Source organism: Mus caroli, unplaced genomic scaffold, assembly GCF_978045245.1.
Source record: "Mus caroli unplaced genomic scaffold, Mus_caroli_1 scaffold_6, whole genome shotgun sequence".
Classification (NCBI taxonomy): domain Eukaryota; kingdom Metazoa; phylum Chordata; class Mammalia; order Rodentia; family Muridae; genus Mus; species Mus caroli.
The window spans coordinates 100,829,162-101,405,877 of record NW_028227261.1 but is presented as its reverse complement, the minus strand read 5'-3'; the positions used below and the strand labels follow the sequence as shown (position 1 = coordinate 101,405,877).

At 41.9% G+C, this 576,716-nt stretch overlaps 5 protein-coding genes, 1 non-coding gene and 3 pseudogenes across 16 annotated transcripts; 7 read left to right on the top strand and 2 right to left on the bottom strand.

Moving 5' to 3' along the window:
- Nucleotides 1–135,998: 135,998 nt before the first annotated feature.
- On the top strand, nt 135,999–318,244 carry Slc44a1 (solute carrier family 44 member 1). 3 transcript variants are annotated; one of them, XM_021160117.2, is made up of 16 exons: nt 135,999–136,300; nt 176,232–176,321; nt 186,228–186,370; nt 214,572–214,708; nt 225,757–225,850; nt 233,458–233,627; nt 235,517–235,606; nt 238,377–238,516; nt 239,433–239,619; nt 240,606–240,771; nt 241,610–241,766; nt 242,740–242,823; nt 250,723–250,860; nt 257,844–258,080; nt 260,071–260,151; nt 317,358–318,244. In XM_021160117.2, the coding sequence occupies exons 1-16, from the start codon at nt 136,268–136,270 to the stop codon at nt 317,370–317,372; spliced, it is 1,962 nt and encodes a 653-aa protein (XP_021015776.1). In that variant the 5' UTR covers nt 135,999–136,267; the 3' UTR covers nt 317,373–318,244. The 3 variants fall into 3 exon arrangements, with proteins under 3 accessions (XP_021015776.1, XP_085695417.1, XP_021015774.1); XM_085839291.1 differs by lacking the exon at nt 317,358–318,244 and adding an exon at nt 262,335–264,755; XM_021160115.3 differs by lacking the exon at nt 317,358–318,244 and having other exon boundaries at nt 260,071–260,376.
- Nucleotides 318,245–327,077: 8,833 nt separating this feature from the next.
- Nucleotides 327,078–394,312, top strand: Fsd1l (fibronectin type III and SPRY domain containing 1 like). 7 transcript variants are annotated; one of them, XM_085839289.1, is made up of 14 exons: nt 327,078–327,248; nt 342,424–342,519; nt 343,104–343,235; nt 347,188–347,289; nt 353,084–353,106; nt 356,867–356,988; nt 370,814–371,023; nt 373,008–373,106; nt 377,302–377,383; nt 378,075–378,107; nt 385,652–385,749; nt 386,293–386,544; nt 388,590–388,678; nt 392,964–394,312. In XM_085839289.1, the coding sequence occupies exons 1-14, from the start codon at nt 327,234–327,236 to the stop codon at nt 393,084–393,086; spliced, it is 1,476 nt and encodes a 491-aa protein (XP_085695415.1). In that variant the 5' UTR covers nt 327,078–327,233; the 3' UTR covers nt 393,087–394,312. The 7 variants fall into 7 exon arrangements, with proteins under 7 accessions (XP_085695415.1, XP_029331937.1, XP_085695414.1 ...); XM_029476077.2 differs by having other exon boundaries at nt 385,649–385,749; XM_085839288.1 differs by having other exon boundaries at nt 377,254–377,383.
- LOC110292341 (single-stranded DNA-binding protein 2-like) lies at nt 360,925–362,302 on the top strand (annotated as a pseudogene).
- A 17,547-nt stretch (nt 394,313–411,859) lies between the features above and the next one.
- Nucleotides 411,860–465,475, top strand: Fktn (fukutin). 3 transcript variants are annotated; one of them, XM_021160504.3, is made up of 10 exons: nt 411,860–411,942; nt 417,750–417,952; nt 427,474–427,533; nt 428,623–428,826; nt 432,582–432,859; nt 434,611–434,743; nt 441,879–442,008; nt 444,262–444,395; nt 445,968–446,095; nt 463,813–465,475. In XM_021160504.3, exons 2-10 carry the CDS (start codon nt 417,848–417,850, stop codon nt 464,024–464,026), a joined length of 1,386 nt encoding a protein of 461 aa, XP_021016163.1. In that variant the 5' UTR covers nt 411,860–411,942; nt 417,750–417,847; the 3' UTR covers nt 464,027–465,475. The 3 variants fall into 3 exon arrangements, with proteins under 3 accessions (XP_021016163.1, XP_021016162.1, XP_085695413.1); XM_021160503.3 differs by lacking the exon at nt 411,860–411,942 and adding an exon at nt 411,953–412,296; XM_085839287.1 differs by lacking the exon at nt 411,860–411,942 and adding an exon at nt 422,236–422,373 and having other exon boundaries at nt 417,748–417,952.
- Nucleotides 431,738–431,844, bottom strand: LOC115031073 (U6 spliceosomal RNA). The gene has a single exon (XR_003836638.1). It is a non-coding gene; the product is annotated as a U6 spliceosomal RNA (small nuclear RNA).
- A 24,809-nt stretch (nt 465,476–490,284) lies between the features above and the next one.
- Nucleotides 490,285–490,941, top strand: Tal2 (TAL bHLH transcription factor 2). Its single transcript, XM_085838453.1, has one exon. It carries the CDS (start codon nt 490,285–490,287, stop codon nt 490,612–490,614), a length of 330 nt encoding a protein of 109 aa, XP_085694579.1. The 3' UTR covers nt 490,615–490,941.
- Nucleotides 490,942–502,448: 11,507 nt separating this feature from the next.
- On the bottom strand, nt 502,449–502,859 carry LOC110293308 (small ribosomal subunit protein uS8 pseudogene; annotated as a pseudogene).
- Nucleotides 502,860–529,960: 27,101 nt separating this feature from the next.
- On the top strand, nt 529,961–564,757 carry Tmem38b (transmembrane protein 38B). Its single transcript, XM_021159989.3, has 6 exons — nt 529,961–530,165; nt 545,468–545,624; nt 553,438–553,622; nt 554,897–554,984; nt 558,482–558,599; nt 564,043–564,757. The coding sequence occupies exons 1-6, from the start codon at nt 530,054–530,056 to the stop codon at nt 564,259–564,261; spliced, it is 879 nt and encodes a 292-aa protein (XP_021015648.1). The 5' UTR covers nt 529,961–530,053; the 3' UTR covers nt 564,262–564,757.
- A 59-nt stretch (nt 564,758–564,816) lies between these two features.
- On the top strand, nt 564,817–564,935 carry LOC115030904 (5S ribosomal RNA; annotated as a pseudogene).
- The last annotated feature ends 11,781 nt before the right edge of the window (nt 564,936–576,716 follow it).

Sequence of the window (576,716 nt, the reverse complement as noted above, 5' to 3'; positions counted from 1 at the left end):
GGTTGAAAGTTTTGTGGGAGTGTTGGTGTCCTTTTCTCTCTACTGGGGTTCCTGTCTCTATAGGAGGTGGCCACTTCAGGTTCTATAGTCCTATTGCTATGACTCTTAGCTAAAGTCACCCTCATAGACTCCTGGGAGCCTTTTCCATCCAAGGTTTCTGGCATATCCTGATTTTAGTGGGATTGCTTCAAGTTTCTCTCCATTTAATTTGATGTTAGCTATTGGCTTGCTGTGTATTGCTCGTATCCCTGATCTCTTCAAAACTTTAACATGAAGGGGTGTTGTATTTTATAAAATGCTTTTTCAGCATCTAATGAGATGATCATGTGATTTTTTTTTCCGATTTGTTTATATGGTGGGTTGCATTGATGGATTTCCTAATGTTGAACCATCCCTGACTCAATGGATGAAGCCTACTTGATCATGGTTAACGATGATTTTGATGTATTCTTGGATGAGGTTTATGAGTATTTTATTGAGCATTTTTGCATCAATGTTCATAAGAGAGATTGGTCTGAAAATCTCTCTCTTTGTTGAGTCTTTGTGTGGTTTAGGTATCAGGGTGACTGTGACCTCATAGAATGAGTTTGGCAGTGTTTCTTCTACTTCTATTTTGTGGAATCGTTTGAGGAATATTGGTATTAGCTCTGTTTTGAAGTCTGGTAGAATTCTGCACTAAAACCATCTGGCCATGGGCTTTTTTGTTTGGGAGACTTTTAGTGACTGTTTCTATTTCCTTAGAAGTTTTAGGACTGCTTGCATAGCTTATCTGATCTTGATTTAACTTGGGTAAGTGGCATCTGTCTAGAAAATTATATATTTCATTTAGGTTTTGCAATTTTGTGGAGTACAGATATTTTTTGAAGTAAGATATAATTATTTTTTAACTTCCTCAGTGTCTGATTTGTCTCCCTTTTCTGACTTTGTGAATTTGCATACTGTCTCTTTGCCTTTTAGTTATTTGGGCTAAGGGTTTATAAGTCTTGTTGATTTTCTCAAATAACCTGCTTTTTCTTTTGTTAATTCTTTGTATTATTTTTTGTTTCTAATTTGTTGATTTTTGCCCTGAATTTAATTATTTCCTGCTGTCTACTCCTCTTAGGTAGGTTTGCTTCTTTTTGTTCTAGATCTTTCAGGTGTGTGGCTAAGTTGCTAATATGATCTCTCCAATTTCTTTATGAAGGTACTTTGTCCTATGAGCTTTCTTCTTAGCACTGCTCTCACTGTGTCCCATAAGTTCGAGTATGTTGTCCTTCATTTTCATTGAATTTTAGAAAGTCTTTGATTTCTTTCTGTATTTCTTCCCTAACTCAGTGGTCATTCAGTGTAGAGTTCTTCAGATTCCATGAGATTGTAGGCTTTTTGTTGTTTCTGTTGTTGTTGAAGTCCAGCTTTAATCAATAGTGATCTGATAAGATACAGGGGTTGTTTCAATCTTCTTGTATCTGTTGGGGCTTGTTTTGTGACTGAGCATATGGTCTACTTTGGAGAAGGTTCCTGAGGTGCTGAGAAGAAGGTGTATTCTCTTGTGTTTGGGTAAAAAGTTCTGTAGATAGCTGTTAGATCCATTTGATGGGTGACCTCTGTTGGTTTCATTATTTTTCCATTTAGTTTCTGTCTCAATGACCTTTCCATTGGTAAGAGTAGAGTATTGAAGTCCCCCATTATTAGTGTGTGTGGTTCAATGTGTTTAGTAATGTTTCTTTTAATGAATGTGGGTGCCCTTGATTTGGGGGCATAGATGTTCAGGATTGAGATGTCATCTTGGTGGATTTTTTTTTTCTTTTTGATGAGTATGAAGTGTCCTTCCCCATTTCTTTTGATTACTTTTGGTTGAAAAATGTTTTATGCCGGGCAGTGGTGGCGCACGCCTTTAATCCCAGGAATTGGGAGGCAGAGACATGTGGATTTCTGAGTTCAAGGCCAGCCTGGTCTACAGAGTGAGTTCTAGGACAGCTAGGGTTACACAGAGAAACCCTGTCTCAAAAAAAAAAAAAAAAAAAGAAAGAAAAAGAAAAAGAAAAAGAAAAGGAAAGAAAATAAAAGAAAATTGTTTATTAGATATTAGAATAGCTACTCCAAGTTGTTTCTTGGTTCCATTTTCTTGGAAAACCTTTTCCCAGCCCTTTACTCTGAGGCACTATCTTTGTTGTTGAAGTGTGTTTCTTCTATGCAGCAGAATAATGGATCCTATTTAAATATCCACTCTGTTAGCCTTTGTCTTTTTATTGGTACATTGAGTTTTAGATATTGAGAGATATTAACAACCAATATTCCTGTTATTTTGATGTTGGTGGTGTTATGTGTTTGTGTGTGAGTGCACGTGTGTGTGTGTGTGTGTGTGTGTGTGTGTGTGTGTGTGTGTGTGTGTTTGTGTGTATCTTCTTTTGGTTTTGCTGTGGGATGATTGATCTCTATTGTTTTCTTGGGTGTAGTTACCTTCCTTGTATTGCAGTTTTCCTTCTATAATCCTGTGTAGGGCTGGATTAGAAGAAAGATATAGTTTAAATTTGGGTTTGTCATGGAATATCTTGGTTTCTCCATCTATGGTGATTGAATTTTTTTCTGATAGTCTGGGCTGACATCTGTGGCCTCTTATGGTCTGCAAGACATTTGTCCATGGCCTTCTGGATTTTAGAGTCTGTGTTGAAAAGCCAAGTGTAAGTCTGATAGGTCTGCCTTTATATGTTACTTGGCCTTTTCCCTTACAGCTTTTAACATTCTTTCTTTGCTTTGTATATTTAGTGTTTTGATTGTTATGTGGCAGGAGGATTTTCTTTCCTCGTCTAATTATTTGGTATTCTCTGAGTTTCTTGTACATTTATAACCATCTCTTTCTTTAGATTAGGAAAGTTTTCTTCTATTATTTTGTTAAAGATAATTTCTGGGCCTTTGACCTAGGATCTTCTCCTTTTTTTTAAATTTTTAATATTTTTCATTACAAATTTTCCTCAATTACATTTCCAATGCAATCCCAAAAGTCCCCCATACCCCCCCTACTTCCCTACCCACCCATTCCCATTTTTTTGGCACTGGCATTCCCCTATATTGGGGCATATAAAGTTTGCAAGTCCAATGGGCCTCTCTTTCCAGTGATGGCCAACTAGGCCATCTTTCGATACATATGCAGCTAGAGACAATAGCTCCAGGGTACTGGTTAGTTCATCATGTTGTTCCAACTATAGGGTTGAAGATCCCTTTAGCTCCTTGGGTACTTTCTCTAGCTTCTCCATTGGGAGCCCTGTGATACATTCAATAGCTGACTGTGAGCATCCACTTCTGTGTTTGCTAGGCCCCAGCATAGTCTCACAAGAGACAGCTATATCTGGGTACTTTCAGCAAAAACTTGCTAGTGTATGCAATGGTGTCAGCATTTGGAAGCTGATTATGGGATGGATCCCTGGATAGGGCAGTCTCTAGATGGTCCATCCTTTCATCACAGCTCCAAACTTTGTCTCTGTAACTCCTTCCATGGGTGTTTTGTTCCCAATTTTAAGAAGGGGCATAGTGTCAACACTTTGGTCTTCATTCTTCTTGAGTTTCATGCATTTAGCAAATTGTATCTTATATCTTGGGTATCCTAAGTTTTGGACTAATATCCACTTATCAGTGAATACATATTATGTGAGTTCTTTTGTGATTGTGTTACCTCACTCAAGATGATGCCCTCCAGGTCCATCCATTTGGCTAGGAATTTCATAAATTCATTCTTTTTAATAGCTGAGTAGTACTCCATTGTGTAAATGTACCATGATTTCTGTATCCATTCCTCTGTTGAGGGGCATCTGGGTTCTTTCCAGCTTCTGGCTATTATAAATAAGGCTGCTATGAACATAGTGGAGCATGTATCCTTCTTACCGGATGGGACATCTTCTGGATATATGCCCAGGAGAGGTATTGCTGGATCCTCCTGTAGTACTATGTCCAATTTTCTCAGGAACCGCCAGACTGATTTCCAGAGTGGTTGTACAAGGTTGCAATCCCACCAACAATGGAGGAGTGTTCCTCTTTCTCCACATCCTCGCCAGCATCTGCTGTCACCTGAATTTTTGATCTTAGCCATTCTGACTGGTGTGAGGTAGAATCTCAGGGTTGTTTTGATTTGCATTTCCCTGATGATTAAGGATGTTGAACATTTTTTCAGGTGCTTCTCTGCCATTCGGTATTCCTCAGGTGAGAATTCTTTGTTCAGTTCTGAGTCCCATTTTTTCATGGGGTTATTTGATTTTCTGGAGTCCACCTTCTTGAGTTCCTTATATATATTGGATATTAGTCCCTTATCTGATTTAGGATAGGTAAAGATCCTTTCCCAATCTGTTGGTGGTTTTTTTTGTCTTATTGATGGTGTCTTTTGCCTTGCAGAAGCTTTGCAGTTTCATGAGGTCCCACTTGTCAATTCTCGATCTTACAGCACAAGCCATTGCTGTTCTATTCAAGAATTTTTCCCCTGTGCCCATATCTTCAAGGCTTTTCCCCACTTTCTCCTCTATAAGTTTCAGTGTCTCTGGTTTATGTGAAGTTCCTTGATCCACTTAGACTTGACCTTAGTACAAGGAGATAGGAATGGATCGATTCGCATTCTTCTACATGTTAACAACCAGTTGTGCCAGCACCATTTGTTGAAAATGCTGTCTTTCTTCCACTGGATGGTTTTAGCTCCCTTGTCGAAGATCAAGTGACCGTAGGTGTATGGGTTCATTTCAGGGTCTTCAATTCTATTCCATTGTTCTACTTGTCTGTCACTATACCAGTACCACGCAGTTTTTATCACAATTGCTCTGTAGTAAATAAAGCTTTAGATCCGGCATGGTGATTCCACCAGAGGTTCTTTTATCCTTGAGAAGAGTTTTTGCTATCCTAGGTTTTTTGTTATTCCAGATGAATTTGCAGATTGCATTTTCTAATTCCTTGAAGAATTGATTTGGAATTTTGATGGGGATTGCATTGAATCTGTAGATTGCTTTTGGCAAGATAGCCATTTTTACAATGTTGATCCTGCCAATCCATGAGCATGGGAGATCTTTCCATTTTCTGAGATCTTCTATTATTTCTTTCTTCAGAGACTTGAAGTTTTTATAATACAGATCTTTTACTTCCTTAGTTAGAGTCACGCCAAGATATTTTATATTATTCGTGACTATTGAGAAGGGTGTTGTTTCCCTAATTTCTTTCTCAGCCTGTTTATTCTTTGTGTAGAGAAAGGCCATTGATTTGTTTGAGTTAATTTTATATCCAGCTACTTCACCGAAGCTGTTTATCAGGCTTAGGAGTTCTCTGGTGGAATTTTTAGGGTCACTTATATATACTATCATATCATCTGCAAAAAGTGATATTTTGACTTCATCTTTTCCAATTTGTATCCCTTTGATCTCCTTTTGTTGTCGAATTGCTCTGGCTAGGACTTCAAGTACAATGTTGAATAGGTATGGAGAAAGTGGACAGCCTTGTCTAGTCCCTGATTTTAGAGGGATTGCTTCAAGCTTCTCACCATTTACTTTGATGTTGGCTACTGGTTTGCTGTAGATTGCTTTTATCATGTTTAGGTATGGGCCTTGAATTCCTGATCTTTCCAAGACTTTTATCATGAATGGGTGTTGGATCTTGTCAAATGCTTTTTCCGCATCTAACGAGATGACCATGTGGTTTTTGTCTTTGAGTTTGTTTATATACTGGATTACGTTGATGGATTTCCGTATATTGAACCATCCCTGCATCCCTGGGATGAAACCTACTTGGACAGGATGGATGATTGTTTTGATGTGTTCTTGGATTCGGTTAGCAAGAACTTTATTGAGGATTTTTGCATCAATATTCATAAGGGATATTGGTCTGAAGTTTTCTATCTTTGTTGGGTCTTTTTGTGGTTTAGGTATCAGAGTAATTGTGGCTTCATAGAATGAGTTGGGTAGAGTACCTTCTGTTTCTATTTTGTGGAATAGTTTGTGAAGAACTGGGATTAGATCTTCTTTGAAGGTCTGATAGAACTCTGCACTAAACCCATCTGGTCCTGGGCTTTTTTTGGTTGGGAGACTATTAATGACTGCTTCTATTTCTTTGGGGGATATAGGGCTGTTTAGATCATTAACCTGATCTTGATTCAACTTTGGTACCTGGTATCTGTCTAGGAACTTCTCCATTTCATCCAGGTTCTCCAGTTTTGTTGAGTATAGCCTTTGGTAGAAGGATCTGATGGTGTTTTGGATGTCTTCAGGATCTGTTGTTATGTCTCCTTTTTCATTTCTGATTTTGTTAATTAGGATGCTTTCCCTGTGCCCTCTAGTGAGTCTGGCTAAGGGTTTATCTATCTTGTTGATTTTCTCAAAGAACCAGCTTCTTGATTGGTTGATTCTTTGAATAGTTTTTCTTGTTTCCACTTGGTTGATTTCGCCCCTGAGTTTGATTATTTCCTGCCGTCTACTCCTCTTGGGTGAATTTGCTTCCTTTTGTTCTAGTGCTTTTAGGTATGTTGTCAAGCTGCTAATGTGTGCTCTCTCTAGTTTCCTTTTGGAGGCACTCAGAGCTATGAGTTTTCCTCTTAGAAATGCTTTCATTGCGTCCCATAAGTTTGGGTATGTTGTGGCTTCATTTTCATTGAACTCTAAAAAGTCCTTAATTTCTTTCTTTATTCCTTCCTTGACCAAGGTATCATTGAGAAGAGTGTTGTTCAGTTTCCACGTGAAGGTTGGCTTTCTATTATTTATTTTGTTATTGAAGATCAGCCTTAGTCCATGGTGATCTGATAGGATGCATGGGACAATTTCAATGTTTTTGTATCTGTTGAGGCCTGTTTTGTGACCAATTATGTGGTCAATTTTGGAGAAGGTACCATGAGGTGCTGAGAAGAAGGTATATCCTTTTGTTTTAGGATAGAATGTTCTGTAGATATCTGCCAGATCCATTTGATTCATAACTTCTGTTAGTTTCACTCTGTCCCTGTTTAGTTTCTGTTTCCATGATCTGTCCATTGGTGAAAGTGGTGTGTTGAAGTCTCCCACTATTATTGTATGAGGTGCAATGTGTGCTTTGAGATTTACTAAAGTTTCTTTAATGAATGTGGCTGCCTTTGTATTTGGAGCATAGATATTCAGGATTGATAGTTCCTCTTGGAGGATTTTACCTTTGATGAGTATGAAGTGCCCCTCCCTGTCTTTTTTGATGACTTTGGGTTGGAAGTCAATCTTATCAGATATTAGAATGGCTACTCCAGCTTGTTTCTTCATACCATTTGCTTGGAAATTTGTTTTCCAGCCTTTCATTCTGAGGTAGTGTCTATCTTTTTCTCTGAGATGAGTTTCCTGTAAGCAGCAAAATGTTGGGTCTTGTTTGTGTAGCCAGTTTGTTAGTCTATGTCTTTTTATTGGGGAGTTGAGTCCATTGATATTAAGAGATATTAAGGAAAAGTAATTGTTGCTTCCTGTTATTTTTGTTGTTAAAGTTGGCATTCTGTTCTTGTGGCTGTCTTCTTTTAGGTTTGTTGAGGGATTACCTTCTTGTTTTTTCTAGGGCGTGGTTCCCGTCCTTGTATTGGTTTTTTTCTGTTATTATCCTTTGGAGGGCTTGATTCGTGGAGAGATAATGTGTGAATTTGGTTTTGTCGTGGAATACTTTGGTTTCTCCATCTATGTTAATTGAGAGTTTGGCTGGGTATAGTAGCCTGGGCTGGAATTTGTGTTCTTTTAGTGTCTGTATAACATCCGTCCAGGATCTTCTGGCTTTCATAGTCTCTGGTGAAAAATCTGGTGTAATTCTGATAGGCTTGCCTTTATATGTTACTTGGCCTTTTTCTCTTACTGCTTTTAGTATTCTATCTTTAATTAGTGCATTTGTTGTTCTGATTATTATGTGTCGGGAGGTATTTCTTTTCTGGTCCAGTCTATTTGGAGTTCTGTAGGCTTCTTGTATGTTCATGGGCATCTCTTTCTTTAGATTTGGGAAGTTTTCTTCTATAATTTTGTTGAAGATGTTTGCTGGTCCTTTGAGTTGAAAATCTTCATTCTCATCCACTCCTATTATCCGTAGGTTTGGTCTTCTCATTGTGTCCTGGATTTCCTGGATGTTTTGAGTTAGGATCTTTTTGCATTTTCCATTTTCTTTGATTGTTGTGCCGTTGTTCTTTATGGAATCTTCTGCACCTGAGATTCTCTCTTCCATCTCTTGTATTCTGTTGCTGATGCTCGCATCTATGGTTCCAGATTTCTTTCCTAGGGTTTCTATCTCCAATGTTGCCTCATTTTGGGTTTTCTTTATTGTGTCTACTTCCCTTTTTAGGTCTAGTATGGTTTTGTTCATTTCCATCATCTGTTTGGATGTGTTTTCCTGTTTTCTTTAGGGACTTCTACCTGTTTGATTGTGTTATCCTGTTTTTCTTTAAGGACTTGTAACTATTTAGCAATGTTCTCCTGTAATTCTTTAAGTGAATTATTAAAGTCCTTCTTGATGTCCTCTACCATCATCATGAGATATGCTTTTAAATCCAGGTCCAGCTTTTCCGGTGTGTTGGGGTGCCCTGGACTGGGCGAAGTGGAAGTGCTGGGTTCTGATGATGGTGAATGGTCTTGGTTTCTGTTAGTAAGATTCTTAAGTTTACCTTTTGCCATCTGGTAATCTCTGGGGTTGTTATAGTTGTCTCTGTTTAGAGATTGTTCTTCTGGTGATTCTGATTACCATCTATCAGCAAACCTGGGAGACAGGCTCTCTCCTCTGAGTTTCAGTGGTTAGAGCACTCTCTGCTGACAAGTTCTCCTCTTACAGGGAAGGTGCACATATATCTGGTGTTTGGACCTCCTCCTGGCCGAAGAAGAAGGCCCAAAACAGGACCTTTCCTGAATGCTGTGTTGCTTTGGCAGGTCACAGAAGCTGTCAGCTTCTGTGGTGCACACTCTCACCTGTGCAGACTAAGTTCCTAAATTCGGCGGAGTCCCGGATCCAAGATGGCGCTCCCTTCTCCTGAGGCAGAGGGCTCCCGTGCAGGGCGGGACCCCTTTCTTCTGGCTGGGAGGGTGCCGGATGTCTGCGGCCCCAAAAGGGTGCTGCCTCAGCGGCTCTGTGGCTCCCGCCTGTCCCAGAAGCTGTCTGCCTCTGTGGTGCACACTCTCACCTGTGCAGACTAAGTTCCTAAGTTCGGAGGAGTCCGGATCTTCTCCTTCTATTCCTAATATTCTTAGGTTTGGTCTTTTCATGGTGTCCCAAATTTCCTGAATTTTTTTTGTTTGTTTTTTGTTGTTTTGTTTTGTTGGTTTTTTTGTTTGTTTGTTTTTGTTTTTGTTTTTGTTTTTTTTTTTGAGACAGTGTTTTTCTGTATAGCCCTGGCTGTCCTGAAACTCACTTTGTAGTCCAGGCTGGCCTCGAACTCAGAAATCCGCCTGCCTCTGCCTCCCAAATGCTGGGATTAAAGGTGTGCGCCACCACACCCGGATCCAAATTTCCTGAATGTTTTGTGTTGGAAATGTTTTATATTTGGCATTTATTTGACCAGTGTAGTGATTTCTTCTATTTTATCTTCTAGGCCTGAGATTCTTTTTTCCATCTCTTGTATTCTTTTGGCGATTCTTGCATCTGTAGTTCCTGTTCCCTTTCCTAGGTTTTCCATATCCAGGATGTCCTCCATTTGTGTCTTCTTTGTTGCTTCTATTTCCATTTTCATGTCTTGAACAGTTTTATTCATTTTATTCACCTATTTGACTGTATTTTCCTATGTTTATTTATATTTGTTTTCTCTTTAAAGGCTTCTCCCTATAGGACTGTATTTTCCTATATTTCGTTAAGGGACTTTTTTATTTATTCTTTGAAGGCCTCTATCATCTTTATCAGATGAGACTTAAAGTCATTGTCTTGTTCTTCAGGTGTGTTAGGGGATATCCAGAGCTTACTATATAGTAGGAGAGCTGGGTTCTGATGGTGCCATATTGCACTGGCTTTTGTTCATTATGTTCTTGTGCTGGCCTTTATCCATCTGGTTGTTTGTAGTGTTGGTACACTGGCCTGGTAGAGCCTGGTGTATCAAACCTCTGGGACTGTAGTTAGAGCTGGTAGTTCCTGGTTTTCCTGGGTGGCAACAGGCCTCTTGGGAGGCAGGCAGGGCTGTGACCTGGGAAGTAGAGTACAGATCTGGGATTGCAGGTAGAGGTGTGGATTTAAAAAATGGAGCATGGGAAGGTCAGGGCAGACCTCACCACTGTTGGGCTTGCCCAAGACCCAGCAGGCAGGGAATTGGAGAATGGATATCTCACCTAGTTGTCCTAATGACAGCAGGCCTCCTAGGAGGCAGGCTGAGCTGTGGCCCATCGCCCACATACTTCTTATAATAACAGTCGTCGTTTATAAAGGGTTAATCTTGACTGTCAATTTGATGGAATTCAGAATCATCATAGAAACATATTTCTGTGCATGTCTCTGAGGAGTTAGCTAGATGGGGCAAATTAAATGTGGGCAATAATATTCTAGGAGTTGGGATCCCCAGCTGAATAAAAAAAAAAGGAAAGAAAAAACAAACTGAGTATTAACATTCATTGCTCTCTGCTTTCTGTCCCCTACTTTTCTGCCATACCTTCCCCTGTATTCCCAAGAACTATCAGCCAAAATAAAGCCTTCCTTAAGCTGCACTTTGTCAGACATTTAGCCACAGGACCAAGACAAGCAACTAACACAATGTGTCCCCTTCAGTGTCATGCATCTCACCAATCTCTCTCTTCCTATAGACCATGAATCCCTCAAGGACCAAGATGGAGCACAGAGGCTAGCTCATAGGACGCACTCAGCATGTTTTTACTGTTTGATAGATGAACAAAGCAAAGACGACAAAGATATTTTTGTTGGTGTTTCATAAATCTACTCATTTGTGATAAGGAAATGGTGAAGTGGGGCTCTGGGACACACTACAACCCTACAGGCCTACATGCAAGCTGGAGAAAGAAACTGTCCAGAGCTTTGTGGAAGTCAGTCTTATGAAGACATAGCAAGGGGTGGTTGCTCACTGTCTCGTGGCCAGAAAAATTTTCCTAAAATAGCCAGAATCTACACTGTTTCAAAAGCATCAGAAAAGTACCCAAACTCTTGGGAATCACATGCCTTGCCTTTTGCATTAAAGCCAACAGGAGCTAACCCAGGATCTGGACACTGTAAACTACTCCCCAAATAGGCACAAAGTTTCAATCATCTTTAGTGGGAAACCATGTTTCAGCCAGTTTTTTAAAGAGAAAAATTATACCTCCTGTGCTAAATTGTGGCCATCTGAGAAGCCAAACTGAACCCCACACATTTATATTCGGGGACTTTTTTTCCCACTATGTGAGGAGTTGAAAAGTTCAGAGAAAGCAGATTTATGGCTCTCCCTAATTATCCCGAGGAGCTGGGGAAAGTTGCTTTATCTTTCTGGGCATTCATTTCATCCACTGAAGAATGAGAGCATTATAAAGAGAGGTTTGCAGAGTCTCTTGGGAGTCTCAGCAAAGCCACAGGAAAGCAGCAACACAGTGGTGTCATTTGGAATAAGCAGAATTGGCGTTTGCTGATACAACATGTTTTCAGAGTCAAGAAGGAAGAGCCTAGCTCCAAAAATATCCCTGCCATTCTAGCCAATGGCCAAATCCCACAAGTTAGGTGTAGGGAGCTAAGGAGGACATAGATACTCTAGAATCAGCCATGTCTGGCCCCTCTCCCCAGCATATGGCTGGCTCTGTGTTTTCTCATACACACAACTATCATGTACAGACTACTAGTTGCATCAGTGACCACCCAAGAGCAGCAGAGGTCTGACAGTGTGTGCTCTTCACACCCTCTGGGTGTAGGATTAGACAGCATAGAGTTCAGTTGTCTGTGCTCCAACAAAGGACAGGATGAGAAGTGCCAGCTGCCTTCTGGAGTTTCCAGGATATACGGACTTACTCTGGCCTCATTCACTGTCCAGCCTCACTGAGAAAGGAAATCCTTTTAGGTCCAAGCAGAACTATAATTATACTTAAATTACCTTCAAATAATGACCAGTTCACTGTAATATTATTTTAACTGTGGCTTGAGAGTTTTCTGAACCTGCCCTTTCCATATTCTCCTGCCAACACCGCCACTGAATGAGACTTAATGTCTATAAAGTATTTTAAGAAGTGATTTGTATTGCTTATTTTTCTTTTGGTCAACAAATGACACAGAAATCCCCTTAAATACTATTTAGCACCTGAGATACTACTGCCTAATTTTAGAGTTGAAGAGGAGCCCATACAAACAAAATGCTTAACCTGCCCCAAAGCATCTTGGGAAACGTGCCAGCTGGAAAGAAAAAAAGAAAAAAAAAAAAAAAAAGAGGACACATACCACATCACTTTTGTTCAAGTGGCTTTGGACAGGGTAAAATGAGAATTTTTTTCTACAGCTTATCTGACATGGCATCTTCAAGACTGAGGACTGACAGTAAGTAGAAGTCACTAGAATTCATACCCCACCTAGCAGTATTCCACTGTGCACACTGCCTCCCCATTGCACACACTGACCTCCCACTGTGCACATTACCTTCCTACTGTGCACACTACCTTCCCACTGTGCGCACTGCCTTCCCACTGCGTGAACTGCCTTCCCCACTTCCAGATGGTTCAGAGCTTTTCAACCACAATCACAATGACTCTTAAAGAGTCACCATACCCATTCCAATCTGTGCTTATTTATTTACTTATATAATAAAAATGTGCTAGCTCAAAATATTAAAGCTCACAAGGAAACATTTAAACAGCAAGAAAATATCTTTATGTTATTAATTCTAGAGCAATAAAATCCTGTAAGCTAGGTGTTTAGATATTTTTTGTTATCATTTTTAATATATTATATTATCTTGGTTTAATGGGAAGAAAAGACGTGATGGCAAAGGAGGGTAGGAGATGAGTGGGATACACATGACATGAAAGCAGGGGCAGAGTCATTGGGAGCGGTGGGGTTGTGTGGACAAGGAATAGGATGGAGAAACATGAAGGGCAGTGGACAACAGGACGAATTAGAGCAAAGCCAAGTGGCATTTATCTACAAAAATGTCATAATGAAAATGTACGCTAACGAAAACAACTTAAAGACAAGAAAGGGAAATGAAGACTATTAGTTTGCTTGCATCACAGCCATTTGAAGGTCTGTTCATGTACAAGCCTAGTGGTCACCATGGCGAAGAAGGAGCCACCCAGAAATTTTAATAAAACCAAATAAATGTCTGCGTTGGCTGAGTTTACTCAAGAGTGATATAACTTGATACAGTTTATCCTTCATTTACATAGAGGACTTGCTGAAGCTGAAATAATAAATTTTCATCATTTTAATGCAAAAAATTATTTTTGCAAATAAATTACAAGGGATTTCATGTTTATACTTATTCATGGGCAGATTTAAACAAAAGCCACTAAAATTCCTCAGGGTTAACTAACACATTAGAAAAGTCTTTTCCTAAGTGTATTGGGTACACAGATAACACAACCAATCCCACAGTTAAGCAGCACAGCAGTACACAATTGTTCTGCCGCCTTGAAGATGCCGCTGTTCTTCTTTTAAACAACATCTTTCTTACAAAATATGACTTTGATCTTGAGGAAATAACGGTTTAATCTATGCCCTTTTCTTGGAGTTATCTGCTAAGTGGCCAACCCCGCAATGATTTGTCATTACGCTCAAAATAATACATCTCAAAATCTTCTCTGATTTTAATAATCTTTTCAAAAGATTTGACACAGGTAAACTGAGCCTTTGTGTCCACTGTGGCTCCTGTCTAAAGAGTTATAATAATAAATCAGGTATCTGCAAACTGTGGTCATTGTGTCTGACCCATTTTACCCTGGTACTATAGTTTTACTGCAACACAACCACATTCATTTACGTAGCTATGGTAACTATTGTACTGAAAAGAGGAGAGACAGTACCCTGGCCACACATGGAGTGGATAATCTAGGTCCAGCAAGGTGTTTGCAGTTCAGGAGCCTCTGACGTGAGCAAAATCAATTTAGAGTCATTGTTGGAAGTTGAAGTGGAGACTTAAGAAACATCTCTCTCTCTCTCTCTCTCTCTCTCTCTCTCTCTCTCTCTCTCTCTCTCTCCCCTCCCCCTCCCCCTCCCCCTCTCTTTTGTTTTGTTTTGTTTGTTTTTGTTGTTCTCTTCAGGGATCTTCAGCTAAAACTACAAAAGCCCATGGGAAGTGGCAGCTGATAGCACCACACACAAAGGAGGGAACACAAGCAGAGCTGGCGAGGAACACTGGAGAAAGAGCATCCTTATCAGGTTTGAAACCTGCTCTTGAAGCCTGGCTCCCCCTTCAGTGCTGAGCGCTATCCCATCCTTACCATGTGATCCAGTGAGCAACCTGTCTCCATCGGGGGCTTCTTTAAATTGAGTTCCCACCACTAAGGAGTCCTGACTCATATGCACCCATAACTGTGGTGGACTTGTGAGTTTAGGTCTCCGTTGTTTCTTTTACACTATAATATATGCCTAAGGTAAAAATTCAAACAGTACATAGAGACGTCTAATTATAAAATACATCTCTCTCCTGCCACCCACAGAATTCATTCACTGAGAAAAAAATAAGTGTTCATGATTTCTTTTGTATGCTTCCAAGGTTTTTCTTGACTTGAGTTTATGACACTCTAAAGAGACATGGAGAGAATGGAGCTGCTAAGATGCATTCTTCCCAGACCTAACTCAGCAAAGCGGGGATGAGTCAGGATGACACACATTCTTCCCCTTTTGCTTTACACCAAGCTTAAAGATGCCTTTGTACAAACGCCTTACTGTGGGGCTCTACAGTTTATATATTTTAAAGTAAAATCTCAGTAGGGAAGCACCAGAGATTGGGTTTTATCATCGTGTAGGGTTTTTACAGTCTACTTTGAGACATCCGGCATCTTGAAACAATTACCCAAACCACTTAAAACTTCACAGAAAGTTGGTTTATTTTCCTAAGGCCTATAAACATAATGTGGTTTATTTTTAACTTCATATCTCTGGTGTCTGGCTTGAGATTTCACTTCTGCAAAAAAAAAAAAAAAAGTCAGAGAACAGACAATGTATTCTGTGCATCTGGTTTCATGTTTTTCCCCTTTAAGTTTGAGGAGGAAAGGCAGTTATTAGAAGGCTACATTTAAATAACACAAGTGAGTTAAAGATGGTTTGGAAGTAACTGTACAATGTATAAGTGCCTGGCCAAAATTAGATGCTGCATACAATGAAGGTAATACATGCTACTGAGCCATGTTGCCATCATAATAAGAATAACAACAATCATAGTGATAATATTTAAAAGGTGATGGAAAGCTTTGTCTTAGCAAAACAAATCCAAGTTAAACAATTATTTTCAAGTCATCATCCCTATTAATAACAAGGGTCAATCTTTGTTTCAAAACCTATTTGAGGGAAATCTTGAGCCAAAAACTTTTCAACAAATGGTAAAAAATAGCAAGTAAATGGTTACAGTATGTTAGAGGATGACTGACAGGTCCTGTGAGGCATGCGGGAGGATAAGGCGAGAAGGATTAGAAGAAGCAATAAGGCAGGGAGGAGAATCCTTTTGCCAAGATACAGCTGAAGGCGAAGAAGGAAGCTCTCACCCATCCCAAAGCCAAAACAAAGGCCTTGAAAGCTGAGAAGACAGAGCTGGAAGGCGTCCACAGCTACAAGAAAACAAAACACCCACCTTCTAGTGACCCTAAGCCTGAAGCTCCAGAGGCAGCACAAATAATGCTGACAGAAACACACCCGGGAGATCACACTTGACCACTATGCCGTTATCAAACACCCACTTCTCTGCCTCCCAGATCACTGAATCAGGCATGCAGAGAAGGGAAGACAGCAAGCTTGTGTTCTTTGTGGATGTCAAGGCCAACAACAACCTGACCAGACAGGCTGTTTTTAAACCCTATGGCATTGATGTGACCAAAGTCAATATTCTGATAAGGCCTGAGAGAGAGAAGATGTATGTTTGCTTGGCTCCTGATTGTCGTGCAGTAGATGTTGCCAGGAAAATTGGGATCATCTATACTGAGTCCAGATGTATAATTCTAAATATATACTTTTTTTCACCATAATACAGTAAGGTGACAGTTCTGTGAGTGGAGATATAGCTCAGTGGTCGGGCTCTTGTTCAGAATACAAGGGTCCAGTTTCCCTTCCTGCCATTGTCAAAATAGGCAGTCTTGGTTGACTTCATTGAGAAAATTGTACTGAATAAACTATTAGAAGGATCAGAAAGAATGAAACCAAATGATTGATTCCTGGGAAAGAGATCTAGAAAGAAGTGAGTACAGCCAGTGTGAAGACCGTGAAACAAAGATGTCTAACACGGACAAGGAACAGCAAAGTCGCATGGCTATTAAAGGTAATTAAAGGGAACATGGTACAGGAGGAGGAGACCAGAGGGTTCAGTGAGGGCCAGAAGCCACTGTCTGTTACTCTGAGTAAACTTGGGAGCCCTAGTGGACTTAGTGGACTTTAGAAGCTACAGCCAAAGAGGAAGATGATATTGAAAATAAATTGGAAGAAATGAAGGGAGGGGAGGAGATGCCGACTCAGCAGACTGTCAGGCTGGAACCCAAGAGAAAAGCAATGTAGGCATGCCCGAGGAACTAACAACAGAAGCAGTAGAAAACTGTCGGGTTCTCAGTCTACCTTGTATATGGTGTTCTCAGAGTGCCTGAGAGGTTGGATCTGAGGTATGAACACATTCAGAGTCTGAGGCTTGAACATTGAAAGGCCTAGTGAAGATGGCTTTGAGTGCAGCACATAGGAGTTCTGGAGAGGCAGGAGAGGAGACGGCAGCAAAAGTTGCAGCTTAGAGAAATCACCCAAGGAGCTGAAGGGATCTGCAACCCTATAGGTGGAACAACAATATGAACTAACCAGTACCCCCAGAGCTCGTGTCTCTAGTTGCATATGTAGCAGAAGATGGCCTAGTTGGCCATCACTGGGAAGAGAGGCCCTTGGTCTTACAAACTTTATATGCCCCAGTACAGGGGAATGCCAGGCCAAGAAGTGGGAGTGGGTGGGTAGGGGAGTGTGGGGCGGGTGGTATAGGGAACTTTCGGGATAACATGTATGTAAAGAAAATATCTAATAAAAAATAAATAAATAAATAAACAAACAAACAAATAAATAAAAAGTTGCAGCTTAAGACTGGGACAAGAAGATTTAAAGTGTCTACTACAAAACAAAGTGAGTATGTCTACTAAGCATACAGCTACAGAGTCACTAACGGACAGACTGAGCATAGTGTGGAGGGGGCAGCAAAGGGCTTCTTATCCCAGGCAGAACAGAGCCAGACAGTGTGAGCTTTCCCTACACCACTCAAAACAGTGTACAACTTAAGTTTCTGAGTTCTCTATTTCCAAGTCCTCTCCTCTCCTCTCCTCTCCTCTCCTCTCCTCTCCTCTCCTCTCCTCTCCTCTCCTCTCCTCTCCTCTCCCCTACCCTACCCTACCCTACCCTCCCCTCCCCTCTTGGAGAGGCAGAGGCAGGCAGATTTCTGAGTTTGAGGCCAGCTTGGTCTACAAAGTGAATTCCAGGACAGCCAGGGCTACAGAGAAACCCTGTCTCAAAACAAAACAAAACAAAAAAATGTTTTCACTTGTTCTCTGACAGTTGTCTCCATATACTTTTACTTGAAACCTATTGCTAATATAAAGAGATAAAAATTAATTATCATAAAAGAAGGAAATCTGGGTATATTGAGCCTTTGGGACTACTGGGAGGTATCTATCTGAGCTATCCCTCTCATCAGCCTCATTACTGGAAATAATAATTATGGATATCCACCAAACACAATATTTCCTTCTTCCCTAAAGAACTAGGCATTCTGTTCTACTGTCATATTATAAAATGATTCCTTTATACATTTATTTGCATCCTCCATTGCTTTTCTAGGTAAATTTATTTATTACTAATTTATTTCAGCCAACACCTGTCATGCCTTAAAATAGTAAAAAACAAAACAAACAAACAAAAAAACCCCAAAAACTTCTGAAGTGTATTATTTCAAGAAAGCCATGATTTAAAAAAATTTTAAACACTTTTTCAGAGTCCACAAATTGCGTTTGCCAAGGTGTGTTTTCTCAGATCGGGGGGGAGATCTAGCCAAGTGAAATGCAGCACAGGAAAGGTAGACATGCCTTATCCCTGCATCAGTGTCTCAAGGATGCTGCAGCGAACACAAGCTTGACAGCTTCAAACAAGAGACATTTATTCTTTCACTGCGTGAGAAGCTGAAAATCCAAAACTGAGGACTCCTCGGGCCATGCTTTCTCTGAAGGCCTTTGTCTGTCTTTGCATCTCCATGTCTGCTCTTGACATCATCCTCTGTCTGCAAATCCTCCTCCTCTAGCAAGAATAATAGCCACTGGATCTGCCACCCTAATGCATTATTATTTCCAAATAAGATCTCATTCACATTCAAGGGTGCCAAGGTAAGACCTCCGTAAAAGAATAACCGTAACAGCGAACTTCACTCATTCACTGGGATTCTCCCTGAGCTCAGAATACCCATAGACATGGAGAATACAAGAATGAACAAGATGGCGCAGTCCCTGCCCACCAAGAGCTCAGATCTTATGTGGGAGACAGACACTTGCAGCTTAGAGTGGTGAGGAGAGGGCATTCAGGGAGGAAACACTTGACTCGCATGGAAATGTATGAAATTGCTTCCTGAAGTGTCATCTAAGTTAAGACTGAGATGAAAGTGTGGGAGGTGGAGGGAAGAGGCCTGCAAGCAGAAGGACGATTGCCCAAGCCCGGGTATCAGAGCCATGCCTCTATATAAGGACTGCTGTAGTTTCTGGGTGGGGACAGTCATTATCACAAGAGATGAGGCTGAACTTTGGACAGTGGGTATGTCACTGGGGACTTACTACAGATAAGATTTTGTCGAATAGATCAGCAGTCCTCTGATGTACTCTGAGGTCATTTGTCATATAGCAAGACAAACAAAGGAATAAGCCACCATCTGCAATGAAGCAAACTTCATGTATTCACTGAGATCCTTCTCTGAGTTCCGCATACTTGGAGACACTGAAAGGTGCAGGAGTCAACTTTGCAAGTAGTTGATTTTACACATAAATTAGATCAGATTCTGTGATATGGCTGGCTAAATTACCATCATTTTCCTTACTTAATTTACCATGGTGGACAAAGGAAGGGGACAAACTTGGGAGAGAGGCCAGCAGTTGAGAGCCATTGCTGTCCAAGCTTGAAGACCTCCATTCAGACTCCCAGCATTCACATGAAAAAGCCAGGCATTGTCACTCATGCCTGCAACCTCAATACTGTGGGAGCAGGACTCTGGTTTGCTGGTTTGCCAGCTTTGGCAAAAATTGGCAAGCTCCAGGTTCCATGAGAGATTTTTCCTCAAGAGAATTAGACAGAAAGCAATAGTGGAGGACACCTGAAGACCCATCATTCTCCTCTAGCCTCTAAAGACCCATGAGGTTCACACACACACGCACAAACACACACATACACACATACACACACACACAATTTTTAAAAAGGAGAGTGAGTTGGAACCCATAATTTTTCTCCTGAAGATGAGTGTCCTCCTTTAGACGTGAGTCGCAAGGACAAGGTGGAGAAGCAAGTTCTGGGAAACGAGATGTTGCTGATAATGTCTAATTAAAGGAGGACAGTAATTAAATCACTTGATTGACTAGTGAAATGTGGGTTGGGGAGAGTTGAACCAAAAAAAGTGAAGAGTTCTGCTTACAGCCAAAGTAAAAAGTAATGGTAGCCTAAAATCAAATAATGCAGTGGAAATAGAATGTGTTAAACATGTCTTTAGAATTTTTGAAATGTCAATGTTTGACTGAATGTGGAAAGGAATGTGGGTAAAATTAGAAATAATGAGTCAATACAAGCTTACCCCAATCATCAGTTCTTTGTTTATCTAGTTAGTGTCGTACTTTTTTCCACGCCGAATATCTTAAAGAGTACACTGAGATGAAACCCTGCGGACTTCTGACTTGGACATGTACACAGAACTGGGAACACCTCTCAGCCATGCAGAACAGGCAGAGTACAAAACAACCCCAGCCTGTGTATGCACAGCTGGGTCTTTATCAGATGCAAAGTCAAATATGAAGCCAGATGCAAGAGACACAATGGCCAAAGGACACAGCAAGCCCAGGGGTGACTGGAGCAACTGGTCCAATCAAGTGGCAACTTGTTTAGAGAGATGTAAGCATCCCGTCTGCTCTCCCAGAGTGAGGCCAGCAGTCAGGCAGATGGGAGGTTATGTGTAGACAACTGCCTATGAACATCAATGGACTGGTTTACAGAGCCAGAACAGTGACGCAGGGAGAAGACTAGCATGTGTCACACGGGGTCAGGTCCCAGAATGAATTAGGATCAGTGCCTAGTCCTAAAAGAAGACTATGCCTTTGGACAGGAAGCCCAGTGAAGACACCCAGATCAGTATGTAAGGTCAATAGAGAGGGATGATGTCACTTTGAGAAACAAATATCAGAGCATGTTGCTAGATCATAAAATTTACAATCTGTACAGATGACTGGCTCCAAGTCCCAGCAGTGGCCCTGAGATAGTAAATCTACTTCCAGCCTGAATTTGTTTGAAGTCAGAAACCTTGGTGAATTGGGGTAACTGAATCAGTGAGCCTAAAATTGAGTATCAAAAGGAGGTGGAAACTGAGTCAGGACAATAAATTTGAGTTATTCCATGTGGCTTTCCCATGATCATGCCGTACTCATGAGAAAGAAGTGGCTACCACAGACTTGCCCACATGGAAATCTAAGATTTCCTGGGCATTCATTAGATGAATATTTCCTGGGCATCTACTATATCCATAGTTCCACTCTGGGGCACTAACAGGTGCAAAGAGCTGGAGCGATGGCTCAGTAAGTACAAGCACATGCTGTACAAGCCTGAAGATCAGAGTTCAAACCCCAACACCCACATAAAAGCTGGGAAGCATGGTCACACAGGCACCCGGAACCCTTATGTTGCAGGGGACAGAGACAGGAGAACTGCTGGGCTTGCTGGCTGCCAGCCTAGCTCCAGGTTCTACTTAGAGAACCCTTTTCAAGGGATTAAGGTAAAGAGTGATAGAGCAGGCAGGACACATGTCTGCACACAACACACACACAAAAAAAAATGTACAGACATAAAAAAACTATACTAAAGCAAGAAGGATATAAGATACCAAAAAACCACCAAGCAAAATGTCCTAGTCAAATGCCGGAGAGGGCAAGAAAAATGAAGAATAGAAAAGGTTCATAGGGCTCTTAGGAAGACTGACTCTTTACCTGGACAGCCCAACTTTACCACCTCTTGGTAGTGGCAGTTACCTCTAACTCCAGGCATGCCAGCATGTTATTCACATTTCCAGCAACAGTCTTGGGTGCTGTGGTCTTATAAGGAGAGAGCCCAACATTCCATATGCCCCAGGACAGCAAAGCCCTAGTTCTAAGTAAGTCACCGTAACCCTATCTCCCAACCTGTTGAGCTTCCACTTTACTCCCCATAAAATAAAGACAAAGATTCCACGCACCCCAATGGGCTCTTTTAAGGATTAAGCGAAGCAATGTGAACAGATTTCGTAAACGTCGGAGAGCTGAACGAAGTATTTGTTGTCTTGATGGTGTCCCAACTCGAGGTTAAACCGGGGTTCAGCGTTGCCTGGGTTATGTTTGATGAGGTGGTAGGTGGCTTCTGGGAGTCATTTCCAGGGAGGATGGACAAATGGTTTGCTCACATGATGGGGAAAGAGGAAAGGCCCAGAAGCAGCAAGAAGGAGGTCTCAGATGTCTGTGCCCAGACCATTGCACAGTTATGCAGAGCTAAGGGACTGCTTTTAGAAAAGAGTCTCTCCAGTGATGCTTGCCCAGAGTCACACTAGCAGGCAGGTGGAGGAATGAGGGATAAAACACATATGTCCACATAGGTAGCAGAGGATGGCCTTGTTGGTCATCAATGGGAGGAGAGGCCCTTGGTCCTGTGAAGGCTCTGTGCCCCACTGTAGGGGAAGGCCAGGGTCAGGAAGTGGGAGTAGGTGGGATGGTGAGCAGGGGGAGAAAGGGGGTAGGGGGCTTTGGGAGGGGAAACCAGGAAATGGGATAACATTTGATCTGCAACGTTCAGGTATTGTGTAAGATACATTCTGCCTTTCGCCCTCCAGCTATGGGGGTGACATCACCGATGTGGAGGAAGGGAGAGATGATCAGGGCAATGTCTGTGTGATTGTGGAACACTCTCCTAGGGATGAATTCATGATTGGTCATCTCCTTGAAGGTGACCCAAACAGCGACACCCTGAAGTAGGTAGACCCTGGGGAAGCTCGAGTCGTGTTAATGTTACAGCGAACGAGTGGTAGATGCCGTGTGAGTTCAGACACCATTACCTGCACATTACTATTACAATAGATGAGTGCAGACCCCGTGTGATTCGAACACCATTAGCTGCTCTCTTCCAATCACATCAACTGTTCTGTGTTTTAGGAGGTCTGAGGAAGAAGATGTGTTATCAGCAAGGCTAGAAGCCCCTGCTTTTTACCAAGATCATTCAAAAGTGAACCAAGGCTCTGGAAAACACCTGGCATTGGCATTTGCTGCCAATCAGTTCAGCTCTGATTAGCTGCAGTGGCCAGGAAACACCTCCTCTCTTGGAACTCATCTCGGTGTTTTCCAAGCCTGGGAGTGAAGGGAAGGCCAAGAGGAAGGGTGTAGAAAATTGTGACATACAAGTTACACTGTACAGTGAGAAAATAGGGGTGAGCAAAGACTATACAACAGGAACGAGTAAATCGCTCCATTAATTAAAAATGTGGGTGGGGGTGTGCCAGAGAGCAAAGCACCCCACGCCCCTCCTGTGGAGCTATGACAGAAGGCCTGGCATAAAGGAGAGGCTGGGGACTTTGGACTCTTTCTCTTTCCCTGCAGCCCACTCCCGTTAAGCCTGGAATTCTGTCTGGCCCAAGCATCTTGAGAAGAGCATCAGACATGCCCCTCATGAGATCCACCACCAGACTCCTGCATTCACACAAGGAACAAGAGTAAACAGTTGGTGGAGGCCTGCCAACACAGCTCTCTGGCGCTGTAGTACTTCCTGAGGCCGAAGGCAGGCTCTTGCCAGACAAGGTGGAGCCCAGTAAACAACAGGGGTCTCCTTAGCAATTTGGAAAGTCTGCATACAAGCTAGCTCACAGGCTATTCTGAATCATCCTGCAGTACCCTGAGCCCCAGTCGATGCCCAAGCCCAGCCCTGTCCAGCAAATCCTGTCTCCAGCTGAGTCTGAGGCCCACTCGTCCCACTGGTTTCCAAGAAAAGAGAAGTGGCCCATGATAGGTTGGATAGAAGGGCAGTGGACTCACGGATCCCAAAACGGGTAGCGAGTGGGCTGCTGGGGGGGGGGGCATGAGTGTGTGGGGACTGGCTTTTCTTAAAATGGAGTTGTCCTTGCACGGCTTCAAGTAGTAAGTAGCTCCCCAAGTGGGAAAGGAAGAAGAGAAGAACACCTGACTTTTGTCAGAACTTGGAGTATCCAAAGCAGGTTATAGAGGGCACTTCATGGAGGGAGAACAACAGAAAGTCCAAAGTCTCAGAAGTGTGGAAGTGTTTGATCTGTTTCAAAGGCGAGTTCTGTATAAATAATGTGCTGTGCTCGGTGGGAGTTGTCAAACAGCAAGTCCTGGAAGGGAAATAAGAACTGAAAGGGCCTCAAAAAATGTTAAATATATATATATATATATATATATATATATATATATATATATATATGCAGAGTCGGTTTGTTATTATTGGCTGTGGTGGTGAAGAGCCTGCGGAGTTTCAGTTTTATTCTTTTCATGTTATATTTTCTCCCCACCCCCCAAACAGAAAGGAAAGAGGGCTGTGGGTGGGTCTAAACACAGCTTAGGAAGAGCACCCTTGAGGACCTGGGGAGGAGACTCCCTGGGCAAGGTGCTGGCCACACAAGCATGAGTATGGATTCCCTACAACTGCAACCATATAACAAGTGAGGCAGAGCAGCGCACATCTATGCACTCAGAGCATGGTGAGGGCAGGAGACTACTCAATGCTGAGGGGTTTCAGGTTAGCCAGTCTAACCAGTCAATGAGTTCACTGAGAGACCCTGTCTTAAAAATCAAGAAATAAACAAATGAATGAATAAATGAGGTGCTCAGCAATAGGGAAAGAGATTCAAAGGGCGAAGACACAACCTTTGATCTTGACATGTGCACCCATGGGCAGGCACATCTGCATACACACACGTATAAACACACATGCACACACACACACTCAGACTCACACGCAGGCATATGCATGTGATTCTGTGCAAGCATTGTGACCCACTCTGCAGAGGTGTGAGGTAACCAGATGTTAGTCATCATGTGCTTAGGTAGAAGACTCTAGGCAACTCACGTGCTTCAGGTTTCCCACGCCACCACCTACAGATGTGGGTCAAGCTTGTGGGATTAGCACTCTCAGGGCATGAGATGGGAAGCTGCCAATATCAAGCAAAGAGGCACTGCAGTCAATGTGAGCACATTTCTCTGTCCACTCGGAGCCTCCAAAATTTGACAGTGGGCACTAAACAGCCTGGCTGTGCCCCAAGCACTAACACAAGGGGGAAAGGACAGGTGGTGAAGTGCTCACAAAGGCTGGGGTGGCAGGGACTGGGTGTGTTTGCTCCCACAATGAATGAGTTTTTATTACTAGAAAATTAAATCTTACTGAGCAAATGCCAGGAAGATGATTAGGGGCTCAATTTAGATGGAGAGGCCTGGCTGGGCACTGCTGAACAGGGAGCTAACCATCGTGGGCCCCACTCTCTGTGCATATCACGTTTAGGGTGACTGCCCAAAGCCCACGCCAGGCTCCTCAATGCCAGTTTTGCAGAATTCCAGTTAAGCTCTGGTCTTTTGTTTCAGCTAAAAGGATTGTCTGTGTAGACGGAGGGATGAAAGGCTCCTGCTTGCACAATAGCCAATGCCTTGGAGGGCGATGGAGGAACACAGCCTGCGAGGTGCCAGGCACTACAGAAACGCTGCTTTCTTCTGCTTCTCAGGCTCCCAGGCCTGACCCAGGAAAGGCCTGCAGAGGCGGAGGGGCTCGGGCTGTGGGACAGGCTGGTCTGGGATTTGGACAGGCCTGAGTTGAAGCTCATGTTCTGTAGCCCAGGAAATTGTGACAAGAGTTTAACGTCACTGAGTCCTAACATCATCATCAATTAAGGGGAGACGATAAATCATAAGATTATTATGGAAACGAAAGGAGACCAGACACACACACACACATGCACAAACACACAAGAGAGAGATACAGGGAGAGACAGAGAGACAGAGACAGAGACAGAGAGAGACAGAGAGACAGGGAGAGAAACACTTCATCGATGATATTCTTTTCCTCTTTTTTCTCCAATACCTTCTAAACACAGCAATTGTATTGCCAAGAGACAAACATAAGATTAAAGGCTAGAAGATTAATCTTTTAGTCCTGATCCAACTAGTAATATGCTGTGTGATTTGGGGCAAGTCACTCTCAGCATCTCTGGACTTTGCTTCCCAGCACTAGAAAAGGGGAGTGGTGAATTGAATCATGCCTAAAGGCACTGTCCATCTCTGAGTGTTGACATCCACTGAGCAGCTACTCTGAAGTGGTTTGCATGTGCCGGCCAGGTTGCTCAGCAATGCTCGGGTGTCACCTGATCCAGAATTACCCCATTTTACTAGTGAGGAAAAAAGACATGTAGAAAGGCATGCCAGATTGCACAACTAATAAAAACATTTTTTTGAAAACCAATTGATGTGAAGCCCCAGGGCTTCCAGGTTATTTATCAAACAGGTAAAAATCAAACCTCTCTCCACAGGTTCTAAGCCTGCAGAGATCTAAACAGCTGCCGCGTTCAGGAACTCTAGTGGGGTTTCAGGCCTGAGGAATACTTACCATTGTGCAACAGTGCAAAGTGGCCTCTGCAGGAGACAGAATCTCATTTCAGGGTTTTGGGAAGGGGATACCAAATGGCCATTCCTGAGGCTTTCAATCAGGGTGAGAAAAGGGGCTATGCTGGAGGCTCAGGAGTCAGGCAGACAGGCAGTTATCAAGCAAGTGAGCCCACGGCAAGGGTCCAGCATGCACTGCCAAGCACAGACTCACCCAGAGAGGCAAGCTATGTGGACCACACCACTATGGAGGAAGTGGAGGAGAATGGCTGTTACCCTGGGAACACAGGCCCACATCTGGCTAATGTTTATTGGACTCTGGAAGCAATATCAATGCATAGCACTCATTGACATGGAGCCAGGAGCTGCGCTACTTAGCAGTTGTTTAGCTGTATACCAGTTGTCTGTTTATAGCAAATCGCCCCAAAACTCAACAGGTCGAAATAACATAGGTGTATTATTTCACAGTGCGTGGCTTCTCTAGGCTTGTATAGTCATATCTTCAGCTCCACATGATGGTAGCTGGGCTCACTCACATGGCTGCATTTAGTTGAGAGTTCAGTTTGGGCTACGACATGAAGGGGACTTCATTCCAACGTCTGGCAGTTGGTCCTGTCTCTCAGCTAGGACACATCAGTTTTCTGCCACATGGCCTCCAGTCTCCATGTGGACAGCAGGACATCCTGACCTGGAAGGCAGCTTCTAAGAGGGAAACATGGGAATCAGGCCAGTAACCAAAGATCCAACCATTTCTTTGTGCTACTGATGAACAGCTTGAAACTAAAATTTAAAACGAAACAAGACAACTGACAGTTCTAAACCATGAAAGGCTAAAGTTGAAGTTAAAAGGTCTAAGATGTTGGTGAACGAAGTAAGCAAATGAGTATACCATGTTCAAATATTGGAAGAAAATATTAATAACATAACAATTCTCCCCAGACTGATCTGTAGACTTATGGACATCCCAATATTACCAAGAGAACAAGTCTCATAGATATTTACAAGCCTATTCTGAAAAAAAAAAAAAGTACGAAAAATATCCAAACTAACTTTGAGTTGGTGCTGAAATGAATGCGTAAATGAACTCTGATAATCCACGGACACAATACTGAACAATAAAAACGAGCCAGAGTCTGAAATGCATAATAACATGAGTGATTCTCAATGGCTCTCATTCTAAATGAAAAGAGACAGATTAATTTATATACTATATGACTCCATTTGCCATGCTTTCACAGGCAAAAATGAAATCAACACCATGTAACCCTGGATATAGAGAAGAGAGAGGAACAGAACAGATCTCTACACATGTCCAAATGATTCTGACAAGGGTGCAAAGGCAGGAAAAAACCCAGAGCTTCTGACAAATGAAAATGCACATTTTTTAAAAGTGAACTTTGACCTATGACTTTTACTCTTTATACAAAATTTTTAAAAATGTCCTTTATACTCAAAGGAAAAAAGTGAAATTGCAAAGTTCTTAGATAAGAAAGACAAAGGAGAAAAGATTTGTGACTCTGAACTATTCGAAAAGTTTTTAATACAACGAAAACACATGAAAGACAAACATTAAGTTGGGTTTTAAGTTTTGTTTGCTCTGTTAAAGACATACTGTTCTTGGATAAGTCCGCTGTTTCTAGGTTATGGGCTGGCAGAGGGTTTGACTACATCAAAGGTGTATATAGGGGGCTTAAGGAAATCAGACAGTCATTTATATTCTGCTTGTGTTTGTAGGGAAGCAACTGTACTTAGTATCCAAATTACAAATTTGTGTAGACACAGAAAACATACATTTTTATGTTTTATAGTATAGTCATATAGTATACAAATTAGTCTTGTCTTTTTTTTCATTTAGAATGAGTACCGTTGAGAATCATTCACGTTGTTATGTCATGTGTTGAAATTTAACTCCACAGCAAATAAAAAGCCAAACATGGCTACATGAGACTCCTCAGAAACACACACACACTCACGAGAGAGAGAGAGAGAGAGAGAGAGAGAGAGAGAGTTAAAAATAAATGGCAAAAGTCAACAACAAAAAGTTAGTTAATAGTCCTTCAAATCTGATATTGTATTATTCTGATAGGTTGAATATAAATATTCAACCTACCCATTAATTGAAAACTAATAAATTCTATATATATACACATATATATGTATATACATGTATATGTGTATGTGCATATATTTATGTATATATGTGTATGTATATGTATGTATATATATATATATATATATATATATATATATATATATATAAACTTTGTAAACAATGCAGGCATAAAAAAATGGGTGCACTCGAAGGCAGTGGGTGGGACAGCAGTGGGTGGGACAGCCCTTCTGGAAAGCAACATGGTGCTGTGTCTCTAAAGCCTTAAGTGTTCTTACCCTTTAGAAAAAGAAAGCCATTTGAATGAGCCAATTCTCATGAAATAATCAGAGATGCTGATGAGGGTCATTATCTTTTCTGCACAGCCATGCTGTCTCCCTCGTCACCAGGATGGACGTGCAGTGGGTCCAAAATAAATGCTAGCAACTATCTTGATGGCTCTGACTTTCATAAAACATCTGCTTCCATCCAGGGCCTTGGTACAGAGAAGTTTCTGCCTCCTGGGCTTGCTTTATCAGGGAGGGTACCTTCTGTGTCACTGTATTAAGGGACCAGTCTACACTCACTGTGAATGACAAAATGACAGTTACAGCCCTGTGTTAGCAAGCGGCACTTGTCACATCAGTGGAGAAAAGCAGAGGTTTCTCGGCCATACTGAGTGCTTCATGGAAGCCAGACAAGGGAGACCAGATGGAAGGGCAATCAAAGAAGGAAGGGCTTCAGCTCCAGAGAATGCTGGGAATTCGGGATGAGAAGCCTCTCTGCCTGAGCCCAGGCTGTGAAGAAAGAGTCAAGACAAAAGCTGACTTCAGGAAAAAAAAACCAAGCATTCCAGAAGATTCTCAGCTTGGCTCAGCACTCAGGAGAGAAAAGAACCTGCTTGCTCTTGAGACAGAGAGAAGAACCTCTAGGTGCTTAGGTTTTGAAGCATGGCGGAAAAATGGACTTGAAGATGAGAGAGAAGCAGCAACATGAGACACAACGTACCCACCAGGGATAACTAGTCACAGAGATGTTTCTGAGTCTTGGCTACTGTTGCATTTATCACTTGGTCCACATTATGGTGTGGGTGCTCACCATCTCTTCCCAAACCTGGCTATTAACCCAACTGCCTTTGTGCTAGCTGTGGGACCTAGAAGTCCTTTCTGTCCTAATACCTGAGCTCACTCTACTGGCCCAGGCCCCTTCAACTCCCACTTTCCATGCCCTCTACCACCTGCACATCCCACCCACATCCTCAGTGTTACAATACCATGGGCTTGGTTGATATGACTAAGTAACTAAGCAAACAGGGACCAGCTCCATAATAGCGAGCTCAGAACATAGCTCTGTTGGTAACCTGCTCACCTCATAAGCATGAGGGCCTAAGGACAATGCCCAGGAGCCATGTAATAATTCCAACAGTGATGATATACACTTGTAATTCCTGTGCTAAGGAAGCAGAGACACTTGGAATGTTGGGCCTTGCTGGCCAGCCAGCTCATCCTAATTGATGAACTTCAAATCTACCAAAAGACTCTGTCTCAAAGGAAATGCATGGCACTTGTGAGGATTACAGTCAAGGTTGTTCTCTGATACACACACACACACTTGTAAATTTGTGTACACACAGACACACACATACATACACACATACTTTAAAGAAGGAACAAATGAAAGGAGGAAGGATAGAAGGGAGAGAGGGGGAGTGGAGAGAGAGGGGGTATATATAGAAGGAAGAAGGGAGGGAGGGAGGGGAAGGGAAGAAGGAAGAGTCTCTTTGGGATGGAGACCACATGATTATGCATACTGACCCATAAGACCACAGGGACCACTGTTAGCAAAAATAGAGTGAGCACATGATCAACTGTGGGCACTGTGCCAAGGGCTCTACATACTTAAAGATTATTGCAAATTTACCCACACAGCAACTCTAGAAGCAAGTACTGGTATTACCATGATTAGCATGCCAGTTTTACACATGAGAAATTGAACACTTGAAAGACTAAGTAATGTTCCTGCAATAATGGAATTAAAAATTGAACCAAAGACACAGCTTTGAACTCGCTTATTTAGCAAGGACTGTATTAACATGATACCTGCCATGTACCATCTAGTGCTGAGTGAGACATAGGCAATGGGCTCTAGCAGGGAATAGGACCAATCAGTCTCTGCTCCCAAGACCCATGTCTAGAGGAGATAAACCACAGATCCCTGTAGCTGCCCCAGTTGGCTATGAAGCCAAGAGTCAGTTCACATTTCCTACCCCAAAGACCAGGGACAGAACCACAGTATGTCCCACCACTAGGTCACTGGAAATGGCCCTTCTGCAAGTGTCATGGTATTAAGAAAGTTCATGGCTTAGCTCAAGCTGCATATCTGTATAACCAAGTGTTGATGTTACATATATGTTGTGCCTAGCTGTTGAGGCTATGAGTTGAAGTCCAGGTCCATGGAACTTTAGAACTCTAAAAAGCCTAGTCCCAACATTCCTTCTCAATGAGACTGCTGTTACCACCCACCTATCCCTGCTCACTGTTTCCATTATTTAATTCTTCCTAAGTCATATAGTACTTGTTTACTTTGTCTGTGGTTTAGATGGTTTCTTAGTCTCAAAATCCCCTCGAGGGCACAGACTCTTTTATGTGTTTCAAGTGTGACCCCAGTGGCTAGACAGAGGCAGACACAGTGTAAATCAGAGAAGAGAATATTCTATACAGCTTAGAAAAGTGGTGCCAACTAGACAGGAGCAAAGGATAGTGAAAAAGAAACTGAGGCAGGAACTACGTTCCCAACAAGCAGAACAGTCCCCAAGAAGCACTCTGCAAGAACTAGAGGAGGCCAAAAAAAAAAAACCACAGGCATTAGCCGGGCAGTGGTGGCAGCACACATCTTTAATCCCAGCACTTGAGAGGAAGAGGCAGGTGGATTTCTGAGTTTGAGGCCAGCCAGGTCTACAGAGTGAGTTCCAAGACAGCCAGGGCTACACAGGCCCTGTCTCAAAAAACCAAAAAAAAAAAAAAAAAAAAAAAAGAACTAGAGGAGGGTGACCAAGCAGGTCACACCTTTAAAAAAAATAACTAGAAAAACAGAAGCCCCTGCAGGAGGTAGTGTATCTATTCTTCTCAGAGCTCAGAATATCTAAGAGCCAGGAATCTAGGGTGGGTCAGGAAGTTTATGACTGTCTGTCCTGCAAGGAGTCCAGGGAGCCTGCTGGGTCAGATGAGAGTCAGGGGTTGGGGATCAAAGCAAGCAAAGGCTAACTAACATCCAGGAAGTCTGAGAGAGGAAGATAATGGCACCCACCCACCCCATCACAGAGAAGTGTCTCATCCTGAGACAGAGGTGGTGGGAAGTGAGCTTTCTTTCATGTTTTCGTCCAGGAGGTCTGCAGTCCTTAGGAACGTGGGAGTGTGCCTCTTCCCATCTCCAGGCAATGGCTGGAAGTAGGTCATGGCAAAAGTATTTATGTCATGAAAACTGGAGATGGCTATAAATCAGAGACCATTTACTAAGTTGTCTGAATATTGGCTGGTTAGTATTTACCAGCACATCTCTGGTAGAGTTTGACTGTAAATCTAAGACTGTCTATCTAGAGAAGGGGATGGGAACTGTATATAGGGACTGAGTCTAAGGCAAACTTATGGAAAGAAGCCTGTTCCCTAGGCTAAAGATAGGCTCTGAAGATGGAGCAAAAGAAAAACTTACTTAGGCCTGGAGATTTTCTGCACACAGTAGAATTTACATAGGTATCAGTCTTTCAAACACTAAGCCAGGGACCCATCACTCTACTTACTAAAAAGGGATCTATCTATCATGTGCAGGGCTGGTAGCTAGACCACAGAAATGACAAGAGAGCCCTCTTCCCATACCAGTGGAGTTCACTGCTTTTTATAGGAGTCCTACAAATTACAGCCTGAGAGCCAAACAGACCTTGTGGCCATTCTAGTTAAATTCCTCAAGCTAGGTGGGTTTTCATTTTGTAAAACGACTTCTTAGTTTCTTTGACATATTCACACTTGTATAAAGAGTTTTGCTTTGGTTTGGTTTGGTTTAGTTTGGTTTTTTTACCACACTCACCCCATCCTGCTCCTTACCCCTTCTCCATCCATCAGGAAACCCTCTCCCTAACTTGCTCCTCTCAGACCTTTCATGTTTCTTTTAGTTTTTCATATTTTTAAAGAATTCTAAAAGCGTAAGGAAGAGAAAGAAGAGTAGGAGAAGGAAGAGATCAAGGAAGGCAAATGACAGTCTAGAGCAGGCTGCAAAGTGTAAGCCATGTGGTATCTGGACGTTACAAAGAAAGTTTGCCAACTCTTTGTTAAGCAAACTAGACCTTATAAAGAAAGGCCTAGTTAGGCTTGGTGGCTCACACTGTTAATCCCAGCAAGATAGAGGCAGACAGATCTCTGTGAGTTTGAGGCCAGCCTACAGTACAAAGCCAGGGCTATGTAGAGAGATCCTATCTCAAACAAACAAAACAACACACACACACACAAACACCTTCTTCATTTATAGCCATATCAAATGACCAACAAAAGGGAAGTTTCAGTCCAGACTAAGGAAAATCTGGATGTAGGTGAGGGAAGGTTAATATTTGCCAAGGAACAAGACTGCTAGTTTCTGGGTTAAGCTCACAATTACCAATCAGAAGTACACATTATTGAAATTTGTCTGGTGGGCTATGAGAAAACTGATCTCATGTAAGTCTGAGTTTGGACCAGGAACACAGAAGGGAACATGGGACATTTCGGGTGTCAGTTTGAATGTAGAGATCAATAAATAACAAGAACAAGCATTTCTAGGATGCCTGCCCTGTACCACATGCTGCTCAAAGCACTATAGGTGGGTACACATGTCAACACATTTCCTCCTCAGCCTCAAGATGGTGATCCTGCCAGTACCCCCTCTTTTTTTTTTAAGACAGGGTTTCTCTATGTAGCCCTGGCTGTCCTGGAACTCACTTTGTAGACCAGGCTGGCCTTGAACTCATAAATCCACCTGCCTCTGTCTTCTGAGTGCTGGGATTAAAGGCGTGCACCACCACACCTGGCGCCAGTACCCCCTTTTAATGGATAAGAAAGAGAGACACAGAACAGTAAAATTAATTGATATAGCCACACAGAAGGTCCAAAGTTCCTGGACTTTAGCAGATAGCTAGACATCATGGTTCAGCTTCATAACCCTAGAACTCAAAAGGATAAGGCTGGAGGTTGTTATGAGTGTGAGGCAGCCTGGGCTACTTAGTACATTCCAGGCCAGTCTGAGCCTATCTCAGAAATTCAACAAAGAAAACAAACAAACAAACAAACAAAAACTAGTCTGAGTTTAGGAGCCATGCTCTTAACCTTTACACTCTCAGATTCTCTGTGTGCATTTCTCTCTCTGCCTCTCTCTCTGCACACCATCCTTACTCCCATTCCCTTCTCTCTCAGGCTGGAAAGAAGGAAAACAGACATCAAAAGGGAACAGGGAAGGGTGTGGTGAGGCTACATCTGCGTCCAAAGGAAGGACAGAGGAAAACCAGGTTCAGACCTCAGTCAGACAGGTGAAGAGTGCTCCCCAACCAAGCATGTGAGTGCTCCCCCAACCAGGCATGTGAGTGAGTGCTCCTCCCCCAACCACAAGACAAATGTGTCTGAACTGCCTTTGCAACAGACTCTCTGATTGATGCTACAGGTTTGAAGACGAACCAGACCCTATCCAGGGAGAAGAAAACAGACAATGCTAATAAGACCTACAGAGTTCTGTCTGGAATAAGTGGAGAGAACAGCTCCACCCTGAAGGGGACTGACCTGTTGAATTTGGAGCTGTGTGCCAGGAAGGGATGCAGAGCCTGGCATCACTGGGATGGAACACTCTCTGGACAGCAGCAAAAAGAAATTGCTCAAAAGAAAGCCCTATGGATCCCTGGAGAGTCCAGCATACTGGGCTTAGTGGGCGGGGATCCTAAATGGGACGCAAGCTTCTGGTAGCAAAGGCAATGGCTAGCAGCTGGAGAACTCAGAGCAAACCGGCAGAAGGGAGGGTGAGCAGGCAGAAATAGAGCAGAGGACAGGGTTGCTGGGCCCTGGGCGTGGCCTTCCACGCTCTCTGCCTCATCTTATTTGGCACACTCTCTACCTGCTTCAGAAAGTACAGTTCACAGACCTGTATTCCCCCTGGAAAAGAGCTCTCCAGTGCTGAGCATTTTAGGCAAGGCTCCCCACCAAGCCACTGACCCGTATAGATGAGTTCATGTCTTCCTCTAAAAGAACCGGAGAGGTCACACTCTTTCTTCCGCTTCCCCCAGAAACCTTCCATCTACAGCTTTAGGTTGCCAGGGGACCTGCTGACCTTGGTGGTGACTTCACTCTTCTGCCTCTGGGAGATAAACTGACTCAACAAACCCCTGAGGCCAAGATGAGGAGTTCAAACGTCAGCATTGCTCGGTAGAGCTGAGAAACATCAATGTCGTCTCCATAGAGCTGGAGGTACCAGGGTTAGCAAAGCAGGAACACGTGACAGTTTTCAGTGTCACAGGCTAGTCCAACAGTTATCAGCTCCCTCCCCAGAGATAATCTTAATAAAAATGCTGTAGCATAGAAAGAGGATGCCCTCTATCATGGGTCATCCTGCTCCCAAACACGAGGGTTGCTATTCTTGGGGTGAACATCTCTACCATGCCACTGAGTCAGTGCTGTTAGACCCCCCTCCCCCATGTGGTTGTTTCCCAGAATCCCCTCCTGCCAGGTACTTCTCACCACCCCCATCGACATGGCACATGGCATAGTCTCCCCACCCCCCACCCTATATTTGAATAGAGAAAGTTAGGCATGTGACTCAAGGTGGACCAAGCTGACATCTTCCTCAGAACCCTCCCAACTGCAATAAGACCTAATATCTTTCAGGGAATATCCAGTCATGTGGATGAAGGCTGTCTACAGTTGGAGAAGATAAATGTGCAGAAATCAAGAAGAGATTAGTGAGGGAGAAAAGGACTGGCGGCATCCATCTGTGGGGACCCAGTTTTTCTGGAGGCCAAGTTGAAGCCATGTTTACAATCTTGCAAGCTGGTTATTCAGATTGTTCATTGATACATTTGAGTGTTTCTTGTTTCTTGGGGTATTTGTTGTTGTTGTTCGTTTGTTTGGTTTTGTTTGTTTTCTTTTTGCCTTAATGGTTTCCATTTTTGAATTTCTTCTACTTATAAACAAAATGCCCAAATCTACCTACAATATTGGTAATTGTACAAAATCGAGTGAGTAAAACAGAGTTATCCAAAGTGACCCGAGAGGGCTTCTGGCCCTGCTTTCACATGCAGAATACGCTTAAAGACAATGCACTCATGGAGCAGCAGTGTCTCCAGCCCAGGCAGCTGCCTGGGGTCTGCTATGATTCTGCATCTGCATGTCCATCACAGACTCATGTCTTGAGTGACTGGCCCCAGTTTATGGTACTATTCGAAGGCGGTGGCACCCTGGCTAAGAGAAATAGTCCACTAGGGATGGGTCTTTGAACATCATTCCAGTTTGCTTCCTCTGTTTCGTTGCTAGGGTATAAACAAGTAACCGGCCCGTGCTCCTGCTACCATGAGTTCACTGCTGGGAGGGACTAAAGTCACTGTGACACGATGAGCCAGACAAGACCCTCCTCTCTCCTTTCTGGCAGTGATAGTCGGTTTGACTTAAGAGAAACCCTAAGTTCAACAGGAAACTACACCAGGTGCAAAAGCCAGTGCCACCTCTGTCTTAATCCTCCCTTCACCGGGCATCCAGATGTTCTACCATCTCCGGAAAAAAAACTCCTCCAGCAATCAGCTGGCAGTTTGCCTCAGCCAATCAGCATTAAGGTTCAAACCCAGGTAGTAGTATAGACTAGAGGCCCCCCTAGAAGACCTGAAACTAGAAATGCCAGTGTGGAAAAGAACAGCCTTAAGTTTAGAAACAGAAAGATCTCAGTCTGGGAAAATAAAAAATGACAAGATGAGGCTACTGAGACAGAAAAGAATGCAAGGAGGAGAGGACTAGAAACAAGAAAAGTGTCTGGCTACAGTGTAGCATTACCGACAATAGGAAACTAGAGAAAATGATGTCAGGGTATGTGGGGGTCTCACTGTCAGTCAAAGGATGCTGGTCTTGACATGAAGGCAAATACGATGGCAAGATTTGGTAGGATCTTGCCTAGAGGAGAGTCACGAGGAAAATTATTAGCTATGCATTTCTTACAGAGAACAGAAAAGAGAGGACATATCCTCATTTTACACAAAAGATTCAAGAAAGGGTGACTCTGGCAAAGATAGTATCTATTCTGTAAAGAATACGCTATTGTTATTTTGAGTTATTTTATCATGGGTGGTGTTTCTTAAAACGTTAATTGGGTTTAGTATAGAAAATTTGAAAATACAGGCAAAAAATTAAAAGCACCCACCCAATTTTGAATGCAAAGTAAGTAGTAAGATATTTGCATGCATCATTGCATAATAATTTATAACATATGAACACCTAGAATAAATCTACTACAAAGCACTGCCCTTTGTATTTACCAACACATCTCTTACTAGGTTTTTGTTTGAGTGATAAACTCTTATGATGTTTAAAATATTATTTCATTCACTGAAAATAAGTTTATATGCATCTTTCTTGGACTTTTATCCTGTAGCTCAAATAAGCATCTTTCTACCCCTGTCCTTTGGATCAGATATTTAGTTCTAAATAGTTATATTTGGGAAAAAATCACATTCTTTATAGAAATTAAAAATTTCTAGGTGTTCTACAACAAATAAATCAAAGCTAAAAGAACTTTACTCCAAAAGAAATACCTTTTTAATGAAAATTTATTAGTTCTGTATAGTTGTAATTGAAACCTGTATCAAGAGCTAGAAAAACAGCTTTGTTGGCAAAGCACTTGTCATTCAAGCATGAGGATCTCAGTTCAATTCCCAGACCCCACATTTAAAAATTGGGTCTCATGGCAGCTGCTTGTAACCCCTTGGTTAGGGAGGCAGATCCTTGAGCTAACCTGTGCCCATGAAAGACCCAGTCTAAAAACAAAGGTGGTAAACTCATAGGCACACAGGCACATCAGCACACACATGTAGGCGCACAGGCACATCAGCACACACAGGTGCGCACAACACACAATGGATACATTCAGAAGAAGGGTGTTCAAAGTTTTGTGCTACTTTAATATCCTACACCCAAAGAAAACATCAAAGGAACCCCACTTGTTAGTGCAGTAGTGATCACACAGTGTGCTATGAAGTCGGTATTGGCTGCATGCTCAGAGCTAAAAATCTGATCCAAAGCACAGTTGTAGAAAGATTCTTATTTGAGGATACAAGAGGCCAGAATCTATGCATTTGAGTGTGTAATTGTTACAGTGGTCTTTAGACTTACAGCCTGGATTTTAACTGAAAGCATTGAAGACACACATATGTGTATATGCAGGTATGTAGATATACAGATATGCAGATGTACATATCATATACATATGAATATGCACACACACTATATATATACATGTATATATATATATCCCCTTTATGACTTAGTCACCATTAGCTTGCCTCAAACAAGCCTTGTACCCCTCTCTAATTCCCTATGTCTTCCCATAAAACAAAGGACCTTTGTGTGAGAAAAGGACCACCTGACACTAGGTCACAATCTCTGGGTCACCTTAATGTCCCTTCTTTAAAAGTGACATTCTCACATGCCCTGCTGTCCCCACTTCCACGGCTCACAGAGAGCCTCTATTCTCTCTTGGTGGTGAGGAAGAAATGGTGTAAGCAAACTCAGTCATCAAGAGCTGCTCACACATAGACAGCGAGCACACACGGAAGGTCTGGAGAAGAAAGTAAGTGAAAGGGAATGTTGTCTGCTGCCCAGGTGTCAGAGGTTGGCTTATAGCTCCACAGGGAAGACCAGCGCCCCACTAATGCTCATACTTGCTCTGGGAGGAGGGGGGAATCTCCTCACACAACTTAAAGCAGCTCAGGCGCCAACTCCCCAGCTGGTTTCCTCTCAAGACCTAGAGGCAAAGGAAATCTGGGTTTGGGTAGCTATGGCCATACATGCTCTCCTCAGGAAAACAAATGTGATTTAATTTCTCCCCTCTCCCCTCTCCCCTCTCCCTTCTCCCCTCTCCTCCACTCTCCCTCCTCCCCTCTCCTCCTCTCTTCTCCCCTCCCTCCTCCCCTCCCCTCCCTTCTTTCCTCCCCCTCCCTTCTCTTCCCCTCTCCCCTTTGCCTTCTCCCCTCTCCTCCCCTCTCTTTCCCAAAATGGAAAGGATTCAGTGAAAAGAGCTCTTCCTCCATTAAAAAAAAAAAGTCGCTTCAGATATCCCAGTGCAACTTCAGGCCCCACATACTTTGTCCTTGATCCCGGGAGGAATCTTGTTAAGTGTTCTTCAAAGTACAAGAAGAACTAATTGCATGTCCCTCTTTCTCCCTGATCGTTAAATAAAGACACTAGGAAGCCAAACACAGTTTACTTCACCTGGAATACTTCTCAACTAGGAATCGCATTCCCTTGAACTGTTGTCACTCTCTGAGGTGACCTTCTACCCATCCTCCAAGCAAACTGTCCGTGAAGGGCTGGAGAGATGACACGGCTGGCAAAGCTGAGTTTTATTCCCCAGCACCCGTGTGAATACCCGTGTGGATGTGGAGATGCACCTATAAGACAAGGGCTGGGGAGACAGAGACGGAGGGAAACAGAAAACCCAAAGTGAAGAAGATTAGGAACAATGTGCAACAGCTAATTCTGCCCTCTACATGCATGTGCACACATGTGCACACGCCCACACAAATTCACTCACACATGCACACAAACATGCAGATAGCACAATGACCTAATCCTGACCCTAATTGGGTCTGAAGAATGCACAGGACGACTCCAGCCTGTACGTAAGGACCAAAGAGAAAAATGACACATAGAGCTCGCCTACAGGCAGTATGGGCCACAGCAGCAACACCCATACCACCCAGGAGCCTGCTAAAGGCAGAGCATCTCAGACCTATTCAATGAATATTTACAGCCTAACCCGGGCTGGAAGCGAGTCTTCCCTTCTTCACACTGGGACTCAGTACCTAAAATTCTAAGGATCAAGGCCAGGAAGGTAATTGATGGCTGGATCTTGAAAGCCGTAGAGTCAGTGGATGGGGAGGGGAGGGAGGAATCAGAGAGAATGCAAGACACAAAGACTGATGGTGTGTTAATTAATGTGAGTCACAAGATGTTTCTGAGGGAAGGAGAGATGGAAAATGACCTTGGGAAGCAGGTCAGGGAAAACTGACAGGCTTCAGCCTCAGGACGAAGGTTGACTCTGTGTCTTCCTGCTCTCCCCATCTCCAGCCTTGGTCATCTACTCATCTGATTTGTTCTGAGAGCTGAAACCAGCCCCTTCCGCTGGCCCCGCCTGGTGGTATCGTGAACCTAAACTGCCAACAGATTAAGGGCAGCAGGCCCAGGAATACAGAGCCCTGAGGTCCATAAGAACTGCCTCCAGTTGGGAATGAGCAGGCATGGGAGACAGCTGGTCGTGGAATGGCTGCACAGAGGACCTGGACTTCCAAATGAAAAGTTAATGAAGTGAAGAAGAAATAAGAAGTCACCAGCAAAATCTCTTGTTGTAAGAACCATACAGGCTATCAGATATTCAGTATTCTGACCTTCGGTTTCCTAAATCAGAAAGGGAAGGATCCCCATCAACCTTACAGGATGTGGAGACTCACTGAAGTAATCCAGAGCTCTAAGGACAATGCCCCACCCTCCCAGTTACTTCCCAGAATCAAACAATGGCCTGCATTGTAACGCAGGAGTGGGAGCCTCTGCTTGTGGGTCTGGGGTGGGGCATCCAGCCTCCAAGCTGACCTCTAGTTTTCCTGGTGTCCTGGTAGTCACTCTTGTGTCATCCCCTCCCACTGGCTTAGCTTGGGTGCCCAACAGCTAATGGCTAAGGAGGTGAGAAAGCAGGTCTGAGATTAGACCCCAAGCATCTCTGAGGGAAGCCAGCTGCTGAGGTGTAAACCGCTCCGCCAAGTGGTTTGTACAGTGAGGACTCAAGACCGCCAGGAGCCAAGAGAGGGGCTTTAGAAATAAGCTCAACTGCCCAAGTCTAGCTCTGAAACCCCCTCAGCCCTTGCCAACAGCTTCCCGGCAGTCTCCTGAGTCCCAGAGCCCGAGAAGTCTGAGTAAAACTTTCCCGACTCACAGCCTATAGCGAATGAATGGTAATAAGCTCCCGTTTTATGCGGCTTACTCTGGAGGTCATTTGTTGCACAGCAATAAATATTTAAACCACCCGACTCTGTGGAATACCTGCCCCACCATGGGGAAGAGCCCAAGGACATCTATCCAAACACGCCTGGCTGCGTTCCAGAGGTGCAACAGATAGATCCAGAGTCAGAACCACAGTCATGAGCAGAGTTTAAGCCACAAGTGATGCTGCCTAGCACAGTGGGTCTCCCCAAGGGCCACTGAATATATGCCCTGATTTACATTAATTCATATTGTTTATAATGTTACACTGTTTTGTTTTTGTTTGTTTTTTTTTTTTTCAGACTGTGCCTTGCCCTCAGAGACACCAATTTACAAGCATCCTTGGACTCCATTTTGAAGATAGATGATGATTGGGCTCCTAGGTAAACACGTGACCAAGAGCACGCTAGCACAGACTGAACGATGACTTGCCCCTGGGAGTGAATTTATTGGGTGAATTCAGACTGTTTGTGTGCATGGGTTTTTAAAACCATACTAGGAAAACTAGGTCTGAGACCTTGTGGGACACATCAGACCAAGCAAAGGGTGTAACTCTTTAGCTGGACTCTGCAAAGAGGTGGACAGATAGCATTGCAATGACCGTGACTCCCAACCTGTCATCTGACCTCCTGGTTTCGACATCAAGGAAAGAACTTCTGCCAATCCCAGGGACTTCAGTTTGGCCTAGCCCCTGCTGTTAAGATGCTCCACTCCACTGCTGTCTGTCCATCTCATCTAGACCCATTGTGTATCCATCTGTCCCTTCCTTAGTCTGATGCCAATCCTGCCTCTTTGTGTCTGTAGCTAGACTCATCTCTGAAGCTTGCCTCTCAGACCTGTGGCCTGACTCGCACAGCAGCCGTTTCTCCAGCCTAACTTGGATTCCTTATCTTTTCAATACTAAATCTCTTGAATCCCTATGAGTTTCCCAGATCTTCGTTTCTCGGGTGTCTTTAAAACCCCTTGCCCCTTGAACCCTCTGTGGTCTCTCCACAATGTACATATAAAGTATATACATAAACAGAGTTGTATTTGCTATGGGGTGGACAATGTATGATCTGAGTCAATATTAGTATTTAAGATTGGAATAAAAGAAACCATTTGCCTCAGCCAAGATTATCGAGGTCAGCAGGGGTACCTGACAACTCATTGGTGTTGAAACTCCAGGACTCTGTGAACTTAGGGTCAGTCAATTAATTCTAACATTTCAGATACAAACATGTTTATGTCGCTGACATAACACATTCATGAGAGTATGCCAACCTGGTATCACTCTTCTGGTTCCAAGAATGTGACCACTAAAAACCCAAGAGAACTCTCTCCAGTTCTCCAGAACTGACCCAGCTCCAGGAAAAGTTATGACTCAACTGTAAAAGGTAGTAGAATCGAGGCCTCTATACTTAACTCAAAAACTCTACCTTGAAGCCAAGGAAAGTAAATCAGCATTTCAGCTGCACAGCCACCTAGTGTTCCCCGTCTCTAACAGAGACTGATCTTCCCCACATACCTACTGTAATGGTTTGGATATGTTTGGCCCAGAGAGTGGCACTATTAGGCAGTGTGGTCTTGTTGGAGTAGGTGTGTCACTGTGGGTGTAGGCTTTAATAGCCTATTCCTAACTGCCCGGAGGCCAGTATTCTGCTAGCAGTCTTCAGATGAAGATGTAGATCTCTTAACTCCTCCTGTGCCATGCCTGCCTGGACACTGCCATGTGCTCACCTTTATGATAATGGACTGAACCTCTGAACCTGTAAGCCAGCCCCAATTAAATGCTGTCCTTATAAGAGTTGCCTTTAATCCCAGCTCTTGGGAGGCAGAGGCAGGCGGATTTCTGAGTTCGAGGCCAGCCTGGTCTACAGAGTGAGTTCCAGGACAGCCAGGGCTATACAGAGAAATCCTGTCTCAAAAAACAAAAACAACAAACAAACAAACAAAAAGGAGTTGCTTTGGTCATGGTGTCTGTTCACAGCAGTAAAACTCTAAGACACCCACCCATCCACTTCATGCAAAGGAAGATGTTGCCCAGCGTGGTGGTATCCCCATAGACTCATGTGTTTGAATGTTTGACCCATTGGGATGGTACTTTTAGAGGTGTGGCCTTGTTGTAGGAAGTGTGTCACTGTGGGGGTGGGCTTTGAGATCGCCTATGCTCAAGCTATATTCAGTGATACAGTCTTCTGCTGTCTGCAGGTCAAGATGAAGAACTCTTGGCTCCTCCAGCACTAAGTCTGCCTACACACTGCCATGTTTTCCACCATGATGGTGATGGACTAGATCTCTGTGAGTCAATCCCAACTAAATGTCACCTTGGTCATGGTGTCTCTGCACAGCAATAAAACGCTAAGACACCCAGGATCAGAGTAAAAGCTAGAATCATGGCACACACATTACTGGGGATGGCTTTTTTTTTTAGTGGCAAGAGGTCTGGCAACATCAGCTCTATTTAGTCTCCTTGTTCCCTGGAGAAATAATTTGCAGATGATGATGATGGTGGTGATGGTGATGAGGAGGAGGAGGATTATGAGGGTGATGACGATAATGATGATGTCCCTAGAGCATGTAAACTCATAGGGGCAGAAAGAATGATGGATCACAGAGTCTTGGTATGGAAGGAGGAGAGAATGGGGAGTTGTTTGACAAGCACAGAGTTCCAATGTGAGAAAATGGAAAGTTCTGGGAAGACATAGTGATGGGGTACTGAAATAATGCAAAGCTACCTAAGGCCACAGAACCGTGTCCTTGAATGGTTAAGATGGTTTGCATTTTGTGTATTTTACTCAATCAAAACTAATAAATGGTACTGTTAGCGAGAGCATGTGAGGTGCCAGGCAGTGTGCTGTGGCAGGGCATGTCTTTTGTAATCTTCCTAGCAGGGCTGTGAATCACTACAGTGGGTACCTGTGTCCCTCGTGGGCAGCAGAGATCCAGGCGTCATCACCCGCTAATGGAGAAGGAAGAGAGAGGCCTGTCTGTCTCTAACATTCTCTGATCCCTTCAGCATCCCTGCTAATGCTCCTGAGATTTGGTCTGTGTGACCTGGGACAAAAGCAGGAAAAGAGAAGAGAATGATGACGTATTTCTGGGGAAGCAACACTGCACATCCCCTTAGAAAGGACCCGGTGCTCTCTGCGTAGGGGCTGGCCTCCACAAATGCATTATTCTTGCTGTTTAACATGGTTAGCATGTCATGCAAAGTCTCCTACACTGCTTTCATGGTCTCCGGGACTGAAGATACTCAGTGGAGCACAGGGTGACTGATCTGAGACTAATTGTGTGCACCAGTCAGGGTTTAGTCAGAGAAGCAGGGCTTGATGACTGGTAGAGGAGAAAGGACCAATTATAGTGCTTAGACCTTGTGCTGAATAATAGATAGCTACCATACTGTGTTTCCCTAGCATGGATCATTAGTTTTGAAACTTTACCAGGAAACTTCTATTCCATATGCAAACGCTAGGAAGTCTCTCTGGGCAGCCTTGCTTTGGTCTTCCCCTCATCTGCCTGCATCTGTAACAGAACCAAGGACATCCTGGATCATTCATGTCTATCGTATCTTCGGATGCTGCCCAGTCCTTCAGGCCAGCTCTATTTCACCTCTGTATGTCTATCTTGCCTTGATACTTGTCAGATATTAGATGGAACTGCCCTCTAGTTATCATCTTAGACATAGACACAAATAGAAGGACAAATGGAAGTGTCATGCTGGGGAGATAGCTCAGTTGGTAAAGTTCTTGCCTCAGAAGCATGTGGCCCTGAGTTCAATCCCAAGAATCCATGTAAAAAAAAATCTGGGCATCATGGCACATAATTATAATCCCGGAGCTGGGAAGCTCAGTGGAGAGTCAACAAGGCAGCTTGGCCTACTTAGTGAACTCCAAGCTAACAGGAGACGACCTTGTCTCAAAATGTAAGGTAAGAATTACCTGAGTAATAACAGCCAAGGCTGAGGTTGTCCTCTGGCCACACACACACACACACACACACAGAGAGAGAGAGAGAGAGAGAGAGAGAGACTCTTGGCAAATGTGTGCTAAATAAATGAATTTAGAACACTCTTAACACCCACAAATTCCAGTTGAGGATTAGAAGAGAGTTCTTCAGGTTGTCCTGAAGCCTCGGGCTCCTTATCACAAGCCTTAGCCACCCCTGCTTATCACAGGCCTTAGCCACCCCTGCTTATCACAGGCCTTAGCTCTTCCATTTGGGAGCGCGGTGATTGATGGCCAGCAGGTCAGGCCGCACAGCATCTGCACCACAGTCTGGTGTCTGAGGCCGTCTGTCTCCATGCTGATGAGTCAAGTGCACTCTCCTGCACTGCTTTCGTGGTCTCTGGAGCTGACAGTGTCTCCGCATGGCTGACAAATGGCGAGCTCTGACAGGGAGGAGATGAAGTTCCAGGGTAGCAAGTGCACAGTATGGCTCTGAAGCAGTGGCAGCACTCGGCTTGGCTAAGTCCCAACAAAGAGCCCTGGAGGTCGTGGATTTTAACCATCTATCACTTGGAACTGGGAACTAGCAAAGCAACTTCTCAAACGTCTGGCTGTGTGTCACTCAAGGAGAGCTTTAAATATAAAGAGCAAGCGAGAAAGAAAGGAAGCAGCTGGTTACCTCTGCTGCTCTAGGTCGCTGCTTCCTCACTCTTCACTGGCAGGCTCCACTAGCCAAATGCACCCAGAGCATCATTTGAACTTATTGAGAGGCCTGAGTTGGTGAGAAACATGGTTCAGAACCTTCCAGAAGAGCATAAGTCAAGAAGCTTTTCACCCAGGAAGACATGTCTGCTAGGTCCCAGCCTGGTACTTACTGGGTTCTGATCCACCTTTCCTGCTGCTTAGGCCTAACTTCCATCTGCCCATCGGTACCTGATGACCTAGTACCTGGAGGTCCACACTCAGCCCTGTCTCTCAGGCCCACCCACCTGAAACAGGGAAGATAAGTAAAGGAGAGCTTTGAACAGCCTGCCTCACTCCAACCTCATGCCAATCTGCAGTTAGATAAGGGTTAACAATGAAAAACCAGCAACTCAGAAAAGGGGCATCTGCCCCAAGCCGCAACCCTGCTAAAGCCTAATAGAGGAACCAAAACTCAGGTATGACACACTCTGCAATAACATGTACCATGATGCACCTGTGTTGCCTTCCTGCCTTTCTCTGACTTATTTGCATGTCTCAAGTTCCTAATATTATTTCTGGCTCCCTCCTCAACCCACAACCCCTCCTCAGCCAAAATATCTCCATAGGTGGGGTTCTGAGTTCTCTCCTCCTAGTCTTTCTGGCCCCACCTGGCCTTCACTCTTCTTCCTTCCCTCCGCTAGGCTTCAATCATAATTAGTCTCCTACCTGAACAAGCTACCACAGGAACAAATACCCAACAGATCACTATAATATAGTCACTGTAACAGAGATATCTTTATTATCTTCTCATCTAATGCTAAATTGTCCTTGTGGGGGTACATTTGTTAGGTTTCTATTGCAGTAATAAACACCCTGACAAAAATCAACTTGGGAGGGCTTTATTTCAGCGTACAGTTTACAATCCATCTTGGAGGGAAGTCAAGGCAGGAATGCAAGCAGGAGCTGAAGTAGAGAGCATGGAAGAGTGCTTCTCACTAGATTGCTCCCCAATACTTGCTCAGTTTGATTTCTTATACATTTCAGGGCTATCTGCTTAGGAATAACACTGTCCACAGTGCACTGGGCCCTTCCACACCATTTATTAGAAAAAAAGGAAGAAAGAAAGAAAGAAAGAAAGAAAGAAAGAAAGAAAGAAAGAAAGAAAGAAAGGAAGGAAGAAAGAAAGGGAAAGAAAGAAAGAAAGAAAGAGAAAGAAAGAAAGAAAAGAAAGAAAGAAAAGAAAAGAAAAGAAAAGAAAAGAAAAGAAAAGAAAAGAAAAGAAAAGAAAAGAAAAGAAAGAAAAGTAGGTTTACAGGCTTACCTAAAGGCTAATCTGAATCTGACAGGGAAATTTTTTTCAATTAGGGTACACTTTTCTGAGGTGTTCCTAGTTTTGTATCAAGTTGTCATAAAACTCCCCAACACAGGAGGAATTTCCCATTGGTACAGAAATAAAACTTCTAACAGTTCCAAGTGTAGACAATTCATAGTTGCAGTGCAATATATATATATATATATTTGATGTGGAAGAGCCCAGTACACTGTGGACAGTGTTATCCCTAGGCAGATAGTCCATATATATATATATACACACACACACATATGCAGAGATAGGCTATTATTAACCCAAGTGCACATCAATTAATGATGGATTAACAAAAATGGAATCTAAATAACATCATATATGAGAATATTATTCACTGATAAAAATAGAATGAAATTCTGTTTTATTCTATAAGATAAAGAAACCTTGAAACCACAATAGGAAATAAAATAAGCTGATTTCAAAAGGCCACATACTGAATGGTTCCATTTAAATGGAACATTCTGAATAATCAAATATAGAGTCAGAAAGTAAAATAATTGATGCCAGAGGCTGTGGGAGTGAGAAAGGGGAGTGGTTGCTACTGGCGACAAAGGATCCTTTTGAAGTCATAAAAACAACTTGGAATGAAATAGCAGTGATAATGGCACAACTTTGAGAACACATTGTTACGGCTTGAGTAAAAATGGCCCCCATAGCCTCTTATATTTAAATGCTTGGTCATTGGAAAGTGGCACAACTTGAGAGGGATTAGGAAGTGTGGCCTTGTTGGAGAAAGTATTTCACTGGCAGGTGGGCTTTGAGGTTTCAGAGACCAAGCCAGCCCAGGGCCTATCTTCCTGCTGTCTGTAGATCCAGATGTAAACTTCTCAGCTACCTCTCCAGCCCCATGTCTGCCTGCCTACCTCCATGCTTCCACCATGACGATAATGGACTGAACCTCTGAAACTGTAAGCCAGCCCCAGTCAAATGCTTTCATTTATAAGCATTGCAGTGTTCATGGTGTCTCTTCACAGCAATAGAACAGTGACTAAGACACACACCAAAACCACCATTGTATACTTCACAGGAACAATTTGTACAATGTATATATCTTAATAAACTTGCTCTTTTGTAACACTTTAAAAATGTTTATTTATGAAAGAACAGAGAAAGAAACAGAAGTGTACGGAGGAAGAATTTGCCCTGGAATGTAGGCTGCTGTAAGCTCGGAGAACCACGAGTTCCCTAGTAAGGGCTGTGCCACTGACTACATCACATCTGACTGAAATGGGCCAGTCTTATATCCCCACCCTCCTCAGTCACCAGAGGAGGGCTTCCACAGGAAGGATGAGACACAGGTGATGTAGACCCTGGAGGGTCTAACAGCAGGAATCACTGCTGAGCACCCACACAGGGGCAACAAGTGCTTCTTAGAAGGGGGCCTAGGCCAATAGGGGAAAAGGTGACAATTGTTGCAGAACAAAGGGAGGAGCCAGGAAGATGCCATAGGCTCCCACTCAGAGCTTCTCTTCTCCCCAAATAAGATGCAGAGTGTAGGTTGTTGTGTTTTATAAAAATGAAAAGGAAGAGCCAGAATGTTTGGTAGAGGCGCAGTAAAGGGGATGCCTCTGTGGGCCTGTGCTGAGCCATCCCTTCCTCCTAAGGTACCAGGTATAAGGACAGATATAGTATAGAGTTTATTTAGGGCATGGGGAGGGGAGTTGAGAGGGTAGAGACAGAGAAAGGCAGGGAGGGGGGAGTAGAGAAGTAGAGGTCAACCATGAACATGTGGAGAGAGGGGAAGGGGAATGGGGAGAGAAGGGACAGAAAGGGAAGAGGGAAAGAGGGGAAGAGAGCGAGAGAGTGTGGAGGAGGTAAACATCCCCTTTTATACTGAGTCAGGCATACCCAGCTGTTGCCAGGTAACTGTGGGGCAGAACCTAAAAGAAATGTTAACATAGAGACCCTGACTGCTGCTGTTTCTTCTCCTCCTCCTCCTCTTCCTCCTCCTCTTCCTCCTCCTCCTCCTTCTCCTTCTTCTTCTTCTTCTTTTTCTTCTTCCTCTTCCTTCTCCTCCTTCTCTTTCTTCTCTTCTTCCTCCTCCTCTTCCTTTTTCTTTTTTTTTTTCAACTAAACAATCCTATTCTGAGATTTCACCTTCTTCTTCTTCCTCTTTGGCTCCTGTTTCTCCTGAAACATTTAAACGACAAACTAAATTTAGGCTTAATGGAAAGGGAAAGCCCCCTTCCCTTCTCCTTACGAAAAAATTAATATTAAGGTATAATCTGTAAATTTCTTTTTATTATTTTTTTAATTGTGCTGGGGGCTTAGAGGAGTCGCAGGAGGCTTGGGCCACCTGGCATGGATACTTGGGAACCCAACTCACCTGTAAGAACAGTATTGCTCTCTAAACCACTGAGCCATCTCTCCAACACCAAGGTGTGGCTTATGAATGAAGTCAATACTTCTATCCATCAAAAACAAATGCTCGCCAGGCGGTGGTGGCTCACGCCTTTAATCCCAGCACTTGGGAGGCAGAGGCAGGTGGATTTCTGAGTTCAAGGCCAGCCTGGTCTACAGAGTGAGTTCCAGGACAGACAGGGCTATACAGAGAAACCCTATCTCAAAAAACCTAAAAAAACAAACAAACAAACAAACCCCAAATGCTCAACATCCTTAGCCATCAAGGAAATAGAAATCAAAACTGCACTGAGATTCTATCTCGCCCCAGTCAGTATGTTATCAAGAAAACAAATGACATCTAACGCTGAATGTGGGGACAGAGGGACACATCGCACAGCTGCTGGGAAGATAAACTGCTGTAGCCACTATGGCAGCCAATGTGGAGGGTCCTCAAAACACTCAAAGTAAAACTACCATATGACCCAGCTTACTACTTGTGTGTATATCCCGAGAGAAGCAAATGAACACATTACTGGAGTCAGCCTAGGTGCCGTCAACAGATAGTAGCTACAGAATAAGTGGTATATAGACACAAAAGAGAACATACAAAACAAAATCAGATCATTTGCAAGAAAATCAATGGACCTGAAGATAGTAAGTAGAAGAAGCCAGGTTAAAAAAGAACAAACATCACACATTTTACCTCATATGTGGAGTATAAATTAAAAAAAAATGTAGGATTATTGGCAGGTAGGAAAGTTTGGTTTGGGACAGGGCATGTGCTCAAGTAGCTTCCTTGGACTAGCTGTGAGGTGTCCTCACTTAGTAGTAAATTAAACTAAAGTGATTTTATTAAAAAAGAGAGGGCTGGGCAGTGGTAGTACATGCCTTTAATCCCAGCACTCAGAGACAGAGGTAGGCGGATCTCTAAATTGGAGGCCAGCCTGGTCTACAGAATGAGTTCCAGGAGAGCCAGGGCTATACAATCAAACCCTCTCTCAAAACAAAAGAACAAACAAACAAACAATAACCAAACAAACAAAATAGACCAAACAAAACAATACCACAAAAAGAAAAAAGGATGGGTCGAGAGGTGGCTGGAAGTTAAGAGTACGTATGTGCTTGCAGAGGAACCAAGTTCAGGTTGGTTCCCCCAGTATCCATATCAGGCAGTTCACAACTGTCTGTAACTCCAGCTCCAGGAGATCTGATACCTTCTTCTGGCCTCTGTGGTCAACTTTACCCACATGTAAATACTCACACACAGACATTCAGATACACACACACACACACACACACACACACACTCACTCAGTTAAAAATAAAATAAATCTAAAAATAAGAAAAGAAAATTATTTTAAAAGACCTATTTAGTAAACAAGAAGAATGGTGAGGGGGACTAAGAGGCACCATCAAACCCAGCCTGATTCAGAATCAGGGTTCATCTATTAGCTTTTTACAAAGAATCAGATCTGGACACTGCAAGCAGACTGTACCCACTGAAGGTGATTGCAAGAGGAAAGCCAGTTAGGAAACTGCAAACACAGACATCCAATGCACTAGCCTTGTGAACGTGCCTTTTTCCATGTGTCATCTCAGGTAACCCTCTCAACAACTCCATGAAGTAGGGAGATGGATACAAGATACAGAGCTTAACTGATTGCCTTAAGGTGCCATAGCAACTGGGAAACTGACTGAGCGTGCTCCAGAGATAGTGACTCCCGTTGTAATACTCTTTCCATGCCTACAATAAGCTAAAGGCCAATCTCTGTCACCTCCCAGTGTCCAGAGTATTAACCATCAACAGATGACAAGAGAGGCATCAGGTCAGAAATCTAATGTTTGCCCCAGGAGGTCACAGACATCTGAGGATAAACTCCTTAGAGGAAGTATTTCATTAATGAGCATGGCTTTTAGCCAACAACCAGAATGAAGAAAACTATCTCACGTACACCCCAGAAATGTAAGAACCTGTGTTCATGTGGCCTTGACGAGGTCCATTCACACAACTCTGGAGAGTAAGCAGTAACTTTTATAATTTTTCGACTCTACTTGTAATTCCAAGAGAAGGTTTTGATGTCAACGAGATAGAGGAACTGATTATTAAGGGACCTTCATATTATAAAGGACCTTCATACAACAGGGTATGGAATTCACCTCTTCTTGAAAATAACTTTTTAAGCCACTACCACATTGAGACATCAAGGGTACTCATGAACACTGGACATTGTTATAGAACTGAACCATGGCATTATCTCTGGCATTGATACAATTTGCGCATTTTTTCTATAAGGCTCCTCAGATAGAAAAACAATGTGTTTGAAAAACTGTGATTAAGCCAAGTTCAAACGATTTCTTCGTCCAGGACATCCCAAGAGGGGAATGACTTACTCAGCAATGTGAAGAATGGCAAATGAGACCATCAAATAGCATTGGTATTGCTCATACCCGCAGAAAGAAGTTGATCACGCTGAACAGCTAGTCTAGGTATGACACATGCATGCTTATCTTGATTTCTCCCTCTTTCCTCAGAACAGGTGTGACCAAACACTGCATTGTTTGCCACTGATTCCACATGTAGCCTCATAACCTTTAACACACATATACACACACCCAACAAACCACTACTAATACATTATTAGTTTTTAAACAAAACAAGCAGGCATAAAACAGCATGATGGATGGGTAGACTAGAGAAGCAACAAATGAAGAGGGTTCAGACCAGAAAGACCTCCTACCTATCTCCCAGAGGGTAGATCTGATCCCATTGGTTACTGTATCCTCAGCACCTTGCATAGTACTTGATAAATGGTAGACTCTATTTGCCAAGGAGTTAAAGCCCTCATCACATGGTAGTAATGTTTTTCCATAGTCTTGTGTTTGGGTGTACGATATTAAGAAAAATATATGTAATTATTCTATATGATAGGTTTAGTTTCTGTATTCCTCATTTTTTTCTTGCTCTGTAACAATTCTAATAATTAACCTATTGGAGAATCCAATTTAAATGACCTTGGCTTGAATCTCATCTTTACACTTATTTGCTGTGGAGCCCTAAGGAAATGACTTCTCCTCTCCAAGCTCTGGTATCTTCCAGAATTCTAGGACTGGGCCAGTGTTTGAATTTTAATATCATCCCCAAATTCCTATGCTAAAATTATTCATCGGTGTGTTGGTACCGAGAGATAGGTTGTCTGGAAAGTGAGTTGATAATGAGGGCAACGCAACGCCCTGAGGGATAGATTAATATCTCATTAAACAAGACAGGGTGATTATTTGCTGTGTTTGGACACTGTAAGTACTATCGTCTTTGAAGTCACCAACTAGAGATCAGCCCTATCATAAAGTATAATGCAAAGCCTCAAAAGTTAAACAGTACAGCTCATGAACATGTGCAGACAGAACGCAAAACAGGAGAGAATCTCTGAAAGAGACCTCAAGATCTAATAATGCTGGGTATTATGTGCACATAATAGACTATTAGTCTAGCAGAAAATAAGCTATGAGAATTTGAAAGCGAGAGATAAAAATATTGAAAGCAACCAGAGAGCTGTTGAGCGACTTGCCAAGTTTGAACAGCTAGTGAATCACAGAGTTGGTGTTTGAATGCAGATATCCTGATTCTAAAGTTTCTTGTCTCTAAATAACATTATGTTTCTAAAACATACAAGTGCACACCAGAAAGTACAACATGCTGCCACATGTTTGCAGAGAAAGAAAAATGTGTCTTTGCTCACATATCCATATAGAACTAGAAGGTCACATAAGAAAAAAGATAATCAATCAATTTTGGAGAACATGGGACAGGCAAAATAGCAATGGGAGTTGTGTGCATTTTTGTAAATAACAATATGTATTTTATACATATACATATATATGTAAAACCTATTGGAGGATGACTTTGTGTGCTATGTATTCAGATGCTGATTTCTATGCCCAGATATCTGATTGCATTCCAGATGTTGACATAGTCAAACATCTCCAGTCTCAATGTTATGTAAAAAGTGTCTTGCATCACCTCTAAGAGCTGAGCAGAAGAGAATAGGGCAAGACTTCCAATCCCAGTGAGGAAGTTCCAAGACAGAAGGACTACAAGGACTAGAACAAAGTGTGGAGAGACCATGTAGATGACCAGGAGGATTGGCCATGATCTCTCCGTGAGAGAGCAGCCATGAGGACATATGTGGACTGGAGCAAGCCAGCGCAAGATCAGATGGCAAGGAATGGGGCATGTGTCTGGGAGTAGGCAGGCAGCCTAGGCGGATTAGAATAGCTCAGAACTTGCCCAGCTTAGTGCTTGCAGCTTGTTAACAAAAGATACCAGGTCTCTGTGTCATTTATTTGGAAGCTGAAATGGACTAGAATGGATGCAGAAATAATCCTGTCAAATAATGCTGTAAAACATTAGTTTTACATCAACTGGACCTCAAAATGAACTAAATGCAATTACACAAAGCAAATGCCCTTTCTAGGCAAGCATTCCCTGGGTACCCTGAACAGACCTATCCTCTTGGATACATATTAGCCGTGCCTAATTTTTTTTTTCTCACACATCACAAACTCCCCAACTCACCTAGGCACCAGCTAACCTGTGAGCTCTTCAAAGGTGAGGTTCTATTCTTTCATTCTCGTCCACCCAGCATATCACGCAGAGCCTGGCATGTGGCAAGCGTCCAGTGCATGGAAAATAGCAGTCAGGGGAAGTGAGGTCACCCAGCCAAGTGTATGGTCTCAGCACTCTGGAAAGAGGAATTGACTGGAGCCCCCATAGGACCCTGGGAGAATAAAGAGGAAGTGAGGAGGAAGAAAATACAGTAAGAGTTGCAGAAAAGATGCACCTGACCCAGTGAGGACAAAGGGGTAAAGAGGGCTCTGTGGGTCAGTGTTGATCAGGACAAATGTGAAAGGCAAACTGAAGAAATAGCAAAAATTGAATTCGAAGCTAAGACCTTAAAAGGCAGGGCTCAGCACTGCAGATTCAGGCCTAGAGCCCAGTGACAAGATAGCAGAGGGCACAGGAAAGACCTGCACTGGAAGAGACCCCTGTTTGTAATGAGCCACTCCCACGTTTGATGTGTTGCTTTCTGTTCTTTCGTACTCTTTGTCCACATTCACACAGAGGCTGTAGACAGATCCACTCTAGGTTCAGGTTATATTTTTTCCCCAGCAAAATTAATTCCAGATTCTCTGAGCAGTGAGTCTGACCCAGTAGCCAGACCATCTCCACCCTCAACAAGGCTTATGACTCTATTTGAGAGTGAGTGGCTTTGCATACCCTTATTGTGATTCATGAGATTATATTCCCTTGTTTACTTGGGTTGATCACCAAAGCTGCACAATAGACTTTATTTTAAAGGTTAGCACTAGCCTAGGTAAATATGAAACAAAACAAGTCAGGGGTTTGCCTCAAAATATCTTAAAGGAAAGAAATTTTGGCATGTATTAATGAGTCAGATGGGTTCTGTACTGTTCATTTTTAAAGCTAGGTGTGGAGTGCACACAGCGGATTTATCATATTCTCTGCATTTTTTTCTGCACATGCTTAAAATCTGCTATAATAAAATGTTAATAAAAACAGCATGTTCTGTTTTAAGTGCTGACCTAGAATTTTAGGTAGCCAAGGATCAGATCTTAATGGGCTTACATTTATCTATGAAGAGGCTTTTTAGCGTTTTCCCATCATCAGCTTGATAAGATGAATTATTCTGGGGCACCATAACCTCTTTTTAATTGGTCTCTCTGAATAATAGGATTGCTGTCTATCTTTCCTTTCATATTCCTTTCCAATTTTTCAGACTTTTTTCACATGAGTGACTATTTTCTTCATCATTAGGAAAATCAACAAATCTGTTATCAGTAAATAAATATTACTAAGAAATATCTATTATCCATATGGACTCACTGAGTTTTCATCTACAAGGTGGATTTATCTCATGTTTAATGTGAAAAATTATTTGAAATATTACAGATGGCAAGGAGGTACGTATTTCTGTCCCCTAATGAATAACAAAATAAAGGGTAAAACTTGGAAGTTTGGAAAGCCTGAGGAAGAATCATCCGGAATGGAATGTACTTCGAGTTAAAGAGGCTTCTTCCTAAGAGATGGAACAGCTGAATAAAAAACATTAAAAAGCTGAATAGAGACAAGGATGTGTTTGCGGAGGGAAATGTTTATGTCACTACCTCAGTCCTGAATGTCACTAGCAAATACTGCAAAGTAATGAAGGAGGCCATTAAAGTAGGGACGGAAAGACATCCTCCAATGTTTCAGGAGACACTCTGACATCTTAATTATATTCTGCCACCTAGTGACTGAGGAAGATTAACATACTTGCTTAGCCAGGCTCCAAGTGCACACACAGGGCAGTCCCGCACCTCTTGGTTTCAAAAGTCCTGGCCTGACCCCCGGGGATTGGGTGTGGGAGTGAGAGTGATTCTATCAGCACTGGTGTGCCTCGCCTGCCATCTGCTCACTACTCCTACTACAACTGTAAAGGAACCTACAGATATGGGTGAAGCCGCAAAGCTCTCTATTGCTCCCAGACCAAGGAGCTGGAAGTCCTCTCTCCATCGAAGCACAGGTCCCCAGCCCAGGGCTTCCTCAAGCTCTTTGTAGAGAGCTGTCAGGTACAACAAACTGAACTAATTTCCATCTGGGTATTTTTAATTCCAAAGTTCCATGATCAGGATAAAGTAAATGTAGTGACCGCAACCAGTAAGATGGGCCAAAGTTTACTCCCAAGTCCTTGAGATCTCACAAGTCTGGACATGGGAACTTGTATGAATCACCCCCCACGTGCCCCATGGAAAATAAAGCAGTGGGTGCTTTGAAGTCACGTCCTCTGGCATAGCACAATTTCTCTTCAATGAATGCTGACCCCTTTGATGATGAGGCCCATAATGCATTGCAGTGGTATTTCCTAGGCTTGACCTCAGCATTTCTAGGCAAGAATCACAGAATTATGTGACTCTCCCAAAGCTCTCCAGGTTCTCCTCTGTCATTGGTCAGCATCTTTGGCACGGTTGCTAATGGACAGAGATTGTGTTATAGCTGTGGTATTTAATAAGGCTCTCCATTCTGTGCAGGAACTGCGGACGGGATCTCAGAACACGCAGCTAAGGCACCAGCATCATCAAGAAGGCTGTGATACCGACCCTGAATACCAATAACAGCCTTCGGGAGCTTTTTGAACACAAGATGAAGGCATGCGACACCAGAATAAAGCTTTGGTTGAGAAAGTGACTGGGACAGACTGAGCTATTTTTCCAAATATGCAAACTATCAACCTGCTTTGAAAATAAGGTTTTATTGGAACATAGATATATGTCCCTTCCTTTAAGAATTAAGATGTGTTCTACTCTATGGTGGTTCTCACAGAGGCCACTTGTGGTCTGCCAAGTTTAAACGATTAATTCCCCTTCCCTGTGCAGAAAGCCTGTCAACGCACAGCCTGAATGAACTACCCAGGGGAGAAGTTTCTGTCAGTCGTCTGAAATCATATTTTTCCAGTCGGCTTCTGAAAAGAATTACGGATTTTACTTGACATAGATATAAGGAATCATTTTCTGAGTTAGCTAGTAACTGGTACCCAAAAACAGAGAGATAAAAGGAGAGAAGGAAGATGAGGGCAGGACAGACCTGGGGAGCAGGCTGGCCACATTTATGTTTGCCACCTGCTTTGGTACAATTCAAAATCAGCCTCAACACTAAGGTCATTTGGGGCTAGATAATTATTGCTATGGAGATGGGGGAATCTGTCCTCCAGATTGCATGGATAGTAAGTGTTATGCCTGGCTCCACTAGATGTCAGCAGCAACCCCAAAATTATGACAAAATATATCCCTAACGATTACCAAATGTCCTCTAAGGAGGCAAAATGTCCTTCGTTAAGAATACAGAAGCATACCTTTAGTGCCAGCACTCAACAGGCAGAAACAGGTGGATCTCTCTGAGTTCAAGACCAGTCTAGTCAACACAGTAAGTTCCAGGATAACTGGGGTTACACAGTAAGACCCTGCCTCAAAGCAACAAGAACAAAAGTCGCATCTTGTTTAAGTACTCCTTCAATGACCAATTTCAAGCTACCAGCTCAATAACACGGAATATGGCTACATGTGGGGAAAAGATTATTGCTCAAGCCAGGAAGAACCATTGCCAGCATACTGCTGTGTGAGAACATTCTTGCATGGTGGTAATGATATTGTCCCATTTTAAAGACTGAACTAACTGTGTCTCGCCAGGTTTGACACAACCCTATAAACTACAGTTTGTAGGTAACATCCAAAGCCCAAGTAAACAGTAACTTTTATGGTTATTGAAAACATTCAAGGGCTGGGAGCTGGATTAGTGGACAAGTGTGAGGACCTCTGTTCAGAGTCCCAGTACCTATGTAAAGCTGGGCACAACAGCACACATCCTTATCCCAGGGCTCCTACAGCATCATGGGAAGTGGAGAAATGAGAATCTCTGCAAGCCGCAGGGTCAGCTAACCTTGGAAAACAAGAGATTGTCTCAAACTAGGTAGACAATGAGAACTGACAGGCAGGGTTGTCCTCTGACCTCCATATGTATCCTGTAGTCAACATGTGCCTGCACAACACACACACACCAGCATATTGGTGAAATGTACTTTATGTGCTTTTCAGTGGATTTGACAAGATGAATTGGTCCCCCAAAAGCTGAGCGATTGTAGCAGTTATATAAATTTGGATTCCATTTAATGTATTGATTGAGCCTTGTAGTTTATTTAAATCAGTTGAATTTGGGGTGTATCTATCACAGACATCATGACATTAGCCATCATGACATTCCAAGAATAATTTGCATTAAGAGCAGTGACCATGGTTAATTACTCAGAACCAATTACCAAGGCCATTCTCAGGCCACAACATTAAAGACATTTCCCCAGCACCCAGGAGGACACTTAGCCTCTTGTTCCAGGAGGTAAAGTCATCTATTTTTATCTCCAGTTTCGCATCATTAGGATACAGGACTATTTCTATCAACCCTGAGTTCATGAAGGGTATTAAAATGCAGGTTTTGTAGAAACATCAATAATGGAGTGTCTATATTGAGTTCGTGCTACTTGAAGTCACAGGCCAATGGAAGGCCAATAAAAGCTACAGTCATATTCTGCTTCCTACATTTCTGCACAAGATAATTCTGCACAGTGATCAATGATGTTAACACTTCTGGGATTTCCTTTCCTCTTACGAGTTGTGACATTCTGGTCTCCCTGGATAATGAGACCAAAGATAGTTGGATTCAGAATCATGAGAATTTTACCAATGATGAAACACAGTGCTGTATGTGCTTATAGTGCCAGATACTAATGAGGTGGAAGTTGGGGCCTCATTTGAGTGAAGTTAAAAAAGAAAACTTTGTGATGGCCTCTGGAATAGTATTATTACAAGTAACCTCTAAGATTCAGCTCTGAATCTGGACACAGAGAGAGAGAGAGAGAGAGAGAGAGAGAGAGAGAGAGAGAGAGAGAGAGAGAGAGAGAGATTTGTACATTTGAGCTTCAACTCCAGGTCAAAGCCAGTCATGTTCAAGGATTTCCTTTGACTGTTTCACTGTCTTGTGGGATATTGGCATCTTATAAAATGTTTTCTAATACCTACTCAACAGTCAGCAAGCATTGCAAAAGTATTCATGTGCACAAAGAAAGGTGTCCCTAACATCCTGGCATCAAGCCACACTTAAATATGCAGTAGCTGAGGGCAGTAGCTGAGGGCACAGTTGAATGTTAGTGTATGGTTGCATATCCAAGGGCATGGGATCAATTGCCACCAAAATAAGAAAGAAAGAAATACAAAAGTAGATAAAACAGGTCCTCTCATACCACGAGCAACAACCAATAAAGTAAATATTAAAATCCATATGTTATATTTCAGGATGAATTAAAGAATTTCAGTGTTTTAGTCACTTTTCTGTAGCTATAATAAAGTACACTGAGAAGAGCAAGGTGGAGGAAGGGTTCACTTTAACTTATAGTTCCAGCAGGACGAAGTCCATCATGATGAGGAAGGCCTGGTGACAGACAAAGTGTGGTAAGAGGGTCAGAAACTGGCTTATCACACTTTCACCAACATATAGGAAGAGGGAAAAAGAACAAGTGGAGCAGGGCTCAACTCCTCCCTCTCTGCTTCCAGGGACATACTTCCCCAGCAAGGCTCCACCTTTTAAAGGTTCTGTAACCTCCCCAAACAGTGCCACTCCCCGAGGACTGAGTCTTCAAAACTACAAGCCTACGGGGGACATTTCTCATCCAAACCACCATGCATACGCTTTAGTTACATAGACCATATAACTACCAGAGGTAGATATAGTGATTTTATAGGCAACAATATGAATATAAAAGTTGTAAATGAACTTTAAATCAGCATATCATGACAAATCTCTGTCCTTTAAGCTAGATGAATACAAGTCCCACTAAATTCTTTTTTTTTTTTTAAGATTTATTTATTTATTATATGTAAGTACATTGTAGCTGACTTCAGAAACTCCAGAAGAGGGCGCCAGATCTCGTTGCGGATGGTTGTGAGCCACCATGTGGTTGCTGGGATTTGAACTCCAGACCTTCGGAAGAGCAGTCGGGTGCTCTTACCCACTGAGCCATCTCACCAGCCCCCCACTAAATTCTTTGGCGATCTTACCTGTGTAGCTCACCTCCCACAGATCATGTAGTAAGTATAACTAGAGCCTATTTGTTCTACAAGTAAAATTCTGGCCTAAAAATCAGTATGAGCTGCTGCTACTTCTGCTGCTGCTGCTGCTCCTCCTCCTCCTCCTCCTTCTCGTCCTTCTCCTTCGCCTCCTCCTCTTCCTTTGTCTCCTCCTCCTTCTTCTTCTTTTTCTCTTCTTCCTTCTCCTCTTCTTTCCTTCCTCTTCCTCCTCCATCCTCCTTCTTTTGTTTGTTTAACATTCTTTTGGGAGTTTCACTGTGTAACTCTAGTTTTCCTGGAACTTACTGTGAGACCAGGCTGACCTCAAACTCACAGAGATCCCTCTACCTCTGCATCTAGACTGCTGAGATTGAAGACATGTGCCACTACACCTGGCTAAGCAGTCTTCCTAAGACTAAGACTGGCACAAAGACTGAAGAGAAACTTAGAAAACTGCCATAAATAATTGTTACTTTGAGAGATGGACACTTTTCTTTATAAAAATCAAGTGGCTCATATTTAAAATGTACCTAAATTGGATTGTGCCTGAGGAATTAGTAAAGAAAGAAAGTTTGAAATGGTTCAGAGGTCATTAACAATAGTGGATTTTGACAATCAATAAAGAAAGAGATCTCACAAGGGCTTTAAGATGAGTTTTGAAAGAATAATTACTAGACTGTGCCAATAAGTTACTGTAGGGTCTACAAAATTGGAAGTAGTTGGAGAAAACGATTCCTCTATAAAGCAATTGAATCTTCACTTCCATACTCCCTATAATTATGTTTATTACAGAGTCTCAAGTCCAAAGGCAAAGGCTCTCCCAATTTATAGTACTCAACTTTCCTCAGTGGGTATATCAATCAAGATAAGATAGGCTTATGCAATCAAGATGAGCAGTTCTTAACAAATGTTTATTTCTCACCCATATGATAAAAGCAGGCTGGCAGGGGTTCTCAGCCCATGCTCTAAATCTTTGTAGGATAGAGGGTCCCCTTCAAACAGTGCTCTAACCAGGCCAGTGCAGCGAGAAGGGAGCACACAAACACATTTCAGCTCTGGAAGACTCCATCCAGAAGTGGCACACGCTCTTTCCACTTGCATTCTGTTTGTCAAACTAAATGGCATGGTTATGACTGGCATCAGGGAGGAAGAAAGTGGAAGGAAAATTAGAATGACAGGAAGCAGCTCTAACACCCACTGTGGTGACAACCAAGACATAAAGACTCTGAGCGATGACACTATGGGTCTTCTCCTACCCATGGTTCTTAATTCACAAGGTAGATCGAATTTAGCCACTCCCATCATGCTATCTTTGCCTTTCCTCCTGCATGAACAATATGTACAATACCTAGTTAGCTCTTAATATTTGCCCTATTAGCTGACATCAGTTTTTAAAATTTTACAGACACAGCGCATTAGAGATGCTATTTTGAAGTCTTATGAGCCTTTGTGCAGTTGCGGCCCCTTTCCTGCCATTAACAGTTGTGGAGAGTTCCTCAATTCTCTAAAGCAGAGACCCACCGAGTTTTGAGCTCATAAAATCACATAAACCCCACTACTACCGCACCTGATGTTCTGTGCTGCCATCAGAAAATGTGTGTGTCGCTTAGAGGTCCCAGAGGATCCAACACAGAGTGGGAGGTTCCTATTCGGGGGTGGGGGGGAACACTGGGACAGAATTCAGAAGAAACTGAGGCAGAACAAGACTCAAAGATAGACTGGATTTGGGAAATTAAATATAATTAGCACTGCTGTCTTTTGTCATGTCTCCCTCTCTATGTCCATCTCCACTGGTTTTGGGTTTGTCAGCATGGCTTTCTCAAGCCAGTTTCTTCCAGAAGAGAAGAGAACAGAGTATGGGACCTTAGGGAGCCCTAGGGTTATAAGCAGAGAGGAAATGAGGGTCATCCTTCGCTCTACTTAGAAAGATCCCAAGGAAGCCACTGACGTGGTGATACTGCAAGGCATGTGCTCATTAATTTATTAATTAATTAATTTATTGTTTGATTTCCTTCTGCAGCACTGTGGATCACAACCATGGCCTCATTCATGTTAAGCACATGATCTAGCACTGAGCTACAGTCGCAACACCTAAGCTATGACTTTACAGAATTCCCCTGGCTACCTGCCTGGAGAGTAGATCAGACAGAAGCACAAGTGGAAATGGTCCTTGTCCAAGCATCCCAAATCCTTGATGAATCCTCTTCTCCATTGCCTTTTGTAATCAGAAACATTACATGTATCCGGAGAGGCCAAGAACAAGAAGCTCTTTGTGTTTGTTTCTGTTGCTTTCAGAAAAGCATGTCTTGGGTGCTTCATACACTACAAGCTTTGGGACAGAAATCCCAGTAGACTTATTCACTGAGGCTGGAAACCTAGTGGAAACTGCTCACACTGATCGTGTTTATTGCTTTTTTCCATATGTAAAACCATGACATTGCATCATACTTTTTTTTCCTGAGCTTGCCATTGTTGGAGAACCCTGCTATGAAGGTTGCAGTCCCCCATTACTGGAAGGATCTCCGAGCTTGGTGCAAACTCTGAGCTGGGCTTCCCTTTCTCTGCCTGATTTGGCTGAAGAGTGTCAGCACATGTGCCTGGCTTTATCTGAAGATTGACCTTGTGCAGAGCTGCTTCACTCAGCACAGAAGTCCCACTCTGCCTTCCCACCAGAATGATAGTTAGATACTATATTATGACCAATTAACCCTTTCCACCCACACCCCTAAAGGCCATATATACCCTATAAGTTGAGCTATAAAGGAGACTCCTCTCACTGCTGTGGTCTCTGGAAGTCCATCTGTTGGTTCTCATGGTCATTGGAAACCTGCTCTCTGCTTCTGCTCCCATTGTCCTTACAGACCAGTGGCTAATGCCACCCCCCCCCCAACTGTACCTAGGAGAAGGGAGAACACAGCTACTACAACAAGGCTCAAAAAAAAAAAAAATCTAGCTTTCCATACCCTTCAACGCTGTCTTTCCCTCTACCTATCAAGCTTGCTTTTATTATTTTCAGAAGAAAATCCTGGGCCTTGCATATGATGGGCAAGCATTCTACACTGAGGTACACCCAATCTTCTTTGTCTTCTTCTTCTTCTTCTTCTTCTTCTTCTTCTTCTTCTTCTTCTTCTTCTTCTTCTTCTTCTTCTTCTTTCTTCTCCTCCTCCTCCTCCTAGTCCTCTTCTTCTTCTTCGTTTTTACATTGGTGTTCTGCCTCCAGTATGTTTGTGTGAGGGTGCCAGATCCCTTGGAACTAGAGTTACAGATAGTGGGTGCTGGGATTTGAACCATGGTCCTTTGGAAAAGAAGCCAGTACCCTTCCCCACTGAGCCATCTCTCCAACCCTAAGTGCTCACATCCTGAAGTTTAAGCACAAACCAAAAAGGAGCAAACTAGATAACCGCAGGGGGTTTAACTCGCAAAACCTAACCTTAGTGACATACCTCCTCCAGAAAGGCCACATCTCCTAACAGTGCCACCAACTGAGGATCAAGTATTCAAATAACTGCATCTATGGGGGGGATTCTCATTCAAATCACAATATCTTGATTTTCGTTTCAATATTATATTAAATACATTTTATATTGCTGTGATAAAATACCATAATTGAGGTGACTTATAAAAGAAGCCATTTAATTGGGCTCATGGTTCCAGAGAGTTAATGTCTGTGATGGAAGAGTAAAGGCAAGAGGCAGAAGAGCTCACATCTCTAAGAAGAAGCAGAGAGCACAATGGGAATGACATGTTGCTTTTGAAACCTCAAAGCCCTCCTCTAGTGACCCCCTCCAACAAGGCCACACCTGCTAATTATTTCCAATCAGTCTCACCAACTGGGGACCAACTATTCAAACTTAGGAGCCATTCTAACAAGAACCACCACAAGTATGTATAGGTCTACCTCACTATCTTTAAAGACAAAGGGATATTTGCAAAGTAGATGTTTTACAGTAAAATTTATATCCAATTTCATAACCTAAAACCCTCTGAAAATGCTGGGTAAATTTGCAGCTTATGTATGGCAGTAAAACCTAACCTGAACCTTTCAAAGACTTTCTTTCAGCCCACTTAGTGAATATTGCTGATTTTCAATGAAAAATTATAATATGTTTCATTAATGTTATTTGTTATTTTAGATTCAACTAATTATGCTGTATAATTCACAACCAAAAATTCTAACTGTGAAACATATCTTACCTTCAAGAGTTTGGGGATCTAGCAATATCTTTTCATTTCTAAAGAAAACTTAGTGAAATATCTAGAATTTTATTAATAATTAAATTTCAAGTATTTATCCATATCATATCAAATATTGTTCTAGTGTTTTCTATGAACTAACCAATGCACTTTTCCCAACAATTCTAATGTAGTATTATTAGGATTACCATTTTACAGATTGGAAAAACTGGGACACCAAAAAATGTGGTTTCCACAGTCAAGAATGAATAAGACAGAACTGAATCTAGCCATCTAGTCCTTTATGCTATATTTGTCCTTTTGCATCTGCGAATTCTATCAGTATCACTTTAGCTCTTAAGCCAATTGCTTAATATCGGGTTTTTGGTTTTGGTTTTGGTTTGTTTGTTTTTTGGGTTTTGTTGTTGTTTTTGATTGTTTGTTTAGGTTTTTTGTTTGTTTGTTTGTTTGTTTGTTTGTTTGTTTGTTTGAGACAGGGTTTCTCTGTGAAGCCCTGGCTGTCCTAGAACTCACTCTGTAGACCAGGCCAACCTCGAACTCAAAAATCCGCCTGCCTCTGCCTCTGCCTCTGCCTCTGCCTCTGCCTCTGCCTCTGCCTCTGCCTCTGCCTCTGCCTCTGCCTCTGCCTCTGCCTCTGCCTCTGCCTCTGCCTCTGCCTCTGCCTCTGCCTCTGCCTCTGCCTCTGCCTCTGCCTCTGCCTCTGCCTCTGCCTCTGCCTCTGCCTCTGCCTCTGCCTCTGCCTCTGCCTCTGCCTCTGCCTCTGCCTCTGCCTCTGCCTCTGCCTCTGCCTCTGCCTCTGCCTCTGCCTCTGCCTCTGCCTCTGCCTCTGCCTCTGCCTCTGCCTCTGCCTCTGCCTCTGCCTCTGCCTCTGCCTCTGCCTCTGCCTCTGCCTCTGCCTCTGCCTCTGCCTCTGCCTCTGCCTCTGCCTCTGCCTCTGCCTCTGCCTCTGCCTCTGCCTCTGCCTCTGCCTCTGCCTCTGCCTCTGCCTCTGCCTCTGCCTCTGCCTCCTCTGCCTCTGCCTCTGCCTCTGCCTCTGCCTCTGCCTCTGCCTCTGCCTCTGCCTCTGCCTCTGCCTCTGCCTCTGCCTCTGCCTCTGCCTCTGCCTCTGCCTCTGCCTCCTCTGCCTCTGCCTCTGCCTCTGCCTCTGCCTCTGCCTCTGCCTCTGCCTCTGCCTCTGCCTCTCTGCCTCTGCCTCTCTGCCTCTCTGCCTCTCTGCCTCTGCCTCTCTGCCTCTCTGCCTCTGCCTTTCTCTGCCTCTGCCTCTCTGCCTCTCTGCCTCTCTGCCTCTCTGCCTCTCTCTGCCTCTGCCTCTCTGCCTCTCTGCCTCTCTGCCTCTCTGCCTCTCTGCCTCTCTGCCTCTCTGCCTCTCTGCCTCTCTGCCTCTCTGCCTCTCTGCCTCTCTGCCTCTCTGCCTCTCTGCCTCTCTGCCTCTCTGCCTCTGCCTCTGCCTCTGCCTCTGCCTCTGCCTCTGCCTCTGCCTCTGCCTCTGCCTCCCAAGTGCTGTGATTAAAGGCATTCGCCACCACTGCCCCCACTTTGACCTCATTTTTTAAAAAAAGTAAAACCTTACAAACAGAGATGAGCAGCAGCGTGTACCTGTCATACCAGCATTTGGGAGAAGGAGTCTGAGGGATTCAAAGCCAGACTTGGCTACACAGTGATTTCGAGCCAAGCGTGGATTACGTGAGATCCCATCTCTAAAGACCAAAAATAAGATAGTCAACAAATCTCGACATCCAAGATTCATCTGGTGTCGTCCTTGATCACACTCCACTTTACTTACAGAAATTCCATCTCTTGCCAAACCTGGCGCTTGTCGGTTTGGCTCATCTAACTACCCAGCTTGCTCTGGGGGGTCTCCCCCTCAGCTCCTGAGCGCTAGTACTACAGTCAGCCTGTTTCACCATGCCCACCCAACAGTTGTGAAGGTGCTGTGGATCTAAAGTCTGGCTCTGCCTTACACAGCAAGCCTTTATTCTCAAAGTCATTTCCTTAACACTAAAATAAATATTATAAGATTTAAAAAGCTGGGCTGGTGAGAGGGCTCAGTGGGTAAGAGCACTGACTGCTCTTCCCAAGGTCCTGAATTCAAATCCTAGCAACCACATGGTGGTCACAACCTCTGGTTCAAAAAACCGTCATGAGATATGACGACCTCTTCTCGTGTGTCTGAAGACAGCTACAGTGTACTTATGTATAATAATAAATAAATCTTTGGGCCAGAGCGAGCAGAGCTGACCACAGTGAGGACAGGTCCTAAAATTCAGTTCCCAACAACCACATGAAGGCTGAAGGCTCACAACCATCTTTACATCTACAGTATACTCACATAAATAAATAAATCTTTAAAAAAAAAGAAGATTTAAAAAGCTAAAGAGAATTTTTTAAGTGTTCCTTTGAAGGATGTTGTCTTCATCCAGCTTTCTATTACTGTGACAAAATACTGTAACCAAAAGATACTTGGGAGAGGAAAGAGTAGTTTATTTTGTTCAGACTACCACAGAACACTAGATCATTGAAGTAAGGCAGGGCAGGAACCTGGAGACACAGACTGCAGCAGAGGCCATGAAGGAATGTTGTTTACTGGCTTGCTCAGTCTGCCTTCTTACACACCCCAGAACCACATGTGCAGGGGTAGCACCATCCACAATGCGCTGAACCTCCCCACACTAATAAAACACCCCGCAGGCTATTCTTATGTGTCAGGCTGATACAAAAAAAAAAAAAAAAAAAAAGTTTTAGAGCAAACAAAACACGAGCCAGCACAGGTATCAATATCCATTCCTTAAATCAATTAGTGTTGGAATAAAAACAAGATTAACAAGAACTGTTTCTATCTTTGTGGCCAATAAATGGGATTTTCTAATAAAAGAAAATTTGGACAATGTTCAAAAAACCATATACAAATCCCCAATCACTGCTCATATCGAGAGCCAGAAGTGCTACAAGAGCAAAGGAGAAGAAAATATGACCCAGGCTCTTTTGCATAGGTGCTATCCCATACCATGCAGATGGCCCAATTTCCATCTGTTGCCTAAATTCTAGTTGGGGGGGGGGTGTAGTGTGTCTGTGTGTGTGTCTAGTATGTGTGTGTGTGTCTAGTGTGTATGTGTGTGAAGTGTGTGTGTGTCTAGTGTGTGATATGCATACAAGGGTATGCACATGTGAGTTTGCATATGGAAACCAAAGGTTGGTGTAACTCTCAACATTATTTTTTGAGACAGTGTCTCTCAATGAAACTGGAACTTGCCAATTTGGCTGGACTAGCTGCTCACCAAGTCCCAGGAATCAGTTTGTTTCCCACTTCTTAGCACCAGGATTGTAGATGTGCACAGGTGCCGGGATCTGAACTCCAGTCCTCACCTCTGTGAAGCAGCGTGTGACCTACTGAACCATTTCCCTACCCCCCTAAATGTTATTTTTAAAATCAAGGATAAGGTTAAAATTTTGAGAATATAACAGTCTATACAAAGCTCTTCTGCACTGCTGCTCAGAGGAACCCACCGGGAACCCTCAGGAGACTGGAAATGAGGGGCAGCCTGGAACGGGAGCCTTCCGGTTTCCTTCTCTGCCTATAGCAGATCCTCTGCCCCAGGGCTCCATATTCAAATAGCGCTGGGAGGGAGCAAGCATCCTAGGAGTGCAGACAGGGCTGTGAGTGCAGGTAGGATCACCACTGTTGCTCTGAGGAACCCTCAGGACACAGGAACCAAGGGGCTGCCTGGGACGGACTCTTCCAGTCTCCCTCTGTGCCCAGAGCTGATCCTGTGCCACAAAACTACATACACAAATATCACCAGGAGAGAGCTGGTCTCCCTGTAGTGCCTACAAATCTGCAAGCACAGGTAAAACCACCACCTCTCTTCAAATTCCTGGCCCAACAGGGACACTCACAGAGCCATCAGGACACAAGAACAAAGGATCAGCTGGGGACAGGATCCTTCTGGTCTCTGTCTGCACCCTTAAGCTGACCCTGTACTACAGCTCTCCATACCCAAATTCCTCCTGGAGAGAACTGGTCTCTCAGAAATATTGACACACAGACTTGCAGGAGGGACAAGCCAAAGTCAGAGACAGCAAGACCAGCTAACACCAGAGATAACCAAATAGCAAAAGGCAAGTGCAAGAACATAAGCAACAGAAACATAGACTACTTGGCATCAACCCAGTTCTCCCACCACAGTGAACCCTGGTTACCCCAACACACCAGAAAAGCAAGACTCTGATTTAAAAATCACATCTCATTATGATAATAGAGGAATTTAAGAAGGATATAAATAACTCCCTTAAAGAAATACAAGGATTAGCAGGATCAATATAGTAAAAATGGCTATCTTGCCAAAAGCAATCTACAGATTCAATGCAATCCCCATCAAAATTCCAACTCAATTCTTCAACGAATTAGAAAGGGCAATTGGCAGATTCATCTAGAATAACAAAAAACCTAGAATATCAAAAACTCTTCTCAAGGATAAAAGAACCTCTGGTGGAATCACCATGCCTGACCTAAAGCAGTACTACAGAGCAATTGTGATAAAAACTGCATGGTACTGGTATAGTGACAGACAAGTAGACCAATGGAACAGAATTGAAGACCCAGAGATGAACCCACAAACCTATGGTCACTTGATCTTTGACAAGGGAGCAAAAACCATCCAGTGGAAAAAAGACAGCATTTTCAACAAATGGTGCTGGCACAACTGGCAGTTATCATGTAGAAAAATGCGAATTGATCCATTCCTATCTCCTTGTACTAAGGTCAAATCTAAGTGGATTAAGGAACTCCACATAAAACCAGAGACACTGAAACTTATAGAGGAGAAAGTAGGGAAAAGCCTCGAAGATATGGGTACAGGGGAAAAATTCCTGAATAGAACAGCAATGGCTTGTGCTGTAAGATCGAGAATCGATAAATGGGACCTCATAAAGTTGCAAAGCTCCTGCAATGCAAAAGACACTGTCAATAAGACAAAAAGACCACCAACAGATTGGGAAAGGATCTTTACCTATCCCAAATCGGATAGGGGACTAATATCCAATATATATAAAGAACTCAAGAAGGTGGACTCCAGAAAATCAAATAACCCCATTAAAAAATGGGGCTCAGAGCTAAACAAAGAATTCTCACCTGAGGAATACTGAATGGTAGAGAAGCACCTGAAAAAATGTTCAACATCCTTAATCATCGGGGAAATGCAAATCAAAACAACCCTGAGATTCCACCTCACACCAGAATGGCTAAGATCAAAAATTCAGGTGACAGCTGATGCTGGCGAGGATGTGGAGAAAGAGGAACACTCCTCCATTGTTGGTGGGATTGCAAGCTTGTACAACCACTCTGGAAATCAGTCTGGCGGTTCCTCAGAAAATTGGACATAGTACTACCGGAGGATCCAGCAATACCTCTCCTGGGCATATATCCAGAAGATGTCCCAACCGGTAAAAAGGACACATGCTCCACTATGTTCATAGCAGCCCTATTTATAATAGCCAGAAGCTGGAAAGAACCCAGATGCCCCTCAACAGAGGAATGGATACAGAAAATGTGGTACATTTACACAATGGAGTACTACTCAGCTATTAAAAAGAATGAATTTATGAAATTTCTAGGCAAATGGATGGACCTAAAGGGCATCATCCTGAGTGAGGTAACCCAATCACAAAGGAACTCATACAATATGTACTCACTAATAAGTGGATATTAGCCCAAAACTTAGGGTACCCAAGATATAAAATACAATTTGCTAAATGCATGAAACTCAAGAAGAACGAAGACCAAAGTGTGGACACTTTGCCCCTTCTTAGAATTGGGAACAAAACACCCATGGAAGGAGTTACAGAGACAAAATTTGGAGCTGTGACGAAAGGATGGACCATCTAGTGATTGCCATATCCAGGGATCCATCCCATAATCAGCTTCCAAATGCTGACACCATTGCATACACTAACAAGATTTTGCTGAAAGGACCCAGATATAGCTGTCTCTTGTGAGACTATGCCGGGGCCTAGCAAACACAGAAGCTGGATGCTCACAGTCAGCTATTGGATGGATCACAGGGCCCCCAATGGAGGAGCTAGAGAAAGTACCCAAGGAGCTAAAGGGAATCCTGAAAAGGGGAACGCCAGGGCCAAAAAGGGGGAGTGGGTGGGTAGGGGAGTGGGGGTGGGTAGGTATGGGAGACTTTTGGGATAGCATTGGAAATGTAAATGAGGAAAATACCTAATAAAAAAATAAAATAAAGAAATACAAGAAAACACAGGTAAACAGGTAGAAGACCTTAAAGAAAATCCCTTAAAGAATTACAGGAACACACAACCAAACAGTTGAAGGAACTGAACAAAACCATCCAGGATCTAAACATGGAAAGCGAAACAATAAAGAAATCACAAAGGGAGACAACACTGGAGATAGAAAACCTAGGAAAGAGACCAGGAGTCATAGATGCAAGCATTACCAACAGAATACAGGAGATAGAAGAGAGAATCTCAGATGCAGATGTTATTATAGAAAACATTGACACAACAGTCAAAGAAAATGCAAAATGCAAAAAGCTCCTAACCCAAAACATCCAGGAAATACAGGACACAATGAGAAGACCAAACCTAAGGATAATAGGTATAGAAGAGAGTGAAGATTCCCAACTTAAAGGGCCAATAACTATCTTCAACAAAATTATAGAAGAAAACTTCCCTAACCTAAAGAAAGAGATGCCCATGAACATGCAAGAAGCCTACAGAACTCCAAATAGATTGGACCAGAAAAGAAATTCCTCCCATCACATAATAATCAAAACACCAAACACACTAAACAAAGAAAGAACATTAAAAGCAGTAAGGGAAAAATCAAGTAACATATAAAGGCAGACCTATCAGAATTACCCCAGACTTCTCACCAGAGACTATGAAAGCAAGAAGATCCAGGGGAGATGTCATAAAGACCCAAAGAGAACACAAATGCCAGCCCAGACTACTATACCCAGCAAAACTCTCAATTACCATAGATGGAGAAACCAAGATATTCTATGACAAAGACAAATTTACACAGTATCTTTCCACAAATCCAGCCCTACAAAGGATAATAAAGGGAAAACTCCAACACAAGGAGGGGAACTACACCCTAGAAAAGGCAAGTAATCTTCTTTCAACAAACCCAAAAGAAGAGAGCTGCACAAACATAAAAATACCATCAATAATAACATGGAGCAAAATCACTAACCTTAATATCTCTTAACATCAACGGATTCAATTCCCCAATAAAAAGACATAGACTAACACACTGGATACGTAAACAGGACCCAGTATTTTGCTACATACGGGAAATGCACCTCAGTGTCAAAGACAAACACTACCTCAGAGTAAAGGGCTGGAAAACAATTTCTCAAGCAAATGATCCCAAGAAACAAGAGGGAATAACCATTTTAATATCGGATAAAATTGACTTTCAACCAAAAGTCATCAAAAAAGATATAAGGAAGGACACTTCATAGTCATCAAAGGAAAAATCTACCTAGAAGAACTCTCAGTTCTGAACATCTATGCTCTAAATGCAAGGACACCCAGAAATTCTCACCTGAGGAATACCGAATGGCTGAGAAGCACCTAAAGAAATGTTCAACATTCTTAGTCATCAGGGAAATACAAATCAAAATAACCCTGGGATTCCACCTCACACCAGTCAGAAATCTCAGATCAGAAACTCAGGTGACAGCAGATGCTGGCGAGGATGTGGAGAAAGAGAAGCACTCTTGCGTTGCTGATGGGATTGCAAGCTGGTACAGCCACTCTGGAAATCAGTTGTGGTTACTCAGAAAATTGGACATAATACTACTCGAGGATCCAGCTGTAGCACTCCTGGACATATACCCAGAAGATGCTCCAACATGTAATAAGGACACAAGCTCCACTATGTTTAAAGCAGCCATATTTTAATAGCCAGAAGCTGGAAGCAACCCATATGTCCTTCAACAAAGGGATAAATACAGAAAATGTGGTACATTTACACAATAGAATACCACTCAGCTATTAAAAACAATGACTTTATTAGTCATTGTTTTTAATAGAAATTAAAAACATTCTTTATTAGAAATAAAAACATTCTTTATTAGAAATTCTTAGGCAAATGGATGGATCTAGAAAATATCATCCTTCTTTTTCATTTTTTTCTTTTTCTTTTTCTTTTTCTTTTTTTTTTGGGGGGGGGGGGCGGGGTGAGACAGGGTTTCTCTGTGTAGCCCTGGCTGTCCTGGATCTCACTCTGTAGACCAGGTTGGCCTCAGAAAATCCGCCTGCCCATGCCTCCCAAGTGCTGGGATTAAAGACATATGCCACCACTGCCCAGCAGAAAATACCATCCTGAGTAAGGTAACTCAATCACAAAAGAACACACATGATATGTACTCACTGATAAGTAGATATTAGCCCAGAATACCCAAGATACAATTCACAGACCACATGAAGCTCAAGAAGGAAGAGCAAGTGTGGATGCTTCAGTCCCTCTTAGAAGGGGGATCAAAATACCCATGGAAGGAGTTGCAAAGTGTGGAGCAGAGACTGAAGGAAAGGCCATCCAGAGACTGCCCCACCTGGGGATCCATCCCATATATAGTCACCAAACCCAGACACTATTATGGATGCCAAGAAGTACATGCTGACAGGAGCCTGATATAGCTGTCTCCTGAGGGGCTGTAGCAGTGCCTGACAAATACAAAGGTAGATACTCTCAGAGTCTCAAAGGTGGACTGAGCACAAGGTGCCCAATGGAAGGACTAGAGAAAGGACCCGAGGAGCTGAAGGGGTTTACAGCTCCATAAGAGGAACAACAATATGAACCAACCAGTACCCCCCCCCCCCCAGAGCTCCCAGGGACTAAATCACCAACCAAAGAGTACACATGGAGGGACCCATGGCTCTAGTTGCATATGTAGCAGAGGATGGCCTTGTCGGTCATCAATGGGAGGAGAGGCCCTTGGTCCTGTGAAGACTCTATGCCCCAGTATAGGGGAATGCCAGGGCCAGGAAGCAGGAGTGGGTAGGTTGGTGAGCAGGGGAAGCGGGGAGGGGATGGGGGTTTTCGGAGGGGAAACCAGGAAAGGGGATAACATTTGAAATGTAAATAAAGAAAATATCTAATAAAAAAATCCAAGGGGTGGGGAAACAAAGTTACTCTGGAAGAATGAAGGATTAAATTGACTTTACACCCCCCACTTTTTCTCCTTGAGTTGAAACCTGGCAGAATGAGAGAACAGAGCTTTGTTTAAATGCTTAATTGGCCCATACAAGCTAGTAAGAGGCTGCGACCTGGTCTTTGCACAATCTGGATAGTTCTCATCAAACAGAAGGATGTGGTTTTCTAATGAGCCCAGTGTATGATTCCTAGTAAGTATGAGGAGATGCAAAGTTGAAATCAGGAGGAGACTGAGTGGAAGACACTAAAAGTCACTCCCTGGCCCAACAAGGAAAGGTGGCCGAACTGTGAGCTGCAGCCAGCGAGCAAACTGTGAGGCAGCTGCCTGTACAGGGCACGGCTTCTCATCACGGTGTTGAACTACACATTCTCTGGAAATTCAGTCTCTTCGTGAAAAGAAAATGTGTGTTTATGCTTACATGTATGTGTGCTCATGTGTATGTGGTGTGTATGTGTCTGTATGATGTGTGTATGTCTGTATGCTGTGGTGTGTGTATGTGTCTGTCTGTCTGTCTGTTTGGTGTATGTGTGGTGTGTGTAGTGTGTGCATATGCATGTGGTAGGTGTCTGTGTGTTATGTGTGTATTCTGTGGTATTGTTTGTGGTATATTTGTGGGTGTATGTGTGTGTATGTTATGTCTGTGTGGTGTGGGGGTGTATTGTGGATGGATGTGGTTATGTGGTGTGTGGGGGTGTGTAGTGTATTTGTGGGTATATATGTATGTATCTATGGTGTGTGTATGTGTAGTATATATGTGAGGGAGGTGTATGTTGTGTGTCTGTGTGGTGTGGAGGGATGTATGTGTGGGTGGGTATAGATGTGTGGTATGTGTACATGTGCATTGTGTATGTATGTGATAAATGTGTAGTGTGAGTATATGTGTAATATGTGTGTGTATGAGTGCTGTCTATGTGTACATAAAATGTGTGTACATGTAGTATGTGTATATGTGTATAGTGTAGGTATGTTTGTATGGAGTGTGTGTGTATGTGTTGTGTGTGTTGTATGTGTGTATGTGTGTGGTATGTGTATAGTGTGTATGTGCGCTACATACCCTACAGAAGAGTTCAGAAATCTGAAATGAAGTTTTCACGTTCTAGCTTCAGTGTGCATGCAATTTCATTTCAAATTGGCTTTCCTAATAGTTCCTTTATGTTAAGTATATTGATATTTTGAAATTATCTGTGTAAAGTGATATTGCCTCTGAGTTATTATATTTGAGGATAATAAAAGTGGCATTGCAAAGACATTATACATATGGAAAAATTGGAACCTCTGAGCTGGACCCTCAGGGCAGGGAAGAAGGCAAATGGCTGTCCTACATCGAAAATCAAAGGAAAACTAACCGTAAACCCACTAAAACTGACCATTTTATAACACTAAAACAGTCCAAGGTAGGCAATAACACAAGAAGCAGCTGCTCACTTAAAAACAAAGGGAAAGGAAGAGGGGTGGGGGAGGAGGGGCAGGAGGAGAGGAACAGTGAAAAGAGGTCTGGCAGGAGTGCTGAGCTTAGGACCTGCTGGCCAGGGCCATCCCCATGCCACCCACGTCATTTCACTGGCCTCCTTCAGAGGCTATGAATGAGTGAATGAATGAATGAATGAATGAACAAACAAATAAATAAATCAGCCAGAGGTGGCATCACCAAGGAAAGCGGCAGGGTAGCTGCAAACATAGGGGTTGAAGGTGATAGAACAAACTCTACATGTGCCCCTGAACGTTCATGGAGAAGGCCAGAGGGCCCACCAGACACGAAGAGTCTAGAGACACGTGTAAAGTCATGGAGCTCTTGAAAACTGAACACAAAGCTTTGGCAGCAGTGGCCAAAAGCTTTACTGGCTTAAAATATCTGAAAATTAATTTTGCCCAAGTCATTGGCTGAAAGTACAAAAGTACACAGGCAGTGGGGTGATCCCCAGGGACTGTTCAGACTTTGTAAAACAGACAGACAGAGGTGGGTATATTCTGCAGGGGAGACAGGTCACAGTTTTGTTGTTGTTTTGGTTTTGGTGTGTGTTTGCTCATTTGTTTTTTGAGACAGGGTTTCTCTATGTAACCCCAGCTATCCTGGAACTCACTCTGTAGACCAGGCTGGCCTTGAACTCAGAGATCTGCCTGTCTCTGCCACCTAAAATGCTGGGATTAAAAGTGTGCTTTCTTGCTGTCCAGTGACAGTTCATAGCTTAAGCCCTACCCATGGATAAAAAAATACCTAAAACTCAGGTGGCAGGGTAAGTCCCATTTACAGTGTCCTGCCTGCAACGCTTACTAGTTAGCATGTCCAACCTTTAATGGAAAGATGGGCGAAGCAGAGAAAAATGTCTTCTAATCTTTTTATGTACTAGGAGAATACACATCCTAATTCATCCTATTTCTAATCCTCTGCTAGATACAGGGGTGGAGAAACAGGAAGCTAACAGCCACAGACTCTCCTAATCTGCTTCTGAAAAGAAAATTATTTTACTTTTTAATTATTGGATCTCCAATACTCACAGTAAATCTTGGATAGAATAAAGACAAAGAATGCCACACACAACACAGTGTTCTAAGGGAGCCCCTCACTTTGACGGAGGCAGAAATTGATCCCACACAGAGGAAATTCTAAGCTGTTGTGAGGGACCCCAAGTGGCAAGCCCAACTGCTTACTCATAGTTAACATCCAAGCGTTTTCCTTTAGCACTTTGGCCATGTCTAGCATAGCTGCTTTGTCTTCTGAACGTGGGTGTGCGGTAAGTCAGCTTCTATTTGGCAGTTAACACTAAATCTTTAGAATAGCACCTATGGCTGCTTAACTTGATATATAAAATTATCATTCTATACTTAGTGTGTGGGTATGTGCGTGCACATTATTATGTTGTATAATCACTGTGCTCATTGGGTTTTGTGGGTTTTTGTTTGTTTGGGGGGTTTTGTTGTTTTTTTTTTTTTTGGTTTTGTTTTATGTTTTGGGTTGGTTTTGTTTTTTGTTTTTGTGGGGTTTTTTTTTTTTTTTTTTTTTTTTGGTTTTTCGAGACAGGATTTTTCTGCGTAGCCCTGGCTGTCCTGGAATTCATTCTGTAGACCACACTGGCCTCGAACTCAGAAATCCTCCTGCCTCTGCCTCCCAAGTGCTGGGATTAAAGGTGTGCACCACCACTGCCAGGCATTTGTTTTCATTCTTATGACAAATATTGAGAGGATCATTTGGGACCTGAAATGAGGATGAAAACTGAACATGGTAGACAGACAAAAAGAAGTCAAAGACAAGACACACTCTTCAAAGGCATACCTTCTACAACCTACTTCCTTGAACCTGGCCACACATCCTAGTTTAACCACTTCCTAATAGTGTCAGTGAATTGTTAATCTATCCATAGATTAATCCATTGATTTAGTCAGCACCCTCAAGCTCAGTGATTGGATCCACCCACTGGTAACCAAGCCTTTAACACATGGGTTTGAGCAGGATACTTCATATCTAAACTATAGCAATGACTAGATGCAATTTTACTATATTCTAACTATAGCTAACATGTAAACAATGATTCACAAAGAAAAAAGATATTATCTGATTCAGTTTTCTCCCCAACAAATATTGTGAAATGACTAAATATAATTTTAATATATTTCAATTATGCCTAATGCTTGAGCCATGCTCTACAGTATATAAAACAGTCCCATGAATAGTATTTCACTTGGCTTTTTACAATAAAAATATCACGAGTGAGGAATATGAGGCTCAGAGGAGAGAGATAACTCTCTCATTCACACAGCTAATATGCAGAATTGAGCCCCACACCCATGTGACCTGACTCTTCTCTAAAATCACATCTGCACCATAGCAAGCCAGCTTCACTCTTCTACTTGTTTATTAATTATTTTGACCTCCGAGAGAGAGAGAGAGAGAGAGAGAGAGAGAGAGAGAGAGAGAGAGAGAGAGAGAGAGAGAGAGAGAGAGAGAGAAGACATCATATCTCAGGCTGCAGCTGTATCCCCAGCTATCGAAATGTCTCCACCAGGTTTGGCAACAACTATCTCTGTCTGATATCTCACTGGGTTCCTGTCAGAGACCCACCTTGGGGAATGACAAGTTTAATGGGGAAAAATCCATCCTTCCACCTGAACTCCTAGCTTCACAAATGCAACTAGCATCTGACAGGCTTGGAGGCTCTTGCTGAGGGGAGTGAGTGACCCCAGCCTCTCAGCCCATAGACTGTGTTTGGCAGCTTTCACTGTGATTGGCTGGCAACCTTTTTGCCCTCTCTGCCTCTTACTTTTCAGTCTCGGTGCTAATTTAGATGCAACTCAAATGAATATTGTTTCCTATGCACCCGTCACTGGGGATATATAAAAAGATGAGTAGCGCATCATTCTTGCCTTAGGGGACACTCAAAGTCCTACGGAAGAGTGAGAAACTTCACACTGCTGCTATTTCTATGGAGACAATATCCACCACCAAGGCAAATGGGCCCCTTTTGAACAGAGAGGCTCTAATGAGATTGCATATACACACAAATTACATAGCATGTTCCCTTTGGCAGGAATCACAAATTGAAATGTTATAAGAATCTCTAAATAGCAAGGGGAACTTTAAGAGCTGTGGAAGGGACACTTCACATTTGTGTTTGAGAACCACCTTCAAGAGTTGGTTCTCAGCCGGGTGGTGGTGGTGAACACCTTTAATCCCAGCACTTGGGAGGCAGAAGCAGGCAGATTTCTGAGTTCAAGGCCACCCTGGTCAACAGAGTGAGTTCCAGAACACCCAGGGCTATACAGAGAAACCCTGTCTCGGCGCGGGGGGAGGGGGATGGGGGTGGGGGGGTTGGTTCTCTCCTGAGGGATTGAACTCAGGTCATCAGACTTGGGGGCAGGTACCTGCATTCCAAAGCATTTCTCCAGTCCCAGAACACTGATGGTGAAGAGCCAGACCAGAATTTAAGAACAGGAAACTGGGCCTTGGAAGATGACTTTGCTGGTTAAAGTGGTTGCCACTCAAGAATGAAGATGTAAATTCCATCCCCAGAATCCCCAAAGCTGGGTGCAATGACACACACACGAAGCCCTAGCTCTGGGACATGAAGACAGAAGTATCCCGGAGGTTTGCTTGGCAGCCATTTAGGCCAGTCTGTCAGCTCCAGGGCCAGTGAGAGACCCTGTCTCAAGCACTGTGATGGAGAATGACTGATGTCAACCTCTGGTCTCATACATACAGAGACACACACATTAAAATTTTAGAAAGAGAGAGAGAGGGGGGGGGGGAGAATGAAAGCAGCAACCAACCATACAAGAGATCAGTGGACAGGAGAGAATAGCAGCAGGGAAGGAATATGGAGCAACATCACAAGACTACAGAAGATGAGAACTATGTGGAACTTCTAGACACTCTGAGACTAGGAAACCACTAAAGATATCTCTTCTTCTCCTTCTTCTTCTCCTTCTTCTCCTTCTTCTCCTTCTTCTCCTTCTTCTCCTTCTTCTCCTTCTTCTCCTTCTTCTCCTTCTTCTCCTTCTTCTCCTTCTTTTCCTTCTTTTCCTTCTTCTCCTTCTTCTCCTTCTTCTCCTTCTTCTCCTTCTCCTCCTCCTCCTCCTCCTCCTTCTTCTTCTTCTTCTTCTTCTCCTCCTTCTCCTTCTCCTTCTTCTCCTTCTCCTTTTCCTTCTCCTTCTTCTTCTTTCTCTTTTTTATTTATATTTTTATTAATTTTGAGATTATAGTTTAATTACAATGCTTCTCCCTCCTGTTTATGCACTTCCCATATTCCCCTCTGCACTCTCCTACAAATCCAAAGGCCATTAAGTTTCAAGAAAAAATAAATAAATAAGGGGATGAGTATATGAAATAAGACGTTGCAAAATATCAGTCACTGAAGCCCCAATGCGGATACATGGGTGTTGATTATAATGTCAGTTTTCTCTGTGTGCATGCTTGAAGATATTTCCAAATTAAAAGATGACATTCCAAAACCAAATTAATGGATAGAAAGAATAAAATAAGCTCTTATCCACTTTGAAGAACAGAGTTTCAGTTAAATACTGAGTCTCAAGCTAGACGTACACAAAGAAAGCAGCTGGTACTGTCATGTTTTGTATTTTGATGGTGATGTGGTAGGGAGGCATTGCCCAAGGACTTACATCATTCATTCAGAGTCACTCCAATCAGGATGGTTCCTAAAGGATTCAATACAGGAAGTACTTATGGTGTAGGAACATATGATAGACAAAGGATGCTGAAGAATTCCTGGTAGAGACAGTGAGGCGTTACTGTCTTTTCACAAGTGCTCAAGATGCAGCATAAAGTGTCTACTATCCCTGGGTATGTGGATCAAACTGAAGGTAGCCATTTTTAACTGAGGACTCTACTTCTGACTGGTTTCCAACCATAAGTGACTTGACTTTGGTCAGTCCCACAAGGTCCCCAGTGAAGAGGCATCAGTCATCCAGAGAAAACTCTTCTAGAGATAGCAGAGACACACAGAGACCTGTCATGCTTCTTAGGACCATGACTTGCACCGCCATTCAGGCAGTACACAGGCATCAGAATAAAAAGCAAGTTACAGAATCAAGTCTAAGGGCAGAGAGCAATACCCTCTGCCTCTCACATGAGTAACGGCAAAGTTACATCTAGGCAGAACACTTGGGTACCAGGAAGAGCAAAGACTAGGAGACAATTCAGTCTACAGAATATGCCCCAATGCAAGGGGAAGAGGTGCTTAGCAGGATTCAAAATTTCAAGCTCTGGGGCCCTTGAGGAAAACTCTGACCTTCTCTCTGAAAAACCCAATGATATCCCAGAGAAGATACCAAGGAAACACACACTCCCTAAGTCTCCTCCCTGGGTGCTCACTTGAAAGGAATCCCAAACAGAGGGCACAATGCAAAGGAACCTCTAGCTAGAGTCCATAAAGGTAGGCATGTAGCAATGTGGGATGGTGAGGTAGAGATGGTAGGGATATATAAAAGATACACAAACAGAAGGCCCCTCATCTTCCTCCAAGCACAGCCTGTGGGCTCCAACATTACAGAAAACCCTCTACGTTGCTAGTGCTAGCAGCATCTGGTCCAGTTAGGCAGTGTACCAAAGTCTAAGAGAAAAGCTTTTCTGCCTAAGGAAGAGACACAGCTGGAGGTTGATACAGACAATTAGGGCTTACTGTCTGACTCAGCAATAAGATTCCAGCTGCCACAGTTAGGGATAGTCCACAGGAGGCTGGTAGGGGGCAGAGCAGGCAATCGGTGCCAACACAGATGCTTGAAACCATCATGGAGAAGGGTCTGTATGTAAGGCCCGGGGGAACCACTGTTAGAAAAAGAGTGTCTTACTGAGTCCCACCCACATTCCCTTTGCAGGCCCTAAGGAAGCATTCATGTGTACACTGGCTGTTTCTGGAAACAACGGTGCAAAATAATCAGCAGCAATAAAAAAAAACTCTGAGTTGTTATTTTATATGCAACGAATGCCTCCTAGGTGCAGAGGAATGGAGCAAGCCCCTCCCAGCAAGCTCTCGATTATTAGTTTGTGAATATAGCACTGGAGATTGAGCCTTGACAAATACCAGACAAGCACTCTATGGGTGAGCCCCATCCCCAGTCTTCTTTTCGCTATTTATTTTGAGACAGACTCTCACTAAGAGCCTAAGTCTATATAGCCCAGTTAGGCTTTGAACTGGGCATCCTCCTGCCTCAGCTTACCAAGTAGCACCAAGACAGACAGGTAGTGCCAAGTTCAGCCTAAACTCTTAAGCTTTGTACATCCAGGTCCTAAAATGAATAATCAGATGCTTTACTAAGGTACAAAACACTCACTGGAGTATCAGGCACACCGTTGACGGCATTTGAAGGTGAGCTCTTGTCACTGGTCTCATTCAGCAGCCGCACAGACACAACCGCTCTCATCACCCATGACTGAGGTCCTTTCTCGGTAAGGAAGGTGCTGACCATCACATCCAGCACTGACTGAGGCTCGTGAGAACAATCATGGCTCTGGGAAGGAGGGGCTAAATGTACCAGACCCAGAAGAAAGTCAGCATATTTGCAATGGCATGGCAAATCTACTAGTAAGACTTCAAGCCAACATGGAGGAGGGGTCTGAGGACATGAACCTCCATGTCAGAGTCCACAGTTGGGTTCTACCTGTCCTCTGTCCCTCTGCCTCTCTTGGCTGTCACTCATTTCTCCTTTGTTGTCCTTCACCTTCCCTCCTTCTGTTCTCAGCCACCCCCCAATCAGTGTTGATGTATATTTGGCCCATAGTTGTCTGTGATCTATAGCTCTCCTTACATACAAATAATTTTTGCCTTTTGATGAGTACCCCAGGGATCTAGCTCCTAGCCCCAACACTACCTCATGGTATAATCATCATATTCATAGCAAATTCATGTTACAATTAATGTGTCACTTGCACATAATCGTGTATAAAAGTATTTTGTTTGGTTGTCAGGGCAACCCATGAGGGACCTCTATCAACACCTGTGATCAACTCTTTCCCTACTTGCCAAATATTTGGGTTCCTTTCTTTAGTGATTGTGCCTGTGGGTGTTTACATATCCCTCCTGTGCCCTATGGAACTAAGGAGTAACCATCTAGCTTTCCTTAACCAATAAAGTTCAGAAAGTGTCATGAGACAATTCCAAAATGTGGTTCTCTAAAACCCTTGTATGCTTTCTTGCTATTATGGTTTGGATCTTAAGGGACTCCCAAAGGTGTTAAAGGTTCTGTCCCCAGATGATGTCACTGATAGCTGGTAGAACCTATTGAGACACACATACACACACACACACACACACGTAGGGTTGTGGGTTCCTTTGCCACAGGGTACAGCCACTTAGGGAGGCGGGATGAAGGGAGTTTGACTGCTCTTACCTCCAGTGTGGCAAGTGTGAGCAGTAGAGAAACACCAGGACACTGCTCCAGAGGTGGGGGAAGCACAGTCTGAGAGTGGGAAGCCAGAGCTGGTTTGGGAGTTCCTGGGCCTGCATCAACCCAGCAGGGCAGCAGACCTGGTGGGGATCATGGCTGGGAGTGCAGAGAGGCCTTCTATAGGAGACTAGATGGTTGGTCCTATAGGCGAAGGCCTTCTCCATGGCTCCCCACTGCGAATCTCAATAAAAAGAGATAAGTCTGTAGTTCCAAATGATTTATTGGCATGATGAAAAGTGGATGCATAAAACCACCCTACTTCTCAGGGTGGGCCTGGGATTAAATACCTTTTGCAGAGAGGAATGTCTGGGAAGGAATGCTTTTTGGCTACACCCTCTGGGCTTCTAGGTACCTCATTAGCATAGAGATCTCTGTCTTAAGTCTACCTGACCACAGGTCACGTCTCTTTTCCTATTGTCTTTATCTGAGATGATAGGGATGCCTCATCTACACGTGGAAGGGCTTGGGGTCAATTCCCTTAGTGATGGATGGCCACAAATCCATGGGGGTGGGAGCTACACGACAGGGGCCTGGTGCCAGAGAGCAGGTGAAGCTCCTACTGTCTCTTCAGGGTCTCTGGGGCTTCAAAGCCTTTTTAGCTCAATGAGGACCAGTCTACCTCTCACAGTCCACTTCTTCTCCCCGCACCCCCCACACGCATGCACTCTTGTTTTCCAACCACCACACCAACCCACATGTTCCCTGACATAGTGCCTCGTCCAAAGGTCCCTAACAATGGTACTAAATGACTCTAGACCAAAACCTATGAAAACATGGCTTAAGTAACCCCTTTTCTTATTTAAGTTGATTCTGTCACAGAAAAAAAAAATAATGACTAATACAGCCATGTTCCCTTTCCTCTGTGCCATGATGACTGGCAATGTCCCCAACAGTGGGCTACCCTGAGTAGCTGATTAGCTGCATAAAGAAACCATGAAGTAGGACCATAGACTTGTGAAGGGCATGTGTTGTGTTATCATTGAAGGTTTTTTAAATCATTCATTATTACAGCATGAGCGGTAATATCCTGAGTGATAAGTTCCCACTTTCAGGATTAAAAAAAAAGAAATCCCTGAAGCCCATTTAGTGTGTTTGGGCTCCTAACCACATCTGTGTGTTATGTCTGTGAGTGCCAATCTTTAATCTGTGAGCTGAGACCATCTGTACTGTGGTTGAAGATGGTGACTACTGTATGTCTGTCAGTCCTGTCCATCTGTCCTCAGCCATCATTGTCTGGTTTCTTTCCAGCCTCAACCATGGCGGGCATGTAGAGTTTACTGCTGGTTATACTAAAGGGATACAGGGAGTCCCCAGTTGACTATGAATGTTCTCCTTATATCTATGATCAGAGGACCCCCACCTCCTCATGCTCCCCATTCAGTGTATTCTGTAGGAAAGGGCCCCTAAATGTCCACAGCTCCCTACTCAACTTCCTATACGTGTATACTTTTTTTTAAAAGATTTATTTAGTTGTTTTATGAGTATGTCACATGCATGTCTGGTGGTGTTAAGTTTACAAGATAGTGTTGTATCACCTGGAATTGGAATTTTGGAAGGTTGATTTTTTTTTTGTATATATTTTTTATTAGATATTTTCTTCATTTACATTTCAAATGCTATCCCAAAAGTCCCCTATACCCTCCCCCCACCCTGCTCCCCTACCCACCCACTCCCACTTCTTGGCCCTTGGCGTTCCCCTGTACTGGGGCATATAAAGTTTACAATACCAAGGGGCCTCTCTTCCCAGTGATGGCAGACTAGGCCATCTTCTGCTACATATGCAGCTAGAGACACGAGCTCTGGGGGTACTGATTAGTTCATATTGTTGGTCCTCCTATAGGGTTGCAGACCCCTTCAGCTCTTGGGTACTTTCTCTAGCTCCTATATTGGGGGCCCTGTGTTCCCTCCTATAGATGACTGTGAGCATCCACTTCTGTATTTGCCAGGCATTGGCAAAGCCTCACAGGAGACAGCTATATCAGGGTCCTTTCAGCAAAATCTTGCTGGCGTACATATGCAATAGTGTCTGCGTTTGGTGGCTGATTATGGGATGGACTCCTGGGTGTGGGTTAGGAGCTGGGTCTGGACCCTCTGCAAAAATACCAACACTCTTAACTGCTGGGGTAACTCTCCAGCCCTAGATTTGTGTCGCTCACAAAGCACCTGCTATGTTCCTGACTCCTAAGGCTGGAGAAGTCCTGAGACCCGTGTGCTCCTGGAGCCCCTTCAGTGGCAGCTTATTGTGTAAACCATTGTTCATAGTGGTCTCCTCTTTGGTTAGTTGCGACCTGGCAGGTATTTGGGTCTTACTGTGTATTCTATGCTAAATACTATTTAAAATGTCTCAAGAGTCACAGACAAGTTAAAAAAAAAAAAAAAGATTTCTGAATAAGGAATCAGAGAAGTAGTGAGCTGAATCTAGGCAAGCGCTTCCTTTAAAAAGCCATAATGTAACAAAAAACAAAACAAAACAAAAAACCCAGCTAGAATTTAAAAAAGAAAATCACAGCACTCTGAGGAAGAAAAAATGTTTTCTCCAGTGCTGTAATACTGGAAAGCATTCCTGTAAGTAACCCTAAGATGTAACACTCTTTGGTTCACACACGCAACAGTCAATGAAAATCGATGGGAACAAGAGGAAGCTAGAGTGGGTAATGGGGTTGAGGCGACCGAAATCCATCATGCACCTGCGTGGAACACTGTAATGAAAACACTGCCACGTATACTAAACATTCGCTAGAAGAAGCGAAAGGGACTGTGTAGCATGTGGTTTCATATTTAAATAGCAGGCCATTGCTTCGCTGAGACATTGATGAAGCTAGCCCCCAGGAGAACACCTCAATTAGCTCTATTTTCCAGATGATCAGATCAAGACCCTGAAGTCCGATTCTTGTCCCTGTTCCTCTTCTCAGAACAAATCAACCCTGTGGGAAAAAACTGGGCACGAGATAGCACCGGCACAAATAACTGCCTAGTTTTTGCGACAGGCTGTGTCTCAGGACTTCTTGGCCACCATAAGAGGGTAATGAGCCCATTGATCATTTCTGTGTTTCAATAAATATCTTTTTCCTGATAATGAGCCAATTTATAATCTAAAGCCAGACATTGTCTGGCCTCAGAATATGTGATATATATGCATCACCATAATTGTTATTATTTGGTACTGCCATCTGGGTCACTTTTTTTTTTAAATGAAGGGGTTTTCGTGTGCTTTTGATAGCTGCTTCTTCCAGGGTACCATGTCCTGGAGACGCTGTTTCAAAGAATGACCTGGGAAATAGCAAGACATTGGAATAGCCGTCTCAAACTGTTTTCTACTGTATGCTCCCATTTCTAACAAAATCTCCAGCCCATAATAACCCCTGTCAATCATGCAGCTGAAGTTTCTTCTGCTCCAGATACACCAGGCCCGGTGCCAGATGTGGTGGAGAACGCAAAGTTTTGCAAGGGACAGACTGGTCCTCGGTACTCAGATAAATGAGCACTCTTACATGAGGCTGAACTGTGGGTGGCAGATAGGCTATTTTGCTCTCTCTGTGTACTTTACCATGCCTCATTCTATTCCACCATCAAAGAAAGTGGTGCTACTGTGAACAGGTCAGCTTTAATATCACATAGATGGCTATAAGGCAAAGTGATGCTTTGAGTGTGAAAGGAGGGGGGTGGCACACTAAGGTTTCAGAATGCTTTCAGCTACATCTATTCTGATGTCCCTGCATGATCTTCCTTTTTTTCCCTGGCTACTTGGGTAAAGAGGCTTGGGTGATCTGCCACCCAGGAAGGATGGAGCAGAGTGGAGTGTGGAGAATGTCCCCAGGCTGGTCCAGCATGGCAAAATGTTTTCTTATAATTACATAGGAGAGGCACCGGGTGCAAGGTGGTAAGAGAAACAATGCAGAACAGCTAAACTAGGGGACTGCAACTTTTCCTTTAGTATCATACTGAACTACTGCTCACAAGGTCTGAGAGTTAATTATCAATGGAGAGGTAGGTACCTTCTACGAGCTACAAGCACAGAACCAATGACATCACTTGTTATCTTGATGTTCCTTATAGTAGTGAAGTAAATGATTTCTGACAAGACAATCCCAAAGGCTACCCTGCAGGACTATGTTGTGTATTTAACCAAGCTGTATATTTAACGGGTTATGTATTTAACCCAGTAATCGTCCACTCACTGAAGTTCCTCCCTCCCCTGTGTCTTCAGGGTTTCTCAGTATAACTAGCCCTGGCTGTCCTGAACTCACTTTGTAGACCAGGTTGACCTCTAACTCACAGAGATCTGCCTGCCTCTGCCTTGGGTGCTGGGATTAAAGACACGCACCACCACAAATAGCCAATTTTCCTTTCTTTAAGTATCTAGAAGCATCCCAGTCTTTTCTTTTTTTTTTTTTTTCGTGTTCTTTTAGGTGAATGTGTGTGTTGCCTACATGTTTGTCTGTGCACTGTGTGCATGTCGGGTACCCACCAAAGCAGGTGTCAGATCCCCTGGGACTGGAGTTACGGAGAATTATGTGAGCCATCATGCAATCACTGGGAACTGAACTCAGAGTCTCTAGAAGAGCAGCCAGTGCTCATAAATGTTGAGTCATCTTTCCAGCCCCAGATATCTCATTATTTAAGGACTCAGACTCAATTTTATCATCTGTGATTTTTTAAATTTTAATTAAATTTTAATTTTTAATGTATCAGCTTGCTGGACCCAAAACATTTGAGCAAATGATATTCTGGCTGTTCCTGTGAGGGTGTTTTGGGGTGAGATGAACAATGAAATCAGTGAACTTTGAGTAAAACAGATTGCCCTCCATAATGTGAAGGTCAAGGGAAACAAAACCCTCGTCTTTTAAAGCCAGCAGTCGACCTTCGGCTTTGAACTCTATGTCATATCAACACTCTGGGGTTTCCAGTCTGACACCTATCCTGGAGGATACACAGTGAGGTTTTGTCTCAATAAAAGAAGGGTCAGGGGGTTGTTCAATGAACTCTGGTATAGCACAGACTAAGCCCTGAGCTGATCTCCAGCACAGCAGAGAGAGACACAGAGAGAGAGAGAGAGAGAGAGAGAGAGAGAGAGAGAGACAGAGACAGAGACAGAGACAGAGACAGAGACAGAGACAGAGACAGAGACAGAGACAGAGACAGAGACAGAGACAGAGAGAAGAAGAACAAAGGAAGGGAGCGAGGGAAGGAGGGAGGGAAGAAGGAAGGAAGGAAGCCATTTATAAATTGTAAATTTGACTCAAATTCCAATTCTACAATCAGACAAACTATTTCTTGTTTCTTAGTCTCTGTCATGTGGTAGGTAATATTGGGGTCTACCTCACAAGGTTATCATGAGGAGGACATTCAAAAGTGCCTGTTCCCTCCTGCTTGACTTCTGAATGAATATTAAAAAACTGTCAAATGAACATATGTTGTCCTGGTCTAGCATGAAACTGGATAAATAAACATAATCTCAGTAATTCCCCAAAAATATATCTTTTCAGGCCCTGCTAGTCTCTGAGGTGCTGGGCCTATGAAGTCGGAAGGCAGGGCTGTAAAGACGGAAGGCAGAGTTGTAAAGATGAAAGACAAGGCTGTAAAGACGTGGTTGAGCTTGCCTGGCTCACAGAAACCTGTAAGCCTTGTGTAGGGTACGTGTGGGTCTATGCTCACCGCGGGGGGGGGGGGGTGTGGGTGGGGGGGTATTGAAGATAATTTTCTACGGAAACTGAAACAAGCGTTCTCTTCACCAGGACCTTCTCCAGGCTTCCAGGCTTCAGTCATGGGCCCTAGAGCTAACAGAGAGCTGGTTTCTGTACAATACTTCTGAGCTGCCAGCAAGCCTGGGTGAAAAATAAACTGGGCAGTGGAAGGTGCTGGTCTCCAATCAGCGATCTTCCCTGGTGGTCCCCATTCCTTTTCCTGTCATTCATATGCCTTGCTGTGTATGCTCATTTCTCCCTGTTCCTAAAAGTTTTGGATGTAGGACTGTTGTGTTGAATGTTTGTTTACTTCCAAAGAAAAGAGACTCCTATACCAGGTTGGCATCAATATTTCCACAACTTCTACTTGCCCACATCTCAGAAAAGGTGGTTCACTCACAAGTACCTGTCTTATCAAAAGCAAACAGCAGAGGGCAGTATGGGTGCTCCTTTCTGGGACACAGTTCACTAGAGCCACAGTTGAGCAATGGGTTTTCTCTGGTTGCTTCGGAGAAATAAAGGAGGAAGACACGCGAATGTGCCCATTTTCTGTTGTTGCACTGTATGCCTTGAAAGACACCCCCTCCCCCCATAGCTAATAGCTATGTAGGTCAGAAGTTCAGAGCTTGCACAATTGCATTCAGTGAGCATGCGTGGGTGTGGCTGCCTGGAAGGAGTGACCCAGGAAACTGTGTCATTCCACAGGGAACCATAGGCATGGCTAGCCAACTCAACGGTGCCAGCTACTTCAGTCAAGAAAAACAAAAGGACGGGGTCCAAGTGCTACTGAAGACAGTAGGAGATCAGCTAAATTGGGGGTTTGCTGTGTTTACAACACCCCCCCCCCCCGCTCAAGAGTTCCAGAAATGTGAGCTGAGATGAAAATTGTATTTGCTTGAGAACACAACTAAATGATAGCATGTGCCACCCACTATGAGAAGAAAAAAAGGGGAAAGAGGAGGAAAGGAGGGGGAAGGGGAGGGAAGGGGGGGGGAGGAGAAGGGAAGAAGGGAAGGAAGGAGAGAGGGAGAGAAGAAGAGGAGGCAATTTAATTTTCTGTGACAAAATAGTATTGTCACACGGTGCGAAAGCGCGTTGGATTCATCGGTGTAGTTCTATTTCCTGATAATGATTAAGCAAAACAAAAACTTGTGACACTAGAATGTCTCTACTCTGTCCTGGACCCCTCAAGGCTACTCTTTCTTGTCCTGCCTAAGGTACTCTTGCAGGAAATGAACACCGTGGAACTTGAGAGCATCAAAGGCAGCCGCCCGTCCTCTGCCTTCAACTAAAGCAATCCACTTAAGCAAAACTGGACTTAGTGGCTCTATTCCAGCATACAGCCTGAGACCCGTGCAGCCCATCTGCCTCTTCTTAGTCTCTAGCATGTTATATTTTGTTTTAAAGAGTAGAGGCAGCTGAAGGTAGGTCTGTGTTCCCCCATCATGGGGTACCTTTGTGCCATCTGGAAGCCATACTACTCTCCTGCCTGGTATTTAAGACTGTGTGGTTCTAAAGCTCCCCGTTGGGGAAGGAGTATGCTTACTGTATGCTTGGCTCCAGGATGTCAGAAGAATCCACGCATCTCTCCTGACTCATTGGGACCCAAGGTGCCAAGCAGCCACGTGGAGAGCAGCTTGTAAATGGGTCCCTCAGAGAAAAGGAGGAGAGGGTTCTCTTTCTACCCTTCTTGGTGACAGTCCCACTTACAGGACATGGCTGTTAATCTTTCATAGGAAGTAGATGCTAATTCGGGCAGAGAGTGAAGAAGATATTACAGTGAGAAAAAAATAACCTACTAGAAACTTGTTGGGGGGGAAAGGCTTATTACTTTTGGGTAACTCTGAAACATTCCGTTGCCTGCTTGCTTCTGTGCCACCAGCTGGCTTCCCATGGGCCATAAACCCTCCAGGCACATTTAGTGTAAAACTGGTATACGTCTTCACTCATTCACTCTGGTGGCCACAACTGGGACATGACTCCATAAAAAGAAGCAGAGTCCCAGGGCAGCCACCAAGTCACTCACTGATAGCTACCCATTACTTCCTCTCTATGGATCATGGCTGCACCCCTTACCTTCCTATCAGACCTGACTTTTTTTCTTCCTCGCCTTTATCTCTGTGTTTCCATTTGGCAACCAAGCATTCGTGAGCCAACAGCGCAGTCTAGGCCACACGCCAGCTCAGAGCAAACATTTAAAATTCATTAAGTGAACCTAACACTTTCTGCTTTGCTTCCAAATCACCATGTTCTCTCAGTTGGATGGGCTTGATCTCTCCCTTAATTTAGCTGCTATTTTTCTCTAGATGCTATCCTTTTCTATCCAAGACTAGCCACACAGATAAAGATGGCGGGCAACGCTCTTTCAAAGACTGCGCTGCCCTTACATGTCACAAATCTGTAGTGATCTTATACTTTTGCTTTTCTGAACCCACTTTTGAGAATATTTATACTTTAAATCCTTGCTCTCTCATTGCAAACAAATATTTCAGCCCTCTCTGACAAGTGGATTGTCAAAGCATAGGGCTATTTTCTGTCTAGATGGCAATATAAACTTCTGAGTGGCCAATCTTTATCAAGTTGCAGTTTCAGGAACTAATATTTGTGAAGCAGCCTTTCTTAAAGGATGTGTAGCTCACCCATTGCTCTGAGCTGTCAAAATGTTATCTTTGAATCAAATCAAACCATCAGGAAAAAATTGATTTGGCTTTTGCTAGTGGTATCTGGTGTTTTGACATTAGCCCACAAGGAGAGAAATTGTTTTTTAAGAGTCTATCAAAGTGTTGTTTGAGAGCTTTTTATAGACACATCAAAAGTTGTCGTGAAGAGTTTTCTTGGGAATCATACAGCAAGAAGTTTCTCTCCATTTTCAGCTGTGGGAACTGGATTTGAGCTACTGAGCACTGTGAAAGAGGCCTCTGGATGTCTGGGAGAGTTCACTGTAGAATCAGTGGCTCGCCTCAGCAAATACATGGGACCTCAGAAGTTTGCATCCCGATCTTTTGGCATCACTCAAAGTTTGTCTTTGCTTTTATTTTTATTTTCTCAGGTATGCCTATATTCCTCACTCTGTCATGCCACAACGCTTCTGAATAGGTCAAACATCTCTGACAACCTATGGTAATCCAAGAACACACAGAGTACACACAGAGTATTCTCAAAATGCTAACACAGCCAGTCAGTGAAGTTGATTTAAAGAGAATTCCCTGTCTTCATTCTTTTTAAGGAGGGTTTGTGTGTGTGTGTGTGTGTGTGTGTGTGTGTTCATGTGTGTGTGTGTTCATGTGTGTGTGTGTGTATGTGTGTGTGTATGTGTGTGTGTGTGTGTCCCCACAGGTACGCACAGCGGCCAGAGGTATAATTTCCCCCTGGAGCTGGAGCCACAGGTGGTTATGAGCCCCCTGATGTGGGTGTTTGGAACCAAACTCAGTCCTGAACAAGAGCAGTAAGTGCTGCTCTTAACCACTGAGCACCAAATTCCTTTTTTTTTAACTTGCCATTTTGAAAACATTTAAGTAAAACCCCATATTTAAGATCTATACATTCCTGTTACTAAAACTCCATTTCTTTGTTTATCTACTTTTCTTGGACTTCTCTGGAGTCTTCCTCTTGCCCGTACCCCATAAGAATCACCTAACACCTATCACTTAATCACCTTCCAGCAGCTGCCTTCTTCCCCCTACACTCCCGCTACTATAACTTTTCTCTATCAAATATGTTTCCTCCCCTTTTGGACAAGGGAAGATTGAAAATGTGTCTGGCTACCAGATGATTACTTCTGGCTGGGGAAGAGAATCAGAAAACAAGCCTAGGTTGGCCATTTGTCTCAGGCTAGCTAGATGGTCCAGCAGTTAAAGGCACTTGGTGTCAAGGCTGATGACTTGAGTTCAGTCCCCAGAACACATGAGGTAGAAGAGAACTGATTCTCATAAACTGTCTTCTGGCCTCCACATGTTCTCTGTCACATTTGCCATGTCATATATGCACGTTTGTGTACAAGCACACACAATAAATAAACACAAATTTTAAAATGCATCTCATCACATAAAATAATTATTTCATTCTTTAATTGTACCAGTGGCATTTAATGCCGTGTTGCATGTGTCTACTGAGATCACATATCAAAAGCAAGTACTAAAGGACATAAGAGAGACCTGAGTTCTTTAGAAGAAATTAAGAGAAGAAAAGGGCTAAGAAAAGATGTGGCAAAGTGGGGAAATGATACTAGATATCAAGAAGTAACCACTGAAGTAACCACTAAGAAGAAAAAGGGTCAAACCAAAACTTCTTATTTTCCAAAAGTGTAACGACTAAGCCAGATGTAGCAACACATGTGTCCAGCTGTCATCCTAGCACTCGGGTAGCTGAGAGAGGAGGATCATGAAAAGTTCAAGGCCATCTTGTCCTACAAAACCCAAGGGTTCCTGGCCAGCCAGGATTACATAATGAGACCTTATCTCAAACAAACAAAGTAGAACAAACTGAGTGTCCAATGGTGGAATAATAATTAAGTAAATTAGAGGATGAAACCATGGCTCAATGGTTAAAGTATGCCCACTATACAAGCTTGAGAATCAGAGTTCTGATCTCTAGAACCTACATAAGTACAAGGGGAGCACAGAATCCCGCCTGTAACTCCAACACTCGGAAGTGGAAGCAGGAAACCACCGGAAGCAAGCTAGCTAGCTGAACTAGCTCTATGAGTGAGTGCTGGGTCCAAGGAGAAGCCATGACTCAATAAATAAAGTGGACTCCACCACGAGAGAGTCCAAAGTCTATATCAGATCTCCATGCATACACGTACCTACTTGTACAGTACTTGGCATGCACACAAACAGCCAAATACATAAAAACACACATGGATACACACATGCACACCCATCATATACAAGCATTTGAGAGAAAGAAATAATAATTAGGTAGATTATAATCTAGACACCCAACAGACACATGGTCATTAAGTGTCTATTCTCAACAGTATGTCACTACAAAGGTAAAAGGGTTTGTAGTGTTTACTGGGCGGAAAAGGTAAGGTGAAGCAGAGACGCCATGAAAAGCAAGGAATGGATCATGGCATTGCAAAAGCTGAGAGATGCCCAAGGTGCTAGGCACTTTACAGCTTTTACCACATTTAGTTCTTAGACATGTCCTGGTGGGAGATTCTATTTTGTGTATTTTGCTATGGACTAACTATATTCGAGAGATTAAGCAAGTTGGCAAATATTACAGAGAGAGAGAGAGATGAGATTTGAGCTGAGTTCTGTCTTTAGGTACCACTCAAGCAGAGCAGCTCCGACAGGCTGCCTCCTTAGAGGCACCAGAGGCCAAGGTTCAGATGGGCCAATCAACTACTCCCTATTCAATGTCTACGAGACAATGTATACGAAGATACAGTGCATCTTTTGATACAAGAGCAGAGGTGGCCCAGGGTGAGAGAATGGACTCTCAGCTGAACAAATTCCTATGGTATTGCAAGCTTCGTGCCTACAAAGTAGTTACGGAAGGCAGAGTGGGGTGTAGCACAACTTGAGGCATGTCCATAACGTCTCAAAGAGTCAGAAATGTTGGGGTAAAATTGTCAGATGTTCCAATTGGCTTACAGAAGCCAAAACTCTGGGCTTCATCTTTCTTTGGAAAAATTTCAGTATTTGTCATTGGAAACAGACAAAAATGCCTGTTTTGGTGTTTTGTTTTTCCTCTATGTGTGTTGTGCATGTGTGAGTGCATGTATGTATGCATAGTTTTATATGTGTGGTATGAAAAAATGTGTAGGTGACATGAATCTTCGGAGCGTCTAGGTGCCCCCTGCAGACTCTCTCAACTCTACACCAACCAATCGTGTGTCTTTAGGAACAGCAAGCTGCTCTGCAGGCTGAGATGGCATCCGGAGCTAAAGATGGGAAAGGGCTCTCCCTTTGGATGAGCACGTCTCCGTTTTCCTTCCCGGAATGATCTGGTTGGTCCATCCCTTGGCTCTCCCTGATCAATGCTTTGTTGGGTTCTGCTCAGCGGCATCGAGTGTGCCTCTCATCACAACCCCTTTTCTGGGAAAATAAATGACCAGCTCCCTGGAGTTGGGGATTTTTATGCGATGACTTTTCCTCCAGGAGATTTATTGCGGCAGCTTTGTGAGAGATTTGTAGTAAGTAGTGTTCAGGCTGTAGGTATTAAATCCTCAATGCCGGGGCCATAACTCTCCAGGCAGGAAACGATAGAAGACCTCAGTAGCTAATATTGCATTATGATGATACTGTCTCCTTGGAAATGATGGCATAGTCACTGCTGCTGTCTTACTTAGGAAAGGCAAGCCTCAGATGTGCCTGAAGCATCCCCTCCTGGAACTCCGTGAGAGCCAGGAGCACCTACACACAGGCAGGGAAGGGAGCTATTATTTACCGAACACTTCCCATATGCAAGGAGACCAGTGGTCAAAGAAATAAACTACTTTCCCTAAGCTACAAAATCACAAACCAAAACAAGTCTTATCTAATACTCCACCTATTTCTATTTTAGACGTGTAAAAAAAAACAAATACCTAAAAGTTGGCAGAAAGGAATGCTCAATACACTCAGGGAGTATGCTCACGGTCACAGGAGTTTGAAGCATCTGGTCACACTGTGCATGAAGTCAGAAAGCAGACAAGAAGTGAGGCCAGGCTATAAAAATTCAAAGCCTATCACTAGTGACTCACTTCCTCCAAAAAAAAAAAAAAAGGATTCACCTCTCAGGGTTCCACAATCCCACAATCTTCTAAAATGCTGCCACCATCTTCAGACCTATAAAGACATTCAAACCACAATACTGGCAGAGACACAGCCCTACTTAAGGGAGGCTGGAGTCCTCAGCAGTCAAGTGTCAAGTGCTGTGATGTTTTCTGTCACCCTGTACCTCAGAAATAGGCTCAATCACCACATGCTTATTAAACATACATAATAAGCCGGAAAGTCCAGGGTTCCCTTAAGTCTTACTTCTAAAACTTCCCCTGGTGACTTAGCTTTTGTCCTTAAGAAGCAAACTGGCTGGGATTTTCTCACCAAAAGAACTGGCATTAGGCCACACCCCAGATGGCAGTTCTAACTGCCAATGTGGCTCTCCCCTCTCAGACATATATTCTAAAACATGAAAGGGGGGATTAACAACAAAGACATCCAAACTGATAGCTACTTTAAAGCAGAGCTGGGGTTGCGGTCGTGGCTTAGTAGGGAGAGTGCTGGCTAGCATGCAGGAGGGTCTCATTTCCTTCCTGGGCTAACACGGGCTGTATTAGTCCATGACTGTAATCCTGGTACTGGGAGGCAGAGGCAGGAGGCCGAGCTCAAGGTTACCTTTGGTAGTACAACACATGAGGCAAAGCCTGGGATAAGTGAGACCTTGTCTCAAAAGGGAAAATAAGTTTCAGAAGGAAAACAGGGCAGAGCTCCAGCTTTGAGGGCCAGAGAAATATGCTGAGCCTGGTTGAGATCCCTGTCAAGGCAGGTCCAGAGGAAGAGGGGCCGGAAACTGTCTGTCTGGGTAGCAGTTTAGTCTTTAGATATTCAAGATGTTATGTGTGGTCATGGGCTACACATTTTACAGATGGCCGTTTGAGTTTAAATACTCGTTTCCCACCTTCTCTCTGCAACAGTCAATTAAGCCTTTTTTCAGAGAGGAGTGGACCGGCCCTGCGCTGCTAGGCTGGAAACAATGTTGACTTCTGGGAGAGAATGTGGTCTGCCTTGCTCTCAGCTCCCCAAGCAACCTGTTGACGAGCTTATAATTACTGGAACCCTGTGCTACACAACGAGTGTTCTTGGGAGTTTTAATGATCGAAGTGAATGAACATGTTTCAAAATTTTGAAACGTGCTTGAGAAGAATAATTACCTTAAAGTGTTTCATAAATTGTTGCTAGGAGACCACACCAAGATGGGTTTTTTTTTTTTCCACGTACAACTTGAAGTTCAACTGGCAGGAAATTTTCCCATTCAAAATGCAGATAAGCAAGTGGAACCGTTTAAAAAGAAAAGTAGAAAGATAAAAAGCTGCTGGCTACTAAAGAAGATCTACCCAAACAAAGCACAGGAGGCAAAATAATGCAGACAAGTGGCTAGGTTTGCCTGCCAGCTCTTACTGGTTACATGATCTTGGGTGATCCTCTGCATGTCGTGTGTGTGTGTGTGTGTGTGTGTGTGTGTGTGTGTGTGTGTGTGTGTGTGTATGTGTGTGTGTGTGTGTGTGTATGTGTGTGTGTGCGTGTGCCTGTGTGAGTGTCTGTGTGTCTATACATGTGTCTGTCTGACTGTGTGTGCGTTTCTGTGCATCTATGTGTGTGTATCTATATGTCTGTGTATGTGTCTGTATATGTACCTGTCTGTCTCTGTCTGCCTATGTGGGTGCCTATATGTGGGTGTGTCCATGTGTGTGTCTGTGTGTGTATCTGCCTGCCTGCGTGAGTGTGTGTGTGTGTGTGTGTGTGTGTGTCTGCCTGCCTGCGTGTGTGTGTATATCTGTGTGTGTGTGTGTATGTCAATGTGTGTGTGTATGTCTGAGTATGTGTGTGTATCTATGTATGTTTATGTGTTTGTGTATGTGTCTGTATATGTTTCTGTCTGTCTGTCTGTCTGCCTACCTATGTGAGTGTGTCTGTGCATGTGTCTATGTATGTGTGAGTGTGTCTTTGTGTGTGTGTATGTATGTGTGTGTGTTTCTTTTCCTGACCAAACACAGCTCAAGGAAGCAAGTTGGTTTCAGCTTGCAGTGCAAAGCATAGTACATCAAGTGAGGTAAGTCAAGGTAGCAGAAGCTTGGCACAGCTGACCCCATCCCATCTGCAGCCAGGAAGAAGAGAAGAGCTTGGCTCCATTTCTCCTCTTTACTCAGCCCATGGAATGGTGCCATGCACAGTGGACAGGTCTAGATATTCCCTAGCAGGTAGATCCTAAGTGACTGGATCTACGCACCTCATTTTTTGAGATGGAATCTCTCACTCTCACTGGCCTTGAGCTCACAGATCCAGATAGGCTGAGTGGCCTGTGAGGCCCAAGAACCTGCCTACCTGTCTACCCAGCACTGTGAGTGCTAGTGGGTGTCTCTGTGCTTGGCTTTCTGCATGGTTCTGGGGATTGAACCAGGGTCCTCATGTTTGCTTAGCAAACACTTTAAGGATTGAACTGTCTTCCCCGGTTCAATTTTCATTTTCTTCTATTTCTCATCTGAAATAGGGATATCAACAGCTTGCTAAGGATGGAGATACAGAATGGGTGGATGTACCCAGCACACAGTGCCTAAGTGTTTTGGTTATTTAATTATGTATACATATTTGTTCCAACACATCCATTTCCCGGCATTGTCTGCCCACCCTGCCTTTCCCAGCAGCTCCTGCTTGTAGCTGCTTTCATTGGGAAAGAACTCCGCTAAAGCTCAAGCAAGCATTGAAAGGAAAGTGATCAAGTTACTGCCCTGGAAAGTCCATGGGTGGGTCCTGCAGTGAGCGCTCTGAAGGGCAGAGCAGAACACACCCAAAAATGTCCCACTAAGTCTTGGGAAGGTGGGATGTTTACCCTGTAAACAGTTAACAGTTGCTCCTGGCCTTTCTGAAGTCACTAACATGCCCACAGTGTCTGGAATGGGGGTTGGGGAGACCTGAGACAAAGACGCAGAGGACCACAGGCATGTCAGCCAGGGAATTAGGATGGCCTCTGTGCCTGGGTATAAGTATGAGCATAATCCAAACAGTCACGGCAGAGGTAAGCAATAAAATTTCCTGTTCTTGGAATTCAACAACACAAAATGAATTACTAAAAAGATCTGAAGTAAAATAGAAACAGGTACTCTGTAAATATTGCTGAACCTTAGGGGGATGCACAAGAGAAGAAACCTAGCTAGCTCGCTCAGGTTGTCCTCTAAGCTCCATACTGGCCTCCATCACACATACGAAGTAAATAAATAAAATGCAATTTAAAATCCCTAAACAGACAAAAAAAAAAAACTGGCTTCAGTGATAAGTAATATTTTTTTCTATACTTTCAATCAATAAAAATAGCTAAGGAATTTGGTCACAGACTCCATATTCCTGTAAGTCATATATGGATAAGCATATATTCTTGGTCTATGGAAACCCTTTGTTGAGCAATGTTTAAGGGACCCCAGCATTTTCTGGGGTTGACTTATGATGGCTGGACTTTAGGCCTCAAGCAATAAATTTTGAGAACTGATACATATTTGTTTTTTAGATTTATTTGTTCACTTTGTACATTTTGCAGAGGGGGTGGGTTTGAGCCACAGCACGCATGTGTGGAGGTCAGAGGACAACTTTCAGGAATCTGTTCTCTTCTACCATGTGGGCTTGGGAATCAAATTCAGGCCATGTGGCCTGGCAGCAGATGCCTTAGCCACTAAGAAATCTCACTGGCCCCCAGGTCTGTACTTGGGAATCAACTTTCTAGAACCTTTGGCTCAGTGGTAGAGCACATGCCTCAGATACACGAAGACCTAGGTTTAATCTCTTGTACATTTTTTTAAAGGCTAGGGAGTGGAAAGGAAATTGCATCCCTGTCAGGGCAAAACACTGCTCTCACTGCAAAGGAAGTAAGAGGTCATTTTTTCTGAGCCAAATATGTGGGACCATGACCTGGGAATACAGATTCAGGTTGTTCTGAATGACATGTTCCACCGTGGAAGTAGTTACAGCTACTCTTGAAGTCACAGAACAAAGTCACAAGATCTATGTGTGGGTCAGGCAACAGGACAGTCACAGAGAAGGAAGGAAGCCTCTGGTAGCAGCTTTCTATATCTTCCAATGATGACCTCGGTCTTTATGTTTGTAGAAGCCAATGATATGCTAAACCAATACATTTGAAAAGGTCTTTCATGAATGTGGAAAGGTGTTAGGTCCGTAACAGACATTGCTCATAAACGGTCAGAAGAAGGGCTAAAGATAGCCCATGATAATTTTGGCTCTCGATCTGCAATGTTCCAACTCTCCACTTCAGGAAGTGCTAGATGATTAATCAGTCTGCAGAATTTCCAAAGGACTTCAGCTCACAGGGCTCTGAGTCGGTCAGAAAGGAAATCGACCGGCTGGCTTTCTACTTCGCTGGTTGTCCCTGTCCCATCTGACCGCTGTCCATCATCTGCATCACCAGTAAGACAGGCGGGGCTCTGACTTGACACTCATGGCCATGAAGAAGAAAACTATGCTCAGCATATCTCCTCCTCACCAGGCTGGAAGGGCTTTAACCTCACCATGATGTTCCCTGTTAGAGTCAAAGTGCTGATGTCGATGAAAGGAGGCAGGAGATTGAGGGAGGACCGGGAGATGGACAAAGAGACACCATAATCATCAGAGGTTACCTCAATGGCCCCACTTCATCAACCCTTTAAAGACCCTGTCTCCAAACACGTTTGCGTCCTAGGCTCCTAGAAACCAGGACTTTAATGTAGGAATTTGGAAAAGGACACGGTTTGGTCTAACCCGCCTTCATCATTTGATTCCAGAAAACCACTTCTTGTTCTGTTTCCTGAGCAGCTGACCACGCCAAAAGGGCAGTGCCTGGGTAAACCCAGGGCACGTGGAACTCACACTCTGAGTCATGGCAATATGCCAAGCAAGGCTTTCCATGCAGTTACTGTCAGTGAGAAGTCCAGCTAAGGGGCTCCCTAGCATCCTAGTTCAAAATTGGAAGAAAGATCCTTGGCGGGATGTGAGGTGAAGAAGTGGCTTTTCTGCACATATCTGGGTCCTATTGGGCTCATCGTTGTGATGTTTTCAGAGAGGTTTCTGTTATCTCCTTCCTTCCCTCTGTGTGTGTGTGTGTGTGTGTGTGTGTGTGTGTGTGCTTGAGCATGCTAGTGCGTGTGTTTGTTTGTTTGTTTGCCCTCCCTGGCTCTCTTAGAACTAGCTACGTAGACCAGGCTATCCTCTAACTCCCATTTACCTGCCTCTACCTCCGGAGTGCTGCAATTAAGCTCTTTCTTATGTTTTCTATGTTTTTATTCTTCCCCTCCCCCAAATCTACAAACATCTTTTTCTAAAGACAGAGCAATTGCGTTGTGTGTTCTCATGTCTCTGTTTTTCTTTCACTTCTTTACTTAATGTTACAAAGGCTGCCCCAGCATTCACAATCCTCATCCATTTCTACTCCATTTTTCTTCTAAATTTTGAAATCCACTAGTCATTTGGGGTGTGTGTGTGTGTGTGTGTGTGTGTGTGTATCTGACTCTCTCCAATTGTTCATTCCATAATAAGTTTATAAATCCACCAAATTGTTTCTATGATCCCAGACAGCTCAAAAACGTGCTAATCATGCAGATATAAAACTGCAGGTCTTTTCAGACGATGTTAATATAGTGCAGAGACCAGAGTCAGAAACAGATATGACACAGACAAGCGAATGCTTTGAGAGCTCAAACAGGGTGTCACATAAGTCAGGGAGGTCTTTTTTTAATTGATGTTTATAGTGTGTGTGTGTGTGTGTGTGTGTTCGTGTGTGTGGGTGTATACCACATAGCACAAGTGTAGATCAGAAGACAGTTGGGGCGGGGAGTTTATTCTCACCTTCACCTCACTGAGCCACAGCTTCTCGTGTTTCTGCCCTCTTGGGTACTACAGGCAAGCTGGCCCACTCACTCCTTCCAGCTTATTCTTTGTCCTCGCCTTGCATCTCACTGTAAGAGTGCTGCCATTACAGATCTGTACTGCAGCATCTGGTTTTTCCACCAGTTACAGAGATCAGATTGAGGTCATCAGGCTTGCCTGGCAAGTTTTACCTGCTGAGCCCAACCCTCAGGGAGGTCTTCAAACCAGAAAATAATTTTCATAACTTTCACCAGCTTCAAATTATCCCATAGTTTCTCAGTCCTGCCAAGTGAAGTCCAGACTCAAGTAGTTAATATTTGCTCTGCTTCAATTCCCTTCCCATCTTAACCCTTCTCCTCTGCTTATTTACTCCTCTGCCCAGAGGGCTTTCTAACGTCTCTGCAACTCCTTGCATCTTCTGAAGTACATATCAGGTACCATTTCCTCCAAGAAGCTTCCCAGCTGTAGTTTGTTACTGTATTCGAACATTCTCTGCCTCAGCGTGTGGGGCAACATCTTCATCTCTTTGGAATCCCCAAAACTGGACCAGGCACATCGTGAACTCCGGGAAATGCTCAACCCTCTCACTTCTGCCCACTCACATCGCACAATGCAGGAAAACACTCCGGGTGCTGATTATTTGCTCGGGCTTTGAGCAATCCTTGTAGCTTTGTCGTCTTGCCTTTGTACATTGTTTTATTTTCATTGTTTAACCATGGTCTGAGTCACGGCTGCAAAGCCTGGGCACTACACCCATCTCTTCAAGCATACTGGTACCCTCATCCTGCCAGTCACAGTGTTATAGAATACTCTTACACATTCCTATGCCTCCCACGGTGTTCTCTGCTACCATGTAGGATACTTAAATATTGGAGGAGAGGAGGAGGGAATAAAAGGTGAGGGAAAGGAAAGGGAGAAGAGGGAGAGAGAAACACTGACATGTTCAGCTTTAGTCCAGATACCAAATTCAGTCTCTTCAGCAATATCCACAAGACACACACTGAAAACAGTTGATTGTTTCAGCATATTTTGTCATAGCTCTGCTATGAAGGGTTACACTGTGCAACAGTCACCATTCTGCGGTAGCATACGGTTGGTCTCTCCCTCTTCCATTTCTCTGCGTTACTGCCTCTTCAGCCATTAGAATCCCTCTCCTCCGCATGCACAGCAATTTAGCAGACGTGCTGTCACAATGGAGAAGGCCTTTGGGACTTCACCTTTTACCCCAATGTCATGTTAAAGTATTTCATCTAATGAAATAGAGCTCTGGCCCTCAGAGGGTTCTGGTGACCAACACTTTCTCTACCTCATTACTTGCAGGACCTTGAAGTTCTGTCCCTGGACTGTGGATAAATCTTGTACCTCAGGCCTCTAACGATGTACAGACAATTAGAGCATAAGGCTTCTTCACAGGAAGTCATTCCTCGGCTGAGCATCTATCCAGTTCAACTCACCGAATTACTGCAATGCCCAGAACGCTGTCTAACGCACATAATGAACTATAGATTACTATTTGTGAAATACTGAATAGTTTGAACATAGTCAGCATATCTCACCAGGAAACGGTGATATGCAGCACTTGGGAAAAGGTTCACTGGGTCAGAGGTCAGAGGCAAAAGGTGAGTACCTGAAGGAATGAAGGCAGTTTGCAGTTTCTAGAATATGCTTCTGCTTCTCCACGAAGTGACATCTATATTACATATCTCCTTTGTATCTTCTCACTGCAGTCTGTGTTTTGTGTCTCCTCCCAGTGTTCATGCATAGAAACTTGATCCCCAATGTGGTGGCATTGATTGGTAGAATAGGACCTGGGAAGAGATGCACCAGTGGGTGGTAAAAACATCCTTCTAGTAAGCCAAGAACAGTCCCTGAACTCATGTGCAAAAGGCTACAGGCAGCAGTGCACATCTGTAATCCCAGTACTCCTATGAGAGATGGGAGGCAGAGATGGGAGAATTGCCCAAAAGCTCACAGGCAGGCCAACTAGTCTGGAATATAGAGTTCAGCAGAAATAGAGACTTAGCCTTAACAAGGTGAAAGGCAAACTGGACTCCCCAAAGTCATCCTCTAACCTCCAATGCACAGTGGCACGTGCATACCCACTTGTACACATACATATGCACACATGCTGGTACATACATCATCGTCATCATCGTCATCATCATCATCATGGGTCATTTTAATACTTCAGGCCTTTGGGAGGAATAGGTCATGAGAGCTTTGTGCTCATAAATGTGAGTGATGTCTTTCTAAGAGTCGTTTGAGGGCTCAGGCTACAGCTCACATGGTAGAGTAATTGTCTAACATACACACAGCCCTGCATTTGATTCACCAGCATCACATGACACCAGGCCTGGTGATGCACATCGTTCATCCCAGAATTCAGGAGATTGAACAAGATGAAAGAAGCTCACGATCACCCTCAGATACATCACAAGATCAAAGCCAGCCTGAGCCAGCTGAGACCCTGACTCACCAAAAAATGGGAAGGGCCTTTACAAGCTTGCTTGGTCCTTCTGCATTTAAGCACTCAGCAGCAAGAAGGCATCATTTAAGAAGTAAGTACCTGGGAGCCAGTCAGATGATGGCTCAGTGGGAAAAAGAGGCTTGCTGCCAAACCTGAAGATCTGAATTTGATCCCTTGAGCCCATATAGGGGATGAAGAAAATTTAATCTGAAAGTTGTATGTACACACACACAACACACACACTTCAAATTAATGTTAAAAAAAAAAAAAACCAGAAACAAAGAAAAAAACCTTAAAAAAAGAAAGAAGTAGCCGGGCCATGGTGGCAAATGCTTTTAATCCCAGCACTTGGGAGGCAGAGGCAGGCATATTTCTGAGTTTGAGGCCAGCCTGGTCTACAGAGTGAGCTCCAGGACAGCCAGGACTATACAGAGAAACCCTGTCTCAAAAAGCCAAAAGAAAAAAGAAAGAAAGAAAGAAAGAAAGAAAGAAAGGAAGGAAGGAAGGAAGGAAGGAAGGAAGGAAGGAAGGAAGGAAGAAAGAAAGAAAGAAAGAAAGAAAGAAAGAAAGAAAGAAAGAGAAAGAAAGAAAGAAAAAGAAAAGGAAAGAAAGAGTAAGAAGAGAAAATGGGAAAGAAAAAGAAAGAAGTAGAGTATTTTACCAGATACCATATTTTATGGCCTTTATCTTGAACTTCCCACCTCCAGAATCCTGTGCAAAAAAAATGAGTTGTTTATAAATCACCCTATCAGGGCTTGAGAGATGGCTCAGAGGTTAAGAGCATTGGCTGTTCTTCCAGAAGTCCTGAGTTCAATTTCCAGCAACCATATGGTGGCTCTCAACCATCTGTAATGGGATCTGATTCCTCTTCTAGTGTGCAGATATACATGAAGTCAGAACACTCATTCATATATATATATATATATATATATATATATATATATATCACTCAGTCTAAGGTAGCATGCATCTGGTTATCTCATTTTGTTCTTCTGTGACAAAGAGAACCTGTAGTGCTTTCATGGGACAATCAAGATGTTCTGAACTGACTGAAGCTGAATTGGCCACTCACCCACTGCCCAATTCGTAGGATAAATATCAGTAGTGTCCAGGGGTTAAAAAGTAGGTTGGGACACACATTTGGTGTGTTAGAACTTCCATATCAGGTGGGTTCCTCACAAAAATCAGGCAAAGCTACAAAAGTTCCCTAGTCATATGGAACCATAACTATCCCACATCTGGCTCTGGAGGCATTGGAGAAGGCAGGCACGTTCTCTACCTTGGACACTATAAGTGACAGAAAAGGCCTTATAAAGAGTGTCTGAGGATTTTACAAGGGCAATGTAGGATCAGCCCACTTTCTACAGGGTCAAGTCATAGTCTCTGTTGAGCAGAGAACAAGAGCTTTCCTATCAAGGCTGACCTGTGAGCTTGTTAGATTAGTATCCCCCACCCCCATGCAAGAAGAGTGGAGTATCAACCTTTCTAGCCATCTGTCTTAGTCAGGGTTTCTATACCTGCACAAACATCATGACCAAGAAGCAAGTTGGGGAGGAAAGGGTTTATTCAGCTTACACTTCCACATTGTAGTTCATCACCAAAGGAAGTCAGGACTGGAACTCAAGCAGGTCAGGAAGCAGGAGCTGATGCAGAGGCCATGGAGGAATGTTTGTTACTGGCTTGCTTCCCCTGGCTTGCTCAGCTTGCTTTCTTATAGAACCCAAGACTACCAGCCCAGGGATAGCACCCCCCACAATGGGCCCTCCCTCCCTTGATCACTAATTGAGAAAATGCTTTACAGCTGGATCTCATGGAGACATTTCCTCAAGGGAGACTCCTTTCTCTGTGATAACTCAAGCTTGTGTCAAGTTGACATACAAAACCAGTCAGTACACCAGCCATGTCTTGAAACAGTCGCATCTTTGCCATTCAACAGATGCCATCCATCTCTCTAAGGACTGGAGAGATGGCTCAGTAGTTAGGATCACTGGGCTCTTGCAGAAGACCTGAGTTCAATTCCCAGCCCCCACATGGCAGCTTACAACCATCTATAACTCCAGAACAAGAAATCCAACACCTACTTCTGGCCTCTGCGGTCATGGCATGCAAGTGGTTCACAATATAGATGCAGACACATAAAATAAAACATTTTAAATCTTAAACAATCTCTCTCTAACATTACTCCTACTGGCTGAAAACCCTCATAGAGGAGTGTGATAAAGATTTTAAAATGTTTTATAGCCATCTTTGGGGTTTCAATTACCAGTGAGAGAACTTCTAGAGCTACCTAATTGTCCTGTGGTGTGTATTAAAGTATTCTTGAACATATATGTACCATAATTAAAAACAAAAGCATTTCAAATATAGGCACTATTGAATAGTCATGCAAAATTATATTTGTTTCAAGGTGGGATAGGAGTTGTGTAAGGTGAAGTGCAGAAGTCCCCTTTCAATGGAAGAGACATGAGCAGGAATTCAAGAGAAGCTGGACAGAAAGGAGAGGAAGCACAGATGTCCCTGGGGCTGTGAAGTCACTGCTGATGCCAACCTGTGCTTAAACACAAAGTAGCTTGTGTTTGTTTTCCTGTTGGGGCTGTTCCACCATCTCTGGGCTTACAAGAACTAATTTTAACCCGCCTCCTGTAACACCCTACTTTAGATAGGATCATTTATTCTCCCGCTGTCAGCACAAATGTAAAAATTAGGAACACACCTGACTGCACCTGTACTTACCCACTCGCAGCCACAATTAGCCGCAAGCGTCCTCCAAAAATGGCAAAAGCCGTTAAGCCTGCCTGCAATTAAGTAATTGTGGGCATCATTAGTTGCGTTGTTAGTTGCATGAGTAACTTTTGTGGTCGCCATGGCTACACCCTGATACAAAATTACCTGCCTGACAAGGGAGCACTAGAGATAAACCCATCCCCTTTCTCCTTTTCCAATTTTGTGAAAATTGTGGGGGGGGGGGGAAGGGGGTTTCCTCCCAGTTATTTCACACAAGTGGATGGGGATATATTTGCAATACAAGCTATTTATGTCAGTCCCAAAAGAAATTGTCACTCCGGGTCCTGTGAATTATCTGTTTATCTTTGTTACTGTTTTCCTGTTTCATTTGACACACAGCAAAGCAAAGCACATAGTTGTTGCCTGCCCCCCATCCCCCGCCCCCAGGAAAATAACTCACTTGTGATATTTAGGTGACAATATAATCTTTCATTTGTATGCTCTGTCCAATAAAAAAAAAGTTTTCATTTCACACCATAGTTATCATTTCCCAATTTGAAAATCTGCTACAAATTTCCAGCCAGAGAGCTGACTTCCTGAAAGAACTGAAATGTTTAGATCTTTTTCTCAGAGTGTTTTAAGCTGAAAAGGAAATAGGTCTAGAGACCTAGGCAAATAGTTCCTGCTTGAAGACTGATGATCTGGGAGGCTGTCATTGAGAAATGCCTACTTAATGAATCACCAGCCTGAGAATGAATCACCGTGTGCTGCTAAATCCCAAGAAGCCTGTATTCACAGGGAAGAACAGAACAGGGCAGAGAAATGCATATTTTATATTTACTTATATAATATGCTCAAGGGGCTCCATGTAACACCAGTTAATCATCCCTCACTAACAGATGTGTTTCAGATTTACCCATCCCCAAGCTGAGTAGCTAGGCTATCAGTTCCACCACAGAGCTGAGACAGAATGGAATGATTAGATGATCTTATGCTTTGATCTTCTGTCACGGGTCGGGGGAGGAAATTGACACAGGGTCTCCCATAGCCCAGGGTCTCCTGCAGTCCAGGCTGGTGTTGAATTTGCCAAGTATCTGCAGATTTGAACTCTTGATCCCATTGCCTCTGCCTTTAGGGGGCTGTGATTACAGGAGCTTAGATCTCAAATGTTCCCAGAAAGCATGTTTGTTAAAGGCTTGTCTTCAAGCTGATGGGACTATTGGGAGCTGATAGGAAATAGTGGGAAGAAGTAGGTCACTGGGGGTGTGCCCTTGAACCTTGAAGCATATACTGGGACCCAAACTCACCCTCTCTGTCTCTGTGTTTCTCTCTTTCTGTGTTTCTCTCTCTGTTTCTCTCTCTGTCTCTCTCTGTCTCTCTCTGTTTCTCTGTCTCTCTCTGTCTCTGTCTCTCTCTCTGTCTCTCTCTCTGTCTCTCTCTCTCTCTCTCTCTCTCTCTCTCTCTCTCTCTCTCTCCCTGATCCTTTCTGGCTGCCAAGAGGCAAACAGACCTCCTCTGTCATGTGGCCCCCAGCCATGCTATTCTGCCATCACAAGCCCAAAGCAACAGGACAAATGACCACAGACGACGGAAACCCCTGAAAACCATGAGCCAAAATAATTCTTCAAGTCGTTTACCTTGGATAGCATTCACAGCAAAGCAAAATAAATACAAGTGACTGGCAGCCCACTGCTTGTTATTTGTCTACTTGTCCTAACTTACCATGGTTGAAAGGAAAGATTATATCAAGCCTTTTTGCTCTAATTTTGAGCACAGACATGAAGGTCTCTAGAGCAATGTTGTCTTGAAGATTAGTAATGATGAAAAAGATCATTTTCTGCCATGTCTAACAAAGTAGCTGTGATGCCTGTGTAGCTAGTGTAAGCTTGAAATGCAACGAGTGTGAAGAGAGCTGGATTTCCTCTTTTATTTTAGAGTGGTTATGGGGGGGGGGGCGCCAACACATTGCATAATGCAACTCTAAAATGCATATGGGGGGTGGGAAGATGGCTCAGTCAGTACAGTGTTTACCTTGTGAGCATGAGGACCTGAGTTTGTTCCCAGAACCCACATAGAAATGCCAGGGGTAGTGTCACACACATACAATCCTAAAGCTAAGGATTGGATTCTACCCGTGCACTCCCAAGTTTCATTCCACAGACCAACCATCCTAGCCTACTTGCCAAGCTCAAGGTCAGTGACAGACCCTGTCTAAAAAGAAAAAAAAAAGTGGATGGCACTCTAAGACCACCACCAGTGGTTGGCTTCCCCTCCACACACATGCATAACACCTGCACATACATGAATATATATATATATATATATATATATATATATATATATATTGAAGAGATGATTCATCACTTAAGAGCGCTAACTGCTCATCCAGAGGACCTGGGTTTGATTCAAAAAGCCTACATGGCAACTTGCCGCCATTTGTAACTCCAGCCCTGCCCTGGGGAATCCAGGCCTCTCTTCTGGCTTCCATAAGTACTAGGCACTCACATGGTGCACAGACATATATATAGGCAAAACACGATTCACTTAAAAGTATATATGTTATCAGTTTATCCAGAAAAGGCAACCAACAGTGGTCCAAATGTGATTTTAAAAAAAAGTATGGTAAATAGATGGGAAGGAATTTGTATGGAAAACCACAGGCCATGGGCATCTCTATTATATTATGAATAGACCATTTCTTTCCTAGCCCAAGTTCCATCTGGTAGCAGAGTGGAGGCTGGAAAGGATCCACCACTCGGCCTTCCTGTTGCCTAAGTGGCGCTATCTGTACTCTGTTTTTTTGTTGTTGTTGTTGTCTAAGTTCATAAAGGAGAAGTGAGAAGAGAAATGTCCTTATGCAAACTAGGACCCTTATGACTACATTTTCCGGTTTGCTTTCTGTGGCTATGATGAAACACTGACCAAAAGCAACTTAGGAGAGGAAAGCATTCATCCGACTTCAGGTTATAAATAGCCCATTATCGAGGGAAAGCAAAGGAGGTACTCAAGGCAGAAACCTGGATGCAGGAGCTGAAGTGGACAGGAGACACGCAGCTCAGCAGCTTGCTTCCAGATGCACCTTTCTTTCTTTTATGCAAAATTATTCTATCGCTTTGAGTATTTTGCCTGTATATATGTATGAATGTACACTACATATGAAGCCAGTGCCCTTGGAGACTAGAGGAGAGTATCAGATCCCTAGGGATAAGAGTTACTGATAGTAGTGAGTGGCCACATGGGTGCTGGGACTTAACACTAGTTCTCTTCAAAAGCATCCAGTGCTCTGAAGGGCTAAGCCATCTCTCTGCTATCTTTCTTACACAGCTGGAGCTCACTGGCCTAGGGGTGGTACTGCCTGATCATAGTGGACTGAACCTACATCAATTAACAATCAATAAAAGTGCCTTACGGTCATGCCCACAGGCTAATCAGATGGAGGCAATTCCTCAGTTGAGGTTCCCTCTCTCCTCTCTTCAGGTGTTTCAAGCTGATAACTATACCTCAGTAAGACAAAACAAGGAAAAGAAAAGCCAACCCATGCAAGTACAGTACAGGTTCATCTTTAAAACAACAACAAAAGAATGCACAGTGTGTGTGTGTGTGTGTGTGTGTGTGTGTGTGTGTCTGCGTGTCTGTGTGTGTGTCTGCGTGTCTGTGTGTCTATGTGTGTCTGTGTGTTTGTAGGCATGCCACAGCATATGTGTAGAAGTCAAAGGACAACTGGTGGAAATCTATTCAGACATTCTACCCTGTGAGTCCCAGGAATCAAAGTCATGCTCTCAGCCTTGGCAGACTTAACCTTTACTGCTGAGCCATGTTGCTGGCCCCATGGGTTCACATCTTAACGAAAACGTTCTGTAGTGGTAGTGCCTACTTCAAGAAAGTAGATTCACATGGGCTCTACTTTTGTATGTGCTGGTTTCAGTCACGACTTCTAAAAGGTAGTGATATGACAGCTGCAAGCCAACTTCCCCAAACTCTTCAGTGTACCTTCAGGGGAAAGAGTCTATGGGTATCTTATAAAGGCAGATTGTCTAGAACAACTAGCCCCACTAAGGGTCAGGGTCCCCACAGGGACTAAAAATGAGGAGGGCAAGTCCCCCACAGTAATGCTGAGAACTTCTCAGAGAAAGGTGAACTGATGTGGGAACAGATGGGTTCTGGCATCCATCTTGCTTCCTAGTTTGAAAGACAAGATCCTGGAATTTGAGTAATCACAGCAGAAGTTAATCCGAATCAACTCATCTCAACAAATGCACCCTAAGACCACCCAGGGGTCTTCAAACTCTAAGCAGATGCTTGCGGTGGGGCATCTCTTCACAGAACTGTATCTGCTTTCCACCTCATAGCATGGCATTTGCAAAGGGATGTACAGAAAGTCTGACAGAATGAGGAGCCCAGACATAAGCACCCAAATAAATAGTCAACATAGCTTTGACAAAGGACTGTAAGCATTCTAAGGGAGAAGAGATCGTCTTTTCAATAAGATGCTGAAATAAGTGGATACCCATATGAAAAAATATTAATCTAGACACAGATCTTATGCCTTTTACTAAAACTAACTCAAATTGGATCAGACTCCTAGGTGTGAAGCATATTGTACAACAGCCCAGAGTTGGTATTTTTCCACCAGGTGTTTTTTAGGACTTGTGCTGGGAATAGGTAATAGTTCTTGTTTCCATTTGATGGAATGACCAGAGGGACAGAGTTGTAAAGGTCATGTGTTCGTGCTGAAAATCCCTAGCACATTGTAGAGGCTTGCCTTGTTTATTCCCCCAGCTCACCTCCTCCCAGTTAGTCAACACAGAAAGACTAAGCAATAGAGCCGCTTTCTTCTTCATTGGATGACAATTGTAACGTTAGTGTTACTAGAGTTCAGATGCAGAAGCCCCAAGGCTAGAAATTGCAGGCGATTGGACTTGGCCAATAACATATCCAGGTTAAAGATAAAAGGCAGGAACAGAAGATCTAATGAGCGTGGCCGAACTGGGAAGTAGAGATAAAGGGGCTCAGTGACCACAAGTCTGTCTCCAAGATGCTGGCATGGGCTTGAGGTTTAAATAAAAGGGAAAATTGGGGTGGGGGGGTGGGATGACCTTATCATTAGCAATCTTAGTCAAGGTGTGGTCTGCTTGACCTCGATCTTCATGCTGGTTCTTTAAGGTAGTTCAAGGAAGCTGTTATCATTAATGTCACCTGACTGGTGCATCTGATACTCAACCCCCCCAAAAGGTAAAAGAGCATGCCTTTAACCTCAAATGCTCAACAGGCAGGTGCACTGGGATCCCTGAAGGTGCAAGGCTCCACCCAAGAGTGTGCATGTTTAGTATGCTAATAAGCCATAGGTCACCTTCACCTTTGTATGCCTGGACCAGCCCTAGTTAGCCTTGGAGGAGAATGTGAACAGATCTAGCCTGCCCCCTTACCAGCAGTTGTTTCTGATCTGTTAGTTTTGTGCCCCACTCTTTCACTCACATGCTAGGATAATGACATAATGATGACCAAAGAACTTCCGATGCTTTTGCCGCCTGGAGCAGGGTGTACTGAAAGCTGACTGTAAGATGCTTCAGTTACCCTTGCCTTTGCATCTTTTGCCTTGAGAGGGGATGAGAGAAGTTAGGACTCAACAGTTTTTAGATTCACTGAGACACTAACATGCCTCCTTGCAGAGGCAAACAGATGGCTGACAGAAGAAGAAGAGGAAGAGGAAGAGGAAGAAGAGGAAGGAGAGGAGGAAGGAGAGAACAGTAACAGTGAAGGCAGAGACACCAGGCTGTTAGCTTGCTTTTTGTTACCTGGAGAGCCCAAGCGAGGGGTTGGGCTTCTCCGCAAAGGCAACTGTACCATGGCTGTTTCAGTTTTTAATCTAGCAGTCCCCCTTTGCTCTAGAATTCTCTACATGACTTCAAGTATACATATGCATAAACTAGGTAGGAAAATGAAACATTATCATAACTAATATATATTTTTAAAAACAGCTCTTTGGCATATGTGTGATTTGACCATTATGAAAGCCAAGTTTCATGTTACTGAAAAACATTAAAGTTGGGCCTGCTTTTTTCCTAGCACTAGGGAGGCAGAGGCAGGCAGATCTCTGAGTTCAAGGCCAACCTGATTTAACATAGCAAGTTCCAGAACAGCAAGTGTTACACAGAGAAACCCTGTCTCAGAAAATAAATAAATCTTGTCTGAATATTTGATCCTGCAGGGCATAAGACATCTTCAACATTTGTTAGAGTTGATCAATATTTTGATTTTATAATCAATGTAGAAAATATTGTTTCAAATAAATGTGTAGAAAGTGCAGGACAGCAGAAGTATGTTCAGGACCATTTCAAGGCCAAAATTCATTAGATCATTTCTTTTTTAATGGAACTCAAGTCAGCAACTTAAAAAGCAATTTTAAAAATTCAACATTCTAACACAGTATACTCCAAAGATATGTTAATCTGTAGGTGCTGAGGATGATCAGAGCAAACTAGTAGGAATCTTTTCCTTTCCCATAATTCAATCTTTACGTTCCCAGGAAAGCAGGAGACACTGTATGTACAGTACAAACACTGCAGCCTGATCATACACTAGTCTCTTCCTGAAGCTGAGGTATTTCAGGCAACGTTCCATAGCACGAAGGGCACGCCCACAGGCTTAGTGCAAAGCACACATGTTGTGTGTTCACAACCCGGGCAGCAGTGAAGTCTCAGAACTCAACAGGGATGAATGCTGCCAAGAACGGCTCAGATTCATTACACATTTGAATTGGAATTCAGAAACCTTTTACTCTTGCCAAATGTTTCACAACCCCCACATTCAGTTACACTATGTGTTAGGAGTGGTGTTTGGTGTGGAAAATATCCACCAAGAAGCTAGAGACTATCCAAAAGTTCTCTGGTCAGAAAAAGCAAGGGGCTTTCTTGCTGAAAAATTGCTTACTTCGTGTGTGTGTGTGTGTGTGTGTGTGTGTGTGTGAGAGAGAGAGAGAGAGAGAGAGAGAGAGAGAGAGAGAGAGAGAGAGGAAGGGAGGGAGGGAGGGAGGGAGGGAGGGAGGGAGGAAGGGAGGGAGGGAGGGAGGGACACACACACACCGGGGAGGAGGGCAGGCACACATGGAACACATCCGGGATGTAGAAGCCAGCAGGCAGGCAACTTGAGGATCTGGCTTTTGTTTTGCCCCTGTTTTAAGGCATGCTCTTCTCTTCCTGTGTCGCAGGCTAGCTGCATCCTCCAGGCTAGCTGCATCCTCCAGGCTGAAGCTATCTACCATCTTGCAGGAAAGGAGCTGGGGTTACAGCTCCTTACCACCCCTTCTGGCTCTTTACATAGGTTTCGGGATTCAAACTTGAGTTCTCCTGATTCATCTCTCTCCCCAGCCCTCCCTACCAATGGGCTTTTTGTCAGACTTGAGGGCAGATTCTGACTTAGCTGATAATTATCACTATGATTTGGAGACAAAGGCCTCATTTGAAAATTTTCTAAAATTCCCTTGAGCTGGAAAAAAAAATCTCATTTCATGAAATGCCATAGCCCATTAACATGACTGAGGCCTGCTGCCTGACCTTTGAGAACTAGCCCACAAACAGAAAAGTGTGCCTTCCCCCACGGGATGCAGCTCACAACCCTCCGTTGAGACTTAGGCTGAAAGGCTCAAATTAAAAAGACACAGAAGAGCTTTGCATTAACTTTCAGAGGCAGTTTTTCTTCTAGGGACCAGCCTAACACAGAAGGATCTCCTCCAAGAGCCTCGTACACACCCCTCCTCAAGGGTGGAGTTTGGGGAGGACATTTTGAGCTTCCTTAGGGTTGGGTCAGAGCAGAGCTGCAGCCAGGAAGCTGACAGCCATGGTACACCCTGGGCCTGATGGGGTGGAGCCTCAGGGTAACCACAGTTGCCTTTGCAGATCTACACTCTCAACAGCTCTGAGGTCCAGAATCCTGTGCCCAGCCGCTTACCTATAATCACTATCAGGGGGCTCTCTGACACCTCATAATAGAAGTTCCAAACGGAACTCAGTCTATTCGAAAGCCCACTCTCCATAGCCTGACCCTCTACAGACCTAAAAAGACCTAAAAAGAACCACTGTCCTTGCATTGTGAGTGCCAGAAACGCAGCATCGCATCCTCCTGCTTGGACTCCATCCCTCAGGCTGACATACATTGCATTTCATTCCTTGACCTGATCTCACACACTGATGAACACTCCTTTGGAACATTGCAATTCTCCAACTGCTTCCTGACTGGTCTCTGCAGCCACTGAAGGGTCTACCTGATGCAGTGGCCACTATTCCTCAGATAAAATATTGGTTTTAACTTTAATTTTTATTCTTTACATACACTGCATTCCGACTGAAGTTTTCCTTCCCTCCCTATATCCCCTCTACGTCCCCACTGCCACCACCACCCCTGCCACCCCACCCCCACACCACCACCACCATGTATCCACTCCTCCTCTGTTTCCCTTTTTTAAAAAAAGTAACTTTTATTCTCCTGTTGTAATTGTTCTGTGGGAACATTACTGCCTCTGTCTGCTAACCTAGGACTTGTCCTGGAAGCTTCTAGCCTCCATATAATCTAATCTAGGCATACAGTGTGTTCAGCCTCAGAGATTTAATGTTAAATAAGCCCATCCTTTCTAGCTTTTTCTGAGCTCTGGCTGGCTGGTTCAACTCAGCTGACTCCTCTCCAAGCTGACTGACTCAATCTGGCTTCTTTCTCTTCCCTGGCTAAATTGCTAAATTGCTCTCCTTGGCCTCAATGAACTCTGGCTATAAGTTTTAATCTTCTGCCTCCTTTTCTCGGTAACATTCTGTCTTCACTTGTGTCTAGCTTGTTCTCTCTCTCTGTGCAACCTGTCTCTATCCTGGTAAAGAGCCCGCTCTCTCTCTCTCTCTCCCTCTCCCTCTCCCTCTCCCTCTCCCCCTCTCCCCCTCCCCCTTCCCCCCCCCTTCCCCTCTCCCTCTGTCTCGCTCCCCTCTCTCTTTCTCTGCACTGCTCCCTCTTATAGCTTCCTTTCCTCTCTCTTTTGGTGAGAGTTGGGCACATCCTATTCTGTCAAATCTTTCTCTGATTTGTCACTTTATCTGCCACTCAATTAGAAATCACTTTCAAACATGGTGCTTCCTTCTACAAACTCACTTTACCTTCATTGTTTGGAATTAAAGGTGTGTTCTAAGTGTGTGTCTCTATCTCAAGCTAGACTAGCCATGTTTCTGAATTAAAATTCCTCTACAAATCTGTGTGTGTGAATCTGTATGTGGGTATGTGCATGTGACTTTAGGTATGAATTCGGAAGATGGTGTCAAATCCCCTGGAGCTGGAATTACAGGTAGTTGTGAGTCACCTGACTTGGATGTTGGGAACCAAACGCTGGTCCTCTGGAAGCTCTGTTGTAAGCTCTCTTATCTACTGAGCCATCTCTCCAGTTCTCCTTGTAGAATTTATAGGATATTTCTTCTCATCAAATACACCAAGCCTTGTATAATTTCACATCTCTGAAAGAGAAACACATGGGAACATGTATGTTATTTCATGCTGGGAGATGGGAGAAGGTTTGAGGTGAGCTCCAAAGGCAAGTTTTAAGAAGATGGTGAAAGGAAGGTTGTAGACAGGGGGCTTGACTTCTTATTTAAAGGGTTCTGGGGCAGGAGAGGACAGGCAGAAAAAAATTCCAGCACTATCAAGTTTCATAAGGGAAATACATTTTAAGATAGAGAAGCTGACACCTGTGTGAACCATGACTTGTTTTTTTTTTTAAATCTCTTTAAAAGATCTATCTATCTATCTATCTATCTATCTATCTATCTATCTATCTATCTAATGTATGTGGCATTTTGCCTGCCGCCATGTCTGTACACCACATGAGTGCAGTGCCTACTGAAGCTGGAAGAGTGCGTTGGAGCCCCTGGGATTGGAGCTACAGATTTTTGTCAGCCACCATGCAGTGCTAGGAATCAAGCCCAGGTCCTCTGTGAGAGCACCCACAGTTCTTTGTCACTCGGCCACATGATACACAGTCTTTGCAGCCCTTGATCTCAGCCAGAGGCAGAGGAAGGATCTGAAGTATCTCTCTGGGTGTGACAACCTTGGTGGCTTTTATTCTTTCAGCACTCGGAATATTTGATCATCTTGCCTTGTGGTCTCCGTTGGTTTTGATGAAAAAAAAAATTCAACTTTTAATCTTATGAGGGTCCTCTTGTAAGTATGTGAGGAGTGGTTTTTTTCTTCCTTCCTTCCTTCCTTCCTTCCTTCCTTCCTTCCTTCCTTCCTTCCTTCCTTCCTTCCTTTCTTTTTCTTGATGTTTCAACTTTTTCTCTTTGAAATCTTCTTTCAGCGCTTTTGCTGTGATGGGTCTGCATGTGCATCTCGTAGCCTTTGTCCTGCTAGGAACCTGTTGAGTTTCTTGAGTGATACAGGCCTTTGATCCTCTGCTTGTTTGCTTTTTGTTGCTTCCTCCCTCTCTTCTTTAGTCGTATAATCTCTATCATTCTATCTTCATATTTGCCAAGTCATCTTCAGCCCAGTCCTTATCTACCCTAATGAGCTATTGAATCCCTCTGGTGAAATTTTAAATTCTGTCACTGAACTGCCCAGATTCAGACCCACAACCCTCCACTGGGGTCTTTCTGAAACTCTCCACTGGTACTCTACTGTAGTACCCATCTTCATGGGGCGTGCTTGCCTTTTGTCCTCTGGCGATGGTTGTGATGTCTGACCATTTTGTCCATCAAACATGGCATGTGAACTAGTAGCCTTCCCAAGGCAGTTTCCACTGCCCACATTGTTTCCTCCGCTGTGAATCACACAGTGCTCTCTCCTTGTGTGTCTTTGTGAGGACTTAGTAATACAGAACAAGTTCCAGATTATTCATTTCCTCCCTCGCCCAGAAGTTGTTTTTGTTGTTGTTTGCTTATTTATTGGTTAGGTGACTTGCCTAGATTATTTTAACGAGGTCAGTTCTAGTTATCGAGTGAAGCCTTTGACCTCATCCCATAGAGGGCTTCCAGAGCCTTGGATATGTGCGGTCACCAAGGGATGCCAGTAGTCTCAGCTGGGCTTTTGTCTCTTTCCCTGATCTCTCTGTTAAGCTGCCTGCCTTTGTGAGACTCCACTAATTGCCAGCTGATTGCTTTATTGCTTTTGACAAAGCTCTGGAACATAATTTGCCTGAAAACCTAATCCAATTCAACCTCATCCTTCCGGTAGCCACTGAGTCCAGGGTCTCAAGTCAGTTCTGAGCCAAGAAGGTTCTTCTTTGCTGGTTCCTCTTTCCCTCTCCCGTAAACCACTTGGTCTGTGGTTTGGTGCTTTGTTCTATGGAACTACCAACCTTCTCTCAACTATTTATGGGCAAGATCTCTATATCATTTCTAAGATATTCTTTAGGCTTGACTTTCCCCAAACTGATTCAAATGAGGTAGTTCCTTCAGAGGGAGCCTGGGAACTTTGTTTGTCAGGACCTGTTTCCACTGGGCAAAATTTCCCAGCCCTGCTCTGAAAGTGGCCTAAGGACTTGAGCCAGCCTTTTTTGGACTGACTGACACCTTTCTTCTGGGCTCAGGGTGCAAGATGGGGGCAGTGGTGTCTGATCTCATTTTGCTTCTGTTTCCTTGAAACCTCCACCATACAAAGGAGCTGAACCAAAGACTCTGAGGACCCCCATCAGCGTGCTATGTGGATGACAGAGCCACTACTGTATGGGGGAGCTGGAGAGAAAAAGCAAACATCTGAAGGCTGAGCCACTCAGACTTTCCAGGAGCAGACTCTGCAGTTAAGAGCTGTGAGGTCACTAACATTAGTGCCCTACCACACTAGGGTGAAAGCAGGGAGGTCCATTTTCTTAGGAATATTTGACCAAAACAGGGCTCCTGTCATATGAGTCACATGCCAAGAGAATATGGAGAGAGCCAAGGCCCAGAATGTCTGCTGTTCTTCCTAAGACCTGACAGATTGTCTCTAGTGAATGTGTCTTCAGTTTCTATGTGCCCTTAGGACTCGTGGATGGGCATTTTAATATTCTGGTTCTCTGCAGAATGGTTCCTTCTCCAGAGCTATTCCAGAAGTAGAAACCCTGGGTTTTAAGCACAAGAAAAACATCCCCCTGGGAGTTGGTAGTGAGAAGAGTGTATCAGTGGAAGATCCGGGTGTAAGCAGACATGCCAGTTAAAGACACAAGAACCATCCAGATGGGCTCAGTGGGTAAAGGAGACTAGTACCAAGCTGGAATCTGAGTTCGATACCCAGGACCTTGGTGGTAGAAGGAGAGAGCTGACTCCTGTAAGTTGTCATCTGACCCCCCACATGCAAGCTGTAGTATGCATTTGTTCAGAGGGATCACCTCATCTGAGCCAGAAAAGCTTCACCGAAAGAAACATTTAGTCAGGAGTTGAAGGTCGATGCTCACGACACTGTGCAGGCAAAGAAATGAAATCTCAGACTCAGCTTACTACTAATTATTTTTTTAGGCAAAAGCGACATTTTAATTAGTACAAAGTCTCTGAAATATTGATTGAATTTTAACACTAATAAGTTTATCTTCATTTCTTTCGTTGGTGTCCTTAAATAGAAATCAAGGATGGAAATGAGCAGATTTGCCCAGATCCAGACAATTCTAACGTTCTGAGCAACTTTGCACCCATGAATGAAAGTCTGCAAGGAGCAAATCATAAAAGGAACAAAGCGTTCTCCCTGCCATACACTAAACTTAAACCAAGACCAACCAAAGCACTTAATTTGGATCATATGGTTACCCCCCTTTACTTCAGGAACATCAAATTATAGCTTAGAAGAGGACAGAGGGGGGAATTATTTTTAATTTATTTATTATTATACATAAGTACATTGTATAGCTGTCTTCAGATGCACCTGGCATCAGATCTCGTTACGGGTGGCTGTGAGCACCATGTAGTTGCTAGGATTTGAACTCAGAATCTCTGGAAGAACAGTCAGTGCTCTTACCCGCTGAGCCATCTCACCAGCGTGGAAAAATACTTTATTGAGCAAATAATCATTAGTTTGGTCATTGGTAAGAGTTTCAAAGTTCAGGAATATTTAAATGAACAAGCATCAGCCTGTTCTCCTGTCCTCTTCCTGTAGTTACTTGATTTCTAATAATGATTTCCATTTCTGACTCTTTTTTGTTTGATTGTTTTTTGAGACAGGGTCTCTCTGTGTAGCCCTGGCTGTCCTGGAACTCACTCTGTAGAGCAGGCTGGCCTCGAACTCTTTTCTGTTTGTGTTTGCTTTTTTTTTTTTTTTTTTTTTTAAGATTTATTTATTTATTATAAGTACACTGTAGCTGTCTTCAGACATTCCAGAAGAGGGCGCCAGATCTCGTTACGGATGGTTGTGAGCCACCATGTGGTTGCTGGGATTTGAACTCTGGACCTTCGGAAGAGCAGTCGGGTGCTCTTACCCACTGAGCCATCTCACCAGCCCTGGCCTCGAACTCAAAAATCTGCCTGGCTCTGCCTCCCAAGTGCTGGGATTAAAGGCGTGTGCCACCATCGTCCGGCCTGACTCCTTTTTGAAACATATTGGCTGTTCTGGGTTTTACAGAGTGTACAGGCACTACTTGATGCACATAGGAAAATGCATCTACCTGCAAAGCATCGTGTAGTGTGAGACATTCCTCCAAGCTTAAGGGTCCCGGGTTCCAGACAATGTTTTATCAGGTCTACAGTTTACAAAGGGCATGTCTGTATCTTATTTAGTATTTAGAGAATGTCAGCTTCATCTTACCTGTGAAGAAACTGGGCTTTTCTATTCACCCTTTTCAGGGAATAGAGGGAAAACGCTAAGACTCCTCTCTCCCTCCAGAGTGTCACCAACCTACTGTAGCATGAAGAGGTTAAATATAGTAAAGGAGAAGTCACAGGCTGTGTACTTGTCATCCTGAGCCTGAGTCTCTAAGGGGGGACCCACTTATTCAGGGAATAAGGGGTGTCAAAGGATCATGCCTCATCCCAACACCAGATGCTCCAAGAGGGAGAGACTTTTTTAAAAAATCATTTATTTCATTTCATTTCATTTCATTTCATTTTATATGTGTGCTTGTTTCTCCTGCTTGCATCTCTATGCACCACATACATGCAGTTCCACAGAGGTCAGAAGAGGAAGTTAGATACCATGGAACTGGAGTTACAGACCGGTGTCAACCAACCCGTGGGTGCTGGGAATCAAACCCAGGTCCTCCCCAAGAGCAGTCAATGCTTTTAAACTAGAGAGTCACATCTTCAGCCCCAGAGAAAATATATTTTAACAAGTTAGCCCCTGCTCAAACTTGTAGTCAACATTCATGTCACTGGATTTGATAGGTTAAAAAAAAATGTACCTTCTGAATTGATTTTTCAAAGGTCTTCAGTTGTCAGCATCTTTGAACACCTGGCATAATGATTTCCTCTCTAGGAAAATGTCTTCATGCTAGATGTCAAAATTCTCTGCATTTAGTTGTGTATTTGTGTGTGTGCACACGTGCATGTTACAATGTTACAATGTTACAAAAGCCTGGACTTAGGCAAATGCTTCATTACTGAGCTATAATCATAGCTCTCATTTGGCTTGTGTATTTTCAGACAGGATCTTCTCTTCCCCCAGTGCCCAGGCTGGCTTTAAACTTTCTAAATTGCTAGAATTAAAGTCCCCACCAGGCCCAGCCCTGAGTGTTATTCATCTCATGACCACCACAAAACTAGTAGTACACATTAAAATAAACGAACAAGCCAACAAACCACAAGAACTAGAAAGAAGAACCGTTAGAATTATGGAACAAACAGAATTTCTGAGGTTGGAGTTGTGAGACCAAAGTTATAAAAGGCCTATACTTAAGACAACTGCACCTACTAATGTAGCTGATGTTGTTGTTGTTGTTTTCAAATAGCTGAGAAATGAAGCATTTTAAAGAAAGCCCCACAGAGACGTCATCTACTATTAGAGAAAAGTGAAAAGGAACAAAATAGCACATAAAAGAAATCTAACATTTTTTAAAGAATGAATTTCTCCATAAATGAAAATTATAATAGTTGAAATTAAATACTCAATAACATACTAAATGTAATTGAAGGCAAAATGATTGGAGTAAAAATAGGTTAGTTAATATTACCCAGAATGTGGCAAGAGATAAAAGTATAAAAACTATGACCACTAGGAGGCCCGAGGCTAGAAAGAGAAAGCCTGTGCAGGTTCCACAAGGGGACAGAGTGGTTGCAATTCCTCCCGTGTCTCTTTATTTTTATGATAAAGTTATTTAAGCACACATGAAAGAAAAAAGCAAAGAATATGCTATAAAGTCCATATGTCCACTCCCTAGACACCAGTTGTAAAAACTCTGCCACATTTGTTCATTTCCTTCCATTGTTGATGTATTTTAGAGCCGTTCCCAGAAGTCACATCATGTTGCTCTTGGAGGCAGTATTTGAATACCGAAATGCCGGAACTTTTCTACAGCGAGCAAAAGATACCATGCACAGATCCCTAAGCCCCAGCCTTGCCTGATCAGGGTCAGGAAAATAAAACCACATTGAAACATCTTTTCAGAAACCTGAGAAAAATGAGAGAAACTATGACAAGAAGCCATTAACTTGCTGAAGGCTCAAGGATGACTGAGTCACTTTCAGGGCCACATAGCCTCAAGTTCGGTATCTTTTTCCACTACTAAGCCACCATAGTGAAGGCCCATTAATGAATTCTGTTCAGAGACTTCTTACACTTTTTTTTAAAGTGTCTTAAACATTTTTATTTCTGTGATTATGTGTGTACATATGCATGCATGCATGTGTGCATGCATTAGTGTGTGTGTGCTTGTGTGTGTGTGTGTGTGTGTGTAGGTGCATACAGAGGCCAGAAGAGGGCACTGATCAACTAGCCTGGACCTACAGGTGGTTGTAACCTTCCTGACTTTGGTGCTGGGAACTGGACACTGGTCCTCTGCAAGAGCTCTGTAACTGCTGAGCCCTCTCTCCAGACCCAAGAATTTATATCTTTACATCTTCTTTTAGAATCGGGACTAGTAACTAGTATAATCCATTAGCTGTGAGCCTCACTAAGTCTCTTCTCTTAGGAGGGCCCAGTTTTCCCATCTGTAAAAATAATTACTTAAAGTCAAGAACTGTGAGATCCCTGCTTGGTCTTAATCCTTTGGTAAAAACAGAACAGTAAAAGGCTAGATATTATTCCACATTTCTAGTCCACATGAGCCGCTGTGTCTCTCCCTCTGACATCATAAACCAGCACAGTATCTCCTTCCTTGTGTAGCTTCTGCTACTTTTCCTTTAAATTTATTTTCTATATTCAGGAGGCAGAAGCAGGCAGATCTCTGTGAGTCTGAGGTCAGCCTGGCCTATAGAACAAATTCCAGTACAGCCAGGGTTACACAAGGAAACCTGTGTAAGTTGATTGGGCCTTGGATCCCAGATTTTTAGCTTACAGCCTTAGGCCTGTGCATATATGACATCTTCAAATCTTGGTTATCTCCTTTAGAGAAAGAATGATCAAGGGAGGAATGTAGAAAAGAAAGTGGCAGGCAGAAAGAGAGGGGGTGACTGTGAAAAGACAGTCCCTCCTAGGTTCAGAACAAGGACTAGAGGAGCAAAGGTGCACTGTGATCAGCAACGCCTTGTTATTGTATATTGTCACCTGCATACATTTAAAGATACTGTTGTGTGTTTTATTAATTAAAAAGCATCTACTGGGGCTGGAGGCGTGGCTTAGTCGAGCATTTGCCATGCAACTCTGAGCACCTGTTTTCTTACCTCCAGCTGAAAACTGGGCACAGCCATGCAACATCTGTAACCACAGAGCTTAGGAGGCAGAGGAGGGAATCCCTGGAGCTCACGGGCTGGACACACTAGACAAGTGGTGAGCTGGCTCCCTGAAAGGCACCACCTCCAAACACAGAGCAGAGAGGCTGAAGACCTGGTGTGTGGGTTGAGGGCACATACTGCTCTTGCAGAGGACCTGAGTTTGGTTTCAATGTTGGGTGACTCACAACAGCCTGGAACTTAAGCTCTAAGGGCTCTGATGGCCCCTTCTGAACTCCACGGGAACTTGCACTCAAATGAGCGCTCGCACACTTGATTTGTCTTTGAAAAGATAATGATAATTCTCCACTTAGAGTTTGCATTTCTGTGTTGTTATGGCCTATCTTCCCAAAAGGCTTGGATCTTGAAAGCTCTGACTTGCTTTGTGATTTAATCTCTTCAAGGGTCCGCAATTGAATGCACTGCAGGAGGCAGGAGAGCTTGTGGTTTGTGGGGTCTGATGGAAGGACTTTGAAGGATGTCTTCTTGTTCTCTACCTCTGCTTCTCTCTGCTTTTCTGCCTCCTGTCCATCACAAGCTGAAAAGATTTGCTCTAACCCAGCCTCTCCACCAACATGTTATGTGTTACTCCGTACTGGCCTAGAAGCAACGCCGTGGGATGAAATATCTCAATCCAGGAGTCAAAAGTTGCTTTCTCAAACATTTTGATACAATGAAAAGCCGATTGGCATATCTTTATCACTCTGAAAAATAAAGAATACAGCCTTATGGGCCTCTCTGGTTTCAATGACTTATAGTGAAACAATAGTTTACCTACAGTGAGTACCTACCATCTACAAGAACTGTGGAATGGCAAGCCAAGGGGGGGTGAGGCGGGAGTGTCAACAGCTAGCCTGGGGCAAAATGGGGGAGGGGGGTTATGGTCTGTTGAGAACTTGAAAAACAAAAACAGGCCTGTTTAACATCTCTGTGTAATACATTGTTCAGTATACATATACTTTAATTCAGGAAAATATACATTATGCCAGCCACAGTCTACAGCTATAATCCTTACTATATGGGAGGCAGAGGCAGGGGATCACGATCATGAGTTCAGGGATTGGCTAGGCTATCTAGTGAGTTCAAGGTCAGCTGAGCAGCTTGGAAAGACCCGATAGATAGATAGATAGATAGATAGATAGATAGATAGATAGATAGATAATAGATGTATCTCAGTAGTAGAGAATTTGCCTAGCATGTATTAATCTATGGGCTCAATCCCACGACTGAGGAGAAAAATAGGAACAACTGTAATTTCTAAAACTGAAATGTATTTTTTTATGTTAGAATAATGACCCGAAGCACCTCCATCTTCCATCCCCAGCTGACTATGGTCTTCTAAATTGTTAATATATTAGGAAAAGTGAAAAAATGGATTAAGAAAATGACCATGGATGATAATAAAATCTGAAGCCAATGGATTAGAAGTGGTCGGATGCACATGAGCCAGGCACACTGCTGGAACCTTGGGAGCATTCTCTCGCGTCCTAAGGATGCCTGTCATTTGCAGAAGGACCCCACAGTCTGTGGTTTGCAGAGCTGCTGACATTTGTCTGGCTCCAGATTCCCAATGCAACTGGTACATCAGGGTGTTAGCGTTCATAAGACGAAAGGAAAGGAGGGAAATAAAGACTATACACTTCAGGCTTAAGTGTGCCTTTCTTGGGGAAGCCCCTTACCTTCCCGATGAACCTGGGGTTCTAGACTGTAAGTCATCTCTGCCAATACTCTTCGGCCCAGGAGGCCGAAGAAGCTTATGTACCCTTTGGAGGAAAAACTTTCCTTTCCTTTCCCAGGAGGGAAAAAAAGTGCACTGGGCTTCTAAATAAGATGCTTTTTCTTCTGTTACTTAGTCACTTTAATCCACATTTAACTTTTTTGGAAATAATATTGAGGACAAGATGTGAGGGAGAAGTACCCCAATCCCTTTAACACATGGCTTTGGCCTCCTGCTATGGCTGGCCATAGTAGCATAGAGTCAGTAGCATAGGATCAGGGCAAAGATGTCCTCTCTACCCAGGCAGGAGAGCTGACTCTGCCCCTTGTCTGGGCACCATTGAAGAGGATCTGAGAGCTGGCCTTGGCTGCAGCACTTGGGAGAGTTGTTCCCACTGCTCCTCATGACAGCACAGTAGAGCTGGCCCTGGTGACATGGGAAAGGGTGAGCCAGTCTCTGATAAACATGGGCGAGTTGTCAGGCTGACCAACTCAGTTCCCACCCAGGCCCAGATTCAGGGCTTTGAGTTGGCCTACCTCAGTATCTACCCAATCTATGAGCTGCTGTAACTTGTGAAGGGGCTGGTCCTCTAGAACAAATGCAACAAGATCTCCACGACATGGTATCTACCCAATCTATGAGCTGCTGTAACTTGTGAAGGGGCTGGTCCTCTAGAACAAATGCAACAAGATCTCCACGACATGGGGTGACAGCTGAGAAGAGTCCCAGTGAAGATCTAGTGCTGATTGTCTATCAGAAGCCTGGGACTTCCAACCAGACCAATAACTACTCACTGCCATGAACATTTTGCAAGAACAGCTGTTAGGACAAAAGGGTATATACGATGTGACACACTGTGACACACCGGGACTTCCACTGAGATTTGTTTTTTTATTGTTGTTTATTTGTTTGTTTGTTTTCTTTTGAGGAGAGATTGCAAGCAGAGGACTGAAATGGAGGGACGGGGAGATGAACAGGATTGGGGTACATGATGTGAAATTAACAAAGAATCAATAAAAAGTTTTAAAAACTGTGGCTTTAAGGGTAGAATCATTATTCCAGCATAATCAACTCTGCCTAGATTATTTTTATACTTCATTGTGCTAATTGCTAACATGGTGATTTAAAAAAAATTGTGTCCCATACCTGAGTAGATTACTTAACACGCAGGATGGTAAAGAAAGAAGTGAACGGGAAGTCTGGATAAATTGTTACTTTTTCTTTCTTCTTTTTTTCCTAAAGAGGTGACTCTGAAAGACTCCTCTCTGCCTACTGCAGTGATCTGCTATTTCTCCTTCTTGCTTCCCCTCTGCCCTCAGGTTGTGATAACTACATTGGTGACTCTGCTCCATCAAACATTTTCCTGATTGATCTCAGACAGGCCGGAAGCAGGGCTAACAGAAACTGAAGACAGGCACACATTTTTTTTTTTTTTCTGGAAATGCAGACGATGGTATGAAAACCTTGACCTTAGCCTCTTTTTTTCCACTTCTGAAGAAGCTAAAACCAAAACTGTCCGGAAGGGAGCCCAGGGAGGCTGTGGACAGTCACGAGCGGGCCCTCTGGGATGGGAACAGCATGTCGTTTTTGCTTTAGTACTTTTTAAAAAACGTCTTTTTACATGCCTACAACTAGCTGAAGGGGAGTGAGAGAGCAAAGCTGTCAGGCCGGCAGCATCTTAATTATGGAGATTAGAAATATTTTATGCAATTGACACAGACTCTTCAAAATTATATAGCATTAGGGAAAATGACTGTCTAGCACCAATGAGAAAGGAAGAAAAGCGCTCAGAGGAAGAATAGGTGAATTTTGACAGTTTGTCCAATAAAATAATGCTAGTTAGCACAGGAAACTTTAAAAACAGACTCACACTAGAGCCTCCATTGCCTGACACAAATCTCTTAACAGGACTAGAGGGAAGCCAGGATTGACAGTAGCTAAGCTTCAGATTGCCAGTCCAGCCAGTCTACACAGCCTCCTCCTCCAGACTCCCCCACTTCATTCTGCAGTGTCACACTCCCCCTGGGCTACCAGCTATTGGAGCTCTTGGGAATTGAATGACTGGACAATCAAGTCAGGCTTGCCTCCTGGGAGAGCCTGGATCCTTTGCTCAGGGTGAAAATATCAGTTAGAATCCCCAAAGTGCTAGTGTGCTATGTGTTCTCAAAAAGTCTAATTACTTCCCATGACCTAGCAATTTCCGGCTGGGCACAGGAGCGTCTGCTGCTGTAAGAACTGGAGCCCACTGAGAACATCCTGAAAACTGAATGCTATGGTAAAGAATGTGAAGGACACCATCAATCACACTTAAGCATCGTTCTGTTGTATCGAGCAGGAGTTGATGAGCAGGGTCACTGTTTTAGCACCTACTGTTTGTATTATTTAATCTCTTCTCTCTGTAGTCTCTCTTGGGGTGATATCACAGTGATTACTCTCGTGTTGCTCTGGTCAAAATCATCTGGGTCCTCTTGTCCTTTGAAAGTGCAAACCCCATATAACCTTTGGATGTCACAGGGTCACATAGATAAATGACACTGGACTCTGAGAGGATTCTCTAACAAGGACTGTTGATAGAGTGCTTGCATCACACATACAAAACCCTGGGTTTGATCTACCAGGTTTTATGGTACATGTGTGCAGTCTGAGTATGTGGTGCATGTGTATAATCTGAGCGCTTGAGGAGGCAGGAGAATCAGAGGATTAAATGTCATTCCCCACTACATAGTAAGTTTGAAGTCAGCCTAATGGACATGAAGTTTGGTTACAAACAAGCAAAGTATTCAGTGAATACTCGTCACTCATAATCCTCACAGTTTTATAGAACATTTGAAATTCCCCTCCTCCTGTCCACACAGTGAGTTCAGGGTTAGCCAGGGACACATGAGCTCATGTGGTGTAGACTGAGCCAACAGGAGGGCAGGAAAACATAACTTCCCATTGCATTTGTTCTTCTTTTTTTTTGCCCTTCTGGGTTCTACCATGTAAACATGCAAGGGGAAGACCCTCACCAGTCTCTGAAAGCAATTCCTTTTTTTTTTTTTTTTTGTTTTTTTTTTTTTGTTTTGTTTTGTTTTGAGACAAGGTTTCTCTGTGTAGCCTTGGCTGTCCTGGAACTCACTCTGTAGACCAGACTGACCTCGAACTCAGAAATCCGCCTGCCTCTGCCTCTCGAGTGCTGGGATTAAAGGCGTGCGTCACCACCGCCCGGCTCACATATATTCTTTTCACAATGTGACTCTGACATTTCTCCCACCCTTTTCTTGAATCCGAATGGGCCTGTGACTGTTGTAAAAAGTGATGTCATGTGCTTCCTAAGGCGGGTTACGAAAAGTGACACTGTGTCAACCTTCCTCGTCCTGGGAAGCTTGCTCTTGGAACCTAGCCACTGTGCCACAAGAAAGCCCAGGTCACATGGCAAAGCCCCAAGTAGGTATTTTGGCTGATAGCCAACATCCAGTCCCAACTGCCAGGCTTTTCTGACTGTGGAAACCTCAAGATAATTCATGCCCTATCTGCTATCTAGTGAAGCCACCTGAAGGCCGCCCAAGTGAGATCTGCTTAGCTGAGTCTACTCAGTAGGCAGACTGCTGAAAGACAGTAAAACATGAAGGCTGATGGAAGTCATTGGCCTTTAGTTTAGTTTGTGGTGTAACAGTGTATAACTGAGACCTTGGATGGTCTCATTATACTCATTCCTTAGCCTACATCTTTGCCTATGTCGTTTTACACCTAAGCAATTCTTTTTGTGCCCCCCCCTTAACTCTTCAGTTAGCCAAAGCTACTTGTTCAGCTTAAGGCTGCTTCTTCCATGAGATCTTTCTTAATCATAAGGTTTAAGTGTCCTCTCTTATTCCTCTGCCTACAATACAGTTAAATCCCTGCTGCCTCCCTCTCCACCATCCTAGCAATCTCATAAGACATTTTATCAAAATGGCTCTTGAATCATTTGAACAACAGTAGATGTGTCTGCTGAAAGTATCATCTATAGATAATTCAGAAAGCATTGACCTGTATGATAGTCTCTCCCTGGGGGGACCCAACACACTCCCACACACTGCTGTTCTCACCCCAGAAAAGGGAGCCTGTGGCAGGGCAATTGCACCATGGTCTGATCTGGTGGACCAATGGGTTTTTATTGGGGTTACTAACTGGAGAACATGAGTGAGGAATTCCTTTCAAAGGAGCAGCGATGGCTCAAAAGTAGTTGCAACGAGCACACCCCAATGTGGGTGATGAACCCTCAAAATCACAACCCTGGAGATCCAGGGCTCTTGCAAGCAACTCCATAGTGTCAACTTCTTTTTCTTTGATCACTAGTTTGGCTGGTCAGAGTCTCCATCCACACTAATAGGGACCTTAAGAAGCTTAGGTTTTTAAATTTTATTATTTTCTTAAAAAATAATATATATATATTTTTACCTCCCTGTATGTTCTGAGGCTTCTTAGGCTCCCTTTCCTTTTTTGAGCAAATGTTTCAATTATGAGGGAATGTTGCAATTAGACTGAACAGGTCTTAAAGCAACCTCCCTTCTGTCTGGTTCTGTCTTGCCCTGGTTTATCCCTGATACTCTTTTAGGTGAGTCCCCCTGAATTCATGCATTGGAAATGTCGTCCCTAACAGGACAATGTTGGAAGGTGGAGTCTTTTGGGAGTTATTTATGTCATATGGGCTGTGTCCTCCTGAATGGATTCATTCCATTGAAGAAAGTTGAGCTTACTCTGTCCTACTCTGTGGCCATGTGAGGATGCAGTATTTGCTGCATTTTGCCCTTCTGGGTTCTACCATGTAAACATGCAAGGGGAAGACCCTCACCAGATACCAATGTCGTAATCTCAGACATCCCAGTCTCTGAAAGCAATTCCTTTTTTTTTTTTTTTTTCGAGATAGGGTTTCTCTGTGTAGCCTTAGCTGCCCTAGAACTCATTCTGTTGACCAGGCTGGCCTCAAACTCAGAAATCTGCCTGCCTCTGCCTCCCAAGTGCTGGGATCAAAGGCATTCGCCACCACTGCCCAGCAGTAAATTCCTGTTCTTAATTAGTTAGTCTCAGGTGATTTGTTATAGCAACACAAAACAACTAATGGAAATTTCATCTCTTCTGCAAAGGCATTTACAGTGAAAAGATTAATATAAATTCCATATATATATGTATGTATATATATATACATACATATATATATATATAGATGATGGTGAAAGACCCACAACGTGAGGACTCCCCCACGTTCTGACTCAGGAGAGGCGACACCCCAAATCACACAAGAAACGGTCTTGCTGCAACTGCAAGAGGATTTTTATTCGAGAGCGTTCTCGGGCCCATGGTCATACACCACGCAGGGGTAGAGGACCATGGCGCCCCGAGTAGCTGAGTAAGGGGGTATTTAAAGGAAGAAACCACAACTCAAGGAGGTGGGGAGGGCGTTGTTGGAAAATACTAAAAATACCAGTTAAGAGTCACAAGGAAGTATAAAGTCACAAGTGTCAGGTTATCTCTCAAGACAGTTTCTAAGAGCAAGAGCCCCTAACAATCTAAGAGCCCCTAAAGATAGCACATTTGCATTGCAGGTTCCAGTAATGGTCAGGGTGCCATTCTTTGAATTGAACCCAGGAAGCAGGTGGGTGGAGGAAGGAATGTCGCTATCTGTTTTATGACCAGCACCTGGGGCACTAAGCCACAAAGGCTACACTCCCAAGCCTGGGCCCAAAAGCCTCGAATTTTGTTTTTACTTCTTCAATGGTATCTCATTATAACATTACTTATTAATTTACTTTGATAGTTGTTGTGGTGGTTTGATTTAGAATGCCCCCCCCCATATCTATTTGAATGCTGGGTTACTAGCTGGAAGAACTATTTTGAGAAGGAATTAGGAAGTGCAGGCTTGTTGGAGAAGGTGTATCATGAGGGGTGGGCTTTGAGATTTCTAAAGGCCACAGCAGACCCAGTTCCTCCCTCTTTGTCTACATGTTGCAGTTAAGGGACCGATTTAAGTTCTTGGCTACTGCCCCATGGCCATGCCTGTCTGTCTGCTGCCATGTTCTCTGCCAGGACAACTCGTCTGAAAATGTAAGCAAGCTCACAATTAAACACTTTTTAAAAAAAAATATATCTAAGTTTGTTTGATTATGGTGTCCCTTTACAGCAATAGAACAGTAACTAAGACAATGGTATATTGTAATCATTGGTAGGTGAATTATCATATCAGGTCCATGTCAGTGAATGCGGAGTACAAAATCTATTTTACATCTACATAGTATTTCCTATTATTTTGGCAAATACATAACCTGTCTTCTATACTATGGACGTTTAGGTTTCCCTCAATTTTTCTTTATTAAAAATACTGGATTGTGATGGGACATCCCCAGGGAAAGAACTGCTTAGTTAGAAGAAATGTAGCTTTTAAATTTTATACAGATTCTTAAATTCCTCTCCAGGAAGAGGACCATATTTATATCCCCATCAATCATGGAAGGGTGCTGTGATATTCCCTGATGCTGGTTATTATTAAGCTTTTAAATCGTCACCAATTTGTTAGGTGAGGAATGATATCCTCTAATTTTTTTAACGTACAGTTTTATGATCGTGGAGACTGAGCAGCTCTTCACATTTTATTAGTTCTTGTATTTCTTCCACTGTGGCATGCTTTAGCTGCCTTTTCTTTTTAAATGGGAATTCATGTGCATTTCATAAACCTCTTATATGGACTCTGCTAATATTATTTATGCTTGTTTGTGTTCACTTGTGTTATCGTTTGCATCAAGCAGTTTAAAAATGTTTATGTAGTTAATTTTTAATCTGTCTTTTGATAAAGTACCAGGATACATTGTTTCCCAGAGAAATGTCCTCTATTTAAAATTTGACATACTGTATTTGAGATGGTTGATTACTTGAGTGAGCCTGATCCCTCCTAGACTCTTCATGGTGGAAGGAAGACACCGATTCCTGGAACTCATCATCAGAGTTCCAGACACATTCTGAAGCTCAAGTACATACACACCTCACTCTAAATAAATAAATAAGTAAATAAATAAATAAATAAATAAATAATGCAATTTCTAAATTTTAAAAGGACACAGTTAAGACATTTTACAGGAAAACATACTTTTAAAAAGGAAACATTTAAAATTTGAGAAAAGCTTTCATTAAAAGCATGTAAGATATTTTTTAAAAAGGTCTATAAGTTCTAAGAAACTCATTGACAAAATGTTTTTATTCATAAATATTTCCAGGTGTCAAATTAGTTTTTTGTATCTGGTACACAGTGGAAGCTTATAAGGTAGAGGTAAGAATGTTAAGAGTAATTAGGAAAAAAAGTAATGTAACAATTTTCATAGGCAAAACAAATCAATCCTCCCTCCGACTTTCACAAGGATTAATTTTGTCTCATAGTTTTAAGATACAGTCCAACGGGAAGGAACGGGGAGGCTGCAGGAGGGTCACATGGCATGGGCCACCCACAGTCAGGAAGCAGAGAGTGATGAGTGTTGGTACTCTGCTCAATCTCCTTTTTATTAAGTCTGGGACCCCAGCCCATGAAATGTTGCTGCCTGCAGTTAAGGAGGATTTTCTCACTTCACAGACACACCTAGAGGTTTGATTGATTTCAAATCCTACTAGGTTGACACTCTGTATTAACCATCACAGGAAAGAGGTGTATCAACTGGCACAGCAAAGAGAACCATCTTATGCTAACGCTGCGTTTCGTTTTCCTTTCCATATTCCTTCTCTGTCACAAGTTACTGTCTACATCACAGTTTTTCCATTATGGTGAATTACATATGACATAAACTTTACTGCCTTAACCATCTACAGTACACAGTTGGAAGGAAGGCAGTAGCTTTTGGCTATTGTCACCGTCTCCTTTCAATTGTCTGACTGGAACCCCACATATCTCACAAGGCCCACCCAGCCTTTTCTTTTCTATCCCTGTGACTGCTCTGATACTGTGTCCTGTATACAAGTGGACTTGGATGATGTTTGTCCTCATATGCTGGGCGGACCCACTTCATTTGCGCATTCTTCTCTGTTTTTACCTAATTTAGTGGACCTAGACCTGTGGAGATGGTGACCACAATGCAAACAAGGATGAGAAAGACTGGGGTACAATTAGTGGTGGGCCTTTTCTGAGCAGCTGTAGCATGTATGTACACTCATCCCTCTTGTTGTGTTTAAACTACACTCCAGTTCTTGGCTTAACACCACTCCTTTGCCCTTCACTGGAATGTAAGTGATTTTAAAGCAGGGCCTTTTTCTATCTAAGAACATATTGCTAAATAAATGTTTCCCTATTTGCTGGATTGTCTCCTTCCTTTACCATTTAGTATTCAGTCTTGACTCTACTTCTCCTACTTTCTCACCTTGCTACTCCCAACACTATTCTTAGCTTAGTAATAGCTTTAATCCAGAGGGCTGATATTTTAGTCCATGCCACTTCATCAAAATCACATTTAGCTAAAAAGTCAATTAAAAAATTACAGAATGAATTGAACGACTACAAAAGAATGTGAGCCCTTTAGAAAAGTAATAGGAAAATATGTTTTACCCATCTAAACACAAGTTTACAGCCAACAGTTTATAGATAACGTATTTATGTTATCTGATCTTACAACAAAAACCCCAAGTAAAACAATAAATAAAATTCAGAGTTTGTGATAGTTTGTATATGCTTGGCCTAGGGAGTGGCACTATTAGGAGGTATGGCCTTGTTGGAGTAGGTGTGTCACTGTGGGTGTGGGCTTTAAAACCAGTGTACTAGCTGCCTGGAAGCCAGTCTTCTTTTGTTTGCTTTTGGAACAATATGTAGAACTTTCAGCTCCTCTTACAACATGCATGCCTGGATACCACCACACTCCTGCTTTGATAATGGACTGAACCTCTAAATTTGTAAGGCTGCCCTAATCAAATGTCATCCTTATGAGAGTTGCCTTGGTCATGGTGTCTGTTCATAGCAGTAAAACCCTAATTAACACAGAGTTATACAGTAACACTGGAAAAACACAAGCTTATAAATGTGGATAGGTAGAGTTATGGAGCGAAGGAATTAGCAATCTCTAGACTCTCCAGAACAAGGATATGTGTTCAAATTCAGGAGAGAGCTTTCACAGGTATCTCACTCTTTTTTTTTTTTTTTTTTTTTTTTTTGGTTTTTCGAGACAGGGTTTCTCTGTATAGCCCTGGCTGTCCTGGAACTCACTTTGTAGACCAGGCTGGCCTCGAACTCAGAAATCCGCCTGCCTTTGCCTCCGGAGTGCTGGGATTAAAGGCGTGCGCCACCACGCCCGGCTAGGTCTCTCACTCTTAAACTTACCTGGGAACCTGAAATGCATTGCTGAGGTCTCAAATAGAATCTGCTCTTGGCTCTCTGGTAATGAATGAACAGCTACAGCCTTCGGTTACAATTAGTTTTTGATTCAGGAGCATTTCCCAGGGGTAATCTGTGAATGCTCTTAGGGAGGTTGGTGAGGCAGACCTGGAAGCTGGGGCTCAGCTAAAGGGATTGTGTGCCTGTGGGATAGAGCTGTGAACACAGTATGTTAGAACGTAACACAGCCAACGCACCAAATGCCACGGTTTTTAAATTAGAGGGTTGAGCGGGCACACACACACACACACCACTCACATATAGATTCGTTTATATTTATGACATCTTCCCCTCCTCCACCTCATGTGAACAATGAGTCAGGCTTTACTGAAATCATTGGAAAGACCATTAGTTCTGTATTTCCCTTCAGTGAGTGACCAGCGCCGAGCCTCCCTTCTGAGGCTGGAAACCGTGGAATTCACATGGCCAATTATGCAATACTAGACTATTGGGAAGCATTTCCGGCTGGCTCAGCTGGTGATCTGATTTTACCCTGCAGCATCAAGATTGATAGGCCTTATAATTTTATCCTGGTTAGTGCAGACGTTGTTCTTATGTAACTCAAAAAAAAAAAAAATTAAACCTCCTTGGTTTTGAAAAAACCTTACACCCTTTAAGAGGGCTTTTCTCTCATGACATCTCAAGGTAGTGAGATCCAAGCCCTGAGCTCTAGCTAGGGTAAAAAAAAAAACAGTTTCCTCATTTCTGAATTTACTGTAATTTAATTCCACTGAATGCTGTGTGTGCTGGTTTATGAGAAAGAGTGAAAAGCACAGAACAGTAAAGCCTCCCTCTAAATTACACTCCCCCCCACCCCCCAGGTTTGGGAGACTGAACTCAGCTCTGCACAGGCGTGAGCCTCACTCCGTCTTCCTCCTAAATCACTGTGTCCAGGAGGCTTCTCTGGGCACCATGGCTGTGGGAAAGAGACTTGTTGTTCAAAGGTACAGAATATCGATTTAGAGATTCTCAGTTTCTCTCCAGCTAATGAAAGGGTGTAATTTTACAGCATCATGTTCATATGCATACATAATTAGTGTGTTTATGAAACACCTTGCAGAACCTCAGAAGGCCTGGTTCTACTACTGAAAGGGAACCCTCCAGTGAGGAGCAAGTACAATGTGACTGTGCTCGGACTGGGCTATTCATCCATCATCCAAGGCACGAAAAAGATCTTCAAAACAAACAGCCAAACAAACAACCAAACACCCCCACGCTTTTGTGAAGCACTGACAAGGCCAGCTACAGATCCAGCCACTTCTACAGTTCCAGTGATAAAATAAGCACTAGCTACTACATGGAACAACTGTGCTAGCCAGAGAGATTTTTATAATCGGAGAGAAAAGCTCCCATCTTGACTTGCTAAGAGAGACAACTCCTCTTTCCTTGATTATAAAGAAGGAAGACAGATGGCTTCTTGTTTAAGACTGTAATTTCAGCATCCTCCCTCAGTTAAAAACAAGATGTCCTTTTCTGGCTTTGAGGGAAAAATCTCATGGGAGGGATTTTTATTCCTGGCTGTATTGAATAATTCAACAAACACCCCAGAGAGCCCAGGGAGATATAAAGAAGAGACTACTTCCCCTTGTTCTCAGGGAGTTTACAATCTTACTGTGAAGTTTATGAACAGAATTGGGACCCACAGCAATTAATGCTTTATTTCTTCATTTCCAGCTAATGACCCAGTGGTTACCCGTAGGGAAAGAAGCCTTGGAAGTCACTCATCCTGTGCTTAGGAAAGAGCCTCAGGTCAAACTGCAGAAAAGTCAAGGATCTCAAGAAGTTGTTGTAGAGTGCTTATTCACTGACCTGTCCACTGCCTACCCACATTATTTAATCTTACACTTTGCAGCCATCCCTGCTATCAGGACTTCACAGAGGATCATGAGGTTTGGAGGAACAAGCCATCCAGGAAATGGTAATGCAAAACACCAACTAGGGAATTCTCTAGTGTGTGAGTTTGTCTCCATTCCATTCCCCTCCCACCCACACCCATTCCCCACCCCCTTGTTTAGATTTCTCCTTTCCTTGCTCCTGCAGTCAACTTCCCCTTTGAGTTTGAGTCACCTTGAAATCTGTCTTTTATGGACAAGTCAGAATTTCTGGGGTCTCACTCTGGTATCTTTGCAAACCTTTTGATCCCAGTCTTTGCGACACCTTGACAATATGAAACGAGACCGGAATGTTTATATGAGTGTTAGATACATGCGCGTTTCGGTGATAGTTAACCATGACCTTGTTTACTCTCGCCATTTTTAAACTGCTCTCGCTATCTCTAATGACTTTCCTAACATTGGAAATTTCTTAAAGGTTGTGCATGTCTAACTTGTTGCTACCCCTAGCGCATATTAATACAGGTTTCGTTTTTTTTAATAAGAGAGTAGCAACTTTGCCTTTTATCGCCTGTTTAATCTTAGTGCCAATAAATTTCTAGACTGTAATATAGCGAGTGCCTCGGTAAATATTTTAAAGATGAATTGGTGCGTGTGTTTATGTGTGTGCCCGCGCTACCATGTGTAAGAAAGTTTAGTGAAGAACCAACATGGCTTTGACTTGAGGGCCTGGATTACTACCTTCCCCTCCCATTTCTGGCTCTTTTACTACAATTTCCAGTTGGGTGCTCTCACTGTCGTAGGCCTCCTTCAAGGCTTAGTGTCCACATTAGCAAAATGGGACCAGGAGCAACAGATGATATTTTTCCTCTTCCATCACCCATTCCTTCTCCTTGGGAGGTTTTGCAAGTACTCTCTCTTCTGGGAAACATAAACAGCCGTCAGAGCCCTAAAAAAAATCTCCGGGTCAGTGACCTCGGTGGCGCTCCCACCCGGGAGAAGGAGCGACCCCCGGTGACCTCCCCGTGCCTCGCGCGTACCGAAGCAAGTCGGCCGCCTTTCGTCTGCGAGCCCGCCGGGTCCACGGGCGTCTCGGCCTCAGACGCCCTCTCGCCGCCCCGAGGCAGAGCTCGGCCTCGGTGCCACCGCGAAATGGGCCCGGCGCCGCGCAGACTCCTGCGCGCGCCCAAGGGCCCGGCCTCGTTCTGGGCTGCCGTCGTCCCCGCCGTCCGCGCCGCGCGGCGCTGCACTGGGGGCGGGGAGTCTGATGGGAGACGCGCGCGGCGCCGAGGAGGAGGCGGCTGCAGCCCGGGAGAGGGAGCGGGAGCGGGACTGGGCGCGGGTGGTGGGAGGCGGGGGCCAGGGGGAGGGGCCGCCGCCGCCGCCCGCCCCTTTCCGCTGGGGAGCAGCTGCAGCAGCAGGAGCGGAGTCGGAGCCGCGCAGCCGCCGCCGCCGCTGCCGCCGCCGCCGGGGAATGTGGCCGGCGCCTGCCCCGGACCGTGCTGCTTCTTGAGTTCTTGCCGCCGTCGCCGTCACCGCCGTCGCCGCCGAGTCGTGCGGGGCCAGGCCGCGCCCTCCCCGGGCGCCCGCCGGCTCGCATGCCGAGGGGCTCCGGGGCGTAGCTGCGCGCCCGGCGCCGCCTCCGGGCTCCTCCGGCCCCGCCATGGGCTGCTGCAGCTCCGCCTCCGCCGCGCAGGTGAGGGGCTCCCGCCTCCCGGCCGCCCGCCCGGATGCCACCCTGCGCTGTGAGCGCCTGCCGAGCCGTGCCCTCCGCGTCCCTGCCGTGCCCTGCGCCCCACCGGTCCCCGCCGACCCCGGCGCTCCGTGCCTGGCCCCCCAATGCCCGCTGCGCTCCCTCCCCCGCTTTCGCACCTGAGCGGCCCGTCCCGCCCGTCTGCAGGTAGAGGCGCCCCGGGCGCCCGCTCTGCCCCGGGAAGGCATACCCTTCCCTCGCCTTGGGGCCCGCCTGCCTGCTCTCCACCTCCGCCGAGCCCCCCGCCACCCACAGACTGTTTTCCGTGTCCCCAGAAGGTGCACCCCAGCTTGGGCTCTTCACCTCTCTTCCACCTTATTCCAGTTTCGGATCCATTAAATTAGCTGCCCATTTCCCTTGGTCTGCGGGCCCCCTTGGCCGGGATCAGGTGCTTCAGTGGGTCCCCGTGCCCTTCCAGGGCCCATTTCACAGATCCCCCCCCCCCCGCTCGTTCCCCATCCCATCCCCCCCTCTGTGCCTTGACCCTGGGCACCGCGGCCTCTCGGCGCACCGAGGCCCCTGCGGGAGCGCGGGGACTGGGCTGGGAAGGAGATTGGGCACCTGGTGGGTGACGGGAGCGTTACGGAAACTCCCTCTTTGTTGCCAGTGTAACAGGAGGAAGAGGTGCCGAATTTAGTTTTTCTGTGGGCACTGGCTGGATGTTGTCGCTGAGGGCTGAGATGCAGAGATTTCTCTCAGCTGCCACCCTGCCCCCATCCAAATTTCGCTAGCCGCCTTCTCTTTCCGATCAGAGCCTTTAACCTGGGTGGAAATGTTTGGACAACTGTGTAAGGATCAGATGTAATAGAACTTGACTGCTGGCCACTAATAACTGAGAGGACCTGTTTGTAAATTATCTAATTTAGTGGATTAGTGAGTGTATTTACAAATACGATAAAAAGCAATCAGGAATACTGCATCAAACTGTCTGGTGGTGGTGTATGAAAAATAGGCTCTGACAACGCCTGGGATGTTTCTCCACAGTTTCATTAGCGTAGAATTTAACAGTAGTCTGTGATTTGTTTGTTTGGTGGTGGTGATGGGGAGAAGTATGCGCTTGCTTCTAGAAATAAAGGCTGGTTGGTTCTTGGCGAAGAAAAAAAAATGCTAGTTTTTTGGGGAAAAAAATTCCTCTAGAGATGTAGCATCTGTGACACAGAAGTGTTTGGTGCTAAGTGACTATATATAACTCAGTTTTAAATAACCTGCATACTTGCTCTGAAAAATCTGAGATCTGTCACAGAAACAACTAGAATTGGAGACGAGTGGAGGACATTTATGGCTTATTGGGCATTGATCCTGTTTGTCCAGTTCTTAGGCTGGCTGGTTTAGTTAGTTAAACCTTATTCAGTTAGGATAGCAAAGGAAAACCATGTGCCTGGTGTTAAGGAAGGCTGGATCACGGCTTTCTATTAGCATATAGAGGTGTAGAAAAACACATACCTTTCAACTGGTTGGGGATTTAGGCAGGGGGTGCATCTATCAGTTGGGCATTGCTCATCTAATAGTTGTTTACATAGAGTTTTCATCAAAAAGTGTCTTTCACATTCCCTTTCTTTTCAGAATCGGGTTACTGTGCATGCTCATTTGGTGGTGAAATGCCTTTAAGACAGCAAAGTATTGATAGTTTATGGATGGCTTGCTTGTTCAATGCGTGAAAGATAGTGTGGGAGGGATGGGTTCTGCCCTAGAAGGCCACTTTAAATGGGCAGTGGGTCATGGGCTTGTTTCCCTCCACGCCGTAGTGTCGCAGAACACTTCCTCTCTCCCTTTCCCCTTCTCCCAGCCACTGCTTTCTGCACGCCATGTAATACAGACAAGATTCCTGTCATGCACCTGAGGGTGTGCTTTTCTCTCCCTGTGGATTTCTGTAACCAATCAGCAGTTGTCAACATGCTTTAGTTCAGTGTTGGGGACTTGAAGTATTCAGTGGAGCGTCCAGGCAGGTTTTTATGTACAGGGGTTTGCCATCATTTTTTTTTTTCTTATTTTAGATTTTTTTTTATCATTTTCATTTCTGAAGTGTTCTCGATCCCCTGATGTTTTCAACACTCATCTCAGAAGCATCAGGCATCTAGAATGCTCTTGTACTTATGTGTGTTGTGTTGAAATAAAATAGGGATGCAACTTTAAATGTTCTCTAGATGCAAAGCTGCACATTACTGAGCAAATCTTCAGGGTCAGGAGTGTCTTTTCAGGCAGAATATGTTTGATTCTGCTTTCTACTGAGCTGTGAGGTTCTTGAGTGTAGAATTTTCCTTTTTTCCCCTCTCTCAGCTTTCCATTTATGCAATGCCTCACTATATGCTGCAGAGCTGCTCAGCTGCGGTTATTGAATGGAGTGCATACGTAAATTTGAACATTTGGCTAGCAAGTCACTGATTGTGAACCCCCTTCCCCCACCCAGCCCTGATCTGTGTCTCGCACTTTCCAAGGTATGATAGTCTAAGTTCACCATACTATCCTTTTCTGAACTCAAACTCCAACTTTGTAAAGTTAAATTTACTGTGGGAGACCACATTTATTCCTGTTCTGTCAATAGCACCACTCGTTTGTAAAACGGAACAGCTTGCCTCCTTTGCTCCTGATGCCTTGCTCAGTGTGGGTATTTAGTCGGTGCAGTGCTATAGCATCTTAAAAGACTTGCGTGCAAGCTCTGATGATACCCCGTAGAGTCAATCAAAATACGATACTCAGAGGTATCACCAGGAACTTTGAAGCTAGACTTTATCAGTGTATGTAAAGTACACTTTATTTTTGTGCTAGAGCTGGATGTTGAAGTGTAGTTTTCCCTCCTAGTCTTTTACTGCGTTGCAGATGCTCATAAAAGAGTTTATGGTCTTCTGGACTTTGATCCTTTGTAGTCCAGATACTATTTTTTCTCTTGGCCATGACTAGGTATCGTAATTCCCCACCAAAATAATTATTCCACTTTGAGAATTAAAATTAAAACATCATATTCTATGCAGGTATTTCACTGCCAAGGAAGCAAATTATTTGCAAAATAATCTGTATGGTATTAGACACATACATTTAAGAAAAGTGTCTGGTTCCATGGGCACTTACAGAACTCTTAGGGTGATTTTTCTCTGGCTTAAATAATAGTCAATAGTTACACGTTGCTGGAAATGGCTCAAAACAAACCCAGTATATGATGCCTAAAAGTCTGCTTGAAGGGGGTATCAAAGTAAGATGATCTGGAGTTTCTTTTTACAACATTAATCCTACCTAAGAGTGTTAAAATTTCTCCCCATCTGTCCATAATTAGTTTCTTCTGCTATTACCTGCTATACATAATTTCTATTCCTGTAATGCTAAACTTCAAAGTTCCCTTGTAAATCTTCAGATTTATTAAATGTTCTTTCCCATTGACAAACCAGTGTAAATGAAGGGGGTTTGTGAAAGATTATTTAGCAAATTGCTGTATGTCTTTGTCCTTAATGGCTAGATCATTATTTTTCACAGCAGTGCTTTAGAGGTGAGGAGGTTTCTCAAGCCTTTGAGGTTCCGTGTCCTCCTTCTAACCTCAGAATTGGAAAGAGCTAGAGAGAGGGGTGGGGGAGGGAGAGGGAGAAAGAGAGAGAGAGAGGTGCACAGACTTTCCAGTGGAAGAGACTACCTGTTGTGGGCCTCAGTTTAGAAGACTCTTGGGCACTGTCTTGGCCCAAACCCTTCAAACTGAGGGTGACATCTTTAACTGCCATATCCTAATTGCTTAGCTATGCTGCCTTAAAAACAATCAGGAATATTTACTCATTACTATTTGACTGTCTTATAATACTTTCCTAATGCTGTATTCTTGCCTGCTTTGTAGAATTTGAAGTCAGGTGATAGAAATGAAATTGAAGGATTAGTGGAATCACTGACAGAGACTAAATTGTTCAATTAAAAACATGATCTGGGAAGTAAACTTCACTTAGAAGCATAAAAGATCATGCCAGAAATATGTAAGGCAAGCTGTGTTGGTGGCCAGGCCTATAATCTAAGCACTCAGAAGGCTGAAGGATTGCTACAAATTCAGTAGCAGTGAGAATTTCCAGGCCAGTCTGGGCTACATAGCAAACTCTTGCCACCAGCAAACAAACCCCCAGTATGTTAAAAAGTTAATGTCAGAATTGGCTGGGAAATAATATTGAAGTGGTATGTTGTTTTATCTATTTTCAGAGTCATTTTCTAGTTCTTGTGTCCTTAGTAATTTAGATTGATTTTACTTCCATGTTACAACTGAAGACATTGAGACTTGGAGATTCAGAACGTGGCTACAGTAACAAGAGATGCCCACTCACTGGTTAAAACATCCTGCCAGCATTTTCTGCATCTGCCTTGTGTGCTTTTTCAGTGTTCACATACATAGTTGCTAAATCTAAAGTTGCTGAGCACTTTCTTTGTTCTAGTCTGCAAGAAAAGGTCAACTTTGTATCAAAGAATTTGCAGGTTAAATTTCTTACCACTTTGATCCACCTGTAGGTGGGAACTGGGGAGGACCATTGTGTGCTCAGGGTCTATCCAGTGGGAATGCTTGCAGACTTAACAAGGTCTGTCCATACTTTTTGATGTGTTAGCGTTGTTATTTAAAAATGCTACTGACAAGGGAAGAGTATTGTCTATACACGTATGTTTTGTTACTTGTACTGGCTGGTTTTGTGTGTCAACTTGACACAGGCTGGAGTTATCACAGAGAAAGGAGCTTCAGTTGGGGAAGTGCCTCCATGAGATCCAGCTGTGGGGCATTTTCTCAGTTGGTGGTCAAGGGGTGGAGGGCCCATTGTGGGTGGTACCATCCCTGGGCTGGTAGTCCTGGGTTCTATAAGAGAGCAAGCTAAGCAAGCCAGGAGAAGCAAGCCAGTAAGAAACATCCCTCCATGGCCTCTGCATCAGCTCCTGCTTCCTGACCTGCTTGAGTCCAGTCCTTTAGTGATGAACAGCAATGTGGAAATGTAAGTTGAATAAAACTTTTCCTCCCCAACTTGCCTCTTGGTCATGATGTGTATGCAGGAATAGAAACCCTGACTAAGACACTACTGGTAATTGGTCACCTCCCCCACATCCCCATGCTCCCTACTCATTAGAGTATCAAGGAAGAAGGAAATCTTAGGGTTTGTAGGTTCGGACTGCATTTCACAGACTGGAAGAGATGCAATACATAAAGCAGCATTACCCTCTTCTTAGTCTATGGATCCAAACTGCAACTCAGAAACATGAAGTGGTCAGGTCAGAGAACTACGTTGTGGGGTAGTTGGCACCCTTGCTGTTAATTCTTGATACCTTAATTATTCTCAACCTTGACTACACATTAGGATTCCTGCAGAAGTTTAAAACTGTCAATGCCTGGGGCTCACCCCTGGGAATTCTGGTCTAACTGGTTCAGTGGTGCTGCCTGGGCATCAACATTCTGAGGAGCTCCAGTGGTGATGGAGAGAATCACCTTTGTCCAGGTAGTTTCTTCCCCGGTGGTTTCAGTTACAGCCTGTGAGTGTAGTTCCCAGACTGAATTACCTTGTTGAAACAAGCCCCTTCTGACCTGTTACTCGAAGCTGATTGACACTGGGACATCTTGGTGTAGATACTCAGTTTGCATGTTTAATACTCAAGTTGGACTCCATATTTGTCTCATCCCATGACTCACTGAATGACACCAGTACTTGTGGGGATAAGAAGCCTGAGTCAGGAAGAGACTGTCTCCTGTCCACCATGCCCATTACCTTGACTTGCTGCCAGCTTCCTAGCTAAGTATCATCTCCAGCCAGTACCTTGTGACTTTTCAGGCTTCCATCTCCTTTCTCCTTATTGCAGCCTTAATGGTTTTGGAAAAGTCTGAACTGATTCACTGTGTCCAACTTAAAATCATTTAGTGGTTCCGATTACTCTGGGGACAAAGACTAGATTCTCCTGCATCAACGAGACGGACTGATGCCCTCTGTGCCTCCTTTCTCAGTGTCTCAGGCGGTCGGTCCTATGCCTTACTCTCACAGCTTTTCCATCTATGCTCACTTGTAGAGAAGGCTCCTCGCTTCTCCCACCTGAGACCTTTGACTGGTTTTCTTCAGTTGCATCCTAAAATACACTTTTTGGAAGATTTTTCTTTCTTTTCTTTTTTCTTTTTTTGGTTTTTCAAGACAGGGTTTCTCTGTGTAGCCCTGGCTGTCCTGGAGCTCACTCTGTAGACCAGGCTGACCTTGAACTCAGAAATCCTCCTGCCTCTGCCTCCCAAGTGCTGGGATTAAAGGAGTGTGCCACCACTGCCCAGCTTGGAAGACTTTTTCTGATCCTTCAGTACACACCATGTCTTCTCATTAAACTCCCCATTGCCTTGGATTTTCCCCTTTGAAGGTATAATAGCAGTAAGCATATAATTATAGCCACTATTGATGTCTAGACCGTGAGTCTGCCTCCCATAGCCTATGGATAGAGTCTGACCTGCTAACCTGTATTTATATGGCTTGCAAGCAGAGAACAGCATTTACAGTTTTGATGAGGTGATCAAGACAAATAGGGCTGAGGCAAATAAAAAGAGAAGAATATTGTGTCATGAGAAGTATATGAAATTTGGATGTCCCTGTTCCAAAGTAAGGTTTTGTTGTGACCCCGCTGTACTTCCTGTCTGCAGGTGCTTTGCTGTTCAGTGACAGAGGACAGTAGTTCTCAGAGAGCTGCACACGGGACCAGTGTTGACTCTGGGTCCTTTGCAGGGGACATTTCCAGACTCTTGCTCTGTCCTGGGCTGATGAGAAGATGATCATTTCTGCCTGTGTGCTCCTGCTGGGCACTGCTTAGCTGACAGTGCTGCACAGAGGTTCTTGCGAAGTTTGGGAACAAATCCTTCCAGTGGGTGGAGGTAACTTACTTGGCCAGCTCTACTCTTTAAAATTCAATACAAACTTTTTTCTTAAGAACAAATTCTTTAGAGGAAGTCCCAACAAACTTCAGCTGTTTCCTTAGAGAGCCTGTGGTGAACCCCGTGGTTCATGGCTGGCTTAAAACATAATTTCTTCCCTTTTGTTCCTTTTTGTTTTCTTCTTTGGTTGAAGTAGAGGATGTAGAGGTATAATTGTGAGTGGAAGCCAGTGGATAGCCTCTGGTGTTCTTCGAGCTGTCTGCTTTTGTGCTGGAGGCGGTCTCTTGTTGGCCTGGCACTCGCTCACTGGGAAGGGCTGGGTGGTGAGCCAGCCCATGGCATCCGCATCTCTCCACAATTGGCCTTTTTGCTTGGGCTTTCGGGGTTGAACTCAGCTTCTCACGCTGCCAAGGCAAGCACTTTCCAGGCTGCTCCATCTCCCTATCCCGTCTTCTTATTTATTTATTTTGTTTTTTTTTTTTTTTTTTGAGACAGGGTTTCTCTGTGTAGCCCTGGCTGTCCTGGAACTCACTCTGTAGACCAGGCTGGCCTCGAACTCAGAAATCTGCCTGCCTCTGCCTACCTAGTGCTGGGATTAAAGGAGTGCGCCACCACGTCCGGCCCATCTTCTTATACATAAAGAATATACATAACATTAAGCTCACATTATTCCTCTATACATTTGTATAATGGCAAGAAAGAAAATAGCATGAAGACAGAAAAGTTCAAAAGAGGTAAAACCGCTTCAAGATGCTTAAGTAACAGAGATGGGATTACTTGCTTTATTTAGTGGTACTGTGGTAACATGAGCAAGTTTCCTCATTGTAAGTTACTTAGGGTAATGTAGCCAAGAGAAGTAAATAACAAATCACCCTTAAATCCAAGTACTGGAAACATTGAACAAAATGTGTTCTTTCCTGTTTGGTCTCTGTGTGTGTGTCGTTGTCTGTGTGTCTCTTTGTCCCACTTGTAGTTCAGGCTGATTTCAGACTCCTGCTTTTCCCTCACCCTTCTGAGTCCTGAGATTGCTGTGTGAACAGCCACACCCTGCTCTTTCTCCTGCAGTCTTACGGAAATCTGATCTGGAGATGGCTGGGTCTTTCTAGATGGACTTTTCTTTCTTTTTCTCTTTCTCTTTCTTTTTGTCTTTCCTTTTCTTTTTCCTTTCTTTTTCTTTTTTCTTTTCTTTTTTTTTCTTGTTTTTTCGAGACAGGGTTTCTCTGTATAACCCTGGCTGTTCTGAAACACACTGTGTAGACCAGGCTGGCCTCGAACTCAGAAATCCACCTGCTTCTGCTTCCTAAGTGCTGGGATTAAAGGCGTGCACCACCACTGCCTGTCCAGATGGACTTTTCTAACAATTTCTACTGGCTTTTCTTGGGTGAGAACTAGGGAAGGTTATAGTTCTCATCCTGTATAGTATCTAGCAGGGTGAAAACAAAGACCCAGTGGTTGGTCCAGTCTGCAGCCCACATGCCCCAGGATAACTATGAGTTATAAGTTACAAGTTATAAACTTACAGAAACATGACATTTTTTAAATGTGTGTTTGATAATTGTGCAGTTCTTCAGTGTGAACTTTGTAAATGGCAACATGTTGCAATGTCAGAAGGTTGGACATACCTGGGGGACTAACCAGAATTTGCCTTTAAGTCAGGTAGGGGCAAAGTCACACACACCAGTAGGACAGACGGCTACAAGTGGGAGGGCCCAGTGGTGCGCCACCACGCCCTGCTGGGAGTCTTTTTTTTTTTTTAAGATTTATTTATTTATTTATTTATTTATTTATTATATGTAAGTACACTGTAGCTGTCTTCAGACACTCCAGAAGAGGGAGTCAGATCTTGTACGGATGGTTGTGAGCCACCATGTGGTTGCTGGGATTTGAACTGTGGACCTTTGGAAGAGCAGTCGGGTGCTCTTACCCACTGAGCCATCTCACCAGCCCCATTTTTTTTTTTTTTAACACTCCTGAAAGTTTTAATTTTCCTTCTGTTTCTTCCTACTTCTCCATGATAAACTTTAGAGCTGTGGTATTGAGCAGAAAGTAATATTAGAGCCAGATAGTAGAGTGCCTCTTAGTTTTTTATTTACCTGCTTAATTTCAGGTTCAATTTTGTTTTTGTTTTTGTTTTTGTTTTTCTTATAAGACCAGTGAGAATGAAGAGTCATATTATTAGAATATCCCTACTATAGAAAGTGGTCTTTCTGCACAAGAAATATAGCTCTGTAATAAGTAGCATTTTGGAAATGGAAGTAAGCAGCTAATGTGTAAAATGTTCAATTTCGTTACTACTCAGGCTGAAGGAGGGGCACCCCTTTATGCCAGTGACCTTGATATGAGTTAACAGAATATTATTAATTGCCTCTGTGGTTTTGACTCAAATAGACTTTATTGATTTGCTGAATAAATTGGAGTAACCCCCTTGGGGTACTGCTTGACAACCTACACTAAAAGCCGTTTCAGAAAGTCCCCCCTAGTAATCCAGAGTAGTCTTGTGGTGTGCAGGGATGCTACAGCGCTGGCATCATTTGCTTCTTTCTTTATTGTGGGTGAGTGTATGCACGTGGAGGTCAGAGACAAGCTGTCAGTCCTCCATACCGTGTTGGGCTCCTCAGATTGAAGTCAGGTTGTCAGGCTTGGTGGCCGGTGCCTTCACCTGCTGAGCTATCATGTGGGTCCTGTTGTGTTATTTATAACAGTCAAGGAGTTCAGGTTTAACTATTATATTTCTGATAACAAACTTTTCTTCCTTTTTAAAATATAAAATCCATTTGCATTTGGTATATCGGACTTGGCCACTGCCCGCTAAATCCTCCCTTAGTGGGTAAGTGGCGGCTGGCCTGCTTCCAAGGTTTTCATCCCTCCTCTGAGAGGCTGTGGGAACCAGAGGATTGAGCACCATTAAGGACCGGAAGGAGCGTGGGAGCTGCCAGCCGACAGGCTTGGATTTCAGTCCCAAGACCAGGTCACTCATTTGGGCCGACTTCTTAGGTCATTGGTACCTTGGTTTCACCAGAAGAAAATGGAAACAACTTCTTGGGCTCATATCAAATTATACAAATGATTAAAAAAAATAACAACAAAAAAATAATTCAGGAGTTTCCATAGTAATGTAAACTGAAAAGCCTCCAGTCATCCATGCTCCCATTAAAAAGGCAGTCTCTGGTTTGAGACTTTCGAATATGAACAATGGATCCAATAATATTCCAATAATACCGGGGATGAGTGCTAAGAGTAAAATAGGTAATAGTGCTAGGTAGGTTGGTACTTAGCAGCCGAGGGAGTGAGGAAGCAGAGGTGAACAGTTGGCTTTCTGAACATGACTTTTCACCTGGTCTGGATTGAGGCAGAATGAGATGTAGAGAAGGGAGAAGGAAGAAAGATCAGTAGTGGAGAGGATGCGTGGGCCAGAGCTGAGAGAGCCGTGACTTACTGCATGTCAGTATGGTCAGAGATGACCAGGGAGAGGGCTCATGTGTGAATGGATGGGAAATGGGCAGCCACAAGGTATTCACAAAGACCTGCCAACTGTGTATTTGAGCTTATGGGGGAAGAGATGCAAGGCAGAGGCTGCAGAGGAAACCGAAGAGACCTTGTGGAGTTGGAGAAAGAATTTCCTGCCTGAATGTGGTCTTGAAGGGTAATGCAGAGGGATAGGACATGTTTCGATTGGCATTCAGAACTCCTGTGCACTGGCATGAGGCAGTTGTGATTGGTAGCTTGGGAACTGATGGGGCTAGTAAGTGGGGAGAGGAAGGACAATTGAATTTTGTTTGGGTTCAGTAGAAGTGATGCTGTTCTTGGTGCCTCCGGCTAGTGCATCTAGTTAACTGATGGTTTTGCAGCGAGCTTTACTTCATGAGCAGGGAGGAGCTTCAAGTATGGGTGATTGCCAAGGGGCAGGGGAAGGCACTCTTAGTCAAGTCAGTGGCTTGGAGAGAAAAGGTTTGTGTTGGGAGACAGAGATCATGTTGGGGGAAGGCACAGAGTCTGGGGCAACTCCCTTTTGCCACAAACAATGCAATAGCTTGGTTATACAGTGATGGATCCAGAAGCAGAGATCGAAGTCTGAAACCAAAGCGCTCTATAGCCATCAACACCCACCCTTAGTGACTCACCCTCAATAAACAGTCTGCCAAACAGGCTCCACAGCCTTTCAGAATAGCACCACCCTATGGGGACCAGGTGTTCAGTATGTTGATTAGAGGGCCTGGGTTACACATTTCGTATTATATTCTCAGATCTAAGGTGGGTACCTGAGTTAGCTGCAATTTATAGATGGAACAGGCTCAAGAAATGTTGGGTAGCTATCCCAGTGCCACTCAGTAGTATAAAACCAGGTCAGTTTTGAGGGCATTTCCTGTTCCTTTATCTTCCCCTTACATTTTATCAAGAATTGCTATGTTAGGTGGTGGGATGGCTGGACCTTAGATACATCATTCTTGTTATGTGAGTTCAGAGATTAAGTGTGCATTTATTCTTTTGAAAATGTGGGGAGAGGGCACTGAGAGCAGGTAAAGGGACCCTGGGAACAATGTCCTGACACACATGGTGTGAGGAGAGCAGGAACACCTGTAGATTGTCTTCTGGGCTCCAGTTAGGTGCTGGGCACCCCCCCCCCCATACATTTAAATTATATTACATATTAATTTTTAAAAGCATATGTTGGGTAATGTATAAAAACTTGGAGCAGTGTCAGTGTGAGTGCTTTTTATAAAGCTTGAGAGCCAGGGACTGCATTTCCCCCTGCGCCTGTGTTTCCCTCTGAGAACTTAGGTCTAAGAAGTTTATCATGGAAGTAGGTTTGTTAATATGACTGTGATCTTGTCTTTCCCTCAGAACTCACTGGTTCTTTCTATCATCCTGTGTGTGTGTGTGTGTGTGTGTGTGTGTGTTTTATACCTTATTGGTTTGTTTGTGTTTTGAGACAGTTGCTAATGATTAATAAGATTTTATTAGGAAGTTTTGGAACCGATAGCTTAAGAAGGCACTTCATTTTAAAAGTGAGTGGAATTCCAGTTTGGTGGGACTTTAAACCTTTGTAATATACAGTTTCATTTGAGAGAGTAAAGCAGGAACAAGTGGAGACAATTGGTTCTCTTGTGTTGCTAGGCGGCAACAGAGCCTTCTCGGTGCTGCTACTTAGTGTTAGCTCTTGCTCATAGTCTGTCTGTCTCACTTAAAGATACAAATTACTTCTGCGAGAGTACCCCGATCACTCCCTAAAGCCTGCGCTTCTGAAGCCTGGGGGCTTTGGGAGGCTTGTGCAGTGCTGCTCCTCTGCTGAGGCATTTGCCATTAGCAAAGGTGAGAGCTTGGTACCACCTCTGCCTTCCTTCTCTTTGCCCCACCCACAGGAGTCAGAGTACTTGCTAACATGCTGAAAGGTCATTCCCACCCCCTACCCCCATCCCCTACCCCCCCCCCCCCATGTCCAGGAGAGAATTTGCTACCCTGGCCTGCACTGGTCTTATCCTGAATCTTCTCCTTAAGGATTTATGTCCTGCAGAGTTCACTTTGAAAAGCCTGGTTGAGATGTTGCTTTTCAATTCCTTGATCCTGTGTGACAACAAAGATGGGTGTGGTAAAGCAATAAGGAAATTGTTGGAGGGGCTGGAGTGATGGCTCAGTGGTTAAGGGCACTGGTTAGTCTTACGGAGAATGCACATGGAATGCAGCTGATACCATCTGTATGTAACTCCAGCTCCTGGAGATTCAATGACCTTTCCTCCAAGGGCACTGTATGTATACATATGGTACACAGGCATACACGCAAGCAAAACACATGTATACATAAAATAAAAACATAAAAAAAAATCTTTAAAAGAAGAAATTTGTTTGTTGGGTCAGGTAACAGCTTCCCTCCCCTAATACAGGGATTTTAAAAGTCTGAGCACATTAAATGTGCCACCACTTAAGTTCTTCTCTCCTTTTCCTCTCCATTCCTCTTTCCTGTTAATTTTAATTCCTTATTTTGTTCTGCTGTTTTTTGAGACAGGGTTCTCTTTGTATAGCCTTGGCCATCCTGGGCTCTATACATTAGACTGGCTTTAAACTCAGAGATCCATCTGCCTCTGCCTCCCAAGTGCTGGGATTAAAGGCCTGTGCCACCATGTCAGACAAAAACTTCTTTTTTTTTTTTTTCTGTTTTAAAATTTTATTATTTTAATTTTATATGTGTAGATATTTAGCCATGCAGTATGTCTGTGTGCCACATGCATGCTTGCTACCCAGTGATAGCAGAAGAGGGTGCTGGATCCCCTGGGACTGGAGTTACAAATGATATGTGGTTGCTGGGAATTGAGCCCAGGTCCTCTGGACGAGCAGTCAGTGCTCTTAACCGCTGAGCCATCTCTCCAGACCTCAGTTTTCACTTTTAAACATGTGAGTGCAGAGAACCACCTTCAGGAGTTGTCGGGCTTGCATGGTGAGTGTTCTTAACCACCTGAACTCTTGCCAGCCCTCTCTTCCTCACTCTGGCCTTGAGTTAACAGTGCTTCTGTGTGTTGGGGTGAAGGCATGACCCTGCTTTCATTGTTCCTTATTTGGGTGATTTGAGTTCAATGTACTTCATTGACTAAAATATCTTTGATGGAAGAATTAAAGCAGGGTGGGGGGGTTATGATTGAGAGCTTATGGTTTTAGAGCAGTGGTTATAAAACCACGGGCCTTGACCTCTTTGGGAGTCACATATCATATGCTATATATCAGATATTTACATTATGATCCATAACTAGAGAAATTACAGTTATGAAGTAGCAGTGGAATAATTTGTATTTGTTTTGGTGTTTCGAGACAGGGTTTCTCTGTGTAGCCCTGTCTGTTCTGGAACTCACACTGTAGACCAGGCTGGCCTTGAGTTCAGCATCTAAAGGTGTGCACCACCATGTCTACCGTCTATGAAATACATTTATAGTTGTGGTCATGAGGAACTGTATAAAGGGTCACAGCATTAGGAAGGTTGAGAACCGCTGTTTTAGAGGGTCAGTCCCCATGGCTGGTAGATAGAGCTTTGTTGCTGCTGGCCCTGATTCTGTTGACGCCATTAGCCAGATACAGTGGGAAGCAGCCGTCAGCCTACAGGTGTGCCAGAGTTGTATGTATGTGTTTGGAAATTAAAACATCTGTAGACTATCTCAGTACACGTAACCATTCCTGAATGCCGTTAAAGGAGATACAGTGGAGGGAGGCGGGACCTTTTGTTCCTGAGCTGAATCTCTTTCTTACCATAGATAGTCAACATCATTCTGGTATGTGTATGCAGGAGGGGCCAGGATGGAGAGGAAGGGGTGCGGGATACCTTGCCTCAAAAAAAAAAAAAAATTAAATTTAAAAAAGAGAAAAGGGAAAGTTTGTTATTGTTAACTACTCTAGTTGCCTTTGCTGCTTTTATCCATTTGACCGAATCACAGATCTCTGTCTTGTCACTACCAAGAGCTCAACTGCTCATGTCATGGTCCCTAAGTCTCTTGCTTACTGGGTACAGTGCCTGCTTAGTGATCCCTAGCCATGGAACCACAGAATCCAGGAGTCCAGTGTTTCATATCACTTTTTACACTGGATACCACCTTGTCTACCCTCCTGCCACCTCCCACTTAGACATGTCTTTTCTCGCCTGCCTGTGTTTATACCTTGCCTGCTTCCAGGTATATAGTAGGTGATTTGTAACCAAATATAAATATTTTTAGGACTTAGGTGAATAATCAAGAGGTGAGTGTTGGTAGACGTGGTGTAGATGGAAGCAGAGATGTACCAGGTGGCCAAGCTTCACCTAGCAACAGTGTCTGGGCATGGCGCTTATTCAGAGAAAGTCATCACATAGAAGTTTTCTACAGGAATCAAACACTGGCTGGTTGCTAACAGAGTTAGCAGCGAGGTAGCCATGACTTTTATATCATGTCTCCTAAATGAGTTTGGTTCAGGCTCTGCATAAATTCTTGTAGCCAGTGAGAAGTGACTGCTTCTTGTTGGGGCAGCCAGCTCTTTTTCCAGTTATTAGAAACCCTTGTAACATGGCTGAGCGTATGTCCTTGTAACTTTATTGTTGGCCCTGATTTTTGTCACACAGAATGACAAACTGAAACCAGCCTTGAATGTTTGCCAAGTTTTATGTGTATGTCTCTTTGTATTTTAAATGTAAAAACCTGCCATAAAAAAAGTCATGTTTCTACAGTTTTTATGGTTCTAGACTCCTTTTTCTTTATGATCTGTTTAAAAAATTGCATAGCGATGTCATTTTATTTGTATACTATCTGTATTTGAAAAGACTATATATGTACACATTTTAAAGCACTAAACATTTTTAGTGTTTGTCATTTATTTTTAAAAATTTATTATTTTTCTATGTGTGCTCCTGTGAGTGGGTGTGTGTATGTGAGTGCAGGTGCTCAGGGCGGCCAAGTACAGTAGAGCATCCTGAAGTTGGAGTTACCTGACAGACATGGGTGCTAGAACAGCCATCTAAGTGCTTGCCATTTAAAACAAGAAAAGTGGCCTCTCTTTTCCATCTTCTGCTCTCCCGAGGCCATCATTCTGAGTCCTTTGGGTCAGTTCTTTCTCTATCTCTAGCATGCATGTGTGATGGATGGCCCCTTATTTCTTCAGTTCCCAGCACCAGTTTCCCCTCTGGGAGATGAAGACTGAGCCCTTCCAACCCTATCCACTGTGACACCCTTCCTGTGGGCACCCATGTTCTGCTACGGAATGTCATGACTTTGGATTACTGTTCAGTCCTTACATCAGGACTAAGTAAATGCTCTCAGCTGAATCATGGCGTATTGATGTTGTCCTTGGGGATAAACGTTATCTTGTTTTGCTCTTTGCTTGTTTTTTTTTTTTTTTTTTTTTTTTTTTTTTTTTTTTGCCCGCATGACTAATTGGTTTCTCAGTGTTCACCTAGTAGATTAACTCCAAATTATCTAAGCTCTGATTTTAAGGCTCTTTCCGCTTGAGTTTTTTTTTTTTTTTTTAACATTTCCCTTATTAGAGTGATATACTGAAAATACTGAAGTCACCCAGTATTGTTTCTGGACCTGTCTGTCTCTTTATGTACAATAATGTTATCATTTGGTGTATATATGTATTTACTATGTAATCTAGGTTGGCCTTGAACTCACTATGCTACCCACCTTCAGAATAGTTAGGAGAAGCATGCATCACCATGTCTTTGTGGGCTGGTCCCTCTGTAACTATGTGGCCTTCATCTCTTCTGACTAAGTTTGGATTGAACTGTTGGGTAGGAAGATAATTACTACATGTGTTTTGAGACACCTTTTAGGTCGTCTTCCCCACCCCCATTCCCTCGCGTGCATGCGCGCGCGTGTGTGTGTGCGCGCGCGCGCGCGCGCGCGTGTGTGTGTGTGTGTGTGTGTGTGTGTGTGTGTGTGTGTATGTTTGCCAGTAAGGTGAATTTCTCGCAAAGAATAGTCAGATTATGTTTTTTAACTCATTCAGCTTGAATGTATCTTAATTGGAAAGCTATGAGTGCATTTAGAGGTATTATTGAAGAATATATAATAATTTATCCCTTTTTTAATCTTAAAGATTTGTTGATTTACTGATTTGATAGTATTGGATTCTTTTCTAGTTCTTATTTGTTTACCTATTCTTTCACTCAGATTTATTCTTTTTCTTTAAGAAAAAAGTGTAAGTTATTAAATAATTTTTTTGACACAGGTTTCTCTCTTTTTAAAGTAACAGGTGCATGTACGTGTGTGCATATGTGTGTTTATGTGCACCATGTTCATGCAGTTGCCTTCAGAGTTTCTGGAGCTGGATTATGGGTGAGAACTGGACCCAGGCCCTCTGCAAGGATCAGTATTCACAATTGTTGAACACTTCCTGTTTTATTCTTATGTGTTGCTAATATTTGAGTAAAATTCTAAGTTGGAAGTTTTTTTTTTTTGGAATATATGTCTGGATATAGTGGTTTGGGGCACTCAAACCTAGGGGCTTAACACATGCAAAACAAGAACTATACCACTGATCATCATTCCAGCTTTCTCTCAATATTTTATGTATTGTTTCATTTTTAGAGGTTAAAGAGCCAAGATTACTAAGTAAACAGATGAGTTGGAATTATAGTGCCAATTTTTGTTATTTCATTATTTTTTAAGTGTCGTGAGTTCCACTTTAGATTGATGCATGGCTTACTGGGTAATTGGGGGAAAAAAAACGTCAAATGGGTCTTCCCCATCTGTGCAGAGGAGAACCGGTTCAGAGCTCTGGGATTCCTTGTAGTCCACACCTGTACGCAGGTTACAAAAGTCAGTGGTCCCCAACCTACTACAGCAGAGTGACTCAAGATGGCTTTACTTTCTTATATTTATTTTCATCAGTGACACTGTCAAAGGGCCTCTTCTGTATTTCCTTTGAGGTTCTGGAAACTGAGCCCTTGGCTTCAGATATGCATAGCAGAAACTCTACCACTGACCTATGTACCCAGATCAACAGTGACATTGCCCTTCTCAAAGGGGATTTCCTGTTTGTCATAAACTATTACTGTTGGCTGATTGTGCTTAACGTGTGAGTTCATTTTGCTAGAGTCAGAGTTACTAAAATACATTCTGGGATGTAGTGGATGAGTTAGTGGAGGCTGGACATCACTGTGGAGATGAGTGGGCTTTGTTCTGCTCTTCCTAATGCGTGTGAGCTGTGCTTTTCCGCTCTTGGTTTCCCAATTCTGATTGAATAGGTACCTCTGGTTTGGACAGAGAATCTATGTGTCAGCTAACATTGCTGGGCTCATGTGCCATTTCACCGTAGATGATATGTGTAAAATTGTGTCTGAGTGATACATTCATTGAATCAGGGATCTCCAAGCTTGGAGTCTATCGTAAGTAAATGCCTGGCTCTTTACCTGCAGTCACAGAGCTTGGTAGTCACACCATCGTATGTGTCCCTATAGTCTGTCTGCTCACCACTTAGGGTGTTGTTCTGAGATTACTGATTTTGTTTTGTTTTGTTTTCTCCAGGATCATGTGGCTATTTTTGTTGTTCTGAGAAATAATAATACTAAGGTATTTTTTCTGGTTTTGAAAGCTCCCTAGGGACCAGACAGTATTTTTTAAGTTGTGTGAAACCCTTAGTCCTTGGTTTTTATCTGTGTCAACATAACCACATGACAATGGTTAATTCCCAGTTACTACTTCTGTCTGTATCTAGCTATGTGGGATCGTGCTGACAGCCGTGCTGGAGTGGGAACACCAGCAATGGGTTAAGGATAGTCAAGGCTGTGCTTCAGTAAGCTCTGCTTCAGCAAACCCTTCATCCCTCATTAGAGACGCTGACTTCCCTTCTAAGCAGTGTAAGCTTCCTCGTAATTACTTCTATTTTGTTTAGCAATTTATCATTCTTTTCTTTCAGCATTGTATTAAAACGTCCCTCTGGGTTTTGCCGTCATCTTACTCATCTGATTTTTTTTTTTTTTTTTTTTACTAAGAAAGGACCATTCTCAGGGCATGGTGGCCTTTTTAGAGAAGCGTCTGCTCTCCAGCCTCGCTGCTTTCAATGATGACGTCCTTATTTAGACGGTTTCTTCATCCTATCTAAACAGTCTTCTGCTGAGTCAGAACATATCCTTCCCTCTCAGGAAACTTTTGTCTGTAGTCCATCTGTAGATCATAAAACCAGTTCTCCTGCCTAGAATGTAATAACACACAGCTGTGTTCTGTATGGCATGCTTCGGCGCACTTGTGTTCCCCCATAGTGGACACCAATATTTTGACGCTTACCAGGCATCTTTTGGTATGTGCAGAGCTGTGTACTTTCTGTGTGTTATGGCTCTTCCATAAGGAAATCGAGACGCACTCAGGCTAAATGAGCGTCCTCAGGTCGTGTGCTAGCCTCTTTATAGTAGAGCTAGGACTGACTAACAGGTTTGCCAAGCTTCTTTGTACCATGCCATGGCATAGCAGAAAATCTCTGCATGTCTACCTCACACTTTTTCCTAACAACCAGGAAAGTTAAGAATCAGTCCGCCAGGCATGATGGCACACGCCTTTAATCCCAGCACTCGGGAGGCAGAGGCAGGTGGATTTCTGAGTTCGAGGCCAGCCTGGTCTACAGAGTGAGTTCCAGGACAGCCAGGGCTATACAGAGAAACCCTGTCTCGAAAAACGAAAAAAAAAAAAAAAAAAAAAGAATCAGTCCATTTTTCTCTGAATCTGAGGTCTTTGCTGAGAGGTATTCACTCGCTGCTCATCAGTCCAGAGGGCGTCATCACAGGGCCAGCCTTTGTGTGCCAATAAGTTAAAGTGCTTGAACATAATAGTAACACAGATGTATGTTTGTCATGTATATGTGAGGGAGAATGAAATGGGAGCAAAAGAAGGGGATGGCTGAGTCCCACAGGTCCATGGGAGAGATTCTTGTCTTCACTGGGAGGAGTAGGGACAGTACTGGAAGTCGGCATCTTTCTGACATCAGAAGGAAGATGTATTTAGGGTTTCAGCTTCAGAGAATGCAGCTTACATTACTCACTAGTCAAGAAACCCTGGGAGTTAGCCAGTGTTTTTGATATTTCTTTATTTGATAATACATAACCTGAATAGTTCATTAGAAGACTTAAAAAATAACAAAATCAACTGCATGCGAGTCCTTTAGCATTGTACCTAGGACATTAAAGACCCAGGAAGGTGAGTCAACATAATTTTATTAATGAGGAAGGAACCCGAGGGAGCTTGAGAGAAGCTATTGAATTTGTGGAAGATTTAGTCCTTTGGGAACTTACCGTGTTGAATAGTGGGCTCTGCCTTGAAAAGCAGATGAGAATTAGTGGCTTCAGTACATCCTTTCTCTTGCAGGATTCTGCTTTCTCTTCTTCAAACAGTGGGGGAGTCATTAGAGTTTCTCCATTAGGTTTAATTTTATTTCAGCAGACGTTATAGGCTGATCTCAGGGAAATTAAATAACAGAAGGGAAACTAGAGCAGAGATGGATGGGGGGTCAGGCCTCTGGCCAATGACACAGCGGATGGGGGAGAACTATTCAGAGTCCATGTAGGTGCCGGAGGTGGCGATGGAGATGGACTGTGAAAGCTTGCATAAACCTTCCTTCAGCTGCAGACACATCAACACCTAACTTAATTTGTTTAATCAGATTATAAAATCTTTATATATTCCTTATTATGTTTGAAATATAGTTGCTCATAGTTCTAGCAAGTAGAGATAACTACTATATACTTTAACTTCCTTTTAGAGCTAGTATGGTAGCTTCTAGCACTTAGGAGGCTGAGGCAGGAGGATTACCCTGAATTGGAGGTCAGCTTTGGCTACATAGTGAGTTCCAAGGCACTGTGTGTTAAGAGTGAGACCCTGTCTCCAGACACAGCAATGCAAAGCAGTGCTGGTGATAGGGCTTTGTGGGTAAAAACACCTGCTGCACGAAGCTGGCTCGGGCCTCTGACCCCAGGAGCCCACGGGCTCGTGAACATTGTCTTCTGAGCATCACACCTACACGGCGGGGGTGCCCCTCTCCAGTAATAGTAAGAATAAATTCATTAACATTGTTTTCATAAAAAACCCAATGTCTTCCAAATTTAGAAGTCCTGCACACCCATTATTTAGTTTAAGACATGGCTTTTTCTAACTGAAGGTCTATGTGTATGCAATTGTTGTAATTTTGAGGCAACTCTCCTGTATTTATGTGCCAATGGGTCTATACTTTGTTGAGATAGAGAAGTGGAAGATTTTTTTCTTTAGCTCTATCTGTTTTTGGCAGTTCACATATTGAGAAACCTTGTTCTCTGGGCTCTTTAACCTGGATTAAAGAGTTTAAATGACATTGATTTTTGTGACACTGGTGATGCTTTACCTTCAAAATTTTATTTTGGTTTTAGGATTAGAACCCTAGTTTAACTTTTACTTCCAACTAATTGAATATATACTGAGAAAAAGTTAGCATACACAGTGTTTCTCTGTGTGTGTATATTCCGTCTAGCTTCTTACACTCATTGCTGGAGTGTTTACTAAAACTACAACATTAATATTGGCATTCCGCCATTCACACAACTGGCCTGAAATTTGCAGTGTAGGCCACGCTCACTTCATTCAGGATCCTCTTGGCCCGGCTTCCTGAAAGTTAGAGTTACAAGGGCAAGTCACCATGCAGATGTTTGATTTCTTAATAACAACCAAAACAGATTTGTGATATTATGATTTCAGAATGACTAAATATCACTTTAGAAAGTAATTTAATAAACCTGTCTTCTACTAAAGCACAAAGCTCAGCGGCTCCTGCTCCCATGCAAAGTCTAGCCTAGTCCTGTCTAGTTCTAGTCATAGAGCATTGCTTACCAAGTAGTAACACAGTGTCATTTGAAGGACGAGCCATCATCTGCAGCTACAGGGTGGGTTATCAGCCAAGCATACCTTGTCTTGCCATAACTTAGCTTAACCCCGGGTGGTGTTGCCCTCTGGCTTTCTCTCAGTGTCTGGGGTTATAAGCGCACTGGGAGGCTGAGTGCACATCAGCTGCTTTAGGATAGCGCTAAGCTTGCGATTGTCTTCAGAGTGTCATGGCTATCAACTTTGTGTTGGGCCCATTTTGCTCTCAGCTCTTGTATTTGTTCCGAGCACTACCACTGATAAGTGCTTGGTAATTCAGGCCTGTCCCTGAGGGTTGTGCCGCAGAGGCAAACACAGACAGTAAGAGTGTGACAGTTCTGGGAATCACTGGGCCTGGGGTCTGGGTAACTGTGGGAAGTCTCCAGTTGCTTGTTCACATGTCCGGTGTGAACCCGAGCTCTGCTCTGGCCTTGGTCCCCCACCCTCAGCAGCGTCAGTGCGGTGTGTTCAGATGTCTTGTCACATCATGGAAGAACAATCTTGTGAGTCGCCAGGGGGTCGGACAAGTCCAGCCACTCAAAGCCTTGTCATTCTAAGTGTCCTTGATCTGCAGACACAGCTCTATAAATCTCTGGAACAAGTTTTCCCAACTTAGCTGTAGGTCTGCAGTAAAATAAAGCCCACTTGTCCGCTTCATCTTCTCCAGATTCTTGCTGCATTTGTGGTGATTAAGGTGACAGCCTCAAGAGGCACAGTCTTAAGCTGTCAATTCGTTCATCATCTCATACAGCGAGCCTGATTCATTCATTCAGTGAGTAGACACTGAGCATTTTCATGTGCTAGAAACTGTTTTACATGCTTGGGATACAACACAGAATACCTAGGTGATCTTCCAGACTGCAAGGATCTATGACTAGGTAAGATACCGTAATTTAGCTAACAAAGCTGTGCACTGCATGGAGAGAAGCAAGGTATGAAAGGGTGAGCGTCGACCATAGTGTGTGTGTATGTGTGTGTGAGTGTGTTCATGAAAAGCCTCCCTGAAATGAAGAGACAAACTAGGTTGATAGCCAGGGAAGGAAGGACAGACAGTAAGTCAAAACGGAAGAGACAGCACTGCGTTTGAGAGGGAGAAAGGGCAGTAAGAATGCCAGAGTGGCTGGGCAGCTTGAGGTCAGAGGTAGTGGGTACCAGGGACCTAGGATGGTTTATATCGTATAAAAACTTCATCTTTTCATGGCTGGAGAGATGTCTCAGTGGTTGAGAGCTGTGACTGCTTTCAGAGGACCCACACTGGGTGTCTCACAACCCCTCTAACTCTGGCTCCAAGGGATCTAAGGCTGTCTTCTAGCTTTCACAGGTACCTGCGTGAACCTGGTATACACACATAGGAAAATAAATATTTTTTTTAAAGAATGAAATTTTAATGTGTTTGAATTTGTAATGACTACAGACTTTTTTATATTCTATTTCATTTTCTACTTATCTATCTATCTATCTATCATCTATCTTTCTATCTACCTACCTATCAGATATCAAGAGTACCCTGTAGTAAGCAGAAGATGGCATCAGTTCAAATTGTTTCTATGAGGGATTCAAATGTTTCTGCTGCCATACTATGTAGGGAAGCCTGGAATAACTCCATATGTGCAGACTCAGGCACTGGAAACAATAGGGTTGATGGGAAAAGAGAGTTAGGGTAGGGCACTAAACCAAGAAAGCTTAAAGAAAGTCCAGTAATTGCTAAAAGTAAGAATGAATAAACAGCTGTCGAGAGTTATGCCTGTTGTTTATCTAGGCTCACACTGGGGAAGGCCTGTGTCCTTTGAGAAGGAAGTCTTGCTTCTGATACACCATTTCATAAGAGGCAAAGGGCTGGTCTAGTGTACAGCCTGATTAGTTCAGACAGGGAAGAAGGCCTGGGCATCTCCTTCTGCATCTGCAGCCCACACTGAAAAGAAGTCATGGGCTGGAGAGATGGCTCAGCGGTTAAGAGCACTGACTGCTCTTCTGAAGGTCCTGAGTTCAAATCCCAGCAACCACATGGTGGCTCACAACCACCCATAATGAGATCTGAACCCCTCTCTGGTGTGTCTGAAGACAGCTACAGTGTACTTACATATAATAAATAAATAAATCTTTAAAAAAATTAAAAAAAAAAAAAGAAAAGAAGTCAGTGTTCTGAAGCCACTGAGTTGGTCACCACATAAGCTCCAGGAAGTCATTTCTGTAGATATCCAGCCATCCTCCAACCCCAGGTTGTCTTCTGTTGCCAATGCTTTCTCTTTAATAATAGTGAAAAAAACTTACCTCTGCTTGAACACATCAGCATGCTGGGAAAAATCTTCTGGGAGCCAGTGTGACCATAGGACATAATGCTGACTGATGCCAGTTGGGTATGAGGCCGGAAACACTGGCAGACCCAACTGTACTGCTGCCCTCGTTGTTTCTTAGGTCTGACCTGCAGCTAGGATCAGCTTCTTTGCGATTCTTATTCAAATAGATACTCAGGGATTGCAGATATGGTTCAGTTGTAACATACCGGTCTAGCAAACATGCAGACCTGGGGTTTTAGTCCTAATACTGCACGTGAAGATATGTGGACATTTAGCAAGAAATACCATAACATTAGTTTAATAGTGTGAAGAGAGGTATAATAGTGTATATTTTTAAATCTAGCACTTAGGAGGCTGAGGTAGAACTGTAGGTTCAAGGCTAGCCTGGGCTATTTTAGACTTCAAGGTTATTCTGGGTCATTAATGACTTGATATCTCAAAAACAAAAATAAAAATAAAACAAATGTGGGAAAAAAAACCCCCAACATCTGTTTTAAAAGCCATTTTTAAAAAATCACACATATGTTGTGTTGGGGCTGAAAATGGCTCAACTGTTTGGAGCACTGGCTGCTCTTTCAGAGGACATTTTAATTCCCAGCACTCAACAATGGCAGCTTATAACTGTCTAGAGTGCCAGTCCTTGGAATCTCATGCTCTCTGTTGGTCTCTACAGGTAGTGCACATACATGGTACACAGACATATAGTCTCACAAACACTCATACACATAACATTAAATAAAATGTCAAAAAAACTTAAAGTATTTAAATAAAACCCATTGATACATCTTTAACAAGACTCACTTGTTAGGTAAGTTAATGTCTTTGACAATGAGGACTTAGTTTACGTTAGACATTTATACTGAGATTATTATCACCATTAACATTGTTCTAGAAGATTAATTAGTGCAGTAAGCCATAAAGCCAAAAACAAGAAGAATGACTGTAAGCGATGAGTTAGGAAACAAAATCAACTACATTTATTAATAAGTTCCATGGAACACAGTAGCCTGCGTGTGTAGTTAAGTAAGAAGTTGGTTATTAAAGGAGTCATTGTGAATCAACAAACCATTAGTTATTAGATTTAGTTAAAAGCTTTGGGTAACTTAAAATGTGAATCACAGTAAATCCTATGAAATAGATAGCAGGTAGAGACAATTTCAAATAGTCAAGGGACTTAAAAGCAGTGAGGGAAAGAAAATCTGAAGTCAGACTGACTTGACTATGCAGAACCTTATTTCTACATAACTAATCGGATGGTAAAGTGAGTCACTGCATGTGATCCGTTGGGATTAGTCCAAAGGAATTAAAAAACCAGAACAGTCAGATGTGGTGGCTCACACCTGTTACTCCAGCACTCAGGTTGTGGAGGCAGGATTGAATCTTTTGATAGGGTTTCTCTGTGTAGACCAGGCTGGCCTTGAACTCAGAGATCTGTCTATTTCTGCATTGTGTGCCACCACTGCCTGGCTGGTTGGTTTGTTTGTTTGTTTGTTTTCCTTTCCCTTTGAGTTTACCTTTCATTGTAGGAACTAGGATTCAATTGGATTTCTGTAGAATTTATTTGCAAGCTGGGTGTGATACTGCTAGAAGCCCTGTAGTAGTTTGATGGCTGTTCCAGGGAATTATTACTTTGGTAGTTGCTTTTAAGGGACTAATGGAGATAGGTCTTAAAACAGAGCAGGGTCTGTAATGGACACAGAGAGGCCTGAGTGCACCCTGGGGGTGGGGGTGGGGGTGGGGCTGGCTTCCTGAATAGGGTATAAATTAGTGCCAGTTCTGAGACTTACTAGTTTGGTGACCGTCAGAAATGGCTTCTTAGGGGTGGGGCATGTTAATGACTAGTTATGGAGACTGACAGCTGCTTGTTTTTTTGTTTTGGTTTTGTTTTTTGTTTTGATTTTTTCGAGACAGTTTCTCTGTGTAGCCCTGGCTGTCCTGGAACTCACTCTGTAGACCAGGCTGGCCTCAAACTCAGAAATCCGCCTGCCTCTGCCTCCCGAGTGCTGGGATTAAAGGCGTGCGCTACCACGCCCGGCCAGCTGCTTGTATTTTTAAAGCACTTATTTACCGTAGTTTGATCTGTTGCCCCACCCCCACCCCCTTAATAGCAGGATTAGTGCCAGTCATCTACGGGGCTATTAAGTGGGTGACTCAGTGTTCCTCCTTACTTACTTGGGAATTTCTAGACTTTTCTTCTGGGTATGCCTTTAATCACTTTCTAGATCTCTCTAGCTGGTTTGTCTTACAGAGCTTGTGATGTGAGCGTGTGTTCTCCTGGAAGCACTTACGCTGCTGAGACCGTTGACTCTCAGAACTAGGAGTTGTCATCTCATACTGGTGTTTGATCTCAGTTTCCTTTGTTCTCTTCTTTACCTTGGGTAATCTGCTGGCTTTTGAGTCTTTGGTAGTTCAAATTTAACACTAAAAGAGGCGTAAAGGTTTTGGGACAATGTGTCACCCTCGCATTTGTAGTCCCTTGACTGATTAGTCATCTTCGGGGTAGCTGGGGCCAGCTGGTTGTCTGGTGATGAAGAATTGCTCAAAGTCAGGATGCCCTTTAGTACCTTCACCCTGACTTGGGAGCACCTGTGAAGAGAGGATAGCGGTGTAAATAGGTTCAGAACGCACTCCTAATGTGTTCTCAGGGCTTCCGTCTTTAAGGGTGAGGCTGTGCGTTGGATGTTGATGATGGAGAAACTGCCTATGTGCAGGTACCAAATTCTCCAGCATTTGCACAGAAGCCCTCTGCAGTAGCCTCTTCCTTCAGGCAGGCAGGCCCAGCCATTTGGCATTGAAACATTGAAACCATTGTCAACCATAAGGTTCACATCTGAGGACTGCACAGTTAAGTGACAAAACAATATCTGTGCACATAAAGACGCCATAATGTTTTAAGTAAGCTTACACGCTCGTGTTGTGATTTATTCATAGCTGTCCTGGGACACGTGCTTCCTGGCCACACATAGAGTTTGAACTCTATTAGATGAGGTTTCGGGTTTACTATGCAAGGCACCTAAGGCTGTCAACAGGCTTGACCAAGTATCACTGACTTATCAATTTCCCTGGGCATTTGAGCCTCATGCTTTTACTAATACACTAAGTATGCATCTGTCTGTCAGCATATGCAAACAGCATCAGAAAGTCCGTGTGTCCACCCTGAATGCTAATTTATTAAAGACTTAACTAACTACACACTAGAAAAATCTTATCTGTGAGGCCAGCATGAAGACAAAGCCAAATTACTTTAGGAATTATTTAATATCCCCTTTCCTCCAGGGTTTCTCTGTGTAGTACTGGCTGACCTGGAACTCACTCTGTAGACCAGGCTGGCCTCTTAATTCAGAGATTTGCCTGCCTCTGCCTCCCGAACTCTAAGATTAAAGGCGTGTGGCGCCACCACCACCTGACTCAGAATTACTTACTTGTGATTGATAAATAGTGTTGTTTTGGGTTGGTTGGTTCTTTTTGTTTTGTTTTGTTTTTTTCCTATAACAGGGTTTCTTTGGATGGCCCTGGCTGCCCTGGGACTCCCTCTGTAGCCCAGTCTGTCCTTGAACTCAAGGTGTGTGATATCACCTCCTGGCTTAGAATTATTTACTTTTAATTGGTAAATAGTGTTTTAAATAAATATCCAATCAAATGAAGTCCTTCATGACCCCACCTCATGTGATAATAAGGTTAACAACTTACTCTGTCTCACTCCAGAGTCACTGTATAGGTAGTAACTTCTATTATACAGTTCCATTATCCAGTAGCCCTCAGGTTTTGTTGCACACACTGCTTGTAAACTTGGGGGCAGCCAGAGAACAGGGAACAGGTTGCCTGACTAGATGAAATCAAATAAAGGAGAGTAGGACGATTCTAAGAAAATCAGCACTTTAGTTGGTAAATCTAATAACTTAGGATTTTTTTTTAAAAACCCAAACCAAACCAACCAAACAACATGGGAGCTGTAAAGGTGGTTCAGGGGTTAAGAGCACGCACCACTCTTGTTGAAGACCTGAGTTCAGTTCCCAGCACCCAGTGTCAGGTGGCTCATAACAGCCTCCTAACGCCAGTGCCAAGTGGACCTGATGCCTCTGTGCCTCCATGGGCTCCATCACCTGTACTCGCCCACACAAAGATTCATACTTGGAAATTAAGATAAATCTTTGAAGGGCACGGCTATTCATCAGGTTTCTTTAGCACTTCGATGGGGCACTTTGGCTTTCTTCTGTCTGATGTGATAGCTGCACAAATAAAGCTCCCTCCAGTTCACATGGAATCAGGACTTCCCATGGTGGGGCTGGGGACAAGGTCTGGGGGCATTCTGTTCTACATGTAACGCTTTACTGAAATATAATCCACAGCTGTACGATTTTCTCAACTAAGATTTACTGCTGGGTGATTTTTATTACTTCCTCATAGTTGTGTGAATCATCACCTTAATCAATTTTAGAACACGCTCACAAGCTGTTCTCCCACTAACAAAACCCCAGTTACTTCTCCTTCCCCATTTTTCTAAACTCCCACTCAGCCCTGGGCAAGCACTGCGCTACTTGCAAACTAGAGATTTATCTGTTTTGCAGATTGCACACAGGTGTCTGGGTCTCTTCACAGAGTGTTTTCAAGGTTTGCCCATGTTGTGTCCTGTATCACAACTTCTTGCATTTCCATTGGACAAATATTCCAGAGTTGAGGTGGACCACACTGTATATGATCCCTCATCAAACATTTGTATGGAATTTTTAAAAATTTAATTAATTCTATGTGTCTGGGCATTTGGTCTGCCTGTATGTCTGTATGTCTGCCTGTATGTATTGCCTGATGCCCTAGAGGCCAGAGGAGGGCGGAGGCCAGAGGAGTGTATTGGATTCCTTAGAATAACCACCTTGTGGGTGGCTGAGAATCGAACCCAGGTACTCTATAATATACTCTATATACTCTTAAGTATTGGACCATCTCTCTAAGACCCTGATATGGGATTTCTTTTTTTTTTTTTTTTCTTCTTTGAGACAGGTTTTCTCTGTATAGCCCTGGCTGTCCTGGAACTCAACTTTGTAGACCAGGCTGGCCTTGAACTCAGAAATCCGCTTGCCTCTGCTTCCCTCTGCTGGGATTAAAGGCGTGTGCCACCAAACCAGGCTATGGGATTGATTTCTTAATGGCAAAGAATCATTGTATATTTTTGCTCTTCCTGAAGTGCAGACATTTTCCAGAGTAGATGCTGCAGATGGTCAAGAGGAAACAACAGCCTGCTTCTACCTGTGAAACACCACTGGAGTGTTTTCTTCAAATACCAAGAGTAATTATTCAGACATTTGAGAATTACCTATGAAATCAAAACATAAAATGCTTTAATATGTTTTCTTGGTTAGGATCTATAATTTTCTTATAATAAAAGGGCTAACTGTATAAAATGTGATCAAGATCTTTTTTCCTATAATTCTTACACATTTCCTTTCCCTGTTCCCCCGCCCCCCATTTCCACATAGGATATTTCAGGGTCATTGGGTAGAGTAGCCATGGCTTGTTTGCTTAACTGAAAAGAGTGGCCCAAAGGTGAGGATCAGGCGGTGGATTCTCATCTGGTCCAGCATAGCTTTTTCCCATGGTAATGACCAAAGGAATAGACTCGTAAAATCATCATGTTCATTATGGGTTTCAGAACTAGTGTTTCCCTGACTTTCACTAAAAATTTAAGACCTTCCAACATCTACACATCCCAGGACATGACATACACACCTTCAGCTGTATTTTATTGCTTTCTTGCCCCTTAGCCACTCAGTATAGATGGATGGGGAGTAAGATTCAGAGAGCGGTCAGCTCCCACATTGTACATCATTTGAAAGCCAGTGTTCTCTTGCCTCTTGATCACAGTTGTGCACCCATTTATTTCTTCTTGGCTTTGCAAGCTTGAGTTTTACTTGATGTTACATCGTGGGAGGTCCCACAGGTGTTTGGGGCGAGTATTTGTGGGAGTCCCTTTCTTTGATGCCGCCTAGGGCAGTTTCCCGGACTGCACTGAGAGAGGGCATGAGGAGCGATGTGGAGGTGACAGGGAAGAGGAGCTGGAGTTTGAGCAGGTGGGGGCTTCTTTCCCTGCTGTGCCAGCGTTCTCTCCTCACACTCCTGCCCCTCATTCTCCAGGAAGAGCCTTGCTTCTGCCCAGGCTATTTTTAGCGTGAAGCTTTCTAATGAACTTTGAAGTGTTCTGATCTGTCTTCAGTGTCAGGTAGACTAACTTAAACATTCTTTCTGATGGTTTTGATGTTGTGTCCTTTTGTAGTTGACGTTTATACCAAGGAAGTAGAAAAAGACTAATCTGGAGAAATGGGAGCCAACTTTCTCTTTCTTACTCCATAATTAAGTGGTATTAATGAAACTTGAGACAGAAAATACATTATAAGTCAGATTTAGTCCCCTCCCCTTCCCTGGCTTTCATATTTGCATGTATTGTTTTACATAGCTTTCAAACCAGAGTATCGATTGAAATTTCATCCCATGTTTTTATGCAACCTTTATCATAATCATCTTTATGCTACTATGCAGTTTTCTTAATTATTTTTATGATTGCTTAATATACCATTTTCATATTGAACAGTTTTCTATTGTCTAGCTAATTTCTAATTATTTCTCATAATATAACATTGCACTGAACATATTATGCACAGTTATTATTCTGTTGTAGATTATTTCATTTGGGTTCTTGAAGTATATTGCCAAATTACTTTCTGAAAGTGACTAACCAGTTCATATTACTGTGTTAACGTAGCTTTAAACAATGTTGCCAGCCTTTGGTGTGAATATTTTTCAGCAGAAATATCTACCTAACCACAGCCCTCATAACCATGTTTTTTAAATATAGTGAGACATGCCTGGACAGGTCGGTCAGCAGTTAGGATGCCCACTACCTTTACAGATGACCCAGGTTTAAACGTTCCCAGAACCCATGTTGGATCACTCATTACCACCTGGAACTCTAGCACCAGTGAGTCTGAGGCCCTCTTCTCAGACATACCACACACACACACACACACCAATAACATCCCAGTATCATCATCACCACCACCACCACCACTACTATCATTATCATCATCTTTAAAAAGAAATACAGTAAGTGAGGTTATGTTGTTTTCATCCCAATTTCCCGGAGGCTTTGTGAGTCAATAATTTTTGATGAGTTTCACTATAAAGGCTTAGAGAAGTTGTCTGCAAAACCTAGACTTAGGAGGACTGAAGAGATGCCTCAGCAGGTAGGAACACCGGCTGCTTTTCCAGAGGACCTGGATTTGATTCCCAGCACCTACCTGATGGCTCTTAACTGTCTGTAACTCTAGTCCAGAGGATCTAATGCCCTTTTCTGGTCTCTGTGAGCACTAGGCACACACATGGTGCAGAGTCATATATGTAGGCAAAACACATGTGCTCATAAAATTAAAAAAAAATTAAAAAATTTTTTTTCTAAAAAATCTAGAGTTTATTTACCACTATTTACAAAACCATTAACACACATCTGAGAAATAGAGCTGTAGGAAAAGGAGCCAGCCTGTGGTACAGTGGGAATTATCTATTGCAGGAGAGGCAGGGAGGATGTTTGCCCCTCAACATTTCATCCTGTGGTTGGGAAACCTAGCCTTGTTGAGTCATTCATTAAGCAATTACCCAGAGCCTGCAATGTGACAGGCTTTCCTCCACCCATGGGGGTAAACAAAATCAAGAAGTCCTGACCCCAAATATACTGTGAGACAGGAGAAATCAATACAGATTCGGCTGTCTAAGGGAAGATTCTGTACATGTTGTTTTAGATTTGGATTTTTTAGGGGGAGAATGTTTTAGCCCCTATATATGCACGGCTGACTTCTGTTTTAGACAGACATGTCCTTACCCTCCAGAAATTGATATTGTACCAGGAAATAATTATATAGACTAGTAATTACTGTGATGGTAATACTCACACACAGGGTGTGGCCAAAGAGTTAAAGAACGGAGCCTGACTTACACTTGAGGGGCTCCTAAATTTCTTTTCCAGCATGGGAAGGATATGACGCCTGTTTGCATTCTTGTCATGGAGCTGAGCTACATTTCCATCCATGGCTACTGTGGACTGAAGATACCTTCATTGACTAAATGCCTAAGTTTAACTTAAGTCATAAACATACTCAGATTCACCTACACCTACGTGCTTTCTTATGACTATGAGATTTTTATGTTGCCTCTCATAGGTTGCTGGAACTTCCCAAAACGCAATTGGAATAAGAACCTTTTAAAAAAATTACCCATGAAAAGATTTTTCTAAAGTTATAGGATAGCAAGAAAACCCAGGAAATTGATTAGTATTCTAGAGACGAGCCATACCAGTGGTTCACCTCTGGGTCACCTAAGACTATTGAAAAACACAAGATATTTACAACACAGTTCATAACAGTAGCAAAATTACAGTTATGAAGTAGCAACATAAAGAATGCTATTGCTGCGGGGGTCACCAGGATATCAGGAAGTGTATTAAAAGGTCGCAGCTTTAGGAAGGCTGAGAACCATTGGGGGATGCTTGGTTCTGTCTGTCCGTCCTGGACACCATTAGCTACTGAAGTTTCAACATCTGTAGGATGTCATAGGAGTCAAATGGATCCTATAAGATAATTTTAGGAGATTATATTTACCTTCCAAACACTGCTTCAGATGGATTCAAAGGAAGGAGTTGCTGGTAATAATATACTGCTCAAGGATTATAGGCAGCTATTGCCTGGCAGAAGGCATAGTTAGCAGTGTTGCAGAAAGCATTAACCTGGTGTCTGCAAGAAGTGGAGAAGAGGAGTTACCAAGAAGGCAAGGAACAGACCCATGGTTCTTTCTATAAGAGGAGTTGGAGGTATCATGGTGGCATTGGTGACATATCTCCCTGGGATCTTTCTGTCACTAGACACAGCTCAGAAAGTAACTCTAACTTGCCTTTTCCTTGGACAGCTTGAGTGCTTCTGGCTTAGTGTAAAGTTCATGAACTTAGAAAAGGTAGTTAGACACAGACGTCCGTATCTTTCCACTCAGTGTACTATCTTATTACTGTTTACTGCCTGTTAAAAATCAGGCTTCGCTTGCCACATTCACAATATAAATGCCCATCGCCAGGCTTAGCAAATGAAGCACATTTGCCAAGGGAAATGTAAGTAGTTACACACCCCAGGTCCTTGACCGAGCTTACCCACAGGACAGGCAGTGTCTTTCAGAAATCCTATTATGAGATTTTATTTGCAGGTGCGGTGAGCACAAGGCTGAAAGTCTCCATGTTTTATTCCTCCCGACTTCATCATGCCTGCTCACCCTATTGAAAACTGCCAAAACGATGCACATCAGTTCTTTTATTCTTTTGTTACTACTCTGTGCAAATAAAAGCATCTTGGGGGATTTAATGATGCCGTGTGTCCTTGGAGGGAGCTTTGGGAGAATCTGACTACACAATTCTTTGTCTTTAATACGAGAGGCTTTTCTGTAAGGCAGATTGACAAGAACCAAATTAAGCCCTCATGGGTAGGCTAGTATTGCCACATAAGAGCCTGAGTCACACACATTTCCTGTGTAGCATTAACCTCTGATAGTGGCATATCCAGTGTGTTTTAGGGATGTACCAAGGGGCAGTTGGGATGGTCGAAACTAGAGTAGAGCTTTGGAACTGTCAGACCATCTTGGAAATGGCTTGTTCAAGCCAGGAAATAAGGGCTGATGCTCATGTTAAAATTAAAAAAAAAAAAAATTGCAAATTACCCCAGTAGCCCAGGGGTCTGGGCCAATTGAAAGGCCATATCAAAGCTAGCATCACCATTCATAGGCACTGTGGGCTTTTTATTGTAATCTGGGAAAGGCAGCAGCAGCGGATATGTGCTGGAAAGGTTTAAGCGGCAGACAGGATGGGTGACCTGTGTGTGCTTGTCGTTACATCCTGGCTTCAGGTTCTGTGCCGGCCTAGCCTACCAGCTTCGTGCTCCTTACTGCTGACCCGTGTGCATGCATGCAAGCACATGCACATGACTAACATGCACATGACTACTACATGGATAACCCAGATTCTGACTCAGTTCCAAAGTTTTGGTACCTTGTTATATGGGCGATGGATGTTTGAACACCTCCTGGCTATGATTTGACTTGTATTTGCCTGCAGGCTTAACCTTCCCTGGCTTAGTTCCAGGTTGTAGCAACCCTTGCTATATGGCACCAGCCAGTATGTAACTCAGGGTTAATAGGTATCTCACCAGTGACATGTACACAAAAATACTGTTCAGGAAGCTTGGTAGATGCAGTCCTTTGCTACTGGTTAAGAAACCAGAAGCTATTTTTCCTCATTTCTAGAATCTTTTCCTAGATAAAGACAAAAACCTAAAAGTATATAAAAAAATTCTGAGAGATAGCCAACTTAGTGTTTCTGTTTGTTTTCTACTAAACATTTGTGAGTGGAAATAAATTTCCTACTTGGCAGTGGATGGTTCTCTGTCATAGCTCGCAAGAATTTTTAGTGTGTTTGGAGGCACATGACACATTCCGATTTAGAAGAACACTGAAGGATCGTTTCAGGGTTTGCGTCAGCATGCAGGCTGCAGGCGATTACCAGGTGATTCCATCAGGGAACCCTTTCCCAGTGGGTCCCTGTCTGCTTCCACAGCAGCTCTTACACCCCTCTGTGTTGGCGCTGTTTGCTGTGTCACAGTGCTTGGCATATGTCTTTCTCATTAACTGAGAGCTCCATAAGGGCAGGCGGTGTCTCACCTGTCTTGGAATCACAGACACTCTGTGTAGTCTGCAGTGCTTATTGAGGAGCCATTAAAATGCGGAGGGAGGCTACCATCCCACAGTCAGACACAGCTTAGCTGACCTTTTGGTGGTGTGTTTGCTGTTAGAAACCATTCGTATAGAAACATGACCTTTTATAAAGGGAGTTTCAGAGCCTGCCATGATATGTTATTGTATTGCTTTAGGAATCTTCCCGGGAAGCTTTTCATGTCTGTCCTAACTAGGGTAAAGTTTACACACAGTAGACACAGTACAAGCAGGGGACAGAGGACATTCGTCTTTGTCTTTAGCTGTTACCTGGGCCTTTTTCATTTGGAGAGTTTACCCTTCTTCTTTCTCCACATTTGAGACCTTTAAATCCAGATTGTTGCCTTTGCCAGTCTGATCTTTTTATAGCTTCTTAATCATTTTTGCTCTGCCTAATTCTATGAAGTAGATTCCTATCTACCAGCCCTCTCCCTTGGCCTGCCCAGTTGCAGCTGATGCTCTCCAGGCACTTGTGACTAGTAAACTAGTTACAGCTCAGCACTTGCCAACATTTCTGTATGTTGGTGTTAGCTACAAATAAGTTCACTGAATATATTTCTCCATGACATAATATTGAAAGTTGTGCAGGTTGATATCCTAAAGAAAATTTGTATCCTTCAAATAGCTCATCCGACTTCTTGGGAGGTCCTTACCTAGCTTTAAGGATATGAGAACATATATAATATGAAAGACATATGTGGTCTGGCATAGAAGAATATATACACATTTTTATGTAGTATTTGTGTGTGTGCATGTGTGTGTATGTTCATGTATGTGTGTGCGTGTGTGTGCACTTGCATGCTCCATTTGTCTTATCTGGCATAAATTTCTGATTCCTGAGACATGTGCTTCGACTTCTTTTATTATCTTCGGAAACTTTTCAGTTACTATGTCTTCAAATCTTTCCCATTTCCATTTCCTCCCATCTGCCTTTGGTTCCTGCTCTGCGTATGTTAGGTCATGTCATCTTTGTCATACCCTTTGAATTGTGTGCTTCTGGTTTCTGAGTTGGAATTCTTTTCTGTTTGTTTTGGGTATGATGTTACTCATCACTTCCTTGGCCATATTTACTTACAGACAAGCCTGGCTGTGCTTGTTTTAAATTGTTTTTTAAACGTCCAGTATGTCCTGGAGAATTTCTTCGCATTGTTCTCTCCGTGCTAGAGTTTGAGAACTTAGGTTTCAGTGAAGCGTTCCCTTAGCCATCATTTCCTTTCCTAAATAATCGAAGAGTGGAAATTGTACAATACTGATGGGGATGTTTTGAGGATTGAAAGAGGTCGTGAGTACAGTAGGAGTCTTTGCTGAGACCTTCCCTCTTTCCCTCCTGCTCTCAGACACTCATTAAAGGGCAACTCTGCATGGTTACCTGGTTCTGTTTAGTTCCTAAGTGGTAAGATTTTCTGAGAGGAGAAAGACCTAACGTTTATCGACAGTCTATATTAATCTCCTGTAGAATCTGACGAAAGAATAAAACTCAACGTTTTAAAGTGCACCTGCAGCACATTTTCTGGGTCTGTATGAGATGTTAATTGGAAGAAACAGATAGCATTAAATCCAGTTGTCACTTGGTTACATCTGTTAAAAAAATCATTAAAATTTTTCAACTGTTGGGTTTCCTGGCTCGCTTGAGAAATTTCATAGCTCATAATATGCCTTACTCCGTTTTCCCGCACTTACAGGATGTTAACGTTATCATCCTGGTTCCCGAGTATTTGCAATGTGAAGAATTGCTAATGCCACTTACTGACTGCTAATAGGAGGAGTTAGCAGTCTTACTGGAGTTGACTTTGGAGTCATGGACTTGGAATTGAAATCCTGGCTGCACAACTCTGAACAAGCAACCTTGAGCTGCTTATTTAATTTCGGAGCCCAAATTTGTCCATCTTTGAAGCAAGGATGGTACCTGCATCAGCAAGACCAAGTGTGCATAAAGCTTTAGGTATAGGAATCTCCACTTAATAAGAAACCAGTCGTTGGTAGCAGCCAGAATGAAATATCCTGCCATTAGACCAATAGTTCAATATAACAAAAGGGGAAAGAGAGTTTAGTATTCTTACACCTTTTCTGAAAAAAGGTCACATTGTAAATGAATTTTTAACATTGTTTAACAATTAGGAGGGTGGTTAAACTGAAAAGTGAATATTGATGTGTGATAAAAAAAATAACCAAGAATTCAGTGCTTTTGAGTGACCCATACTGTCATGAAGCCTGCTCTACTCTTCTGGGCTGTCTCCTTTGTTATAATGTGTGGCCCAGCTGCCCTTCTGTGTTTCCGGTCTCCCTGGAGTCTGTCACCATTTTTTCTTTGTAACTCTCATCCTCCCTCCTTACATTCAGTAGAGCTTTGTTGTGTATTTGGCACAGCAGTGGCTCACAACAGCTCGATCTGTTGCAGAGTTGAGTCTTTGTATTTGTCTTGTCATACTGAAGAGCCTCTGGCTTTATGCTGTAGATGGAAACTTAAGCAGTAACAAACTGAATGTTGATCTGAAAATGGTTGCAGATGAAGAAACTCCATCAGTCGGAGGCTCTGTCCGTCCTATGCATTGGGTTTAAGACAAACAAACAATAGTGTTTTCCAGAAGAGCTGGAAATTATGCTTTGTAAGTTACTGTGGAGTAAATATAATGAATTTTGGAGGTCTCAGATACTGTGTCTGTGAGTAATTTTCCTGCAATGGGCACTATTCAAGACTGAGATTATTTAATACAAAGAATCATTCTTTTTTCACACAGTGAGCAGCTGTCTTCCCAAGTACAGACCACAATTCAGGCATTGGAACAACTTAAGAATAATGGTGTTACTTTGTAGTTGCTTTTCTTTCCGTCCCAAAAGTTTGTACCAAAGTACAATCCTGATCTTAGATTTGTAGAGTTGGAAATAATGTAAGAGATCCAGTCTCTCTCTTTCCCTGCCATTCAAGGAGATGAAGCAATTTATCTGAAGTCAGCTAGTTAATAACAGAGTCGGGGAGAGGAGTCCCCATCTGTTAATGCCACAGTGCTGCACTCCTCTGGAGGAAGCTGCCTACTCATTCCTGGGTCCCACCCCTAGTTAGAGTCCTCGGTGAGGATTTTTTCCATGACTAACTAATGTTCTTTTGTTTTCTTGTGTGGGTGTCTGGGAACACGCTAACAGTATTTTTGTTGTAACAATTGAACAGTGTAAGGCATAAGGAAACGTTTGTCTTTAGTGCTTTAGGAGTCAGAAAGAAATGGTTGTAGCTCAAGTTTTCTGCCTTCATTGTTGCTAGGCAGTTACTTAGTTGTATATGACATATAATGTATATGGTGTTTGTGTGCATGTGAAGGTCAGAGATTAACATCTGATGTCTTCCTCAGTCACTCTTGACAGCACACATGCGTGTGCACACACACACACACATACACACATCATTCTTTCTTCTATGTGCATGCGCTACATACAGTATGCATGTAGCAGTCAGAGAAGAACTTGAATTGAGGGAGTCAGTTCTCTCCTCACCTGTGGATCCTGGGGGTTGACTTGAGTTCAGCACATGTTGTGGCAGGAACCTTTTGTCCATGGGGCCCTCCATGTTATTTTTGGAGACACAGTCTCATACTGAATCTGAAACTCCCCAATCCAACACGACTTGCTGCTGACAAGTGCCACAGATCCTCTTGCCTTGGTCTGTCCCCAAGTAGGATTGCAAGTGCACCCCTGCACACCTGGCGTTTTTACCTGTGTGCAGACAATCAACTCAGATCCTTCACCAAACGATCTTTCTTTCCATCTCAGAGGTGGCTATTTTTAAAAAGATTTATTTTATGTATATGCATAGCTGCATGTATACATGTGTACCACGTGCCCATGGAAGTCAGAAGAAGGTGTTGACTCCTTTGGAGCTGGAATTACAGATAGTTGTGAGCAACCATGTGGGTGCTGGGAATTGAACTCAGGTCCTTGTAGGCAGCTATTTTAATGTGAGCTTCTTAACCTTGAACTCTGGATTCCCAAGAAAATCATATAAATACATGTGTATATTTTAAGACAAGAATCTGGAGCTTTCATCAGAGGATATATAGTTTAACACGGTTGTTTAGAAGGAGAACTAAGCCTGATTATAACTAAGTACTGTTATACCACAGGGTGTTACCCCTTTCGCCATTGCCATCTGCTCTGGCCCCTTCCGCTGACAGCTCTTCCTGGATTGCTCCTGTGGAACCAATAAAGGCTTCAGTCTACTTCTTGCAGGGAGGTTTCCCCTGACTTTTTTTTTTTTTTGAGATTATAACCTTTCCCCTTTTCCCTTTTGTCTCTATGAACCCTCCCATACACCCATCCCTGACATCCTTCAAGGCCTCTTTTCCAGTAGTTACTGCATGCCTATACGATGAATATCCATATATTTCTAAATATACCCTACTTAGTCCACATACCGTCACTTGCATCTATGTTTTCAGGGTTGACCATTTGGCCTTGCACAGTCAATTGGTGTGCTTTCTCCTGGGGCAGACCATCTCTCCTGCCCCCAGCTTTCCATGGTTGCCTACAGTTCATGTGTGAGGCCTTCTCCTTTCCTCCCCTGCTCCATTCTCAGGACAGGGTGTGAGATTTAGGGATGTTTGCTCCTTAGAGAGTTCAGGAGGGTTAATTTCATGGCCGTTTTGATTTGAAAAGGATGTGAGGGCTGACCTAAGACTGATGTGCTAAGAAAAAAAGTTGAATTGGAATTCCAGTCAATACTTTGCAAGTGTACGGTCAGAATGTCTGTACTTCTCTAGGTAGGAACCTCTGCATTTGAACTAGAAACATTTGCATTTTCCAGAATACAGTGAAAATCCAAGGATAGTGGCTTAGGAGTTACTCATGTCTATCTAGAAAAAAAAATGAGTATTTCCTTCTTGAATTGTATTTAACTTAGACAAATCTACCTTTTAAGAAGCATTTGATGGGCTTCCCTTCCCAAAAGAGAACATAGGGAAAGCATGTTCTCATATTTTTGTTTTTGTCTAGCATTTGGACAGACAAAGACAAGCTCACACAAATGGAAGAGCATGTTCATTGGTTCGTTCATTTCAGGAAGCCCTCACTGAGAACATATAAAGGTTTAGGCATTATCTCAACTGATGGGAAAGGAGACTGGCTTTTGCTAGGCTCACTGTATGCTACAGAAGAATAACGGTTCAGGACTGGGCTTAGCTTGGCTGGTAGGTGCTTACCCAGTATGTATGATGCCTTGAGTTTGATCTCTAGCATCACATGAGCCAGATGGATGGCTCATGGCTGTAATTCTAATACTCAAGATACAGAAATAGAAGCAGGAGGATTAGGAGTCCAAGGTCATCCTTGGCTACATAAGGAGTTCAAGACCAACCCGAGCTACATTAGACATTGTCTTAAAAGAGGAGTAGAAAAGAATAACAATTCAGCATGCTAAATATTTCTGTGGCGTACCACAGAAACTTTCCATGTTAGTTATGACTGCCAGGGGGAGAAGTGGGACCAGAGCCACTTCGATGTTGGCCATAGAAGCTAGGGCTGACTTCACAAAGACATTGTCCAGATATAAAAGGATGTGGGTAGAAACGGTGTGTTTGTACCTGTCCAGTTTTAACGAAAATTGGCTCTTACCTGTTCTCTTACTTTGTGTTTTGAATTAGAGCTCCAAACGAGAATGGAAGCCATTGGAAGACCGTAGCTGCACAGACATACCATGGCTGCTTCTCTTTGTTCTCTTCTGCATTGGGATGGTAAGGACACCCATGTTAACCACACCTCAACTTTGGATGCAAGGGAATGGGGGGGGGTGGCGGAAAGTTAGACCTTCCAGTGTATCTATGGGTATGTATGCATCTCCTCTCTTCCCTACTGTTTATAACTGGGATCATTGCAGGGCCTAAGGTACCATGGGGGCAGGGGGGTATTTTCCTTTTTTTTTTTTTACAGTTCAGTAGTATTTGATATCCTTTTGGTATTTTGCTTTATTTTGTTTTATTTTAATTGTATGAAAACTGAGATGAAAATGAAGGACCCAATGGGAGTCTTAGCTTCTTCACCCAGTCCTTTGTGAGAACCAGAATCCCAAGTACCAACTCCTCCTGTTACACAAGCTTCATGGCTATCTTTGGGCCAGTCTCTTCTTTTCCAAGGAACTCCTCATTCCTTTAGAAAAGTGAATGTTAGCTATCTTATATCCACCACACTTTGAACTGTCATAGTTTTGAGTTCTTTCTCCAGGGAAAGAGTCTGCTCAGTGCTTTCTCCCTTATGTCAGTCCTACGGCCCCAGCCTACCATCCACTATGATGAGTGGCATCTCTCTGATGGCAGTCAAGACATCTGCCCATTCCGTACTTGGTAGAGAAGATGAGAATGGGTGTCTGTGCAAGGTGCTGGGTTTGCGGCACACCTACTCTGCCTTGCCAGAATTTGGCACTCATGGATGTGGTTGCTGCCAGGTGCTAGGCTCCAAAATGATAGACATACAGCTGCTTTAGCACTGACTGGTGTTTGGAGCTTTGAAGGGCTTAGGAATACTCATCTGGGTCATCACCCCCAGCTTATCGATTAAAGTATGAAACCTACAGAGGAAGCTGAGAGGACCACCCTTAGGCCACGTGGCAGTGAGTGGGTGGGAGAGCTGCTTAACAGCTCTGCAGTTGGTCAGTGCTTTCTATCACCCTCTTCAGAGGCACTGCACAGCGCATCATTCTCCGTCCCATGGTCTCTAACACAGTGAGAGTGCAATCGCACTGGCTCCAGTAGCCCAGGGCTTATAAGTTGATTTTTAGCCACATCTTTCTGCCCTTTCTATACAGGTTCCTTTTGGACTTACTGCTTTTCGTTTGTAATAAAAGTCTTCAAGATTCTTGTCTCTCTTTATACCATCATGTAAGCTAGTAGCCACAGCTGTAGTCAAGGTTCTAGTCCCCAGCAGAGGAAAAGGAAACAGTACATTTGAATGAGATATGATACGTTCAGGAAAATAAGCAGTATTTGTTTTAAAGATAAAAGTACACTTTCTCCAAATTTAGGATACACCGGAAAGGTCAACATGCTAACTCTGGCCTTATGAGCTACTGTTGAAGAGTTTGCTTACTTTAGTGAATGACAGATATTCCGACATGTGTGAATATTCATGAAGAACCAGCCGACAGCTTCCCCACACCCATTGTAACCCCAGGACAAATAGCAACTGACCTTCAAAATTATGTTTCTAAAAACATGTGCCATGCCACCCAAGGTGCTTTTGATTTTCTGTGCTCAAATAGCCCAGGAAAGTGCAATCATTAATGTTAATAGACTGATTTAGGAGTTACTTGAGCGTTAGGAGCTGTTTACTGAAATGTTTTAATGCAGTGGTAATTAATATAATGTTGATTTCATCACGATGGTAATTAAGACCCACTGTGTGTGCTTTTAAATATAGGCACAGCATTGTTTGTTTTGGAGTGAATCTTTAAATGGGTTACTTTCTCATGGAATTGAGCAGATGTCAAGTAGTGAAGAGATGGAAGGAATCTAAAAGTTCCACTGCCCATCTCACAAGCGTAGCTGAGGCTCATAGTTTTGCTTTTGGTTCTGGGTTTTGTTTTATATGGTTTTTCATTCACCCCGTTTGAATTTCATTCCGTAGCAAACCATTTGGATAACAATTGAGAAGACTCAGTGGGCAAAGGAGCCCTCTGCCAAGCCTGGTGAATGAGTATAGTCTGCGGGACTCACAGGGTGGAAAGAGAGAACTAGTTCTCCCAAGCTGTCCTGGGACCTCATGTGCATGCACGCAGCACGTACAAAGGACAACATTTTAACATCAAAATATTGGAGCATATAATGTGCAAAGTATCTCGGGGACAGAACCCAAGTCTAAACATAGAATCCCTTCATGTTTCATATATACCTCATAGCCACACCCTGCAGGTAATTTTATGTAGTTTTGGTTGCAGCTCATCAGAGGAGGTCACACATGGAATTTTCCACATGTGTCCCATGTTGGTGCTCAGAAAGTTCCAGATCTTGATGCATTTTAGATTTTTCAGGATTTCAGATGGGAAACATGTAATCTGAATTTATTTTTATTCTTTTAATTTTCTGAACAATGTTCTTCACTAATGTTAAAAGAATTCTTCATTTGTTAGTTTATTTTATTTATGTGTGCTTTCCTTGCATGTATTTTGGGTACTACACGTGGGCCTGGTGCTGGCAGAAATCAGAAGAGTGTCAGGTCTCCTGGAGCTGGAGTTCCAGAGGGTTGTGAGCTCCCATATGGGTGCTGAGAGTTGAACCTGGGTCCTCTGCAAGAGCAACAAATGCTTTTTAACCACCAGGGCCATCTTTCCGACCCCAGCTGGAATTTTAAAACAAACATTTGTTGAACATTGTTAATCTGTGTAATTCTCTGAATTATCCAGTGAGTGAAGCCCATGTATCCACAAGGTATAGTGATGTTAAATGTTAGCCTATCCAGTAAGTGGCAAAGATAGGAACTTTCCATGTTCTTTTCAGTGATTGGCCCTGCTTGCTGCTTTTCTTTCTTTCTTTCTTTCTTTCTTTCTTTCTTTCTTTCTTTCTTTCTTTCTTTCTTTCTTTCTTTCTTTCTTTCTTTTTTTGGTTTTTCAAGACAGGGTTTCTCTGTATAGCCCTGGCTGTCCTGGAACTCACTTTGTAGACCAGGCTGGCCTCGAACTCTTGAACTCAGAAATCCACCTGCCTCTGCCTCCCAAGTGCCTGCTTGCTTCTTTAATAGACTGTTTCCTAGTTAGCTTGTAGCCTGGTGTTTAGACCTTAGCTTCATCTCCTTTATTGCCTATGGACAGTGTCTTCTTGGATATTTTAAGACCTTGTTCTCTCCCCCTACCGCCCCCCCCCAATACGAATCCTTTATTTGCATGTGCCCATCTCCTTGTTGTGACTTACTCTTTGTTCTCAGTTACAAGGTTTTATTGCTTGAATTGTCAAGAATGTACAATGTTTTTCAGAGTAAATTGTTATCAGTTTTCTTGAACTGCCATCATTCATGCTTGAATTTAATTTTGGGGAGAAGAGGGGGTACAAAATCTTATTGGCAGGCTGGGATTTAATTCATAATCTTTTGGGCGCAGCTTTCTGCGTGCTGGGTTTGCAGGGATGTGCTGCCGGGTCTGGTCCCTGTTGGCCTGGAACTTGCAACCCTGCTTCTGCTAGGATCTGTTCATCGTATCTGGTATAACCTTGCACTTCCAATTCCTGTGTTTCAGTCAAGTAGTTCTCAATTCTACCTGTACACAACAGTCATCTGAAATTTTTGTTTAGAAATCTCACTTCTCAGTCCCCGTTAATAATTGTGCCATAGTCTCTGGGGTGCTGGTGATCAGCTGAGGTGGGGGAGACTCTGCTCTGTGCTCTGATGCTTCATAGAAAGGATTTGCAAAGTTGTGACATGACTGGAGTCTAGAAGGGGGACTCTGATCTAGTGTAAAGCTTAGAAGGTAGAAGACATTGTAGGGAGAACACTTTGGAGACTAGGACAACAGTCCAAATAAGTGGTGAGAAGCTCAAAATGTAGCACTTTGAAAAAGGAGAAAAAGAGATGAAAGAAGCAGGTCAGTAACATTTACCAGTTGTTACAGTGGTAAGTAGGATTGGTAACTTTTACCAATGATAACTTTACCACTTGTTACCTTGGTAAGGAGGATCAGTAACATTTACCAGTAGTAACGTTTACCAGTAGTTACAGTGGTAAGCAGGATTGGGAACATTTACCAGTGGTTACAGTGGTAAACAGGATTGGAAATATTTACTGTGGTAATGTTTATCAGTGGTTACCATGGGCAGCACTGAGAGTCAAGTCAGCATGACTGAGGTTTTTGCTCTAGTGATTCTGGGTAGGATCTTTCAGTTTACATCCTAACCCATTTCTCTTAGGTTCCCAATTATGGTTTCTGTACGTACCAGGAATAGGCACCTAATTTTATGCTTCCCAAACCCAAATTTTCTGCTTGGTAAAGTGACTTGGGCCAGCTAAAGGGCCTGGTCCTCTTGTGGAAATGCGTATGAAAAGAGGGTCTAGAGATGGGAGATGAGTTACCACAAAAAGGCAGGGATAAGAGGAGTGTCCCCAGTGCATGTGAGTCATCTGCTTACTGTAGGGTAGTGATTGACATATAGAAAGACGTTTCTGTCTCACAGAGAAGTGTACACTATATTGATCACATCTCACGTTTTACAGATTAAGGAAACCACAACACAGCTATATTCAATAGGTGAACTAAGATTTTACAGTGGCAGCCTCAGGCCCAGGAGGAAGGAGGACTGACTTGATAGAATCACTTTGTCACCTGGAATCAGGAACAACAGAAGATGTTTTTGTCTAAGACATGGAGCTGTGGAGCAGAGTTAACTTATTTCCAGCTGGTGTCTGACACTGACTGAACATCTCGGCCATACTTCTTCCTCGACATGAACTTATGGAGCTGGGGGAGGGGGGTGGTGCGGAAAGAGAACAAAGAGCCTTCTTACTCCAGGTATCCATATGCAGCCTGCAGACTCTAGATGGAGACCAGGGTGTACAGGAAAGCATGGTGACTGAGGAAGTGTGGACAAAGAGTGTGGCTTAGGGACATGGAGAATTTCCCAAGAATACACCATCTTGAATGCAAGGTTGGAATTTTGGAGGCAGGTCTGAGGCTGAGCTGGATTTGGGAGCTGCTGTATAGGTTCTGCTTTAGGGACCTTCCTAATTCTCTAGCATTAGTGTAGTTCCCAGGGCATGATGTTTCCAGCAAGCATCCTAAGTGTGGGTGAGCTTGTGAGAGAGAGGCAGTGCAGCGCTGAGTTCCCTGTTGGATGTTCTCTGCCAGGATCATAGAGTAAAAGACTGTAGAAAATTACCAAAGGGATTTTGGCCCAGGTGACTACCAGGCTTTTGTTAAGTTCATTTTCTTTTCTGTTCTTTTTAAAAATAGTGGTAAAAAGGAATTTAGCATGTAATTTACCATTTTAATTTTGCTTTTTCTTTTACTTTTGAGACAGGATCATCTGTGTAGTCCAGGCTGGCCTTACATTCCACAGTCTTCCAGCCTCAACTCCAGAGTGACAGAACCTGAGACTGCAGGCCCGTGCTGCTATGCACAGCACAATTTTAAAGTATACAGTTCAGCTAAATAAATCTGCTTTTCTCTTATCACTGTAGTAAACCAAGTGAATTTTATATTCTCCCTGCAATTAGACCTTTAAGTTCCCCTCTTTCCCCTCGCTCACTTTTCTTTAGGTAGAATTTGGGATGTGGAAGAGCTTGGAAAAGACTTTAGTTCAAAGTCTTCTACACTAGGAAGACCACAGGCCAGAGAATTCAGTTTCTGAGGCACATTAGTGCGAAAGGCAGGATCAGGTCTCTGTTCCTTGTATGGCTTTGTTGCTGTTTGTCTTTCTTTTCTTCCATTCTTTGTCTCTGTCTGTGAAACTGAGTCTTAGATTTGGATTTCCATTCCTCTGCGTCCCGTGTTTTCTTTTCCTTTAAGAATATTCTGGTTCCTTTATGGTATGTTTTGCCTCTGCATATACTAAAAGAATGCTTATTGCGTAGAAGTTTCTGAGACTTGTCAAACACTGTTTTCCCTCCTCTTAAAGCAATGCATTCTATTAAACTTTAACAGAATCTGCAAGTTCAGTGTACTGACAAAAGCTTTGTTTGCGTAAGTGTGCTTTTGTGCCAGGCCTTCTAATCTGACTTTAGCTGCTAGATCCAGATATCCCTCCTAGTTGCAGGATTTTCGGAAGAGGAGGAACAGAAATCAAGTATTATCTCACTGCTTTAAAAGTGTGATTTTGGGGAGACCGGCCCACCCAGATTGCCAGCTATGATGTGTGGTGTTTGAGAAAGAGCTGGGCAGGTGTGTGGCCATGAACCACCACTCACCCCCCATTCACTATTTTTGGGGTATTCACATCTTCCTCCTCACCTCAGGTTTTGTTGAGCTCCCAGCCCCACACCTAGTGAAGACCATCTGCTCTGCCCAGTTGCTTAGTTAAAATGTGGGCGTGAAAATCAGACAGAAAGTGTATCCTGATGGTGTACAAGTCTAAGCAAAAATCTTACTTAAGTCACCTTAGCCCTGTGGCAGGGGAGCAGCAGTTTCTTATTGTCAGTTGTCCTCCTCTCACTTGTAACTAGCACCCAGGTCTTGTCGTCCCCCCATCCCTCAGCTCTGTGCCTTTATCTGCTTATAGCCACCCAGTTTACAAGTGGTCCATCTGCTGCGCCTCTTCATCCCCTCAGGCTAGCAGCCCCCAAAGCCCTTCAAAAGCTTGACTGTTTTCATCACGTTTCCCTTCCAGTAGCAGTGGTTGTGTTTTGCTCCACATTGACAAGCCTTTCTTCTCCCAAACATTCCCGTCTGTGGTGTGGTTTCCTTCTGCCGGGTGCCTTTTCCCTCCTCTATCTGGAAAGCCATTGAAGTATTGACTGTATTCTGAGTGCTTTCCCTCACCCTGTTTTAATTTCATGTACTGTGGGTTTTTTCTCTCTTCTGAGATTATATCATTGCCTGTATTTGGATTTTTGTGTTTTTCTTTTTAAAGAGGTGGGAACTTTAATTAGCTTTGGCCTCGTTCTGCATCAGTGCTTGAACCAAGTGGGAAGTCCTTAGGATAAGAGTCCTGGTTTCTTACCCCTTATTATCTGTTACCCCACCCTTGTGGTTTTTCACACACTCTGCTGTAGTGCTTATGGAAGCTTCTAAGAACTTTGAATGACCTGTGTGAAAATATGACAGTGTCTCATTTTAGCATACATATGTAACACTTATAATGTATACAAACATGCTTGAGAGAGAAGTGAGGTGGCGTACAGGAAAGGGTAGGGAACCTGCCCTGTGGAACATCATGTGGAACCCTTAAAAAAGAAATCAGGAGGGAAAATCTGAAACCATCTCAAGGAGTCTGTAACAATGTTTCTATCAAATATAAGAAGAAAAACTATAAATAATGAAAGAGAAACATAACCTTTTAGTTGACCATTTTGCTGCTCTGGACTAGTAAAGAAGTTTAATTGTGATCCAAAAGTTTTTTGTATAATAACAAAAATATGAGCATTATTACTCATTTTTTGCCCCCCTCCCTTTGCAAAATTTTGTTTGTTCTGACATAGGTAACAGATGGAGCGGGTTTTGTCACTTCTTGGTACTGATGGCAGCCTCTTCGAGCCAAACTTAGCATTCATATTTACTACTGACAGCTTCTATGTATTGGTCAGCTGCCAGGTATCTGATACTTAGCCAGGGACTGGAGCTGTGTTATCTCCTTTAGCTCTACCATTATGCTGAGAACAGACGCGCTCAGCATTATAGATGAAGAGAGCAGAGTCCTTGGATCAAAGGTACCAGATCCTAAGTGAAGGGAGAGTCCAGATACTGAACTCATTTAACCTGCGTTACTCCATGATCTTTCTTAGTACCCTTCTGTTGTTATAACAAGTTGGGTTTTTTTTTTTTTTTTTCTTATAATCCTAGTGTATTCATCTCAGGTGCAGGGTGGAATTTTTCCAATGAATAGATGTGTAACATAAAACAAAGAAGTTGATATTAGGAACTCCAGCTGTAGTTTTCTAGGTTCTAATCCATTTTTAAAATTAGATATTTTCCTTATTTACATTTCAAATGCTATCCCAAAAGTTCCCTATACCTTCCCCCTGCCCACCCACTCCCACTTCTTGACCCTGGTGTTCCCCTGTACTGGGGCATATAAAGTTTGCAAGACCAAAGGGCCTCTCTTTCCAGTGATGGCTGACTAGGCCATCTTCTGCTACATAAGCAGCTAGAGACATGTGCTCTGGGGGTACTGGTTAGTTCATATTGTTGTTCTACCTATAGGGTTGCAGACCCCTTCAGCTCCTTGGGTATTTTCTCTAGCTCCTCCATTGGGGCCCCTGTGTTCACAAGTTCTTGATATAACAGTGCTAAGTGTCACTTAGCATTGACTAGACGTCCACAGTAGACTCAGCTTTTTTTGGTGTATAGAGGAGAGGAAAGGGAACAGGGCAGCAGGGGAGTGAACTCAAGTGATCCAGCTGCCCCTAGGGTCAGTGTGGGCAATTCAGCTGATGCTTTGAGGGGTGAGGCACTAGCACTAACCGAGGCATGCACCTTCCATTATTGTCTCCAGTATGTCCTACAACAGCCTTTGTGTTAAGGGATTGTAATCTCAGTTAGTACAAGGGGAAACTTAGGCTTGAGCAGTTTGACCAAAGTTGTACTCATAGAAAATGGAGTCATCCGTGTCCCATTGACAACACAAGAGTGTATAACTCCAAAGGCCAGAGTCTCTCTTCTGTACATGCTCTGGTTTCTAATGACAGTTTATGAGCTGCGACTAAGTTCTTACTATAGTGCCGTTCAAGCCTTACCCCAGCTCGAGGAGCTCTGTATGCTTTATGCCCGCTCATCAGGTGAGTCAGTTGAGGTAGGGAGTCAATCAGAGACTAGGAAATTGGGCATGGGTTCCATTCTGGGTCCACTTTCTCACTGAGGGCTTTTAGAAGTTTCTATGGAACAGAGCTGTGCTATCATCGCTTATTATCTGCACAATGAAAGTCAGAAGAGCTCTCAAGAAATAAAAGAGTTGTTAGAAGTTTTTAGACTTTTTAGGTAAGAATGTCCAAAGGAAAAAATACTTTTCTCTGAGGAATAGCATGAGACAGTAGCATGTGCTTCTGCAGCCTGAGATCCTGCAGCATCATTTAGATAAGAATCGCTGGGGACCTTCTCTGCCTGTTTAACCTGACTAAAGAGAGTAGAAACTTGTCCTGTCTCTGACTAGGTCCTATTACTCTCCATCTCTAGTAGAGGCATTATCAGCCATCACTGGTCTTGCTCTTCTTATTCCCAGTGGGCTATGGTGGATTGCTGGCTTCTCTTGCTTTACTGTGACCAGCCCCTGTCTGAGTTAGCCAGCACAGTGTAGTCCCCAGTGTCTGGGGACTTGCCTTTGGGACCTGGGCGAAGTACATTCCCATGAAATACGTGACCTTTGCAGTATGGGAAGCCAGTGCCTCCTTATCTCCCTCCACTCTCCAGTATTAAGAGTGAACTTCATGAAGTAAGTCTTGGGTCTTACACAGCTTTTTTGCAGGAAGGACAAAGTGTTGTGCTCACAGAGGTGATAATGATTCAGACCTCACATGCTGTTGTTCTCGGGGTTGTAACCCCCATTTATCCTTTGCTGTTCACTTACTGGATCCCCTTTATGACCAAGTCAACTGCAGAATGACCACAGCTGGCTGTGATGCTCCACAGTGCTCTTGACTAGCTTCTGTGGCTCTGCTTAACTTACTCAAACCTCTTCAGGAGACATAGAGAATGTCTGATAAACTCCCTGCATGCAGCTTAGCTCAGAGCAGGTGTTCAAAATGGAGGCACTTCCATGAATGTCACAAAATGCAAAGGCGATCCCAAGGTGTGGAAGATTGGGATTTGTTTTCTTCCAGTAGCAAATGGTATTCCCCGGTGGACTTCATGATGTTCCTATGTAGACCAGGGAAAAGAGTGAAATAGTGTTTGCTAGAAGGGAATATAGCTCTTTGTTCCCTTCAGCAGACAAAAGAAACTCATTATCATATCAAGTGGTGACTGTTGCTGTTGAAATGGTTTATTTGTGTGTGTTTTTTTTCTGTTTCTTTTCTAGGGATTTATTTGTGGCTTTTCAGTAGCAACAGGTGCAGCAGCAAGACTAGTGTCAGGATACGACAGCTATGGAAATATCTGTGGGCAGAGAAATGCAAAACTGGAAGCAATACCGAACAGTGGTCTGGACCACACCCACCGGAAGTGAGTAGACTCTTGCATGGTGAACTGTCTGGAAGGTTGGGGGAAGCATGGAATGGCGTGATTCTCTTTGTACCTTACAGTTAGTGTCTGTGGGATATTTTCATATACTTCCTATACAGCGATTTTTTTGTTTTTTGTTTTTTTAATGGGGTATTTAACCACTGCTGCTTTCATTTAACAAATACATTCTCCAGGAAACATATTTAACTGCCTGGTTAAATAGTGGATTAAAAAAAGCCTTGATTTGAAAGGGACACTTGTGTTCTCTGTCTTTCCGTTAGCCCTTAGGTTATGTTCTCCTTCTTAAGAAAATAAAGTAATATTCTTTGTACTAAGGTTATATTTGATGCAAGACTGAAGGATGATAATGGATATCAAAGCCTTAAAGTTATAAAGTAATATCTTGTGATGCAAGTATTTAAGTCTTTCCAGTTCTATAAAAGCTACAGACTGAGATAATTATTTTGGGCTCTCAGTATTCATCTTTAGGATGTCATGAAACTCCTGACCTTAATTGTCCTTACTCTTCAGGAGTTACTATTTTATATCTAATATCAACAGGAAGATGCATTTCATCTAGTAAACACATCATATGTATGATTGCTGAATGACTTTTCAGGCCATGAGTGTGTATACCATCAAATTTCATTATCTTATATCAAGGCAAACCAGGTCTTCAGAATTAATAAAACTAATTGTACAATAACAAGGTTAATTAGTCTAGTATACTTAGGAATGTCAGAGTAGATTGTAACAGCTTGTGATTTTGTGATTCTCTTGGTTAAATCTCGGGGCCCTTCTGTATAAGATGAATTTGATGATTTTACGAACTTGAAGAACTGTGGTTAGTTATTATTTTCATAGAGACAGTCCTCCCTCTAATGAAGAAGAGATCATGGAGGTCAAATTAACAAAGTTCTGAGTAACAACAAGGAGTATGTACATAGCTTCCCACAGTTGACAAGCATTTATCCCTCTGCAAGGCAGGAGTAACAAAGGCTGAGCTACTTTGTTACTTTGAGGTGACCACCAAGGCGGAGTGGGTGGTTGGTGGGTAGTGGAGGATCCAGCACAGCCTGTGAGCATCTTGTTGCCTATGTATGGCTTTTGCTACCCTGCCTAAGCTCCAGGAATGGACTGCGATACCGACTCCCACCCAGATTCCCTTGAATCCATGGATTAAAAAAAAACAAAAAACAGACACACATTGCTCAATTTCAACTTGCCTTATTGGCTCAATTGCTGGACATTATTAAACTCCCATGGCTAGCGTGCCCTCCTGATACTCTTAGCTCAGCACCCTTAATCTGTCTTTGACTTTAGTTGCTCAGTTACCTTTAGTCCCAGCTCAACATCCCCAACTTCCTACCTGTAAACAGAGGCCAGTGGGCGCTCTGCCCAAGATCGAGGCTGCGTGGTGAACTCTCCCTTCCTCTCTCTCCTGTGTCTGTCTCTTGCTTGTTGGGACCCGGAAGTCCTGCCTATTCCTTCCTCTCAGAAATTGTCCCATGGCTTCTTTACTAATAGATCAAGAACCATTGGGGAATAGGACCTTAGCATAAGAATCAACCCCTACACCTCACCTTCTCTGTCCAATAATCCAATAAAACAAAACAAAACAAGACACTCTTCTCCCAGACATAAATTGAACAAAACCAAAACAATCATGTAAATTACAAAGTATGATATGCCATTAACATCCTGCTCTTCATATTTGTCAATTAGATAAAGTACTCTACCGTCATTTCTAACTTAACAAATGGTGATTCTACCCCTGGATTACATTTAGACTTTATCCTGTAACGCCATCTGAAAACCATGTCTTCTGCTCTATAATCTTTTTCTCAATGTTAACTTGAGCTTGATTATGAGACTATAACTGGTTTTCAACCTTGTCATTTTCTGAAGTGCACCTATATCCTGCATCCCTTGAGAGAAATGGACAATGGGTCTCAGCAGTTTAGAAAATTGTTTCATGTATGTTTCTTTTCTTTCTTTGTTTTTTTTTTTTTCTTTTTTTTTTTTGAGACAGGGTTTTTCTGTATAGCCCTGGCTGTTCTGGAACTCACTTTGTATACCAGGCTGGCCTCGAACTCAGAAATCCGCCTGCCTCTGCCTCCCGAGTGCTGGGATTAAAGGCGTGCGCCACCACGCCCGGCTTTGGTGGACTTTTTATTTTGAAATAATTTTGGCTATGTAGAAGTTGAATAGCTTCAATATATCTTATTAGATAGCACCTGTGCCATAAGACGTTAACATACCCAGTGCTATTAAAATGAACCAAATATATGAGACTAGCGACTGAGGGCATAGGAAAGAGAAAGTTTCTTGCTTTAGTCCGCTGTCCTTTGCACGTGTATTTACCATAAGATGTGCAGGTCTGACTCATTATAACCCTGTGGTGTTCATCCACCTGGTGGGGGAGGCAGATTCCAAATCTTCTGGGTAGTTTATATACATGTTGGCCTCTGACAAACAGAAATTAAACATCATTCTGAGAAAAGAGTCACTTTTTCTGAATATCTACCTTAGTCAAAAGCCATTTGTGTTTAACTGTGGGAAATCCAAGTAGTTTTTTCCTTAACTTATGTACACACATTGAACATGCATTTTTGTGCACTTTTTAAAGCATCTTGTTTGTTTGTTTGTTTGTTTGTTTGTTTTGAGACATGGTCTCACTGTGTAGCATGGGCTGTCTTGAAACTCTTAGTGTAGACCTGGATGGCCTTGAAATCAGAGATCCACGTCCCTTATCCTCCCCAGCGCTGGGATTTGAAGGTGTGTGCCACTCCATATTTTTGGCCTCCACTTGATCTCCTCTGCACTATTACCTGCTCAGTGTAATCTAGCCAAGTATCTCTATGGATGGTATTGATTTGTACGACTGGTAGAATTTTGGAATTAATTTTCAGGTAAGTCTACATATTTGAACTTCGTGACAGAAGACGGCGTTCTTTGTCTGCCTTAGCTTAGCTGATTCTCTTCTCTTTTCCTGCCATGTGTACTGGCTGCCTCTGTCTGTAGTCATTCCTTGTCCTCATGGCTTCACTGAACTCTGGGGTCCTTCCACAGTTGATGCAGTACTCTCACACCTGTGTCATTGGCTGACACCTGGATTTTTTTCTCCTAACCCTCATCCCAAGCCCTTATTGCAATGCCTGGTCCTTATTTGACCTTCACATGTATTTGTTGAATAATGCAGCAACAAATCCTCTAAAACCCTTTCATGAGTATTATTTCTTCTATTAGAATTTTTTCCCCTTCCCATTCTTAATGTAGCTAAATTCCACTCATCCTTCATCTCTCACCAGAAAGGTCACTTCACAGAGAAGCTGTCTTTGGAGTCTGACATTCTGCCTAGGAATGAAAGAGGCACCCATCATGATTCTAATTAACCATTTAAAAGTACACTCTCCTATGGCCTGTAATATAAATAAGTATCCTTTTTTCTTCTTTTAATAATTTGTCAGAGGGGTGGCTCACTTAAATGCCATGAAGGCGATGGGGGTCTGTTTTTTTCAGCATTGAATCCTTAGAGCCCAGCTCAGTGTCAGAACTGAAGCAGGCAATCCATTCAGTGGTTGCTGAATGAGTAAATAAATTCACTATAAGGAGTGAATTAGTGGGTTTGAGGATCTGAATATTTTAAGATTATTAATGCATATTTCTGAATGGCTTTCCATAAAGACTGTTGCATTTACATTCCCACCAACAGTGTCTGAGATTGCTTTATCTTAGCCAGTATTATTAGTTTTTATTCTTTACTAATTTGATAAGCCACAGAATAGTGCTTTATAGTTTTAATTTGCATGCTTTTGGTTATTAATATGCGTGAAGCCCCCTCTTCCCCACTTGTTAGCCTCTCATGACAACTATTGTATTTAGCATATCTATTCTTGGTCTTCTTATCTGTAATCAGCTCTGTCCTTTCTACTGTGATAGGATTAAGTTCTTGAAAATGGGGCTTTTATTTTGCCATTTTCCTCTTTAAGAGCCTTTGCTTTCCTGCTGTGGTCTACAGTATCAAAGATGAGCCCACTCAGCCCCTGCCCTTGTAGGACTTTAGAGAGCTGGACCCATTTCACCTACCCAGTCCTCTCCCACTGTTCCTCAGTATGGTATTATTACCGTGGCATTTGATTGATTCTACTTCTGTGCTGTTGCTTCTGCCTGTGTGCTTATCTGAATCTTTGAAACACTTACGCCAGGTCTCACAGCTGACCTTTTTGTGAAGTGTTACAAAATAACCCTATCCTGTAGTAAGCTTCCTTTACTGTGATTGTCTGAACTTTCCTGTCTCACACTCATTATTCTATTGCCTTCAGTTAGCTCCCTAATTATATTGTGTTTCTCATCTGTCTTTTAATTACTGGTTGGTTGCTAGGTAACAGTATCATAAATTTAGTGGCTTAAAGCAAGACACATTTGTCATGTCAGTGTCTGATGGTTCAGAATTTTAGATGTAGGTTGCTGTGGTGGCAGTTTACTCCATCAGGACCAATGAACAGCATCTAGAGAATCTTCTAGAACAATGGAAGTTACACCTCTATGTAGTATACTTATGCTTGCTGTGAAAATTACACTCGGTGCTGCAATTGTGGAAGTGATGGATGTCATCTTTGCCATCTTTCTGCTGGTGAGGCACAAAGTCCAGGTCCCACTCAAACTCAAGGAAAAGAGAATTTCATAAGGACATGAACAAGAATGACAGGGTTAAGAGAGGCCTTTTGGACCTTATATGATGCTCTTCTATGCTCTGTCTTCCAGGAAGCAACATGTTTTTGTAGCTCTCGGATCTGAGTATGCCTCTTCCTTGATGAGGACTGACTTACTTGTAATTCTCACGGAAGGAGGAGAGTCAGGAGAGAGATGGACAAGGGGAACAGATCTGGTTTATTTTAACCAAATGTTTAAGGTGCCAAGATGACTATAAGAATTTTCTTATTATTGAAGCAAAATCTATGTATTACCCTCCTAATTATTATGTTTTTTTCCTTCTAGTAATACTTTACACCTGATAGTGTATTTCTTATAGAAACAATTTTGCACAGAGAACTGCCCCATGGTGTTTATGAGATCCAGGAAAGCCTCAACTTCAGATGGAATTAGATTCATGTCTGAATTGCATGATTAAGAAACTAAGGCTATCCTGCATAGAAGCAAAATCAGATTTTAGTCCAAGTTTGGGTCAATTCAGATAAAATTATCTGTTATAGAACCATGGAGTTCTACAATGTGAGATTATTTATCTAATAACAGCCTGCCAAGCACTTGTGAACAGAGAGTGACTTACCTTGTAGCTGAGCTATTGTAATGATTACTACACACCATGGGTTGGGCTTAGAGCCAGACTTTTGATTATAGGGAGTAGGTAGTGAACTGATTTGCAACTCCAAAAATAGACCTACATGTTCTAATTTGGTCCATAGTTTTTTAATCTATAGCATATAAGCATCCTAAGAATGTATTTGAAAGTTGTTGCTATCATTATTATTAAAAAGAGTAGGATATTAGCCTTGCAGGCTGCTCTATTGCTTAGGCCTGTGGCAATGGTCAGTGTCATCACTTTACTGTGGGATGTGTGCTGGGAGGAGAAACGTGGGAAGGCAGGAGTGCTGGTATAGAGCTTACCCCGTACCTTGCCTGACAGTATGGGCACAGCAGGATGCATCAGCTTTTGTCAGATACTGAGACAAGGGCTCTGCTGACCTCTGCAAGGAGGCTTGAGATAGTGGGGAGGGCTTGGTGCTTCTAGAACAAATATTCTGAGATCCTGAGTGCCCAGAAGAGAGGGTATGGCAAGGGGGCAGCAGCTCCTAGTGTAGGGAAGGGAGGGCATGTTCTTAATTGTTCCGATTGAGGTATTTAGTTATGAAAACTTTGCCCTCCTTCCTACACATGATCTTGCTTAGTGTCAACTTGCTTTGTTACTCTAAGAAATTTCCCCAGTGTATCTTTCTTGCTAGTATTGATTTCTTTATAGGTTCTGAAGATGTGCTTTTTTTTTTTAATCTTTATCTTTCAGTCTTTCCTCTAAAGAAGCTATTTAAAGTTCTAGTTACAGGCCCCTAAATCGCCTCTCAGATTTGAGATAATCTGTGTTAACAGTGTACAAGAAGTTAAAGGTCTGAGGAGGGGGATGGTATCTATTTGTGAATTGTCAATATGGGCACATCAATAAGAGGAACATCTTACTTGGTGCCTTCTTCAGACTTTTTTTTTTGCATAATATTATAGGAAATGGAGTTAAAAACAACCAAAATGCAAGGAATTACCTTCTTGTTTGTATTTATTTTCACTGTAAGCTAGCAGCTTACCATGTGTGTACTTACAAGATCATTGAGATCATTGAATTCATTTATTATATGAGTAAAAGACCTTGCGTCTAAGAAGCATAAGTAACTTGATGGAGACATGTAGACATACATGTAGACACCCACATCCCCGATGGAATTGCTCTAGTACATATACTCTTGCACATACTGAAACTGGTTCTGCTTACATCCTTCTTACAAACGGCAGAGTATTCGCTTACAAGCTGTGCATGTCCTTCTTATCTTAACCATCTATCAATTATTTACAATACCTGATACTGAGTAAGGAGCTATTACACTGTGTTGTTCAGAGAATAGTAAGAAAAAGAATTCCGAATTTAACAGTACAGGGACATTCTGTCTGTCTGTCTGTCTATCTATCTGTCTGTCTGGTCTGTGTATGGTTAGGCACACATGTGCAGAGACCAAGGCTAATAGAGACTCATCTTCTGTCTAGTGTCCGGGCATATGGTTCTGCGGTATCTCCTGTGAACATACAGTGATTTTAGGTTTGTACCTTTTTCCTTCTGGAGATTCCTCTCAACATTTAAAGGGAGCATGGAAAGAAACAGGTCATGTAATGTCATAAACTAGGAGACCTTGAGAGAGACCAAGTCTATAAGGCTTTAAAGAACTTGAAAGCAACCACGTATTAAATTCTTTTTCTCTTGGCGAGAGAATGTGAACTGAGGTGATGAACCACATTATTTTTATTTCATACTTAGAGTTTTGTTTTACAGTTTCGTGAGTACTGCTCTTATTTTGGAGAAATGTTCAGGGTTTTTTTTGTTTTGTTTTGTTTTGTTTTTTTTGTTTTTTGTTTTTGGACTTTTAGGACCACTGGTTTTCCTGAAAGGATAGAGGTCTGCATCATCTACTCCACACCCCTCCTCCGTGCATGAACTCGTGTAGAGGGTTATATGGGGAGTTAGTAATCATAGGATACTACTGGGTAGGATGTGTTCATTCATTCAGTGATCGCTATGCTTTCTGGGGCTATACGTCACACAGTCTTCCATTCTCCAGAGAATGTTTGCTTTGTTTCTGAGACAGTCTTGCTGTATAGGCCAGCTGACCTCATACAGTCCCCCTGTCTCAGCTTCTCGAGTGCTGGAATTATAGTTGTGTGCCTTTTCCCTGTTGTAATTTACATCTCTTTGGGAAAATCTATCAAGAGTTTTCAAATCTTACTCACTGAAAATCCTTGGCCGTTGTATTAGTTAGGGTTTTAGTGCTGTGAACAGACACCATGACCAAGGCAAGTCTTTTTAAAAAACAACATTTAATTGGGGCTGGCTTACAGGTTCAGAGGTTCAGTCCATTATCATCTAGGTGGGAGCATGGCAGTATCCAGACAGGCATGGCACAGGAGGAGCTGAGAGTTCTATGTCTTCATCCAAAGGCTGCTAGTGGAAGACTGACTTCCAGGCAACTAGGGTGAGGATCTTATACCCACACCCACAGTGACACACCCATTCCAACCAGGCCACACCTATTCCAACAAGGCCACACCTTCAGATGGTGCCACTCCCTGGTCCAAGGATATATAAACCATCACATTCCACTCCCTGGTCCCCATAGACTTGTTAAAAAACATGAGTCTATGGGGGCCATACTTAAACATAGCATAATGCAAAATGCATTTAGTCCAACTTTCAAAGTCCTCATAGTCTATAGCAGTCGCAACAATGTTAAAAGTCCAAAGTTCAAGGACTCTTCTGAGATTCATTCAACTTAATTAACTGTAATCCTCAAAACAAGGCAGGAAACCAGCTGGGCAAACTCCAAACTCTGCATCTCCATGGCTGATATCAAAGCAGTCTTCAGATCTCCACTCATTTTTCATCTATGTTGACTGCACCAAACTGCTTTCTCCTGGGCTAATTCCACTCCCTGTGAGCAGCTTTCCTCAGCATGTATCCCATGGCTCTGGCATCTTTAACATCTTTGAGTCTCCAAGGCAATTTCAATGTTACAGCTTCTTGTTTCAGTGTCTAGGATTCCACTTGATCTTTTGGACTCCTCCTCAGGGCTGGCATCACTTCTCCATCTCTGTCCTCTGTAGCACTCTATGCTCAGGTTGATCCACTCCACTACAGCTGCTGTTCTTGGTGATCATCCCATGGTACTGACATCTCCAATACACTGGGGTGTTCCACTCCAACTAGGCTTCACCAATAGCCTCTCATAGGCTCTCTTCAGGGTACCAAGCCTCAAATCCTTTGCATGACCCCTTCAGTCCTGGGCCATCAATTACAGCTGAGGCTTCATCTTCTCCAATGGCCTTCCCTGGCCTCTCACAGTGCTAAGCCTCAGCTTCTCTCCATGATCCCTTCATTCCTTCACAAGCAGTACCACCTGAGTGACTCTTACACATTACCAAGTCCAGCTGCAGCATGAGGTACAACCTTGGGTATCTCTGGAACACAGCTTCTTTGTGCTCCCAGAAAACAATTTCCAGAAGATTTCACCTCAGTAATGCTGGTCTCTTCTTAATCACTGCTAATTCCTTAGCTCCAGCTAACCAGCATCAATTTTCCCAGTAGTTCCTTCCATTCTTAACTCTAGAGCCAGAGCCACATGGCTGAAGCTGCGGAGTTCTGCTGCATACGGGAACTAGAACATGATCCCCTTGTCCTATTACATTATCACTAGCTTTATATTTTCTAAATCCTTCACTGCCTAAGCTTGGCTATCCTGGTTCTTGCTCTGTAGATTGACCTTGAATGCAGAGATCAGCATGCCTGTCTCCTGAGATTAAAGGTGTGTACCACCATGCCTGGATTTAATTTAGCTAGGTAGGATCTTGCCCCAAGGTCCCACTCCCTTAATCTGTTATCTCCTAGAACACAGGAATTTGTTCCATTTCACTTCCTGGTACCCCTTTAATACTCAAACCATATATTTTATATTTTTCCTTTCTAAGCTTGCTATGCTTGTTCAAACTTCTCTTCATAAGACTTAACCAGAGAACAAAGTCTCTGCTGGGCTTTTTTGAAACTTCCTTTGTCAATGCAATTAATCCAAGTCTCTTCACCTTAGCCTCAGGCAAACTTTTCAGACAAGGGCAAAAAGTAGCCACATTCTTTACCAAAATACCACAAAACCAGTCTTTATGCCACATTCTGAAATTCTTCTCCTTTGAAATCTCTTGGGCCAGGTCAACACAGTTCAAATTACTCCCAGCAGCTAAGTCTTCCATATTCCTACTAGGATGACCCATTAAGCCCCATTTAAAGCATTCCACTGCTTTCCAAATCCAAAGTCCCAAAATCCACATTCTTTCAAATAAAAGCATGGTCAGGCCTATCACAGCAATACCCCACTTCTGGTACCAACTTCTGTATTAGTTAGGGTTTTAGTGCTGTGAACAGACACCATGACCAAGGCAAGTCTTTTTAAAAAACAACATTTAATTGGGGCTGGCTTACAGGTTCAGAGGTTCAGTCCATTATCATCTAGGTGGGAGCATGGCAGTATCCAGACAGGCATGGCACAGGAGGAGCTGAGAGTTCTATGTCTTCATCCAAAGGCTGCTAGTGGAAGACTGACTTCCAGGCAACTAGGGTGAGGATCTTATACCCACACCCACAGTGACACACCCATTCCAACCAGGCCACACCTATTCCAACAAGGCCACACCTTCAGATGGTGCCACTCCCTGGTCCAAGGATATATAAACCATCACAGCCGTGTTTGAAAAAGAAAAAAACAAAAAACTACAAGTAAAATTTGATTGAAAAGGGTGTTTTAAGATTCCTTATGGCTAGGTGCAGCTCTTTGTGCCTAGAACTAGCACTTTTCTTCTCCCTGCTGACTTGACCTAGATTGCTGTGCACTCAAGGGCTTTTAGTCACCATGAAAATTCAGGCTGGGCATAGTGGCACAAGCCCTTAATCCTAGCATGGAGGAGGCAGAGGCATGCAGATCTCTGTGAGTTCCAGGTCAGCCTGGTTACATAGTGAGTTCCAGGTGAGCCACAGCTATTAGAGAGACCCTGTGTCCATCTGATCTGCCTCACCACTGCCAAGTATTTTTTTTTTTTCTCTCTCTCTTTGGGGCTTGAGAGAAGGCTCTGCAATTATGGACTGCTCTTCCAGAGGTCCTGAGTTTAATTCCCAGCACCTACATGGCAGGTCATATCCATCTATACCTGTAGTCGAATGGGATTTCCTCTTCTGATGTGCAGACATACACACAGACAAAACATGTACACATGCTAAATAAATAAATAAAAACAATTTCTTTTAAAAATTCTAGTTATTTTATTTAGCCCTTGCCCTACATTCATTGAAAATAAATTGTGTGTTATGAGCTACTTCTAGTGATAATAAAATAGGAAGTAGCCTAAATGTCTGGATTAAAAGGGATATTCAGTTCAATTCAATTAGTCACTGTAAACTTTTTTTTCTGTTTCTTTTTTCTTTTTTCTTTTTCTTTTTCTCTTGTTTTTCTTTTTCCTTTCTTTTTTCCCTCAGAGTCTAAATCCAGGTGTTTAAACTGTCCATATACTCTTGAGCTACATAGACATAATTTCTTATTTTGTGGAAATTGTAAACTGGTTAAAAATAAAAAGTAGAACTTCATAAAATCATGCAATCATAGAGGCTATAGCTAGAGGAAGTGTTGCAAAGGGGTGTTTTAGAGCTCAGGAACTTACAATGGGAGAACAGGGCTGAGACCCAGTAGCCCCAAGTAGCGGTGGGGCTGCCCCTGTACGTGGAATGCCCAGGTGCATTATTAAGGGAAAAATATCGATTTTATAATGCACAGAGGCCAATTTTATAGATATTTGTATGAATGTACAAGTCAGTAAGAGAATGACATGGAAATATTAATGCTGTTGTTGAACAGTGGGTAGATTTTATTTTCTCTAAGTTATTTCTTTACACATATTGTGTGCATTAAATTAACAACAGAGGTATTCATAGTCCCTGTCCTTGAAGAGCTCCCTTTTTATCGAGGAAGACAAATGCAGGCGTGAACAATGGCAGGAGCTCCATCCTGTGCGAGGGCTAGCCATTGACACCTTGTGGCTTTGTTGTCCTGGGTTCTGCTGTCCTGGGTGAGATGTAGTGTGCTTATCTACGCCTATCGCAGCTGCTGAAGAGAGGAAAGTGGGGCAGCTGGATGGAAGGACCAGAAACACCATTGTTTGAGTTTACTTATTGCTGTTGCAGCAGAATGCTGTAGCCTAGTGATTGAAAGCAATGGGGTTCTATAAACCAAAAGCCGGTGGCTTTGCTGACTAGTCTCAAAGCCGTGCTGCAGAGTCTTCTTGCAGATCTGGGGAGTGGGTCATCTTCCCACCGTATCCTCCTGCCAGGAGTTCAGTTCCATGTGGCTTGAGGACTCGGGTCTTGTGTCCTTGCTTATTATGCAAGGAGTCATTTTTCAGTGCCTAACATGAACCTGTATCAGTGGCTCATGATCCCTTCCTTGTTCCAGTGAAAGCCTTTCCATCATGAGCCTTCTCTCAGGGCAGCTTCTTGGTTGTAGGTTAAAGAGCCTCAGGCAGAGATGGAGGAGGTCTTAGGTCAGGGTATTTTAGTCAGATGTAGAGCCCCAGTTTTCTAGGGAGAGGTTCAGTTCGAGGCTTCCAGTCTGTCAGGTTGGTGTTCTTGCAGGCCAGGCTAATGCAAGGTGAGGACTGGTCTATATGGGAGGGAACTTCTAACTGTCCCTTGGCACTGAAGCTTGAAGGTGGGATGTAGCACCGATACGCTTTGTACAGAAGCTGGAGCTTGGCAGCATTCTTCAGAGCACCCGGCAGCTCACCTGCTTGCTTATACAGTGCTTGTAAATAGGTAGATATAGTCTTAGTCTGTGAGACGGGCTCAGTTTTGAGCATTTTCCTTCGCTTTGAAGGAAATCACCAACCCTGTTCTCCCATCAGGATGCTTGTAGCTGCCAACCTTAGCTTGCTGCCTCTCTCTCCTAGCTTAGCATAAAATGAGAAGAAACACCCTAGGTGGAGACCTCAAATGAACCTGCATTTGTAGACTTCCTATACTACAGACAGCATCAGCATTCAGAAATGGTAACACTTATGATCAAATTGAAATTTGCTCTATCATTTATGCAAGGTCCCCACTCATCTTCTCTCATAGCAAAATATTAGAAGTTGGAAAATCTAAATTTTCAAAAGACAAGTTTTTGGAGGCATATTTGGAAAATAATTTTTGTTATATTTTGTGATGCCATTATTTTAACTATAATTAAAAAAAAAAAAAAGTGGCCGGGCGTGGTGGTGCACGCCTTTAATCCCAGCACTGGTGAGGCAGAGGCAGGCGGATTTCTGAGTTCGAGGCCAGCCTGGTCTACAAAGTGAGTTCCAGGACAGCCAGGGCTGTACAGAGAAACCCTATCTCGAAAAACCAAAAATCAATAAATCAATAAATCAATAAATAAATCTCTGAATTCAAGGCCAACCATTAAAAAAAAAAGTATATTCTAGTGAGATTCTGCCCACTGCCCACTGTCATAATACTTGCTGTGACTGCTAATACTGTTAGCAGCCTGTAAAGGACACCAAGTGTGTATGTGTGTGTGTGTGTGTGTGTGTGTGTGTGTGTGTGTGTGTGTGTATTCATCTTTAGGGAATGCAAGAGATGGAATGGAACACTTTACAGATTCGAATTAGGAAAGGCGCAAGCAGGATTAGATGGCATGTATGCAGCTGAGCAAGGCAGGGCGATTACTTCCCACTATGCAGGACTAGGGTGTACATTTGCCATGTCCACGTTAGGCAGCCGGGGTGCAAGCTTGACCTGTTGGTTCCGGGGTAACCAGCACCACAAACTTTTTTTTTAAAAGGTTTTGAGAGACCTTTGTAACATATTGGGTTAATCACTTCAACTAGGAGTTTCATGGACATGGTTTTACACTTGTCCGTGTGTATCTGGTCTGCATTGAGGGCACCAGGCGAGCTTAAAGGCATGCAGTTGTTCCATGACGATCCATACACATCCATCCACATCCACATCCAGATGTGGGTGCAGAGCTCAAGAATTACTCTTGGGCTCAAAAATATGCCAGAACTCACAAAAGTCACAAACATGCTCCCAGCATATTCCACACAGGGGACATGGGTGAGCCAAAAGGAGTACATTGTTCTCATCTGTGGAAAGAAGGGAGTGAGGTGCCATTGGAGCACAGCACTTGCCTGGCAGTGGTGTGTAAAATACAGAGATGGGGGAAAGGGAAGCCCACCTCAAGCCTGGTGCTTACCGTTCATTGTCTTTAGAGTAGAGATGACTTAGTCTTTAGCTCTCTGCACACAGGTCACATGGATACCACCTGGTCCCAGACTCCTCATGTGCACAAGGGTGTTGGTCTCTCTAGAATAATCTAGATACTGTAGGGATTCTACAGTATTTGCCCTCATCATAAATCATATTGTATGGCTGTGTGTCATGACCCAAGACCCAGTTAAACAAAGGCACTCCTCTAAGATACAGAGAGTAACTCCCAGAAACCAAGAGCAAAGTTTAGCTCTCTCTCTGAATAAAGTTGAATTGTTACCTACTGCCAGTGCTATAGGTTAAATAGGATTTTTGCAAAGAGCAATTTCAAGAAGAAGTTCTAAATACTTTATGGTTTTATTGAAGTATAACTTACATATAATAAAATAACATAACCTATTTAGAATGTTGGTGAATATATAGAATTAAGTACTGTCCACAATGATCCACATCTCTTTCATTGATAGAAAATAACTTTGCGCTCTTTTATAACTATAAAGACCCTAACTAGCCCCTCCTCTATCCTAGCTAATCCAAGCAGCTGCTGATCTGTGTTTTGTCAACACAATTTTACTTTTTTCTTTTCTTTATTTCTTTTTTTAAGGATTCTTCAACATGAAAACATGTGATATGTAGTGTTTGTCTGCATCTTTTTTCCTTTTCCTTCTCTTTTTCTTTTTCCTTTTCCTTTCCCCTTTCCTTTCCCTTTCCCTTTCCTTTTTCTTTTTCTTTTTCCTTTTCCTTTTCTCTTTCCTTTTCTTTTTCTTTTTCTTTTTCTTTTTCTTTTTCTTTTTCTCCTTTTTCCTTTTCTTATACAAGCACCACCATACCTGGATTTTTTTTTTGACTTTTTAAAATACAGCATAAAAAATGTTACTAACATTCATTTATGGTTTATAAATATGCCAATAGTTTATTCCTTTTTAAATTGCTAGGTAATACTTCATTTTGTGCCTGTATTATATTTTACTTATTCAACCTTAATTAACAGTTACTCTTACCATGGTGAGTAATGCTGGCCTGGAAGCTTGTGGACACGGTTTTGTAAGGACACATATTTCAGTGCTCTTGGGTGGATGCTAGGATTTGGATGGTTCACACTGTTTCAGTGGTTTTGCCATTTGCCTCTCTCTTAGGAAAGTAGGAGGGTTCTAATTGCTGTGTCTCCTTGTGGCATTCTGTGTTGTCTATTTTTAGATATTCTAGTGGGTGTACAATAGTGCCTCAGTGACTTGTGGTTGTAACTCCCTTTTCATTTTTCATTTTGCTTATTTTTCTGAATTCCCATACTCTTAATGACCACTGATGCTGAACTTCTTTTAAAGCAGCGGCTGACAGTTCACCTGTCTTTTGTCAAGTAGCCTTTCACACATTTTTAAAGCAATTTGGTTTTAATAAAAGACTTTCAAGAATGATTTATAGTCTCAATACAAGTCCTTTATGATCTGATTATATGACCTTTGCTGGTTACCTGTTTTTGGTGATATTTTCTGTAGTCTGTGTTTTATTTACCCTTTTTTTTTGTTTGTTTTGGGGGGAAATTGTGTGTGTGTGTGTGTGTGTGTGTGTGTGTGTGTGTCTGAGTGTGCAAGAGTGTCAGATCCCATGCAGCTGAATTACAAACAGTTACCAGTCACTAGGTGTGGACGCTAGGAGTTAAAGTCAGGTCCTCTGTAACAGCAGCAAGTGGTGTTCTTAACCACTGAGTCATCTCAATGGCATGGGGGGGGGGGGGAGAGGCTAGAGGTCCATCTTGGGTGGTGTTTTTCATGAGGGTTCTTTCTCCTCCCCTCCCCCCCTTCCCCTCCTCCCTTCCCTCCCTTCCCCTCCCTTTTTTCCTTCCTCCTCTTTCTCCTTATTCTTATTTGAATTCTTCTTAAGATATGGTCTTTTGCTAGGACCATTAAACTTGGGTTGAGATTACAAGGTTTTGTTTTGCTTTGCTTTGATTTGTTTTTAACCACTCTGAGCTGTTTATATACTTCTGGGGATTGATCTCAGATCTTCAGGCTTGTATGGCAAACATTTTACCCACTGAGCCATCTCCTCAGCTCTCCTAATCTTATCTTTTGATAAGAAAAGGTTTTCAATTTTGATGATCTTTTAGTGGTTTGTGCTATTTTTTGTTCTAAGAATTTATTATTTTACCCCAAAGTCACAAAGATTTTTCTCTACGTTTTATTTAAGAGCTTTTAATTAATTTCTTATCTTTGTGAGTACTTTTAGACAATTTAGGTGGTGTGAAAAATAGACAAGATTGATCCCCCTACCCCAAAGAAAGATGCAGGTGTTCCAGCAGAATTTATCAGAAAGAATTGTCTTTCCCATTGGCATTTTCTGTTGAAAATTCAAACTTGAATCCATAAAAGGAGTCTCGAGTAGGGGCAGCTACCAAGGTTATGTAGAGGTATAAGTAATTTACCTAAAACAAACAGGATGCTGCCTTTGCATATCATTGTTTTAAATAACTAGTTACAACAAATCACATAAGAGATAACTGGAATGTATGTATGCCATTAGAGAGAAAAATAATACAAGGGATACAATACTGTTTAGGAGCTGCAACAAAACATGCCTTAAACGAGATGCTTGAATTGCAAGTTATAAAACATATGCCTAAACAAATTCAGGCATTTATTTTATTATTATGCTGAAAATATAATGAAAAAATATAATATTACTTTTTACAGTAAAGTCTATCTGTACCCGCACATATATATGCATATTTATATATTGCCAAGTGCAGAGAATTATAATATTTTAATAGAAGGAAAACAGAATAATAATAAATATCAAATCTCTTCCTAGTGGGTAGTCTTAATGCAGTGAATACAACAATACAACCAAAGTTAATTTATAGACTTAATACAGTACCGGTTTAAGACCCCAATGGGATGGCAAATTAATCCTGGTTGCTGGTATAAATCATAAAGAGCAGATAAGATTTTTCTCTAGTGAGGAATGCTTTTAAAAGTTATTCTTGTTCACAAAATAATTTCAGGGTATTAAAAGGAAGTGCATATATTGTAAGACAGTGGACTGGTACCTGAGAGGGAGAGAGTGAGCCATGCAGTAGGTATGTCTGAGAGGGTAGACCAGATGTCTAGGCTATGTGTAGTTACTGAAGTTGAATATCAAAGGAGATGTGCATTTTCTAGCTTTGAAAACAGAAAGAGAACCTTGTGGGTTTCCCTAGAGGTTGAAAACCCAAAGCCCCCAGGCAAACATTGTAAGTTACATAGACTAGGTGTAAAACCCTAGGAGGTACAGGGCACTTCGAACTCCATACGTGGTGGTTCTGTGTGGTGCTCAGATAGAGAATATAGGTAGAGAAGACTTTGATCCTAGGGTTGATTTTCTTTTCACGTGTATGTGGGGTGTGTGTATGAGCATGTTCTTGGGTGGGGACGTGTGTGTGTGTGTGCATGTGTGTGCGCGCGCGCCAATATGTACACTTGTACATAGAGGTCCGAGGTTGATGTTGGGAGTCTTCTTCCATCTTATTCTTTGAGACAAGTTCTTAGTTGAACCCAGAGTTCATTTATATAGTGAATCATTAGCTTACTTACTCTAAGAATCCTGTGTATCTGTCTTTGAAGGGTGAAATATAGGTAGACTAGCATGCCCACAAGCTGTTTATTTGGGTTCCAGGATCTGAACTCTGAACTCTAGTCCTCTTATTTCTACAGCAAGGCTTTAACTGTTTTGAGTCATCGCCCCAGCCCATTTTTCAACAGGTCAGATACCTGTTGACAGGTTAAAGAAGCCTGAGGCCTGCCAATCTTCTGATTTTGATTTTTATTTTAAATGTATTTTTAGATTTATTTTATGTATGTAAGTGTTTTATGTAAATATATGTCTATGTATCACATGTGTGCATGGTACCCACAGAAGTCAGGAGAAAGGGTTAGATCCCCTGAAACTGAAATTATGGATGTCTGTGAGCTGTCATAAGGGTGCCAGGGATTAAATTCAGGTCTTCCTCAAGAACAAGTACTGTTAACCTCTGAGTCATCTTTCTAGCTCTGAATTTTTTAAGTGTTGGCACTTGGAGGGGTAGGGGTGGAGGGTGACTCACTTACCTAGTAGGTCCAAGGCTCAAGTTCATCTCCACTCCACAAAACAACAAAACAATCAACTGTTGGCAATTGTTGTGCTGGCCAGATAAGACTGAGGATTCTATAGTTGCCATTGTTATATTCTTTCTAGGGAAGCAAAGGGTGGAGGGCTTGCTGTTCTAGACTAAATCATATTCCAAGAGTATATTCTAAGAACTGTCTAATTGTAGGTCCACATAGTCATGGAGACAGAATGGAAGTAATACACTAAAACTCAAGAGAAGTAGAATATGTGAAAGCAAGAGTCATTTAGCAACAATAAAATAAATTCAGAATATTGGGCTGGATGATAATATGTTGAATTCTACATTCAGAACTATTTTAATCTCATTTCATACAAACTAAATTCCAGATGGATTAAATATTTTGAAATGAATATTGTATGTCATTGAAGAGGGGATAATTTGTACATTGTTGAAGCAATAAAGAAATTAAGTCATACCAAGGTTGGCATGTTCAATTATGAAAATTTTGATTCTCTAATAAAAAAGATAAAAGCAATACAATGGAAAGAGCATTTTCAATTTTTCTGTGATGAGTTGAATTGTTCATGCAGTTGAGGGTATCTTTACAGGTAAATCTATTGGAGAGATAATTGAGGAAGAGTTTGCACTGTAGGAAATAGCAACAGTAATTTTTTTGCTCAAAGAGCCTTGTTGGTAGTATGGACATGCAGTGGTGTTTTGGATGAATAAATGTAATAGTGATATTTGAGCCTTAGCATAGTACCTGGAATTATAAGTGTTAACTGCTATTGTGGTCTTCATTATCTTTCAAAGGAGGTTTGAAAGTTGTCAGTGCTTCTTTCTGATTTTAATCCAGATGGGAAGACTTTTAGCCCATGGGTATGCTGCTTACAAAGCTCTTTACCATATCTTGCCCCATTGAGTCTCACTCTAGCCCTGAGAGTATTTAAATTTTTCTCAGTGAATGCTTTCAGGATTTACTCTTCCATAGTTTTGGAGTCACAGTTTGGTCTTCTCAACATCTGTAATTGCTCTCCTAATCAAATCAACTCAACTGGGTTGAAACCCTCTCTTCTGGCAGCTGGATTGAAACTCTCTCTTCTGGCAGCAAGCATGTCTTCTGAGTGTGCACATGTTTTGCTTAGTTTCCTCGGTGCATCTATTCTTCAGCCTCTGATCTTTTGTTCCTATATTGTCTCCTAGGTGAGCTTTTGTCCTTTGTCATCCTTACTATTTAGCCTTCTTTCTTGTAATATTTTTCATAGTATTGCCACAATATCTAGTGTCCCATTATTCTGTCTTTGGTACAAATGGATAAAAATCTGTGATGGGCAAGAGAGTCAAGGGACATCTCTCCAAAGGAACTGAAAGGCAATATGCACACATAGGCTTGTGAAAGACGTTAAACACTGTTATCCATCAGTGAAATGCAAAGCAGAACTAGAGAGAACTCCTTTCTCTTCCACTAGAACAGTGATAATTTAAAATTATTTTATTGTATGGATATACCACAGTTTGATTATTCATTCATCAGTTGATATACATTTTGAAATATGCATAAGGATTTGGATGTATTACAAAAGGAGTTTAAAATGGAATAGCTGCCTTGGTAAACATGGACTATTTTTCAAAATGTCAAACATAGTTACTCTATGACCTAGCAAGTCTACTTCTTGGGACCTACCTAAAAGAAATGAAAACATGTGAACACACAGAGACATACATATGAATGTTGATAGCAATATAGTTGACAATAGCTCTCAAAGGAAAAAAAATTATACAGATTTACATCACCTGATGTATGGATAACATGATTGTGGTATAGCCATACAATGGAATATTATGTCTAATCGGAATGTAGTGAAACATGCACTGTAGCATGATGAGCTTTGAGCTCATGCTAAGTAGGGGTGGGCAATGAAGAGAACTGAGCAGTGAAGGGTAGTAGACATGGAGGTTCTTTAGGGATGAAAATACTTTGTGATAAATAATTCAGTAATATATACTTTAGAAACACTGAACTGGCTGAACACAGGGGTACATATGGTAGCCCATGTGGCAGGGGTATAGGGCTTCCCTGTAGTCATAGTCCCTAGTCCTCCCCATAGTCACAGTCCCTTGCGCTACCTATTGTCACAGTCTTTAGTCCTACCTATAGTCACAACAGGCTATAGGTAAAGAAGTGAGAAGGCTTAGATAAAAAGAGGATCCCTTGAGCCAAGGAATTTGAGACCAGCCAGGGCAACTTAGTGAGAGAGACCCTTAGTGAGTCTTAAAGGAAAGCAAAACAGTTTGCACAGGTTAGCTTTATGGCACATTAATTATGTATCAGTAAAGTTTTTATACTAAGAAAAACCAAAATCCTTAGGCATTGTTGCATGACTTAATAGTATTTTTTGTTGTGATTGTTTGAAAAGTTGAATTTTTCCTTCTGACCATGGTATTGACAGTGAATTTGGCTTTGGTAGTATTCTAGTTACCTTTGTTAAATAGAACAATTATTTTTGATAGCTCTCAGGAAATGTTTTTATAAAGTATTTATTTTCTTACCTCAGTTTTGCCCAAGAGACAGTCAGTGGATTTATTCTAATATTCATCCTCTCCTTCTTGCTTAGATTTATTTTATTTCATGTGTGCGGACATGCCTATTTATAGCTGGTGGAGGTCAGAAGAGGTCATTCGAGCCCTTGGGATTAGAGTTAGGGTGGTTGTAGGCCACCTCATGGGTGCTGGGAACTGCTCCTGCGATCTCCAGCATATTTTCTCTTTTTGGTACATGTATAAGTAGGAAACAGACACTGTAGCTCCGTAGAATTGATCTTGTCTCTGGCTTCTCCATTTGCCTGTCTTTGTTGGTAACTAATATATCAAGGGCACCAAACTGGGGCTTTCTAAAGGTAGGCATAGTGTTGTTTATCTTCTGTGCTCTTTCTATCTTCCTGAGGACAGTGTCCCTTTTGTCTGCATTTTCTGAGAAGTCTTGCTTCATAACTCCAACTGTTTCTGGGCTTACATTCTCCAATCTCTACCTTCATCAGTGCTAGGATTATTAACATTGATCACAGTGCTCAAGGTGTTTTGTTTTGTTTTGTTTTTAGTGGAACAGGATTACCAACCGTAATGGCCCAGCCACCCTGGTCAGACTGGGACGTTCTTTTCCTCCTTTTCAGGTCATCATGATGTCTTTCTTGTTCCTGAGGATGAGTGAAATCCATTCTCAGCCTAATCTCAGCCATCATCTCTTGGTACAAATCCTTCAGCCTCCTTCCCGCCTTTTAGTCACCTGTTGTTCATTTTTCACCGTGAGCTCCCAACAACTTTCCAGCTTTAGGAGGAACTCCAGCTGTCCTGCCTCTGATACCTTTAAGACCTACCGTCCTTAAGCATCCTAAGCCCTGCTTAGCCTCTTCATCCTTCACTGCAGTCCACATCAACTGTGCTAACCTTTCCGTGTTCTCATCTTTGTTGTCGTACCTGCTCCTCTTTGACTCCCCTCGCAGACCTGAGTGACTCTTGCTCATGTTTTAGTTGCTTTAGTTATGTACTCTCTAGGTCCCTCCCCTGCCACTTTTAAGACACCCATTTGATCCTTCTTGTGCTGGCCTCTTTGCCCAGGTGAGACATTTTACATTGCTTATAGCTCCGGTGTCTCTGTGCCGTGAAGGCAGGGAAGGGAGACTGTGTATTTACTGTCTTTGGTTATTGGTTTGTTTTCTGAGCTAGGATCTTGGCTAGGTTTGAATTCTGTAGATAGCCTAGGCTGCCCTTAAACTTAACTTAAGACTATCTGGCCCAGCCTTTCAAGTACTGGGATTAGAAGCATGAGCCACATGCCTACCTAGCAAGTATGGCCATATTTATAATTATATTGTTTACTTAATTCTGTATCTGGCAGAGAGCATGTTTAAAATTTTTTATGTTGAATAACAGTATTTTCGCCTTAAATATCTTCTCCCCTACTTCCTTTCCACCTCATTTTTACCTGGCAAAATTTATACAAGTGGCATCTTTTTAGTGATTCCATAAATGATAATAGATTCCTTTTTCATTGTAGGCATTATTTAGGTACTGAGGGTATAGAAATAGATTAAATAGTCAACCAGCTCTGCTCTCCTAGAGTGCTAGTGGTGGAGATTGATAATAACACATATGTAAGTGCTGAGGAGCAAATAAAGCTGGTTCTCTGTCTGTCTGTCTGTCTGTCTGTCTGTCTGTCTCTGTCTGTCTGTGTCTGTGTGTGTGTGTCTCTGTGTGTGTGTCTCTGTGTGTGTGTGTGTGTGTGTTGAAGGGCAGGGTTTCACAGCCTAGTTTAGGTTGACCTCAGATTAGCACTTTCCAGGCTCAGCCCCTGTGTCTCCTGATGCTGTCCCTAGTCTGTTCATGACAGCAGTGCACGGTCACCGCTTAAAGCTCCCTCTTTCTAATGCTGCCGCAGTGACAAATCTCAAGGTGTGTTTTTGTGGTTTTTGTTTGTTTTGTTTTTGTTTGTTTATTTTGTTTTGTTTTGTTTTTGTCTTTGTTTTCTAGTGTTTTTTGCTTGAGTGGGTATTGAACCTTTGAATACAGGCTAAGCAAGTGCTATAGCACTGAGCTACATCCCCACCCTTGGACATGGACTCTTGAGGGACAGATATTGAAGCTGTAGAAGTACATGTGCTTATGGGCAGAGGGAGACTGTTGCAACCATCGTACATCCTCTAGATCACAATCTACTCTTAGTCACTGTGCCCAGACAGTCTCTCTTAATTCTGTTGTTCCAGAGTGTTGGGGGGCAAGCATGTTTTATTAATGGTGTGTTGTTGTAGTTAGCTAGGTTAGTTTGTAGTTAGCTTGGTTTGGGTATGCACTTCCCATAGTTCTGTGGGCTAAATAAGATGGCCCTCCTTGGGACACTTGGATCCTGGCCCCGTGTGATGCCTGGACTTGCCTTTCCTTGTCTTTCCTCCTCCTCCATGGAAGGAAGAGGTCTCTTTGGGCAGAACTCTTCCGAGGGTGGAGAACAGATCCTCTGCAGCCTGCATTTAGAATCAGCAGAAGGCCTGCATTGCTGTTATTTAGCAGTAGCAGAAGGGCCTGCATCGCTGCTGGGTATTTTATTTTGGTGACTCACTAAGGGCAACGTGCTCCATAGAAAGGGGCTGTACATTATAAACTGATTCCAGGTAATAATTGGACAAATGATCAGACTCCATTTTTATTCCCCTCTGGGGAAGACATGTGTCAGGACTCGCTAAAGCGGAAGCATCCAAGGGGCTTTGCTGCCAGCTTCTCAGCCTTACTGCCGCAGTGCTTGATTAGAGAGGAGAGAAGCCAAATCCGGCAGGAGGCGGCCAGCAGACCTGGTATCTGTTTGCCACCTCTTGCTCCAAAAAGGCCTTACCGCAGAGTTGCCATGGCAGCAGGAGGCAATTTAATGGCAAGGGCTCATCTCTGGATCCGCACTGCTGTGCCCAGCTTTTCCCTCTGGCCTTCAGTTTGATCGGCTGCTTACACCAGGGTCTTACTGTGAGGTGTCCTTGTAACTACACATTGCCTTATGGAGCAAAGTGTGAGATCCCCTGAATTCTCAGGACAGCCACCTCCTCCCCCATCCCCTTCTCCTTGGCACATATCTCTTTGATGTTCCACCCTAGAGTCAGCCCTATCCGATCATTTGCAGTTCCTTAAATATGCTCTTTCATGCTTCTGCGCTTTTAGGCATGCGGTTTCCTCTGCCCGAGTGCTCTCTTCCCCATCTGTCTGGAAAATTCCTACTCAATTTCAAAATGCAGCTTAGACTCCTCCTCCCCCTCCCTCATGCTCTCTCTCACCCTCTTTCCTCCTTGCAGATCTGTACAGCTTCTACAGCCATCTCAACCTCGTCACACGGCACAGTCACGTGAGGTTGAAATGACTGGTTGTACTCCTGCCTCTTTTTCTGTAGTCTGTGAGTTATTTGCATTCAGAATTTGTGTTTTGTAGATTTTTGCACTGAAAGGGCCTTTCCTGGGAGTAATATGTAACAATGTTTGTGGAATTACGGGACGCTTTTTTTGTGAATTAAGTCCTGTTTAAAGCTAATCCTTTGAGTGCTGTTCCCTACAAAGGTAAACCACTGCATTGTAAGTGGTCAGAGTTCCTTCTGCTACAGACCTGATGGACCAGCCAGCCGTCAACCTGTCACTGGCTGTCTGTGCCCTGTCTTTCCGGTTGGGATCAGAGAGAATAACATTTGTGGGTCAGACTTTAAGTCTATGGGATCTCCAGTTGTTACCCACCATCTGGATCCCTCCGTGGGCTATTGAATTGCAGTATGCTGAGGACACAGCCTCTGAGGCTTTGTGGCTTGGTAAATCTCGTTTTTCTCTACCTTCTTCTCTTCTTGGTGAGGACAGTAAAAGCCAAATAGAGGTTCAAGCTACCTTTAAACGTGTAGCAGCATCTAATTGGGTTTCATCATCTCACTCTGAGCACAGCTTTTCAAGTTACTCCTTTCCTGTGGCTCTTCTCCTCTCCCTGACCTTCTGTGATTTATGGCTCGCACCTTCCCTGTTGCCCGTTCTCATGTTTGGTGCATATGTCCTCCTGTGTACTGTGCAGACACGCTGCTTTTTGTGGGTATTCTAACCTTTCTTTCCTCCTGGAAGGGATTTGGTATTTCCAGACTTCCAAGTTACAGTAGATTTGCTTCATCATTTCTTCCTCAAATAACCCCAGAACCCACCTGAACTGAGCCTGTGCTTAGACCCCTCCCCCACCAGTCTCTCTACAGCTTCCTCTGCAGGTCAGCCTGAGCACTTTGTGGTTTGTCTCCTGTCGCCATTGCCCTTGTCTGTTTTGAGCCTGGCCCTTAACAGCTGAGCCATCTCTCCAGCCCCCATCACACTTTCTTAGGTTCAAAGCTCACCTGGGCAGTTAGGCAGTTAGGCAGTTCCCTTTGCCAATGTCTTCTCTGGACCACCCACCCGAGCATGCCCTGTGCATACTGTGTGTGCCAGAGCCTGCAGGTGTCCAGGCTGTTCAGTTTCTGAAAAGTATTCTTCTCATTGTTTTTCTTTCCCCCATTCTCACGCGTGGTATTTTATTCATTCTAGGGTCTATAACAGATGTGAAACTTAAACAAAGCTGTTTCTAAGTTATTAATAGATTTGAGCTTCTACAACATTCTTATGCCTCGTCCTCATTCCTGACACAGGCTGGTGACAGTGGAATTAGGATGGACTGTGAGACAGATAGATAGTATTTTGTTGCTTCTTATCCCATGTCTGAAAATTACTCTCTGTAACTGTCGGTTAACTGCAAATGAGTTCCCCTTATCTTTATGGAAAGCATTCCAAGAGGCAGTGCAGTTCTTTGGGGCTGTGGATTGTACTAATTTTTTTTTTTTTATTTGTATTTCATTGTGCTATTGCTCGGAGCCATTTTTTTCTCTTATGAGTACATACCTAGAAGAAAGTTTAAGTAATAAATCAGATACAGTAAGAAACTGACAACAACTAACCATGAAATTGAGTAGTCATACCAATAAGTATAATAAAAATGACTCAAAATGTATTTGTCTATTTATGAAAATTTCCATTTGCTGGTCCCTGACTTTGTGGCTGTTTCCCCAGCCACAGGTAGCTGAATCCATGTGAAATGAAACTGCAGAAGGGAAACTACTCACCTGCTGATGCTAGCCTAATTTGTAAATAGAGTTGATCGCTTCTTTCACTGTCAAAGGGAGAGCAAGCCTTCTTGGAACCTAGGGCCTATAAGGAGCTCTTCATAGTGTGTGTATGTGTGAATTGGATCTAATATGTTTTTAGGTTGGAACTAGGGTATGTGTGCATGCTAAGCGTGTGCCATTAGCATATATTTCTAAAAGTGCTTTTTAAAGTTGTATTTTGGTTGTATGGGTTGTAGGTTTTCAGCAACATGCTCTTATGCTATAATCAGCAGTATTAGTTTGATAGTGCTAAATATATATTGTAGGATGCCAATCACCTTCTTAACCCATTTCTGTTTTGCCTGACCTGCTCTGAGGGCTGCTTGTCTTACCAAGCCTCTTGACCCAATAGTATCTATGCAGCTTTTTCTCCCAAATGAAAAGAAAATCTTAGTATTGTAGTCTTATTTTGTGACTATCCCAAACCAAGGTGAGTAGAGTGACTAACTATCAAATGCAGGCTTTGTAAAGGTTAGGTGTTTTCTGTGTGAAACCAATAGGAACTATCGCGTACATGCTGTCTGTTACATGTGTACCGTCGGTGACCTTAAAGTAGACTAAAGAGGAAATGGTATAGTGTTTACAATACAGAAATTGAGGATGAGGAGGGAAGATGTTTTTCTTTTTCTTTTATTTTTTTTTTCATGGTTTTAGAGCTTTATTGTAGAAAAGCAAAGAGAGAGAAAAGAGGCAGAGGGCGGCCATGGCCACATGGAGAGAGGGGAGAATGGAGGGGTAGAGAGAAAGCAAGAGAATCAAGAGAGTGGAAGATGTTTTTCTTAAGTTAGGCAAAAGAAGTATTGTGGGGAGGCTAGAAGCTGAGGAACTCTCAGCAGGTAAAAAACAAACAAACAAACAAAACCAACAGGGCACAGGTTCAGGTTGGTATAACTAAGGCACAGTACAAATTACCATTTATTCTCAAGTACAAACTACCACGGCCTTTCAGAGGATAAGGTAGGGCTGTAAAAATATAGTTAGGCCAGGTTTAGCATTGGGAGACACAGAAGCAGGACAACAGACAAGCTCTCTCTTCTCAGGAGGTCATCGTTCTTAGAGCCTTGTCCCAGCTGGGAGGCCTGGCAGCCTTGGCCTTTCTTCACTTGTCTCTAAGTCTGATTTCTCCAGATACTTTTTAGGGCATCGTTTATCATTAAGAACTGTGTATCCAGTGACTCCCCAACCCACATCCCACTGCCTGCACAGAAACACCACACTACCGTGTGGAACTGATGTGTACACAGAGTTTCTTGTGTGTCTGTCACACGAGTATTCAATAAACACTGGCTGCATTCATTCCTGATATCATAGATGGTACTTACTAGTGCCTGTGCTGGCACTGCTAGTTGATACATCCTCTATCAGACCCAGAGTGTTCCCTGCCCAGAATCTGGCTGTGTGCAGTCTATTGTCTGTGGTCCTAGGAACAGACACGCTGAGTCACATGTGTGGGACAGATGGAGGGAGAATTAGTGAGAGCTTGCTTGTTCCAGCCAACCCAGAACCCATTCTCTTTGTGCCTGCCTGTACTAACTACCTCCTTGTTTTCGGTTGTGGGCACCATCCATGAACCCTGCTTCCAAACCACATCTGGCTTCTTTGCGTTCCTTTTATCTTTTTGGAACATTAGTGATTTTAGAGTCTCTAAGAGCCTGTAGATTTGTAGTGCATCTTGTGCTTCTCCTTCCTGCTGGGCTCCTGGATGGCCTTCTGGCTGCACTGTCTGTGTGTTAATGCTCCATCTGTGAGGGCCTCTCTGGTACCTTCTGCACTGTTTCTCCCACTCTGGCATTTCTATATAGTGCCTGTTTCACCTGTACATTGACTTTATTCTTCTGCTTTTGAGATTTTGTACCTAGTCCTGCTTCTTCACTAGATTACAGCCAAAGGCTGAGGAAAGTGATTACCTCATTCTTATGGTCAGTTGTATTTGGAGTGTAGGTTTAGGTGGTTTGTGGGAAAGGACATTGACTTTGTAAAATGTGCCATGGACTCAAAAAAAAAAAATGTACCAGGGCTGTGGTTAAAGAACTTTGTGACAAATAAGACATTTCTCCTTATGCCCCCCTTGTGGTGTGAAACACTAGTCTCTATTTATCTTGTCAGAGGATGTGTGGGCTTCATTTTCTTTTGGACAGGTTATGATACATACCTGCTGTCTTTAGCTTCTCTTTGATTTTATTTGTTAAATCCTACGATTCCCATCTAAGGTTTGCCTTTAAGAAATATTATTGTATAAATATACCTAGGATATAATTTAGGACATATGAATTATTTTTATATAGTTGCTATGGGATTTTTAAAATATATAGGAAATGTTTTTGGCTATTCCAATTAAGATGTAACCTGCATAATTTTTAGAAAACAAGAACCCTGAGAAGGAAGGACAGTTTAGAGGGCTATGATGTTGCTGTATATTTTTCTAGTTTTCATTCGAATGTCTACTCATATCAGTATATGTTCATTAATATACTTGTTTCCATTTTGATAAATAATATCCATTAACCAAAGTTTGTAGTTTCCATGACAACTGTAATGTATGTTAAATCACAACATTGGGATATCCTAATAGTATTTGGTATGAGTTTAACAAAGCAAGAAAACGATGATTTCTGATGATGAAATCTGCATATTTTAAAGTGTAAATATTAGGAAAAGAAATTGTGAAAACTGTTAATCTCTTCAATTACTCCATTCTCTTTGTAAGCATTATAAGTCATTGTTTTCAAACCTTCCACTGATGGTTCTGTTTGAGGATTGGCAACTGTGTAGCTCAGTGGAGTCTGTCCTTTGCTTTTGGGCTTGGTTGAGTATGGGGTGAGCCATATGTATTTTGCAAAATAATATTTTGGTTCTTTTTTCCATGCTTTAGGTATGTGTTCTTTTTGGACCCATGCAATCTGGACTTGATAAACAGGAAGATCAAGTCTATAGCACTGTGCGTAGCAGCATGTCCTCGACAGGAGTTGAAAACCTTGAGTGACGTCCAGAAGTTTGCAGAGATCAATGGTGAGATTTTAGACTGTCCACATTGATCACCTGGGCTCCTGGGCTCATAGCTAAATGCTGTATGTTTGCATTTCAGTATATACTTGTCCTCCAACTAAATATGTTATAAAACAACCTTAAGGAGAAGAAAGAAGTGGTTTTAGATTTCCTAGTTTAGTATTTGAGCACCAACTGAGGAGATTATTAAATCTGTAGAAATGCTGGGTGCAGTGCTGTGACTGTAATCCCAGGAGGCTGAGGCGGAAGGATTGCTTAGCCTAAGTGCAGGCTCACTTAGACAGCATAGCAAGATCTCTTGTCTTAAAAAGCAAAGCAGAGATAGATTATTTTACACCTTTGTTGATAAGAAAGAAAAACAGAATTTCCCCAGGGTGGGGTGATTCCCAGGGAAATTCTCAGAAGGTCTTTGTGATGTACAAATGGATATTTTTAAACTAAATGCTTTAGGTACTTTCGATACAATCTATTGGATATTTTTGGTTTTTATTACTTTGAGATAGGACCTTTCCTGAGCTGGTTGCATGAGCTGATGGTCCTCTTGCCTTAGCCTCTAGAGCTGAGTGTGTGCTGGAATTACAGATGAAATCTAAGCTTGCTGGTGGCCAGGTGTGCTATAGGATAACTTGGAATTATTAATATACTCTGTATAAAGTTTAGTTTTCCCCTTCTTTCCAAGTTTTGCTTAAATCTCACGATCTATGTTCATTCCATCCCCCCCATAGTCTATGTTTAATCTGCAGTTAACAGTATAATATATGCATATGTAAACTGAATGGCAAAAGTTACAGGAACGAATGTAAAGAACTATAATCAAATTTCTGCTGTCAGTTCTTTTTCAGTGTGCTGGTGTACATATAATTTTATGTTCTGCTCTTAAATTTAATGTTGCATCATGACCTTTTCTCAAAATAGTTTGGAGGATTTTTGAGGTTAAAAGACTGGGATTGGCCGCGAATACCAGCAGAGCTAGTTCCCTGCAAATCAGCTCTGCTCTTTGGAAATTCTTCTTTCCGGGCGCTGTCCTCAGTTATACATGGTTTACTGCAGTTCTCTTTAGAGTATTTTTAAAATTACTCTTTGTAGAGCACTGCATGCTAATGGCCCCTCTGGCCCATGTGTTGAACTCCCTGAGCGAGGTTCCATGTTTGTGTTTTGTGTGAAGGGCTTCTTATGTCTTCCTGCTTGCCTAAATCCAAGGCCGGTGCTAGGTCCTTTCAACAACTTGTTGACTCAGGTGTTTACTCCATGTAACATGTAGCTGACTAAAACAGGCCTGGAGCCATAACCATGCCTATCCCAGCCTGGCTTCAGATCCTTCCAGACAGGATGCTGGTCCCCTGAAGGGAAGAAGACGGGTGATGTTCCTGACCCACCACCTCATGCTCTTAGTATAGAGAGTGGGAAAGGCATGGTCGGGTGAGGATCTGGATTCCCCTTCAGATTCCATCATTGGCTCCATAAGAAGAGATAGAAGAGCTTTCTGAGCTCATCCAAATAAACGTGAGGGTGTGCAAAGAATACTGAATACGTGATGGGCACTGATGAGCTCAGCTTCTGTGTTCACTGTGACCCCATCTTTGCCTTGCTAAGCCCTGTGCCACAGTTGTCAGCCCTGTAACTTCTTATACCCTGTCTTAGGTATGTATGGGTTACGTTCCTTAGACACGTGTACCACGTAGGCAGTGTAGTTCGCTGGATAAAAGTATAGGCTCTCAGGTAAACTATTTGTATTCAACTGTTGATTCTTCAACTTAGTAGTCTTAAGACTCTGAACAAGTTATTTGACCTCTCGAAGCCTCAGCCCCATGACTGTCATATGGGATAGTTTCTGTACCTACCTCATTGGGATTTTTTGCGACAAATCAATACAAGAAAAATATTTAAAACTTTCGCTGGTAAAAATGTTGCTGACAGTTGGTGTTAGCTGCCACCTGTTCCATTATCCTTCTATCAGTGGAATGTTAGACTCTCTCCACATCCAGTCTCCCTACCAGTTCCTTAGATGCAGCTGCTGTAAACAGTTATTATCAGTCCTCAGGGTTTTCAGTCAGCACTAACCCATCGCTCAGAACTCATCAGTGGTAGAAGGCTGTTGTTTTATATGACACTCAGAGCTAGTGTCTAATCTTAAACTATCTTCCAATGTGTCCTTTCAAACATACTGGATGTGAGTTTTGGTGCCTTGAACCTGACGTGTCTCCAGGAGTACCAAGTGAAGGCTAAAATTGCCCTCTGTGTGATTTGCTCTTGTGATTTCTTGAAGAGGCATGGCCTGTGTCTTGATCTGGCATGCTTCGTTTCTAGGCCAGTATCCTTGTAAGTAAATGTGATACTGAGTGTGGTTTATTCATATCTACCCTAAGAAGACACTTCCAGTGGAGTTGGTAGCTTTTCATTCCAGAAGTATTAATAAATGTTTTAGCAAATAGCAAGCACCCTTGGGCTTGGGAGCCGGTTGGTATAAAGAATAAGAAAGAACCTGGGCATGTTGATGTATGCCTATATTCCCAACCCTTGAGAGGGAAGGGCGGGGGGATGGTGAATTCCAAGGCAGGGTAGGCTACATGGTGAGCTCCTGGTTCCTAATACATAACAGTAGTAATGGTGAGAACTTCCACATGGTAGAAGATGGGCACAAGAGTAACTTTAGTTGGCAAGCATAAAACTTTATTAAAATTCCAAGAGAGGAAACTTTGGGTATATATAGCCATGCCTGCTTTAATAGCAACCCCTGAATTGGAATTCCTGGATTTCTCTAAAGAGCTTACATTGTCCTTCAGATTGGTAACACAAAACTGGAGCTGACCAGCTGTAATTCACTGTTAAATTATCACCGAGATAGTTCTCTCTCCTGTCTTGCGTTAGTAACCCCTCTTTGGTCTATTGTAATTTATATTCTTGTTGGTGTCTGTGCTTCTGTACACAGTTGAATCTCTGTTAGGAAGTAAAGGTCCTTTTATCTCACGTTTACAGACCTCAGTATTACTTTCAGAGAGGAGCTTTTTGTAAGGGATGATGTAGTTATAAGTGAAAAATGTTCAGCTTTCTAGGAAATAATAATTAAAGCCCATGAAATAGCTTAGTTAAAACTGTTAGAACAAAATGTAGGCAAAGGCTTCGGGTTTGGATTTCTTGAATGGATCCACATTGCACCAGAAGCAAAAGAAACAAAAGAAGAAAGTATAACTGTATGATGTCAGAGTTGAAAGTTTTACACAACCAGGCCTGGTGATGTGTGTCTGTAATCTGAGCATTTAGGATGCCGAGGAAGGAGGGTGGACATAGTCTAGCACAAGCTACGTGGCAAAACCTTGTCCAAAAAAAGGAAAAAAAAAAAAAAAAAGGAAAAAAAGAATCAACAAATCTCAGACTTTTATGTAAGAAGTCACAAAAATCAACAGAGTTGAAACAGGAGAAAATATTTGCAAGTCTTCTATCTGGTCAGTGGTTCCTATGCAGTGGTTCCTATCACAGCCTTCTCAGCTCTCAGGTTTCAGCCAGCACCACTCTGGCCCAGAAATCCTGTATGTCTTATCTGGCACTCAGATTTATCGTCTAGTCTTGGGCTGCCTTTTAATATGGCCTCTCAAATATACTGGCTGTGAGCGTTTGTGCTTTTACAATCCACCATTAGAAAGAAGATCACAGCACTGATGGACTGACTTATCGATGGAGATGCAATACTGTGTGGCTGCTGTGGAGACAGACACAGGGTCCCCTTAAGTCAGCAGTGTCACTTCTACTTGAAAGAATTGAAACCAGGATCAGAAGAAACGGTTGCACGGCCAGGGCAGTCTGTATGTTATTCACCAGCCAGGAGGCCGAAACAACTGCAATGCCCATGGACAGGTTAACAGATGAAGAAGATTTTTAAGCTGAGCATGGCGTCCCGTGTCTCAAAAAACAAATGAAGAAAGAGACGTGCTGATCTGCATTTGATGAAACTCTTGCTTGAAGAAAGAAGTAAATCCAGTCACAGGGTTCAGCTGTTCATGGCTGGACTGAGGATGTCACGCTGAGAGAAATAAGTTGTCCTCAGGATAAACACTTGGAAAATCCACATATGTGAAATCCCTAGCGCAGGCAAGTTCATCAAGGCAGGAAGTAGATTGGTTGATGGCAGGGCCTGTAGAGGGGATAAAACGAGGGGTTACTGTTTAATGTGTAAAGGATTACAGTTTTTCAAGAGGAAGGTGTAGGACTGGATAGTGGTACTGGTTGTAACCACTGTGATTACATTGAACATCACTGTCTTTGTAGCCACAGAGAGCATTCTGACTTCCATGTTATGTGTATTTTATCGTAATTTTAAAAAATATTCTTGATAGAGGAAGATCTTGTGTGAGTTACATTTAGAATGCTAATTCTAAGCCTTATTTAAAATTCAGGGTAAAGTTGTATGTTTCTTACCAGGATGAAAAATTAAATTCTTTTCAAAGAATTTCAAGTTTATGTGACCTTTTGAAGGTATTTTCTAGCACTTAAAATCACCCATTCACGTTAACTTTTACTATATTTAGAAATTATTTAAAATTTTTGTAAGAGGAAGCTCTTAGGTCCTGTAGCTGTGTTTATAAGAAACACAATCATTAGGCAAAGTGTTCTCTCAAATATTTGTTTCCTCTAGACAGGAAGAGGGGTTGTTTTCTTGGGTATTTGTGGGAAACATTTGTTAACTATGCTTGACTCGGGTGGAGAGGTTAGAAGACATGTCTGGAAACAGATTAGTTATGTGGCAGTACTGCTGTATTGCGAAGGTCTTTAAAAGCTGGCAGAGACATCTAGATACCTGTAAATTATACTCTGACATGTGAATTGGGTAATAAATGTAAATTTCTTATGGTTCTTAATTCGTATATGACACAACTCTCAGAAATATATAAGGCTAGGTAAGAAAACAATTTGAAAATGGCCTTTAAAAAACCACCGTTACCAAAACCAATAAGGACTCCATATTAAACCTTTGTGTTTGGTATAATGTCCTGACAATCCTGTGCGAGTGTCCCAGGGACAGGATCGTGCTGTGTTTATCTCTGAATACCCAGGCCCCAATGCTTGCTCCCACACTGTAGATATCCACGATGTTTTCCCAAAGAGCAGCTTTTCCTCCCTGTCTCTATTGCCACTTAATAACTTCTCATCCTCTACATCCTTTATCCTCGGTTCCGCACCCGTGCGTGTTGCCACCAGCAGGTAGATTGTTTAGCTCCAGTCTAACCAAAAGTGCTGGGAAATCTATTTTTTTTTAATTCCCCTCTAAATAATTCCTTTCACTCATTTATCTCTCTTCTGCATCCCCTCCAGGTGATTACCCGTCCCCTTTCTTCTCTTAATCCCTCTTGTTCCTTCTCTTTGCCAACCTTATGCCCTGTAGAGAAAACCGAATCTGTCTGGTGAGAGCTCCCTTCTGAGCTCTTATTTCAGCAGGGTGTGTAAATTCTGTCCTGCCTCTGCTCTTCTTCTAGCTTCTCATGAACGGGTTTCTTTCTGTCCTTAGTAGGATTTTTGAATGCACAAATACCATCTATGTCATAGCGGGAATGAACTGCCCTCCTTCTGATGCTAGCTTGGGTTTTCTGTAAGGTTTTTGGCTGAATCCAAGCAAAGCATGACAGGTGACAAAGATGCCAGTGCATCCTATGCAATTCTCCGCCTCCCTCTTCACCAGGCTGGCCTTCCATCTCTAGCCCTATTGTTCAGTCGGAGCAGCTGAGTCTTAGTGATTAAAACCATGAGCTGCCTCAACATTCCCTTCTCAGTGCTCTGTGCTGTACCTGATGTACCTACGCGACGTTACATTGTTTTCTAGCTCAGTTCTAGCGAACAGCTTAGAAACAAACATCTTTTCTAGAAGTGACAGCTGGATCATGCATGTATCCTTGGTTGTTGGGAATATTTCACAAGCGACATTATCATTCCACTTTATGATATATATCATATGTATATATATGTATGCTTGTGTTTATGCACACACACAGTCTTGCCTAACATAGCAAATTATGGCTTGATTCTTTAGAAAGGTAAAGAAAGTGTATAGTTGATAATAAAATTTAAACTAATTCCTTCACACCAAGTATGCACCAGAGATACATACGCTAGTCCCATATTTAAGAGGCTTGCAGTCCATCGGGATCAGACTTCTTATCCTGACAAGACCTAGAAGTCTTGGGTGTGGGTATTAAAACTTCCCTTAGCAGCTGGGAGGTGATGACGCACACCTTTTTTTCTTGTTTACATCTCATTTATAGTATATAAAAAATGACACTACACTTTAAAAGTGCTTCTTTGATGTACAGTACAGTTCCTATAACTCTGAGGGTGGACCTGCTGCTTGGATCAGAGACACAGTTTGAGTGCAGCAGTGTTGAAGGACTCTTTCAGAATGATTATCATTTGCTATTAAAACTTTAACGTATTATATGACATTTAGATAAAACTCACTGCTCATGAATACTAATAAGCCTTTGGTTGTCATTGGCTGTTAAGTTTATAGTCACTATTATATCAGTATGCTTTCCCTTCATTCAGTAACAGCATAATTTAAAGCATACAATTAGTATAGAGTTTTGTTTTTACATAGTGGTACAGAAGGCTGGACTTGATAATGTATGTAAATGAACACAGTGATCTATTCTAGCAAATGATTTAGTTGCTTTCAAGTCAGAGACCAGGATGCTTGATTTTTATTTTTATTTTTAGAAAGTAAGTTTATAGTTGATAATAAAATTTAAACTAATTCCTTCACAAATAATTACTATTCACCAAGTATGCACCAGAGATACATATACTAGTCCCATATTGAAGAAGCTTGCTGTCAGGATCAGACTTCTTGTCTTCACAAGACCTAGAAGTCTTGGGTGTGGATATTAAACCTTCCCTTAGCAGCTGGGAGGTGGTGGCGCATGTCTTTGATCCCAGTTCTAGTAGGCAGAAGCAGGTGGATCTCTTGAGTTTGAAGCCAGTCTGGTCTATAGAGAGAGTTCCAGGATAGCCAAGGCTATACAGAGAAACCCTTGTCTCAAAAAACAAACAAAGAAAAGTGGTGATGTGTTTAGGGGGTTGGAGAGATAGCTTAGTGTTTAGGAGCACTGGCTGCTCTTCCAGAAGACCTGGGTTCAACTCCCAGCACCCACATGGTAGCTCACAACTGTCTGTATCTCCTGTTCCAGGGATCCAACACCCTCACACAGACATATATGCAGACAAGACCCCATTGTACAGAAAATAAAATAAGTAAATTAAGAAAACATTCACTCAGCAAATATTTACTGAGCACTTACCATGTTGACAAGGTAGTACCACCTAGCAAATTTCTGTGCTTCTTGGGAATTGTAAATATGTCCACACATTTCAGGACTTAGCAGAGCTTGAAACTGGAAAAGTGATTTTTATTTTGCCAGATTATTTTTCACAATATTATTTTTCACAATATTATTTTGCACAATATTTTTCAAATTAGAAAAATAGAAGTTAAATTCATTAGATGTCACAAGGCAATAGAATTTAATTTTTGTAGTGAAAACATGCCCTCATTTGAGATTTTTTTCTATTCAATACAAATTTCTAAATCATATTTCAAGGGGGTTCTCTTTTTCATATTTTAATGATTATAAAGATTGCTGTGATGGTGAATGAAATACAGTCTTTGTTTCCAGTAATTCAGGTTTTGGTTGTCTGCAGTGTAGTGGTGCTGCCTGACAATGGTTGGCAGTGTTTGGACACATTCTGGTTGTTACTTCAACAGCAGCTTGGAGAAGCTCCTGGAAACCCGATGGGGAGATGCTAAGGCTGCTGACAAACCCCTACATCACATAAGACAGTTCTTCATCACCACCAGTGTCTGCTGCAACGTGTCATGATACCAAGACCAAGAACTAGTTTGATCGCATGTGGTGAAAAGCATGTGAGCATTGTTTGTAATCTGATGGACTAAGAACACGCAGCAAGATCAGTTTCATCTAGCCACTAGAAAACCGGCCACACTTGGCAAAAAGCCCATATTTTGAACGTAGAAATTATAGACTGAAAATATTACCAAGTAAGATGCCCTGTTCTGTAATGAAGCTAAGTGGGTGAGTCAGAGAAGACTTGACAGGAAGTGCTGTTTGAAATTCTGCTCAGACTTTCAGGACCTTACTCAGATCCTAGTCTGCACAGGACGGCTTGAGCAGGAGGGTGGATGCATATAACAGCAAGGGTTGAAAGTCATGTGGAAGGATAGGTGATGGACCCTGATAGAATATCTCTCTGGTTATGATTGTGACGAATAAAGCAAAAACAGATGGCGTAAGAACATAGAATTGTATCTATAAACAGCTCACCAATTCTTTTTCTCTCTTTCTCCCTCCCCCTCCTTCCCTCTTCTCTCTTTTTCTCATCTGTAACTTCTAGAGTGTAGTAATAGAGTAGACCTCGTAGGGTTGGTATAACCAAAATTGAACCAAAGAATAAATAATTGATTATTTTAAGACATTTGAAATAGCCTAGAAGTTAAATATTCTGGGGTGAGAGCAAGTGTTTTACCATGATAAATGTTTGTATACCCAAGTTAGGCTTCTCAGATTGCTCACTTTGATAGCTTTTGAATAACACTGCCTGAGTTGCATGGATTGCCTCTGGTGTGCTTTAGATTAGCTTTTGTTTTTAGTTTTTGACTTCTCATTATTCAAGTGTGGGTGCTTTTTTTTTTTTTTTTTTTTTTTTAAACCTGCTTTTGCATTTAAACAGCCCTGTATGTCTAAGTCCTTGGGTGCAAACCTCTTGTGGCAGGCATTGTTTATAATACTGCTGTAAAGAAAGGGAGTATCAGGCGCTGCTTTTAAATTGACCACTGAAAATGCATTCATGAATAACGTGAAAATATGACAACTGTGAAATGTTTGCCTTGCAAGTTTTTCCCCTGTGGCTTGATTGAACCTCCTCCACCCATCAACTCTGAACAGGCAGCAGTGGAAAGTTCCTTACAGTTGATTGTTGCCACTAACTTATTATGAAGGTCTTTCCCCCTCAGCTTATTTAATACAGGATCCGCTTAGAACTGGCCTAAGTCCCAGAAGACCATTGCAGATAAAGCTATTATCCTTTCACTGTGCATTATTCTGGGGAAGTATTTATAAAATTGAGCCTTGTTGCACCTGGTGACCTCCTTCTCTGAAGGAGGTAAGGCTTGGAGCAGTGGAGACTGTGTTCATTGAATTCAGATGAAGCAGTGCGTTTAACAGCAGGGACACAACACTCAGTACTTTAGTTAGAGCCTTTCATTTTTTTGCACATTGATTCCATCTTGGTCTGGGAAAGTCATGCTGACAGTTTAGCTCAAGAAGGCTGCAGTCACGTTGGGTGCTCTGCGCTTGTTGGCATGGTTGCTTTTTCTTTCTTTCTTTCTTTCTTTCTTTCTTTCTTTCTTTCTTTCTTTCTTTCTTTCTTTCTTTTAAATGGATATTTCTCAACAGAACTTGCTATTTTTAGGACTAATCTAAAATATTTGGTTGGTGTCAGGTTTCTTCCGAAGTTGCTATGAATATAGCTTGGTGGCATTATCTTAACACATGATAGACAATACTTTCCAGGGAGTTACATACTTAATATTCATTTTTTACTCTTCCCCCCCCTTAAGTATTCAGGATCAAACCTAGAACTACAAACATTTTACCACAGAACGTAGCATTAGTTCATGTGCTTTTTAAAGAAATTTTTTCAAAATGAAAAAGAATAGCTAAAAGTCATTTAAAAAACGTAGCCCCCTAACTAAGTCTACCAAAAATGGGAAACCCTTGGGAGAAGAGTGTTGTATGACTAATGTTTCTTTAACAACAGTTTTGCATTATCTTTGCATGAAATATGTACTATTTATGTTTTGGTGAATATGTTATTGCAATCAGCATATTTAAATGCTTAACAGATAGTTTGCTGGTTTCAGATATTTTCTGGTTTATTGTTTTTCAGAAATTTCTGAAAACTAGTGTGCTTGATCAAACAAGATAAAAGTAAACAACCTTACTCCCAGTTTTTTCCCAAGCAAACCAAGTTATGTTTATTTTTTAATTTTCCTCTCCATTTCTCTGAGATATGATCAAGAGTCTTTCCTGTAATTAACTGAGTGTTGAAGTTGGCCACTCTGACCTCACAGTATATTTTGAGCCTGTTTCATAGTGGTACAGTATAAGAGCTCAGTATTGTTCATTGTACCAACAGAAGCTCTTCTATTTATATTAAGAATGGAGTATTTTGCTAACTTAGAAATCTTGTAGGAATTTCAGTTAGTTGGATGGTTTCTGTGTATAACGTGGTAGGTGCTCTGCAAAACCAAAGCAGCACCAGCCTGCTGCTTACATAGTGTGGAAGTCACTATGTCAGAAAGCTTGCAGCTCAATAAAATAATGACACACTCACTAAACTCAGTGGAGTGTGTCATTCTGACTTCTCAATGTTATTTAGTATTAGTCATATGATTAGAAAACCCTTTCTATGGCAAATCAAAAGTTGAATTTGAAATTGGAGATCACTTACCAGTTTATGAATTTGTTCAGTGATTTAATAGTTGAAAATAGTTCCTGCCTTTTAAATAAGAAAAATGTGATATCCCACCTTTGTGCAATGCTGTGTGCAGTATATTCAGTTCTCAGTAATGGAAAATACATGAATCAGAGACAGTTATAGAGTGGAGTGCAGGGTTTGTAGTAATAGTCGGGTGCCTGATGAATCCCAGGCTTTCTACCAACTGCTTGCTTATCTCCTAGTTTGTGATTGTCCTAGTGCCCATTTTATAAGCTTACAGTAAGTGATGTATATATCTCTGTCATCTGGCAAAGAATCAGACATGACAGTCGGTAGAGATTTTAGTAATTTAAATTTGTGCCTAAAGTACATTAAATTGTGGATCATTTCAGAGAAAAGTGTTTTAAATGATTCATAGTATACATTAAGTCTCGTTTTTACAGAATCTATAACGACTGCAAATGTACATTAGTATTACAAAGTTAAGGAGAAACAGTTGGATACTTTGTTCAGAGTCTTCCACCAGCTAACCTGTGCCCTTCTTCCAACAGGCTCAGCACTATGTAGCTACAACATAAAGCCTTCTGAATATACTCTGACTTCAAAATCCTCTGGCTTTTGCCCCAAACTACCAGTACCAGCCAGGTAAATTTTATTGTAAAGTTGTTAACTTGTAGCCTTTGTTTTCATAGGTAAACTTAATACCATGATGTTCTGAGAAAGCTGTCATTTGATGATGCCTGTCACTGGGGCATCCTTGATAACCATATTTTAGAAGTTTGACTAAACTTAATAGCTCTTTGTTTTTGTTTTTTAAATCTTTATAAAAATTTACTCACAGACAACTTCTCTTGTTCTCAGATATTTCAAGTTTCCCTCAGGGCTCTGGTGTTTTTATTTTAGTTTTACAATTTTTAAGTATATAAAACTCTGAATCATTGTCCAGTCTACAACAAAGTTGGATCCAATTCCCACTGTCCCCCTAGATGCCTTGAAGTTGATCCTAGTAACACCAACTGAAGTTATTTTTTATTTACTCCGTAGTTTCAAAGGATGTGAATGACCCATCTGTTGTTCAGGTCGTATCCTTCAGGTGTATTCTCAGTGTTAGGCTATTTGCCAAGGTTGATCCAAATTTTATTTATAGCAAACATTCATTATTAAATACTGACTGTATGCAATAGATCAAAGATCAAGAAATATTCTTTAGCAGTGGTTCCCAGTACTTAGAAGTAAAGCAAACATTAACATGACACATACATTTTTAAAAATACAGACACTCAAGCATTATAGAGTATATTCTCAAAATTATATATATATATATATATATATATATATATATATATATATATATATATATGTAAGTGTCTATACGTGCACACACTTTGAAGTACTTTAGTTTTCTAACAGTGTGACATGGGAAACCTATAAAGTGACTATGTTATAGGGGGCTATTAAGTGAAAACTTTGAGATTTGAGAACACGAAAGCACATTATGTCGACTTTAGGATTACTTGTGGCTATAAAACTTGTGCTTAACTTCAATTTTAAATTTTCTTTTGCAAAGTACAAAACAGACACATTACTTAAATTGATTTCTAGTTCTTTTAAATCAGAATTTAAAGCCTGTAGGCATAAAGGGACTGTTTTAGAAGAAACTCAGGAAGGATTTAAAAATTACAGCCTTAAACCCAGGACTCAGGAGATTGCACTAATAGAAGTGAAGACTGCTAGGCATGCCTCAGCCGCAGAGCAAAGGTGCTCTGGATCCAGTCATTGTAGAAAATGTATTGATAATAACAAGCCAGAGCTGGGCCTGGAAGTATAGGGCTATAAACCCAAATGCTTAAGATGCTGAGGCAGGAGGATCTCAACTTCAAGGTCTGAGGTAAATAACAAGTTTGAGGCTAGCCTAGGCAACTTGGTCAACCCTGTCTTGGAAATGTGGCTCAATGGAGAAGAGAAGAAGAATTTTATATGCATATCTATCCAACTGCTAAAGTGTTTTTAAATGTATATTTTGAGTATCGACTCATTCTTTCTAGGCTAAAACATACTATTTAAAAACAAAAACAAAAACAAAAAACTAGAAAGCCCTGGGCATGGGAATGAGGTTGCTTTGCTCCTTCATAATTGTGGGTGGGTGTGGGTGTAGCTCACATCACAACCCTATCTCACAACCTGTGATCCCTCCATATGGGCCAGCTTTGTTATTTACTCATTCATTTATTCATTTATTCATTCATCCATTCATTCATTTTGAAATTTAGACAAGAGTCTCACTATGTAGCTCTGGCTAGTTTGGAACTTAGAAAGATTATCCTGCATGTGCCTTACAAGTACTGGAATTAAAAGTGTGTACCACAATTCCTAGCCCTCATTTCAATACACGTGTAGGTGTGGGTAGGTGCCTACAGAGGTCAGAAGACCATGTCTGATTCCCTGGAACGGAGCACTCTGATGTGAGTGTGGTCCTTCTTTCCCTCTCCTTTTACATCTTTTCTTCATCCCCTTCCCCTAGGAACATAGCGTCCACTGGGACAGAGCAGCAAGGACTTGAGTTCAAACAAGTCATGACTTCTAAACTTGAATTTGAAATATTTCTGTTGGGAACTAGCAGAGGGCACATCGGTCATATTGATTTCCAGTTCTTTCAGTCTTGTTAGTCCTGCTACTAAAAATCAAAATGTAAAGTCTGTAGACATGAAAATAGACTCTTTTCAGTGATGCTCAGTAAGAAAAACCTAAAATTTATAGTCTGTGGGGGACTTGTCCCATTGTTCTTCTTACCAGCTGGAATAAATCTGTTATGCTGTGTGTAAACCAAGTTTCTCCATGAATAAATAGAAATATGCATTTTTTTAGTTAGGGTTTCCATTGCTGTAAAAAGACACTATGACCAAGGCAACTCTTATAAAGGGAAACATTTAATTGGGGCTGGCTTACAGGTTCAGAGGTTCAGTCCATTATTGTCATGGTAGGCAGAATGGCAGAGTGCAGGCAGACATGGTTCAGGAGAAGAAGCTGAGAGTTCTACATCTTGGTTTGTAGGCAGCAGATGGAGACTTTTTCTACACAGGGTGTAGCTTGAGAATATATAAGACTTCAAGACCCACCTCCACAGTGACATACTTCCTTCAACAAGTCCACACCTACTCCAATAAGGTCATACCTTCTAATAGTGCCAATCCCTGTGACCAAGGATTCAAACACATGAGTCTATGAGGACCAAACTTACTCAAACTACCACAATTCACATTGACAAAATTATTTCAGGGCTTAAGATAATAGATGTTAAATGTCCATTCTTTTTTTTTTTTAAGATTTATTTATTATTATATATAAGTACACTGTAGCTGTCTTCGGACATACCAAAAGAGGGCGTCAGATTTCATTACGGATGGTTGCTGGGATTTGAACTCAGGACTTTCGGAAGAGCAGTCAGTGCTCTTACCCACTGAGCCATCTCTCCAGCCCCAAAATGTCCATTCTTGATACCCAGCTTGAGAAGTATTCTCTCTCCCTACTTCTAGAGCCCTTCCTGGGTGCCCAGAGGCATACAGCTGATGGTAACTGTGTCCTGCTTAGGGAGAGCAGCTGCAGACTGCTTTGCAGTAAAACACTAATACACATTAAAAGTGGGATAACCTGTGAGCTTTGGAGTTTTAAGAGAAAATGGCTACAAAAGGCAACAGTTTACCCAAATTCATACCTCTGTTGGATGAAATGCCAAGTGGAGAAGCAGTGTGGGTAATAGCCACCCTGAATGCTTCTAGTGATGTCACAGACAGCGAGGGATAACAACAAGGACAGAACAGTCTCTCGGTTTGTTCTCTTATTTAGGTTCCTCCTGATACCAGGACTGCCTGCGTACCAGGCAGTTAACATAATACTGAGGCAAGAAAGGAATAATTGAGAAATGGTATTCCTATTCTTATTTTCAAGTGGAAGATAGATGGATGAATTGATTTACAAATCACTTCCTGTGTCTAACCAACATCCTGTTTCTCATATGTATTATTCTATCATTGAACCCTCACAAGCCCTGTGCAGATTTTGCCCTTAATTTGTTGATGAAGGAAATGGGAGATGAGAGAAAGCAAGTTACCCAAGGCCACACAGTAATTGCTGTGAGTCAGAATTTGAGCCATAGCTCTTTGGCATAGTCATAGTCTCTTTGAGACTCTTTGGCAGTTGCTGCTGTTTCTAAAGTATATAAAAATGAAAGGAAAGAGAAAATGAAATATACAGAGAGTACTTTCTATGACTGCTAGATTCTTCTTGCTTTATCTTCAGCTTTTTATACACTGCAGAGACCTTTCTAGAATACTTTATTATTATTCTTTTCTCAAAACTTCGAGCTAGAAATAATGTGTGGTTGTTTAGTTTTAGTTTGGGGTTCTGAAGTAGCAATTGAGGTGCTCATCTCCGCCTCCTTGCATGAAGGAAGGCACATGACCAGGTTATCAGGCACTGTTGATCATACACTAGGGACCTCCTTCACTGTCGTAGTCAGGACTCAAAAGGGAGGTAAGCAGTGTGTTTGCCTAGGTAATACACACTTTACCTATGAGTGGCTCATTTTTAAAAGTATCTTCAAAAGACTTGTTACATATACATTTTATTCTTGTTGGCTAGTATTTCAGTAGTGTGAAATGCCAGGCCCTACAGGACACACACTGACTTCAAGATTCATTAGTTTGTGCCCTTGAAAGAGAGAGAAACTTACTGTAAAGAGAGTTCTTTATGTGTGCCCTTTTCATTAAGTAAAGACTATATCATATAGGCTAGACGATATTACAGACATGATCTCATATACCAGGATCTCAGAAGTGTTTTCTCAGGGGATGTGAAATGAGATAATTCATTATGTTAAATAGGACTTAAGCAGTAAAACCATAAGCATTTCGATGTAAGAAGTATTCAAAATAAAAAAGAATTCTGTGAGAGTAACCTGATTAAATGCATTTTGTCCAGGTATGAACTCACAGAGAATAGATTTAATCGCTAAAAAATTTTAAATAAATTAAGCTTTAAAACAAAAGAAAAGCTGGACAATGTTGGCACATGCCTTTAATCTAGCACTTGGGAGGCAGAGGCAGGTGGATCTCTGAAATCGAGGCCAGCCTGGTCTACAAAGTGAACTCCAGGACAGCCAGGGCTGCGCAGAAAAACCCTATCTCAAAAACAAAACAAAACAAAAAAGAAAGAAAAATACAAAACTGAATATGGTGACTTATAAATAACCAATAATTTCAGCACTGGGGAAGTTGAGACAGGAGGATTGCTATGAGTTTGAGGGTAGCCTAGACTACAGAGTGAGACTGTGAATCAGAAACTAAACAGCAGCAACAGGAAAGTTGAAGGGGCTAAGAGTATAGTTACATGGCAGATTCCATGGCCCTGAGTTCAGTGGGAAGGAATGGGGAAAGGAATGGAGGGAGGAAGGGAGAAAGGGAAGGGAAGGAAAGTAGGCAGGCAGATAAGAGTTTTAACTTCCCAGTTAAGGATTTCATTTTATTTTAGAATAATGGGTCCATAAATTCTTTCCTATTTGCTTTTTATGTGTCCTAGTTCAAAGCAGATTTTGACCATTTTGACTATAGACAATGCAATTACCTGTTTTTGGTACTTTTATACTTTAAATTTTAGAGCTACCAAGTATTTTCTAACTAATATATGGTAAATTATAAGGTAAAAGGATACTGTTGTTTCACCCTAATTCTTTGAAGGGCATTTACAAGAGTTGGCCAAGTCACAGTTCCAAGCAGCCTGCCTCGGCATTTCTTCCTAAGTAGATAGGAAGGATTGGGAGTTTAAAGGCACAGTCCTTCCTTCTGATTCTGAATTCATAAGGAAGCAAACTCTGACCGTCCTGGCCCTGCCGGTTCTGAGCATTGGAGTCACTGCCTTATGAGCCAGCTCTCGGGTGACGGAGGTGATGCTGGTGCCCTGAAGAGACTTACAGAACAAAACCGAGAAGACAATGGCTTGTGACTGTGCAGTGTCAGGAGAATCAGGGCTTTAATCGATATCTGGTAGGAAACAAGAAAAGCATATGCAGGGCTAATGAAGAAGGACTTTAGGTGGGTCCCTTTCAGGTTAAAGGTGGGGGCCAATATGTTCAGCCAGAGCTACATCGGAGATGACAGACCAACACACAGAGAGGGTAGAAATGCAGGTGACTATAGACCAGAGAACATTTGGATGTGTGTATGTGTATGTGTGTGTGTCTGGATCTATAGCTAGGCAGAGGTACTGACTTGACAGAAAAGACATCTCTCTAGATAACATAGGAAAAAAAATAACCTGCCAGTTATAACAGTATCAGTTTAATATCTTTTGCCCCATATCAGCCTCTGTTGACTTAGAGATGTATAGCTAATCCACTTTAAAATTCTTGTAGTGTGTCTAACTACATCTATTTCACTTAAAAGCATTATGTAATTTGATACCTTTTCTCATTTTTAAAGACATAACACTGTTTAAGAAACACTTACTCAGAGTGTCCGAGCCTCCTACAACTTAAAGTGTTAGGGATTTGACATGACCTCTCTAGGGAGCTCATTCAGTGCCATTTTGGAAGTACACACATACAGGTACACAGAGAATGGGTTTTAAAAAATGAATATTCATGTTATAGTGTTACATCATTTTGGAATACATATTTACTGAAATATATCTAAGGTAAGGCTTCATCTTTAAAATTACTTTTTTTGTAAAGTCTAGTCTTGTGGATGATGTTGCTTATTACCAATAGTGTTCATTTAACGGAAACAGATGCATAGCTCACTATTCTGATTTCAAATTTTTTGTTTTTTTGTTTTTTTGAGGAAGGAAACAAAGACTGTATTTTGCTTCAGGTCAGTTATTGTTTCCCTGAGATTAAAAGCCTTGAAGTTTGATGTCCAACCATATAACTTTACAGTATCAGTTAGTTACTAGTTAGATTAATATTAAAGACTACGGACACAAAAACAGGCCTCCAGTCCAGTCTAGTATATTAGACCTGCCACTTGTCACACAAACAGCTCTATTCATGTTAGGTTTGTGGTAGGGTGGCTAAATTTTAACTTAATTTATACATGTATATTTATACATATGTGTTTATATGTATGAGCTCTCCAAAAAGCCTAGTGTTCTCTGGTGCACAGTGTTGTCATTGGTTAGGTATGTATATATGTGTTATACTCTCAGAAGCTGAAGTAGATCCATGTTATTATAAGCCAGATTCAAGTCACGCCTCATACACACCTATGTTCTCTCACAAGTCACAGCTGTAGTACATGGAAGCTTGGGTTAAATGACTAGATCAGTTTTCTTTCTTTTTTTCTAGACACATGTCATATATATGATATATTTATACCATATGTATCATTTATATGCCATATAAAAAGTAAAGATATTTGCTGGAGTATAGTTGAGCAGTAGAGCGGTTCTCTAGCATGCCTGAGATCCTCCCTGGGTTCATTACCAAGCACTGGGAAAGGAAAGAAAATGGTCCAGCATTGCATGACCCTAACAAGATGTGTATTTTTCAGTCTTTAGTAGAGTATTCTGTTGTTCCCATACTTATGTGTAATCTTTTAAACAGAGATGTCACCACTACCTTATATGTAATTTCCCCATGTATTTCTGTGTTATAAACATTTCTGTAGATTAGTAATAATTGCTGTTTTAAGTTGTTGTCTGTTAATGTCTTGGCATGCTTTTGTTTTAATGAGGTTATATAAGCTTGTGCCCTAAACACCTTTATTAATATGAGGTTTCCTGTGATGATTTGAAAGAGGAAACATTCTATTAATGGTGGCCCGTCTCAAGTAAAAGCATGTGTGTATGCTTACTTTAAGTTGCATTTGGCAAACGTTCCCTTCCCACCGAATGAGAAGTACATGCTTGTAAGCTTCGCCATCTGCCTGGGGTGGATGTGCAGAGTGGAGGATCTCGCGTGCTTGCTTTTGCTTCTGGTAGTTCTCCACGCATATGTGTATGTGTGTATTTCTCTTCGGAAGGGGAGGGTAATGTCTTCTGTTGGAATGCGTACTCCACCCTCTCTGATAAACTTCTGGTAAGATTGGCATCTGTACGTACGCACAGCAGTCATCTTCATAGCGCACAGCACTTAGCTCCCATAACGAATGCGCAGGGTGGAGTGTATCGCAGCCATTCTCACCTCTCATTTGTGTGTTTGATGTGGCATTTATATTACGTAGGAGTAATTTTTTTTCTGATTTTTTTTCTTGTGTCACCAGTGCACCTATTCCATTCTTCCATCGCTGTGCTCCTGTGAACATTTCCTGCTATGCCAAGTTTGCAGAGGCCCTGATCACCTTTGTCAGTGACAATAGTGTCTTACACAGGCTGATTAGTGGAGTAATGACCAGCAAAGAAATTATATTGGGACTTTGCTTGTTATCACTAGGTAATTGTTTTTCTCATTATTAGCTGTTTCATAGTACTGCAGAAGGCTGTTCTGTTTTTAGCCAAAATATGCATACAATTGGAGATAACGTGTAAAATGTTTGACTACCCATGGCCAAAATAACTGTTTCAGATTACATATAACTATATACATAAAAGTATGTATGGCATATATCTGAAACTGTTTCTTGTTGCTTCTTTTTTTTTCTTTGATTAAAGACTTGTTTCCCCACACTTGGTTACTAAGTCATGGTTGATTATCTTTAATAATAGCAGGAGGCCCCTTCTAATGATTTAGTAATCCTCTTGGTTTTAGATATCATTCCAAAGGTATATTTACACATAAAAGAGGCTATTTTATAGAGAGAGAATATATAAAGGTCTTATATATCCTAAGGGCATAGGTTACTCTTGACGTATGTAATTTTACGTTTATGCTATAGTATTATAGTATTATTGCTTTTCTGGGAAAGCTAGGAAATCTCCACTTGTTAGCCACAGAATTATTTAGTTAACAATTAGATTCTAAAAATTAATTTTATTTTAAAAATAAAAAAACCTACATTATTCTAAAACTATAGAAGTGCATATCAGAGTTTATAAGACTTCTTTCTTGAGAGATAGACGCTAGTAGGAACCAAACAACTATTGCATTGCATAAGTAAAATTAGTATTTATGTATGTTGAATAGCAGTTGTATTCACTGAGAAGATATAAGCTGTATCTCCACCTTTCTTATCATTAGACAGTGTTTTCTTTTTGCATAGTGCTACTTGACTCAATTAAAGTAATGCTGTCCACATGAAATTATAGTTCTGTGATATGTGAAGGCTCACATCTGTTCTCATTCCTGTGCATTTACTGTTAAAGTAGTACTTTAAAATCCCTATACACAGACCTAACCATTTATTTAGCTTTGCAAATGACCCAAAGAAATGTGACAACCTGGTTTTCTGATATAGTTGATTGTTTAACCAAAAAAACATACAAACTTTAAGAATAATGATGTGAATTCATTGGAATTCCACTTTTATTAGAATATTTCTCTCTTGAGGCATAAGAAAAGAATATAAATCCAAAATATCTTGTTCCTTTCTTTGTGGAATGGGCTTTCAGATCATTAAATGTTTATAAAGTATTATTCAGTATTATATTTCTCACACAATGGTTAAGTGCCCCCTTTTCAAGCATTTTAACTACAGTTTTGGCACACTGGCATTTAGTTTGGGATAGATAAGGGAGTTGGCTAAGTAACTCAGCCTAATTGTTGCTCATTTCTGAGGAACAGCTTTGCAGTTAGTTAAGAAATGAGATCAGTGGGGATTTGGCTTTAGTAGTTTAAGAACTTTATATTTTATAGTAGGCTCATACCCTCTCTGAGTTGTAGAGTTAAATGTAAAATATTAGACAGTGTTAAAATACCATCTCCTTTGCTGAATTAGAGAAGTTTGACCTGAGACAATACAGGCTACTCAGGGCAGTATGGATCTGCAGCCACATGCTCCGGTTTTTTGTGTGTTTTTGTTTTGGTCACCAACATGACATGTCATGCTCTACACCTCTTGTGCTGATGTCTGTGTGCATGTCTGACGTCTCCCTGATGATGACTGCACAGCAGCCCTGGTTGTTGTGCAGTCAGCATTTGCATTAGCATGTATTCTTTTCTGTAGTTTATAACCCACACAGTTAGGACCTTTGGTTTTCAGAGATGCTATTTAAGTGTGTGAATTATAATTTCAAAAGCAGCCCGTCCCTTTTCAAAATCATGGTCATGAACTAAGTCAATAGCATCGAATTATTCCTGTAGGAGAAAGCAACACTCGTAAGTCTTTCTCTTTGTATTCTCTTGTGGATTTCAAATGATATTTGTGTTCTGTGTTTTCCCTGCAGTTCTGTCCATGATCCTGATGGTGATAATCAGGTATATATCAAGAGTGCTAGTGTGGATTCTAACAGTTCTGGTCATACTGGGTTCACTTGGTAAGCAGTTTCCTCCTCCTTTGCTTTCATGGTCCCTAATTAATTTCATGGTAGAAACTGAAATAAAAAGAAGAAAATGAAATTTTTATTTTCCCGTGCTATATCTTCTTCATAATGCGTGTTTATTTTTGCCTTGGGGGTGTTATAATTATAGTCTCGTTCCCTCATTTCCCTCTGGTTAGCACTTGAAGCACATACCCTTTTCTCTGCACATGCATATGGGCACGCAGCATTTAGTTAACATTTTGAGCTCCGTTGCCTGTCTCTCCTCGTATGTCTGTAATCCGACTCATGCCCATCCTTCTGCTGTTCACACCTGCTTTCCCTTCTCTAGCGTTTCTGCAGACTATTTTCTGACAGGCTTCATTGTATCTAAGATAGTTCTACTATAGTTGGTAGCCTGTGTTTATTTGTAAGATACTGCTTAATCCTGCGATTGTTGGAGGCAGAGATGATACGTGCCGTTCCCTAGCCTTTGCAGAGTTAGCATTTTCTGACCCTCCTGCGTTACAGGCTCCCTTCTGTTCACTCATGCTTCCAAGCCTTGTCAAATAATCATAGCTTTTAAATTCAAGTTATTATTACGTTAAAATATTGGTTTTACATACTGTGCCTTAAGAATTTATTTAGCCTTGTCTTGAAAGGCCTCCAGCTTATGTTTCCATTTAAGGTTAGGTTTCTTGGACTAATCTTCTGGATCCGGGGTCTATGAGCTTTCTGAATGCGTCATTTGGTTCACCTTTGTATTGACCGAGTTCAGATGATTTATTCATGAGGGACTTAATAGATTCTGTATTTTCCCAGTTCTAGATGATCAAATATTGTCTTTACCTTTACACGCACATTCTGGATTCCCTGGTTAGAAGCGTGTTCAGGCACATATGCCCCTTCCTGCCTGTGCATCCCCAGAATCCTCAGGCTGACCAGATTGCATTTTGTTTCTTTGCCTGATTCACCCCTTAGAGGTTTTTATGTGGTTTCCAGCAGCCCTTTAAGATAAAGGCTTTAAAAAATGAGTCTGCTTCCTATCCTTGCCTGTCATCTTTTGGGAGTGGCTGTTTCCCACCTCAGAAGAGCTGCTTTTGTTTCTGTGGTTAGTCATTGGTCCTGTCCCAGTGGCCGTTTTTCTTCTTAAAGGCATGGATTATTCCATGATATGTTATAGTCTTCTGAACAGTCTTGCTGTTCTCCTTTCCATCCAGATGAGTTGGCCAGGCTGACTCTATTCCCTCTTGGTGTTAATTTTCCCACTGTCAGTCCATGTCTGGCAACGACAGAGGGCCTGAGATCTGATACTCAGTTCCGATCTCTCTGTTCTTCCTGCTCTCATCTGGGTTTTCCTCTTCTCATCTGTGGCAGTCTTTGAGTCTGACTCATGTTCAGATATGTCTCTTTAATAATAAACCTCAATTTACCATTTATTGTACAAGGTATTTCCTGTTACTTCCCTGATTTCAGTTTTCTAATTTGTGAAATCAATAACGAGTAGATTGTTTACTAGCCGTAATGGATAAACTGGGTCACCCTCGGTATTAGCCCGGATTCAGAAGCTTCATGCACAGCATCTACTGTAAGTGTGCTGTAAGCGTCTACTGTAAGCATCCTTAAAGTAGGTGTTCTCATTCCGCTCTCCGGCAGCTTCAGTTCCTCTCTGGACTGCCTGTTCCTATTTGTAGAGAGTGTAATTCTGTTCATTTTCCGATATGTTAAACAGTTTTCCAAGCAGCTTTCTGGTACCTTGGGACTTCAAAGGGGAAGAAGTATGTTTATATACTTTTAGTTGGTTTGGTTTCCACAAGTTTTCATTAGAAGAAAACTCCACAGTTTACTATTCACCAACAAATAGGATAGGGAACTTACTTACAGGTGGAGGTCGGGTTGATAAGTATAGATCTTAGTCCAACTTTTATCTGCCAGATATTACTTATATTAGTCTCCTTACTGTAGCCAATCACTCCTTTGCAGGATAGTCTGGCATGCAGGTATCCTTCGACCCATACCGTTGAGCATCTTTCTTGCTGACCCGCTTCAGGATGGGTCCGTGATCTTTAGGATTAGAGAAGGAGCTCTCCTAGAATTCAGGGTCTTGCCTCAGCCTCCTAGACTTCTCTCTGGGATGCTTTTTCCTTAGGTAGTTTCAGAAGTTGATCTTTCTCAGACGTTGCTGTCTTGCCCAAACACATCATCTCAGTGAGGCCTTGCTTATCAGTGTTAAAAAAACTGCAGCACCTTCCTCAGCCTAGTACTGTCCTGCCTACATTTTCCACTTAGATTTCACATTCTCCTGTGAATTATTTCTGTTAGTTTCCATTTCCTCATTGCTGTGTAAACTTAGTGAGCAGAGAGGGTGGGCATCTGTTTACTGCCCTGTCCCTGGTGAATAGGTGCTAAATAAATTCATTGGGTGGAAATCCAGGTATATGTGGAGGTAGGTTTGCCTTGTTATTCAGTCTTTTTATGTCTGAGCTAGTATTAGAGATAAAAGTTCTTTAGCCCCCCCCCCCCCAACCCAATGCATTCAGAGGTTTCCTACATTTATTCCCACCTTTGGGGAGATATACTTTTTTGGTCTGTTATTCCTTTATCTAATCTCTGTTCAAATATTTAATCAATTGCATGGCCTTCAGCGCTAGGCCTTGTTATTATAGTTAAGTGGATTGTCACTGTGTCCCAAATGGTGATAAAAAGTGTAGGTCCAGAAAGTTAAGCATATATGTCACGTATTTACTTGTACTGATATTTGCAAAACCAAATTGTCATGTATCTGCAGGTGGCACGAGTGTATTATGGTGGCTGTATGCAAAGCAAAGAAGGTCCCCTAAAGAAGCAGTTATTCCTGAGCAGCTTCAGATAGCTGAGGACAATCTGCGGGCGCTGCTCATCTATGCCATTTCAGCGACAGTGTTCACTGTGAGTGGGAATGCAGGGGGGGATCTCAGTGTTGCGTGTGGTCCTAAGTGGGACGGAGACTCCCTCCGGCCCCTGGACAGCTTCCCCATAGTGTACTCCCAGTTCAAAAACTGCTGGAGGCCTCTCTAATCAATGAGTGTTCTTTGATCCAACAGTTCCTTCTGCCCTGTGTGCCTTTTGAGATAATTTTCACTTGGGATGTTTATATTGTCATTTGCTAATAACACTTTTCTCATTGTCAAAATATAATTAACATCTTGGGAAACAATTCTCCATATTGCTGAATAATATATTAAGAAATAGAATATCATTCCTCTTACTGTTCATTTGTTATTTCCGCTTGTATTTAAGACTTACCTTTTAACAATGTATGTGGTATTGAAAATGTAAGTGAGACGCACTCTACTTAGACATGCGTTAGACAGTGACAATCTCACTGACTAGCCTGTACTTAAAGGAGGGATGATGTCAAGTTTCTTTCTTTGAGCATCCATGAGACTAACACTAACAATAATGGCACTGAAACTATTGGCTCCAGAGATATTTGTTAGCCGTGCTTCTTTTGCTAGAGTTCTCTCTGCTAGCTTCTAGAGGAATGGGGTGGAGATTGTGAGTAGCCAACGGTTATTCTGCCACAGGTCCGACCTTAGGAGTTTCAGTCAACAAAGGAGAAGAAATACAAAGAAGACTTCCCTTGCTTTGAGGTGGTAGCATATAGCTCTCCCAGCATTGCTCAGACTGATAGGCATGTCTGTGCAATTGAAGAGTCCTGTCCTGACTGGCAGTGTGACTGGTGATAGTGGGCGGAGGGAAGGTCTTAATAGACTGAGGAAGTCATATTAGAGTCGTGCACCATTGTGCGGTTTGGGTTTCCACCGCTTAGAGACTCAATGCTCTCCTCTCTTCCCCTCCTCAGGTCATCCTCTTCCTGATCATGCTGGTTATGCGCAAGCGTGTGGCTCTCACCATCGCCTTGTTCCACGTGGCTGGCAAGGTCTTCATACACTTGCCTCTGTTAGTCTTCCAGCCCTTCTGGACGTTTTTTGCTCTCGTCTTATTTTGGGCATACTGGATAATGACACTTCTCTTCCTTGGCACTACTGGTAAGAAATGCAGTTTCTTCCCCCTGTTCATGAATCTAATTTGCACCCGTACATTTTAAGTCATCAAAGAGGTTAGGGGTGTAGCTCAGTATAGAATGCTTGCAGCCATGAGTGAGGGCCTGTTGGTCCCTAGTACAACACACACACACACACCCCAGAGAGATAGAATTCTTCATAAATTTGTTGACAGAGATCTAGTAGCCATCAAGTCTTAACTAGAGGGGGCATCAATAACTCATGTTCACTTCATGACTTTTAGCAGATCTTAGCAATTTGGATCTAGACCAGCTAAGCCCTAAAACATCTTAATTTTGACAGGGTCATGCATTTGAAGTGAATTCTCTATTTACTCGGATATTTGGATCCATTTTGAAATGAATTAATAAATTCATAGCCACTGTGCCTTGCTTCACAGTCCAGAGTCATCCTGGATTACTATTGAGTTCCTGATAGTGGAGCACAGGACCAAATGTTAAGATATGGGTGTTAACTGTGAGAGGTGAGGGTAATGATGGTGACCTTGTGTGAAGCATCTCTGCCCAGTCAGCTCACACTCAGTAAAGGAATAGGACAGTTATTTCTATGCTTAGAGAATAGTTTAGATCTATAATTACTGGGTAAATAGAACCCAGGGAAGGAAGGAGAGGGGAGGGGAGGGGAGGGGAGGGGAGGAAGGAGGAACAAGTAACATTCAGGCCCAAATAACTGATAATGGAATTAGAACTATATCTAAATAGATTAGTTTAAACACCTTTGGCGATGCCTTAGAAGAGACCAAATGTGTAATTGTGTGGTGTTTAGTTTTGCCACTGTTTAAAGTTATAACAATGGCGTCCCATAGTGAAACGGCACTAAGAGCCAGCATATTGAGTGTCGTGTGTGTGTCGCAGGAAACCCTGCTGCTTGTTCACAGTCCATAGCCACAGGTCTTGGCTTCTGCTTTATGTGATGTGTGATGCTTCTTTGCTTCCTTGACATCTTCCCAGGCAGTGCTGTTCAGAATGAGCAAGGCTTCGTGGAGTACAAAATCTCCGGGCCTTTGCAGTACATGTGGTGGTACCATGTGGTTGGCCTGATTTGGATCAGTGAGTTCATTCTCGCCTGTCAGCAGATGACTGTGGCAGGAGCTGTGGTAACATACTACTTTACTAGGTGAGACTTTTTACCTACAAGAAAACCCCAGTTTATTGAGGTAGCCATGGCTACAGACTAAGATAGTGGGGCTAAGGCTACAACCGTTTCTTTTCTGTTTTGTTTTGTTTTTTAAAAAAGGGAGCTGGAAAGGATGTGACAAATGTATGGTTGGTAACTTTGTGGAGTGGATATTCCTCCTCTCACACTTGGCTGTAATTGCCTCCAAACCAGCTTAGCAGACCATGGTGGGACCTAAGGACCTATAAAGAAGTAAACTTGGTTGAGTATCAGGTTAAGAGACCATTAGAAGGCAAGCTTCATTTGTTTCTCTCAGAAGAACTGTCGTGAGACCCCTTTGCTACCTTCAGGACTGAGACCTAAAGGAATAATCTATACAGCAGTCTGTTCTCCTGAGCTGCAGGCTGTAGAGATTTTGTGGTTTTGTTTTTGAGATAGCTGGCTGTCCTACATTAGGCTGGCCTCAAACTCACAGAGGTTCGCTTGCCTCTGTCTGAGCTGCCATCGCACCTGGCCAGCTATAGACTGCTTCTTAAAATTCCATTTTCTGATGATACAGTTTATTCCTTAAATAGTCACAAATAAGAGCTTTCAAGGCCACTTTGGTCTAAAGTCACAGAGCCTAAGAACTGCTCCCTTGGTGTAGTAGAGAAGTGAAGCTGATTTTGTAACGTTTTTACCACAATTTTGGTTTCTTTGTCAGTTTGTCCTAAAGCTAGATAATATTGCTGTGATTTTGGTTTTTTTACACTGCAGTAGATTTCAGACCATACATATTTGTATTTCCTCCCTGTTCTAGACTTTGTTTTAACTATCTTCTTGATCATTTTTAAAACAGGGATAAACGGAATTTGCCTTTCACACCTATTCTGGCATCAGTGAATCGCCTTATTCGTTACCACCTCGGCACTGTGGCAAAAGGATCCTTCATTATCACCCTCGTCAAAATCCCCAGGATGGTCCTCATGTATATCCACAGTCAGCTCAAAGGGAAGGTGAGAGCGGTGTGTTTAGCCAGGCTCTCTTGGGGCGCATACACCAGACCTCAATTCGCACATAGTAGGATAAACTTCTAGATGTTTTCTTCAGAGTCTGAATAAAGTGGGATCCAGTTCTCCCTCCATGTCTCCCATGTACACATTCCACATGTCCTGAAAAATCATCTGTCTAGTCACGAGTCACCAAGTTTATTGAAACAGAAACACTTCTCTACCCTTTTTCTTAAGAACCCATAATAACTGTATATGATGTGGGTGTGGCATGTTCTGATACATGCATAAGTGTGGAGTAACCAAGCCTCATAGCCTCACAGCACTTACCATGTCTCTGTGCAAAAAACGTTCATACCCTCATGTCCAGGTCTGCTCTGTTAGCCAAGTGTCCCCAGTAGGAGACAGCAGAGGGCAGTGAGTCCAACAGTAAGTCTCTAACCTCTGAGCAGAAGCAGGGGAAGTGGCCTTTGACATTGATCTGGGAAAGGACTTTTTTCTTACAGAAAGAACAGGGAACAAAAATGAGCCTGAAGAGTCAAGAAATCCACCTAATCCATACATCTCATAAAGGGTTACTGTCTAACATACATGAATCCCCTGGAAATAATGTGAATTTCAGCATAGCTTTGCTCACAGTCTACCTTTCCCTGGAACCTGGTCCAAGAATGTTCTCTTCCTGTTCCCCACCCTCACAACACGACGTCACCAGCCATACTCTGACTCCAGCCTTTTGGTGTTTGACAGTTATTTTGTCTTGCTGGTCCTATGTCTTCCTCTATCATATATGCAGTCGTTAGTAAATAAATGTTGCTTTGAAGCGATTTGAAAATAATTGGGGAACACGTAGGTATGGAGGCCTTGGAACTTACATTGTGATTTTAAAAATTTTTATGTTTCTAGCATTTGAAGTTGTTTTCATGATGATTAGATTTTTGCTTCTGTGTTTGTTGATTATTTTTGCCTTTTCCTCTCTCAGGAAAACGCTTGTGCACGATGCATGCTGAAATCCTGCATTTGCTGCCTTTGGTGTCTTGAAAAGTGCCTGAGCTACTTAAACCAGGTAACACACACTATGAGTGACCCACTTTCAAGTAGACAGGTGCCATTCCTTCTTCCAAGATAAATTAATTGAACTTAATTGAAAAAAAAAAATCTGTGTTTTTCTTCTGGCATTATACATTGTTCCTTGACTGAGTATACTCAAATTCTGTTCCTGTTTTTAAACTAGTGTATTTGCTCACTGACATTATTATGTTAATCTCAGTTTTGATACATGGATAAACACGTCATTGGGTTCATCTTTCTGCAAAAGTCCCTTTTCTCTTAATTCACATCTTTTTTTGTTCTTGCATTATTTAAGTACTGTTTGAAAGCTTTATTTTAGTGGAAATCTGCTGTGGGTACTTAGTCCTTTTTAGACCTTGACTCCTCTGCACAGTTGCTGTTCTTGGTAGAGATAGCTTGTTTCTTATTGTTTTGTTTTAATCAAACCGTGAGATCTCTCCAATATTGGCTTGAGGAATATTATCAGAGGAAGTGTTGTTTCTTTTCTGTTTCTGTGTACATCCACATGTGTGGAGCCCTGAGGTCCATGTGTGCATGTCTCTGTGTACATCCACATGTGTGGAGCCCCGAGGTCCATGTGTGCATGTCTCTGTGTACATCCACATGTGTGGAGCCCTGAGGTCCATGTGTGCATGTCTCTGTGTACATCCACATGTGTGGAGCCCTGAGGTCCATGTGTGCATGTCTCTGTGTGCATCCACATATATGGAGCCCCGAGGTCCATGTGTGCATGTCTCTGTGTGCATCCACATGTGTGGAGCCCCAAGGTCAATGTATGCATGTCTCTGTGTACATCCACATGTGTGGAGCCCTGAGGTCCATGTGTGCATGTCTCTGTGTGCATCCACATGTATGGAGCCCCGAAGTCGATGTCTGATACCTTCCTCTATCATTGACCACCTGTTTTTTTGAGTCAGGGGCTCTCTGAACCTGGAGCTTGCTGATACGGTTAGCCTTGCTGGCCATCACGCTTTGGGGAGTCTCCTGTCTCCTCAGTTCTGGGATTACAGGTGCATGCCCCAGTGCTCAGATTTTACATGACTTTAAGACTCATTCCTCATGCACAGCAAGCACTTTACCGACTGAGCCGTTGTCCCAGCCCTAGGAAGCAGTACTTTGAAGGCTGACTGAAGGAGTTGACACTTAGGGACACAGGTTAGGCCTCCCTTTGTGTTTCTATATCTAAACAAGCAGAACTTGCTGTAGAGTTATCTTGTCCTCATTTACATTTTTTGTTGTGCGTGTGTGTGTGTGTGTGTACATGTGTGTGTATGCTGCATAGCTAGCATGTTTGCCCCCTGAGCATCTTGTTTAGTGTGTGTGGTATGTGTGTGTATGTGTTGTGTATGTGTGTATGTGTCCTGCATAACTAGCTTGTTTGTCCCTTGACCATCTTGCTTAGTGTGTGTGTATGTGTGTACATGTGTGTCTATGTATATATGTGTGTGTGTGTGAGGATGTGTGTGTCCTGCATAGCTACCGTGTTTGCCCCTGTGCATCTTGCCAGCCATTCTTGTCATCTAGTTTTTTGTTTACTTTCTCATTCCCTAACAATCAATTTTAATGTATTGATGCCCTCATTCAACAAGCCAAAGCGAAATTGACTTTCTTACCATTCACCTCTAAGTGATCGACTTTCCCTCCACTTACCTATAGCCCTGTGCTCTGCATTCACTGTATATTATCCATAAGGTGGATGTTCTGTGTCACTGGTATCGGGCATGCCTGCACTTTGCTTTATTGAGCGAGCTCTGTGGCTAATATGAGAAGGTGGATATAATGCTTCATTGTATTTAATAAGAATATATTCAGCATGCTTTTACAGGACATATTATTATCTGTGAATGAACAAGTGTTTGGAAACTCATTTAGAAATATTAATAATACCCAGAACAACCGGAAAGTTTCTTTAAAATTTTAACTGGGAACAAATGATAGACCGACTAAAAGTCATTGTCCTTAAATGGTCTACTTGCGTAAGTAGCACATCATCAGGATGTCAGGCTTAGATTGCCTCTCTGGGCTACGTTCCCAGCCCTGTGCCAGAAACCCATCCTTGGTAACCCTTCTTGCAATGGCCCAGCCCTCTGCTGAGCTTCAGGGCTTGCCTCAGGAAGAACATTAAGGAGTTGAAACTGTCTGCCACTTCTTTATCTTAACCTGTAGACTGACAGCTTAAAGGCAGAAATCTTATTTGCTTTGTCTTCTCAGAAGGTAGCAGAGTGTCTGATGCACAGGCACAGGTGGTCTTCAGGTGCCTTTAGACGGAACTATTATGCCAGTACTATGTCGGTTCTAAAGGGCCAAGTGAGAGTCAACTCCATTGAAGCCATGCAGCTGTAGTGAAGAGAGGGGGAAAAAAAACCCCACACGTCATGCCAAGTAGTCAGTGACAAGTGAGATCAACGCAGCGTTTCTACCATACCTAACATCTTCAGTATGGTTACGTCGTTTCAAATAAAGTACCACAGATGCCTAACAGAAACAGCTTAAGAAGAGGAATTGGGCTCATGGTTTGGTCATCATGGTAGAGTTTATGGCAGGAGTACATGGTGGACGCTTTTACCACAGCAGACCAGGAGGCAGAGTACGGGGCCAGAAGCAGGGACTGAGCAGTGACCTTCAGAGGCTCATCCTAATAGCCTACTTATTAGTAATAATAACCAGCCTTGCTTATTGAAGGTTCCACAGCCTCTAAAACAGAACCTCCAGCTAGGGGCAAGCCTCCAAAACATGAGCCGGTGTGGGACCTTCCAGATTCAAACATAACCATATCCTATGTCAGTAGCTCGCTAGTATTTGTGTGATGTTAGCGATTCTCATATAGGAGTTGTCCAATTTGGCTCTTCATTTGTAGACACGATAGCTGAGTTTTCAGGAGATGCATTCAAGTAGTAGGGGGGGTCAAACATGAGCAAAGCTTTATGAAGAATTCTAGATTCACACTTAGTAGTTGTGTTTGGGACAGTGGAGTCCAGCTCTGTGGGGACCGATTATGTGTAGTGCTTTATTTGAAATAATGTAACCAACCATATTGAAGCTGTTGGAAAGTTTCCTGCCATGACAGGTAGAGCCTAAGGAGCAGTTTTCTAACAGCAGAGTATTTCAAACTTCCGGGAAGATGGTTCACAGCTTGGTCAGTACTTATTTGTGTGAAGTGTATAAAATGCTGAGAGTCATGGCAGTACTGAGAACTGATCTCCAGACAGCCTTCTCCTGCCCTTTGAAACACTGAGGTATAAGAGCATCTGGGGCTAGAGTCGCCTTTCTTAGTGACGTAGTACATGCTGTATAGATGTTTGGTGCCTTGCTGGAGATTGAACTGTGTTGTTAAAAGTTATCTCACATCTTCCGATGTCACCTCCATGAGCAATCAGGGTTCAGATTGTAAAGTTTTTCCTTTCCCTGCTCCTGGAATTGAGCCCATACTTTTAGAGCCCTGTTGAGGTATTGTGCCGTGGAGAGTTCAAAGACAGATAGTGTAGCTTTTGTGCAAGCTCAGTGGAGCCTGTAACTCAGTTCCCATCCTTAGTAAGTAGAGAAATAGATAATAGCTGTCATCACCAGGATTAAATAGGGTGAAATTCAATACAGGTAAATTAACTTGTACTCGGCTCTTCATGGCTGTCTGGTACATGTCACTTGACTATTGCCTCAATTTTCCTCCTCCTCCTCCTGTTCTTCTTCTTCTTCTCCTCTCCCTCCTCCTCCTCCTGATAATTGTGTGTGTGTGTGTGTGTGTGTGTGTGTGTGTGTGTGAATGGGAGTGCCCACAGAACCATGAAGAGGGTATTGGATCCCTTAGAGTTGGAGTTATAGGTTTCCTTCATTCTTCTTTGATTAATGCTCTGACATGTCAGGGATTCGTTCAGTTAGCCTGCTTAGGATCAGTGAGAAATGAGTGTGTCTCCCACTATGAAGTACCCATTTAATCACCTCTTGAGTTCTTCTCTGCTTTTTATGACATGGATGTTGTATGTAGCCCAGGCTAACCTCACACTCGTAATAGTTCTTACGTTACGCTGCTGCCCTCAAGTGCTGGGATTATTAAATCATTTATAGCACATGAGTGTATGATAAAACTTTGTTTTCTCTACTATTAATCTGCCTACTTTTATATCAATACTATAATAGTGAATTGTTATAGTTTTTTATATATATGTTAAAAATCTTACAATGTGGTGGTCCTCATTTTTATTTTTCCTAAGTCACTTGCTTACTCTCTGAAAGTATTTTTAGAGCGCAGGGAAACAGTGGTGTGGATTGTACTGCTCTCTGTTGAGCACCGTTTACCACACTGCCCGTCACTCTGCCCCATGCTTCCCATGCAGAAGTCCCATTTAAAGTCCTGTTTTGCCCAGTGCTCTTTAGAAGGTGTCTGTCCTCTCCTTGAGTTGGCTCATCTGAGCTTTTTGTTGTTTCTCCTGAGGTTTGCATGTAGCCTTTGAAAGCCTGGAGCAGAGCCAGAAAACTGAAGCATGTAAGGGGCAGTTGGGGCATCTAAGACAATAGACAGTGATGCAGAGTGTGACCTGAAGGACACTGTGACATCTAAAGCAGGCAGTTGTGATTGTGATCTTCAGTCTCCCCTGTTTTCTGAGAAAGGAAAAATAAAAATAAAAACAACCACACACACACCAAAATTCTAAATGTTTATATTTTGTCTTCTGCTATTAAAATACTGACAGTTAATTTAGAAAACCAACACCCCCCCCCCGAAAAAAAAAAAAAAAAACCCAAACAAGCAAAATCCAAATGAGCCTGAATAAATAGTTCTTAAGGCTACACAGTATCAGTTATCCCTGGGCCAACAATTTGTTGCTGCTGCTCTAAAGGATTTACAGAGGAGAATTGAAACACCATTTATTATTTATAGAGTAGGTGCTAGAACTGTACAGACAAACAGTGACCTGTGAACACTCCTTGTTCATTAGTGCTGGACAGGACATGAAGGTGATGACACATCTAGTTGAACTGAGTTTGCATTCAGTGCAGAGATTGCTACAAGTAGAACATGTTTTCCTTTGGGCATTGGATCATACTGGTCTGGGTCTCCCCTGGCACCATCTGGGACTAGCTATTTAACATCGCTGTTCACCGATGAGCTCTTAGAATCATAAAGCTTTTTTCTGTGAGCAGGATTCATAGCAAGTAATTTTTTAGTGTATTGCAAAATACACCATACTAATGTAAATATAATGTAAACAAGGCATTATTTCCTGTGCTTTAGAGACAAGAGAACTGAGGCTGGAGTGTTGTAGCAGATTGCTTGTCCTCCAGGTAGAGGGAGTTTGTAAGCCTAACTTTATCCACCCTCTCCAGTTGTGTGTGTGTGTGTGTAGTTAACACAAAATGCATTTTTACACACAGTATGCCAACAGCTCATGTTTCCATATGTCAGCCTATAGACTAGCAAGTTTAACTAACGAGAGTTAGGTCCTCCTTGGAGGGTGGTAACAGCTGGAATGATGATAACGGAGGAGATGGGGTACATGGAGCCTCTGACTTGGGGAGGTCCCTGGTGAAATTGGAAGGGAGAACATCATAGGTAAACCCAACTTGTTCTAAGAACCTAATTGATTTTGATAGGTCTTCCTATTCAGGCTCTGTGGCTCAGCCTGTAATCCCAGAACTTGAGAGGCTAAGGCAGGATGATCAAAAGTTCAGAGATGGTTGATCCTGGGCTACAGTCTGTGCAATGGGGGGGAAACACACGCACACACATATACACACATATACACAGACATGCAGAGGCAGGTGAATCTCTGTTAGTTCAAAGCAAGCCTAATCTACTGAGTAAGATCCAGGACAGCTAGGGCTACACAGAGAAACCTTGTCTCAAAGTTACTTAATTAATTAATAATAAATGAATTACTCAGAGTTACCCACTTTTCTTAATTATGGACATTATAATGATTTTTAAATTAGGATGAATTTTTTTAGACTTTTTAATTCTATTTTATGTGTATGAATGTTTTGCCTAAATACACGTATGCCTAGTGCCCACAAAGGTGAGAACAGGGCATAGATCCTCTGCAACTGGAATTAACGTACAGTTATGAGGTTGTGAGCCATCACATGGGTGCTGGGAACTGAGTCTTTTGAAAGTGTGTTGCTGTGGGAGGGTATTTTCTCCTGGAAATGCATTAGTAACTAGTTCATTAGTGTGTGGTACCTTGCAGTCCAGGAGATTAGGGCTGAGGATGTGGCTCAGTGCAGGCGTGTCCCTAAGAAGCATAAGCACCAGACACATGAAATAAATAACAGAGCAGCAAAGGTTTTTTCGCCAAGGGATTTACATCCTACATCACTGAAGACTGCTTCCAGTAAATCATTGGGCTAAAGAACTGGCCAGGCATGGTATGCATGCCTGTAATCCAGACACGATGGAGGGAGAGGCAGGAGGATCAGGCCATTCTCAAATATACATCAAGTTTGAGACCTGTCCAGACAACATAGCAACTCTCGTCTCAAAAACAAAATAAATAAATGAATAAAACAGTTATGAAGGCCTGGGCTGCAGCTTGTTAGATCCCTTGCCCAGAACATTTGAGGTCTAGGTTTCCTTCCTAGCACCAAGGTGGGAAATAAAAGGAACAAAGATGATAATAAAACATGCTAAAAAAACTGGACTGGTAAAGCTAGGGGTGAGCATTGAATGAGCATTGTGTTTCTAAAGCAACAGGAAGTGGGCCCTGTAGGCTGTCCCTACCTTAATCCTCATCCTCTGCAGTACTGCAGAAGAGAGCTTAGACGCCCTTTCCTAGAAAGAACCAGAAAGCGTCTTGGCCTTTTTCATGGGCCATGTAATCTCAGTGACAAACACTGTTCAGCCAAACGAGCAGGGCGTTGTCCCAGCAAAGCTTCCTTTACGAAGGCAGCCATCAGGCGAGGCATAGCCAGGGCCCTTGGGTGGTTGCGTGACCATCCTTGCTCAGGAACAAATGGCTCGATGGGTATTTTCACGAGTGCCAGGGAGCTAGGGAGCCAGGGGACCATTCTGTGCTCTTTAAGGATAGGTCTGACTGCCACAGTGCCTGCCTTCCACAGTTTTCCAGCAGGGTGACTGTAACTCAAGTTCAAAGGAGGGTTTATTTTTACTTTACTGAGGCACTGTGTAGAATGTTTCAAAAGGAGTTTTTGCAGAAGACAGGGGGGAAAAAATGTAGAACACTGCAGTTAGGTTCCTTAATTCTTTTGTTCCTGCTATGGTCTAGCCTCATAGAACAGGTGGGCAGATGACCATGTAAGGAAGCAAGGATGAATGAATGAATGAATGAATGAATGAATGAATATTAACAGAAAAGCAGTGCTCTCATTTTTTTTTTAAATACTGTATCTTGGCTTTTGAAATAAACATATCCAGGTAGTAAATTATGGCCGTTTTTATGATGAGGATCTGTATCGGAGTCCTGCTGGATGGTCGGAGTCTTCTGGCTTCCTACAGACCCCATGACTGTGGCCTGTCGTTACTCAGGTGCAGCTTTTTCCTCGGCTCTGGAATACTCAGCATTTTGTACCAAGAAAGCAATAACCATTGCAGTGTAGCCTGGGTCCATTGATTCACACATTTCAGACATCCAGGAAAGTTTAAATTCTGCATAACTTTTGGAAGGCAGAGAGGAAGTTCATGGATGTCAAAACATTCATGTTTTGTCTCCATGAGGCCCCGTTAAGAGGACTGGAAAGTGGCCTGTTTACCATAGCAGTTTCCTCCTGCCCGTCCACCCGGCTCTGGCTCATATGTTCCGTTTCCAGGCTTACTTTATACCACGTGAAAGCCGTGGGCTTTACTGAAGACTTTTCACAAGATGTGTTGTAAACATACATGGTTTGTGCCTTTCAAAATTACATTTCTGGTGACTGGTGCTCCCCCCCCCCCTTTCTTTTCTAGAATGCATACACAGCCACAGCTATCAATAGCACCAACTTCTGCACCTCAGCAAAGGATGCCTTCGTCATTCTAGTGGAGAATGCTCTGCGAGTGGCTGCCATCAACACAGTGGGGGACTTCATGCTGTTCCTAGGCAAGGTAAGGCCACCTGTACCGTCTGAGTCAAACGGATGGCTGAATAAATGTACACAATTTTGTTCTTTAATTTAAAAAAAAATGTAGCCTAGCACAAAACTAGAAGCCATTTACTATGTAGCAAACATTCATGATTCCTTAATATGCATTAAGTATATTCTTAATTTACTTTACAGGTATTATATTTATTTAATCTTTTTAATATTTTTTTTTAGTTAAGCACTGTTATTCTGAGTTAACAGACATGCAGGTTTTTTGTTTTTGTTCTTAAAGAAGAAATCAGGAGTGATATAGCTCACTAAAATACTTGCTAGCATGTGCAGAAACATGATTTCAATCCCTAGAACCACACATACAAAGAAAAAAAAATTATGGAAACACTCTATGCAATGATGAGGGTTGTCTGGACATCTGGTTCCTGTCAACTTGGCACAAACCTCGACACGTCTGTGAAGAGGGAGTCTTCACTGAGAAAATGCCTCTGTAAGACTGGACTCTAGGCAAGTCTGCAGAGGCATTTTCCTGATAGTGGTGGATGTGGGAGGGCCCAGCCCCTGGGCAGGTGTCCTGTGTTGTGTAAGAAAGCAGACTAAGCAAAGCATGAGGGGCAGGCCAGCAAGCTGCACTCTCCACACCTTCAGTGCCTGCTCCAGGCTCTGCCTGGAGCTCCTACCCTGACTTTCAGAGATGGCATGTTATATTACATGGAAGTGTAAGATGAGACGAACCCTTTCCTGGCCATGGTGCTTCTGGGGTTAGCAGCAGGAAAGTAACTGCATCTGGAGGCTGGGGTCTAAGGTTCTGGGTTAAACTCATGCTGCTGATTCTGTGGCTATTTGTACATTTGGGATAATAATGGGGACACATTTTTAGTGTTGTAAGTCTTAGACTGGTTAATCACCCAGGGTATCTAGGACGGTACTTGACACATTGGTTTTTTTTTTTTTTTTTGGTGAATGTTAGCAGTTACGGTAGAATGTTAGATGTTATTATATAAAAAATCCTTTTAAAATAGAGCTGTTAGGGAACAAGACCTACTTTTCTTAGAGCTGAGAAAAGAGTTTATTCCATGCTATCAAAACCTTCAAAATTATAAATAGCATTATACTTAGATTCATTGCACCTGCATTTAAAACCAGAGGCTATTTATGCAGTTTGAAAAATGAAAGAATTAAACATGTTGCAGCACCGTTGGGATGCCACTCCTCACGCCTGTGTGCCTCCAGTGACGTCTCAGCTGTGTGCTTCTGTGGAGGAACGGCATACATACTTGTTGATCACACTCTTTCTGTACACTCTTCTACACCTTCTCTGTGTTGCCTTGGTGATCTTCATAATTACTCACAAACAGTAGGGTCCGTCCCCCACTAAACACAGTTATACACTGGGGTGGGGCAGCAACTGTGCCTGTAAAATGTCTTTGAAAAGAACAGAAACTTGTTTTGTCTAGTGGAAGCACAGCTTTGTGTGTTTTGAAGTGTGTAACTTCCTAGGCAACTGTCATCTGAAAACAATTAAGGGTAATTACTTTGAATATCTGTAATTAAGTTTACATTATAACAGATTTGCTTGTGTCGTGTTTTTATAGGAGAGGACATTTCTATAGTGAAGGTGAAGCGCGTCAGTGTCCATTAAGAGTCGAGAGCAGGATTGGCTGGTGGTACTGAGTGTGCGGATGTTTCATGCTGACTCAGAAAGGGCTGAAGACTCTGTTTTGTTTATACTGTTTTTATTTATAAATTCATAACTCATCCCTAGAGCTAAAACAGAATGAACACAGAGAGAGAGAGAGAGAGAGAGCGAGCATGTGCATTCGAGAGAGCGTGTGTGTGTGTGTGTGTGTGTGTGTGTGCATGAGAGAGAGAGGTGTCACATCCCCTGGCAGGTGACCTATTACTGTTAGCATTTTATATTCCATAGCAGAGGAAACTAAAGGTAATCTACTAGACATATTTTGAGAACTGGAATGTGGCAAGGCTGGAGTTGATATCCATGCCTGTCCTATCTAACCATAATAGTTATCTCAACTAACATTAAATTTGTCCTTGGACTTTTACAGAAAAGCCTTTTTATTTAATAATCGTGTTGATGTCAGAACTACCCCTGAAAACAGTTCTAAATACAACTGAATGTAGCTTTATTTGTAATAGGGACCTTTTGTAAACAGTGTAATGCCGAACACTAGAGAAATGGCTGGATTTAAAAGCTGGCCTGGTAAACCATGTTCTCTTGTGAGTTTAGAATATGATAAAGAAATGTATATAATTCAGACAGTGAAAAGGCTGAGTAAAATACTGGAATGTCATTTTACTGTTGTAAAAATGTGTGTTAAGGACCAGCGCTGAACCTTGGTGACAGACATGTCCTGAGCATGCACGAGGCCCTAGGCATGATCTCCAGTACTCCCAAACAGGGACTGATACCTCTTCTTCATTTCCTTCCCCCAGACAAAGTTTCTTTGTATAACTAACTGCCCTGGCTGTCCTAGAACTCACTTTGTAGGGCTGGACTCAAACTCAGAGAGATCCAACTGCCTCTGTCTCCCAAGTGGTGGGATTAAAGGTGTGTACCACCATGCCCGGCTTGAGAACTAAGAATTCAACTAAAATGTGCATTATAAGAATGAAAGCTAGTATCTCAGATGTTAACAGTGGATAATCCTACACATCTCTTAATGAGTTCCCTAGCTAGACAGTGTTCCGTCTATTCAGTGTGTCCCTCTATAAGGAACAGTGTATAACATCAAAAACGTGGCTTTTAAATTGGCTTGTGGGTTTTGTTTTTAACATGCTAGTAATCTGACTGGAAGCTTTTCTTTAGACTTATCTTTCTGTTCACTCCACAAATATAGACTGTTTACTTTCAGAGTACTACAGACTGTCCTGGGTGTCCTCTGTGTGGGGAGGGGACATCTGTATCCTTTCTTTTCATTTGATACTATAAGCACTTCTAGTTTCAGTAAACATTTTCTAAACATGTTTATACACTTGTACACTTGACCAATCCTCTGGTGTGTGTGTCTTTAAACACTTGAACTATTCTCAAGTTTTTACTAATATAAGTTATATTATGATGAAACTTTTTTGCACAAATATGCCCGTATTAAATATTGCTAGCTTAGTTCAGTCTTAGAAGCCTAGAACTGGAATGGATTAGTGTTCTTAATGTGATTTCCTAAATTAATATTTTAGTAACAACATAAATGGAGGCTGGAGAGATAGCTTAGGGGCTAAGAGCATTTGCTCTTACATGTCCCAGCACCCATCAGTGGTTCACAACATCTGTAACTCCAGTTCAATAGAGAAACCTTCTTCTGGCTTCCATGGGCCCAGGCATACATGCAGTACACATACATACATGTCAGCAAACAGTCATACTCATAAAATTAGAATCAAATGTTTAATAATAGCATTTGTGAAAGTTACCTTTAAAACTATAAGATAATGCTCAGTTTACATGTCTCTTCTGATGAATTTAATACAAGGTAAATGCTAACTATAAAACACTTGATAGGTTTTTTTTTAGCCTTCCCAATAAACTCTTTTCTGCCTTAAAATAACAACTCCAATGATTTTTAAAAAAAAAAAAAAGAAGAAAATATCTTCTGAGTTTCTAACATAGTAAAATAAAATTCTTTATTTTCTTTTTTAAAAATATAGTTCTGAGCTGGTAGTATAGCTCAGTATTAGAAGATTCAGTCCTTTGCACCACACACATGTACATGCATGCATGTATGCATACATCCTCACACATGCACACATGCACAAATATAAATTCTATACATATATATATTTCATTTATTAATGGTATATGTATAGATTTTACTAACTCAAGTATTATGAGACACGTTAAAAATTTTGGTATTTGTTCCAATAAAACAATATCCCATCAAACAATGTGTTTACATTTCTCCTGTGTAAAATTACTTTCCCTATATTTTATAATACTTTTCTTATATTGGTTTCATCTTATAATTGATGATTTATTTAAGAAGATGTTTTAGTGTAAATACTATAACCAGGAATCCAGTTTCTTACTATAACCAATTTTATACTATAACCAAAACCCCAAAATTTTTATACTATAACCAAAAGTCTCTCAACATACAGTTTCCAAGGAAAAACAGTACCTAAGTGCAGAGTTTACATTTGGGGTGGGGGTGAGGCAGGGAGAAACAGTGGCCAGGCTTCCCATGGGGGTGGGGTTCAGAATGGATTTTACCATCATGGAGGGTATGCACTGTCATGTCTCTTCCAGAGGTTAAATGACCTTAGAGCACAGCGCCGAGCTGAGCAGTAACTGTCATTCACATCTCTGTTTCTCTCACTCCAAAGCTGCCATTCTGTCCTTCTGACTCCTCACAGCCTGACTCAGTGATGAGTTTCTTTCACTGTGGTCAGAGATCTTATCCTCTGCATTAGAAGTCCAGTCAGAAAAGAAGATGCTAGAGCACAGTGTCTTATTATTTGTTTTGGGGATTGAGCCCGGAGCCTTAGACATGCTACACAAACAGCCTACCACCGAGCCATTTCACATCCCAGGCCCTGCATTTACCTTCATTTATGAATTACTTAGCTAACCTATGTATTATGAGCCATATTTAAGAAAAAAAAAGTTAACTTCCTGAGACATACAAATCGAAGTTGAATGTTCTGTAAAGCAAGCAGGTGATAGGTACACAGGAAGCTTCCAGAGATGGAGGCTGTGTACTTCATCAGTATCTGGGATACTTTTAAGATTTGGGGCTTCATCTTTGATTCAGTCAGTAGGATCCCTGGAGTCAAAGCCCAGGAACTTGTATTCCTAGCCTCTCTGCAGTCTGAAAACCATCAAATCAGCTCTGTTTGAAAGCATACACAGCTATCCATCCACTCGACTTCTCTGGTCCTATAGGCAAAAGAAGGTTTTGAATGTTGTCTATCTTCTGTGCTGTTCCTGTAAGTTTGCCATTCAATTTTTTTTTTAAACCACGTGATACTCTTTAGATATATTTTGGCATCAGTCCTAAATTTGTCTGTTGAAAGGAACTATTACATGTCCTTGGAGTTATTTCTCACAAGATGTAATGTGCAGCTTTCTATCCGAGCTGCTTTGTCTCTGTCTGCTTTGCTTGAGTCACACTTTGTTTCTAATTGACCTCATCATTTCAAATACAGTTTGCCTTTTAGGGGGATGGCAAGAACATGAGGAACCCCAAATCTCACATGGAATGTGCAGAATTTTAAGATAGTATAAAAAATAACTCATTCAAAATTTGAAATCAGCCGGGCGTGGTGGCAAATGCCTTTAATCCCAGCACTTGGGAGGCAGAGGCAGGCGGATTTCTGAGTTCGAGGCCAGCCTGGTCTACAAAGTGAGTTCCAGGACAGCCAGGGCTATACAGAGAAACCCTGTCTTGAAAAAAAAAAAAAAAAATTGAAATCACTAGATGATTGTGGTGCACACCTTTAATCTCAGAACTCAGGTGACAGAGACAGTCTGGTCTCTGTGAGTTCAAGGCCAGCCTGGTCTACAGAGTGAGTTTTAGGAGATCCAGGACTACACAGAGAAACCCTCTCTCTAAAACCAACCAACCAAACAAACAAACAAATGGAAATCACTTGAATAATGGAAATAATGTAGTTAACCACATATGGAAATCACCCAGTAAAGAGGCCACTGTATGAGATGATTAATAAGTCTATAGCCATAAGCTTTGGAGACCTAGGTTTGCTCCATGAAAGCATCTAAAAGTGATTGGTTTATAGCTGAGTCAGTGTGTTGCATGCATTATAACTCAAAGTTATGATGGAGGCAAAGGAGAAATGCTTTCATGTTGATAGGGAAGACACTGCAAGATTCTTCCTGCCTGTTCTCAGCCTTGGGCACAAAGTGACTCCAGAGGTTTTATGGTTTTGTTTATGCTTTTGTTTTTGTTTTAAAGCCTGATGTTAAGCTAAGAGCCAGAGAAGAGTATGTCTTAAGATTCAGAAAGTCCATACCAAATGTTTGCTGGGGTTTCCCCTGTAAAGAATCGTGGGGTTGGCAGGCACTATGCAGTAATTGTTTGAATGGAACCTGTTCCTTACTCGGTGACCTTGGGCAGGTTGGCTGACCTTTCCAAAGGTGCTCCCCGATCTAAGTAATGGGCTGGATAATGTTTGCCATCAAGTATCTATAGGATTATTGGCAAACTGATATAAAATGTGTTAAAAGAACTATAAAATATATGAAGCGAGGAAGCACCTGAGTAGGTGGTTCTTCACAATAAGCAAGCTGACTGTTTTATTTAGCATGGACGTGGATGCATTGGGTAACTTTTGCATCGCACATAATCCAGACCTAAGCTTCACAAAAATTACATTATATTTATCATGTATACCATAGGAAGTACAATATGAAACACAGGAAAAGTTTTAAGACTAAAGATGAATGTTGTAGCACCATTTACATCTGAAAACAATCTAAATCTCAAATAGTAGAAAAATGGCCAAATGTATTTTAAACTACTCATAAGATAAAATTGTAAAGTTGAACAAGTATTTGTAGAACATTTATAATAATCCTCTTAAATTATGAAGTTTCTATTGTTTTATATATGATTTCATATATGTAGGAATACTTAGAAAAAAACATACCAATTCCAAGCATCAGCAATTTTATGAATTCAAACCAACATTTAAATAATAGGCATACATTTATTTTAAAGTTTATTAGCAGATTATCAATGGGTGATTTTTTTTTTTCAGGAACCATATGACATTTGGAAAACTAAATTATCTTTACTGTAATCATGAATCGTCTAATCTGTGTTCTTGAACTTGTATGATATCCATGAGTGAAGTTGACGTTTTGTGTGGGTGTATGTGGAGTGTACGCTTTAGTCTGAGATGGAATAGCCTTATGTAACTGTCATTGATGAAGAGTGTTCTTAAGTCTGCAGCAATGAAGAATTGTGGCTGGCTGCCGTGGGATCTCAAATGTGGTCTCTGCTCTCTCTGCTGCAGGTGCTGATAGTCTGCAGCACCGGTTTGGCTGGGATTATGCTGCTCAACTACCAGCAAGATTACACAGTATGGGTGCTGCCTCTGATCATCGTCTGCCTCTTTGCTTTCCTAGTCGCTCATTGCTTCCTGTCCATTTACGAAATGGTAGTGGATGTATTGTTCTTGTGTTTTGCCATTGATACAAAATACAATGATGGGAGCCCTGGCCGAGAATTCTATATGGACAAAGTGCTGATGGTAAGTACTTCAAATGCCGGCCACAATGTTTCCAAAATACTCTGCGAGGTTAATTCCCACAAAGTAACACAGTGTTAAAATTGTAGAACTGAATCATGAATGAAGTTTATCTTGGAGAAATTGAGGTAGGTCTTCTTGGTACAGAAACAACCATTTCAAATACTACTCTTTAGTTCTACCCAGTCCCTGTACCATCCTGCCTGCCCCCTCCTTTGTGCTATATGGATTTGAATAGACTTTTAAACATGTCTTCTAGCTACTGATCAAAGTGCCCTTTCCCAAAGTAGATCTTAAAGACAAAAGCCTTGTTCTCAGAGCCTTTCTGCCTCTCTCCATCAACCACTTATACAAGGCTATTACTGTCAACCCTAGTTAAAATCCATTATCCTAAATCCCACAAGCTGGACTGAAGGTAAACAAAATACAGGAAGTAGCCCATAAGGGTCAAAGTATTTTGTACTGACTATTTGTAAGCATTTTGTATCCATATTTTTCTGTGAAGCCCCTGAGGTTCCTCTGTATTAGAAATTCAACTAAATTTTGAGACCATTTAAAAACCATATTAAAATGCTTTTAGGAACTGGAGAGTGGGTGTGAACACTTGTTGCTGTGGCAGAGACTCAGGTATCAATTCCCAGCACTCACATGGCACCTCCAAAACCTTCTGTCACTTCAGTCCCAGGGGCCTACACCCTCTTCTGGCTCACTTAGCCACTGTATATACATGGTGCACATATGTAATATTAAGGCACTTACCCATACATATACATAAAATAAAAAAATTTAAATATAGCTTTATCATTATTAAGTGATACCGAACTAAAGATACTTAGGACTGAATGTAATACATTGAAATAATGAGCCATTTTGTGCGAGTATGAGGTACCCAGTTTACTCTGAAGTAAATATATGAATAAAAGAAATACTTGTTTTCCTTCAGTAGTGAAAATTGAAGGTAATTGGACTCACCTGTTTGATACTGTCTCTGATAGCATCATCACCTAAATTTTGGATGCTTTCACAAGTCCTAAATGAATTCTGTCTGGTTGGGTTCATCTGGAATTGAATCTTTATTTCAGTTTTTTGTGACTATAGAGCAGTTCAAGGAGAAATTTCCATATTTTAACACCCTGACTGATCACATGTACTTTTTAAAAAATAGATAAACTGTCACTGTGTAGCCCATGCTGACCTTGAACTTGACCTCAATCTTCCTACCTTAGCCTCTCTGGTGTTGGGATGGGAGGTAGGGACCACCATGCTCTGCTAGATGATTCGGGAGGAAGTTCTCTAGAGCTCAGGTAGAGCAGCACAGGCCCCTGGGGGCTGCCTCCTGCTCTAACCACTTCTGATCACCGGTTCCTGATTTCCAAATTTCTACTTTGTAGAATAATATGTAGAGCAGGATACAGGTGCTATGGAGGAGGAAACTTTGAAGCTAGATAAATATTTTAAGGTAGCTGACATGTGGTTCGGGTTTGGGTTTTTTTGACGGGGGTTGGGGGGTATTTTTTTCTAGGTCTTTGTTGTTAAGTACAGGCTGATATCCAAGGCTGGTGCATGAAAATTGCCACGAGTGGAAAGCCAGCCTGGGCCATATAGTGAGTGGAAAGCCTTCAAGATCTACATAGTAAAATCCTATCTAAAATTTTTTTAAATATTAAAAATATAATACAAACTAGAAGCGTTTGAAACAAACTGGTTTTGGATCACTTAGCCTTGATATAGAAAATGAAACAAAGGAAAATGATATCCCCCACCTGGGGAAAAGCAGACTCTTAAAAAATGTTGAATAGAATTCTCTCCTACAGCCATAGTGAGAGTGTCAGAGTGGGTGATGGATGGAAGGTTTTATATCTATGGATTGCAATCCATCCCAGCCAATTTTCAGAGTACTGTTGACCACACTAAGGTTGGATCCTTAAAGTTCACCTACTGACTGAAACCTAAGAAGATCCCCAGTTAATGCCGTGCGCTCTGTGTTTTGCAGGAGTTTGTGGAAAACAGTAGGAAAGCTATGAAAGAAGCCGGCAAAGGAGGTGCTGCGGATGCCCGAGAGCTAAAGCCGATGGTAGGTGGCGAGGAGGAGGCGGCCGCCCTCCACGACTTTCCCTTTCACTTCTTCTCTGTCTGTGTCTTCACTGACTGCACGTCCTCTGGAGAAGCCTTGGTTGTCTGTATCACACAGGACACGCTGCTCTTTCTGTTTGTCTGCTTACCCATCACTTGGATGGCAGAGGTCCTGTCACAGCTGAGACTACCATCTGTGAAAGTGAGCTGAAAGGAACAGCGGCCTGCCCAGAGCTCAGGGGCTGTAGGGACACTTGCCTCCGAGTCAAAGCCAGTTTTCTTGCTGTCAGTATTTAGTTTTCGTCCCACGGGACACGTCAGGGTGACTTTGAACCGGCAGGTCATTTCGATCATTCTAGAAGGTGATCATGAGAGTTCCTTTCAGCTTGCTGAAGTTCATACTCCTCCTTTTTTAAAAACAGTATTGTTCTGTTTACATTGCTGTCCTGTCCTGCGGACTTTCTCTTCTCTTGCTCAGACTGTACTTTCTTTGCTGTTGTTATTTCTGTTTGTTTATTTGGTTTTGTTTTGAGTTGTTTTTTGCCTACAAACAAGGCGATTTCCATCAATATCCACATGCCATCTCGGTAAGACAGTCTTCTCACATTTTCGTTGTAAAAGGAATCATGTCCTCCAACCTGTCACAGGTAATAGATTTAGATAGGTAGATGACTAATACTTAGGTAGACAGACAGACAGACAGAAAATTAATATATGGACGGATGGGTACATAGGTGAGAGATGATGTAAATCAATAGATAGCTAGACAGATAGGGTTTTTTATTTGGGGGAGAAAAATGACTTAATCAATTTAGCATCCCCTGGGTTCTTTCTCTTACAGATATTCTCCTGTAGTGTAATGGCACGAGTCAGACCCACACTGGTCTAATTAGGATGATGCTACCAAAGTCAGCTGTGACATGAGACAATGTCACTCATACTTCCTGGTTATCCTCACTCTTTAGGAAATAAAGAATCTGAACCTAGAACTTTAAAGGGACAAATATAAAAACCTGGGAGGATACTAGCTTGCCTCTCCCTCCTTGGTGGGGGTTGAAACTTCCACTGAATCATTCTTCAGTAATAAGCATTTTAAGAAAGGTAGAAATGTTTGAAGTTGAAGACCAGCCAATTTGACCGCGGGCTTGGTATGCATTTCCATTGTGATTCTTAGCAAGCAGTAGATGAATGGTGGTAGACCAGAATACAAGTATCCCTTCCCTACCACCTTTTCCTAACTGTGGCCCATCCCACATGCAATGTATTAACATCCCCCTTTAGGTTTTGCCTTCAGTTTCTGTCACTCATCAGTTTATAGCATCCCTACAAAGTCTGTCCTCAAGCACATTGTTTGTGGGTGGTGCCCTTCTGATGTGCTGGGCACCACAGCGTTTGACCCTCAAGAATGTCATAAGAAGTCTCTCCACCCTGAAGCAGTAGAGAACATGACATAGACTCCAACCAGTTTCTTAAGCATGCCATTAAACATTTCTTCTCATGCCCAGTAAACATGTGGAGTTGATGCCTCCTGTCCCCCGCCCTTTGTGACATAAAAGAATGATCTGAGAGCGACAGCACTGAAGCAAGGGTGTCATAGAAAATGAGCCGCCTGTTCTCATTCACTGTGCTTCTCAGATGAGAGCTCTCCACAAGAGCATCCTGTCTGTTTTGTTATACATACAGCCGTCTGTCTCCCTCCATATGGGCTGTGTCTGCACTTAGGTTTTGTTTTTTTATTATAGCTTGTAGAACTATTTGGGAAAATGTGGTTTTTAGTTGACCTCTTGATTGGGTATTGTTAAACGCAATAAGAAACTTTGCTTCTTGAACTATTTAAAAGAGCCTCACTAGTTTAAAACCATTTTAAGATTCATGAGGTCTCTGTACAGTTCTCAGAATAGTTGGCTGAATAGGATGACATGCTTCTGGGGAGGAGGGCCGTCTGCTTGCTGTACAAAGCTAAGGTCTCTCTGGGCTGTGGGCTGTATGTATGTGTGCTTGTGTCTCACTGGTGGCCCTGAAGTATGGCCTGCAGCATTCCAGCATCATAGGCTCAAGAGGGGAGTCTCAACCTATTTTTGCCCTGTTGCTGTTGTGACCGTGTGTGTATACTAATAGCATCATTCATATCTCCTTTCAATGGTAATTTTCTAAGATTATACTCTGTATGGCTTTGTTTTCTAGGCTTCGGGAGCAAGTTCTGCTTGAACATAGCCGACGGTTATGGACCCCCATTGACATTCCAAAACAATATATACACATAACTATGTATTTGTGTGTGTGGGTGTGTGTATATATGTATATGTATGTGTGTATATATATGTATATGTATATACACACACACACATAATCAGCCAAAATCAGAGAAAAGGAACAGGGATTTAATACCTTTTTTATGCTTATTTTTGTCAAACATGTACGCCTTTCATACGGGTGGCTTTTACAAGGCAACTTCCGTCATTTAATGTTTTCAATTGTAATTGTCTTAATGGAAATGTTAGATTCATATCTGATTAACGTTTTTAATAACTAGAGGAAATTTTAACTTTAGTTACTTAACCTAGATAAAATTATTGTACCAAATTCTTGTGTAAGTTTTTGCAGGGGTGATTTCCCTGGTGTCTGTTTAAAATCAGTATCTTATTTTACTGATGCATAAGTCCTAGTGTCAGACTAGGCATGTGCGTTCAGATAAATAAGAGATTTCTCCAATCTGTTTTCTCCAATCAAAGAAGCCATGCCATTTTACTTTGAGAAGCATCTGAGTGGGCCCGTTACGGGAAATTCCATAATAGCTCATGCATTTGTCAGCCGACATTGAAAAGCAACCAACTCCTCAGGTATTTGTAGTTTACCCTAATGCTTCTATAGAAGGAAGTAGGAACAATAGAGAGAAAGGGGTAGATAATCTTTATTATGCAAACTTTTTTCTTGTATTTTGTCTCTTTCCTCTTCGATTTTTTTTTTTTTTTTTTTTTTTTTTTTTTTTTTTTTAGTAGCATCCACCACACATTCGTGTGCCTGATCTGAAAGGAAGCTGGGGCACCCAGCAAGTTTAGCCTTTCTGGGTATTGATTTCCAGCTTAGGTAATTCTAGAAAGAATTAAAGAGAGAGAAATAAGAAGCATGAAGCACTGAGAGTTTCAGCGCTCTGCTTCTGTTTCCAAGGCAAGTCGGGAGCTTAGGGTTAAACGACCATCTATTCAAATGCTTGCTATAAATCTGAACACACGGGCAGGTGCCCCACTCCTTGGTATTCGTTGTATCTGGAGTTCTACAATGTGTAACTGAAGAATCGGTTGGTGTTAACCCTCAAGTGTGAGTGTGCTTTATGTTTGGGGGTACGTTTGGGATTTCTTGTTTTGCTGGGTTGTTGGCTTTTTTTTTTTTATTCCTAAAGCTTACCAGATATGAATGGCTAATATTCCATTGTTCTGCTTATTGTAATGGTGAATGCTTTAAGAAAAAAAAAGTGTAATTTGCTAAGAATAATTCATGATCTGTTTATGCGATAACTCCTTTTTGTTACAATTTTTTTAAAAAAAGCTATTTTTGTTAATGTAAAGTAAATATTTCAGAGCAAATTTTTTAAACTTATTGCACTAAATACAGGCTCTGTAAAATAATAATAATAATAATAATGAAAAAGCCTCAGCATTTATCATTCCATGGAAGGAAAATCTTTTGAAAGAAAGCATTGCCTATCACAAGTAGACCGTGAATTAGACTGGTGTTATGGGATTGCGTACAATGTCCCGAGGGCTCAACAAGTAGCTGTTTGCTAATGTGCTTCCTTTCAAAGGGTTGGACCTTTAAATTGCTGCAAAAGGTAAATTGTATTTTCTTTCTTAAGCACTGGTGTTCTTTAATCTAGCTAGGCTAAATTTTGCTAAATGCCTTGGTTTCTTTTCAAAGCTCATGAATATTTCTGAACCTTCAGAGTTTTTGCAATAAGAGTCTGGATTAAAAACAACAGCAAACCACACACACAAACACACACACACACAAGAGTGCATGTCTAAGCAGGATCTGGGAAGCCAGCATTGAGAGAGCATAGCTATTGTGAAATAATAGTTCACCAGGAATTAACATCTAACATCTAGTGTTGCCAAATAGTGTCACTGTACTTCTCTGTCATTTGAAATGGAATTTAATTATGTAACTAACAACTGTCCTACTAGGTGAGAGAGAAAGATTATGTGAGAAAGTCAGAATACCATGTAACTTGTAGCCACACAGATTTTCGACATTGAGAAACATTGGGAACTAAATTGAGAATGGGCCAGAGCCTGGAAGATGGGTCTCACACCAGAAGACATTCCAGGAGCTAGCCATTTTAGGAGATGTCCCTTCAAAGTGACGTGATGATGGACTTGCACTTGGGAATCAGGTTCTGCTCACTTGGACATCCCTGCATCATGGACTCTTGCTGCCCCTGTTCCATGTGCTCGCAATTCCAGCTACTGGAAGCCACCAGGAATGCTTTCTAATTATCATTTGCAACTAGAACTGTAATCAGAAAAAAAATTTGTATTTTTGTATAACTTGATTGTGTGCCATTTTATATAACAGGTCCTGTTTTACAAATAAATTTTGTTTTACTAACTTTGTGTTTAGAAATTATGCTCTATGTGTGTAACCATGTCATTTGAGTTCAATTAATTTCCAGGCTGTTTCCCCTAAGTAAGTTTGTGTGCCATATAGTCATATGCAAATATGCCTATCTACTACACGGGTGCACACAGAGAGATATTTGATGTATGGAATATCACTCTGCCCTGAGCTCCATTCTTTGATTAATTTGAGAAAGCCTGGCAGAGGCATTTTAGTGATCCGTAAGTGTTTCCTGCTTGGGTGTTCCTGTTGCCTCTCCCGTTCATTTGCAAGTCCCTCTTCTGGCTATGGGCTGCCTCCCTGCCATCTGCTCACCCCCTCACCGCTTCCATCCTCTGCCCAAGTGAGAAGAATAGACCAAGAACAAAGCTGCTCTGTGAAATCTGGGCACCTGAATAACTTCATAAACCACTTGCTCTGTCTTGTGACTTCCTCCTTTTCCTGTGATGGTTTTCCAATACCACACTCAAGAGTCTTGTCTCCGGAGTTAGGCTTGGGGTTGTCTTTTATAAATGGTAGTGGTGTCCACAGTACCACATGGTTTCTGCCACCAGATAATTAAGAGCCTGGTACATGGTTTAGACCTCCTAGGCTCCTGCCTCAAGAATAAGTTGTCGTGTTACTGTAATAAGGGAAAAAAAGGGTTAAATGTATGTCAGTGAGAATCCATGAGCCCCATCTTCTAGAACAGGCTTACTGGTGCAATAATAAGTAATTAACAGTTTCATGAGGGTGCTGAGTTTGTATGATCCTTGCATGGATGAGCAGAACTCAACACAGGTTGTTTTGTGAGCCCATTTCATGCAGTTTAGGGTTAATCTTTACATCCTAGCATACAGACAGTAAAGTCCTAACTGGATGCCAGTTGAGTAGCCGAGCTAGCTTGGTTCTCGGTCTGCCCCAGTGGAGGTACTTAATTGAGTCTATTTTAAAAATATGCTTGAAGTCAGTGTTTCCTTTGGTAGAGATGCTCTTCTCTAAGAATTTGCTTCCTTCCTTTTTTTCTTTCGATGAAAGGCATTAAGCTGATGAGTATAACCTCTGTCCAATATCATGGACCATGATGTCTGCCTTCTAAGTGCATTCTGAAGATTCCACGCTGGTAAGGTGTGGATCCCCTTATCCTGGTCCCGGGCAACTTTAAGCTTGAATCATAAATACCTCTCCCTCCTCAGAATAACAGGCAATGCATGCTCCAGGTATCTGCAAGCCACACAGTGCTACCATCACACTCCAGTCTCCTGGCCTCAGACACCCCTGCCATGCACAGTCAGGAGGTCCCGCGACGTTCAGAGCCGCTTTGTGAAATCAGCTTCAAACCCAGAACTATTGGTTTTGGTGACCTATACATTTTATTTTATTTCTTATTTTTGCCTTCTCATTTGAATTGGGGCTTCCAGTAGCCTTACTGTAGTTTCTGAGACGTTTCCTTCCAAAGGGTCTGTGAGCTTTCATCTTTTAATAAGCAAGTTCTGGGCTGCGGGGGCATAGAGCAGCTGCTTAGCATTCACAAGGCCCATTACCACCCTTCTCCCCGAAAATATCAGTGTCAGCTCAATATTGCTTTGTTTTGGCCACTTGAAAAACAGACAAACAAACAAACCTCAGAAGTCTGGAGGCTTCTCAGTGCAGGTGACACCGTTAATCTCTGCATTCCTTTTATGCACTGCACACCATCTGACAGAAGCACTCGCTTACAGTTGTTAAGATGTGGTCTGTGAATATATATTAGAGAATTATGAGATCCGAAGTAAATGCAGGAAGCAGAGGTTTGTGTGTTCTGTATTCAGAGCATAGAATGCCTTTTGCTTTAGATGCATATTCATGTAGCTGTGTATATCATGGAATTCGGGTTAGCCCTTCTGAAAAGTACACATTGTTCGTCTACAGTGGCTGCTTGCAGAATTAGCTTGTCTTCATTTAGTGGCATATGGTCCAGTTTTAGAAAAATCAGGATCTTTGAGTATGTCATAGGAAAAAAGTCTAAAGTTAGTAAACTTAAAAACAAAATTAAAGCTCAATGTACTATATCCAGTGAAAAGTTTGAAATAACACACTTTTCCCATCTGAATTTCATAAATTTGAGCCAATCTTATATTCCATATTTTAAGAGGACAATTTTGATTAGAAATTTAACACTTTGAAAATATCTTTCTTACTGAAAACCCTAATGCAGGATTTTTAAGATTGTGACTTTCTGTGGAAACCCTATCTTTTCTACAGAGCTATTGTGTCCTTTCTTCCTTCCCGTTTTTTTGATTTCTTTGTATGTGTAACAATAGACCAACAAGGACTGCGTTCCACTCTTGCATGAACAATTGATCCTTTTGTAAATTACAAGTACAGGATTCAAGTTTGGTATTTTCTAGGGGTTCATCATTAGAGAATTTGTTCAAAAGATAAAAAATGATTAGGAAAAAAAATGATTGGGGACCCAAATATTACACTGGCCTTCATTTTTAACACTCAGTTTTACAACCTAAATTATTTTATTCCAGACCAGAAAGCTCAAAAAAAAGCAAACAAAAACAACAACAAAACCCCCTAAGCATTTATTCATAATATGATAAAGATCTAGTTGATTATGTAAACATTGATTCATTTATACATGTTCCAAATGGTTTTTCACTTTATTTGATGGTATCCAGATTTAACATTTCAAATTCAGAAGCAGATTTGAGTACCATAGTATCCCTTTGTTCTTATGAAAGCTGTGAACTGCCTCCCAGTGCATCTTAGTGAACATCTAACATATTACTGCAAGTGGTCAGAGCTCCCACTGACCGTCCACGGGGATGATGCTCGTCATCTCTGGCCTGAATCAATTTTATAACTAAAAATAGTATATGACTTAGTTCTAGGTTTGGAAATAGAAACTAAATGGGCAACATTAAATCATTACCTATCTTGATAATGATTTCCTACCTTGGAAATATGAGGTGGGTGTGTCCTGAGGGAATTTTTGGCAATGAACCACATTATTAGCAGCGGGGTGGGGTGCTCTCTAAAACATATCAACAGGGCATCCTTACAATTATCCATCTACCAAGACCCTTAGCTATTTTGATGGAGATAGGACATGGGGCTTAGTGTAACCAGTATATAACTCTTAAAGTGTATCTGTCGACATGAGGGAAAACTTGAAGTTAATGATAGTGCACTAACTGAAGTAGAGTGGATACATGATTTAAAAACACTTAGTGAACAGTTGGAGGAGCTGATGCTTGCAGTAGATGTTCAGCCTCACCTAGCACACACACACACACACACACACACACACACACACACATCAACCTGGGAGTTATTGTCTGTGTATGATTTCCTCCCTCTGCCACCCCAACCCCCACAACCACTCACACAGGAGAGAGCAGGGTTAGAGCACTCTACTGATGGATCGTTTCTCTATTTCCCATGTCCACTTCTTCATGCTTTGAGGAAACCTGAGGAGTCCTTCACTCCCCCAACTCACTACTAGGTGTGCAGTGGCTCTCCAGGAAGACTCTTTAGGCCCTTGAAAAAGCAGGCAGGAGATTGTTGAAGGTTTGACTCCAGTGGATCTCATTTCATAGAGGTTAAACCGCTCTCTATGTTATCTAGCTGAACAAAGGAGTAGAGATCTAGCTGGCAGGTCAATGAAGAAATAACAAAAGTCAGCTCTCTATGCACCCTTAAGGCTGGAACGAACCTTCTAGAACTGCACATGGAGAGGCCACTGCTGTAAGTCTGTGACACAGGTGGGAAAGGCCCAAATTTTGTAACTTGACTGGTTCACTTGTAATCAAAGCCTGTGACTTAGAGGGAACTTTCAGACTTTGTCTTTGAACTTACCTACATAACCTGCTTGTTAGGAATATCTTTGGTGCTAGTTGTTGCTGGAGAAATGGATGTTTGAATTCAAAAGTAAAAGTAAGCTGTGAAATGATTTGGAGATACTTGTAGAGATAGAAGAGATCCCACAGACCACGCTATCAGCCTCTAAAAATTGTGATGACCCACTTCATTTACTGTGTGGTTGTCTGGCCAGGGCCTTCTTTGCCCTAGAAATTGTGTTTGAAATATATAGAGATGTAGAGGCTAGAGGTTTTAAGTCAGGGACAACTTAACACTCTCCCTGGCCTTTGGGGGTCTAGTACTTTGCTTAGAACCTCTTCTTGAATTGTAATTTTAATGAACAAAGTCTGTTCTTCTACTGTGCAGCTCTATTGGTACACTTCATTGATGCTTTCTGATCCCTCCCATCCGCAATTGGAGTACTGAACCCCTATAATGAGAAGAGATTTCAGTTAGACAGACTTAGAATACTTAGGACCACTAAACACACATCTACTAGATCTTGCATCTAATCAAGTCAGTCCATTAGGTTGTTAGCTGGTTAGATGACCGGCACACGGGAGAACGTCCTGACAGCCAGGGAAGAACATGGGGCCGTCTAACAAAGGGACAGACGGTCTGGAAAACAACCAAGGACGAAAGCCTGTCTTTTGCAGATCAGTTTTCTGTACTGTCTGGCCCAGCCTTCCTGAGCTTGAGTTTAGGCTAGCACTAGAATAAAAACAACTGAGTTCTGAAGACTCAGATACGGGAGGGACTTGCTGTTATGGTCTAAGGCAGTCTGCACAGCCCATGTCCAGCCTAGCCTAGGTGATGAGAACCTAAACAGAATATCCTAATGCCTTTCTGTCCTTTTGGTTTTTTTTTTCCCCATTTGTATCTATTTCCAGACTGGTGAAATAAGTTTTTATGTCACATCTTGTCTCTTTTCATTAAAAATAGACCACAACTAAGACATCCCAGTTTGGGATCATGTACCTTCACGTTATTCTGGATTCTTTCTTGTTATGGTATCACTGCACTATGCATGTGAGGAAACAAACACGTAGGTGCTTGAACATGCCCCACAGATGCACTTGTAGCCCTGGTATTTGTGACTGTCGTGACCAACGCAGTGCAGACTTTACACGTGGGACGTTACACTCTCGCAGGACTTAAGAACTATGTATATTAAGCAATTCACTTTCTGGAGCGATCTGCTCTTGCAGGCAAATGAACTGCCTGGAGTGCTGAATGGGATGGATTTCCATCTGGCTTCACAGTTCAATGAGCTGATATGAAATGGAGCTTTGAAATGTTTTATCTGTGCAGAAATATGAACTAGAAAAAAAAAGTGCTGGTCTCATGCTAAGTTTTCTCTGTGTATAGACTCAGTTGCCAGAATTATAATGAAAACTGTATTTTAGTCTAACAAATGTATAGAATTTTTTAATGTAATAAATAAAATTTTATAGGAAAGCATGTCATTTGTCTACTGTGTCCTAACCCTTTCCCACACCCATGGTGGTGGTTGAGAGAAGGTGGGTCTAGCTTCAGATGTGGTTACTACTGTGTAAGAGTAGCAGAGAACCTCCTAATTAGGCCTTCTCATCTATCACATGAGCATGCCCCAGGGTCTTGGATAATGAAGTATTAATATACTAAACCACTTTTCTAAAGCACAGACTATCTACTGCCCATCCGGGCTTTGTTGCTGGAATCTGAGTGACCGTGAGGCTGGATAACTGGTAAAGTTACAACTGAGTCCAATCTAGGTAGAGAAGAGGGGCCTCCCATGTGTAATCTTTGCCACGGAAAGCATTCATTATACAGGTGCAGTGGCGTGGGTGACTCCATTTGCAGTGAGTTAGTGGGTGTGTGCAATTGAGGTCAGCCATTTTTAGGCAGCAGCTGTGCCTCGTCATTTTTTTTTAAAAAATCTATAGTTTGTTCAAATCTAACCAATTTACGTGATTTAAGAACTCAGGAAGGGATAGGTTTCCTAAGTGGGTCAATGGCAAAACCAGTAAATCTCTCTTTGTTTTATAAGACGGGGTTTGTCTTGAGGCCTGAGATTGTTGTCTAGATGGTCCTGGTGTGTGGGCCAAGCTGCTAAAAGGAGCTGTTAGCAGAGTGTTTGTGAGGTGTCTTCCAATACTGGAGTTGCTTGAGAGATTGAAGAACTAACCATTCTAGACTAAAATTTTGGTGGGGAGGGGAGTATTATTCCGATACAAAGTTACACTATATCTCCAATATAATCCTCCTAATGACTAAGTAGCCAATGAAAAGCCTCATTTCCTGAGCTGTACCCTGAAGTTGTTCTGTGCTTATGGCCATGAAAAGGACACCTGGAATAGAACTTGAAGTTAAAAAAAAAAAATCCAAGGTCACTTTGACAAGTGTCACTGACAGGAATACATTCTGAGAAATGGCATCACTGGGTCAATATCATTATTGTGTAAGCATCTTAGAATATGTGTACACAAACTTAGATGGATACAGTACCCCTGGGTAAAATGATTTTAGAAGAGACTGCCTTCGTAAATGCAGTCCATCTCTGACCAAAATATTAGGAGTATATTCATGGATCCCAGTGTAATGCACATGTAGTGATTAAAATCTGAGCAGAGAGCAGGAGAGCTCTGAGCCCTTGGAGGCTGAGCGGTTCACAGGAAGCCAGCGTCTTATGAGGCTTCCTGGCATCTGTCTTTCATCAGACGCCCTGGGCGTAACCCACACAGATGGGATTATACCTCTTCACGTCATCGTTTTAGATGTAGCACATAGGAGTGAGGCCTTTAATGTGATCCATGCCTTGTTGATTGTCCAGATTCCGAGAAATATAACCTTAGGAGTTGTACCTCAGTTGAGTTTAGGTTTCTGGTAAAAGTAGAGATGGCTATCAAACAATCACTTGGCCTTATCAAATTCTTAATAGAGGTCTTATTAAAGTTTCTCAGTTCTCACCAAGATCCTAGGCCAGGCCTCCCTGTCAGCTAGAGCAGTGAGAGGTGGAGCAACTGCCTCTAAGATGAAATGGGGGCATTCAGTCTTGTCTCCTCACACTGGGAAACGTGATGCTGCAGATTTGTGGTCAGTTACTTTTCTCCATCTTACAACAAAATAATTTTAACCAAGGTGTCCCTACCCCCCAAAAAAAGCGACAAAAGAAAAATCAGAAAGGAAAGTAGGCATGTAGTAGACCTGGACTTGGGCTCAGAATAAGCTAAACTTAACCTTTTCTCTTTTTCATTATCAGCAAAGAGAAAAATCAGAAGTGAAAACAAAGACATGCATATTAAATGTTAAGTAGAAGGGACAGCCACACTGAAGGTTAATAGGAAGGGCCGAGCAGAGCAGGCTGCAAAAGATATACTAATAGCTAATGTACTAGAATAACATTCACAGTTTAGACAGAAAAATTCAGGGAGGGAAAGAATGTTTTCAGCATGACTCAAGTTGGCAAAGTAAATATTCTATACATTTTAAAGGTACAGTGATGCTTTATTGATTGTATTGACATTGATAACTGATAGGCTAATTGAAACTTGCTAAGATAGAAAGTTATTCAGAATGATTTTTTAAAAAATCTTGAGATATTAATATTCATAACCACTGTGAGTTATTTTGTTTGTTTCTTTGTGTTTTGAGACAAGGTGTTATGTAGTACAGACTGGCCTTGAACGAAGGAGCCTATTGCATCAAACCTCCTGAGTGATGAAATTACAGCTATGATACATGATTGCTGGCTACTCTTTGATAACGGTCTGTTAATTTTATGAGTAGAGTTGTGTGCTGACTGATTTTGGATTAATTACCACCAATGGATAGTGTCATTCCCAAAGGGTAAACATGAATATTGAGTTTTAATATGGACTGTGAGTTTACCAACTGTGGTTTCAAATATTTTTATAGTTTTCTTTCCAGTATTTCTCTCCCTCACATCCATGAATATTATTTTTAACATTTTCCCTTCATTCATTCTTTCCCAGGTATTTGGTTTTTCAAAGCCTTGGTTTTCATAGAACTAACTGCTCTTGTCATGTTTTCATTGGTACACATAGTGTTTAAATAATGTCTGAGCAACCACCTCACCAGTATAATGTACATCAACAAGTCCAACCGACTTCTGCCAAGAACAACACACTAACATGCTAGAACAGGCACAGAGCATAACTCCTTCTGCAGCAGCACTGAGCATCCTGTCATTAGCCAGAGTAGTCCACAAAAGGCCAGAGAATGTCAGGTCATCTGGCAAGACAGTTAGATGGAAGTCATTGACTTAACATGATAATTAAACTTGGTGAAAAACAATAATTAAGCTCTGTGTTGGGAGCTTATGGGTAATTTCAGTTTGGTTGCTTTCTGTTTTCTTTGCTTGTCTGTTTCCATTAAATATCTCTCTGGGTTGTTTTTTTTTAATATGAAGACATCACGTTATATTAAAAACACAAAGGGCAGGTAAGCTAATAGAATGGTAGTAACTAATCTAATGGACTAGAAGAGAACATTCCCAAACAAATCCTAGTACAGGTAAGAATTTAATAGAAGATAAGCATATGCCGCTATTGAATCAAGGAGAGGATTTTAAATAGACAACATTTAATGCCCAGTTTGAAGATAAATCTCAGTCAAATCTAAATAGATTGGGGGAGGTAATTGGACAGAAGAATCAAGAACACAAGTCAGGAGGTATTAATAAATGTAGAGGGATTAGAAAAAGTATAAAAATTATAAGCTGGTGAAACTCACATCAAATTTGTGGAAGATGCGATGGTGAGGTCCATTTCAGATGCTTTTCCTGAGCAGGTTTGCCCCAGTGTGTCCAGTGCAGTAGCATCCCTGAGGCCAGGCAGAGGTTCAGCCCAGTGGGAGACAAAGCCAGCTGTGGAGTTACATTAAGAAGTGTGGGGACAGGGGTGCAGCAAGCAAAGTGTGGAGACTGCCCAAGTCTTGAGGGGTGGATGGGATGATGGAATGGAAGGGCATACATACATACATATATATATATATATATATATATATATATATATATATATATGTATGTGTGTGTGTATGTGTATGTATATATTAGAGAGGGGTAGACTATTTAGCATCTACTTCTAGCCTTCATGTATGCACTCATGGATATGCATACCTTTACACATGCACTTCTTTTTTTTTTTTAAGCAAGAAGAAAAGAGAGCTGCCTAGTCTCCACCTTTCACAAATTCAGTCTGTTTAAGGCAGCAAAGGAATGAGCAGATGATTGCATAGAGTGCGCCAGTTGCTCTAACAGAGTTAGCTCTTGAGTGCAGGGAGACCTACCTGAAAATGGGTGGGATGAGGAGGTGGGGTACAGTGAGTAAACAGGCCTTGGGAACAGGTTGTTTCAGCAGAAGCAAGTGCATGTGTGCCTGTGTGCACATGTGCATGGTGTGTGTGTGTGTGTGTGTGTGTGTGTGTATGGTGTATAATGTATGTGAAGACAAGAAACTGGAGAAGTCAAAAGAGGTCAGGTCTCAAAGGTCTGGTGGGCCATTCCAAGAGACATGATTTTATGGTGAAGAAACTGGGGACTTAGTGAGCAAAGATATGCTTGATATTTGCATTTGGGTCATGGCGGGGGCAGGGGGTTGGGGGTGGATATGTCTCAGTGTAAGGAGTAAGGTTAGAGAAACCAGTAAGGAGCTTTTGTAATACGTTGGATGAGCAAAGATTAAGTCTTTAGCCTGGATCCTGGTAACATAAGGGAGATATGGGCTATGTTTAAGAATGAATGAGATGTGAAATCAATAGGCTTGGATGTTCGATTGGGATAAGGGGTCCAGGTGGAGGTAGGAGTAGTGTGTGAATCTCCAGGTCTCCATGCAGTAGTCCACTGGAAGAGAACCATGTTAAGCTGAAAGACCTGTTTGCATTAGTTAGATACAGGATAAAACACCAGAATTGAAACATCTGGATCCATCCCCCATCTTCTAATTTAACTGCAGGTTATTATCCCTTTCTATGCCTAAGTCTCTGTACCTGTGAGAAGAAATATATTCATCCCATGCTGTAGGGTTATTTTGCTAGTAAATGTAGTGGATAGGAATAAACTTCAAAACCAGCTACATATAATGTAATTGATATCTCCTTATTGTCTGATAGCTAAAAGAGCCAGCATGCTATAAAAAAGAGGGAAAGGGCCTTGGAGTCCTAGATAAGGGATTGAATGTCTTTCTTCCACTTGTATAAACTCTGTAATCTCAGGGAGCTAGGAAATCTTTTTGAGGTTCAGTGTCTTCCTTTGTAAAACGAGAATAATACTGTCTTAAAGGGATTTCTATAAAATTTAATGATAATTTTCCATTCACTTAAATCATTACCTAACGCATATTCAGAATCTCTACTGTCTATTATGAACTGGGAAAACAGAATAGAACAAAGCAAGCTAGAGTCTCTGTATAGAAAAGCTAATGGTGAGTGAGGTGCTAAAATGACAGACCAGGACAGTTGAAGACTCCCTCCTCCTGAAGGAGTGATTAAGTTGGCAAAAACTGTCAAATCAACTTTTGTCAGACTCCAGAATCTTAACAATAGTAAGAAAAATGAACAGTAGCAGTAACAGCAAGAGAATACTAAGTGGAGAAAATTTAATAAAAATGCATTGAGACATTTTAGCTTACCAGGGTAATATCCCTTGGCAGCTGGGGGTGTGGTAGCATGGCCTGTGCTCCTGGAGTGGCTGGCTGGGGCCACAGACCAGTATGGATCTTGGGTGATAGCACAGGTGGGCGGGAAGCAGACAGGCAGGAAACACCTGAGAAGAGTCTAGGGCTGGACATGGATTAGAGAATGAAAACTTTGAAATGCCCCTGAATATGAATCCTTATAGGCTACATGTATCCCTTTGGTGTAGGTGGGGAAAAACATGAGGGGAAAGAGGAAAGAAAGAGAAAAACCATGAGACCTTGAAGAGTGGCCTGTAGGTGACTTTGATGATTCGAGCAGGATGTGAGGGTAAAGCAGAGGGGAAACAAATGCCCTTGCCCAGCATTAGGGAATTCCCACACACAAAAGGAATCTGCAAACTGGAAAATTATGTGTGGGGAGTCACGGGCAGGGGTGGTGGGGTGGGGAACCTAGCGTTAAGAGAAGCTATCACAATACTAGCCAAGTAGATGTCAGTGACCACAGACCAAGTTTTAAGTTGAATACCATTTTCAGCAAAAAAAAAAAACAAACCAAACCATAGTTTAGAGAAGTGAGAACATAAATAACTGCACGCACAACAAACAACAGTTTAGGGAAGAGGAGAAAGAAACCTAAGGACAAGAGATGCAACTCAGTTAGCAGAGTGTTTAGCCAGGATGTGGGAACCCCAGCACTGCATAAAAACAGACATGGTTTTACAGGATATAAGCCCAACACTTAGGGAGGGGACGGGAATGAACCTGGAGAATCAAAAATTCAAGGTCATAGTTGGTTGCATGGTGAGTTCAGGGCCAGTCTGGAATACGTGAGAACCTCTCTTTAACACACAAACATATGTACACACCAAATACATACCACACACATCACATCCCCCAAACATACACCCCAAACACACACATACACACAGCATACACCACACTAAACACAGACATACCACCCCCCCCCCACACACATACACACCACCCCAAACACAGACACATTATACACATATACATCCCAAACACACACACACACACCTCTACCTGGAAGAGGTAGAGTCTGATTCCAGAGTTGACATGTTATAATATTTAAAATTTCTGCCTTCAACAACAAACTACGAGGCACAAAAAGAAATAAAGTATAACCTATTAATAGAAAACTAGTAGAAATTCTGATACAGCCCAGCTATTGATCTTACAGAACCTTTAAATGAATTAAAAATTTAAAAAACCATAAATCTACATGTTCATGAAACTCAACAAGCTCCATGTAGAATATATTCAAAGAGCCACTGTAATCAAGCTGTTCATAAAGACAACAGTGAAGAGAGCACATTGCATGCAATGCAGTGTGAGTTAACTCATTATACGTAAGCAGTTCTTAATAATAAAATTATTCCTTGATACTTACCAGGAGTTAGGACAGGCATAAGACAATGAGATAAAGTATTTATAGTGATGTAGGCAAAAAAAAAAAAAATCAATCCAGGGTTGTTTACCCAATAATAATGTTCTTTGAGACTAAAGGAAAAACAAGGGTACTCCACAATAGACAAAATCAGAGAAAGTCTGTTGGCACTCAATCTACCCTTCCAAAAAATAAGTCAAAGGCATCTTTCAGGCAGAAATGAAAACACAGTAGATGTTTACTTTAGCCATATCCAAAAGAAAAAACGGAAGAAAGGAGTGAGTGATAGACTGAGGGAGGGAAGAGAACAAGGGGGCAACAAGCAAATAGCTCCACAGATGAAGATATAAAAGCTATCGCTGCGTTTTTGGTCTGTATCCTTTTATATATGCTTACAGCAGTAAGTATAAATTTCTCTGAACAGGCACCCCCAATGCATAGAGATGTAGCACGTGTTCTTCTTAAGCCAGCGTTCAGCATGAAGTCTGTTCTTTGCTCGAACGCCAAGATGGTGAAGGTGAATAGTAATTAACTTTGTGAGTCCAAGCTCAGCACCACTCAGAGGCTAAGGGAGCTGGAGGGGACCTTGTACTGCAGGTCACAGCTAAGGGAACTGAACATCACAGCAGCCAAGGGAGCAGAGCTGATGGTGGTGGAAAGGCAATCAAGCCCTTTGTTGCACATCCTTAATTTCTAGCTTATTGGGAAAATTCAAGTCCAGCTAGTATGGAATTAAAAAAAAAAATCAGCAGGAAACATGTGTGGTCTTTATTGCTCAGCAAAGAGTTCTGCCTAAAAGCAATTAATTGAGGCCACAGGAAAACCAGCAAATGTACCTTGGGCACTACACTCTGAGAGCCTTGTGCAAGCAATCCTAGAAGGCTTGGGCCTTCCAAGGGAACGTACGAGCAAGAGAACCTGCATGAAGGTATAGGAGGCTCATAACAGCGAAGGCACCACAGCATGGTCAGGGACACCATTCCTGGGTATGTGAGAATGTCAAGAAAACAGAGCTTATTGGGGGTATTTCCTGAATTTGACTACAGTATGGTTCACTGTTTTTTGTTTTTTTTTTTTTTTAAGTAATCCACAACGGTAATACCAAGGGGAGGATGCAGCGGCAAGGGGACAGTATATATAATAGAAACGAAAGCACTGCAATTTCAGACTAAGCTCTTGCTAATGTGAGATGGTCATGGCATTGCGAAAGTGTTTTCAGGAAAGGAAATGAAGGAATCAAAATAATAATATGGTAGAGGAACTAACTAACCGGAAATAGTGCGTGGCAGGAATCCCAACACTTAGGAACCTGAAGCAGAGGGATGGCGAGTTTGAGGTCAGCCTAGGCTACACAAGAAGACCTTATAAAAATTATAAATTGTTTATTATTTTTGACAATTTTAGACATGCATTTTAAACTGTGATTATTTTTGCTCCTCATTACCTTCTCTCTCTCTCTCTCTCTCTCTCTCTCTCTCTCTCTCTCTCTCTCTCTCTCTCTCCCTCTCTCTCTCCCTCTCTCCTCCTGTTCCTCGTGAAACCCTTCTCCCTTCTACTGCCGTGTCTCTTCTTAAAAGATGACTCACGAGGTTAATTCAGGTTGAACATTGGCATGGTGGGGTCATTTACTGGAGCTTGGGTAACTTACCGGTGGCTACACCACTGAAGAGATCACACCCCTCTCCCCAGGAACCAGCAACTGCCAGGAGCTCTCAGGGGGAGGTGGAGCCTCGGGAGCCCTTGCCAGTCCTTGATGAAATGTTAGCAGTCTCAGTCTTGTAAAGGTTTTGCATGGGTCTCTATAGCATGAGTGCAATGGTCATGTCATGCTCAGAAAACATTTCATGGCATACCTCCTTATCCTCAAGTACTTCCTGTCTCTCCATCTCTTCTCCCACAATGTTCCCTGAGCCATGTGCATGTGCGTGCAATATAGATGTCCTATTTTGGTTTAAACACTCAGCAGCCACTTCTTTTCCTCATTTCTACCAGTTATGAGTCTCTGCATTAACCCATAACCACTGCAAATAGAAGCTACTCTGACCCAGGCTGAGTGCAGCACTGATCTATGGGTTCGAGCAATTAAACAAACAAACAATAAAACAATTGCAGTTTTTGACTACACATGAAAGACTCTAGTAATAGGGCATTGAAAGACATCACAGTTCAGACATACAGAAAACAACAAAACAGGAGGGGGAAGCCCTTACTCATTGTTTTTTTAGTGCAAACGGATAGAGCTTTCTAGCTAAAAGTCAGAGGGATGTGCTAAAAAGTAATACGACATCTCCAAAGGACTCAGCTTAGATCCAAAGTCACATCAATTAGGCTGGAAGTAGTAGGCTAAAATTTAAAAAAAAAAAAAAAAAAAAGTATTCTGTGCAAACAGTGGCCAAAGGCAAGTTGGCTGTACCAACACCAGGCAAGCAGATATTAAGACAAGACATGTTACAGAGAATATTTTATCATGATAAAATGATCTGTTGATAGCCTACATCAATGATAAACGTATGTACACTCAATAAGAGAACCCAAAACTCATGCCACAGGCCTGGGGAAATAGCTAACTTAGTAAAGTGCTTGCTGTACAAACAGAAGGAGCTGGGTCCAGAACCCACAGGACAATCCAGGTGTGATAGCATGCACTTATAATACCAGCATGGGGAGGAAGAGGCAGGTAGAGCCCCAGAACGTATAGTCTTTCAAGTTCTGAGTCAGCGAGAGAACCTGTCTCAAAAAGACAGGTGGAAGGCACCAGAGGAACACATTCAAGATTGACTTTCGACTTCCACACACTTGTGCATTTACATACTTATATGTACACATGTGTGCAAGCATACACACACACACACATGTACACACACACACACAAAGTTCAAGAATCAGAAACTGATAGAATTAAAGGAAGAAGTAATGGATTAAGACTAATAGTTGGAACTTCATTCTTCCATTTTCTCTCCTTTTCTTTTTTCCTTTTTTCCTTTTTTTTTTTTTTTGGTTTGTTTTCAGAGACAGGGTTTCTCTGTGTAGCCCTGGATGTCCTGGAACTCACTCCATAGTCCTCTGTTTCCTGAGTGCTGGGATTAAAGGCATACACCACCACTGCAGGGCTTCCATTTTCAATGTGGATAAACAACTAGACCAAAGATCAAAAAGAAAATAGAAGAGTTAACCCCATAAGCCAACTAACTAACCTATGCATGTGTAGCATGCTCCACTCCACAGCACTGTCCTCAACAGGACCTGGAATGCTGTTTAAGTCTTAAACTTAAAATGGGCCATACAAAAGTAACAGTAAGTCGTAAACAATTTTATTATATAAAGTATGTTTGAGGTCAAAAAGGAATGAGATTTGAAACTATTAACATGAAACTTTGGCAAGCACACTGGTCTGTGGCAAATAACAGCCCCCCATCCCAGCCAAATGACCACCTAGGATTACAAGGGGAATAAGAAAATAGCCAAAGATAAAGGAAAATGATACAACATACTTTAACTGATGCAAGCCCCCTAAGTCAGTACATACAGGGCAACACATAGCTAACTGCCAACATTTAAAAAGATGTCAAAACATTAGTCTTAACTGCCACCTTCATAGGCTCTGGACAAAGTGAATCCAAAGCAGGCAACAGAATGAACATAAAGGTCAGAATGGAAGCAATGAAAGGTGTGAATACGTGAAAGAACACAGTGAGAGATCTTTGAAAAAGATGGGAAAAAAACCTATGAAACCTTTAAATGGCTTGACCAAGAAAAAACACTGATAGTTTTAAAACTCTCTCAAAATATAGATGAGAAACACAGACTTTGATAACAAAGTGAAAGACATCACAAGAAAAAAAATCTAGAGATCATTTTAAAAAATTATCCTTGTGAATATAGACAGAGACATTTCTAGTAATAAGCAAAGGAAGTCCACTGGCCTATCCAAAGAACTCTGTGCTGAGCCAGGTGACATTTATCCAGGAAATGCAAGAGTGAGCAAAACACACCCAGCAGATGGAGGAGTACCCAACCTAACCAGCTCATTGGGTCCAGAGAAGACTGTAGACCGAATCCAAAGGCCTCCCATGACGGCATAAGAAACCTTCAACAAGCTGGGAACCAGAGGGGACTTCCTCAGCCTGTTACGGGATATCTACAAAAACAAAAAAGCAAATAAACAACATCGTAGTTAGTGGTGAAAGATTAAAAAAAGATCCCTCCAGATCAAGAAGACAAAAGAATGCCATTTCTATTCAGAATTGTACTGAGTGATCTATGCATGAAAATTAAATAAGAATAATAATTAAGAGCCTACAACTTCAAAAGACTGATTCAGAGCCCTTTCCTCTATGGCCTCATACTATATAAAGTCATAAAGAATACATAAACACGGAAAAACTTAAAGCTGATAAATTAAACATTGTTGGAAGATACAGGGTTAAATCACACACGAGGCACCTTTGTTTCTATACACCAGCAGCGAACAATCTGAAGAAGAAGTGAAAATAGTTTCATTTACAATAACTTCAAAGGGAATAAAACAGTGACAGATAAACTTAACCAAGTTGATGCAAGACACTTACATAGAAGTCTACAAGCACAGAATACCACTGAAAGAAGAGATGTCTGTGCTTACCAATTAGAAATATTTGCATGGCTGGGCCACCTACAGGAAGCTACATAGTTACTGCAGCTTCTGTCAGTTTCCCTTTATTCTTTCAGAAATGAAAGTTAATGATTTGAAAATTTGTGAGGAACTACAACGAAGCCCAAATAGCTGAAAGTGTCTCCAATTCCAATAGTAAGCTTAGAAAGCATCAGTTTCTGATGTCAAAACCCATCAACAGGCCAACAGAAGACAATAGGTACTGAAATGAGGTTGGAAATGGAAGGAGTCAAGTTAAAGCATGGGAATAAATCTATGCGCTTATAATCAATTGATGGAAGTAAGAACCAGTGCATGAAAAAATAGTTTCTTCTTTTAAAGATTTACTTATTTATTTTATGTATGTGAGTACACTGTAGCTGTACAGATGGTTGTGAGCCTTCATGTGGTTGTTGGGAATTGAATTTTAGGACCTCTGCTCACTCTGGTCAACTCTACTCGCTCAGACCCAAAGATTTATTTATTATTATAGATAAGGACACTGTTGCTGTCTTCAGATGCACCAGAAGAGGGTGTCAGATCTCATTACGGGTCGTTGTAAGCCACCATGTGGTTGCTGGGATTTGAACTCAGGACCTTTGGAAGAGGAGTCAGTGCTCTTACCCGCTGAGCCAGCTCACGAGCCTGGAAGAATAGTTTCTAATGTTAAGAAGACATTCCAATGCCAGTAAGAGATAGGTAAACTGGACTTCATGGAAACTGAGAAGCTTATCCTTCAGAAGTCAATGAATAGGACTGATCTGTGGCTCGGTTACTGAAGCCTCTGCTGCACAAGCGTGAGAACCCAAGTTCAGATTCCCCAGAATCCTTGGTAAAAGCCAGGCATAGTGAGTGGCTGGCACACGGCTGGAACTTCAGCTCTGGGGGATTAGAGACATGTGGATGCCTGACGCCTAATGGTTGGCCAGCATCCCAGCATTGATGTGCTTCAGGTTCAAAGAGAGACTGTCTCAAAATAAATAAAATGTGTGTGTGTGTAAGTGGAGTATGATTGAGGAAAGACACCCAACATCTCTATGTAGGGCTCCCATGTGCACACAGCATACAGGTGCACACACATCCTCAAATGTATGTGCACACTCCTCCACTATCAAGAACATATACTGTGCACACAGAGAGAAGAGACAAAGTAGGAAAACACAACCCCACCAAACAGAAGAAAAATATTTGCTCATCGTACGATGTTAGATGTATCTGACATGATTTTAAAAGCTACCTAGATAACGAACTCCTACAGTTAACAACAGAAAGATAACACCAAATGAGCAAGGGACTTAAATAAACATTTCTCTAAAGATTTTTTGATGACATAAAGAACATGAAAGATGCTGAACTTCATTACCCATCAAAACAGCAACGAGAGACAACTTCATACCTGTGAGATGGCTATGGTGTCCTCCTGGACACCAGCAGTGCTGACAAGGACATGGAACAATGAACTCTTCTCCAATGCTGCTGATTTGGCTGTTCTCAGTCAGTTAAACCCAGGATTACTTATAACCCACCACTTATACCTAGGTATATATCCAGAGTAATTAACTACATGACAACACTATTTACACTAATGTTCAAAAAATGCAACTCATTGTCCTCCAGATGACAGAAAACAAGATAAATTACCTCCATGCCGTGAAGGATGGAGCCATAGAAAGGGATCAGAGGCCAGTGAGTAGACTCAGCAGATAAAGTCCTTGGAATACAAGCTTGATGTCCTGGGTTCAGTTCCCAGAACCCATGGTGGAAAGAAGGCGAGAGCGGTCTCCTGGATGTGGTCCTCTCTCTGACCTCTACACCCCCACTGTGGCATACATTGTCCCTTCCCCTTGTCTTATACATACCCACAACAATAATAAGACAAACGGGAGTTCATCATTGGCATGTGGTATGATAGGAATGAACATTGAAAATACACGAGAGAAACCAGACACAAAATGAGATCCATTGTATGATTCCATGTATATTAAGGGTCTCAAATATGCCCAGTTCATAGAGTAGGGAAGCATGTGAGCAATCGCCATGATCTTTGAGGGATCTCCAGGGCTATGCCTGATTGTTACAGGGTTTCTGTCAGGGTGATGAAGATATTCTGGAATGAGATGATGCCATTGGTTGTATAACTATACAAATGTATTTTTGGTTGTGAGCCTAGCCTTTAACGGCTGAGCCATCTCTCCAGCCCTATACAAATGTATTGAATGCCACCAAATGGTACATTTGTGTTATATAAATTTTTTTTCAGAAAACATAAAAGCTAATGGCACTGTTAGCTTTTCTTTTTTTCAAATTGTCTTGAAATACTTTGAGCTACAGAGATTTAGGATGAAAATACAAAGCATTATTCCATTTTCCTCAGGTTCCCTGGATGTGTCTTATTACGCAGGCTTTTATTACATTATTCTCCCGCTCGCCCTCCTCCCTTCCTGTTTACAGACCTTCTATTAATTTTTATAAGTTTTTCACCAAGGTCTTTTTGGGTGAGAGAAAAAAGACTGTTCTAGTCACTGTTCCAATCTGAGATCACACACTGAATTAGACTTTAGTATTTCATTCGCATCTTTTCATTTGGACTGGTACCTTGGTCTTTCTTTGTCACACTTGACATTTTTTTTTTTTTTTTTTTTTGTGAAGAACCAGGCCATTTGCTTTATAGAATCTGCTTCAATTTGAGTCATCTTAAGTTTCCTCATAATTAGATCTTGAGGCAAAGCAGTTCTGCCAGCAGTGCCGCATACTATGTCCCCGGGGCTTCCTTGTCAGGAGTAACCTGCCCGCTGCCTATCCCATCTCCAAGGTAGAATGATGTGAACTTTGATCACATTGTTTAGGTAGATGGATATAAAATGTTACTCCTTTGCCATTGGTGCTTTAGTGGGAGCTGTTTTGAACCTATGTAAAAGTCTTATTTCTTATTGTCCTAATTAGGATCTCTATTGCTGTGATAAACACCATGACCAAAAAAGGACTTAGGGGAAGACCAGTTGGCTCACAGTTTACAGTCCAACATCCAGGAAAGACAAGGCAGGAACTCCAAGAAGCTCAAGTAGAACCCACAGGGGAATGCTATTTACTGGTTCACTCCCTCTGGCTTGCTCAACTTCCTTTCTGATGCAGCCCAGGCCTACTTGCCTAGGGATAGTGCTGCCCACAGTGGACTAGGTCCTTCCACAACAATTAGCAATCAAGAAAATATCCCACAGACAATTCCTCAACTGAGATTTCCTCTTCCCAGCTATGTCTAGGTCTGTGTCTAGCTGACAAAAACTATGACTCTCATCTTCTTTCACCTGCTGGCACCAGCATCTAAAGCATCGATTCAGATAGTTCTTAATCGGGAGGTCAGAGGGGAGTGTGACAGTGGCTCTCACCAGATGGTAGCTTTCCAGTTCCCTTGTCTTTCCTGAACTTATTCTGTGGTGCCCTGTTCAGCATCCCTGATCACCAACTTGTTATTTGTTCACCCCATGATACAGCAAACAAACACATGTTAGTATTATACAATTGTAAAATTTGGTGGGGAATAAATACCAAATCTTAGATTTCTTTCATTACTGTCACTTTTTGTGCCCAAATCATCTTACACTTGACTAATCAGAGCTCATTCATGCTGACTCCCATCCTTCTGACCTCTCTTGTCACTCATTAAGTTCTTCCTTATTTGTTGGCCATGAGATGCTGCACTCCTCTGTGCAGCCCCTGTCTCACCTCTGTCATCACCCAAGTCTTCAGGGAGTCCAAGTTCCCTTGAATAGAAGCCTGTGTTTAATCTCACCTTAACTGTTGTAGCTCTTACTGAGAAATCAAAACACTGAGTTTCTGCCTAATGGAATGTTGAAGCCTCTTATTAAATAAACCCTTCACTTGTTTCCCTTGTTTGTTGGTTTGTTTTTGCCCTGTGAACAAGACTTAGGGCCTTCACCAGGCAAGTAAGTGCTCTACCATTGAGTTGAACTCGACCCTTTAACTATCTAGACAATTCATGGAATTCACCAGAAATTCTGGAAACACCAGAAAGGTGCCTTTTCCTACTTCAGTACCAAATCTGTTTGACTATTTTTACATTTTCTGTCTTCATCCAGTCTGTGTTACTCTAACAGATTCCTGAAAGTGTCAAAGAAAAGAGACATTTCTTATAGTTCCAAAGGCAGAGAGGTCCAAGGTCAGGCCTCTGCCTATAGTGATGGCCTTCACTGCTACATCATCTGGCGACAGGAGGGAGATGGCAAGAATGAACTCATCTTTTCTGTCTGTTTTCTTAGTTTTTTTGGTTTTTTCAAGAGAGTTTCTCTGTGTAGTTCCAGTTGTCTTGGAACTGGCTCTGTAGTCTAGGCTGGCCTCAAACTCAGAGATTCCCTTACCCCAGCTTCCCTGAGTGCAGGGATTAAAGGTGTGAACCACCACCACCTGGCCACAAACCTCTTTTTATTTTTATTTATTTTTTATTTTTTATTTTTCGAGACAGCGTTTCTCTGTGTAGCCCTGGCTGTCCTGGAACTCACTCTGTAGACCAGGCTGGCCTCGAACTCAGAAATCCGCCTGCCTCTGCCTCCCAAGTGCTGGAATTAAAGGTGTGTGCCACCACGCCCGGCTATAACCTCTTTTTATAAGGAATCCATTCCCTCAGTAAATGACTTCACTCCCACAGACTCCATTAATCTATGTCTGGACTAATAACCCAAGAGTCCTACCTCTTTAACACTATTGCAGTGAAAGTTATGTTTTCAGGACATTTTTAGGGTTACCCATTAAGCCTTTCCCCTCTAGTCCTGCATAGGAATGAACATGTATGATGATCACCAACATACAGTGTATAGTTTGTGTCTTCCTTTTGTCACCAATACTAAATCATAACTGTTTCACACGCTGCTGCAAGAGCTCCCTTGTTGTCTCTACAGGACGGGCTGGGGTCTGCCTGAGTTTCTGAGCACTGGGCACCAAGTCCTGCTTCCTCTTCCATACGTACAGTGGACGGATGCTCTGGTTTTGTTCCTGTTCCTGCAGTAAAGTATCCTGACAAAAGGCAGTTTGGGCTTGGTGTGTGCAGTTAGTCATGCCACACCTGCAGTTTAGAGAAAAGAGAAGGACTGAAGCCTTGTGTGCTTGCTTTTGTCTAGCTCTGCCCTCTTTCACCTTGTTCAGGACTAGGAGATGGTACCACACACAATGGGGTGGGTCTTCCTGTGTCATTTAACAGTCCCCACAGACTTGCCCGCATTCCAATTTGCTCTAGATAATTCCCTCATTAAACTTTATCTCCGCATGAGTCTACTAGATTGTGTCAAGTTCTCAGTTAAGAGGAACTTAGCAGGAACAGCCCTAAAACTCTGGATTTGTTGTTGTTGTTGTTATTGTTGTTGTTGTTGTTTTTATTCCTTCAGTTGCATTTGTTCATTCAGCTACCTTCCTAATAGCAAAATGAAAATATTTAAAAAAAAAAAAGATGTATTTTTCCTCACCTTTCTTCCTCCCTCTAAGCGTTCACATTTCTTTCCTGTTTGCATACAGCTGGAAGTCTTAATGAAGTCCCACGGGCCATCAGCAAAATAGTAAAGCAACACAGGCCTGTCAGATGCTCTCTGCTGCCTGGTGCTTGTATGCGTGGTGGGCACATGTGCGCTCACATTTAAGTCCTCAGAACAAACATTCCAAGTCTTAGCCGAGCAAACAGGAGGTAAAGGGTGTCGTCCTGGGGTGAATGGTGGATCCAGGGCGCGACTTGTCTTTCTTGCCGCAGAGCTTTGGAACCTGCTCCAGTGCTCTGCCAGGTCAGGCACATTTACTGGGCTCTCCAGCTTGGACAAATTTCCCATTCTTCTCCAAATTAAGGCTCATTCTGACCCTTTTTATCCTATTTATAAAAGACAAGACTCCAAAATAGACATAAGAAGAAATGTGGACAAAATAGTTGTTAATTCAAAGACCCAACCAGAGCTCCAGAGAAGACAGACTCTTTATATGTGTAATGAAAAATTCCAAAGGAACAGCAGCCAAAGACAAGAAACTTCTCCCCACCACCACCACCACCACATTGTCCAAAGGCGGTTCATTGAACCGTTAATTAGGAACTTGTCCTCCAAGTGAGGCTATGCTTCTTGTGAACTCTATGACCTTGGCCGCTGGGCTCTGTTTTCTAACATATGTGGTAGGATAATAGTGTCTTCAGAGAGCCTTGTGAGTATTAACTACAATATTGCTTGTAAATTACCTAAGATCATGCACGGTCTGTATAAGCAATAGGCATGCACAAGAAGCATGAACTCTTGGCCTTGGCCTTGAAGAGTTTAATATTTATTCTACTAATGTGGATAAAGAATCGGAGTTGCCAAGATGACCTTGCATCTCCCAGTATCCTTTTCCTTAGTCTTTGAGGGTAATGATCACCTGATTTCTTAAACAAAACAAAACAAAAACCACTACAGTCACCCCATACAAGCCTGATCTGTACATAAATTGTGACCCTGTGACTCAGTTCTAGTGGAACTGTATCAGTGACAAGTGACTGCTAGGACATGCCTTTCAAGAGCTATTGACTTCTGCTTTCCAGACGGTTGGGATTCAGTATGGTGGCTAGAAGGCCCACAGCCTTCCTGGGCAGTGACATAACCTTGAAACTAGACTGCATACAAGATGAAGCAGTATGAAAGTGAAGCACCTGGGTGCTGGCTTATGATGTCAGCTGTGGTCTCTGTCTATGGAAACCAACTATTATTTGGGGAGTTTCCATTGTGGATGAACCCAGCACTCACCCATATCCCAAATATAACTTAATTTAAAGGTGAATTAGCAGTATGAATGCTGATTATATAGTTCATTCAATAACAGAGCACAGGCGTAGTGGACTAAATCTGACAAGCCTGGAGTTTAATGGTGATAATGCATTTGCTTCTATGGGCCCATAAAACCAAGTCACAATGGACAAATGAGGCGGGTGTGCCCTGGGGACCTTCTGAATGGCATCAGTCTTATTAAGAAAATGGCAGAGTTCCTATCACAGAGTAGGGACTCTAGGTTGTGCGTCCCCAGCACTCCCTATGCCTTTCCATTATACATCTGAATTCAAGGCATACTTTGTGTGAACTGACGGTGGATGTTTGAGCTTGGGCGATTCGTCGGCTCTATTAACAGCAGGGCAGACAGCAGGAGGAGGGAGATGAGTCTGCATTACTTTTTGTAGGTCAGCCTGTACCTGAACATAAACAAATGGAACACTTTCAGAGAATGCCTGGAAAAGATAACTGCTTGAAAAAGAGACAGGCTAGTTATTCATATCTCATGGGATGATGTAGGAAAATAAGCCGTTTCTAAAATCTCATCCCAGACCCCTGAAAGAGCCTAGTGATTACAAAGACATATTTCTGTTCCATCTGCCAATTAACATGTTAGTCATGTATTTCTATCTGGCGGCTGTAGTGCCTGCTAATTGTCTTACCCAGTGTGGATGATACCAGGCTTCCTCATGGATAGAACCCAGATGTCACGTCCATGGGCCAAGTGCAACATCTTATCATAGTTCCCAGAGGCTTGCAGTGACCCTCTGACTAGTGAGATGCAAGCTGCTGTATTAACGATATTCCCAGGTCTGCCCACCTGACATAGCTGCTTCCTGTCTTGTTTTCCTGGTTTTTTGTTTGTTTGTTTTTGTTTTGTTGCAGTTGTTGTTGGTTTTTGGTTTTTGGCTACCAGAGGGACAACTGTAATGGCTGTAATCTCCCAAGCCTACGTGAAACCCAGACACTGACAACAGTACTGAAAGATGGGGCATCTTCGCAGAGTTCCCCAGATCTGGCCTTACTGACTTTTGGCTGGTTCCAGGAGAACCGATCGCTTTCCTCTTTTGTTTTGTTTTGCACAGTTGACACCATGTCCTAACTTAGGCACTGTTCTCGGTCTCGAAGGACCGAAGGCTTTCCTGTCGAATACTCAGGCATTTCCCATTTATAAAACAGGATGTGAGGAAAACTCAGAACTGAAGCAGGCCAGAGACTGACTTAATTCTGAGGAGGAAGTGAAGGCCCAGGCTCTGGAGAGAGCTGCAGAAGCTGGTGACACTGGCTGCAGCTGGGACATTACAGTATTGAACGCATAGTGTAAGGTTGCTTCAGGGACCACAAACTCCATTGTAGTGTAAGACATTTTCTAATTGTCAGGAAAATGTTAAAATGTAGAGAGCACCTTCTTGGAGACAGGGGGTAGGAAGAATGGGATGAGGAACTGTGGGAGGGGAGACCAGGAGGGGGCAACGGCTGGATTATAAAGAAATAAAATAATAATAATAAGAAAAAAATGTAGGTGGACTCAGGGCATGCTGAGTTTGTTCACTGAGCAGTGGTTTCTGCCCATGGCTGGCATTCAGATGCATGCCTTTCAATAAAGTTTCTGACTCTGCTCTCTGCCATCCTCCCTGGATAGCCACAGAATGCAAACTTTACATTCCCCGTGGAATTTTGTTTGTATTTCAGTTTTAGCAATGTAACTTACCTCCCACCTCTCCCTCCCCCTCCCTCTCTGTCTGTGGATGTGCCAGAAGTCAACTTCCGATGTGATACCTCAGAATGCTTTCCATCTGTGTTTTGAGACAGACTCCCACTGGCCTGGAACTGATCAACTGAACCTAGGATCAGACAGGCCAGAGATTCCTAGTGATCACAGGCAGATTTGCCTCCCAGTGCACCGATAACCACTCTGTCTCTGTCTCTGTCTCTCCCACTTCCGGTTGTGTCTTATTTAGGTTTACTATTGCTATGATGAAACACCATGAGGCAAGTTGAGGACAAAAAGGTTTGGTTATGTTCCCACCTCCATAGTCTAAGCCATTGCCCCCTGTGGTTCTGGTGATTCAACTCAGAACCCTATGCTTAGGCAGCCCGCATCTCCCCAGCTCACCCCAGCTCATGTTAGACTATCAGAGTTGTTATTTAACTTGGATTTATAATGTTAATGTGGCAGTAAAACACAGCAACATTTTGATTTTCAGAGACTAATGGGTATATTTCTTTTAATCTGTGTTTAAAGCCATAGTAATAAGATCCATTCCTAACTACACTGTTACTTTTATGTCCAGTAAACTAGCCATTAAGACCATTTTTGGCAGCAATTTCTGTAAATACATGAATATTCTTTGTGGAAAAGGGGTCTTTTTCTTTTCTTGGTGGAGACCAGGCTCTTTGATGGGTCGATTTGAGAAAAGCTGAGTCTTTATTGGACCTAATGAATGATCCCTTGATGAAGTCTAAATTCACAGGATGAGCTTCATGACTTTGTGGAAGTGTCCCATAGTAACTGGCAACTGGTAAGGGCTCAACAGATGCTTGGTGAATGGATAAAAGAACAAACAAGTCCCCTGGTAGCCCAACTGTCTCATGAGTTGAGACTACAAGACAGCAATGTTCAGTATATACAGGGAGCAAATCAGTGTTTATAAGCCCACATCATAACAGGGGATGCAGGGAGCATAAAGGTGATGAATATAATGGAAATTACTGCAGCCCCCTCTAGACCTGCTGAGTCAGAATCTCTGCAACTAGAGGCACAAGAATCTACATTTCAACAGCCTCTGCTTCAGGCACACCAGAGGCGTGCACTCACAGTAAACTTTGAGAACTCTGGGCATCCATGCTAGCTGTTCAGCTGAAGCCTCCACACTCAATGTGACCTTAGAATGAGGCTGGAATTGCAGCCAGAGCTGGATTTTCAGGCTATCCTTTTGCAAATGTGCTTTTGTCTGGTGACACCTGCTGGCAGAGAGGGATAAATGGACAAATTCAGCCAACGAAATTGCAACTCAACTCTCCCCCTGTATCTGAGAATGCTAGAATTCAGATTTGCTTTCACTATTTACTAGCTTGGGAATGGACTCAATTAGTTCATACTTGGGTGGTATCCTTCTGTTGCCTCCGGCTCAGCTAGTTCATTCAATTACCTTCCCTAGTTTTGTGGGAGGTGGGGATTGTTGTTGTTTGTTTGTTTCTTGTTTTGTTTTTTACATTAGCTATTCCTATTCTTTCTGTGCTCCTTGGGAATATTACCAACCTTTGGTTTTCCACTAAAAAAAAACATGTATTCAACTTTTTAGCCAAAGGATTCATTCCCAGACTTTGTTTTAGGGAAATATCAAGTCAATCTTTATTTCTTATTAAAGATTCCAAATGAGATGAGGAAAAACAAAAGGGAGTCCTTTGAATTTTTAGGGGTGGAAATGTGTGTGGTGGTGGCAACAGGTCATCCTTCATGACAGCAGCTGAATCCAGCTGAACTGGGTAAGATTGTATTTGATACTTGGTCGTTGAGAATTTCACATAGATTCAACACGAAAATTACCAGTCCGTTTAGCAAGTCTCTTGCTTTGGGGTAATTAGATGTATTGTTTGTTGTTTGTGTGTTTAAATACTAATTGGTGATAGGCATTGGGTGACGTGCTCCATGTATACAATCAAGACCCTCCTTTCAGGACAAGCTGTCCCATTTTCTCTCCTCCTTCCCATCCTGCTTGGTCTTCAGCAATATCTTATGGATCTTTCACTTGTCATGGCTGGGCAGAAGCATCATAGGAATCTAACAAACTTGAACTTGGATCCGGCCAACCCTGTCACTTGGGCAAGTCACTCCCCTCTTTACCGGGCACCAGGGATCCAGTAATGCTCTGAGGGTTCAGTGCGGAAAGGTGATGAAATGCCAAGTGTGAGAAGCTAGCTGAGCTTGGCTATTGGGTCTCCCTTCTTCTCCCCTCCCTTGATACAATGAGTCTTCAGAAGGCCAGTCAGCGCACACTGGGGCCTGCAACAGTGTAACTATCACATAGTTACACCGCTGTCCTGATAGGCTTACCTTTAGAGCAGATGGATTAAGTAATAACACTCCTCTAGGGCAGATGCTCTGTCCCAGTCTCTCTGTAAACATTTGAAAGTCTTTCTGGAATGGAGTCTGACAGTCATTAACCAGCCCCACTACACCCAAGAAGACTCCAGACTGTCAGTATTTACTTACCCAACCTGGGCCATGGTTCTAGTGTAAATCCCCAAAGCTAGGGTTTCCTGCCCTATGGGCGAGGCTGTTCTGTCTACACAGATAAGCAGCTTGTGTCTGACTGGCCCAAATCAGGAGAGGGTCTTTCTGCCTCTCCTTCCCAAGCGTGACCTTTTTATTGGCAGATATTGCCTAACAGGATGGCTTCTTGCTCATTAGCTAAGCCTACATGAGCTAATGTACAGACTACAATACATTAGTGACAGAGCTAGTTCAAAGTTAATCTTTGACTTGAAGAGATCACATTTTGAGTAACACCCCAACATAGCACCTTTTCTGTTCGAGTTACCGACCCCCAAATTTCTTGCAAATGCCAACATATTGGCAGAGTGTGACTGAACACATTTTGGCAGTGAACCTGGCGATGAAAATAGAGCCAGGAAACAAAAGACTACAAGACACAAAAGAAAAGGCAGGCGCGGAACTCCAGTGTTAGTATAAAGGCACGAGGCGGGAAGCATGCTGGCCTGGAGAGAGGGCCGATTCTGAACAACAATAATAATAGAAACTCCTGTCCCAGGGAGCGGCTAGACAGAGAGCAGTGTGGCTAACAACAGGCCTGGAATAAAGAAAGCCCCGATTTATATGTCCTTGAAGGATTTTAAGGTATGGTCAAAGTTTAATAAGCTTTATGGGGTCAGAAGGAGGATTATACCTTCCTCAGGAAATACAGGCATCAGGAAAGAGAGCCTTCGGAGAAGTCCACTGTCCCAAGCTGCTATTTAGAACATTTGAACACCCTGTATGTTCCAGAAGGCTTCTTGTTTGCTTGGAAGTCTAAGTGTACACGCAGAGATGTGTTAATTATTAATGACAATTAGTTTAGTAATTCCTGCCTTCTTGGAAGTCCTCTTGGAGGGCAGTATGTTGCTGGAGACCTGAGCCCACTGCTTGGACCCTTACTCCTGTACTTATTGCTGTCCCCCAGCAGTAGCTGCCTAGGGGTCCCTCCTTCAGCCAGTCAGACACTGACCAGAGGGCTCTTTTGTCTACCATCATTTAGAACAAATACATGGTCTGTAGAGCCCTCCCCATCCATAACCCCAGGGTCAGGGTGTTCTGCAGGATACCAGGGGTTGTGTAAGAGAGGAAAGGGATCAAATGGCCTACTTTACTTTATATTAGGCTCCGGAAAGAGAAAGGAAGTTGAAACAGTTGATTGAATAGAAGTCAAGAACATTCGTAACTTGTGTTATTTGCAAAAGACTGGCCTCTGGTTGGGCACAACCACAGCGTTTACTTTGTCCCAGAGGCATAGGGTGGCAGAGTATGAGGCAGTTAAGAAGACACACTCCTTTCACTGGGATTCCCACATCTCTTTCTTCCACATCAATTTCTCTTATTTCTAAGAAGGATGTCTGCAAAGTGCCAGGGGGCTGGGTGTCTTGAGTCAGCGGGTGCTTATCACTAGGGTAGTCTAGACAATGGCATGGATTTGTTTCTGAGCAAAGTATGGCCAGCATCTGTTCGGAATGACATAGGCATGTAGGAGAAAGCACAGTTCTGTGAATAAGCAAGCAGATGCCTGCAGTTCCTAAGGTTTAGCCACATCCTCTCTGATCTGGAATCCTTGGGACCATGAATTTTGGCAGTTGAGAGCTACTAGCTACAGGTGCTGCTGGGCATGAAACCCAGGTCCTCTGAGAAATCAGTACATGCTCTTAACCACTGGGCCAGCTCTCCAGCCTCTTCCTTTCTGGAATATTTACCTATACATAATGAAATATCTTGAACACAAGGCCAAAATGTCAACACAAAATTCCTCCACAGTTCATGTACACTTTGTATATGTGCCCCCACACACACCAATGTTGGTACAGTCTTTCAAATGTGCCCAGAGTTTAAGACCTATCACATGATGTCAAGTGAGAAATTTTCCTCTCTGTGGCATTATGTTGCTACTTCCAAAATTTCAGGTTTTAGAGCATTTCATATTCCATCTTTTCAGAAAAAAGTCAGTGCTCATGCTAGACTTTATTGCAAGTCAGATGTCGGGCCTTAAAAAGTAATTTCACCTTAAATTTTCTTACTTTTTGTTATGAAACAACACCTAGAAATGGTTACCCTTTGTTTCGAATATCCAGCCTGTTAAATGAAATCTACTAGGATTTTATGAACTAGGTTTGTGAGACCAGTGGGCATTGCTTTAGGAACCGCTAGGAAGTACTGAGCTCATGCAGTCAGTTAACATTGCTGTGCTGAGTGCTTTATGGATGCTGTCTCTTTTGATCCTTATATTTTTGGTTGTGGTCCTAACCTTTAACAGCTGAGCCATCTCTTCAGCCCCTTTTGTTCCTAATAAAAATTGTGAGATGTCAGGAGGTTGTGCTGTGTGTCTTTAATCCTAGCACTGTTTGTTGTAGGGAATATAAACTTGTGGACCCAGGTACCCACAGAGTATATATAAGGGATGGGAAGACCATTGGGTCAAGGTCTTATATTTGTCATCCTGCCACAGACTGCGTGCATATTAGCAGTTCTTGCCATCAGAACTAACCAATGTTTTGTTCCTGTATAAGATATGACTCCTTTACATCTTAAACCCAGCCATTAGACCTACCCTCACCAACCCTCCATTTCATCTTTTGAATATGGAAGTTTCTTTCCCAACTGGTTCCTCAGATACTAGCCTCCTGATCCATTTGCCAAAACAAAGCAAGCATCATGAGCTTTGTAAGATTTTATTTTTGTTTGTGGGACTCTGTGTGTGTGTGTGTGTGTGTGTGTGTGTGTGTGTGTGTGTGTAAATGTGGGCACATGTGTGTGGGTGCTCTCAGAAACCAGTACAAGGTGTTGGATACCCTAGAGTTGAAATTACAGGCATTTGTGAGCCACCAGATATGGATGCTGGCCACTGCATTAAGGTCCTCTGGTACAGCAGGGAGTGCTCTTAACCACTGAGCCATCTTTGCAGCCGCATCAGGGTCATTCTAAAATATGAGTCCTGTTATGAGTGCACAGATCATGAATGCAGTACACTTTACAGGTCATGGAAAGCCCCTACTTCATCATCAAATGCATAGTGACCGACTTTCTGTTTCCTGTACAGCACTTAAGAATTTTCCTATCTGAAGGCTATCAAAAATGGGCACCTACCTTCCCATGCACATACATGGAATATACATATAAGCTAAGTGCTGTGTGAGAAAGCAGTATAAATATGCATTAATTAATTGATACAGTGTAATGGTATTAATTCAGTAGAAACTATTTGATGTGTATTACTAACAAAGACAGTTTCATTAGATGTAAGTTTTAATTAAAGAAGTCGGTTCTATAATAATATAACCTCATGTTTATTTAAAATATCAACATATGCTCCATATATCCCACAAATATGTGTGTGAAAGACTGCTCAAAGTATTATAGTAATTGTCTGGTTTCAGACACTGCAGCCATAGTTCATTTTCTTGACTTTGCTCATCTCTTCAGATACTAATTATGGAGGCTGGAAAGATGGCCCAGTAGCTTAGAACACTTACTGCTCTTACAGAGGACTTGAGTTCTGTTCTCAACATTGATGTGTCAGCTCACAACCCTAGTTCCAGGGGATCCAGTGCGTCTTCTGGCTTAGACTGGCTCCTGCAGGCATGTGGTGTACCATTACTCACACAGGCACACCCAAACACACAGATAAACTTAAAAATGATAAATCTTTAAAAAACAATTAATTGTACATTCCATGAAGCTCAAACTGTGGGTGCTTCCATCCTTCTTAGAAAGAGAATAAAATACTCATGGAGCAAATATGGAGATAAAGTGTAGAACAGAGACTGAAGGAAAGGCCATCCGGAGACTGTCCCACCTGGGGATTCATCCCATATACAGTTACCGAACCCAGACGCTATTGTGGATGCCAAGAAGTGCATGCTGAAAGGAGCCTGATATGGTTGTCTCCTGAGAGGCCCTGCCAGAGCCTTACAAATACAGAGAAGGATGTCAGCAGCCAACCATTGGACTGAGCATAGGGTCTCCAATAGAGGAGTTTGAGAAAGAACTGAAGGAGTTGAAGGGATGCAACGTCACAGGAAGAACAATATCAAACAACCAGTCCCAGAGCTTCCAGGGACTAAGCCATCAACAAAGGAGTACACATGGCTCCAGCTGCATACATTGCAGAGAATGGCCTTGTCATGCATCAATGGGAGGAGAGGTCCTTGGTCCTTTGAAGGCTTGATAGGTGCCCCAGTGTAGGGGAACTGAGGGAAGGGAGGTGGGAGTGGGTGGGTTGGTAGAGGAACATCCTCATAGAAGCAGGGGGAGGGAGGATGGGAGTTTCAGGCGAAGGGAGGGAAACCAGGAAAGGGGAAAACATTTGAAATGTAAATAAAAAATATCCAATAAAAAAATCACATACTATCTCACTCCACTGAATACTTACGTATTTTTCATTTTAAAATTGCATTTATTTATTTGTGTGTGTATGTGTGTGTGTGTGATGGCACTCGTGTGGTGATGGTCAGAGACTGTCTTGTGGGAGTCAGTTCTCTCGTCTCACTGGGTAGGTTCTGGGAATTGAACTCAGGTTGTCAACCTTGGCCTCTGCAGCAAATCTCACCTGCTTATAAGTGAGCTTCTAAATCAACTGTCCTCCTCCACTGGATGTGTGATGTTTCTCTAATTCCTCTAGGTGGCGGTGTCAGTCATCAAACAGTGTGCTCATAGTCCTGCTTTCTGTGCGATGTCATTCCCAACGAACATTTACATAGTTTTATTTTGCCTTTGGCCTACAACAACATTGATACCCACTTTAATTCCAGAGAAAGCAATGTATTTTTATAGCTATTTTTGAATATTGTACTTAAACAATTCCCCTGATGGGGATGGTGTGAAGGTCTCTGCCTGGACATTTTCAGTGCCTTGCTGCTTTGCTTCCTAAGTCATTTCCCACCTTTAAGACTAACAACAACCACATGACACTGAGTGCTAGTTCTTGAACCCATTCCATGAGTTGGCCACACTCCGTGTCTTCAAACACGTCACTCACATACTCGTGTGGAACTGCCATTCTTCCCAGTTTATACATGAGAACACAGAAGCGAGGAGAGCAGACAGTTTGCCAAAGACTAGTTACTCACCAGAAGCTGAGTGCACAGGCACCCTTTCTTCACAGAATCCTACGTGGACAAGTTGGGGGACAAATAAACAGCTATGCATAAGTAAATGAACAGGTTAAAGAAATTGTTTTGTTCATTTATGTCATAAACATAAGAATTACAATAATAAAGATGTAATTGGATGAGTATAAAAATAATTTTAAAGTAGTGTCATTGAATTGTGATGACAGAATATAGTCATTACCTCCCTCTTCCTCCTCCTTTCCCTCCTCCTCTCCCTCCTCCTCTTCCATTTACACACTCCATCCAGTTATTATGGAAAATTTCATTTGCAGGTGACTAATATTTCAGTGTATATATGAGCCATATATTCATGACCTGTCCATCCACTGATGGCCATCTAGGTTGTTTCCACTTCCTTGCACTTGTGAATAGGGCAGCAGCGAGCATGGATGAGCAGGGATCTCTATAGCAGGATCTGGGACCCTTTAGGAATACACCCAGGAGTGGTATAGGTGGGTCTATTTCTAGGTTTTTGAGGAATGATGGGTTCCATAGTAGCTACACCCATTGTCATTTCCCCCAACAGTGTAGTAAACATTCTCCTTTCCCCACCCCCATGCTTGCATTTGTTGTCTTTTTGTTTTAATCTTTGTCATTCTGACTGGGATAACATCAGATTTTTAAGCAGTTTTAATTTCCATAATGGCTACAGATGTTGAATTAAGAAAGAAAGAAAGAAAGAAAGAGAGAGAGAGAGAGAGAGAGAGAGAGAGAGAGAGAGAGAGAGAGAGAGAGAGAGAGAGAGATCTTGGTGCTTTGCTCTCCTTTTGAGAATGCTGTTTAATTCCATACCCAGGCTGATTTTGTTGTTTTGGGCCTTACCACCTCAGTCACTAACCAAGAACTGCCCCCATCAAATGCCCCAGGCCAATCTGATGGAGGCAATTCCTCAAGTGAGGGTCCCTCTTCCCAGGTGACTGTAGTTGTGTTCTTACTGAGTGTGTGTGGGGGGTGGTTATTTGTTTGTTTATTATTTGGATATTCTGAACACTAGACCCTTTTCAGACACATCCTCTCAATCTGTGGACTATATTTTTACCCTTTTATAATGTTCTTTGAAGCATACACATCTTTAATTTTGATAAAGTCAAATAACTTATCATTTCCCTGGTTTCTTGTACATTGTTGTTTCATAAATAAACAAATATTTCACCCAATCCAAAGTCATGAAGATTTGGCTCTAAGTTTTCATCTGAGAATTTACAATTTTATTCACGTTTTCATCTTTAATCTGTTTGAGTTAGCTTCTGTTTGGGGCATAGGAGGCAGATATCCAGCTGTCTTCTTTCCCACATAGAGGTCCAGCTGTTCTGTCACTCTCTGTTGAAAGAGTATTCTTGTCTCCGTTGAATGGTTCTTGGCACCCTGTCATAGTCAAAGTCAAATGGCTCTATGGCTACATTGCTAGGTTCACAGCAGTCTCACCCTTCTTCATGTTTCCAGGTTGGTCTACCCATACGATGCAGTGGAGTGAGTAGGTTTTATTCTCCAGAGACTACCCAGAGTCGAGTGGTGCCCATGCTTCTTACTGTCAGCTGTCCTGAGTAGGTGACTGACATCCTCTACTGAGATGTAACGGTCACAAGAAGGATGTTTGCACAGCAAGGATTATAGTTTCAGGTTATCTTCAACAGGATCCATGAGACAGATGGACAGATAAAGCCCAGATGCTTAGCTCAGCTGAAAGAATTTGAATCCCAGATATGTGTAACTGTCTGTGTGCACCTCAGCACCTTCAAATGCATCTGAAACGTGTTTATCAAGGCCTGTTCTGGTGCATACTGTAAAGCAGCTTGAATTAGAAGGGGTTTACTTCCTAGCATGCACCTAGCATAAACTGCGGCAAATTATCAACAACATCAAGGTAACAGTAGAATTGTTAACTAGTTAAAAGTCAAGACAGTTGGCTCTGGTTTTTAAACAGTTGATTTTCAGTATTTTTCTTTGTAACTAATTAGCTAATATGCCAATTAGCTCTCCAGGCCACTCCTTGTTAAAGGTGGTAAGCCTTATTCTTTGTGTACCATACAATGCCTGGTTGATCTGCTTGGTTGAAGGGGACATCTACAGGGCTACAGAATCTTACCTCTAATGACATTAGATTATTAACACACTGACTCTAATGTTGCAAGGGGGCATAAAGACATTGATTTCATAGCTAGGAAGCTGTCCTTCAGTCTTTTGAGGCTAGACACCTAAGGTTGGGTCGCTCTCTTCACCTCTCTTCCTGTTTACTGGTGCTGAAGACAATAGAGTATTATGATATCCCTTGTCTGTGGCAACGTCCAGTGTTGACGACGGTGGCACAAGGGGCCCAATACTGAATTTGGGAACTGATTTTTTGTTTTGTTGAGGTTTTTTTTTTTTTTTTTTTTTTTTTGGTTTTTTTTTGAGACAGGGTTTCTCGGTATAGCCCTGGCTGTCCTGGAACTCACTTTGTAGACCAGGCTGCCTCGAACTCAGAAATCCACCTGCCTCTGCCTCCTGAGTGCTGGGATTAAAGGCATGTACCACCATGCCCGGCGGGAACAGATGTTTACTGAACCCAAGTCTTATACATCCCGATCTTATGCAAGATCAGAAAGGTAGACTTCTAGATCAAAGTTTTTCTCTTGAAATTGCTTTGAGACTTAAATTTGATACAATTAAAAATTAACTTTTTAAGAAGGGGCAAAGTGTCCACACTTTGGTCTTCGTTCTTCTTGAGTTTCATGTGTTTTGCAAATTGTATCTTGTATCTTGGGTATCCTAAGTTTTGGGCTAATATCCACTTATCAGTGAGTACATATCATGTGAGTTCTTTTGTGGTTGGGTTACCTCACTCAGGATGATGCCCTCTGATCCATCCATTTCCCTAGGAATTTCATAAATTCATTCTTTTTAATAGCTGAGTAGTACTCCATTGTATAAATGTACCACATTTTCTGTATCCATTCTTCTGTTGAGGGACAGCTGGGTTCTTTCCAGCTTCTGGCTATTATAAATAGGGCTGCTATGAACATAGTGGAGCATGTGTCCTTCTTACCCATTGGAACATCTTCTGGATATATGCCCAGGAGAGGTATTGCTGGATCCTCCGGTAGTACTATGTCCAATTTTCTGAGGAACAGCCAGACTGATTTCCAGAGTGGTTGTACAAGCTTGCAATCCCACCAACAATGGAGGAGTGTTCCTCTTTCTCCACATCCTCGCCAGCATCTGCTGTCACCTGAATTTTTGATCTTAGCCATTCTGACTGGTGTGAGGTGGAATCTCAGGGTTGTTTTGATTTGCATTTCCCTGATGATTAAGGATGTTGAACATTTTTTCAGGTGTTTCTCTGCCATTCGGTATTCCTCAGGTGAGAATTCTTTGTTCAGTTCTGAGCCCCATTTTTAATGGGGTTATTTGACTTTCTGGAGTCCACCTTCTTGAGTTCTTTATATATATTAGACATTAGTCCCTTATCTGATTTAGGATAGGTGAAGATCCTTTCCCAATCTGTTGGTGGTTTTTTTGTCTTATTGATGGTGTCTTTTGCCTTGCAGAAGCTTTGCAGTTTCATGAGGTCCCACTTGTCAATTCTCGATCTTACAGCACAAGCCATTGCTGTTCTATTCAAGAATTTTTCCCCTGTGCCCATATCTTCAAGTCTTTTCCCCACTTTCTCCTCTATAAGTTTCAGTGTCTCTGGTTTTATGTGAAGTTCCTTGATCCACTTAGACTTGACCTTAGTACAAGGAGATAGGAATGGATCGATTCGCATTCTTCTACATGTTAACAACCAGTTGTGCCAGCACCATTTGTTGAAAATGCTGTCTTTCTTCCACTGGATGTTTTTAGCTCCCTTGTCGAAGATCAAGTGACCGTAGGTGTGTGGGTTCATTTCTGGGTCTTCAATTCTATTCCATTGGTCTATTTGTCTGTCACTATACCAGTACCATGCAGTTTTTATCACAATTGCTCTGTAGTAGAGCTTTAGGTCCGGCATGGTGATTCCACCAGAGGTTCTTTTATCCTTGAGAAGAGTTTTTGCTATCCTAGGTTTTTTGTTATTCCAGATGAATTTGCAGATTGCACTTTCTAATTCATTGAAGAATTGATTTGGAATTTTGATGGGGATTGCATTGAATCTGTAGATTGCTTTTGGCAAGATAGCCATTTTTACAATGTTGATCCTGCCAATCCATGAGCATGGGAGATCTTTCCATCTTCTGAGATCTTCTATAATTTCTTTCTTCAGAGACTTGAAGTTTTTATTATACAGATCTTTCACTTCCTTAGTTAGAGTCACGCCAAGATATTTTATATTATTTGTGACTATTGAGAAGGGTGTTGTTTCCCTAATTTCTTTCTCAGCCTGTTTATTCTTTGTGTAGAGAAAGGCCATTGATTTGTTTGAGTTAATTTTATATCCAGCTACTTCACCGAAGCTGTTTATCAGGCTTAGGAGTTCTCTGGTGGAATTTTTAGGGTCACTTATATATACTCTCATATCATCTGCAAAAAGTGATATTTTGACTTCATCTTTTCCAATTTGTATCCCTTTGATCTCCTTTTGTTGTCGAATTGCTCTGGCTAGGACTTCAAGTACAATGTTGAATAGGTATGGAGAAAGTGGACAGCTTTGTCTAGTCCCTGATTTTAGAGGGATTGCTTCAAGCTTCTCACCATTTACTTTGATGTTGGCTACTGGTTTGCTGTAGATTGCTTTTATCATGTTTAGGTATGGGCCTTGAATTCCTGATCTTTCCAAGACTTTTATCATGAATGGGTGTTGGATCTTGTCAAATGCTTTTTCCGCATCTAACGAGATGACCATGTGGTTTTTGTCTTTGAGTTTGTTTATATACTGGATTACGTTGATGGATTTCCGTATATTGAACCATCCCTGCATCCCTGGGATGAAACCTACTTGGTCAGGTTGGATGATTGTTTTGATGTGTTCTTGGATTCGGTTAGCAAGAACTTTATTGAGGATTTTTGCATCAATATTCATAAGGGATATTGGTCTGAAGTTTTCTATCTTTGTTGGGTCTTTTTGTGGTTTAGGTATCAGAGTAATTGTGGCTTCATAGAATGAGTTGGGTAGAGTACCTTCTGTTTCTATTTTGTGGAATAGTTTGTGAAGAACTGGGATTAGATCTTCTTTGAAGGTCTGATAGAACTCTGCACTAAACCCATCTGGTCCTGGGCTTTTTTTAGTTGGGAGACTATTAATGACTGCTTCTATTTCTTTGGGGGATATAGGGCTGTTTAGATCATTGACCTGATCTTGATTCAACTTTGGTACCTGGTATCTGTCTAGGAACTTCTCCATTTCATCCAGGTTCTCCAGTTTTGTTGAGTATAGCCTTTGGTAGAAGGATCTGATGGTGTTTTGGATGTCTTCAGGATCTGTTGTTATGTCTCCTTTTTCATTTCTGATTTTGTTAATTAGGATGCTTTCCCTGTGCCCTCTAGTGAGTCTGGCTAAGGGTTTATCTATCTTGTTGATTTTCTCAAAGAACCAGCTCCTTGATTGATTGATTCTTTGAATAGTTCTTCTTGTTTCCACTTGGTTGATTTCGCCCCTGAGTTTGATTATTTCCTGCCATCTACTCCTCTTGGGCGAATTTGCTTCCTTTTGTTCTAGTGCTTTTAGGTATGTTGTCAAGCTGCTAATGTGTGCTCTCTCTAGTTTCCTTTTGGAGGCACTCAGAGCTATGAGTTTTCCTCTTAGAAATGCTTTCATTGCGTCCCATAAGTTTGGGTATGTTGTGGCTTCATTTTCATTGAACTCTAAAAAGTCCTTAATTTCTTTCTTTATTCCTTCCTTGACCAAGGTATCATTGAGAAGAGTGTTGTTCAGTTTCCACGTGAAGGTTGGCTTTCTATTATTTATTTTGTTATTGAAGATCAGCCTTAGTCCATGGTGATCTGATAGGATGCATGGGACAATTTCAATATTTTTATATCTGTTGAGGCCTGCTTTGTGACCAATTATGTGGTCAATTTTGGAGAAGGTACCATGAGGTGCTGAAAAGAAGGTATATCCTTTTGTTTTAGGATAGAATGTTCTGTAGATATCTGCCAGATCCATTTGATTCATAATTTCTGTTAGTTTCACTGTGTCCCTGTTTAGTTTCTGTTTCCATGATCTGTCCATTGGTGAAAGTGGTGTGTTGAAGTCTCCCACTATTATTGTATGAGGTGCAATGTGTGCTGTGAGATTTACTAAAGTTTCTTTAATGAATGTGGCTGCCTTTGTATTTGGAGCATAGATATTCAGGATTGATAGTTCCTCTTGGAGGATTTTATCTTTGATGAGTATGAAGTGTCCCTCCCTGTCTTTTTTAATGACTTTGGGTTGGAAGTCAATCTTATCAGATATTAGAATGGCTACTCCAGCTTGTTTCTTCATACCATTTGCTTGGAAAATTGTTTTCCAGCCTTTCATTCTGAGGTAGTGTCTATCTTTTTCTCTGAGATGAGTTTCCTGTAAGCAGCAAAATGTTGGGTCTTGTTTGTGTAGCCAGTTTGTTAGTCTATGTCTTTTTATCGGGGAGCTGAGTCCATTGATATTAAGAGATATTAAGGAAAAGTAATTGTTGTTTCCTGTTATTTTTGTTGTTAAAGTTGGCATTCTGTTCTTGTGGCTGTCTTCTTTTAGGTTTGTTGAGGGATTACCTTCTTGTTTCTAGGGCGTGGTTCCTGTCCTTGTATTGGTTTTTTTCTGTTATTATCCTTTGAAGGGCTGGATTCGTGGCGAGATAATGTGTGAATTTGGTTTTGTCGTGGAATACTTTGGTTTCTCCATCTATGTTAATTGAGAGTTTGGCTGGGTATAGTAGCCTGGGCTGGAGTTTGTGTTCTTTTAGTGTCTGTATAATATCCGTCCAGGATCTTCTGGCTTTCATAGTCTCTGGTGAGAAATCTGGTGTAATTCTGATAGGCTTGCCTTTATATGTTACTTGGCCTTTTTCTCTTACTGCTTTTAGTATTCTGTCTTTATTTAGAGCATTTGTTGTTCTGATTATTATGTGTCGGGAGGTATTTCTTTTCTGGTCCAGTTTATTTCGAGTTCTGTAGGCTTCTTGTATGTTCATGGGCATCTCTTTCTTTAGATTTGGGAAGTTTTCTTCTATAATTTTGTTGAATATGTTTGCTGGTCCTTTGAGTTGAAAATCTTCATTCTCATCCACTCCTATTATCCGTAGGTTTGGTCTTCTCATTGTGTCCTGTATTTCTTGGATGTTTTGAGTTAGGATCTTTTTGCATTTTACATTTTCCTTGATTGTTGTACTGATGTTCTCTATGGAATCTTCTGCACCTGAGATTCTCTCTTCCATCTCTTGTATTCTGTTGCTGATGCTCGTATCTATGGTTCCAGATTTCTTTCCTAGGGTTTCTATCTCCAGTGTTGCCTCATTTTGGGTTTTCTTTATTGTGTCTACTTCCCTTTTTAGGTCTAATATGGTTTTGTTCAATTCCATCATCTGTTTGGATGTGTTTTCCTGTTTTTCTGTAAGGACTTCTACCCGTTTGATTATGTTATCCTGTTTTTCTTTAAGGATTTGTAACTCTTTAGCAGTGTTCTCCTGCAATTCTTTAAGGGATTTTTGTGCTTCCTCTTTACTGTCTTCTACCTGTTTACCAGTGTTCCTTTGTATTTCTTTAAGTGTGTTATTAAAGTCCTTCTTGAAGTCCTCTACCATCATCATGAGATATGCTTTTAGATCCGTGTCTAGCTTTTCCGGTGTGTTGGGGTGCCCTGGACTGGGCGAAGTGGGAGTGCTGGGTTCTGATGATGGTGAGTGGTCTTGGTTTCTGTTAGAAAGATTATTACGTTTACCTTTCGCCATCTGGTAATCTCTTGGGTTAGTTGTTGTCGTTGTCACTATTTAAAGATTGGAGCAGAAGCTGTGTTCCACTCACCAGCAGTCTCAAAATCCTGTGGCTGGGGTCCTGGGTAGCTGGCGGGTGTCAGCCGACCCTGCGCTCTAGGTACCCCGGTGCTGGTCCGGCTGGAAGAGGCCTGTGGTCCTATTCAGGTCGGAAGAGGCCTGTGGTCCTACTCAGGCCGGGTTTTCTGCTTCCCTAACTAATGCAGTCTCAGGTCCCGCGCGCAATTGGATTGGAGCAGAAGCTGTGTTCCACTCACCAGAAGTCTTAAGATCCTGTGGCGGGTGTTGTGGGTAGCTGGCGAGTGTCAGCCGACCCTGCGCCCTAGCTACCCCGGCGCTTTTCTGACCGGAGAGGCTTGTGGCCCTACTGAGGGCGGATTTCTGCCTCCCCAACCAAAGTAGTCTCAGGTCCCGCGTGATTGGACTGGAGCAGAAGCTGTGTTCCACTCACCAGCAGTCTCAAAATCCTGTGGCGGGGGTCCTGGGTAGCTGGCGGGTGTCAGCCGACCCTGCGCTCTAGCTACCCTGGTGCTGGTCCGGCCGGAAGAGGCCTGTGGACCTACTCAGGCCGGGTTTTCTGCTTCCCTAACTAATGCAGTCTCAGGTCCCGCGCGCAATTGGATTGGAGCAGAAGCTGTGTTCCACTCACCAGAAGTCTTAAGATCCTGTGGCGGGTGTTATGGGTAGCTGGCGAGCGTCAGCCGACCCTGCTCCCTAGCTACCCCGGCACTTTTCTGACCGGAGAGGGGAGTTCACCTTCTTGAGTTCTTTAAATATATTGGATATTAGTCCCCTATCTGATTTAGGATAGGTAAAGATCCTTTCCCAATCTGTTGGTGGCCTTTTTGTCTTATTGTCGGTGTCTTTTGCCTTACAGAAGCTTTGCAATTTTATGAGGTCCCATTTGTCGATTCTGGATCTTATAGCACAAGCCATTGCTGTTCTATTCAGGAATTTTTCCCCTGTGCCCATATCTTCGAGGCTTTTCCCCACTTTCTTCTCTATAATTTTCACTGTCTCTGGTTTTATGTGTAGTTCCGTGATCCACTTAGATTTGACCTTAGTACAAGGAGATAGGAATGGATCAATTCGCATTCTTCAACATGATAACCGCCAGTTGTGCCAGCACCATTTGTTGAAAATGCTGTCTTTTTACCACTGGATGGTTTTAGCTCCCTTGTCAAAGATCAAGTGACCATAGGTGTGTGGGTTTATTTCTGGGTCTTCAATTCTGTTCCATTGGTCCACTTGTCTGTCGCTATACCAGTACCATGCAGTTTTTATCACAATTGCTCTGTAGTATAGCTTGAGGTCAGGCATGGTGATTCCACCAGAGGTTCTTTTATCATTGAGAAGAGTTTTTGCTATCCTAGATTTTTTGTTATTTCGGATGAATTTGCAAATTGCCCTTTCTAATTCATTGAAGAATTGAGTTGGAATTTTGATGGGGATTGCATTGAATCTGTAGATTACTTTTGAGGAGTTACAGAGACAAAGTTTGGAGCTGAGACGAAAGGATGGACCATCTAGAGACTGCCATACCCAGGGATCCATCCCATAATCAGCCTCCAAACGCTGACACCATTGCATACACTAGCAAGATTTTGCTGAAAGGACCCTGATATAGCTGTCTCTTGTGAGGCTATGCCGGGGCCTAGCAAACACAGAAGTGGATGCTCACAGTCAGCTATTGGATGGATCACAGGGCCCCCAATGGAGGAGCTAGAGAAAGTACCCAAGGAGCTAAAGGGGTCTGCAACCCTATAGGTGGAACAACAATATGAACTAACCAGTACCCCCCCCCCCAGAGCTCGTGTTTCTAGCTGTATATGTATCAGAAGATGGACTAGTCGGCCATCATTGAAAAGAGAGGCCCATCAGTCTTGCAAACTTTATATGCAAGGGGAACACCAGGGCCAAGAAGTGGGAATGGGTGGGTAGGGGAGTGGGGGGAGGGGAGGGTATGAGGGACTTTTGGGATAGCATTGGAAATGTAAATGAAGAAAATATCTAATTAAGAAAAAACTAAACTTTCTAATGATATCTATTAAAAGAAATCATTAAAGTGAGGTAGCATAGAGGAAAATACTTAGAAAAAAATGTATCCTTGGTAAAAGGCTCATTGAAGATGAATAGGGAATATGTGCAGCTGGATAAGAAAAAAGACGAGAACCCAAATTGATAGAAGCTTTGACCAGGCACTTCATCAAGGGAAATCATCCCCAGATTGTGTAGAAAGTGATCTTAGTAGCTTCCTTCATAGGGAGACCAGCAAGGGGACCTGCCTAACTCTGGGCACTGGACAGTGTTAAGAATTCTTACATCAGGGGCTGAAGGGGTAGCTTGGTCTGCTGAGTGCCCCGTCTAACAAGCATGAAGCCCAGAGTTAAATCCCCAGCGCTGTTTAAAAGGGGTGGGATGACACATGATAACCTAGGATATATGAACCCTTATCTCAAAAAAAGTGGTTTTTTTTTTTCCTTAAAATGTGTCTACATTGTGTTAAAGGTGGAGAGTACTCTTAATGATCAGCACCTTCGGTATGCACTCCAATATTCATTTCTGTGACTAGGCAAAGACACTGAGGGGCAACTTGACTCCATAATTATCATCTATCAGACCCTCTCTTGCTACTCAAACTTGCTTGACAAAAAGGCTGAGAGCACAAAGCAGGCAGCCAAAAATATGCACAACACCAGGCATTTACAATGATGATGTCTAAGTACCAGAAGGGAAGCACTTTCCCTGGTAGAGCAATTATGATGATGGGTGGCAAGGCCTTAGTCCCTTCTGTGGCTATATGAGCAGGCTGCTTGAATTTACTAGGGAGTAGGCTTGGTGTCTTTCTATTCCTGCACAAACATCATGACCAAGAAGCAAGTTGGGGAGGAAAGGGTTTAATTCAGCTTACACTTCCATACTGCTGTTCATCACCAAAGGAAGTCAAGACTGGAACTCAAGCAGATCAGAAAGCAGGAGCTGATGCAGAGGCCATGGAGGGATGTTCTTTACTGGCTTGCCTCCTCTGGCTTGCTCAGCCTGCTCTCTTATAGAACCCAAGACTACCAGCCCAGAGATGGTCCCACCCACAAGGGGCCTTTCCCCCTTGATCACTAATTGAGAAAATGCCTGACAGTTGGATCTCATGGAGGCATTTCCTCAACTGAAGCTCCTTTCTCTGTAATAACTCCAGCTGTGTCAAGTTGACACAAAACTAGCCAGTACACTTGGGAACACTCTACTGTGATGCCTCCTCTAATGTTGTGACATGAGGTGCTAGGAAGGCTTTTCTCCAGTGGTCTTTGTCTTGCCTACTTTCAATACTTTAGGCTAAGTTGAAAAGATTGCAGAGAGACTGGGCCTGGGTTGGGAGGGTATTGGTATCTTGATCTCATAGGCACCAACCAATCCCAGTGGGTACTCTGTATACTATCCACATGCCTGATATGAACACGTTCTCAGCTCAGGTTGCAGCACTAATCCCAGGGGTGGCTTGCTCCTTTCTGGATCATAGCATGAATCTGTACTTGGAGGTTGCTCACCTCCTTCTGACAGTTGCCCTGTGCACTGCTCTGCAGCAGACTGATGGCTAAATAGTCCCAGGGGAGCAGAGGGAAGCTGGTACTGCCCAGTACAGCACACTTGTGATCTTGTCTACAACTCCATGATAGTTGGCCTCTCAAACCATCCCAGCAGCTGGCACCGTTTCCAATACTCAGTATTGGATTCGAATGACCCTACTTGTGGTCAGTATCCAGTTCCCATCTTAGAATCTGCTTGACTGTAGAAAAGACCACAAGGTAGAAGCTGTGAAGCAGCTGCTCAGCAGTAGCCATTGACAACTGATGGAGCAGAGAGCAGCCACGGTGGGAAGGAAGGAAGAGAGTGAAACAGACAAGAAGCTGAGACAGAGCTGTGAGGAGCGAGAGGAGAGAACCCGCAACTCTGGACTCCACAGAGCTCACTCACAGCCAAGAGACTCAGACCAAGCTGGGAGGCATAACACAGGCCACTGACAAGGACCCAGGGTCCCCTTGTCTGAGGCCTTCACTGGGCTGTGACAGATTGCTGCTTGCTGCCCTGTACATCTGCCAACTGCTAGGATGGACTGGTGTGGCCAAACACTGAGGAAGACATAAACTTCTAGAGACCAGTAGTGAGGAACTTCCACCTGCCCATGATTTCCACCCATTTAAATCAGGAGAGCCATTAACCATCTTATTGGTGACATCTGGAGACATATATACTAACGCTATCTGAGATATGCTGCCCCTAATGTTAAAAAATAAAACATTGACTTGGTTTTGAAGAAACTAGAACTCCTGCATATAACGTGTGGGAAAGTCAACAGAAACTTGCTGGAAACTGTTTCCTTCTATTCATTAAGGTTGGAAATAAATACAGATCCAACAGTTTCCCTCCTAGGAACGGAAAGACCCACGCATCTGTGCACCAAGTGACTTGCTCAGGAATGCTCATGGGATGGAGGAGTGATGCTGAAAGCCTTGTGATGCCAGCACGAGGGTGACTGAGGTAGAAGGATCATGGGTTGAGGCTCCATAGAGAGGTGCTCAAAAAAGCAAATCAAACAAGGCCCCCACGATGGTTATAGAAGGATTATTTGCAATACCCTCACATTGTAAACAACTCCAGTGTCCAAAACAGTAGGATTGTCATACATTGACACACTATAGTGCTACACAGAAGTGGGGATAGAATGAGCTATAGCTGACTTTGAATAAGATTCTAGCATGCAGGTTTTCATACAACAAATGGCAGTCTGGGTGATTATTCTCTAGGTCTCTAGGACAAAGCTTAGAAACTGAAAATAGAAGAAAGATGCAAATCCTAGTAATGTGTGTAGGTTGTGATGAATTTGAGGATGTCTTTTAGAAAGCAAGACTGAAACTTGGAAGACAGTGGGGCGGGGAGGGGGGGAAGAAGGGGTGATTCCAAGGCCTTCAACACTAAACCAATGCACAATGTGGGTTGTGGGGTAAGATGTGGATAGGGGGAGGAGAAAGGGAGGGGGGAGAGACAGAGATAGAAAGAGAGATGAGAAAATGACTTCAGAATTAGGAGTTTGCACTGCAGAATTCTATCTTTGGGAGCTCTGTGAGGGTCGGACAACACCAGTTCAGACATGCTTGGGACTTTTAGGCCATCACACCAGTCATTCCAAGATCATAATCAAAGAAAGACCTTCACCCTCTCTCTCCTTTATTCAAAATAATCATAAAAGCCACCTTTATTTAAAGATGGTTGAGTAAGAGGAGAAAACAACTACCTAAGAGAAAGCTGAAGTGTGGTGCTACAAGCGCATAACCTCAGCACTTGGGTGTAGGAGGGTCACAAGTTCAAGGCCAGTTTGAACTACACTGAGAACTTTGAAAAAAATTAAAACACGGAAATACGTGTCATAAACAATAAACGAGAATAAGAACTTGGAGCCACTTACTTTTAAACTTATTTTTTATCAAACTACTGTATTCTGAATATGTGCTTCTTGCCGGCACCGTTATAAGTTCTGGAGGTACAGTAGAAACAAAATAGATACATACCTTTGCCTTCATGCACATGCTAATTTGCTTAAATAAGGATTTTACAGCTACTTCATTAGATACATAACGAAATATATCGCACTGTAGAAGTGGGGTATGTCTGTAACATAATGAGAGGCAAAAAGAACAGAGCGCATGCCTGAGTCAGTCATGGCGCATGCCCGTGATCCCAGAGCAGGGGGGCGGGGGCCGGGGTCGGGGGGAGATGGAGGCTAGAGCATAAGGACCAAGTGCTGGCCACTCAGGCATGAGACCCTAAGTTGATTCCAGAACATACTAGAAAGGCTCTGGGCAGTGCACGCTTGTCACCCAGGTGCTGCTGTGATGGAGGCAGGAGGATCCCAGGGGTGTGCTGGTGAGCTTCTGCTTTGGGGAGAGACCTTCTCTCAGGAGCTAAAGTGGAGATCACCCAAAGCAGACAACCAACACTCTCAGCCTCCGACCTCACTTTCAGGTACACACATTTGTATATGCACCTGATCATGTACATCGATCTCCCTACACACATGTGCAGAAAGGGAAGTCATAAACTTGAAAATAAAATGTGCTAGGGTGGTTAAACTACAATTGTGTTTCTCTTTGGTAAAGGTCTTTAATTTTCTATGGGGGAATTCAGACAAAGGAAGAATAAAATACGGGATTAGTAAAATTGTTCAGATTCTACTTTAAAGCAAATGTTTCATCTGGGAAAAGTTGCCTTCATTTTAAAACGCCTTTGTCCTTGTTTTGTTTTTAGACGGTTTCACTCAGCAGCCCAGGCCACCAGCCCTTGGCCTGTTTGTCTCAAATCTCCTGAATGCTTGTACTAATCATACACACCTCCAGGCCTGATATAGAACTTAGTCAAGTGAAACCTTCTTTGTTTTAAAAATGGGGTCTCATGTAGCCCAGGCTAGAAAACAGGGTCCCATGTAGCCCAGGCTGGTCTCCTACTTGCTGTGTAGCCAATGGTGACCTTAAACTGCTGCTGCTGCTGCTGCTACTGCTGCTGCTGCTGCTGCTGCTGCTGCTGCTGCTCCTCCTCCTCCTCTTCTTGCTGGAACTGCAGACAGGTGTCACTATTCCTAGTTTATGTGGTTCTGGGATTGAATCAGGCTACCTGCATGTCAGGAAAGGCATTCTAAGAACTGAATCACACCTCAGCGCTGAAACCTTTATCTCCTCTGCAGCAGACTAATGTATTATATTTAAACTCAAGTTCTTAAAATCAGGCATATTGTCCGAGGCTGCCCACACCACAATATAGCAGAGGCCTGCCTGCTCTGGCCTCAGTGGGAGGAGAGGATGAGTCTAATCCTGTAGAGACTTGATGCCCCAGGGAAGGGGGATAGGGGGCACTCTCTCAGTGGCAAGGGGGAGGGGAAATGGGATGAGGAACTGTGGGAGAGGGCCCGGGAATGAGGGGGCAAAGTCTGGAATATAAATAAACTTAAAAAGAAAAACAGGCATATTGTTTTTCTTCTGCAAGAGGTGGGGGAGAAAGATTGCTCGCTGCTGACAGAAAAGAAAAAGAAAAGAAAAACCAGGCTGCTGGTGGGGAACTTGTTCTTTCTATTCCAGTCAGTCAGGGAAAGTTGAAGGTGCCAGGAGAAATGTGGATCTGCCCATAGGGGGAAGCTAAAGAACTCATATTTCAGGTAGTTATACCTGCTGTTGACACAGTATAGGACCAGCCTTGCCTGCTGCTCAGCCGCCTCTGAGCAGGGTACATAGGCTGTTCCTCCATCACTGGATCAGATGAAAGTCGCTGGCAGAATCCAGAGCAGTTGATATCAGGGTTTTTAAAAAGCCACTTTAGTGAGAGGAAGCAATATGAGTAGTGACATTCTGAGGTACTTTCCTCTCAGGTTGGTGAAAATTCCCTTTCGATACATTCTGTGTAACCGACCTTGAACTCACTACAGAGCTCGGGATGACCTCCTTTTTCTTTTCGTTTTTCTTTTTTTAGACAGGGTCACTCTTACTATGTAGCCCTGGCTGATTTGAAACTCACTATGTAGGACAGGCTAGCCTTAGACTCACAGAGACCAGCCTCTCCAGAGTGCTTGGATTCAAGGCATGTGGCCCCATGCCTTATTTAGTTCTCAATTAGCTTTTCCCTCTCTCATTTATTTAATCAAAATTTTTATACAATGTATTTTTTAAAAAATCAATTTTTAATGTGTTCTAATCATGTTTTCCTTCCCCTCCCCCAACTCCTCCCAGATCCTCCCAACTCCCCTTCCCAACCAATTTTATGTTTTCTCTTCTTCTTTTAAAAAAGTCCACAAAATGAAAATCAAGACAAACAAAAAAGTGAGACAAAAAAGTCAAATAAAACAAAAGCCACCCCCACCCCAAACACACACAAATGGGGTTCATTTTGTGTTGGTTAACTACTCTTGGGCGAGGACTTGCCCTGGGGTTTGATTGACAATCCAGCCCCACTCCATTGGACAAAGCTGGTTTTCTCTTTCTCAGCAGGTATCATTGTGAATAGCTTCTGGTTTAGGGGTGGGAGCCCACGCCCACTTCCCCCTTGTCTAGCTTTAATCTGCACAGGAACCTGTGGGTGCTGCCACAGGACCTGTGAGTTCATGTGTGTCTGGTAGATGCTATTTGCTTGTAGTCACCCATCCTCTGTGGCTCATATAATCTTACCACTTACTCTTCTGCAGAGTTTCCTGAGCCCCGAGAGAAGGGGTTTGGTAAAGGCATCCCATTTAGGACTGAGTGCTCCAAAGTCTCTCACTCTCTGCACACTGTCTAGTTCTGGGTCTCTGTTGAGTCCCATCTACTGCAAGAAGCTTATCTGGGGAGAGATGAATGAGGCACTATAGCTATAGCATATGTCATAGGAGTCACTTCGTTGCTCTGTTCCTTTAGAAAAATAATAGTAATAGGTTTTCCCCTGGGCCTATGACCTATCTAGTCTCAAGTTCTTGGGTGCTTTAACAGTGTCAGGTATGGTTTCTAGCCTATGGAGTGGGCCTTAAATTCAGTTTTTAAAATGTGGTTAGTAGCTAGGAAGTGGTGGTACAGCCTTTTTTTCCTAGCACTTGGGAGGCAGAGGCAGATGGATGTCTGAGTTTGAAGCCAGCCTGGTCTACAGAGAGGACAACTAGTGCTGGACAGGGAAATCCCATCTCCCAAAAAAAAAAAAAAAACCAAAAAACAAAAAACAAAACAAAAACAAAAACAAAAAGCAAAAACAAATCAGAAAAATAAAAACATAGTTATTCCCATAGCATTTGTGTCAATATTACCTTCTTGTAGGTTGTAGCATTTGTAGCTCAGTGATACTGACCCTCCAGTGTCATGCAGAGAACCGTCCAGGACTGTGGACAGTAGGAGGAAAGATTCTATTTGGCAACCAGCTTGACTTTTCTGTATTTGATGACATAAGTGAGTGTTGTCTTCAGCAGAAAGGCCTTACCATCAGTTGGGTTTTTTTGTTTGTTTGTTTGTTTTTGTTTTTGTTTTTTTAGAGTAACTGTCTTAGGAGTTCCATTGCAGTGAAGAGACACCATGACCATGGCAACTCTTACAATACAAAAGCATGTAATTAGAGTTTCAGAGGCTTAGTCGATTATCATCAAGGTGGGAAGCATTCATTGTACAGGTAGACATGGTGCTGGAGAAGCTGAGAGTTCTACATCTAGATCCAAGGGCAGCAGGAGACTGGATTTTACACAAGTTAGAGCTTGAGTGTAGGATACCTCAAAGCCCACCCCCTCAGTGACATACTTCCTCCAACAAGGCCATACCTATTCCAACAAGTCCACACCTCCTAATAGTGCAATTCCCCATGAGCCAAGAATTCAAACACATGAGTCTATGGGGTCATACCTATTCAAACCACCACAATAACCCATAGCCTTGTCAATATTTGGGGCTCCAATTCTTCATTTTCCTGCCTCTCAAGTATTGGGGTTAAAGGCATATACCAATTTGCCCAGATATTACATAATTCCTCCTTACTTTTAGTCTCTCCAAACCTTCCCATATTACCTCCCCTCCCCTTGTTCCCTTTCAAATTCTCAATTTTCAAATAATTCCAGGAAGAGCAAGATTTAGCAACCAACTTAGGCTACATAGTGAATTCATAGTTAACCTGAGCTACCTAGTAATAGATAGATAGATAGATAGATAGATAGATAGATAGATAGATAGATAGATAGACAGACAGGCAGACATTATTCTACAAAACCTTCTCAGGCAGCTAATTATTAGATAGAGACCTGGACTTTGAGTGTCAGTCAAAAGTTGGTCTGCATTCCAGCAGAACTGGTACCTTAGGAGTGTGTGTGTTCTCATTCATCCTTGGGAAGAACTAGACTATGTTAGAAATTTTTTCATGTTTAAGGATATGGGAAAGATAACATCCAAGTGTCATCAAATCACAATCAGATGATATAGTATTTTTAAGGGTGGTATATGGCTTTTTAATTAGTTTAAATATAAAGAAGGCGATCTGTACGTGATATAGTTTCCTGGATAGGCTCTGGGACTAGAAAGGGATATTAGGAAAATGAATGGGTCTGAATAAAGTATGCTGTGCAGTTAGTAGCTATCTCTCAGTGCTGGCTCAGGAGTTGTGACAAATGTGCCACAGAGTTCTGAGATGTGACAATGGAGAGATTAGGTGACAAGTAATGAGAATACTTCATTACTTTTATGAATTTTAAAAAATATATTCTTAAAACTTCTAAAATAAAAGTTTAAACTTAAAATATTAGTAAAATAGTCTTTTCTCAATCTTAGACAAATCACAGGTTTAGCTAAGCCTACTGTCTGTGCTCTGTGACCTTAACTAAACACCATCAGTATTGGATGTCAGTCTAATTATAGGAAGCGTTACTCTCAGCAGTAGGAAAAGATCAGGAACATTGAAGCTGTGCGTCCCAACCTAGAAGACCACGAGCATGGGACCCATGAACAGAAAGCTTAGAGGAGGTGCTGGAGGACACAAGGAGCCCTGCAGTTTCTTGGGAGAGTAACTGGGGTTGTAGAAGCAGTGCTCCAGGTGTTATTTGATTTTTCATTTGCTAAAAACATTGAAAGTGGGAAGACATCTGAGATGGACGCATGAGCAAAAAGGCAGCCACCAGAATGGGACACTGCCATCTCCAGACTGCAACCCCCAAGTGAATCAGTGATGTTGTTGGTGGTGCTTCCCGCTGCCTGGGTCAGGACCTGGTGAGAAGCAGAGCCTAGCTAGCATAGAGATGTAGAGAGGCCAGTGCATCTGGGGATCTTAGACGCCGTTAAATGGCTGTATCTTAGAGCTATTTTCTGTCTTCTTGATCCAAGTCTAATCTCCCTGCATGTTGAGGTCAGGACTAACTTCTCACTTCCGCTTGTCCTCCCTTAACCCTGAACTTGCATAAGAGTCAAGCTGAGTCCACAATTCTCAATTAGGTCTCCTTCATTGATTTGTCCTAATGGATTTTTAAGACTTTTTTCCTCCAGCACTATGGATAGAACCCCATTTCTTGAATATGCTAGGCCAGCATTCCACCAGAATCACATGCCCAACCCTAAGTACTGCCAGAAATTATCTCAAACTTGTAGAGTGAGACTAAGAATAAGAATGAGACACAGAACACCATGTTTCCCAATGTCACTTACTGTGCCTTCTGCGAACCATTTCTCCACCCGCAGGATCGCTCTTTACCCACATATATATATACATATATATATATACATATACATATACATATATGTATGTATGTATATGTACACCCTCATACACACACTACAGATATACACACTCACCACATAGACAATGCACATACACCATACAACACACACAACACAACACATACACCCCCTTCACACACACATCACAGTCAATACACTCAAAACATCACATACACCACAACATGTATAAACCACACACACACACTCCACTTTTTGCATCTGTTTTCTGAATATCTTGTGCACACCGCTAGGCCCGCCCATCCCCCATCCTTCAATGAGTATTCCCTAAGGAGAAGGTCATTCTTTTCGGCACGGTTGGTGGGTTTCCTCTTTTCAGCGCATTTACTCATTCCCTGTCTGACGGACTCCGGTGAACTGTGGTCACACTCATTTTTTTGGTCTGGACTGCTCCTCTGCTAGTTGATTTCCAGGCTTGAAAAGGCCACATGTTTATTTGAGATTCAGGTTTGAGTCTTTGAGGGCACCATAAACCCAGGTTTGTCAGTTTAGCTTTGAGTTTAACTCAGATTTCTCTCAGTTCTGCTTTCCTCAGGGAAATATAAGCACAAAGGTTAAGGAGTTTGCTCATAGATCACAGCTGATAAAGGGGTACAAGTAGAATTTGAACCCAGGCTGCTGCAGTCATTAATTTTATTTACTGTTTCCTATGTGATTATATTCAGCCTCTTTAATATTTCACAACATCTAAGGATTCTCCCACATTATTTATCTTGGATTGTTGGTTGCTTCTTCTTGTGTTTCCTTCTTTAAATAGAGAAATGCTCATAAACACTCATTTTCTTGATGTGTTTACTTTCCAGCTCAGGAAAAGGTGACTCGTCTCTGCAGATTGGAAGGATGGACTCAAAGGAGGCTGTTTGCACAAGGCTCTCCACTCACCAGCTGTTGAGTCTATGCGGAAGACAGGATCTTATTACTTCAATGGCAGCAGCGATCAAGAAAGTTCTCCAACCTTGAACATCCAAATGGATTGACTACAGTGGGGGCAGCTAATTAATGATTAATCAGAAGCATTTGATAATAATCTGCCTTGCAGCCACGCCTTCAAACTTCATTGTTGCTTTCTCTTCTGGCCTTGTAATGTTTGAGACAAGCCCTGCTTCTCAGCTAGTGAGCATCAGCCCAAAGTCAGAACTCACAGGGGAATTCTCTGCATTCATCCCGGGTCTGTCCTCTCTGACTCTGCTATGTACAGAGTCCATGTGGGCTGATAACTATTACTAGGGGCCTGCTGCATGCTACACATTAGGATGGGTGCCCGACATAATACTGAATCCTCACGAAGCTTTGTCAAGTTTGTAGGTATCATTGACGTTTTGATGATGAGGAAATGAGATGCTCAGAGAGAGAGAGAGAGAGAGAGAGATCATGTGTTGTGGGTCAGATCACACAGTCGATAGGATCAGTATTTCAATTCCAGAGCCCCTCCACTCTAACGCCATGCTTTGCTTATTATTGCTACAGAGATAACTGCCCTGTAGTATCCCTATGGATATCACTCCCAGTCTCAAATTGGGCTGGGTATGGCGGTGTATGTGCATGGAAAGCATCTTGGGGAGGGTTGTAGAAGCACAAAAGAATCACAGAATTATTTTCTAAGCAAAATAACACTGTTTATGGCCCATGGATCATAGCTTCCTGTCCCCACCTATTTTTGTAAATAAAGTTTTATGGGAACACAACCACATCCATTATGCATTGTTCGTGACTCCTTTCTTTCTGTAATGGCACAATGACATCATTTTATCAAAGACTGTATAATCCCCAGTGCCTCAAATATTGATGATATGGCCCTTACAGGAAAGTCTGGGGCCCTGACCTAGATGACTCTGGAAGGAAGCCCACAGTTTTCATCAGGATGAATTTATTACATTTTCCCTTGACTGAAAACGGAAAACTTGCTAATACCTGTATAATCACTGTTCTGATCATGATGGTATGTGGGTAGACAAAGTAGTGAAGGGCAGGGACTGTACGGATGTACTGTTATAACTAGTGAAAGATAGGCAGGGGACAGGGGGGTGAGAACCCCGGTAAACTCCTCATCCGATAATCCTCTCACTCATGAACTTCCTTTTCCTCTTGCCAAAGTAGGTCCTGCAATAATGATTTACAGGCTTCCAAGTGGTTTCCCACGTACAGCATTCTTCAGTCTCCCGACATCCTGACTTGGAATTCAGAAACAAAGACAATCTGATCTCTAGTCATTTCTCTTCCCATCTCCCTTTGTTTCTAAACCTTGAGGAAGCTGTGCTAAATTTGAATATATATCTCAAAGCTAACTTAAGTAGTTCTGACTCACAGCTAGGAGCAGAGGGAGCAGGAGGAGGTGGGAGGGGATAGGGTGTTATCGGAGGGGAAACCAGGAAAGGGGATAATATTCGAAATGTAAGTAAAGAAAATATCTAAATAAATAAATAAATAAATAAATAAATAAGGGCTGGAGAGATGGCTCAGTGGTTAAGAACACCGTCTGCTCTTCTGAAGGTCCTGAGTTCAAATCCCAGCAACCACATGGTGGCTCACAACCACCTGTAATGAGATCTGACATCCTCTTCTTGTGTATCTGAACAGAGCTACAGTGTACTTAGATATAATAATAAATAAATCTTAAAAAAGAGAAAGCAGAAAAAGAAACTACATAATACTTGTGAACTTTGGTGTTAGTCTGTTCAGGCTGCTATAACAAAATACTGTAAACAACAGAACCAGTTTTCCCAGTTTGTAACACTATGAAATACAAGGTCAACGAGCTGGCCGCTGTCTGGTCGAGCTTCAGTGTCTGGTTGAGAACTGTTTTCTGGTTCAGACAGCCACCTTCTCATACATCCTCATATATTAGAAAAAAAAAAAAGAGTCTCTCTGACTCCTCTCCTCTTCTCCCTCTCCCCCTCCCCTCCCCTCCCCTCCCCTCCTCTCCTTTTTCCTTTTTTAATCTCATTCATAAGAGCCCTTGCCTCTGGGACCTAGTCACAGACCAAAGGCTCCCACTCCTAATTTCATCACTTTGAGGAGAAGGATTTTTAACAAATGACTTTGAGGCAGCACATACGCATTCAGCCTATGACAGTGTGATGCTTCCTAGCGGGTTTGGCTTTCATATGTGATACCATGTATCCTGAGCCAAAAGAAACAGATGTATTAATTTCTTTTCTACAGATGGTATTCTATTAATTTAGAAAAATCCAGGTAATTTAAAATTATATCAAATGTGCTTTCTTTCACATGGATATGCATTTTTCACAGAGATAAGTTTTCATAGCTGCAGAATATTCCACCTCCTATATATTCTAAAGTTTTCCTAACCTTTCCCCACTGTTGGGACATAAAAAGGTTCTACCTCTCTAGTCCCTGATTCATGTCCTACATCTTTTTCTTGGCATCACTTTTTCCACCATTTCCTATTGTGCCCATACTGTGTCTGTGGCTCAGACAGGATCTTTTCATCCCTTCCTGTCTGCTGATAGGTCATGGTGTACCACATACACTATAATTTCAAATCAAAGATTATTCTTCCCTGACACATGTCTCACCTTCCAAGCCTCTCTCACTCCAGAAGAGGGCATCGGATCCCATTACAGATGGTTGTGAGCCACCATGTGGTTTCTAGGAATTGAACTCGGGACCTCTGGAAGAGTAGTCAGTGCTCTTAACCGCTGAGCCATCTCTCCAGCCCTTACTTTTCCAATTCAATTGTTCTGTCATGGAAAAGTACACATTGACCTTTGGAATGAGAAAGGCATTTCAGGAAGGGCTGACACAGTACCCTCCTAACCTGACAGTCACAGCCCTGCAGTATCAAAGGACTCAGAACCATTATCCTCTGAGGCTGTACTTAGGAAAATGGCTTATTTTAGGACATAGTAATATGTAGGTATTATGTAACATGTACTATGTATTTTCTATGCATTAAGCATTATTCTAAACACTTCCTACTGAGGGGATGCTGGAGGTATAGAGAGGATATGTGCGTGTGTCCTGGCCACACAGCTGGTGCTTGCAAGCTGGAATTTGTTTCCAGTTGTGGGGCACTGGAGTCTGGGTGATGAACCTGTACGTACCATCAGTTACACACTGTGACACTGTATGTCCCTAGGCTCTCCCTGGCTCATGCCTTTTCAGAGTTTCTGCAGAGGGAGAAGAAAGCTGTTACTTACAGCAGTGAGCTTTCCCTTTGTTGCTGGGGAGGCTTGGCTGGGGGCCAGCATCCTGGGGAGATTTCCTTTCATGAAGAGATGGATGGGAAGAGAATTGACTTTGTCCACAGTCATTCCCTGAACAGGAGTGCAGAAGCATTTCCAGGGCCAGGCGTGTGCACTGGAAACTCTTGTGCCTGCCAGGCTTTATCCCCAGTACCTAGTGTAAAGTACGCCGGCGTGCATTGTAACACAGAAACATCTAAATAGAGCTTTTAAGAAAGTAATCTCTGTTGTAGGAGTTAAGAGAGGCTCTTGGACTGGGGTGGGGGTGTGGTGGGGCAAAGGAAAAGAACTCCAGAAGACTTTCTGAAGGTAAGTGCAGTTACAGAGTGGAGTCAGAGAGGGGACTGATGATGAATGATGGCACTCAGGGAGCCCAAAGACACTATGTCTACCAGGCACACTTCCAGTGCCCAGTCCCCCATCCCCCGGGGACAGCTTTGCTAAGCAGATGCTGGATATTGGCTTCTGCTTGGATATTGGCACTGGTAAAAATCTCCTCACTAATAATCTATTCTAGATCTCTGTGACTCTTTTATTATGTATTGATTTCTTTTGCAATTTTATACATATATAACATGTATTGATTATCCATCTCCAAATACCCCTCACATCCTCCACAGGCACCCTCTACATGTGTCTCTCCCACTGTGGTGTGTGTGTGTGTGTGCTTTAAATAACCCATTAAGTTCAATTATTGATGTCTGCATGTACATGACAACATACCAGAGGCCACTCCCCTGAGGAAACATACTCCTCTCTCAGCAACCATCAGTTTCCACTAGCTCCTCAGCTAGGAGTGTAGCCTCATGAGCCCCTGTCCAGTCAGTGCTGGAGTCATTGGCTAGCTTGATCTTGTGCAAGTAAGTAGCTGCGTGAGTTCATGAGGGCTACAGCCATCTTGTGTTCAGAAGAAACAACTCTGGCTCTCCCATCCTTTCCATGCCTCTTCCATGATGTTCCTTGGGCTTTGGGACAAGAGCACGTCTGTGTGTGTGTGTGTGTGTGTGTGTGTGTGTGTGTGTGTGATATGCATGTCCCACGTAGGGCTGAGTCCTTAGCAGTCCCTTACTCTCAGCACTCTGACTAGTTATAACTCTCTGAATTGACTGCTGCCCCTGCACAAAGGAGTGTCTTTGGCTGAGGCTGAGAGCATCGCCAATCTGTGGGTAAACACACAAATCACTAGAAGACAGTTTGACAACATACCTGGTTAGCAAAACAAAAGTAGTAGGTTGTTCCATAGGGCAGCAGCTCTCAGCCTGTGAGTTATGGCCTCTTTGGGGGTTGAACCACTGGAAGTTTGGCCATGAAAAGGGATGGACATTTTCACAGGGGTTGCCGAAAACTGTAGGAAAACACAGATATTTACATTACAATTCATAACAGTAGCAGAATTACAGTTGGGAAATAGCAATAAAAATAATCTTATGGTTGGGGTCCCCACAACATGAAGAACTGTATTAAAGGGTCTCAGCATTAGGAAGGTTGAGACCAGCTGCTCTATGGCCTATCATCTCTCCAGCCATTGGCTTTACCAGGTGTATACTATCAGGTATACACCTTCTGTGGAACGGGTCTCAAATCCAGTCAGCAATTATCTGTAGACTCTGCAGACATTTGGAAAGGAAACCTGTCTTCTATGGTTTCCAGCAGTGGGAGTGGATTCTACCTGTGGGATACTAGAGAACATGACATCTTTTTCTGTGTACTCACCCCAAGGAGACAGAAGTCAGTGACTGTACCCATGCCATGTGTCCGATTAGGCTGTGAGCTGGTGCTTGCATTGTGCTTCTCGCACTTCTTTGGTTCTCCACCATTCAGGTTTATGCTTGCTGCTTTCCTATGAGCCTTAGGGCTCTCTAAGTGTGAGATAGGCTACCACACTGCTCTGTCTGTCCACCAGCCTCCTCCAGGGCATAGCCAACCTCTCCTTTGTAGGAGCTGCTGTCGGATACTGAGTGCCTAGGCTTGCAGGGCTTTGGGGGGCGGGGGTGAATCTGGATTTTCATTAGAAGGAAGCAGGAAGCACCAAATTAGGTGTCTATGGATGAGAAGTGAGACTAAGCACAGGTGCTGTTGTGGATGTTTATCACGTGTCAGACACAGCTAATCACCTGACCGGACTTGTTCCACTTAATCCACTCATCAGCTGGAGCTGGTGCCATGAGCCCTGTTTCACAGCTGAAGAAACAGAGGCTCGGAGAGGCTTGTCTTACCAGGCTGGGTTGGAAAAGTGAAAACCTGGGTCACGTTTAATCAGGGAGTGATGGGTGAACGTTTGGGGCTTTGACAAAGGGCTGCACCTGATCGGTGATGGGTATCAGGGAAACACAGGGATCGCACAGAACAGGGGAGTTGGAATGGGAACAGGTTTACTAAGGCTCCAAGACTCAAGTGGAGAAAAAACTATGCAAGAGTAGCCTTGAAGGACTTGCTGTGTAGAAGTGTAGTGATCATAGCAGCCACTGCTCATTACAGGCCCACTAAGCCAGACGTTTTCCTATACACAGTCTCCTTTAATCCTCACTAAATGCAAAAGGCAAAGTACGTTCCCTAGGCCATGCCGTAGGAAATGAAGCCACAGAGAAGCTAAGAGCTTACTGATAGCTATAGAGCTGACCAGCAGCGGTATCAGGATTCAAGTATAGCCAGCTGATGGTGCCTGTAGACCCAACTGGCCTGATCCTCAAAGGGGAAGTTGTCAGATACATGGAGAGGAACAGAACTTCCTCTCCCAGAACTCCTCAGGGAGCTCAGGCCTGCGTGGAGTACCTAACATCTCTCAGAGAGGACAAAGAACCTAGTTTGGCGTGGGGCAGTTTTGCTAGATGTTAGCGGTGTCATTCACGAGGTGATCCTGCCTTGGGGTTTCATCAGAAAGCAAGCAGACTGACGACATGAGCATCTCAGAACCACAAGCTCACATTTGGAAACAATGTATATCGTTACTCCTTGCTGTCCCTTTCCCTTTAACGTGTGTGTGTATCATGTCTGTGTGCAACAGGTATACACAGGTCCAACAGGCACATGTGCATCTGTGTACCACGCGTGTGGGCATCCTGTTTAATTGCTTTCCACTGAAAACTTGAGGCATGATCACTAACTCTGCGGCATGCTGAGTAGGTTGGGCTGGCAGGCCTGGGAGTGCCTGGTATCCTTTTCTCTCTACCTCCCTGGCATTGGGATTTGCAGGCATGCCACCACACCCGACAGTGCTAGGTATCAAGCTTCTGTCCTCATGCTTGGGTGACAGGCATTCTACCAACAAAGCTATCTCTCTAGCCCCTTTGTTTTCTTCTCTTAGGACTTTTTAATTTTTATTTTATATGTGCAAGGGTTTTGCCCGCTTGTATGTTTGCGTACATGATTGCCTGGTGTCCTTAGGCGTCAGGGAGGGGCAATGGATTGCCTAGAAATGGGAGTTACAGTCCTGAGCTGCCATGTGGATGCTGGGAACTGAGCCGAGGTCCTCTGGAAGAACAGCCAATGCTCATAACTGCTGAGCCATCTCTCCAGATTCCCTTGCCTGCCCCCCTCCCCTTTTAAAGAGCAGTTTCTTCCTCTTAATGGTTCCCAAGGGTTAGCGACATTAGTACCATCTGGAGGGTTCCTGGAGCCGACCCTGGAGTTTCTGTTTTGTTGGTTCTGAGGAAAAGGCTTGAGGACTTGCGTTTCTAAGAAGGTATCAGATGATGCTGATGCAGTCAGGCCTGAGGTCAAGATTTAAGAATAACTCCTTTAAAATAACGTTACTTTAAAAGCATTTCCTAACCTGATTTGGTATGCCAAGATAAGTACATGAAAGGTAAGGGCTTGCCTCTAGTCCAAAGGCTTAGTGGGTGGGTTTGCAGCCTAACTGCCTGGCTTGCTGAGGGAGTGTAGTGAGAGAACTTTGATGGCTGGAGGGGACACAAATCACAGCCCAAAAGGAACTGGCTGCTGAGAACGAGGTTAGCAAATGGTCATGGGTGAGCTGTCCTAGGAAGCCAGACATCAAACCAGAGCCAGAGATCTGCTGGGGGGCAGAAGTCAAATGGGGTACAGCTGTTGTCAAAATCCACAGGCTGTTTGGCTGGCCTGAAAGGAAAGAACTACAGAGACTGGGGCAAGGAGCCAGAAATGAGCTCCCAGGGTGTGGCTCTGTGACAGTCTGGTGATCACATTGCAGGGCGACTGTGTCTCCCAAACCCACTTTCTTGACCTTGTGGTGGTGTCTGTCACTCAAACTGTGCCCAGGAGCTTCCCTCTGGTGGAAGTGAGGTGAAATTTTGGAGATGAGACCAAATGTTCTTTCCTTCCTTTCATGATGGGTCCACGGTGTCAATCAAGGGTGGCGATGTCCTCTCCCCTGCAGACTGAATTTCTCAGCCATAGAAAATGACTCCACTTCAGCACTGAGATCAGCCCTCCAAGCCACCAGCCCTGGGTCAGTGGTTGGACACCTGGCTCTGTCATATCTCCCCCATGTAATTGAGGGGGCTTGGCTAGTAGAGTCCCTTCCCTTGATATCAAGAACTGGCTCCTCTGAAGGACTGCATGCCAGCCTCCTTTCAGCTGGCAGAAGTGAAGCTGGGCATTCCTCTCCTAAGTCCCAGGCCTGTGAGCATTGTCTGCTTCGCCTGATCTAAACCGTGGTTTCCTTTTGTGTCTTTTATCATATTCCTTGCATTTCTGTTCAGGTAAGAAAGGGTTGTATGGTGGTGGTGCACTCCTTTAATCCCAGCACTCAAGAGGCAGAGGCAGGAGAATCTCTGTGAGTTTGAAGCCAGACTGGTCTACAAAGCAAGTTCCAGAACAGCCAGGACTATACACCCTGTCTCCAGAAAAAAATAAAGCAAGCAAGCAAACAAATAAACAAAAAAGGTCTATTGGGTGCACAGTGTGTGGTCTGCTCTTTGCTAAGGTCAGAATACAGGTGTGGTAAAAAAGGTTTGATCTAAAGAAACCACAGTGTAGTTGGACTCTAGTGGAAACATAAAACATTCAAGTGTAAATATGATTCATTTAAAACAGCTCCTGCCTCTTCAAGGTCTTGATTCTTAACTGTCCTTCTAACGAGATATTCTTCCTCAAACCCTTTCATATAACCCTTACCCAGGTCATTCCTCAGTAATGTCAGGAAATTGCTCCCTACCTCTTCGGAGTCTATTAACTCTGTGCAATTTATTTGTTTACTTTATTTCTTCCATTTACCTCATGCATTTCCTCCTTTGTTAATTTTTTCATGTGTGTGTGCTTTGGTCGAGGATATTACAATGTGTGGGCACACAAGTGGGGGCACCTGTGTGCTGGTGTGTGTCTGTGGTCACTTGGCTTTTCTGTGGGTAACACGTTCTGGGTATACAGACTCTGGTACTCGTGTCTGCCCCCTGATCTATCTCCCTCCTCCCTGATTTCTCCTCTTACAAACTTTTCTTCTAACAGCCTCATGGATTTGTATTGTCCTTTCCCACCTTAGATTGTAAGCTCTTTGAGAATCAGGCCTTTTCACTGAGGATTTGTGTAGAAGGGCAGAACCGGTTCCTAACGGTCATTCATACTCGTTTCCCTTTTATTCCATTAGGATGTGAACACCCAGAAGAATTTTTCTTGAGTCACCTAAATGGAGATGAAGCCTGCCTCTCTGGAGAACCTTTTCAAGTCTTCTCCCCAAGTTTTCTGGTCTGCAACTGCCAGCTCCACCCGTCCTGAGCAGATTCTAATTTGCTGCCCCACTCTCATGCTCTGGGGAGTTCAAACACAGGATTTAAGCTGTACAGTCCTCTGCGAGGTCTGCATTCATTCTATTTCATAGATGACACAGGATCAGGGAGAAAGACTTGCTCACAAGGTAGCAAGGTACTACAACAAGGTTGACCAGGCAACAAAGCCCATGTGGTCCCATACCCACGTATCTGTATCTTTCTACCCCTTGTCCCAGAGCCCTTTAAGCTTTCCACCACGCTCCCTGAAGACCCTTCCCCACGTTTCCGCGGCCTCTCCATCCTAGCGTGTTTATTCCAGTGGGATCACTGGGCCTGGCCTACCAAGGCTAAGTGGAGAGATGCTGCAGGTGAGGGATGCGTCCCGGACAGAGCTAGCTCACAGGCTCTCCGCACGACCTGGCTGCTGGGTGCCCAAGGGCTCATTGCAAGGCCCGCAGCGATGGCACAGGAAAAAGGATGCAAGGAAAGAAGCAGCTGCAGAAGGAAGACGCAGGCGGACAGGCAGCGTTCCATCCTCTCCGCCTGTGCGGGTGTCGGCGCACGCATGCGCATGCGTGGCGCGCTCGAACCCCACCCTCCCGCGGGCCGCCCTTTCACCCTGGCAACCGCGGCTCAGCAGCAGCGCGCGCGCGGGTAGGGCGCGGACGGGCGGGATCTCTGCGGGACAGGACAACGCTGACGGCGGCAGAGGTAGCGGGTCTCTAAGGCTCCTCCGGCTTCTCACTCAGCTCCGGTGACAGGTTCGGCCCGGAGGGCTTAGTCCCTAGCCATGGACTCGCAGAAAGTAAGCGGGGGGCGCAGCGCCCGGCCGAGAGGGTGGGCGGGGCGCGCGGGGCTGGGCGCGGAGGACGAGGCCGGGCCTGGGACCCACCCGACCCGACCCGACCCGACCCGATCCGATGGGACCTGAGCGCCAGCAGGGAGCGATGGCCGCGCCCGGGACCCCGGACGACCTCTGTCCTGCTCTTGGCTCCGGGAAGGGACTGCGGGGAGGAAACCGCGAGCCGCACCCGGGTCTCTGCCGCCCTTTGCGGGCGCTAGGCCCCTTTCTTCCCGCTGCCCGCGGCGTGCTCCGAGGGTGGGTCCCTTCTCGGTTGGAGTGAGGACCAAGGCTCGGCCTCGCGTGGGGGGGATCCCCGCCCGCGCGGAAGCTGGTGTCTCTTTTCTTCCACCGTGTCTTAAGCACGGTTTCTGCTCTGTAGGTCCGGGGACAGAATCTCCTTTGTACATCTGCCCACTGCCTTGCTAGTGGTTTATTTATAAGCAGATCTCAGTGTTTGCCTAATTGAGGAAAAAGGCAGTTGTCAGGGCCGCTGCCCCACCCTCGTCCTTCAGTTGGTGAGGCTGGTCAGTTACCCAGTAGTCTTGTTTCGGAATGTTTAGTACTTTGAGAACAAGTTTAAGGAAAGAGCTACACAGTAGCCTTTTTTAATTAAGCAAATAGTGTACTGAATACAATTGCAACTGAATTTTTAATATTCAGTAGTAATTCCTGTATAAGTAAGCCACCTTGCTATCTTTGTTATGTTATAGTGTAATTGCAATACATTGCGGTATAGGAAAGAAAAACGCAAGTGTTATTAATAATGCATCAGGGAAAACAAGGGCATTTCTAAGAGGCCATTCTTTTTTATTATTGCATAGAAAGTGCCAGAAAGACTTATAGAAAAACTGCAATTCTTACCTGGATTTATCTTTCTGAGCTTGCCTTGAGACCCATTCATTTGGGTATATCCAATTATTATTTCCACAACTATACTATAATATCTTTTAAAGAGATTACTAGTATGTCTAAGAATGTGTATTTTGAGTGTGTATAAATTTAAAGCATTCTCTGTTAAGCTGATAAAACATTGCATGACTTATTAGAGGAAAGGCATCATGTGATATTTAAGTGGGCATTAGCAAAGGTCAAAAGGAAGAAGAGCAAGTGCCTGGAGAATCTGGAAAGATGAGTTTCAGGGTACAGTATGTTTGCTACCTGTATGCAGAGCACATTCATCTCTTTCATCTTCTGTTCTGTAGAAATAAGAAAAGAATATACTATTAGAAAGTCTGGATAAAATACTCCATTCAGAAAACAGTATTTTCAAGTTTATGAATAATTAGTACTAAAATAGTCGGTGCATGGTAAAATGCTAAAAGTGTTTCAGTGTAGATCATCTTATCAGGGGACACTGAGGAATCAAGTGTTTGATGTGAGTTCTATAAGGACAAACATGGTTTCAACCAGGTTTTTCTCATTTCAGACACTGTATTTGTGCACCCACAGGATGCCATCAGTAGTTTCCACAGAGGTAGTGAAGAGTTAGCTGTTCTTTTACTGGTGTTGATGTATATCATATTGGATAATTCTGAAAAGTCAACTTTTCAATATTAAAATTTTGTCGGAGGTATCAAGCAGTCTTCTAGCGAAGAGAGCTTGTGCTATGGCTTCCGATGGCTATCTAGGTCTAATGTTTGTAATTAGCACTCGTGCTGTCAACCTGAGCTTCATTTTCTTACGGTTTGCTGCAGAGTCAGTTACTAGCTACAAATAGTAACGAACTAATTGGGTATTCTTGTCTATTACCTAAGACAGTAGTGAACCTGTAGCATGAGATTTCCAGACTATTTCCTGTTGTAGAATGTTCACATTAAAATGGTAGCAGAAATGGTACCCAGGTCTATAAAGAAAGTAGCGACATGCTGTAAGTGGCAAAGAAGGCCTGGGGATTTGGGCTGTGAGTTATTAAGAGGAGCCAGCTCTCTGGTCATACTGTTTACGGGCCATCATAGCTTGGATAATTTGCCATGAGTCTCCATTTCTTCATCTATAAAATAGAATATCCACTGCAGTCTCTTTAAGAGTTACGAGGATTGTGTCCATTTCTGGAAAACAACCCAACAGAAATTATCTGTGAGCTCTTGTTAATCAAAGACACTCAACCTCAAAATCACGTTTCTCTTTTCAGAGCCACTCTGGACTTCCTTAAGGTGTGTTTTCTACTTGTTTATCTTTAAGAAATTATTTCAGTTGGTGGTGCCAAGGGACGGTTGTTAAGTCCTAATACAAAGAGGATTAAGAGTTGTGAGTCAGGCAATCTATGATAAAGACATTAACTGGGTGTCTCACAGAAGCGTGCTGCTGGCTGCTCAGCACATGGGTGCTGCTGGCTGCTCAGCACATGGGGTGGCTTCCCCAGCTGCTTTTTTTTCCCTTTTGTCTGTGGAAACGACTTCAGTGTTTTGTTAGCAACAAATGCTCTATTTCACTAGAGGAGGAAGACGAAGTTGCTGTGGGTGTGTAAGGCATACTGTAGGATACAGAAGCAGTATTATCTCCTAGAAATGGACAGAGGGATTTTGTTTATGTAGAGTTTCTGGGACACTTTTGTGAGCAGGATGTGTTATGGATAGGTGGCTTTGTTTGATCCCCAGACCTTTTGAATATGTCCTTAAGTAGTTCTAAGATAAAATCTGGAAGGTTTCTTTACCCAATGAAATAAATGTGCACATTCAGAGAAAACACTGAAACAAATAAGACAGCTGAGCCTCTTGGGTACTTCTTTTGAAGTTGGTAGTGCAAGGTAAATTTCCGTGCAGATCACTGGTATTCATTGGGCTTTCTGTTTCTAGGAAAGGTGCTTGTTACAGCAGTGGGGGTGAGAGGGTGGGCAGAGGAAGGATGCAGTTAGGAGCATGCTTTGTTAAATGCTTTCCCCATTGTTTTTCTGAGTGTTCTTCCTACCTGGGTAGGGACTCAAAGGTCTCCTTTATACTACAGGGTAAAGCTAGACTGGGGACATCTGCATTTGTCTTACCTATTTCCTCTTAAATCCTGATACTTGCTGTAGAGTTGAAAGACTCACTCCATATCCAATTGGGTATCCATAGCTATCCAATTGACCCATCCGTGTTCCTTAGTTACTTGCTTTCAATTTAAAAAAGAAAAAATTTCTCAAGGGAAGTGAAGAAGACTGGAAGTTGGGTGTTGTGCATACACTACCATGTCACACCACTTTACACTCTCACAGCAGAATTCTCTCATGGTTCACACAGTCACTCAGCTAGCAAGTGGCAGTCTGGATTCAAACCAGGTTGATTTTTTTGTTTTTGTTTTTTCCATATTCCACACTTTTTCATTACCTCTCTTCAGGCCTGTATTCTTGGCTTCTAAATACTAAAACAATTAAGGTAATTAAAATTTAAAATATTAGGTCCCAACAGTTAGGAGCTGGGGAGATGGCTCAGCAGTTAAGAGCCCTTCCTGCTCTTGCAAGAGGGCCAGAGTTTGATTCTACGACCCACATCGGGGGACTCACAAGCACCTGCATGCATGTGCACCTCCCCACACACATACACATAATTAAAAAGAAAATAGATCTTTTAAGACAAATAAAATGTTACTAGGGACAAACCCCAGTACAGTGGTCAGGTTTGTTGGTTTGTTTTAGACACTTGTCAAGTGTAGTGAAGTGTTGATACGTGGAATAGAGTACAAGTGAGAGGAAAGTCTGGCAAGCAGGTCAGGTAAGATCTCTGTCCTGCATCAGCATCTCCTCTTCCATTATTTCTTTCTCTTCTTGGAGAGAGGGGTGGGAATCTTACCTCTCTCAATAGATCTGTAGACCATGAAGTGCTACAGAAATGACCACCATGTGAGTGCCCATGCACTCTATACTCACATATTAGTACCTTTGTGTTTTTAATTGAACTTGGCAGTTTCTAAATATCAGTAATGAAGCAGGCTTTTCTTTTTTTTAAAGTTTTAACACAATGCCTCTTTGCAATGCTTGGCTGAATGTCAACAGGATTATTCATGCAGCAAGCACATACTTGATGTTGGCTGTAGTGGTGGATATTCCATACTTGGAAGCAGGTGGATTTGCCAGCGGCCTTCACTGTGTTCTCACCTCGGCTGATTTTCCCAGCCTCATTCAGATGTAATCACTGGTGTTTGTTGATTGGTAACAGTTTAAAGTTGGTATGTAATTATTTATTTTTTAAATATAACTTTTAGCATAGCCAGTCTATGTACCTTTGCTAGATTACAAATATAAATAATACAAGTTTTATTGCAGGAAATGTTAGTTATAAATACATTAGCAAAATCCCCTTTAATTCTGAACCTTGAAGATAACCACAGTCAACAATTGATTTGCTGATCACCTTTTATGCAAATAGAACCTTAAAGATTAGGCATCATACTACATGTACTTCTTTATAATTTGCCTTCATGTAATATATCATGAGCATTCTCCCAGTTTATCATCATTCTACAACACTTAATATCAAGTCAGCATAGTGCTTTCATAGGAATGTGATTCTTGAATACACTGGATAGCTATCCTTCTGTTAGATGTTTATGTTGGTCCCAGGTTTTAAGATACTAAATAATACTGAAAGAAGCATTCTTGGAGCTAAGTCCCTGCCTCCGTATGCCTTAGTAAACTACTTGGCATACATTGGAGAAAGGGAATGGCCAGTTTCTTAAACTTCTTGTGATGTATTGCTGCTCATTTGTCCTTCACAAGGGCTGTAGGGGTCAGTGCTACTATCCACAGTGTTTGAGCATCTCCAGCTAGGTCCTCCTTGTGCCTCCCTGGCCCCTGGTTTACTTGTTAGCTAAGTGGTTTGTTATTGTAGGTGGTGGGGTTTTTTGTTTTGTTTTGTTTGCCAGTAGGGGTGTTACTGCTCTACTCATGTGGCCATGGGGAGTGGGCGAGTACTTAGTTTATTGTCAGGCCTGCGATGGTGAATGCCCAAGGCTTGCTTATACAGGGCAATCAGACTCAGGGGCTTATAGCTCCAAACCTTGAAAACTAGAGCTTTATAGCCCCAGGCCTTAGACGCTAGAGCCACCTAGCCCAGTGTGGTCTGGTAAGAAGCTTACTGCCCCAGGGCTCCAATTGCCAGTGGCCCGACCAAGGTGAGAACAGCAGTCACCAGTAGTCAGGGACAGCCACTTTCACAGGTCTAGTGTTTTGGATGTTAGACTCCGTAGTGGCATGAGTTAGCTCTTGAGCTACTGGTGTCAAGGCCCTAGCCTTCAAGGTTTAGAGGCTCTTAGGCATGCCTAAGAGAATGGTGTTTGTGGTCTTTCTTTGTATTTCTGTCACCGGTTATCATCTACTACCTTTACTTCTGCCACTGCTGTTCCTGCTGCTGTCTGGACTCATCACTATCTTCTTGATGTCGCTGCTGAGGTGGCAGCCACTCCACCTCCACTCCGAGGGCCATTGCTTGTTTTTCGTGCTACCATTTCAGCCCATTCTACTTCAGATTCATCAGGAGAGAAGGAGAATGTATGGGGCCTAGAGTTACAAGATTGGAGGTAGCACTGGAGGATGCTGGACAGCTTGGTTATATCATGGAGGGGAGGAGTGACATACAAATAAAGGAAAGTGTTCATGCCAGTCATTATACCAGCTTCCAGCCTCACCGGTCACTGCCTTGTGCTGTAAACTCAGGAGGTTCACCTAGCAAGGTTTTGTCTCCTGGCACAAAGCTTTCCAAGACCAGGCCAGGCCAGGCCAGGTTGTCTGAAGTGGTTGTGACTGGAGAAAAAGGCTCCTGGAGCAAGAGTCCTGGATTTAGGTGTATTGACCCTTGCAGCTGAACATTCTCACAGTAATTGTAAAGTATCCAAGACAGCCAGGCTACCATGAGGGCTGTCTGGCCAGTTGCCATGGAAGGGGTGCCTGGAATAAGGGAAGGCTGTGTGCTGCTATCCAAAGACCTGAACAGCTGCTTCTGGTAGCTTAACTCATTGACAAAGAAAGAAAACAAAACGTTATGGGACATTTACAATAAAGACTTAAAGAGAGCTCACCATAAGCTTATGTTTGCTTAGCCTCTCCCCAGTGCTCTAGGGAGTGTTGGTTCCATCTCACCTCTGACACCACTGAGTGGAACAGTTCTCTGCCTGGCTAAAACCGCTTCAGTCTCTCACATGCTTACATCCCCTCACCCCTAGAAGGGAAACTACCTCCTCCTCCTCTGACTCCCTGTCTTACCCAGTTCAGAATAGAAAGGCATGCGCCATCCTGCCAGTTCATTTTAGTGTTAGCCGATTCTCCCAGTTGGTGAGTTAGATGACCAGGATTGTTCCGTGGTTCAAACGAGCCAATCTTACATTTACACTTAGTACTACTCACAGCTGCTCACCGAGCTTCCCCACCAGTTAGTTATTGTATGATTGTCAGATTCCTGACATCTTAGTTCTCCTTTCTTATCTTCTTGCATCATGCCTGGACCAAACACTCTTGTTAATATTTGCAGTAGCTATACTCACCGGGTAAGACTTACTGTCTTAGCTTACCTGCTAGATGAGGCCTTCTAATAGTCAAGTCTTCTTACCTAATTCAGATGAGAACCAAGGTATGAAGTGATACAAGAGGTGCCATCTGGCAACAGCTGGATTCACTGACACCCCCCTCCCCCAAGGTTGCTACACCCTTGTATTCCAGCCCCAATGGAGCCAGTAGTTGCCACTAGTGTAAAAGCTGACGTTCCTCAAACAAATGCCTGGATTTGAATTGGGGCTGTTGATTGATAGCTGCATGACCTAAATCAAGTTAACTTCTGAAATCTTTATGCAACCATAAATTGTTGGCAGCCCTTATAATGATTTTTTAAAAATACTCTTGACATTGGAAGTGCTAACTAATAATTTGTCTGAAGTAAGGATTAGCCTCTTTAAATTGCAGGGGTGTAAGTGGTACTCCCAGTGATTCTAGTTTTGTATATCCTAACTGTTATAAATATGAATGTAGAATTTGTCCCAGAAGTCTCTTGGTCTGAGATGCTGGTAGAAGAGCCCATGTGTCAGTAGTTCTTAATCATGCCACATGGATGATCAGCGATAGAAGAGAACATGTGGACCTGATGGTTGGAGGTCATCTGTTCTATAACAGGAAGTTAACCCACCATCGTGCTGGGCTTGTTACACTCCTGGGTAGCTTTAGATAAGTAGCCCAAGTTGGCAGAGCTTTGTTGTTGTTGTTGTTGTTGCTATTGGCTGCAGCTAAATTAAGACTCAGCATTGGAGTTATCAGATGTTGCTGGAGCACATTAGTCAGAACAATGCTGTTTCAAAGTGGTGACCGGCAGCATTGTAGATTCCAGTTTACAAATGATTGACATGCAGGGTGCTGTGGCCTGGGTCTGGGAAGTCGTCCAAAGCCCCGTGTTAAAGACTGTTCCCCAGTGCTTAGCCCTGTAGATGAGAGCCTTGCGGGAGGTCTTCAGGTTAGTGGGCTTGCACACTTCTCTCTCTGGCTTCCTGATCATGGCCAGGAGCAGTCCTCTGCTCAGCCTTTCTGCCATAATGATGTACTGCTTTTAGGCTGAAAGCTCTGGTACATACCAGCCATGTGTGAAACAGAAGGCACTGTCCCTCTGTAGGTGGGACGTGCAGTACCTGCTTGTCAGTTCCAGGGTCTTTTCTTGTAATTTTGAGGCACAATCTTAGTAATATTTGTGATGCATGAATCTCTGATCATTTTCTTATTGGACAGCACAGTGTCATAGTTAATATTAACTGTTTTCATCTGAATCCTGCCTTGTGGCATATTAATTCTGAGCTTCTAGAAGAGCTACTTGAACTTCTTCATGCCATCTTTGGAAAATTAAGATATTAGTATCTTATAAGATTCTTCATTTAAAATGTGTATGGCTGCTTTGTTTGAATGTATGTTTGTGGTCCATATGTATCCCTGCTGCCTGAGGAGGCCAGAAGAGCATGGTGGTTCCCTGGGACTTGGGTGGCAGACCTCTCTGAGCAGTCATGTGGGTGCTGGGAATTGAACCTGGGTCCTCTGAAAGAGCATCCAGTGCTCCTAACCAATGAATCCAATACCATTTATAACCCCCTTTTTATTGCTGGCTTAGCAGTTGTGTTATTCTAAATTCACAGTCAAATAATTGATATCTTGATTCTTATGACATAGACTTTTGTGTTTTGGTGACTATTCTGTGTGACCATGCACAGCAGCTAAGAGCACATCTCTGGAGACATTTGCTCTGTGTGTTTTGTCATGACCTGACATAATTGGCATTTGTCAGTCTCTTTTCCAGCCTATTTAGAACTTTCACTTATTACTGCCTGAAGCTTTATAAAGCACAGTTATCTAAATAAGCTCCAGTGATTCTATATGGCCTTTATCTATTAATATTTATCATGATACCCATTAATATTTGGAAGGTAACTGGAGGCTTGAGATCTGACGTGAATTTCCAGGTCTTTGTAGGCATCTTTGATGCAGACAGATTTCCATGGTGCAGATGAACAGTTTTCATTGTGAGTACCTTCCTTCACCAGGAGCCTGGATACTATCACAGACACCACAATGCTCATCCTATAATCTTTGTTTAACTAGTACATTGTGTATGTCTTAGAATCGTAGTTAGGAATGTGAGGGCTCCAAGGTGGAAAGAGACCTTATTGGAGAAACTCAAAACAGTCTGCACAGCTGAGAAGAGAGCAAAAAAGTTGTTATAAATTGAAGCAGTCAAGGTAGGCCGTGGAACAATCAGGTGGGCTTTGGATGTTGTGTTGAGGGTGTTTTACTTTATACAGGAAGCACTGAGAAGTGACTGAGAGATGTGTTGGTGTCTTATTGCTTTAATTGGAAAGTAAAAACATTGAGAAGAAAGTTGAGCATGGGCTTTGCTATAGATTGAGACGTGATAGTGACTAGTACTAGGGTTTGTTAGTAACTATCTAGAACTATTTAGGACTATCTAAAAATAGTAGAACTTGGTGGCTGTCTGCAGGTTGTATATAAATCAGAGGGGAGGAAATGTTGGAAGATGAAGTTTTTGGATTTTTGGATTGCCTTGCCCTTTATGGAAGTAGAACACAAGAATGGCCATGGGTCAGTGAGGGAAGATTATGATCATGTGTTGACTTTTGAAGGGCTTTTGCCACATCCAAGTGAGATTTCAAGTAGGGAGTGTATTGAATGCACTGGGGCTCAGAGGAAAGGCTCCTGCCTGAAAGCTCCAGGTCTGCTGCTGCCCTGCATGGTGTCTACCACACTGGTAGAAACATCAGGCTTTGACTTCTGCCCTGCCCGCATCAGTTCATTTATGTTCTCATTATGGAAACTATTTGCAGGCTTAGGTTTTCAAAATCCTACTTTAATAAGGGTTTTTAAATGCTTTAACCTCAGTTCTAGCCCACCACCCACCAAAGAGAGTGGAAAGGAAAGGTTGTTAGGGCAAAGGAGGATGTGGACCTGCCTAGAAATAGTTCTTTTGGGCAGTTCCAGTCTTCACTGTCAGGATATCAGAAGTTCAGTTCCCACAGATCAGCAGCGGTAGCTCAGTCCACTCACACTGTTGATGAATCAGCAATAGCAGTTTGATCCAGAAAAGACAGCAAGGCTCTGCCAGGCGGTCCAAGTCTGTGGAAGTGGTAAGAAGCTGCTGGAACGAGAAGTGCCTTGGTGCATTTTCTCTCTACCAAGTCATAACAGTGATCAGTGAAGAAGGCAAGGTGAACCAATGCCACAGCATCACCAGCAAAGACCAACAAGGACCAGCAAAGAGGGGCAAGGTGAACCAGTGCAACATAGTGCCCCACTGTCTGTTGGGATATAATTACATCCTTGCCTAACACCATGTGTCTGTTCTCAACAAACCATCCTCCCACATGTCTGTCTCAACAGAGCATCCTCTCAGACAATTTCCAGAAAAACATCACGTGACACAACTGAATCTCCAAAGAAACCAAAACTTTCCACTTAACTGTTGATGAAATTTGAAATTCTGGGGGGATTAACTGAGGTAGTTGGATACAGAACATATTTATATATACCCTGACATGTTGCCTGTTATATTTAGAAATCACTTAAAAACAAACAAGCAAACAAACAAACAAATGAAGACCCTGCTGCTTTGGCACCTATTCAGCCTGTTCTCACCCAGCACATTCCCAGAGTAGTCACATGCCATCTCTGTATACACCTCTTCCCTGAGCCCTGTCACCCTAGAGAGAACTCTTGTCTGATATACGTGTTAAAGCCAAGTTTCCAAATGCAGGTCACATTATTATCCTTCAGGCATTTTTAAAGTTCATCTTAAATACTGTACTTGTAAATTGTTTTCTGTTCTGTTGTGCTCCAGGCTCTTCTGTGGTTCTGCCTTCCCAACCTGGGTTAGGGAGTCCCATCCTTGGAGCAGAATGGTTGAAGCCACTGGTGCCCTTCATATTTAGTTCTCAATACTTCTCGTGGATCCTGGACTTGTTTATTACACTAAGTATAAGCTATTGACCAGAGTCCTTTGCAGTTGCTTGGCCTCTCCATAACATAGATTAAAGGTCAAGTGGATTCAGAGATGCTGGGCCCTTTTTCTCAGTAGTCTGTCCTTGGGGGACTTTGAGGTTATTAAATATAGAAGCATTGTATCTGCATTAGCTGCCAGTGTCACATTGGTTTCTGTTATTGATCTAGTAGTTTGCTTCTTCTGCAGTATATAATGTGCTCAGTAGCTGTATTAGATTCCTTTCTTGTTGCTGTGATAAAAATTCCTTGACAAAAGCATCTTAAGACTGGGTTTATTTAACCACAGCTCTAGACCTTACAGTCCCTGATTATGGGGAAGTCAAGGTAGCAGGAGCTTGCAGCAGCTGTCACATGACATCCATAGTCAAGAGCAGAGAGCAGTGCGTTAATGTAGCATATATTCTAATGGTCAGCTTGCTCTCTCGGTTACTAACCCTGCCCAGGCAGTTGTGCCACCCACAGTGGGTAAGCCTCATTAATGTCAATATAGTCAGTATAATCCTCTATAGACACTCTGATGGGCCAGGTTAATCTAGAGAGTCCTTCTTCAGATTCCTTTCCAGGTGATTCTAGATTGTGTCAAATTGACAATTAAAATTTACCATCACAGAGCTGGAGAAGTGACTCAGTTGTTAAGAACACAGTGCTCTTGCAGAGGACTGTAGCTGGTCTCTAGCACCTACATGCTAGCTTACAGCTAGCTGTAATTCTAGTTCCAAGGAATTCAACAACCTCTCCTACCCTCCATGGGCATGTGGCCTCTGTGGTCAGGCAAACCTCTCAGATTCATAAAAAATAAATAAATCTTAAAAAAAATTGTCACAGTAGTATTGGAAATCGATGTGAACTTCTTTCCAGAACAGCTGCTGTAATACTTCCTGGACCAATACAGTTTGAAAAGGGGTCTCTGATTTTTGCCTTGATAATGGCAAGAATTTCAGATGAATTAAATGGAAATGGTAAAAATAAGATTAATTGTAATATAAAGATGGCTATTTTGGAGTTATTAAACAGTATCATACAAAATAGACACTATGCTGGTGGGGCATTGGGTTTGATAACTCACATGAAGGCTATCCTTGGGTACAGTCTTATTTGGTCAGTTTCAATTTTTACTTTGTGATCTCCCCAAATTCTGCTCCAATGAGAAGTATTGGTGATCAGTGTGCGTTTTTCCTGCAGAGTGCATTCATTTCCCTCTGGTTGTTGTGGTTTCTAAGAGGCTTTAGGCTCTGAGAGTAATGCTGCCTCTGCATCATTTCTTATTTTTCTTTTTCTGAGAGTTGATAACTTTATAGGATTTTATATGTTCTAGTGCTAGTAATTACACAAATAAAAACTTAGAAATTAGTGAAACTCTGAAACTCTGGTAAAGAAACTTAGTTTGACCATTTCCACTTATTTCCACATACAGCACTTAGAATTCAAGAATCTCGCATGCTATAAACAGATAAGGAAAATCTACTTTGTGTAGCACATGCATGCTTAGCCCCTGCTGAAGTCAGAAGATGGCATCAGATCCCTTCAAACTGGAGTTAGAGATGCTCATGAGCTACCATGTGGTGCTCTGAATCAAACACAGAGAGCAACGAGCTCAATTAACCTCCAGCCCCTTGTAATGTGCTCCTAAAAACAGGAGCATTCATAATTGGTAAACCTTTTTAAATTTGTTTTTTAAATTGGTATCTTACTGTGTTGTTCTATGCAGTCTGGCCTTGAACTCTTGGACTCAAGCAATCCTCCTGCTTCTGCTTCCTACGTAGCAGGGACTACAAGTGTTTTGTTACCATACCAGGCTATGTAGTGGTTGACTATTTACTATAAGTTAGAATGCTATTTTAGACATACCTGGTTAAGTCAAGTCCCACAATGACTACATCTGTTTCTCGTTTATTTTGTGATGTGGCTGCGATTGGCTCACACTGTTTCTGTTGGCCAGCACTACCCTAAGAATGAGAACTCGGCAGCTGGTAAAGGCTGCACTCTGATACCATTATGATATGAAAGTCTATTTTCAGCAGGTGGGTTACTCATCATGATGTAGAAGAGTTATTATGAAGACATAATAAAAATTGGAGTATTTAGGTATGTTTGATTGTAGAAGCATAACAGAAGAATAACAGAAGCTTAAAAAAAAATGAGCAAGCTTTTCATTGAAAAAGTCCATGTGACTCATAGCTTATATAGCCAAGGCAATGCACATTTGTCCCCAGCATTCTCACAGTTGCCTCCTAATGCTCAGAGAGATTTTCTCTTCTGTGAACATTGCTCTGCATTTGTACTTTAGTTTTTATTGAGCATGCACAGATCATGATCATTGCAACTTTGCTGTTGGGCTGCATCCCTTGGGACCTGGCCATTCATTTCCATAGAGTAACACAGCTTCTTGAAGATTCTTCTGACTCTGCTCTGGTGCAGTGTCAGCATCTTTAAGTCACCCTTGAGTTTGCTACATGTACTTGACAGTGAACAGAGCTTAAGTTTAATTGTGAGTCTCTACTGTGGAATTTCTAAAAATTATGCCATTAAAAACTTAACAAGCAAACTACTAAGGAATATTAAATTCATCATATGGTTATACTAAATGACACAAATTAATTGGGTTTAGAGACTGTATTCCAAAGTGGTTGAGGACATGGGCTTTGGACTGCGACTAAACCCATCTGTATCTCTAACAGTATAACTTCGGCAGCTAGTTAAGTCTCCACTTTCTTGTCTTGTGTAAGATGGATGAATGCAGCTTCCCTTACTGCAGTAACTAAGTGGAGGGTTAATTTGAGCTCACAGTTTTATGGGGTTTAGCTCCTGGTCATCTTTGACCCTTTTGCCTTAGGTCCTGTGGGGAGGACCATCATGACATGGATCATGTGATGATGCAGAACTCACTCCATAGCTGAGGAGATGAGAGAGAGGAAGAGATTGGGGTCCTCCCTTCAAGAGCACACCCCTATGATCTACTAGCCTCCACTTAATGATTCCACTCTCTTCCAGTAATTCTACTCTGGGGAGCAGCTTTTAAGTCAATTTTTAAGCTTTTAAGGTCTTTAAGGACCATTGCAGGACTAAGCACTTGCCCTTATGAGCATCAGAAGCTGTCTGTTACCCAGAATGAACCAGATCATATGATTTGGCACCTCCTGTAAAAGGCAGAGGATGGTGTAGTTCTGTTCATATGCCGACTGTGTTGCTTTACATACTTAAAGATGACTGACACTGCACCAGAGAAGAGTCAGAAGAATCTTCAAGAAGCTGTGTTACATGGAAGACTAGGGTCTCCTTTTTACATCTCTTCAGAAGCACTGTGGCCCCTCTGACTGTGCCTGCCCCTCCAGAGTCCTGACTGCATGATGCCATTCTGATCTGTATACTTATTTCTGGGAAGAGCACGGACAGGTCAAAGCTAGCTCTTGGGGCCTGTAGTCCTTTTCCTAGCATACCTTCATTGTATTGTTTTTAAATAGTACAAGGATGAGGGTGGGAAGCTGTGGTGTGGGTAAGTGAAGAAAGCATAGAGCCCCTGAGTTGAGCTCAGGGATGACTATGCCTCCTTAGCTCCAGGGATTGTGAGAATTAGATGATATTTGCTGTGATTGGTTTTAATTTGCATTAATGTTGCATCGATTGTCCTCTTCGTTTCCTGAGAACTTTATATATAACCCCTTTATCCATGTCCAAGATGTTGAAAAGAACCTTGGTCCTGGGAAGTTTTTTTATAGGCTTTACCAATATAGTTAAACATGAAGGTGCTTAAAGGTAGCGCCTTCTGGGAAATGTTATACAGGAAAAGTACTTACATTTGATTTTTACTGAGTTTTCCCTCATTATTACTTGTGAAGTTATTAAGCAATTAGCGCTATACTGTCCACTATGTCAATACAGGTCACACATACCTCTATACATTCAAATTAACTAAATGGGACGATATCATCAAATTATATCACATACATATCTGAAAATGACATGCTGACGCCCATTATTTTGTACAATTAATGTACTCCAATAAGAAAAGCCTGAGACGTGAGCAGTAACTTGATTTCCTTGCAGTGGCCCCACATTTCTGGACAGTGATTATTAGTGTTGGGCAGTGAGTGGCCATCCTGGAGAGCTTCATGTGGTCAAGTAATTAATACCACTCTGGTTGCAGATTTGCAGCTTAGCCCTTCATATTTCTAAAATTTCTATTTTTATTTTTGTAAACAAATATATTGGCTTTCAATCTTCTCACCTTTATTCTTCGTGCCCTGATACAGTATTAAAAGCTCCTATTTGCTTTAGCATCATGGCTGTGTTTGGTTTAAAATAATACTGTTGATATGAAATAAAGCCATGCCTGGTGGCACACGCCTTTACTCCTAGCTGCTGGGAGGCAGAGGCAGGCAGGTTTCTTTCAGCTGGAGGCCAGCCTGGTCTACAAAGTGAGTTCTAGGCCAGCCAAGGCTATGTTGATTATTTTCAGTGTACCCTGTATTGAGGGGGTGGTGTTGTGTACTAGAGGTGACATGGTTTAAATAGGACAGGTGCATGACCCGTCCTGTGCACTCGCAGGCTTTGAGACGACAAAGAGGAGCTTTACATGAAGCCTGTGTCTTATGCAATGCGCTCTTCTGTAGCTTTCTCTAGAGAGTGCTTGTTAGGGGACTTAAAGTTTTCTTTTCTGAGAAGATAATACTTTGTTTTAAATCCTAGGAAGCTCTACAAAGAATCATTTCAACTCTGGCAAATAAGAATGATGAGATTCAGAACTTCATTGATACACTAAATCACACACTGAAAGGAGTTCAGGTATGAATATTTTTATCAAAAATTGTATAGTCGAATAATTGCTAAGTAATATCTATATAAATAACACTGTGGACTTCAGAGTATGATGTAATGCAGCTGTGCCTTAGAAGGACAGAATAGTAAACTAGCTTCCTGTGTCCTCCCTGCATTCTACACAAGGAAAGCAAGTGTTGCGGCCGGGACATCTGACATCATGTTTATAAGCAAGCAGTAAGGTCTTGCTCATTTCTGTTTACCAATGCCAATTAAAAGCAAAGTAGTGGAGAACAAACTATTTCTTTTACTGTACATAGTGAGGCAGATGCCAATGATAGGGCTTGCTTAAAGAAATAGATGAATATCAGATATTTACATTACTATTAATATCAGTAACACAGTTACAGATATCGAGTAGCAACAAAATAATTTATGATTCCAGATCACCATGAGACATTGTATTAAAGGGTCACAGCATTAGGAAGGTTGAGAACCACTCCGTTAGGGTAAGGTAGTTTATGATATGAATCTATTCATTTGCTTATGTATTTAGTTTTTATATGCTTTATGACTCTGCAATAAAATATTCATTTTGTTTTTAAAAACAGGAAAATTCTTCCAACATACTTTCAGAGTTAGATGAAGAATTTGATAGCTTATACTCTATATTGGATGATGTAAAGGAAAGCATGATTAGCACCATCAAGCAGGAGCAAGTGCGCAAGTCCCAGGAGTTACAGGTGAGGCGAGGCGTGCAGCTGCATGACCGTGGCTTCGGCTTCAGGCTTGAGGTTTTGAGGCAGAGATAAGTCTTGTCAGGGTGGTGTTTACCTTGTCTTGGGTCACAAATATCTTTTAATATTTTTAAAAGTTATGGTTAAAAATAACAAATTTACTGTTTGCCCTCGTCAGATAGAGCTTGTTGCTCCATACTGTTGCCTAGCAGAACTCGGGATCTTTTGTGTCTTTATCTCAAGGCTGAAACTCTTCACCCCTAAACTATCAGTCCTCATTTGCCCCTTTCTGCTCCTGGCAACTGTACCGTGTGCTCCATTATTTTGATTCCATAGATGTCTCATGCAAGTGGAATTGTGCAGCGTTTGTCCTTAGCCGCCATTGCAGCTGTAGCATAATGTTCCCAAGGTCTGTCCTTGCTCTTGCACAAGCCGGGCCTTCCTAATGGCTGAGTAACATTTTTATAAGCCACACCATCACTGCCTGTTCTGTGTGGCCTCTGAGCCATGCCACCGCTGCCCGTTCTCCATATGCATTGTGAGTAGTGCTGCGCTGAGTGTGGACGGGCAGATACACCTGAAGGAAGACACACTCCTTTCCATTCTTTCAGCTGGCAGTGTGCTGACCACGTGGCAGCCACACTTTTCATTTTCTGAGGTGCCTCACCCTCCCCGTTCCTCACTGCCCGAACTATTTGATATCCCACCAGCTGTGCACAACGATTCCAGTCGCTCATCCTTATCAGCATTTGCCTCCTGCTGTTTTTTTTTTGTTTTGGTGGCAGACATCGTAAAGGCTATGAATCATTTTTTGTTGTTGTTTATTTGGTTGTTTTTTTTTCTTTTGGAGACAGGGTCTTGCTATGTAGATCTAGCTATACTGGATTTCACTTGTAGACCAGGCTGGCCTTGAACTAACAGAGATCCATTTGCCTCTGCCTCCTGAGTGCTAGTATTAAAGGCATGTACTACTGTGCTTAGATATAAATCTATATTTTTGATATGGTTTTGATTTCCATTTCTCTAGTGACCAGAGAGAGAGATGGAACAGTTTTTATGCACTTGTTAATGTCTATATATTTTCCTTGAAGAAATTTTTACTCGTTTTTCTGTTTATTAAATAACTTATTTATTGTTTTAAAGTTACAGGCTTTCTTTATGCATTCTAGCTGTATTTTTATTTTTGTTTTTAGCATGGCTGTACCGGGATTTTGAATCCAGCCAGGGTCATGTATGTGTTAAGCACATGCTCTGCTTGGCTTCACACCTAATCCTGAGCACTGGATAGTAACCTTTGACAGATATGACTTGGCTTCACACCTAGTCCTGAGCACTGGATAGTAACCTTTGACAGATATGACTTGGCAATCACACCTAGTCCTGAGCGCTGGATAGTAACCTTTGACAGATATGACTTGGCAATCACACCTAGTCCTGAGCGCTGGATAGTAACCTTTGACAGATATGACTTGGCAATCACACCTAGTCCTGAGCACTGGATAGTAACCTTTGACAGATATGACTTGGCTTCACACCTAGTCCTGAGCGCTGGATAGTAACCTTTGACAGATATGACTTGGCAATCACACCTAGTCCTGAGCACTGGATAGTAACCTTTGACAGATATGACTTGGCAATCACACCTAGTCCTGAGCACTGGATAGTAACCTTTGACAGATATGACTTGGCTTCACACCTAGTCCTGAGCGCTGGATAGTAACCTTTGACAGATATGACTTGGCTTCACACCTAGTCCTTAGCGCTGGATAGTAACCTTTGACAGATATGACTTGGCTTCACACCTAGTCCTGAGCGCTGGATAGTAACCTTTGACAGATATGACTTGGCTTCACACCTAGTCCTGAGCGCTGGATAGTAACCTTTGACAGATATGACTTGGCAATCACACCTAGTCCTGAGCGCTGGATAGTAACCTTTGACAGATATGACTTGGCTTCACACCTAGTCCTGAGCGCTGGATAGTAACCTTTGACAGATATGACTTGGCAATCACACCTAGTCCTGAGCGCTGGATAGTAACCTTTGACAGATATGACTTGGCAATCACACCTAGTCCTGAGCACTGGATAGTAACCTTTGACAGATATGACTTGGCTTCACACCTAGTCCTGAGCGCTGGATAGTAACCTTTGACAGATATGACTTGGCAATCACACCTAGTCCTGAGCGCTGGATAGTAACCTTTGACAGATATGACTTGGCAATCACACCTAGTCCTGAGCACTGGATAGTAACCTTTGACAGATATGACTTGGCTTCACACCTAGTCCTGAGCGCTGGATAGTAACCTTTGACAGATATGACTTGGCAATCACACCTAGTCCTGAGTGCTGGATAGTAACCTTTGACAGATATGACTTGGCAATCACACCTAGTCCTGAGCGCTGGATAGTAACCTTTGACAGATATGACTTGGCTTCACACCTAGTCCTGAGCGCTGGATAGTAACCTTTGACAGATATGACTTGGCTTCACACCTAGTCCTGAGCGCTGGATAGTAACCTTTGACAGATATGACTTGGCTTCACACCTAGTCCTGAGCGCTGGATAGTAACCTTTGACAGATATGACTTGGCAATCACACCTAGTCCTGAGCGCTGGATAGTAACCTTTGACAGATATGACTTGGCTTCACACCTAGTCCTGAGCGCTGGATAGTAACCTTTGACAGATATGACTTGGCTTCACACCTAGTCCTGAGCGCTGGATAGTAACCTTTGACAGATATGACTTGGCAATCACACCTAGTCCTGAGCGCTGGATAGTAACCTTTGACAGATATGACTTGGCTTCACACCTAGTCCTGAGCGCTGGATAGTAACCTTTGACAGATATGACTTGGCAATCACACCTAGTCCTGAGCGCTGGATAGTAACCTTTGACAGATATGACTTGGCAATCACACCTAGTCCTGAGCACTGGATAGTAACCTTTGACAGATATGACTTGGCTTCACACCTAGTCCTGAGCGCTGGATAGTAACCTTTGACAGATATGACTTGGCAATCACACCTAGTCCTGAGTGCTGGATAGTAACCTTTGACAGATATGACTTGGCAATCACACCTAGTCCTGAGCGCTGGATAGTAACCTTTGACAGATATGACTTGGCTTCACACCTAGTCCTGAGCGCTGGATAGTAACCTTTGACAGATATGACTTGGCTTCACACCTAGTCCTGAGCGCTGGATAGTAACCTTTGACAGATATGACTTGGCAATATTTTCTCCTATTCTGTATTTGCCTTTTCACTCTTGGTTGTTTTCATTGTTTTCTATAAATTATGATTTAAGATAAGTTTTAATACTCGAGTCATGGGTAAGTGGAATTCTGACTGTGCTAACTTGATTCACAAGCTTAAGTTAAATAAACATTATCAAGAATTTCAGTCTTTATTACAGAGAGTTGCTTTCTGTAAGTAGATATATTAATACATATTATAGTTTTCTGTCTACTCTAAGAACCTTTAAGTTAATTTCATCTCACTTGCTTATAATTGCTTTATTTTTCCTTTTGTACTCATTTTTTTCATGTAATTAGGTTTTAAAAATATTTACATGTGAACATATGTAAGTGCGAGATGGGTGCAGGGTGTGTGTGTGTGTGTGTGCGCGGGCGCGCGCGCACACGCACACGTGGATCAGATGGCAACTTTTTCAAGTCACTTCTTTCCTTCCACTGTGGGACACACTCACAGCATGAGACTTGGACCACAAATCCACCTAGCCATCCTGCCAGCCCTGGTTAAGCTGTTGATGATAAATTATAGGAAAAGAGGCAGTTTAGTCATGTATATAACTGATGGTAATTATCTTTCTTCAGTAGCTCCATGGCTTGCATATTCATCCAATTATTTAAATTTATTATGGCATATATTTAAGATTGGCTGTAGGAAAGTGCAGCCTGTGATAACCTGGATCTTGTGCTTCTCCCCTAGAGTCAGCTTAGTCAATGTAACAATGCCCTGGAGAACTCTGAGGAACTACTAGAATTTGCAACAAGGTCATTAGATATTAAAGAACCGGAAGAATTTTCAAAGGTAAACAAAACAAAAAGTAAACGAACAAACAAATAGAAAACCCTATCCTAGTATACTGAAGGAGTATTTTAAAAAGTATTTTGTCATTTCTGATGCTGTAAAGAGCTTGGGGTGTTTGATAAATAAAATACAAGATGTTCACTTATTTAAAGCATCTACTTGTGGTTGGGGTCACGAATTGATTATTTTAATTCTGTTTTTCTTTAATGTTCAGTTTAAATAAGCTACATTTTCACATGCTTATGGGCAGTTTGTTTTAGCTGCTCTTCAATATCTGAGCCAGGTCATAAGTTTCTATAGGCCTACTTCAAATGCTTGCTTACTGACAAAATAATGTGGATAACCTTGAAGTATAATTGTAGGTAGTGGTGAATTTTTATAAATCTGGGGAAAACAATTCTTTTAGTCACACTATTTTTAAACATACCATATTAAAGTCCTTAAGTTGGGCTAATATAATTGGAAACAACAACAAAAAATAGGCTTTGGCAAAACCATACAGTGATTCTTTTCATACTTCTTTATCTTCAAATTCTACTATTTAAACTGTCATGTTCCTGTTCCTAGCATGAGATCTGGATTTGAAAGGCCTCCATTTATCAGATCAGATGATCTGAAAGTGAACAGTAAAAACAGCACAAATGTGGTAGAATTCTGGACTATACTTCACCTTATTTTTTGGATATTAGAAGTTTGGTTGATAGTAAATATATGTGAAAAGTTCAGGTGAGATAAAGATAAATTAGCCAGGTAAATATCAGGTATGTAAAATCATTAGGGAAATAGCCAGGATTCTACCAACTCTGGTTACTCCATCACTAGTATTGGCCTGCAGAACAGTGCTTGTATCCTTTTGTCAAAATTCAAATTCCTCTCTTACCCTGAATTCAAACCTTGAACTCTTTCAGTGAAAAGAACTGGCCAGAACAATTCCAAGTCAGTATATAATTATCCAGCTCCTTCAATCAGTTGTCAGATTAAAAGGGAAAGAGTGATTTCCTACCCATGAGTCCTCGCAATGGAATAATAGCTCCAGGGTACTGCGAAAGGGGAACAATGTCTTCTGCATTTGATCACAGATGAAAAGAGAAAATGGGGCTTATTTCCTTTTTCTCACTCACAATAGCTTGCCCCTGGAATACTGCTCAGGGTGTGACAGTGTCTTGAGCATTGAGAAGAGCAAATGAGACAGGGAGCTCAGTCAATAATACCCTGCAGACTGAGGTGGGGAGAAATTCCTTCTTTAGGCTGGTCAGGAATACCGGGAAAAGAGGGACTTTGACAGAAGCAAACTTTACCTCTGACAACTATAAATAAATGAAGTACTCACTAGCCATACCTTACAGTAGACCTGTACCTTTCATTTGAGTGTTGGTGTCTCCCAGAGATGTAGTCTGCTACGGTCCAGCTGTGTCTGGCTGTAGAGAAGCCGTAAGGAGTGCTGTGCTTACGTTAGTTTCAGGCTAGTTACTTTTAGGTGACCATGCGTTTGTTTTAAGTGTATGAAGGTTTTGCTTGCATATATGTATGTGTACGTGTCCTGTACCCTCAGAGGCTAGAAGAGGGCATCAGATGTCTGCACTGGAGTTACAGGGGTTGTAAAACACCTGTGGGTGCTGGGAACTGAACCCAGGTCCTCTGAAGAAACAGCAAGTGCTCTTTATTTACCATCGAGTCATCTCTTCCAGCCCTGATCATATGTTTTGAAAAATACTTTTAGGAAAAAGATTGAATACGCAAGCATATATATATATATATATATATATATATATATATATATATATATATATATATAGAGAGAGAGAGAGAGAGAGAGAGAGAGAGAGAGAGAATATGTACCTAGTTCTTTTCCAAATGTCTTTAAAAAAAAAAAAAGACAAGCTTTTTCCTATTGCAGCTCAGACTGGCCTGGGACTTCGCTCTGTAAACCAGGGTGTCCTAAAGCTCACAGAGACTCACTTCCCTCTGATTCCTTACATGGCAAGGTTAATATTTTTGCTTAAAGAAAAAAGAACATTTTGAGATTTTGAGATACCTCTTTTTTTTCTTCATTTTTCTCATCCTGTCAGGGGAGGGGATATTAGGAAGAAAATGTCTTTGTCAGAGATAGTAGGTCCCGGAGATTCAAGCATTAGGGACCTCACATCCTGGAGTCTGTATCTTATGACCTATGATGCCACATGCCACAAAATGAATACTTTGAATTATACCATAAAAGGTATGGGTTATCTTTTGGATTTACATAAAAAAAAGAAATCCCAGGTTCATGAATATTTAAAGAAGAAAAAATAAAGATTGATCTGACCTGAGCAGCCAGGCGGGAAAATACAAAGAAAGTTGACTAGCAGGATATGTGGAAAGCAAAGGGCAGAGCAGTTAGAAGGCTCTGCAGGGAGCAGGGCCCACCTCTGAGACAAGGAAGCCCACGTGCCCACGGAGGGAAGCAGAGGATTAAGAGTTATTTGAACTGGCACAAGGCAAAGCACTGAAGGGAGAGGCCAGCTACATAAAGGGCACATCCGCACACATCCACACACATCCGCACCGAGCTGAGAACCACCCTTTGCTTTCCAGACTCGTTGTGAGAAAGCATCAGTTCTTCCTACCACAGACAGACAACTCTGGTGTCCTTAGCAAAGGCACTGCCATGAAAGTGGGTTTGACATGGGCCTTGTGGCTCAGGAAGCAAAATTATTTGGGGAAAAGTACTCCAGGTTACCTACAGTCCTGACAATGAAGCGTGTGTAAATGTAATCTTGGTTTGACGGTGGTTCCATATTGACAACCTCAGTCAGGAAATCCAGCATTACTGTGATGTTTCTGAATACTGCCAAACAGCCTAACATTATCTCAGCCATCAAAAGAACTGTTCTGTAAATTCTTAGGAAGACAGCCTTGTCTTACTGTTGTTCATGTTTGCCTGTTTTGAGACAGGGTTTTATGTGTATCCCGAAGTATCTCTAATTTACTCCATAGCTGAAGATGGCCTTGACCTCCCAATCCTTCTGACTCCGCTGCCTGAGGGCTGGGATTACAGACACACACCATCATGCTCAGTTTAAGCTGCTGGAGCTCAGACTTAGGGCAGTATGCATGCTAGCAAGCACTTTACCAACTGAGCAACACCCACAGCCCCTAGGTGTTTAAAGTATAGAAGCAATAAGGTAGTCAAAATGCTGGATAAATTTACAATGATTTCTGTATCTCTTCTTTGCAGATTAAGAACAGGTTAGGCAAAGATCCAGTTTGTTTTTGTTTATACTTAGTTAGTAATTATGAATAATTATTTGTAATCACTCCTCTTGTAGTTCTACTTAAGTAATTTTGGCCTAGGATGACAAGTTCGTAACCCTGATATATAAAGGATTGTGATTATTAATTTAAAAATCAGAGGCTAGGTGTGCTAGTCTGGGCCTGTCGTCCCAGTACTTGAGAAGCTGAAGCAGGAGGATTGCTGTGGGTTTGAGGCCAGTCTTGATATAGTATGAAACTGTCTCAGAAAACAAAACAAGAAAGTTAACTGATGAAGGGAGGAGAAAATGAGACACATTAGAGGAAGGAGAGGCCATCTCCAACCCAAACACAGACATGCCATGTTGGCAAGTGGGATTTAGTTAATAGAAATATCAATGCTTCCTGGAGGCTTTCCAGTACTGCACCGCACCATAGCCCCAGAGGAAGCCAAGCTCTCACCCGGCAGAGTCACACAGATGAAGGTAAATATAATAGAGCAGAATTCTGGAAAATTCTAGGCTTAGTATTTCAGAGATATAAAAATTTAAAATTATCACTTTTGAACTTTAAGCAGAAGAATGAAAGTATATGGTAAAGTGTATTTTTTAGATGGCTATCTTTGGGAGAAGAATTTCTAGAAAAATATAATTTATTCTCTATTTAAAGATACTTCATAAAGTTGGGCCATTCTAGATTCTTGTAGAGGATAATTTCTCATCTTCTACATCTACAGGTGCATGTAAAATAAAATGTGAATCTAAATCAGAGGACAGAATGTTCAATGTGTACTGTCTGTGAACACATGGGGTAGCGGTTTTTCCTAGGCTGTCTGCTTTCTCATTTGTTCCTTTTCTGTTGTCTTCACACACAGTATGATATCTGACATGATGTACAGAAGCTGAGTCAGTAGTGGTCTTCCTATCGCTGGGTCATATGAAGGAGACTGGGAGTTCAGAGCCATCAGGAAATAAGAGAAAGCAGGAAAGCTGAGAAGATCCCAAATCCTGCTCTGTACTGGGGAGTTTGGTTATGTCGGTAGGCAGACTGACTAAGCCTGGAATTAATTTACCCACCCAGGTCTGCTCAGCAGAGGTTTCAGATCACTGCGGGTGGAGAAGGCTGTTTTAGTGACACTTAACAGCACAGAGGAAGAAGAACACAATATATATTCTCTGTAGACAAGCAGACTTCTGAGAAAAGTAAGAGGCACTGAGTTAATGCCTTTAAAACTCATAATCTGGTATCATGCTCTGCTAAGTGAAGGAAGAAAGAAGTGAAGGGGTAATGACAGAAGCTTCCTCTGTATGTAAAGAAGTGTTGGGTACAGAGGAGAGTCCTCTTCCTTTCCGAATTTCACATCTATATGACAACCATTTCAGTTCCAGCTGCCATGGCAGTATTTTTCAAAAGCAGTGTAATAGCTGACTAATGTAACATCCTTATAAAAGGGACTGTGCCAAACAAGGCTTATGACCTAAGGAGATCAGAAAGCTACCACGTTGGGTTGGCTGTAGTATGAGGACCTTGAAAGAGGCCTTTTTGTTCTTACAAGCATTAAGAACCCAAATCCCATAGTAGAGAAGTAAAATAATTAATACCCAAGGTCAAAGTGTTGATTCCTTGTAATGCTGGAGCTGGAGCATGTTACAATCTATTTCACACCTCTGTTCTTTTGTTTAGAATGACACTCAGACCTGAATAGTTGAGGCTGGGTATAAAAATGGCCATTAGGAAGTAGAGACAATGCTAGGATTGAAAGAAGAAACAGAAGCAATGTTTTATACATTTAATTTATATTCAACCATGTACCAGGATGTATGCTAGCAAAACTGCCATTTTTGTGGGCTGTAATTGCAAACTGCTTGTTAGCATGGAAGAAAATCTTTCGTTGTATATATTATATTTAATTCATATATAAAGAGGCAACAGCTTTGTGTGTTTTCATTGTTGTTCTATGACTGTACAGTACCAGGTAATGATCTTGAGCCCTTTCTAAACTTGAATTTTCATTTTCTAAAAACAAAAACAGAAGATATGTACAGCATGTGTAATTTTATAGCTTCTGTGAACCTTCCCTTTAAGAGATGTTTCTCTCATCTATCCTTGTCTGCATCTCTACTGTTAGAACTCATTCTTGGGAGCGCAGGCTTCTAGAGTTATAGTCTAGTTTTGTATGCTAGCAAGGAAACTTTCATATGCATGAGAACTATTGGGTTGTGTGGAAATCTAGTTGAAGAATATATCAGACTGAATAAAAGTGAAGGCATATTTGATAATCTTGTGTTTAAAAAAACACAGTTATAGTTCCATGAAACTTGTTCAAACATTAAATTTTCCTACTTTGCAGTGATTGATATGGGGGTCTGGATTCTACTGTGGCCTAACATTACTTTATCAAGCTTACATGAACTATATAGGTTTCTTGTAATTTATGTTTTTGATGAATATGAACTAATCTATTGCAGGGTTTATATCCTAACTTTTCTTGCATGTCGCTGCCATTGAACTTGCATGAAAAGCACTAACTACCTTCTTTCTCTTCTCCCTGATTTGCTCCAAGGCTGCCAGACAGATCAAGGATAGGTATGGTATAAAACCTACTTTTTTTTTTAAGTGTCAATATTGGAGTCAGAAATGAAATTCAGAATCCATTTTTCTTAGAATTCTGTTGATTAATATAACAATATATAATAATTATTATGTGTAAAGTAAAGAAAATGGGCACTGTATATCATAGAATAACTGGTAATCTTTTTTAAAGTCACATTTTAAGTTGTGGAAATTACATATTTCTAAGAGAATTTCATTTCTGGTTTAATATAATAGTTAGCTTTAGTTTTTAGAATAGTTCTTAATTAGTTTAGTATTGAATATTGATCTGTTTTTGAATGACTTAAAAATGCACCCTGCTGGGATGCAGTTTTGCGGCTATTCTTCAATCTAAGTGGATCTTGTTGTCAGAGAAGGCTGATGCTGCCCGGTGTCTTCAGTTGCTGGAGCTCTTCGCTGCTGTCCTGGTTAACACCTTCGAGTTCTCCTGTGCTGTTCTGGTGCCACCTCTTTCTGCTCCTCCTGCTTCCACGATCTTGTTTTTGTACTGAGGAAAACACTTAAGGAAATTGTTATGTAGTTTGGCTTAAAAGGTGTTTCTCATTGGCAGAGTCAGGAACATAACAGGGCATTTGGCACTTGCTGGAACAAATGTGTGTGTTAAAAGAGGCTGAGGTAACACTGGGAACTGTGTTCACTGACTTGACGAATGAATACTCACTGAGCGTTGTCTGTAGTTTGTAACTTGAGGCTTTTTATCTCAGGATCGTGAGATTCTCTGACAGGCACAACTTTTGAGTCTCTTCGAGTCTAGATCACTTTATTCTTTATCAGGAAATTCACAGAAATGCTCATTATGGATGGTGTGAAAATCAGAGTCTACTGTTAATTTGGAGAATTTCTTTACTGTGTTTCTTTGTGGTTATTTGATGGTGGGAGTCTGGGGCAGGGTATGGAGCAAATTTACATAGAATCAAAGCAAAACTATTGTGCATGTTTGTAGATTTTAAATTACGACGTGATTAAAGGTGTGGTTCATTCTTATAAGTGCTGGATATTGGAAGCTTACTAGAGTTTCCTTGTTGTAAGAGATGGATTCTCACCCTGTTTTCTAGGCTGGCCTTGAGTCCTGAGTTCTTCCTGCCTCAGGTCTCACGTAGTCAGATCTGTGGGAACTCAGTGAATGGAGTAGCAGGAGAGGAGTGGATAAGAGGAAAGTCTTTGACAAGGTAGATGTGTCTGCTGAGATTTGCCAGAAACAACTCTCTCTTACCCAGGCTAGGTTATTCTCCTTACAGCTCTTCTGTTACATTCTGCTGTGCTTCCCGAATTTTCTGGCCTAGAAATCAAATCCTAACCAGGTTTTGGGCTGTCCAAAAAATCTTAAGAGAGATCTCTCCTTGGTTTCAAGGTTCTGTTTCTGGTCTTTCCCGGCTCTCATCTTTACTTCTGGTGCCCTCTGTTCAGGTTTGTTAGTCAGGATTTAATTTTAATGCCAGCTTTTATGGCTTCTCTCCTCCTCAGTCAGCCTCTCCACGTGATCCCATCAGTGTCCCCACATCACGGGAATCAGAGTCCCTGTTTCTTCTTTGTTTTGTTTGAAGCCTACACTGTTGTCTTTGTTCATTTGACTACCAGAGCATTTGTTCCCTGTCTGAAGGGTATTTCTAGGCCTTAGCCTATTTTTTAACTTGATTAAATGTGCTCATCTGTTTTGTAATTATTTTCTGGTGACCATGATAACACTGGGAAGAAATGGTCTTTTAATTCAGCTGCTAGTATAAGAGATAATCTAGGAAAATCAAATGAATAAAAATATAACAAATAGCATGGTTTGAGACTATCTTATCAATTTTAGATTTTTAGTTTGGGCTGTAAGGCTAACTTGTCTAAATATAATCAGTTTAAAATTAATTCAAGTTTTTTTAAAATACTGTTATACATATGAATTGATTTTATTCATGTACTTTTTTGTTTGTTTGTTTGCTTGCTTACTTGCTTGATTGTTCTCTTGGTTTTTTTTTTGTTTGTTTTTGTTTTTTGTTTTTCTGAGACAGGGTTTCTCTGTGTAGCCCTGGCTGTTTTGGTACTAGATCTATAGACCAGGCTGTCCTCAAACTCAGACATCAGCCTGCCTCTACCTCCTAAATGCTGGGATTAAAGGTGTGTGCCACCACTGCCTGGCAGATTCATATAAGTTTTTACTTTGACTAGAAATTGTTCTTATTTTTTCTATTGTAAGTGATATTTCTACTGCATTAGGAGGAGGACGTTATTTTCTTTGTGTTCCTTTTTTATTATGTCAAGTTTTTGTAGATTTACTGGTTTTAGATTTTAAATTCCCAAATCCTTAGCTTTTTTCATTAAGCAATTAGTTCATTAGGTTTAAAGAAACCAGTGAGGCTGAAACCCATTTATTGAGCATCTATGAATTGTCTCATCTCAGTATAGTGCTTTAGGAACTCATAAGTCAGAAAAATACTCAGGGCTGTGCATGTACAGCTGAGCCTTCGTCCTGACTGTTTATCAGTACAGTCAAGCTCTCATTCCGTGAGAACTAACAGCTTGTGCTGTATATACGAAGTGTGCAGTGCACATTTGGTTTCTAAAGCATTCAGGCATGTAAGCTGCCTTCCCCATGAACTGATTTACACTGTATCACTTTCTTCTTGCTAAAGTAATTTCTGCTTGTTCATGATATTATAGGGATCACTTCACTTTTTTTTAATGAAATAAAATAACTAAATATAGCAACAGTTTTACATCAGCAAGTTTGCCATCTTTCGTCCGATTGACCTCTTGATAGCAGGTCCAGTTGACTAGCCCTGGTGTCCCTTTGTTCCTGTAGCTCTATTTATATTGTCTCTCACACTGTGTCCTAGGAAGAGAACATTGATGAGTAGACATCTGTATCTTTCTCTCTCCAAGGATGTTACAGAACTGAATGTGACATTTATAGAAATTTACTGTAACATGAAAATATTGAAATTTATTAACAAGTTATTTAAATACATTTATTTTCTTTTTTGTGTGTGAGAAAAACATTCATTTGGTTAGCTAAGGGGAAGCAATTACAAACAGAGGCATGATTAAATGGATTTTCTTTTTACATCAGCATATGAGTTTCTTTTCATTTTCAGATTTTGCTAAGAACTTACCCCATACTTTTGATAAAGTAACATCTGATTTGGTTAGATCTTTATTTTGTATTTTACTTCACATTTATCTGAGTGCTTATTGAACACTTCTTTTTCTATGACACATAGGTCCACTAGGCTGTTTCTCATCGTAGCATCTTTCCATGCAGATGATGCTGGTAGGTGGGAGTGGCATCTTGGTGGTGTGGCACTCACTGTTCAGGATCTCAGGTCTCTCCTTTGTTGTCCGTGGTCTTCAGCAGATTGCAGTATGTAATGCCAGGTGCTGCCTTTGTTGAGAGGACATGCTGTACCAGTACCCGGGAGAAGGCTTAAAACAGGCTCATGCTTTGGTGGAAATGAGTAAGGCTAGGTACTGGGAAGTGAGAGTACACAGAGCTTCAGATGAATTGGGACCTTGTAGAGATTAGTTGTATTAGGTATTGGTTATTGTGATAGCTATGGAATTTTAGAAAACTGGCTGGAGTTTCAGCATTTGATTCAGTTTCCAAAAGACAAAGCAAGTTTGCTAACTGCCTGTATTAGAGTTTCTACAGTCGTAGTGAAATAATTTTTATCTTAATGTTTTATAAACTTTATAAAATGTGTTACTTTGCATTCATTTATTTTTAAAAGTATGTCTGTGTTTACCATAGAGTCACAATGGCTTCAGCCTTTCGTCTTTCTTTGAAACCAAAAGTCAGTGACAACATGACCCATTTAATGGTGGACTTCTCTCAGGAAAGACAGATGCTGCAAACTTTGAAGTTTTTGCCAGGTAAATGCATTGTTACATGGGAATTTTCAAATAAAAATTCTTGTAAGAGTTTTCTGTAATGAACATTATGTAAATATTAAAGAAATACAGTATATTTTACTTTAGCAAGAAGTAGCTTTTATTGAAAAGAATTATTTTCTTGTAGTACAAATGCAGCTTTAACAACATTAAGGCATAGCACATGTTGCTGTTTTAGCAAAGAATAATAGTTGCTCTCAAGGCTAGACTGCATAGATTTGAATTTTGCTGGGGTTATTTTTGCAGTGTGATCTTAAGAAGTCAACTAACTTTACTCATTTTCTACATCTTTTTTTTCTTTTCTTTTATATTTAATTTTATTGGGTATTTATTTCTTTTACATTTCCAATGCTATCCCAAAAGTCCCCCACACTCTCCCTCACCTACTCCCCTACCTACCCACTCCCACTTCTTGGCCCTGGCGTTCCCCTGTACTGAGGCATATAAAGTTTGCAAGTCCAATGGGCCTCTCTTTCCACTGATGGCCGACTAGGCCATCTTCTGATTCATGTGCAGCTAGAGACACGAGCTGCAGTGTTGATGTTCTCAATGCTTCATAGGTATTGCGTGGATAGAGTCTCCTAACACAGCTATAACAGCAGCTGGACTCATTTCAGCTGCGGTGAATGTATACTGCCTATCTTGTTGCTGTTACGTTCGGCGTTCAGCATGAACTATCTCCATGGTAGTCTGGTAACATTGTCTTATGAGAGAGTTAGTCTAACCATGTGAAACTCACTCACAAATTATCACTTGTCTGAGTATAACAGCCAGCTGATGGTTTTTGTTAGTGTTCTTTGAATTCTATCTTGTATTTTTAGTGCTGAGTACTATTTTTATTACCAAGTAATTCTGTCAGTTGATATGTAAAATTGTTTAAGCAATGGTGATTTGGGGAATCAAGAATCCATTTGGAAGTGAAATTTCACGTACATGTTTTTGTGGGGTTAGTTTATTTGTGCTTTTTGTTTGTTTGCTTGCTTGTTTTTTAGATTGGCTGGTTTTTTAATAGGAAATACTAATTGCAGAAAACCATTTCTTCTCTGAATTTAAACCTAGTCATAGAGACTACTATAATAATGCTATAAGAGATCCCAGTGCGGGTAGTGTAGGTGAACTGACATGTATGGGAGAAATTATGAGCTGTAGAGGAGGAATGTAGAAGGAAGGTGAAAGAACGGAGTGCATCTGAGAGGAGGAAGGTGTCTGTGCAGGGGTATAGACTCAGGACTACAGGTAACTCCTGACCTATGCAGATCTGACTTGTAGTTTTCTGTATTAAACTGGTGCAAAGTGATAAACATTCAGCAAAAACCATATTTGAAATCTGGGTCTTTCACTAGGTTGGCAGTATGCAGTTGGATGGGATATGCTCTTATGATGGAGGGCAGCAGCAGGAAGCCACAGTTTTCACTGAGCCTTGTAAAGAGCCAGTGGTATGCAGTGGGGCATACTGTGTGGGCAAACTACAATGCACCATAGACTAGCTTATTTTTCCATACTTTCAAGTTATGGTTGTCTTAGTGTACTGCAAGCCTGTTTCAAATTGAAGAACATCTGTGCTATCATTCAGTTCAAAGGGCTCACAGTTGGTATGCAACTGATATCAAAAGGCAAGGAAACATTTTTTAGAGTTTCTAAATACAAGATACTTTAAATGCTTTGGTTAGTTCATTCTAACACTTAGAATTTCCTTGGGAAGAGACTGGATCTTCTTTTAGTTTTGAGAGCTTGAGGTTTTAGATCAGAGTTCTGCTGATTATTTGTTAATGAGATCTTACTCTTTGTGCCCACATGTTCACTTGTGAGCTTGAGACGCTACTTAGAGGCAGAACACAGCCTCATGTGCACAAGTCAGCACTGCCACAGAAAGAGGGAGTGTGAGTGTTCACTTGTAGGGACTAGAGTAGGGACTTAAGTTTAGGCTGGCAGTACATCTCAAAATTTTTTAAGAATGGCGCTTTCTAAAGTATGTATGGAAAAGAATTTTAAAAATATCTTGGGTCTCATTGACTGTATACTATTTACTATCAGTATGACTCTAGAATTTTACCCTTTGCATTAAAGCATTGACAATTTCCACCCCAGGGAAAGAAATAAGAAGTGGTAGCAAGCTAATGAGAAGACCTGTCCCACGAAGTCCCTCCACTTAGCAGTTAGAGCTTCCTACACTCAATCTTAGCCAAAAGGCCGAGAAGCGATCAGTTAGAGCTTCCTAAAGCCCTGTGCTGGAGAGGGAATGCAGGCCCAGGAAAGGCAGGCAGAGCAGCGCTGAGCACACATGCCAGTTGCTCTTTCTCACAGCACAGTAGCTTTCTTTGCGAAACCAGCGTAGGTAGCTATTGCTTTCTGCATCACAAATGGGAAATGGCCCAACACGTATCATAAACACAATCATGTAACTGACAGTATTTGGACATTTTGCTTCCCTAAGTTGGCCATTCCTTTAATTAAATCTGGTGTTATTCTACTACCTGTACAAATATGGAGGCATACATATATACTATACTGCTAAATACTTTTGCTTTGTTATGTAACAGTATGTGAGAGGTTCTTGTTGACCACTTCAGTTTCACGAATGGCTGGATAGTCTGAATTTTTTATTTTTATTTACAATAGGGTATTGTGTGTAGCTTGCAGAGGACAGCTTACAGGGGTAGGCCTTTGTCTCATATGTGGTATATACCCTTGACACCTTAGTTTTTCTATCAGATTAGTTTATAGTCTTTTTTTTGCCAAGCACAGAAAATATTTTTTATGTAATCATATATATATATATATGATTTTTCTTATATATAATATATATTTATAAAGATATAGATCATTTCCTTTGTGTCTGTTATATTTTAATAGATAGCTTTTACTTAGATTCACCATTGCATGATTATATAAATACACATACTTTCTTATAGTTGATTATTTAGGTAACTAGTGAGTTATTGAAATAGGATCTCATTGTGATGACCTGGCTGCCTTAGGACTTGCATGTAGATCAATCTGGCCTTTACCTCATAGATATTTGACTGCCTTTGTATCTGGAGCACTAGGGTTAAAGTCATGAGGTATCATGCCCAGCTTACAGTGTGTTTATTATAATATTTTGAATATAGGTGTTATTTTGTAGATCAGTTTTAGGTTCCTAGCAAGTAGGAGTTGTGGAACATTATCAAAATTATATAAGAGCCAAAGTCCTTCCCCCATTATCAACATCCCACAGCAGAGTGGCGCATTTGTTATATGTGAAGACTGCAGTGAAAAGTCATCATCTCATGGTCCATAGTTTACATTGAGATTCCCTTGTGGTCTAATCCTGCCATACTCTGCATCGAAGGCCTTTTCTGGAAAGTCACCGAAGTGGAATCTTTTCACTGGTAGCCTTTACAGATTCGATTCTTTCACCTAGTAAAGAACTTTAATTGTCTTTCATTTCTTTTCATGGCTTGCTAGCTCTTAAAGTGTTGAATAAAAACCCAGTCCTGTTAGTCCATATGTAGTTTACTTAAATATTTGCCTACTAAAGGACAATTGAATTGCTTCTTAGTTTTGGCAATTATGACTATAGTTTTAAACATATATCTTTGCGTAGATGTAAGATTTCTTTTGGTAGTTTTTGGGTAGTGTGATGAGATTGTACTTAGTCTTGTAGAAAACCTCCCAAGTGTCTTCCAAAGAGTCTCTGATTTTGCATTCCCACCAGCAATGAATAGGTTAGTCTTGCTCCGTATTTTGCCACCAGGATACTGCGGTGTCATTTCATGGCTGTTGTAATTTGTGTCACATCTAAAGTAGAGGGCCTGTTCACATACTCAATCTCTGCTGTTTCTTTGATGAGTTATCTGTTAAAACCTTTGGCTTTTATTTAAAAAACAAAACAAAACCAAACTTGAGTATTGAGTGGGAGCTGCTATCGGCACACGCATGTACAGCAAAGGCAAGAGTAGCAGCAGCGCGTCCTGTCCGAAAGCCAGGCCCAGGAGAAGTCAGCACTACGTGTGTGAATATCTGCTTCATGTAGGAGCTCAGAAATTGGCTCAGACATTTTTATCAGAGATAAGATGGGGAAAAAACATCACATTGGGGGAGCCGCCAGGATTCTTACATTCTTGGTGGTGTGTGTTTTGGGATCTCTACTGTGCAGCTCCAGAGAGACGGGAAGCCTGTGAACACTCAAAGCAAAAGCCTTCCATGATGATAGTGCTGCAGCAGCTTCCAGCCCGTGCTAGGAAACATGCCCCCAGGAGATGGCATGCCAGTAGGTCCCATGCCACCAGAGTTCTTTCAGCCTTTTATGTCATCTCAGTACCTTGGAGGCCCAAGGACCCCATTGAGGATACCTAATCAGGCACTTGGAGGTGTCCCAGGAAGTCAGCCATTACTCCCCAGTGGAATGGATCCAACATGACAACAAGGACATCCAAATATGGGTTGGACCAATGCAGAGAATGACCCCCACTGAATGCTTTATTTAGGTGGCCCTGGAATGCCTGGAATGAACATGCGTCCAGGTGGTGGTAGACCTTGGCCAAACCCACAAATGCCAATTCAATACCCTACTGGGAATTATGTAGGTCCTCCAGGAGGTGGAGGACCACCAGGAACACCCATCATGCCTAGTCCAGCAGATTCAACTAATCCTGGAGACAACATGTATACTTTAATGAATGCAGTACCTCCTGGGCCTAACAGACCTAATTTTCCAATGGGCCCTGGTGGATTAGGAGGAATGGAGTCCCATCACATGAACGGCTCTTCGGGCTCAGGAGATATGGACAGTATTTCCAAGAATTCTCCCAGTAATCTCAGCCGGGAACTCCAAGGGATGATGATGAAACAGCGGGGGGGGGGGGGGGGGAGGGGGGATGGGGCGGAATGTCTTAAATCCTTTTCAGAGCGAGAGTTAGTCCCCCAGCATGACCATGAGTGTGTGATCTCCATTGCCACATCTCTCATGAAAGCCATTGTGAGTCAGTCCATCACAGAACTACTACAGAAGAAAACTACTGGTCATGTACAGTTAGACAAAGGAATCTCAGACAACCAGACCACCTTTTAGTTCCTGCTCTCTCTCCTATTTTGAGAAGAAAGTGGGTCCAATTGTGATTCAGGCAACTACGGAGCGGCACATTAGCATTGCCCCCAACTGAACTTCGATGATTATCTGTGTGTATGTGTGGGAAAAGAATGCATCATATATGCAGATCTGTATGCACATATACGCATATGTACGTTGACCCACAGGACATTGTAAGATATCATCACATGACATCTTAACTAGAAGGAAGTAGGGACTTTTATGCCATCCTTTTTTTCACGTTTACACTTTAGTTATTAAAGGTTGCTCCTGGCCTCCTGGTGTACCTAAAAGCTGTCACCAAACCCAAAGTTACTTAGCTGTTCTGTGATATCTTCTAGGAGGTTTATACTTCCATTATCTTCCCTTAGGTCTGTAATCCATTCTGAATTCATTTTTGTGAAAGAATGTAAAGTTTGTGCTTAATGTTCCTCTTCCTCCTCCTCTCCCTCCTCCTTTTCCTTTCATGTGAATATCCAATTACTGTAACATTTGTTTGAAATACTCTTGTTTGTCATTATTATTATTATTATATTTATTATATATTATTTATTATCACCATTATGAAAGATCAGTCTTACATTTTTCTGGGTCTGTTCCATAAATCTGTTTGCTTTTTCTTTGATCAACATTCCATCTTGAGTTCTGTAGCTTTAAAGGTATTTTAAGTCAAGCGACTTAGTTTTCCAGCTTTGTCCTTGAGTGCTGTGTTGGCTCTTCTACATCATTTCCTTCTCCATATATACAGAATCTGCTGAAACTAGCTGAAGAACTTAGTGGGATTTTCATTGGGTCGTATTGAGTGCTTAGACCTAGTGGGAAGAGCTGACGGCTGAAGACTGGCGCCTTCCTGTTCACAGAGACATGGGCCATCTCTGTAGTAAAGTCGCCCATTAAGTTCACTCATTGGAGTTCTGCAGTTTACTTCATACAGATCTTGAGCATACTTTGTTCCTAAATGTTTCACATTGGTGATGCTAATGTAAATGCTGTGTTTTAATTTGAAATTTTGTTTTTTATTACTGAAACATAGAGAAGCAGCTGCCTTGTGTGTGTTAACCCGTGTCTGCAGCCTTACTATGATCACTTATCAGCTCTAGACTGATTTTATTGTTAATTCCTTCATATTTCCTACATAACTGATCATGTCATTTGTGAATAAAAACAGTTTTCTTCATTCTCAACTGAAAGCTTTCTTTCATTTTTAGTATCTTAGCACATCAGCTTAGGCTTTAGTGTGTCATCATAGTTGTGAAGAAGCTGTTACTGATTTCAGTAAGAAAAGGTCCAGTTTCACAACCAAGTGTGACATAGCTAAGTCTACAGACCTTCCTTATCATCTGGAGTTGAAGAAGTGAATTTTTTTTAAAATTAAGAATGGATAGCTAGGCAGTGGTGGTGCACGCCTTTAATCCCAGCATTTGGGAGGCAGAGGCAGGTGGATTTCTGAGTTCGAGGCTAGCCTGGTCAACAGAGTGAGATCCAGGACAGCCAGGGCTACACAGAGAAACCCTGTCTCAACCCCCCCCCCAAAAAAAAGAATGGATATATTGATTTCATGTGGCCTTTTTAAGCCCATTGATAAAGGTAGGCCATAGTTGTTGATTTTCACAGGTTGATAATTGAGTGTTGCACCTGGAATGAGTCCCATTTGGTCAACACATATTCTTACTGTACATTGTTATATTCTGTAAATATTTTGTTGAACTTTTTTTTTTCATCTGTTCATTAACAAATATAGTAGTCTATAGTTTTCTTGTAGTACTTTTGCCTAGGTTAGGTTATTGTAGGTTGCTGCCCCCACAAAGAGAAAATATTTCATCTGCTTTTCTCTTCTCAAAAAGATTGCATAAAATTTATTCTTTGTGTTAGGTGAAATTCACCAGTGAATCCTTCCAGGCATGCTACTTATTTTGGAAGGATATTAACTATTGGTTGAATTTCTTTAATACATTTAGGCCTAATCAGATTAATTTTCTTATGTGATTTTTTTACATGTAGTGTTTGTCATGGAATCATATCGGTTTATCTGTTCATTTATATCATCAAAATTGTAGATCTAGAGTTTGCTCATAGTATTTATTTGTTTTTGAGGGGTTTTTTTTGTTTGTTTGTTTGTTTTTTGAAACAAGAGTTTCTCTGTATAGCCCTGGCCATCCTGGAACTTGTTCTAGAGACCAGGCTGGCCCTGAACTCAGACATTTTCTTGCTTCTACCTCCTGAGTGATAGCATTGAGGGCATGTGCCATCACTGCTTAGCCATAGCATTTCTTGATAGATGTTCTTTCTCTCTGCATCCTCATCCTCCTCAACTCCCTCTTTCCACCTTCCCTTTCTTTCAGCAGTGTGTGTGTGTGTGTGTGTGTGTGTGTGTGTGTGTGTGTGTGGTGTGTGGTGTGTGTGTGTGTGTTTTCACCCCCTTCCTTCCCTTCCTTTTTACATCCATGTTCTCTCCCCTTGGAGACAGAGTCTCCAGGCTGCTGATCTGAAATTCACAATATAGACTAGGCTGACCTCAAACCTATATGTAGTGTTTCTCTTTGTCCCCAAATGCTGGGATTGCAAGTGTGTACCTGGCTTGGTTATTGGTTTTTACATCCATGAAGTCTGTAGTAATACCTCCTCTTTCATTTCTAATATTAATAGTTTGTGTCTTCTGTCTTTATGGTTAACCTAGGTAGTAGAGGCTTGTTGATTTTAATGATACTTTCAAAGAACCAGCTTTTGGTTTCATGAGTTTTCTTTGTTGGTTTTCTGTTTATAGATCCATTTATTTTTGTGCTTACTTTCCTAATTTTGTATTTAATTTGCTCTTTTATGTATATATATTTGTTTTCTAAAATGTGCTTAGATTATTGATTTTTTTAGATTTTGATGTATTCCATCAGTGTTATTCTGCTTAATAAAGAAGTCATGTTTTACAATTTTTCATAAGCTGTATTTTTATTTTTATTTAGTTCAAACTATTTAAAACTTTGTCTTGAGATACTGTGTTGACCCATGTGTTATTGAGAAGTGTGTTGTTTAATATCTCTAAGTATTGTAGTATTTTCCAGCTCTTTTTCAGTTAGTTATTTCTAGTTTAATTGGATTGTAAAGTAAGAGCAGATACTGTGTCTTTTTTTACACTTTTCTCACTTTGTTAATGTACATTTTGTGGGTCAGAATGTAATCTGTCTTGCTGAAAATCCATAGGCATTTCAGGTGATTCTGTATTCTTCTAACACTGCACAGCAGACCATAGATGTCAGACTTACAGTTGGTTGTTGTTTAGTTGAGCAATTTTCTGTGGTGTTCTGCCTTGTAGATCTTTCTGATTCCGATGGAGGACTGTTGGGGTCTCTAGCTGGTCTGGATTTATGAATGTCTCTTTGCAGTCTTGTTAGTTTTTGACTGATCAGATTCTTGGGCCTTTGCTGTGGCATCAATACTACACCCTTTCTTATCTTTGAAAAACCCCTCCCTCTAATGTCCAAAGTGTCCAAAATTAACGTAGCAAGACTCATTTTCCTTTCATTCATGTTAATGCTGTATATCTTTTCCTAATCAATGAGTGCTGTTGTATTTAAGGTGGGTTTTCTATATACAACGTATCAATGGCTTATGATTCAGACTCATAATCTGTGTCTTTTAACTGGTGCATGTAGGTCTGTGGACTTCTCTCTGCTGTCAAGCAGCCACTCCTGTAACAGATACACATTGAGTTTTCTCTAACTGAGTTTACTTCTGACACTGGCTTGAAGGGAGCACAGCTACCCAGGTTGAACTCAACCCAGGTTGAGTTCTTAAACTTTCTACTTTAGGCCCACTTGCAAATATGAGGCCTCTAGAACCTGTTAGCTGTCAGTCTTCCCCAAGGGTGAGCGCATGCACGCAGCACTGAATGGACTTAGCACATGGTATTTGTATATTTAGGGGTGTGTGTGTGTGTGTGTGCGCGCGCACGCGTGCAATGTAAGTGTAATAATAAGAAAGAAACCATGATTTTGAGAGCAAGCAAGGTAGGGTGGTATATATGGGAAGGATTAGAGGGGGGAAGGAGAAAAGGGAAATGACGTGATTATATTTTAACTTAAAGCATCAAAAAAGTTAATAAAATGAAATGAGACTGAGGTTTCACAACCCCCTTCTTAGAGTTTTATGATTTGCTGTACTGGTTCACAAAACTCAGAAAAACACTGCACTTGCATTTACTAATTTCTCACAAAGGCTACTTTAAATGGTATAAATAAGTAGCTCAAAGAAGAGGCATCAGGATGAAGTCTGGAAGGAGCCCGGATACCGGAGGTTCCTTCCTTGAGGGATTTTGGTGTGCCACACTCCTGGCATGCATGAGTTCTTACCATCGCTTTGCTTCCCAGAAGTTCTCAGGCCCGTCATTTTGGACTTAATGGAGACTTCATTGCATAGGTTGGGTTGCCAGTGGGGTTGGTGAGGGAAATCTACTAGAGCATACCTTCCTTTGGGATCTTTCTGTACTAGAAAAGAATTATAATTTATTCTCTGAGTTTCTCTACCTTGCTTTGATAAAGTGGTTATGAATCAGCAATCATGACTAAAAACCAATGTATATGTATAATAATGTCACATAGTACTTTATGTATATGATATGGTAATCACAAAACCCCACATCCTAGAGATGTTAGAACTAAAGAAGGAGGAAATGAAACCTGTTCAAAACATTTTTTTTAAATGAAAAAGTGAAGACAACAAGAAGAAACACAAGAGCTGTAAGACAAATAGAAAACAGGTGACCAAGTGGCAATAGTAAATCCTTCCTAATCAATAATTAAATGTAGGGACTAGAGGAATGACCCAGCAGTAAAGTGTTTGTTCATTTCCCAAAGGACTGGATTTGATTTCATGCATCCATCTAATATCCCACCACACTCTATTCCTGTTTGGGGAATCTGTGCCCTTCATTGACCTCTGTAGATAGTTATTGGGGTTCTCAGCTGGTACTGCCCAGTTCTCCGGGCTTTGACAGCTGTTTGTTGTTACGCTGTCATACAGAATTTCCAGGAAGAATAGGTTCACTGTTGTTAAGTTCCCTCCCACTCCACGTACTCACATCCCATGTGGTTCTACCGCCACTTGAGAGTTCCAATATTTGTTTTGTTCACTGTTTTTCCCGTTGGTTATTTATCTGCAAAGAAAATTTTGTTTCCTTTGGCTATGTTTCATTTTTTTATTTTCTTGTCTTGCTGTATTTGGATAAGACTTCTAGTAAAATGCTGACTTGGGATGATGATAAGGAAATGTCTTCACCCTGGTTCTGCAGTCTTGGGGTTAGGTATTGTGTTTCTCACCATTAAATGTGATGTTAACTCCAGGCTGTTTTGAAGATTTTTTTTCCTTTTACTTAGTTTTGTGCTGATTGATTGTTTGCTTTTGAGAATCCTCTAGCCTTAGCCTCCCAAAAGCTGGGGTTCAAGGTGTGCACATTTTAGGTGCATATAGGTAATGGCCAGCTTGGAAAATATTTTATTTATTTATTTATTTATTTATTTATTTATTTATTATGTGTGTGAGCATTTTTCCTGCATGTGTGTATGTGCACCATATATGTGCCTCATGCCTAGAGAGGCCAAAAGAGAGGGTGTCAGATGCCTGGGACTGGAGTAACAGACAACTGTAAGCTTCCATGTGGAGCCTGAGAATACAACTAGGACCTCTGCAAGAGCGGTAGCTGCTCTTAACCACTGAGCCATCTTTTCAGCCCATTAAAAATATTCTTTTTAGGGCTGGTGAGATGGCTCAGTGGGTAAGAGCACCCGACTGCTCTTCCGAAGGTCAGGAGTTCAAATCCCAGCAACCACATGGTGGCTCACAACCATCCGCAACGAGATCTGGCTCCCTCTTCTGGAGTGTCTGAAGACAGCTACAGTGTACTTACATATAATAAATAAATCTTTAAAAAAAAAAATATTCTTTTTAAAGTTAACTTTCTTTTTTTAAGAAATTAATTTAGCCGGTCTGTGCTGGCACACGCCTTTAATCCCAGCACTTGGGAGGTAGAGGCAGGCAGATTTCTGAGTTCGAGGCCAACCTGGTCTACAAAGTGAGATCCAGGACAGCCAGGGCTATACAGAGAAACCCTGTCTCGAAAAATCGAAAAACAAAACAAACAAAAATGTATCTTTTAAACTCCATATTCCATTCCCGCCCCCCCCCACTCCACCCTTTGACTTCCACATCCCACACCTCCTCCTCAACACCCCCCCCCCCGTCTCCACGTGGATGAACCCATCCCCACTCCACCTGACCTCTAAATTCCCTGGGGCCTCTAGTCTCTTGAGGGTTAGGTGTATCATCTCTGAATGAACAGACCCGGAAGTCCTCTACTGTATGTGTGTTGGGGGCCTCATATCAGCTGGTATGTGCTGTTTGGTGGTCCAGTGTTTGAGAGATCTTGGGGGTCCAGATTAATTGAGACTTCTGGTCTTCCTACAGTGTTGCCCTCCTCCTTAGCTTCTTCTAGCATTTCCCTAATTCAGCCACAGGGGTCAGCTGCTTCTGCCCATTGGTTGGGTGCAAATATCTGCATCTGACTCTTTCAGCTGCTTGTTGGGTCTTTCTGAGGGCAGTCATGATAGATCCCTTTTTGTGAGTGCTCCATAGCCTCTGTAATGGTGTCAGGCCTTGGGACCTCCCCTTGAGCTGGATCCCACTTTGGGTTTGTCACTGGACCTTCTTTTCCTCAGTCTCCTCTCCATTTCCATCTCTGTAATTCTTTCAGACTGGAAGGAACAATTATGGGTCAGAGATGTGACTGTGGAATGACAACCCCATCCCTCACTTGATGCCCTATGTTCTCACTAATAGGTGGATATTAGCCAAACCCCCCCAAACAAAACAAAACAAAACAAAACAAAATAAAAAGTACAGAATACCCAAGATACAGTCCACAGAACTCAAAAAAGGTCAACAAGCTGAAGTGCCCAAGTGAGGACACTTCAGTCCCAGTTGGGAGAGAGAAAAAAGCAATCACGAGTGGGGAGGGAGGGAAGGGCCTGGGAGGGAAAGTGGACAGCAGGGGAGAGGGAAGTAAAGGGGAAAGGGGACCCTGGTCTGGTATTGGGAGAGGGAAAGGGACTGAAGCCCTCAGGGCTAGCAGAATAAATGGAAACAAGCAGCCTCAGGAAATAGGAGGTTGAGGTGACCTTCCAGAATGCAGGAGAGACCTGGGAGGTGAGAGACTCTCAGGACTCTAAGGGAGGGAGCTTAGATAAAGTAAACTTTCTTACTGTTTCTGCTTTGCTAAAAGTTCTTGTCATGATTTTTCTAATATATTTTTAATTTATTGTTATGGTCATATCTTTATTAATATTATTGAATATATTCATCAGTTTCAAATGTTGATCTAGCTTTACACCCCAGAATTGTTTCTTTCTTTCTTCCTTTTTTTTTTTTTTTAATAAGGACTCATCATGTAGCCTTCTCTGCCTGTGAAACTCACTGCAGAGCTGGCTTGACTGCTTCTGATTCCCAAGTGCTAGGACTGAAGTATGCACGGCCATAAGAGGAGTAAATATTTTTACATTCCTGCTTAAACTTTATATATTTTATAGATGTATCTACATAGCATATGCAGATACTCATACAGTAAGATTCATCTGAGTCACTTATCCAGTATTGCAAAGCTTTGAAATCTCTTTTATGGAAAATAAATTGATTTATACTCATACATGTTAATTGTAGCTCATTGAATCCATTCATTTTAATGTGTCATAAAACTCTAGAAACACTTAAAAATTCATAAGCATTTTTGGGAAACAAGGAAATCAGTTTTGTTTAGTATGTAAAATTGTTTTTAAGGTTTTTGAAATTTGATAAATGTAAGTTTTATGTATTTATGGGGTGTATATATTTATATATAGTCAAATCATAAAGTCATGATCAAATTATTCATAATCACATCATCACCCAAAACATTTACCATTTGTGTTGAGAGCATTCAAAATATAACTATTTTAAAGTATATAATAAATTATTGCCAACTATAATCATTTTCTTCTGCTTTGGAATATCAGGTTTAATTTGATATATTTGTTTGTACATGGTAACCAATTGTTCTCTTATCTTACCACTCCCTATAAACCAGATCTTTTTTGGTTTTTTGTTGTTTTGTTTTTGTTTGTTTTTTTTGTTTTTGTTTGTTTTTTTGTTTTTGTTTGTTTTTTGAGACAGGGTTTCTCTGTGTAGCCCTGGCTATCCTGTAACTCACTCTGTGGACCAAGCTGGCCTCGAACTCGGAAATTCACCTGCCTCTGCCTCCCAAGTGCTGGGATTAAAGGCATTCGCCACCATTGCCTGGCTAAACCAGATCTTAAAAATACACTGAAAACAATTTTTACTTAATTTAATTATTATATTTAAATCTTTTCAATACCTATTTAATTTGTAACAACATTTAAAATGTATTTACAAGTAACAAGCCATTCTCAATTATCTTTAGCATGATAGATATTTGGAATTTACCTGTTGCCATCTAAGATGTTAATAAACCCAGAGTCTATGAGAAAGCTTTGGAGTGCAAACGTTTATAATCTGGCAATATGAGGCTTTGAAAATAATTATTTTGAATTCCTAGGTTATCCTTTCTCATAACCTGACTCCCTTTTGAATATTTAAAAAGAAATAGCAGAGATTGAGTGCCAAGTATAATAAATGTTTGCTTAGTTTGATAATGTGTGAGAATTGATAGCCCCCCCTCCTTTTTTTCCTTCTTTGCAGTCCCAAAAGCTCCAGAGATTGACCCGGTAGAGTGTTTGGTGGCTGACAACTCTGTAACTGTAGCTTGGAGAATGCCTGAAGAAGATAATAAAATCGACCATTTCATAATGGAATACAGGAAAACGAACTTTGATGGACTCCCACGTGTTAAGGATGAGCGATGTTGGGAGGTGATTGATAATATCAAGGGCACTGAATATACATTATCAGGTAACACGACAGCATCTCATGAATCTAGTCCTTAGTACGTAAAGTGAAATAGGAAAACAGTGTGTTATTTTAAATGATGACATTAAGTTTTATCAACAAAACTGCTGTTTTAGAGATATGTTATGTGAATGAGTTTCTATTAAAATATCAGTAAAACTTTTAATTTACTTAATATTTACAACCTACTAACATAGTGTATGTAGGGCAAGTGTAAAAGGATGTTGTGGAAGCAATATTTCAGAGCATTCTTTTTTTTCCTTGCTTTTCTTTTCTTTTTTGTTGTTTGTTTGTTTGCTTAGGCAGACTCTTCCATGTAGCCCCTGGCTGGCCTGGAGCTCACTAAGCGTCACACCAATCTTGAACTCTGCCTCCAGAGTGCTGGAATTAGGGCATGTGCCATCATGCCCAGCTACCAGCTAACCTTTCATTTTAATTTTTCCGCTAAGTAAAGAAACTATTTTTTTAGATCTACTTAGACCTCCACATTTCAGGGGTACTATAACCACCATTGTTTTCTCTGTGTTAATTGCTTAGCTCCACATTAGCCCAGAATTGGGACTTTGCTAAGACTTTTTTGTGTCAGCCTAGTGAATGCTTTTTAGAAGGTATCTTAGTGTATTGAGGTCTTTTGATGCTTTAAACCACAAAATACTAGCAGAGCTTTTCAGTGTGTCCTGTGCAGAGTGGGATACATTGCGAGCTGTCCCGTGTTGTTGAGCACTAGTTCTTTTCCTGGAGCAGGCATTCTGGGTAGTAGACATGAAGTGCATGAAGCACAAAACAGTCAGCACACCATATGCCACTTAATCCTGAATGGTTGGAAATGGTTTGTAATTGTTACTTTACAGATAGAAAACAGGTCCGTCAAGTTTTAAAGGTTTATAGCTAGTGGTGTTTCAACTAAGATTTTAGTATAGGTGTAACTGCACAAGTCATGTTGGTCTCTGTGCTTTATTTCCTGTCATCTTTCATGTAAAATGATATTTCATATAAACATTGCACTGGTTGACTCTAGGTGTCAGTGTGACATAAGCTAGAGAAGGAGGAGCCACAGTTTAGGGTGCGCCTCCATGAGCTCCAGCTGTGAGGCAGTTTCTCGGGGATAAGTGGGGGAGGGCCCAGCCCACCATGGGTGGTGGCAGCTCTGGGCTGATGGTCCTGGATTCTGTCAAGGCAGGCTGAGCAAGCCATGGGGAGCAAGCCAATAAGCAGCACCCCTCCATGGCATCTGCATCAGTTCTTGCCTCCAGGTTCCTGCTCCATTTGAGTTCCTGTTCTGACTTCCTTCAGTGATGAACAGCAATGTGGAAGCGTAAGCTGAAATAAACCCTTCCCTCCCCAACTTGCTGTTTGGGCATGGGGTTTTGTCACAGCAATAAAAATCCTGACTAAGACAAACATATATTTCATATACATATAAAGATTCCTTAGAGGTATTTATTTTTCAAAAATATTGATGAATGTGCTTTGTAAATTGTGACATCTCTTTCTTGAATGAAATGCTACAGGTTTTGGTTAGCTGCTATTGCTGTCTTTGTTATTGGTTTGTTGTGATTCTATCTATCTATCTATCTATCTATCTATCTATCTATCTATCTATCTATTTATTTTGTCCTTTGGTGAGAGACTCTTGCTTTGTAGTTCGGGTTAAATGGAACTGGTGATCTTCCTGTGTTGGCTGTCCAAGGGCTGGCATTATAGGTGTATACACCACACTTAGAGTGTCGCCACCTCTAGTGAAGCCTGAAGGGTGCTGCCTTATTAGTCACCAGGTTGAATGTTGGTAATTGTGTAAATTATGCATTTTCAAGAAAGTATTAGGAAGTCATTATTCTTATTTTCATGCATTACCATTCATTTAACATAAATCTGTGTTCTTCTCAAGTAAAGGGATTTCTAAGAAGGAAAAAAAATATGTTTGATGTACACTCAAACTTTTGGGAAGGAATCCTTTTTATGACAAAAAACATTCATTTTATTTCAGGCTTAAAATTTGATTCAAAGTATATGAATTTCCGAGTGAGAGCATGCAACAAAGCTGTGGCTGGAGACTACTCTGACCCAGTGACCCTAGAGACCAGAGGTGAGACCCGTAGCCGTTAGGACTTCAGCAGCAGACAAAACTTACCTTCAGAAATCATTCGAGACTTTGTCAGAGTCCTTTCCTGTGTGCTTGGACTGCTTCCCTCCGCCTCCCTCTGGCCTTTGCAGTGAGAGAAGTGTAAGGCAGGGGAAGCAGGACTATGGAAGGGAGGATTTTCCTTAGGCTCTTCCCTTACGGAGGTGAGAGGTCAGCATGTAGGAGTCCTTCTCTCCATTTGTGGGTCCCAGAGATGGAATTCAGGTCAGCGGGCCTGGTAGCAGGTGCCTTTCCTGTAAACCATCTCACTGTTCTGAGATGATGCAGTTGTGTTTCCTCTGAGTGTTTAGTTCACGTTTTAGGTTAGTAAATACATAAGCACTGCTGAAGTTTGTCAGAGAATTAAGAATCAGCAACAAAGAAGTTCCTTCCATTTCCCCCAAATGTTCTCCTGGTTATTATTGTCTCTATAGTTCATTAATAATTACATAGCACTCACAATTTTTTGGTCGTTGAGATCACCTTGAGAGACCAGTAACTAGATACTGTTGATATCTGTAATTCAAATGAAGACAGGAAAGTTGAACAGACTTGCATCTGTTCTAGATGGGTATCAGAATCTTGTCCCAGGTTCTAGGCCAGCCTTTATTGTAGGCTTCCAACCCAAGTTCTGTTCTCTGAGAATTCGGATTTATAACTGTCACCTCTTGTAACACAGAAGCATTTTTAGGTATTTACCTATTTGAAAGCCTTTCTGCTAGCTGTCCTCCCACTTACAAGGCGGTAATGGTCTGTGTTTACTTCTGAATTAGATGTGCATTGTAGTCAATACTTGAGGCTTGCAAGCACTCCGCTGACTTCTAGTTTATTTCTCTTGCATTTAAGTAGATACAAATTCTAGAATTTGCTATGATCCAAATGATAACAAACATATATATATCAGAATAAGTCTGAGCAAGCACTGAAACTTGACCCAGGCCCTGTGCATAGTAGGCAAGTGCTTGAGCATCCAAGGCCTGTGAGTTACTGATGAACTCAGAGTGATGCTGTGGCAGAAAGGCCTAGAAAAATTCTCATTTGAAGTAATCTGAATTAGTAAATAATTTTACTTGAGAATTATACATAGCTTAGTGAAGAAATGTAATTACTTTGAACCATTATCAACCCGAGATATTAGTTTAAAAAAAATGTTTCTATTTTCAAAGCCTTGTCAGATTTCCAGCAGGTCATCTTTTCGATGTGGCTAGAGCCACTTTTGGACCTTGTCAGGAAAGACTGCATTGCTGTCATTGTTCACCCTAAGGAGCATCAGGTCTTTGCATTGTTGCTGTCCCTTTTTGTCGTCTCTTTGGTGAACAAGCCTGGGCAGCGCTGTAGATTTTATGAACGTTAAGTTAGAAAATAAATAATTAGCTATTGTTTCCCAGTACAGCTACTCCTTTAGCGTGTCTGAATGTTACTAAGCAGACTCTTGATTGGCCCTGAGCTTCAGAGAGAGAGAGAATAAGCTGATTCTGGTCTCTAGGATTTCATGGAAGTAACCCCCAGAGGTTAGCCTAGAGTAAAATATAACCCAGGAACAGTGATTCTGATCATCAGGGAGCTTGAAATAAAATTATTTCTCAGGTGACTATGGGTCGTAAAATTTCTGGAATTATTTTGTAGCATTGACATGACTATTAAATGAAGACATAAGCACTGTAGATAAGGTCCAGGTTTTTAAAAAATGACCATTGAACAATTGTTTACTAAGTTATTTGGCTAGTTCCTGCTATTTTTGACCACCCAGTACCAAACAGGAGGGAAGAAGCAGTAAAAATTAAATAGTTCAGATTCATAACAATATAATACAGTGAGCATTGTTTACTTCTGTCCCTTTAATATATGTAGCATTATTTCTTCTGGTATAAAAATTGTAAAAGTGATGAGTAGGATAAGTCTCAAGTCTATTTTCCCTTCCTTTTTGGTAAGATAAATGATGTTACTAAATAACATCTTAATATTCCAACCTCAAATCATAGTGCCTATAATTCAGCTTTATAGTATAAGAGACAGGGCTCACTTTCAAGGAAGTGAGTCATTTCTCAGCTCCTGCTCTCTAGTCTTTTTTGCTTCTAGTGTTATCTCTGTCACCTTAAAGAAAATGTGTGACTTAACAGAAGCCTAGTAAAGGGATTGTGTCTGTTAAAAGAAAGAGACACACTTTTACACTTTTAGAAACCTATGCCCTTTTGATTGGATGTTTTGGTATTTTGTAAGTTGGCTCACAAATGGTTTGAGGTGGTGCCTTTTCCTGCCACTGAAGTGGCTGGCGGCTCTTAACTCCATCGTAACAAATATTAGAGAACGGCCTCGGAGTCTTCTTTCTTTTGGCCTTAGGGTTTTAATAAGCTATGGGCAAATGGTGGCACTTCCATGTTAAAGCCAAGTTTCCTTAATTTCCAAAGTGTAACTGCTCTGTCTGTATAGCTAATGACTGGCACCTAGGGGATACCTGTGTTTCTATAACACAGTTGATTGTGGAAATGTCTAAGTGAATCTCCCTATTAAAGAATTCTGTCTTCATTTTGCTGAAAAGCTGCATTCTTCCTCTGTTTACTTCTGCTTAGACACAGCTTTTGAAAGTGATTGACTTCCTTGTGTAGTGTGACATTTAGCAGAGCTGTGCAGTCAGTAGATTTTTATTCAGATGTTTTATAAGTGAGACAATGGACAATGGCTGTGATGCATGTTGGAACTGAAGTATTCTTTCCAGAATCAAGGGTGAGAGGATGCTCCATCCACTGGGCCCTATGTGCTTATCTTGTTTGATGATGAATAGTTCACAGGCTTACAAATGTCTTAGCTAATTTTAAATAATATCCTTAAGCAAAGTAGTGTACTATAAAGGAGTATTTCTTTTAATCTACAATTACCAAAAATTTGAACTTTTAGCAAGAGATGTAGCAGGAACAAATTAACTTGTAAGTAACTAATTATGTGACACCTTGTAAAGTAGTTTGGGAATTGCGTTACAAAATAGAAGAAACAGCATTGTACAGCAGTTAAGTCACTGTTGTAATGATTTATTTTCTCAGTTTCTAGAAAGGGAAGCTAATACCGTATCTCACTCACTTCCTCACTTATCACTTGTCAGGACGTTGAACAGTACTTAGAGTTTCATAGCTGTGAAGAGACACACAACCAAGACAACTTTTATAAGGAACAACATTTAATTGGGACTGGCTTACAGTCTCAGAGTTCAGTCCATTATTATTATGGTGGAAAGCATGGCAGTGCCCAGGCAGCCGTGGTGTTGGCGAAGGAACTGAGAGTTCTACATCTTGATCCAAAGGCAGGCAGAGCTTAAGCATATATATTACCTCAGAGCCCTGTCTCCACAGTGACATACTCTCTAACAAGGCCACATTCCTCCAATAAGGCTACACCTCCTAATAGTGTCACTTCCCATGGGCCAAGCATATTCAAACCACTACAATATAATTCCCTAAAACATGAAATAATCTGAAAAGTATAGGTTGTTTCATGTTTTGACTTGTCTTATTTTCATTAAGTAGATTCTTTTTTCTTCTACTGTGTGGTCAAACAAGTTATCTATCATCCAGTTCAGTTCCTTTGCTTATGTTACCAGGGCTCCAATATGCCCATGCATCCAGTGATGGCATGGCATGCAGTATATCATTGGAACTAATGAGAGTTTAAGTGTGAATATGTTAATAGTAAAGCTTCAGAGAGAATACTTGTGCTGTTTTTACGTTATCATCTTTTATACTATATTGCTTTTTCTTCCTCCATAATTCTACTAGTTCCTTCCATTTAGTCAAAACAATCAAGCAAGAACCAAACTGATAATTGTGATACCATGAAATTCTGATTATTGTGTGCTAGTGGAATGTTCAATATCAGTAGAGATACTATTGGCACTTGAAGTTCACTGTACTTGCTTAGTGTATAGTATGTGCAGAGAAAAAATAGTTGGATAGGTGGGATTTATAAACTACAACCAAAGATTGAGGTTTTTGTGCAAGGGCTAGGGATTGGAACTTTTTTTTCTTCACACAGAGTTGGCTCCCTTGAGTAAGAAATAACATGACAGGTGTGTTTCAGACAGTGGAAATGTCTTACATTTGTTACATGTTGTCTTGGGCAGCACTTAACTTCAGTCTAGATAACTCATCATCCCATTTGAATTTGAAAGTTGAAGATTCCTGTGTAGAATGGGACCCCACTGGAGGAAAAGGCCAAGAAAGTAAAATCAAAGGGAAGGAGAACAAGGGCAGGTAAGTCGGCTCACGAAATCCCTGTTGTGACCAAACACTCGCACGTTGATCATCTCCGACCGTAACTGACACTAACAGTCTTTCTTACTTTATAGCAGTTGTTTGTATGCTAATTCTTATTTGACAGTAATTTAAAATTTTTAATGTTTATTCTGCGTGGTAATATGATTTCTGATATGTTAGTAACTCAGAGGTGAAAAATATGTAGTATCATCTGTCAATACTTGAATTTGTGTTTAACATTTTTTATATTTTCCTTTATTTCTTTCATAATTGTTTCATATTTTATTTCAGCATTCTGATTTTTAATGTTATAGATACACCAATCTGAACTAGTTAAAGAAAAGTTTCTTGACAATCTATCTAGGCTTATCGGTCATCCGTCATACCTGAAAGATGGCTGCACTAAATGACAGCTTTGAGCGTTTCTACCCAAGCCTTCCTGCTGAGAGCAATCCAGTGAACTCAATCCTGAGAACCTCTTGTTTTTGTCATACCTTTCCTAGATGAATCAGAATATGGAAGCCATAAGTTTTTAGTGGTAAAGTTTTGCTCAGACTGATGGCAAATGTCTGTGAGTTATGACAGTGAAGCAGAGCCCCTCAGGAAGCATTCAGGCTAGTTCTGTTGTAAGATGTTACATATAAGCTATAAAGGAGTGTCTTAACAGTTGCCTGTTTTTATCTGACAGTGTCCATGTTACTTCACTGAAGAAACACACAAGGTGACGATCTGTGTCTGTCTAGTTCTAGGACTTAGTATCTGGCTTGGCTGAATAATTCTTTAACCAATAAGCAGGTGCCATTGCAGCAGCCTTTATAAGTTAAAAACGCTCCTTTGTGTAGACTGTCTCTATTGGTAGCTTGTGTTTTGAATTTACAGCATTGTAGTGTACTGCATTCTTTTGAGTTATATATGATAACAACATGTGCTCTGCTTTAAAAAGACTGTTTCTCATCTGTTTTTACCCTGCTTTCACTTATACTTGGCATCTTTCTCGTTTCTCTTTATTCAGTAACGTTATTGATTGCTTTTATATCTATTTGATAGGAGTAGACATGGAGTGTTGTATAATAGCTATGTAATTTCAAAAGTGTCAAAAATAATGAACATCATTGATAAAATGATTTAAACAGTGCCAAACATAGGGATCATTCCAGATTGCTCAAGTAAGATGATACTTATGTGAAGATAATCATAGATCTATACCAGGTACCAGCCTGCACTCTCTTTTCAGAGTTATCTTTTCTTTTTGGCTTATTTACTTGGTATTGGTGAAAGTGACTGTATTTGTGTTATAAGATGCTATTGAACTTGATAGACTGCATAATGTTTTATTTGGCAGCTAGAAAAGTTGTAAGCAGAATTTAGCATTCAGACTGTGTTATGTCTTTCTCCTTTCTTTCCTTTTAAGATTATTGCATATGTTGGCTGTTTATGGAATGAGTATCCCTTATCTGAAACACTCAAGATTCAAAATTATTTTGATTTTGAAATATTTTCACATATATACATTGTACATATATAAAGTTGAGACTCAACTCTAAACTCAAAATTATTTGTTTCATGTGTACCTTATATTAATAGCCTGAAAGTAATTTTGTAAATTTTTTAGTATACCAGTGTTTTGACTGTCACTTGCTACAGGTCAGGTATAGAATTTTCTATTCATAACATTTATCAGTGCTCAGAGTTTTCAGTATTGAAATATTTCAGATTTTTGAGTAGGGCTATATCTTTTTCATAAGTATTTGTTGTAGAACGTATGATAGATATTATGGAGCTTATAGAAATAAACACTGCCCTTGCTTTCAGTAATCTTGGTCTAAGTCATATAGATGAGCTATGTACACATGAGACAATGATACAAGATGGCGATTATGTATAGTGATGAACTAGAAGAAAGATGTTCAGAGCTGCCAGATGTTGAGGTGGTCAGTTAGAACTATTTGCCAAATTACTGTAACGGGCAAGTCTTTACTGACTTGCTGTGCTAGTATAAGGAAGAGGTCACCCAGTGAAGGGTGCTCACTCACGGTGTGTTCCATTTTCCCCAGTTGAATGGCACCAGGTGAAAGTCAGGTGAGTTAAGACACATCATAGGCAGAGGAGCTCATTGGCAGACAGCCCCAAACAGGTGGTTTGTGTTGGCTTTGGAGTAGAGTACTAAAGGTGTAAGGAGTAAGAAAAGATCAAAAGAGGAAAGAGCACCAAAACAAGTGACAAAAACTGGCTCCTTTGTACACACACCTTTTAAAAACCTCTCTGCATGGTGCTTCTCTTCCATAAGAACAGTCTCTAAGTCAGTGCTTTCCAACCTTTCTAATGCGGTGACCCTTTAATACAGTTCCTCGTTTTGTGCTGATCCCAACCATAAAATTATTTTTATCACTACTTCATAACTGTAATTTTGCTACTGTTATGAATCATAATGTAAGCATCTGTGTTTTCCAGTGGCCTTAGGTGACCCCTGTGAAAGGACATTTGACCCCCAAAGGGGTCTTAACCCACAGGTTGACATCTAAGTGTACAGTAAATAAAGCTGAGTAGCCCAAGCATATTGATTGGTGCTGAGCCTGCTTAGATAATCCCTCTAGAAAGTGCTGAGGCACTTGCTATGCACATGTGGTATGGGCGGGGTACCCACAGGGCTGCCTGACACCAAGGCTCCTCCGCACTCGTGCCTCCTGGAGGCCCTGCCTGGTAAAGTTGGGATAGTATATATATATATATATATATATATATATATATATATATATATATATATATATATGTGTGTGTCTAAGTGGCCTTATCACCAAAAGGCTAAAGTGCAGATTGGACTAAAGCATAAGCTCGTAGCAATAAGAAAAATGATTATTTTATCTTACAATAGTAAACATTTGAAAAGCAGGTAAAACAATTTGCTCTATGGGCTACACAAATACTTGATCCAGTTAGGTCACCAAGGGCCCTTTAAAATGGGTAGAGGAGCCCATTCCGTACACGACATGATGACTGCTTACAAAGAGTGGACTGCAGAGGTGGGAGGCTGGGGCACTAAAGAGAAGGCTTTCTCTTATCTAACCTAATTCTGCAGCTAAACTGTCAACCTCAGCAGTTATCTCTTTTCTGTTTTTCATGCTTCCTTGTATTTCTTTACTTCTGGTAAGTCAAAATTTAATTTTAATTTTGTTTCTTTGGGTTTTTAGATGAGCCCTTAATATATACTTTTGAAGCAAGGCTCAGTGAATCATTTCTGCTTATTTCTATGTATTATTATCCTCTAGCTGTTTATTCTTCCTAAGAACCTGGTGTATAGTTTTCAGAATGAGTTTCTTCCCAGTGGACTGTTGGACCTACCAGTGGAGGAGTGAATGGACTGTGGCTATTTTAGGAAGATGTCCTGGTTGGTTCTGATTCTATTGTGTCTTCTTTCTTGATATCGATACTTTGTTACAAAAATCCTAAAGACCCGTATTTTTTGGGCAGTTTTAAGACTCTAAGAGTATAGTTAGTTCTTTACCACTAATACCGTATTTTAGTGAAGATACTGTATTTCTCTTGTGTGCTGAGGACACAGGCATGAGATGTGGTTCTTGTTCACAGTTACTTTCTTCCCCTAAGATACTTCATAGAGAGGCCCTGCACCTACCTAATTAACCATGTATTGAAGGCACCACATATTAGGCTGTATCTGAGTTATCTTTTTATTATCATTTTTTTAGTATGTCTGTGGTAAGGGAATCATTTACTTAACTTCTTCAGTGGCTTCTTGTTGTTTTTTTATTTTCAACTTAATGCTAAGTTTATTGGGTTGAGTTGTAATCTTTTTTTAAGTTGAAAAACATTTATGTATTCAATAGAATAGTCTTGACTTTCCTTTTTTATTAGATATTTTCTTTATTTACATTTCAAATGTTATCCCTTTTCTAGTTTCCCCTCTGAAAATCCCCTATTCTCTCCCCTTCCTCCTGCTCCCCAACCCACCCATTCCCTCTTCCTGGCCCTGGCATTCCCCTATACTGGGGCATAGAACCTTCACAGGACCAAGGGCCTCTCCTCACATTATGGCCAACTAGGCCATCCTCTGCTACATATGCAGCTAGAGCCATGAGTCCCACCATGTGTTTTCTTTGGTTGGTTTAGTTCCAAGGAGCTCTGGGGGTACTGTTGTTCCCCCTATGGGCTGCAAACCCCTTCAACTCCTTGGGTACTTTCTCTAGCTCCTTCATTGGTGGCTTCTTGTTTTGCCCTTCTGTGCCACTATGATAATGTGTTTTAGGAGTTCTTCAAATGGGCCTGGGGTATACAGCTCAGAGGCAGTGCTTCCATAATGTGTCCACATCCCTGATCCCACCACCAGCATCAGAACAGCAGGAAACCACGCACTGCCCAGCCGTGGTAATTGTGCCTACCTCATGGTGTCCTGGCTTAGTGGTTTTCACTCTTGCTCACACTTGGTTACACATTTACTCTTTCTCATCTCCTTTCATTGGTCATTGCTCTGTTACTCACAAGATCTTTTTTACGTTCTTTGGTCCATCTCTCGCTAAGAAGCAATCCCAGCCATGACTGGTAAGCATGCCAGTCTTCCCAAGAGCCCTGGGGATCCTCAGAGTCCAGTTCTGTGTAGTGAAGGGCTACCGTCCTAAAGTACAGAGTCCAAGCCGTCTCTAGTTCCAAAATGTATTTTCTACAAACACACTTAAGATTAGTTAAAATTATGTTTATTACATGTAAATATAAATACATAAAACTAAATTAACTTGCAAAGAGGAAGGCTAATGTGCAGCAACATTTTGGTGACAGTTAGGTACTCTGGTGAGCTCTCCTGAGTGCAGTCATTTTTTCTGGTGGAGAGGCACATTTCAGATATGAGCTTCAAATGAGTGTCCAGGGAATACTCACCAATCACACAGAAATCTTATATTGTATAGATGTTTCAGAGATTTAAAACTTTTTTGTTAAAATTTATAAGCCATGTTAGGCCAGTCTTGTTTTTTATTTTTAATCCTGTTCCTTTTCAGGCTTCCCTGATGTTGCACCTAAAACAGGGCTTTCTACACTTCTCAAGTAACAGAATGGCTTCCTCAAATGAAATATACCCAGAAGGCTAATCTAAAAAGAGAAAAAAGACAGGTGGCTGAAATAAGGAGTCCTGGAGCTGGCCTCATCCCAGAGTTCCACAGCAGTCTGTGGCATTATGGATAGCCTGGAGTTCAGGGCATGTCTTGAAAACTGCCACCCCAAGCTGCTTTGTCCTTCCCACCACAGAACAGTGGGGATTGGGGGATGGGGGTCTTTCTTCTGTCTGTCCTCCCTCCCTCCCTCCTCCCCACCTTCTCTCCCTCCCTTTCATCCATCCATCTATCCGTCTGCTTTTTCTATTTTTAGAAAAATACAGTGTTGTCTTTCCCTTTTAGTTTAGAAAACACAGAGTATTTGTAATCAGGCTGTTTACATAAAAAGAATCAAAAAGAAAATAGTGATGTAGGTTTTTTTTTTTCTTTTTGAGCTGTCATATTTGACAGTCTGTACAATTTCAGTTCTTACTGTTTAATGATTCTTGTGTTGCATGATAAGTACAGTGTTGTCTTTCCCTTTTAGTTTAGAAAACACAGAGTATTTGTAATCAGGCTGTTTACATAAAAAGAATCAAAAAGAAAATAGTGATGTAGGTTTTTTTTTTTCTTTTTGAGCTGTCATATTTGACAGTCTGTACAATTTCAGTTCTTACTGTTTAATGATTCTTGTGTTGCATGATAAGTACCAGCTTAGAAAATTTGGTCAAGCTGAAATTTTTTATATACTGATTTGTTTCCTAATTTTATTTGTTAAATTATTATCTAATACAATTTTTAAGCTTTTTTTAAAGGTCAGAAGAAGCCTTTTATTTTGACCTTTTGATTCTGTAAAGCTACATTTTAATTAATTTATCAATACCAGCTTCAGTGTTCAAACTGTTCCTTATGTCAAACAAAAAAGTCCTAAATGAAAATAAAATCAGTATGGTTGTTAATTGTGATTCAGGTTTTTCAAGCCTAAAATTAACCAAGTTATTCAAATGGCATAACATAATAAAATGTTAATATTTTAAATGATTAATTTCACTAGAATTTCCACTCATCACAGACATAGTATTTGATGGAAAATTATTAGTTTTAACATCATACGGATTTAGTCTTAAATTCATCAGATGACTGTGTCACAGAAAGATGGAAGGGACTCTGATTAAAGGAAGGATTCACTATTCAAGTTTGGTGTTTTAGATAAATGAGATAGTTCAATAAATGCAATCTACTACATAAAAATACTGAAAGACAAAAACCAAATGATCATCTCAGTAGATACAGAAAAGGCCTTTGACAAAATCTAAACCCTTCATGATTAAAATCCTGAAGATACTAAGAACACAAGGTACATACATCAAATTAATAGGGGATGATTTATAGCCAATAGCCAACATCGACTTAAATGGAGAGAACCTCAAATAATTTCACTAAAATCAGGTAGAATACAAGGCCATCCTTTCTCTCCATACTTACTTAATATAGTCTTAGCCAGAACAATAAGACAACTGAAGGATATAAAAGTAATACAAACAAGAACAGAAGAAGTCAAAGTACCTTCTTTGCAGATGCTATGATTGTATACATAGAGGAGCCTAACAGTTCCACCAGGAAACTCCAACAGCTGATAAGCTCTCAGCAAAGACTCAGGTACAAGTTAATGTACACAAATCAGTAGCTTTCCTACATACAAATGACAAATGATCCTAGCCAGAAATGAGAAAAATGACACCCTTCATAATAGCAACAAAAAACATTAAAAATCTTGGGGTGATTTTAACAAAGAAGTGAAAGACTCTTTTTTTTTTCTTTTTTTTTTAATGTTTTTTTTAATTGAGTATTTATTTCATTTACATTTCCAATGCTATCCCAAAAGTCCCCCACATGCTCCCCCACCCAGTTCCCCACCCACCCACTCCCACTTCTTGGCCCTGGCGTTCCCCTGTACTGAGGCATCTTCTGATTCATATGCAGCTAGAGACACGAGCTCCAGGCGGTACTGGTTAGTTCATATTGTTGTTCCACCTATAGGATTGCAGATCCCTTTAGCTCCTTAGGTACTTTCTCTAGCTCCTCCATTGGGGGCCCTGTGATCGATCTAATAGCTGACTGTGAGCATCCACTTCTGTGATTGCTAGGTCCCAGCATAGTCTCACAATTTGAATATTAATTTTATTTGGTAATTTACTTTCTACTACATTTTTTCTTTGGGAAGAAAAATCCTAGTACAACTGTATTGGAAAATTTAAATACTTATTATGGTGATAATAAAGTATTTCTATTTTTTTCTAGATAACTTGTAGAATCTCTCAATATCTCCCTACTTTGTGTGTCACACATCATCCACCTTGTATTTTGAGACTAGATCTTGTGTCCACTTGCCCAGGGCTGGGGTAACAAGTGCACATCACTCTTCATGGCTTTTTTATGTGCATTCTAGGGACTGAACTTCAATTCTTATGCTTGCACACTAAGCACTTTACCCTTGAGCTGTATCTACACCCCAACTTCAGGATGATCTTAGCCAAAAATGTTTTTCAAGTGAAAATTCAGTATAATCAAAGCACACTTTCAAAAACATCTTGGGGACAATATAAAAGGAGCTGAGACCATGGAACTTGAGCACTGTGGTGATAGGTCCAGTGGACACATCTTGGAGATTTCATCTTTTTGAGGTTTTTGAGTTAGTGAGGAGTCTAGCATGTTTGTTTTGCTTGTCATATTTGATATGAAGGGATCTTGTTCATTGCAATAGTGGGCATTCTTTGAGATTTGATATTTCCAATGCATAAATTCAGATAACTTCCTCTTTTTAAGAAGGAAAGATCAGAGCTAATAAAAAGGCTACTTAGTTATGGTTATGTAAGGAACCTAGTTTTGCCATTGCTTTTATTTAAATTCAGTTATAAAATACTTACAAGCAATAGTCCAAGATCTTTCTTAATTTTTCTCATCAGTAAGTTTTGATGTTGTATTTTATTTCAGCCATGTGCTCTTTGTGTATAAGCCTTGCTCAGTCTGCATGACATTAGTGTTTTCAGCCTGCTTTGTGTGGATGGCTTCTTACATATAAGTGCTAATAATTGATAATTCAGATCAAATGAAATGTTGCAACATAATGAGAAGGATTTTCAAAGATTTCTACTATGATTTGTAATTCTAATTTATGAATCATTTTCAACATAATTTTTTTATTTCTGATTTTTTTTTTTAGAAGTGGCACCCCATCCCCAAAACGGACGTCTGTAGGCTCCAGGCCACCAGCAGTAAGAGGCAGCAGAGACCGTTTTACTGGGGAGTCATACACAGTGCTAGGTAGGATAAAGCATAATAGTTCTCAGATTAAAGGCCACAGAGCACCCTGGTGGGCTTCCTACTTACACCTGGAAGGCCTGCCTGTAGAGTGAATGAGTCTCTATAGAAGTTCTGTATACTGAGACTGAGCATTTCAGACTGACTTACTGAAACTTTAAATCTCTGCTTCAGCTCATGGGAGTATGCCTCATGAGTTATACTGCCTCATGAGTATAACCCTGAAGGGGACTCTAACAAAGAAAGGCTTTGAAGTATTTTATGTGCATGGAAACATAAGCAGTGCATGTAAGTTTATAGACTATGTACTCTGCACTCAGCGTCTGTTGAGGATGTGGTTATTTTCACAGAAAGAGTAGGTGAATTTCGTGGGTATGGTGGGATAAGCCTGTAGGCCCAGCACGTGGAGGCTGAGGGGGAAGGATCGTGAGCCTGTGGCTAGTCTGCGATACGTAGGTTGGTTGTTGTTGGAGATAGTATGATAAGTAAACATCTGTGACTCATAAGTATGACAGAATGTCAAAACTTTTTTCGTATCTTTTATAGGAGACACTGCTATTGAAAATGGACAACATTATTGGGAAGTAAAGGCCCAGAAGGATTGTAAATCCTATAGTGTGGGTGTAGCATATAAAACTTTAGGAAAATTTGATCAGTTAGGAAAGACAAATACTAGTTGGTGCGTTCACGTCAACAGCTGGCTACAGAACACATTTGCAGCCAAGCATAATAATAAGGTGAAAGCTTTGGATGTTCCTGTTCCTGAGAAAATAGGTGTGTTTTGTGACTTTGATGGGGGTAAGTGTACTTATTTTTCTAAAAAAAATTTCTCTATACTTGCTTGTATTTAAATATATTTTATGTATACAAAGTAATATTTTTACTTCTGTGAAAATATATGGGAATATTGCCTTTTTCTCTTCCTGTTTGATGGTAGTTGATTTTTTTAGAAACAGCTTACAAAGAAAATGAGAAACTGGACAAAGCAGGTATATTTAGAATAGTTGAGAAGCAGACAAATGATATCAACACAGATAGGATACAGATGAAGAAGAGAGCCACCGAGAGCCTGCAGAAGGACAGCAGGCGTTAGGCTGAACAGTTGGCAAGTGAGTTGTAAGGACAAGACGCTTCGGAGAGAGACGGTGAAGCGGGTAGACTTCAAAGCTGGCAGAGCTGAAGCAGTGGACACTGCACTGGGAGCTTAGTGGAGTAGATGTGGGCTTAAGCAGGTAGAGGACAGATGGAGTAAAGTTTAAAAGCTGATAGAATTTGGCACAGTCATAAAAAGGAAGAACACTTGGCATCTAGTGAGCTAAAAAAGCCTTTTGTTTGACGATGACGGTGTAGAGTAAGAAGAAGAATGTTACTGGGTGGGTGCAATGGGAATTCATTTTCTGGACTATGCATTTTAAATCACTAGAGCGAGGCTTGAATACATTTTTGCTAATCTAAATAGGAACCATTAAAATCAATAACTTTTGCCAATAAGAAGTGTTTGTTTATTCATGTAGTATAAAAATCTGCACTTCAGGGATTTGAGTAATCTTTATCCTGCCAATTGAAGAATTGCTTCTATTGCAAAAAGTTCTCTAGGTTCTTGAACAAATACTAGTGAGATGCTGAAGCATTAGTTGTTTGATGTAAGATCGAGCAGTGTTGCGAAGACTTCCCTTTCCCTTAATCAGTGCAAGTTTCAGGCACTGTAGTCTTTGATGCATCTCATGGGTTTGCTAAGCATGGTTCTCAGGTGTGGTTTTGCTGGACTCATCAGACCCGCAGCAGAGTGCCAAGCAGTAACCATGAGAGGAGCACACATGCATGCACATGCTTTAGCTCTTATGACCATCTTTGGTTTGACCATGAGCAAATTGTCATCAATTGCCATGTGCACTCGTTTTCCTCAGCTGTCACCATCAGAATGAGAAATGGTTGTTTACACAGAATAAGAGAAGACCGCAGTTCAAAATGACTTTGTTTCCATTTTAGGTCAGCTTAAGTGGCATCCACTTACCGAGTCTTTCCACTTTCCCACTTGCTTCAAATGCACACCACCATCGAATGGCCCATGTTGAGGTGCTCTGCATCTCAACAGCATTGCAGCATTGCTCATCTTCAAGGCCCTTTCTTCTGCACAATTTCTTGCCCAGCCACGGTCTGCAAGTCCAGTGGCAGTTCCCAGACCAGATGCATTATTGATGAGGGCTGTAGCTGCTGCTTCCAACCAGTTTGAACTTACATGAGAACCTAGTTTGCTTTTTGCCTAACATTAACATAGTATAAAATAAATATTAAACAAATAGCAACTATTGTCAGTAGCAAAAAATATACAGAAGAAATGTGAATTAAAGTGGTATATAACATAATCATAATTATTTTTAAGAATGTATTCTAATAATGACAAATTTCAACAGTGTACAAACCACAATTACTTCTGAACCAACTTAATAGATTATGGAGATATTAGTAAGGTTTTGATGACCAGGAAAAAACAAATTTAAGATTTTCATCCTTGCTGGGCGTGGTGGCACACGCCTTTAATCCCAGCACTTGGGAGGTAGAGGCAGGCAGATTTCTGAGTTCAAGGCCAGCCTGGTCTACAGAGTGAGTTCCAGGACAGACAGGGCTACACAGAGAAACCCTGTCTTGAAAAACAAAACACAAAACAAAACAAAAAAACAAAAAGATTTTATCCGTAATATGTTTTGATATTTTTATAAGAACTGTTAAGTATGGTTCATATAGTTTATAACAAAAATTAATGTTAAAATATGTCTTTTGGCATGCTCATCTGTTTAACTTAGATGTTTTAACTTTGAATAATAAATTTTTTATCATTTTAGGTCAGCTTTCATTTTATGATGCACACTCAAAGCAGTTGCTGTATTCCTTCAAGACAAAGTTTACTCAGCCAGTAGTACCTGGTTTCATGGTTAGTATCTTACTCATATGTTATGACTCAGCAGTTTTGAGGATAACCTGTGCGTACTCCCTTTGTACCTTTGATGTAACCTTTGATGAAGCCCAGTGCGTACTCCCTTTGTACACATCTCCTTTTCCCAACCTGCGCTTTCCAGACGTGATTTTTTTTCTGTATGTTTTCAGTATGCTTTATTAAAGTCAGTACTAACATTAGAAAGGGACAGAAATCACAGTGAATATTTACATTTACTTATAATTGTAACTACTACCCAAGCAAGGAGTGCAGCCCATGCCCTGTACCCATGTCCATTCCCAAGCGGCTCTTCTGGAAGGGTTAGCCCTTGTCTTGGACTTTAATGCTGCCAATTCATTTAGCCTCCTGTTCTGCTTTAGGGAGTTGTACAATATCTTTTTTTGGCTCAACCATACGTATGTAAGGTTTTTCCATGGTCTGCGTAGTTTTAGTTTGTTTAGATTGACATCGTTTTCCAGGCTATGATGCATCAGTCTATTGAGTGCCAGTTAGGTTGAGTATTGTATGTGGTGTCTTCCATTTGAGGGTATGACACACTTGCATGACTTCAGGACTTCCTTGTGAGGGTATGACACACATGCATGACTTCAGGACTTCCATGTGAGGGTATGACACACATGCATGACTTCAGGACTTCCATGTGAGGGTATGACACACATGCATGACTTCAGGACTTCCATTTGAGGGTATGACACACATGCATGACTTCAGGACTTCCATTTGAGGGTATGACACACATGCATGACTTCAGGACTGCTCAGTTGCATGCTGATCCATTATTATTTCTTCACATGAAATGAAACATGTCTTTAACTCTGTAATAAAATGTTATTGTTGCTTCTACCACCATGCCTATCTGCTTTTCTTGGTTAAAATTAGGTTGATGTAGGGAGTTCTGAGATCCATTAATGGCTTCCTTGGTTTGAATAAAACTTTTCTCAGTGTGTGGGGAGGGGGGCTACCTCTCTAGTCTGGATGGTGCATTTCGTGGGGTCTTCCACATGCGTTCTCTTCCACCTTTACTGCAGGCGTAGCCCTCTATCTAAGAAGAAAGTGTTCAGGGTGTGTGTGGATTTAGAATGTGTATTCACTTTTAAAACTCACAATCAGAATTTTATTGCTGACACCTTAAAGTCTTAGGCTTAAAGTAATCCTCCTAGCCAGTGCTCTCCATATTTCATTAAAACATAGGCGATTAATGAACAAAATTGATGCTCATAGAAAATTCTTAGTTTTTTTTTTTTTTTTTTCACTTTCTGAACTTGGCCACAGACCTCTACTTTAATACGTATTTTGGGCTGTTTCCCAATGAACCCATTGAAGACAAATTGTTTACTCAGTTATATATAACTCAGAGCTATACTTTTACAAAATATTTCATTTTTAATTTGGCTGTATCTTACATGGATATTTATTGAGTTTTCTATTTTTCATTTCAAATAAATATAATTATGCAATAATATAGATAACTGAGGAAACTGTTTTAAACTTATTAAACCTGTTTTCTTCCCTTTTTGGGAACCTAGTTTTATTAACTCAGTGATAGATGTTGTTTACACATGTTAATTTTAAAAGTTAGGTTTATTAAGTTATAATTTACACATACTACTGTATATTATAAGTTTTTCTTGATGCATACAGACGTATAACCACTACCATAAATCATGATTTGGAACAGTTAGCACTGTAGGGAGTTCTGGCATTCTCCCATGTAGTAGGCCTACCCCGTCACAACCACCCAAACAGTAAGTAAAACATTTTCCCTTCCTGTGGTTTGGCCTGTTGAGGCTGTCCTGTAGATGGAGGTATGTAGCAGAATCTTCCCTGTTTAATCACTTTAACTATTGATACAACAAGAAGCCTGTGGTTGGACAGGGAAAGGGAGGCAGAGCTAAGAGTTTCTGAGGTGGGGACAGGGGAGAAGGAAGGAAAAGGGATCCAGATTCCATGTGGCTTTAAATAGCCACAGGTAGTTAGGATTATCTTATAAGGGATGGATGATTACAGGACAATTTGTCTAACCTAGGTGGGCTATTTATATCATTATCAGTTGGCTCTGAAATTATTGTTTGGGCATCTTGAGAATTGAGAATTTATTGATATTATAGATCTGACTGATTAATTTTAAGTTTCTAGAGTTTGGATTTACTGGGTTAAGGGGAATTGTGACCACCGACCACAAGGGGTGGATGGCTGAGAAGGGAAGACTGCCAGCTGGGGCTAGCCAATAGGTGGTGACACCCCTGGGCAGAGAGTAGCTGGGTGAAGCGCGGGAACTTGCTGTCTTTGTTTTACTATTTCCCTGCAACAGAGGTGAATGGCATACAGCCTTTGATGCTGTAGCAGAGCATATGTGAATATTGGCCTCACTGCCCTGTGTACCAGTCAGGCTTCTTGCCTGCTGAGTAATCTGTCATGTTTGTGTGTGCTGTGGATTATAGCCAGGGTCTGCACATGCTGAGCAAGCACTCCAACCCGAGCTTATTTTCTACCCCACATTATTTTGAGACAAGGTCTGTTTGGTTGCAGGAGATGTCTGGTTCAGGTTCCATATCCCCCTTACTAGGGGTCTTAGCTAGGGTCATCCTCATAGATTCCTGGCGGTTTCTACTACCCTAATTCTACCTCGTCCCCAAAATGTCCCACAATTCCAGTTGTCTCTCAGTACTCCTTCCCTCCATTTTCCCCCAACCTGATTCCTCTTGTTCCTGTCCCCACTTGCCCAAGTCTACCTGAGATATCTATTCTATTTCCCTTTCCAGGAAGGTTTATGCATTTCTCTCTTGAGTCCCCCATGTTACTTAGCCTCTCTGGGTTTGTGGTTTATATATGGTTATCCTTTACAGCTAATATCCATTTATAACTGAGTACATACCATGTTTGTCTTTCTGGCTCTGGGTTACCTTACTCAGAATGGTTTTCTTCTAGTTCCATCCATTTGCCTGCAAATTTCATGATGTCATTTTTGGGGGTTTTGTTTGTTTTTTGGTTTTTTCGAGACAGGGTTTCTCTGTGTAGCCCTGGCTGTCCTGGAGCTCACTCTGTAGACCAGGCTTTCCTCGAACTCAGAAATCTACCTGCCTCTGCCTCCCAAGTGCTGGGATTAAAGGCCTGCGCCACCACTGCCCAGCATGATGTCATTTTTTTTTTTAACAGCTAAGTCACAAATACTTCGTTATATAAGTGAACCACATTTTCTTTATCCATTCTTAAGTTGGGGGACATCTAGGTTGTTTCCAGTTTCTGCCTATTATGAATAAAGGTGCTATGAACATAGTTGAACAAGTGTCTTTGTGGGATGGTGGAGCATCTTTTGGGTATATGCCCAGAAGTGGTATAGCTGGGTCTTGAGATAGATTGATGCCAAATTTTCTGAGACCACCATATTGATTTCCAAAATGGCTGAGTAAGCTTATGCTCCCAACAACAGTGGAGGAGTACTACCCTTGCTCCACATCCCAGCCAGCATGTGCTGTCACTTGTATTTTTGATCTTAGGCTTCTGACAGGTGTAGTGGAATCTCAGAGAAGTTTTAATGTGCATATCCCTGATGGCTATGGATGGTGAACATTTAAGTGCTTCTTGTCCATTGGAGAGTCCTCTACTGAGAATCCTGTTTAAATCTGTACCCCCATTTTAATAGGATTATTTGATTTGTTGATGTCTAATTTTTTGAGTTCTTTATATATTTTGGAAATTAGCCCTCTATCAGATGTGGAGTTGTTGAAAATCTTTTTCCATTCTGTAGGCTGCCATTTTGTTCTAATGATGGTATCTTTGCTTTACAGACGGTTTTCAGTTTCATGGGGTCCTATTTATTAATTGTGATCTTAGGACATGAGTGATTGGTGTTTTGTTCAGATCAAGTGTCTCAAAGGATCATATGTCCTGTCTAAAGCCATGTCTCAATATTAAAGTCATAAATGTGATATAAGCTGCTTTGGGGTACAGTCCCCAGGTTATAAACATTAGGGAAGTACCAGTAATCAGTATTGCTTGCTGAGATTAATCCGGTTTGTTCTCTTGAGTTTCTGCTGCCCTGTGTTCCCTTTCCTGGGTACAGATTTGGTGGCTTCTACTACACAGACAGCCTTTGGCCGCTGTGAACCTTTTCATCTCTCCTCAGCTTGAGCGTGTAGGTTATCAGTTTGGGATTTGTTGATGTTCATCCCTGTGACATTTTGCCTTTCAAATGGCAAGTTAAGGATTACTGGAGTTATGATTTGAGTTTAACAGAGGCTTTGTTTTTGTCTTCTCTTAGGTGTGGTGTGGTGGACTTTCTTTGAGTACTGGAATGCAGGTTCCAAGTGCTGTGAGAACACTTCAGAAAAGTGAAAACGGAATGACTGGTTCAACTAGCAGCCTGAACAATGTCACTCAGTAATGGCAACTCAGACTGTTTCCCTTCCCTTCGACTGTGTGGCCTTTCCCATACAGTTACTAACAGATATTTCTGAGTGGTGGAAATCAGGTTTTCTATGTTCTGCTTTAAAGCCTGGAGTCTGTTAGATTAACTACCAAATAGGAAGCAGCCATGGAGGTTATTGCTGCATCCCAGAATCAAGCAGTTGGGGTGCAGGAGGCTGACATGGTGATATTGAGTAGTGACTAGGAAAGGGGCGGTGTTGAACTGTTTGTGTAGAAAGCCATCTTTCTGTCTCTTAAGCTCCTCTGGTTTGTCTGGTAGGTGTAATTACGCCTGGCGAGCCCTGGGCCCGGGTTGCTGAGCGTTAAAAGCTTGCCTTTCCCCCTGCCCTTGCTCTGTTTCTGCTCCTCACCGGCTGTCATTACATGCTATGCTGAGGCTTTAAAAACACAAGGTCCCCCAAGGCTTCCTAGAAATTGAAATCTTTGCCTAGGGATGGCAGAGAAATTGACCTATGGTGGCTTATTTTAGTCTTTTATAAATAAACCGAGTTTTTGATAGGGTAACTTATGCATTGACTAGATTCATATCACTTTCTCCTCTAAAATATTGTAGTATTTTCTTATAGTTATAACTCAAAAATATCAAGCAGACAGAGAATTTAGGCAGTGCAAGGGAGTATTCTTGTGTGTTTGTGCTGAGTCATTCTGTCCATTCCTCCACCAGCTCCTGGGCACCACCTGAGAAGCCGTGCTAAGTTTGTTCTCCTCTTTGACCCCACTTTTATAGCTGTCTTTGCATCTTTGATAAAACTTCCACTTGAATTTGGCACTGATAATAATTATTGCTTATGAAAGTTTCTGAATTAAGTTCTTTATAAAGGGTAAAAAGCTGTATATTGCTGGGTTTTGTTGTTTTTGGTTTTGGTTTTGGGTTTTTTTTTTTTTTTTGTCTGTGAAAGATTATAAAGAAATGTGCCTAAAGTATTCTTTTCTGGAATAATTTGTATGTTCTTTTATAAAGATATGGATTGGTTTACCAGCTGTTTAAAAAAACATGTGTCCTAGCCGGGCGTGGTGGCACATGCCTTTAATCCCAGCACTTGGGAGGCAGAGGCAGGTGAATTTCTGAGTTCGAGGCCAGCTTGGTCTATAGAGTGAGTTCCAGGACAGCCAGAGCTACACAGAGAAACCCTGTCTCAAAAAAACCAAACAAACAAACAAACAAACAACAACAACAAAACATGTGTCCTACTTAATTGGTATATGTGTTTTTCAAACAATCATTTGAGGGGTGTTTTGATTTGGTTTGGTTTTTGTTTCTGTCCTTTTGGTCCATTCATTCACTGTTTAAAAGTTTATGATTCTTCCAAAAATGAACATAGTTTCCCTTTTCAAATCTGAAGGCATGTGGAAGCAGTGAGCAAAACCTGTGGTTATTAATGGAAGAGCCTTTTATTACAAAGTCAATTAAAACTTTTCACTCATGGTTTTTGAGCGAAACTAGAAGTTGAGATTGTAAAACTGCTTTAAGAACTTTAAAGAAATGAATATTTGACCTTTGATTAATTTTTGAGACTTGTAAATCTCTTCTTGTTTTAAGTTTCTTGGGCTTCTGACAAACTTCCCTGAGAAGTGCTCAGTTTTGTTTTCTTCCTGTAGCTTGTAGATCATAAGTATTTGCTCTTAAAATTTACTACTTAGTAGCATGATTATTTTTGTTCTGTTGAGGAAACAAATTTGACATAGAATATTATTTTTCCATATCACACATATCTACACTATTACCTGATAACACACTGGTAGTTTTTAAGACTAAAGCAGTTTATAGAATGAAGTATATCAATATTCTTTTGTTTCCCCAAAGCAATATTTTACTTTTCATTTATTATAGTTTGAAAGACATTTTTCATTGTTCCATTACCTATAGAAGTGGTATTTCATGACCTAGGGAAAAAGGAATTATTCCTTTTTGTAGACTCATACCTGAAAGCAGTGATTTACTAGAATTGCTTTGTGTGGCTACTAAGTTTATTTTGTCAAAAATAACAAGGAAAAAGCCAGCTGGTTTCATAGACCTTTTCATTATGATACCTTGCATAGTTGAATCTTCTCATTTATACAGTGCCTTTTTCTCATGCTCATTGTCTACTGACTTTAAGGCAGGCAACACTGGACCATAGTGGTGCAGGCCTTCTGTTGAGGCCAGAGGAGCACGTGCGCTTCTTCCTTGTCCTTGTCCCATCATTGAGACCTTCATCTACAGTTTCCAAACAGTCATTGGAAAACGCATGACAGTTACCCAGAAGGTTTTATTTCTCAGCAGATTTGTAGAACGAAGTATGACGTCAGCGAATGAGAGTCCAAGTTCTTATCACATGATATTAGGTACTAATTATACCCTCATTGCTTTAAAATACACATCAGGGTCTCTTTTAAAAATAGAACAAATCTGTAGTATTTAAGTTTAAAAATCTTAAGTTTATTATGTTAAATTGAATTTTGTCAACCCTTCTTTTTAAATTAAAATAATTGAATAGAGTGCCTAGTTAAATTTTCTCGAAGCAAGGTAACTGCTCAGCTCAGTCTGCTGTGGCAAGCTGGCCAGCCCTCTCCAGCATTCTTCACTGCTCTATGTCTGCTTACACAGCTTGGACATGGCTGCTTTCCATGAAGGAAATATATGGGAGGTGGACTAAGGGATATATAACCGGTGTGAAGAGCTGCTTCATAAAATATGTAGTAAGTATTGTATTTCCCTCTTAGCAGTTGAGTCCAAACCAGTTTTATTCAGCTGGAAGGAGACAGGAAGGAGCTGCCTTAAGCACTTTAGAAAAAGAATTTGCTACAATTCATTTGACTCAGCTGATTGTGTCACATCTTTTAAATACTGGTAAATATGGATATACCAAGTATTTAATGACTAATGCACATAGAAATTAATATTAATACAGCGATCTTTTGAATGTTCCAGGTATAGGCTTTTTAAAAAGTGTTAAGAGTGTCTGTCTGTCTGTCTGTCTGTCTGTCTGTCTGTACGTTTAATTGAGAGCACCTCTGCTATGTGTCAGTAAACTACTAGACAGCCAGGCTAAACCTTCTCATTCTGTTCTGAAGATGTTCTGTTCTGAAGATTCTAAAAAAATTCAAACCATCAACAATAGTATGTATAATTTGAACTTCCATGATTGATCCTTGATATAAATAATAAAAGAAAATATTTATGATGAAATATTTTAATTAGGTCAATTATCTAGAATTACCTAGTTTTGTCTATATATCTTTTCCATGAAATTATAGCTATTTATGTATTTGTAGTTGTTTCTTTCAAAAACAATTTTTAAAAATTGGAAAGGGATATATATGAGAAGTGATTACTCCAAAGAATATTAATCTTAAGACAGTATAGATGTCTTACCATGAAATACATTACTCTAGGCTAAAATTTCAACTGTTTTAGTCATAGATTTTTAGCATCTTTGTTAGATCAGCATATAATTCATATAACAGTACTTAAGTTTTTATGATGTATCGTCAATTTTATTACTTTCTGTCTAGGTTTCCAAAAGTAGTAGAGTTTAATTCACCACATGAACCTCATGCTGATATTTTTTATTTGATAGTCTTGATCTAAAATAATGTTTTGTTAATATGTCACTAAATTTCTAAAAACTGTATTCATGGGCTGATGAGATGGCTCACAAGAAAAGCACTTGCTGCCAACTGGATGACTTGAGTTTGTTCCCTGGGACCCAAATGGAAGGTGAGACTGACCTCCTGCAAGTTGTCTTTTGACCTACGCATGTGTGTGCACATGCACATGGGCACACACACACACACACACACACACACACACATACACACACCTTAAAATTTTTTTAAAGTATATTTGTTGTTACTTGTAAATTAACTACTCATAGTAATATTTCACTTTTACATTATAATAAAAAGTTTGGAAAAGTTACTTTCCTTGTTTTATTTTACATCATATTCATTCTGTCAGAGGTAAACATGAAATTACTCAGTATCCACGTCACCACCAAGTTGTTATTTTCAAGCCAGTATACCTTTTCATAACTCCAGTGCTCAGACCTGGAGTAATAAAGCTTTCCTTACAGAAAACCATCACAGCGACATTACCTCATGTTTGTATGTTTAGTTTTGTGTCTCGTAACAGTGTTTGCATTTGTGATGCTGATGGCAGTATTGTGTCACCTGAGCGGGATGATACCTGAGCACCATAGGAACTTTGCACCAGTTGGAATTTAAGTGGACTGTTTGCTGCTTTTGTTCGCATTGGAACGTTGGACATGCCATATGATACTGGCTTAGTAATCAATACCAGTAATTACCATAGAACTTTATCTGACTCCCCAACCATATCAGAAGAGTACTTTTTTCTCGGTTAATAATGCTAGCTTTGATACATAGTCATTTAAGTTATATTTGTTTAAAATTATATATTTTCTTAGTAATAGTCAAGTTGGTGCTTAGAAATAAACATGTAGAAGTTTATGCAGTATGTAGGGCAGAGGTCAGTGGATGTATTTGCTTGGCTTGGAACTTAAGATTGAACCAATTTTACAATAAATCAAATTGGAAGAAATTGGTAAAAGGCATTTTAGTAATATTGGAACTTTTTGGAGGGTGCAGGACTATGAGAAGAATTTCTTACTAACATTTCCAATATCTGTAAGATACCAAAGGACTGAGACTAACTGATCTTTTAATGGAAATTCTTTGAAATCAAATCCATAACTGATTCTATTAAGATACAATAGCTAAAGTTGGGGAATAACTTCAGGCAAAAACTGAAAGTCTTGAAGATTTTTGGCATTCTTTTAAGTATTTAAACTTAATCTTCATAGCTGCCCCATACAGTAATCTATGACCTCTCTGAATCACTCTTCAATCTTGGGCCTCTATTGCCTTACTTCAAATATTGTACCTTGTTTAGCCTACCTCACAGGGCTGTTGTGAGGATTGTAGCGAAATGGACTCTGATGTGAACTGGGTGGTTTCCACTAAGAATGGTTGTATTTGGATACTTGTAAATGCTGTTTAGTTAGAAAAAGCATGTTAAGTTGGTATAAGCAGTGATTTTAAATGATTTTTAAAAAATAAGACGTCCTTCAAAATGTTCTTTAGTATCAATTTACTTTGTGCATGATTGTTTTTATATTTCTCATCAACTACACAACTTTTCTAAGTTATAAAGTCTACTGCAGCATTCATGTGTAGAGGGGAAGCCTATGTAGCAAATGCCTGCAGCTCCTTCCCCACCAGGAGTTTGCACTTGCGTTTAGAACAGCCGCTACTCTGCAGAGTGAATGTGGCTGAAATAACATTTCCAACAACCAAGTGGGCCAGCAATTTGATGCACTTGACAAATATTCATCAACTTTATTGAATTGTACCTTTTATTAAAAAAGAAATATTTCGAAGCCTTGTTCATTACCTATATCAGTTATTATCTGTCTGGACATAGTTGTGTTGCTCTAAATTGGATTACTAAATGGTTTACAAGTTATCCTACTCCACAGATTTTGGTATGTTTGTTATCTGGACATGATTTTGCTATGCAGTTGTGATAATAAAAATTCCAGCTCCTCAGGTTTAACCTCTAAGTTGTGGATGAAGACTATTTAAAGTACACATGATGTATTCAGTGCTGCAAGAGTGTTTGAAATGAGCACACTGCCTCATTTTCCTTACCAACAAGACAAAGCCTTTCCAATGATTTTTTTAAACTTTCAAAGTGGTTGTTCAAAGTGTAGCAACTTGTATGTTGAAATGATTGTATGTTCTGTATGAAATGTTCCACTTGAGGTTTTTACAAAAGCACCTGTATTATCTCTTCTAAAAATTAAACCTTTTTTTTTTGCTTTCTTCTGTGTCCGTTTTTTTTTATCAACTTTAAAAAAAAATATTTATAGTTTTTTTTATTGATAAAGAGAATGTTCAAAAAGGTCATTGTCGCCAGGTGGTGGTGGCACACACCTTTAATCCCAGCACTTGGGAGGTAGAGGCAGGCAGATTTCTGAGTTCGAGGCCAGCCTGGTCTACACAGTGAGTTCCAGGACAGACAGGGCTACACAGAGAAACCCTGTCTCGGAAAAAAACCAAAAAGAAAAAAAAAGAAAAAAAAAAGTCATTGTCTCATTTCCTCAAAATATGTTAGACAACGCCGTTTAATAGCATTTTATGTAATGATGGGAAATCCTGCACTCACTAGCCAGTAGTCACAGGCAGCTACTATGAATAATGTACTAGCCAATTGAATTTCTAAATTTATATTAATTTAAAATAAGGACCTTTCACTAGTAGCTCATGTTTTATACATTAAAGATGCAGTAATTAGCTCATCACATCCTAGGTTACATTTTCGTAGAGGGTCACAGAGAGTCAGACCCAGAACCCAGTCCTTTGTACAGTATGTATTCTAACCTGAAAGAAAGTGAGGGGGAAAGAATAAGCAATGATTGATTCTATTTGTAGTTCTTGTGTTTAAGGTCTTTGTCGGCAAGAGAAAGATAAAGGGAAAACAGACAGTCTTGCATTATGAGAAGCATGTGACAGGTTTTGAGGGGCAGTCCTTTTGTTAGAAGGCCTATAGATAGCTGCAACTTTCGTGAAGTCAAGATTTTAAGTGCACTTACCCTCAGAAGGTTAAGTTATTCGATGATTTCTCTTGCATATATATGCATAGATAAGAAGAATACATTATAGTATTGTGAATTAAAATAGAAGCAAACTGATTGTTAAAGGCAAGCAGGGATCATTCATCCTTCTGTGTGGCTAGGCAAAGAACTGGCCTCCACAGCTTGAAAGACTCAAAAACTCCCAAGGGGAGACACCCACTCAAGCCTCGGGTCAGCCGCGCACCCAAGAAGACACTGAGACCGAACTTAAGATGTATAGAGAGTAAGATTTAATACAGCAACGACAAGAAAGCACATAAAAGCACATATACCAGATATCTGGGGTCGAATCTCATGCAGCAGGTGCAGAGGAGATTCGGCCCCTAGCCCAAATTTTCACAGGCTTTTATAGGAAGGAGGTAAGGGGGGAGCAGGGCAGGGAAAATACAGGTTTTACGTCACTAAGAGATTCAGTCAAGGGTTTTTCCAAAAGTGCTTTTCGCAACCGCGTCCCACACTTTGGCCATGTACTTGATTCATTGGAACTGAGGTTTTTACTCACACCCTTATCTCAAAAATGTCCCTGGCACAGTCCTTAGTTGGGAGGGGTTGGACTGGGTTCGTTCCAGGAGACCCTTATCTCAGAAATGTCCCCGGAACAGTTTTCATTTGAGAGGGGGTCTGACTCTGGTGTGAGAGTTCAGAATGTACTCTGGGGTGAGAGTTCTGGTGGTCAGTAATTTTCCTCTTTCATTCCCCACTCCTTCTAGTGAGTAATTCTAATCTTAGAATTTCAGAAGTCTATATTTTTATGCGGAGAATACTGCATTTACTCTATTTTAACATGGGAACAAAAACAGAATAAGAAGCATTAGTAAACAGAACTAGGCAGGGGCCCTTTTAGCGAGGCTTGAGGGTCTGGGCACGATGTAGGTGCACGTAGATCAGATCTCTGGCTGGAACTGGTGAGATGTCCTTGGGGTACCCAGCTCGTTCACTGTCTCAGCTGTTGGGATCCCTGGAGCAATGTCGTCCGCGTACTCAGTCCAATTTTTCCCAGTTGTGACCAGACCACCTGCAAGCCTTTTAACTTAGCATACAGAGCATTATTAATTTAAACACATCATTTGAGACTATGATGGGCATAGGAGCTTCATAAAGGATTTTAAACAGAGTAAAACTGAATCAAGAGATAGGGCATAGGGAAGGAACACCAAGTCTGTGCCAGTCTCTACGACTAATTTAGTCAAGGTCTGTCATAGAGTTTTAAACTAATTTATTTTATCTATCCTGAGCTCTGAGGTCTATACACACAATGTAATTTTTAGTTGACCTCTAAATACTTGGCCACACCCTGACTTACCTGGGCAACAAAGCAGGGCTATTATCTGACACTATTGCTTTTGGCACTCTGAACCTTGGAAAAATTTTCTTCAATAATCTTCTTGATGACTATGTGAGCAGTCTCATTTATCCATTTTGAGAACGTTTTTTCTCAGTAAAGTTTATTTCTCAGTTGATGTCAGGTCTGTCTTTTCAAGGGAGGACTAGTTTTCTTTCTTTCAGTTTTTACCATTTTATACAGGGTTTCTTTTACCAGTCTTAATTTGTCTATAACTTGATAGTCTTCAGACTGCCAGGATCATTGCTCTTTGGGATGCCTGTTTTTGGTGGTTAGATCTGCCATCTGATTTCTTTTGTTCACAGCATTTTAGGTCTTTTTCTGTAGATGTCAACAGCTCTCTTTGTCTGTATATTGTTCCATACAGTGGCAAAAGCATACCTGCTGTCAGTGTAGACTTTTATAAAGCTTGTATCAAAGCCACAAGTTTAGCTTTTTGGGCTGAAGTCCCTTTAGGGAGGCTGCTGGCCTAGATCACTTGCTTTTTGTCCACTGCTGCACTGCTGTCCCCGCCTTCCGCTTACCTTCAATCGTGAGGCTACTGCCGTCCGTGTACCAGCTCAAACTTTCAGGCCAAGGCTGATCTGATCTTTACTTGCCGAGGTAAGTAGCCCCCTCTGTTGGTAGATGGCCCCATGGATATGAGCTGCTTTTCATCTACTACTGCTGCTCCTGTGACAAAGCTGCTGCCATCTGTGTACCAGGCAGGCACACCTGGCCAAGGCTGATCAGTCAGATCTCTCCTTGTTCCAGTTTCTTCAGCCAGGACATCAGCACATTGATGTACAGGAGTGGAGTCATCCGCCAAGGAGCAGTAAACTCTGGTAGTGGGTATAGTCACATGCTGACCCAGAGTAAGCTTGTAAGCGTCTTTAACAAGCAGGGCTGCCTTTATGCTGTCAAAGGCTTTTTGGTGTTCCTCAGTCCAGGTGAATGGGACTTTTTCTTTCTGCAAAAGCCCGCTGTCCCCAGAAACTCACGTACTTGGCGCGGGGTGGTGGGGGTTGGGATCAGCATCACAGTCTTTTTTCTGGCCTCGGTGAGCCACCGCTTTTCGTCGTCTCGGCACCTCGGTACGACATAACTGAGCTTTCTTGGCTGATACCCAGTACCCCAACTCACCCAGTTCATTCAGGAGCTTCTAGGAGGGCCAGAATTTTTTCTTTGCCTTTAATGTCTCTGCCTTTAGCCAACCACAGGGCTTGGGTTAGTGCCAAGAGTTCATGTTTTCCAGAGCATTAGTCAGCCATCGGTCAGGGGGCTGAACCACACTTTTAGGGCATGTGCCAAGTTTTGTCTCAGAGTCAGTTTATCTGCGTCCTTGACCAGAAGCCACTATGTGCAGACAAGCAGGTCATCTTACAGTCACCAGGTCTAATTTTCACAAGTATGCCACCGGTCTTTTTCAGGGTCCCAATCTCTGAGTAAGAACCTCTTTGGCAATACTTTTGTTCTCAGTCACATCTAGGAGTCCCAAAGTTAGGGACAACATTAGGGCAGTCTCAATAGCATCTAAGGCCATCCAAGGTTGTTCTTTATTTCTTATACGAAAGGCTGTTTATCTTTTTAATTCAGCAAAACCTGGAATCCACAGTCTGCAAAGGCCTGCAGTGTCCAGGAACCTTTTAAACTTGCTTTGCATTGGTCAGTGGAGGAATATGAAACACAGTCTCTTTTTAGCTGCTTCAACAGGTAGACCACCAGTCTCTTTTAAGGACTCAGCTTCTGTGTTAGCACCCCTTCTGCTTTTTCTTTACTTTCAGCCACAAACAGGTGAAGGGTTTGGTCATGAGGGGGGGGCTCCTCTTTTTTTTGTTAGGGCAGTCTCTCACTCAGTGCTCTTTTTCTTTAACAGATAACAGTAAACACTTTGATCTTCAGCCAAAAGCTTACTTTTTTTTGTTGCCAGGTACTAAGTTTTCTAGCTTCCCTGACTTTTGTGGCCGGCATTTTATTTCTCTTATCTTTTTTAGAAAATTTTCTGGCTCCTTATTTCTTGCAGATCATCTCTAAGTGCTAGTATTATTAGCAAGTGTCACTTTGCTAGGTCCTAGTCTTTGTCATTTATCTCTCTTTGCTCCTATTTCTTAACTGCAATGGAGATCTCATATAATGTCTCTCTTTCTATCTATATATATCTCTTTTTTGTCTTTGCTTACTTTGAATGTTATCTAATTATTACATCTATATTCTGTCACTTAACTTTTTTCATAGTTCACCTCTTTTTACTGTTAGGTCAGATTGTCAGAGACGAGACCTCATCAGAGCCTGGCAGTTAGGTGCTCCTTACCTTGTATGTCTCCCTCACCGGAGCTTAAAACAGACTTACTGCCAGCAACTCAGGGCAGTGCCTGAGAAGAGAAAACACATGGGGCTGAGAAGGGAGTGCAGTTTTCACATCTAGCTACACCAGACCACTGATATTTCAAAATGAACACAATTTTTTCTGTTAACAGTTAACAAGGGACAGGATACAGGGGACAGGAGAATGAGCTTCTCCCACCCAGGAGGCAGGCAAAGGCTGAAAACAGATCCTTTGATGTGAAGAGCCCAGCGCCGAGTCTCCACCACGCGCCGCCTGCGGTGTAAACTCCTGGGAGTGGCAAACAAACGCTGGCAGGCAGAGGCAGCAATTTAACTATTTAACTACCTGATAGACACCCGGTGTTCTCTGCACTGTCTTTAGGGAGGGAGCACGCAGCCGGGCCGGCACAAGGGAGTGCGGGTAGACTCTGGGGGGGGGACCAAAAGAGGGACGCTGTAGTCGGCCCCTCCCCAGCTGTGGCAGGCTTCACGGCCACTCCGGGACTGGCAGGCGGGGGCCGGCAGGCCGCTGCACTCACTATCAGCATTTTACAACTCATTCGCAGGGCACAGACAGCCTCCGTTGCTGCTGTGTCTGCAGAACTCAGAACCTCAGCACCACTGCGGCAGCTCTGGATCTCAGAGCTCTTTTGAGCAGCCTGGGGAGGACCGGCCTGGTGGTTTTCTTTCCTTTTTAAAACCATTGCTGACACATTCTGTCCTGACGTCAGTCCAAGTCTACAGTCGACAAAGGGTTAACACACACACACACACACACACACACACAGTCTGTCATGTGGCCACAAACAAGCACACTCGTCCACGCCTGGACTTACACAACCAGCCAAACACTTTTTTCTGACGGGGTCGGATTTCACATTGACTCTTTTTCCTGATAGGGTTGGGATTCCACATCCACTCCCGCCCTGGCAGAGAGAACACTCTCTCTCTCCTTCACTCTGCCAGGCAACAGCCAGGTCTTTTTGACTGTTCTGTACCCTGGGCACTCCTTCCAGGGTCTCCCTTGGAACATCTTTTTTTGGGGTGCAGATTGTGAGGCCATAGACAGTCGTCCTCTCACAGCCACTGCCAGAATAAACCCACAATCTCAGAATACACAAATGCAGCAGTTCCACACCTACACACCCAGCAGATTGTCCCATTTCTAGAATAATAGCAAACAACAAGAGCAGACACAAGACTCAGACAAAAAGAAATCAAAAACAACGGCGACTTCCCGTCGCCCACAGGCAACTCACAGATTCAGATGGCCTTTCCAAGGCCAGCGGCTCAGACCTTCCACCTAAGTGATGGTCTCTCGGCCTTCAGAGGGGTCCGCCAAGCGTCCTTGGCCCTCCCCTTGTCTTCCTGGGGCGTCCCCCAGGGCGATCGGACGGTGAGCACCAGACACGTCTGTCCTACCCACCCCGCGCTCTCTATTGAGACCTGCTTGGTCTCCAGCCCGGAGCACGGTCTCTGGTGCTCGTACTGAGCACAGAGCGTCACGCAAACCCAAAACAGTGATCGCACCAAACAGCAGAACGGCCTACCTGGCCTCCAGATACAGAACACAGATACCAGACCAAAGCAGAACAGTAAATCTTACTTCTGAGTGGGTCCAGGACTTCTGGGTAGTCGCGCTGATTCCCGGCCAACGCACCAAATGAAAGACTCCAAAACTCCCAAGGGGAGACACCCACTCAAGCCTCGGGTCAGCCGCGCACCCAAGAAGACACTGAGACCGAACTTAAGATGTATAGAGAGTAAGATTTAATACAGCAACGACAAGAAAGCACATAAAAGCACATATACCAGATATCTGGGGTCGAATCTCATGCAGCAGGTGCAGAGGAGATTCGGCCCCTAGCCCAAATTTTCACAGGCTTTTATAGGAAGGAGGTAAGGGGGGAGCAGGGCAGGGAAAATACAGGTTTTACGTCACTAAGAGATTCAGTCAAGGGTTTTTCCAAAAGTGCTTTTCGCAACCGCGTCCCACACTTTGGCCATGTACTTGATTCATTGGAACTGAGGTTTTTACTCACACCCTTATCTCAAAAATGTCCCTGGCACAGTCCTTAGTTGGGAGGGGTTGGACTGGGTTCGTTCCAGGAGACCCTTATCTCAGAAATGTCCCCGGAACAGTTTTCATTTGAGAGGGGGTCTGACTCTGGTGTGAGAGTTCAGAATGTACTCTGGGGTGAGAGTTCTGGTGGTCAGTAATTTTCCTCTTTCAAGCTCAGTTACTTGAATAATAATAGACTTAAATAATAGATTAGCAGAATTTTGAAGGTTCCCCTTTCTGACTTGTACCTGCAAGTTAACTATTTTGTATGATACCTTGTATATGTTCTTTGTATCTCTTCCTGCAGTTAACATTATAAATACGTAGACTGTTAGTCTGTCATTAAGATCAAACATCTGACAAGTAACTGCCTTCAGGGAAGAAAGATATGTTTGTGTTTTCAGGGGATGGAAATCCTGTGTGAGAAGGCATGGTGGGTGAACAAGCAAGAGATTGATCCAGAAGTAAACTCGTAGCCTTTAAGACCTGCCCACAAACAACCCGTTCCCAGCAACTGTAGGTTCCATAAACTCCAAAACAGCACGATTATGAAATGTAAGGCTGGAGGGACACTTCACATTCCCTCCATAGCATAACATAAGTCATGTGGCGGCTGGCTTCTTCAAAAGTTGGTCTTGTCCTTATTTAATTAGGTCCTCTCTCTCTCTCTCTCTCTCTCTCTCTCTCTCTCTCTCTCTCTCTCTCTCTCTTGAAAATTCAACAGCTTGCTTTTTTAAAAAATAGTAACTTTCATATAATAGAATGCTAGCCAAATTCAGTACTGATATAAATATAAACTTCTTAGGTCAAAATATGTGGTCAGGCAAATTTTCTGAATCTCATAAAAGACAGTTTTCCAACCATATAAAATATTTAGAAACAATATACAGCAAAAACATACCACAATTTAAACCAAATAAAAGCTTTGAAAATATCCCAATCCTTGTTATGATTTAGAACGCCTATTTTCAATAACTTAAAATATTATCTACACTTCCCATTTCTAAATTCTGTTAAGAACCACTAGTCTAGATTTAAATAATCCAAATATTTACTCATGCTAAGAGAATCTGACATTAAGGAGTCTATTAGAAACACAAAAATCATGAAAACTACTAAGTACATTAGATAATAACAAGTCCTTCCAAGCCCTAGATAATAAAGGCAGTTTTCTACTTTCTAATCACACCTAAGGTTTATCTGCATAATGTAATTCATTGGCTGACCAATAATAAATAGCTTAAAGGGAATTTATTCACCTATCCAGTAATGTTTTATTATAAAGGATATTTTGACCAATATTTCAAATTTATAAATTCAATTATGCTGACATTTCTAGAATTATTGTGCTGGTTAGTTTTTAAGCTTGATACAGGGTCATCTAAAAGGAAGTGAACCTCAATTGAGAAAATGCTTCCATAAGATTTGGCTGTAAGGCCTTCTTTTAATTAGTGATTGATGGGAGAGGACCCAGCCCATTGTGGGTAGTGCCACCACTGAGCTGGTGGTCCTGGGTTCTATAAGAAAGCAGGCTGAGCAAAGCCATGGGAAGCAAGCCAGTAAGCAGCACCCTCCATGGCCTCTGCATCCGCTCCTGGCTCCAGGATCCTGCCCTGCTTAGTTCCTGCCCTCACTGCTTGTGATGATGAACTGCTATATGGCACTGTGAGTGAAATAAACCATTTCTTCCCCCAAGGTGCTTTTGGCCATGGTGTTTCATCACAGTAATGGTAACCTCAACTAAGACAATTGTTAACTTAGCAACAAATCATCTTTATAGGCCACTTATTAAACTGATGAGAAAGATGATACATTCTGGCTTTTATTTAAGAAATGATTTAATTCAGTAGTTTGAATTGTTACTACTTGAGAAGTACATTTGCTTCCCAGTACTAGGTGGTAGCGAGGTGTAAATGGCCTTCCTGGTCCTCACTTCCCTCTAACAGAAAGCAGCAACACAGAGACTCAGCAGTAAACATCTTCTGCTGTTTATGTAAACTCAGCTCCAGAAAACAGAAAGTGAGAACATACTCAAGTCCTGTCCGAAGCGTTCCCAGCTCCAATAGTGTGCTATAATAACAGTATACCAGCCCTCCATTGCTGACTAGTGAACTCTCAGTGAAGAGGACTCTCAGTGTCCTCTCGGATGCCATTCCTGGTGAGCTTTTACATCTTTTCGTATCCGAAGGTGTGCATATAAACTTTTTGCACAGATTTTAGTGTTAAGAACTGAAAATGCACATAGTACATGTATGTTAAGTAGAGTTTCAGAACTGACCACCTCAGGAGCCAAACCACCTTCTGGTGCTTTCACTTAGGCTCTAATTAGGCTAAGAAGGAGACCACTGAACACTACAGTCAAGAATTTACTAAATACTGGTGATTTCTACTAGCCAAACTCAGCTCTGCAAGCCAACAGGTGAACCAGGAGGCTCTTTGAGTTCATTGTCCATTAGGAGTCTGGGAAACATTTTCAGTTTTTCTTTGGTGGCTACCCATCCAACATCAGCAAAAGATGCCGCCACATCCTCTCCAGGTGCATGGGGACTCCATTCTGTTACATGGCTGGTAAGCTCAGCTGTGCAGCAGCCCTCAGCCTCCCAGCTACTCTCCATTCTAAGTTTTATGGTGAAGTTTCAGTTTTGCACTTCCATTGCATGGTACTAGTTGCTTATACCCACTTCACTCAAGGTGAGCACCAGAGGGATTGACAAATCCAGTGATAAAATATATGTTAAGGGAAGGCTATTCGTATCTAAACAGAGCCAGCCAGTAGTATAAACAGTACAATACAAGATCGTACATACACCAGATTCTTGAGCTACAGATCCTGGCCTTGTCTCCACTGGACTGCTCTTCATAAAATCACAATTGGAAGGAAGCCAAGGATCATGTCTTCCATATTTCTTCTATATTTCTTGACCTGAGTCAGGATAAGAATGGAAACTTAAGGATAGGGATCTTGTTTTTATATAGCTGTTGGTACAGTGCTTGGTTAACCCTGCTCTTCTTCATATTGACTCATCCTGAAACTCCATGATGGAAATCAGGCTCCTAGCTTCACCTAGTACAATTCCCTAAGGGTGTCTGATGGCTGGTTCTAATTGTCTACTTGGCCCAATGTAGAATCACATGAAACAGGAGTCTCCATGAGGGATTGTCTTGGGTTCATCTGTGGATGTATCAATGGGTGGGGGTAGGGAGACCTATCCTGAGTGTAGACAGCCCCATTTCACCAGCTGGGTCCTGCACTGAAGAGGAGAGAGCTAACTGAACACCAGCATGCATTCTTTGTTCTTATGCTCCTTTCTGCTTTGGGATGAGGTGTAACCAGCTCCCTTAAGCTTTTGCTGCTTTGACTTCCTAATATGATATGCTGTAATCCGAGACTGTGAGACAAAAATAAGCCTTGCCTTCCATTGCCCTGTCAGAGTATTTTATCACAGTAACAGGAAATGAAACTAGAGGTTGGATTCCTCAGGCCAGTACCCCAGCTGGTCATCTGTAAGTTTTTTCCCTTGAGGACCTGTGTAGGCATGTTTCCAAGATCTACCAGAAAAAAAGACACACACACACCATGGATGGCAGTATGTGGAGAATGGATGGTGTGAAAAGGATGAAAGGAAAAGAACATCGCGACTTGACCCCAAGACCAAGACAAGGGCCAAGAAACAGAATCCCACCAATCCCCGAGCTTCCCCAAGCTCAGGAATTGAAATCTTACTAATCCTCACTCTAGAAATCTCCACCCTGGAAAGCTCTGCCCTGCCCCACAAGAAACCCCATATAAACCCTGCCTGCTTCTCTCAAGTGGAAGCAGCCACTCTGCCAGGTTTTCCCTCCTAATAAATCTCTTGTGTGAGGTTTGTTGTGCAGTGTGACTTTGTGTTATTCCTTGGCTCTGGATGGAGTAGAGCTATTTAACACTTTTGCTGGGAAATTCCCCCTGCTAAAGCAGAACCGTTAGACTTGCCTTGGGGAAACCTTTTCCTGCAGCCCCAGTAGAGCTGGAACACTTCTGTAGGGGAAGCCATTCCCTTCGGAGCTGTAACACTTACAGCTTGGATATGCCAACAGGAGTCTACATGCATGTATTCCAGGTCACATAGTACCATCACTTTTCAACATTGTCTGAGGAATTTGAGACTCCCCTATTTGAATCTGGATTTATGATTCTTCAGAAAAAAACTATTAAGGATGGATATTAAAGAAACTTCTGTATTCATTTTATTTAGGTATATGTGTATGTTACATAAGTGTGGGCACCCTCCAAGGCCAGAAGAGGACATTAGATACCATGGAACTGGAGTTACAGAATAGAGCTTGGGTCCTTTGGGAGAATACTTAGTGTTCTTCAGTGCTGAGCCATTTCTCTGGTCCCTGAATTTGGCATTTTGATGGTTAACCTCTTGGTTACTTAAATTTGTTAGTGCTGGTATCTTCTACTTTTGCCATAGGATACCACAAACTTTACCAGGTCAGAACGTGTAGATACACACACCTGGATGATTCTTGAAAGGTGAATGTTTACTTCTGATGGAGGCTATTTTTAATTCCTCCTTGTAGCCTTCTCAACAGCTTTAGATTTTGTTCACTAGATTAAAAGACTTTTTACGATGAGTGAGTCTCCCAAATTGTCTCTCCAAACCTGCTTGAGAAGTACTACTTTCTAGTTACAGGACGGGATCTAATAGCAGCAAGTTAAGGGAATAAACATTCCCTTTGGCTCATAGTTGGGGAGGTTAAAGTCTATCATGGGAGGGGGGACATGGTATGAGGGGCAGGTGGCTGAGTCTACTCACATCTGGATGGACTGGACCAAGAAGCAGAGAGCGTCCTGAAAGGGGAGCTGGGCTGTAATCCTTAATGTCTGACCTCTCTAATGGTCCACTTCCTCCAGGGTTTCAGAATCCTACCCCTCCAAGGTTCTAAAACTGCCTGGAGACAAGGGATTCCAACAGAAGCGTCTGGGGAGCATTTCACATTCAACCCATCCACAAGGACCATCGTCGTCGTCAGCATGCTTACCTGGTTATTGTCCAACTTCCTGTGTGGGCAGGGCTTTTACTTTGCAAGCTTTAATTAAAAAGAATAAAGTTACTTGTAAGTAGAGGAAAATTTAGAAGTAAGTTTCAAAAAAATTGCTGACAAGTTATGTCTAGGATAACCAAAAGGATTGTCAATTTTCTTTGAAGGGTTCTAAATTCCTTCCTCTAAATCCCAGTCCACTTTCCAGTAGCAGAAACATGATAATGTAGATGGCACATTATGACTGTGCTTATATAGGAAAAACAGTGAGATCTATACTTAAACTTAGCTCAAATCAGAAAACTGGCTAGTCCTCTGCCTCCTGCAACGTTTACACAGGATAAGATTTACTGTGCACCTGAAATCTATTCACTTCTAAAACCCGGGAGGTTTTTTTTCCTCCTTATAATTTCCAGACCTAGTTGAGCATAATAAGCATTCCTAATATCTTTTAAAACATCACCTCTTAATACTCCAATAGGCATCAATTATATTGTGTGCATGTGCGTGTGTGCGTGCATGTGTGTGTGCATGTGTTTAAAGACAAGACCTCACTCTAGATCCTCTTGCCTTGGCCCCCCAAATACTTGAATCGTAGGCATGTCAGACAATAGAAATTTTTGATACAGCCACATTCCATCACAACTTTTAGAAAAATTCTGTTTTAAGACAAGCATGGCGATGCACACTTGTTATCTCAGCACTTGAGATTTGGAAGATGTGTAGGATCAGTTGAAGGCCATACTGGCTGAGTAGAATTTAAGGCCAGTCTGAGCTAAATGATATAGAACGGGGTGCGTAGGTAAATTATTTCATTTTTTTTCTATACGCCGTTAGTAATTTTCGTAGAAAGAACGTAAAATTACAATAATTTCCTTAGTGCTTTTTAATTTTCAAAAATTCCTATCAAAATCCACATCTGCTCCTTGCCAATAACTCTTTAAATGACACTGCTAAAAGCAAAGATGCTAGGTGCCAGGCCCAGAAGCATCTATATTTCTTTCAAGCCCCAAACTGGAAGATCGCATCTTCTAGACCTGGATGTCAAGTAGGCACCTCAACCTAATGAGTATTTGCATCCCTACATAGTGCTCTTCCCCATTCTGTCCCCAGTAGCAGAATGTAGAGAGAGGAGAAGGGGGAGGAGGGAGGGAGGGAGGAAGAAAAAGAATCATCCACTCTAGGTTTGCACTTTCTGCGCTCTGTATGATGAGCTGCACACTACCGGGGACAGTGCCGTTTTTCCTAAACTCCAGGTAGCCTCAGGGCACTGCCGGAGGGACGGCTGATTGCATATTTCTGATGGCCAGACAAATAGGCCATATTAATAGGAGCACTCGGAGAACAAAGCAACAGCTAACGTACGCCGCTGCGCGCTTGACCGCTTCTTTGCGACAGTTGCCGTAAAGCGAGGCCACCGCCGCAGCTCTAGAGTTAGGTAAGATGAGGGCACCCGGGCCGGGTAGCCGAGCCTGGGCGTGGGCGGGTTCCCTCAGGCACATGTCGCTGGTCTACTGGTATACCCTGAGTAGCGGTCGTCCACCTTTGGGGTACCCTCCCTACGGCGGTGGGGAGGAGTCCGACGTCGGCCGCAGTCGGTGCACGAGCTTGCTGCGGCCGTCCCAGCTGTCCCGGCGACAGATCGTTCCCACACTGATCCATGCTGTCCGCTGGTCGTCCTGACCCGGGCGGGTTCGATTTTGGAGGTTCATGGAGACGCTTAAAAGGCCGGGCTGCGACAGTGACGTTTGAGCTGGTTGGCGAGAGCGGACGATGCGGGGAGAACGATCAGGTGTGAGGACCAATGCATGCCAAGGTGGCTCCGCCGGGGAGGAACTGATGGAGCCTGCTGCTGTTCTGAGTGCATCCTACGCCGTGGCATGAACTCTCAGGGAAAGGAAGGGGGAATGGCAGGGCAGCCGCCCAGGGAGGGTTCCACCTGAGAAGGACTTTGACGCTGCGCCAAAGCCAAGTTCTGTGTACAGCAAGCAGCCTGCTGCAACTGCTTCGAAGAGAGGTGGTGGTTGGCTTACCAGCCGCTTTCCTCTCTTCTTAGACTCCTCAGTGGTCATTCTTATTTGGTTTGAAGGAGTGCTCACTATGCTTAATAGTATGATGACGATGGTAATAATAATAAATAACAATAATAATGATAAGGTGGGCGCGGTTAGCGATGCAAGATGACTGCATGTAGGAACTTTCCTGTCTTCCGTTTACATTATCAGTTGGGGAATATCGGGAAAGATTTGATAAAAATGGGGCCGGGTAGTTAAAAGCTTTAGATAAAAGTCGTCCAGAGAACTGAATTCAGATTTCACCACGATCGCCAATTTCTCAGGTAGCACAAGGCAAGCCACTTTCTTGTATGTCTCAAGCTTTCTCGGCTATAAAGAATGATATTCCAGTCTTTCTAGTTTGAAGATTTCCATTAAGTAAAAGTCAGCCTGTGAGCCAACCATGGTAGCACACACCTGTAATACCAGCACTTTGGAGGCCAAGACAAAAAAAAAGCACTAGGAAACAGAGCTGCATAATGATTGACAGACCAGCCTGGGGTAAATGCCCTCAACCAAGCAGTTAGACTTGCCTCTTGAGGGAAAGGCTTTACTCACTGTCTTAGTTAGGGCTAATACTGCAGTGATGAAATACCATGACCAAAAGTGACTGGGGAAGAAAGGGTTTGGTTTGCTCAGTTTTAGATTACAATTTATCATCCAAAGCACTGAGGGCAGAAACCTGGAACAGGAGCTGATGGATGCAGTGACCATGGAGGGATGCTGCTTACATGCTCTCATGGTTTGTTTGGCCTGCATTCTTGTAGAACCCAGGACCACCAGCCCAGGAATGACACCACCCATAATGGGCTGGACCCTCCCCACATCAAATCACTACTTAAGAAAATTCTCTACAGGAGGCTTGCCTACAGTCTAGTCTTGTGGAGGCATCTTCTCAAATGGGGTTCCCTCTTCCCAGATTATTCTAGCATGTGATAAGTTGACATAAAATTAAAAATAACATGAGATGTAAATCAAGTAACTTGATTTGAGCTGGTTCAACTCACTCACTAAAGTGCTTGTCTTTGTAAGCATGGCGATCTGACTTCTGCCCTCTTCTAGAAGGTACTTTAAATAGCTGAGCATGGTAGCCTGAAGGTATAATCTCAGAGCTGGGGAGAGGGAGATAGAATTCCGAAGGATCCCTGGCCATCCAGCCCAGCCTGCTTAGTGAATTCTAGGCTAGTGAGAGACTTGTCTTTGGGGTGTGGAGGAGTGGGGGAAGGGGGTTGGAGAGGTGGCTCAGTTACTAAGAGCAAGCATGAGATGAGGACCTGAGTTCAGATGTTAGCACTCACATAGAAAGCCAAGCATGGCTATGTGCATGCCTGTCACCCCAGCACTAGGGGAAGCCAGCAGAAATGAGAGGATTGCTGGCCACCAACCAGCCTGGCTCCAACATCAGTGAGAGGCTCTGTCTGAGGGAGTAAGGCAGAGTGTGATAGAGCAAATACTGGGCGTTTTCTGGCCTGCACATTCCTGCCCTCACACACTCACACAAAGGTTGGTGGTACCCAGAGAGCGACCCCAGAGGTAGTGTGACCTCCACAGACTTACAGGCACTGATTTACTGATTTGCACTCATCCCCTCTGTGCACAGTAGCAACTGATTTAGCACATTCCATTCTAGCAGTGAGAACATTGGCAAAATAAGGTTGCTGGTGGTGGTGGGTTTCTTTTGTTTTGTTTTGAAACAGAGTCTCATTGTGTGGTCTTCTCTGGCCTGGTAGAGGAGGCTGGCCTCTAACTCAGAGGTATACCTGTCTCTGTCTCCCAAGTGCTGGAATTAAAGGCTTACACCACCACGCCTGATTGAAAGTAGACTTTATTCTATTTTATTTGTATTACAGAATTATGTTCAAATAGGAAAGACATTAAATAAAAAGAAAAACATTACATTTCTTCTCCTGAAAGTCAACCTTACCTAGCTAACTTTTTATGCAACCTCTCTTCCCTAGGTCCTTTATTTCCTCAGAGAACTTTCCTTCCAGCATATTCAGAAAGGAGTCACCATGTGCTTATGATTCTTCTGGGTAATCACATAGAGAGGGTACAGTAGTTTACCTTGTCCTCTTCCAGTGACAATGTGGCAAGGTAGAGGTTATTTTGTAAAGGATCAAGAAGGGAGTGAACATTAATTAGGTAAAGGTCTATCATTATCATCAGTCCTGGGACTGAATCTAGGGCCTTGTGTATGCAAGCACTCTACTGCTGAGTGACATTCCCAGCTCCGTGTTCAGTTTGTATTTTGAGATAAGTCTCACTGAGTTTCTCAGGCTGGCCAGGAACTCTGCAGCATAGTCAGCTTTTGAATTTACCATCACTCTATCTACCTTCCAGACTAGGTGGTATTATATACAGGTCTGTGCCATGAGAACCTACTAGACTTTGTTTTTTTCATACAATATATTTTGGTTATATTCTTTCCCCACCCCAAATTCTTCCCTGATAGCCACTCAACTTTCTCTCATAAAAAGCAAAGCAAAACAAAAGTACATGGGGTCTATTTTTGTGTTGGCCAACTATTAATGAATATGCAGTCTATCTTGAGCTACGCTTGATACATGCTGTCACTCCATTTAAGAAAAACTGTTTTCTCCCCCTGCCCCCAGAAGTTATTAGTTACAAATACCTTCTTGGCTCAGGGTGGGATTTCATGCCCACTTCCCCTTCTCCGAGCTGGGATTTTGTCTGACTTGAACCTGTGCAGGTCTTGTTCATGCTGTCACAGTCTCTCTGAGTTCAAATGTACATCAGGCCTGTTGTGTCTGGAAAACGCTGTTTCCTCTGGCTCTTACAGGCTTTCTATTTCCTTTTCTACAGATATCCCTGAGCCTTGAGGGGAGGGCTTTGATGGGTTTTCCCTTTAGGGGTGAGTGTTTCAAAGTCTCTCAGTCTCTGTACGTTGTCTAGTTTGGAGTATTTATGTTTGTGGTCAGGACATGTAGGGAAGATGTGAGAGCAGTCACAGCTGTTTGGCAGCATGAACTAGCAAGAAGAGAAGCAAACTGTATGCACAAATGCTCTGTCCGTACAGCAGCAAAATGGGGAGATTGTCAGGCACTCTTTGCTACTTGTTTCTGATAACATGAAGGAGTTATGTTTTAACTTTTCACATATAACGTGTTCTCTATCTTTCTCACATACGTACACATGTGTATAAATGTTTCTGTCAGAAAAACCTTCCATCTAGTCTAGAACATGTTTCCTCCTACCCCAGTGTTCTTATGAATAACTGATCTGGGGGAGGTCTGGTCATTTAAAGATAAGTAACTAAAATGAAATGAACATTTAAAAATGCTACAGTGGGAAGAAAATAAGTGATAGCTGTGCAGGTCAGAGGGGACAGCTAATGGAAGACAGGGACGTCCGTGGTTAAGGGCATGCACTGCTCTTCCAAGGGGTCTGAGTTTGCTTCCTAGAACCCATGACAGGCAACTCACAGCTACCACCTGTAACTCCAGTTCCAGGGGAGTTCCAGTTCCTCTGTCCTTCACGGGGCCTGCACACATGTGAGCACACACACGCATGTACTAAGAGTAAAAAATCATCTTTTGAGAAACTTTAAAATGACAGTGTTGTGCTGTACTTCAGGGGTAACGTGCTGACCAGTCCTGGAGAGAGTGAGGCCTTGGCTTCAATTAGCAGCATTGCAAAAAAATTAGGCAACGTTCATTGGCTCAAGTGCTAGGAGTTGGTTGTAAGACAGCAGTCTGGCAGAGTTCAGGAAGAAAGGACACACAAGGACACACACATTTCATAACAGCCTATGACCTTGAAGCTTCGGCAAGGTGACATGATAACAGGCTTTGGAAGTTGAACAGCTGAAAGGGCAGTGAAGGCGTTATACTTTAGTTCTGGAAAGAGAGAATCCAGTGTCCTAATGAAGTTATTTAAACATAACTTCACAAAGCTTTCTATAATCATTATAAGTTGAAAGAACACTCAAAGACTGAAGAAAATGAATATACAGTTACCACCATCATTATATAGTCTAGGTAAACAAGAGTTGAATTTTACAGGTAGGGAATATGTTTGCATACTTTGTACATCCTGTCAAAACAGATCAGATTCCCTGTATATGGGGCTGTGGTGTTGACTGTTATCAAAAGAACATTTAGCATTACAGGGCAATGATATAAATCCTGTAACCTATCAGGGGACGTGAAGTATGACCTCCCAGCATCCTCCCATTTCCTGACATCATGTTTTAACAATACCAACACTAACAGTAGTGGTACCTTCACAGTCTCTTCTTGATGAGCTGTGGAGATGAGTGGGCACAGGGTATGGCAGTAGGATCACTGTGGAGCACTGTGGAATAAGAGTCAAATAGCATAATTACGGGACAGAATAAAATAACCAAGTAGAAATAAGTAGGAAAAAGAAAGAAAGAACCATAGTTTGTCAGTTTCTCATTATAACCAGGGAACAAAAGAAAACTTAAATGTTAAGTAAAAGATGTATTAATATTGAAAAATAAAGCTAAATACTAGGGGATCTTTAAATCTACCTAACTAAAATCATTTTTTGGAGAGGGGTTAGGAGGATATACATATTAAATTTCTTATACTAAAAAGATAATCAGAGGTACCCAGGGTGAAAGATCAAAATGTTTATCAAAGTTTCCTTTTCCTTTGCAAATACCAAGGTCATATATGAGCATCCTATACCTCACACTCATACGCATATACACACCTCTCACAAAACAAACAGCTAGATACTATGCTCCTTGACTAAGAGCTGTCTCACGGTTTTCCTTCTTTTCTCGGCGTGGTCAGAAGTAGCATCGCCTTTGAACTTGTCAGACATAGACCCTGCGGCCCAGAGGTCCCAGGACACCTCTGTTGAGTCAGACTCATGGAGGAGCCTCCCCTCCGCACTCCTTCTTGGCCATGGTGCTCTCCTGAACTACAGATAGCCTTTCCTGTCTTCATTTTGTCTTTTCTACATTTGCTTTTCATATTTGTTGGTTTGAGACAAAATCTTTTTGTGGAGCTCAAGCTGGCCTTACCCTCATTATGTAGCCAAGGCTGGCCTTGTACTTGCTATCCCCCTGCCTCAGCATACCAAATGCTGACGATAAACATGTACTGCCATACTTGGGTAAATATAAATATCTGTGTGTGTGTTGTCAATAATTATTGAAGTTAATTTTTTTTGTTGTCAAATTGGCCTTTTTTCTTTGCAGAAGTATCTCTGGTCACAGGAAACAAGATTCTGTTTCATGAAGAAGATGAAAACAACTGGGCTACTGTTAAAAACCACCCAAGAGAACACCATAGACCAATGAGTAGAATCAATAAGAACGTGGTCTTGGCCCTTTTAACACTGACGAGTTCTGCCTTTCTGCTGTTTCAGCTGTACTACTACAAGCACTATTTGTCTGCAAGGGTAATTGTCTTTTCTTATTAGACATAACTGTGGCTGTGTGTTTTCTTAATATATTTAAATTTCAGTATAGAAAATTAATAATGTTTATTTTTAAAGAAACATTTCTCAGTGGGGTTCTCATCTTTTTAGAATGTAACAGGCAGTTTAAAATTTAGTTAAATGTTTTTGTAATTATACAATTAAATCAAAAGTAATATTTCAATCGTATTTAACCTATTCACATTCCCTGTTGAATAAAACTTGTTATCCCTAAATAATATCAGTTAAATTAAGTCACTGATAAGTAATTTTGATAACATATCAAAACTATTTTATATGTTAGTATATATTTTGATTCGGAATGTACTTGAATTGTAGTGTAACTTACCCTTGATGCTGTTTGAGGGAATGAAGTCGAGATACTGGGCTGGAGTCAGTGGGTTGGAGTCGTAGCAGTGAATGGCTGTAGTTCCAGATCGAGATGAGTACCCAGCATTCCGGGGTCTTAGGAGCGATTACCCTGAGTGGGTCATGGACTAGGGAAGGGGGCTATTTGCTGTCTTAGAATAAAGAAGGCCTATTTCTGCTTATGTTTGGAGTGAGCATTACTGTAGATGTCCTCTTGGCCCTTGCTGCTTATTTAGATGTTTAGATTTTCTGTGGTCTACAAATAAAATCAATCTAATGATCTAATAATTAAAGATAAGGAGCAAATACACTGTATTTCATAGAGGGAATAGGCTTGACAGAAGACAGGTTTTTAAAATGCAAACTTTCTTTGGATGTTCTGTTCGGGAGCACAACTTCTCATATACCTTTGGCCCAAGAGCCGGCCTCCTCTTGAGGGGAAGGTTGTCATTTTTGACGGACTGAGTGCACAGCTTCAAGAGGGGCAAACATGGAGCAGTAAGGGAGGAAGGGGACACTTGCCTCTCAATTGACTTGCGACAGCCAAGTCAATCCTGGCAGTTAGTGAGGTAACAGAGAGCACAGCAAGGTCCCCTCACATCCCGAAACAAAGTCCAGTGGAATAGTAGCATCGTGAGTACTGAGTAGCCTGCCCAGGGGGAGATGAAATTCCAAACTGAAAGTATCATTTCTGTGCAGAGCATAGTAGTGCTTTCACGTCATTGTAAGCTCAGAACGTTGTGATCCGCCCACTGTAAGCTGGGCTCCATCCAGAGTCAGCTTCCGTTCACACCACGAAGACATATTTCTCGGGAAGTTTCAGCCATCCATTGTTTTTTTCTTACTGGACCCAACAGGTTAAGGTGGCTTTAATTCAGTGTGCGTATTGAATTTGTATTTACTAATCACTTGTTGATGCATAGGGTGCATAGCAGGAAAACTGAGATCAATAGGGCAAAGCTCTTACTTTCAAGATACTCATAATTTGATAGTAATTCTTGAGTATGGGTTTTGAGTTCAAATCTTAGTTCAGTCGTCTGACTCTTTGCAAATCACCTCTTTAAGCTTTGGTTTCTTTGACTGGGGCACAGTAACATTGCCAGTTGAGGGAACCTAGTTGATGTGATGCATCTCACTCAGTGTTTTCTACGTAGGACATGCTAAAAAACAATAGTGTCTAATAACTTCTCTTTCACACCAATGGCTTACATTACAATTTTAAAAATAAAGTTGAGAGGCTGGCGAGAGGCTCAGTGGCCCTGCTCCCCAACCTACCCACTCCTGCTTCCTGGCCCTGACTGGCATTCCCCTGTATTGGTGCATATGATCTTCGCAATACCAAGGGCCTCTCCTCTTATTGATGGCCGACTAGGCCATCCTCTGCTACATATGCAGCTAGAGACACGAGCTGTTCCTCCTATAGGGTTGCAGACCCCTTCAGCTCCTTGGGTACTTTCTCTAGCTCCTCCATTGGGGGCCCTGTGTTCCATCCAATAGCTGACTGTGAGCATGACAATCCTGAATTCAATTCCTAGAACACATTCAGTAGAAGGAGAGAACTGGCTCCTCAAAGTTGTCCTCTGACCTCCACATGTGGGCCATGGCATGCCTTCTCTCATCTCTGAATGAATGATTGAATGAATGAAGTAAATTATTAGAGTCCTTGTGAACCTGTATTTTCACTGTTTTATCAGTGAATTAACTGGACTCTAGATAGAATGTTTCTCGCTCATTCAGGACCTAAAACTGTTACCTTTACTCGTAGAGCTATTCTGATGTGTAAGGAAAACTGTACTTAACAGAATATGTTCACATTGGCAGATAGGTAATAAACTGGCTCTCAGAATGCTGTAGGACAATTGAAAATATTAAACTTAATGGCTGAGTAGAGACAGAGCACTATGTGAGGCAAAGCGTGCACTGTGCTTTCTACTCAGATGCGGCACACCAGCGCCTTCAGCAGTCACTGTTCGTATCACCAGTGGCCATCACAGGGTGCTAGTCTGGGCCAGCTTCCCACTATGCTGAGTAATTTGTTTTCAGTTAGAGGGAGAGGTTTGAAAGAAGAATGGCAGCAATTATTCACAGTGAACAATTTTGTATGCCATCATTAAGAGTGGGAATTAATCCTTACAGCCGTGTAGCACATGTGCAGCAAAGGCTCAGAATATTTTTAAGTTCGCTGCTTACTAAAATTTGCAAAGATTTTCACTCAGTCTTTGACTTTTGCCTTGCTTTATTTTTCTCTGAAGGAAAATATATAGGTTATTCCTGGAATGGAAGTATACTAGACATACACTAGACTACAGTCTAGTGTAATATGGCAAATTTGGGTAAATGTCACCCCCCATTATTCCTCCATCCCTCCAGTTTTTCATTACCCAGAAAAATAGTGAATTTCTTTTATTACAGTGTTTTACACTAGTTTTTATTCTTTTGTATATTCTCAGGATGTAGATTACTGGTTTTCAGATGGTTTGCTAAGACAGGTAGTTTTCCTCCCCTTGCATCAGCACTTAGGAGTCCAGTCCAGGGAGAACTGGAGAGAAGTGTTTTTGTGTGAAGGAACAGCACTGAGATGCAGAAGAAGGCAGCTACCCAGACAGATGGGGATTCGCCACAGTTAGGGTCTTCCAGCTTTATCTGTGCAGGTTTATAAACAATTGGGGGAAAAAAATTAAGTATTGAAGACCTTAAAGTTTTTAACAAATTAGCCATGTGACTCTAAGTGGGCATGTTTAAACAGTCATACAAATTAAGAATTTGGATTTTGGTTTCCTGTAAGAATTTGATTATTAGATACTGTGCATCAGAAATGACAAGACTTTTTTTTTTTTAAGTCTTAGTATCTTGTTTCTGGAATGCCTTTTCTTTAATTACATTATAGTTGGGTCACTGGAGTTCAGTAGTCACCAATTATTCTTCGACCAGTTCTTTATAGGGTCTGGGTCAGCCCATCTACTTATTGGTGGCCCTTAACTTTCAGTATCACTATCCAGTAGGAAATATTTTTGAAATATCTGTAGGCTTGTTTTCTTAACCCCTTGACTTGTTTTGTGGAAACTGTTTAAGCAGAGCACAGTAATAGACTAACTCCCTAAGTTCAAAATTTGAGGCGCTTTGGAACATATAAGGAAATAGAGGAGTAATTTAGCATTTACTTCTTCAGACTTCTTCAGTGGGTTTGGCCCAAGGTTGTTTGTATTTTAATGTTAATATTGGACCTTTAAGATTGGTTGTCCTAGAGATGAGAGAGTCTGCATGTAAGACGTTGAATGATCTTGTCTTTAAGTTATATTTGATTGGTAAATAAAGATGCCAACATCCAATAGCTGGGCAGAAGAGACAAAGGTGGGGTTTAGGCTTTGGGGACTTGGGGTTGGAGAAGAACCATGAGGAGAGAAGAAGAGTGCAGGAGAAGGAAGGAGAAGCTGCCATGGGTTAGGAGTCAAGAGAATGTGCGTCTGAGGACTGGCCAATTGGAGTTAAGAGCAGCCCAGATGAAGCATAGTAAGTGATAACTTAGGGTAATAATAGGAAAGTAGATTCTAATCACATAGAGGCTAGGCAGCTGCCGAGCTATTGTGCTGTTTAAGGCTTATTGAAAATATAAAGGTTGTGTGTGTCTTTTATTTGGGAACTTAAATAGGCAAGGTGGGAGAAACCTTGGGCTGGAATTTAAATAAATTTCTACAAGACTCCATTCTGAATATTTTACTAGTTAAGAATTCTTCTATCCCCTAGTGTTTAGACTTTGTAATTCTTATGTACTGTTAGACATATTTCTAAAATTCAAATTTTAGAATTTTTGATCAAATTCTCTGCATAGCGTACCAATAGAATTAACCTAAAGTCCATAGCATAGTATGCAGGCTCTTCTCTGTTTGCCTCTCCAGATCTCTCCTCACCATGCTCTATGCCCTGGGAGGCTGACCTCTGTGGACTTCATTAGCTGAGCTCCCTTGCCTTTTGGTTTCCAGTTGGGTTCAACCAATGGGAAGCATCAGCTGGAGACTGGAGACTAGGAAGAAGAGGTCAGGTTATTTACTTTTTTGGTTCTCTGTTTGTATGGTCATTGGTTGGCAGTGGCTGCAGTTTTCTTATTCATTTACAGTTGTAGCCACTGGGTACCAGTAGCTGTTCTTCCCCATAGATAGAACAGCTATTAAGATAATGAAATTTTAATTCTAGGACCAAAAACTACATAGTTTTTAGAACATTTGCAAAATGTACCCTTGCTTTCCTTTTCTTACAAGAGGCCATTAAAATTATATGATCTTTAAGCCTTATAAGACTAGATATCCATAGTGTTCTTATCTTTGACTCTTCAAGTTTTCAGGAAAAAAAAAAAAAAGAACTGCAGAGTAACATCCTTGGAGGACGGGGTTACTGGATATTTCATGGGTGCACAATATTTTAAGTTGGTCTTATGGGATGTGTAGGAGTTTCCCAGATGAGCATGAGGAATGTAGAAGGCCTTTACAATTAAGAAAAAGCTTATTCGAAAAGAATGAATTGCGTAGATATCTATAGGAGAAGAGTTCTGTGTAGAACGAGAGGAAATAGAGCATAAGAACCGAGGTGGAAAGTGTCTGGAATAACCTGGGTTTTACTGTAGTTGGAGAGGAGTGGGAGATGAGAGGAGGGTAGGGAAAACTGAAGACTTTGCTGTCGTTGAGAGTGTTATTGAACATCATAAGAACTTTGGATCTTATTGGTAAGATTGAACCATAGGAATGAGCTATTAACATAGCATAGTTGTGACTAACCTATCTGCTCTATTTAGGAATAGATTATAGATTATTTTCAGCACAGGCTGAAAGAAACTAGTTAAAAGGCGGCCATAGTTTACACAAGAGGTAGCACTGGCTTAGACAAGGGAATTACTAAGAAACCAAAAGCAGAGCTGTGAGGATTTGTGGCTTGTTAGATGCAGGGTATGAATGACAGGAGGGAACCAAAAGTTACTTGTGTTTTCACCTAGGCAATAGAAGTGAGACATTGAGACTTTGCAGTTTGTTGAGAGAAAAACTAGAAGAGCAAGTCTGAAGCAGGGTGGAGGGAAGGCTTTGCATATGCCAGTTTTAGGTGCCTAGTTGACATCCTGGTGACAAACAGCCAGCCAGATGTACGAGTCTGCAATTCACAGGACTCTGGCTTGGAGTTATAAGCAGGTAGATGATATATCAAGCTGTACAATTCGGGGGCAAGCTGGCTCTGGTAAAGGCACCTTCCTGAAGGTGAGCCTCCAAAGAAGCCACATAGTGGAAAGAACAAACTTCCACAAGTTGTCCTCAGACCTCCATGCACAGCATGGTGCATGTGCCATCTCTAAAATAAGTAAGTATTAAAAGAAGAGGAGGGCCGGGTGTGGTGGCACACACCTTTAATCCCAGCACTTGGGAGGCAGAGGCAGGTAGATTTCTGAGTGGTCTACAAAGTGAGTTCCAGGACAGCCAGGACGATACAGAGAAACCCTGTCTTGAAAAAAAAAAAACCAAAAAACCAAACAACCAAAAAAACAAACAAACAAACAAAAAAAACAAAAAAAGAAGAGGAGCAGCAGCGGCGGCGGCGGCTATGGGCTTGAAACACAGCTTAGCAGTTGAGAACATTTGCTGTTCTTCAAGAGGATCTATATTTGGTTTCCAGCACCTGTGGGGTGGCTCACAACCTCCTGTAACTCTAGTTCTAAGAGATTTTATACTCTCTTCTGGCCTCTGCAGGCACTGCACACATGTGATACACATGTATAAGCAAAACACTCATACACATATAATAAGTAAATCTTTAATAAAAATAAAATGCAACAAGACTCAATGAGATACCAAATAAGTGAACATAGATTTAAAAGAGAGACTATCTCAGGATCGGAGCTTTGGCCCCTTAAGCTCCTTTAGCGAGTGAGACTAAAAAGGAATAACCAGAGAGACACAGCAGGAGAGTGTAGTATGGGAATCATGAGAGTCCAGTAACTGAAGTCCACCAGTGAAGCAGAAGTTACCAAGTCTTGTTAGATGAAATGAGGAAGAGCTAACAACCAACGGGATTAGTATTGTGGAAGTCAGTGGTAGGTGTGAGTGTTTGGCAGAGTGGATCTGAGCTCAAGTGATCTCATAGGAAAGAAAGGCAAGGAGAGCAACCATTGGGAGTTTTTTTATTTCATTGGTTGGTTGGTTTTTTAATGGAGGGTTTCCTCAGTGTAGCCTTGGCTGTCCTAGAACTAGCTTTATAGCCCAAGCTGGCCTCTAGCTCACAGAGATCTTCCTACCTCTGCCTCCCAAGTATTGGGGTTAAAGGCTGTACCAACACAACTATCTAGCATAAAAGAGAACAAGAAATTGTTGAGGCCTGTCAAGAGTTTTTTGTTTGTTCCTTGTTTTAGTTATGTTTAATAGGAAGAATAATGTTGTGTGTATATACTAATAGGAATGGTCCAGCAGAGAAAGGAAAGTTTCTGGAGCAGTGTCTTTGGCCAAGCAAAAGGGCATGCAATTTAGTAAGTAGAGTAACTATAAATAGGAATATAGACAGTTTATCTCTTATGAGAAAAGGAAAGGTAGACTGTGTGACTGTCATTTCACTGGGGAGCAAACTATTGGGAGTGCTTGAAAGTTCTTTTTTCTTTTAAAGATTTATTTATTTATTATAAATACACTGTAGCTGTCTTCAGACACACCAGAAGAGGGCATCAGATCTCATTACAGATGGTTGTGAGCCACCATGTGGATGCTGGGAGTTGAACTCAGGACCTCTGGAAGAGCAGTCAGTGCTCTCCATCTCTGAGAGCCATCTCTCCAGCCCTTGAAAGTTCTTTAATTCCTTTTCTCAGGAAAGAGAAAGCAATGCTACAGACAGATAGAATGAAGAAATGAGTTAAAAAGGCAAAAAAAGAAGAAGTCACCCAAGTGGATGAGAATTAGTGGGCAAGAGAGTGTAGGTGCTCCACAGAATGAAGGCCTACTCAACATCTGTCGAGAATTGGAAGTCAAAGCAGTGAGCAGCCATGGTTAGCTGTGTGCTTTCATGTGCAGACAACTGAGTAGCTGGATTTCTGTTGTTTATCTTGATTTGCTTTTTGACTAAGAGACTCATGGTGTCATGTAGGTTGGACATCCTAGAATGTCCAACTAATGATCCTCTGGCCTCAGCCCTCCCATGGATTATATGTATATTAATGTTAGTGTGGTGGCACAGAGAAAGACTGGTGGTCAGAATGTGGTTTGGACAAGGTGGAGTGTTCTAGGTAGAGGTGATAGTAACAACTGTAAATATATGTTTACCACTCTAGTCCGTGGCATGGACCTAAGAGAGCAGGCCTGAAAATGAGGTGACCAAAGTTTCATGCGATAGCCAACTTTATTCGTAGAATCAGGCAATTTACACTCTGAGGGCTAAGGAAAGTCACCTGAGTAAAGTGTACAATCACAAAGACCAGCTCACCTACCTAGACATGCATGAATAACAACAGCTCAGGTAAACTCACTGTTATCCTCAGCACCTGGGAAGAGCACAAAAACACATTCCAGGGTCACTTGTGGGTTTGAACAAACAGGTCACAAGACTCTTGTCTTAAGAGTTTCCTTACAAGCTCTCAGAATTCTCTTTGAATGACTCCATTCTTGGACTGTGTTCTGACAACCATACATACAGTCAACTAAAAGAGTAGAATTTGCTGGGCAGTGGTGGCACATGCCTTTCATCCCAGCACTTGGGAGGCAGAGGCAGGTTGACTTCTGAGTTCGAGGCCAGCCTGGTCTACAGAGTGAGTTCCAGGACAGCTAGGGCTATACAGAGAAACCAAAACACCAAAACAGGAAAAAAAGAAAAGAAAAAAAAAAACCAGGTAGAATTTATGATATATGATCTCAATTCCAAAAAGAAGCTGTAATCTACTAGCTCACTGAAATGTACTTATTCCAAGCACAACATATTCAGTGTCCTCTCCTAAGGTAGAGCTGTAGTGACAAGACGAGTATCTGCCTGCAGTTTCCAACCCTTGTGAATACTGAAGATAACAAAGTTACTCTTTAGTTTTGTTGTTTCTTTTTCTCAAATGTCCATTGTATTCAGCTGTTACTCAGTTGCAGATCTTGGAGACACTGAATCCCCCTCTGCCTTAGTTACTCTTCCTCCAGTCTTTCTCCTCCAGTTAACAATTCTTCCTGACATTTAACCAAGCACTATGGCAGACATGCTAATACAGACAGCTTGGCTTGGGCACCCGCCCTTGAGGATGCAATTTAATGAGAAGATAAATAATGTTGAGGGCATTGTGTTTGTAGGATGAGGCAGTTCTCATTGTCAGCACCCTCATTTATAATTCACAGGTATAAAAACATTGAAAACATAAGGAGCTGTCAGACTTCTTTGAGTTTGAGACAGTCTTCTGATTTCCAGACCATCACATTCTTTCTTCTATTTAGTTTCAAAGCATTTTGGGGCTAATCATATGAATTCTGATCATATTGCTTTCTTCCTTCTGACTCTCTAAACCAGAACATTTAAAAAGGACTATTGTAAGTAACCTAGAGCATGTGAAATAATAGTGTACATCATGAAAAGTGTGGGCATTGGGGCCATCTCTCAACTAGAAATAATGACCTTGCTGTGCAGGAATGTTGAGGGGGTGTGGATGACGGAGGAACCATCCTTTTTCTTTTCTTTCTTTCTTTTGGAAGTATGAAACAGACCTGACAGGAACTGCTCCTCATTATACTTTTTTTTGCCATCTCTTCACCAACACTGTGTGGAGATGAAGTTAGGAATATGATGCAAGATGGATGACCCTAATTTCACAGAGACAGCTGGTTCTAGCTGTAATCTCAGGGTGTAAGAGACTGGGGCAGGACAGAGAGAGGTGGTGGGAAGGGGAAACAGACAGACAGACAGACACAGGAATGTGGATGTTCTTTCTTAATGGGCATTAATTAATGGGCATTAATTGGTTCAGAAATGCTGGCCATAGCATTGAACTATTTTAATAACTTGTGTTACTCTTTGAATGTTTTACATCTTGGGTTGATTGTAGTATAAAATGATATTACTGTTTGCTTCTGAGTATGAAAATAAGCATATGGATATTGCCTGCTGGGCTATGAATTTACTAAAATAACTTTTTCCCCCTCTGTTAGAATGGACCGGGTTCATCAAAATCCAAAGGAAATCGAGTTGGATTTGATAGCACACAGTGGGTATGTACACCAGACAAGAAGTCTCAGTTACAATGTTGTCTGTAGCTCATTCATTGATTACTCCTCTAATATGTGTTGAAGAATGGCAGTAACAGTAACTGCCTTGGTTATTGTTACGAGGGTAGACCTTCTACCAAGAGCTTTACATGCAGTATCTCACTTTGTCCATGTGGAAACCTTATAAAATCAGTATCTATTGCTGTTCTCAGTTTAGCTAGTTAGAGAGAGTAAGGTTAGTTGGCTAGTAAGTATCTGAATCCAGATGAAAACTTTCCATCTCTAAAATTCTTGTTCACTGAGCTATATTGCTTCCCCAAATAAATGAACATATGAATCAGAATTGATCTACAAACATAAAGGGAAATTAATAATCAGGAATAAAAATCTCAGTGCTTTCTTTGGAAGAGGAAAGGAACAGATAATGAAATATATACACTACATCTTTTGTTTTACAAAATTTCATAACTTCTGTATTTTAAAAATGCATTTTTTTTACTTTTTTTTACCTAATTAAAAATGCAAAACAATGCTGAGAGGGTGGAGTTAAACTGTAGCTCAGTTGGCAGAGTGTTTGCCTAGCATGCAGGAGGCCCTGGGTTCAATGTCAAGCACTGTATAAACCAGGCATGATAGCAGGGGGGCCAGGAGCTCAAGATCACCTTCAGCTACAGACAGACACTGTTCAGGCCAGCCTGGCCTGCTGAGATCCTGTGTCAACAACGGTTCTTAACACTGAAAAGAATTGCTGGTTTACTAAACAAACAAACGAAAAGCCTTTGACTGAACATTTTTCTTTGTTTGTTTATTGCTTCTTTGTTTTGTCTTATTTATGTCTGTTATTTTGAGACAACTGTAGCCTTGGTTGGCATGGAACTTTCTGTGTAGACCAGGCTTGCCTCTCAAACTTTGTGATGGTCTCCTGCCTCTACCTCTGGAATGTTGAGGGTACAGGCGGGCATCACCATGCTTGGCTTCTGTAGTGACAGAGCACTTACCTAGTAAGTGTGAGGTCCAGGGTTCAGTTGCCAGTACTGGAAAAAAATTCTATTGACTTAATGGCTTCATAGAGATTATTTTCCTCTGAAACAGCGTGCAGTTAAGAAATTTATTATGCTGACATCCAGCCAAAATGTGCCAGTGTTCCTTATTGACCCATGGATTCTGGAATCAATTAATAAAAACTTCGAACAAGTGAAAAATGCTTCTCAAGGCCCAGCTTCAGAATGCAGATTTTTCTGTGTTCCGAGAGACTTCACTGCGTTCGCACTGCAGTATCACCTGTGGAAGAATGAGGTGAGTGAGCTGAAAATGTAAAACATCTACAGTCATATTGGGAAGATTTTCACAGAAGGACGTTGCTATTAAGTTCATTTTGTAAACTCATTATAAGTTCAAAGCAACAGTTTCACATGGCCTTGCCTTATCATAGTGCTCACCTGTGGCTGCAGCCTCAGAGCTGACCTAGAATGAATGTTTTTCCTTGAACACAAATCTTTCCAAGCCTGTTTCTCCCTTTAGTGTAATTGTGACAGCTCATTGTACTCCTTACTATGCAGCCTTTACTTGCTATTCTATGTGGAGTAGCACATTCTAACATTCTAGTATTGATTCTAACTTTAGTACATCCTTTTTAGCAAAACGGCTAAAACCATCTCTTAAAACTTTCTTCCCAGAATCAAATCAGGAATTCTATAAAATTATTAATTTATCTAAATAGTACTAATTAATGAAAGTTCATTTTCATGTTGATCTATAGGAAATTTGCTCAGTAGGGTAGGCTAATGCCCAGGAACCCTCAGGCTACGTAATAGTGACAGGAAAGGCATATCTTCTACAAGAAGCAATCCTGAGATGATTCTCTTGGGACCTTGCCTCTCAGAGCTCATCCATCTTAGGGCATGCAAAAAGGTGGGCCACCTCCAGGTAGGCCACCTGCTAGTCTTAGCCTTTCCTAGATGGCTCCTGAAACTTTTCTAGTAAGAGGCTAAAATAATGGTGGTTCTTGATGTTAATTTGCCTCTCCACTGATAGCAGGGCTGAAGTTCTGTCTCCGTTTCCACTGTTGTTCCAGCATAATCAGTACCAGCATAGAAACATTATGCTCAAGACCAGAGAACGAGAGGCAGGAACAAGAATATCAGCCTTTCCAAGGGAAAACTTTTTCTCAGAAGCTTCTAGTAAACTGCTGTTCAGATATTCTATTGGGAAATTCAGTCTTGACTATACTCATGACCTTAAGGAGGCCAACATGGATGGTCAGCCTGTAGACAGGCAAGCAGGGATCTTATGCTGCATTTCCACTCTGTTGCAGAAGGTACATCTCAGTGTGTGATTTTGTCTACAACAGTGTTCCTCCATTTTGTATGTACACAGTACTAGTTTGATAGTCATGGAGTAGTTTTTAGATGTTTCCAAAAGTTGAACTCACATTTCTATCCTCCTTTGTAGTTTCAAGATGAAAGGCAGACAGGAATAAGGAGGAGAGGTGCTTCTTTCAGTTATCTGTCATCATTTTTATCCAGGGTAGATGTGTTCCTCCAAGGTTTATGCATTGTAAACTTGGTCCCTGGAATAGAGGTAGGGATATAGACCATTTAAGTGGTAGAGTCTGGTGGGAAAGAGATTAAGATAGCTTGAATCAGAAATATGAGCACTAGTAGTCAGCCATCATGAGAAATGCAGACATTCTGTAGCAGATCTGGTAAGTCATGTTGACTCTGGCAGGTTGGACTCCTTCTGGAGTGGCAGTGTACTCTGGGACAGCAGTATGTGCTGCAGGTTCCTCGGTTGCCTCAAACTCAGTGTCAGAGATCGTGTCCCATGGTTCTGCCTAGGCAGTGAAGCAGGTGAGAAGCAGGTGAAGGTGTATATAAGGATATGGTCTTTGTTGGCTTGCTTTTTTTCTCACTTTATATTCTAAAGATGTCTCAACCTATGGAAAAGTGAGAATGTGATATTTTAAACTTCATTTTTATTTTTAAGCAAAAATAATACTGGTATTGAGTTCAGCAGGTCAGATAGTAACACAGACCTCAGTAAGCTAGGGCGCTGTCTGCCTTTCCTTTTCCTGCTTACTGTGAGCCTTGGACCCAGTCCCTTTTGTCTTGTTTATTTTCTCATTCAAAAATGCTTATGTGTTAACTAGCATCTCACTTAGATAAGGAGTTAGGAGAATTCTCATGTGCATACACCTACCTCCTATTATCACTCATTTTATAGTTACATGATAGTCAGTCGACCTTATCATGAGTAAATACTAACTAGCTTACTCTGCTCATAGGATTCTCTGTGTTTTTTAGATTGGTGTTGTGAGTTCAGCTGTGCTGTCTTGCAAACAGATCATTCCAGCTGGCCTTGACTGTTTCTGCCCTCGTGGAGGGATAGACAGGGTCTCAACAGCTACCTAACACCTGCTGTATGCAACACTGCCTTAATGGCACCAGGTGAAGCTCTGGGGAGGGGCTGCAGGACATAAATGATGAGGACATACACAGGATGGTCACTTGGTCACTCACCACACCAGTGCTCTAATGCCAGCTTATTGATATAGGAAATATTCCTCCACATTTCCAAAGTGTCCCTTGAGTGCGGTACACTGCTATTTTTAAAAGGAAGCAATATGCTCTATAGTTGTCAAGACTAATACAACAGAGTCCGTGGAAGAAGCAAAGGTCAGTTAGAGACTGGTGAGGTGACCCATCAGGTGAGCTTGCTAGCTTTGATCGTCAATATTTGTTTCTGAATTCTGTAGCAGACAGGTATACTTTCCTAAAGCTTTATGTCCCATGACTGTAGGTTAGTTATAAATAATACCTTCCCGGCTGACCTCACAAAGTTCCTGTGGGTATGGAAGGAGGTAATCAGTGCGCATGCACCTCGTACAGTTTAAGTGCCTCTGTATTACTAGCCGTTTTGAAAGTTGACTTTAAATATGTTTCCTTACTTAAAATACTCATGCTGCTTCTTACATAGAGTAGATATCATATCCAAATGCAAATGTAAGAATATAAGCAAAAGTTCTTTGGAGATTTAAAATTTCTAGTGAAATGAAAGATTTTTTTTTTTTTTGGTTTCAAATTTATAATCTTTCTGTAAGGATTACAATTCACAGGGCACCATACTTAGCAGATACTCATGTGGTATGTGTGTGGGGGGGGTGTCTGTGTGTGGGTTTTTTTTTTTTAATATTTTTATTAGGTACTTTAAAAGTATGGAACGCTTCACGAATTTGCATGACATCCTTGCGCATGGGCCATGCTAATCTTCTCTGTATCGTTCCAATTTTAGTATATGTGCTGCCGAAGCGAGCACCTTTGTGTGAATTTAATTGAAACAATTATATCAGCCATTTCTAGGAGGACTGTTTCCCATCAGGCTTCCTGGTATTCTGGCTTTTACAGTTTTTCAGACCCCACCCTGCAATGTTCCCTGAGCCATAAATGCTTGAGTTGTAATGGAGATATATCCACTGGGTTAGCAGATACTCTTAATAATATTTAATCATCTACTAAAATCTACATATAGGATAATCTTAATAAATAAGATTTAAATCTTAATGGTTTTGAAAAGCATCCATTGTCTTACAGTTTGTTGGGCTTGGTTTCCTGATGTTTGCATTGTGGTGTGGGTTCTATTAAAGCATTTTTAAAGTCATAGGAGATAACAATTGCAAGTTTGCTTTTCTGTTCCTGCTCCTAACATCCACTTCATGGACATCAGTGAGAGAACGCTAAATGAGCATTCTCATCCCATGGGGAGAAGTTTGCATTCATTTTCAGAGTCCTTAGGGACAGTCTCCATTCTCCACAGCTTTCTTAGGGACAGTCTCCATTCTCCACAGATTTCTTAGGGACAGTCTCCATTCTCCACAGCTTTCTTTTGCTACTTTAGTCTTTCTGAGCTACCTTCTGTTCACTATTCTCATTAAAAATGTTCTAGCAAAAAGGCAAGGATAAAACCATGGCCTAATTAATGGTGTAACAGTTGTTTTCATCTTGTTACTAATATTTGGCTTTAAATAACCATGCTTGATCCTTGTCTTATGCTAGGATGGCTGGTTTCGGATAGCGGAGAATATGGGGTTTCAGTGCCTAAAGACTGAAAGCAAGGATCCTCGGCTAGATGGAATAGACTCACTTTCTGGGACTGAAATCCCTCTGCACTACATCTGTAAGCTGGCCACTCACGCCATCCACTTGGTAGTCTTTCATGAGAGGAGTGGCAACTACCTCTGGCATGGTCACTTACGGCTCAAAGGACACATGGATAGGAAGTTTGTTCCTTTTCGAAAGTTACAGTTTGGTCGTTATCCTGGAGCCTTTGACAGGTAAATCTATAACAATAAACAGTAATAAGTCAATAATATGATATGTTTATATTTATATATACATGCATGTATATATACACACATTGAAGTATTATACCTCAGGGAAATCCACTGTGGTTCTGCAGTAGTGTGGATGGGTCCCATAGTGGTGAGTGTTTCAAGGCAAAAAAGACTGACAGGATAGAGGTATACTGTGTTCATGGATGTCTTAGGCTGAGGCAAGACATTGCCTCAGAAAACTAAGAAATTATAGGAATAAAAATAATACAGCGTATAATAGTATACCCTTAACTATCTATCACAGTGATAAAAATAATACAGTGTATAATAGTATACTCTTAACTATCTATCACAGTGATAAAAATAATACAGTGTATAATAGTATACCCTTAACTATCACCCTTAAATATCACAGTATTATAAAAATAATACTGTGTATAATAGTATACTCTTAACTATCTATCACAATGATGAAAATACTGCTGACAAGAAATGAGTACCTGAAGAGACTCATGTAAAATTAGACCATAAATGTCAACTTTATAACTCCGAGTAGTACTTTCTTTCTCTTTGGACGTCACTAATAATGATGTTATAACATGTCTGATATATTAGGACTTGATGTAAATATAGCAGTGAATGTGTTTTGCTTTCAACTTCTTCATTTATAAGAATTTTCATCACAAGGTCCTTTTGGGGCACTTTTCAAAGATACACTGCTCACTGTTATGCCATAGAACTGTAAGGCACATTTATTCTGTCTTCATCTTAGTGTTTAAAACCACTCATGCGAGAAAGAGCTGAAAAGGTGGTCAAAACTGGAGAAGTCAGGAATATCATTGGCCAAAATGATTCCGGGTTGTCAGAAACAGTTTGTTGACATCTTTGACTATTCATATTTATGCATTTTTTTCTTATTTTGTGTTTCAAGCAGGTTTTTTAAGTAAGTCATTTAGTTCTTCAACTATTAAAAGCTTACTTCAAAGTTTAGTTAATAATTTAGTTAAGTTCAAAATCACCGACCAAAAGATAACTTGTGAGTGTGACATGTGCCAGCCTGTAGATAAAGCCGTCTGTGTGCTTTCTAGTTTCACATAGAGGAGTAGGAAGTGCCCAAGCAGTATTCATGCAGGTGGGTTGCAGGCGTCTCTCCGGTCAGCGAGGCTTCTGGTTACAGTGATTCACTTGGAGTTTTTAGCTGTAAGAACTGTTTACCTCTTTAAAAATAAGTTAGTAACTGAAAATGATGTCATTCAACTTTCATTTCTGCTTAACATGCCAGAGTACCTGGAAAAACTATTATAGACGCAGAGGCCTGTAATCCAGTTACCTGGGAGGCCGAAGCAGGAGGACGGCAAGTTCAGTGCCAGCTTTAGCAATTTAAGCAGAGCTTGTCCCAAAACAAAAAGAAAAAAAAGAAAGAAATTTTTTAAATTTAAAGTGAAAGAGGGCTAGGGTGTAGCTCAGTGGTAGCATGTACAAGGCCCTGGGTTCAATCCCTAGAGGGAAATCAATTCTCCTTCCCCTCAAATTTGGCTACATAAGTGAAAATACTTAAAACTAAAACTCTGTGTTGCTACTTGATGTCTGATTTTCAAGATCCTAATAAAGTTGCTGATTGATGCCCAAAAGATTTGAAGAAAATTCACATGATGTTTAGCTTCTTTGCTGGTGTTTACTGTCTTAAAAGGCTGGCAGTGTTTTGGATTAAATCTTGATCGTAAAGTTTCTTTTTTACTTTTGTTTTTCAGGCCAGACTTACAGCAAGTTACTGTTGATGGAGTAGATATGCTTATTCCGAAAGACCCAGGGCGCTTTCTAGAAGAACTACCTCACTCCAGATTTATCGAGTGCAGGTATAAGGAAGCTCGGGCGTTCCTCCAGGTTAGAAACAACCGAAACCTGTATTTCTAAGCAAAAGCTAAGGAGAGGATTCTGCTTATTTTAGTTTATAAGAGGAGATGGAGCCGGGCGTGGTGGCGCACGCCTTTAATCCCAGCACTCGGGAGGCAGAGGCAGGCGGATTTCTGAGTTCGAGGCCAGCCTGGTCTACAAAGTGAGTTCCAGGACAGCCAGGGCTATACAGAGAAACTCTGTCTTGAAAAACAAAAAAACAAAAAAACAAAAAAAAAAAAAAAAAGAGGAGATGGAGAGGTTTCTGCAGAATAGGCTAAAATGGCTTGTTAAGTCGATCAGTTTTCACCCCACTGATTTTCCTCTCATTTAAAGTTAAACACTAAACTCTGTTTCCCGAGTGCTGGGGATATAGTCTAGTTGGTTGAGTACTTGTCTAGCATGCACAGGGCTTGAGTTTGCTCTCCGTCTCCACATGAACCAGGCATGGTAACAGTGTCTGTAAATCCCAGCACTTGGAAGATAGTGGCGGAGAGTTGAAGGTGACGCTCCACTATGTGGTGAGTTCAGAGGCAACCCTGACCAACAGACCCTTTCTCAAAAGAAAACTTGAATTCTGCTGGCTAGTATGTCAGGCTTGTATCCACAGCCAGCACTCAGCCAGAAATCTCAAGTTAAAAGCAGTCCTGAGCCTCACGCACGGGTGCGCGAACATACACACACACATACACACACACACACACACAGGCAGGCAAACTTTTTTCTTCCCTGAATGGAGAATGGCCATATACTTATTACTTTATTGTTTTATTTCACTAGATCCTGATAGGATTAACACTAGCTTATTCCACAGCTATGATAGCTCATTAACTGTTTTAAAGGTACATTTTTTTTAAAAAGAAGACCAAGTTGGCTTAGAATATAGCCACTGAAGAGGGGTCATGTGAATTTAGAAAGGGTTTTTTTTTTTTTCTAAGTTTGGCACTGAGTATGAATGTGTGTGTGTGTGTGTGTGTGTGTGTGTGTTTACTGAGTATGAATGTGTGTGTGTGTGTGTGTGTGTGTGTGTGTGTGTGTGTGTGTGTGTCTGGCAAAGAGCTATACAAAGACCGGCTGAGTTTTCAGCTTTTCCTCTGCTGTTCTAACTTTGTAGGCTTCTGACTGTAGTGATATAAAAGTGATTTGATGGGCGTAAAAGTTCAACTGCAACAAGTCATATGAAACCAGAAAGGCAGTGAAAACAGGCCGTTGGACTGTGGGGATTTGGTACCCCAGGTGTTCTACTTGCCCTCCACTTTCTAGGGTTCTCTGCCTCTCTTCACAGAGATCTGCCTGCCTCTGTGCCACCATGCCCAGCTCTCCAGTTCTCCCCTTGAGTGCTGGCCCCAATTCCCCTCGGGCATGAGCTGTGACTGGTGAACTGCACCCCTTTCTCCCCCAAGTCGCCCTTTGACCGTAGTGTTTATCACAGCACTGGAGAGCAAGCTAGAGCACAGAGGAGATACTAAGTGCCAGCTCTTTCATTGCTGCCCCAGGTCCAAGGCTCAAATACAAGGCTTCTCACATACTGTATGCTGATACCCAAGACAGCCCAAGAGGTCCTTCTAGCTCTTCCTGTTCTTTTGAATTTATTACTGTAGGGCTGTCAAATTTACTGAGCTTCCTGGTAGAAGCTAGAGAGCAGCATGTGTGTTAGGCCTGTTGTGCAGGCAAGTTCTGCCTTCATCACACAGTGATAAGAGGTAGGAGGGATGACTTCAGTGCTTCTTCCTGCCCTATGGGCATTGCCCACCTCTGCCCTAGCAGTTGCCATGGTGAATTGTGAGTGTCTTGCATCCTCCTAATTTTGGGAGCTTCCTGGTAGCAGGCGTTTTAGTTTATTCACAGCAGTCATTGCAGCCATGTCATTAGCGATGTCTGACTTGCTTTCACTGCTGCCCTTGTGATGTGCAGTGACTAAAGGGCTTGGTCATGGTCTTACTTTATCCTCTTACATTAGAACCATGAGTAAGATACCAGGAGTGTACACTTTCAAATTAAAGTTAGCATACACCCATTTGAACACTTGATGGCGCCAAACAGTCCTAAATGGTTGTAGAGATGAAATAATCCAATAACCCTAGTAGAGTACCCCCTAGCGTTCTCATTTGTTTTAATAATGATATTTTAAAAGCAGTGTCTGACTTATGTAACAGTTGCCAGTACAATAGAAATAACACCTCTTTTTTTTTTTTCTGGCACGTTTGAGAGTAATTTATAAACCAGTATCGCAAAGCCTCACATAATTTAGTTTTTTTCTAAAAACACAATAAAACAAAACTAGATTATTTCCTATATCTGAACATGAAAATCAAGAATTAACATAAATTGCTTTTAATCTCAATCTAAACTGTGTATGATGGCACATGCCTGTAATCTTCATGTTTGGAAAGCCAGGGCAGGAGGATTGCCAAAAGTTCCAGGCTAGCCAAGGCATATGGCAAGACCAATTTAAAGACAACAACAAAAGTCTACATTCACATTTTGCTGGTTGTCCTCATAATAGGTTTGTATTGAAAGGATTCTGTTTATAATCACATGCTATACTGATTTCCTGTTTCTTTAATTTCTTATAGTCTGTGCTGGGTTCTCTACCAGTTTAGGTAACTACTCTCATAGTTTTGATAATTTTGGAGATTATATTAGATATTTTGTAAACTGTCCCTCTGGTTTTTCTCATAGATAAAGAGCATGGCAGTGCTGCTATGCTTGCTCTTCTCATTATGTCCCAGAAGGTGCTACCCGATTCCCCGTTAAGGCCTCTCGCCTGGCTTTTCCTGAGGAAGCATGAACAATTAGTGTTCACCCCAGATAGGACACTAACAGCAGACTGAAAACCAATTCCACCCAAGTCTAGCTTGGTGAACCCCTGAGTTTGCTAAGGTTACTTCCGAGACCATGGATGAGAAGTTCCAGGAGTCTGATGTCTCAGTCAGCTGCATCACCACGAAGCTCACCTCTGTGTGAGAAACACTTAGAAAACCCTGAAGTTCCACACAGCACCAGGGAGCACCACCAGTCTCAGCACCTACTATGACTACCTTTCTAACCTAGGGGTGAGGCCTTGGGGATCTCCTGAGACCTTTAGGTCTCATGACTTCCTGAGTCCTGTGGCCTCCCTTCTCCCTCTGGCGGGAATGTTCAGAGGAAGGCCACGGAACACTGCTGGGGTTTCATCCCGCCTCTTACCTGCTGCCTTCACTTTTGTGATATTGCATTTTTCCCTTTGTAATCAGAAGCATTTGTTTGCAAGCTACTTTGTAACCATTAAAATATTACATTTCTTATCAAATTTATTGTTAAGAGACTCATAGTTTCCTGTTTAATGAGTTATTTTAATCTTCAGATTGGTCCATATTTGACCAGTTAAAAACTCTTCCCAATAGCTTTTGTATCTTCTGGGTTATCTCATTCTTTCTTCCATTTTAGTAAAATACAGATATTCTAGGCTTATCCTGTGATTTTCCTATCCCAGCTCTGGGGTCAGCCATTTCTCATGAGTCCATGTAGAAGCCGACATCTGGGGAGCAGGTAGTATGCCCACAACATCTGGGGAGCAGGTAGTATGCCCACAACATCTGGGGAGCAGGTAGTATGCCCATTGCTCTTTGGGTTTTGCTGTACACAGCTGTCTCACTTAATAGAAACATTATGCATATGTCTGTATATATTTATTTCTGTATCTATTTGATGAAATCTGTAAATTCAAATTATTATCTCCAGTCTGATTAAGTTATAAGAAATAGCTAAACAACATTGGATAACCTATCAGGGGACTGGAGAAAACTGTCCATCTGTTAGCAGCCATTCACTGCCTATAGCTCTTCATCTAGGGATTAGGACCTTATGAGATTTCTCTCATCCACACTGTAATGTCAGCTGGTACCTGTAGTCCTGTTGAGGTGACCATATTGTTAAAGTTTGGGGGTTCATGTCGTGTTCTCTATAGAGGATGCTGTCTCACAGTGTGATCTTTTCAGAGTCCTGCCCCTCTTCCATAGAACAGGGATTGGGTTGTACATGTATTGGCTGAGATAGGCACCCCACGTTCAGTTCTCTGCATTGTGGCCAACTGTGACTTTCTATGGTGGTCTCCATCTGACGTAGAAAGAAGCTTCATTGATGAGGGGTGAGAGCTGTGCTTACTGTGGCTGCAAGGCAAATACTCATATTCAGAATTCAGTAGAATTACACTGGCTTCGGAAAGGGAGGGGCAGTAGTAGGTTCTCCTCTAGGTTCCATGACGTCTTTCCTCCCCTGGCCGGGTTGACAAAACCAGGCACGAGATCCTTCCTACTGAGCAAGCCTTAAGTCCAATTAGGTGGCTGTTGGTTCCTCCCAAGATGTAAGTGCCACTGTGGAATCCTTGGTGGCATCTCGCCGTGCGGCTCATTGATGTGGTGTAGGGTTTGCAGTTGCGTAAGACTGTTAGTGCTTTTCTCCTTCGCAGTTCGCATGAGCACCTTCAGATGCTAGGAGAGGCAGTCCTTGGGAATAAGGCTTCCAGGTCGTTTCTAGCTAGATTCCTCTGAGTCCCGTGTATAAAGTGCGCAGTGTCTTCAGCAATAGCGTCTTCCCTTCACGTTCTGAAAGGCATCCAAGGACAATGGCTTATATCGTTTGGGAGTTTCTTGGACTCCTCTGATCAACAACTTGAAGAAAGGTTTCTCATAAGGCAAGAATTTTTTAACAGAAAGGAAAATTGTAGCCTCAAGATATCACTTAACACTGTCATATTGGCTTAGCATGTAGTCTACATGGCAGCTGGGTCTGTAAACTTTAGCTCTAGGCATTCCTCATAACAAGCATAGGAACATATATCTCCCAATCCAGTCGGGTGCTCTAAAAGAAGCAGTGGCTCAGGAAAGGGATATTTTATTTCAGGAGATTCTTTATAGTTTGCTTAATCCATAAGAACAGTTTACCTGCAAGGAGTGCTCCTTCATAAGATACTTTGTTCCTGAAGAGAGCCATTTAGTGGTTCCATTCCTTATTGTCCCAGTGACCTCTCTGTAAACTGTATCTCTCCTGCGTTCTTGTGAAGGAACCCAAGTTACTTTAGGACATTGTCAGAAGTAGTTACTTCCTCCTTTAGCCTCCCTACAGTATTTGCTGCTCACCTCCTCTGGAGCACGCAACCTTCCAGCCTTATAGGTTCCATGGGGAGAAGTGCAGGGCCTGCTCTCCTGTGTACAGCCTCACTGAGGAGACTGAGACAAAACCAACAGTAACAACTAAAGTAAGAATGAACATGCGGGGCCGGAGAGACAGCTCAGTGGTTAAAAGCACCGGTTCTCCTCCAGAGGACCAGAGTTCGATGCCCAGCACCCACGTGGCGGCTGTTCAAGTGCGTGTGAGTGGTGACTTGTAAGTTAATGGAGGAGCTGACTGATGTATTTGGCTTTATGTATTAGTACATGGCCAGTGGAACACTGGGAAAATCAACTCACCTGGCTTTTAGGAAAACTGGGTTATTTCTGAGAGACTGGAGCGAAAACATGATTTTCATTGTACTCAAGAGTCAGAGGCACACTAAAAACGAAAACAGCATATAAGGTCACATAGGCTAGAAAGGCTGTGCCATATGCTTTTGTCTGGGTGGTTACTTGTTTTGTTTTTGTTTTTTTGAGATAGGGTTTCTCGGTGTAGCCCTGGCTGTTCTGGACCTCACTTGATCTGTAGACCAGGCTGGGCCTCAAACTCAGAGAGATCTTCCTTTAAAAGCATGGGCCACCACTGCCAGGCTGAGAAGTTGTGTTTTATTGCTATAACAGGACATGTGAAAAGAGGCTAGTGATGAAGGCAGAGCAGAAGGCAGGGACCTGTGTCCTTGCTCTTCTAGACCAAATAGCTTACATTTTGTTCCATAGTGAAAGATCACTGAAGAATTCCTCCTGTTTTCTTCAGTTACAGCATAAAATGCAGTAAATCCAAACAAGCAGCATGACTAAGTAAAAGATGACATTAGTACAAATCTGTACATTTTACAGAAGGCTTTCATTCAGATCTGTAGCGTAGTTCTGCAAAGCATAGTTACTGTCTTTAAGCTATAAATAAATGAAGTCAGTAGTGACAATGAAATTTGCTTCTTCCGTTCTCTTGTTCATTCATCAGACGTGGAGGTACTGGTGTAGACATGGGTATTTGATGTCTTTTCTTCATCGAGCTTGCACTCTTGTAAAAGGAGATGGACCTAGAGCCAAACACAGGTTATCTGATTCAGAAAGTGTCCTTCCCTGCTTGTCTACCCAGTGTCTAAAGAGAAGGAAATGCCTGTACAATGGAAACATCATGTGATCTATTTTGTTTAATGCTTCTAGCTGTGTAATTGCCTCTTCCTTTCCCCCAGCTGCCCAGCCTGCTAAATTCTGATGTGCAGAGAAAAGTGATAACAGTTGAAGTCTCATCATTGGGGAATCCTAGCTCCTTCCATTCTTTCCTTCTAAACTGGTTCTTCTAGAATCTATCCTAATTATTTTAATGTGTGACTAAGAAACTCTGATTTCTGGGTTTGTTGGGTGTATGAGTATGTGCCTGTGTATATAGATGTGTGGGCACAGTTGTGCACTTGTATCTGTGAGGCCAGAGGCTAACACTTGGTGTCTTCCTCTACTACATCTTGTTTCTGTCCACTCCCAAGTCTCCTGCACTCCTGCCCAATGCACCCCCTTCTGCCCTCATCTCTTTCATGTTTATAATCCACAGAATCCACTTAGTACTGGTACATGCACTTTGACGTGGGCCATCCACCAGAGCTTGGACAAGTTAGCAGCAGCCACACTCCTTCACCTTAGGTTTTAGATAGGTCTCTCCCTAAACTTGGAGCTGCTGGAGACTGGTTGGCCAGTGAGCTCCAGGGATCTGTCTGTCTGTCCCTACCCCCACAGCACGGGTGTTGCAGGCACACACACCAACACTCCCAGCTTCTATCTGGGTGTTTAAAATCCAGGTTCAGGCCATCATGCTCCCATGGCAACACATTACCCACTGTGCCAGCCCATGCCTCCTAAATTTGGATTTTTTACAATGGAAAAATGATGCACTGTTAATTTCATTCAAATATCGTGTTAGTGTTTCTAGAAGTTTAGGGATTGTTATAATGGATAACTGTTTGTTAAACCTGCAGCAGTACATTGATGATAATACTGTGGAGGCTATGGTCTTTCGAAAGAGGGCAAAGGAGTTACTGCAACTAGCAGCCAAGACGCTGAAGGAGCTGGGAGTGCCCTTCTGGCTGAGCAGTGGGACTTGTCTAGGTAAAAATGCTTTACTTTTCCTCTCTCTGTCTCTGGCTTTAGGAGTGAATGCCTGCGGTAATCAGGCATCAGTAATATTGACAGTGTGCTATTTACAATCAGAATAAGCATTAGTGTACAAAGCAAAGATGCGTTGACTGCTTTAAAAAAGTAATTGATAAAATATAAAATAGAACCTTCTTTAAAAAGGCTTATTTATTTATGCATTTTATGTTTATTAGTGCTCTATTTGCATGTACACCTGCATACCAGAACAGGGCATCAGGTCGCATCATAGATGATTGTGAACCATCATGCAAGTGCTGGGAATTGAACTCTGAACTTCTGGAAGAGCAGCCAGTGTACTTAACCTCTCAGCCATCTTCTCAGCCCTATAAAATAGACTCTAAGGTCACTTGTGTTTACTACAAGTTATAATGTGTACAAATTTACACCAGACATGTATAGTATAGTTGGTTTTCAGGTGATTCTTAAATTACCTTTGTTATCCTGAATACCTTTGATTTCTCTATCTCAAATATTATTATTGCTTTACATTAAAATAACAACAAAAACGTTTACATTGCAGGAGACATTTCTAGTGAGAGGAAGAGGAAAGGCATGCTCTGAGGTCATCCATAAACGTTTCTAGGTCATTGAGGGCATCTCTGGTTTGGCATCACTACTCACTTGAGATGGGGAAAGATACTTTTGTAGTCTTATGCAGCACTCACTTATTAAACTCTGGAAAAGGTTTCCCGATACACATTCATTAGATCAGCTTCTTGGAATTTAGAATTATGTAGATCCTTAAGGTTGTTGTTTTTATCTGTTCCTTCTCAATTATTACTGTAGTTGATATCTATGTTTTGATCATGACTATATTTGTACAAAGGTTAATTCATCTTTTAAAAATGACACCATAGAACTTGTTGTCCAATTCAGGACACTTAGAGACTGAAAGGAAATGCCTTAAGTAATTGTAGGACAGGTTGTAACCTAGGATTGGTGGCTCTCCTACGGAGTAGGTTATGTGAAAGGTTACACACTTAGACTGGGTGGGCACACACCTGTAACCCAGCACAGGAGGTAGAGGCGGAAGGCTCAGAAGGTCAAGGCCATAGCTACATAGCAAGGCCATAGCAGCCTGGGATACACGAGACCCTAAATTAGAAACAAAATAATAAAAACATAAAAGATCACAGTGGTAATCTCTTGTGTATATGATATTTGCTATGAAGTTTAACTTTTTAGAGAAGCAAGGTTGTTTTATAGTCAGTAATTAAAAATTCTTAGTCATTTGTCATGATTCGAGTTTTTAACCTCGAGTTTACTTCATTTATAAAATAAGAGAATTGTATTTGATGGTGCTGTGTATTAAATGGTATTTATAGTATTTAAGGAGCCTTCGATTTTATATTTTGGTGGGCGGTTTTGTGGGTGGGTGGGGTTAATTTTGTTATAATTCAACAAATAATATTACCCAGTAGCAATGCCTATCAGGGTGCCTATCAGACATTTCCATACTTCAAAGCCATTTGAATAGAAACATGAGAAGGTAATAGGGAAGGCTCGGGAGCTATTAGTAATGTTAGGGAGTAAGCTTTCTTAGAACGTTGCTGAGGCATCTAAACAAGAAGTAGAAGCACAGGAATCACTGAGAAATAGCTTTGCTGGACTTCAGACCTTAATCAGGTCTTTTTAAGTGACCACTGCTTATGAGCTGTTTGGAATTGGTAAGTGCTATAAGTTATGGACTCAGGAAAGTACATTAAGAGAACTAAATATTCTTAGCACATCTTAAGGCAGTCTCAGTCATTAAATGTTAATGATTAAACTCTTTGAACTGCAGTTGTTTAAGTGGATCATTTGTTTACCATATTATTAAAGGTAATGATCTATCCAGAAGTTATTATGGATCCTGAAATTTTTTCTTGTTTCCATAGGATTCATTGTGTAGCTTTGGCTGTTTTGAAACTCACTGTGTAGAACAGAACAGGCTGGCCTAAAGGTGTGAGCCACCACGCTTGACATAATTAAAGCCTTTGAGGAAGCTGAGTACTCAGACCAGGGAAATAAAGAAAAAGGGAGATTGATTCTTCAAGGAAACGTCTAGTCGTTTAGTTTGGGATTTAACTTTTAAAAAATAATCTTGCCAAAGCATCCCAACTTTAACCCTATGAAATCATATAACCATTACTATAAAGTTTATTCATTATAATGACTAATTTTCCAAATATAATTTAAGCTTTTTATCCCCTTCCCCTATTTTAGGATGGTATCGGCAGTGCGGTATTATTCCTTACAGCAAAGATGTCGACTTAGGGATTTTTATACAAGATTACAAACCTGATATTATTTTGGCATTTCAGGAAGCAGGACTACCACTCAAACACAAGTTTGGGAAGGTTGGTAATAGTCAAATTAATATCGTAAATAGTGTGTCTCTATTGTAAAGTTTACCTTATCTACTATATATATACTTAAATTGGTGACAAACATAGTTTTATCACCCAGTACTTATCAGGATAGGCTGTGGAAGCTATTATCCCTTCTGTGCTCCTGAAAGGGAAGCTAGAAAATGCAGCCTTTTATTAATAGTGAAGAAAGAAGGTTCTTTGGTCCTTGTAAGAGGCTGTATTGCTGTTTTATTAGGCAATAGTATGGTACAAAATTAATATAAAGCTAAGATATCTGAAGTTATATTTTTTTCTGAGTATCTTATTCAATGATCATTTAGGACTAGATTTCATAATAACATCAGCACAAATATCCATTGCTTGCTAAGGGATAGAGATTTGGAGTCATGTTAAACCAGTCTTGTCTTACTCATCTGTCCTAAGGTGAGCAACTTCCTTAGAAGCTAGCAAGAGCCAGGGCACCATGGCCTAGATGAACGCTTACTTTACACCATTTGATTACTGTTCTAGAAGCCCATGATCCTTTGTGATAATCCTGCTCTTAATTTGTCCACAGAGAAGTATTATCCTGCAAAGCAATTTAAAAAAAAAAGGGAAAAATTTATTCCTGGAAAATTATTTCTCACCATCAGAAATAATCATTCTAATTTTAAAAATACACACACACACACACACACACACACACACATTTAATGTTTTCTGCAGCCAAGCAAAGCAATAGCTTTATTCGTTTAGCAGACACTTGCCAAGCACTGGTGTCTGGCCCTGTGCTTTGCAAAGGAGCATACACATGGATACATTAGCTTTTACCGCCATGAGGGTCACATAAGGTGTTATGTGATGCCGTTGAAGGCACACGCGCACCAAGTCCAGTGTGAACCACACTTTTAGGATACGTTTCCTTTCTTCTTCAGTTAGAAATGGGCTTTGGAATATGATGTTTCCATTTCCCCAGTAGAGTGACAGTTTTAAATACCATGAGGCATTTACTCAGGAAGTTTTGTGAGTTTAAGAACCGTTGGTTTATTTGCATTTAAGAAAAGTTAGGGGCTCCCAATGGAGAAGCTAGAGAAAGTACCCAAGGAGCTAAAGGGATCTGCAACCCTATTGTTGGAACAACATGATGTACTAACCAGAACCCCGGAGCTCTTGTCTCTAGCTGCATATGTATCGAAAGATGGCCTAGTCGGCCATCAATGGAAAGAGAGGCCCATTGGACTTGCAAACTTTATATGCCCCAATATAGGGGAATGCCAGGGCCAAAAGAATGGGAATGGGTGGGTAGGGAAGTGGGGGCGCTATGGGGGACTTTTGGGATAGCATTGGAAATGTAATTGAGGAAAATATGTAATAAAAATATTAAAAATCAAAAAAAAAAAAAAGAAAAGTTAGTATAGCATCCCACTTTCTGAAGCTGCTACTTTCAGCGGAACTTAAGGTTAAAATCTGTGCATCTTAGAATTAATGCTTACTACATAAAACATTAACATATTTCCTTTTTTAGAAAATGAAAGTGTGTTCCTGTTGTGTCAGTCTGTAAAGGTTTTCACTCTCCCGTAGGTGGAAGACAGCTTGGAGCTATCCTTCCAGGGGGAAAACGATGTGAAACTTGATATTTTTTTCTTCTATGAAGAGACTGACCATATGTGGAACGGAGGCACGCAGGCCAGAACAGGAAAAAAGTTTAAGTATGAGTCAGATAAGTACTTATGAAGCAAAAAGGGGTTCTGGGAGTCACTCCAGCAACGAGAAAGTCTGCTACTGTGCTGTCAGCTTACCTAGAGCCCAGCTTTCCTGTGAAGCTCTCAGAACTCACTGTGAGGAGTGTATGAGGAGGGATCACCAAGGCTGCTCAGCTGAGGACTTGTGACCAAAGCCTTGACTTACCATAGAACAAACAGCACAAATATCAAGCCCACAGCCCAAGGCAGAAGTACGTCTGTCAGAGTTATAGCGCTTGATAATCTATAGCAATGCACAAACAACTGTTACAGACAGTGGACTCTATAGACTTCGTATTTTCGGCCACTGTTCCACATGGCTTCCATAATATACTTGACAGTAAGAAGTACTTAGCATAGTACTTAGCACTTAGCAAGTTAACAGCATGTAGGATTATCACTGATGCTGTCACCTAATGTCATGATTCTTTTATAGTTACTATCATTGCTGCTATTGGTAGTCATGTGACCACAGGCATAAATTTGAGTCATTAAGCAGGAAGGAGACTATTCTGAATACATAGAGGAGGAATTCTAGACTTACAATGTTGCTTTTCTTAGGTTCGTCTCTCCGACTAGGGTCCCTGAGTCTTCAGGTGAAGATTGTAAAGTAAATTCGTTTTGGAGGTTTGAGAGGAATCCAGACCTTTTTCTGAAAGTCATAAATTATCTCCAAATTGACTCTCATCCTAGAGCATATTCTTTAAACTTTTGTTAGTTATAAAAACTACTTTGCTTTATGACAACAAATGCTATTGAGCAAAATCCAATTATAAAATACATAGGAATACAGATTTCTATAGGAAGAAAAATGAGCCAGTGAGATGGTTTAGCAGGTAAGACACTTACTGTCAGGCTAAACAACCTGAGTTGGATCATTGGGGACATACATGGTGGAAGGAGAGACCAACTCCCACAAGTTGTCCTCTGCCACACATGCAACACACTGTGCCCACTACACGTGTACATACAAACACAAAAAATGATTAAAATATACTTAGAAATAAGTAAATTAATGAGCACATAAGTGTCTTGGTCATGGTTATTACTGCTGTGATGAAACACCATGACCAAAAAGTAAGTTGGGGAGGAAAGGTTTACACTTTGACATTGTAGTCCATCATCAAAAGAAGTTAGGGCAGGAACTCACACAGGGCAGGAACCTGGTGGCAGAAGCTATGGAGGGTACTGTTTAATCATGGCTTGCTCAGCCTGCTGTATTATAAACCCCAGGACCACCACTCACAATGGGCTGCGCCCTCCCCATCAGTCACTCATTTAAGAAATGCTGTACAGGGTTCCCTACAGCGTGAGCTTGAGGAATTTTCTTAATTGAGCTTCCTCCCTCTCAGATGACTTTAGCTTGTGCTGAGCTGACATCAGCTCCCCAGCAGAATAGTAAGTAGTTCCTAAAGTTAGTTAGGTGATGGGGTGGGGTTGGAAATATGTACAGTTTGTCTATTCAGACTATAACAGAGATGTGAAAGTTAGTGTCTAGAGGTTTTTCCTTACAGACTGCACACCATAGAAGTTAGTATCCCAGAGCCAGCTTTTGAGTCCCAGCTGTATGTGTTACACAGCAGCAGGTTTCTTATTTGGCCTCTCTGCATAAGGTTTTCCCACTGCGAAGTGGAAATAATATTAGACCTTGCCATGCAGCCTTATTTTAAGGATTAAAACTATTAATGTGCTGGGAGGGATTTTAAGAGTGTCATGACATCCTGAATGCTATAAGCTGGTGTTAATACCACTACAGTAATAGCAACAAAAAATTATCCCTTTCTTAGTCTTATGACAGATGTACTAATCAGCTCGTTATGAAGTTGCTTCGTCTGCTTTTTGAGAAGTCATGTAAACCGTCACTCTTTTGTCTTAGATTTCCCGCTAAGGGTGAATTGGTCTTCTCCCCGGTGTGATCCTGAACCATAATTCCCAAAGGAAGCGCTCATTTCAGCCGCTGCGCTTTTGGTAGAGACAACTTTGGTTCTGTCCACAGCTCGTTAAAGTAGCCGTGTTTGGGAAGTGTGAAGTGCTCTCACTAACAGAGAAGTGAGCAGTGAGGGAGCTGTCTGCACAGATGGTGTGCGTCCCACATTTCCTATCATGTAACTGTGACCTTAAAAGGCAGAGAAAAGAACAGGGGAGGCTGTGTAGAGCGGTTTCTTTGGAAGACTCCCCAGCCATATGCCATAGTCAGCACTATTTCCTTTAAGGAAATACAGGATGTATCACACGGCCATTTTCAAAGGGGAAAACCTGAAACTGTGATGGGGTCCGCTTCAGTCCAATGTAACTCACACACCAGCTCAATGCAGGTGACAAAAATGTATTGTAATGAAGCTGCTGCTGACCCATCAGGGCCACAGACAGACTCCGGAGCTGGGCTGCAGCAATGAGCCAGAATCTCCCAGAGTGGTTAAGCTTGCAAATCATAAGATCCATGCCAAATCATTGTCACATTCTCCTACCAATCAGGATAGGAGTTGGTTCCTGGACCTGTGAGTATGAACGTTTAACCCTGTCAGCAAGACGGAGAAGTTGTCCCTGAGATGACTGAACTCAGGCAACTGTCTCCTTAAAACAGAAGCTGTTCAGCTATTGGGAAGCCCCCAGCTCCCCTAGGGCCTGGGACCTTGAACCTAATTTCTACCTATGATTAAGTGGAGTCTGAAAACAATACGGCAGTACCTAGGACAAGCTTATTTTGCTAGTTTCCAATAAACTAGTGTAAGAGTTGGTTTTTGTTTTTAATTTTATACTACTGTTTAAAACAAAACAAACAAAAAACCATGTGTTGTTCATGTTGAGAAAAAAAAAAACAGTAGAATGCTTAGCATTTTTTGAAGGAAGGAACTCCATGGGAAATGCTTCTTGTACTACACTGTGCTCCACATGCCTTCTGACTGAAAAATTGGACTGTAAGATTTAATAAAAATGTTACTATTAGTAGCGACTGTAAAGACATAGTTACCAGAATGTCTGCTAGATGTGGCCCACTGTGTATATAGTTTTAGATAATTTTACACTTTGGATTACGTATTTTTACTACCAACTCAGGCTTGAGGAAGCTTAAGACAGTGATATGAAGGTAACTCTGTCTAAAGCTGTGGACCATTAATAACTGTGCCACTCTCTAACCTCAGGCTTGCTTGGCTCTTCCTAAATATTTGACTTAATAGCGTAAGTGAGTTGATCCATGCCAAGTACTTAGAACAGTACTGTATTAGCCTTAAGTACTGCTTCTGTTACCGCTACTAGGTTATCACTACTCTGACTTCCTAAGGTGCTGGCCTGGCACAGAGCACGGCACCTCAACAGGTGCTGACTGATTTAGTCACCCTCTAGGTGAGCATTTTCCTCCCAGGTATCATTCACTCTTTCGCTTCTTTAGTCCCCATTAAGTCTTTTGGTTTTTCCACTTTTATATCTTCTAAAGGTATATGTTCCTTAGGTTTCATTTTCAACATTGTCTATGTTTCTCACATCTGCATTTCACATATAGAGTCCAGATCACCAGTAGTAAGACGTGATGATGCTCTAACAGGGTTTATGAGGGGTGGTGGGAGGGAGTGGGTAATCAGTTTAATTTTCCTTTGTAAGCATTATTATTAGCATTATATAAGCATAATTATACAATTATATAAGCGTAATTATTAGCATTATTGCCTTCTAACATATTCAGTGGAATGTACAGATAAAGCTATCTTAGCCCAAAGTTCATGGTAGGAAGTTTTTCCTTTTTAAAATTTTATTAGCAAGCCAGATGTGGTGGCGCACACCTTTAATCCCAGCACTCGGGAGGCAGAAGCAGGTGGATTTCTGAGTTCAAGGCTAGCCTGGTCTACAGAGTGAGTTCCAGGACAGCCAAGGCTACACAGTACAGGGGAACGCCAGGGCCAAAAAGTGGGAGTGGGTGGGTAGGGGAGTTGCGGGGAGGGTATGGGGGACTTTTGGGATAGCATTGGAAATGGAAATGAGGAAAATACCTAATAAAAAATATTTAAAAAAAAAAAAAAAAAAAAAGACAGGTTTTCTCTGTGTAGCCCTGGCTGTCCTGGAACTCCTGACAGTTAAATACCCTGTTAGGACTGACAATGTAAAGTACTGTTTTCATTCTTTTTTGAGCTGCTGATTCCCTGTGGGCCTTAAACCACCTACTGTGCTTCAGATAATGTCATGAAAGACAATAATCTTCTTCTTCTTCTTCTTCTTCTTCTTCTTCTTCTTCTTCTTCTTCTTCTTCTTCTTCTTCTTCTTCTTCTTCTTCCTTCTTCTTCTTCTTCTTCTTCTTCTTCTTCTTCTTCTTCTTCTTCTTCTTCTTCTTCTTCTTCTTCTTCTTCTTCTTCTTCTTCTTCTTCTTCTTCTTCTTCCTTCTTCTTCTTCCTTCTTCTTCTTCCTTCTTCTTCTTCTTCTTCCTTCTTCTTCTTCTTCCTTCTTCTTCTTCTTCCTTCTTCTTCTTCTTCTTCTTCTTCTTCTTCTTCTTCTTCTTCTTCTTCCTTCTTCTTCTTCTTCTTCTTCTTCCTTCTTCTTCTTCTTCCTTCTTCTTCTTCTTCCTTCTTCTTCTTCCTTCTTCTTCTTCTTCTTCTTCTTCTTCTTCTTCTTCTTCTTCTTCTTCTTCTTCTTCTTCTTCTTCTTCTTCCTTCTTCTTCTTCTTCTTCTTCTTCTTCTTCTTCTTCTTCTTCTTCTTCTTCTTCTTCTTCCTTCTTCTTCTTCTTCTTCTTCTTCTTCTTCTTCTTCTTCTTCCTCTTCTTCTTCTTCCTCTTCCTCTTCCTCTTCCTCCTCCTCCTCCTCCTCCTTCTTCTTCTTCTTCTTCTGTCACAGCAGCAGTATTGGCTAGGCAGTGGTGCTGAGAGCCTTTAATCCAGCACTTGGGAGGCAAAGGCAGGCAGACCTCTGAGTTTGAGGCCAGCCTGGTCTACAGTTCTATTCTAGACAGCCTGGGCTACACAGAAAAACTCTGTCTCTGAAAAGCCCAAAACAAAAAAACAAACAAAAAAGCAGAATTGTTTACACCCACTTTTAACTCATTAAGTTATATGGCAACTAACTTAATAGAACTAATTGCATGTGGTTTTAAGTTGAAGCAAACAAACTTTTAGATAATGCTCTTAACATTTATAAATAACATTTCTAACCTAAACAAAATCAGTAATTATGAATTTGGAATAGCAATTACTGCAGATTGGGAAAGGGAACCTAAAGTTGGTCTCTGCATGCTGTATGCATGGACCGTATCGATATGCACATTAACTAATATGTATTAGTCAAAAGTAAAGCAGAAATAGGGTCATGTTGTCATCATTTGGCTATGCTATATCATACAAAGAAATCTAATATCCGAGCTTTTCAGATCTTAAGCAATCATGTCACATTTTTATGTAGTATCCTCAGAGCTAAGCCCCATCCTTCCTCAACAGCTATTGAATTAATGAATATGGATGAAGAAATAAATTAATAGGGTTATGGTATATATTGCCAGATTGTGTTCCCAAAAAGTTATTAAAATTTTTGATAGCTACCAACAATAAGTGATACTTTTATATTACTGAATTTTACATTGTAATGTTGGTCTTTGTGAGACTGTTCCTTTGAGTCATTCCCCCATAGCTTTTCATTAATATAGCATATCATAAAACAGGATCAGTTATTGATGAGGGGTTATGAAAGTTATTACCTGGCAACTATTTCAAAATCCATAGGCTTTTTGGTCCTACTAGATACATATCTCCCACTATTTTCTAGTCTCCATTTCAAAGTTCAGCTATGAAACATTATAACACTTTATATTATATCATTTTAAATATTAGTTGGCCACTATGTAGAAACCTCTATCTAGACTTTATACAAGTATGAGTTTAGGACAGTGGGTCCAGGAAGTCTGTTAGCCCTGGATTCAAGTCTAAGATCAGTGTTTCAACCTAAGCTTCTGAGCTTCAGATTTTCCTCAATGAGGAGAAAGACACTGCGTCCTTCACAGCATGTACTGCTTAGTTGCATACTGCAAAGTCACCTGTTGTAGGACTCAGCTCACAATAGCTCTCAACTCTTCCTAATTCCTAGAAGTCTGACTCAGTATCATCTAGTAATTAAGGGGAAATGTATTAGTATACTAAAGTCTACCATATGTTATAGGAGGAAGGCAGATTTGTATGACACACTGTGACAAAGAGATGACTTGTAGACCTACAAAGGGTAAAGGTTGACTTAGTACAGTTGGAGTGGGGATTGCTGAGTTGACTCTTAAGAACTGGTGAAGCGTAGGAGCAACGCTGAGGTCGCTAGTGAACAGCAGTTGCCAAGGTCTTCATGCTGAGCTGCAGACACACTGGCTGATTTTCTTATGCATATGTATGCATAAAATGGAGTTGGCTGGTCATTCGATATATGTGTTTCACCTTAAGGAGTTTGCTAAGGGATTGTTCTTTGCCATCCTTCATGCGGCCGTCATCGTATTACAAGACAGGCACTTGCTGCACGTTCTTGGCAGCACTTGATATTCTCTTTAGTTTTTAACCATTTTTCTTAGATATGCATTGTTACCATACCATAGATTTAATTCCCACTTTTTTTGTATTTATTGACTAGCTCTGTTTTGTGGGGAACTTATTAGCTACTTAGTGGTTTTCCTCTGAGACGTCAGTTCTCTTCTTGCTAACCATAGCTCTATGTATTAAAAGCATCTCCTTCCAGTATGTCCTTTCTTCTTTTCCCGCTCAATAGGAGTTTACTCACTGAAAGTCCTTAGTTTCAATGTAATCCTGTTTATCAATCTTTATGTTCAGAGCCTTTGGTGCCCTTTTTACACAATAGTTTCCTGTTTGAGGTAATGAAGGTATTTTTTGGTCGTCTTTTAGACACTGTTTTTTATGTAACAACGTAAAGATCAAGTTTAACCTCCAGACTTTATTCATATTAATTTTTTGTTAGTATTCTCTTTCTGTTCCAAGAGCCCATCCAGTGTGCCACATTACGTTTAGACTCCTTGGCTTTTGATCCTTGATTTTAATCCAGGAGTTTAAGAATGCCACCAGTGATTCCAGATTGCCACCCATCATTGTCGTGGCTCTTCCCAGTCAACGGCATTAACTTGCTTTCTCTGTAAAGTTGGTACCCTGTCGACATGATCTTCCCTCCCTCCGAGTTGTCATAGATCTCCCCCAAGCCGCACACAAGTTCTTTATGCTGAGTGTTTTAGAGTCCTTTGCAAACCTGTCTGCCCTAAATTACAGATAAAGTCAGTCTTGATAACTCTCAGGCTGAGTGAGACCTAGGTGCCGCTCGACTCTGAATCAGCTCTCTGCTGTGTGGTGAGCAGGAGAGGTGAAAGAGTAAAGCTGGGTCATTGTGCTTCTCGCTGTGTTATGGAGTTAGCTTCGGAGCTGTCCTTCATGGACTCCCAGCCCAAGGCTGATGCTGTGCTCCTATAGTTCCAGCTCTCAAGAAACACATCTGTCTGCAGGACATACAGCCACAAAGCTAAAAGGCAGACTTGAGTAATTTCTTTACATGAGGATATTTAAAGCGTTGACTTTTCCCAAGTGATCCCATCTCCTGCTCTATTTATATCTTTGTATTTTGTAATATGCCGATTATATCCTGGGTCTCCGTAATTGAATCTCCAGACAGGGAGGGAGGGGGGAGCAGGTGTAAGAGGAGGATTGAGGGAGAAACTGAAGAGGCGGTTTCTTCTAAAGTGAGCTTTGCTTTTATTGTAAGGAGAAAATTGTACTTCAAAACATCTATGCGAAGTAAAAGTTGTAATTTTTTCAAACATATATTTTGTTAAACATAATTCTGTAAGATACTAACTTGGCAGTATCTAAAGAGACATTTCCATTACAAGACTTATGTACAGGTGTCAACAGTTTTATTCAGATAAGCAGAATGGTTTGGTTTTGACCATGCTACCCAGACGTCCAACTGTTCACCTTCTGGTGAGCAGATGCATTCACTGTGTATTCACACAATGGAATACTACTGAGTACTGAAGGGGAATGAGTTACCAGATATACTAACATGGATGAATCTTCAAAACATGCAGAGTGAAGGAAGCCAGATGGGAGGGGGACTTAAACTGTCCATTTTCATTTATTTGAATTGTCTGCTGAGCATAGTGGTATGCATATGGAATTCCAGCGCCCAGTAGGCTGAGTCGGAGGACTAGCCACAAGCTCAGGAGTGCCCCAGGCTCCATCTAGAATCAAAACGCTTCCATGCAAGTTCTCTTCCGTATAGGATTGAACTCAGGTCGTCAGGGGTGGCAGCAAGTGCCTTTTACCACCAGCCACCACTCACTGGTTTGGTTTGGTTTGGTTTGGTTTGGTTTTTTGGTTTTTCGAGACAGGGTTTCTCTGTGTAGCCCTGGCTGTCCTGGAACTCACTTTGTGGACCAGGCTAGCCTGGAACTCAGAAATCTGCCTGCCTTTGCCTCCCAAGTGCTGGGATTAAAGGCGTGTGCCACCACCGCCCAGCTGTTTTGTTTTGTTTTGTTTTGTTTTAATCACTTAAAATAAATGCATTTCATCCTGTAAGATTACACCTCAAAGCATTAAGTTAGGTTAAAAATACAAAAATACTTTATAATTTTGAAAACGAATGCTAAGACAAAATAGTCTAAGATTACACATTGAGAAGTAGCACTGTATGGGCCGGGGCAGTGAAGTTGACCAAGGAAGACCTAATTGCATGAAAACCTTGGCATCTGATTAGACAAATTAGGTAATAGACTATGATTTTAAAAATCCTTTTGAATCTGGTGTGAAATTTGAACTCCTAACTTTAACCTCTCTATCTAATTTTATTACATCTAAAGAGAAATTCTTCAAAAATTATCTGACAGAAAATAATTATAACTAGAATCTTAATTTTTGTCTACGCATTAATAATATAAATTATATTTCTTCCTCTGCTGCCTTCACTTCTTTTTCTCGTGTGTGTGTGTTTATTTAGGAGTAGAGAATGAGACATAAGAGCTCAGACACTATTTCAGCCTATGTCCTGGAGAGTATATCAATTCCTCTATGACTCCTTCCATCCACATGGTATCACTTGTGGTAGGATTATGAAATGTTTAGTGGAAGAGACTATTTTGTTTTTTAGTTTTTTTCAAGACATGGTCTCACTGTTTAACACTGGCTGTCCTGGAACTCACTCTGTAGACCAGGCTGCTTCAAACTCATAAAATCCGCCTGCCTGTGCCCATCACATTGGGATTAAAGATGTGCACCACCACCAACCACCTAACAGTTTTTAAAAAGAAATACTCACCAGCATGCTGTGACTTTGGTTTTTCAAGAGTTGAGTCTAATTCTTGGATGAATGTATAAGAGCAGGATTGTTAAACATATACAGATTTGAGAGTGGAAAGTATAAAGATGTCATAATGAGTCTCATTATTATATATGATTGTTGCGGCCTGCCCGCAGTCCACAACACGAACGGTTCAACTGAGAATGACAGTTCAGGCTGAAAAGAGAGGAATCTAGACGGGGCGGAAGAAAAGAATGGAGCCAGGACAACAAGTTCTGATCAAGGCTCAATTTTACTAATTCCAGACACTCAGTTATAAAGGAAGGGGGAGGGAACCCAACTTCCCACCAAGTAACTCAGGGTCCAGTAGCAGGACGAACACGTGTGTGCCTCCAGGCAGCAAAGGCAGGTTCCAGCAGTGGGCGTGGCAGGACGAATGAGCCGGTAGCTCCACCCTTGAGCAGGCAGGTTCCAGGCTGGGGGGAAGGGAGACCACATTTCCCCCCATTAGATAACAAAACAAAAATAAAAAAAAAAGGGGGTGGCCTGAGGCAGAAAAATTATCTATGTTCAATAATTCTGCCTGAGTTCCTAGGGCTAAAGAAAAAACCTGTTTCCGTGGGATTCCCTAACTTTTCTAATGGTAAACTGTATCTGGCTAAGACTGTCTTTAAAGCACTGACTGAATAGCAGCGCTGGGCTGTAGGCTCTGACTTTATAATGCTAATTAGTGCTGAATAGGTAGCTACCTGTTTGCATTTTAAGTAGGGCGTTGGAACCCTGGCTGAGTTTAACTAAACGATTTTAGAATAACACTGAGCTGATAATCCTCTGCAATTTTGGGTGACAGGCAGGGGAACAGGGAGAGAAGGGGGGTAAGACTGGCTGGCTCCTAGTACAAGGCCAATTGGCTTTTTTATTTTTTGGGTGGGAGGCAGTGAAGGGCTTGCCCTTACGACAGCAAGGTCTCCAACCTCTCTCCCCCCTATTAATTAAGTTTAAATAGGCAATGCTTAACAGAGGTGATCAAATGATTCTTTTCATCCATAGATGAGTGGGCCTTTAACCTTGACTTGGGTGGACATTGACCTGATTCCTCCCGTGAGCATTGTAACAACTCACATCTGTGGCTCTTGGTATCTTTTGGGGAGGGGAGGCAGAGCCTTAAGTATTTTTGGTTTTTAGCTGGAGTCAGATACCAACCTCTTTCAAATCAGGTGTGTTGCACAGGGAACTCAGAAACGGTCAAGCTGGACCTTCCCTCCGCAGTAATCTCCTGCGCCAAGCGGTACCCATACTGTATTCATATGATTATGAATCAGTAGCGCAATTCTGAGTTATTGCGAGGTCTCTATATGAGACTTGTCAACCTCAGATTTAGCAAGGCCAAGATAAGAATTATGTCAGTATTAACACCATTAATTTTGGTTAAAATAGGAGCTGAAAGTCTTTCCTTTTCATCTCTGTTATTCCCAGTAGCCTGAGGAACTAAGGACACCTTGCAGTAACAGCAAGGGTGAAAAGCCAGAGGCCAGCTAAGGGACTAAGCCTATCTCTATCAAAATAAGAACCAATCTCTGTAAATATATATGAAATTTCTACTTCCCTAGCTCTCCTGGTAAATCTAGATCTTATCTTAGACTGAAAAGCCACATGCTGGGATGTCTTTGGAAGGGAGATTAGCAGTACCACCTGTTTGCTCGTAGGGGCGGAGAACCGGAGAATGTAGATTGACCTGCTTGAGAGAAGGAAGAATTCTAAACAATGAGAGTGTAGCAATGTAAATTTTCTGTTCGGAGAAGTCAAGGTACTTTATTTAGATGCAAATTGTAAAGCTAAAGTTAATCTCCGGCCTCATGTAGGGGAATTGGCTCAGAGGAAAACAGTTTTTCTGAGAGCTTCCACTCCCAGCACAAGAGGAATTTTAGTCTTTAGAATGATACTTACGAGAAGAGACAGAATCTGTGTTTACCTGACGAATTAATCTCTCTGGTAGCCACTGTGTTTCATCTTCATCTCGTGAAAAAACACAAACCGAGCCTCTTCCCCAGATTAGAACTGGATCTGGACCCTTTCATTTATTAGTCAGGGCGTCCTTCCATTTTACTAATGCATAAGAATTAGAAGTAACTGGGTGCCAGTGGCGTTCCGCTGCAGACTGACCTTTAATGTCAGTTTGCAAAAAGTTTAGGACAAATAAGGTAAAGGCAAGATGAGCCTTTGGTGACCTTGGGGGATATGCTCTGAATTAACTTTGCTAGGTAATTTAGAATATAGGAATCTCTAATAATTGAACTGAATATTAGACCAGTTTAAGATTGAGTTAGAATGGCTGGTCACACTGAAGAAGAGTGAAAAATCATTATGACTTTATTAAATGACTAATTTTACTAAGTTTGAATATACAGTCTCTGATGTACTATTGCCATAAAGTTAAAAGGTTAGAAGTTAGTCTAAACTGGAAAAATGACAAGCAAGGATTTAAGGTAAACTTCCCTTGAGAAGCATTAGTTAATAAAATACTTTCCACTTAGGAAACAATATATACTGAAAGATTAAAACTTTTGGCTTCTTGTAAAGAAGCAGAAACAATAAACATTTTTCTTACATAATGTAAAGCTATATTAGCCATACGTAGGGGCAAAATTTTCTAGTGATTACCAGTTTACTAGAAGCAAAAATCTTTGAATTTAAGCATTATTTTAAACATTTGAATAGATCTGTAACACTGTTAAAAAGAAATTTTCTTGAACACAGGGAAAAACTTTTTTAGGCATTGTTTGCAAAACAAAAGAAAAGGCCACAAGCCGCTCTGGGGCTGCCCAGAGCCCTGTATTGACTCAAAGGTAAAATACTTTTTAATCTGAGCATCAATCTTAAATTTGCAATCAAACTGCAAGCTGCAGTCAATGGAACAATGGCAGTTTTAACCATAATTTTTAAGTTTTTGTGCAAGGTTAGGATAATATCTACAACTTTGGGAAAGCAAAACCTATGTTTAAAACAATTTATCACTGTTAATATTAGAAGCATTACTATCATATTACGAAGTTTGGATATCAATTAATACCTATGAATACCTATTAAAGCAAGCTTTAACGCTTTAATAAAGAGGCATTGCTTTATATCTTATTTTACTATTTAGGATAGGAACCACATTAATCATTATCTAAACTAGAAATATCTTAAGAGACTCAGCCTCTGAAGCTTAATCTCAAACTCTAACTCGCTTCAGGGCCTCACCAACTTTCTCCCAGGTTCCACAATCTATTGTTTCTTCTTCTTTGAACCATGGACAACAGCTATCTATCTTATCTAAAAAATTTCTGACTTTGAACCCTTCCTTCTTCCACCTAAGCAGCTTTCTAAAAAGCTGTGGCACACCGCCTGTCTCCGTATCTAGTTCGGATTAACGAACTACTGACCCCAAGCAGAAACAGTGTTGGGTCAGCACTGGTTCAAACTTGATTCGTATCCTACCGCATCCTCAGCAACACTTTACAAAACTGAAATTTTTTAGGCTAGCGCTAGCATGTGTACCTGTCCGTTGCTCCGATGCTCCTCCGATAAGAAGATCCTTTCCTTTCTTGTGGAGCTCCACACAGCAGTCGTTTCTCTTAGCATCCCTCTGCCATTCTTCAGGTCCCAGTTCTGGCGCCAACTGTTGCGGCCTGCCCGCAGTCCACAACACGAACGGTTCAACTGAGAATGGCAGTTCAGGCTGAAAAGAGAGGAATCTAGACGGGGCGGAAGAAAAGAATGGAGCCAGGACAACAAGTTCTGATCAAGGCTCAATTTTACTAATTCCAGACACTCAGTTATAAAGGAAGGGGGAGGGAACCCAACTTCCCGCCAAGTAACTCAGGGTCCAGTAGCAGGACGAACACGTGTGTGCCTCCAGGCAGCAAAGGCAGGTTCCAGCAGTGGGCGTGGCAGGACAAATGAGCCGGTAGCTCCACCCTTGAGCAGGCAGGTTCCAGGCTGGGGGGAAGGGAGGCCACATATGATTAATACATATTAATAGGAAATTAAATATGAAACAAAAAGGAATAGTAACTAATTGTAATAGTATGGTCTGAACACTTAGAAGGCTAAGGCAGGAGGAGTGAAAGCTTGAGATGCAACAAAAGAGTACCAGGTATGCCTTATCAATAATACAGGGCAGCAAATGATGTTCCATAGTCATATAAAAGCTAGAATAATAATGATCAAGTTTTAGTGATCAACAATTAAAAGTCACATTCAGGGCAAGACAGAAGTAACATTTACAAATACTGAGGAAGGCTGAGAAGGTTGAGGCCTCCCAGATCTGTACTCAGAGACATAGTGAAGAAGCCAGAAGTGGGGCTGGGGAGGTGGCACAGTGATGAAGGCATTTACCATGCAAGCCAGCAGAGCAGGCAGAGCTCAGATCCCCAGAACCCGTGGGAATGCTGTGGGCATGCTGGGCAACCTATAATCCAGCCTTGGAAGGAACAGCAGAAATAGGAAGGACTCCCCAGAGCAGAGAAGCTAGAAAGGACCTAGCTCCATTGTGAGCTCTGGGTTTAATCAAGAGACCTGCCTCAAAAGGATGCAGGAGTGACAGGGAGGAAGATTCCTGATAACTACAGACAAGCGTGCATGTGCTGCACACACTCACACGTGCACACACACTCACAGAAGGAAAAAGACAAGAATCCAGAGGGAAGCTACTCATGTATTATACATGTTACAAACATTAATGAAACTCTCCATTGGTGTGTGAGTATAATTTTTTCCACATGAATGAATTACAGAAGAGAAAAATGTAATTATTTATTGTGACCATAATGGAATTAAAAAGAAGTTAGTAATTTAAAAATACTTTTTAAATCTGTGGCAACTTTTAAATATTCTCTGTTAAAATGAGTGAAAAGATAAATTATAGTAGAAAATACAAGATATTTTGCACAATATTACCGAAACAATATAAAAGAGTAAATGTAAATTTATAGCCTTGAAAAAAACTACTTGTAACCCTTGGGTCTGGAGAGATGCCTAGTGGCTAAGAGCACTTACTGCGATCCTAGAGGAGGGCAGGAGGTCACTTCCCAGCACCCAGGTGGGTGGCTCACAGCCACCTACAACTTGAACTTCAGGAGACCTGGCCCCTCCTAGGTTCTGGGAATACACACACACACACACACACATACACACACATATACACCCAAACAGACATATTCATGTAAAGATAAACATTTTTTAAATACTTATACAACTTAAGGATCACGTGAAGATCAGGATAGATGATCAATGAAGTCTGCCAGAGGAAAGTAAAGGAAGCAAGCCAGAAAACAAAACAAAAAAATAAAGCAGTAAGCAGTGTAAAAGGCCAATTCCACCTGTTGGTTTGTTTAAAAATTAATTTTAAATTTTGTATAGCATCCATTTAGCACAATTGATCAAGGTGTGGGAGTGGGGTAAGTAGAGATAATATTTACTCCCCAAACCCAAGATGTCTTCCCTTTACACTTCTCGGTGTCTGTGTTGTGCTAACAAGGAAAAAATACTGCGGGAGACCTTAGATCAAGCAGGACAGCAACGGGGACAAGATGTAAGAATGTGAGCCCAGGTGGAAACATGCTAAAAGAACAGTTTCCTAGTGCACACGCAGGTTAGTGTGATTCTTTACCATAAAGGATTGAAGGGAACACTTCCCTGTGCAGAAGGCCTGGTATCCCATCCCCAGCCCTGCCACAAGGGGTTGGAGGGCAGGCTGGTGACTGAATTGATGTCATTGAAAAAATCCTGTAAGCAAAAATCTTTTAAGAAAATTTGAATTAAAAGGGCTTTGAGGTGTCCTTGACTTGATGAACGGAAGATAACGAAAGTGAGTACCACATTTAATGGTGAGACTTCAGAAGCCTTTCCATTACAGTCAGGAGAAGCAGTGTTCGTTGACTCCTATTAAGTGGAACACTGGTGTTTAGGCACTGGAATAACAGATAAATTGAGCGATAATGACTACATAAGATGCTAATGTTAATAAACCGTTTGTATTGCCTTGAAAGAAGTTCTGGGGGGAGGGAGTTTGGCTGTGCTCTTGCAAGTGCAGCATTTACCGCAGACATCCATGTGGAAAGGTCAAGTGCAGTTGTAGTTGATGGGTCTGTCTCACTTAGCCTCCTTAATGAGCACCAGTGAATACAGTGATCTGGGCTGCCGGAAACGCTTTCTTCTCATTTAGCAATTATGTCCATACATAGTACAATTACATTGACAAAATTATTCTTAACTACCACAAAGTGACTTTATTGGTTTCAAGGAATTTTGGAGGAAAATAAACCTATCCTCCTCTCACTCACTCTCCAATCCAGCAACTGTTCTAACTGCCATTTTAGGAAGAAGCAGCACAAAGTGGTTCAAGTTAGGAACAGATGGGGCAGTTTCTGTGGTAGCAAGATCTCCTAACTGTGTAGCCTAAGTTAGAGTGCCGTAGTCTAAATTTAAACCTGTTCCCATTGTGGATCCCATCCTAAGGCTTTAAAGTACAGACTGCTCTGCCAGACTTAATCATAGCTTTTAAATCTAAGGTAACACTGAGAGATTTAGTATCAATCAGTATTTACTGGTGACCCAGGCAAAGTACATGGCGTGTGCTGTTCTGTGTGACTTCCTGCCCTTCTCCTGTCCGTGTCCTGACTTCATAATTAGTTAAAATGTTTTATGGGTTGTTTACCTCTCTATTCTAGGATGCTAAGATATTCTTTGGTTGAATAGACAGAGCAGAGAAACAAGAATCACAGAGGGTTTAGGGGATTTGGCAGCTGGGGGTTGGGGGAGGGGCAGGTTTAGGAACAAAAGCTAACACTAGAGTTGGATTGTTTTTGTGTAATTTTCATGGTGTGTCTGTATTTTACATGTTCTGGGTTTGCTCTTAGATTCTTCACTGTCCCAGGCATTGTATGTGTAATCTGCAGTCTTCTACTACGTCTGTCCTAAAGCTGTTGTCTTTCTCTCTCAGCTGTATGATGAGACTGTAGAACTAATAGTTAAGAGAGATGCTTCCTGGCTGCTGTTACTAAGGGATATCATGTCTGCCTCACCTCAGGTTCATTGTGTCAACTTGATGGTGTGGGACAGGTGAACATTCTGCTGACCAGCAAGTGATTGCAGAGGGTGGAGGCTGATGACAGATGCTTCTGTCTCATGACAAAATGAGTAATTCCATGGCTATGAGTGTGCAGGGTAAAATTGGGACCAGCAGATGTTGCTTCTAAGCAGTATCTTGTTTCTTTCTCAGCAAGGAGACTTTATGTGACTATCTTCTCAGAGAGGCCAGCTGGGTGGGGCTGTCTGCTCACCACCAGTGCCCATTGGCTTTTACACAGGCACTTGCTGCTTTCTTTAGAATTTATTCAGATGAACCTTCAAGTACGACTTCATTTCACTTAGTGGTGAGATGAGATATTCAAAAGCAGAATCCATTCTTGGGGTTCACTTAGTGCTAAACATGATAATCAGATACCTTTTCTCCAGTTCACTACTCTGTCTTTAGCTTTCTAGTATATTAAATTCCCTATTATTGCCATTTCAGGATTAATTACTGAAAATTCTTTTTGAGTTGTGAAGAAAAAGAAATTCTCATTAAGAATCTTAACACAAAATATAGACCTATGTAACTTTAAATAGACCGACTACTTTTAGTTTTCCTTTGTAATATATCATGTATAATTTATACTTAATCTGAAGTACCTATTTAAATATTTTGTGTTTTGAGACAGGGTCTTATATAGTCCAGGCTACCCTAGAAGTCACTACATGACTAATGCTGGACTTGAACTTATGATCCTCACGCCTCTCCCTTCTAAGTGCCGCAGTCATAGGCATGCCTATTTTTGGTTAATTCATAAGCTTACAAATTCTTACAGTTCTGTAGCAGATGCAAGCGAGTTCATTTTATTCGGTATTAGACAGGTTTAGAGATGTTCTTTAGAGTCTACGAGGAAAGGGAGATAGAAAGTAGAGTGATTGTCTGTAGAGCAAGGGGAAGCCTAGAGGATGCTACTGGGTTCAGTCCATATCCCCTGTGACTCCAGAGTATGCAAGAGAAGAAAGTGACCATTTCTTACATCTTGTGGAAACTCTGCCATGACACCTCTTTCCCCAGGTTTCCCAACACAATCCCAGAGCTGATTTTGATTGTCTGATCTTGGTGGGCTCCCATCTCTGTAGCAGTCACTGTAACAGCTACTACCAAGCCTGGATTTGGTTTAGTTTATAGTTTGGTTGGTATTTTTCTCATCTTCAGAGCTTATGGATGGGATTAACTCTCCTTCAGATTGGTAGAGACTAGAAGAAGACTGGGGTAGCATTAATCCAGGAAGACGGAAGGGATGCTAGGCAGGTTTGAAGATGCACAGCAGCTGAGTTACTTGGTCTAATGCTCCCTGCTTGCCTATGCTTTGCTGCAGGTATCTGTTTCCCAAGTTTACACTGTGCTGGACTGAGTTTGTAGACATAAAAGTGCATGTTCCCTGTGAAACGGTTGACTACATTGAAGCCAACTATGGTAACACCTGGAAGATTCCTGTCAAGACATGGGACTGGAAGAGCTCACCCCCGAATGTGCAACCCAATGGCATCTGGCCTATTTCGGAGTGGGATGAGGTTATTCAGTTGTACTGAGAGCACTAAGCTCAGGTGGCACATTTCCCAGAAAGAAGGCGGGTAACTGTTTAAAGCACTACTGGTTTTTTTTTTTTTTTTGCCTGATGTGAGAGCCAAAGAAGAGAAATGACAAGTTAGAAGACAGAAAAGGTTTTCTGAGTCATGGGCCATCTAATTAGTTCTGCCATTCAGCATTTCCTGAGGAGTTGATACACCAGGTGAAATACGAGGAGCTGGTGAATGAGCAAATGCCAGCCTCTCTTGTCCTGTTGGTAAGCACTACAATTTTCTTTTGAAGGAAACTTACTCACCCTCTGAAGAGCTGGTACACAATATGATGTATTCCATCATGATTTTTAAAATGTTAATTAATGTTTATGCTGGAAAGTGAGCTCATCGGATGAAGCTTACAAAGGATATGTTAGTTAAGACTAGTTCATTCCTGCCTGTCCTCAGGATTTCAGCTGCTGCGTTAGTGCTGCTTTTAAGGTTGTGGAGCATGAGTTAATATTCCAGTGAGGGATTACACTCTGTCTCACAGAGAAAAGATGGTAGCAAACTCATTTTATAAGCAGTGTGATACACAGTTGGCTTCAAGCACAGGGCGTTCTATAAGGGAAGATGAAAGCCCATATCAGCTCTTGTCAAGACATACACTATTCTCATATTTGAAGTGGACAGTGGATGCTTAGATGATGCTTGAGTGTCTGACATCACAGGATATTTTCACTGACCTGCAGTAGTACTTGATGATAATCATCCAGTCATGCTATCTGAAAGTTGTGACATCTCAAAGCTTACTTTCCTTATTTCATTTTCAATCACTCTTAGATTTAAAAATGGAAGTTATTCATGAATATTTTTATATTTTATGAATGTATAACTCTTCTGCCCTTAATTTTAATATTCACACTAAATACTAATAGACATACCTCTGAATTTTTAAAAAATACCCTTTATTTATTTATCAACCATAGCTCCATGTTTAATTTATGGCCTACATAATAATTTATTTAGCATAAAGATATGACTGTTCTTCTATTCCAATATTACTTCAAGTTTCCAAAATGGAAAGTTAACATGAACCTGGAAACGATTCCTTTTTCCAGATCACTGTCTTTAAAGCCTGTGTCCATCTCGGGATTTTTCATTCTGCTGCGTGTAAGAGGGCAAGGACTTCCTACTGCCAAGTACTGCACATGTGGGACCCCTTGATTTCCTTTTTCTTCTCAAAATACACCCATGAGTAGGTTGGGGTAGCTGTGCACTCTCAGTGAGGGATAGCACAGTGAATGCCTGTCTTCCTGGCCTGGAAGGGGAGGGGCTCTGCTCCCTGCTGCTTAGGGATGGGCTTCAGGGCTGCCTTGCAGATCTCCCCTGGAATGTGTGCTCACTAAAACAGAAAGAGAATAACTGAGGGAATGGGCTGGCAGAAATAAAAAGAAGGAAAGAAAAAAAAAAAAAAACTTGGAGCTGGGTGTGGTGGTGCACGCCTTTAATCCCAGCACTCGGGAGGCAGAGGCAGGCGGATTTCTGAGTTCGAGGCCAGCCTGGTCTACAAAGTGAGTTCCAGGACAGCCAGAGCTACACAGAGAAACCCTGTCTCGAAAAACCAAACAACAACAACAAAAAACAAAACAAACAAACAAAAAAAAACATGGAGGAAGTAACTTGAAGCCAGCTACTTCCAAATTTTAACTTCAACATGAAAACTGTCTTTGTTGGATGATAAGCAGCAGTCTGTTAGGATACAGCCTCTCTGTAGGAATATTGTCTCTCCATACACATCTCATCAGATTGCTGTAATTATTAGCAAACTTGTACCCAAATGACAGATCATAATCAGTTCTTTCCTAGAAAATAAGTCCATAGAATATGTACCCAAGTTTTAGATAGCCAACCCTATATATTTTTATGTACCTAGAAACAAAACAAAAATCAAAAACAAAACAAACCCAGTAACAACAACCAGATAACAGTGTTCTTGAGGACAAACCCACCCTATCTGGAGAGGGTCATTTGCTTGTACTCAGTATCAAGGAGTAAGTATGTTTACATCAGGTTCCTTGAGAGCTCCCACCTTCTGCCAGGAGATCTTACCCATCCCTGCTCCAGGTACTTCTCTCATTGGAGGGCAAGGTCTGCTAGTGTCCTGAATACAAACTCTCTTGGTCCTGTGCAGAGGTTCTTCCCTCCATAGAGGATGGGTAAAGTTGTCTTCCCCCTGGTTTGCCTTTAGCTTTTAGGCTCTGCCCCACCTTGGAGAAAATTTCCCAGAATTTGCAGGTGAGGTTTACCTCTGAAAATGACTCCATGATTCAGTCATACTGAAACCAGTGCTTCTTGACCTTGGGACTCTGATGAGTGCCCTGAGACCTTGGGTCCGGGGTGCCCACTACCTGCCTGACCCTTTGTAGATCAATTTTCTTCCCTCCCTGAATATGCTAACTTTATTCTCCTAATGTGAGTACTTTCTGGTGCCATTTGCCTGGCTTGCTTGAAGATACCTTTTCTATTAACTTGTTCTCACGTCACCGAGGATATTCCCAGGGAGACCCTGAGAAGCAGACACTTTGTCAGTTTCTGACAGCCAGCTACTTCCCTAAGCATGGACGACTTGCCCTGCCTTCTCTTGGCTACAGTTACCGACCTTGGCCACTGAGGTAAAATAATAGTAACTGAAACCGGGCATCCCTAAGAGTAGCTGAGATCAGGTCTTCGTGGAGCCTCCAGGACACCTCAGTGCGTGATGAGTTTCCAGCGTCTCAGTGGCGTGTGGGGACAGAAATGCTGAGGGGGGATATTCCTTCTTCTCCAGAATCCTCAGGCTGCCTTCTGACCTTGATTGGGTTGGGGGGAAACAGCTTCTGTCTGAAGACATTACCTGTGGTTTCTGACTCTTGAAATGTTTAAAGGATCAAATGAGATGTATAAGGTGCTCCCATTCAGGACCAGGGTTAAGTAAGTACTCATGAGATGCGCCGTTTCCTCATTCACTGTTCCTTTGTAACTTGGAAGATTGCACAACAGAATTGCTTAGAAATAAAATTGGAGCTGAGGCTCTGGTGAGATGGCTTAGCAGGTGAAAGCACTGTCACCAAGTCTGACATGAGTTTGATCCCCAGGACCCATATAGGGGAAGGAGAGAACCTCAAATTGCTGTCCTCAAATACGCAGGCTCTGATGTGCTCAGAGCTCCTCTCCAGCGCAAGAGGCCACCAAACACACACACACACACACACACACACACACACACACACACACAGAGTAAATAAATATAAAGTTTTTACTGTATCTAAGCATTACAGGTCAAATTATGTGATTTATGAATTCAGAGTCATTGCCACATTACCTCCCCCTGAAGCAGAGCTGGTTCTCATTTAGTTGACCAAGTTGCTGTCTTCTAGTACTAACGCATTGCACTGTTTCCTTTTAAGCCCAGTCAGATTACTCTTAAACTGTGTGCCTAGTCTGATATGGACTTGCCTTTCTGTAGTCTAGCTTTGGGCAGCAAGCATCACTATATATAATGATTTGCAGAACCAAAGATTTTTGGAATGCTTGGTTTTATGTAACTGCCTGCTCTGTATGAAATGTGGGTTAGTGGTGGACTAATTTCCCAGCATGTGTGAGGTCTGGATTCAGTACAAAGCACCAGAAGTCGGAGACAGAAGCTTCCCACGTGCTCAAGGCCAGCTTGGGCTCCCTATTGAATACCAGCCTATCCTGGGCTGCAGTGTAAGGCCCTGTATTGAGGGAGGACAAAGGAGGGGAGAGGAAGAGAGACAGAGAGAGAATGAGAATAAATCTGCCCACAGATTTATGTTTTTATCTAAGCTAGGCAAAATAGCAGGATATATAATGCTATTTTAAGTAGTCAGTTGTAGGCAAACAGACCAACTTGGTGTTGATGCCTTTTGTATAGGACCAATAGCCAAGTATAAATTTTCTGAGAAATTTGGTCCCATACCTTCAGAACACCTAGGCTAAAATTTTGCTTCTTTAATTCCTGGACCTAACCTAATAGAATTTCTCTGAAGGCCCATTTAGTCATCCAGACTTCTGTCTACTTACGAGTAGCTTTCGCAGAAGGGCAATGTCATATAAAGTAGTCTGTCATGCACTTTAAAAATTATAAGCTTGTACAGCCTTATGACAGTTTATTCTAAGCATGAAACCTGGTTCATGAGTTTATTAAATGTAGCTCTGTCAACCTGTGACATTTGACTGTGACACATGTATGTGAATCTTCTGGACACGGTTATGTTTTAAACATGAGGTTTCAGTATATGCTTACCAGTTTAATATTTGGTTTTATCTTCAGGTATAGTTTATGGTACTACTGAAAATAGTTTTAATATTATTACTCTGATCTGAATTTGTAATATACAATCTACTTTGGGGTGATTAATAAAAATTTTTAATCTCTTGCTCTTTTGTGTTTGCTTTTGAAAGTTTAACAAGAAATAAAAAGCAGTTGCATTGGAAACTGGTAAAATAGTAATTGTGCCACAAAATACATATTTCTAAAATTCAAGTCTGGAAACCCTGGAAGTCTGTCTACACACATACACTGAGATCAAAATTTCTCAGTGACAAAGTCTGCCACATGACACCTCTAATCATGCAGAGTGTGGCTTGTCAGCTCAGGCTAGCCAGGAGAAACACCCTCTGAGGGAAGCCTGGCATACTTTAGCATCAGAGGTCTCTAGAAAGGTCTGTTATTGAGGTTTAGTGTAAGCCCAACTACTATTATACACACACACACACACACACACACACACACACACACACACACACACCTCTGGAGGAAGAAGTGAAAGGTCTAGTTTATGCAAACCCAAAAGTCTGTAAAGGAATTATGTTCATCTAAAAATGTCAAGATTAGGGGTGGTAAGATGGCTCAGCAGTTAAGAACACTAGCTGCTCTTCCAGAGGTCCTGAGTTCAGTTCTCAGCAATGATGGTGTTGCATGACGATTTATAAAGAGATTAGATGGCTTTTTCTGGCATGTAGGTGTACATGCAGACAAATCACCCCTACATTAAAATATTAATAAATATTTTTTAAATGTCAAGAAGAAACCAAAGAAGACTGTATAAATGGAGGGACTGTGTCAAGCATTAGGAAACTTGAAGATGTAAAATTTGCCAAAATCGATGCATAGATGTGGTATGCAACTCCTATGATAATCTCAGCCATGACTTTCTAAAATTCATATGACAGATTTACCTAGAGTAGCTCAAGCAATCTTCAGTTCTCAGCATGCACATGGCGACTCACAACTGTCCTAAACTCCAGTTCCAGGGGATCTCACACCCTTTCCTGTTTCTATGGACACCAGGCATATACATGGCACACATATATACATGCAAGCAAAAGAAACACATTTTTTAAAAAATTCTTCAGAGAAAGGGAGGGAGACAGTCAGAGGAGGTGAGGAAAGAGTACAGGAGCAGACAAATGTGGAACTAGATGTGAGTCTTCTCTCATCCTAATAGGTCTGTGATCTTATACGGGAGCTAGACAGTCCCCTGTGTTTTACAGTGCCGTTGCTCTGTAGAGATATGACAGATCTTAAACCCTTGTCTTCTCATTTGAAATCCACTGGTTACAATTGCTGCCAATTCTTATTACTACTGGTCTGAAAATAATTTTTTAAATAATAACTTGAATCCAACATTTTTTCAAAATGTATATATGTACTTGGTATATAAAACCATCTGGTGCTACCTCTGCAAGACTGCCATGAGTTTTTACAACATAGTGAATACAGTCTTTTTCTGGAAGTCAAGGATCAAGTAACTCCGGGTCTTAAAGATAGCATCATGCTTTTAGCAAATTGTATCTTATATCTTGGGTATCCTAAGTTTTGGGCTAATATCCACTTATCAGTGAGTACATATTGTGCGAGTTCCTTTGTGATTGGGTTACCTCACTCAGGATGATGCCCTCCAGGTCCATCCATTTGCCTAGGAATTTCATAAATTCATTTTTTTAATAGCTGAGTAGTACTCCATTGTGTAAATGTACCACATTTTCTGTATCCATTCCTCTGTTGAGGGGCATCTGGGTTCTTTCCAGCTTCTGGCTATTATAAATAAGGCTGCTATGAACATAGTGGAGCATGTGTCCTTCTTACCAGTTGGGACATCTTCTGGATATATGCCCAGGAGAGGTATTGAGGGATCCTCCGGTAGTACTATGTCCAATTTTCTGAGGAACCGCCAGACTGATTTCCAGAGTGGTTGTACAAGCTTGCAATCCCACCAACAATGGACGAATGTTCCTCTTTCTCCACATCCTCGCCAGCATTTGCTGTCACCTGAATTTTTGATCTTAGCTATTCTGACTGGAGTGAAGTGGAATCTCAGGGTTGTTTTGATTTGCATTTCCCTGATGATTAAGGATGTTGAACATTTTTTCAGGTGCTTCTCAGCCATTCGGTATTCCTCAGGTGAGAATTCTTTGTTCAGCTCTGAGCCCCATTTTTAATGGGGTTATTTGATTTTCTGAAGTCCACCTTCTTGAGTTCTTTATATATATTGGCTATTAGTCCCCTATCCGATTTGGGATAGGTAAAGATCCTTTCCCAATCTGTTGGTGGCCTTTTTGTCTTATTGACGGTATCCTTTGCTTTGCAGAAGCTTTGCAATTTTATGAGGTCCCATTTATCGATTCTCGATCTTATAGCACAAGCTATTGCTGTTCTATTCAGGAATTTTTCCCCTGTACCCATATCTTTGAGGCTTTCCCCTACTTTCTCCTCTATAAGTTTCAGTGTCTCTGGTTTTATGTGGAGTTCCTTAATCCACTTAGATTTGACCTTAGTACAAGGAGATAGAAATGGATCAATTCGAATTTTTCTACATGATAACCGCCAGTTGTGCCAGCACCATTTGTTGAAAATGCTGTCTTTTTTCCACTTGATGGTTTTAGCTCCCTTGTCAAAGATCCAATTTGCTAAACGCATGAAATTCAAGAAGAACAAAGACCAAAGTGTGGACACTGCCCCTTCTTAGAAATGGGAACAAAACACCCATGGAAGTAGTTACAGAGACAAAATTTGGAGCTGTGACGAAAGGATGGACCATCTAGTGATTGCCATATGCAGGGATCCATCCCATAATCAGCTTCCAAACGCTGACACCATTGCATACACTAGCAAGATTTTGCTGAAAGGACCCAGATATAGCTGTCTCTTTGTGAGACTATGCCGGGGCCTAGCAAACACAGAAGTGGATGATCACAGGGCCCCCAATGGAGGAGCTAGAGAAAGTACCCAAGGAGCTAAAGGGAACTGCAACCCTATAGGTGGAACAACAATATGAACTAACCAGTACCCCGGAGCTCTTGTCTCTAGCTGCATATGTATCAAAAGATGGCCTAGTCGGCTATCACTGCAAAGAGAGGCCCATTGGACTTGCAAACTTTATATACCCCAGTACAGGGGAACCCCAGGGCCAAAAAGGGGGTGTAGGTGGGTAGGGGATTGGGGGGGTGGGTATGGGGGACTTTTGGGATAGCATTGAAAATGTAAACGAGGAAAATACCTAATAAAAAATAAATTAAAAAAAAAAGAAAAAAAAAAAAGATAGAATCAGAGGTGACCTTGTGAAGTTGTCCAGTGTGTCAGTGCAGCCCCAGCTCATGTATAGCGGTCATCAGTGCTGACCACCAGCAGCTGGAATACAAGAATGGGCGTGATGCTCGTGCTTCTCAGGGGCAGGGATGAGGCACCAGCACAGAGCCAAAGCAGCCTGTCATCTCACGTAGTACAGTGTGCGCTGTTTCATTCTTATTCCACCAGTAACCATAACCTCTGCCCTGGGACACGGGTGCCAGCAGCTACCTTCTTGGGATTCATGTCACTCAGGCCAACAAAACCATTGCAGTCCCCAGTGGCTACAAAGCTGGCCAGCCCAAGTCTGCTTCAACCCTGGCCTGATCTTCAAAACCTTATCAAGGGACTCTCCAAGGGAGAAGGTCAGTAATCTCATGTGTGGGCAGAGGAACAGAAGATCTTCAGCAACTTCATCTTCATGACTTTGATCAGGGCCATAATAAGTTGGTGGTATCTTGTCTTTGGCTCTGCCTCCAGGGCCCCACAGTTTTGACCCCAGTCTTAACTACCATGGCCTCCATGAGAACTTCAGAGTCCTCCGAAGCATGAGCCTCTGTGCTCCGGGACCTCCTGCTGTGTGGACATGATCCACTTGATCTTTTCTTGAATGAGAAGTGAGTCCAACTTGAAAAAAAGGTTTCTATCTCCAGAACTAAGAAACATGCCCCTTATGTTCAAGGCCATGAAGATGAAGTTCCTGAAGATCTTCCCGTTCCTCTGCCCACACAGGGACATGAGATTATTGACCTTCTCCCTTGGAGAGTCCCTTGATAAGGTTTTGAAGATCAGGCCATTATTGAAGCAGACTTGGGCTGACCAGCTTTGTAGCCACTGGGAACTGCAATTGTTCTGTTGACCTGAGTGTTGTATGTAAAACCCACAATATGGTTTGCATGCTTAAAAGCTCACCCTGAGAAAGGTTCAATGTTATACTGGGATCCTGAACACCCAGTATAGTCACTGGCTGGCTAATACAGACTTTCTATTGGCTTAAACCCAAGCCTGAGCAGTCTTCTCTGGTGAATACCCCACAACACTTACCAACCTAAGTAAGTGGCTCCTACCATGCACTAATTTCTTGGCCAGTATCTCCAGATCTTCTTCTAAAGGTTGGCTTAAGGGGATCTGTGGCCTATGCCCTAATTTCCCCTCCTCCTACAGGGCTACCCACCCCAACAGCTTTCTTCTTACCTTATGGTTCTGGCTCACGGTGGCTCCTAGAGCTAGTCCCCTGGATGTCATCCAGGCCTAGGAGGAGACCCCTGCTTGGGCAGTCTGTGGGCTTCCAGAGGTTGAGCTGCATGGTGCCTTGTACAGAGAAAGCAGGGACAGCTGAGGTGTTGGTGGAGCAGAGAAGAGCCAGGTACAGTAGGCCAACGCTAGCAGAGGAATAGCACCTCCGTTAGGCATCTGGGGACCACTCAGCGTGCTCAGGCAGAGAATCTATCTCAGCATCCAGGCTTTGGGGGCAGATGACCCCTGCTGTTTGCCGTGGGGATCCCCTGGGAACCCCGAACCAAAGGAAGGGGAAACAATACAGCTGACAACCCCTGAGCTCCTCTCACCTCTGCTCTGAGAGAGATGCCCCATCCATCCAACCCTTACCCCCAGCTTCTTACAGTGATGCTACAGTTATTCTGCCCAATATTAACTTTTACATATAAAATTATATAGTAAGAGAGACAAAAGACCAAAAGAAAAAAATTCTAAATGTATGCAATACATTTATTTGTATTATATGATTGTTAGGGGCACCCTTAAAATTCAGATATTTCAGTCCCAACTTAACTTTCGGTATGCACAATATCATGGGATGTAGAAACAGAACCATTAAATAGCCAATTAAAGTAAAATGGAAGATATATGTGTAACTCCTAATCCAGGGGTGATTGAGTCATTGTTAAGAGAGAGCAGGACAAGAATGTTTTGAAAAGAGGTGTGGTCAGGAAGAGGTGTCCATCTACAGCCAACACCTTAATATGGATTTCTAGCTCCATAACTAAGAAAAAGTCTACTGTCTACTCCACAACAAGTGTGGAACTTTATCAAGGCCCTCACAATCTAATGCTGTAGTGGAGACCATAGTGTTAACCAAGAATGGACACTGATGAGCAAAGTAAAGCAAAACAAGCCACAGGAATATACTATAGATGTTTTATGGGAAGAGGATAGCTTTGCTTTTTCAGCAGACGGAAACCCAGCAACAGTAAGTGTAGCTGCTAAATGGTTATTCTGATAAATGTAATTTAAGACAACTATAGTTTGTGTGTGTATTTGTGTGTGTGTGTGTGTGTGTGTGTGTGTTTGTGTGCGCACTCGGGCACATGTGCATGCCTGTCAGTCTGTGTCTGTGTACACTAATGTTAGGGAGTATGTATGAGGTCCTGAGCTCAATCTCCAGGAATGACAAAAAATAAAAATAAAAAAACCCAAAACCTTTAAAAGGTTATTATACAGGCTGGAAAGATGGCTCAGTGGTTAAAAGCACTAACTGCTCTTCCAGAGGTCCTGAGTTCAATTTCCAGCTACCACAGGATGGCTCACAACCATCTGTGATGGGATTTGATGCCCTCTTCTGGTGTGTCTGAAGACAGCTACAGTGTACTCATGTACATGAAATAAATCTTTGAGGAAAAGAAAGGTTATCATCCATCTTCATCCATCCATGTAAATCAATAATGAAAGAAAAGCAAAATAAGGCCCGAAGCACTAGCTCAGTGGGTGAAGTGATTGTGTTTTAAGGATTAGAACTTGAGTTTGAATCCAAGTACCAGCAGACAGCCAGGGAAAGGCTAGCCCTGGGAGTTGGGAGCAGAGACATGGACATGGTGGGCTGCACAGCCCAGTCAGTCAGCTCTGGGTTCAGTAAGAGATGTTGCCTTTAAAAGTAAGGTGAAGAGCAATAGAGGAAGACACTCAATGTCAGTTTCTGGCCCCTGTGCATGCTGCTTGTGCTAGTGTCTCCCCTCCCCCCAATACACACACACACACACACAAAACTAAAAACCTGCCTCCTAAAAACGGAGATAAGATCATTTCTTTAGATTTTATCCTGAAGAGTATTAAATACTATGAGTTTGTAAAAACAACATATATAGTAGGAATTCAAAAAGAGAAGCATAGTAGCCTGGAGAGATCTTCAGCAGTTAAGAGCACTTGTTGCTCTTATAGAGGACCCAGGTTCAATTCCCAGCACCCACAACCATCTATTGCTGAGATCCTAGAGTTCCAAGTGATGTTTAGCCAGGGAAGCACTGAACCCAAGATGGCTCAGATAAGGTCACTCCTGGAACTAGCCTACCAGTGCCAGCCTCAAACAGGGCTCCAACATCAAAATTACTCATGGGCAGGGTGAGCAGGGAGGCATCGGTCAGTAGTGGTCTTGCTCAGTAGCACAGAGGACGTACAACAGGACAAGGCAAGGCAAGGCCTAGCACAGGCTTTTGAAAACTACTTTAGAAGTCAGTTGAATAGAGGATTTTCTGGGTTGTGGGAAGGACATGAAGGCAGTTTTTGAAATGTAAGAATCAAGTTGATGAGGAAGCCCTGTACTCCAGGCTGGGCCTGTGCTTCATGCTGCAGGCAATGTGAAGAAGAAACAAGAGACATGTCTGCACCTGCTGCAAACTGGAGATCAGGGAGGGATGGACTTCACACACAGAGATGGCTCCGTGAAGATGCTCAATTCTGGGTCTCAAGCCTCGTTCTCAGCTCCTGAAACCCCAGGCTCAGAGGGGTCACACATTCCTGGAGTTGTGAGGATGGCTGAGACTAGCCACTGACCTTCTGTCTTCTGTTCTATTTGCCCCTCTACACAAATGTTTGGGCCTTAAACAATCAGGTGGGATAAGTACATCATGTTTTCATTCGTGCCCATTTCTATGAGCCAGAGAGTCCGCTGCCTCAGCCAGAGAAAGCTCAAATACTTATTACAAGTGAATGGTACTGGGCCAGCCTTGAATCCCTACAATGGGGCAGTGGACAGTGGGTGGGAGCTGAACCAGGCTCAGGGCAGACGGCTGCCATTAGGGTGGAGTCTTCAAAATGGGTCTGAGACAGCAGCTGATAACATTTGTTTCAGATCATTTGCAAAGACGTCAAATCCTCACTGGTTAAAAAGACAGATACAGTCTTGAGTGGAGAAGTCGGCACTGATAGCTGTCACTAAAGGCAGAGGTGAGAACCCTGGTGGGAAAGCAAGCTTTTCTTTGTTGATCTGTTTTCTTTGTAGGTCTTCCTTGATCGGATTTAAAGTGACATCTTCTAATTTTTCTAAGAAGCTTCCTGGAACCCTCTGCTGGATTTGGGGGATAAGGAGGCCAGGCTTTCATGTCCTGGTGTGTGTGTTTGCTTTGGGATTTGTCAGTGCCTGGGGCTCTGAGCAGCTTGAGCCTGGCAGAGTTCCCCCACCTGCCTAAAATACAGCCCAGGGGGAACAGGGGCCCCTCTCAGCCCAACCCAGCACCTCCACTCTTTGCTCCTGGAACTGTGGCCTTTATTTTAAGTCTGGTCCCCTGGGGATGGTGTGGGGAATGAAGACAGCTGATAAGCCTGGCACTATTGACTTTATGGGGAATATTCAATGTATTTACTTTCTACAAGTAAGCTACCCTCTTATCTGCTGTCCACAGAGCATCTAAATCCTGCCCAGGGAGCCAGTCTATGAGTCGTGTTCTTATACAAAGAGCAGAGAATAAATAGGGGAAAACAGTCCCACCCACCCCTTTCTTCCCTGGTACCTGATCCTGCCCACCCCACCTCCTTTCCCTTTCTTTTCTCCACTGCTCTGGGGTTTATTGCTTGAAAAACAGACATTAACTGCTCCAGGCCTACAGAGTTAAGGCCAAGCCAGCCTTGTTTTGAATGGTTGGCAGGCAGCTGGGCACACCCTGGGCTGTGTGACCCTCTAATTGGTAACTATGGGAGAAAAAAATGCCCACTCCCTTTAGGCAGTTATGTGCCCACTTTATGCTTCAGTGGTCAACATTTGCTCTGGACGGAAGTACTCACCTGGCCTCCAACAATACTAGGAAGCTTTAAACACACATATATATGTGTGGGTGTGGATGTGGCTGTGGCTGTGGCTGTGGAAGGGCAGGTGTTACCAAGGAGACAGACTGGGTCCTGGAGAGTGGAAGTCATTGGTGAAAGGCTGGATGCTCTAGAGAGGCTTTGCTTTTGTGACTGGCATCGCCTTCCTTTGGCCCTGGGCTCTGGATCTTCCATACACACTACCTCACCGCAGCACTAGTCCAGGTCACTCAAAGGGGAGGGGGGCAGAATACAGGGCTGAGCAGGAGAAAGGAGGCAATTCAGAATGTTCATTGCCAACGATAAACTTGAACTTTGGGTTCTCCCTGTCTCCACCCTGTTAGCACTGGGTTACAGGCTTATAGCACCACACCAGGTTGTTGGTGTACAGTTGAAAGGCAGGGCTAGGCGAGCATTCTACCAGCTGAGCTACACCCTCAGCCCTCACACCACTTACTTAGAATACATAGAATAGCCAACGGAGCCGGGCGTGGTGGCGCACGCCTTTAATCCCAGCACTCGGGAGGCAGAGGCAGGTGGATTTCTGAGTTCGAGGCCAGCCTGGTCTACAAAGTGAGTTCCAGTACAGCCAGAGCTATACAGAGAAACCCTGTCTTAAAAAAAAAAAAACAGTTTTGTTGAGGAAAGGATGGACCATTTAGAGACTGCCGTATCCAGGGATCCATCCCATAATCAGCTTCTAAACGCTGACACCATTGCATACACTAGCAAGATTTTGCTGAAAGGACCCAAATATAGCTGTCTCTTGTGAGACGATGCCGGGGCCTAGCAAACACAGGAGTGGATGTTCACAGTCAGCTATTGGATGTATCACAGGGCTCCCAATGGAGAAGCTAGAGAAAGTACCCAAGGAGCTAAAGGGATCTGCAGCCCTATTGTTGGAACAACATGATGTACTAACCAGAACCCTGGAGCTCTTGTCTCTAGCTGCATATGTATCGAAAGATGGCCTAGTCGGCCATCAATGGAAAGAGAGGCCCATTGGACTTGCAAACTTTATATGCCCCAATATAGGGGAATGCCAGGGCCAAAAGAATGGGAATGGGTGGGTAGGGAAGTGGGGGGCGCTATGGGGGACTTTTGGGATAGTATTGGAAATGTAATTGAGGAAAATATGTAATAAAAATATTAAAAAAAAAAACAAAAAAAAACAAAAACAAAAAGAAGAAGAATAGCTCACGGAGTCTTCATAAAAACTCATGAAGTTGATATTTGCAATTCATCATTAAGAAAACTGATGCCCGGAGAGTAAGTGTTCTGCCTAGAATGACCACTGGTCCGAGCACATCGGTATGTGCTTTGACAGATGTCAGTTGACCACCTCTAGAGCCAAAGCACAAGTCATAACTACCACAGTAAGCCGCCGCACACTTGCCATTTCTTTGTATCCTGAACAATGGATGTTATTATGCCCATCTTATAGGAGACAGCTTCAGAGTTGCTTTCTGCCTGTCCAGGGCGTGTGGGTCCCGTTTAGTAGATATTCTTTATGTGTTAGTTTCAAGGTTCTCACATATCTTCTTTGGACTGATTCAGAGAAACAACTCCCTCTGCCTCTGCCTCTGCCTCTGCCTCTGCCTCTGCCTCTGCCTCTGCCTCTGCCTCTGCCTCTGCCTCTGCCTCTGCCTCTGCCTCTGCCTCTGCCTCTGCCTCTGCCTCTGCCTCTGCCTCTGCCTCTGCCTCTGCCTCTGCCTCTGCCTCTGCCTCTGCCTCTGCCTCTGCCTCTGCCTCTGCCTCTGCCTCTGCCTCTGCCTCTGCCTCTGCCTCTGCCTCTGCCTCCACACTCAGAGAGAAATGGAGGCCAGATCAGTGTATTTTCCCTTCTGTATGGCTTGCTTAGCTATCTCACTGGCTTTTATCCATAGCTCCCCTTCTTACTTGGGGGGGCTGTTGTGGTGAGGAAGTAGAAAGAGGCTCCGAAGCTGGCAGCTAATCAGTCAGAGGTGCATGGTGTGCTCTGTAAATGGAGCAGTCCACACTGAGGAGGGCCTGTAGCCTCTGCCAACTCAACAGAGTCGGCTCTGTGCCCAAGTTGGTTTTGTTTGTTTGTTTGTTTTGTTTTTTTCCTTTTGGTATATATTTTAGTACTTAACTTTGTTAGGAATAATATTTTGTTTTGTCTACAATTATAACTTGCCTGGTAACTTATATAGTGCACACACATATACATTCGTTGTGTATATATATTTATTGTATGTTTACATACAGATACTTGTACATATGTGTGTGCGCACAAGTGTGAGTGTGTGTATGTGTGTGTGTATGAGAGAGAGAGAGAGAGAGAGAGAGAGAGAGAGAGAGAGAGAGAGAGAGAGAACATACTAACGAGGGACCTTGAGTGAAATGCCAGGATGACACGGATGCTTAGGGTTAAGTAATGAGGGAGGAAAGAGAGATTCCTGAGCAGAGTCAGGGCATCATCGCCATGAACCTGCCATCCTACCCTGAGCTTCTGATTAGTACTCTTTGTGCTCTCTTGGTTCCTGTTCCTCCTCCTATGGCCTCAACCCTTCTCATGGCACAAGCTTTGTGTCCGCTGGGAGGAAGGTAGGAGGCTACAGCAGAGGGGAGAAAAACAAAAGTAAAAGAAAACCAAAAACAATTACAGAAAGGGCTTCTTGGCAGTCATTCTCTGGAGCAGCTCCAGTATGTGAGAGCGGAGTGTCCCCGGCTCTCCAGAAGCTCATCATGGAGCAAGGAACAGAAAATGAGATTTATTATGAAGAACTCAGCAAAGCGATGGGGAGGGGGGGGGCCCTTTGTAAAAGGAGTACAAGAAATTGAAAGTTACTGAGAAAGTTTCCTCTGGCCAAGAGTCACACCAGACCAATAAATGAACTGTAAAAGAATGGGCACAGGGCATGGGGGTAGAGAAAGATGATTCACTGGGTAGAGAAAGTATTAGGACAGGACTTCAGATTCCTCTGTAAATGTCAGGCAGATCTGTCTGCCTGCCTGCAAAGGTAGTAATGGGGCTACCAGAGCAAGCTGGCTAGGTAGATGAGCCAAATGATCATTCTCTGGGCTCAGCAAGAAACCCTGACTCATTATATCGAGTGGAAAGTGATTGGGGATGACTCCCAACATCAATTTTGCCTCCATGCACTCACCCACACATGTTCACAAACATGCACACACACTCACACACATTCACACTCACACACACTCACATATATATGCATACCACACCATTCACATAAATTTTGAAAAAAAAAAAACCCGTAAGTTTAAAACGCACAGTTGAATTTGGAGATAAAAACTTAAAAAGAAGGGCAATAACCTCAATATAAAAAAGAATTTGTAGTGGAAAACTCAACAAAGGTCCTCTTTAATTGGTTTGGGTACATTTTCTAAATCATTTGAACTCCTACATACCTTTAAGCCCCCAAAGAAGTTCATCAGAAGACTTATAAACCTAAAGGTAGCTGGGGTTGGCGGTGCTTGCCTTTAATCCCAATTCTTGGGAGAAAAAGTCAGATAGGAGGCTAGCCTTGTCTACATAGAGAGTTCCCAGCCTGGTCTACCTACTGAGACCCTTTTGGAAAAACAAAGGCAACACTCCTGCAAAACACAAAAGGAAAAAAGAACAAATCCAAGACACAGAAGAAGTAGATCAACTTCCAAGAATATAGAGTACTAACCTACTGGGAGTATATGAGAAAGCACTGACTTTCAAACAAGGAGTACCGCTCCTCTTGTAGTGACTAGGACCCTTTTTTAAAAAAATGGTATAAATTGTTTTAAAAACAACTCAAAAATATATCAGAGCCAAAAAAAAAAAAAATACTGCGTACATCTTTAAGCACACCACAATAACATTAGAAACTAATAGCAAGCCATTGCCATTAACAACAATGATACTAGGAAGCTTTAAAATTACTTAAACACTTAAAAACACTTTGTAGAAGAGGAAAAACAAACAAGAACGGACTTTAGAAACTAAAGCAGCCAGATGTCACTACATATATCTATGACAGAGACAGGATAATTGCTCACACATCCCCAGCCTGGGCGTCATTGCAAAACCCTGTCTCAAAAAACTGAAATAAAAACTTAACCCATTGATGAATCTAAAAAGGTCAAAATTTGTACAGTAAACTGCCAAAATTTATTTAAAATGATAGAATCCATGAAGGAAAAAAGATATGGCTGCACTTATAAGTTCTGTTAGATGTCAAGAACCAGCTATTTAGTATGAAGAAGAAATTGGGAATACCATGTATAATGTGTTGTTGGGAGCAGGGGAGATCTGACTGGATGAAGAGATGAATGACATCTTGAAACCAAGAATTGAGAATTGAGAATAGAGTTTACTGGGGGCGGTGGGGGGGTTGGGGGACAGAGGTTAGGAAAGTTTAAGACTGGTTAAAGCTGATACAGAACCTCTAGTCAAAATGACTTTGGCCACCCATACCCACTGGGCTGGCAGAACCTCCAGGAGCACCTTGTTTGTCCCGGAAACTGACAATTTTGTACAGAGGAATAGAAGGCCAGTAGCTAATCCAGACAGATCAATTAAAGCTGCAGGACCAGCGAGCCTGGCGTAGCATCAGGACCTGCCCATCCCCCTGGATCCTCCCCAGGAGCAGCTCTGCAGGTGCAATCTCTCCAGGGGGCAGTGAGAGCCATGAATAGTAAGGGGTTTAGCTCAAGCACATAGAGGCGTTTAGCTGCCTAAACTTAATCCCCCAATAATCGGATTATGGAAATTCCTACTCCAACCTCTTCCTCTGCAGGACGGAGCCTCTAAATGCTCTCTACACTGGGGAATGGGATGGGACCAGACCCATCAGTCTGAAGAGCCACCGCGAGGGAACCAACGTACCCAAATGGCATCCAAAAGCATAAAGCGAACAGTAACGTTTAAGAACAAAAGCCAACCCTCTTCCAGTGTACTAACACACTTATGCTCCTTTGTCTGAGTTCCTGTCCATTTGCACAGTTTTTGCGGCATAGCTTGTTTCACTTAGCATCCTCTAATTCTTCCTCACCAATGAAAACGTGCCATCGAGAGGATACGGACAGCACCTCAACAGTTTTGGGCTAAGGTGAAAGATAGGAAGCTTTTGTGTGGCCCGTAGAGTTGTGATGTCATCGGACGGGGTGGAAAAGCATGGGCACCGTAGGAACAGTGTCTCTCTCCCAGAGCACTCAGAAAAGCCAGGGGCAGAAAGAGGAGCAGGCCACAGGCGTTTTCTGCAAATATTAGGTTGTGTTTCTGTGTGCAATTTAGCCAACTCCCTTTTGCTTCTTCCTCCACCCCACCTTTATGCTACAACCAGAACGAGTCTCAGAGCCTCTAGCTGTACTTAACTGTTCCCATCTTTGCAACCCACTGCTGTTTTCCTGTCCTCCACCCTCTGCACCAAGGTTCTAGGCACCCGGAGCCCTGTTGTACATGAGAAACCCCTGTCCTCCTCCACTGACTACTCTGTACCCATCTTTTAGACAACAATCTGGGCATCTGAGGGTCCCAAATTGATGTGCAAAAGGCCCCAAGACCATTTTCAGTGTTAGGTCAGGGGTCTCTGTGGACCTGGAGTCCACATAATTAATACACAAAACCCTTCACTGAAGAGAACCAGGCTAGGGCATAGGAAGAAAAGAGAGGAAGAAGTTAGAAGTCTCCATTTGTTCCCTAGGTGAGTCACTTCCTCCGAGTGCAAGAGCAAGCCTTGCTTTAAGGCTTTGTTCACATATCATCTGCTCTGCACGCAATGCCAGGTACTCCAGGCAGAATCTTCTACTCCTTGTCATAACTAAAGTTTATATTTCCTACTACTTAGAGCTGTCCATCTTGTGTTTAGTCTGTCTGTCTGTCATGGCCTTTCTGGCTCTGCCAACATACCTGAGCTTTGCAATTCCAGCAGTACCTTTTTTGATTTTTTTTTCTTTTTCTTTTTTTTTTTTTTTCCTTTTTTGATTTATAATGAAACTATGAGTTTAGATGGGATTAAGGTAAGGAGTCCTAAGGGTGACAAGCATCCCGAGTGCCCAGTTACCTGGTAGCATTGGTCTCTCCCATGGCATTAGGGTTGTGAGAGCTGTGGTGTTTGCTCCATGGTACCCAGGCTGCAGAAGCAACCTCAAACATGACTTTCCTCATTGCTGATTCAGCCTATAGTTGTCCTGCTGGAGCTTTTGTGTCACGGTATCTCATGTCTGCTCACATCCAACCACCTGATGGCCCATGACCAGCCTGGCACTGAGCCAGAGAAGTATATTCTTCCCACCTCTACAGAGCTGCTGGTCGCAAGGCAGTGGAAGTGGTTATGTAATCCTCCCACAGAGAAGGGAACTAGAATGCAGGTGTAGCAATAATACAATCAACTGCAATAAAAATGCATCAACGCTATACTACGCGCTACTTGTGATCCTAAATACCTGTTTTTCCTTCTTATTTGGTTCATACAGTTGAAGCATTGTTCCCATCCCGAACACAGAGAAGTTTGCTAATTTGCTTATCGCCACACTAATGAATAACGAAGAAATTTCAACCAGGGTCAACAGAAGCCCAGAGCCGGTCAAGGTGCAATGCATTTACGAATGTACTGTCCCAAATCCTGTGACCTTCAGAGAGAGAAATACCTGGGGATTCATTGTTTCATCAGACACTAGTCAAGGCAACATTTGATGGACATGTATTCAATATGGGAATGATGGATATGGAAGAGATAGGAGGCAAGATAATTACAGTAAATACTACTAAGTGGAGTTAAGCACTGAGATACAGCAGACAAAGATGAAGTATGTGCGTGCCTGTGCTTCTGGCACGCACGTGAGTGTGTGTGTGTGTGTGTGTTGGGGGTGGGGGAAGATGGGCAGCCACAATCTTAGTATGCTAAAAACTCTTAGGTAGTGGACTGATGAGATGGATCATCAGGGAAGGACACTCGCTGCCAAAACTGAAGACCTGAATTTGATCCCTGGAACTTACCAGTGGAAGGAGAGAACATCTCCCTCCAGTTGTTCTCTGACCCCCCACACATTGGCTCGGGAGTAATTCCCTCAATAGGTGGATAATTATAATCTTAAAAAGTTTAAAGCTCTTCCCTGGAAAGGTGGCATGGGAGCCAGGACCTAAAGAATGTCAGGGCTTTGAGGGCAGCCATTTATGTCTGGTTTTGTTTGGAATTATCTTCTCAACCTCTGAACAGGGCCTGACTGGGGCATAAGCTTCCTGTGCTAATGTGATTCACAGCAGAGCAAGAGAAGGGAAGACTCCTGTGGATAACCTGGGAGAGGCACGGTTTGGGCAGAGAGAACCTTGCAAAGGCTAGGAGGCAGGGGGATGCCCAATATGTTCCTGAAAGAGGCCAATTAAAACCTGCCTCTCACTTTCCTTCTGGTGTGTGTGTGTGTGTGTGTGTGTGTGTGTGTGTGCTCTCTCGAGCACCAGCGAAAAGTTTAAATCTCAGAAGTGACAGAAGTCTGACTTGGGTTTTCTCAGGTCATTCTGAAAGATACAGGAGAGAGGAAGGGAGGCAAGAACAGAGCCCATCCATCCCTGAAATAACCATGTCCTGTGCTGACCAACAGCAAAAACCAGACCAGACCCATATATGAATCCACCAGTCTGTGCCCTTTAAACTTTGTTGTGTGTCTGCATTTCCTGGAGGTATTTGGTAAAATTGCAGGTCACAGCCCACATCCCTCAGACTCATTAAGGGGATCTGGAGGTGGCCGTTTGGATCGGACTACACCTGTACTGGTGTTTGAAGAAGTCAGTTAGCAAGAGCTCCGGGAGAGTTAGCAAGAGTTGGAGGCATCGGGATGCTTGCAAGTGGAGGTTGAAAGCACCAACTCCTCCCCTGAAGCCTTAGACAAAGAGGGGTCCTTCTTCCTCCACTGCTCCTTGGCTGCTGCATTTGGGAGGGCTGACGGGACAAGGTGGGGAGGGACTGGCGGGAGTCCTCGGCGGGAAGCCCCCTTCCTGCCGCCAGACAAAGGGCGGTGTCCTATAAAGGCTGTGGCAGAGACCCTGCGTCCAGGCGAGGGCGCACACAGACTGGCGCTGCGACAGCAACCTCGACTGCGCCGGTTCCCAGCTCCTAGCAAGAAGGTGCGTTGACTTAGGGGAGCGGAAGCAGCTACCGAGGGGACTCTGGGTGACCCGGGAACTTTAGGCGGGACAGGCGCAATAGCGCGGCACTTGGGAAGCGGGTCTGGCATGTTGTCAAACCTGCTTTAGCTGGAACGCAGGGACAGTTCCCTATCACCTCCAGATCTGTTAGCGACTCTCCGAGACTTTGCAGATCTGAAGTTGCAACCACTGATGTTTTCCCAAACTCCCGAAATAATGTTATGGGCAGATCAATGGTTTGCTACGGTCGGGTGAGATAACTTATTTTTTTAAAGAGTGGAGAAGGGATAGATGGGAAATGAGGGTTCACAGCCAAGCAGCAGACTGGACAAAATGTGCAGAGGAGTCAAGTGCAGGCAGGCTGCGAGGCTGTTAAGTGCGCCTCAGAACCAATGGCTCCCCGGGCACAGGAAAGTTGTTCAAGGGCAGCGCTTTAGTCCGCAACCCACAGACTGTATCCAGTGAGCCCTACTGACTCAAAGCATAGTGTAGGGCTGCTTAAGAGAGACAAGATTGCATACAGTAGAGTATGTATAATTAGTGCTGAAATGTGAGTGTATGTGCATGTGTGAGCGAGGATGGGATGCACACCTCAGACCATCAAGGATGGAGAGTGGGATGGATTAAGTAGATAGCTAGGGACCTTCTTTGTACTGTTTACTTTTTAAATTTTTTTTCTGAACTGGCTTAGAATAACTTTTTAAGAACCAACATATAGGGGGTTAGATGTCATTGTAACATTTTCCAATAAACTGTGCCTTAGTCGTTTCCTCCCCTCATCCCCCTGCCCTCTACCCTCATACCCCTCCCCCTTGAGACCTTCCCCATAAATCTTGCTTGATACTTTTTTCTTAAGAGAGCAGAGCCATGCCTAGTGTTGGCTGTCAGACCCCATCCATCTTCTCTTTAGCTCTCCAAACTGCTGCCCAACTCTCTTTCCGTGGACAAAGTTGTAAGAAGAGACAAATACACGGATCGGTGGGTTACAGGAGATAAACTGAAAATCTTAAGAAGAAAAGAGCTGTGTGAGCCCGCAGGCCTGGGGCTAGCCACATAGTGTTGTGAGCTTCGGACTTTTGTGCCTTTCTAGTTGACCTGGGGTTTGTGTCCAGGAGCTGTAGGAACCAAAGAACAACAATGTCTATTGGCAGTGTGACCTTCTCTAAGAGGATATGGCATTTTCTCCAGTTAATGGGCTACCTTCTCTGGTAACCATATAATATATTCATGGTTTATTTAACATAACATTAGTCCAGGTGCTTGCTTTCTTTCTTTCTTTCTTTCTTTCTTTCTTTCTTTCTTCCTTTCTTTCTTTCTTTCTTTCTTTCTTTCTTTCTTTCCTTCTTTCTTTTTCTTTTTGGATTTTAGAGGTTCAGGTGCTTTCTAAAGCTACCATGCCTTAGTGAGATATTTTGTCCAGGCGGGCCTTAAACTTATGACCCTTTATATTTAATTAATATTTTTATGTGTATGGGTATGTATCTGTGCCCGACTTTTGTGCCTCGTGTCCAGAAGAGGGGGCTGAATCTTCTGGAGTTCGAGTTACAGACAATTATGAGCTGCCGTGTACTGGGAATTGAACTCAGGTCCTCTGGATGAACAATCAGCCAGTGCTTGTAACTACTGAGCCATCTCTCCAGGCCTTTCCTCCATGATTAACTTGAATCTATAACCCCTACCTACCTAGGGATGTGTGGATAGAATTCAAGAGTTCTGTGACCTTGAATAAGGAGATACTGCATCTTTAATTAGCATCTCTTTTATTTATAAATATAGGTAATAAAATGTATTAATATCAACATGGTTTTAAATAAAGTAAACAATTTTGGCTTCCTTCTCAAAATAACAACTTTAAGTGGGTTAAATATGTAGACACGGGAAATAACCAATGATATTGAGTAGCTGTTCAGTTACTGTGCTTTAAGATATGATACGGCAGCAAAGTTTTATCCTAACACATGGTAGCGGTGGCAAACTTGTCACCAGTGGAGGTCCTGGATGCTACCATGTCACACCCCAAATGTTGCAGATCTTTTTTTTTTTTTTTAATCAAATGTCACTTCTTAGGAATTATGGTAATATGTGTAGTTTTGTAGTGTGTTAAAAATTAGGCAGATGTGTTACCATATTGCACTTTTATTTAATAACTACTAAGTATAACCAATTTTTGTATCTCTGTATTTTAACTTGTGCATTTATAATTTTGACATATGAACCAATATATATTTAAAATCGTCATTCTGAGTGGACTGCAAACCCAGGCTTCCCTAGACCACCAAAGAGATGCATGGAGAGGAAAAAAAAAAAGCTAACGAGCCCTAAGTTAGTGAGAGTCTTTAGTTGTGACATTTGTCTGGCTTGGCCCTCGTTTCGACATCCATCCACAGCATCCGGTGTGGAATTTCCCCTCTTCTATTGCTTTGAAATCAACATTAGAGGCAATCAGACCTTGCAACTGGAAAAACACTAAATGTAATTTTCCTTTGATTTAAGAAGTACTGCAGCGACTTTCCAGTGACCTCTATTTTGGACTTTTCCAGCTTGTTAAGTCACTGATTTCTATTTCCCCGGTGGAGAAGGAGAGTAAAACACTTGAGGCTGAATCAACAAGTAATTACCAAGCGTCCCTAGAATGGCAGGCTACATTTTAGGAGAGGTGGGTTTTTTGTTTTGGTTTGTTTTGTTTCCTTTTCTCTTCTTCCCCCCCCCCCCCCCCATGGTTCCTTCTGTCTCTCTGGTACAATGGGCTCTGGCCCTCTTAGAAAAACACCACAACCAGTTAATCCCGCCTAATCCTCTCCTCCCAGTTTAAAAAGGACCCTCCCCCCCCCCGCCCCCCACAGGACTAGAGTTGACTTGGCTGTGAGCTAAACCCTCTTTTGATAAGACAACGGTTGCCCCTCAGTCCTGGCCTGCTCTGGTGTGAACAAAACCTAATAGTTTTCTTCCTGTCTTCGAGACTCCTTCATGTGGCTGCAGGTGATGTTTTCTGCTTCAGGTAGAACTGGGATAAAGTCCCGGCAGCATGCTTTTATGGTAGAGCCAAAAAGCAAATTATTCAGAAATGACTCAGGCTAGAGACAAGATAATGAGCCAGTGTACATTTCTAACCTGGAAGAGACCTGGTTCACCCATCTGTTTTCCAGGGCGATGTGGTCTTCCTGGAAGCAGGCTCTAGGATGTAAGTGATGTTTCTCTGTATCTACAGAAGCTGTCATCAGGTAAACAAAAGGGCAGCCATCTCCTGAGGGTCGTCAAGGCTGAACCCTACTTCTGAGGTTGCAGCAGCAGTACAATAAAGCCATACCCTGACTTAGGATGTAGACCTGAACCCTCCTTCAGAGTCGGCCAGAGGTTGAAAACACACATTGAAGATGTATTTGACACACCTGACTTAGAAGATCATTAACTTAGACTAGCCTACCTCAAATGTGCTCAGAACGCTTACATTAGCCTACAATCGGGCAAAATTGCCAATCCAAGTCCATTTTATAAGAAAGTAGGGAAATGTCACGTATAATTTTTAAAAAAGATTTATTTGTTTTATGTGAGTGCACTGTAGTTGTCTTCAGACATACCAAGGGCATCAGATCTTATTACAAGATGGTTGTGAGCCACCATATGGATGCTGGGATTTGAACTCAGGACCTCCGGAAGAGCAGACAGTGCTCTTAACTGCTAAGCCATCTGTCCAGCCCTGTTACATATAATTTATTGAATACCTCGATCTACAAACCACTGGCAACACATTAGTGTGCACTGTAGCTTACTCCAGTGATAGCACAGCTAACAGCTGCAGTTGATCCTAGCATCTCCAGAGTGTATTTTGCTATGCTATGAAGACTCTTATTATACAGTCAGGATTAGGAGGAGGCTGGGTAGAGCTGGTCCCTTTCCTTAGGCCTCCTAAGGTTCATGCATGCTACAGGCAAGTGCCCTTGCCCAGGAAGGCCAAACTCACTCTGTAGCTCAAGGAGTCCTTGAACTTGAAATCCTCTTGCCTTAGCCTCTTAAGTGGCTAGGGCTGCAGGCCTGCACAGCCAGGCCCAACTTAGAGCAGCTCTTTAAAGAATCTGGAGAAAGAGAAGGGGAGACTGTGAGGAGGAGATTGGAGAATGAGGAAAGAGCATGAAAAGTTAGCAATGCACATCACTCTTGGGCAGGGGCAGAGGGCCTAAGTGCTCTGGGAAGCTGAGGCTGGAGCAAGCACCAAGGAACAGCAAGTGAACCACCAACACCAGGCTTCCTAGGGGTGAGATTTGACTCACTTGCCAGTGTGCCATGATGATTCCCATTTTAATGCACTATTCCGGGCCATGTGGAGGAGAAAGAGGATCCATGCCTCCAACAGTTAAAGATGGCAAATGAGATTCGGCAGTATTTGATGATCCTTCCTAATGTGGAGAAGGTCAGCTATGGAAAGGCCAAGAAGGCCAGGTGTCTTCTGGAAGTCCATGCCACAAATCACAGGCATGTTTCCTTTTCTTCTTATCAGGCTAAACAGCTGCATGTCTGCTGTCATAGCTCTGGGTATCTCGTCTCGGCCCTTTCTCACCCTGCTCACAGTTCTCCAACTGTGAACATTCTAGCTATTGGAGTTTGGAGCCCAGTCCTCCAGATGAGGTCGGCCAAAGCAAGGAGAGCTGTCCCATCTTCTCCAATCCAAATATCACTTAATTTCTCCATTCCTGAAAGTTCTTAATACACTGCACATTCACATCCAACACTCCGTGGGCTAAGTATGAATTTTAGTCACACATGTACTTGAGTCTGTACTGGAGATGATCTACTGGGAAGGATAGTTATGATGGAGGTTGGAGATGTAGCTTAGTTGAAGGAATGTTGCTCAGCATGCCTGAACCCCCAGCATGCATACACCAAAGCATGGTGACACATGCCTGCATTCCCAGCATTCAGGATGTGAAGGTAAGAGATTCAGAAGTTCAAGATCACCCTTGGCCATATTGTAAGGTTGAGGCCATCCTGGAATGCGTGAGATCCAGTCTCAAAACGTGGGGGATGTGGGATGAAGGATATAGGAAAGAGACTAGGTGCAGTTTTTTAATGGTGACTGCAAAATAATCAGGGAGAAAACGTGACAGCATGCTGGTCTTTGGCCCTTTCTTCTTACATCTTCTTTTCCTTCTTAAAAAAAAGACATTTCTGGGGCTGGAGAGATGGCTCAACGGTTAAGAGCACTGACTGCTCTTCCAGAGGTCCTGAGTTCAATTCCCAGCAACCACACGGTGGTTCACAACCATCTGTAATGGGGATCCGATGCCCTCTTCTGGTGTGTGATAGTAACAGTGTACCCACATACAGGAAATAAAAAAAAAACTTTTAAAAGACATTTCTAAAACATGTCTTTAAAAGTCTTAGTCAAAATGAATTTCCTAAAGTCCAGGTTGAGAAGAGCTAACACTGCAGGTTCTTGGCAGAACACGTGATTATAACTGTGCCTCTTACAAGAGCTTGGCCACCAAAGCCCCTTTTCTCTCCCATTGCAGGAACCTGGACATGACCAGAAAGATCTTCACAAATACCAGGGAGCGGTGGAGGCAGCAGAGTGTCAACAATGCCTTTGCCAAGCTGAGGAAACTCATCCCTACTCACCCTCCAGACAAGAAGCTGAGCAAGAACGAGACGCTTCGCTTGGCAATGAGGTATATCAACTTCTTGGTCAAGGTCTTGGGCGAGCAAAACCTGCATCAAACAGGAGTCGCTGCCGCTCAGGGAAACATTCTGGGGCTCTTTCCCCCAAAGCCCCGCCTGCCAGATGGGGATGACAGAACTCTACTGAATGACTACCAAGTTCCTTCCCCTGGCCCAAGCCACGGGGCTCCCTAAGGTGGTGGTGACAGTCAGCCCCCAGGGCAGCACTGGTTGAAGAGTCACATGATTTCATGCTGTGGTGAGGTATGACACCGGAAGTGAAGTGACGAAGTGATGAACAGCAGCTGAGAGCTGAAAGGAGACTTGAGCAATATTGCTCGAGTCCTATTACCCCAGAACTTCAGGTGGGGAAAAAAACCAGCAAAACAAAACAGCTGTAAGTTTAAAACTGCTGTCTCACCCATGACGTCAGTAATGAGGACTTCCTTAAGACTGGATCTCAGATGAAAGAACAATGCTTGTTGCCCTCTGAATATATTTAAACGTTTACTTTGAGAAAGGAGACGCGTTTGATGGAAGGCAAACACATGTTAAGACTGATGAGTGAAGAGTTAGCCACTGTGGAAACCAACCCGGGAGAGCCATGGGGCCCTCTTTGGAGGGATGCCCCTCTGGAGCAGAGCAGTGAGGATTAAAGCCTCCTTTGACCTCTGTGGAATCATGATATTCGACTTCAGTTGAGCCTCTGATACATATACTGTCTCTGAGACCAAATAGCAGGTTTCATCCGTGTAAGGAAAAGTCTTGATAACTTACGAACTGGACTTCATAGGTTTTCTTATAAACGTTAGCTAAAATGAGCGCGAGCACACCCTTAGTTTGACACACTTGGTACTGACTCTTTTAATTCAGCCCAAATTCATGCTGACATAAGTCCTGTAAAATTAAATAATTACGAAAATCTGAATATTGCCATTTTATGATTCATTGAGGGTAAACAATAGAAATAGAATACCAGATGCTAATGTACGAGTGCTTTTGACTTGGTCTTCCTGCCTCCCACAGAGCATTTGCTCATCCTTAAGCTGGGGCAGAGTAGCACCCAGTAAATCAGTAGCACACTGTGGATCTTGCAGTCATCACCACGAACCAACCTGGTCCTGATGGTGCCTGGACTCAAAGATAAGTCCAGTAGTAGCTGAGCCCCAGTTGCAGAAAATGCCTAGCTCTGGAACATTTTATTTCCCCAAAGTTCTTTTGGCTTTATAATCTTTTGAATTACAGGTGGGCAATCTGTGGATTGTGGTTATGAATTTTCGATAGCTACACAATATAGAAACTTAAGCTTCTTTGTCTCTCTAGAAAGTATTTTCTTTATATGTAACAAGGTGACTGTCATTCAGGTCAATTCAGCCGATGCACTTATAGCACACTGGGTTTCCCGCTAAGTCCTTTATTTAACCTGCCCTTGATTAATCTCCCCACAGAAACAGTATAGATTATGGAGACAAGTGAGCACAGAGGCCAGGAGATTACTTCCTTCCACCCCAAGTGTGCATATCATTCTTAGCAGCCTGGGGAGAGTCAGACACTGGGACATTTCAATGATTTTGTGTAACACTGACCTCTCGTCTGGCATTAGATTAAAAAGAGTACATTTGGCATTGCTTTGCTTTTACTTAGCTTCTTTGAATGTGAAGAAGGCACAGAGGACCTCTGTCCCTAAATGCAGGACTTTTGTGCCATACACAGAATACGCTTTTCCCTGCTTGCTGGGGCTTTCGTCTGTGCTCAGAGAGGGCCTTCCCTGAAGTGCTACAAGGACACCAAATGAAATGAGGAGGTTGAGCTGTAATTATACTGAATGAGGGGGGTGATTATTTCAAGAACCCCTAGAGGAAATCCTTTCAAAGATGAATAAATCTTTGCAATATTATTATATGTGATGTACTTCTTGAAATATTTCTTCACCTTAAAATTTCTATACCAAGTTGTATTAAATTAACATCTGAAGAAGAAGAAGAAGAAGAAGAGGAGGAGGAGGAGGAGGAGATGAGGAAGAAGAAGAAGAGGAAGAAGAAGAAGAGGAGGAGGAGGAGGAGGAGTTGTTATTACATCAGGCCCAAATAGTCACGGTATGTGTGGGACTAGAAGCTAAATCAAAACTCTCTGTATGTTTTTCTCTGGTATCTTCATGCCAGGCATGGTGGTCCTAGCAGTAAGAATTCATAGTTCAAATGCATCATAGTCTACCAGATGCTACATCTGTTTATGGGTCATTTGAGTCTAACAGAAGAGTTAAGCCACATTTTCTAACTATGCTCCTCTCTTCCTTGAACTAAAGTGAGTGTCTGGTCTTCTTTGGACTGTAATGGAAGTGTTTAGCAACCACATCCAAGCTTTATACAGACTGTCTGCTTGGTCACTCCACAGAGAAGAAAAAAGGTCCAGGGAGTTTCAGAATGGCTTTCCAAAGGTCTCGGGGCCATCCACAGAGGTCTAGGACACAGATGTCTGTTTCTTGACCCTTTCCAGCTTTTCCTTAGTGCTGATCAGTCAACGTGTATCTGGGGTTGAAAACAAACAAAAGCGCCTTACCGTTACATTAACCTCTTCCTGAAAGCATTTAGTGATCTATGCTTTTTTGTGACACAAAATTATCATGCTTTGTAGAATGTGAGTAGATGTGTCAACCAAAGATTTTAAAAAATCTGTTAGTATGTTTTGTGAGTTCTTGACCATTAATTATAATTTGCTATTTAACTGTTAATTTATTACAAATAAATTATTTAAGAAAATAAATCGTCCTTTAATTTTTAGGTATAATTTCATCAATATACTAAGCATCCACTTTTAGGGCCTCTGTACTGATTTGGAAAAAAAACCTTTTCATTAGTTTAGGAAAAAAATTAGCGTCAACTGACACCTTTTCCCTCAGCTGACATCCTCACAGCAACACACCATCTTCTTTCCCTCCCCTTCCCTCCCCTTCCTTCCCCTCCCCCCTTTCCTTTCCTTTTCTAGACAGTTGTACCACATAAGATCCCCATGGTAAGACATCATGGGGGTAAGAATCTTGACATTGTGGCCATGAGGGCTGATCAGTTGGAGTTAAGAGCAGCCCAGATGGAACATGGCAAGTCATATTTTGGGGTTCTTGGCAGGGAAACAGACATAATAGCAGAGAGGGTAATGTGCCCAGCTCTACTGGTGACTAAGGTTTATTATAAATTTAAAGGTTGTGTGTCATTTATGCTAAAACTTAATAACCAAAGGCAGGGTGGAAGCCCCTGAGTGAGAGTAAATATTTTCTACAGCACAGTCTAATGCTTCTCTTTAAAGTTTCCCATAATTACCATCCAAGAATAATACCCCTTACAGCACCTGCCTTGGGAATTTCATCACCTAAGAATGGCTTAGACAGCCAAAATAAGTATTAAATTATGCACAACTGGCATTGTCCTTAAAAAGGCAAAAGATGAAAGGGGTTGGGGATAATGGACAGCTTAACTGCTGACCCACAGGCCAAAGGTTAGTCAAAAGTCACATCCTTAGCTAGAAAGGTCAACGGACACGAAGGGATCTGAAAGTCCTATAGCAATGCAAAGTGAGGGCTTTGCAGCAGGTGTTAAGAAAGGAATGCTAGGCTGGACTGACCTCCAAGGATCTGGGGAGGCCAAGGGTGGCAAGGTCTCCCCAACCAATGTCTTCTTGTGCCTCACTTGCAGTTTACTGGAAACAGACAGACATGTATGGCTTCCTTTTCTTTTCTTTTTTTTTTTTTTTTTTTTTTTAGATTTAGAAAGTATATTATTAAATAAAAAGTACATTATTAAATAAGAGTATCATATTACAGAAGGTGACCCAGTCTCAGAAAGAAAAATAACCTCAGGTTCTTCCTCATATGTGAATACTAGCCTAATTAGACACCCTCCCCCACACCTACCCCCCATCCCTGTAAAAACTGTAAATGTGGGGTTATAATACAATATTTAGAAGAAGAACAAGATAGGGTAATAATAGATAATAAGGAAAGATACATGAATTGAGAAAGAGGATATAAAGCTAATTACGTTTCTTTTTTTTTTTTTGGTTTTAAATTTTTTTTTTCAAATTTATTCTGTAAAAGATATAAGAAACATTGACATACTAACAAGAACAACCATTTTATCAACTCTAAATTAAAATTGTTTGTGTCAATGATACAGAAAAATAAACACATTTATTGTTTTACATAGTTTATATCACTCTTATGAAACATTCACACACATGCACACACACACACAAACAAACACACGTATATTCTTGCCCATGATTTCCTTGAATTTGTATAGGTAACTCCTAACAAGGTAAGTTGTGATGATTACTTTTTTTTTTATTACATATTTTCCTCAATTACAATTCTAATGCTATCCCAAAAGTCTCCCATACCGCCCCCCACTTCCCTACCCTCCCATTCCCATTCTTTTGGCCCTGGCATTCCCCTATATTGGGGCATATAAAGTTTGCAAGTCCAATGGGCCTCTCTTTCCAGTGATGGCCGACTAGGCCATCTTTCGATACATATGCAGCTAGAGACAAGAGCTCCGGGGTACTGGTTAGTTCATCTTGTTGTTCCAACTATAGGGTTGCAGATCCCTTTAGCTCCTTGGGTACTTTCTCTAGCTTCTCCATTGGGAGCCCTGTGATACATCCACTAGCTGACTGTGAGCATCCACTCCTGTGTTTGCTAGGCCCCTGCATAGTCTCACAAGAGACAGCTATCTTTGGGTCCTTTCAGCAAAATCTTGCTAGTGTATGCAATGGTGTCAGCGTTTAGAAACTGATTATGGGATGGATGCCTGGATACGGCAGTCTCTAGATGGTCCATCCTTTCATCACAGCTCCGAACTTTGTCTCTGTAACTCCTTCCCTGGGTGTTTTGTTCCCTATTCTAAGGAGGGGCACAGTGTCCACATTTTGGTCTTCATTCTTCTTGAGTTTCATGCCTTTAGCAAATTGTATCTTATATCTTGGGTATCCTAAGTTTTGGGCTAATATCCACTTATCAGTGAATACATATTGTGTGAGTTCCTTTGTGATTGTGTTACCTCACTCAGGATGATGCCCTCCAGGTCCATCCATTTGGCTAGGAATTTCATAAATTCATTCTTTTTAATAGCTGAGTAGTACTCCATTGTGTAAATGTACCATAATTTCTGTATCCATTCCTCTGTTGAGGGACATCTGGGTTCTTTCCAGCTTCTGGCTATTATAAATAGGGCTGCTATGAACATAGTGGAGCATGTGTCCTTTTTACCGGTTGGGACATCTTCTGGATATATGCCCAGAAGAGGTATTGCTGGATCCTCCGGTAGTACTATGTCCAATTTTCTGAGGAACCGCCAGACTGATTTCCAGAGTGGTTGTACAAGCTTGCAATCCCACCAACAATGGAGGAGTGTTCCTCTTTCTCCACATCCCCGCCAGCATCTGCTGTCACCTGAATTTTTGATCTTAGCCATTCTGACTGGTGTGAGGTGGAATCTCAGGGTTGTTTTGATTTGCATTTCCCTGATGATTAAGGATGTTGAACATTTTTTCAGGTGCTTCTCTGCCATTTGGTATTCTTCAGGTGAGAATTCTTTGTTCAATTCTGAGCCCCATTTTTTAATGGGGTTATTTGACTTTCTGGAGTCCACCTTCTTGAGTTCCTTATATATATTGGATATTAGACCGTTATCTGATTTAGGATAGGTAAAGATCCTTTCCCAATCTGTTGGTGGTTTTTTTGTCTTATTGATGGTGTCTTTTGCCTTGCAGAAGCTTTGCAGTTTCATGAGGTCCCACTTGTCAATTCTCGATCTTACAGCACAAGCCATTGCTGTTCTATTCAAGAATTTTTCCCCTGTGCCCATATCTTCAAGGCTTTTCCCCACTTTCTCCTCTATAAGTTTCAGTGTCTCTGGTTTTATGTGAAGTTCCTTGATCCACTTAGACTTGACCTTAGTACAAGGAGATAGGAATGGATCGATTCGCATTCTTCTACATGATAACAACCACTTGTGCCAGCACCATTTGTTGAAAATGCTGTCTTTCTTCCACTGGATGTTTTTAGCTCCCTTGTCGAAGATCAAGTGACCGTAGGTGTGTGGGTTCATTTCTGGGTCTTCAATTCTATTCCATTGGTCTATTTGTCTGTCACTATACCAGTACCATGCAGTTTTTATCACAATTGCTCTGTAGTAAAGCTTTAGGTCTGGCATGGTGATTCCACCAGAGGTTCTTTTATCCTTGAGAAGAGTTTTTGCTATCCTAGGTTTTTTGTTATTCCAGATGAATTTTCAGATTGCACTTTCTAATTCGTTGAAGAATTGAGTTGGAATTTTGATGGGGATTGCATTGAATCTGTAGATTGCTTTTGGCAAGATAGCCATTTTTAAAATGTTGATCCTGCCAATCCATGAGCATGGAAGATCTTTCCATCTTCTGAGATCTTCTAGAATTTCTTTCTTCAGAGACTTGAAGTTCTTATTATACAGATCTTTCACTTCCTTAGTTAGAGTCACGCCAAGATATTTTATATTATTTGTGACTATTGAGAAGGGTGTTGTTTCCCTAATTTCTTTCTCAGCCTGTTTATTCTTTGTGTAGAGAAAGGCCATTGATTTGTTTGAGTTAATTTTATATCCAGATACTTCACCGAAGCTGTTTATCAGGTTTAGGAGTTCTCTGGTGGAATGTTTAGGGTCACTTATATATACTATCATATCATCTGCAAAAAGTGATATTTTGACTTCATCTTTTCCAATTTGTATCCCTTTGATCTCCTTTTGTTGTCGAATTGCTCTGGCTAGGACTTCAAGTACTATGTTGAATAGGTATGGAGAAAGTGGACAGCCTTGTCTAGTCCCTGATTTTAGAGGGATTGCTTCAAGCTTCTCACCATTTACTTTGATGTTGGCTACTGGTTTGCTGTATATTGCTTTTATCATGTTTAGGTATGGGCCTTGAATTCCTGATCTTTCCAAGACTTTTATCATGAATGGGTGTTGGATCTTGTCAAATGCTTTTTCTGCATCTAACGAGATGACCATGTGGTTTTTGTCTTTGAGTTTGTTTATATACTGGATTACGTTGATGGATTTCTGTATATTGAACCATCCCTGCATCCCTGGGATGAAACCTACTTGGTCAGGATGGATGATTGTTTTGATGTGTTCTTGGATTCGGTTAGCAAGAACTTTATTGAGTATTTTTGCATCAATATTCATAAGGGATATTGGTCTGAAGTTTTCTATCTTTGTTGGGTCTTTTTGTGGTTTAGGTATCAGAGTAATTGTGGCTTCATAGAATGAGTTGGGTAGAGTACCTTCTGTTTCTATTTTGTGGAATAGTTTGTGAAGAACTGGGATTAGATCTTCTTTGAAGGTCTGATAGAACTCTGCACTAAACCCATCTGGTCCTGGGCTTTTTTTGGTTGGGAGACTATTAATGACTGCTTCTATTTCTTTGGGGGATATAGGGTTGTTTAGATCATTAACCTGATCTTGGTTCAACTTTGGTACCTGGTATCTGTCTAGGAACTTCTCCATTTCATCCAGGTTCTCCAGTTTTGTTGAGTATAGCCTTTGGTAGAAGGATCTGATGGTGTTTTGGATGTCTTCAGGATCTGTTGTTATGTCTCCTTTTTCATTTCTGATTTTGTTAATTAGAATACTTTCCCTGTGCCCTCTAGTTAGTCTGGCTAAGGGTTTATCTATCTTGTTGATTTTCTCAAAGAACCAGCTCCTTGATTGGTTGATTCTTTGAATAGTTCTTCTTGTTTCCACTTGATTGATTTCGCCCCTGAGTTTGATTATTTCCTGCCGTCTACTCCTCTTGGGTGAATTTGCTTCCTTTTGTTCTAGTGCTTTTAGGTGTGTTGTCAAGCTGCTAATGTGTGCTCTTTCTAGTTTCTTTTTGGAGGCATTCAGAGCTATGAGTTTTCCTCTTAGAAATGCTTTCATTGCGTCCCATAAGTTTGGGTATGTTGTGGCTTCATTTTCATTGAACTCTAAAAAGTCCTTGATTTCTTTCTTTATTCCTTCCTTGACCAAGGTATCATTGAGAAGAGTGTTGTTCAGTTTCCACGTGAATGTTGGCTTTCTATTATTTATTTTGTTATTGATGATCAGCCTTAGTCCATGGTGATCTGATAGGATGCATGGGACAATTTCAATGTTTTTGTATCTGTTGAGTCCTGTTTTGTGCCCAATTACGTGGTCAATTTTGGAGAAGGTACCATGAGGTGCTGAGAAGAAGGTGTATCTTTTTGTTTTAGGGTAAAATGTTCTGTAGATATCTGCCAGATCCATTTGATCCATAACTTCTGTTAGTTTCACTGTGTCCCTGTTTAGTTTCTGTTTCCATGATCTGTCCATTGGTGAAAGTGGTGTGTTGAAGTCTCCCACTATTATTGTATGAGGTGCAATGTGTGCTTTGAGATTTACTAAAGTTTCTTTAATGAATGAGGCTGCCTTTGTATTTGGAGCATAGATATTCAGGATTGATAGTTCCTCTTGGAGGATTTTACCTTTGATGAGTATGAAGTGCCCCTCCCTGTCTTTTTTGATGACTTTGGGTTGGAAGTCAATCTTATCTGATATTAGAATGGCTACTCCAGCTTGTTTCTTCAGACCATTTGCTTGGAAAATTGTTTTCCAGCCTTTCATTCTGAGGTAGTGTCTATCTTTTTCTCTGAGATGAGTTTCTTGTAAGCAGCAAAATGTTGGGTCTTGTTTGTGTAGCCAGTTTGTTAGTCTATGTCTTTTTATCGGGGAGTTGAGTCCATTGATATTAAGAGATATTAAGGAAAAGTAATTGTTGTTTCCTGTTATTTTTGTTGTTAAAGTTGTCATTCTGTTCTTGTGGCTGTCTTCTTTTAGGTTTGTTGAGGGATTACCTTCTTGTTGTTTCTAGGGCGTGGTTCCTGTCCTTGTATTGGTTTTTTTCTGTTATTATCCTTTGAAGGGCTGGATTCCTGGAGAGATAATGTGTGAATTTGGTTTTGTCGTGGAATACTTTGGTTTCTCCATCTATGTTAATTGAGAGTTTGGCTGGGTATAGTAGCCTGGGCTGGAATTTGTGTTCTTTTAGTGTCTGTATAACATCTGTCCAGGATCTTCTGGCTTTCATAGTCTCTGGTGAAAAATCTGGTGTAATTCTGATAGGCTTGCCTTTATATGTTACTTGGCCTTTTTCTCTTACTGCTTTTAGTATTCTATCTTTATTTAGTGCATTTGTTGTTCTGATTATTATGTGTCGGGAGGTATTTCTTTTCTGGTCCAGCCTATTTGGAGTTCTGTAGGCTTCTTGTATGTTCATGGGCATCTCTTTCTTTAGATTTGGGAAGTTTTCTTCTATAATTTTGTTGAAGATGTTTGCTGGTCCTTTGAGTTGAAAATCTTCATTCTCATCCACTCCTGTTATCCGTAGGTTTGGTCTTCTCATTGTGTCCTGTATTTCCTGGATGTTTTGAGTTAGGATCTTTTTGCATTTTCCATTTTCCTTGATTGTTGTGCCCATGTTCTGTATGGAATCTTCTGCACCTGAGATTCTCTCTTCCATCTCTTGTATTCTGTTGCTGATGCTTGCATCTATGGTTCCAGATTTCTTTCCTAGGGTTTCTATCTCCAGTGTTGCCTCATTTTGGGTTTTCTTTATTGTGTCTACTTCCCTTTTTAGGTCTAGTATGGTTTTGTTCATTTCCATCATCTGATTGGATGTGTTTTCCTGTTTCTCTTTAAGGACTTCTACCAGTTTGGTTGTGTTTTCCTGTTTTTCTTTAAGGACTTGTAACTCTTTAGCCATGTTCTCCTGTAGTTCTTTAAAGTCCTTCTTGATGTCCTCTACCATCATCATGAGATATGCTTTTAAATCCAGGTCTACTTTTTCAGGTGTGTTGGGGTGCCCTGGACTGGGCGAAGTGGGAGTGCTGGGTCCTGATGATGGTGAGTGGTCTTGGTTTCTGTTAGTAAGATTCTTACCTTTACCTCTCGCCATCTGGTAATCTCTGGAGTTGTTATAGTTGTCTCTGTTCAGAGGTTGTTCTTCTGGTGATTCTGAGTATCCTCTGTCAGCAGAGCTGGGAGACAGGCTCTCTCCTCTGAGTTTCAGTGGTTAGAGCACTCCCTGCTGACAAGCTTTCCTCTTAAAGGGAAGGTGTACAGATATCTGGCGTTTGGACCTCCTCCTGGCCGAAGAAGAAGGCGGAAAACAGGACCTTTCCCAGATGCTGTGTTGCTTTGGCAGGTCACAGAAGCTGTAGGCTTCTGTGGTGCACACTCTCAGCTGTGCAGACTAAGTTCCTAAGTTCAGTGGAGTCCTGGATCCAAGATGTGCTCCCTGCTCCTGAGGCAGAGGGCTCCTGTGCAGGGCAGACCACTGTCTTCCAGCTAGGAGGGTGCCGGATGTCTGTGGCCCCAAAAGGGTGCTGCCTCAGCGGCTCTGTGGCTCCCGCCTGTCCCAGAAGCTGTCTGCCTCTGTGGTCCTCAGTCTTACCTGTACAGACTAAGTTCGGCGGAGTCCCGGAGCCAAGATGGCGCTCCCTGCAGGGCAGGTCACTGTCCTCCGGCTGGGAGGGTGCCGGGTGTCTGCGGCCCCAAAAGGGTGCTGCCTCAGCGGCTCTGTGGCTCTCGCCTGTCCCAGAAGCTGTCTGCCTTGTGGTCCTCACTCTGACCTGTACAGACTAAGTTCGGCGGAGTCCCGGAGCCAAGATGGCGCTCCCTGCAGGGCAGGTCACTCGGCTTCCTTTTCTTATCCTCACTAATGGCCTATTATAAAGAAGTTCTAAAGACACTGCCTCAGGTACATAAGCCTCAGGTCCACAATTCACCAAAAAACATTTATTACAAGAATTTAAAAATCCCCACTTTAGAAATTTTCCTGGTAAGCTAATAAAATGGACTGTTAATGGTTGCCACCAAAGAAGTTTTGAAAAATGTGGGATATAGTGAGTATAATCCCATTTTTTGACCTAATTCATCATAAAAGAAATGTATAAAGGTATAATCAGAATTCTAGTCAGAGGAGTATGTCTATGAACTTAGTGCAGCGACACTCCAGTAGACCTAGCTATGGTACAGGCAAGACAAAAGGATTGCTTCCATTCCAGAGTTTGCAACCTGTACAGCATAAGGAGACCTTGTCTCTGGGGTAGATTCTTGCTCAAAGAATTATAGATATGAATATTTCAGAATCATATGTGAGGAACACATGAATATAATATTAAGAATAAGAGTGACAAAGTTTCCACTACTTGCCAGACACTGAACCCAAGAACTTCTAATTTTCATAATAATATTTGCTAATACAACATGAATTGTATTCTATTAATTATATTTACTTCTGTTTTTGTGGTCCTGGGGAGTGAACCTGGGATCTTGGGCCTGTTTGTCAAGCACTCCACCACTGAGCAACACCCCCAGCCCTAGTTTCGTGTACATATTCTATCAATATCTTTGTTGCCATTTTACTGAACATCTAAAAACATATAACTGTGCAGGTTCACACGGCTGAGTCAGAGCTTTACTTTCAGCTGGTTTTACAGAATAATTTCATCATGGAAAGCCCGGGTGACTTTCCATGGCTGTTTTATTTACATCTGCATTATTAATTCTTTTTGACTCCAACCACATCCACATCTCCTGGCCAGGCATACTATTGGGTAAATAAGCACCAGAGACCCTAGAAAGAGGAAGTTTCCTGTTCTGGAAGTACCAGGCTGTGGTCAACACCCATGGACCTCTGAGTAGACAGCTGTGTCACATGCGATATCTTTAGTAACACAGGTGTTTCTGTGCCAGGCAGCTATTGGGCGCTAGCATGAAACAGTTCTGTGGGTTTTTTTCCAGTCCCAGACTGCAGATCTGTTCTGCCTCTTTTCCCCTTACTACTCCATAATGCAAGCATGGCAGACCAGGCCACTTCAAACACTCATTGTATTTCCTTCCACCACACTGGCTCCTCCATCTCTTCCGCTGTCCTGGTCTCAGCTCTCTAGAGCTGGAGAGATGGAAGGACTTTTTTTTTCCAAGAAGACTTTTTATTTATGCTTTACATTAAAAAAAAAAAAAGAATCCCAGGATTTCCCCTTCTGTATGTTTTTGTCTTCCCTCGTCACAGTCCGTGATGCCAGCTGAGGTTGTCAGCACAATGAAACCAAATTGCCGTGCTGGGAACAGATTGTTCTGCTATTTCTCTAGGTCTTTGAGTTGAACATCAAATCTAGGGCTTATAACTCCACACTTGTTCAACATTCCTGTGAGGTTCACAACCATCTTCCCAGCTCTGTGATCATCAATGATCTCAAATTCACCAGTGTATCCGTGCTTCATCATCACAGTTAAGAACCGAACAATGGCTTTAGAACACGGCCTGGTGGGGAACTGACGTTTGCCTCCCTTCTCAGCACTGTTGGTGCTCTTGAGAGCATCCGCCAGAACATTCATTTCCACCATGGTGACATCGAGGGAGGATGGTAGAAAGAGTGAGATGGGAGGACTTAAGGGCTTGCCCAGTAGGTTTTCTAGGCTGGGTATAAGATGAAAATCTTGTCTCTGTACAACTTTTTTGTATCCGTTTTCTTAATTTCTTTCTTTCTCTCTCTCTCTCTCTCTCTCTCTCTCTCTCTCTCTCTCTCTCTCTCTCTCTCTCTCTCTCCCTCCCTCCCTCCCTCCCTCCCTCCCTCCCTCCCTCCCTCTCTCTCTCTCTCTCTTTCTTTCTTTCTTTCTTTTTTGTTTGTTTGTTTGTTTTTGTCAGCTAATCATGTGCATGTGTTAGGTTTGAAAGAACTAGACAAAGAGGCCAGAGAAATGGTCCAGTGGGCTCTTGCAGAGGACTCAGATTCAGTTTCTAGCACCCACATGGCAGCTCAGAGCTATTTGTGACTCTAGTTCTGGGGAATCTGGTGTGCTTTTCTGGCATATGTGAGCACCATGTTTGCATGTAGTGCATATATATCCAGCAAATGCAAATAAAATAAAGTAAATTTTTTTCTTCAGGGAGAGAAAGAAAGAGAGGGAGAGGGAGAGAGAATTAGACTTCTTGGGTTCAGAAAACTACTTTGTACATAGTCACATGACCACTGTGACCATATTCTACCCTGGGATAAGTGGAATGCTATGTTGACATTACTTGCATCTGCTCCAGAAGTCAGATAATAACTTCAGTATATATTTTTTAATATTTCACCAAATAAATCAAGATGTAATTTTACTTTATATGTGTATATGTATGTATGTATGTACGTATGTGCACATATGTGCAGCCTTGTAATGTTTTCTTTCATAGTGTATCTGAAAGAGTACAATTCCACCAGAAACTAGGATGCATGGACCCCCTTGAATTCCATCTCAGTGCTCACAGAGGGTGGATTTTAAAAGAGCTGTCAGCAAATGAGGTTAGGTAGGTACCTGGAAAAATTCTAGAAGTATTAGATATCTGTCACCCGAGTTGTAAAGTGATACTGTCTCTGTCTCTCTGTCTCTGTCTCTGTCTCTGTCTCTCTGTCTCTCTGTCTCTCTCTCTCTCTCTGTGTGCGTTATCAGTGAAATCTGGCAGCACTCTCCTCTCTCCTCTCCTATCATAGGCACAGAGAGCAACTAGAGACCAGTGAGTAGTGGAGACAAGGACCAGATAAGCTTAGATTCCCTTAAACACTCTAGAGAAAGCCATGGAAATCATGCTGGACCCTTGAAGATAAAAAAAGTCACTGATAAGGTAGAAAATTGTGCTGAGGCTGGGGGATAGATTGATGGTAGAGCACAAAGTTTGTGCTTTAAGTCCTAGGTTCAAGACCCAACCCTCAAAACAGACAGACAACCCTCTTCCCATTCTATTGAATATGACATGTGTGGGACTTATCCATCCATCCTCCCTCTTCTACCCAATTTTCCAGTGGGCATATGCAAATAAAACTATCTTTTTCCTTCCTCTTTCTTAATCTCTTAATGTCGCATCCTATGGTCTTGTAAGTCATAGAGGACTTTTGTGGTCTCCCTTTCCCCCACCTGCTTGAACCTGCTTGCTCAAGGGTGGAGCTTCCTGCTCATTCGTCCTGCCACGCCTACTGCTGGACCCTGCCTTTGCTGCTTGGAGGCACACACGTGTTCGTCCTGCTACTGGACCCTGAGTTACTTGGCGGGAAATCGGGTTCCCTCCCCCTTCCTTTATAACTGAGTGTCTGGAAATAGTAAATTGAGCTTTGATCAGAATCTTGTCTTAGCTTCATTCCCTTCTCTCGCTGCCTAGCCCCTCTTCTCTTCCAGGTTTCCAAAATGCCTTTCCAGGCTAGAACCCAGGCTGTGATCTGCTGGCCGGACACAACATTTGGCGAACCTACGCGGGACTGAGAAACGGCAAAGGATTTTTGGAAGAGACACTGCTGGTTTGGAGCTCCATGGAATAATTAAAGGATAAAGGAAATTCATACCGGAAAAGGTATGGGCTAAGCTGAGACAGCGTTAAGCCCGAGCGCTGGTTCACTTAGGTTCAGCAGTGAAGCTTAAGAGGAGCTAGGCACAGGCGGTAGGCCGTGGCTCGAAAAAGCTACATTGTTAGGTGTGAGAAAGGAAAGGGTTTATTAAAAGGAAATTAATACAGGCGGATTGCCGCAGTTATAAAAACTGCATCATGAGGGAGGAAATTGTCCCAAATAGCAGGAGTACTCTGCCCCCATTTTGTGTCTTGTTTAATGTCTGGTGCACCAATCTGTTCTTGTGTTCAATTCATGTATGTTCGTGTCCAGTCTGTATGAATGAATGTTCTATGTTTTATGTTGGATAATAAAGATGGTATAAAAAAAACTTTATCTGCAAAGCCAAGAGCTGCCACGTGTTTCAGCCAAAAACCAGACACGTGGCAGGAGGGACCCTGATGGAAAAACTATTCGTTTTAAGAAAAAGCAGCGAGTGCACAGCCTCTTAGTTTCAAATCTGATAAATGGTTCATGATTAATGTGTTTGACAATGGTAAAGTGCTTTTTTATTCTATGATTGTAGCTACAAAAATTAATATTCTCTGATTGGTCTAAAATTAACTGCTTCATTTGGTTCCTTTTTTATTGAAAATGTGCTCTGCATGTTTTCGCATTCAGCTCATAAGTTGTTGGTTAAGATTAATAATTGTTACATTGCTACAGATGGTTAATGTTAAATTTGATAACTCAAGTTTAGAGTCCTTCCGACATGTGGCCTAAGGCAGCCCTAGAGGCTGGGTCTCTAAAGATATTTCTAGTTTAGATAATGATTAATGTGGTTCCTATCCTAAGTAGTAAAATTTAAGATAAGATTTAAAGCAATGCCTCTTTATTAAAGCGTTAAAGCTTGCTTTAATAGGTATTCATAGGTATTAATTGACATCCAAACTTCGTAATATAATAGTAATGCTTCTAATATTGATTTTAAAGGTGATAAATTGTTTTAAACTTAGGTTTTGCTTTCCCAAAGTTGTAGGTATTATCCTAACCTTGCACAAAAAACTTAAAAATTATGGTTAAAACTGCCATTGTTCCATTGACTGCAGCTTGCAGTTTGATTGCAAATTTAAGATTGATGCTCAGATTAAAAAGTATTTTACCTTTGAGTCAATTCAGGGCTCTGGGCAGCCCCAGAGGGGCTTGTGGACTTTCTTTTGTTTTACAAACAATGCCTAAAAAAGGTTTTTTCCTGTGTTCAAGAAAATTTCTTTTTAACAGTGTTCCAGATCTATTCAGATGTTTAAAATAATGCTTAAATTCAAAGATTTTTGCTTCTAGTAAACTGGTAATCACTAAAAAATTTTGCCTCTACGTATGGCTAATATAGCTTTACATTATGTAAGAAAAATTTTTATTGTTTCTGCTTCTTTACAAGAAGCCAAAAGTTTTAATCTTTCAGTATATATTGTTTCCTAAGTGGAAAATATTTTATTAACTAATGCTTCTCAAGGGAAGTTTACCTTAAATCCTTGCTCTCACCCAAAAGATTCAGAGACAGTATCCTTTTATTATTTAGTGTTTTAGTTTACTACAAAAGGTTTTACAAAAAATAAAGAAAGCTTTTATAATTGTTGTTAATTGGTAATTAAAAATTAGTTGTGCCCAAGACAATTCTTTAGCCAGAAAAAACATTATTGTAAAGTCATTTTTCTCATCCTCCCAGCCAATCGTTGGCCCATGTGGGCCCAAGTAGCTGCTGTGAGACAGAGTCTTAAGACACACAGTTGCCCCTGTTCCCAGCACAAATAATCTAGTTGTGTGCTGTAGATGGTGTTTTAAAATGCTGAACAATCAAACCTTAATTTATATATTAATAGTCAATGCTATATCTCTGAGCTCATAATTACTTAAAATTGTTTGTCCCTCAGATACTATTAATTCTCAAATTTACAATTGCTTATACATATTTCTAGTTAATAAATAAATTATGCACGTGTGACTCTTAATAACTTTTCAAGCTTTCTAGTTACAACCGTTCCTTAAGAAAAATGATTAAAAGTGCAATTAGTCACTGCCCCTTTACAGCCAAATATTTAAAATGTTTTGTCCAACAAGTTATTAATTCAAAAGGTTAGATATTGTAAAATTTTAAACTTTACCTCTTAAAAGACAAAAGAGAGAAATTGTATCCCCATATATACTATTTCCATGCACACTATTTAAAACATACCTTTATTTTCAAAATTTGAGATTAAAATGTCAAATTTAATAAATGCTTTTTAATATCTTAAAAAGGTCTACTTATTGGCTTATAGATTGATCCTAAAACAGCTACCTTATTAGAAAAGGGAAAAACAGGTTCTCTCCACAGAACGCTACAGAAGCATATTAGTAATTCGTGTGCCGAGCTGACAGGTAAGTTAACTCAGTGTCCTGATTAAAAGGACTAAAAGATTAAATTCATGTTTTAGATTCATCCTTGCTTGTCATTTTTCCAGTTTAGACTAACTTCTAGCCTTTTAACTTTATGGCAATAGTACATCAGAGACTGTATATTCAGACTTAGTAAAATTAGTCATTTAATAGAGTCATAATGATTTTTCACTTTTCTTCAGTGTGACCAGCCATTCTAACTCAATCTTAGACTGGTCTAATATTCAGTTCAATTATTAGAGATTCCAATATTCTAAATTACCTAACAAAGTTAATTCAGAGCATATCCCCCAAGGTCACCAAAGGCTCATCTTGCCTTATTTGTCCTAAACTTTTTACAAATTGATATTAAAAGTCAGTCTGCAGTGGATCGCCACTGACATCCAGTTACTTCTAATTCTTATTCCATTGATAAAATAAAAAGACACCCTAACTACGAATAAAAGGATCCGGTTCTAATCTGGGGAAGGGGCTCGGCTTGTGTTTTTTCAAAAGATAAAGATAGAGCACGGTGGTTGCCAGAGAGATTAATTAGTCAGATGAACACACATTCCAAATCTTCTTATAAGTATCACCTTGAGGACTAAAATTCCTCTTTTGCTTAAAATTCAGCTGGAAACTGAAGCTCCTAAAAAAAAAAAAAAAAAAAAGGCTGTTTTCCTGCTACTCTCTGAGCCGGCTCCCCCACAGGAGGCCGGAGACTAGCCTTAGCTTTAAAATTTGCAACTGAATAAAGTACCTGGACTTCTCCAAAAAGAAAATTTGCATTGCTACTCTCTCATTGTCTAGATTTCTTTTTTTCAAGTAGGTCAATCTACGTTCTCCAGCCAGACCTGCAGGCGTGCCTACCCCTCCCCCAAGAACAAACAGGTGGTACTGCTATTATCTTCCTTCCAAGGACATTCCAGTACATGGCTTTCAGTCTGAGATAAAATTTAGATTTACCAAGAGAGCCAGAGAAGTAGAAATTTCAAATATTTACAGAGATTAGTTCTTATTTTAATAGACGGGCTTAGTCCCATAGCTGGCCTCTGGCTTTTCACCCTTGCTGTTACTGCAAGGTGTCCTTAGTTCCTCAAGCTAGAGAATAACAGAGATGAAGAAAAAAGACTTCCAGCTCCTATTTTAACCACAATTAGTGGTGTTAATACTGACATAATTCTTGTCTAGGCCTTGCTAAATCTGAGGTTGACAAGTCTCCACTAGAGACCACGCAGGACTCAGACCTGCGCTACTGATTCGTGATCAGACAAATACAGTATGGGTACCGCTTGGCGCAGGAGATTACTGCGGAGGGAAGGTCCAGCTTGACCGTTTCTGAGTTCCCTGTGCGACACACCTGATTTAAAGGAGGTTGGTATCTGATTCCAGCTAAAAACCAAAAATACCTAAGGCTCTGCCTCCCCTCCCCAAAAGATACCAAGAGCCACAGATGTGGGTTGTTATAACGCCCACGGGAGGAATCGGGTCCACCCAAGTCAAGGTTAAAGGCCCACTCATCTACAGATGAGAAAATCATTTGATCACCTCAATTAAGCATTGCCTATTTAAACTTAATTAATAGGGGGGAGAGAGGTTGGAGACCTTACTGTCAAAAGGGCAAGCCCTTCACTGCCTCCCACCCAAATAAAAAAGCCAACTGGCCTTGTACTAAAGAGCTGGTCTTACCCCTTCTCCCTGTTTCCCTGCCTGTCATCCAAAATTGCGGAGGAATATCAGCTCAGTGTTATTCTAAATTTGTTCTGTCAAACTTAGCCAGGGTTCCAACGCCCTACTTAAAATGCAACCAGGAAGTTACCTATTCAGCACTAATTAGCATTATAAAGTCAGAGCCTATTCTGTTAGTGGTTTACTAGGATAATAAGGACAGTCTTAGCCAGATACAGTTTACCATTAGAAAAGTTAGGGAATCCCACGAAAACAGGTTTTTTCTTTAGCCCTAAGAACTCAGGCAGAACTATTGTGCATAGATAATTTTTCTGCCTCAGGCCAGCCTTTTCTTTTTTTATTTTTTTTGTTAACTAATGGGAGGATATGTGGTCTCCCTTTCCCCCACCTGCTTGAACCTGCTTGCTCAAGGGTGGAGCTTCTTGCTCATTCGTCCTGCCTCGCCTACTGCTGGACCCTGCCTTTGCTGCTTGGAGGCACACATGTGTTCGTCCTGCTACTGGACCCTGAGTTACTTGGCGGGAAATCGGGTTCCCTCCCCCTTCCTTTATAACTGAGTGTCTGGAAATAGTAAAATTGAGCTTTGATTAGAATCTTGTCTTAGCTTCATTCCCTTCTCTCGCCGCCTAGCCCCTCTTCTCTTCCAGGTTTCCAAAATGCCTTTCCAGGCTAGAACCCAGGCTGTGATCTGCTGGCCGGACACAACAGACTTTCACGTTCTGTGACAGTGCTCCTGTTAGCCAGGCCTCCACTGAACATTACTGGGGTGGCTCCGGTTTTGCTGCTAGGAACAAGTGTGCAAAGAGCCCTATCAACACACTTCTGTTGGCAAGCTTGCAGGTCCTGCGCATCTGCAGGATGGTGAAGTCTTAGCAATGATCCAGGTGTATTCTCATGCAGTGTCACCTGCAGACCTTGTTGACAGTTGCTGAGATCCTTGCCAACCTGACAGGTGAAGCTCTATCTCCGCACAGTTTCATTTGCATTTTCTTATCACGGGTAAGGGGACTTCGTAATGTGTGGGTCAATTTTATTTTTGTTTCCTCCCTTCTCTATTGATTTTTTCATCTTTTTCTTCCCATTTTGAAAGACATTTACATATGAAAGAGGTGAGCCCCTCTTCTATGGTGTGAGCAATAAATATTTCCTCCAACATTTCATTTATGTTATAGTTTTATTTGTAGTGTTTGTTTGTCATAAATAAGAATTTGATTATAGCTGGGCAGTGGTGGTGCCCGCCTTTGATCCCAGCACTTGAGGCAGAGGAAGGCAGATTCTGAGTGTGAGGCCAGATTAGTTCACAGAGTAAGTTCCGGGACAGCCAGGGCTACCTAGAGAAACTCAGTCTTGAAGCACTCATCCCCAAACAATTGATTTTAAAGTTAAAATGGATTTTGGGGCTCCAAATTCTGAGTTATAGGTGCTATACTTTATTCTAAGGCTTGTGCCCTTTGGATTAGTGATAAAAATCTTTCAAGGCCCTGTCTTTGATGTTCTTAATTAAATAAAAGTGTGAGGGAGGAGGTGTGTTGTGAACAGTCTTTCCCCATTAGTTATACAATGAGACCCTGAGGAGGAAAGAGGAGGAGGAGGAGGAAGACAAGGAGGAGGAAGATGAGGAAGAGAAAGAGAAGGAGGGAGACAAGGAGGAGTAAGAGGCAGAGGAAGATGAGGAAGGGAAAGGAGGAGGAAGCGGGAGAGGAGGAAGAGGAAGAAGAGGAGGAGAAAGGCAAGGAGGATGAGGAAGACAAAGAGGAGGAAGAGGAGGAGGAGGAAGTGGAAGAGGAGGTTATTGAAAGTTACATGGAGTAAATTTGAATAGAGAAATATTACTGTCTTATCTCATCAAAATCTAAACTAGGTTCTGATGAGGAAGTGGTTCAAAGGCATGTCCCCTGGAGCTGGAATATGGAAGTCCTGTCCAGTAGGTCTGTGACAGATCAACATTCTTTTTTCTTATAGAAATGATGGGATACATATCTCCGTGCTAGAAAAAGAATTATCCCCAGAAAGAAGGAAACAATCAGAACAAAAAGCAAAGATGCATGCATTGTTAGCTTTGTGTCCCAATGTGCAAACACCTGAGCTAGTCCATGCAAAAGGGGGCTCATGGTTTGTATTGGCTCGTGGTTTTGGAGGTTTCAGACCCAGACCGTGGTCGCGTGTTCTTGTTGCCTTTGGGCTTAGGAAATATTACACCATGGTGGAACCCATGGAGGAAGAGAACTGTTTATCTCATGTTGCAGGAACCAAAGAGAAAGAGGAGAGAGGACTGGTACCCTACTATACCCTTTGAACACAGCCCCATGAGATCTAACTTCCTCCAAATAAACTCTACCTCCTAAGGTTTCTATCAGATCCCAGTAGCACCATTCACTGTGGACCAAGTCTTTAACCCATGAGTCTCTGATAGAAAGTGACATTATAGATAGAAACTCTGTAGTGCAATGAATATTGAAATTGATGTGTTATATTAATATATTTCCTTATACTGTTTTAATCTTATTTAATCATACTCTTCTTTTATTTCCATGTTTGGTCAAATGACATTCTTTTTCTAAATCTTGACCATGATATGAAATGTCTCTGAAAAGTCAGATTTTTTTTTTTTTTTGGAACAGACTCTCACTAAAATTTGTGTGGGAAGGCACAAAAGTAACTTGTCTATGGAGAGAGCCTTGTCTGACATGGGACACTGGGTTTCACTTCCTCTGGTGCCACACAGGTGTTTTGTGAAGGGATGTACAATATCAGCTCTCCTGAAGCCTTCAGGAGACTAATGAGCTCTGCTCTTGCCTGTTGTTGCTTACTCTTTCCCCAGGACAGGAGGCCTCAAGAGCTTAGCTCCTCTCACACTAGGATTATTTTCTTCCCTGTCTTCATCGTTGCAGAGCTTTTGAAATCAACTTGCAACATATCCTTTGTTCTTCCCTGAGAGAATGTGGGCTCTGACTTCAAGAGGAGAGACACTCACCATGGGAACTGAGGGGCACACGCTGACTGGAGAAATGACAGGGAAGGCAAAATGGAGGAGCGGTAGCTGCTGGGCCTCACAACTCTGCACTCTGTTTCATGGCGGTCATGATACAACCTTCTTGGACACAAGACATAAATGCATCTGAACACTCAGGTTTCGGTTGAGAAGGAGTTACAGTATAAGCACCTGCAGTAAGTGTGAGTAACCCTCATTGTATGTCATAGGGACAAGAAGGATATTATAAATGCTGCTTTTATCCTTCTAACCATGATTTAATGACTCGATTCCTCAAGCTACAGTTACAAGAACTTGTGACTTTGAAGAGTCTAGCAGACAAACTTAAGACCAGGCCAGTGAACAGGAAGTGAATAGGGAGGCAAGGCACTGAACCAGGTCTGCTTTTTGGCAAAGGCAAATTTTCTTTTACTCTTTCTTAGGCCTTTTAGGGGAGCCATGAGATGACTTAGTTTAAGGTGCTTGCCAAGGGAGTCTTGCAACCCAAGTTCAAACCCCACGGACTCCACACAGTTGTTCTCCAGTCTCCATGTGCACACACACACACATGGAGCGTGAAGACCTGAGAGTGAAGGTCTTCCACCTAAGTGTGAAGACCTGAGTTCAGATCCCCAACACCACATAGAAAGCCGGGTATGGAAGTATGTGTCTGTAACACTGATGCTAGGAGAACCAGAGTCCGGGAGCTTTCAGGATGATGGTCCTCAGCTAGCCATACAATCCATGCGGAGTTCAGTGACAAAGCCTGGTTCTAAACACCAAATGAATGAATGAATGAATGAATGAGGTGGAGACTGATAGATAAAAACACCCAACATTGAACTCTGATCTCAACAGGCACACATGAGCACAGTGCCCCCTCCCCCACGCTGGAGCACAAATACACACACTCACATACACATACACACACACATCACTTGATTGAGATTCAACATTTATTCTTGTGAACATGGAGTCATTTTTTATGTTTCAAATTAATGACAAATTTGGTCATACCCACTAACTGTAGAGAAAACAATACTCAATTGATTTCCCTGACTTTGCCTATTAAAAGCTATTGAATCGCTCAGTTTGTCTATTATGGTTTTAAATGCAAGTTACCCAGCTGCCGAAGATGACTCCCACCATCTATACCACCACATACTTGTTTTTTCTTTTATTCCCTTTCTGTTTCTGTTTTTATCTTTTCCTGAAGCAAAGGAAGGATGCAGACATCCAAATTCAGAACGGACTAAAATCAAACACCCACTGAATTTGATTCCCTTCTCGAATAAAGTCAAGCCCTTATCAGTGTCTTGCAGAGATTCTCAGATGTTATCTCCGCGGGCCAGATTAGGAGGCTAACGCTCTCAGGGCTGAGTAGGAGCGAGCCAGTCACTCTCTTCTGTCAGCAGCCCTTGCTTCAGCCATCCAGATAAATCAATTAATAGAATGCAGAGCTGCCGTTTTGCCTTTCTCCTTCCCATACTTCCCTACTTCCCTCTTCCAGGCTCCCCGGACCCCTCAGTCCCCTGTCTAATACCATCTGAGAGTCCTTATTTACAAGAGGGCTTGTGCAGGTGCAAGCATTCAAGCTGCCCACAGCACAGAGGGCAGTGGCCACCTCTCCCCTCCTCTCCTCCAGGCTTCCCCCTCTTTGTGAGACCCTTTTCTTTTCAGCTTTTCAGACCAAAGGCCCCCCTCACCCGCTAATCTAATCGGATTATGCTAATTTGTACTTCACAAACCTAAACAGCATAACCAGGCTCTGCAGAGGGTTAAAGCCGAGGAGAGAGAGGTACAATGACTTCAGCAGTAAACCTACCCCCTGAGAGTACGGAGAGAAATGTCGATCCTGTGTTCAGCCTCACAAAGCCGCCCCTCTGGGAAGCCCCCAGTTTAGAGTGTCCAGGCTCCGCAGTGTTAGCGTCAGAGCATGGCATACAGCAGGCACAGATAGGGCCAGAGGGAAGGTACTGTTTCTCCTGGTGTGTGGTAAGCCCCTCTCCCCATTTGCTCAGTTACCCCCGTGGTTAATCTACCCCTAACTGATAGACCGAATGCAAAGATGCACGTCTACAAGCTGCCCACGAAGGATGATGCTGGGTTGTAGGAAGGACGATGCTCTGGGATGTATGAAGTTGTCTGAGACTTAGTATTGCACTTCAGAATTTCAGCTGGCTGGGGAAAAAATATTTTAGGTACAGAAACTAGAAAACATGTCTACAGGATGATACACTTCCTCTCTCGTGTCTGGCCCTGTGAAGCCGGCTCTGCGACTCATCTTCTAGATCCTTCTGGGGTGATTTTTCTTAGCGGGTGGATGTTGAGATAGAGCTTCTCTGGGTAGCTCTGGCTGTCCTGGAATTCACCCTGTAGACCAGACTAGATTCAAACTTAGAGATCTACCAGCCAGCCTGTGCCTCCACTACCCAGCCTAGGAGTGATACGATTTACGTCTTTATTAATTTTATGCCTTGCCAAAGTTTACAAGCTTGTTACTTAATTTTAATAAGTGGACTGTGAGATTCACCTGGTAAGGTAGGGAGTGGTTCAGTGGTAAAGTGTGGAAGTTTTGGGTTGAAGATGAAAGCTCTTCCGTAGACTCATGTTTGACCAGCTGGCTCCCTGCTGGTGATGGCTGTTTCCAGAGGTTTTGGAAACTATATGAGACAAGACTTAGGCCACAGGGGGTGGGTCTTACCGGGACTCCTCTTTGCTCCTTGTCTGCCAAGAAATGAATGGTCTCTGCTACATTCTCCTGTAGTTAAGACATGCCAGGCATGCAACTCAGGACCAGGTAGGTGATCATGGACTGAGAAACCTCAAGACAAAAATAAAGTTGTTCTTTCTTGAGATTTTTTTTTGGGTTGAGGGGTCAGGTAATTTTGTTACAGTGATAAAAATTTAATTAAGACGGTTTTCTTAGTATGTGTGAGGCCTTGGGGTCCAAAAGGAAATTAAATAAGATTGCTATTCTTTAAAAAAGGATTTACTTATTTATTTTATGTATGTGAGTACACTGTCGGCCATCTTCAGACATACCAGAAGAAGGCATCAGATCCCATTACAGATGGTTGTGAGCCACCATGTGGTTGCTGGGAACTGAACTTGGGCCCTCTGGAAGGACAGTCAGTGCTCTTAACCGCTGAGCCATGTCTCCAGCCCCTACTTGTATTTTCAAGCTCTATTGTCAAGCATTGAACGTGAATGGATGTTAAATTGCTCCTCCAAGAAGGCTCATCTGAATCTACTGTTCTCCCTCCTTTCCCAGCATCCCCCTTGTGAAGGCTGGACCTCAGGAGGTCAAGAGTACCATTCTCTCACAAGGGCTTTTGCAACAAATGGGTTTCAAATTCAGGATCCTCCTGTCTCAGCCTCTCAAGAACTGGCTGCTATTACGAATGTTAGCCTCTCAGGTACAGATTGGTATTGCCACCAATCCCAACATGAACAGACTTTTACAGGACCTTCACGCATGGATGAACACTACTTGGTGTTCTCAAATGGGTAGGAGTTTGGATAATAAATCAAAGAAACCAGTGAAAACTAAGACATTTTTAACATACCATTCAAAGCTATTTTTAACATACCATTCAAAGCTATTTTTAACATACCATTCTGCAAAGAGGGATGTCAGCACAGAAAAAAAGCAAACTTGATCCTTGGACTAATGTGACATAAGATAGTGGCTTTTAAAGTCCCAGATCTAGAGAGGTTCCCTCTTCTCTTGCTCCATTGTCAAATTTTCCATCTCACTGATTGAAGGCACAACGCCTTGTCTAATGAGTCACGTGGGGTTAGAGACTCTCCCCACCCCCACCCGTCTTCGTGGGCTCAGACTACTTGTGACTTTCTAATTCCCAGAGTTCTGAGACAAGTAGGCACCACAGTCAGCCAGGAGAGGGAGGGCCTAGTGTTTCTGGCTTCCCTGTAACTCTGATGAGCTCTCAACACACCGCCTGTTGAAAAGGAGCCATAGCAATCTATTTCTTAAAGCATCTCCGCTCATTTTTAGTCCTGACAATTCCCGTCTGTCCAGGGCCCTCCTCTCTTGGAGAAGACATTAGTAAACACTCTCAACTGGAGTCTCCCACTCATCTAGAGCCTTGCCTGTCTTCCTCCCAGAGTTCTTGCTGCCTTGGTTGACTGACACTCAGCACTTTGACTAATTGGTTTCTAAGTAGGCTGTCCCCTGGGGTGACAAAGCTTCAGCAGTTGGAGACATGGGCCCTGGAGACTGTCTGCCACACACCTGTCCCTGTCACAGCTCGCAGAGCAAAGTGTCTTTCTCCTTTTCCTGAGGCCTCATTCCCTCTGGGATCTTTCACTGAGTTCTGTTTCTGATCTGAGAGAGTCTTGTAATTCACAGTTCATTTACTGAGTGGAAAAGATTAACTATTCTGAAATGAATGAATGGGTGGGTGTGGGGGTTCTTCTCAGTCTTGTGCTCCTGTCACCCAACTCCCTCCCCACGAGCCCAAAGTAGGATACAGTGATGCCCACGCAGCAGCAATAACCAGTGCCCATCAAGAGAAGGAGGGGAAGGCGTGTCTTGTTTCTTTTCTTTCTCTCTTTCCTTCCTTCCTTTGTTTCTCTTTCTTTCTGTTGTTGTTGTTGCTGCTGCTGTTGTTGTTTGTTTTGCTTTGTTTTTGTTTGTTTGTTTGTTTTAGACAGGGCTTCTCTGTATAGCCCTGGCTGCCTTGGAACTCACTCTGTGGACCAGCCTAGCTTCCAACTCACAGAGACCTTTGTCTCCCAAATGCGGGGATTAAAGGCATGTGCCACTACTGCCCCCTGGCATACCTTACTTCTATTCTCATTCCAACACTTGTTACCACAGAGACCAGGCTGTTGTGGCCTTGGAATGGTGTTTGACCACCTGTATTCAATAAGCTAATTAAAGAAATAAGTGAAAGCAAGAGTCAGAAAGATTTATCCAGTGTCACCACAGAAAAGAGGCCATTGGTGTCTCCCACCTCTTTGGGGTCCTAGAGGATACCATTTTGATTAGGCTGTCTGGTCAGCAAGCTCTAGGTGTCTTCCTGTCTTTATCTCCCAACATATATCACCATACTCAGAATTTCACATGAGAGCTGGGGAATTGAACTCAGATCTGAACAGCCCTTAACAACCAATCTGTCTCCCTGGGCCCTGAAAAGTAGTAGTTTTTTTTGTTGTTGACGATGATAATTATTTTGTAATTAATTTATTTATTGAGGAGTCTACCAATGTAAACTTGGCTGGCCTGGAACTTGCTACATAGACCAGGCTAGCCTTGAACTCACTTAGTTAGATCTGCCTGTCTCTGTCTCCTGAGTACTGTGATTAGAGGCATGTGTCCCCACACTCAGCTTCCCCTAGTAGTTTAAAATTAATTTCCTTAGGTGATTGTCTGTTGGGTTAGCCAGAGGGCAATAGGTACAGAGGCAAAGCAGTCCTAGTCAAGATGAGGTCCTGCCTGTCATTACCGCATTATTTTCTGGGCTCCAGTTTCTCCTGAAAGGCTGTCTGATAAGTTGTCAGAACTATGTGAAATCTCTTTATGGAAGACAGACTCTCTTATGGTTACAGAGCCCCATCCTTTCCCTCCCTCCCTTCCTTCCTTCCTTCCTTCCTTCCTTCCTTCCTTCCTTCCTTCCTTCCTTCCTTTTTTCACACACCACTCTTGCAGAGAACCTGAATTCAGCTCCCAGTACCCATGTCAGGTGGCGCACAATCACATGTAACTCCAGCTCCAGAAGGTCTGGCCTGTCATGCCTGCTTTCTTGAGCACACACAGACATATACATGTAATAAAAATAAAATAAATCTTTAAAAATAATATATAACAGAAATCTAATATTTTAAAGAAACGAATAAAAATATCTAGGTCTTTTTATAAGACTTACTAATAGTCATTGTTATTAAACTAGAAAATGTTTCCTAAATTTATTCTAGCAGTTTATTTTGCATTGTATACACCCGCACTGTTCCTCAAAGCCAGGATTCAGTGATCCTGAACGTAGAAAACGATGTTAATGATTCTCCCCATCCTGCTTGTACAACACAGTGTGGCCTAAGAGCTGCCATGAGCACACTGAAAATAAAACCAAGAAGAAAGGAGTTATGTATCAGCATGGAATGGGCAGGAAGCCAAATCTAAGTCCAAATAGCTGTGGATATTTAGCTCAGGATCAGTTTCTAGGGCAGCACATTCTCTCTGGATTCTCTCTGTTCCAGTGAGATCCTGGCCATGTCCAAGGGTATGGAATAGCTACCCAGAGGAGTTAAGAAGATCCTAGGGAGACAGACCTTGCTAGGATGTCCTTACCCCTAAGCCCATTATCATTATACAGTCTTGTAAAATAATATTTTACAAAGCTCACCACTCTCCATCAAGCAAAAATATAAAAATGGGTATATTTCTCTGAGTCTTTAAGTTTTCAGTTTTAACAAGTCTTGTCCCATCAAAAGTTTTGAATAGTTTTGTTAAGCCTTTCTTTTGTTACTCCATCTTTTGACACAGGTATCTCCATCATGACCCTTACAATAGGTAAGGAAAGAGACCACACCTTTCCGCCCCTACCGTGCCCTGGCTTTTATAAAGACAAAGGGTCCCATCTCTGTGACCAGCCCTCACTTTTCTTTTCCTTCTTTTTTTTATTTAATTTTAAGATTTATTTATTTTATGAGTACACTGTAGCTGTCTTCAGACACACCAGAAGAGGGCGTGAGATCCCATTACAGATGGTTGTGAGGCACCATGTGGTTGCTGGGATTTGAACTCAGGACCTCTGGAAGAGCAGTCAGTGCTCTTAACCGCTGAGCCATCTCTCCAGCCCATCCCTCACCTTTCACAAAGCCCCAGCTCAGAACTGGTCCACAACTCTAGCTTGTACCATGGCTTTCTTTCTGCCATTTTGATGCCGATTCTCCTGAATAGAGGCATGACACTTACCTCCATATGAAAGTATCTGTGGAAAGATGCCGCATGTCTGAGGTGCTGTGGAAACAATATTTTAATTTTCCTTTTTGGTCATTACCCCAAGCCAGAGTTGTTCTGATTCTAGCTGGATCCTTGAGCTTTTTTTTTTTTTACCATCCTCAAGAATATAAAAGACACCCTGCTGCATCAGTTACCCTTCTCAACACCTCAATAAAATACATACATGTGGGGAGCATGAGGTGGCTGGTCACATTAATGCCACAGCTGTGAGCAGAACAAGGTGGGTCCTGGTGCTCAGTCCATTTCGTTTATTCAGTCTGAGACTTCAGTCCATGGAGATAGTGCTCACATTTGGGATGGGTCTTCCCTCTTCAGCTAAACCTCTATAGACACACTTGTAGGTAAGGTTTCATGGTGACTCTGAATCTAGTCAAGTAGACTACTAAGATCACATACAACCCTGTGTTCTGGGCCTAGTCTTCAGTAGGTGCAGGATCCCAGAGCAGCATCTCTACAATGCACCCAACAAGCTAAGCAGTGTACCTCAGAGAGTTCTTAATATGGAGACATGGGAAGGCATATCTGGGATATTTGGGACTGGCGCTGTGGTTAGATGTGAAAACAAGAGCAGGGGAAGCAGGCTTGTTCTTCTGGACTGTTCATCTGCTCAGGCATGCTGGTCTGAACACCCTAACTACCTGGGATGTTGAATCAGAAGCTCTCAAGTTCAATGCCAACCTGGGCAACAGAGGGAGAGCCTGTCCTCAGAAGAGAAAGAAGGATTGAAAAGCCCAATAAATACTGGCTGCCCTGACTGCTATTGTACTAATTTTAACCAGAAATTGTCACCTGTTTATGAACTTGGCCTTGAAATCTTAGAAGATGTGTGTTACAAAACGTGCAGACCAGAGCCCTGTCTTTATTTAGTTTTATTTTGGTCCCCTAACTGGACTGCCTGGTTGGGCCTCAGTGGGAAAGGTCGTGCTTAGTCCTGCTGGGACTTGATGTTTCAGGGTGAGTAAATACCTAAGGGGGGTTCCTCCTTCTCTGAGGAGAAGGGGAGAGGGTGATAGGAGAGGGATTTGTAAGGATGGGACTTGGGAGGGAAGGATAGAGGAGGCTTTAATCTGGATGTAAAGTGAATAAATAAATAAATTATTGGAAAAAGACTTTTTCCTATCATTTATAACATGTTTTGTATATTTTGGCTAAGGAGTGTATTTTTAAAGGTGTCTTTTGATAATGAGAAGTTAGTTATTTTTTTATGTAATTTCTTTCCTTTTAAGATTTAATTATTTTACTTTTTGGAGAATTCATGTATGAGTACTGTTGTTACATTATTCACATCCTATAGCCTATAGCCAAGACTTTTTTCTTTTTTCTTATTTTGTGAGAAGTTATCTGTCCTTTGGACAGCAAATTCTTTTCGGAGGTTAAGTGTATGTTTTTATTGTGGTTGTTTGTTTTTTCATTTACCTGTTCAGAAGAAATTCTGTTCTAGTTTAAAGTAGTTTTATATAGCTAGTCATCCAAATGTCCTTGTCTCTGAGATGTCTTCTTGTTTTATTGGCTTGATTTTTGACTACTCAAGCCAATAGGCTGTGCACCGAGTGGCTTAGGGTGGCTTTCTTAGTCTCAGCTCCGTTTGAACTGACCAGACTTGCCAGCCACCTATTCCAATGAGCCAGTCTTCACATCCCTGTGTCTAATTTTACCCTCAGTCTCTCTCCTGGTTACAGATTCGCAACTCTTCACCAGTTGTTCTAACCTTAGCTGGAAAAGGAGTGTCCCCTGATTTAGAACATGTCCTAGCTAATCCTGGTTTTTACAATGGCTTGTCAAGGTTGGGTGAAGTGAGAGCTTTAGAGGCCACCTTAAATATTGTTTTTTTTTTTTTTTTTTTTTTTTACCAAAACAAGTTACATTTTAGCATAAATGACTTCTAGCTGAGAGAATGTGAAAGAGAGATCCAGAAAAGCTCTGGAAAGTGCCATGTTCACAGCCACTGTTTTATCTCCTAGTATTACAGGAAGAATCATTGCTACTTGTTTTGGAGAATTCATAATTATCATTAACTAACTTTAAAAATAAAACAAGATAAATAACAAAGCAAAAAGGAGAAAAATAAAGAAAAAAATCCCATATCTTTTTTTTGGAGTGCTATAGACAATTTTTGGTTGTGTGTATAATGTGTGTAGATATGTGTGTGTGTGTGCGCAAGTGTGTGTGCACGTGGAGGTCCAAAGTTGACATCAGGGTTTCTCTCTATTGGTTGAGGCAGAGTCTCTTCATAAAACCAGAACACACCATCCCAGCTGGTCTAACTAGCCGGCTTGTCCTGAGGACTCCCTATTTCTGCATCTCGAGTTCTAAAATTATACATAGCTCCAAACCTGCCTGGTTTTGATGTGGGCTCTCCAGCCGTCTCCTTTACCCACTGAGCCCTTTTTATACTCTGTCCTAGACGGTTAATTTCATTGAACACTGGAAAGTGTGTAGGTACCTCTGCAAGGGTTAGACTGATGATCTGTATTTCCATTAGGACAAGCAGGCAGTAGGCTGGGAATCAAACTCGGTGGCAGAGCACCTGCCTAGCCAGTGTGATGCCATTTCCCTTCCCTGTGACGAGGCTGTGGAGGGGGGAATCGAGGCAAATGCAGTAGAATACAGCTTTGAATTCTCTTATGTGGGGTCGTCTACTCATGGCAAGGGAAAATTGTTCAGGAAGTCTTTATGTTATCAGATAAATCAACATTGGTTCACCATCACTGGCTATCCTTGGGGGCTTCCTACGTGCGAGGCCCCGTTCTTCATGTTTATTACTATGCTTGCAATGGAATGGTTCCCTTCTGTAACTGGTTGGGTTTATGAACCCAACCCACTTGCAGTTTCCCAGGATTTATTCCTGGGTGCCATTGACTCTGATATCCAGTTCTCCTAGAGGGAAATGTAAGAGGCTCGTCTCTGACTTCATCCTTCTGCTACATAAAGTGGATCTGCTTTCTTCTGTTTTGAGACTCAGTAGTTAAAAGGCAGGTGCTGATGGCGAATGCTTTGCATCTCAGCATGCAGAGGGGAGAGGCAGGTGTGCCTCAGTGAGTTTCAGGCTAGCCTGGTCTTCATGGTGATATCCTGTCTCAAAAATAAAATAAAAAGGAAGCAGGTGCTGAAAGCCAACATCATGACTTCTCCATTTGCTGGAAGAATTGCCTATATTCAGACACCTTCCTACCTAGGGCTCTTTTTATATGTCAGAGCATCAAGTACTCATTTTGTTCATGTTGCTGGCATGCTGGGCTTTCAAGACACCTACACAACTTACAGACATCTCGTGAGTACTCGGATGCATATTTATAGATTTTCTTTCCAACCTTTTCTGTCATTAACTTGTTAGCTAGTTAATTAATTAATAATGAGAATTCTCCATAGAACTCTCAGAAGACATCACTTCCACCTTCTAACAATGAGAAGCTAGATAGTCTACGAGCTTTTTTATCAGTAAAAGTCAGCAACTGGTCCTGGGGTCTTCGTGACCAACCTTCTAAGCAGTGGGAGTTCAGAGGGAAGAGTGCTTGCTTTGCTAGTCCTCTAGGAGGAAACACGGGCTCCCCTCCCTCACACAATCCAGACTCTCTCTAAACAGATAAAGGACTATTTTATCTCACATAACTGAAGGTCAGAGAGGCATAACTGATAAAGTTGGTTATCTGCTTTTCCCCCCCTCATGGTTCCAAGTTGGCTGCTGAAAGCTGGTCATGACAAGAGCACAGGTCTTTCTTATCAGGGAGATTTCATTTCTCCCTCCCAATGATCCACTTTTCTCTCTTTTCATTATTACTGTCGTGTTTGATTCTTGCCGCTTTGAAAAAAATCTTGAGGGTGGACTGTCTCAGTCTTTCCCCTTTGTTCAGTTCAGAAGTTGATAACAGAATTCTCCTTTCATTTAATTTGCCGATATTTTAATAAATGTACTTATTCCTTACAAAGAGGCTCGATGAGACACATTTAATTTTTGTAAATATTTATTTATTTATTTATTTATTTATTGTATGTAAGTACACTGTAGTTGTCTTCAGACACCCCAGAAGAGAGTATCAGATCTCATTACGGATGGTCGTGAGCCACCATGTGGTTGCTAGGATTTGAACTCAGGACCTTCAGAAGAGCAGTCGGTGCTCTTACCCACTGATCCATCTCTCCAGCCCCATGAGACACATTTAATTTTTAATTTAATAGGCAGAGGATACACATGTTGGATTAATCATGTATGGTACCTACTATAACTGTAGATGTCAAGAAACTTTGGTGCGAGGAAGTCTACAGGATCAAGAGCAAACACAAAAGTATACCCTGTGAATGAGTTAACACTGGGACCCTCCCCATCGAAACCTATCAACAATGGAAATAAAGACTCAGAAAAGACCCCAAACCAAACCAATAACCAACACTTACCAGCTAGGACGTCTTACTCCTTTCCTCTAACTTGGCTCTTCCTCTGCCCACCGAGTGTCCTAACCGTAGAGGAATAGAAGACAGGAGAAATGGGAGGCTGAGTCACCAGATGTCCTCCCCTCATTGATTGTCCTGGAGAGGTAAGCCTGAGCTGTTGGAAGAGGAGAGGCTCTGAATTGGGTGGAACATTGATACTGTTAACTGTAATGAACTTTCTCTCTCTTTAGTCATCTCTCTTCTTTTTATTTTCTTTTTGTTTTTGAGACAGGGTTTCTCTGTGTAGCCCTGGGTGTCACAGAACTGACTCTGTAGACCAGGATGGCCGCAAACTCACAGAGATTCTCTTGCCTATGCCTCCCGAGTGCTGGGATTAAAGGCGTGTGCTATCAACCATAGGGACACCAACCTACTCACAAAACTTTTGACCCAAAAACTTATCCTGTCTACAAAAAATGCAAGAATGGGGAATGGAACAGAGACTGAGGGACTAGCCAACCAATAACTGGCCCAACTTGAGACCCATCCCATAGACAAGCACCAATGCTTGACACTATTAATGATACTGTGTTATGCTTGCAGACAGGAATCTAGCATGGCTATCATCTGTTAGGCTCAGAGCAGGTGACTCACAGTGATGTGTGTGGTGACAGTCACAGCCAAACAGTGGATGGAGCTTGGGTACTCTATGGAAGAATATGAGGAAGGAGTGCAGGCCCCAGAGGGGATAGGAACTCCACAGGAAGACCAACAGAGTCAACTAACCTGGACACTTGGGGCTCTTAGAAACTGAACCACCAACCAAAGAACATACACAGGTTGGACCTATGCCTTCCTGCTCATATGTAGCAGATGTGCAGGTTGGTCTTTATGTGGGTTCCGAACAACTGGAGAGGGGCTATCCCAAAATCTGTTGTCTGTACGTGGGATATGTTCTTCTAGCTGGGCTGCCTTGTCTGGCCCCAGTGGGAGAGGAAGTGCCTAGCCTTGCAGAGACTTGAAGTGCTGGGGGTCAGTGTGTGTGTGGAGGAGTAGGGTGGGAGGGTGGGATAACCATGGGGGTTCCACCCACTCAGAGGAGAAGGGGATGGGGGAAAGAGGAAGGATTGTGGGAAGGGATGACCAGGAGATGGGCAGTGAGCAGAGAATAAGTAAAAAATGGTGTGTGCCATCACCACCAGCATTCTTTAGTATCTGAATGGAGAAAGTGATGGTTTCTGTTTGAATACTGTTAAACGATAGGATGACTGCCACAGTATCACTCAGGAAAGGAAACCCCTAGTGGTGTTTGAGCTTTGTCTAACAGGAGAAAAAACAGTGCTTACAGTGTACGTAAGAGGAACTGATGGCATCAGGATAAACATTTCCAGTTGGCTACGGATGGCCTTTCGTCTTTTCTCTAGCACTAGTCTAAAGTAAATGGTTTGAAGGAAATGCTAATTTATGATGGGGTTGAAATTGACTGTGTTTGCTTTCAGGTATGCTAACATACACTGAAGTTGGGCTTGAACCCCAAGACCACGGAAAACCAAGCATCATGATTAGAAGTTCAAGGCTATCCTCAGCTACAAAGTGAGTTTTTCTGATAAGTGAGATGCTGTATCTCAGAGAGAGAGAGAGAGAGAGAGAGAGAGAGAGAGAGAGAGAGAGAGAGAGAATGAGAATCTCTTTCTTCAAGAGATTGTTTCAGATGTACAGCTGTGTCTCACATCTGAACCAGGTGATTCAGCCTCCTGCCAAGAGCTATAGCTAGAAGAAGATATATGATATATTCTCCATGCCAGGCAGGCTATGTCTCCTAGCAATGTTGAATGGGGGGAGAGGAGTGCAGGGTGAGGGATGTTGGCACTGAGTGTGGTCAGTAGCTGAGAGAATGCTCTGACCCTCTGTTGTTGTAGGGCCCAGAAGTGTCCTCTTTTTCTTCTTCTTCTTCTTGGGTCTGATGTTCAACTTGCCTTCACTTTCATAGGACTCTATAAAAGTGACTTTTATTTGCCAAATGTAATTGTCATCTCAGAGGCTTATGGCTGAATAAACTCACCCTTTCTGCTCTTTCTGAGTTGTTCTGGCTCAAAACTCCTCTTCAAGGTGACCGATTCAAACTGGCTTCTCACTGAATTGCTCTGCTCAGCCTCAAACTAACCTTGGCAATCTGTTCTAATTCTCTGGCTCCTGCTCATTCTCTAGCTCTTTATGTCTTCACCTGCGTCAAGTTTTTTTTTCTCTGGAACCTGTGTCTTTAAAACTGCTCCTCCTCTCTAACTGTTCTCTTAAGTCCTCTCTTTCCTGCACTGTTCTCATGAGAGCTGAGCAATCTTTCTCTGATTTGTCACTTTCAAACATAGCCTTTTCCTTCTATAAACAAACCCTTCTTTCATTGTTTGGGATTAAAGGTATGTATTAAGGGCATGTTTGTATTCTAGCCAGAGGGATTAAAGGTGTGCCAATCTAGCTAGATCATAATGACCTAGGTCTTTGGATGTGATTCCTTGACAGAGCAGCCATGTTGCTAGATTAAAATTCCTCTACAGGATCCAGTAACTTCCTCACTTTGCTTACGTTTCCCAGAATGACTTATTATTTTATTTTTTGTAGCATATCATTATCTATTATTATTATTATTACTACTATTATTATCACTGTTGTTTTTATTAGTCTTAGTCAAAGTTCTACTGCTGTGAACAGACATCATGACTATGGCAACAATTATAATGGAGAACATGTAATTGTGACTGGCTGACAGTTTCAGAGGCTTAGTCCATTATCATCATGGCGGGCAGCATGGCAGCATGCAGGCAGACATGGTGCTTGAGAGGTGGTTGAGAGTTCTACATCTGGATCCCCAGGCAGTAGGCAGAGAAAGCAACATGGAGTCTGCCTTGAGCATATGAAACCTCAAAGGCCACCCCCAGTGCCACACTTCTCAGAACAAGGGCACACCTCCTAATAATGCCACACCCTATAAGCCTATTCAAACCACTACCACATCATTACCACCACCATCATCATTGTCAGTGGGGGCCATGCACACATAGTCATGTGCTTGCCAAGGCAACCAGGAGATGGTTAGGGGACAACTTTTTTTTTAAGATTTATTTATTATTATATGTAAGTACACTGTAGCTGTCTTCAGACATAACACAAGAAGAGGGTATCAGATCTTATTATGGATGGTTGTGAGCCATCATGTGGTTGCTGGAATTTGAACTCAGGACCTTTAACCTCTTAACCATTGAGCCATCTCTCCAGCTCCCTGGGGACAACTTCTCTGTGAGCTATTCTTTCTGTCACTGTGGGTTCTGAGGATTAAACTCAGGCCATCAGGCTTGTGTAGCAAGGACTTTCACTGAGATGTCTTTGGGGCCCCCAAATCTTCTAGGTCCACTTCCCTATCACTCTTGACCAGAGAGACATATTGCTACAGATGTGAGCCACAGAGAGCTGGCAGCTACCATACTGGTGACTAGCGTTTACCTTTGCTAACCAGCAGATACTTCTTTCGGTGACATCAGGTTTTTACTTAGGCACGTTTGTACTTGGAGAATCTTTCCAGTCTAATAGTTTTATATTTACTGGAAGGATAAATGATGCTGATACTTAGAGAAAAAGATTTTCATTTCAAGTGTAAGAAATAAGGGCCAAGGTCATATGTTCCCAGACATAACACCAAAGGTGTTATTATTACCAAATACACACCAAGTAGAGTTAAGTGGATTCTCAGACTAACTTAATCACTGAAACCTCGTGAGGCAGAGTCTCACTGTGCTGATTGGGTATGGTCAGTATTTTGAGTGTGACCAGCATTCCCTAGTTAACCCTTCTTTCTAATCTGAACATTAAAACAGGTTAAATTCAAGCCAGGCATACCTTTAATCCTATCTCATCGGAGACAGAGGCAGGTGGCTCTGAGCTAGAAGTCAGCCTGGTCTGCAGAGTTCCAGGATAGCCAGGGCTACACAGAAACACTCTGTCTGTCTCCTCCCTCCCCCTCCTCAAATAAGGGTTAAATTAAAGCCCATGTGCTTTGTGTGTAATATAATTTGATATCGACAAGCTATTAAGTGGCTATAAATAGGCTATTAATATTATATTAGGTGAGGTTGCCCGATGGCTCAAGTGGATAAAGTCATCTGTAACCAAGCCTGAGGATCAAAGTTTGATACCTGAGAGACCCACTTGATGGAAGGAGAGAACTGACCTCCATTGAGTTATTCTCTGACCTGCATATGTATACTGAATCACATACATATAACCTCCACATACACTTAGTTATCCTGTGATGACTACGTGTAATTAATTTAAGAAAATTACTTCAGATAAAAAATGCCTATCCAGAATACTAAAGTTTAAAAATAAGATTGTTCCCATTAAAATTAAACTTTTTTTTTTGTTTTTTGTTCTTGAACTCTTTCTTCATGGTTCTTAAAAAAATTATTATAATGGATTTGTCAAAGTTAAAGACATGCCACTCAGTGGCTAGCAAGCAGTATTGCAGGAAAGAAAGGAAATGCCTTTTGTGAAGCTGAGTATCTCAGACATGGAGTCAGGGAGAGACGTGAACAAGCAGAAACTGACATGCGTCATAAGAACTAACCGTCTGGCGTGGCCCCAATGTTTGTATTAATAGAGCCACTGCCCTTGATTCATTTACCAGCATAGCTCTGGACTGTGCAGGATTTTGTAATCCTTGCCACCCTGGGAACATTTCGAAATAACGAGATATTTTTGATCATTACAACTGGTGTGTGTGTGTGTGTGTGTGTACGTGCATGTGTGCATGCACAAAGGATACTATTGAATATCCTACAATAGGGCAGTCCAAAAAGATTTGTTCAGTTCAAATGCCAATGGTTCTAATGTTGAGGAACTTGGTTTAGAAAAATACTAGTTTCACATGCTTCTAAACAACAACAACAACAAAATGCATTAAAGAGCTCGAGTCAAAACTCCTTAGCTGATAATCTGATTAGCCCAGTTTTGTTTTCTAAGGTGTATACCTTAGATTTATTTTATCAGCAACTTTCGTAAATCACTTTCAGACATCAGGAAAAGTCTGAATAGTCCAAGATGAACTGTCCCAAATCCCTCCTTTCTTCTTTCCTCTTCTAAGCTTCCCTCGGTTCACTCCTGTTTTCCTCAACTACACAGCATTCCATTAGACCAGGTAGTTTATGTAGTGACTAGAAGCAAATATGATAGTTACATACAAAATATGGATAGAGTTTTTCTGTGTGTGTGATCTTCCCAGTTCATTTCTTTTAGATCTTATAAATATTGTCTTTAGGCAGTAGGCAGATGTGAGCACACTTCGTTTTGCACTCATGTGGTGAGTCAAATGTCAGGGAACCTGCAATATCTCTGAGCAGAGCTAATAAAGCCTTGACTGTTTCTTATTTTATTATATTTATAACAAACAAAGTGTGCCAGAAGCTAAAAAGAAATGTTTCTCTGTAAAAAGTGTTTGCTTAGAAAAGCAGATCAAAAAGTATTTAATCAAGGCTATTGTTTCTTGACAAGTTATGAAATGAAGAATGTTGCTACCACTTCCTTACATTTGAAGCCTGGTGTTTAGGACAGTGGTGCCTCTGGCAGCCGGTAAAATGCTCGGTACAAAGCACGGGTGTAAATAACATTTGCTAAGTGAGTTAATACTGAGGCTAACCTCAGGAGAAAAAGGCGATTGCCCTTTGCAGCAATATAACAGTCACCTACCTGCTCCCTCAATAGCTGTGTGTACCCATGCCACGTAACAACATGATCTGTTGACATGTCAAATAAAAATGTGCCAAACTTACCTTTTTTTTTTTTTTCTTAAAACCCAGTCTCACTTCTTCCCTTTACTTTTAGTTCTTTTTGCAACCAATTTCAGCAGATCGCTCCTTTTCTTGTTTTTCAAAACCTGGCTCCTTTTGCTGTCTTTACAGGTGGTGTTTGTATCCACTTTAGTCTGCTTGGCAGTCTTTATCTGTGGCTTTGTCCTTAAGACCCGCATCTACTACTACTACCTTTTGTCTTGGATTAGTGAATGCATTTCTGATTTCCCTAGTCTCTTCTCATGAATCTTTGGTGCTGGATTGCAACTTCAGAGACCTGCCCATCTTCTTCACCCCAACTACCAATTCAGCTTTTGATAAACAAGACTGAGGACAATGTAGCGACTGATCAAGAGCTTAAACCACCTGGTTTCACTGCGAAAGACTCTTTTATTTTCTTTTCCAACTTCATTTTTCAGGTTGTAGTCTAGCCAAAATAACTTCTAATATTTACAGACTCGCTTTTAATACCGTGTGCATTTCCCTGCAATGGTCTTCTCTAACCATCTGCTTTGGCGTGGCATCCATACTTTTTATGCTTTGTGAAATTCCGTGAGTCCTTAAATTTTTTTTTTCCCTGTGGGAAAATTCAAGTTTCATGGGGATATGGATAAAACATTACCGTTTTATTATCTTTCATATATTCACTAAGTAATAAATGAGTTACATCGTGGCTGTTCAGAAAAAGAGGAATGGCATCCGTTTACATAGAATCTGACTCTGAGCGTCGCCCCTTGGGTCAGATGGCACTGACTGCAGCACTGAGAAAATGTCATACCTTTATTAGGAGAACCAGGGCCAGGGCCCCGCCCCTCGTTCCGGTTCCGGCCCCGCCCCCGTTCCGGACCCCGCCCCCTGGGCTCCAGGGCGCACGCGCAGGGCTGGAGCTGGCGCGGCCGTCCCCTCCCCCACCCCCGCCGCCGGAGGGGAACCGGCTGCTGCGGCTGCTGGGGCCGGCGGCGTCGGTAGTCGTCATGGAGTACCCGTGGGATGATCTGACTCTGGCCTTTTCCCGCACGTCCATGTTTCCCTTTTTTGATATCGCCCACTACCTGGTGTCGGTGATGGCGCTGAAGCAGCGGCCAGGTGAGTGAAGGGGCCCGACGCTCTCCGGGTTCCGCGTCCTCACTGCGGGAGGCAGGGACGCCGGGATGCCCTGCGGCCCACCCCTCAGTACCGAGCACCGGACTCAGACGTAGGCTGAGGAAGGTCAGGTAGACCCCTGAGCAGGACGTCTCAGGTGGGACCTAGCACCTTGCTAGCGTGTTGAACCCGGAGAGGGGGTGGCTTTGCGGTTTCTCAGTCAGCCACTAGAGGCACGGTCCAGGTAACAGTCGCTTGGCATGTAGTTCAGCCATCTGTGAAACATGTGGGATGGGATGGGATTTTCACAACGTTGAGTTCTGTGAACCATGTGACCAAAAAGCTGTGTTTGTTCTCCTGTCTTTGACATTGAATGTAGTGGGTTTCCTCTTAAAGTTCCCCATTTTCCCATTATTTTTCTGAGTCTGTCTTTGAGTTCAGGCATTTCTCTGCCTTCCTTGTCCCGGAGGTGAAGGGTGAAAGTTTAAGGGTTGTCTTACCTTTTCTGGACCACTAATTCTTTAAATCCTTGCCTCATACGTTTTTGAGAGTTTTCTGTGTCTAACTCGTGGAGGAACAGGTCATCTGCGTGGGATACTGTTTCTCTGATTAAAGAGAACTACAGTTTCGTTAGTTACAGCTCCATATCCAGAATCCTATAGTATCTTGTATTGACTAAATCAGACATTTTCAAAGTGTGGCTCACTTTCCATGTTCTTCCCTGTCACACACTGTAAAGTACATTATTTTCATACCGTCTTCAGAGGTTATTTATCTGTTCTTGCCTTTATGAGTGTACAGCGAAGTTTCCCAATGGCCATGTGACTTAATAGTGTTGTAAGAGATAATGAAACAGCTGATGAGTTCAAGCATTTCAGTTTGAGGCTAGACATTAAGGAGATTTGGCTAATTAGACAGCAATGTGCATTTTCTCACGAAATACTTTTTTGATTTTGAGAATAGTTATTTTAGTAAAGAACACATTATTTACATTTAATGCATTATTTTAAAATCCATATGTAATTGCTTTAAAAACTGTTACCATTTCTAAATGCTAAATATAAACATGAACTCTAGGCCCTTCCTTGTTGTTACTGGAGATAGAAGCTACTGAAGTACCCTCCCAATGAGTAGAGCCCCAGGCCAAGAAATTTTAAAAATATTTTTTAAAGGTATGATTTACATAAACATATTCACTATTTTTTATCACAAAGTTATATGATAAAAATATAAAGTATTTTATACTCCAAAGCCCTTTACCCCTCTGTAGTCTCTTCCCCTAAATTCTGGCATCCCATTCATGCCCTCTTTAAATTTTAGGGGTCAGTATGGGTCTAAAATTTGAGAATCACTTGGATAATTGAATGCTAATTACCAAGGAGGGAAACATGTTTTTCTCCCAGTACTAGGAAATGATAGCATTCACAGGAGAATGCCTGCGCCAGCATCCAGGGAGTGTGTTAGAGGACCTAGTAACTTTAAGAGTAGTAATTATTTTCAGTCCTCATCATCTTGCCATTTTCATAGAGAGCCATTTTCATTTGCATTTTTCATGGTTATTAATGTGCATGCTTCCTTGGTTTATGGGTCATTTGTATTTAATTCCTGTGAATGCCGAGTCTCTTTTGCCTGTTTATCAAGATGTAGATTGTTGTCTCATTTTATGGATTCTCTTCATGCATCCTGGACCTTTCATTGTAAGTGCTGAAGCTTTTTTTCCCCCCTCTCATTAAATTTTAGCTTTTAGTGCAGAAATTTTTAAAAGTTTATGGTTAGGGCTGGAGAGATGGCTAAGCGGTTAAGAGCACAGACTGTTCTTCTGGAGGTCCTCAGTTCAAATCCCAGCACCCACATGGTGTCTCACAACCATCTGTAATGAGATCTGATGCCCTCTTCTGGTGTGTCTGAAGACAGCTACAGCGTACTTATGTATGGTAATAAATAAATCTTTAAAAAAAGTTTATGGTTATGTCTATTTCCTTGTTTTTACAGACAGATCTGTTTTTAATAGACAGATCTCCTTTATGACTTTCAGGATTTATATATTGTTTCAGGAAGTTTGGTCCCATACCAAAGATTATAGAAATACTGATTTATGCTGTTTTACAAATATATTTATTTTTATTATTTTTGAGTGTGTGTGTGTGTGTGTGTGTGTGTGTGTGTGCATACCAGTTCAGGTACCTGCAGAGGCCACTGGGTCAGCTTTCCTTGGAGCTGAAGTTATGCTATAGTTAGAAGTGTTTCTGAGCCATCCATTGAGGGTGCTAGAAACAGAACCAGGTTGTCCATAAGAGTAGTAAGTGCTCTTAACCATTGACCCATATCTCCATCTCCTTATGTGCATGTCTTTTTTGTTTTGTAGATTTCTGCTCTGAAAGACCGAGCTAAGTGTATGGTTACAAAAGGAAGCTCTTGGGGCTGGAGAATAGATGGCTTAGTGGGTAAGACAGCTGAATGCACAAGTCTGAGGACTTGAGATCAAACCCCCAGGACCTATGTCAGAAGCTGAGAGTAGCTACATGCTTGTAACTTGGGCTCTATAGGGTTTGAGAGAGGCAGGCTTGCTGGGTCTTGCTGACTGCTATCCTACCTTAGTGTCAGCTGGAGATTCTGTTTGGGAAGAATAAGATAGACCATGATAGAGTTGGACACCTGATGATTTCCTCTGGTTTCCATGAATTCGAGCACACACACACACACACAAACACACAAACTTTTCTGTAACAGTTTAGTGGTAGGTGGGTGTTTCTTTGCAAGCCTTTGCATCTCAGTGATGAATTACTACAAAGAACGCTTGGAACTCAGTGATCTTGGCAGAGTGGCTAATTGAACTGAATAATTGGTCTTGTACTGTTACAGAGATCACTCTTCTGTATTTGCAGGTCCTTAGCATTTACTTGCTATCTTTAGCTTCGAATTTCTTTGGGGAGTTGCTGAAATTCTTCCAGTAAATTCTTTTTGGCTTAAGTTTGTCGTATTGCTTGTAGCCAAGAAGCACATTTCCTTTTCTAGCCTCATGTGAAACTGTGCTGATGCAGAGTGACCAGTAAGAACACTGACTGTAGTTTTGCTTGACTTCTGAATTTAGTGAGGATGCGTCTAAAGTTTAATGAAGTGTGATGTTTCCCGTAGGCTTTCTGGAGGTGTCTTGTAAGAAAGCTCTATTGCATTTGTTAACTTTCTAGGCTGTCCCTCCTTATTTACCACCCAAATAGGTGACAAATTTTATCAAGTTGTTGTTTCTTTTTTCTCTCTCTTTCTTTCTTTCTTTCTTTCTTTCTTTCTTTCTTTCTTTTTTTTTTTTTTTTTTTTTTAGATCAGAATCTATTGATCCAGGATTGGTGAGTAATGTGTATAATTCGAATACTTGGGAAGCAAAGGCAGGAGGAGAAAGTTCAAGACAAGCCTGGGCTACATAGCAAGAACCTGTTACAAAAACCAAAATAGAAGACGTATATTGAGATAGATAATTATACATATTGCTCTTCCTGTGGAAATATAACGTAGATTACATGAATGCAATGACCGAATTGAAGAATTATGACTCATTCTTTCATTCTTGGAACAAAGTTGACTTGCTTTATGTATTATTTCAGTGTAGTGATTTGATTCGCTGATTCTTGATCTAAACTTGTTTTCTTCATATTCATGAAGAAAACATGTTCTGCTGGGTAGATGTTTCCTTCTTTTCTCATTAACTGTAGGTTGCTTGGTAATGTGCACTTTTCTGAGGACTTAGATTTTTCAAGTCTGTCAGAGCACATGTGCACTTTGTGTCTAGGTCTTTGAGTAGTTCAGACTTACTGTCTGTGTGTCTGGTGTATGTATGTGTTTAAGGAGATGTGTACATGCGTGCTTGTAGGTGCCGATGCACGAGGAGACAAAAGTCAGTGTTGGATAGCTTCCTGGATCCTGGTCCTCCTAGCTGAGATGTGTTTTCTCAGTGAATCTGGAGCGTACTGGCTGTCGGGCTAGCTGGCCTGTGGGTTGCAGACATCTGCCTCTTTGTGCTCACCAAATGGTGGCTTAGGGATGCATTGCTACTCCCAGCTTTCCTGTGGGCCTAGGATCAGACTCAGGTCCTCATGCTCACGTGGCCAGCACTTTACCAGTGGAGACATCTCCCTACCCCACCTAGTTGTTTATTCTTAAGTGTCTCTTTGAATTTTGTGCATCTGTCTTATGCCATATATATATATATTTTTTTTTTTTAAATAGATTTTCATGTATGTTTTCTGTTTTCCTTTTGGTTAAAATATATTTGTCCTGACTCTGTCTGTAGATACAATGGTTAGCTTTTGTCCTTTGCCTGTGTGGTCAGCATTTCTTTCCCTTAATTTAGAACAGAAGCCCTAGCATGAGTGTGTCTCATCCAAAGTTTAATTAGATCATCGCTTAGTATATATCCATGCTTGACCAATAGACAGTGCTTTGTGATGGCCAAGGAAAGCTCTACTTGGTGCTTGGCACCCATGTTAGCCATTTGTCACTGGCCTACATTCCTGAAAGATAAGTTCCCACCAACCCTGACTTCTTGTCCCTTCCCAAGGATTGTGTAACTGTTGTGAAATGATTAACTGCTTGCTCTGGCTTCTGTAAACTTGCTTATTGCTATGTGCATGGGGAGTAAGGCAGTTGCTCACATACCTGTAAATTCCACAGATAGGAAGTATTTGTGGATTTTGCCTTTCAAAGCCCTTCCTTCACCTGCTTCTGGGCAGCATGCCTCTGATTTAAAGACTGCAGCCCTGCTAACAATTTTAATAAATTTGGCTAATTATAATCTTAATTGAATCTGGTGGTCTTTTCAATTCTCCCAATGTTGAGTTTTTCAGAGCTCTGGAACCCGTAGTATAGCAAAGCAACAATGCATGCATGTGCAGGTAGCACAGTCTTTCCCTCCCTCCCTCCCTCACTACTATAGGGCCCTAGGAACCCAAGGCTAGCCTGAGCTATACATGAGTTCAAGGTCATCCTGGGCAACAAGAGGCAATGTCTCAACACCCTTGTCCTCCCAGCAAACTGAAAATAGCTCATCTGACTAACATTCGAGGATTATTGGGTAGCCATTGTCTTCTTTCAAGATAGTATTTCTCCAGCCATTAAAATAATTCAGGCAGTTTTAAAATGACACATCATTAGAGTACATTGGAATATGCTCGAGTGTGTGCACACCACACAATACGACAACACACAAACCATACAAATCTACCTTAAGTATGTGCTATAAAAATGAACTCTGCCCTGTGTTCCCTCCTATAGATGATTGTGAGCATCCATTTCTGTATTTGCCAGGCACTGGCAAAGCCTCACAGGAGACAGCTAATAGCAGGTTCCTTTCAGCAAAATCTTGCTGACATATGCAATAGTGTCTGCATTTGGTGGCTGATTATGGGATGGTGGGGCAGTCTCTGGATGGTCCATCCTTTCATCTTAGCTCTAAACTTTGTCTCTGCAACTCCTTCCATGGATATTTTATTCCCTATTCTAGGGAGGAATAAAGTATCCACGAGATGGTCTTCCTTCTTGATTTTCTTGTGTTTTGGAAGTTGTATCTTCGGTATTCTAGATTTCTGGGCTAATATCCACTTATCAGTGAGTGCATATCAAGTGACTTCTTTTGTGATTGGGTTACCTCACTCAGGATGATATCCTCCAGATACATCCATTTGCCCAAGAATTTCATAAATTCATTGTTTTTAATAGCTGAGTAGTACTCCATTGTGTAAATGTACTACATTTTCTGTATTCATTCCTCAGTTCAGGGACATTTGGAGCTAGAGAAAGTACCCAAGAGCTGAAGGGGTCTGCAACCCTATAGGTGGAACAACAATATGAACTAATCAGTACCCCCAGAGCTCGTGTCTCTAGCTGCATATGTAGCAGAAGATGGCCTAGTCGGCCATCATTGGGAAGAGAGAACTCTTAGTCTTGCAAACTTTATATGCCCCAGTACAGGGGAAAGCCAGGGCCAAGAAGTGGGAGTGAGTGGGTAGGGGAGCAGGGCGGGGTGGGGGAGGGTATAGGGGACTTTTGGGATAGCATTTGAATGTAAATGAAGAAAATATCCAATAAAAATAAATACATTCATAAAAAAATGAGTTCTGCATCTATACATTGGCAGCAAATGCAGGAAAGAACACTATTGCTCTTGTGATGGAGGGAATGTGGGTGGTTTTAGTTCTGTTACCATTGTTCTTTCTAGCTTGACCATCCCCCACCAGAGGAAGCTATGACAGGCTCCTGCTGGTGTGGCTGACACATGCTAAGTTCCATTCAACACTCAGTGACAGCTGTGTGCAGCCCGCAGTGCAGGCAGATCTCCATCAACTTGCTCAGAGATGGCTCAGGGGCAGCCATTAGCTGTGCCTGTGAACAGAGGTGTTCAAGACTTGGTGATCTTGAAATGTTCTTGAGAGACACAAAGACGTCTTCATGCTTCTCACAGTAAGTGGGTGGGAAAGGAGAGTTTATATTGGCATTTTATTTAGCAACAGCTGGTGAGCTGTTTCCAGAATAGTCCACTGGATTATGGCAGATACTAAAATACTATTGGTTCTGGATCATTTAGAAGAGTCAGAGACACTAGCAGGAAGGTTCTCCAGCTGGTGATTAAAATAAAAATAAAATAAGAACTGAGACCCGGGGCTGGGGACATAGCTTAGAAGTGGCGTACTTGGCTAGCATGCACTAATGTCTGGGTTCAGCCCTTAGCACAGAAAACAAGCACGCAAGCAAACCAGTTTTTGCAGGGTCTAGGGCTGCTCATGGAGAAAAGACAGTGAGATGCTTGCTCCAGTGCCTTGCTCACTTCTTTTGAGACAGGGTCTTATGCACTCCAGGCCAGCTTTGAGCTTGCTGTGTGGCTGAGGATGGCCTCGCGTTTCTAGTTCTTCTGCCTCCTCTTTCCTGGTTGAGTTCTGGGATTGCAGGTTTCCGTCAGCACACTGATTTCATGTGGTACTGGGCATCCAGGGATTCATGCCACATGCACAGCAAACCCTGCACGAGCTGAGTGAACTCTGACGCTAGCTGCTTCTTCTCTTCTCCATTTTCAGACATGTTTTTCAGACCCTGTTTTATTTTCCCATCTCTGCTAACGTGTCACTCCTCGGAGCTCGCCGCCCATTTGTATTCTCTCCTGTGTAATCTGTGTAGGGTTTATGAAATGCCAGTGTAGGTTAGAGAATAAAAGGTTTTGTGAGAAACTGTTTTTCTCTCAAAGGTGGCCAGCCTGCCATGACCAACAGAACCTTCCCCAGCTTGTGAGACTTTTAAGCCAAGAACCCCAAATCTCTTACCATTCCCTACAGTGTAAAACTCTTTATGCAAACCTTTAATCTCTTTTACCTGATAACACTTTTGTTAAGGGAGGCCCACCGCATCCCCAGACTGGCTCATCATTTCTTCTTTCTGACGCCTCAGTTCTTTTACAACCAGCCAACATGGAAGACTGTGAGGATGTTACCCAGCCATTGGGAGAGGTTTTAGACTCTCTGTGAGGATTAAAAATGTAGCAGATTTCCTGCTTGGTGTACTTGCTTGCCTCCTAAAAAGACGTTGTCTTGCTGGATTACTTTTGTATTGTTGCTGTGTTTCTTTGTGTGGCAATAAGAATATTCTTTCCCAACAGTTTGGAGTCTCTGAGATTGGAGGGTTCTTTTTTCTTTAGATTTGTTTTTATTACGTTTTAAAGAATGTATATGAGCGTATGTCTGTAGGGGCTTGTGTACATGAGTGCAGGTGCCAAGGGAAGCCAGAGGTCCCAGGGGAACAGCAGATCCCCTGGAACTGGTCTTGTCTGAGTTGTGAGCCACCCAGCCTGGCTGCTGACAATTGAACTTGGGTTCTTAACTATTAGGCCATCTCTGCAGCCCAATAGTCATAGTTACTCAAACCCAAGGAAAGGGTAGCATCCTTTCCTCTTTCTAGGTGATTTGTGCGTCATAATCAAAGACAAAAGCATCACTGTATTAATGGGAATTGGATTTTTTCACCTTTACCTCCATTTGTCTTACAGTTACTTCTAGTTTCTTGGCATCCGATTGTCTGCAGTTTAGGACTGCAGCTAGTAGTGTAACATCTGTCTGTCCATCTGTCTGTCTGTCTATCTATCTTTATCTATCTATCTATCTATCTATCTATCTATCTATCTATCTATCTATCTCTGGGTAGCCCTAACTGTCCTGAACTCAGAGACCGTCCTTCCCCTGCTTCCATAGTGCTGGGATTAGGGTGTGTGTGCCACCACACCTGGCTGGTTTTGTTTGTTTTTTTAATTTAATTTAGTTTAATTTTTTTGAGACAAGGTCTTACCATGTAACTCTGTGTGGCTTGGAATTCCAGACCAGGCTGGCTAGCTGAGCTGTCAGGTGTTGGGAATGAAGGTGAACACCACCACTCTTGGCTACAGCGTCAGTTTTATTCTGTCTTATTTTGTAGTTAGGACATTCTCTCCTTTAGACTTTTGTTTTGTTTTTGTTTTGAAAGTTTTTGTTTGTTTGTTTGTTTGTTTGTTTGTTTGAGGAAGAGATTTACATAACCCAGGATGGCCCTGAATGCATCTCAGAGCAGCGCTTCTCAACCTCTGGGTCCCAATCACTTTGACAGCCCTTCATCTCCAAAAGTATTTTCATTAGATTTGTACCAGCAGCAAAATAACAGTTACAAGGTAGCAAGGAAAACTTTTATGGTTGAGGTCAGCACAGCATGAGGAACTGTATTAAAGGGTCCCAAGCATTAATTACGAAGGTTGACAAGCACTGGCTTAGGGGTCGAGGCTTAGGGACTTGTGCCACTGTTATTTTCATAAATCTTCATGAAAAGCATTTGGCCATGGTGGCATGTGCTATGGTGAAAGTTTGAAGTCTCAGTTCTCAGGACGCTGACAAGGGGTGATCCTAAGTTCCAGGCCAACGGAGGCTGCGTATGAAGATCCTTTCTCAAAAACACAACAAAAATAACCATCCAGTCCCCACCCTCTCGGAAAACCCCACCTCAAACACAGGTCTTTAAGTCTTCGTTTGCATCCAGTTGTCTATTCTCTAAGACTCTCTCCTCAAGGTCTCACGTACCCCAGGCTTGAACCAGAAGAGAACCTTGACATTCATGTCATATTCCCTCCACCTCCCGAGTGCTGGCATCACAAGCACTCAGCATGGTTTCTTTTGAAGTGCTTGGAGTTGAACTTAGTACCTCCTGCATGATAAACAGGCACTTCAGCAACTGAGCTACACCCCCAGCCTTCTGAAATTTAATCTACAATTATTTCTTCTATCCACGGCATCTTTATTTTAGTCTGAAGTCTTCAACAACTATTTTCCTAACTTTCAAGTCATGTGTGCTTCATTAAATCACATTGTTACTGAACAGCATTCTCTTTCAGGAACTATGTTAGACATTGAGGCTCCAAAAACAAAAGATAGTTATAGCCCTAAATAAACTTAGCTCTTTCTTCTCTTTTAGTACCATCTCATAAGAAGCACTGTCATTCTTACACAATAATAATAGTTATTGAATTCAGCTCCACGAAGACAATTTCAGCAGGATATTTATAATCGCTATGCACTTCTGTATTGGTGCACTCATTTGACAGATGTGGAGTTTAGGGGAATGAAGTATCCTTCCTAGGGCACGTGGGTAGTAAATAATAGAACTTGGTCTTGCTAGCTCCAGTTTCTTATGGTTCACTGTGTGCTTTCTCTTTGCAGCCCTATTTAATGTTCTTGGTTCTCAGGATTTACAAGTCTCAATCAATAAGCTGTCATTTGTCATGTCTTTTTTTTTTTCCTCTGTGATTTTTGTCATTTCCACACCACAAAGCAATTTCTCCACTATTTTATAATTAAATCCAGAAACAAAGGATGCCACCTAGTTTGTGGGAGATGAGAGGTTAATTGTTAAGAATTTGTCAGACTTGGTGTTAAAGACAGGTGGAAAGTGACAGCGCATACCTTGCAGTTTTTATGGCTGCTTATCTATGCATGAAAAAGGACAAAAGTCTTAAATTACAGCCTGGGAATGCTCAAAATGTATCAGTCCATGTAATTAATATATAGATAAGAGGACAGCTGATCTTCAGAAGTACCCTTTGTTGTATGATTTAAAAAACTAGAATAGGCTCTATCTAGTGTGGAGTGAGAAAGGATGTATCAGAAGTGACCTAGGCTGGGGCTGAGTGGGGGGCTGTGATTATTTGTATTTCAGCCATCTTGTACTTGAAATTCAATTTAGGTTGTGGTGTGACAGCTTTTGCAAAGAATTTCTGGGAAAATAATCCTGTTGATAGCATATTTGAAATATCTTAAGGTAGGATGGAGAATTTTTTTCTCTAGCTTCTAAATGTATGCTAAAAACGAAGTAATTTGGGCCTAGGCAAGTGTGCATAAAGCACATGCAATAAAAGCATATCAAGGAGTTTGCATTCCCAGAACCCATGTAAAAGCCAGGCAGGTGTGCTGGCCACATGTAACCCGAGTGCTGGGGCTGGGGCAGGGGCAGAGGATCTTGGAGGCTTGCTAGCCTAGCTGGAATCGGTGAACCAGGGTTCGGACAGAGACCCTGCCTCAGTAAATAAAATGGTGGAAATTAAGGAAGATACCAATGTCATCCATGAGCTTCCATATACATGTACACACACATCCATGTGCATGTGTATCCACACAGATGTAAATACCCATACACACACACACACTCACACACACACACACACACACACACACACACACACTCACACACACACACACACACATACCCCTGTGGCTCTAAATAGTGTAGTCTGAGCTAGAGACGCTTTTCTTACTGACATAATTTTGAAAATATGAGGGAGGCAGTCCCCTTCCCAGAGCTCATCTCTTCCTGAGTCTTCTGTCTGATCCATCCTAGTTCACTGACCCACGTTTCAATAAAATAATGAGATTCTTGGCATAGAGACTTGAGTGAGCAGCACCAAGGCTTTCATTTCGTCCATGTGTTACCTCTGCTCCAAGATTGGTCCATTCAGCAAGTACATCAGCCAGTAGTGTCTATCACGTGCTCTGCATAAACATGTTTTCTTATTTTAAATCCTATAAAGTATATAATAGTTTCATTTTGTAAAAGATACAATTTAATGTCTAAGAGATTGAGGCTCTACCCAGAAGCTAGAGAGCTACTGGGCACTCCTAACTCCTTGTGTGAATTGTGATAACACTTGGTAAGGGAAACGAATTGTAGCATAATTTTAATGCTTAAATGCTTTGAACTATTTCACTTTTTTTTTTTTTTGTGTCATATGAACAGTTTTAGAGTACCTATTCCTTACTGAGGTCTTTAAAATCTCAGATTAAGTCTTAGATTGAGCCATGACTTGTGGGCAAGATCAAGAGTCTGATGATATCTTAAATGCAATGAGTACATTGAATTGTGAGAAATGTTATTTGCTAGGCTTCATGAGAAATGAACAAGCACTTAGTACATTTAATTCGTATTGTTTTGATGGGTAAAGGGAAATCTGCATGGAAACGATTCCAGCTAGGCTAGCAAGCCTCCGAGATCCCCTGCCCCTGCCCCTGCCCCAGCCCCAGCACTGGGGTTACATGTGGCCAGCACACCTGCCTGGCTTTTACATGGGTTCTGGGAATGCAAACTCCTTGATATGGTTTTATTGCAAGTGCTTTGTGCACACTTCCCTAGCCCCAAATTACTTCATTTTTAGCATACACTTAGAAGGTAGAGAAAAAAATTCTCCATCCTCTTATTAGCCAGTAAATGCTGAGTGCAGGATAAAGGTAATGCTAATTTTTTGTTAGAAAAACACTCTAAATGTAAGCTTATCAGAAGTAGTCAGTTACTTTAGGAATATATCTTCATGGTGATGACCTCATGCCATTCTTTAACTCTCATTCAGATAGAGTTTCCATTCTGAGAACTCATCTCTACTGCTTGCCAGCAGGGTATGCCTGGGCATGTGAGGCAGTACAAAGGGTGGGAAGAGGAGGGGAGGGAGGAGAGGAAGGGGAAAGGAGGGCGTGAGTGCACGCAGGACTGCACTCAGCAATGTATAGAGAATGACTTTATAAATAGCCTAGAAGAATAGATAAAGTCACTCCCTAGGGCACAAGTGTTACTGACTGAATAGTAGGGACATGGAAAAGGGCAGTTTTGCTCTTTTCTCCTAATTTTCTTGTGTGATGATAAAATAACCTATTGCTTACTATGTGCCAGACTCAGACTCTCTCATAAAGCACTTGAAATGTTCTTTTGCTGTTGATCCTTACAATGCTGCTGTGAGGTGGGGCCTTCTCCCTAATACACACATCCCCCCATGTAGCTGGGCAACAGAGGCTCTCATCTTTCAGAGGTGGAAAGCTCTCAATTAAGTGTTAACACAGGAGAAGGTGCTAGAGCCAGAGTGTTTCTAGGTACCTAAGTTCTGTGCTCAACATGCTTAAGCTGTCTATACTGCTTTTAGCCCTAGGTGTTTCAGTGTAGAATACTACACTGTTATTCATTGGTTAGTGAGTGCTCACTGATCAAAAGGAACAGATGAAAGGACACACTTACTTATTGTGCTGACTGATCAGCGTGGTGATCAATCACCACTGCAAGAGGAGATACTGTACGCTCTTTAAGATAGATTATCTATACAGTAACTAGCTGTCAATCTACCCACCTTCTTACCTTTTATAGATCATATATACACACACATACACACACACATACATACATATTCACACGTGCGCGTGTGCATACACACACACATTTGAAGGTACAATAGTATCATGCTTAGGATGGATCATTTCACTTCAGATGGTCCAATCAGGAACATTTCTCACAGGCAGGCCCGGCCGCTTGGGCTTTAGTTGATTCGTGCTGTAGTCAGGTTGACAGCCAAGTTTAGCCATTAGAAGCAGTATGTGCTCTTAGCTATCAATCCTCCCTCCCCAGGACTTTTGACATTTGAGTTTGTTCCTTATTTCCAGCCTGATATGTTGAAAGCTTAGTTTGCTTACTGTAGCCACTTATGCTTTCTAAAGTAGCTAAGGTTATCAATCTTTCCTTAACAAAACAAAACACCAAAAAAATCGAATTCATTATTGGTAGTGGTAGGGTACCACACAGCAGATGTATGGAGGTCAGAGAAGAGCTTTGCGGAGTTGATTCTCTCCTTACATCTTTACATGGATTCTGGGGCTGAACTCAGATTGTCAGACTTGTACAAGAACCTTTACCCACTGAGCCATCTGACTGGGCCCAACTTTTCTTTTAAAAAAATAATTACACTCTCTTTCTTTCCTCTTTCTTTCTTTCTTTCTTTCTTTCTTTCTTTCTTTCTTTCTTTCTTTCTTTCTTTCTTCCTTCCTTCCTTCCTTCCTTCCTTCCTTCCTCTCTCTCTCTCTCTCTCTCTCTCTCTCTCTCTCTCTCTCTCTCTTTCTTTCTTTCTTTGTGTGTTGTTCGGAGGATTTGACTCTCTTCATCCACAATGTCTGTCCTAGGGATCAAACTTAGTTTGTCAGGCTTGGTAGCAGGTCTTTACCCGCTGAGCCATTTCACTGGTCTCCTACCTTTCTTATTAATATATTCCATTGACACATTGTTTTGGAGTGCTCACAGTAAGATTTGGGGTAAAAGGAAACACTAAGTGTCTTAGTCAGCGTTTCTATTCCTGCACAAACATCATGACCAAGAAGCAAGTTGGGGAGGAAAGGGTTTATTTGGCTTACACTTCCATACTGCTGTTCATCACCAAGGAAGTCAGGACTGGAACTCAAGCAGGTAAGAAAACAGGAGCTGATGAAGAGGCCATGGAGGGATGTTCTTTACTGGCTTGCTTCCCCTGGCTTGCTCAGTCTGCTCTCTTATAGAACCAAGACTACCAGCCCAGAGATGGTCCCACCCACAAGGGGCCTTTCCCCTTTGATCACTAATTGAGAAAATGCCTTACAGTTGGATCTCATGGAGGCATTTCCTGAACTGAAGCTCCTTTTTCTGTGATAAGTCCAGCTGTGTCAAATTGACACAAAACTAGCCAGTACACTAAGTGGAACCCATTTTAAATGAGCCATCTATTACTATGGAACTGGTAAAAGAAACTTGGATGATATTTTAAGGATGTCAGTGGTGGTGCAAGCCTTTAATCCCAGCACTTGGGAGGCAGAGGCAGGTGGATTTCTGAGTTCGAGGCCAGCCTGGTCTACAGAGTGAGTTCCAGGACAGCCAGGGCTACACAGAGAAACCCTGTCCTGGAAAGCCCCCCCCCTCCAAAAAATAGGATGTCAGAATCAGTCATTAAACAATACCTCGGGGACTGTGAGATGCCGAGTGGGTCAGGTGCCTGCTTTGTAGATGTGGAGACCTGAGTTCATGTCCCTAGCCCCTATTAAAGCTGGGCATGGAGCTGTTTGCTTCTGTAACACAGGAGCTGGAAGGATGGAAGCAGGGAGATCAAGGGACTTGCTCACCAGCCAGTGAGTGACCTTGTCTCTAAAAACAAGGTAGAGAGCCAGGCAGAGTGATATATACCTTTCATTCCAGCGTTCAGAAGGATGGACGAGATAGATGGATTGATCTCTAGTTTCTAGTATGAGACTAGCCTTGTCTATGTAGCGAGTTCTAGGCCAGCCAAGGTTAAATAGTGCCCTGGCTAAAACAATGTAAAAGACAGAGCAGTAGAGGAAGAAACCCTGGCTTCCTTATGTGCATGCATAGGCAATTGCACCATCGCTCAAGCACGTAGATATGCATGCTAGCTCTTACTTTCTTCCCCACCTCAAAAACACCCCACAGTTTTTGAAGAAAACTCTGTTGTTTTGGGGTTAGAGGACTCAGTGGATAAAGCACTCGCTGCACAAGCACGGAGAGCTGACTTTGGATCTCTGTAACACAAATAAAAGCCAATTAAAGTAACACATGCCCAGAACCCAGCAGATCCTGGAGGCTCACCACTCTGTCAGTCTAACTGAGGCAGCAAGCTTTAGGTGCAGGCAAGTCCCTGTTTCAAAAGAGAAATGTGGAGACATGATCAAGGAAAGATCCTGACATCTCCGCTGACCTCCATGTGCCTGCATTGGAGAATACCCTCCCAACATACCTCCAGCATATACCTGCAGCCACACCCACATTCTCCCATCTCCCCACATTGCACACAGTAAAACCCGTGACTAAAGAGAATACGGATTCAAATGTCCATGATGAGCACACTTGTGAATATAATTTTTGGGAAATAAATAAACAAACGCTTTATTTCTCTAGTGTATTGGGTGCTTAGTGCTTCCTGGCACCTATGCAGTGGTCTCAGAGCGTGTTTTACTCCATCCTTTCAGGAGCAGTGGCGGCGGCGTGGAATAACCCCCTGTCTAGCTGGCTGAGTGCCATGCTCCATTGCTTTGGTGGAGGAATTTTATCCTGTATACTGCTTGCAGAGTCTCCATTGAAGTTTCTTACAAACCACACTAATATTTTACTGGCATCTTCAATCTGGTAAGTTGCCCTTAGGCTGCACTATGAGATCTTTAAAGAATTGTTTAATAGATTGCAGTAAAATGGATCTTTTTCCTTTAACCTTTTTTATGTCCTTAAGTTAATGCATGTGCAATGAACGAACCCGAATAGTGCCAAAGACTTTTAAGTGCAAAGTTTGCCTCTTCCCCTTCCTCCTCTTATCTTCTTCCAGTGGAAATTGTTTTTAGTGTTTATGGGAACATTTTAACATTAGAGAACATCAAATATTGGCCCAAATATTTTGTTTTGTTAAATAAACTTAGATAGTATTGTGACATCCTAAAAAATGTGTGAACAATTAAACAAAAAGTCCAAGCTTTTCTTGTCTCTTCTTCTTTGTTGGCTTCATCATTTGCTTGTTTATTTGTAGACAGACAGACAGACAGACAGATAGGTTCAGAGTTTCACTGTGTAGCCCTGGCTGTCCTGAAACTCAATATGTTCATCAGGCTGTCCTCCAACTCATAGAGTTGCCTCTGCCTCCCCAGTGCTGGGGTTACAGCTTTGCACCACATCTGGCTATTGGATTATGTAAAGGCTTCTGACATTTTTTTTTAGATTTATTTATAATATATGTAAGTACACTGTAGCTGTCTTCAGACACTCCAGAAGAGGGCATCAGATCTCATTACAGATGGTTGTGAGCCACCATGTGGTTGCTGGGAATTGAACTCAGGACCTTCAGAAGAGCAGTCAGTGCTCTTAACCTCTGAGCCATCTCTCCAGCCCCAAGCTTCTGACATCTTTAAACATGAATTGGAAAAATGATAGTAGGAATTGGCTTGGATTCTTCTTCATGCAGGTTTAGATGGTTCTTAACAAGATTGATTAATTAAGTTAAAATATATTGATTCTAATCAACATGCTTTGTTTTATTTAAAGTAAACTATGCTTTCAATTTAAAAACACTATCAATTTAATATATAAGGAGCATTTGGAATTCATTTTTCCTGGGGTTGGTGAGAGGGCGCAGTAGGTAAAGGAGCTAGCCATTTAAGCCTGGCAACCGGCATTCTAGTTCTTGAACTCACACAAAGCTGAAGGAGAGAATCGGCCGCCCAGAGAAGCCTCTTGGCTTCCACACGTTCACTGTAGCATGCAGCCTTCTGCGCATCATGCACATACAACACAGTGAGAAAAATAACCAAAATTTCATTCTATTATAATAATTGTGGATGCATTAAGTCGTTACAAACAGGTATGGATGTTACAAATAATAGTGGTAATGGTAAAGTAGTAGAGGAAACCTGTGGCTGTGGAAGGGTGGGTGTAATTACTCACTTGATAGCTAGTAATTATCGAATTAGAATTATGTACCAGCTAAGACTCATTTTCATGTTACATCACGAGTCCTGTGAAGTAGTATATTATTAGTTAGGGTTTTACTGCTGTGAACAGCACCATGACCAAGGCAAGTCTTATAAAGGACAACATTTAATTGGGGCTGGCTTACAGGGTCAGAGATCCAGTATCATCAAGATGGGAGCATGGCAGTGTCTAGGCAGATGTGGGGCTGGAGGAGTTGAGAGTTCTGTTTCTTGTTCTGAAGGACAACGGGAGAAGACTAACTTCCAGGAAGCTAGGATGAAGATCTTCACGCCCACAGTAACACACTTCCTCTAACAAGGCCACACCTATTCCAACAAGGCTACACCTACAAATAGTGCCACTCCCTGGCCAAGCATATTCAAACCACCACAAGTAGCTATTACAATTTTTTTCCTGACAAAATCTTTTCCTGGTTACTTTAAGAGAAAAAAATTACTTAAATACTATGGAACTATATGTTGCATTTCTCTGATTTGTAACTAAATGTTAAATTCATCTATAACTGTTCTAAACATCCAATAAATTTGTAAGCTATACAATCAGGTATGGAATGACTGACTACATCGAATTGTTCTGCAGGCTAAGCCTCCTCCATGTGAACAGGATTCCAAGTTTTACTGTGTTTTGTTTTTTAATCTAATCTGGTGGTAAATTAGGAGTTTTTACTAACAACAATTACAAGTTTCTCTCTCAAGTAGTTGGTATCTAAATCAGAACTCACTCTATCAAATGAGAATGAAAGAGAGTATACTACCAGACTTACACAGGAAAGTCTTCAAAGATTTCACAGGGTGTTGCTTGCTTTCAGTAAAATCACTACTTTCTTTCTCTTAGTAGTTAATATTTTTTGGCTGTGGAAAGTGGGTGGAGTGGAATTAATCATTCGATAGCTAGTATGTATTGAACGAGATATTAGGTAAATTCTTTATATTTATTTTCATACTCTGGGTCCTGTGAAGTAGCTACTATAATTATGTTTTTAAAGATTTATTTATTTTTATTTTATGTGTATGGGTGTTTTGCTTGAATGTCTGTATGTACATATGTATGTATGTATATATAACACGAATGTATGTATGTGCCTGGTCCCTCAGGAGCCAGAAGAGGACATTGAATACCCTGGAACTGAAATTACACATAATTGTGAGCCACAATTATGATGTTGAAAAAGGAAGCCAGGTATTCTGTGAGAGCAGCCACTATTCTTACCTGCTGACCCACCTCTCCAACCCTTTAAAAATTAAAAGCATTAGATTACATGTGACAGGTTTCCTTATGGCATTTTCATACATGATTAGTTTTGGCCGACTCCCCATCCTTCTTCCCAACCTCCCTGCTCTCTCCTGTGCTACCCTCTCCCAGTCTTAAGCCTGCCTTCCAGTGTGTTCTGTTCACCCTCCTACAAGAGGCAGCTGTTGTTACTACTTCCACTTGACAGCGAGGAAATTGAGACCAGGGAACAGTTCCCATATTTTCTGAGTAGGCTAGTCAGAACAAGTGTGACTGTTGAGCCTCTGCGCATGACAGCTGCCCTGTGTCTTACTCATCTCACAGCATCGCCCTCCAGAAGCACTGTAAAGGATTTCCAGTCTATAGTGGTCGTTTACAGAGATACTAGCATTTTGGATTATTTTAATGTTGTATAAATGCTGAGACTATATAAAAAGGAAGATAGCCAGATTCTGTGACCTTCCTATCTCTCCTGTTTCTAGCGTTAAGTACTAGTCCTCTCACTTCTGGCCTGGACTTTGAGTAACTTCCTAGGTGGGCTAATTGCTTTTCTCATTACCCCTAGATATTCTTCACATAATGATGAAGTGATTATCTTAAAATAAGTTACAGTGTGCCACTCCTGCGTGCAATACTGTCTTTTCAGGAACAACAGCCTGAGTTTTCTCATGACCTACTGTCCATCCCTACAGATTCTCCCTCCTCTGTCCTCTTTGCTGTGATGCATGGCCACTGCTCCTCATACTCCTTCCTTTCCAGCCACACACGTGCGTTTATCGACACTCTGACTTGCCCGGTTTTTATTGAACTTGTTGTACTTCTCAGAGAGAGGCAGGGCTGTTGCTTGGTTATTTGTTTGCTGGTCATCCTGCAAAGATGGTCAGTTTAACAACAACAACAACAACAGCAACAAACCTGTGTATGAACTCAGATTAAAGGATGATTTGTGAGACTATACAGAGTGCAATTTTTGTCATTATTTGAAACTGTCCCATCTTTGGCCAGTGGGAGCCTTTTCAGTTTTCATGTCTCTTGGTATTTTAAGATTCTTATACCTTTCTTCTGGAATTAGTTTTAGTTTCATTTAAGGAGAAATAGTTTTTTCAAGGTTCACTCAGAGCATTGGAGACACTGCTAAGACATCTATTGAAACGAGCTAGGGTAAAGAAAGAGAAAATGACTTGAGTTCATACTAATATTTATCTCTAATTCAAATTCAAGACTATTTATTATTATTTAACGTGTCTCTGTTATATATGTAATACTTGAAATTTACCTAGAATAAAGAATTCTGTTATTTGTTGGGCAAAGGATATTACAAAATCAGAATATCCTGGCATTGCTAATTAATTTTGTTCTGTTCTTTGCTCGCCTACATTTAACCTTTCTCATCTTTAAACCAGGGTGTGTGTGTGCTGCCAGAGTTTCATGGTCACAGTGCCATGCTTCCCTGGTTAGTCTTCACACTCGGATTTTGCTTGCTCTGTACTGGATGCAGGTCACTAGTTATTATATCTGTGCCCTGCAATTCTGGCTTTTTGAAGCTGTGGTGAGTACTGCTTTAGCCTTAACAGAGCATGACGCAAGGCACAAAGAAATTAACGACTTAGCCAAGGAATTGGAGACCCTGAGTATCCAGAGCCCAGATTTAAACCATGGTTATTTCATCTGTTAGTTGGTGCATAAGCAGTAAATTGCTTTGAACTCTGGAATAGAAGTGTTGTCCTTACAGTCTCTTAAATATGAGAAATGATGCTGGAGTCAAGACAGTGCATCTTATTGTTTAATTAGAAAAGTTTTAACATTTTGAATAACATCTCAGTCTTTGCTTCTGATTTTGAGAGTCAAATGATCTGGGGAATTATATTTTCAAGTGAGGTCAGCTTCAGAACGGTAGCATGCCTGGGGGTTAGCACCATCTACTGGTAAAGACAAACAAGCGCTTGTTCTGTCTGTATACAGCTGTTGTCTGAAAACTCCATATACTTTCTTTTTAAAAAGCCATTTATGGGGGCAGTACATAATTTATAATTTTCTATCTATTGATTTTATGTTTTCCTTAAACTTCCAGGCATTCTGTAGGGAGATTACATTTAAATGAGGGAAATATAAGTCACAGTTTTATAGTCTTTTTCAAGATATATCCATGAAATTTCTTTTGTGTCCTAACCAGAGGCCAGGGCTATTGCAGTAGACTAACATGGGTGTGGTTTGTGTTCTGTTCGGCCCAGTTAAGTGATATTGCCTGAGGTAAACAGGGGGAGTTGATGGTAAGAGAGGGAGGGAGTGTTCTCAGGGATGAGCCCAGCAGAGCGCCATCTGCTTAACCCCTGGTTTTAACCTAAATTCTGCTCCCATCTTAAAACCTGTTTACACTGGTTTATGTTGGTTGTGTCCTATTTTACACTAATTTCTCTCTTTGTCATTTTTCTCTTTTTATTAATCTGACCCACAGAACTTAAAAGTATCTGAGAAATCCATTATTATCTTCTCATTCCATTTCTTTTTCCTTTCCTGTATATATACATATGTATATGTATCTATGTGTATTATTTTAGGTACTTACAAGGTAAAGGTTTTTTGGATATTACAAACTTAAGGTGAAATTACAATCTTTACAGAAGAGATGTGCTGTTTAATGACATTTCCCAGTAATTCATCAGAGGAACATTATATAGCTAACTTATATTGCAGAACAAGAGTGGTTTTGTCTGCAGTCATTTGTCTTTCACGCTCATTCATAAGTCTGTTAGACATGACAGAGAGTTGTTCCTTTTGCTCCATGGCAACTCAGGTGGGCACAGAGGTTTCACTAATATGTGGGGTTTTATGTGTACTTTAGAAATATCTGATGCAGGGCAATGGTGGCATGTGCTTTTAATCCCAGCACCCAGGAGGTAGAGGCAGGCAGATCTCTGTAAATTTGAGGCTAGCCTGGTCTATAGAGCTGATTCAGGATAGCCAGGACTACAAAAGAAACCTGTCTTGAAAAAACCAAAAGGAGAGGGCTGGTGAAATAGCTCAGTGGGTAAGAGCACTGACTGCTCTTACGAAGGTATTGAGTTCAAATCCCAGCAACCATATGGTGGCTCACAACCATCCATGATGAGATCTGTCGCTCTCTTCTGGTGTGTCAGAAGACAACTACAGTGTACTTATGTATAATAATAAATAAATCTTTGGGCCTGAGTGAGCAGAGTTGACCTGAGTGAGCGGGGGTCGACTGGAGCAAGTGGGGTTGGCTGGAGCAAGCAGAGATCTTAAAAATTCAATTTCCAACAACCACATGAAGGCTCACATCTGTACAGCTACAGTGAACCCACTCAGAAGTAGCAACAATTATAACTTATAGACTGTGTGTTGTAATATGGCATAGTTGAATGTAAAAGCTGCTGTTGTGTAATAAGTTTGAGCATATGTTACAGATGGAATTAGGGAAGGCAAATGGAGCTGTTGTAATACTGGTTTTGTTCTTTTGAGCATGCCATTTTTAATGTGAGTTACAGCTAAAGGAAATCTATAGCATCTGTTCTTTATCTAATTTATAAGAGATACCAAAGTATTGTCTCATTTTATTAAGAATATATAGACAATTCATTATTTAAGTGTATATGATTTCTTTCTCCATTGTCCAACTTCCTAGAAATCATTTCTACATTTAAAACTTTCAAGATATCATGTCAATGTAAAAAAATTTAAGCCATCCTATATCAGATTACTTAAAATTGTCTCCAGATGTTTCATTCCTTACTCTGTAATGAATTGATTCTTTGATATGTTTTGTATTTTGCCTCCAGATTGGATGCTAATAGACTATTCAGCTCAGAGCTATTTTTCACTGTGCTGAGTTTTTGGTTCGAGAACAGTTGATAAGATTGACAAGTTGATAGGATTCCTGCCATCCGGCAACCAGTGTAATCCAATGATGAGCACTGTAGCCTTTACTTTCTGTAGTAAGAAGCAGGGTATGAAGAGCCACTTTGAGGTGTAAGAAGCAACTGCTTCAGCTGTACCGAGCCACCGCTGCCTTGTGTTTAGATGAAATGAAACAGACATTCTGTGGACTGTGGTACAGTGATGGGACCTGGAGTAAGAAGGATGTAGCGGCTGACCTATGCTTCCATATTTGGTCTCGAAAGCAGTGTTGGCAAATATTTTATATTCGGTGAATGCATGTGAGGTTTTTGTGTTTATGACTCATGAATTAGAATAAAATTAACACTTAATTTAAAAAAAAACCAAACATTTTTTTCTTTTGTTTTTGTTTTTGTTTTGTTCTTTTTCGAGACAGAGTTTCTCTGTATAGCCCTGACTGTCCTGGAACTCACTCTGTAGACCAGGCTGGCCTCAAACTCAGAAATCCTCCTGCCTCTGCCTCCCAAGTGCTGGGATTAAAGGCGTGCGCCATCACTGCCCGGCCCAAACATTTTTTTCTGTGCCATGCTTTCTGTATCACTCCATTAGAAGATGTATTGTGCTCTACATACCAAACTGTCTATTAGGAATGGAGGGAAAAAACTGTATTTTCTAGTAAATAATGTTGGTAGTATTTGAGGAGATGCTGAAGAACAAACAAAGTTTAAAACTATGGTTCACCAGAGAACAGCTATATTACTGTTAAATTAGCAACAACTTCACTGGCTATAACTAAGCTTATTCAATCAAATTAAAGATTGCACTCAATATTCTCTCAACTGCATGAACATACATTTTCCACAACATAAGCCTATTTCCTTGGGAGTTCTCTCTGTCTTTGTATAGATTTCTAACTTACACTCTAAGCTAAGGGACACAGGTCAAGATAGTGGTAGGAGTAGAAATGCTGCCCTTGCTTTTTTGCCCAAAGGCTGGTTTGTCTACCTCCTTTTCCCTAAGAACAAAGACATCATATGCTCATAGCCCATACCTGCTGGAACTGGTAAGACACTTGCTTCTTTCTCTTAATTAATTATGTACCTAACGTTCTTCTCATACTGTATGGATGAATGAAAAAATTGTATAGAGCATTGCAAAGTATGTGGCTTCTCCTCCTCATCATACAGACTTATATATATATTGTGTAACGTAAAACACAATCTAGTATCCAGTCTGCTTTTTTGAAATCCTATTCCAGGCTTTTACAGATAATTACTTTGGTTGTGTTATGCTGTGTTGTTAGTGGTGGTGACTTAGATTTTCACTTTCATTCCTCTGATATTATTTACATATTGAAATATTTAAATTTTAATTTCAGGTATATTGTATTCTTTTGCCCTCGTGACCTAGTTTCCCAGGGTTATTCATATCAACCTATTCAGTTCCTGGCTGCGGGAATGAAGGAAGTGACCCGAACGTGGAAAATAGTAGGCGGAGTCTCGGATGCTAACAGCTATTACAGAAATGCCTGGATAGTCATGATAGTTGTTGGATGGGCCCGAGGTGAGATTAACAACTTGTGTTCCTGACGTACTGTAGCTCATGAGTACGTCTTTGCTTACAGGGATAGGGATCACATACTGTAAAAGTCTTTTTGGAGAGTGGGAGCCTTGTCTAGTTTTTTAACTGGTAAAGTTAATTTAAAAGTTACTTACATCAGTATTGGTGATCAGCCATTATTCTTTAAAGATCTTATTTAGCATATATACAGTATTCTGCCTGTATGTATGCTTTTGTGGAAGAAGAGGGCACCAGATCTCATTATAAATAGTTATGAGCCACCATGTGGTTGCTGGGAATTGAACTCAGGATCTCTATAAGATCAGCCAGTGCTCTTAACCTCTGAGCTAACTTTAGTTAACTCCAGCCATTATTTTAAGCCTGGTGGCCTTGAAAAGTTTCTTACGAATAATTTCTTTTGTTGTTTCAGAACCAGATAGAATCATAAGTAGTTATTTTACCATATATGAAATATGTTTTATATGAAATTTTGTTTAATGTAAATTTAAAAAAAATGCTGAGGCTGGGCGTAGTGAGGCATACCTATAATCTGAATACTTGGAAGGCTGAGGCAGGAGGATCACAAGTTTGAAGCCAGTTTGAGCTACACAGAGAATTCTAGAATAGAAAGACCCTGTCTAAAAATGAAAACAAATTGCTTTATATTCTTTCCTTTCTTGTCAGTTGTTGGAAATAGCAGATATTCATATTCACATTGCTCGAATTGCTTTCTGTTTATTCTATAGCCTCCCTCCCTCCACTCTCTCCTCCTTCCTTCCTTCCTTCCTTCCTTCCTTCCTTCCTTCCTTCCTTCCTTCCTTCCTTCCTTCCCTCCCTCCCTCCCTCCCTCCCTTCTTTCTCTCTCTCTCTCTCTCTCTCTCTCTTTCTTTCTTTCTTTCTTTCTTTCTTTCTTTCTTTCTTTCTTTCTTTCTTTCACCTTTGCTATGGTGTACTGCACCTAAAATTAGCCATGTCAAAGAAAGAAATGTAAAGAGCGGATCTTGTTTTTCCTAAAACAGTTCTATATGTACATGTCTGTGCTTGAGAGCCCAGCTTTAACCTTAGGTCACTGTAAGGCAGACATTGACATTCTGAGGAGGGAAATGCACTCATCTCAGATCTCAGTGTACAGAAGACACATTTTTTTCTTCCTCTTGAGAATTTTGTTTTGGTAATCTTGAATTTTGGACTAGGAGGGGAAATTCTGACTTCTCCTACCATAAATTTCCTAAGCAAATTGGTTAAATATTCTTGTTTCTTTTTTATTTTGTCTTTAGGTGCAGGTGGTGCTGTCATCACAGCTTGTGAACAGTTGTTAAAAGGAGACTGGAAACCAGAAGGTGATGAATGGCTGAAGATGTCCTTGTAAGTGGCCTGCATTATACTGAGATGTGGACTTTCAGCCTTTGATGCCACCTAGTTGCTTTAAAATGCTTTAAACCATGTTTATGACTGAGACATACCCAAGAAACAAATAACAGTCACATTGGGAAGAAAACCAGCAAATTCATTAATTCAGATGAACTCTCAAAGGAAACATCAGTTTTCTTTGGATTCCCCTTCTTTATAAGAACAGCTTGGCATGGACTGGACCTCCCCCCCCTCCCCCCCATATGTATCAGAAGTACAGCTTGGTCTTCATGTGGGTCCCCCAACAACTGGAGTGGGGGCTACTATTCCCCTACCTGGGCTGCCTTGTCTGGCCTCAGTGGGAAAGGATGTATATAGTTCTGTAGTGACGTATGTGCCAGAGTGGTGTGATATGGGGCGTGGGGGTCTTCCTTGTCACAGAAGACAGAGTAGGGAGAAGGGGAGGCAGGTGCTGTGTGGGGAGGAGCTGGAAGGAAAGGTGGGGGCTACGATTGGGATATAAAGTGAGCAAATAAATTAATGAAAAACAAACAAACCCAGCTTGGAAGCTGAAGGGAAGGCTTAGTTCTAAGAGCACGTGCCACACTTACAGAGGACCCCACACGACGCCTCATAACTCTGCAACTCCAGCACCACTGGATCTGATGTTCTCTTCTGGCCTCTGTAGCACTAGCCAGACATGTGGTACACAGTATATACATGCATGCAAAACACCCATACACATAAAACCACCACCAACAAACCCTATCAGACAATGATGTGGACATGTCTTATGTGCAGATCCTAACTTTTAGCATATACGATGTGTGGCCATGAGTAGGGAATGAGTCCTAGAGCTAGGAAGCGACCAAGAAAAGCAGGACTGGTTTTGAGGAAGGATGGGAGCGTAATGGTCCAGGGGCACAGGCTGGAGTTGAAGTGCAGAGGCCAGGGCCATGGTGTACACAGTTAAAGCATAGAGCCTGAAGCCTAGGATCCCCGTGGAACTGATCTGCTGGAGTTTGAAACGTCTTGGTGCCAGGGCTCTCTCCTTTCCCTTTTTGGAAGAGGAGTATCTGCTGCCGTCTGTTCCACCATTGTGGTTTGGAAAGAGAATCTGACTTCCTGTTTCGTAGGAAACAGCGATAGAATTTTCCAGTTCATCTCAGTCTTCATAACAGGTCTAACTCTGATTTAAATCTCCTTTAAGTCCTTCTTCAGTGCCCTTTCCCAGTTATCTACAAACTGCTTATTTTTTAGAGTCAGTCTTTAAGAAAACATAATCCAAAATGGGCAGTGTGTGTGCCAAAACCATTTCCTTAAGGAGCTACTTTAGCATAGGAACGAAACAATGAGAGTAACAAAATAACATCAAAATAAATCATATTCCATTGGGCAGAGGTCATATGTATGTATGTATGTATGTATGTATGTATGTGTGTGTGTGTGTAAGCATGTTCACTTGTGTGTCCTAGAGCATGCTTGTGCCTATGGCCACCCCAGGCTGGAGTGGGATGTTTTCACTGATACGTTTCCACCGTCTATCTTGAAGTGAGGTCTTCCAGAGCACATGGAGCCCACTGTCGAGTCCTCCTGAGTAGCCAGCCTGCTCCTGGCTTGTTGTCTGGGCCTCCTGTGCCCTGGCATTACTGGTGGGCTCTTATGGCTCTCAGCACCCAGTATGCTTTCATTCTGTACAGCAAACGCTTTACCCACTAACCATCTCCACAGCCCCTCTTTTGCCCTTTATGCTTTTAAATGTTAATTTGTGTACATTTTATAACATGTTATACAATTATAAACTGATAAGAATGTTAAAAGTTGTCTTAAATTTTTGTTTTTGGTTTTTCCAGACAGGGTTTCTCTGTATAGCTCTGGCTGTCCTGGAACTCACTCTGTAGACCAGGCTGGCCTCGAACTTAGAAATCCGCCTGCCTCTGCCTCCTGAGTGCTGGGATTAAAGGCATGCACCACCACGCCCGGCTAAAATATTTTTAAAACATAGGAATATACAAGAAAAGTTTAGAAATCTCTTTTCCAAGTCATGATTGTTATTTAGTTACATTAATATGTGAAGTCCAGACCTTACGCTGTTTGAACCCATTCCTTAGTTTATAAACACTTGAATAACCTTTAAAAGTAAATGGACTTATAAAAAAGTCCATTTGTCATTTTTGCAGTGTGGCATTCTCATAGTTTATAATTTATTCTCTGTAGGCACAGCAAAGCTGGATGGAGATCTTCTACCAAGATACTTTAAGCATGTCACAAGTGTGTAAGGGAACCCTTGTAGCCCATGTAGGTTAGGGGTACAGTGGGTTCATAACTTCAGCGTTAGTACTTATGATGTTGCAAACGCTGACTTGCCATGCTACGTGCTATCCTAGGGTAGATGGCTCATGCTGCACTCTAAGAGAAAGGGTCTCACTGTGTAGCTTTGCTGGCCTCTAACTCACAGTGATCCACTTGCCTTGGCTTCCCAAGTACTGGGTATATGGGTGCCACCATACTGCTTTCAGAGAGTAACTGTGTGATCTTACTCTCCATTCTTTACGGCAGCCTGAGGTTGTCCAGTGGTGGCATTTACACCACAGAACAGGAAAGATGCCTCTCCATTTCTCCCATTTGTCTTGGGGTCTTGTTTATCACAGAAGGTTTTTCAAGTCCTTTAAAAAGGTGTATGATGGATAAATATGTTTCTGCAATACTGTACTATAGAAGCATAATGGACACTCTAAAAAGTTTTGTGCCTGAGAAGTTGTTAGCTCAGTGGTCAAGAGCACTTGGTGCTTGTCTTAGGGTTCCCGTCACTGTGAGGAAACACCATGACTAAAGAAACTTGGGGACAAAAGGGTTTATTTGGCTTACATCTCTCCATTGGTTTTCATCAGCATATGAAGTCAGGCCTGGAACTCAAATAGAGCAGGAAGGTAGAGGCAGGAACTGATGCAGAGGCCACAGAGGGGTGCTGCATACTAGCTTGCTCTGTCTGCTTTCTTATGCAACTCAAACCCACTAGCCTAAGGTGGCACCACCCACAATGGGCTGGGCCCTTCCCCATCAATCACTAAGAAAATGCCCTCCTGCTGGATCTTATGGAGACATTTTCCCTCCTGAGGGTCTTTCCTTCCAGAGAAGTCTAGCTGTGTGACAGACAAGGCAGCACAGTGCTCTTTCAGAGGAGCCAAGTTTGGTTCCCAGCATCCGAGTCAGGCAGCTCACAACTGCCTGCAACTCTGATCTGATGCCTCTGTGTGTGTGTGTGTGTGGGGGGGTGCGCACATACACACAAAGTCTATAAGAATCTCTAGTACTTTATGCTGTGAGAAAAGATTTTTAAGTTTAAATAATTCAGTATTTCTGAAACTTTAAAAGTATATTTGCATAGCTCATTTTGTGTTAATATCTGCTAAGAGTCCATTAAATTGGTGTTTACAGAGCACTCGGAGAAGATTGTAGACAGAGCAATGGTTTTTGTTTGTCACTGACTTAAAAATGTTATTTCCTTTCAGCCCTTGCAAGATAACCCTGCTGGGGTCAATTATGTTCACCTTCCAGCACACCAGGCATCTGGCGATATCAAGGCACGACCTCATGTTCCTTTACACTATCTTCCTCGTGACCATAAAGGTGAGCGAGTTCCAGGTGTCCACCAGCCTGCACTACTAATCCCTCAGGCGGAGCTAATACAAGAACACTTGTTTTTTATTGTTGAATGTGAAAAGATGGTTCTGGGGGAGTTTGCTCAGTGCATCAGGATTCCCTGAAGCTCCTCTGTGGTTTTTCACTGCCATCAGGAGATGCTTATGTTGGACAGGATAGGCAGGCAGTGTCTTGGAAGTCAGAGAGTCGTAGGGAGGAGGGTCAGAAGCAGCCCAGACAGGTCCGCTTCATTCTTAAAGCTAGGGTAGAGTTTGAAGTTAGCACTGCTTTTGATTGTTGTCAAAGGTAAGTACATTAAGTTTGCAGGTAGAGGAGCCACATGTGTTTACAGACCTGCTTCTTCATTCTGGGTCAAGTAGACAGGTGGTGGTGGTGTTGTTCTGCCTCGACCTGTGGTTCTGTTCTTCCTCGAGAGAAATATATTCAGCATCTGCCTTTCCTCCTTTCCTTCTTCCATCTCTCCTCTACAATTTCCTTTTCCTTTTCTTCTTTTTAACCTAGTACTCATCACATGTTCAGCTATGTTTAGCCAGATTCATTAAAGAGGAAATTATTTATTGTTATAATTCTCTCAAGTACTTTATGATTGATAAAACTCAAGCCACAGGGAAACAAAATAAATGGGGAAGATTATCAGTAGAGGAGAAAGCCCTTTTGTATTGTTGATACAAAATGGACGCTTTGCAATTTCAAGCATGTCTGTGTTTCATGAACTAGGTTTACACATGCCCCAAGGGATATGTGGCTTCTGGAATTTTCTGTATAAAATCATATTACAAATGTGACATATTTTTGACCGTTAGTTGATCTCAATGGTAATTAACTTTAAATATGTTAAATGCATTATTGGGTAAAATTCACATATGCTTTATTGTTATTACTATTTTATTTTGCGTGTATTGGTGTTTGGTCTGTATCGATCTTTGTACACCTTGTATATGTTTGGTGCCCAGTGAGGCCAGAAGAAGGTGCTGGATTCTTTGGAGTTGGAGTTACAGTAATTGTGCCGTGTGGATTTTGGAAAATGAACCCAGGTCCTCTAGAAGAGCAGCCAGCCCTCTTAACTGCTGAACCATCTCCTCAGCCTTCTGACATAAGAAAAAAGTTTTAAGATAAATCTTTTGTCTGTTTTGAACTGTGCCAAATTTGGATCCCTTCTTCCATCAGTGGATACTTGGAAGAACTCTGAGAAACATGTATTAGGTATTGGCTGTTCACTTGAAGAAACTACAGTGAACTAGTTACTATGAAATAGAGCAAAGGTGCTGACCAATAATGATTAGAACTATGAAGGACACATGCTCCACTATGTTCATAGCAGCCTTATTTATAATAGCCAGAAGTTGGAAAGAACCCAGATGTCCCTCAACAGAGGAATGGATACAAAAAAATGTGGTACATTTACACAATGGAGTACTACTCACCAATTAAAAACAATGAATTAATGAAATTCTTGGGTAAATGGATGTATCTGGAGGATATCATCCTTAGTGAGGTAACCCAATCACAAAAGAAGTCACTTGATAATCACTCACTGATAAGTGGATATTAGCCCAGAAACTTAGAATACCCAAAATACAGTTTGCAAAACACAAGAAAATCAAGTAGAGGGAAGACCAATGTGTGGATACTTCATTCCTCTTTAGAATAGGGAACAAAACACCCATGGATGGAGTTACAGAGACAAAGTTTGGAGCTAAGACGAAAGGATGGACCATCCAGCGAACTACCCGATCTGGGGATCCATCCCATAATCACCCACCAAACCCAGACACCTTTGCATACATACGCCAGCAAGATTTTGCTGAAAGGACCCTGATATAGCTGTCTCGAGTGAGGCTATGCCAGTGTCTGGCAAATACAGAAGTGGATGCTCACAGTCATCTATAGGATGGAACACCGGGCCCCCAATGGAGGAGCTAGAGAAAGTCCCCAAGGAGCTGAAGGGGTCTGCAACCCTATAGGTGGAACAACAATATGAACTAACCAGTGCCCCCAGAGCTCGTGTCTCTAGCTGCATATGTAGCAGAAGATGGCCTAGTTGGCCATCAGTGGAAAGAGAGGCCCATTGGTCTTGTAAACTTTATATGCCCCAGTACAGGGGAATGCCAGGGCCAAGAAGTGGGAGTGGGTGGGTTGGGGAGCAGGGCCGGGGGGGAGGGTATAGGGAACTTTCGGGATAGCATTTGAAATGTAAATAAAGAAAATATCTAATTTTTAAAAAAAAGAACTATGAAGAAGCTGTGTGTTTTAAAAATTAAGCCACGTATGATGACTGTGGTAAAAGCAGTTTCAAAGACCGGTAGAACTGTAAAATGATTTTAGTTAATTGAGGTAAATAAAAGTGAAGACGAGGAGTATACAGGATTAAAGGGATGTGGGGAGTGGAAGCAGGAGCAGTCCTGGGAGAGCAGCTTGAACTGTCCTGTGGCCTGTTACTTCCACTGTTGGTACAACCCATACCCCAGGTGTGGCATAGACACCAGCTTTTCAAGGTCATTTTAAAGTACTGATCAGTGTGTTTCTTACACGATACTTAGGAATGAGTACTTGTACATTTTTTAAAAATCAGTTTTTTAGTAGAATAATTCATGTGTACTAAGGTCTGCTCAATTCAGGGAATACGTATTTACATTAAGATCTCTGGCTGCTCTTCCAGAAGATCCAAGTTCCGTTCTTAGCAACCATGTAACAGCTCACAGTCTTCTGCAGTTCCAGTCCCAGATAACCTATATCCTCTACTGGCCTCCTTAGACATCAAACACACATATGTGTGCAGATAAAACACTCATATGTAAAAAAATAGACTAAAGTAAATAAATTTTAAAAGAATATGGGTGCCTTACCAGTGACTACACCACTGAAGTAAATATCTCTCCCTCTTCCAGTAACCATTAACTACATATAAATCCTCAGGGAATTGTGGGACATAGTGAGCACCTACCTCTTCCACTGCAGGATGTTGGCAGGTCTAGTCTTACATAAATCTTGTGCAATCCATCCCAGATGCTGTGGGTTCAAGACTGCAGCAGCCATATCACACGTCATGCCAACACACCGTACCATTCCCCCTCTTTTTCTGTTTCTTACATTCTTTGTGATATTTCTTTTCGGAGGTTTTCTAAGTCTTGGAGTAGGATTGATGCCCCAGTTTTCTGAACATTTAACAGTCACTTATTGTCATTACTTTGACCAGTTATGAGTTCCTGCACTTAATACTACCCTTTGGAAAAGGCAGCTTCAGACTGAAGCTCACAGCAGCACTAATTGTGGGTATAACAGCTATTGTGATAAGCACACCTTGTCTATTTAGCAAAACCAAAGCAGTAGCCTCCCCGTTAGGTCTTATGACCTCTGTGGCCAACGGCTTCTGATCAGGTTTTATAGTATGAGATGTGAAGAAATCCCCTTCTGTGGAGTGGGTCTCAGATTTAATGAGAAAGCTGCTGTTTGCCCCTGGATTGCCCAGTGGGCACAGTTTGCCTTACCATTCAGTAATATATCGCGAGACTCCACAGCTGAGCAGGACTTGATGTCAGTCTCTCTCATTAGCCTTTGTGACACCTTCTGGCACCATGAGGGACTAGCAAGCATCAAGAAAACTCGTGGCCGGTTCAAGCTTGCTTTCTCCATGTCCTGTGATCAGATACCTCTATGGTGTCTTTAGCCATTGGGTCTCACCATCTAGTTTTTAGAGGCAGCCAACAGCAGGGGCACTAGCTTGTATTTTTGTCAGGAGGTGTGGTAGGGAGGAACTTCACACACGGTTGACCACCAGCTTGTAGGGGAGTTGCCCACCCCAGACACTGGAATTTGCACTTATTCTATGGCTCAGGAAGCAGCTTTATCCACCCACATAGAGTACTTTCAAAGTCTGTATTAATTTTACTCATAAAATTGCATACAACCTCCATCCCTTGTCTTACTCTCCTCCTTCCGTCAACATTTTTACTCCCAGGGTTCTTCTTCCCGTCAGACATCACATATGTTATAAAAGTAGCTGCTTTGGGGCTGAAGAGATGGCTCAATGGTTAAGAGCATTGACTATTCTTCCGAGGACCCAGGTTCAATTCCCAGCACCCACATGGTGCTCACAACTATCTGTAACTGGTTCATGTGAAATACAGACAAATGCAGGCAAAACACCAGTACTCATAAAATAAAGTTAAAAAGATAAGACAAGGTGGGCTTGTTTTTATTAAAGTAGCTGTTTCATAGTACACATTTCAGACCGTCTGACCTTCACAAAGTTCTGTGTAAGTGAGCTTTGCTTTATATATGTGGTAGTGTTAGTATCCTGTAGATTATATTGTGCCCTTTTCATCTGACGTGGTCTAAATTATTTACCATTATTTCTGGCTACTGTAACTTGCATGGCACACATTCTTTGTAACTTCGCAGCCCCTAGATGACGTCACACTGAAGGATACATTATTCTTGATATCAGGCACCCCAAGCAAGTGGGTTGTGTAGGGGCCTCCTTTAGGGATGTCATTGCAAACGTTTCTAGTTTGATTTTTTTTTTTTTTCCTGTGATCTGGAAGAGCTGACTGTTACAGAGTCTTAGGGCTTTGAAACTAAGCTAGATCCTGAGTTCTCCCTGCACATCCACTCGGGGATTAGTCTCATTTCTAGATCAAGTCTGAACATTGTTGAGCAGTGTGATTTATGAGGTAAAGGATTGGAATCACTTTTGAGTCCAAATTCTGATGTCTTTGTTCTATACTTAAGTAATTCAAGCAGAAAAGATTGGTGGGGGGATGCTTTCTCTAGTGTCTTTTTGGGGCACTACAGCTCCTGAAAGCCTGCACCATTGGCAATAGTGTGTTGTTAAGTAGTAGTTGAACCTAAGTCTGTATTGTGTCTTGCTTTCCATTCAATTTGCTTTTTAGTTTGGGGCAAGTTACGTAACCTGTCAGAGCTGTGACTATTCCTCTCTGTGATGAAGGCAACATTAATTGTTGAAAGTAGAGAGGAGTATAAAGTATTTACAATTCTGACCCATGCCAGACATATAGTAATGATAGCTGTATTGGCTGTATGTGTAGACGCTAGATAAGATTATATCTCATAAAAAATTATATCTCATTTCCCTTGACTTCCTTATCTGTCTGTCTGTCTGTCTGTCTATCATCTATTTCTTTCTCTCTCGTTATTTTTTCTTTTTTCCTTTTAAGTTTTGGTAGTAATGGTTATACTTCATTTGGTATACCAGTACCTGGTACATTTTTAATGAATAATCTTTAAATTCTTAGCAATCTGAGATTTTTCCCAGAATTTACCATATTGTTTTCTCCTACAGATTAAATAAAAAAATACATTTGAGTCCCTTTGCCCATTATTTTTCTCTCTTGGTTTTAAGAAACAAAAAGTGTTTGTACTGAAATTCAAAGTTAATTTTCCCCCCTAGGTAACCATGATGATGACAAAGGATACTGCTGTGACTCTCACTCCCTTTGAGGACACCCTGACTCGGATGCTTTTTGGCCGGCGGCAGCAGCAGCAGTTTTCATTGAGTGAAAAGAAAACTGAAGTCAAACCGTCTTCCAATGGTTCTGCCTCCAGTGCATCCAAGCGGGGAGCAGAGCCTTCAGGTGGTGCTAAGAGACACGCCAAGAAAGAAGACTGAGGGCCGTCCCTGGGCTTCGCAGGCAAAAGGAAGAGTTACTTATCTCAGAGTGTGCTCGTAGTGCTGTGTAAATGATGTGAAAGAACGCTGATGTGTAAGCATGGAGGGGACAAAAGGAGGAAGTGTTTTGTTTCAGGGACACCACTCGCTCTGGTAGTTGTAACTCTTGGGGTCACGAGTGTATCATGTGAATTTATTTTTCTGGTGTAAGATTCTCATAATTATTTGGATAGTTTTATATTGACAAAAGAATAATTTTTTAAATGTTACAAAAAGTTCACTTGTTACTGCAAAATTCTAAGAATTTAACCAAAAATTCAGTATTTTTTTTTTTACTTTTTGAATGACTATAATTGTGTTTTAATTCTGCAGAATTAAACTTTTACTTCATATTTCCAGTAAAATTCCTGTATATAGAAGACAATTCCTATTTAATTTTGAACACTGAGAACTTTTCCTAAATACTTTTTAACCTAAAATAAACTAATAGTGTATATTTGCTGTATACAGTTATTTATTTTATATATCTTGCACACATTAAAAATACCTGAAATTGTCTACGGCCATACCACCCTGAACACGCCCGATCTTGTCTGATCTCTGGAGCTAAGCAGGATCGGGCCTGGTTAGTACTTGGATGGGAGACCACCTGGGAATACCCAGTGCTATATGCTTGGAAAAAAAATACCTGAAATTTATTTTAGTTTCAAGTATTATTTTTCATTATTTTTGAGTCTCAGTTTTAAGTTTATTTCATGCCCTTGTTTTAAAAACTACTTTTTCCTTAGAAAAGCAGGGTTACAATTTGTGCGTATCATTTTCTTTTTGCAACAGGAGTCTCACTTGGTAGCCCAGGTTGGCCACAGACCTTCTACCTCAGCTTCCAAAGTGCTGGGATTATGGGCCAGGGCCACCTTGCCAGGCTAGGAGTGTAGTTTTTACTGTTAATAATCCTGTGTTTGGAACCTGGGATGTTTTGTTTCACCAGCTGGAGAGAGATAGTCTTCACATGTTGTATGTTCCTTCTGACTCAGTTGCTCTGAACAGGCTGGTGGCATGTCTCTGTGACTCAACAAACAGTGCTGTCATGGCTGAAACTGTCCTGCACCTCTTCCGGGGATCATTGCTTCACGAGTTCATTTAACTGTCTCTTCTTGTAAGTTTGCATTTGGTATCTCTGCTCAATAGACATGTGTGTGCATTTCTAGTTTTATCTGAAATGAAAGTTGTTTTCCTGTGAAAATGCTCAGCGCTCATGAGGACTGTCTTCCCACATTTGATGTAAACCACAGAGCCTAACCTCATGTGGCACACTACTTGAATGAAGCAATACAACATTAAATCTGCTGTCTTGTGGACAAAGTAAAAAGCAAGCAAGCAAACATACTAAGTGATAGGTTTTATTTGTTTAATTTGGTGCCTAACTGTCATGTTATAACATTAAATTCTGTAGGATGACTTTCATCTTAAGAACGTGAGCCTGTGTTAGGCATTTTTGGTTGGTTAAGAAGCACTTAAGTAATATTCAATATATAAAGTTTTCCTTTTTTGTTTTTTTTTTTTTTTTTTTTTGGTGTTTGTTTCGTTTTTCAGAACAGGGTTTTTCTATGTAATAGCACTGACGTTTCCTGGGGTTTTCTATGTAATAGCACTGACGGTTCCTTTTTTAATTTTTAGCAAACTTGCACACTTGCAGATACTTTACTTGATTAAGAAAAAGATTTTGAGTGGCACTTTTGATAACCTAGGTATGAGAAAAATGCTTATTTTTGATATGTGACCAAAAAAGCACTAAATTGCATTTTCTATTATATATTTGACAATCTGTAGTTAAAAACTTTGCAAAATTAATATGTTATTGACCAGTTCTGGTTTTAACTGTAGTTAAAATGGTAAGAATCTTGTTTTTCATTTGTATTCAAAACAAATTCATTAAAATAAGTATTTTAGTATTCAAGGGGTATTCTTCTTCTTCTTCTTCTTCTTCTTTTTGGTATTGTTTTGAGGAAGAAGTTCAGAGTCCTGTGTTATTTTGATACTTGTGGCTCACAGTCTGAAGGGGACATGGCACTGGAGAATGGATTAGGCTTAAGACCTCCTACCCTGGATCTGCTCAGGCAGTCGACTCTCAGAGACCAGCTCTTTATTCCTTACCTACCGGGAAGCCTAGATGTGGTCGGTCCATAGGCCAGCTTCACACAGCCCAGTCTCACCTAGGGGAGCTCGGAAGTTGCTGGACCATGGCCCCCTGGGGGCAGTGATGGAGCCTCTAGCAGAATGTGCCTAAATACTTTCAACCCAGGTCACCAGATTCTTCATTCTTCCTTGCTGACAGTTTTCAGTAAGAGAGAGAGACCAGGGATGTGTTAGGTGGATTTCACTGGGAACCAGTGGCCTCTCCAGTGGGCACAGACTGAGAGCAGTGAGGGAGTGAAGGGTGCACACCTCACTGGGTGCAGTCTGTTTCTTTCAGCACACCGTGACTTTTTAATTAAAACGGACTTAAGGGAAAATATCTACTTCAAGTCACAAGTTGATTGCAATAGAATAAAGTGTATCCGTGTACATCCACCATCAAATAAATCAGTCTGAACAAGCAAGGACCGTCTCAGAGAACTGCGCCCTTAATGGATCTCTCCGGGGAAGTCCCTTGACTAAAGAGCTGGACCTGACTCCTGAGGAAGGCTTTCTTCTCTCCAGCCCCTCCAGGGTTCTTGGCCACAGATTCAGAGTGTGTTTTCCTTCTCCCAGGCTCTGCCTCTGCTCTCCACCTGGAGGGTGGACGACCTAAGGGGAGACATGGATTCTGGTTTCTGACACTCAGCAATGGGCACCCACAGTGGAGAGGCAGAATGTGTATGGCACTAACATATTTTAATATATTTTCATGAACAAATTTTTTTGTGGGGGTGGTAGCTCAAGGCGGGGTTTCTATATGTAGTCCTGGCTGTGCTGGAACTCTTTTTGTGGACCAGTTAGCCTCGAACTCACAGAGATCTTCCTGCTTCTGCCTCCCAAGTGCTGGGATTAAAGACGTGCATCCAGCTGCAGACTTCAAATTTTTAAAGACATTTAATTTTTACACATTTTCTTTTTATTGTTATTGCTCCTTTTGATTCATGCTAAGAAGACACATGCCAGTCTGAGGAACCCCAAATAACAGTCTCTAGAACAGCTGTTCACCCGGGAGTGGCAATCCCCCTGGGGGCTGCATATCACATATCCTGCATATCAGCTATTTACATATAGTTCATAACAGTAGCACAATTACCGTTATGAAGTAGCAACAAAATAATTTTATGGTTGGGATTCACAACACAAGGAACTGCATTATTACTCAGGAAGTCACTCATGCCTTCCTGATGGCTCTGCAGACCTATGTAAGTGGCCACCTTTCCCGTGCTTGTGCTGTAGGCTTGTTTCACAGGACAAGCTCAATGGCTTGGTCTTCTCTTAGAAGTCTCTCCTACCTACTTGTGGGGGTTTTTCCCACTTTTTCCTAGTTTCTCACTTTTCAAGTTCAAGTTCTCAGGTTTTTTGTTTGTTTGGTTGGGGTTTTTTTGTTTGTTTGTTTTTTTTGTTTTTTTTTTCGAGACAGGGTTTTTCTGTGTAGCCCTGGCTGTCCTGGAACTCACTCTGTAGACCTGGCTGGCCTCAAACTCAGAAATCCGCCTGCCTCTGCCTCCCAAGTGCTGGGATTAAAGGCGTGTGCCAGCATGCCTGGCTAAGTTCTCAGTTTTAAAAGAAATCTTAAAAAGCTTGCCTATACTTTTGTATACCCAGTGAGAGTCCACATCTTCAATTTTCATTAATATGCGATAGTGAACTTGGAGTGACTCCCTTAGCTTGACCTTAGGTCCCAGTGGAATGTCTGGCATCTCAGGACCTTGAGATCCTTGAGATCCATAATTGGGCTGTGAACTTTGTAATTTATAGCATACTTTGAAAATAAGGTGGACAGGTTTTAGAAATAGGATTTTATAGTGAAAGGTTAATTTAACCAACAGTTGAAATCTTGTATATAAGGTCATATACACATGTGTCCTGGGCACGTCTGTGGCAACAGATACTTGAATTTCACAAGAGGGCTGGGAGCTTAAGAAGTTAGTGTTCCTCGTTATACTATTTCATGTATTATGATTATTCTAATGGTGCTGTGGGGATGGTCTGCTAATAGAAGCCCTCAGTAGGGTATTCTGATAAGGGAATTCAATAATTCTATCATTTTAATCACATGTGTTACTCTTGGGTTCACGTCCCATGTCTGATCTTTCACGTTCTCAGTTGCATATGAGTCTCAAGAGCCTACATTATTCTTCCCTGTAATTGTTCAACATATATAGCCATGAATCTTGTGGTAATTAAATCTATTAGACAGGAAGCTCTCTTCTCCCTCCCTCTGATCTGTATGGTTTGTATATTCCAGGAACTTCAGGGTTGGTCCAGTCTCCTTGACCCAACTGATGTTTTTTATGTTTCTCACAGTGAAGGATAAACACCAGAATCTTCTGATTAAAACTTCAGAAGTTCCAACCAGCCAAACCTATGGGATGCTAGAATGATTTCACAAGCAATGGTTACTCTGTAAAGGTGGCATTGGCTTGTGCCAGTAGGTTTTGAAGAAATAACTGGTGGAATAAAGGAGTTGGGAAATGTTGGGACAGGATATGAGAGGCAGGAACAACACAGAGTTTTCTAGGACAATGCCAGGAAGTCTCCAAGGGGACAGATGTTCCCTCAGCTGGCAGTTACCTGTAAGTACTGGGTCTGGTACCAGAAGAGGTGTTAAAAGCCACCTCCTGTACTTCAGTTGCTGCTAGAGTGCCAGGATGTTTTCTCATACTCGCTGAGTCAGGGGTGATGGAGGGGCCTTGATTTCCCTGCACTTCTCAGCAACTGGCTGCTTCACTTAACAGCAGCCTCCAGAGTACACACCCAGAATCCCCATTAGCTCATCTTCATCCTCCATGACTCCAGCAACAGGAGATAATTTGTAAGGCCATGAAACCACTGTTAATTTTGTTTGCTAATAGAGTATTTAGTTTCACTCTAATAGAGTATTTGGTTTGCAGCCCTGCTCACCTCAGTCTCCTCTCCTTGCACTGGCCATACTGATCATTCCTACCTCAGGGTTTCTAGTCACACCCTCTACCTTTCTGGAATACTACTTTTTACTCCCAGATTTCTTACTTTTAGGGAACATGAACAAACTTGAGAGCCTTTTCAGGAAAGGGAAGAACAAATTCACAGCAGCCTGACTATCTCAAAATGCAACTGAGATCACTAAGAATAGACACAAAATCACCTACAGAATTGTCAGGACACACCCCTCGAAGAACACCACCCTGTTCCTGGAAGCGAAAGGAGATCAATTCAGGCAAGAATGAGAGAAAATCAAGGCAAGCATTCTCTTCTAGAAAGGGTATCATATCTTCAAAGGAACCTTTATCACATCTGCATTATGAATTTGTAATGGATATCTAACATTCTGACTAGTGCACAGTTCAAAAGTATTTGTCTGGTTAAATAATCACAGAGATACCCACATAAGACCTAGACAACACTGGGACTATCAACCTTTCATCCCAGATAGGGGAGGGGCTTTTAAGGCCACAGCCCTTCCTGAGGATGGAGGAGGCAATGCTCTCTTTAGTGGTAAAGCTGTTGATAGCTACCTGTGTTCTAGTAAACACTTACTACTCAAGCTCGTGCACGTGAGCTAATTCAACTCAATGGGTCATCAAATCAAAGCATACACAAAACAAAACAACCAAATCCTGAAAGAAAAACTTGTAAAAACACAAAAATATTTGGGAAAAGGAGGATTTAGTGGGAGAGGGAGGTGGATGATAGATGGTATCATCTCTGTGTGTGTGTGTGTGTGTGTGTGTGTGTGTGTGTGAAAATGGCCAAAATTCAATTATATACACGTACACAATAGGAAAAATTAAAAATCACAGAGAATGTATTTTTTTAGAGTTATGGATTTTATTGCCTGCATGTGCCCATGAAATCCTGAAGAGAGCACCGGATGCCCTGGAACATGATTTATAGCTGGTTGTGATCCACCAAGAGGGTGCTGGGAATCAAACCTGGGTCCTTTGGAAGAGCAGCCAGTAGCCTTTTACATGGCTGCTGAATCATTATGTGGTTGGTTTGCTCCATAACATTTGTGTTAAGTTCTAACTGCACCGATGGGTATGTCTTGCCACAGGCACACTGGCTATTATTGTCGTTCACAGGACTCAGAGCTGGGTAAACCAGATGAGGACCGTTTGCTCCAGCATCTTACTTAGAACCTTCCAGTAGTTCTAGCTACACAGAGCTTTCTAGGACACATGTGAAAGCTAGCCAGCAGGAAGGAAGCTTCCTGTTCACCACCATCTGCCAACTTGAGTTCTCGACGTCCTTTGACCAAAGTGTATGGTGGCTTCAGCAATAGTGTCTTACCATCAAATTCATGTGGGCAACCAAGAGCCATAGCCATAACATGTATTGTTTTTTGGGAGGGGTCTCTGGCACACCTCTGACCAACAACTAGGTGGAGAGGTATCAGATGCTGGCTCTGGGTGTTTTTATGGTCAATATATTTCTTCTGGGATGAGCATAATCCCTTGTAAGACAACCCAAATAAACTCATATGCATGTGTATGAGTTTCAAACATCTTTAGCATTGTTAATGCCCTCCTAGTCCCTTCCTGTCTTGCCCTCTCAGTCCTCTCCTCATGTAAAGGTCCCTCCTGTCACCCCTCCCTTTCTCTTTATATCATCTGTAGAGCAAATATTTTAAAACTGTGATGAGGATCAATTTATTTTTTCTTAGATTGTGTATATTTTGGGGTATTTTATTGGACAACTTTCCTTAATCCAAAATTATGAGCGTCTTTACTTATGCCTCCTTCTAAAGAATAGCTTCCACGTTCTAGCTCCTATATTTAAGCATTTGACACACTTTGAGTTACTTCGTATCGTACTGTATGATGAAGGGCATTAGTGTAGTCTTAGAATGTCCTGATTTATAAGTATGTTGTTCACAAGTAAAGCTCATTTCTTTTTTTATGCACTTCATATATTTTTTCTTGACTCACTGCAGCATATTAGATCAGAACGTCTCATGAAGATTTGAGTCTAAGTTGTGAGTTACTGCTGCTTCACCTTAGTCTGAATGCTACTATTTTTTGTTGGGCAGTAACTATGGTGGGTAGGTATACCCAGAGGAATATCACACAAAGTGAACTTGTAAATGCAATCCAGTTAACTCTTCTTTAATTTGTTGCCTGCTATCTTATTTAATTTATTGTTTCCCAAGTCAACTTCTGATAGCAATTTATTCCCTCTATACAGATGCCTAAAGAAAGAAAATGAACTAGTTAAGCCACTTTGCATAGTGTCAATTGTAATGCTCATAATTTAAATTTTTAATTAGTAAACTTGCAGACTGGTTTTATCAAGCATCTTGGTTTGTGTGAGACTGCCTCTAAATGGATTCAGTCAGATTTATAGGCCTGTAAGGCTGAGAGGCATACTTAGGACCATGATAAATTAATCATTTTAACGCCACCTGTGAGGCCCACTGGGAACTAGGCCAGCCAATCTCTCCTGGAAGCACTCTCTCCCAAGTGCACATTTTCTGCAAAACTTCAGAAAATTCACTGTGATGATGTCTCCATCACCGGAGACTGTAAAACTCACTATTTTATGCTGTTCTTTCTCCAACATTAGGGGACTTGCCCGTGTGTTTTTAGGGAAACAAACAGATCTGTATTTTCATGAACTTCCTACATGACATCTTCATTGGCTAAGTTTGAGAATCAGGATAATTCCGGTTTCAATTATTTCTCCTACCACCAAAATGTTAGTTTTTCATTAATACAATTCCAGAGTCTGCTGACGTCAATTATGGTTTATAAAATTTGCTGACATGAGGGCTCACTCTTTGTACCGTGAGTTTGCACAGATTTAACAAGTGTATAATGTTGCATATCCACCATTACAGTATCCTACAAAATGGTTTTTCTGTCACCAGTCCTTCCTGAACCTCTGAGCTTCACTTATTCAGCTCTGTGGCCCTTGCATTCCTGACATCCTATATCACCTTCCTATATCATTGCTAGGATTTGTTTTTTTTTCCCTGAGGTTGGAACTGGCCATTTGTAGCCGTTCTCAGCTGGCTTCTTTCATGTAGGTCATACTCATTTACATTTATCTGTACATTTCCATAGTTTTAATGGCTGATTTCATCTCTCAATACTGCTCTACTGTTTAGACATACCACAGTCTGTTTACTTTAAGCTGCTATAGATATGTGCAGGTTTTTATACAGGGTGCACATTTTTAGGTCCGTTGGGTAAATACCTGCTAATTGCTGTATTGTATGGCAAGGCTAAGCTTAGCTTTATGGGAACATGCCAAGCTGTCTTCTAAAATGGCCGTACTACTTTTACAACCCATCAGCAATAAATAAATGAAAGTTCTTGATATTCTTCATTTTCAGCAGCAGTTGGCATTGTCTGGTTTTGGATGGAAGCCATTCTGACAGGTGTGCAGTGGTAACTTATTTTAACTTGTAATTCCTTAACAACAAAAGATAATAGCCATTTCACAGGCTTTTCTTCTATGTTCCAAGTTTGATCATGAGGCCTTTTCTTTGATTGTTGTTAATTTTAAAATTACACACACACACACACACACACACACACACACACACACACACCATGTGTTTTGGATCGAGATGATTTCTGTTAATTGTCAACTTCATAGAATCTAGAATCACATGGCAGGTGGGCCTTGGGGTATCTTTTGTTTTCTTATTGATTTTAGTTTTACCATTATAGGGAAGAAAATTCCAAAAATTTCAGGACAATATTAAATAATGGTAACTGCCTGTTCATTGATCCTCAAGCTTAGTGTTCAAACAATTCAGCTGTGATGATGGGCAATTTTATGTGACAACTTGATTAGAATAGAGCATTCATTTATTTAATCAAATGTTACTATAGGTGTTGTACATATATTTTGTAGCTAGAGGTAAATATCTTAGGTGAGTTGAGTTTCCTAGTGAGATGTGTTTCTTAGAGAACGTAGATAGTTGTATTTAACTTCCTTCCTCCCTCCCTCCCTCCCTCCCTCCCTCCCTCCCTCCCTCCCTCCCTCCCTTCCTTCCTTCCTTCCTTCCTTCTTTCCTTCCTTTAAAAAAAGATTTATTTGTTTTATATATGTGAGTACACTGTCTTTGTCTTTAGACACAACAGAAGAGAGCATCGGATCTCATTACACACACCCCAAATTTTAAGAAATCTCAACTACCATCCTGAATTTTCTTTCATGTTGCTGCCTTTTCCACCTGTATTGCTAATGTTCTTGTCCGTTTTACTTCTGTGCTTTTCTTCTGTGCTGCTAACTTTTCCAGGTCGTTGATTGATTTCATTTGCTTATTTGTGTCTTCTGTGAGGTCATTGATTATTTCATTAGTAAACCTTTGTGATACTTTATGCAGTATTTTGCCTATCCCAGTCCATGGATGAAGATTTTTGCTCATCTATGGGTTAGGCAGTCTCAGTTTTGGTGGGGGATCTTTTCATTGAACTGCGTACTCTGGAAGGTTCAGTTCCAAGCACACTTGGAAGAGTCTTCTGCTTCTTCTCTCCACTTTGAGGACTCATAAAACTGTAGCTGTGTTAAACTTGGCTTCCTTTCTATGCATTACCTATCCCTTTCTCTATAGCTGCAAGGTGTCCTGTCATTGCCTTCCTTAGCTTCTTTTCTTGTTGCTATGATAAAATACTTTTTTTTTGGGGGGGGAGCAACTTAAGAAAGGAAGGGTTATTTTAGCTTACATTCCAAGATGATCTATCATGGTGGGAAAGTGAAAGCACCAAAAGCTCCAAGCAGCTTGGCACATTCAGTCTGCAGTCAGAAGACGGGGATGAACACATGAACGCTTGTGTCCAGCTTACTTTTTCCATTCTTATAGTCCAGGTTCCCCTGCTTAGGGAATAGTGTCACCTACAGTGAGTGAGCTTTCCAACCTTGATTAATGTAATCAATATGATGTCTCTTAGATATGCCCAGAGGACCATCTTCTAGAGATTCTAGAGTTTGTAAGTTGACAATGAACACTAGCCATCACACTGCCTTAGCAAATTTCTGAAGTTCTTCATTTTTCTATGCTTCCAACACTATACATATATATATATATTGAGGGAGTTTCTGGTCTAGCTTACCTTGAAGTAGAAGTTAACTCTTATGTGTACTTATTGTGACTCATCTAAATTCCTCTGTTCTGAACATTGTTCTACTTTGAACTGTAACTCCCAAACAGCTCTCTATACATAGTAACCTAGCACTGAAGATTAACACACACATTTTATGTTGGGATTGATATTCATAGATATTACTGCCTTCTGACCTCTACTGTCATTGTAGCCATCATAGTCTAGCCTAATCAGTTGACTTTACACAAAAGATATTACCTTTCATAATGAGGTTGACCTTATCCAATCATTTTTGAGGCTTAAGAACTGAACTAGTTCATCTAGGGAACAAAAGCTTCTTCCTCAAGATTACATATCAACCACTTCCAGAGTTTCCAGTCTATCTTGCTATTTTAAACATGCCAACTCCATAAAAGTATAGGCAATTCCTTAAAATTAATATCTCTCTGTGCATATGTTTGTTTCTATCCTCAGTACACCCACCTTTACTAATCAAGGAGAATAGAATTGTGAGAAATAAATTTAATCAAGACTATAAAAGACTTGTGAACAAAAGAGCACTAACATACATAAAAAGATTTAGAGACATAAAAGGATATCCCATGTTCATGTGATGGCAGGTTTCCTGCCGTGGACTGGACTCAGTCGGTTCCTCAACCTATGGGGAACCAGGATTTCAGTACTCAGGTGGGCAAGAAATCAGTGAAAAGTGACAGACACTGGCACAGGGAGAGTGCTGTATCTGAATGTAATGTCTCAAAGCGAGCATCAGACTTATAATACAGAAGAAAACAAGGAAGTTAGGTGACACATCAGCCGAGGTACATTGAAGTTATCTGACACAAAACAGAGAAATGCATACATAAAGACTGACAGGAACTAGGCAGTGGTTACAACTGAGATACAAGGTGTCCCTTGCCAGGTGTGGTGGCGCATGACTTTAATCCCAGCACTTGGGAGGCAGAGGCAGGCAGATTTCTGAGTTTGAGACCAGCCTGGTCTACAGAGTGAGCTCTAGAACAGCCAGGACTACACAGAGAAACCCTGTCTTGGGGGAAAAAAAAAGGCGTCCCTTTCTAAAGTCAGCCATTAGGGAGCCAGGTGAGGATTTCACACTGTAGTCACAATCTATGCCATTCCTCTGAGCCTTGTGAAAGCTTGCACCAGGGGGTTCTTCTCTTGCTAACCTTTTCATGAATAATGCAATACTGTAGTTCCTCCTTAAACCACAACCCTCCTTCTTCCTAGGTCATTGTAAATTCCTACATATGGGAGTGACTCTGCTGTAATTCTAAGTTTACTTTGTAGAACTTGCCCTGAGATTTCTAGCTCTTACCCAGTAAACTGCAATGTCTGATCTCTTTCACTGTCTATCAACACTGAAGGCATTACGTCTGAATGAGTAGCATTACCTATAATATAACACCGACTATCATGAGGACAAATCTGGAGCATTCGTGCTATGGGATGCCAAGTCTCCAGGAGAAAAGTTTCCATGAAACTCTTTGTCTCAGGACTGCGTCCAAGCTTTTGGGCTTGCCATGCAGACTTCACTGGAGTGAGTGTGGCAGTTTCCTATTGCTAGGATAGCCAGACTTCCCAAAGCAATATAGAGACTTAATATAATCCTAATTAAAATAACAATAATTTATTTTTACAGTAGTGGTAAAATCAGCCTTAAATTCATATGGAGGCTGTGTGATGAGCTCAACCACATGGATATCTCAGAGGCTGATCTGCTTTCACCACTAATAAGTGCTGGATCTGCCAGTACTAAGTCCCCAAATCCATTTCTCAGTGTTATCAGATATTTACATTAGGTAATCACACTAGGCCACATCTGTTATGGAAGGGGCAGCAGTGTGCTCTTAGCAGAATAGATATTTTCTCTAGATACAGATTTGACATCTTTGCATATAGTACTTCTAACAAAACTCATACCCATACATAGGCATATAGAATGTCTTATGCCATCATGGTATTCACTCTAGCACTGATTCTGATCAAGGAACCTATTCCATACAGAATCAAATATAGCAATAAGCCATGACCACAAGATGTGTGTTCCATGTTCCCCTCTTATATCTTCTCCTTTGAGTTTAGTTGGTTCATAGGCCTAAGTTTCAAACATCTCATAAATTTTGTAGGAAGAGCACATATCAGATGCGTCTCAGGACACCCTATATAACATTTTCAAAATAGGTTAACTGCCAAGTTTCAGGAATATCTAATTATTATAAA

What these genes read in the sequence shown, in the direction of transcription:
- Slc44a1 (XM_021160115.3), top strand. Translation starts at nt 136,268, where the DNA reads ATGGGCTGCTGCAGCTCCGCCTCCGCCGCGCAG. An exon ending in CTGGACCACACCCACCGGAA is followed by an intron (nt 186,371 to 214,571) that starts GTGAGTAGACTC and finishes TCCATGCTTTAG; the next exon opens with GTATGTGTTCTTTTTGGACC. An exon ending in ACAGTCAGCTCAAAGGGAAG is followed by an intron (nt 241,767 to 242,739) that starts GTGAGAGCGGTG and finishes TTCCTCTCTCAG; the next exon opens with GAAAACGCTTGTGCACGATG.
- Fsd1l (XM_029476075.2), top strand. An exon ending in GCAAGTCCCAGGAGTTACAG is followed by an intron (nt 343,236 to 347,187) that starts GTGAGGCGAGGC and finishes CTTCTCCCCTAG; the next exon opens with AGTCAGCTTAGTCAATGTAA. An exon ending in GGGAAGGAGAACAAGGGCAG is followed by an intron (nt 377,384 to 378,074) that starts GTAAGTCGGCTC and finishes TTTATCTGACAG; the next exon opens with TGTCCATGTTACTTCACTGA.
- Fktn (XM_021160503.3), top strand. An exon ending in GAGCAGTGGGACTTGTCTAG is followed by an intron (nt 442,009 to 444,261) that starts GTAAAAATGCTT and finishes CCCCTATTTTAG; the next exon opens with GATGGTATCGGCAGTGCGGT. An exon ending in TCAAACACAAGTTTGGGAAG is followed by an intron (nt 444,396 to 445,967) that starts GTTGGTAATAGT and finishes ACTCTCCCGTAG; the next exon opens with GTGGAAGACAGCTTGGAGCT.
- Tal2 (XM_085838453.1), top strand. Translation starts at nt 490,285, where the DNA reads ATGACCAGAAAGATCTTCACAAATACCAGGGAGCGGTGGAGGCAGCAG.
- Tmem38b (XM_021159989.3), top strand. Translation starts at nt 530,054, where the DNA reads ATGGAGTACCCGTGGGATGATCTGACTCTGGCCTTTTCCCGCACGTCC. An exon ending in AGTTGTTGGATGGGCCCGAG is followed by an intron (nt 553,623 to 554,896) that starts GTGAGATTAACA and finishes TTTTGTCTTTAG; the next exon opens with GTGCAGGTGGTGCTGTCATC. An exon ending in TCTTCCTCGTGACCATAAAG is followed by an intron (nt 558,600 to 564,042) that starts GTGAGCGAGTTC and finishes TTTCCCCCCTAG; the next exon opens with GTAACCATGATGATGACAAA.